This window comes from Dromiciops gliroides, chromosome 4, assembly GCF_019393635.1.
Source record: "Dromiciops gliroides isolate mDroGli1 chromosome 4, mDroGli1.pri, whole genome shotgun sequence".
In the NCBI taxonomy this organism is placed as follows: domain Eukaryota; kingdom Metazoa; phylum Chordata; class Mammalia; order Microbiotheria; family Microbiotheriidae; genus Dromiciops; species Dromiciops gliroides.
Window position 1 is genome coordinate 244,831,899 of NC_057864.1, and position 576,716 is coordinate 245,408,614.

Here is a 576,716-nt window from a genome sequence, read left to right on the forward strand (position 1 = left end):
ATCACTTGATCCCAATTGCCCCCCCAACCCCCCCCCACAAAAGTGGGGACTAGTTGAACAAATTGTGGTATATGAATATGATGGAATACTATTATGCTATAAGAAATGATGAGCAGGGGGCAGCTAGGTGGCGCAGAGCACCGGCCCTGCATTCAGGAGGACCTGAGTTCAAATCTAGCCTCAGACACTTAACACTTACTAGCTGTGTGACAGTGGGCAAGTCACTTAACCCCCACTGCCCCACAAAAAACAAAAAAGAAAAAACAAACAAAACAAAAAAAAAAGAAATGACGAGCAGGCAGATTGCAGAAAAACCTGGAAAGATTTACATGAACTTATGCTGAGTGAAGTGAATAGAACCAGAAGAACAGGGTACATAGTAACAGAAACATTGTGTGATGATCAACTGTGATCTTAGCTCTTAGCAATACAATGATCCAATGCAATTCCAAAAGACTTATGATGGAAAATGCTCTCCACATCCATAAAAAGAACTATGGAATCTGAATACAGATCAAAGGATACTATTTTCACTCTGTTGTTGTTATTTTTCCTTGTGTTTTTTCCCTTTTGTTCTGATTTTTCTTTTACAACATGACTAATATGGAAATATGTATAACATGATTATGTGTATACACACACATATAATAGTTGCTTGCCTTCTTGGGGAGAGGGGAGGAGGAAAGGAAGGAGGGAGAAAAATCTGGAACTCAAAATTTTACAAAAATGAACGTTGAAAACAATCTTTACATGTAACTGGAAAATAAAATACTAGCAAGGAAAAAAACATTTTAAAAGAGGGAAAGAGAAAGAAAAAAGGAAAAAAAAACCTACCATTAAGGTAAAGTTTACAGAAGATCTAGAAAAACCCGATGTAATTCTTAGCTCCTTCTGCCTCCTTTTCTGCCATGTCCTGTCCCCTTTGGAAGTAGAAAGGAGGCTGCTGAAAACTGAGAAATATTTAGCATTTTTCTTGGTTTCACAGGTTGCTCCAGCCGAAGGATAATTTATAAAATAATTTATAAATTTATAATTTAAAATAATTTAGAAACCAACCTATGCCTGGTGATGAGCCTCTCTGGAACAAGTTAGGCTGGTTTTCAGAAAACCATGTAGTCTGAACTATACTGGAAGTCTCTCCTCCACTCCCTTCCCTGCTCCCTGCTCCCTGCTCCCTGCTCCCTTCTCCTCCCCTCGTGTCCCCTGCCCTCACTGCTCCCTCTCCTCCTTTCTTTTTCCCTCTCCTCCTTGCTCCCTTCTCCCCTGCCCCTGTCCCCAGCCCTCCCCACTCCCCTCCTTATTCCCTTATCCCCTCCGCTCTTCCTTCCCCTCCCCTCTCCCGTCGCTTCAGGCGCGCGCCCTCTACCGCCCGCTGGGAAGCGCTTCTGGGCGCGAGCCGGGACGGCCGGACCGCGGGCGCGAGCGAGCTTGGGCCTCGCTCCCGTGCAAGTCGGCGCCGCGCGGGTGGGTGGGATCGTGGAGGAATCTCGGGTGCCGGAGAAGCGAGGGTGAGGCGGTCATGGCGGCGTCGGCGACGACCGTGACGGTGACGGCGGCGACAGCTGCTGTGGCGGCCGGTCTTCCCGGCAGCGGCGAGGCGCGGAGGCCGCCTTTCCCCCAGGACTGAGGTCGGGGCCATCCAGGCCCTTCCCTCCGGCCCGGCCCCGGCCCCGGCCCCAGGTCCGGCCCCGGCATGGCTGGGATCATCAAGAAGCAGATCCTGAAGCACCTGTCCCGGTGAGCTCCCCGGGCCCGGCCCGCCCCCTCCCCGTGCCCCTTAGCTTCGACTGGCTGCGGGCCCGACCCCTCGACGCCCCGAACCCCCGTGTCGGCGCCTGGTGCCCCCAGCCCGGCCAACCTCCCCCCAGGTCCCCTTCCTCCTGGGTGTGTGTCTCTGTGTGTGTGGTGTGTGTATATATGGCAGATTCTGCCACCTACGATCCAATCCCCGCATTTTACAGAGGAGGAAACTGAGGCCCAGAGAGGTGAAGCGACTTGCCCCAGAATCTCCGGTGGAAAACACCAGAGGCATGATTCGAACCCAGGTTCTTCTTCCGCTGTGCTTTTTAGAAAATCCCCCTGGGGAAACCCCTTTCCCGTGCTGCTGGAGCTCCCCACCCCATTACTTCCAGTCTCTTTGTGTTCCCACCCCAACCCTTCCCTTCCTCAGCACTCCCCTTCGGGGCTGGATGGGACCCTGGAAAAGTGGGGTAGATCTAGTGGCAGAGGGCCTGAATTCAAATGCTGCGTTCCTGCCACCCCCTTGATCTCCGGTTCTTTCTCTGTAACGTGAAGGTTTGAACAAGATGTCCTTTAAAGTCCCTTACAGCTCTAAACCAAGGTGCTGTGTGTGTGTGTGTGTGTGTGTGAGAGATTCTAGTATCCCTTGTCTCCGGGCTTTCCTCCCCAGCTCTTGCTTTCCTTCCAGTCAGCGCGTCGCCAGTCTGTTTCACCCCTACCCTTCCTGTAGCCCCAAACCTTCACGACCCATTATTTATTGTTCCCCCAGGCTTTCCTGCATCTGGTATTTATGCTGAGAGGCTGCCAATCTCTATTTCAACAACCCTGTTGCATCACCCTTGAAACAGAGGGTGTCACAAATGTCATAGTGCAGTTTTAAGCTTTAATAGTTCAATATGATACTGTCTACATGCTATTCTCCCCTACCCCTCCTTCCCCTTTTAGTCAGTTGTTAGATTAATTAGAGGTAGATCTTCTGAGGTGGGGGAGAAAGTTCAACAGCCTTCCCCTTGGAACTGGAACTCTTTCAAGATCCCGGTAAAAATAAAATCCGATACAGTTTTGTAGCCCTTTATTAAGCAGTGATTTGTTCCTCGGTAATCTTGTGTCTGAAGAGAGATGGCAAACACAACAGTATTTTGATAGGCAACTGTGGGTCTGTCCCAGCTGTTACATTTGAAGGGTGCCAGAACTTGTGGCAGAGAGACTTTAACTTTGGTTCTCTCATTCATATCAGATTTGATCTGACATTGATTTAATAATACCTTTAACTTTGGGTATCTGTTTATATATGGGATATGGGAAGACTTAGTGACTGCCTTAGTTTGGTCCCAGAATGGTGAATCTTATCCAGCCAGGAAAAGTTAAGTATTGTATACAATACCAAACACTCAGGCCTAGCACTAGGGCTAACCTTATTTTTCCACATTTAATATTATGGGTTGTGATAAATTGGTTTGATGAAAATGGAGTGAGATTCTATTATTGGCCTGGAGCATCCTCTTCCCTGGTTGACGTTGGTCTGCTTGCCGTTTTAGATTTGGATTAGTGGTGAAATCTGCTTCTAACTTGTGGTAATGGACCAAATAGGGAGATTTTAAAAAGCTTGAACTAGAACTGCAAAGACCTTTATTTAGATCACCATATTCGATTAATGGCATGTGTCTTGGGAGAGGCACGGTATTTCTGGATAGAGAGCAGGCCTCTCAGTTATAGGAAGACCTGGGTCTAGCACAAACTGGTTGTATGATTTGGGGGAGATCACTGAACTTCTCAGTGTTCTAAGCAACTCTCTAAGACTTTATATTGTAGAACAATTTCAGATATGCATTGGTGGTCTTAGTATATCAGTGATGTCACAGGTCTGGTTTTCCCTAACCCTTTCCTGTCCAAAAAACTGTTTTACCTAATGTTAATTCAGTTCAGTTTGCTTACATTCTGCAAACAGTTATTAAGTATCTGCTATGTAAGAGGACTGTTCTAGGCACTTTGGGAAGTACAAAGCTTATTTAATACACAGACCCCTGCTATCATGGATTATTTTATAATTTGAGAGGGGCAGATTGCCTTTGGAAAATTGTATCATTCTTTTAGTTCTCCTCAGATTTTCCTTGAGATAATGAAAAATGAGCTCCTTAATACTAGTAACCTTGCAGCGTTAAAAGACTGTGAGTCATGGAACATTATAGTTTATAAAGAACTGAAAATGAAACTCTCCCAAAGTACAATGGAGTGTATGAGCAGGCTAACAGATCACCAACAGGGAGTTATGAAGAAGTAAATTGAAGAATGTTTTCAGAGAAATGTATGAGCATAAAAGAAGATGGGCTAGTCACATGGGAGAGAGAGGGATAACAGGTGGACAGTTCATGGGCTCTTTGGTATGCTCCTGTTGTACGAAGAAATGAGGACAGACTCCAGTATGTTTAGTAGATCCCTTGAGGTAAAATTATATACAGCAATAGTGAGGTACCCATATGTCTCATGCTTATTATGGGAAGAGGGTAGTGGGGAAGTAGGAATAGAGAAGGGATGGATGTGAAGGACAATGAGGATAGAATAAATAGGATTTTTAGCTAATTGGATATGAGAAGTGTGAAGCATGGTGTTGAGGATACCAAACAATAATAGCAATAATAATAGCCAGCATTGATATAGCTCTTTAAGGTTTGCAAAGCATTCTATATATGTGATCTCTTTTAAGTCTCACAACAACCCTGTGAGGTAGATACTGTTATTATCCCCATTTTACATATGAGGATATATCCAATATCTAGTTAAAAATACCTCGGGTGAGGGGCAGCTAAGTGGCACAGTGGATAAAGCACTGGCCCTGGATTCAGGAGGACCTGAATTCAAATTCTGCCTCAGACATTTGACACTTACTAGTTGTGTGACCCTGGGCAAGTCACTTAACCCTCATTACCCCACAAAGAAAAGAAAGAAGAACAATATTGAGGAGACGGTGGAGAGGACCAAAAGAGTTACATATGTAAAATGCTTTACAAATCTTAAAATGCTGCATAAGTATTATTATCATTATTGTTATGGCATTTGAAGATGTGTGTCTGGAACTTAGAAGAGAGATCCAGGACTGAAGATAGAGATATGGGAGTCATCTTATGAATGTGATCATTGAACGGTGAATAAAATTGCCAGGGACAAGAATGTTGTGAGAGAAGAGCTTGAAAGCTATAATGGATAGAACTTTTTTAAGGAGTTGGTAAGAGGCAGAGGAGCCAGGCAAGGATACTGAACAGAAAATTTTAGAGAATAAGTTGCATGATGTTTTTTAAGTCATACAGGAAGAGTAGAGCATATTGCATAGGGAAGGGAGATTATCCAGTGGTCTGAAGTGGTTCATGTAATTAAATGCAGCTAATTTGTGTGTACTCTTGAGTATCAAGTTTCTGGTTGCCTTAAGTTTGAGGCTAAATGAAAGAGAATACTGGGGGGCAGCTAGATGGCGCAGTGGTAAAGCACCGGCCCTGGATTCAGGAGTACCTGAGTTCAAATTCGGCCTCATACACTTGACACTTTACTAGCTGTGTGACCCTGGGCAAGTCACTTAACCCTCATTGCCCTGCAAAAAACAAAAACAAACAAACAAAAAAAAAGAGAATACTGAAAGGTTCAGCATAGGCCAAATTACAGAATCACAGAATTTCATTTTATTTTTATTCTTTTTGTTTTTAAGTCACAATCATTTTCTGATATACTCTTCCTCCAACAATTTAAACTCTTTTCCCACGGAGAAAAACAGCTGAGCAAAAACAAGGGACACCGTCATCATCTCTGACAATATATGCAACATCCTGCCCTTATAATTCCTTACTATTAGGGGTGGTATGTTTCATTTTCTGTTCTCCAGGAGCATTTCCCCCCAGTTACACAGAGTTTGACTTCATTTTGGTGATGTTTTCATTTTTCATTGTTTTAGTCATTGAAATCAAAGAATTTTAGAATTTAGAGGCCACCAATCCAATCTCTACATTTTTCAGGTGAGGAACCTGAGGCCCATGGAAGTTAATTGACAAGTTTATAAGTTCATTAGTGGTTAGGACTAAAAGCCTTGACTCCACTACTGGTCATGTTCTCTTTTTATTACAATGGAAAGGAATTATTTTCCCTACTTTCAATGAAGAAATCATATTTTAGGACAAATAATTAGTAGTGTAAATTGAATTGAATTCTCAAGAAACAAGGTCCTTTGAACATAGTTGGCCTGGGTATGTTTGGGATTAGAAAGGGACTCTCATCTCTTCAGCACTCAGATGTAGTAGCTGAGGAGGCTTCTCTCTGGGAACCATTCCAGAAGTGGTACTGTTGCAAGTGTCTTGTAGGTAGGTCATGTTCCCGAGGATCATATAGTCCTGTTACCTTGGCCGTGGCAGAAGTATGAGGCACAAATTGTACAAGGATTCACTGATAGGTACTGCTGCCAAATATATAATCAGTGATGGAGAGATATAATAAAAACTGGTTTATTATGCTTAGAGCATAAACTACATACAAAAATCAGTGAACTCTAAGCAGCAGTTTTAGCAACCTTATTTAGATTTTTGGTTATGTAAGCAAGATGGGTACAGTGGAATTTCAGCTGGTAAATAAGGTTAGATGATGATTTAAAGATGAAAGAACATGGCAGAAGGGGAAGATTTCTATGGGGTAAAAAGGGCTACAAGCTGGTGCTGGATCTGGAGATGATCTCTCAAGCCATACATTTGCAAACTAACCAGTTAACCTTGGCTTTGATACCTCAGCTTGATTTTGTAGGCTCTATCTGGTTATGGTGGGACCTGCTCATCTTAAGTAAATAGCAGTTAGAAAATTAAACCAGAAAGTTTCTTATCACAGGTAGCATCCCTGAGAGAAATGATAGTCCCTTACACAAGGAAGACTGGTAAGGTAGAGAGGTATAATGGAAAGATAACAAGCCTTGGAGTCAGAAGATCTAAGTTTGAATCCTGAGTTTGTCACTTAACAAGCTAGATTTTGGGCAAGTCACTTAACCTTTGAGGACCCATATAGGTATCCTGTATTGAGGGGGTTAGATCAGGGCTTTTGCAGATTTAACAGTCTGTGATTTTTTTTTTTTTGGAGGGAGCACTGTAGCCCTTGTCTTTGTGGGAGATGTGGTGGCAGAATTCTTCCCCCCTCTATACTCACTGTCTTGGTGTCTTGGTTCTTTCCGAGTCAGTTATCATGTAAAGCTGTAAGGGGCTAAAATTCTAGCTAGTCTGTCTAGAATATCTAATGAGGGGTCGCCAATAAATGATAAGCTTTAGCCAGAGTTAGACTTTTAAGCATTTATTAAGGAGAATAAGAATTTGGTGAAGAGAGAGAACGGTAAAAACCTAACTATTTCTAAGAGACCTTGTCATCCAGCGCACCTTGGCGAGGTCAGGAACCAAAAGAGACAGCACCCCTTTACCCGCCTCCACTCCCTCCTTCGAGTCCTCCTCCCAGAAATGGGAGGCTCCTCAAGTTAGTGGCTGGTAGCCTTGATAGACAGTACCCACGAGCAAATGTCAGGAGCTAAGGACCTTGCCACATGGCTTGCCTTCAGACGCCTTCTCCTCATGCTGGAGCTTTGCTACAGTAAGTTTCCAGCAGGTGGTGTCATTCCAATCGTTGCAAAGCTATGTAAGTGGTTCCCAGATCTTTATATCTAGTTTTAGTCTCTTGAGCTTCAGTCCCACATTACTAAATGCATGTTATATATTTTCAACCAGCTGACCCATAGACATCTCAGAACTTAACTTGCCTTAGAACAAAATTCATTCTCTTCCTCTTCCCCTGCCCCCCCCCAAAGTGAGCCCTCTTCTGGTTCTTTCAAAAGTAACCTCAAAAGTGTCCTTGACTCCTTGCTTTCCCAGTTATTTGCAATCTAATTTACCATCACAACATCTTTTGGGTTTTTTATTTATTTTTATTTATTTTTTAGTGAGGCAAATGGGGTTAAGTGACTTGCCCAGGGTCATACAGCTAGTACATGTCAAGTGTCTGAGGCCGGATTTGAACTCAGGTACTCCTGACTCCAGGACCGGTGCTCTATCCACTGCACCACCTCGCTGCCCCATCACAACATCTTTTGAATCCTACTCTTCTTTCTATCCCCATGGCCATCTAATATTCTGGCAGTTTTTTTGTGTTGTTTTGTTTTTTTTGGTGACGCAATTGGGGTTAAGTGACTTGCCCAGGGTCACACAGCTAGTAATTGTTAAGTGTCTGAGGCTGGATTTGAACTCAGGTACTCCTGACTCCGGGCCAGTGCTCTATCCACTACACCACCCAGCTGCCCCACACATGGCCATCTAATATTACCCTAGTTCAGGTTCTCCTGGATTATTGCTTTAACATCCCAATTAGTTTTCTTTCCTCAAGCCTCTCTCCTGTCTAGTCCATCTTTCATACAACTGCCAAAATGTGATAGGTAGCTAGACTTGGAATCAGGAAGACCTGAATTTGAATCCTGCTTGAACACTTATTGGTTCTGTGATCCTAGACAAGTCATTTAACTTCTGAGTTTCTTCATCTCTAAAATGGAGATACTATCACCTGCTTTATATGGAATATTGTGGAGTAATTAGGAAATCTTAAAAGCTCTATATAAATGTTAGTTGTCATTATTGCTGCTGCTTCCACTACTTACTACTATTAAAATATATCCTTGTTAAGGCCTTCACCCTGATTAAAGAAGCAAACTCAGCAATTTAAAGGAATTTTTATTCAACACACCAAAGCTGAAAAACATTGGGTGGGTTGGCCCCAATTCAAGATTTGCCCTGTAAGGGCAAAGGTATTCTGACTGGATCACATAATCATGAGGAGATGAAATTAGTGCCACCTCAGCAATATTTGGATTGGTCCATGTTTCAAACGAAATGGAATTAGTTGGGGGCAGCTAGGTGGCGCAGTGGATAGAGCATCAGCCCTGGAGTCAGGAGGACCTGAGTTCAAATGTGACCTCAGACACTTGACACTTACCAGCTGTGTGACCCTGGGCAAGTCACTTAACCCCAATTGCCTCACATAAAAAAAATTTTAAAAAAGAAATGGAGTTAGTGAGCACTCACCGTGCCATCTTAGGCAGCTTGTTGTTGTTCAGTAGTGTCTGACTCTTCATGACTCCATTTGGGGTTTGGTTTTGTTTGGTTTTGTTTGGTTTTTCGGGGCAATGAGTGTTAAATGACTTGCCCAGGGTCACACAGCTAGTAAGTGTCAAGTGTCTGAGGTCAGATTTGAACTCAGGTCCTCCTGAATCCAGGGCTGGTGCTTTATCCACTGTGCCACCTAGCTGCCCCCCATTTGGGGTTTTCTTGGAAGAGATATTGGAGTGGTTTGCCATTTCCTTCTCCAGCTCATTTTACAAGTGTAGAAACTGAGTCACACAGGGTTAAGTGACTTTCCCAAGGTCACACAGCTAGTAAGTGTCTGAGGCCAGATTTGAACTCAGAAATATGAGTCTTCTTGACACCAGGCCTGACACTCCATCCACTGCTCTGTCTTAGGCAGCTACCTGCCACATATTCAGGGTTGAAACAAGGTTTTAAAAATGGAGCCCCTGCAACTAATTCAGTACAAATAGCTGACTTCCCTCAATTACCCCTTTTGTTGCTAACCATACGCACCACAATTGAATTTATATTACTCCACTTTCCTCAACTGCATCATCCTAAATCCCTGCTGGTTGTAATTTGGGAGTTGGTTTGAGGATCAGTTCTTTGAACTGAGGGAGGCATTGTAAACACAAGCAACACACAATCCCTCTGAGGACACACAAGAGAAAACCTACAGACAGATGCTTGAGCAATGAAAGGTTTGGGAACCACGAGGTTAGCCATTCCCATGAAGACCATACTTGTTTCAGCCATTCCAAACCATGTCTGTGTGATTATGCATGTCATTGAAGTTGTCAGGAACCTAGGCACAGCACTGCTGACATGAGGGCATACCTGCCTCCCCTCTCTGCCTGGAGGAAATCTAGAGCCAGTCTATTTTGCAAGGCCACAGCCTTAAGTGTGTGAGTCTCAGTATTAAGATCCTCTTCTCTGTCTATAGTTTTATTAACAAATACTTGCAAAAAAAAATGTTCATTTTATTTAGGAATGCTAGACTGCATCTGGGTATGTTCAGTCTCACTCACTAAAGAGGGAAGTATAGCAGAAACTTGGATGACTGCATGACTGCTTCGGAAGTGTGTGCTAGGAAGTAGGGTAGGGGTGGGCCAGACACCAAAGAGCACCCTCCCAACACACATCTGCCTGTCCAGTTTGAGAGGAGCTAGTAATACACATTTTTGCTACAAAGGAAATAAAACCTTGTGAGGCTATCCTAAAAAATTTGCTCTTGTGTGCATAGCAAGGCTGCTCCCTTCCTGATTAATACATTTTGTTTCAAGCATAGGGTATAATTAGATCGCATTTGCCATCCCATGCCTTGACCCTGCATCCTGTTTTGTTTATAGCATAGTAGTGATGGCCTACATGTCGAGTCAGACAGGACTGAACAACAACTAAAAAACTGAATTACAAATAAATTCGTAAGCCCCTAAACCTTAAGGTCTTGCTGCATTTCATTCAAGCTAGGAAGTTGTTTACTCGTTCGTTGGGTTATAATCATGGCTGCATAATTTTTGTTACCTGACAATTTAGAAAGAATTAGACTTTGTTTATATTGCCTATGATAAATCTGTGTTGTTTAGGACAGAACAGTCAAACACAGAAGCAATTTCAAATGTAATTGAGAAATATTTAACAAATAAGAATATAATAGAATATAGATAATGCTCAAATGCAGTTTTCTAACCAGGATTCCTATGTATGGTTTAGTGACACTCCACCCCCACCCCCATCCCCTTCTATGAGTTTGACACCACTGGTTTAAGCTACTTTGAATAATAAGCTACTTTACTCTGTAATTTTAACATCCCATTGGCAGTTCATCAATACTAAGGAAACAAAAGATTGAATAGTTATTTTAATACAATGCTTTGGAATCATCCTCTCTTGTGGTTTGTGTTGGAAGCAGTCCTTTGTGTACTTCAAAGAATTACCTTTAAAAATAGCACATAACAATTATGACAATGCTATTAAGGAAAGAAAGTTCAATAAATGGTAGTTTCATAAATATTTCAGTGGAGAGATGAAAAGAAATAGCTTTCAATTTCTTGGGAAGTTTCTCAGAGATTTTTATGATTAAGTTTGTCCAAAAATCCAAATTCCCATTGGAAAAAGGTAGATAGAGTTTAAAGTTAGACTTTCATCAGTGGCTGAGGGTTCAAGGTCCATTCTTTTATCATTTTCTTTCCATTAAGGCACATAATATGAAAGGAGAAAGTTTTGATCTTACAGCTTAAAAGGGCGGGGGTCAGTTTTACATATCTAGGCTGGGTGATATTTCCACAAAGCTTAAGGAATTTCTTGCTCCCTTCAGGCCACCTTCTAAATAAGATCTTTTTTGATCTTACCTTGTTAATGCTTTCTACCTCTACCCCATGATTAATTTTTTTATGCCTCGGAGTACATGATATTTTTCTTTGTTATCTTTTCCCTCAAATCTACCTTTTCTCAAACTTTCTTATCTCTGTCAAGGCACCATGGTCCTGTCCAGTGCCCTGGTTTGGAAACTTGATATCATCTTTGAACCTTCATTTTTACTCTATCCAATACATATCTAGTCAGTTACCAGATCTTCCTGATTCTACCTCTACAACATCTCTCATATAAAACCTCTTCCTGGGGGCGGCTAGGTGGCGCAGTGGATAAATCACCAGCCCTGGATTCAGGAGTTTCTGAGTTCAAATCCAGCCTCAGACACTTGACACTTACTGGCTGTGTGACCCTGGGCAAGTCACTTAACCCCCATTGCCCCGCAAAAAAAAAAAAAAAGGGAAAAAAAACCTCTTCCTTCTACCCACACAGCTCCAATGCTAGTTCAGGTTTAAAGCCTTTTCACTACACTATTGCATTACCTTACGAATTGATTTCTTTTCCCCATGCCAACCCATCCTACACCTGGCTATCAAAGTGATTTTCCTAAAGTTATGACCTAACCATGTAACCCACCTCCTCCTCAGTAAACTCTAGTGGTTTCTTGCTGCCTCTAGGATAAAATACAAACTCTTCATTTGGGCTTTTAAAGCTCTTCATATTGCCATATGAAAAAAATGCTCTAAATCACTATTGATTAGAGAGATGTAAATTAAAACAACTACCTATTGTAACGATTGGAATGACGCCACCTGCTGGAGACTTACTGTAGAAGAGTTCCACCCATGAAACGAAGGTCTTTGAGGGCAAGACCAGGAGTCTTTTCTTTGGCATCAGGAAGTGACGCGGACTAGTGGGAGGAGGAAGGAAGAGACTGGCGCTCACTCTGAGGCTCTGCCCTTTGGACTCTGGTGGAGAGCGGAGCTAGAAATGTGCTCTCCCTTTAATAGATAGGAATCTAGGCCTTTCTCTCTCTCTTTACCAAATTCTTGTTTTCCTTAATAAATGCTTAAAAGCCTAACTCTTGCTAAAGCTTATAATTTATTGGCGACCACTCATTAGATATTTTAGACAGACTAGCTAGAATTTTAACCCTTAACACTATCAGATTGCCTGATATGACAAAAAAGGAAAATAATAAATGTTGGAGAAGTTGTGGAAAAATTGAAACACTAATGCATTGTTGGTGGAGCTGTGAACTGATCCAACCATTCTGGAGAGCAATTTGGAATTACGCCCAAAGGGTTATAAAGCTGTGCATACCCTTTGACCCAGAAATACCACTCTTGGGTCTTTTTCTCAAAGAGATCATAGAAAAGGGGAAAGGACCCACATGTACAAAAATATTTATAGCTGCTCTTTTTGTGGTGGCAAGGAATTGGAAATTGAGGGGCTGCCCATCAATTGGGGAATGGCTGAACAAGTTGTGGTATATGAATGTAATGGAATTCTATTGTGCTGTAAGAAACAGTGAGCAAGAGAAGTTCAGAGAAACCTGGAAGGACTTGCATGAACTGATGATGAGTGAGATGAGCAGAACCAGAAGAACATTATACACAGTATCATCAACATTATGTGTTGATCAACTGTGATAGACTGGATTCTTCTCACCAATCCAACGGAACAAGAAAGTTCCAAAGGACTCATGATGGAAAAGGCTTTCCAAATCCAGAAAAAAAAAGGGAACTGTGGAATATGGATGCTGATCAGACCATACTATTTCTTTTGTTTTTGGTGCTGTTGGTTTTCTGATTTGAGGTTTTTCCTTTGTGCTCTGATCCTTCTTGTATAACATGACTAATGCAGAAACATGTTTGATGTTATTGTGTATATATAACCTATATGAGATTGCTTGCTGTCTGGGGGGCGGAGGGGAGGGAGGGAGAAAATTTTGAAATTGGAAATCTTATATAAACAAATGTTGAAAATTATTTCTACATGTAACTGGAAAATAATAAAAATAATTTTATTTTTTAAAAAAAGCTCTTCAGAATCTTGAAAACCAAGTAGATTTTATATATGTTGATGTACTGAGCAGTCTCTTCCAGTTGGGAAAGCCTGTTTAGGAAATTGATTTAAAGTTGAATAAGAACATTAAATCTTTCCTTAAACTGTCTCTGTATCTACCTAGAGATGAAAAACTAAAGCCTAGGTTTATCTTTCCTTGAGTCTTGCTGGTAGCATGGGGGATGGGAGAGGTGTGCTGAGTGAGCTCAGGTTCAACGAGCTTCAATTCCTAGTTTTTTTGATTGATTTTAAACCTTCATTTGGATTCTGGGTGTCCCAAATCATGGAAACAGCTTAAGTCGCTTTATTTTTGGCACAGAATAATTGTTTTGAAGAGGTTTGAGAGGTTATGGGGATTGGAAAAAATATCTAGTCTGCCATTTTGTTTTTCACATGATCTGGAAGTGAAAGTAATTTTTTTTTTAAGCATGAGGGCAGTCTAAACATGTTTATAGGAGGCAGGCAATAGATAAGAGACTTAAGATACTAGAAAGAGGGAATGATCAAGGGGCTTTAGTTTTTTTCCAGAAGAGTTGCTAGTTTTCAAAGAACCTGTCATTACATTCCTGAGTAGGTATTACCTGAGTGGCCTTGCTTAACCTTTAACTTCCTTCCTCTTCCTTTTGTCCTCATGACTCCCTGATACCTAAGAAAATAGAAGGTATTCATCATGGGCTCCCCTATTCTTCCCCAGACATTTCTTAAAACCCTTCCTTATGGACTTGCATGAACTGATGATGAGTGAGATGAGCAGAATCAGAAGAACATTATACACAGTATCATCAACATTATGTGTTGATCAACTGTGATAGATTAGATTCTTCTCACCAATACAACAGTACAAGAAAGTTCCAAAGGACTCATGATGGAAAAGGCTCTCCAAATCCAGGGGAAAAAAAAGAACTGTCAAATATGGATGCTGATTGAACCATACTATTTCTTTAGTTTTTGGTGCTGCTGTTCTTTTTGAGGTTTTTCCTTTTTTGCTCTGATTCTTCTATTATAACATGACTAATGCAGAAATATGTTTGTTATTTTATATATATCACCTATATCAGATTACCTGCTGTCTAGGGGAGGAAGGGAAGGGAGGGAGAAAAAATTGAAATTGGAAATCTTATATAAACAAATGTTGAAAACTATCTCTACCTGTAACTGGAAAATAATAAAATACTTTTATCAGGTGTGAAGGAAAAATCCATCCTCTTCTCAATAATTTTCAGGAACTCAGCAGGGAAGTGACAAAGGCTCTTTATTTTCTTCTCATGAGAAGGAGGCACCCTAGTGTGCAGCTAGTGGGTGCCCCGAAAGGGGGCTCCCAGGCCCTGTTTTATACCCTAGTCCCTAACTCGAATGGACCCTTCCCTTTTTCATCACTGGCCCAATTACTCAAGGGTTATAATCTACAGGCAAAAACTAGCTAATCAGAACGAAGTATTCCCACCCCTTTTCTTTATATGGGCATAACTCAGGAGTGGACCTTATATTTCCTTATATGGACACAACTCTGGAGCGGACCTTATTGAAACCAGGGCTCCTTGAACCATGTGACCTTGCTAACCTGAGGGGGAAGAGGGGATCTGGGACCTTTGTCCTACAAACAGGTTAGGAGAAGTATGACTGACTGTTATATCCACAATGAGAGGAGACAACTACCCATTTTCTCATCTCAGGGGAAAAAAAACCCCAACCCTCTTTCTAGTATCTTAAGTCTCTTATCTATTGCCTGTCTCCTATAAACATGTTTAGACTGCCCTCATGCTTAAAAAAAAAATTACTTTCACTTCCAGATCATGTGAAAAACAAAATGGCAGACTAGATATTTTTTCCAATCCCCATAACCTCTCAAACCTCTTCAAAACAATTATTCTGTGCCAAAAATAAAGCGACTTAAGCTGTTTCCATGATTTGGGACACCCAGAATCCAAATGAAGGTTTAAAATCAATCAAAAAAAACTAGGAATTGAAGCTCGTTGAACCTGAGCTCACTCAGCACACCTCTCCCATCCCCCATGCTACCAGCAAGACTCAAGGACACCCCATAGGCTTACATCAAAGCCCATCTCTCCACACTGGTCTCCCCCTCCTTCTAGTGCTATTTAGACCTGGCTCCATGCTATAAAAGTTTGCTTGCATCTCAACAGCCAGCTTGGTCCCACTCCTTCCTGGCCCCATTCCTTCCCAAAGAAAAGCTTGCCAGGGACCACAGCCTAAAAGCACCAGTGCTGCAAAGTGTTGAACTGCCAGTGTCAGGGACAATAGGCTCTGAACTCTCAGTGCACGGCTTAAGAATTGAGGAACAGGGGGCTAGGTGGCACAGTGGATAAAGCACTGGCCCTGGATTCAGGAGGACCTGAGTTCAAATCCAGCCTCAGATGCTTGACACACACTAGCTGTGTGACCCTGCACAAGTCACTTAACCCTCATTGCCCCACCAAAAAAAAAAAAAAAAAAGGACTGGTTTTAGGGGCAGCTAGGTGGCGCAGTGGATAGAGCACTAGCCCAGGATTCAGGAGGACCTGAGTTCAAATCTGACCTCAGACACTTAACACTAGCTGTGTAACCCTGGGCAAGTCACTTAACCCCAATTGCCTCACCCCCCCCCCAAAAAAAAAAAAAGAATTGAGGAACAACAGAAGTGGGACAGGTCACCAAGATAGAATACATGAATGGGGGGGGGAGGGGGCTGTGCAGCACTCCACAAAGCCTGAAGGAAAGAACACAGCACCCAGCTGGGGCCAGTTCTGACCACCCAGAAGTCAGTTGAGGCAAGAAGACCTAGTCTGGTGAACCATGATTTGCTCATTGTTGGAGGAGGCTGAGAGCCTTTGAGATCCAGCACTCAAGGAAACCACAATCGGGGAAGGCATGAGATGTGAGTGATAATGAAAATAAAGTAGGGAAAAAGACTGAAAGTACCAAATATTTCAGGAAGAATAAATCTCAGACCTTGAACATAAACATATAAAAAAACAGGAAAACCAGAAGGAAATATAGCCTTCAAATCTAGTAAATGAATTCAGGCATCTATGGATAAGTACTACAAAATAAAGGGAAATGATCCAATACTTGATGAGACAGAGGACCCTATGGAACCACAAATCACAACATGCTATTCCTGCGTAGTTTAAAAGAGAAATGAGAAAAAAAAAAGAGAAATGAGAATTATGAGAGCAGAGTTTATGTCTTGCATAGCAAAAATAATGAGCAGAATAGAAAAACTTGAATCTATGATTGCAAGCCTCACCAAAAAACCAAGAAAGAACAATAGAGAATGCCTAGAAGGAGAAAAGCAAAAAATAACAATATTAAAAGAAAATATGCTCACTATCAAAGTAAAACGTGCCACAAAGACAGAAAGCATGGAGACAACTTAAGGATCATAGATCTCTCAGAAGAAAATGACAGGACAAAAAAAACCCCATATCACTATAATGAAGGAAATAATAGAACTGTCCAAAACTTCTGAACATAGGAAATGAAATTCCAACTGAAAGAATTCACATATCACCTCCAGAAAAACAAAACAAAACACCCAAGTCTACAAACTACAAGACACATAGTGGTTAAACTTAATTCAATTCAGAAACCACAAGTTCTGCAAGTCATCTGGAGAAAGACCCTCCGATAATAAAGGAAAGGGCTTTTGCATAACATAATACTCTTCTTTACAGAGGGAGTACAATAATGTGTGGCAAAGAGCTATGGAGCTCAAGATGCTGCCCAGCATGACCTATCCTATGTTTAAGCTTATAGGACAAAAAGTGGGCATTCAACAATAAAGAAGAGTTTGAAAGATTTTTAGAAAGAAAACCCGAACTGAAGTGATTATTAGGCTTTTCAAACACCTCAAACAATTTAGAAAAAAAAAAAGGAGTGAATAAATGCAGCAAGCAAAGACAGCAACAGCAACAGAGTAACATCAGAAAGACTAGTAAGACTTCTTTCTAAATGTGCACAAGTAGACAAGGGTGAAGGCAGAAATCTGGTAGAGCTGACAGTGAAGAGGTGGACAGGTGGCATTATAGACAGAACTCAGCAATACCTTACCTACAGGTAAAGGCTTCTTTTGTGGGAATACATTACAATACGTGAAGGTACATGAAAGGGTTGGGGGAGGAGAGTAGGGAAATAGAGAGGAGTGTGTGATGTGGTAGGGTCAAATCAAGGGCTAGCAATGAGGTGAAGGTGGTCTCTGTGGTCTCAGAGAGGAGCCTCTGGGGGGTGGGTGAGGAGGAGGGAAAGATTGACAAAGGTTGGGTAAGAGGGAGGAAGGAAAGGTAGAAAGGAATTCCACACATGAATGCTATTAGGGTGAAGGGAGATGAGGACTTTACACTGGATGAGACCTAAGGGATTTGGTGCTTAAAAAGTCTACTTGTCATGAAGGGGGTGGAGGGTAGAGTTGAAACCCTTGGGGGTAATTAGCACCCAGAGGATTTGTTACAGCCTGAACATAGGGAGTTTTCCAAGTAAATGTAGAAAAAAGATGGAGTAAGCCCTGCAAAGCAGTGGTAGAAAGCACCTAGAGGGGAGATCCTAGAAAGGATTCCTTTGGAAGCTTTGATTGTATGAAGAATACAGAGAAAAGAAAGGGCACAGATTATTATAGGGGTCATGATTCAGAAAATGCAGATCTAGAGAAAACAGAAAGAAATGGATAATGATGAGAGGAAGAGAAATCCTTTTTGGAAAGGTGCACAAAAAAATGAAATAAAAAAACTAATGGGGGGCAGCTAGGTGGCACAGTGGATAAAGCACTGGCCCTGGATTCAGGAGGACCTGAGTTCAAATCCGGCCTCAGACACTTGGCACTTACTAGCTGTGTGACACTGGGCAAGTCACTTAACCCTCATTGCCCCACAAAGAACCAAAACCAAAACAAAACATTAAAAAAAAGCAAAACTAAACTAATGAACAGGACTTGCTGAAGGGGAGGAGAGGAGTGGGAATTCTACTTGACTAAGAGGAAGAAAGAGTGACAAGAAATATATAATCAGATAAAAGCAAAAAAGAGAGAAACAATAAACAAATCTCCAAAGGATAAGGGCTAACAGATGAGAAGAGGAGATCAAAGAGTAAGTTCAGATCAGAGGAAGAGAACCGGTATGAACAGGACAACCTTAAAAAAATAAAGTAACTGAAGGAATATAATATTCTATTTACAGCAGATGGAGGAGAATATAAACCTAAATAACTCATAAATTTAAATATGAATGGATTAAATATCCAGTAAAATGAAAAAGAGTGACAGATTGAATAAGAAAACAAAACCTTACAATCTGTTGCTTACAAGAAACATTTAAAATACAAAGACAAACAAAATAAAACTGAGGGGTTGGGAAAAAATTTACTATGCATCAAGTGAATCCAAAAAAAGCAGGGTCACCATCATGCTATCAGATAAAGCAAAAACAACCATTCAAAAAAATTAAAAGGGATAAAAAAGAAAACTTATGGTAAAAGGAACCATAGACAATAAACCAACATCAATAATAAATATATACACCTCAAATACCTTAACATCCAAATTCATAAAGGAAACATTAACAAGAAGACCTAGACAATAACACAATAATGACAGAAGACTTTAGTACCTCTTTGTAAGTTTTGGATAATCCCAACAGAAAGATAGATAAAAGGGAAAACACAGAATTGAACAAATTTCTGGAAAAACTATAGTTGAGTCTTTTAAGGTTTTTTAAGGCTTCTTAATGGGATAGCAAGTGAATGTACATATTTCTTTGTACAATACGGACCTTTTTTTTTTTTTAGGGCAATGAGGGTTAAGTGACTTGCCCAAGATCACACAGCTAGTAAGTGTCAAGTGTCTGAGGTCGGATTTGAACTCAGGTCCTCCTGAATCCAGGGCCTGTGCTTTATCCACTGTGCCACCTAGCTGCCCCAGGAATACATTTTAAACATGATTAATTTATGGATTTGTTTTGTTTGCCCAGCTTATTTGTTAAATGATTTTCTTTTCCTTGTTTTTCCATTGAGGGATGGGGGTTTGAGAGGGAGAGGGTCACTATCAATAGTGGTTGCTTTTTTTTTAAAGAGAAGGAAAAAAAAAAGTCATTGAAGCATTTGTTTAATGCACAAAAGAGAACAGAGGGAAAGCCAGAAGGAAATAAAGACAAGCAGGAAGGCTTTGAAAGTTGCACATTAAATTTATTGTATACTTTAAAAAGACAGGCTGTTTGGAATTTGTGGTTTTGTATGCAATCCTCTTTTTTTCTGTTCTACTTTTATATAAAAATGCTCGGGGGGGGGGGCGTGTTGATTTGTTTGTTTGTTATTTTGTTATTTGGTATTTGGTCCAGAATTTTTAAAAAGAAACAAACTCTAATAAAAGATGGAAACTAGTTTTGTCTTTTCCAGTTTATCAGTGGCCAGTCTCAAAGACTGTCTCACAAATACCTTTTTAAAACATCTGTAAATTTTAGCAAAATAGATAAGGTCTCTTAAAAATCTCAATAAAATATAATCTTTTAAAAGTTAAGCAAAACAGTAAAAAATTGTGATTGATTTTTACAAATATCTTTTGTAAAAAATAGATTTTTGTTTATATTTTTATGTAACCTAGGGCTCAAACCTAATTATTTGCTTAATATTCTCCTCTTTGATGGAAGGTGTTTACTCAGTGTTCTGTGCCTGAGGTATAAAATGGGTGAGATTATGAGAGAGGAGAACTTTTCTTCTTCTGGCTTCCAGATTCAAAAGAATGCATTCTTGATTCCAGGTTCTCTTCATAGAGTTGCCTGAAGGGAGAGAAAGACATTGGGAAGAAACTAACCTTTAGAGGAATTGTTGTCTCAATTACGTACCTTTATTCAGTTTGCTGCACTAGAAATGTTAGAAAACCTCCTTTTGGGTGAGTTAGATTGGGGCTTCTTAAACTTTTTCCACTCATGACCCTTTTTTGCTCAAGAAATTTTTATGCCTGTATATAGGCATACAAAATAGGTATACATAATCTTTTACTGTTGCCAAATTTTTTGTGACCCCCACATTCAGTTACGTTACCCCATGTGGAATTGTGACCCACAATTTAAGAAGCTAGGAGACAGATGACTCTTGGTTGAGTTGAGATATCTGACTTCCAGTGGGAGTGCAATTAACTCTGTATATTGCCTGGCATATTCTTACCTATACAACTCCTCCAATCTCCCTTTGTAGTTGGCTTGGATCAGTGGGTTTATTTGCTGTTCACTATTTGTGATAGCCTTTTGTTAGTTTCTTCCCAAAGTCTTTCTGTCTCCTGGGACCTTTCTCTGAAGAGTCCTGGAATCAAGAGTGTCCTCTTTTAAATCTGGAAGCCAGGGGGGGCAACTAGGTGGCGCAGTGGATAGAGCACCGGCCCTGGAGTCAGAAGTACCTGAGTTCAAATCCAGCCTCAGATACTTAACACTTACTAGCTGTGTGACCCTGGGCAAGTCACTTAACCCCAATTGCCTCACTTAAAATTAAAAAAAAAAAAATCTGGAAGCCAGAAGAAGAAAAGCTCTTCTCTCCTGAGCTCTCACCAGGTTCACCCCTCATTGCAGGCACAGGCTATCACAAATAACTAGCATTTGGCGGAAAGTGAGTCAGGCCTTCACACAAAAGTTCAGGCACCCTTTTCCCATTAAAGGATGGCAACCAGGGGCAGCTAGGTGGCGCAGTGGATAAAGCACCAGTCCTAGATTCAGGAAGACCTGAGTTCAAATTTAGCCTCAGATACTTACACTTACTAGCTGTGTGACCCTGGGCAAGTCACTTAACCTCCGTTACTCTACCCCCCCCCCCAAAAAAAGGATGGCAACCAAGAAAATCAGCTTGAACTTAAAAATTATTTCCTTTAGATGAACAATATTTAGAGAGACAGATAGACATCAGTCTGGTCCAGTTTCCCCTCTCTGAGGAGAACAGAGTGGGCTGGACTTATAGACCCTTCTCTAGCTTCCTTCCTGGCTGGAATCAAGGTCTTTCTTGGAAAGGGCCAGTCAAGACTCTAGACATAACTCTTTTTATCTTCTTGTGAGTCAGATTTAGAAAGACCCATGTGGATATACACAAAGCCTACATGGGTAACACATGTACCTTACATTTGTTTTTTAATTGCCTAGATTTCTACCTGTATCACTTCCCCTCTCTTCTCCTACAGAACCATTCCATCTAACAGATTTTTTAAAAAGAAAAATTAGCAAAACCAACAAATGTATTTTAAAAATCTGACATTAAATTTAATGTTCCATACCCCTTAACTTCCCCACTTCACCCTCCATCACTTCTGCAAAGGATGGCAGGAGAGTTGGGGCCAGGCTTCACAAGTATCTTCCAAATGGGTTTCATTAAAATATTCAGGTAACTTCACTTGTGGATTGCCAATTAATCTCTTGGATACATTGACCTATTGAATGGCTTGGAATGGCCTTGATATTTTTCTGAATTTAGGTCTGGGCTGACCTGATTGAGGGGCAACTAGGTGGTACAGTGGATAGAGCACTGGGCTTGGAATCAGGAAGAATCATCTTTGAGTTCAAATCTGGCCTCAGTTATTTACTAGCTGTGTGACCCTGAGCAAATAACTTAATAACCTTGTGTGTCTCAATTCTTTATCCGTACAATGAACTGAAGAAGTAAATGGCAAACCACAATTGGGGTTAAGTGACTTGCCCAGGGTCACACAGCTAGTAAGTGTTAAGTGTCTGAGGCCAGATTTGAACTAAGGTCTTCCTGAATCCAGGACCGGTACTCTATCCACTACACCACCTAGCTGCCCCGCAAACAAATTATTTTTTAATATTGGCCATCTATATAGGCCATTGTATTTTGGGTATTTTACTTAAAAGTACAAGGAACTTTTAAACTAGTTGAAGTGTTACTTTTTGTTATTAAATTATAGGAATAAACATGTTTATATGTGTGAAAGTTAAAGGAAGCTACCACTTTTTTGAGATTTGGGGTTTGGAAAATATATTTCATTATGTCAGGTCATACTAGACTAATCTTATTTTCTTTTTTTGACAGGATTACTAGGAGATGCAGGGAAAGCTACAGTTTGTCTAGATTTTAACAAAGTATTTGATAAAGTTTTGGGGAAAAGATGGAGAAATAGGGGCTAGACAGTAGTCCAGTTAGATGAGTTTGGAACTATGTGAATACTTGGACTTAAAGAATGGTTGATTATTTATGGGTCATGTCAAAATGGGAGAAAGTTGCCAGTGGAATGGCCTAGGAATAGATGTTTGACTTTATGTATGTTATCATTGTCATTAATATCTTTAATAAATATATAAATGGTCTTATCAAATTTTTAAGTGATGCACAGTTTGGAAACCTAGTTAGCATGCAGGATTAGAGTTAATATTTAAAAAGATCTTGACAAGACTAAAAAAATTGGGCTAAATCTAGGTTGAATATATATGTCTTGATCTTGTAAAAATAATTTTCTTGCTGTGTCTCTATACTTTTCATTCCTCTACTATTAATATTGTAATAACAATAATATTATTTACTTGCTGTGGCATGAATGGAACGTTAAGCTTAATTATCACCTCTTCACACTTAACTTGAACGAGATTCTTACTTTTCTTGTGTTGATGTCCTGTTTCTTCTTTCCTTATTCTCCACAGCTTATATTACTGGGTAGCTTTTTTTGCCCTCATCTTCTCTTAGTAACTGATGTACTCTGCTACTTTGCTGACTTTATCTGCTTATTTCTTTTTTATAATTTTTAGCAAAATATTTTAATTTTATTATGCTGTTTATGTAAATGTTTGACTTTATGATTAGTATGACTAGAAAATGAATAAAACTTGTGGAGGGAACAGTAATGAAAATTGCTCAAACTGACAGTTTTCCAAACATCTTTTATTTAGAGTTCTTAAGAACTAAACTTGTGAAGACCTCAGTTTTTCTGAATCATTGGAGGTTCCCTAGGCCTCGAGTGCAGGAAAGGGGTGATACATATAGGATAAAATATCTATAGGCTTATTGTTAAATGTCTTAATCAGGGGCGGCTAGGTGGCACAGTGGATAAAGCACCGGCCCTGGATTCAGGAGTACCTGAGTTCAAATCCGGCTTCAGACACTTGACGCTTACTAGGTGTATGACCCTGGACAAGTCACTTAACCCCCATTGCCCTGCAAAAAAAAAAAAAAAAAGTCTTAATCAGAGGCAGGATTTTGCCCCAAGCACTGAAATATTATGAGCTGGAGTCCATTTAGCTGATGCCCAGAGGAAGTAATTGATTCTCATTTTCAATTCCATCAGATTTACTAAGAATTTGTCACCTGACAAAATCAACCTGAGTACTCTAAAAGGGGAGGGCCAACTGACCAACCTGGAGCTGGATGAAGAGGTTCTGCAGAATGTACTAGAACTTCCCACATGGTTAGCTATCACTCGGGTCTTCTGCAACAAGGCCTCCATCAGGGTAAGCATGGGCTTTAGACAGCTGGCAACTTTATTGGCTAGGTAGTTCCACTTGGAAGGGAAACTTTATTAATTCCTTCCTCTTTCTTTCTATTCAGATCCAATGGACAAAGCTGAAGACACATCCAATCTGTCTGGTAATAACAATAATGGTTCATATAATAATAGCTGATGTAATGTTAAGATTTTTAAAGCATTTTTCCTCACAGTAACTGTGGTTAGAAACAATGTAGGTTTTATACCAGTTTTATAGATGAGGAAATAAGCTTGGATAGGTGAAACACCTTGCTAGTGGTCATTCACCTAGATTGCATCACATCTAGAATTTGAACTCTTGTCTTCCAACTCCAAATCCAGTGGTCTTTCCATTGCACCATGTTGTGAATCCACAGCCTTTCCTCTGGAAATGTAGTTCTTTTATTTTATCTAATCAAATAAGGCTTATCACCTAACTTCCTGAAAGAGCTGGTTAAAGGTGGACAAGCAAGGTACATTTGATTATTTCGTGCAGCCATAGTTCTTTTAACACTGACCAGCTAAATAGCTAGGATAGGCTAGAAGCTTAGAAGACCTTTCTGTGGATATAAAAATGATGGATAGAGAACACTGGGCTTGTTGTAATCAGGAAGACTTATCTTCATGAGTTCAAAAACCGTCTCAGACATTTAGTAGCTGTGAGACCCTGGGCAAGTCACTTAATCCCATTTGCCTCAGTTCCTCATCTGTAAAATGGTCTGGAGAAGAAAATGGCAAACCATGCTAGTATCTTTGCCAGGAAAACCCCAAAAGGAGTCACAAAAAGTTGGATACAACTGAAACAACACAATAACAACTTCTCAGGGCCTGAGGGATTTGGTTTGCCTTTTACTTTTTTTTTTTTTTAACCCTACTAGTGCTACCATTAGGTCTGATTTTTCATTTGGATGTCTTATCACTCAGGTCTCCTTGCAGATTGGGAAATAGATTCACATGACTTTCTTTTTTTGTGTGTGCAACACATGACAGTTGCTTTAGGTTTTTTTTCCCCCCTAGGTCTTTTGTTACCTGTTACTCCAGGGAAGCAAGCAATGGAAAATTATAATGAATCTTAAAAACCTACTAAAATTTAAAAGGAACTGACTAGATCAGTTGGCTATTTATTAGTCTGTTAGTTTTGAAGCCCCTTCTCAGAACTTTCTCAGGTATTATCTCTGGAATCAGTTCATTTCCTAAAGCATTTATTAAGTGCCTACTACTGCAAGGCACCATGAAAGTTGCTAGGGATATAGAGACAAAAGTGAAAAACAGTATGTTTCCTCAAGGCACTTATAGTTTCCTTGGAAGATTCACTGGTTAAACACATCTATAAAGACAATATAATCTGAGAAGAAAAAGAATACAAAGGGGGATCAGTAAATGCTCCCTATAAGAAGCGTTACTTTAGTTGATCCTTGAAGGGAACTTAGAGTTAAGAATAAGATATGAGGAGGGAGCACATTGCAGGCATTTTAAATAACTTACGCAAGCTCTTTTTGTGGTGACAAAGAATTGGAAATTTAGGGGATGCCTGACAGTTAGAGAATGACTGAGTTTCCCCTCAAAAACAACATTAACTCAAGCCTCTAAATGGATTCTGGAACTATAGAACCTACAAAAAGACAGAGACACAATCTTCCAACTTCAGATAATTTAGAAGACTTCAGGAAAGGTCTGTCTCACTTGGGCAAAAGGGGAGGGCAGTGCAACATAGCACAGCTCAGCATAGCACACTGTGGAGGAGGTCTGGGCAAGTCAGCAGGAGGCTTCTGGCCACAGCATAAATCAGTAGCTGAGACCTCTCGGTCCTGGCTCAGAAAGCTGGTGGCACAAGAGGCCATATGTGAGACCCGCCAGCCCTAGCTGAGAGGGCAAACTGCCAGCTAGAGAACCACCCACAGGACAGGTGCAACTTGGCCAAGCCATCCCAGCACAGGGAAAAAGCCCAGGGCAGTGAGGAATCTACAAGCCATAGAGGCCTCAGAGCAGAAAACCAGTGACCAGGCCCCTATCCCCCAGCACAAAAAGCTTGCAACAGTGGCCCCTGTGCTCCAGGAGCAGACCTCAGCTTTTTAAGTTTAAAAATAGGCTACAATATGAGTAAGAAACAGAAAAGGACCCTTACCATTGACAGCTTCTATGGTGACAGGGAAAACTAAAACACAAACTCAAATGAGGAGAATACTGTCAAAATGCCTACATGTGAAGCCTCAAGGGGGAAGATAAATTAGTCTCAAGACCAAAAAGCCTTCTTAGAAGAGCTCAAAAAGGCTTTTAAAAATGAAATGAGGGGGCAGCTAGATGGTACAGTAGAAAAAGCACCAGCCCTGGATTCAGGAGGACCTGAGTTCAAATCTGACCTCAGACACTTGACACTTACTAGCTGTGTGACCCTGGGCAAGTCATTTAACCCTCATTGCCCCATCCCCCCCCCAAAAAAATCAGATGAGAGAGGTAGAAGAAAAAATAGGAAAAGAAATGAAAGAAGTGAGAGTTACACAAGAAAATTATGAAAAAAAGAATCAACAGCTTGGAAAAGGAAGCACAACAATTGACTGAAGAAAACAATTCCTTAAAAAAAAAAAAACAATTGGCCAAATTGGGGTGGGGGGGAATTAGCCAAATGGAAAAGGAAGTACAAAAGCTTACTGAGGAAAATAATGCCTTAAAAATTAGAATTGGGCGGACAGAAGCTAATGACTCCATAAGACACCAAAAATCAGTCAAGCAGAACCAGAAGACTGAAAAAATAGAAGAAAATTTGAAATACCTCATTGAAAAGACAACTGACCTGGAAAATAGATCCAGGAGAGACAGTCTAAAAATTATTGGACTACCTGAAAGCCATGATCAAGAAAAGAGTCAATATCTTCCAGGAAATCACCAAGGAGAACTGCCCTGATATTGTAGAATCAGAGGATAAAATCATCATTGAAAGAATCCACTAATCACCTCCTGAAAGAGACCCCAAAAGGAAAACTCCAAGGAATATTGTAGTGAAATTCCAGAATTATCAGGTAAAGGAGAAAATACTACAAGCAGCCAGAAAGAAACAATTTAAATATCATGGAGCCACAGTCAGGATTACACAGGACCTGGCAGCTTCAACATTAAAGGATCAGAAGACTTAGAATATGATATTCTGAAAGGCAAAGGAGCTTGGATTACAACCAAGCATCAACTACCCAGCAAAATTGAGCATTATCTTTCAGGGGAAAAGGAGCATTCAATGAAATAAGGGACTTCCAAGGTTTCCTGAAGAAAAGATCAGAACTGGAGAGACAATTTGAACTTCAAATACAAGGCTCAAGAGAAGTATAAAAAGGTAAACGGGGGAAAAAAGGTTATTCAGTAAGGTTAAATTAATTACATCCCTATAAGGGAAGATAATACCTTTAACTCTTAAGATCTATATCTCTATTAGGGTATAGTTATTAAATTGACTTTGATGTGATGAAATAAAGAAACTGAAGGGGCAGAATAAAAGGAGAATAGGGGGAGGAGAAAGAAGGGAATGTGGAATGGGGTTAATTACATTATATGAAGAGGCACAAAAAAAAACTATTAAAATAGAGGGAAAGAAGGGGAGGGGTGAGCATTGTTTCAACCTGACTCTCATCAGATTTGGCTCAAAGAGGGAATAACATACCCATTTGGATAAAGAAACTTAGCTTACTCTTTAAGGAAGTAAAAGGGTAAGGGGAAAAGGGTGGTACTGATAGAAAAGAGGGCAGAAACAGGGATGGAAAGGGGAAAGAAAAGGGAGGGCAGATTGAGGAAAGCAATGGTCAAAAGCAAAACACTGGTGAGGAGGAATAGGGTGAAAGAAGAAAAAAAGTACAAACAAAGGGGAAAAGAGGATGGAGGGAAATACACAGTAATTATAACTGTGAATGTGAATGGGATGAACTCTCCCCTAAAACAGAAGCAAAAAGCAGAGTGGATTAAAAACCAGAATCCAGGGGGCAGCTAGGTGGTGCAGTGGATAAAGCACCGGCTCAAATACTGCCTCAGACACATGACACTTTACTAGCTGTGTGACTCTGGGCAAGTCACTTAACCCTTATTGCCCCACAAAAAAACAAAACCAAACAAACAAACAAAAAATAGAATCCTACAATATGTTGTTTACAAGAAACACATTTGAAACAGAAATATACACAAAGTAAAGGTAAAAGGTTGGAGCAGAATATATTACATTTCAGCTGAAGTTAAGGGAAAAAAAAAGCAGGGGTAACAATCCTTATCTCAGACAAAGCTAAAACAAAAATTGACCTAATTAAAAGAGATTAGGAAGGAAACTACATCTTGCTAAAAGATACCACAGACAATGAAGCAATATCAGTACTAAACATGTATGCACCAAGTGATACAGCATCCAGATTCTTAGACAAGAATTTAAATGAGTTACAGGAAGAAATAACAAAACTATATTAGTAAGGGATCTCAACCTCTTCCTTTCACAACTAGATAAATCTAACCACAAAATTAATAAGAAAGAAGTTAAGGAGGTGAATAGAATTTTAGAAAATTAAATATGACAGAACTCTGGAGAAAACTGAATAAGGATAGAAAAAAATAAATCTTTTTCTCAGTGGCCTGTGGCATATGGCATATACACAAAAACTGACCATGTATTAGGGCACAAAAACCTCACAGTCAAATGTAGAAAGGCAGAAATGGTGAATGCATCTTTCTCAGATCATGATGCAAAAAAAATTACATGTAATAAAGAGCCATGGAAAGATAGACTGAAAATTAATTGGAAAATAAATAATCTCTAAATCAGTTTGGTTTTTTTTTTAGTGAGGCAATTGGGGTTAAGTGACTTGCCCAGGGTCACACAGCTAGTAAGTGTTAAGTGTCTGAGGCCAGATTTGAACTCAGGTACTCCTGACTCCAGGGCCAGTGCTCTATCCACTGCGCCATCTAGCTGCCCCCGAAAATAAATAATCTCATCCTAAAGAATGAGTGGGTCAAACAACAAATCTTAGAAACAATCAATAACAAGAGAATGACAATAATGAGACAACATACCAAAACTTATGGGATGCAGCCAAAGCAGTTCTTAGGGAAAATTTTATCTCTCTAAATGCTTACATGAATAAAATAGAGAAAAATGAGATCAATGAATTAGGCATGCATCTAAAAAAGAACAAATTTTAAAATCCCCAATCAAATACTAAATTAGAAATCCTGAAAATCAAAGGAGATTAATAAAAGTAAAAGTAAGGAAACTACTGAATTATAGTTGAATATATTATATATATATATATATAGGTGCATTCACCACCAGTGAAGCGGAAATTAAAACAATAATTAGGAGCTATTTTACTCAACTGTATGCCAGTAAATTTGACAATCTAAATTAAATGGATGAATATGTACAAAAATATAAACTGCCCAGATTAACCGAAGAGGAAAGAAAATCCTTTAAAAAAGCCCATCTTAGAAAAAGAAATTGAACAAGCGATCAGTGAACTCCTAAGAAAAAATCTCCAGGGTCAGATGGATTTGCAAGTGAATTCTACCAAACATTTAAAGAACAATTAATTCTAATAATATACAAATTATTTGGAAAAATAAGTGAAGGAGTTCTACCAAATTCCTTTTATGACACAAATATGGTGTTGATACCTAAACCAGGGGAAGCTAAAACAGAGAAAAAAAATTATAGACCAATTTCCCTAGTGAATATCGATGCAAAAATCTTGACTAAAATATTAACAAGAAGATTATAGCAATTCATCACCAGGATAATACACTGTGACCAGGTGGGATTTATACCAGGAATGCAGGGCTGGTTCAATATTAGGAAAACTATAAAAATAATCAACCACATCAATAACAAAACTAACCAAAATCATATGATTATCTCTATAGATGCAGCGAAAGCTTTTGACAAAATATAGCATTCATTCCTATTAAAAACACTAAAAAGCATAGGAATAAGTGGAGCTTTCCTTAAAATAATAAGCTGTATCTACCTAAAACCATCAGCAAACATTATGTGTCATGGGGATAAATTGGAGGCATTCCCAGTAAGATCAGGGGTGAAACAGGGATGTCCATTATCACCTCTCTTATTTAATATTGTACTAGAAATGTTAGCTTTAGCAATAAGAGAAGAAAAAGAAATTAAAGGAATTAGAATAGGCAAGGAGGAAACAAAACTATCACTCTGCAGATGATATGATGGTGTACTTAGAGAATCAAGTAAAAAACTACTTGAAACAATTAACAACTTTAGCAAAGTGGCAGGATATAAAATAAATCCACATCAATCATCAGTATTTCTATACATGACCAACAAAGCTCAGCAGCAAGAGATAGAGAAACTTAATTTAAAGTAGCAGTAGACAATATAAAATACTTGGAAGTCTAAACCCAAGAACTCTATGAACATAGTTACAAAACACTTTTCACACAAATAAAATCAGATCTAAATAATTGGAAAAATATCAGTTGCTCATAGATAGGCTGAGCTAATATAATAAAAATGACAATTCTACCTAAATTAATTTACTTATTCAGTGCCATACTAATCAGACTACCTAAAAATTATTTTATGAAGCTAGAAAAAAAAATAATTCATCTGGAAGAACAAAAGGTCAAGAATATCAAGGGAAATATTTTTTTTGGGTTTTTTGGTAGGGAAATTTTTTTAAATGCACATGAAGATGGGCTAGTCATACCGAATCTGAAGCTATACTATAAAGTGGCAGTCATCAAAACTATTTGGTACTGGTTAAGTAATAGGGAGGTGGATCTATGGAATAGGATAGGCACACCAGACACAGTGGTAAGTGACTATAGTAATCTACTGTTTGATAAACCAAAAGACTCCAGTTTCCGCGATAGAAACTCAGGATTTGACAAAAACTGCTGGGAAAACGGGAAGATAGTATGGCAGAAACTAGGCATAGACCAACATCTTAGACTGTATACTAAAATAAGGTCAAAATGGGTACATGATTTAGACATAAAGTGTGATACCATAGGTAAATTAGGAGAGGAAGGAATAGTTTACCTCTCAGATCTATGGAGAGGAGAAGAATTTATGACCAAAAACAAGAGTTAGAGAATATTATGAAATGCAAAATGGATGATTCTGATTACATTAAATTGAAATGGTTTTATACAAACAGAAGCAATGCAGCCAAAATTAGAAGGATATGAACAGGCAATTTTCACATGAAGAAATCAAAGCTATCTATTGCCACATAAAAAAAATGCTCTATTGATTAGAGAAATGCAAATTAAAACAACTCTGAGGTCCAACCTCACACGTATCAGATTGGCTAATATCACAGAAAAGGAAAATAATAAATGTTGGAGAAGCTGTGGAAAATTTGGAACAGTAATGCATTGTTGGTGGAGTTGTGAACTGATCCAACCATTCTGGACAGCAATTTGGAACGATGCCCAAAGGGCTCTGGGACTGTGAATACCCTTTGACCCAGTAATACCACTACTAGATCTGTATCCCAAAGAGACCATAGAAAAGGGAAAAGGACCCACATGCACAAAAATATTTCTAGCTTCTCTTTTGTGGTGGCAAGGAATTGGAAATTGAGGGGTTGCCCATCAATTGGGGAATGGCTGAACAGGTTGTGGTATATGAATGTAATGGAATACTATTGTGCTATAAGAAATAATGAGCAAGCAGATTTCAGAAAAACCTGGAAAGGCTTACCTGAACCGATGCTGAGTGAAATGGGCAGAACCAAGAGAACATTGTACACAGTAATGGCAACATTGTGTGATGATCAACTGTTATATAATGATCCAGGACAATTCCAAAAGATTCATGACAGAAAATGTTCTCCATATCCAGAAAAAGAACTATGGAGTCTGAACACAGATTGAAGCACACTATTTTCACTTTTTTGTTGTGTGGTTTTTTTTCTTTCTTGTAGTTTTTCCCTTTTGTTCTGATTCTTCTTTCATATGATTGTACATATATAACCTATATCAGATTGCTTCCTGTCTTGGGGAGTGGGGAAGAAGAGAGAGAGGGAGAAAAAATTGGTATTCAAAATCTTATAAAAATGAATGTTGAAAACTATTTTTACATGTAATTGTGGGAGGGAGAAATGAAATACTATTAAGAAAAAAAGGGACAGGAGAAGGAAATTACCTATACAAAAGCTTAAAGGTGGAAGATGAAATGGTGACTTCAGAGAACAATAAATAGGTTGATTTCGCTGAAGCAGAGTATTTGAAAGGGAATAATATTGAATAATTCTGAAAATTAGGCTGGAGCCTTTTTTATTCTTAGGACTGAGCTTTTTTCTTCTTTTGACAAAGAAGCCAGTGAACTCCCATTCTTAGTTGCCCTAATTTTTTATTCTCTATAGGTCCCACGGTGAGACAATGAGTATTAAATGGTAGCACGTTGGCCCCACAAGTAAAGGCACAAGTAAAATTCATTTACACTTCTGAGGAGACTTCAGGCTCATAGCTTTGTTTCTTCCTTTCGGAACAGTAGGCTTCTGCTTATTGTCTTTTGGGTTTTTCTGAAGACATTTTGGCTGTTGCTTGATTAGCCCTAAAGGTCTTTGTGGTACAGTGGATATAGCTCAAGAAAGAAATCAAAACCTCTGAGTTCTCTAGTTTTGACTTTTTCCAAGAATCTCTCCAGCAGGGATCTGAGTTCATTATAAAATGGAAGAAGCGCTGGGTTTGGATTTAGGAGATCCTGTCTCATCCACTTGTTAGTGTATGACCTTGGGCAAGATATTGAACATCTTTCAGCTACAGTTTTCTTATATATAAAAATGAACCATCTGAGTGAGAGAAAAGAAGATAGAACTGGATAATGCTGGGAATAATTGAGAAAAGCAGTGTGATGTTATAAAAAGAACAGTGTATTTGGAGTCAAATCCCAGCTATGTTACTTACTACCTTGTGACCTTAGTCAAGTTGTTTACCCTTCTGGGTTTCTTGATCTGTAAGATGTGGTGGTTGTATTATATAATCTCTTAACGTTTCTTCTACCTCCAAGCCTCTTGATCCCAAGATCTTTTTATTCTAGTGTGTGCTTTGCTGAGCATTCACTTCTCATTGGCTTTCCTTGCAGTGTCTGGATAAAGTAGAAGTAGAGATGAGAACATGTGAAGAGCCTCGGCCCCCCAATGGACAGTCCCCCATTGCCCTGGCTTCAGGACAGAGGTCAGTTGCTCTGGACCCATTTATGTCTTTAAGATGCTCATTTCTGTAATTCGAAGTGGTATGATAGATAAGCCAGGAGTACCCAGTGTCACCTTTAATAAACATTTTATGTCTTTTATGTTCAGAGCATTAAGCCAGGCCCTACTGGGATAGGTGCAGAGATAAATAAGGTATGTTCCCTACCCTCATGCAGTTGACAAAATATTTTGATGATATGGCACATAAATAATTATAGTAGAAAATGTTACAAACCAATACTTGATAATAGTTGATAAATGAAATCCTTTGCAGACAAGGAGGGAGATGAGGATTTATTTATTTTTTTGGACTGGAGAAAAAGAAAAAGCTTCGTGGAAGAGATGGCATATGAGCTGAGCCTTAAAGGACACGCAAGTTTTAAATAGGTGAAGATGTCAGGGGAGAATATTCCTTGCATGAATAAAGTACATGGAAAGTACAGAATCAAAAGAGATTTGGTTAGAGCACAGTACACATGAAGACAAGAGTAGTATTAGATAATTCTGGAAAAGTGAGATTGTGGTGGAGAAATGGGAACTATGATGTTCCCATTCCTGACTATTATTTGCAAATACCATAAAATAAGGGAAAGAAATTAAAGGCAAAAACATTGGTTTCTCTCAGTAGTTGGCTTAACTATTTTTTGTGTTTGTTTTTATAAGGGAGAACTCTGTGTGTGTGTGTCTGTGTGGTTGAACACATGTACATGCATGTACACTTTGAAAAACAGGAATATGCAGAAATGATTGCTGTAAAAACAGAAGGCATCAATAGAATTTTAAAAAAAGAAAGAAAGAAAGGCAGGATTATGTCAGATTGAAGAACTTTGTTTTCCAGGCTTAAGGATTGTGAACTTTGATAAATGGTAGGAAAGCATTGAAGAGTTTTGAGTAAAGGAGTCATATTATCAGATTTTTGTGTAAAGGAGATTAATCTGGTGGAAAGACCTCTTAGTATTTACTGTAAAAGTCTACGAGGGGGGCAGCTAGGTGGCGCAGTGGATAACACACCGGCCCTGGATTCAGGAGTACCTGAGTTCAAATCCGTCCTCAGACACTTGACACTTACTAGCTGTGTGACCCTGGGCAAGTCACTTAACCCTCATTGCCCTGCCCCCCCCCCAAAAAAAAAGTCTAGGCGAGTGAGGGCCTAGGGCACAGTGATGGCAATGGAAATTTTTTTAAAAGGCTTATGTGTGAAAGTTTGCAAAGAAGATCAACAGGATTAAATGTGGAATGTGTGGTAGTGGAAAAAAAAAGTTTTAACGTTTGGGAGAGAATTGTGAAGGGTCATCCCCCACATTTCAAAGTATCAAGCCTCTCTGATGTCTTTTGTCCAAGCCCTTCTCCTTTCCACCTCCTAGTATGGGAGGCTGGGTGAAAAAATAGGGAGATCAGCAGGGAGTGGGGGAAGAAAAAGTTTTGGGGAAAGAGTTACTTGTTTTGAACAGAACAAACCAAATATATGTAAGACAGAGCTGCATACTCAGTAAAAGACCATTATAGCATTGTTCCTTCTATTTCCTTTTAGCTTTTAGCCTTTCACTATAGAAGTATAGAAATGTTGTTTGGAAAATTTCTTGCAAAATAAAATAGGGATGAGTATAGGACTTCAAGAGATGGGGCAACGCTATCCATAACTAGACTTCTTTCTGGTGTCCTTAAGCTTAAAAGAAAATGTATTGGGGCAGCTAGGTGGCGCAGTGGATAAAGCACCGACCCTGGAGTCAGTAGTGCCTGAGTTCAAATCCGGCCTCAGACACTTAACACTTACTAGCTGTGTGACCCTGGGCAAGTCACTTAACCCCAATTGCCTCACCAAAAAAACAAAAACAAAAAAAAAGAAAATGTATTGTTTTTTTTAATGTCCTTCAGAAACCTAATGCTTTCTTCTTTTTATTAGTTTCTCCCTCAGTCCTGTGATGTTCATTATCCAACTATACTTAGTTTATCATCAAAGGAACCATGCTTTAGAGACTGGAAATAGCCTCTTTTAATTCATTCATCTTTTGGGTTGGAGGAGAATGCCTTCAGGTTATCTTGATGTTTTGACTTACTCTGTTTGTTTACAGTGAGTATGGCTTTGCTGAGAAGGTGGTGGAGGGAATGTTCATTATCGTTAATTCTATCACCATCAAGATTCACTCCAAGGCCTTTCATGCCTCTTTCGAGTTGTGGCAGCTCCAGGGCTACAGTGTTAACCCCAATTGGCAGCAGAGTGACCTCCGCCTTACCCGCATCACTGACCCCCACCGAGGAGAGGTGACAGCCTTAAAAGGGAAGGGAGGGGTGAGGATTGAAAAAAGAATAATCCTTGTTTATTTTTAAGGACAATAACCCTTTCCATTTAAAAAATTCCCTTAAATGCTCTTAAAATTTATAAACCCCTGAAATTTTTTCTTTAAAAATTAAAAAGTGGGACAGCTAGATGGTGCAGTAGATAGAGCACCGGCCCTGGAGTCAGGAGTACCTGAGTTCAAATCCAGCCTCAGACACTTGACACTTACTAGCTGTGTGACCCTGGGCAAGTCACTTAACCCTCATTACCTCACCAAAAATAAATAAACAAATAAATAAATAAGTAAATGAAATTTTAAACATAGTGACTACCACCAAAACATTTTTTTCTTTCTTTCATAGGCTATAGTGGCCAAAGAATTCAACATTTTAGGGCATGCTTATTGGTGAAAGGCCCCTCCATACTTAGCTAGGCAAATGGGTCATGACTGTACTCAAAAGATCTTCTAGCAGGGTAACAGCCCCTACCATTTGGAGTAGTCCATTGGCATAGTCTTCCAGAACCCAAGGTTACTTCCACTTCATCATGAGGCACAAGAGTAAGACTTTTGTGAAGAAAATTTAAATATTAAAATAAAATCTAAAATGGTCTTACATAAAAGTATACATTCTAAATTATCTTAAAAAATTTTTTAGAATGTGAATATCAACCTCACTCAGCCTTTATGCATGTAAATGGTGCTGTACCCTATCCTGCAATTGTGGGTACGCCAATCAGTTGCCTTGTAGAGCTCTCCTCAGCTGAAGGTGGAGGGAGCCTTTAATCCTTGTATGCTTTATGCCTGTAGTCTTACTGCCCCCTTTTGGTCAGTCAGTTCATTCATCATCAGCATTTTGAGGAAATATTTTATCTCCTACCAGGTTCTTACATTTAAAGAGATAACATGGCAGACTCTTCGGATCGAGGCAGATGCCACTGACAATGGTGATCAGGACCCAGTCACTACTCCACTGAGGCTCATTACCAACCAGGGCAGGATCCAAATAGCCCTCAAGAGAAGAGTGAGTGTCCTTCTCCACTTAATAGTTTCCTTTTTCCATTTTCATGGACAGCCCTGAAAGTGGGTACTTTCTCATTATTGGTTGGGTTTGACACCTAGGATGACACAGGTAGAAGGAGGGCCTATTATGCAGTTCTATAGAGTTTAGCAGAGAGAAAATGGTATGGATTATGTTCTGGAAGTGCTATAGAGTAAGGCTTCTTGATCTGTATTCTGTGAACTTTTTAATACTTTAATAACTATTTCAATATAACTGGTTTCCTTTGTAATTTTATTTTCCTCTGTATTTTATTTTATGAATTTAAAAACATTATTCTGAGAAGGGATTCATAGGTTTCATGAGATTGTTAAAGAAGTCCATGACAAAAAAAAGTTGCAGAACCTCTGCTATATAGCTCAGTCACTGAGAAATTCAGCTTTATTGCTTCTTAGTAAGGACAGAAAATATTAGAGAATTACAGAATAACAGAATTTAAGAGTTAGAAGGGACCTCAGCAGCCATCTAGTCCCATAAACAAAAGCAGTTCCCATTACAATATACCTGACAACTATTCATCTAGCCTCAACTTAAATATCTCCAAGAAAAAAGAACCCTCCACCTTTCATGAAAGTTTATTCCACTTTTAGCTCTAATTGTTAAAGAATTTTTCCTTACATCAAGCCTAAATTGGCTTCTTTCCAATTTCCATACATTGCTCCTGCTTTAGCCCTTTAAGGCTAATCAGAACAAGTCTAATACTACCTCTTCCACATGACAGCCCTTTAAACATTTGAAGGCAGTTATTGTGGATCTCTGAGTCTTCTTTTCTCCAGACTAAATACCCATTTCCTTCAATTGATCCCCATAAAATATGGTCCCAAGGCCCTTCACTATCCTTTGGACAGTCCAGTTTATCAGTGTCTTTATTAAACTGTATGGTGTCCAGAACTGAACACAATAGACTGGGTGAGGTCTAACCAGGGCAAAATCCAATGGGACTATCTATTACCTCCCTATTCCTTAGATTTATACTTCTCTTAATGCAATTCAAGATCAGATTAGCTTTTTTGGCTGCTGCATCATACCCACTGACTCATATTGAATTTGAGTCTATAACCCCCTCCCCCTGATTGTTTTCCAAACAGCAGCTATCTATCTATGCTTCCCCAATTTTTTACTTATGAAGTTGATTTTTTTATACCCAAGTGCAAGATTTTATATTTGTTCCTACTGAATTTCATCTTCTAGTTTCAGCCCAATGCTCTAGCCTATCAAGATGCTTTTAGGTCCCAACTCTATCAATTGTTAGCTGTCCCTCCCAGCTTTGTGCCTTCAGAAAATTTGATGAGAATATATCATTTATGCTTTATCCAAGTCATTGATAAAAATGTTAAATAGCAAAGAGCCAGACACAGATTCCCTAGAGTATTTATTTCACTGGCCAGCTCCTGCCACGTTGAGATTAAACCATAAACTACTGCTCTGATTCTGGCCTTCCAGCCACTTCTGAATGCATCTGATTGTGTTATTGTCAACTCCATATCTATCCATTTTCTACCGAAAAATAGTTTGAAATACTTAATCAAAAGATTTGCTAAAAGCTATGTCTGCATCATTCCTTTCATCGACTGATTTAGTAATGCTGCCCAAAAAGACTTAATGAGGGGCAGCTAGGTGGCACAGTGGATAAAGCAATGACCCTGGATTCAGGAGGACCTGAGTTCAAATCCAACCTCAGGCAATTGACACTTACTAGCTGTGTGACCCTGAGCAAGTCACTTAACCCTCATTGCCCCCCCCCCCAAAAAAAAGAATTAAAAGGGAAAAAAAGACTTGATGTTACTCCAACAGAACCTGTTCTTCTTGATGCAACCAGGTTGGCTCTCTCTTATCACTGCTTCCCTTCCTAGCTGTTCACCAACCATTTCTTCAGTGATCCAGTTTTGCATTTTCCCAGGAATTGAAATACAGCTTACTGACCTATAGTTTATAGACTCTATTCTTTTTTTCTTTTTTGAAAATTGGATATAAATTTGCTCTTCTCCAGTCTTAAGGTACTATTCCCATTTTCCATGATCTTTCAAATATCACTTATAATAACCCAGCGATCACATCTGCCAATTTTTTCAGGACTTAGGAATGAGTTCATCAAGTTTACTATTGCTTTACTTATTTGGGCTATTAACTTCCTGTTTTTGTCCTGTTATTTCCAGTACAACAGTCATTCTCCTTAACAGAGAAAACAGAAGCTAAATGAAAGTTGCAGGGCTATGTCTTCTTTCTGTTGTCTTTTCTACTCTGAAGCAATGGGCCTAAACTTTGATCTCTTTTACTCTGAATATAGGTAGAAAAAAATCCAAACCTTTTTTCGTTGTCCTTAGCTTCTGTTGCCAACCCCATTCTGAGCTTTAACACTGCAGATACTATTTTGACAAGATCATTCACACTCTTATATTCATATCTTCTATTACCTAACCTGGCTTCTATTGTTCTGTACACTTATCTTTTATTTAAGTTGATTGGTAAGTTCCCTGTGCATCCATTTTATTCTTCTCAGACAAACCCATTTTCCTTCCTCCTTAAAAGTGTTTCTCTTTGCTCCTTCATAATTAAAGTGTTTTGGAGCAATTTTGTCCATGGGAATCTATTTTTCCTCTGAGCCCTTCATATTCTAGGGTAAAAAGAAGCCAGATTTCTCAAAACCGCCAACAAATGTTTCTCTGCCCTGCTTGTTCTCTTTATTTTCTCTAAGGGACTCAGTAGGTCAGGAAGAAAGAAACTCACTTCAAACAGTCCCTCTTTTACCCCATCACACACTGTCACCAAGATCCTGTCAACAGCAACTACCCCTCTAGCCAAATATATTCTTTATTAATGTTCAGAGAAACCTAATTTTACCTCAGGGGAGAGAACACAAAGTAATTTGTCTTGGGGCTTGCCTGAAGGAAAGTGGATATTGAGTTTCCCATCTTCAGAAATCTTCTGTATCATTTATAGGGATGACTCTGGTTATGATTTTAAATAAATTTTAACTATCTCCTTGATTTTATCCCCAGAGTTAAAGCCAACATAAAACTTCCCTGGGAAAGTTCTGAATGTGGTTACCAAATATCTGTAATCCTTGGATTTTTAGACAGTATTATCTAGATACTAATTTTTAGAACTAATTTTTAGACACTGTTGTCTACCTATTTTTTAGATACTATTGTCTGTGGTCAAACACATACTTTTTATACAAAGGCATATTCCCGCAGTGAAACTTGTGCTATGTAACTGTATATAACTTGAATAGGGCATCTTTTAAAAATCCTGAAGACTAGTCACTAAAACACTTGGGAAATATTTCTATGTATATTACAATAAACTTTTTTCAGTGGTTGGGGCAATGATAATAGTAGATGGCTCACTAAGATCAAGTTACCAAAAAAAATTGTTAACTAATTTGCATGTGTAAATGAAATCTTTGTAACTTTGATGGAGGCTCGCAGAGGGTGAGTGTTCAGCAAACCACTATACAGTTTTTTCCAAATACTAAGGACAAAACTAAGCTACTTAACAACAAAAACAAAATCCTGGGGATTGAGGAGCCATTTCTTAGGTTGTCCAGGTGAAGGTGATTTCAGGGAATTGAAATTATGCAAGATGATGAATTCCACACTGTCTCTTTCCCTTCAGACCAAAGACTGCAATGTGATAGCTTCCAAGTTGATGTTCCTGCTAGATGACCTGCTTTGGGTACTGACTGACTCACAGCTCAAGGCTATGATGAAGTATGCAGAGTCGTTGAGTGAGGCAGTGGAGAAGTCAGCTCTACAGAGAAAAAGTTTGGCACCTGAGCCCACACAAGTGAGTTGGTGCAATGGGTTTCCATGATGGGAGGCAGGAAAAGTACAGGGAGGAAGGAGAAGATTCTGTTGTTAGGATAACCACTTCTTCAGTGTGATTTATTAGTAGACCTTTTCTAATACTCAGGCATTTCTGGAATCTACCTAATAGTAACACTTATGATAATGGACAGGAGCTTGGAAAAATGGGTTAGTGATTCCTTTGTAGTTTAACTGACTAGTTCTATGCTTGTTGTGGAGTTTTTGTTGTAAAGAATAGAACCAGCCCAAAGTGAGCAACTAAGTACATAAGAGAAGGGGGATATCTTGCCCTGATATAGTGTAGTTCATGATGTATGTTGGCTTTCCCTACCATTATTATATGCTTTGTTTACTTTAAGAAAACCTTGGGGCAGATAGGTGGCACAGTGGATAAAGCACTGGCCCTGGATTCAGGAGAACCTGAGTTCAAATCCGGCCTCAGACACTTAACACTTACTAGCTGTGTGACCCTGGGCAAGTCACTTAACCCTTATTGTCCCACAAAAAAAAAAAAAAACAAGAACAAGAAGAAAACCTATAGGTAGAACATTGGTGTTTTACAAAATATTCTTTATGTTACAGAGTACTTCACCTGCTGCTCCCAGTGCCCATCATTCTTGGAGCCAAGCATTTGGTAGTGGTCAGAGCAATGTTAGCAACAGCCGGATCAGCCAGTACTTTGAGAAGTTTGATGTGAAGGAATCATCTTATCATCTGCTTATTTCACGCTTGGATCTACACATTTGTGATGACAGCCAGTCCCGGGAACCAGGTGGGATCTGGCATGAGGCATGAAACTCCAAATTACATAGATACCTTTAGTTCAGAGGAAATCATCAGACAGGGCCTAAAGATAAGTCCTCTGGGGCCACAGATGAAAGTTCTAATAAGACTTCTTGTGTTTAAGTTCTACCTCCGGTAAAATAGCAGTTTTCCTGGTTATGGAGCATGGTTCTAGCTTAGTTGACTTTATTTGTCTGCGGTATAAAATACTCCCATACACACTTTGGTTATTGAATTCTGTTAGCCCTGAGCTGTCCTTTGGAAGTATTTCTCATCTGGTCACCCAGCACTTTTCCTTTCCTCTTACTTCTAACCATGAGGTAGGGTTTGGGGAACAGGGTGGAACTAGAAGTTTAGGAGAGAAAGAAGAGGATCAGCTTCCACATTTCAAAATAGGAAATCTCTCTCATGATTTTTTTCTAAGCCCTGTTCCTCACCCCATCCCAACTTCTAAGCTAATTACCCCATGTTATTCTGGTCATCCAAAGGTTCCCACTTTAGCACCTTCCTTGTCTTTCTACAGTAGTTCATGCTTCAGAGTTCTCTTCGTCAAGGTAAAATAACATCAGAAGCAAACATTAAGTGCCTACCTACTGTGTACAGAACACTATCTTAGGTCCTGGTGGAGATTTCTTTTTTCTTTTTTTTCTTTTCTTTTTCTTTTTTTTGTCAAAACCTGACAAACTGACCCTCAGTCCACCTTTCCAGCCTTATTGTACTTTGTTCCCCTTCACATACTCTTTGGTCCAATTAAATTATTAATCTTACTGTTCTTTATACACTGCTCTCTCTTTGTAGTCTCTCTGCCTTTGCACTGGCTGTCCTTTGTGTTTGCAATGCCCTCTTTCCTCTCATTTTTGTTTTTGTATCCCCATGCCTAGAACAGTGCCCGACACAAAGTAGGTGCTTAACAAGATCTTAACAGTTGATTGATGTAGAACTAGAAGTGGAGGAAAGGAACATTTTTTTCCCACCTCCCCTTTCCCAGGGCCATTTTCTTTGTTTTTGTTTTTGTTTTTTGGTGAGGTAATTGAGGGTAAGTGACTTGCCCAGGGTCATACAGCTAGTATGTGTCAATTAACCCTCATTGCCCCACCTAAAACAAACAAACAAAAAACCCCAAATAAGCAGTCAAGCAAATGAATCCACACATTCCATCGTAGGTCCTCTGAAGACATGGTTGTCATTTCATTCATCAGAGTTCTTAAGCCTTTCAAAGGTTTGTTTCTTTACCTTTTTGCTGTTTGTTTTTTTTTATAAATTATTCAGCTTGGTCTGTTTACTCTGTATCAGTTCATATTACCCAGGGTTTTTTGAAATCACCTCTTCTTTTATCATTCTCATGATATAATGATATTCCTTTACATTCTTATACCACAATTTGTTTTACCATGCTGCAGTTTCTAGACATCCCTTTAAATTATAGTTATTTTCTTTTCTGTTCCTTCTCTCTACCCCCCTAGCCTCGATTCTTCTTTCAAAATCAGTAAGGGGTTTTTTTGCTTGTGGCATTGCTTCCATTTTACCTTCCTTCCTTCTGTCACCCCTTTATTATCCCTGCTTGTTTGTTTCCCTGTTGAGTTTGATATATTTCTATACCAAAACTATGTGTGTTCAACCATCCTTTGTCTGTTTCAGATAGGATTGAGATTCATCTTGTACCTGATCTTCTTACTCCTTACTCCATATTTTATATTCTTTGTGCAACCAAATTATTTCTCTCTCTCTCTTTTTTTGGCGGGGCAATGGGGGTTAAGTGACTTGCCCAGGGTCACACAGCTAGTGTCAAGTGTCTGAGGCTGAATTTGAACTCAGGTCCTCCTGAATCCAGGGCCAGTGCTTTATCCACTGCGCCACCTAGCTGCCCCCTAACCAAATTATTACAATAGTAAGTTCTATTCCTTTTCCTTTATACTCCAGTGTATTCCTTCTATCCTCTCTTCTCTTTCTCTGCTTAAAACTCTCAGAATAGTAATTCTAACCCCAGGTTTTGTATTTTTCTTATTTATTTCTGTGACCCTTTGATGTCATTCAGGTTCTGAAGGGATACTCTATCTCTTCTCCCCATATTAGAATGTTCACACTATATCAACATGCAGCTGCTTTTATTCACTCAAATAAATTAACATTTTAGATTTCTTTGGACCCTTACATTTGTATTTAAATTTTTCTACTCAATGCTGGACTTTTCATCAGAAATACTTGAAAGTCCCCTATTCCATTAAAGGTCCATCTCCCCTCTCTCCACCCCCTCCCCCCCCAGAATTATACTCAACTTTGCAAGATAAGTTATTCTTGGCTGTATGTATCTTTTGCTTTTTGCAATATTATATTCCAAGATTTCTTCTCATTTATCGTATGGGCTTCCAGGTCTAAAGTGAATCTGATTGCTTCTTTGGTACTTGAACTGTTTTTCTTTATTGATGCTTGCAGTATTTTTCCATTGATGCAGGAACTATGGATTTTGACTAAGATGTGCTTAGGGACTTTTCCTTTTGGTATTCCTTTCTGGAAGGGATTTGAAGATTCTTTACTTTGCTTTCTTGTTCTAATAGATCTGGACAATTTTCATTTATGATTTCTTGGAACATAATGTCCAGGCTTTTAGAAAAATAATCATGGTTTTTAGGGAATTTGCTGACTTTTTAATTATCTCTCCTTGATTTGCTTCCCAGGTCAACTGTTTCTGATATCATATGCCTCACAGTTTCCTCTATTTTTCTCATCTTTTGATTTTGTTGTAATATTTCTTGTTATCTTATGGATTTACCTCCTGGATCAAGTATATAAAGTCCTCTGTTTAGCTTTTAAGTCCTTCATCATCTGGCCCCCTACTACTTTTCTTGTCTTCTTACATTTTATTCTGTCCCTCCCACTCCCTGCTATACTACATGATCCAGTGACACTGGCCTCCTTGATGTTTTTTTTGTGCAAAACACTCAGTCTCCCAACTACATGCATTTTCACTAGCTGCTCACCATGCCTGGAATTCTTTCATTTCTATTTCTTGGTTTTCCTGAACTTCTTCATGCCCCTACTAGAATCTTACCTTGTGTAAAAAGCCTTTCCCTTTTTTTAGTCATCTATGTAGCACAGTAGATTGAATGCTAGGCCTAGAATAAAAAAAGATCTGAGTTCTAATCAGGCATCAGACACTTACTTGCTGTGTGACCTTGGCAAATCACTCAAACTCTGTTGTTTCGTCATCTACCTCCCAGGGTTGTTGTGAGGATCAAATGAGATAATATTTATAAAGCACTTAAGTAAAATATCTACCATGCCTTCGATTCTTTTCTTCCGCTTTTCTGTCTCCTTTCTTCCCTTGATTCCTTCAGGTTTCAACAAAAACCCCATCTTCTGCAAGAGGCCTTTTAATTTCTTTTCTCTAAGATTATCTCCAATTTCTTCTGTACATATCTCGTTCATACATAATTATTTAGGTCTCCCTCATTAGATTGTAAGCTCCTTAAGTGCAGATATTGTTTTTACCTGTTTTATCACCAGCACTTAGCATAGTACATGAGACATAGAAGATAATTAATAAATATTTGTTGATTTGGTTTTTCCTAAATATTTGGTTCTGGTGGGATATAGAATAGCAACAATGAAAAAGTGCAGAATTTGAAGATAAAGGACTTGGGCTCTAATATCAGTTTTTCCACTCACCTTGAATAAGTCAGTTTCTCAGGACTTCAGTTTCTTTATCTGTAAATGAAGGTTTTGGATTAGATAGCTTCTAAGGCCCTTTCCTCTAAATTTATGATTCTTATTTGTTTATAGAATTACTTATCATTGCAGAAGATCTGAGGCCCAAAGGTACAGGGAAAAAAATGAGAGTCAGCTCTAACTTTCTTGGACTTTGTGTTATGCCTATACTTCTCCTACCAGGGTATAATGACAAGGCAATGTGACTAGCAGTGTTGTCGTTGGGGGAAATGATTCAACAGCAACAGAAACCCAGAAATAAAACAATGATGAGCCAGAGTCATAGATTGTCAGTTGGAGAACCTGAGATTAGAATTATCCTTGAGTTAGCTATTTCTCTTGCCTTAGTGAATGTCTGGTATCCATTTGCAGAGGAAATTAGATTTAATAGAACTTTTTTATTCTTCAGCGATGTGCTTCAAAGGGCCAGTGTCAATTTTTGCAGCTCAACTTAAAATGTTTCCTTTAATCTGCCCTGGGCTTAGGATATTAGCAGGACATTGGATTTGTGCCTTGAATGAACTTTGAATCTCCTTCAAGTAGCATTTTGGGTTCTTTGTGCCATCTTCAGATAATGATCTATAATCTTCTCTTCCAGGGGACTCAGCAAACAGAGTGATGGGTGGTGCCATGCAACTTACCTTCCGGAAAATGGCCTTTGACTACTATCCTTTCCATTGGGCAGGTATGAACGTCTTGAACAGAGAAGGAATCACAGCATTGCTCTAGGGCCAGAGGATGGAGCCTCAGCTTCTAGGCTTCAGCCCTTACTGTTTGGGAGAGTCAGTTAGATTATACTTTTTATTGCTCACAGGGATGTTTTAGACTTCCTCCTCAAGGAAGCATTTTACCGTCCTTCTAAAGATTTTGGTGTGAATTGTACATTGGCAGGGAGCAGTGAAAAGTGGGAATGGTGAGAACTGTGCTATAATGCTTCAACCTAGTCTTCATGCCCATCAAGACAAGATCTTAGCAAGGGCCTGGGGATCAACATCTTGAATGCAGTGAGCCTTGAGCAGATTCATCAAGACTCAATTTAGCAAAATTTTGTTCATTATTATGACTTTGTAAAGGGAAGTGAAAAGGTTAGTTAAGACATAGTCCTTGATAGTCCTGACTTCGTGGATTTTGCGTAAGGGGAAATGACAAATGTACAGATAACTATAATACACAGTAATTCGTGATAAGTACATTAAAGAGGTATGAGAAAAGTACAATGTGAAATCTGAAGTTAAGGGAAGGACATTGTCTACTGAGTAGATCAGAAACGACTTCCTGGAGTAGGTAGCATTCCATTTAGGCTTCAGAGACTGTCTAGGGGAAAGTTTATCCTTACATAAAACAAAAACAACAAAAGCCCTCACTATCATCTTCCTGCTGGTTTCTGTTTCATTGGTCAGTCTTGCACCTTTGTCCCTGGCCTAGTACAGTAAGCTCCATATAGGGGCAGCTGCAAAAACAAAAGGAGACAGGCACTAACAGCAGGTAGACAATTGGTAAATGCAACAAAGGCTTTCATCAGTTACAATGATATTTATAATTTGTATAGGTTCCTTGTTTCAGTCTCTGCTTTGTACACCTTTTCCTTGATCTCATCTAGAGAAAGACAGATTACATACCAAGAATTTGAGTCAGCATGCCTCCTCACTATAGGTAACTAGGCAGAACAGTGGGTAGATAGAGCGCTGGGCCTAAGTCAGGAGGACCCAAGTTCAAATCCAGCTTCACACTAGTCTAGCTGTGTGACCCTAAGCAAATTACTTAACCTCTGTGCCTTAGTTTTCTCATCTGTAAAATGGGGATATTATTAATTAAAATGACAAAGAAAAAAGGCTGAAAGAGGCAAGTATAGTCAACAGCAAAAGGAAATAAATTATGCCCAAGCATAACTTATTTTGTGAAGTTGAGCATAGTGATTCAGGAGGAAATAGATTCAAGAAGTTTTAAGCATTCTTGCTAAGAAAACCAAATCCGGGCAGAATCTTCGAAAAACAAACACCTCAGACAAAAGGAATTTAAGAAAGAAATATAAATTTGAAAAACTTATAAGAGTGGTGATGAACTAGTGTGTGCATTTTGGAAGGGAGAGAAGAGAGCTTTGTAGTCCTACCCTTTGCAATGGTTAGGGAGTAGCTTTGTGCTACTACTTCTGTCTTACTATCAGATGTATATACTCCAAAGAGGTCAATGACAAAGAAAGGTTTCATATAGACCAAAATACTTATAGCTCCTATAAACTATGTAAACATCCTGAAATACTGGTACCTATCACTTTGCTCCTCAGAGGTGTACTAGAACATCACACTTGCTCAAATCTATGGAATAATTCCATTTCTCTAGTTTGATAATTTATGAAAAGACCTCTGAGTAGTCCTCAGCCTTGAGCTGAGTCATTCCCCTTTTTGCACTTAATCTAAAGCTTGATTGATTGAGCTGTGATCTCACCTAGCTAAAGTGAAATCAGACTAAAGTGGAGAGTGGGGTAGATTTGAAACTCCCCCCTTTACATTACACTTTTTTGGTACTAAAGAACTGGGAACCAAGAGCTTGCTCGTTGATTGGGGAATGACTAAACTTGTGGCATGTAATTATACTGGAATGTTATTGTAACAGATATGAGGAATTCATAGAAACCTGGGGAAATGTTTATAAACTGATACAGAATGAATAAACAGAACCAGAAGAACAGAATAGATAGGTAGGTAGGTAGGTAGGTAGGTAGATAGATAGATAGATAGATAGATAGATAGATAGATAGATAGATAGATAGATAGAAAGAAAGAAAGTCAACAATGGCAATTTGAAAAGTTGAATGAAATCATGTTGAAATTGGAGTAATTGAAAAATTAATAGTTTTGGAGAACAGTTAATTAAACATACCTTCCTTCTTTGGCAGAGAACTGAGGAACATGATAATAGAATAGAAGTTGTTGGGGGGCAGCTAGGTGGTGCAGTGAATAAAGTACCGGCCCTGGATTCAGGAAGACCTGAGTTCAAATGTGACCTCAGACACTTGACGATTACTAGCTGTGTGACCCTAGGCAAGTCACTTAACCCCAATTGCCTCACCAAAAAAAACCAAAACAAAAATAAAAGTCTTCATAAGAAATTCACAGAAGACAGGGCTGAACTGAATATGAAGGGATGATATCTGTAAAGCATTTATGTTTTGTTCTTTGTAGGGCAGACAGGGTTGGGTGTCTTATGTCTGGGGCTGGATTTGGGCTCAGAGCCTCCTGGGTCCAGGGCTGGTGCTTTGTCCACTTTGCCACCTAACTAATCCATGATGACATCCTTAAAATAGGGTTGAGGTGTAGGAGGAATACACTGGGGGAGGGAGGAGGGGAGAGATGGTCTGGGGAGAGGTAGTTCATATGAAGGAAACAAGAAGAAAGCTTATGGAGGAGAGTAGAAGAGGGGGAAGGAGTTGGGGAGTGAGTGAACCTTAATATCATCAGAATTGGCTCAAAGAAGGACTAACATACATACTCAAGTAGGTATAGTAATATATTTTTGCACGGGGGGGGAGGGAGAAAAGGGGTGGGAGAGAAGGGAAGAAGGAAAGGGCAGATTGGGGGAGAGAGCAGTAAAAAGCAAAACACTTTCAAGGAAGATGAAGATGTTCTGCATTACTCCACCAGTATGCCATATTGAAATGTGTTTATTCTTAACAACATTTTTGTAGCATAAGAAAACTAGGAAGCCTTAAATTGGAGAATAGTTTAATAAATTGCACTATATGAATGTAATGGAATATAGATGCCTCATAAGAAATGATGAATGTGGAAGATGGCGAAGGAAAGGCAGTGAGCTCTCGAACTCAGTACACAAAACAAAACATCCAAATAATGCCATAGGACAATTCCTAGAGCAGCAAAATCCACAGAAGAATGTGCTGAGATAACTTTCCAACCAAGGATGGCTTGGAAGGAGAGAGCTGCTGTGCTGAGACAGGAGTGGAGCCCAACCCCACAGTCATGCTGATACAGATCCAGTCCCAGGAAGGCCTAGCCAGAGAAAGAGACCCCCAAAGCCTCTGAATCAGCTGCAGTGCCAGTGTCATCTGGAACTAAGCTCACAGTCTGGTGAAAGGGCTGAGTCTTTGGCAGGGGGAAGATTACAGGGGTCTCTGCTGATGCTGAGGCAGAACTTGGGTTTTTCATCCCTGCTGGGAACCAGGAGGTAGGCTTGAGTAGCAATGGCCCAGGTAGGGATGGGGCACAGGCTTGTTGGACCTGACAACCACAGCACACAAAGCTGGTTGATTAGCAAATTGGTCTGGGGTCATCTGTGGACCAGGGGACAGGCCAGGCAAGTGAAGAACCTGCTCCTCCTTAAATCATACTACCTGGGACCTTCTAAAGCTTGGGATACTGCAGCCTGGAAACAGTGCCCCACTTTAAGAAGCTAAAAGTCAAGTAAAAGAAAGGCAAAATGAGCAAACAGAAAAAGGTGAGGACCATAGAAAGTTTCTTTAATGACAAGGAAGACCAAGGTGCACCCTCAGAGGAAGATGTCAACATCAGGACCCCTATATCTAAAGCTTCCAAGAAAAATATAAATTGGGGCAGCTAGGCAGCACAGTGGATAGAGCACTGGCCCTGGAGTCAGGAGTACCTGAGTTCAAATCCGGTGTGTGACCCTGGGCAAGTCACTTAACCCCAATTGCCTCACTAAAAAAAAAAAAAGAAAGAAAGAAAGAAAAAAAAAAGAAAAATATGAATTGGTCTCAGGCCGTAGAGGTGCTCAAAAAGGACTTTGATGATAAAGTGAGAGGGGTAAAGGAAAATATGGAAAGAGAAGTGAGGGTGATGCAGGAAAGACATGAGAAAAAAAGTCAACAGCTTGAAAAGCCAAATGGAAAAGCTCTCTGACAAAAACAACTGCCTAAGAACTAGGATTGAACAAATGGAAGCCAGTGACTTTATGAGAAACCAAGACACAATAAAGCAAATCCAAATGAATAAAAAAATAGAGGGCAATGTGAAATATCTTCTTAGAAAAACTGCTGACCTGGAAAATAGAGCCTGGAGAGATAATTTGAAAATTGTTGGTCTACCTGAAAACCATGATCAAGGAAAGAGACATCATCTTCCAAGAAATCATCAGGGGAAAATGCCCTGATATTCTAGAAGCAGAAGGTAAAATAGAAATTGAAAGAATCCACAGATCACCTCCTGAAAAAGATCCCAAAAGGAAAACTCCTAGGAATATTATAGCCAAACTCCAGAGTTCCCAGATCAAGGAGAAAATCTTGCAAGCTGCCAAGAAGAAAGAATTCAAGTAGTGTGGAGCCCCAGTCAGGATAGCATAAGATCTAGCAGCTTTTACATTAAGGGACAGGAGGGCATGGAATGTGATATTCTAGAGGGCAAAGGACTTTCAGGTATTCTTGATGAAAAGACCTGAACCGAATGGCAAATTAGACTTTCAAATACAAGACCCTAGAGAGCCATAAAAAGTTGGAGTTAGGTGACATACCTGGGCCATGCAGTGGGTGACTATCTTGTGTCTGAAGTCGGGTTTTGGCTGGGGTCCCCCCTGGGTCCGGGTGGATGCTTTGTCCATTGTGTCACCTAGTTGCCCCATGATGACATCTTTAGGGTAAAATTGAGGGGTGAGAAGAATGCACTGGGGGAGGGAGAAGGGCAGAGGTAGCATGGGGTGAAATCCCACATGAAAGAAACAGGAAAGGGCTTATGGATTGGGGGAAGAGATGGGGGAGGAGCAGGGCAGTAAATGAACTTTACACTCATCAGAATTGGCTCAAGGAGGGAATAACATACACACTCAATTGGGTGGAATAATCTATCTAACCCTGCAGGAAAATAGGAGGGGATGGGGATAAAGAGAGAAGGTCAAAAGAAGGGAGGGCAGATTGGGGGAGGGGACAGATAGAAGCAAATCCCTTTTGAAGAGGGATAGGGTAAAAGAAGATAGATAATAGAGTAAGTATCATGGGGAAGGGAATAGGATGGAAGGCAACAATTAACCATAGTAATCACGAAAAAGAGAAAAGGGGGAAAAATTGTACAAAAAATATTTATAGCAACTCTTTGTGGTGGCTAAGAATTGGGAATCAAGGGAATGTCCATCAATTGAGGAATGACTGAAGAAGCTGTGGTATATGATTGCAGTGGAATGGTATTGTGCTATAGGAAATGAAAAACAGGATGATCCCAGAAAAACCAGGAAAGACTCATATGAAGTGAAGTATAGTGAAGTGAGCAGAACTGGGAGGACATTGTGCATAGTGACAGAAGTATTGTTCCGTGAGCAATTGTGAATGACTTAACTTCTCTCAGCAATACAGTGATCCAAGACAATTGAAAGGGACTAATGATGAAGCATACTATCCACCCCCATAGAAAGAACTGATAAAAAGAGCAGTTGTGGACTGAACATATATAACCTATACCAGATTGGTTGCTGTCTTGTGGAGGGGGATGGAAAGGGAGGGAGGGAGGGAGAAAAGTTTGGAACTCTAAATCTTATGAAAATGAATGTTGAAAACTACCCTTACATGTAACTGGAAAAAAAATGTTTGTTGCAAAAAAAACCCCCAAAACCTTACATCTAAACATAAAGATAGTGAGGTTTAGGGCAAACAAAATGTGGTAGTATTAATGTTGAATAGAAATTATGAGAGGGAAAAAAAAAGAAATGATGAATGTGAAGAATTCAGAGCAACCAGGGGCGAACTGATACAGAGTGAAAAAAACCACCACAGAACCAATACAATATGCATAATGATTATAATAATGTAAATGAAAACAACACTAAAAGACATCAGAAATTATATTAAATACAATAACCAGTCTTGGTTTCAGAGGATTATATAAGATCATAGGTCTAGAGCTGAAAGGAACCTGAAAGGTGATGAAACACACTTCTTTACTTGGTACAGTAGAAAAAAAATGTTGATTTTTGGAGTCAGAGGACCTGTTTCAAAATTCTGTTTGAATGACTGAATAAATGAATGTGACAAAAATAACATGAAGCATTTACTGTATATCCAAGCACTGGACTAAATGCCGGAGATATAGGTTGAATAAAGAAAGTTCTGACTATGTTTCTCTAACAAATATCCTACATATTTTATTTTATGCATTTAAAAATTTCTTCTGAAGAGTTCATAAACTTTATTGAGGTTCATGACACAAAAAACATTTTTGAACCTGTGATAGAGAAGATCCCAAAACCCTTCAGAAAATCTGATTGCATTAGAAGAGATTCTATAGGAGGTGGAGGAAAGGCAGTGATCCACCTGAGCTTTCCCCAAAACCTCTCTAGATACATTTAAATAATTCCATAAGACAAATCCTATAGCAGCAGAACCCACAAAAGGACAGGGTGAAATAATTTTCTAATCAAAGACAACTTAGAAGATTGGTGGGAAAGGTCTATTGTACCCAGGTGAGGGTGGAGTGCAGTCCAGCATGGGTCATGCCAGCACAAACTGGGCCCCAACAAACCAGGAGCAGGCCTTGGGAGCCACTGAATCAGCAGCAGCAGCGACTGCTTCCAGAGTTCTGAGCCCACAGAAAGTAAGGGGGTTGAACAACTAGTCAGAAAGAGATTACAGGGGTCGCTTTGCTGGCACTGAGACAGGTTTCTATTTCTTTGTCCATACTAGGATCCAGGTTGCTGTCCTGGGGGAGAGTCCCAGGGTGAGAAGCACTAGAGCTTGCAGCTACAGTGAAGCAGGGTCCCTCCTCACAGTTCCAGGGCAGAAAAGAGTGTTTTTGGTCACTCACAGACCAGGGCACACCCCAGGGGAGCAGTAAACACACCTTTCCTTAGATCATACCTCCTTAGAAGAACTGAAAACTTACAGGTCCCAGGAAGTAAGGCCTTATTTCTCAAACATGGAGAAGTAAGTCAAATTTATAAAAATAAGAGCCATTTCCCAATTGATAAATAATCTAAAGATATGAGCAGTGGGGCAGCTAGCTGGCACAGTGTATAAAGCACTGGCCCTGGATTCAGGAGTACCTGAGTTCAAATCTGGCCTCAGACACTTGACACATACTAGCTGTGTGACCCTGGGCAAGTCATTTAACCCCCATTGCACTGCCCAAGGGAAAAAAAAAAAAAAGATGAGCAGTTTTCAAATGAAGTAATCAAAGCTATCCATAGCCATATTAAAAAAATGCTCTAATTCTTCATTAATTGGAGAGATGCAAATCAAAACAATTCTGGGGTACTATCTCATACCTGTTAGATTGGCTAATGTGCCAGAAGAGGAAAATAACAAATATTGTAGGGGATGTGAGAAAAATGAGACATTAATGCACTTTTGGTGGAGTTGCAAACTGATTGAACCATTATGTAGAGCAATCTGGAATTATGGCCAAAGGGCTATAAAACCATACCATATTGGGGGCAGCGAGGTGGCACAGTGGATAAAGCACTGCCCCTGGATTCAGGAGGACCTGAGTTCAAATCCAGCCTCAGACACTTGACACTTAACTGGCTGTGTGACCCTGGACAAGTCACTTAACCTCCACTGCCCCACCAAATGAACAAATAAACAACAACAAAACAACATACTATTACTAGTTCTGCATCCAAAAAGAGATAAAAACAGAAAGGGAAAAGACTTATAGGTACAAAAATATTTATAGCAGCTCTTTTCTGGTGGCAAAGAATTGGAAATTGAAGGGATGCCCATCAATTGGGGAATAGTTGAAGAAATTGTGGTGTATGATTATGATGAAATACTATTGTGCTATATAAGAATGATGAGCAAGATGGTTTCAGAAAAACCTGGAAAGACTTATGTGAGCTGATGCAAAGTGAAATGTACAAAGTAATAGCAATATTGTAAGGTAATCAGCTGTGAATGACTTAGCTATTCTCAGCAATACAGTGATCCAAGATAACTGAAGGACTTATGATGAAAAGTGCTATCCATCCCAAGAGAAAGAACTGATGGTATCTGAATGCAGTTTGAAACATTTATTTTTTACTTTCTTTATTTTTCTTGAGGTTTTTAAGTCTGTTTTCTTTCACAACATGACTAATATGGGGGAAAAAAGATTTTACAGAGATTGTCCTGTTCTTAGTTCACATTCTAAAAGAGGACCACAGTATGTATAGGAGGGTTGAACTGCAAGGCAGATGAAAAGATCCAGAGCTCCTCAGAGTATAGCAGAAAAGCAGTTGATAATGCATCTTTTTTAGTATCATTCCCACTGATAAAATCATATCCATTGCTGGAACTGATTTGGCAGAGAAGCAGGAACTATGAGAGCAAAATTTTATGTATGTTGTCAGATGCAAGGACATACTGGACAATTTTACAGTGCCAAGGATGTGGTAGCAAGAATTTTCTTTTCTGGACAGTAGCTATGGCTATTGTGATTTACCAGTATGACTTCAGACAAATCACTTAATCTTCTAAGACTTCAGTTGCCTTATCTGTAAATGGGGGTGGTTGGACTAAAAGACACTCTAAAGTTCCTTCTACCTCTTAAGAAATGATCCTGTTGGGGCGGCTAGGTGGCGCAGTGGATAAAGCACCAGCCCTGGATTCAGGAGTTCCTGAGTTCAAATCCGGCCTCAGACACTTGACACTTACTGGCTGTGTGACCCTGGGCAAGTCACTTAACCCCATTGCCCCATTAAAAAAAAAAAAAAAAGAAATGATCCTGTGATCTTAGAAAAGGGGTAAACCACTGGTATGAAGTGTTCCGCGATTTGTTGTCAGATATAGTTGCTTTCTTGGTTGTGTTATTTTAACTGGTTTTCTTTTTTATAAGAAAGGATTCTGTTGTGGGGGGGGGGGGGTTATCTAGACATGACTGTGATGTTAAAAAAGAAAAAGAGGGGCAGCTAGGTGGCGCAGTGGATGGAGCACTGGCCCTGGAGTCAGGAGTACCTGAGTTCAAAGCCAGCCTCAGACACTTAACACTTACTAGCTGTGCAACCCTGGGCAAGTCACTTAACCCCAATTGCCTCACTAAAAAAAAAAAAAGAAAAGAAAAGAAAAAGTATCATCGTTACAATCTTCTTTAAATGAGTAGGAATTCAGTTGATATGGGGGAGAGAGAACATAATAGGTGTAGCAAGTAGCACAAGCTGAGTTGTAGGAGCAAGAAAACCATTTTGGCCTGAGTTTGGAGGTAAGTAGTATTGAGAAAATGATGGAAAGGTATTTTGCTGCCTGATTGTGGAGGGTCTTAAATGCCAGACACAGGAATTTATTTTATTTAGGAAGCAATAGTAAATCACTAAAAGGTTCTATGTGACAGTGAAATGACCAGATCTTATATGACTGACTTTACATTACTTTACCTAACTGACAATGGTAGGAAACATAGATTAGATGGGGAGAGAGAGGAGATAGGAAGAAATGTAAAGGAGTGTTTTGGTGGGGGAAGCAGTCTTGGGGGAGAGAAGACGGATTCAAGAGATAATCAAAAATTGAACCAACAGGACTTGTAAACTGATAGGGTGTGAGAGGTGGAGAAGAGAGTCCAAGAGAACTTAAAGGTTTTGTGCAAGAAAATTGTTGGATGCTGCTGACTGAAAAAGGGAAGTTGGTTGTGGGAGGTGGAAGGGGAGTGACAGGCTTTTCCCTTGGTCTGAGAGTGGGGTAGCAGGAAAGAACCACAAATGACACACATAAGGCAACTTGAGCATTTATTGGCTAGTAATTGACTGCTCCAAGGAGTGGGACTGTCTGGGGATGTTGGAGAATACATTTTGAACTAGGTCTAGTACAAAGCAGTAGCTTGGGAATAAAAGGAAATAAAGGGGGCAGCTAGGTGGCTCAGTGGATAAAGCACCGGCCCTGGATTCAGGAGTACCTGAGTTCAAATCCGGCCTCGGACACTTGATACTTACTAGCTGTGTGACCCTGGGCAAGTCACTTAACCCCCACTGCCCTGAAAAAAACAAAAACAAAAACAACAAAAAAATAAAAGGAAATAAAGATTCCTTGACCTCGAAGTTTTGCTGAAAGCTTCTTGTCTGTTTTATAGGAGAGAATTGTAAGCACTGGGTAAGGCACTGTGAGGCCATGGAGACCAGAGACCAGTGGGCTCAGAAGCTGGTGACTGAGTTTCAAAGCAAGATAGAAAAATGGAATGAAGAAGCAGATCTGAAATCTTCCTTGCATCTGGGGACAGACTTACCTTTCCACAAGAAATCAGGTGGGTTGGGAGGGTAATTGCCTAAGCCTTCACCTCTACATAGCTAGTGGAGATGGAAAAAATAAGTTGCCTGATCCAGCCTAGTACTCCTAGAAAGTTGCCTCCAACGTAATGCTCATAAAGGGATCACTAAAGCTTCATTCCTCTTCAAAGAGAGCTGTAATAGCAAAAAGCAGATTACCGTCACTTTCCATCAGGTTGATTGCCTTGGTCTTCAGTGGAATGAGTTCTTGAACCCTTTGGTGGAGGTTTTCTCTTCCATGCACAGCATGAAAGTCTTTGGGATTTTAATTTCTTGGTGGCCTTTATCTTTTTGGCTAAACTTATATGCCTCTCCCCTCTCCTCCCATCTGTCCCTAAACTTCTTGTTGCTATTTTTAGAATCTTTCTCCAGTCCCCAGAAGAGCCACCTCGAGAAGAGTTCATTACGCAGCAGCCAGGCTGTCCCCACTCCACTTTGGCCCCCTGCCTGGAACCGATTGCGCTCTAGTTGTTTGGTGGTCCGTGTGGATGACCTGGATGTCTACCAGGTAAGGACTGAGAGACGGTCTGTGGCATTTCAGATGGTCACAGGGGAAGTCCCTAGGAAAGGATAACGTGAAGAAGCCTGCGAGTTTGTTTTGCCTGTACTTCGGGAAGTTGATTATACTTTCTGAATCCTATTGTGAAAGGTTGTCTAGTTTTAGGAATGTGTTCAGGGAATTTGCTGATGGATGTCCCTATATACCTTGCTGCTACGCATTTACTGAGACAAAGAACTGACTGATTAGACTATTATTAGTAAACACTCAACACTTGTATTGGATTTGATTGAATTGTAATAGAAATGAAATAGTGAAAACTGATTTACATATCATTCCTATGAGAGTATATCTAAAATGTTGCTCTCTGTGATAGACTCTTGTCTTTCACAGGCAAGGGTGGCAGAGATATTTACTTTGTTTCCCAAACCCAAGCTTAGTTTTCTTTTGAATTTTGCTATCAATATTAATATTAGCTCCTGATGGCTTAGGTTTCTACAGCTGGTCAGCCAAGGAAGAAGCCATCCACACTCCTTTCATGCACCCGAAAACTCTGCAATCTTCCCACTCAGGTCTCTGCCATTCATATTGAATTTACAGAGTATTACTTCCCCGATAATCAGGAACTCCCAGGTAAGCAGTTCAGCCTGAAGATGAGGGGTCATCTTCTAAGAGTAGACTTGGTTCTTGTCTCCTTATATTTCTTTGTGTTGTGCCCCAACCCTGTCAGTGTCTTATATTGTCTCTTTCCATCTGTTAAAGACATGGCAGTTGTACACATTATCTTGTTTTCTGGCTGCAAATAGTTGCATGAGTTAAAATTGTTTCCTGTATCTTGGGCTACAAATCTTATAATCTTGACCTGGGTAGCCTCTCTTCTCCCAATTCCCAATTGGATGTTGTCTTTAATGAATCAGATCTGGCCACATCTCTGTGTTTGAAAGTTATATCTTTTCTGTTTTTCAGTTCCCTGTCCCAATCTCTATGTGCAGCTGAATGGCCTAACCTTCACCCTAGATCCCATCAGTTTGCTCTGGGGGAACCTCTTCTTGCTGGATTTATATCGCAGCCTGGAACAGTTCAAGGCCATCTACAAACTTGAGGATAAAAGCCAGAAGGATGAACATGTGGATGTCCTGATGGACACCTTCCAGTTGAAGGTAGAAAGAAAAGTAAAATTTCAGTCCCTTATTGTCAGCTACTGCTCCCCATCGACTATATAGATCCTTGGTTCATTCTGGCCTGCTCACCTAGTGAAAGAGGCAGTATGGAATACTAGAGAAGAGCACTAGATTTGGAATCACAGGACCTGAATTCAAATCTAGGTTTTACTATTGAATTCTTGGATGATCTTGGGCAAAATAGACCCTTCTGGGCCCAAGTTTCTTCAGTTGTCAAGTCAGGGGGGGGTGTACTAGATGAACTTTAAGGTCTCTTTTAATTCTAGTAGTCTGTTGTCTATTTATGATCCTGGGAAACGTGCAAATAAGCAGAGCCTCCTGACAGCATGAATGACCTCTTTATATTTTAGTCTTGCTGGGGGCTAAGGTGCCTGGATGACCGTTGTGAAATATATCTCACTCTCTTCCTGCAGTTGAGCCTCCCTCTGGAGAAAAAAGACTTGGCTTCCTTGCATCGTCCTCAGGCCCTGGTTATCTCCACTTCTGCCATGACTGCCACTAATACACGGCACGCTCTGCACTGTAGTTGTGTGGACCTCCAGAACATCTTTCGTAGCTTTGCTGCTACTGAGTTCTTTCATTCCAACTACTCTCATTTTCCCAAAGCCCCAGGTGGATTCAGCCTCCTCCACATGCTTTTCCTACATCATGCCTTCCAAATGGACTCCCGTGCCCCTCAGTTCAGCACTCTCCTTCCTCAGAGGGATCTAGCCTCCCAAGACCTCTGGTCAATCTACTTTACCCAAATATCCCTGGACTTTGAAGGGACAGAGAACTTCAAAGGACATACGTTGAACTTTGTGTCTCCTTTCCCCTTATCCATGTGGATTTGTCTGCCTATCTGCTGGCAGCAAGCACAGGCACGGAAACTGCTTTTGGTAAGGGAGGGAAAGATGAAACCATCTGCCAGTTTTGGCAGTCCTGTCCAGCCCATGTTTCTTGCCCCAGAGTCTGGGTCTCATCAGAGGTCAAAGACAGAGTGTGATCTGAAGAGTCTTTCTGGACTTCCCGAGGTCATTAATGCTCTGAGAGAAGGGAATCGAGGTGTGGACAGTAAAGGGCCCACAACAGAAATGGAGGCCACAGCAGATATCCATGTGTTAATACACTCTTCTTCCCATGTTCGAGTGCGGCTGAACCACTACCAATACTTGGCTCTGCTCCGACTGCAGGAGGTACTTCAGAGTCTTCAGGAGCAATTGGCTCAGGATACCCAAGCTATGACTGGGTCTCCCTTGCCAAGCCAGACAGTTTGCATAGGGATCCTGTTCCCTAGCACTGAGATAGCCTTACTCATGCACTCGGCCACTCCTACGGGAGAGGCTGGCTCTGCAGGCTCAGAGACCACTAGCATCATCGATTCAGAGCTCTCTCCTTCAGAGGACAGGGAACTGAAGTCTGATGCTTCCTCAGACAGGGGTCCATTAAGTCCAGCAAAGGCCCTGGAAGACAACAGCATTGAAAATCTGGGCACTTTCCGGGACGGAACAGATCTCTCACATAGTAATGGAATACTGCAGGACCAGGACCCCTTTTCACAGCTGGGAGACAAAGCCCACGAAGAGGAGATCCATAAATCCAGGGAATCCTCACAGACTAAAAAACTGAGCAAAACCCAAGTATCTATCCCACCCAGCCCCCTGCAAGAGGTGGTGAGTAGGGACACAGTTCTGAGTGATCAGGGTGGGATGAACCCTGTGAAGAACATTGAGGAAGAGTTGGCCAGTGCTATACATTTGACCAAGGATGCAACCAAGGAGGCCCTTCATGCCACCATGGACCTCACCAAGGAAGCCATGTCATTGACCAAAGATGCCTTTAGCCTGGGCAGGGATCGGATGACCTCTACAATGCACAAAATGTTATTCCTTCCTCCAGCCAAGTGAGTATCTTTGTCTGCTTCCTGTATGAGCTCACATTACCTCCTTCCTTTCCTCTAAATCTTAGGCTCCAGAACTGCCCTTATGTGCACCTTTCAAATGTGAAACAACAGATATATCATGCGGAAGATTGCATGGCAGTACAGGATAAGAAGTTACTTTTAGGCTACTCATGTTGTTAACCAGTAGTTAATCAGTGGTAGACTGTAAAACAGAAATGCCAATTGGAGAGTTTATCATTAGGGCCACATTCAGTTCTGTGAAACAGGTGCAGCATGAGTATTTTCTGCATACAAAGGAGCACAAAGGTTGCCTGTGCTTTACATCATTTCATAGATTACAGTTTTTTTAAATAATTTTTTTTGTTATTCTGAACTGGACAAACACCAATAATATAAGCTATTTTGTATACAAAGAAGAATAGAAAAGGATTGTACATGGAACCACAAACCTCCATCGTGTGCATCTGTTCTGTACAGATTTTTTAAAGTCTATACTAATTCAGCAGCTTATTTACAAAGCTGTGCTGGTTGTCTGTGCTTCCTTCTGAACCTTCCTTCCCAGCCCTTGGTGTGCAGCATTCTAATATCTTATGTATTTAGCATTTTACAGCTTTCAGAGTAAGTGCTTTCATGTACATTATCTTGTACCAGATCTTTTCTGGGCTTCCCTGACCAAGGTGCCACATTGAGTGACAAGAGCCCTGGGCTCTTGACTCAGCTGTGCCACCAACTGTCCAGGCAAACTTGGATGAATCACTTACCATCTCTGGGACAGATTCTTCATTGATCAAATAAGGGAGTTAGCTTAGTCATGCACAGTTACCCTTCAAATAATATTGCTGAGGGGCAGCTAGGTGGTACAGTAGATAGAGCACCAGCCCTGGATTCAGGAGGACCTGAGCTCAAATCCGACCTCAGACACTTGACACTTCCTAGCTATGTGACCCTGGGAAAATCACTTAACCCTCATTGCCCCACAAAAAAAAACAAAAACAAATAATATTGCTATTACTGTGTACAACATTCTCTTGGTTCTGCTCATTTCGTTCTGCATTATTTCATGCAAATATTTCCAGGTTTTCCTTTTCCTTTTTTTTTTTTTTTGGTGAGGCAGTCGGGGTTAAGTGACTTGCCCAGGGTTACACAGCTAGGAAGTGTCAAGTGTCTGAGGTCAGATTTGAACTCAGGTCCTCCTGACTCCAGGGCCGGTGCTCTATCTACTGCCCCACCTAGCTGGCCCTCCATGTTTTTGTAAAACCAATCTGCTTGTCATTTCTTACAGTACAGTAATATTTTATCACAATCATTTACCACAATTTATTCAGCCATTCCCCAATTGATGGGCATCCCCTCACTTTGCAGTTCTTTGCCATCACAAAGAGAGCTGCTTTGAACATTGTAGAACATATAAATTATTTTCTTTTTTCCCTAATCTCCTGGGAAAATAGACCCAATAGTAGTATTGCTCAGTCAAAGGACAAACACAGTTTTTTAACTCTTTGGGCATAATTCCAAATTGCTCTCCAAAATAGTTGGATCGATTCACAATTTCACCAAGAGGGTGTTATTGATTTATTCTTAAAATATCACAGTCATTTTTGGATATCTTTTCTCCCTCACCCCTCCCCTCAACTCCCTTGTCTCCCCATCCCATGAGTCTCTTTATAACAAAGAAAAAAGAGTTAAATAAAACCAACACAGCACAGCTGACAACTTATGCCCACATTTTATACCCACAGTGCTTCATTACCCCCTCTAATTAAAGGAGAGAGATATATGATCTCATTTCTTCTAAGGGGCTGAAACTAGCTAAAGGTGTGAGAAGTGATAGAGAAGGTAGGAGGAGAAAAATACATAGGTTCTGGATTAGACTCAGTGAATTCAAGTTGCCAGCTATTGAAGAAAGTCTTGATCCTTATCAGGTGTTACATGAAGTCCAGTTCACATCAATTTAGATGACTTTGGGAGGAATAAATGTATTGTCTAGCCATATACATATTATTTTTGAAAGCAGGGAGCCCCTGGCCAAGGTGGAGGAAGGAGGAACCTCAGCAAGTGGAGGAGCTGCTAGGCTTCGTCATTTCTCAATAAAGAGGACAGTGTCCCAGCAGTCACTTGATGGTGTCTCACAGGATGGTGGTGGTCCTGAAGATCGACTTTCAGTGGACAGTGACGGAAGTGATAGCTTTGTAATGCTTTTGGAATCTGGTAAGTAAAAACCAAGTTTAGGGGAACCTTCAGGAATCTATGTCCTCATTAGTGCCTATATTCATCTCTGGCAAATCATCCGACGTGAATTCAAGATGGCAAGATTCCAGGGTTAAAACTTCAGAGAACATATAAATTTTCTTAACTTAAAACAATGGCAGATTTTTAACTTAGAATAAGACTGAAATCATACCTCAGATTTTATCTTTACACCATTATAAGTGTGTTGATAGTATTTTGCTCTTGTTACTAAGGGAAAATCTTAGACTTAGGGAGAGAGGGCACTAGCCATTCAGTTATTTAGCAACCCAAGTAGCTTTTGGATTGTGTCATTTTGACTTCTGGGCCCCAGGCCACTTCTCAAATACTTAACGCTTTCTTACAGAGTCTGGATTGGAATTAATACCCCCAGAACAACTCCCACCAGCATTGGATGATAGTGGTAATCAAGAGAACCCCAGAGTAAATGAGGATGACCTAATATCTCCAGAGGTGAATAGCTCAGTGTCACCTAGCAAGAGAGACCCTATTCTTCAGCCGGTTAGTTGTCCTTCATTTCTTCTTCAGGGGTAGGGAATAGGCTGTTAGCATTGGTTGCTGTAAGTCTTGGGCTTGATGATCTTCTCTTTACAGGTGTCAGTTCTGGTTCTAAAGGTAAGCCAGGTGGCTCTTGGTATTGAAGCAAAAGATCAGGACCTCACTGTGGCCCTGCAGTCAGAGGAGCTAACCCTCCAGCAGCCGGGCATTGTGAGGCTTTGGCAGTTCCTGCATGAGCAGTGCCCAGGTAAGGATGACTCCTGCTCTTAAGAGGCTTAGTAGAATTTGTCTAGGGGGTCATTAGCCCAGTTTTCCTCTGAGATGGGTTAGTACAAAGGGTATTTGAATAGGTTCTAGATCTGGGGTCAGTTCAATTATTTGAAATTCATGTTTCTTGTCTGCAAAATTGGAATAATAGAACCTACTCTGGCTACCTTTTGGCGTGATTATATCAAATGAGCTAATGAATATGAAAGCCAAATTACTCTATCATTGTATGTATACAGTGATGTATTGTTATCTCTCCTTATGGGAAGTGTGTTCCCATGGCATCATACTTTGTGCTGAGCCTTCTCATTCTCTGTGGGAGCCCCCGGGGCAGGAAGAATCTCATGGAAACATCTTTGTAACTGGAAAATGATGGCATCTTTCTGTGACAGAAGTAGATCTGAATTTTTAATGTGCTTCCCACTTCATTCCTTACCCATGTTTTTCTTTCACCTTGAAGATTAGAATACACATCAGGTATAGACTTGTCTTAGTCTGCATTTCTGTTGACATCTGCATCTGCACTCTCAACTTTGTCAGCAGCAGCTAGGATCTATCCCTAAATATTCATTGTTCTTAAAAAGGAGGGGGGGGACTTACACATGCAGGATAAATAAGGATATGTTGGTTTTTCTCTGGGGTATGTTTATACTGATAAGGGAACCAAAGTCCTGAGAAAGGAAGAGATCTCATTGAGCAGAAGGTCCTGTGTCTTAAACATCGCTCCCAAATTACTAGTTCTTGTTCTGAGGAGATGTCTTAAGAAGGTCATCAGAATGATTTGCTTCTGTGTTCCCTGCCAGAGTACCCAGCTCTGAAGACTATCCACACCAAGCCAGCTGTGGGCCTTCGATTCGAGGTGGGACCCTGTGCTGCTGTTCATTCTCCCCTGGCTTCAAAAAATGGTTTCCTTCACCTCTTGCTCCATGGTGGCAGTCTGGAATTGTTGACTTCAGTGCTCACTGGTCTGGGGCCCTTCTTGGAGGATGAGGAGGTTCCTGTGGTTATTCCTATGCAAATTGAACTGTTGAACATGAGCATCACCTTGAAGGTGAGGAAAAACTTTTCAGTTTCCTTGGTTCTGGGGCTTTTGTTGATAGTGTACCTGGATGATTCAAGCTAGAGATCCTTAGCCAGGCATTTCCACAACCTTCCTCAGGTGCCACATGGTATTGTATTATCTATTAAGTATACTTGTCATGTAATATTATATATTATAACTATCCCTATTGGTGCCTTATATCCCTACAAGAATATAAGCTTCTCGAGGGTAAGAACCATGACTTAAACTTTTTGTTTTCCTTAGTGATCCTGTGACTTGCACAGAGTAAATGCTTAATATATGTTTGTTGAATGAGTGAGAGTGGGTTGTGTGAGAAATTTGTCTGGCAGTGGAAGTTAAGGCTCATTCACCAAATCTCCTTTTTCTTGGCAAAACGCCCTGGCCCTCAGAATCACAACACTTTGTTTCTCATTCTTGCTGTCACTAATTTATTATGTGACCTTAATTCCTTTTGTAAAATAAGGGAGAATCATTCCTTCCCCTTATACATGATGAGAATGTTGTGAGAAGTTAATAAATGTGAAAGCTCAAGCTTCAGGGTAAGAAGATGTTCCAGAGAGTCAAGACAGTATTATCTAGGGGCAGCTAGGTGGCGCAGTGGATAGAGCACCGGCCCTGGATTCAGAAGGACCTGAGTTCAAATCTTGCCTCAGACACTTGACACTTACTAGCTGTGTGACCCTGGGCAAGTCACTTAACCCTCATTGCCCCACAAAAAAAACCCAACAACAACAACAGAAACCCCCCCAAAAAACAATATTATCTAGCCTTCCAGGGCTTGGCTGGGGACATCAGGAGGTTGTTTTTCCTCTTCTGTAGGATGATAGCCCTCCAGTTTACCCCACATCCCCAGGACCTGTCCCAGTCATTCTGGCCTTGGAGCATATTGTGGTGAAGCGCGATGATGATGGTGTCTTCCACATAGTAGGTCAGTGGATCCTGCTTCCTTCCTGAGCATGCCCTCCTCTCTTCCCTTTTTTTTTTTCCTTTTAAGAACTCTGGAACTCACTTACTCAGAGGCCACAGTTGGACACTGTTCCATTGTTTTTTATTCAGCTGCTGCCCAGGACGAGCCATCATCAGAAGGCCCTCAGCATGAGAAAAAGCAACACTCAGAGGAACAGGTGGTTGGCTTACCTACAGGAATTCTCCTTGGACAGCAGGTAAAGGCCTGGTTGAGCAGGATGTGTCCCCCACAAACTCACAGGTGTCCGCAGTCTTTGTTGCAGCTTGGTAGTTTGAGCTCCTCTCATTTAGTAGCATCAGCTCCCAATAGAGCTGAGTATCACACAGTCACATTCATTCAAATGAGTGACTGCTGATCACACACTCCACTTGTTCTCCTGATGTGCTGATATATAGTCTTTGGAGGGTTCAGGTCTTGGTGTATAAATCCTAATCAAACAGTCCTGGTTTTTCTTATTTCCCTGGAATTTGGTCTGGTAATGTTGAAGAGAATCAGGACAGTGGTACAGTATCCATGGGATCATAGATTTAAAGTTGAAACAGACCTTAGGTGATCATCTAGTCCATATCCTTTACCGATGAGGAAACGGAAACCCAAAGAAGTTAAATGACATACCCACTGTCAGTAAGTGGAAGAGCCCAGATTTGAATCCAGGGACAGTGACTACAAATCAAATCTTCTTTCTGTTATACCATAACTTTTGATTTCTTGTTACTCAGGTGAAAGAGCTGTCCACCCTACAGAAGGAACTTTTAGCCATGAAGCAAGCATTAGCCTGTGCCAACAAAGACAAAGAGAAGCTTCTACAAGAAATCAGGAAGTACAATCCTCTCTTCCAGCTTTGACAGCAGCAACACCCACAGGAAAGAACACCAGCAGCAGCACCACAAGGGAAGAAAGCTCCATCTGATGTTGAACATGTCTATTTGATTACACTGGAAGGAGAGTAGGAATTCCTGAATCTGCCCCTTTGGAGCAGATTTCATTCCTGCCAGCTGTTCTAGCCAAAGACAGGGTAGCTACATCAGAACCCAGGGTATGGCAAGTTTTGTGTGTGTTTTTCACTGTTCCAGTGCCATTCACAGCTTGTCTAAAGCTCCACTTGCTCAGTGGGCTGGAGTCTTTCGGTGGGTAGGACCATTCCACCTTCTGGTGTCTTTGCAAAAATACTTGCTTCCTCTTTAACATGAGTACTTGTATAAGGGAGAAAACTTGCCCCTTCCAGTGTCCTCAGAAAGAACCACCAAAGATCACACGTCCCAGAGCTTCCTGTAGCAAAACTGAACCAACCTGGCCAAGAGCCCCAACTGAGAAGGTTGTAGCATCACAGAGAGTAGGACAGCACAGTGATGAGGGCAAAGGGATGAATGGATGGATGGAGCCCAAGAGGATCCAGATGTAGCACCTTAGGCATGGTGAGAGAAAGGGACAGCACCCTACCATTCTTGGAAAAGTTGCTGGGCATATTTCATCTTTGCATATACTGCCATCAGGTTTTCAGGAAGGTTTGTTACATATAAGAAGGAACCAAACTCATCGTGGTGATATAATAGTAGTAAACAAGGGTGCAGTGCCAACATTGTCTTTTCCTTCTATTACCGTTTATTTGAAACTCAAAACAACAAAAACGGTAAGCCCAGAGCTGTTAAAGGTCTGATCTGGTAGAAGTGGGATCCAGATGAGTAGTATCCTTGGTTTTGAGCCCTGGTACTCTTGGCCTTCTAAGGATCTTATATCTTCTTTACAATTCCAGCCCCAGCCCTCATCAGTTCTTCCCTTCTCACACCCTTATTATCTACTCCACCTCTAAAGGAGAGTGACCTAGCAACCGTTCTTTTAGTATTTACCAGGGTAGAAGCAAGTAGTATTTTTTAACCTTTATTATAAATATCCAGTATGGCCAAGCCTTGCTTCCTTTGTAATTGTGGCTTTTTTCAGGGGAAATTAACCCTTTTGACTATGTATTGCCTCCTCTCCCATAGAAGAATTTGCCTTTCCTCTTCTAAGCAGGCAGCCTCCATGATGTGCAGACAGACCTAGTGAACTGTATCAGTTGGTTAACTATAATCAGGCGAGCTGGTAAAATTGATACCAGATAGAACAATTTAAGTTTTATATCCATAACTCACTCTGGGAAAGGTTAACAGTCGTTTCTTTAAACAGGAAACAGCTTGACTTATTCTTTGAGTAGCTAAATTGCACTTTTAAAAAATTTGGCAAGGTTCCACACCAAATTTTTCTAAAGTTACTATAGATTGGGGTAATATATCCTGCCTGGTATGGGCAGAGAGTATAAGTAGATTGCTTATGAGAAGTCTTAAGATAAATTCATATATGAGAGCCTCCTAATCATCTATATTGGGAAGTTAGAGCTTTGGGGGTACACATCACAGTGGGCAACCATGTTCTACAAACCATCCGTTGTAGGAATTTTGAAACAGACCAAGTGAGCAGTTCTGATGTTTTTAAGGAGATTGAAAAAGGACCAGAAATTTGAAAATGAGGTTGTTAAACTTCATGCTCACTTAAATTGAGTAAAGATCTCATAACTAATTGGTTTTTTTCTTCCCCTACAAAGAAAATGGGGGAAAGTTTATAATAGATATCATCTGGTATACAGTGGGCCACAGCTGGAAATAAAAGTGCCAAATTATGAATAAGGTTATCACCTTAATAACTGTCCTGCCAACTCTTAGGCTTTGTGGAAGTTTTTTGAACAACTGTAAAAAGCAGGACAGAGTGGCATTCAAAGACCTTGAGCTTTTTGGCTTCCTTCTTTCTACCAGGCAGTTTCTGCCATTGTGTCTTGAACCTTTCCCTTGGAAAGGTAGTATGGCTCATCTCCCCTAGCTTTACTAGGATGACACCATCTAATCACTGTCTCCATGGCTTCTCCACTGCCCTGCATTAAGGGAGAAAAGAAGACTTTTTCTTATAAAGAAAATGTGAAAAAATGGTAGTCCCCTGCTGCTGAAAGTGTTGGGGGGAGAGTTGCAATGTCTCTGCCCACTTCTCCGGTTCCTTGGTCTTGGAGGGTCTCTGCCTTTGAGCAGCTTGACCTCCTGCACATGAAATGGTGAAGAAGCTGTGAACAAGAGAAATGCAGACAATCCTCAGCAGCTCTGTCTTTGTCCACACTCCAGCTCTGCTGTCCTTCAACATGTCTTGACATTCTACTCTCATGACCAGTATGAATATGAAGTACTTAAAATTGTGTTATCTGAATTTGTCATGCAGGATTCTTGTTTACTGCACATAGCGACTAAAACTTGGGACCTTCTCCAGAGCCAGTGAGAAAACTGTTAAATGTTGTAGTTGCTGCTGCTTTCATGTTCTGAGAGGTTGAATTTGTCACCAGAATGCTTGGCCTTTGCTAGGGTTCAGTTATTCTGACCTATGGCAAATGGAGGAGTGTATTCTTTGCATGATATGACTAACTTTTCCTGACTCACACTTTGACCCTGGAATTGTCATGGATTTCACTGTATGCCTTGCTTTTTTTCATAGTTTTGTAAAGAGTGGTCCTTATGTATGGAATTTGAATGCAGGTGCTAGACATTCTTGTAGGTGCTTACAGGTAACCTATTTAAACTGGATAAAACTAGGACTGAGTATGTTGTGAACTGGAAAGAAGGCAACTTGAAATGTTAAGTGATACAGGGATTCATTGCATTTATAAAGAAATGTAAAAGCTGTGCCACGTTACCCAGTTGTCACAGCCCCAGAGACAAAGGCTTTGGTTACTTTTCAATTAATATATTGTCACTGTTTGCTGAGAGACCTGCCTGCTATTGGTACCATCCTTTCAGGAAACTTAAAAATGGCATCTAGTTACCTCTTCTGCTCTCCAATTAGTCATCAAGGATTGATCCCATTAATCAGTTTTGGATAGCATGTGAATAGTAGGAAGCAACTAACATGCCAGCATCAGCTAAAGCTCTGTAAGACCTTTAGATTTTGAAAAGGGACATAGAATAAGTCCTTTGATTTTGGAAGCTCAGGAGCCAAACTCTTCCATAAGTCTCTTCACTGTGACACTGTTTGCTAAGTGGCAGATATATAAATGTGTTCTTTCCAAATTACTTAGAAATTATTGCAGCCCTAACCATGAGCCTTACTGGGCACCATTGACCGTGGTGGTCATTGTTCCCATCAGCTCTATGAAATGCTCAAAAGTATAGCTGAAACAGAGGTTCCTGCTTATACATTCACAGTAAAAATTGATTTGGTTTAATTTATTGAATTTTGATCAAGACTTAAATGGAGTCTTGGAAATGGAAACCACTAAAGCATCTTATGTGTAGGCTGAAGGAACCTGGTTTGGAAAACCCTTTGTTTTAGTGGTAGATATTCAAAATCAGGCTAGCAGATAGATTTCTTCTAATAATTCCTTTTCTTCATATTTGCTAGGTAGAGCTTCTGCCTTAGTAAGAAAAATTAAGAACCATTCTGCTTGAATTGTAATATAAACAATGCCTTCCCTTTTCCCTAGTGATATACAACAGAAAGGAAACACCTTATGGGAATTCCCAAAGTTTTGAATTGGCCTTATTACTGCTGATCACTGTCCATAAAAAGTCGCTCCACTCTCCTCTATCTGAGGAAACAGTGTGGATGTATCTGCTGAACCAGATTCCTAGTCAGTATTAGGAATTTTAATGTTGCAATATCTAATATTTCCATGCGTGTACTGGTTCTGTGAACCACCTGGAAAAATGGTAAATTAAACTTACTGAACAGCATTGGCTACAGTTCTGTCTGTCTGTCTGTCTGAGAGGAAGTGAAAGCAGCCTTTTAATTCTGTTTCAAATCCATTTATGAACCCTTTCTATGTGAGATGAATCAGATTTATAGTAATGTCAGATAAAGTAGTTTAAAATGTTTACATTGAGAAGACTAAAGGAAAAAACTATCTACATCCTGGACAGAAAGCTATGGAAGGTGAGAACAGGAACCATTTTCCCACACCCCGCTACTGATAACTTAGAGTTTTGAATACACAAATCAAAGTACATATGTCCCAAGTTAGAAAATAGTTTAATGACGATACACCAAAAACCACATGATAATGTTTAATTTGTACAGGGGAATAAAACGATTCTGTAATTCCACATTAGCTAACATTGTAAACTGAACGGTCACATTTTACACATTAGAAATTTCTGGCCTGTTACCATCTTCGAACCAGACAAGAAACCCAGGCGGTAGCAATTTAGGATTCCAGTGAGAAACTTGCAAAATAAGGTATTCTTGAGATTAATCAAGGTGATTGATCCTTAGAAGAGTTTTACCCATTTGAAAGTAGCACTCTTGCTTTGTACAGGGGGTCTATATATAAGGACACTTCCCCTTTTCAGTTAGCCAAGTAAGAGTTATCACCAGTCACAACCTGAACTAGAAGGTCCCACATGGATAGGAAACAGCAGAAAGTGGCTGCACTACTCTACCAGGTAACTCTGAGTTTGAAGATTTGGGGGCAGATGTTGAGTCATGGTTTCCCTAAAGAACCGGGACATCTGAGCAACAGTACACAGTGCCTCAGTCGGAGGATTTGTGGAAGTCGGTCCTTCCATTTTCAGTAGTACAGCTTAGGAAACGCCTAGACCTAGTGAAAGATGATCTTTTTGTGCTTGGAATTAGGAATCTGCCCCCTTGATTTTAGCCTTCGAATAGCTTCCCGCATGTGTTTAGGCTGTAGTGGTGGCAGCTCTCCCCATTTCTCACACACATCCAAAGCTAGAAAAAAATCCAAGAGAAAAGCACTTCATTACTACAGTGATTTCTTTTGAGGCCTCTAACTTTTCCCTCACCTCTTGAGCTCCCTATGGAAACAGGTAAGAGATGCTTCTTATTTCCATACCAGAATGCTGCTTCTTACCCAGTAGCAGATTTAACCCTAAGTGACTATTTAAAGCATACCTCTATTTAAAAGGGGCTCAAATTATAAGACTAACTTCACTTGCTAGAGGAACTTTATTTAGACTAAAGATAGCTGATGAAGATTCACCACTGTCAAGGGTCGTGTGTGTGTCTGTGTGTCTTCCACTTCTCTGGGGTGCTTCACTATGGCAGCAGTAACAAGTGTGGCCCCTTGTGGAAGAATCAGAGCATCAGCTTCACTTCTCTGGGCTAAGGAGCCAACACTTTCCTACATAACTTTAGCCACTCAAGATAGGGGTCTGAAGAGAATAAGAAGGCATAGAGGCCATGCTTACATGAATATACAGTGCTCCCCATTTGCCCTAACACAGTGCAAAGAGGGGAGCCTACACTGCTCAAGGAGCTCACTAATATTTAAAGTCCAAGTAAAAAACATGAACGCATATGGCCCCTTAATACTTTTCTTGAAAATAAAAGCATTAAGGATTCAGCCCAGTGTTTAAAATGACACCTAGTCATTACTCACCTTCTTCTACCACTTCCCCGACGAATACCTTAGAAATGCCTGACATAGCAATGACGACATTCTGAGATACCGAGGTGCCAGTAATAGACTGGATCAGCTTGAAAGATAAAGCATTTTTAAGATTAAGATGATGTACAATCAATGGGTCTTTGGAACTTAATATACTTAAATTCAGTATGTTTGGTGATTAGAATACCTCAGGTAGCTCTGAAGTTTACAAAGCACTTTCAATGATGCCATTAAACCAGGGACTCAAACCAATTAATGACTCTTTTAATCATTTGAAATATAATCACCAGAAACAAAACTGCTATTACCCAGATAAATTGAGGGAAAATGATTTTTTTCCACCTGCATTATCTAGGTTTTCATCTCTGCTTCTCAGTGCTAACCTCTAAATCCGACTTTATCCTAATGGGTAATGGCAGTGAAGCCCAGAAGTCCATCCTTACCCGTTTAATAGCAGCTTTAGGGAATGCGGATCGACGGTACATTTCGTAACGGTTTAGCTGTTCTTCTGAAAAGGAAGAAACCAGGATTCTGAGGAAAAGAATAAGGGAAATATTTCAGTTCCCTTGATGTACATGGAAATATACTATGAGATGGGTGATTCAGAATATAGTTCTTTGTCTCAGTGAGTCTGCAACAAATCAGAGTGAATCATACTTCTCACTTCAAGAGGAGCAGTGAAATAGCAAAGTGGATTTTAGCCTGGCCACACAAATGTGTCCCAGACTTACAGTGTGTACTCTATATGTCTTCCAAAATGACTGTTCTTTCTAGAAGCAGACTTTGTTTCTCTGGTATTTTGATCTAAAGTTAAAATTGCACCTAAACTGGTACAGAAGTTATCAGGATTAAACTTTTTTGTGGCCAAATCTGAGTTTTCAGGGAAAATGAGATGGGAAGGTAACTCACTGCATCTTCTGAATTTCATCTTCAGCTACTTTTTGCTTTTTCTCTTTCCTCTCTTTAATTTCTATCTTCATCTTCTTGGCTGCAGGAAGAAGTAATGATGGGTCCTCCCTTCCAGTTCCTGTTAAATCTGATGCTTCCTTGAGCTGATAGGACAAATGAAAGAAACCAGCTTATTCAATCGGCTGGCTTTCCAGGCTGATGATTTGATGGCATTAAACAATACCATTTATTGAGTACCTATTGGGTTTGGTAGGTAGCTTCCCTCAAGGAGCTAGTGGTTTCTTAGAGGAAATGTCTAACATGAAAAAATTATATTATATCTTAACTATTATGGTTATTTTAATTATCTGTGGGAATAATGGAATAACATAATTAAAATCCACACAGCAAACAAATTTCAGCCTTCATTCCAACCTACCCCTCAGCAAACTAATATTTCTTAGCAGCAAATAATTTTACCTTCATACAGGGACTTAAAGGAAGAGTCGGGCTTGTTTTAAAACTACCTACTGTGGTGTTTAGAGATACCAATTTGTTAGATAAAGGTGAATCTATGTACTTTTTTGGTCCCTATGTCTCAGATGTCTAATTCTGGTCCTAGGAAACAAGAGTGGAATATCATGGTTCCAGGATTAATCCTGCCCAAAATTTGTAGATATTCCAGGACCAATCTGAGGCAGAGAAAGTCCCGTCACTCTCGGCACATATACCAATTACATGGATTGGTATATTAACCGTGGCACCTCAGTATGAATTCACCCAGGAAGACTGGGCTGTGACTATTGAGCTTGTCCAACCCACATCATCCTTTCATTCCCTGAAAAAGTATAGTTGTGATCCAGGCAATGAGGAGGAATGGCTTTGGAGTCCAAAAGACCTGGGTTTAAGTCTTGCCTCTGACAAATAGATGTGTGACATCATTTAACCTCTCAGTGCAGCTCTATGTTTGAAAGGTCTTAAACAGATGACCCTTTTATGTTCCTTTAAGCTTTAAATCTGATTTCAGAAGTAGGTGATGGAAATAAATAAGTGGGCAACCAACCCTGAATGAGCTATAGTTTCTGCTTGATTCAGATGTGATTGTTTTAGGAAATCTTTAATTTCTAATAATACATTCCCAATTGCCTACTTAGCACCTCCACCAGATGTTACTCAAAATCCAATTTATGATTTCCTCTTCCTCAACTTGCCAGCTCCCTTGTTAAAGTTTTAGAGACATAGTGTCTCAAAAAGTGGCTCTAGATGAATACTACAGGGGTAAGCTTGTTCCATAGGTATAATTATCAGTGGAGAATGAGATTGGATGAGGGTTTTGTATTAAATGTTTAATAAACTATAATGTATTAATAGAATGTTGGTTGGGGTACTATGTGGAGTAAGCCTGTACCTCCTAGTCACCCAGGCTTAAAACCTTGGAATGGGGCTCACTTAACCAGTAGATGTGAGGAAGCTGTTATCTAGATTTCAGCAAAGCATCTGAAAAAGTATCACATTGACATAGATAGGGAGAGATGTGGACTGGACCACAGGTTAAACTTTTTTCCACTTGCGATTCTTTTCCTCTTGAGAAATTTTTACATAATCCTGGGTATAAAGGTATATAAATAGGTATGCAAATCAAACATTTACTTTCAACTTTTTGAGACCCCCCACATTATTATTCCACCCTATATGGGGTTAAGACCCACAATTTAAGAAGCTTTGGACTAGATGATAACCATGAGATAGATCTGGCACTGGTTGAATAGTTAGACTCAGAGTAGTTCTTAATGATTCAATGTCAACTTGACAGGAGGTCTCCAGTAGAATGCCCCAGAGACGCGTGCTTGATTCTGTGCTGTTTATATAAGTTCTTGATAAAGATGTTAAAGGGACAAATAGCAAGATCATCAAATTTGCGTATGCCCCCAAAAGTGGGTGCTGGTGGGGAATAACATACCAAATGGCAGAATCAGCATTCAAAAACATCTCGACAGGCTAGGGCAATGGGCCAGACTAAATAAGGACATGTCAGGTCTTACATTTAGGTTAAGAAAATCAGCTTCTCAAGTACAGGCTGGGAAAGGATTATTTAGAGAGTGGTTTGGAGCGGGGAGAGCTTGGGGGTTTAGTGAACTGGAAGCTCAATGGGTCCTATTTTGGCCAACTCTTTAGCCTGCCTCTTAAGCCCTTCTTGCTCTGGCTTCTTACCCACCTTTATGGACTTAGTGCCTATGTATAATCTATGTTTCTACCAATTTGGACTATTCTCATCACCCTTAGCATTCCTACAATCTCATCTCAACTTTCCTCTCCCTTTTCTGAAATGCTTATACCCTGCATCTTCCTTTCAAAATTTTAACTATTTCTCTAGGTCCACCTGAAATGCCATTTCCTTCATTAAGCCTTTGATGAGATCACCAAATAGATGTAATCACACCCTCTTCTGAAGCCTGTAACATCTATACCTTTCTATTTGTATTATTTCTGTCTCTTCTGCTTATCCCCTCCTCCTAAGTAGGCTAATAGCATCTAAGCTGCTTGAGTGCAGTGACTTGTACTTATCTTTGTATACAATGTAGTGCCTGTCTCTCAAGGTCCTCGGTATATGGTAGATACTCAGAAGTGCCTCAGCATGGTATAGAAGTGACCTTGGGAGTTCTTAAAGGCTATGTGCCAGTGGAATTCAAACTCTGAAAGGCATTGAAAAGCCTTTAAGTATGTACAGTAATAACAGAGAAGTTCATTAACATTGTAGGCTGGCTGCTAGTGTCGTTTTTTTTTTTTCATATGCACCTATAAAAACACAAAAAAAACTAAAATGATCTTTAGTCTTGACCAGCCCCCTTCTTCAAGGTTAGTGTCAATGACAGAAAAGGGCACAACAAATGTTAAGAATCACAGTTTTTCGGCTGTTTATAACTTTAGTTTAGTTGATGATATTCTAAATATGAGCTCCTTGTCTAATGACCAACAAGCAGACATACAAATAGAGGAGCTGAACCCTACGAACTTGATATTCTCATAAATGGTGCCAGAGGGGGCAGCTAGGTGGCACAGGACCTGAGTTCAAACCCTACCTCAGACACTTGACACTTATTAACTGTGTGACCTTGGGCAAATCACTTAATTCTCATTGCCCCACCCCTGCAAAAAAATAAAATTAAATTAAAATAAATAAATAAATGGTGCCAGAAAACAGAAGTAAGTGGCAGCCAAATGGAAGGATGGTTCAACAGTTTTCCTTGAAGCAAAAACTACCATGCAAACAACTGCAGCTTATGCACCAATGTGTACTGTAGAGGATAAGGAGATAGAGAAAGTCTTATCAAGTTCTTCATATCAGACTTCCACGTAAATCAGCATATACTTTGCTGCTTGATGTTGGCCAAAACACAAAGGTGAGAATAGATGAGGATGGCAACACATGTATATGTATGGAAATGTAAAAAACCTATCAAATTCAATAATATGTAATTATGATGACCAAGCTTGGTCCCAGTACAAGAGATAAGAAAATGTACCTTTCACCCTTCTTTGCAGAGATGGTGACTATGGTATGAAATGTCAGACTTTAGACTGTAAAACTGATTGTTGGCTAGTTTTGCAGAAATGCTTTTTTCTTTTTTACCTTTTTTTAATATACAAGGGATAGTTCTCAGGAGAAGGGAAAGAGTAAGGATATATCTGGAATGAAAATTATATAAAATTGGGGCAGCTAGGTGGCGCAGTGGATAGAGCACTATCCTGGAGTCAGGAGTACCTGAGTTCAAATCCGGCCTCAGACACTTAACACTTACTGGCTGTGTGACCCTGGGCAAGTCACTTAACCCCAATTGCCTCACTAAAAAAAAAAAAAGCAAGAAAATGATATAAAATTAAAGGACATCAATGCAAATTTAACAATGAAAATATGTTGGAAATAAGAAATGAGTGACCAAAGATTTAGACAACACAAACCTCACACCTATCTATAGCATGAATACTTCAAGAAAAGATCTGGAAGATTCTGGGCATAGTAGCTACCATCTAAGATTTTTTTTAATGAAATAACCTATTTTAAAAGATGGTGACCAACTTATTAGTGATGGAATCATAACTATTGTCAGAAGGATAAAAATTGGTACAAAGCTGGAAGAATAAAGAGGAAAAGATATGACTTGTCATTAAAACAACCCCACTCTGACCTAAACAATTACTAATACCAAAAATGGAATATAGAGGAAATAGATACCAATTACGATTATTTGATTCAAAAGTTTAACATATAAATCATAAGTGCTGTAGTACGGAATTTATACACTCACTTGGAAGTATCCTCCACCTCTGTGGCCTCTCCCTCCTTTTAAGGAGGGAGCCTAGACCAGCTATGTCTCATTCCTCTAGATTGCCCTCTGAAACTTTACCATGCCCCTCCTCCACTCCTGTCACTGTCCTTTTATGTGTTGCCTTCCCTGATAGAATGTAAGCTTCTAGAGGGCAGGGGACTATACTAATTTTTATTCCCCAAATTAGCACAGTGCCTGTCAAGTAGTAAGTGCTTTTAAAATTTTAAAATAGGGGCAACTAGGTGGCAGTGGATTAAGCACTAGCCCTTGATTCAGGAGGACCTGAGTTTAAATCCGGCCTCAGACACTTGACATTTATTAGCTGTGTGACCTCGGGCAAGTCACTTAACCCTCATTGTCCCACAAAAAAAAAAAAAATTTAAATAACTTGTTAACCAACTAGCCAACCAGCACTTTATGTGGCAGCTAATGGCAACAACAGTTTAGATTATAAATTCATTTGTAAAATCTTAGGGTGAAGGGTGATGGAAGATTATGAGCAGTGTCACCACATAAAACAGGAAAGCAGGAGAGGGTAAATCCTGTTTTTAAAAAGCCTGGGAAAACAAACAAACAAAAAAACCTGGGAGATCAAATTACAAGCCAAGTTATTCCAAGGGCATTTGAGCATGAAACAGAACAAGAAGAAGGGAAAAGACTTGGAAAGATTTACATAATGAACTCTTCACCATCAAGGAAATTGGAGCCACTACATTTAGATTCTTAATATCACAGTCCTGGATATGCTTTATAGAAGTCGTCACTAAACAGAACAAAAGGGGAAATGTAGCTGTATTGGTCCAACTGTACACAGAAGGGATCCATGAAGAAGACTACATTGTAAAGGCACCTGGCTTTTTAAACCCTTTGAAATCTGGCTCCAGCCTAGCTTTCCAAACTGACTTCACTTTTACTCCCCATTCCTGTATTCTATACATCAAATTAACCTATATGCTTTTCTCTGTACACATTTTATGTCTCCTTTCCTTTGCATTTAGGCTGCTTCATATATCTGAAATGCTCTTTCTCCTCACCTCTGCCTCCTGGAACTCCAAGCTTCTTTCAAGGATCAGCTCAAGTGCCATCAGATTTCATCCCACCTACCCTGAAAATCACTTTGTATTTATTTTGTATATATCCTTTATATTTTTCCATGAACATGTATTTTTCCTCCCTCCCAACAGAATGTACTTTTTGGGGAGGGAAGGCGGGGCAATGAGGGTTAAGTGACTTGCCCAGGGTCACACAGCTAGTGTCAAGTGTCTGAGACTGAATTTGAATTCAGGTCCTCCTGAATCCAGGCCCTGTGCTTTATCCACTCCACCTCCTAGCTGCCCCCAGAATGTAAATTCTTTGAGGGCAGGAACTGTTTTGCTTTTGTCTTCCTATCCCCAGTGTTTCCGAACCTAGTCTTGGCAAATTGCAGGTGAGTAATAAGTGCTTAATGAATGAACGAAATCAGATCTATTTGAATTTTTTATACAGGAAAATGCCTTAACATGTACAAAGTGTGTGGGTGGGTGGGTATATAAATGTTGAATGAATGAAATCACAAATCCATTTGAGCTTTTTATACACAAGTTTTAAGATTTACAAAGTGTATATAGATACATAAAGCACACGTATACATAATATAGGCATTTGTTTTTAACATTACAACGTAGTTTCTTCATTAAGAAATGGTGCGTAGGTAGTGAAAGTATTCTAACAAATGAAGTAACTAAGGCTGAAAGAGGTGAAGTGACTTGTGCATAGATTACAGAGATAAAGAGTTATGACTCTCAGGGGAGGGGGGAAAGGGGAGTAATGTGTGAAAATAAAAGTAACATAAAAACAAATAATATCAATACAAATTTTTTTAAATTATTTTAATATTTTTATTATAACGTGTGTGTCTATGTACAAGGATTTGAACCCAAGTCAAATCAAGTCTAGGGCTCTTTCAGTGAATGAGAAACTGAGAGGTGTTTTAGATGAAAGAGGGCAAGTGTAGATATGTCGGAGAGCAAAAACCTAGAGTATGTCCTTGGTCAGGAATAAAACCAAAGAAGAAAATGTTAATTCTTATACGAGGCCATTATATCCAATTCCCCGTTTAACACCCACCCCACTATTCCAGATTTTCCCCCACCACCCCACCCCACCCCCGGGGTCCAAGGAGAGCGCCACATCGAATCTCTCCTACAATCACTGGGTCCAAGTGTAAGAAGGGGAAGAGTAGCTTACAACAATAAGAGGCTCTCCTCACCACGTCCCGAGGAACCCCGGTGTTCAATCACGGGTCTGGGGAGCGGGTCGTGGACGCCAGGTCTCCTGGCTCCAAACCGGGACCCTTTCCATCCAATGCTCTCAGGTCTGCAGCCCTCGATCCATCGACGAGAAGGGGGCGTGGTGGGGGAGCTCCACTGGGTACCTCCGGCCCCGCGCAGACCCCGAGGAGGGGTCAGGGCGGGGTCCGAGGTCCGAGCCCACCTAACCTCTAACCAGGCGCGCCGGGAGGCTCACCTCAGCGTCTTCGGCCGTAGCCTCCGTGAAGTCCCCGTCCGTCTCCTCCGGGGTCGCGTCGTGGGGCTGGGCAGCTCCCGAGACAGGCTCAGGGGTGGCTGCAGCGGCAACCACAAGCACCTGGTCTGACGCAGAGCCCTCTCCGGCCTTTTCCGGGGACGATTCTTCATCGGACTCGTCCATCGTGGCCCCGCGGAGACGGAGGAAAGCGTGGAGCCCTTCCACCTGTCCAGGAGAAAGCCGCCGGACCCGAGCCGGCGCAAAAGAAGACTTCTTGCAGTCGCGCAGCGATGACGACACCCTACGGCGCGTCGAATGAGCCAATCCGCCCTATGGACCCGGGGGGCGGGAGGCGCGCTGCGGCTAGGCTGGGAGAGAAAGAGAGAAGGAAGGGAAGTAGGTTGGCTCTGTCACATTTCTCCTGCAGGTGCAGCTAGGTGGCGCAATGGATAAGGCACTGGCCTTGGATTCAAGAGGACTTGAGTTCAAACCCAGCCTCAGACACTTACTAGCTGTGTCACTTAAGTCACTTAAACCCCATTGCCCAGCAAAAACAAAACAAAAACATCTCTCCTGTAGGCCGATTCCTCCCCAAACGCACCTACCCTGATGTTATTTTTCCTGGGTCGCCTACATGGAAGGTTGGACGTCCCCACCCCGAGGCATCTCTCTGACCCCGCGAGTTAAAGCCGGAATTAATCGCTTTCCCAGCAATAAGCATTTATCTAGCGCTTTCCCGGTGCTTACCGCCCCGGCCGGGGGGAGCAAATGAAAGCTAAAAGAAAGGCAGTCTACCGACTCCCTGTCTTAAATTCTAATTTCTCCGCAAACCCACCCTAACTTGCCTGTATCAGTCTGGGACGCCCCCATCCTTTCAATCATGCAGGTTGACAGCTTTCATTGTCTTCTACTCCGTTTCTCTCCCTGCATCTAAACAATCGATTGCCAAGTCTTGATTCAATCAAATCAATAAACTTTTATCAAGCGCCTGCTAGGTGTCAGACATTGTGCTAAACCCAGGGAATTCAAACGCGGGCAAAGAACAGTCTCTGTCCCCAAGGAGTTTACTTACAATCCAATGGGGAAGACAACGTGCAAATAAATATTTACAAAGGAAGTTATATACAGGACAAAAGGGAAATAATAGAGTAAAATAAAACGAGGTTGAGAAAGGTTTCCAGTCAAAGGTGGGATTTTAGTTGGGACATAAAGGAAACCGGGGAAGTCAGTAGTCGGAGTGGAGAAGGAAGAACATTCCAGCTCTGGGGGCTGGGGGGAGAAGGGGAGGGCAACTGTCAGAGGGAATGCCTAGAGTGGAGGGATGGAGTGTCTTGTTCCAGCTACAGTCAGGACAGTGTCACTGGATTGAAAAATAAGTGCCAGGGAATGAAGAGGAAGACTAGAAAAGTAAGAGGGTGGGGGCAGCTAGGTGGTGCAGTGGATAAAGCACTGACCCTAGATTCAGGAGGACCTGAGTTCAAATTCGGACTCAGACATTTGACACTTAACTAGCTGTGTGACCTTGGGCAAGTCACTTAACCCCCATTGCCCCTGCAAAAAAAAAAAAAAAGAAAGAAAGAAAAGGAAAGGAAAGTAAGAGGGGGCTAAGTTATGAAGGATTTTGAATGCCAAACACAGTATTTTATATTTGATCCTGGAGGCAATAGGGAGCCATTGAAATTTATGGAGTAGGGGAGAGGCATGGTCAGATCTGAGCTTTAGGAAGATCATTTTGGTGACTGGAGGATGTATAGGAGTGGGGTGAGACTTGAGGCAGACTATTACAATAGTCCAGGAAATGAAGTGATGAGGGCCTACATCAGTGTGGTGGCAATAGTGTCAGAAGAAAGAAGGGGGTGTATTTAAGAGAGATGTTGCAGAAGTGAAATTAATAACTCCTAGGTTGCAAGCTTGAGGGACTGGGAGGATGGTGTTGGCCTCTTACAGTAAAAGGGAAGCCCATAAAGGGAATAGTTTGGGGAAAAGATAATTAATTCTGTTTAGGACACATTTAGTTTAAGATATCTGCTGGACATTCAGTTTAAGATGTCTAATAGGCAGTTTAGGAAATAATAGGAGATCCAAGATTGGAGGTCAATAGAGATACTGGGGTAGGAAAGGTAGATTTGAAAATCATTAGCATAGACATGGTAAATAAATCCATGGATGCTGATGAGATCACCAAGTAAAGTAGTGTAGAGGGAGAAGAGAAGAGAACCCTGAGGGATACCTACAGTTAAAAGGCATGATCTGGAGGAGGATCCAGCAAGGAAGACTGAGAAGGAGTAATGAGATAGGTAGGAGAAGAACCAGGAGAGGGTGGGGTCCTGAAAACCTAGAGAGAAGGTGAAGGAGGAGAGAGTGATCAGTAGTGTCAAAGGGTGGAGGGGTCAGGGAGAACAAGGATCGAGAAAAGGCCACCAGATCTGGCAACTAAGAGATCATTTGTAACTCTGGAGAGAACGGGTTTCAGTGGAATGATAAAGTCAGAAGCTAGATAGTAAAGGGTTAAGGAGAGAGTAAGAAGAGAGAAAGTGGAGGCACCTTTGTAGATGGCATTTTTGAGCAGATTAGACAAAGGGCAAAAGGGATACAGGATGATAGGGATGGAAGGATCAAATGAGGGTTTGTTTTTTCAGTATGGTGAAGACATAGCCATGTTTGTAGGCTATAGGGATCAGAATTAGTCAATAGACGGGGAGACATTGAAAATAAGTGATAGAATGGAATAATAAAGGAGGCAACCTGTTGGAGGAGACAGGATGGAATAGGATCACTTCAACAGTAGAGGAGTTAGTCTTGGGAAGTTGTAAGGCCACTTCATCATGTGAGACAGGGGCAAAGGAGGAAATAGTGTGGCAGAAGGCATATGAGTGAGATGAGATAAGGAAGAGGGAGAAGAGAGCTAAGTACAAATGGCTGCAACTTCTTCCTGCAAAATATGAGGCAAGTTTCTCAGCTGAGATCATAGGGGATGGGGAAGTCTTGGGAGGTTTGAGGAGGAGTGAAAAAGGTTTAGAAGAGCCACTGTGGAGAATGGATAGCAATAAGGGAGATAGAATGATTGCCCAGCAGGACTGAGGACCCAGTTGACATTGCATAACATAAATCATAGTGGATCCAGTTAGAATGATTGTGATCTTTTCATCTTCATTCAGCAGCATGTGTGTAGGAATGAAACCGGCAAATAGTGGGAGCGATTCGAGTCCAAGGCTGAGCATAATTGGTGGTATGATAAGGGGGCTAGGGATTCAAGAGAGGAGAAAAGTGTGAAGTTGAATTGGTTCACCAAGGGATCAAGATAGGGAGAAGAAGAGAGAGTGGCTAGTGCAGGGAAAATGATTTGGCAGTGAATTAAGGAATCAAGGGATTGAAGGTCACAGTGTGCACAAATAGCAGAGTTTTGTAAGGGAAGGCAGAGAGAGAGGTAAAAAGCCAATAGATTGTGGTCTGCTAAATAGATTTTGGAATTCTTGAACATGGAGGTGGTATATTTGTGGGTGATGGGAAGATCAAGGTATGACTGTGTGTGGCTGATGTGGAGTAGATGAGTAACTCATGGGAAGTGAGTGGGTTGAGGAACTGAGTGGTTAGGGAGTTTGAGGAAGAGTCAATATGTGTGTTGAAGTGTCCTAGTTTGAGAGCAGGAGATGAGGAAGAGAAAAAAATTGTGAACCAGGTTTGGAACTTATTGAGGATAGAAGGGGAGTGACCTGGGGGGCCTGTTGATAACAACCACCAGGATTTTGATTGGCTGGTAGATATGAATAACATGGACTTCAAAGAAAGAGAGGCAGTGGTAGGGGGAGAACCTGGAAATGGAAAAGAGTATTCCAAATCCACCACTTTGAACAGTGAGCCAATGAGTATAGGTGCAGCCAGGCCTGGAAAGGATGGCCAGATAGGCTGTGGCTGTGCCATCCATTTCTACATCTCTGGTATCCATCCCTTTCTTTGTAGTGATACTACCACGAACCTAGTTCAAGCTTTCATCACCTCTCACCTGGACAATTGTAACTGTCCTCCCTGCCACAAGTCTCCCCCCAATCTGACCCATCTCTCTATCAACCAGTTAGTCAATAAATATTTATTAAGTACCTCTTATGTGCCAAGGACTGTGCTAAGTGCTGGAGCTACAAAGAAAAACAAAAGACATTTCCTGCTTTTAAGGAGCTCACAGTTTAATAGGGGAGACAACATACAAACAACTATTTACAAACAAGATACAGATATAGATAGACACACCCCCATAGTGATGCTAAAATAATCTTTCTAAGATCATCTGACATGTCCTTTGTCTGCTGAAAAATCTTCCATGGCTCCCTATTGCCTCTAGGATAAAACACATACTTCTCAGTCATCATAACATTCCAGGTCCTTCACAATCTGTCTCTCATCAACCTTTATAGCCTCATTTCACTTTCAATCCTCATCCAGCTAAACAGGACTGCTAAGTAGCTGCTTTCAGAACTCAACATGCCACAGCTTGCTTCCTTGCATTTGCCAGACTATCTCCCTTTCCTGGAATGTCTGTTCTCCCTCTTTATCTTCACTCCTCACAATTCACAACTTCCTTCAAAGTCCAGTTCAGTTGTTACCTCCTCAGGCAGTAGTTTCAAAACTTATGAGGTAACTCCAATTTAAAAAACAACAATAAAGTTGTGTTTTCCTCCCAGTGCTTTTTCTATTTTTTTTTCTTTTTCTTTTTTTGGTGAGGCAATTGGGGTTAAGTGACTTGCCCAGGGTCACGCAGCTAGTAAGTATTAAGTGTCTGAGGCCGGATTTGAACTCAGGTACTCCTGAATCCAGGGCCAGTGCTTTATCCACTGCGCCATCTAGCTGCCCCCCCAGTGCTTTTTCTAAATCAAAGTTTCTTAGCTACACTTTATTGAAATAAATTTAATCATTACCATGATTTTTATAACAACACGCAAACCTCAAACTTACAATAAAGCAATACAACATTCAGATATTTGTTGACAATTTCCTTTGCATATTTTTATATCTACATCTTTAAAAAATAACTCTTGTGGATTCTGAACTTTCTTTTTGCTGGAAAAAAGTGAATTATATATTCAGAAATTATATTAGAAAATACCTCACAAGTTTAGTGATAGCTTTGCCTACCCTCTGAAGAGCAAGAGCCTTTCTTTCTAGAACCTCCAGAATTTGGAAAACTGTCCCTTGGTAAAAATTTCAGTGTCCACTCGGTTGTCAAAGCCTCCTTTCCCTCTCCATATTCCTAATTTGCTTATGTATATACAGGTAGCATTCAGTCACCCCAGCTGCAAAGTAAACTCCTTGAGGTCAAGAACTGTGTTTTTGTTGTTGTTGTTGGTGGTGGTGGTGGTGGTGGTGGTGGTGGTTTTTGTAACCCCATAGTCCAGTATAGTGTCTTAAATGTAGTAGGTATCTGATAAAAGTTGTTGGGTTGGATTAAGGGAGGAGAGAGAATAGAATAGAAAAGAAGAGATTAGAAAGGGTGAGAGGAAAGGAGGAAGAAAGAAGAAAGAAAGAGAAGGGGAAGAGAGTATGAGGAAGGGATGGAGAGAGAAGGAGGATGGATAGAGGGTGGGAAGGGAGGGAAGACAGTGACAGAAAGGAGGAGGGGAGCTCAGTCTGAGCAAGCACCAGACAAGAGTGATTGTGGAGGGGCAATGTTCTGGTTTCAGGAAAAGAATCATCTCCATACCCTCTATTCTAAACCTTCAGTTTCTTTTTTTTTTAATTATGAAAGTATTTTATTATTTTCCAGTTACATGTAGAGATAGTTTTCAATATTTGTTTTTATAAGATTTCTAGTTTCAAATTTTCCCTCCCTCCTCCCCAAAACAGCAAGTAATCTGATATATTTCTGCATTAGTCATGTTATAAGAGAAGAATCAGAGCAAAAAGGAAAAAATCTCAAAAAAGAAAAACAACAGCACCAAAACCAAAAGAAATAGTATGGTTCAGTCTGCATCCATATTCCACAGTTCTTTTTTTTCCCTGGATTTGGAGAGTCTTTTCCATCATGGAACTTTCTTGTACTGTTGTATTGCTGAGAAGAATCAAGTCTATCACAGTGGATCAACACATAATATTGATGATACTATGTACAATGCTCTCCTGGTTCTGTTCACCTCACTCATCATCAGTTCAGGCATGTCCTTCCAGGTTTCTCTGAACTCCTCCTGCTCATCTTTTCTTATAGCACAATAGAATTCCATTACATTCATATATCACAACTTGTTCAGCCATTCCCCAATTGATGGGCAGCCCCTCAATTTCCAATTCCTTGCCACCACAAAAAGAGCAGCTATAAATATTTTTGTACATGTGGGTCCTTTTCCCTTTTTTATGATCTCTTTGGGAAAAAGACCCAATAGTGGTATTGCTAGGTCAAAGGGTATGCACAGCTTTATAGCCCTTTGGGCATAATTCCAAATTGCTCTCCAGAATGGTTGGATCAGTTCACAGCTCCACCAACAATGCATTAGTGTTCCAATTTTTCCACAGCTTCTTCAACATTTATTATTTTCCTTTTTTGTCATATTAGCCAATCTAATAGGTGTCAGGTGGTACCTCAGAGTTGTTTTAATTTGCATTTCTCTAATCAATAGTGATTTAGAGCATTTTTCATATGGCAATAAATAGCTTTGATTTCTTCATCAGAAAACTGCCTGTTCATATCCTTTGACCATTTCTCAATTGGGGAATACTTGGATTCTTATAAATTTGATTTAGTTCCAAATGTATTTTAGAAATTAGGCCTTTATCAGAAGTATTGGCTATAAAAATTGTTTCCCAGCTTTCTGCCTCCCTTCTAATTTTGGATGCATTGCTTCTGTTTGTACAAAAACTTTTTAAATTTAATGTAATAAAAATCACTCATTTTGCATTTCATAATATTCTCTATCTCTTGTTTGGTCATAAACTGTTCTCCTTTCCAAAGATATGAAAGGTAGACTATTCCTTCCTTTCCTAATTTACCTATGGTTTCACCTCTTATGTCTAAATCATGTACCCATTTTGACTTTATTTTAGTATAAGGGGTAAGATGTTGGTCTATGTCTAATTTCTGCCATACCATCTTCCATTTTCCCCAGCAGTTTTTGTCAAATACTGAGTTCTTATCCCAGAAGCTGGAGTCTTTGGGTTTATTAAACAGTGCATTACTAAAGTAATTTACTACTGTGTCTCCTGTGCCTAGCCTATTCCATTGATCTTCCACTCTATTTCTTTTTTTGTTTTTGTTTTTTGTTTTTGCAGGGCAATGGGGGTTAAGTGACTTGCCCAGGTTCACACAACTAGTAAATGTCAAGTGTCTGAGGCAGGATTTGAACTCGGGTACTCCTGAATCCAAGGTTGGTGCTTTATCCACTGTGCAACCTAGCTGCCCCCTCCACTCTATTTCTTAGCCAGTACCAAATAGTTTTGACTGCCACTTTATAGTAAAGCTTCAGATTTGGTACAGCTAGCCCACCTTCCTGTGCATTTTTTTCATTATTTCCCTTGATATTCTTGACCTTTTGTTTTTCCAGATGAATTTTGTTATTATTTTTTCTAGCTCTATAAAATAATTTTTAGGTAGTCTGATTGGTATGGCACTGAATAAGTAAATTAATTTTGATAGAACTGTCATTTTTATTATATTAGCTCAGCCTATCCATGAGCAGTTGATATTTTTCCAATTATTTAGATCTGATTTGATTTGTGTGAAAAGTGTTTTGTAATTATGCTCATAGAGCTCCTGGGATTGTCTTGTAGACTCCCAAGTATTTTATATTGTCTACTGTTGCTTTAAATGGAATTTCTCTTTCTATCTCTTGCTGCTGGACTTTGTTGGTCATGTATAGAAATGCTGATGATTTATGTGGATTTATTTTATATCCTTCTACTTTGTTAAAGTTGCTAATTGTGTCAAGTAATTTTTGAGTTGATTCTCTAGGATTCTCTAAGTATACCATCATATCATCTGCAAAGAGTGATCGTTTTGTTTCCTCCTTGCCTATTCTAATTCCTTTAATTCCTTTTTCTTCTCTGATTGCTAAAGCTAACATTTCTAGTACAATATTAAATAATAAAGGTGATAATGGACATCCCCGTTTCACCCCTGATCTTATTAGGAAGGCCTCTAACTTATCTCCATTATATATAATGCTTGCTGATCTAAACCTTCAGTTTCAACCAATTCTCCATGATAAATACACTAGCTTCTTGCTGGCACATTATATAAGCTACTGGTATTAAGGTATCCTGGTTTTTTGTTCAATATTTGAATGGAAATATTGGATTGAACAGTTTTCCTTGTAAAGAGGACAACAGAAAATGAAAACTCTGTTCAGTTATCTGAATTATAGTATCTAAAGTATCTTGAGTTCTTTAAGACCATAAACTTAGGGACTATATGTTTGATTACAGGTATATCTAAAAAATGCAGTCAATTAAGACTTATTTAATATTTGTATTAAACTGTATTATGTTTAGCTTATGAAAGGTATACACACATATGTATGTATACTTAAATATACATATATATGACAAAAACAAGTATTTTGTTAACATGGTGTGCTTAATGAAGCATCGTGCTACCAGGAATACAAAGGCAAAAAACAAAATAAAACAAAACAAATAGTAGTCCCTGTCTTCAAAAACCATATATTCTACTAGGGGATACAATGTTTATACTCATAGTATTTTCTTTGGGCTACTCTCTAACTCCCACTGAATGTTTGGGTCACCAGAAGGCAGCTACTACTTCAGTGTTCAAAGAATATACCCACTCCTGAAACTAGACAGCTTATAAGCCCTCACTAGTGTACTTCCAAATAATATTTATCCAGAAGACAGGGGCAGGAAGGTGGTGCAGTGGATAGAGCACCAGCCCTGGATTCAGGAGTACCTGAGTTCAAATCTGGCCTCAGACACTTAACACTAGCTGTGTGACCCTGGGCAAGTCACTTAACCCCAACTGCCCTGCAAAAAAACAAACAAACAAAAAACGCAGAAGACACAATTTGTTCTTAGCAAAGGTGTTTACTAAAATGGCAAAGAAAAGAGAAACTACAAAACATTCTTCCCATAAAGCTGGTGTGATACAATCCATATCTACCAGTATTTCCCCCTAAGATGGGTTAGGCCTAGCTCTCTTTTTTTTTTCATCCTGGGATGTGGATTAGTTCATTATTATTATTACTTTGTGGGGCAATGAGAGTTAAGTGACTTGCCCAGGGTCACACAGCCAGTAAGTGTCAAGTGTCTGAGGCCAGACCTGAACTCAGGTACTCCTGAATCCAGGGCCAGTACTCCATCCACTGCACCACCTAGCTGCCCCCTATTATTATTATTTTAAACAAGAAGTTTATTTAAACAACAAGATGTTTGACTTGAAGGGAAAACTATCTAGGATCAATTTCTTTATAGTAATTTATCCCTACTGAGAGACAGAGATTACTCTACATGTAACAGCTAAGTACAAAAAAGTTCTTTTATAGAGTTCTAATGAAATTCCCTTCAGCTGTATTGTGTCTAGTAGATGGGCTGTTCAACTGGGGTGCCAGGGTCTGGTCTTCTCCAATGCTTGCTCTCTGCTATGCTACTAGATGTCCCATTCTCAAAGCTGCTTCCTCCTCTCTAGTGACTGTCTCTCAGTATCCATTTCTATGTGACTCTGTTCTCTCGATTGTGCTACAAACTCTCAAGAATCACCAATCTTTTGAAATGCTGTATGGAAAGATGGGGAAGAAGAAGAGAAAAATTCTGCCCCCCTTCATACTTTCCTCCCCCAACCATTTCTACTCCTTGTCCCTCTCTCTCTCTTCAGGGATCTCTTCCACAAAGCTGCTCCTGAATCTACCTGGAACTCTCCAGGCCCTGGTAATTTAAAGCCTCAGGGGTATGTGGCTAATTTGTTAGTTCACCCAGTTGAGTTATTCCTTTCTGATTCACTCATTAAGACTTCTCATCTCATAAAATTGGGGTGGAAATTTTACAGTTAGTTTAATTCCATGTTACTACTTGAAAAGCCTTACCATCGGTGACTAAATCCTGTGACTATATCAGCTGAGTTACACAAATATTAGGACAATATTTTTTGTTTGTTTGTTTTGCGGGGCAATGAGGGTCAAGTGACTTGCCCAGGGTCACACAGGTAGCAAGTGTCAAATGTCTGAGGCCAAATTTGAACTCAGGTCCTCCTGAATCCAGGGCCAGTGCTTTATCCACTGTGCCACCTAGCTACCCCCTAGGACAATAAATAATAAGTACAAGATAATTTGAGGAAGAAGGAAGCACTGACAACTAGGGAGATCAATAACAGTTTCTCAACCTGAGTTGAGCCTTGAAGAGCCTATGAATTCTTTTTTTTTTTTTTTTAGTGAGGCAATTGGGGTTAAGTGACTTGCCCAGTGTCACACAGCTAGTAAGTGTTAAGTGTCTGAGGCCAGATTTGAACTCGGGTACTCCTGACTCCAGGGCCAGTGCTCTATCCACTGCGCCACCTAGCTGCCCCAGAACCTATGAATTCTAAGAGGCAGAAGTGAAGAAAGCTCAATGGATGGAGATGGAGACAGTGTACAAAGGAGTGGGAGAGGATGGAATACAAAGTTTGCAGAACAGGCCTGTGAATAGGCTCTTTTGGGGGGATTGTGAAATTAGAGAAGAGAACTAGTATGAATAAGTCTGAACTTATATAAATAATGTGGACTAGAGCCAGACTATAAAGTGTCTTTAATGCCAAGCTGAGGAGCTTGTATTTTGTCCTAGGGATAAGGATAATAAGGGACATGTTGGGGGTGTTTAGGGAGGCTGCTTTTCCATCTTTGTCACCCAACTCTCATCTGTAGCTCCAAGAAGCTGTGGCATTCCCAGAGTCTACACCCTAATAAACCCCCATGGTTAAACCAGGTGGAAGGTAACCAACAGACCTGAGACCCATAGGTGAGATGGGGGAGGGGTGTCTACCCCAAGCATGTGAAGACTTCCCCCCAATGGAATGGGAAGATGAGAACAATTTGTTCCAATGGTTATGAAAGAGGCTGAAGCAGGTGCTGTGGAGGCTTCGAGCTTGATCAGACATCAAAGACACCAAGGTCCTCTGCATCTCCTGTCATCACCAATCATCCTGACTTTTGTTCTGACACTAGACTTCAGTGACTCTGGAAGAGATAGTGAGGTTACTGACTGTGCAATTCTACCTCTCTTAAATACAATTCATTCATGTACAAGTCAAGACAACACCTGTGATATCACTGGTCCTCTGAAAACAAAAGATGAACAGCAACAACAAGGAATTGGTGAAGGTATTCAAAGAAGGGACTGACAATCAGACCTGGGCTGAGAGTCAGCTAGGTAGGCAGTGCCTAGAGCACTGGACCTTAAGTTAGGAAGACCTGAGTTCAAATCTAACCGTGTACACTTACTAGGTATGTGACCTTGGTAAGTCACTTAAACTGTCTGCCTCAGTTTCCTCATGTGTAAAATGAGGATAATAATAACACCTTCCTCAAAGGGTTGTGGTGAGGATAAAGTGAGATAGTATTTTTAAAGCTTAGCATAGTGTCTGCTACACAGTAGGCACTTAAATGCTGATTCTCCAACAAAAGTATTGCCGTCTGGAAAGTTGTACTCTTTATTCTGCAAAATGATTATCACATATACTGGACAAAGCAGTCTATAGTCACAGAACTTCAGTCAGAAGGAACGTGCCAAAAAATTAAGTTTTAGAGAGAAATCTGCCAGAAGCAATTAAAAAAATTAATTTAACATTACTCTAAGTTTAAGCATTCCTAGTTTAGGGGGCAGCTAGATGGCGAAGTGGTTAAAGTACCGACCCTGGATTCAGGAGTACCTAAGTTCAAATCCGGCCTCAGACATTTGACACTTACTAGCTGTGTGACACTGGGGAAGTCACTTAACCCCCATTGCCTGCCCCCCCCAAAAAAAAAGCATTCCTAGTTTAAATAGAGAAATGTCCAGACTGGCATAGAGTCTTCCTCTTACCCCATTCCCTCTACCATGTCCCTCTAATCCAAGACAATTTGAGGCAATATATAGAATTCTTTTTTTCCCCAACCCAGCTGCATTTTATTTTTAAAAAATGCCCTCACCTGGGTCCTCAAATTCCAGCTGAGCAGCCTTGACCACCAGTTATTTGTGCCTCCTGTCCTGATGCTTGAGAGGACCAGAGTAGATTGATGCTGACTCACTACTGAAGGTCGGAGAGAAAAGTTGAGTCCACCCAGCAGGTTTGGCTTTCCTTGTCCTTCTCCTTACCGAAATCCCTCAAGTGTCAGATGGGAGACCAAGAAGAGACACAGAGAATAGCACTCAGGTCATTTCCCAACATTGGTTGTTGTTGAAAGAACTACACTAGAGAAGGTACCCTGTCTTCCACACTCACACTCACACACACCCTGTTCCCATCAGAGAGAATACCAGGGCAGGCATAGAAAGCACAGGGATTTACAAAAGTAAACACCCCTCCCCTACACACACCAGTCTATCAGTGCATTATAAGCTGGGTTTCTGGGGACAAGAACCACTGCTCAGACACTGAAGTTAAACCTTTGGCAAAAAGGAAAAAAATAAACTCCATTTCCTCCCACCTTCCTCCCTCACTCCTTTCAGGGAGACTTCTTGCAGGAGGGCTATCCAAGGAAAGGCCCATCCCTAGTCTGCCTTGATTCTTGGGGAAGGGGGTGGAAGGGGCTTTTCAGAGGTTTGGAGCATCTGTACATTCAGAGGAGATGGCAAGGGCTCTGGCTCATCTCCCCTAAGTGATGAACAAGAGAGCAGCCCGTTTACCTCTTAGGCCCCAGTGTCTACTACTCCCATCATTCATCCCACTATGGGTGAGGATGAGCAGGTGGCTCAGAGCAGGAAAGCCAGGAAACTCAACCCCAAAGGAAGGGAGCTAGACAGGATTCCTGAGCCCCAGAGGCTCTATCTAATAAACCTCAAGCTTGTTGCAGCAAGGCCCAACCTATATAAATAGGCTAAAAACCAAATTAAAAATCATCTTGGGGGGCCAGGTGGAAACTTCCCTGCAGTAGTACCCAATGGAAGTGGACCAAGTCAGCATGTGGAGTGTCGATAGACAGACTTCAGTCACACCCAGGCCAGGAAGCTCCTTGTCCTGTAGCACAGCCAGTCTTTGCAGTCAACTGTGGAGAGTGTTGGTAGGCAGATCCTGGCCAGAGTATGGGAACAAGGATGTACACACATAAGCCAGACAGCCCCTTCCTTCTTGTGGTATCCAGAATATACCCACGATGTATAAATCAAAATAGACTGTTGGTGTACAGGCAGAGTGTTGAGCCAGAATGGGGACAAGAAAGGCTGGAAAACTCAAGAGTTCCAGGAGCCTGGGAGACTAGTCATCAGGTCAACAGACTCCCTTCAAAGATGCCAACACGATCCAGGTAGACTTGGCTCCTCCCCTTACCCAGACAATGGCAGTGAGGCTGTAGGACATCATGCTAAGTGACAAGAACACCATCACAGCCTCAGGGGCCTGGGAGGAAGGACACAAAGACAGACAGACAGACAAACACAGACACACGAAAAACTCCACACTGAATGCAGGACTTGGGGGCAGAGAGAGAAGGTGAGTAGGAACAGAAGCGGAGTAGGAAGAAATCACTCAAGATGGGAGCAGAGAAGGGTGGTTGTTTAATTACCAGACCTGACCTCACACTCCTGCCCTGGGAGGCTGGGGCAGGAACCCAGTCTGTTAAGTGCTGCGTGCAATTACTATCACTCTGGATCTTCCAGTCCTCATCAACAAAGCATCGTGGACTAGACAAGATGGGATGGGATGGGAGGGTTGGCAGTCACCCAGAAGGAGGCCTCAGCCTCCAGGCAGGCTAGTTGTATCGACCTTTGATCAACATGTTCAACAAGGGGCCCACCTCTTGTGGGTTCCCTAGGACTTCTCCCAGCATCTTCTCAATGTTTCTCATTATGGCCACTTTTTGATGAGCCTTGAGAGGATATTCGATCCTCTTAGGGGTGGGTACCCCCTTGTACCAGAAATTCACAGTGATGGTGGTTCCCCCATTCAGTAATGATTCTATGTGATGCCACCAGTACATAGGGATATAAAGAACATCACCAGGGCCAACCACAGTCTCATAGCCAACCACATTCTAGAAGTTGGGGAATCTCTCATAGTCAGGGTTGTCCAAATCCACCTGACTCTGCCTATCACAGGGATGGTGCACAGGGTATGGATAGAGGCACTCAAACTGATCTGGAGGAAACAGGATGCATTGCTTATAGCCCTTGATCTGAGCAAAGATGTTTTGTGTTCATCATAGTGAGCAGGTGTTAACTTTTCCTTCCATGCCAATGAGCAGCAGGTTGGAGATCAGCTGCCCCCAGCCAAGCTTTCCCTGCTGTTTATTAATCCGGTTCGAGTTAAAACCCAAGAAGTCCATGACAATCTTCCTGCCTACTGTGTCATTGAGAGTCTGCTACAAATACAACCTCTCTTCACTGCCCTGCTGCCCTATGTCCTGTAGCTTCTCTACAAACTCACGGAACTTCATCTCTTCCCTGTTGGACTTTGGTTTAAAAGTTTGGAAGTTAGCTATCTTATTCTCATCATAGTACAGGAATTTATGGGTACTGGCACTATACACTGAGAAGTCACCATTGCTAATATTCTCTTGTAGATAATCGAGGTCCCATTTCAGGGCAGGATACACTAAGTTTGTGTCAGTCAACACCACTGGCTCCTCACTCTCGATGAGCTCCTCTGTCGGAGGATCGCTCTGGCTCAAGCGCGGGATGGGCTGGGTGCGGAAGCTATAGTTGCGGATCTGGGACTCGTCCCAAGCCAGGCTCAGGGCCTCGGCCTCCTTTCGAGCGCCCCCGGAACCCGAGGCCGAGGAGGCCGCCGCTGCCACCGCCGGCACCGCCATCTCCGCCGCCAAGTCCGGCTCCACCCTAGAATTCTTGAATAAGGAAAGTCACTGTATGTCACAAAACTACAATTTTGGGTTAATATTTGAGAACAATAGTCACTCAACCTTCAGCTAGAACCTGTCAACTCTTTCCTTGACCACTCCCATCCCGAATTCAGAGAATCTCCTCTCTGTGATCAATATCATAATCCTTAATGAATAAGAAGAGGACATTTTCTCAATAGAAAAAAGTGTTTCTTTTGAGTGCATCACAGGCCAATGACTGTGGGTAATGGGGAAGGCTAGGATCTTAACAAGAGGTAGTAAACAGGTAACATAAGGCACCGTTGGTGGAACTGTGAAGTTGGTCTAGCAATTCTGGAAAGTAATGTGGAATTATCCTTAACTAGCTACTGAAGGATACTGACCCAGTAATACTAGGGTCTATAGCTTAGAGATCAAATAAAGAGGAAAAGGACATCTATAGAAAAATATTTATAGCAACTCTTTTAGTGATGGCAAATGAGGGGGTGCCTAATCGTTGGAGAATAACTGAACAGGTTATGGTATTAAATGTGATATAAGAAACATATTATTGTCTTGTAAGAAATGATGGTGACAGTATAATAAGAGAAATGTGGGAAGACATAAATTGATCCAGAGTGAAGTAAACAGAATCAGGAGAACAATTTATACAATAATACCCATTTCTTTTTCTTTTTTTTTTCTCAGGGCAATGAGGGTTAAGTGACTTGCCCAGGGTCACACAGCTAGTGTCAAGTATCTGAGGCTGAATTTGAACTCAGGTCCTCCTGAATCCCGGGCCAACGATTTATCCATTGCGACACCTAGATGCCCCTATACAATAATATCAATGCTAGGAATGGCTGAACAAGTTGTGGTATATGAATGTAATGAAATACTATTGTGCTGTGAGAAATAATGAGCAGGCAGATTTCAGAAAAATCTGGAAAGACTTAAGTGGACTGATGCTCAGTGAAGTGAGCAGAACCAGAAGAACATTGTACAGAGTAACTGCAACATTCTGTGATGATCAGCTGTGATAGACTTAGCTCTTCTCAGCAATACCATGTTTCAAGACAATTCCAAAGGACTCATGATGGAAAATGATCTCCACATCCAGAAAAAAGAACTGTGGAATCTGAATGCAGATTGAACCATACTGTTTCTACTTTTTTGTTGTTTTTTTTCTTTTTTGAGGTTTTTCCCTTTTGTTCTGATTCTTCTTTCACAACATGACAAACGCAGAAAGATGTTTAGTGTGATTGTACCCATATAACCTATATCAGATTGCTTGCTGTCTTGGGGAGGGAGGAGGGAAGGGAAAGAGGGAGGGAGAAAAATTTGGAACTCAAAATCTTATAAAAACAAATGTTGAAAACTATCTTTACATGTAACTGGAAAATAATAAAATATTTTTATGACTTAAAACAAATACCAATGCCAGAAAGACAAACAACTTTGAAAGACTTATTAATGCTGATCATCATAATGACCAACCATAATCCCAGAGGACTCATGATGAAATGTGCTGTCCCACTCCTGATAAAAAGATGATGAACTCAGAGTACAGATTAAGACATTTTTATGGAGATGGTCAATTCAGGAATTTGTTTTGCTCAACTGTGCATGTTTATAACAGGGGGAGGGGAAAAAGAGGGGGAAGGAATAGAAAGTGGATCTTTTGAAAATAAAGTAACATTTAAGTAAAAAAAAACCAGGAGGCACCTTGGTCTCAACTTTTATTAGTAACCTTAATCTACTTTCTTTTAAATAGGCCATTTGTTCTTGACTTAACCTACCTATCAAAGAGGAGTACTCTAGAAAGATTTTAAAGCTCAAAATATTTATCTAAAAAATATCTTTAGAAAAATTAAAAAAAAAAAGTAAAAAGGGGCAGCTAGGTGGCGAAATGGATAGAGAGCACCAGCCCTGGAGGCAGGAGGACCTGAGTTCAAATCCAGCCTCAGACACTTAACACTTACTAGCTGTGTGACCTCAGGCAAGTCACTTAACCCCAATTGCCTCACTAAAAAAAAAAAAAGAAAGAAAAGAAAAAAGAAAAGTTAAAAAAATGTTTTTAATATTCTTCCACAGATATCAATGAACATGCAGTCCAACTTATATCTGAATTAGGAATTTCTTCTACAGCACTGCTTTTTAGTTATCTCCCATATGCTTCCTGATTCTGGTTTTGGTTTTCTTTCTTTTTTCTAGTTCCCAAAGAAAATGGTCAGAGAATAAGTACTAGATAATGGTACTCTGTAAGGTCAAATCAAAGGAATTGGGAAGTGAAAGTTAAATTTATTTCTATTGTTCATCTATTTGAGAATTCACCAAACCAGAGCCTAATCAAGAGCTCTAGCTAATTGTTTTCTCAGGTCCTTTTCTACTCAAAAATCACAGGACAAACCAGATCAGTCATGAGACCTACCTGGTTCAGAGTCCTGAATCTACCAGTAGTGTGATTCTGGACAGTTTACTTAATCTGAGCCTGAACCTCAATTATACAATGGGAGTAATAAAACTTGTTACTACTTACCTCATAGGGTTATTGTAAGAAAATCTTAAAGTGCCATACAAGTGTGAGTCATTATTATTAACACTGCCAGAGGTGAGATTCAGTCGGTGGCAGAAAACTCCAACTCGCATCTGAATCTTTCTAGGCTATTTAATTTTCTCGTGAACGCCCTTTCCGCTTCATAGCCTCTAGGGAAGGAACACACTGGGTCATTTTACAAGCTGTCCTTGATTTCCTGGGCCAGTGAAACTCAGTTCAGCACAACAAGAGAAAGAAAGTGCACCCGACCCCTACAGTTCTTTCTTAAAGTAGCTACCATTTAAAAAGGTCTTGAAAGTTTGCAAAGTGTTTTACAAATATGATGTTTATTCTTACAGCATCCCTGGGAGGTGGGTGCTATTATTATCCCCGTTTCTGAAAGAGACCGAAGGTAAGTGAAGAATCACACAACTAGTAAGTATCTGAAGTAAAATTTAATCTCAGTTTTGTCTCCAGATCTAGCATTCTTTTCACCTAGCTTCCAGATAGCTTTCATGAGCTGTCAGGTGTTTCACACAGAATGAAAAGAAAATACTCAGTTGGATTGGAATTCTAGCTCTACCACCCACTAACTTCTTCTGTGGTCAAATTATTTCCCTTTTAGGAGCCTCAATTTCCTCATCTGTAAAATTAGTTCAGACCAGATGATTCCTTCCATCTCGAAACACTAGGACCTAATTTTGTTAGGCTCTTGATGGTCCAATCCGGTCCAATTCCACTTCAATTCAGGGGACATTTATTGCAAAATGTATTCTAAAAGCATTTATTATAAAATAAACATTAAGCGCCTACTATGTGCCAGGCGCTGTACTTTAAAGAAGGAAACTGAGGACCGTAGAAGTTAAGTGACCTGCGCAGGGTCCCTGCAGGTAATAAGTACCAGGGCTGGGATTTGAGCCCCTTGTGCCCCGACTCTATTCCTCGTCTGTGGGTTAGGTTTTTTTTTTTTTTAGTAAGGCAATGGGGGTTAAGTGACTTGCCCAGGGTCACACAGCTAGTAAATGTTAAGTGTCTGCGGCCGAATTTGAACTCAGGTCCTCCTGACTCCAGGGCTGGTGCTCTATCCACTACGCCACCTAGCTGCCCCCTCGTCTGTGGGTTTTTAAGGTTTAAGGCAGGGGGAGGTAAAGAAGCATTCCCCAAAGTGCCTCCCAGGTGTGTCCCGAAGTAGCGGGGCGAGAAAACACTCCAACTGCTTCCCCAGCATGTGGCAGTGATTGCTAGCGCTGGGGCCGGGAACTATTTCCCGAGGTTCCTACTACAAAGCCACGCCCCCCGCTCCGGACCCAGCCACACACCTCCCGCCGGTATTGTACTTTCCCGCTTAGGTAGGAAGAGGGGCGGGACGTCCATGCGGTCCGGGATTGGGGAAGAGGGAGGGGCGCGGTGACGCAAGACGCCGGATGCCGGAAGTGACGCGCCCTCGGGAGGCGGGGTGGGGGAAGGGGAGGGAACGGCGCAGGGGCGGGGGGCGGGGAGGTGGCGTCCCCGGCCGGTTGGGGGGGGGGTGCGTTGCCCGGAGACAGAAAGTTTGGGATCCAGAACGGGCGCAGTGGCCCCGGGGCGGGGTCCGGGGGGTCCGGGGAGGAGGAAGGCGGACCCAGTAGGATGGGGAAGGAGCAGGAGTTGCTGGAGGCGGCCCGCACCGGGCACCTCCCGGCGGTGGAGAAGCTGCTGTCCGGGAAGCGGCTCTCTTCGGGCTTCGGCGGTGGCGGCGGCGGCTCTGGCGGCGGCTCCGGGGGCGGCTCCGGAGGCGGCGGCGGCGGTGGCGGCCTGGGCTCCTCCAGTCACCCCCTCTCCAGTCTCCTCAGGTGGGTGTGAGCCTCACCAGGGGGTGGGGGTGGAGAGGTGGCGCGCGGCGGGCCTCCCCTTCCCTCTCCCCCCGCCCCCCACGCCAGAGGGAGGGGGAACCCCTGGGAGGCCCGAGCACCTGGGGCCTGGGGGGGGAGGAAGACGGAGGTTCCCCCCAACCCCAAACACACACACCTTCCAGGGAGGCGAGGCGCCCGCGCCCAGCGGGACAGGGCTCATTGCAGCGGGCTCGGTCCGGCCCTGGAAGCTTGCGTGGTCCAGTGCATGCCCACTGGAGGGGCAACCCCGATCCTCCCGGGTGTGTGCCTGGGGAGGGGATGCACTTAATTCCTGTGTGACCTTGGGCAAGTTTCTCAATCTTTGGGCAGGCAACTCATTTTCCTCAACTGTCATATAACAGAGTTGGATCAAACGGTCTGAGGTTGCTTTCTCTCTGCTTTAAATCTTCTGACGGCTGATTTGGGTCAAGTCTCCGAGCCTCACTTTTCCCATTTGGGGAAACCGGTGATGAAAATTGCATTACCTTTGCCTCTGTGGGTCGTTGTGAGGAAAGGGCTTTGGAAACCTTGAAATACTACAGCAATGTGAGCGCTTACTGTATAGCATGTGCTTAACTGCTAGGTGTATCCGTCTGTCGGCACTGGTGGGGTTGCTCAGGTGGCACCTTCTACCTCGTGGCACGGCTTCCGCTATGTCTGTTATGGGTCACCAGCTGTCACATTTATCAAGCTATTTCCTTTGCTACCCAGACGCAGAATCTACTCTTTCCTCCCAGTGGGAATTTTGTTGATTCTGTTCTCTTAGGAGAACCTTGCCGCCTGCCTCCTCATTTGGCTCAGTATGATCTGGTTTATGTTGCTTGCTTATGTGTGCACATTGTTGTCTCTGAATCCATCAACTTTAGTATGATTTTCTTTTAACTCACTTTAAACATAAAATATTTTGAATTCCTCATATTGAACCACGTTTTGTACCTTTAAGGATTGATCACTGAGCTAATTTATCAAGGAAAGAAATTGAAAAAGGTTTAGAAAAACAGAGAAGTTTTTAACTTTCGCTGAGACTTTGTAAATGTAAATAGATGATAGCTGGAACGATTTTTTAAAAAGCACTTTTTGTGACTAGAAGACAATTTGGGGTGCTTTGTCATTGTGTGTAGAATTTGATAGTGATTCAGCAGCTTTCTTTTATAGCCTGGGTTCTTTTCCTTCCTCGTTTTTTTTTGTTGTTGAGGTTTTAAGAAGTGGAAGTTCATTTAGAAATGGCTTTGTTAGCTTTTGTTTCCCCATTAGCCCTTTTGTTTTGGTTGTTTTAGTTTGTTTCATATGTCTAATTTAATTTAATTTACAAATATTTATTGAGTACCATCTGTGCCTAGCATCATGTTAGGTACTTTGGGGATTTAACAGTAAAATTGCCCTGCCTTATAGTCTCCTTTTGAAGACAAGATTAAAATGGAACAAGTGGAGTGCAAAAGAGGACTTAATAAGAATTCTGTGACTCCCAGTTGCCTTTAGTATGTAATAAACTCTTCTGGTATTTAAGGCTCTCTACAATTTGGCTTCGATCTACCTTTCCAAACTTACTACACATTACTCTTTTGCACATTTATTTTCCAGTCAAACTGACTGTTCTCACAGATGGCGTTCCATTTCCTGCCTCTATCCTTTACCTGTGCATGTAATTCTTTTCTACCTTCCTCATCCTTGCCTCTTTGAATTTCATCTTCTTGTTGTTTGGCCTTTCAATCCCCAATGATCCCCAGTGTCTGGAACATAGTACACTGTGCTTAAGTACTAAAGGACTTCAAAAGAGAAAAAGTTGTACTGGACTGAGATGGTTAGGGATATCTTCTTAGGACATGGGGACTTGGGTTGAACTTTAATGGATAGGGAGGATTTGGATAGATGATGGGGGAGAGATTGTGACATTCCAAATGATGTTGGGGAAATAGTAGTAAAGTTAGGGAAGTCCTAGTTGGTGATAGTAGGACAGCTAGGTGGTACAGTGGATTGAGTGCCAGGCCTGCAGTTTCCTGATTTAAAATCTGGCTTCTGACAACTTTAACTAGCTGTGGGACCCTGGCAAGTCATTTAACCATTTGCCTCAGTTTCCTCATCTGAAAAACGAGCTGGAGAAGGAAATGGCAAACCACTCCAGTATCTTTGCCAAGAAAACCCCCAATAGGGTCGTGAAGAGTCAAGACAGAATACCAACAACAGTTGGTGATAGTATGAGGGAAGGGGCAGTAAAGAGGCTAGGGTCTAGGGGCAGGTAGGTGGCACAGTAGATAAAGCACCGGCCCTGGATTCAGGAGGACCTGAGTTCAAACCCTACCTCAGACACTTGACACTTATTAGCTGTGTGACCCTGGGCAAATCACTTAATCCTCCTTGCCCTGCGCCCCCCTCCCCAACCCTACTCCGCCCCAAAAAAAAGAGACAGGTCTAATTGCATTGGAAGGTATGATTTGTGTTGTGGAAAACAAGGCTAGATAGGTAGGTATCTAAGGTAGGTGAACCTTTACACTAGCTGAATCGTGAAGTATTGAAATGTTTGGTAATGACACCATAATAACCTAGAATTATTAATATGAGTTGTTAATTAATGACTTGTAGCAGAGCCCCATAAGTTTCTCAGCTTCAAGTACTGGTACAATCACATGCCAGTCACAGATACCACCTGGTTGGTGGTATTTTATGAGAATTCATCTTCCAAATGATACTACAAGACTATGAAATTACAGTTGAGCTCATTTTGTGCTATTGTGGTTGGCATTTTGTCTTGTTAAAGGGTGGGTGTTGTCTTCATTCCTCTAGTGTAAGATAGGGCTTACTTGCTCCTTCCTCTGTTGATATAATAGAGATGCTTGAATGTTGCTCCAGACTCTTGTTCCCATGGCTCCTGGGGGCAGGGAGGATGACACTTTAGTTACTAGTTAGGCCAGGTGTGTCATTAATTATGACCTTCTTAGAGATGTCTCTGATTAAAAGTATTGAAAGATTTCTTAGCAAATGAGAACATAAATATTACTTAGGTCAGTGATTCTCCCTTTTTTTGTAGAAATATTAGAGGGTGTTCTTTTTCAAAACCCTTGAATGTACCCTACCACATAATCAAAGAACTGTGAAGTCTCATTTTGCTTTTGCTTGTTTTTTTCATAACTCCTTTCTTCTCCATCCTCTTTTATCCTTTCTCTACTCCCACATTCCACTGACACCTTATATCACCCCTCCCCCAATTTCTAAATGCAACTTTGTTCTTTTTCTTTTGGACCTGTAATTTCATCTGTTCATCTGCGTCTAATCTTTCTATTTGTCTGTCTACACATATACATATATAGAGAGAGAGAAAGAGAGAGATAGATAGATAAAATCCTGGTGAGGAAACTCCCTTTTCTTAGGCAAATTGGAACCTACTCTGCCATTTTATAGTCTTTGGCAGTTGCTTGAGGGCATTGAGAAGTTAAATGACTTTCCCAGTCACTGAGCTAGTATGTGGTAGAAGTCATACTTGAACCCAGGTCTTCTTAACTTTGAATCTGGCTTTCTAAAACAAACAAACAAAAAATCTGGTTTTTTGTTCGCTCTGCCATGCTGCCTCATACATAAATAACACTGTTGTTTATTTGTCTGAAATAAGACTTTGTAGATCTGGCCGAAATCTGTGACTACACATATGTGAATTTGACATAGCTAAGGATTAGGACACATTTGGTTTATTAGTCTCTAACCCCTTATCTATATAAGGTCAATGCTTCAAGACCCTATCCAAGTTTCATCTAATCCTAGAAGATTCTAGGGTACTTGATACTGTCTTTAACTGATTTTGGACATCTTGGCTACTGTACCCCAACTGCAAATTTTTTATCCTCTTATGTTGTAATTGTGCTACAATTTAGCACTTTATTACTTTAGTATGTAATTTTGATATACAGTAACACCTCATCCTAGATGTAGCTAAGAATTAGGAAGAAAAGCAACTAAAAATAAACGTGAAATTAATTCATTGAAGTGCAATTCCTTTGCTTGTAGGGGAGCTCCTCAGGATCTTGCTAGAAGCCTCTTTACTCACATTTTACACTCAGCTCTGACAAGCTCATTTTTGTGGTTTCCAAGCAGATTGTTTTTATTTTTTAATTATTATTATTATTTTTTTTAGTGAGGCAATTGGGGGTTAAGTGACTTGCCCAGGGTCACACAGCTAGTAAGTGTCAAGTGTCTGAGGTCATATTTGAACTCAGGTCCTCTTGAATCCAGGGCCGGTGCTCTATCCACTGTGCCACCTAGCTGCCCCCCAAGCAGATTAAATTAACAAATTAGAAACTGGAAAGGGGCAGCCATACAAGCAACAGCAAGAAATAACTGTTCAAAGTTTAACAGAAAAAATATTTTAAAAGTAGTTGCAGAAATTCAAGAAATATAACATTTTAGGGGCATTTAGTGTTGGGGAAATATTCTTTATATAATAATGTTCATAAAAATCTTGATTCTTTAAGAAAAGTTTAAACTCAAGTCACTATATTCTGCTTAAAATATTTATATTCAAATTGATTACATTTTTTATCAAGTCTTCTTTAAAGGGATAAACCCTCTGCTATCTAAAAAAGTTTTGTTTTGTTTTGTTTTTTTCTCAAGGAGGGTCTTATTCCCTTTGGATTTGGCATAGTTGAGATTTTACTACATATAAAATATTAATTGTTTTAGAAAATCACCATTTACTCTTCAGTTATATTGGACAGTTTTGGTGGGTAAAGGGTGTGGATTGTAATAATTTTTATTTCACAGCATCTGACTGAGTACTTAGTACATAGAAGGCACATATTTGATCCTCACTTGGAGAGTTTTATTGTCTAGTCAGACTACTGGATTTATAGAAAAATGGGATGCAGATTTGGGTTTAATTGGAAAGTGGCTAGAAAAAGAAAAAAGTCTGGCTATGAAGAAAACTAAAATCATAAATCAAGACATTGATGTGAGTAAAGGAATGAAAAATAAAATAAAATAAACTTTAAGATTCCAGAAGTAGAGAGCAGCTAAATTAAACAGAAGAGTTCAGGAAGACAGAAAGGAAAAATGTATGATAGCTTATGAAAGGATTGGATTTGAAACATTCAACCAAACATTTTTAAAGACCTTCTATGTTTAGAATAAAATACGAGGGAAGTATAAAGCAAAAATATCATAGTTCTTGGTTCTAATGGACCTCACAGACTGATAATGCAAGGGGAATATGACACAAATAATTAAAAACTTCTGCTTGCAGTAGATGTTTTGGGTTTGGGGTGAGGTTGGTCAAAGTGAGGGTGGGTGGGCAGTTAGATGGCTCAGTGGATAAAAGTACCAGCCCTGGATTCAGGAGTACCTGAGTTCAAATCTGGCCTCAGACACTTAACACTTACTAGCTGTGTAACCCTGGGCAAGTTACTTAACCCCAATTGCCTCACCAAAAACAAACAAACAAACAAAAAAACAAAGTGAGAGTGGGAAGATCTTTTAGGGGGGGTGTTGAATTACGTTTTGTGAGTGGTAATGAGAACCTACACTAAAGTAGGAAGAAGACAGAGGGAAAGACATGAGGGGGATATTGTACAGATAAATCTATAGAATATGGTAACCATGACATGTGAGAGGTGAGAGAGAAATGAGAGTTAAGGCAACGAGAGTTAGAAGGGTAGGGCAGTTCCTAGAAAAAGAACTCAAGTTACAGATTGTAGAGGTAAATGTGACTTAGGACAATTTATTTTTTACTTTAATATTGACAGAAGAGAATACTAACCAGAAACACACAAATATCCTAGAAGTGCAAATTTTTGTGGAAGGAATCTGCATCATGGTACTGGATGCACTTTCTTTTTTTTCCTTTCCTCACTGGTTATGGGAGGGGAATTTGCCAATTCCAGATTCTCTTTTTACCATTATTCAGTAATATTTCCTTTGAGATTTATGTAATCCATATTTATCACTCAGTCCAGATTCTGGTACCAGTCCTTCAGGATGTTCTCCCTCCTTTCTCAATGAATTTAGTGTCAACATCATAATCTTCCCAGTTCCCCTTTCTTCTAACCCATTTCCTGCCCTCCTATGAAGGGATTTCAACAGACAGGCTGATGTTTCCTTGTATATCCTAACTTCCCAGTTCCTAAATTTACTCAGTTCCCATAACCTCCTCTACCCCTCCCTCTAACTCTGCTACAGACTCCATCTATTTTCATGTTTAAGAACTCTGAATGTCCTTTATCTGTTTATAGTCTTTTTGAATCTTTCCATTTCTCCTTAGGCCTTAAACCTACTCATTGTTCTCATCCTGACTGCCAGTCCCTCTATCCCTAAGGACTATTTTAGTCTCTTTACCCTTCTTCTGGCTACATTCTCCTCCCTTCTGCATTTCAGTTTCTTGGTGAACAAGTTCCACTCTGGAACTCTTGGAATCTTCTGTTCCTTCTCTGTCTCCTCTCTTCTTTAGATCATGTCATCTACCCATAGGTATTGCTCACAGTTCTATCCCGGGTCCCTCTATACTACTTCACTGGGTGATGTCAATGGCTCCCATGGATGATTAAGTTGCCATCTTGATGCCAATGCTTCTTTAATCTATCTTGCCGCAAACTCTCTGCTGACCTCCAATCTTGAATCTCCAGCTACCTTTCAGACATTTCAAAATGGATACCCAGTGGATATCTTAAACTTAGTATGTCCAAAATAGAACTCATTATCTTTCCCCCTAAGCTCCACCCCTTCCTCTCCCATCCTCCTTCCTTATGACTGTGGAGGGCAACACCATCCTCCCAGTCCCTCAGGCTCACAATCTATGATATATCCTGGACACCTTATTCTCTTACCCCCTATATCCAATTTGTTGCCAAGGCTTGTCGATTTCACCTTTCTAACATTTATCCTATCCCATCTCTCCTCTGACACTGCCACTATAGCATAGGCCCTTATCACCTCAAGTCTGGACTATTGCAATAGCTTGTTGGTAGATCCCCTGCTGCAAGTCTCTTTTCATGCCATTTCATCTCCATTTGGCCACCAAACTGATATTCCTTAAGGGCAGGTCTGACCATGTTAGCTCCCCCACCCCAAATTCCCATATTTCTCTTTTGTCTCCAGGATCAAACACAGAATGCTCTGTTTGGTATTCAAAGCTCTTCATAACCTAGCTCCCTCCTATTTTTCCAGTTTTCTTACACCTTATTCCCTTACACTTATTCTTTGATCCAGTAACACTGGACTCATGGCTGTTCCACAAGCAAAATACTTCATCTGTTGGCTCCTGGCATTTTTTCTACCTGTTCCCCATGCTTGGAAGGGTCACCATCCTCCACTCCAGCTACTAACCTCCCTAGATTCCTTTAAGTGCCAATTAGAATCCCATCTTTTACTGGAAGCCTTTCTCAGCCCCTCTTAATTCTAGTGCCTTCACTCATTAATAATTTCTTATTTATTCTGTATATAGCTTCCTTTGTCTATATTTGTCTGCATTGTATTATAAGCTGCTTGAGGGCAGGGACTGTCTCTCACCTCCATTTTTTTAAAGTAATAAACATTTTTATTTATAGTTTCAGGTTCCAGATGTTCCCAAATGTTCCTTCTTCCCTCCCTGAGGTAGCAAGCAGTCAGATAAAGGTTATACATGTATGATTATGTAAAACATTGCCATATTAGTATTATTGTATATGAAAACTTGAATAAAAGAAAAAATGAAAGAAGGTGAAAAATAGCATGTTTCAGTCTGTTCCATCAATATCAATTTTTTCTTTGGAGGTGGATAGTATGCCTTATCAGTAGTCCTTTGGGATTGTCTTGGATCATTGTATTTTTGAAATAGTTGTCTTTCACAGTTCTTCATCAAACAGTATTGCTGTCTCTGTGAACTTGGTTCTCTTGGTTCTTCTCTTTTCACTCTACATCAGTTCATACAAGTCTTTCCAGGCCTTTCTGAATTCATCCTGCTTGTCATTTTCGGGGGGAGGAAGGGGGTCAGGGCAGTGAGGATTAAGTGACTTGCCCAGGGTCACACAGCTAGTAAGTGTCAAGTGTCTGAGGTCAAATTTGAACTCAGGTCTTCTTGACTCCAGGGCCGGTGCACTATCCACTGCGCCACCTAGCTGCCCCTTTCAGTAACCTTTTATATTTGGACTGTTCCATTAACTTTCTAGTTGTTCTTCTAGACCCACATCTCTCCCCACTCCAATTCATCCTCCAATCAGCTGCAGTCAATTAACACACTCTTTTCATTTAACATAGTCTTTTCACACACTCTATGGTTCAGCCATAATGTTCTTCCTATAGGACACTCCATCTCCTATTTCCCGATGTCTTGAGTATCTGTACTTATTCCTGGAATGCTGTCTCTCTGTACTTTTTGCCTCATGTTTTTTCTGACTTCTTTTAAAGACAACTCAAGTTCGATCCCTTCCAACAGGCCTTTTCTACTTCCTCCAGCAGCAGTGCTCATGACTCTCCTAAGGCTACCTTACATCTACTACCTTTTTTTTTTTTTAAACCTCATAGGTTCCTATTTATATATATATATAACTTCTCTATTAGAATGTAAGTACCTTGAGGTCAGGGACTGTTTTTACTTTTTCTTTAAATCCCTAGTACTTTGCACCATGCTGGACATACAGTACTTGATACATGTACATATGTGTACATGAAATAAGGTTGGAAGAATTAACAATTTGGAAAAATGGGCTCATTTTGGGGAGAGTATTAAGTTCTTTTAGTTGTCAGAAGATTTGACAATAGACTAACCTAAAATTCTGTTTGGGAAATTTAGAACTAATTTATGAACAAAAAAGTCTTGATTTTTGTCTCACTTAAAGCTCAGAATGGACACAAGCACAATATGCTGGAATGCCAATTTTTAAAAATCCACTGCCTTTGAATTCAACAAGCACTAATTAAGTTACCAGGTACCTATTACTGGGGATACAGAGACAAAAATGAAAAAACACTCCTTTCCCAAGTTGAGCTTTTATTCTAGAGGACTGAGGTGGTAGTGGGTCAGACCTACAACATATAAACAGAATAGTAATAAAAGGGTAGACTGAGGAAAAATTGTTGTGCTAGGTTGTTTTGGAGAGGTGTATTTTGGTGCAAATTATTTAATATCCTGAATAAGAATAGAACATTTAAATATTGATGGGGTGGAATATCCTGGAAACAATGGTAGGAATAACATTCTTGAGTTTTTTGGGTTTAACATTTCCTGCCTCCCAAGACTTCAAAGGCAGTCATGCATACTATACCTACAGTCTTTTGGATATTCCAGTTAACTTAACCTTGCCAAAAACTGTTTTGAAGAACTTACTAAAATATTTTTGGTATAATTTTGCTGAATTGACAGTTATTTTCCTTCACTTTGCAGTTGCTGTAGATTTTTGCTGTCTTAAAAATAGGCTTCATTTCCTCTCTTTTTTTAAAGTAGTGGTAATGGAAATGGCTATTGTGTGGTTACTTTATATTTAAAAATATAAATGTCTAATAATAAATAGAATAGATATTTTACTTTTCATAAAAAGAAACCCAAGCAGTGTGTTTATTATGGTTTTCTTTTTTCTAAATATTCTAAGGGAAATTTAGAACTTTTTAACCTTATAAATTCATAAGTAGACAACATTGAAACAATATTGTATTCTAAAGAATTTTATTTGTATCCAGTTAGCTTCAGCATATTCACTTGTTTAGGGTAAATTTTGATTATAGTCCTAATGAAAGTTGCATCCTTGACCAAAAAACAAAGACAAAAAACCAAAAAACCCCACAAAAAACCAAACCCAAACCAACATTCCTTCCCCTAAAATTATCTTCCTTCAAGCTCATTCTTGGTATATTCGCACCAAATATCTGTTAAGATTACTTTGCAAAAAAGAAAGCTAAAGCTATTTCTATTTGGAGTTTAGAAAACAAATTAATAGGTTTCATATCCCCCCAAAACTTAGAAAACCCTGGATATAGACAGAACTTTCTTGGACACAGTGGATCTTATTGTGGTTATTTCCTTGCCAAAGGTACAACAGCAAGTGTTTTCCACTATAATTTCCAAAAGATTAGTAAGACTTTTTGTTGGTATAGGAATTATTGCATAGTGAACAGCTCACAATACTTAGGAGTCAGGAAGATGGATTCAAATCCTACCTCTAACACTGAATAACTGTGCCCCAGGCAGGTCACTCATTCTCTCTAAACCTGTTTTCACCTCTGTTAAATGACAGTTCAAATGGATGACCACTAAGGTCCCTTCCAGTTCTAAAGCTATGATTCTATTATTCTGTGATAGTTTACTAGATGTACAGCAGTACCACAATGAACCTTAGTGTGATTAGCAGCATTTCTGAAAATTACATGATATGGCCCTATATTCTTTTACTTTTTTTCCCCCTTTTTTTGGTGAGGCAATTAGCGTTAAGTGACTTACCCAGGGTCACACAGCTAGTAAGTGTCAGGGGTCTGAGACCGGATTTGAACTCAGGTCTTCCTGAATCCAGGACTGGTGCTTTATCCACTACGCCACTTAGCTGCCCCTTATGGTCCCATATTCTTTGTATTCTTTTTTTTTTTTTTTTTTGGCAGGGCAATGGGGGTTAAGTGACTTGCCCAGGGTCACACAGCTAGGAAGTGTCACGTGTCTGAGGCCGGATTTGAACTCAGGTACTCCTGAATCCAGGGCTGGTGCTTTATCCACTGCACCACCTAGCCGCCCCCATGGTCCCATATTCTTTTTTTTTTTTTTTTGAAAGATGATTTTATTAAGTCATTGCACATGGTCATTTTATTGCTACAGCAAAACAAGGCCATTTTATTATAACACCTTTCATTTCTGAATGTAACTGTCTTAATCTTCTCATCCATTTTAAGTTTATATGTGGACAAAATGTTTAAAAATAATTTGGAGCACATTTCTTTGTGCTACGATCACAGTGAGAAATATAGAAAATAATTTTCTGACACCAGGCTTACTTTTTTCCATCATCAGAGAAATCTTGATACTTCTAAAGAAAAAAAATTACAGACACAACAAATATTTTCAAAATTGGGAGTGTTCATTTTTGATGCCTAAGTGAATACTGAATCAATGCATTTACATGTCAAAAACTGTGGCATACCTGTATATGCAGTACATTCTCATATAATTCAGCATTTTAATAATGGCCACTACAGATACCACATAGTTGACTCAAAGCTTTGTGCTTATGTGCACATTTTAAAAAAATTTAATCAATGCAAGAAAATTGCACCCCTCTCAGAATGTAAATTCCACATTCTTACATAAAGTATTTCTACATACAATAATATGATGATATAGCTCTCATGAATAGGAATTTCTAGTGGAACTGTTACATACCAAAACTCTGTACTGGTAAATTACCATACTGAAGGAACATTTTTCTTCTTTAAATGGAGACACATAAGTTGAGACCATTTAATGCAATTTCTTTTTGTTTCCTTATCTACTGAAGAATGAAGTTAAGGGTAGGGCAACTAATGGATACCAAGGATTTTCCTATATATTTTTTAAAAATCTAATATTTTTTAAAAAAATGTTTTTGTCCTGTTACAATCAACATAATAATGATCTAAAAACTACTAGCAAACCAAGGAAAGAATATTTAATTTCTCAACTTCTTCCCAAGAAGGAAAAGGAAAAAACTTCCTTAAATATCCTTTCTAATGAAGATGATTCCTAGAACATAAAGAGCTTAATATTTTTCTCATAACACTGTCATTAAAACAAAGGGGGGGAAATGGGTTGTGTTTGGGGAAAATTTTGGGGTGCAAAAACAAATTTTTTTTTGTCCCATATTCTTAATGACATGAACATCAAATTTGCTTAGTTTAGAAAACAGAACTGATTTTGGGGGGGTGGGCAGTGAGGGTTAAGTGACTTTCCTAGGGTCACACAGCTGGTAAGTGTCAAGTGTTTGATGTGGATTTGAACTCTCAGGTACTCCTGAATCCAGGTCCTGTGCTTTATCCACTGTGCCACCTAGCCGCCTGCCCCGCCTTTTTTTAATGAGGGGACTGGATCCAATGACCTCTAAGGTATTTGATAACTTAATTTTATTGGGTTTTTGTTTTGTTTTGTGGGGCAATTAGGGTTAAGTGATTTGCCCAGGGTCACATAGCTATTGTAATAGTATATTGTAATTGTCAAGTGTCTGAGATTGGATTTGAACTCAGGTCCTCCTGAATCCAGGGCTGGTGCTTTATCAAAACACTGCGCCACCTACCTGCCCAGAGTTGATTTTTTTAAAAAATCACTTTTTGGTCTTGTGACATTGCCATTAATAAAGGGTACAGAGATGATGTTGCAGGAAGAATGACCATTTACATTGGTGATGTAATCTCATGAGGGCTACATGTTTACAGAAGTTACTTGGAAACATTTGTGCATTGAGCTAAGTGAAGAGCTCAGAACTAAAATGTTGTGCACAATAATAGCAGTGTTGTAACTATTATTAACCACAAAAGACTTAGTTATTCTGATTTGTTACAATGATACACAGCAATTCCGAAGTACTCATGGTGAAAAAATGCCAACTACCTTCAGAGAGAGAACTGATAGACTCTGAATAGATTGAAGCATATGTTTTTCCTTTATTTTTCTTGCTACTCTCACCCAACAGGGCAGCTATAATGTGGAAATATTTTTCATCACTTAAAATGTATAATGGGTATCATATTTCTTGCCTTCTCAGTGGATGGAGGGAGGGAATTGTAAATGAAAATTACAAAAAAATTTGTGCATATAGGCAGCTTTTATTTATACTTTATTTTGATTTAATTCATAATGTCCAATGATTTTGTTCTGTCATTGTTATTGGAAAGGGTGTGGCATTTGCTTGTAGTTCAGCTGTATAATTTTCCAAACTAAAATCACTTCTTGGCTATCATTCTCCTATATATATTGTCACCTCCTATTAGAATGCAAACTCCTTGAGGGTAAGGTCTATCTTTACTTTTATTTTTGTGCCCTGGTATTAACACAGTGCTTGGCACACTGTAAGTGTTCGATATTCATTCACCTATACAAAAATATGCTAGTCTCATAGGTGGAAAATTGGACAGGATGCTGGTCTTGGAATCAGGAGGACCTGAGTTCAAATCCAACCTCAAAAACTTAGTTAACTGGGGCAGCTAGGTGGTACAGTGGATAAAGCACTGGCCCTGGATTCAGGAGGACCCGAGTTCAAATCTGGCCTCAGACCCTTGACATTTACTAGCTATGTGACCCTGGGTAAGTCACTTAACCCTCATTGCTCTGCAAAAAAACAAAAACAAAACAAAACAAAAGGCTTAGCTATGTGACCCATGGCAAGTCATTTAATACTCTTTCCCTCAGTTTGCTCATCTATAAAATGAGCTGGTGAAGGAAATGGCAAACCACTCCAGTATCTTTAACAAGAAAACCCCAAATAGGGTCACAGAGAGTTGGACATGACTGATGGATAAAAGGCAAACAAAAAGCCCCACCTGAATATCCAAATTCAGAAAACCATTTAGGTCTATTTGACAATTGGAGATGCAAAGCCCCATTAATAATACAAATGTGACATTTGACTTGGTCAGAAGCAAAATGAACAGTGCATTAGAAAATACTAATCCCCTCCTTCTCCCTATAAGTTTAAAGATTTTATTAAAAGGACTTTTGGCTTCAGGAGATTTGATGATTGTGCAATCAACATATTTTTAAAAGTATATCCTCCTAGAAAAATCTCATAATCTAAAGGGAGAAAATAGGGCTAGCTGTAGATTTATGAAATAGAGGCTTATACTGCAGCATTGTTCCTCCCCATGGAGCTAACCTTTATTATATATTTAAGGAACTTGGTGTGTGTACAAATAATTAAGCAGACTAATAAAGAGATAAGTGAAAGCTGGAAAAAAAAAGAAAATGCTTGTGAAGCATTCATTGGATATTGCCAACATCATGAAAGGATGACTTATTCCAAAAGTGCTGTAAGGGAATCTTAGGATCCACTGTTACCATCTAGGATGTATATGATCTGAAAAGAAAGTGGATGTGTCATAGAGCTGGAAGAAGAACAGATGGACAGCCCAAGTCTATAAGGCTGCCCAGGAAATATGAACCCTAAAGGAAGGCCTTCTTCATGTTGGGTAGATCCTCTGTGGGAGGATGTGAACAATAATTGCATGGAATGAGAAGGGGTGGCTGGGATTGGAGGGAGCACCTCATAGCCAAGATCAATGAAGACCTTAAGAACTTTGCTTTCACTAGAGTAAGAACTTGAATCTTTGGGTAAGAATTTTGTATCCTTCATATATCAAACCAGTATTAGTGTTGCTTTTAAAAGGTCTTTCCTGACTAATTAACCAGACAGCAAAACTTTGTGTGCTGTGGTTGTTAGCTCCTATAAGCCTGTGCCCCTCCCCCACCTGGGCCACTGCCACTTAAGCCTACTTCCTGGTTCTTAGCAGGGGTGAAACACCCAAGTTCTGCCTCAGTGCCAGCAGAGACCCCTGTAATCTTCCCCCCCTCCCCCCACTAACCGCTCAGCCCTCTCACCAGACTGTGAGCTTAGTTCCAGAGGACACTGGTACTGCAGCTGATTCAGAGACTCCAGGGGTCTCTTTCTCTGGCTTGGACCTTCCTGGGACTGAATCTGTGTTGGCATGACTGTGGAGTTGGACCCCTCTTCTGCCCCTGCACAGCAGTCCCCTCCTGCAGACCTTCTAAGCTGTCTTTGGCTGGAAAATGGTCTCAGCCTGTTCTTTTTTTGTGTGTGTGTGAGGCAGTTGGGGTTAAGTGACTTGCCCAGGGTCACACAGCTAGTAAGTGTTAGACCAGTCTGAGGCCGGATTTGAACTCAGGTCCTCCTGACTCCAGGGTTCTATCCACTGTGCCACCTAGCTGCCCCTCAGCCCGTTCTTTTGGGGGTTCTGCTGCTCCAGGAATTGTCCTATGGCATTATTTGGAGTTTTTTTGGAGTGATCCTGTCATGAGTTCTGAGAGCCTTTCCTCTACCATCTTAGGTCTTTCCTGACTGATATTTAATTTGGGCTGAGTCTATCTGACTTTTGATGGGTATGCATATATGGCAAATGGCCATGGACTAATAACTCAAAAGTCCTTAAATGTGATTCTAGAGTGATTCTAGACTTCCCCTGTCACTGTAGAGGGCAGCACCATTCTTCCGGTTCCTCAGACTCACAACCTAGAACTCATTCTGCACTCTTTGCTATCTCTTACTCTTCCACACCCAGTCTGTTGCCAACTTGTTGGTTTCACCTTTGCAACATCTCTGCTATATGCCCCTTCTCTCCTCTTACACCATCACCACACTGGTATGAAGACCCTCATCACCTCATTCCTCTACTATTGAAACAGTCTGCTGGTGGGTCTATCAGTCTTAAGTTTTTCTCCATTCCAAATCTATCCTTTATTCAGACACTGAAGTTATTTTCCTAAAGTACAGGTCCTGTCATGTCACTTTCCTTCTGCTCAATAAACTAATGTCTTCAGGATCAAATACAAAATGCTCTTTTTGGCATTGTTTGTAACTTTACCATCTCCTGCCTTTCTAGTTTTCTTACTTCTTTCTTACTTCCCTGACAGACACATACTTTTGTCCAGTGACACTGGCTTCCTGGTTGTGCTATGAAGAAGGTACTTCCTCTCTTGGCTTCTGTCATTTACTCTAGCTGTCACCCATGCCTAGAATGCTCATTCTCTTCCACTTGTGGGGACCAATTTTTAATTGGGGAGTGTTAGCTAAGCGGCTCGCCACAATATTGGGGCAAGGAAGGAGACCGGCAGCCTCCCTCAAAACAGAACAGGATTTATTTTAACAAGAACAAACTTAAAAAAAAAACCCACAAACAGGATCAGTAGAATCAAGGGAAAGGAAATTAAATGGGGAAAGGGAAATTATACAACCTGAAAAATACCACCGCCCAGGAATCAGCTGAGAATACACAGCAGAGCTCCTGTCGCCTTCCAGTTTCCAGCTAGAATGGCGACTTCTCCCTGTTCCCAGAAACCCCACACAGCCCCCAACCAATTGTCTGGCCACTCTGACAGTCACATGACTGCCCTCACGAGGGTTCCAATCATTATAATTTTGCCAGGCCCATGTAAGCTTTGGCGAGTGGTGATGACATGAGGTGCTAGTGCCATGGCAATGGCTACAACCAGTGGGTGGAGTACCATGCGGTTTGTGGAGCCCCAGGCCAGTTCACTCCAAGGCATAAAAACCTCAAATAACAATTCTTTACACACTCTAATTCTTAACCTCCCTGGCATCCTTTAAGTCACTTCTAAAATCCTCCTTCCTACAGGAAGCCTTCCCTAATGCTAGCTCTTTTTTTTTTTTTTTGTGGGGCAATGGGGGTTAAGTGACTTGCCCAGGGTCACATAGCTAGTGTCAAGTGTCTGAGGCCAGATTTGAACTCAGGTACTCCTGAATCCAGGGCTGGTGCTTTATCCACTGCGCCACCTAGCTGCCCCTAATGCTAGCTCTTTGTAAAAAATTTTATTTTATTTTTGATAATAGACATTTTTATTTAAAGTTTTGAGTTCCAAATTCTATCCCTCCTCAACGCAGTAAGCTGATATAGGTTATACATGGGCAGTTATGTAAAACATTACCATATTAGTCATTTTGTACAAGAAAATTAAAATAAAAGAAATGAAAGAAAGTGAAAAATAGCATGCTTCAGTCTGTCTTCAATCAATCAGTTCTTTCTTTGGAGGTGAATAGTATACTTCATCATTAGTCCTTTGGGATTGTCTTGGATCATTGCATTGCTGAAAGTAGTTGTCATTCACAGTTCTTCATTGAACAATAAAAATTACTGTCACTGTGCACAACATTTTCCTGGTTCTGCTCACTTCACCATATATCAGTTCATATGAGTCTTTCCAGGCCTTTCTGAAATCATTCTGCTTGTCATTTCTTAAAGCACAATAATATTCCATCACCACCATGTACCACAGCTTATTTAGCTGTTTTCCAATTGATGGGCATTCCTTTGTTTTCCATTTTTTAGCCACTACAAAAAGAGTTGCTAAAATATTTTTGTACAAATATATCTTTCCCTTTTTTGGGATGTCTTTAACCCCTCTTAATTCCAGTGCCTTTCCTCTGCTGAATTTTTTCCTATTTATCCTGCATATAGCTTTCTTTGTTGGCATTTGTTTGCATGTTCTCTCCCCCATTAAATTGTAAGCTCCTTGACAGCAGGGATTGTCTTTTGCCTCTTTTTGTACTCAGTGCTTAGCACAATGCCTGGCACAATGCCTGGCACATAGTGGTGATGATCATAACAATGGTGGTGTGGGTGGCTAACATTTATGTAACTTTATGTGCCAGGCACTTTGTACTTTAAAGTACTTTAGAATTATCATCTCAATTGATCCTCATAAAACAACCCTGGCTATTATTATCCTTGTTTTACAGATGAGGAGACTGAGGCAAATGAGTTAAGTGATTTGCCCAAAATCACATACATAGCTAGTGTCTGAGACTAGATTTGAATTGAGATTGCCTGACTCCAGGCCCAGTGCTCTATCCACTGTTCTACCTATGTACACTTAATAAGTGTTTATTGACTAATTGATTGATATAATTAATACATCAAATAAAAAATAGTAATACTGTATTCAGTGTTTTAAGCACATCTGCCAGAAACAATTTTATTTAACACTATTTTAATCTATGCATTCCTAATTTAAAGGAAAAATGTCCAAACTAGCATAGTTCCCCCATCAACTTAGGCATGTTGCTCTATGCCATGATGATTTGATTCCTACATTTGTAGGAATCTTAAACAATGAAAAAGTCACAATGTGTAAATTTATAGTTTGGGATTAATAATCCAGAACCATAGTCACTAGCAATTATAACTTAATCTCTGTCAATAAGATTATTCCATTATTTCCTTGACCACTTTGAAAAGAGTCGCCTTTCTGAAAAATAGAGGAAGCACTTTTTTTTTTTGGACTGGGCAATAAGGGTTAAGTGACTTGTCCAGGATCACACAGGAAAACACTTCTTTTGTTGGAAGCCCAAGAGTCTGGACACTGATTTTTTAAGAAGGTTTGGTTTCTACCTTTAATACCCTTCTTTTGTCCTCAAGGAAGGCCTTTTGTTGAAATAGGGAATAGTCTGGATAGGGTTTTAAGGCTAGAGAAAGGTATATTTCTTTCTAGGGAAACAGAAAAAAAGACTTTAAATATGCTTCTGTGTATTTATAGAACATTATTTTATTGGTAAGAATTTTAATTTTTCTTATACTTCATTCAGCTTCTTGTGGCATTTCACTAGGTCCTAGATATAACTCAAGGGTGGTACACTGGAAGATTTAAATCTCCATTGATTGTTTTTCTTTTTTCTTTCTTTCTACCTTTTTATTTTTGTGGGGCAATAGGGGCTAAGTGACTTGCCCAGGGTCACACAGCTAGTAAGTGTCAAGTGTCTGAGGCTGGATTTGAACTCAGGTACTCCTGAATCCAGGGCCGGTGCTTTATCCACTGCACCACCTAGCTGCCCCCTGCCCCGACTCCCATTGATTGTTTTTCAAGTGAAATATTTTATTCTAGTGGGGGAAATAGCACCACCAAGACACTTTAATTGCCAAGTGCTGAAAAAGTAGAGAAATAGAGTTGTTACCCCAGCTACCATCTAAATAAAGGCTGCATTTTCCCAATGTTTTTATTTTATAATTTGGTCTTAGAGTGGCTTAATAGAAAAATCTTCTATTCATTCATTAAACAAGCATTTAAGTACTTACTGGTATGTGTAAAGTGTGTGTGTGCTAGACACTTGGAATACAAAAACAAAACAGCCACTCCTATAAGGAAGCATCTGATATATGCCAAGAGAATCTGTGTGACAAATGTGAATGGTAAGAAAAATATAAAGCAAAAAAGAAAAATATTCTGGAACCACTACTTTTTTTGTATGTAGATTGGATTTCATTTCATTTTTGTCTGACTTTTTAAAACATCTGCTTTAGAGGAGAAACAAATGTGCACAGATGTCAATGCAAAACATGTAAATATGAAGTAATTTGGGGAAGGACCGAATACTAACAACTAAGGAAAATTCTTGTTTAAGAAGTTGATCCTTTAGTTGATCCTTAAGGAATTTAGGGAACCTTTATTGGAAGTGAGGAAGGAACACATTCCAAACATGGGAGAGGGGTGGTCTATTCAAGGTGGGGGATGGAATGTTCTATATGAGGAAAAGCAAGTAGTCCAGTTTAGTTGGAACATAGAGTTCATGACAAATGCGAAAGTCTAGCAAATTAAGCGGGAGTCAAATCGTGAAGATGTCCAAATGCTAAACAGTTTTTATTTTATTCTAGAGGCAGTAGGGAACATCTGAAGTTTCTAGAGCAGGGACATGATCACATGTATCCTTTAAGAAGATCAATATGTGTAGGATAGATTGGAGAGATGAGAGATTGGAAGCAGGGCATTTAGTTAGGAGACTGTTGCAGAAGTCTAGGTGAGATATAAGGGAGGGGGCAGCTAGATGGTGCAGTGGATAAAGTACCAGACCTGGATTCAGGAAGACCTGAGTTCAAATCCGGCCTCAGACACTTGCACTTACTAGCTGTGTGACCCTGGGCAAGTCACTTAAACCTCATTGCCCCGCAAAAAAGAAAAGAAAAGAAATATAATGAAGGTCTGAACTGTGGGAGTTAGGGAGAAGGAATAATTGAGGATGATTTGAGGTTATAATTCTGGGTGACTAAAAGGATAGTGGTGCCATTAACAGAAATAGGGAAATTAAAGAGGGAAGGATTAGAGTGTGGTGGGGGAAAGAGAATGGTCTTTTGGACCTGTTGCATTTGAGTGCCGCTAGGACATCTAGATGGAAATGTCTAATAGGAAATGGTCATGTGAAATCAGAGTGAAGGGAAGAAAGTAGGGATAGATATATTAGATGACCCAAATAATCTTAGTGCAGGATTAAGTTTGCTTAAGTGAACCATCAACTTTTTCTTCTCTGTCACAGGGGAAATTGGTGGTGGTGGTCTTTAGGTAATCCTCTTTTTTTTTTTTTAAAGTGAGGCAGTTGGGGTTAAGTGACTTGCCCAGGGTCACACAGCTAGTGTTAAGTGTCTGAGGCTGGATTTGAACTCAGGTACTCCTGACTCCAGAGCCGATGCTCTATCCACTGCGCCACCTAGCGGCCCCAGGTATTCCTCTTTAAAGAATTATACCCTCTCAAACACAAATCTAATTAGAATAAAATAATCTTTTATTTAGGCACTAGAGAAAGGAGACCAAGAGAGAAGTCAAGGACTTCTCTCAAGGGGAGATAGTTCAGAGAGACATGATTCTCTGAGATACCTATTGCCTTGAACAGGAGAAAGGCAAAAGCTTTTATAGATGGTAGATGGGTTGACCCGATGGGGTAACCATCAGACAATGGAAAGTTCCCTTTGGGGGTGGGGAAAGCTTGAGTGAGAGGTGGTGGTCCAGACTTGTGGAGTTATCTCTGTCCCCTGGCCTGACCAGGCAGCAGCCATGCCTAATGGGCTTATCTCCCTTACTTCTCAAGGTGTGTTCCACCTTCAGTTTAGCTGGCCAGTTTAAACTTTAATAGTCCCAAATTCCTTGATATGTCTCAACCCCATAACATTCTTTCTCACTCCCACAGTTTAGGCCTTCATATCTATCCCTTGTTTCTAGTGTTCCTGTACTAAAAAACTTTTGGCACACCCTGTATACACAATGATAATTAATTATATCTATATAGCACTTTAAAATTTGCAAAGCATTTTACCTTTTACATTATTTAAGCCACACAATAACTCTGTGAAGTACTGTTGACATTGTTATCCTTACTGTTTAGGTAAGGAAATAAATAACTTGACCATAGTAACATAACTAGTAAGTGTTAAGGATAGGATTTGAAACTTAGGTTGTCTTGATTCCAAGGCCTGCCTTCTAGCCACTGTATTATACTTCTCTGGAGATGATGAACATTGAAAGAGGGTATAAAAAGAAAAAAGAAGGTTAGAGGTTAATTGGACAGGCACCTAGACTCAGGGACTGGGACATGTATGATCATTCATTAAAGGAGACAAAAGGAATCTCCACACATGTAGGTGGACAGCAGTATCATGAAAACTCAAGGAGGAAAGAGTATTTAGGAGTTAGGAGGATGATTGGCAGTGCTAAATACTGCAAAGAGATGTAGAATGATGTTACGGGAAAAAATATTTCCCACTAAATTCATGTGATTGGTAATTGCTGTCAAATCTATCACAAGGCAAAAATTCCAGAGGTTAAAACCTAGGTTTTATTACATTTAAGCACAGGTTCAGAAATCAGAAAAATTATCCTGAAGCAAGATTGGAATTTGGAGAAAAAAGACAAATAATTTTTTTAAACATATAGCAATATTTATGGTCTCTTAGGCCATAAAGGTCACATAGGCCTTTGAAAGACAGAATTATGATTCCATTCTTCCTCTGGTTTTTGTAAGGTTAAACAAAATAAGTTAGACCAATCTAACTAAATTACAGTTTACAGTTTGCAAAAATCTACATTATAATACTATAAGACTACATTTTAAAAAAATTCACTATAGGCCAATTGAGAGGAGGAGAGTTACATATTATAAAGATAACCAAGGAGTAGGGCCCAGGGGTATTTTTCCACAAATAAAACAAGTTAAAATTATTTTTAGTAAAGTCAGACTTCCTTTTGGCTCCTTATCTCAGAACTATCAAAAATCTTCCCTTTGTGGTGAATAAAATTATATGTGGTCACCCTATTACTGTCCCAAGTTTAGGGAAAATTAGCTAGGGTTTATTATATATTTTTTACTTAGAAATTAGAGGCTATTGTACCAGTTTGGGGGCATTAAGCATTTCTTAAAGCATATTAAGTATTAGTACATGGCCCTGAAAGTTAGGAAAGCCTAGCTAGGATCTAGGGGAGAGAATCATCTGCATCCTGCCTCCTTGAGCATTCCAAGCCAGGAGCTTGAGTCACTGTGTAAGCTTCTTGGGGTCAGGAGGAGAGCCCACCCTTATACATTGCTAAAAGCTAATTGGCTAGCATCATTCAAATCTATTGGTTTGCTGGATTTGAGGGTGGCCTGGCTGATGTCAGAGTATGGAGCCCTTTGAGGGGAAAAAGCTTTCAGGTAGGTGTGGTTAAATGCCTATTTCTCACACCTTAATCCTATCATATCAATACAAGAATCAGGTTTTAGTCAGGTAAGGTTAATATTAGCAGAAGACAGGCTTCAGTTAGCTAAATATCCAGGAGAAATGGCTCTGAGTCATTTATTAAACAGTCCTCCCATTTAAATAAAAAAAATAGAACCCACATTAAATAAAATAAATAAAATTTATTAGGTAAAATTTAATAAAAAGAAATACAAAATTCTAATAACAAAGATGATGGTTTGAGAAAGACTGTCAGAAATAGCAATTAAGAAATCAGTGGAAATTTTGGAGGGAACAGTTTCAGTTAAGTGGTCATAAGCCAGTTTAAAATATTTAGAAATGACATGATTTAGACATAAGAGGTGATACCATAGGTAAATTAGGAGAGAAAGGAATAGTGTAACTATCAGATCTTTGGAAAGGAAAACAGTTTTTGACCAAACAAGAGATAGAGTATATTATAAAATGCAAAATGGATGATTTTGATTATATTAAATTAAAAAATTTTTGTACAAACAGAAGCAATGCATCCAAAATTGGAAGGGAGGCAGAAAGCTGGGAAACAATTTTTGAGGCCAGTGCTTCTGATAAAGGCCTCATCTCTAAAATATATAGGGAATTAAATCAAATTTATAAGAATCCAAGTCATTCCCCAATTGAGAAATGGTCAAAGGATATGAACAGGCAGTTTTCTGATGAAGAAACCAAAGCTATCTATTCCCATATGAAAAAATGCTCTAAATCTCTAATGATTAGAGAGATGCAAATTAAAACAACTCTGAGGTACCACCTGACACCTATCAGATTGGCTAAAATGACAAAAAAGGAAGATAATAAATGTTGGAGAGGCTGTGGGAAAATTGGAACACTAATGCATTGTTGGTGGAGCTGTGAGCTGATCCAACCATTCTGGAGAGCAATTTGGAATTATGCCCAAAGGGCGATAAAGCTGTGCATACCCTTTGAACCCAGCAATCCCACTTTTAGGTCTTTTGCCCAAAGAAATCATGGAAGGGGGAAAGGGACCCACATGTACAAAAATATTTATAGCTGCTCTTTACGTGGTAGCAAGGAATTGGAAGTTGAGGGGGGTGCCCATCAATTGGGGAATGGCTGGACAAGTTGTGGTATATGAATACAATGGAATACTATTGTGCTGTAAGAAATGATGAGCAGGAAGAGTTCAGAGAAACCTGGAGGGTCTTACGTGAGCTGATGATGAGTGAGATGAGCAGAACCAGAAGAACATTGTACACAGTATCATCAACATTGAGTGTTGACCTACTGTGATGGACTATATTCTTCTCACCAATGCAATGGTACAGAAGAGTTCCAGGGAACTCATGATAGAAGAGGATCTCCAAATCCAAGAAAAAAAAAGAAAGAAAGAACTGTGGAGTATAGATGCTGATTGAACCATATTATTTCTTTTGTTTTGGGTGCTGTTGGTTTTTTTTTCTTTCTATTTTGAGGTTTTGCATCACTGCTCTGATTCTTTCTCTTGTAACAGGATTAATGCAGAAATAGGATTAATGTTATTATGTGTATATATATGTGTGTGTGTCTATATATCTATATATCTATATGTATATGTATAGAGATATATAGATATAACCTATATCAGATTACCTGCTGTCTAGGGGAGGGGGGAGGGAGGGGTGGGAGGGAGAAAAATCTGAAATTGTAAAGCATGTATAAACAAAAGTAAAATATTTAGAAATGAGTGCATGAAAGGAGAGGAAGCTAGAAAGGTGTCTGAGGCTAGATTTGAACTTGGGTTTTCCTGACTCTTGATCTAACACTCTATCTACTGTAGTACCTACTTGCTTAAATAGGGTCTAGTGATGAGGTTTTTTTTATTTGTCTTTTTTTTTGTTTGTTTTATATTTGGTGGGGGCAGTGAGGGTTAAATGACTTGCCTAGGGTCACACAGCTAATGTGTCAAGTGTCTGAGGCTGGATTTGAACTCAGGTCCTCCTGAATCCAAGACCAGTGCTCTATCTACTGCACCACCTAGCTGCCCATGTTTGTCTTTTTTTAAAGAGTATGAGAGACCAAAATAGTTGTAGGTAGCCAGGAAGGAAAGGAGCCAATACATTATAAATTAATTGAAAAAAATAAATTAAGAGATTAAAAAATTAGAGAGGGTATGATTATGAGGTGAGGATCTTAAAAAAAAAAAGATGAAAGGGGGGAGGACAAGAATATCAGTGGAGGGATTGGCCTTGGTAATAACCAACTTTTTGTCAGATTGGAACAAAGGAAAAGAGAATGGAGGATGATGCCAGGTTTTTATATTTCTTTCAACAATGTAATCCATTAGTATATTTAAAATATTCCTTGGCACTTGACACAACATAAAGCCATATGATTCATTTTAGTATTGACTTGAAATTACTGAAACTTCTCAGGAAGTATTACCTACTGTGTAAAATGAAGTTCATTGGTATTTGAAGGTACTACAATTTCCTTGAAATATTGGAGAGCAAATGAAGAGTGTTTCTTCAGCTTAAAAAAAAAAGTTTGTCAGGTCAAGAACTTTAGACAGAGAGCTAGGTCCAAAGAAAAATTTAAAAATTTCCATGCTGTTTTTGGGAAACTTTTCTCTAAGAAATTATCTTCATGACAAGCAGTTAATGAGTTCATAAATTGCAACTAACAGAAAGTACATGTTTCGCAGTACAAAAAGACAAAATGCTTTTTGCATTCCTAACCACCAAACACTTCTTACATTTTGGCTCTTGGTAACATTTATGTGCAAATGAAATGTCTCTATATCCTAGCAAGAAACCCCACAAATGATTTCAAACTATTATTATTAAAATTTTTGTACAGTTTACCTTGTGTAATTGGTTTATAACAACATTCTGTGCCATTTAGTCAGCAATCCCATAATTTATTGTCCAATGATAAACTGTTAGTGACTTTACAATGTAAAGATTCAAAGCAAACAATTAAAAAGTGCAACATTCTCCCATGCTTATTGTTGGAATAACATTAAAATAGTACACTACTTGAATCATTTATCTCGCTGTTTTTAACATTTGTGAACTCTGAAAGCTTTATTGTATTTTACTTTACTGGTAACTAGCATTTTGTTAGGTGTCAGCCATTACCTTTTTTTTTTTCTTTTTGGTGAGTCAATTGGGGTTAAGTGACTTGCCCAGGGTCACACAGCTAGTGAGTGTGTAAAGTGTCTGAGACTGGATTTGAACTCAGGTCCTCCTGAATCCAGGGCCGGTGCTCTATCCACTGCACCACCTAGCTTCCCCCAGCCATTACTTTTTGATTGGATGTTTTTTGTTTTTGATGTTTGGACTTCTAGAATTAGTTATGAAACATTGGCAATTTAATGTAGTATAAAAAATATGTTACTTGTGTGGGGGGGTGATTTTGGTTAATTTGATGGCATATTTTCAGAAATTAAAATCTTGATTCAGTATAAATAAAATTTAAAAAAATATTCTCACTGTTCCAAAATAATGCATAATTAATTTGAGGCTAGAATGTTTCAGAGAACCTGTATTTCCTTGACTAGTTCATATGGATTAGTTTAAAGCCTTGTGTTTTGTTAGGGAAATCTTAGTTTTGTTTGCAGTTGTTCTGTAATATATGTGTTAAGATTCTTTAATTAGCATACTTTTGGGACTTATATTGTGTGAATTGCTGAAGATGCCAAAAAGAAATGATTTTTTTTAGCTGGTAAATATCAAGACCCTGGATTGTGGAAATGGTTGAAAAATACAGGAATCAAGTTCACCTGACCCTTCTTTCCAACTGATAACAGCCATGGCCTTGTATATGTAGTAGCAGTGCTGTTTCTAAACCTACAAATGAAAATGCCTCAAATGTTTATATTGGCAGAGATTCCAGATTTGTGACTTTAATGAGCTACTACTTCCATTATTATTTGGTAAGAACTAGTTGGAGAAGATCTTTCTTGCTGTTCACTCCTTAACAGTCCTTTGTTATCTTTGATGGGCCCAGAAAAGCCTCCAAAAAGGTTTTTAAGTAAATATTTTAGGACTGAATGTTTCACCATGGGCTGTGAAAATTGAAGTATAGGAAAACAATCTACCCAAACCAAAAAGCCTTAGTAAGAAGGGAATTTTGCTATGATAGCTCTCCTCTGTTTCTCATTAGACCATCTTTATCTTTATGGCAGCTTTCATGCTTTTAAATTGAATTTCCATTTGCACATATATTTTAATCTTTGAATACTTGTTCTTCATGAACCTCTAGATACTTTTGAAGAACACTAACAAGAAGGATCTTAATGATTGGTTTCTTACTTCATCATTTACCTTTGCCATTAAGTGAATTCTCATCTTTGTAATTGTTACTTTTAAATAGGTTTTGTGTAATTCATAGTTTTGTGTGGAAGAACATTGTCCATGCTTATGAAATAGTATTGACGAAGCAATGCTCAAGCATCATTTTCTTGGACTCAAAGTCTGAGTGTTGCCAGGGCCAAAATATTAATTCCATTGGTTCTATGAAAAAGTATTGGATGTCCCACTTTAATATCTACTATTCCATATCATGTACACAATCTTTTTTTTTTTTTTTTTTAGTGAGGCAGTTGGGGTTAAGTGACTTGCCCAGGGTCACACAGCTAGTAAGTGTTAAGTATCTGAGGCCGGATTTGAACTCAGGTACTCCTGACTCCAGGGCTGGTGCTCTATCCACTGCGCCACCTACCCGCCCCTACATAATTTTATCAGTCATCAAATGTTTTCTTTCTTTTTTTAAGTTTTTAGTTTAGTTTTAGGCAATCAGGGTTAAATGACTTGCTCAGGGTCACACATCTAGTTAAGTGTCTGAGGCTGGATTTGAATTCAGATCCTCTTGACTCAAGGGCTCATGATCTATGCACTGAGGCACCTACCTGCCCCCATCAAAGATTTTTCTGTTTTAATTCTGAAATTTTAATTTTGAAAACCAATTCTTTACTACTATTGTGTAGATTTTGGGATGTTGGTCCTAATAACAGGTTTATGTTCAATATTTTGTGTTGATTTTTTTTTTGTATAAATGAACTAACTTGGCTACTTTCTATACTTTTCCAAGATAATAATTTTTAATTTTTTCTCCATATAAATATTTTATTATTTTCCAGTTACATTTAGAGATAGTTTTCAACATTTGTTTTTTATAAGGTTTCTAGTTTCAAATTTTTCTCCCTCCTTCTCCCTTCCCCAAGACAGCAAGTAATCTGATATAGGTTATGTATGTATAATCACATTAAACATATTTCTGCATTAGTCATGTTATGAGAGAAGGATCAGAACAAAAAGGAAAAACCTCAAAGAAGAAAAACAACAACAAAAAAAACCCGTAGAAATAGTATGGTTTGATCTGCATCTAGATTCCACAGTTCTTTGTTTTTCTGGATTTGGAGAACATTTTCCATCATGAGTCCTTTGGAACTTTCTTGTACTGTCGTATTGGTGAGAAGAATCAAGTTTATCATAGTTGATCAACACATAATGTTGTTAATACTGTGTAGAATGTTCTCCTGGTTCTGCTCATCTCACTCATAATCAGTTCATGCAAGTCCTTCAAGGTTTCTTTGAAATCTGCCTGCTCATCATTTCTTACAGCACAATAGAATTCCATTACATTCTGTAGGGGCCAAATTTAATATGGGAAGAGTTAATTGGGTGGCTCACTGTAATATTGGGGTTCAGAAAATAATGAGGGACCTCTAGGTCCAAAGTTTCCTCCCTTCTAAACTGCCTTTTTTAGTTATTTCTCCCAGGCCAATGAGAAAGGAGATTAACAGCCTCTTTTCCCACAAACGAATCCGGTTTTATTAATGGAAATAAAATACACAGCAAAGGTGAAATTAATTAAGCCAATGACAAGGGAATAGGGAGAGAGGAAAATGGATAAGCTCCCTGGCTCTAGCAAAGGCTAACACAATCCCCAAACTTGCTTCCAGCTCGGCTAATTCAAAGAGCTGGATTCGTTTTTATTAACTCACCACTTGGGGGGGGGAGGGGCGGCGCGCTAGAAGAGAATCCATAGTTTCAATAGGAAACAGCTGTGCAGCCTCTCAGCAGTCTGCTCCTGGAAGCTCACCAACAGGAAAAGATGAGCTCCCCTCAGTGAGCGTTCCTTTTTCTACTTTTTACTTTCCCTCCCCCAAAAGAAGGTCCTTCAAGCTGGATGTGGAGAGTGGCTCCCCTGCTGACATCAGCAGTATACGTCACTAAGGGCAGGCCAGGTGTGGCCCATATCCAATCATCCCTAGCCAGTTTCCCAAACAGTGAGATCATTCAGGTGGGACCCCTGGACGTCTGCCAAATTCCATTATTTTATCACAATTCATATACCACAACTTGTTCAGCCATTCCCCAATTGATGGGCAACCCCTCAATTTCCAATTCCTTGCCACCACAAAAAGAGCAGCTATAAATATTTTTGTACATGTGGGTCCTTTTTCTTTTTTTATGATCTCTTTGGGGAAAAGACCCAATAGTGGTATTGCTGGGTCAAAGGGTATGCACAGCTTTATAGCCCTTTGGGTATAGTTCCAAATTGCTCTCCAGAATGGTTGGATCAATTCACAGCTCCACCAACGGTGCATTCATTAGTGTTCCAATTTTTCCACAGTTTCTTCAGCATTTATAATTTTCCTTTTTTTGTCATATTAGCCAATCTGATAGGTGTCAGGTGGTACCTCAGAGTTGTTTTAATTTGCATTTCTCTAATCAGTTGTGATTGAGAGAATTTTTTCATATGGCATTATTTAACTTTGATGTCTTCATTAGAATACTTCCTGTTCATATCCTTTGACCATTTCTCAATTGGAGAATGACTTGGATTCTTAGAAATTTGATTTAGTTCCCGATAAATTTTAGAAATGAGACTTTTATCAGAAGTACTGGCTGGGGCAGCTAGGTGGCGCAGTGGATAAAGCACCGGCCCTGGAGTCAGGAGTACCTGAGTTCAAATCCGGCCTCAGACACTTAACACTTACTAGCTGTGTGGCCCTCGGCAAGTCACTTAACCCCAATTGACTCACTAAAAAAAAAGAGAGAGAGAGAGAGAGAGAGAGAGAAAAGAAAATATTATGACTCCAGACTCAGAGACAATATGAGTAATGTATCTTTTATATAAGTATTTTCAGGCCTAAACTATAATTTATCTGTGACCTTGTAATCTAGGACAAATCATAGTTTCATTGTCACATCAAAGAGGTATAGAAAAGATGGAAGGGACCCTATAAGTCAATTTGTTCAACTCTTCCTCCCCATACCATTTCTTTTTTTAACTTCTTGAGTAATTGTTTTCCCATTTTAATTTTGCATTTAACAAATATTAACTAAATTGATGACTTCCATATACACAACAGCACAGAAAACTAAGAATGTCCATTATGTACAGCTTGCTTTTCTTTTTAAGGACATATTACTTTCAAAGCTATCCTGCTTTTCTGTGATTCCTTTCTTCTGTTCTCTTTGAATTTCAAAAAATGAACTTCAGTGACTTTTTTCTTTTTCTTTCTTTTTAGGGGGGGTAATTCTAACCCCATCTTCTTTCCTGTTTCTTGCCCCCCCAATTGAGAAAAAAAGAAAAGCAATAGTTGTAGCATATATGCAAGATTACCCCCACATTGGCTGTGTCTGAAAATGTCTCATTCTGCAACTTGAGTCATTCATTTCTCAGTTAAGTTCAACCCTGTTCTTTTATATATGAGGAAACTGAGGCATAAAGTGGTTAAATGACTTGTTCAAGAGTTATCCAGGTAGTAAAAGGTAGAGTTGAGATTTGAGCCCAAGTCCTTGGAATCCATTTAAATGCTATCCTGTATCACTTTACTTCATCCTTGGAACTTTGTTCTTTAGAAAATTGGCCTTTCAGACCCGCTTCTATTCTTGGATCCTGAGTCAGTTATAGTGTAGAAATTGGAATATATGAAAAGCTGCATTGTAGGGAAATATTTCCTTGTTCCAGCACTGCCATTAGTACCAGTTTTGGAATCTTGAGTATGTCACTTTATCTCTATGGATCCAAGTGTGTCCTTGTGTGTAAAATCGTGAAGGGAGTGGATGGGAGGAGGAGGGAGAAGGTTTGGATTAGTGGAGTAGTGGCTCCTGGTAGATGAGTTACTGAGCATTGCAGACTTATTCCAAAAAGTCTTTGACTTTATCTGCACTCCGAGGATTGTCAGTTTGTTATTATGAATTTTCTTAATGGATAATGATAATAAAACTACTATTATATAAAAAGAAGTACTTATACCTAAAAAGTTGGGAACTACTGGACTAAATGATCCCTAAGATCTCTTTCCACTTTAAATCACATAACTGCCAACTACTTTTAGGTGGGAAGGGAAGAAGAAAAGGTAATAGCAATGGTTCAGGGGCAAATCATTTTACCCCTCCATGCCTCAGTTTACTCAACATTGACAGTGATGATTGTCAGTCAAGATTGATAATGAGAAAGCTGCTCTTTATTCTGTTGAAGCAGGTTATTGGTGGAAAAGGATAAAAGGAACACCTAGAAGTCCTGGGAGGATTTCTCATTGTATCCCATTGTCATTTTCCCCTCATCTAAATTCCTGCTTATTGTTCATACTTGTTGTTGTTGTTGTTGAGTAGTCTCTGACTCTTTTGTTTTTGTTTTTGTTTTGTTTTTTGTGAGGCAATTGGGATTAAGTGACTTGCCCAGGGTCACACAGTAAGTGTTAAGTGTCTGAGGCCAGATTTGAACTCAGGTCCTTCTGAATCCAGGGCTGGTGCTCTATCCACTGTACCACCTAGCTGCCCCATCTCTGACTCTTTATGACCCCACGGACCATAGTATGCCAAGCCCTTCTATTCTCCACTCTCTCTCAAAGTCTTAAGTTCATGTTCATTGTTTCCATGACACTATCTATCCACCTCAATCCTCTGCCATATCCTTTTCCTTTTGCCTTCGGTTTTTATCAACATCAACGTCTTTTCCAGTGAGTCTCATTTTCTCATTATGTGGCCAAATTATTTAAACTTCAGCTTTAGCATTTGACCTTCCAGCGAATAGTCTGAGTTAATTTAAGTATTGACTGATTTGATCTCTTTGCTGTCTCAAAAATCTTCTCCAGCACCATAATTCGAAAGGATCTTCTGCAAAACTTAGCTTTCCTTATAGTCCACCTCACAGCCATACATTGTTACTGGAAAAACCATAACTTTGAGTATACTTTGTTGCCAAGGCGATGTCTTTGCTTTTTGTATGCTGTCCAGATTTGCCTTAGCTTTCCTTCCAAGGAGCAAGCATCGTTTAATTTCATGGCAGTAGTCACTGTCTGCAGTGATCTTTAAGCCCAAGAATGCTAAATTTCAAGCTAGCTTTTTACACTCTCCTTTTTCACCTTAATTTTGGCTTTTGACTCATCCAGCCTGGCATTTTACATGATGTATTCTACATATAAGTTAAATAAAGTGACAATATACAGCCTTGTCCTTTCTGAGTCTTAAGCCAATCAATCAGTTGTTTCATGTTTGGTTCTTGTTGCTTCGTGGCCCCTGCATACAGGTTCCTCAGAAGACAAGTAAGACGATCTGCTACTCCCATCTCTTTGAGGACTTGCCATATTTTGTTGTGATCTACATAGTCAAAGTACTTCTTTAGGTGCCTACAAAAGAAGACCAAATATCTCTAACTTGTACATAATCTATTTTAAGATTCTGTTAACAGGAGTTAATTTTGGAGAGACAAAATTAAGTGGACTTTACAGATTAAGGTTTTAAATTGCAATTTGATGTATATAAAATGTTCTAAATAAGGTGTTTTAATCTTCTTTGGGTTTGTGTACTAACACTGGCACTGAACTACCACAAGATTTCACAGCGAAATGCCCAAAGTTCACGTTTTTCCTGAAGGCTTGATTTTACTGCCTAGATTAAAAAGAAAAAAAGTTATAAGTGCTTGTTAGAGGACTTTCTGATTTCTGCTTTCAGAGCTGTTTTGATGTTGAGTTCCATATAAGAATTCTAACATAGAACCTACAATTATATATAAGTAAGGACACATGCTGATGCTTTAGTGCTGCTTTGGATTCTTTGCTCCTTTTTTGATTGAAGTGATCTTTAAAAAAAAATAATAAACATTTTTATTTATAGTTTTGGGTTCCATCCTTCCCCTCCCCCCTCCCTGAGGCAGCAAACACTCATATATGGGTTATACATGTATGATTATGTAAAACATTTCCGTATTTGTCATTTTGTATAAGAAAATTTGATTAAAAGAAAAAATGAAAGAAAGTGAAAAATAGCATGCTTCATTCACTCTGTTCAGTATCAGTTTCGATATCAATATCAGTTCATTCTTTGGAGGTGGATAGTATGTTTCATCAACAGTACTTTGGGATTGTCTTGGATCATTGTATTGTTGTGAATAGTCAAGTCATTCACAGTTCTTCATCAAACAGTATTGCTGTCTCTGTGTACAATGTTCTCTTGGTTCTGCTCACTTCACAAAATATCATTTCATACATATCTTTCCAGGACTTTCTGAAGTCATCCTGCTCGTCGTTTCTTATAGCACAATAATATTCCATCACCATCATATACCACAGTTTGTTTAGCCATTCCTCAATTGACGGACATTCCTTTGATTTCCAATTCTTAGCCACCACAAAAAGAGCTGCTATGAATATTTTTGTACAAATAGGTCTTTTTCTCTTTTGGGGGATATCTTTGGGATATAAACCTGGCAGTGGTATTGCTGGGTCACAGTTCTATAGCCCTTTGGGCATAGTTCCAAATTGCTCTCCAGAATGGTTGGATCTTTTCACAACTCCACCAACAGTGGATTAGCATCCCAGCTTTCCCGCATCTCCTCAGACATCCAATATTTTCCGTTTTTGTTATATTTGCCACTCTGATAGGTGTGAGGTGATACCTCAGAGTTGTTTTAATTTGCATTTCTCTGATCAATAATGATCCGGAGCATTTTTTCATATGATTATAGATAGCTTTGATTTCTTTGTCTGAAAACTGCCTGTTCATATCCTTTGACCATTTATCAATTGGGTAATGACTTAAATTTTTATAAATTTGATGCAGTTCTCTATATGCTTGAGAGATGAAGCCTTTATCAGAGATATGTTTGAAAAATTCTTTCCTAGTTTTCTACTTCCCGTGTAATCTTGGTTACATTAGTTTTGTTTTTGCAAAAGCCTTTTAATTTCATATAATTAAAATGATCTATTTTACATTTGATTTTATTCTCTATATCTTTTTTGGTCCTAAATTCTTCCCCAGCCCATAAATCTGCCAGATAAATGACTTCATGCTCCCTTTATTTGCTTATGGTATCATCCTTTGTATGTAAAATTGAAGTGATCTTAACACCACCTATAGGGTTGGTTGAGGGATTTGGGGGGGGGGGAGTGGATTTGTAATTTCCCAGTACAATTTTTTATGATACTTTGGTGGCAGCCTCACTTAGGGTATAGAGTTTAGGGCTTGGAGCCAGGAAGAACTAGGTTCGGATCCAGTTCCCCTAACACTTACCTAGATGTATGATCTGGACAAATCATTTGACCTCTTTGGCTTTAGGCGATTCCCCAGGACAGATTTATTTAGTTGATATAATCTGTATTGGTGGAGGAAGTTTCCACACTTGGATTTACCAGTGGGGCCCTGTTTGGTATTCTTTTCATTTTTGGTGGTATTTATTAGGAAGTAATTTTATTGTTCAGTTTGAACACCTTTCACATAGAAAACCTAAAGCCTACATAAAATCATAGGATTTAGGGTTGGAAAAGGAGTTTAGAGGTTATGTAGTCCAACTCCATCTAAGATTTTTTTTCCTTGTTTTTTTTCAAAATGTATGTTTTTATCGATCTTTTGTTTTATACATCACCTACATTTCCCAGTATATTTCCCTTCTGGAGAAGCATCCATTCAAATAAAGAATAAACAAGAGGAAGGGGAAAAAAAGTTCTGCAAAACTGACCCAATATTTTGAAGAAGTCTTCCATTATATCCAGTGTTTGACACTCATTGTCTCCCACTTGGTCATTATGGTTTCATGTATAATTTAGAATTGTTATTTTTTTCACCTACATTGCTATAAATATTGTGTATTGAGTATATTGTTTTTCTTTTGCTAACTTCACTTTGTGTTAATTTCTTCCCATGCTTCTCTCTTTTTAAAAAATCATACTCATTGTTTCTTATAGCATAGCAACATTCTAGTCAAATTGATCTTCCTATAGCACAAGCCTGACATCTTTCTCCAAACCCTACAATTCAGAAAACTCCAGTGACTCCCTATTGCCTTTAGGATCAAATATAAAATACTTTGTTTGACTTTTAAAGGCCTTCAGAGCCTTCCTAGTCTCAGCCTCCTAGCTTCCCTGGCTTCCTTCAAAATTCCACCTTCCACAAGAAGCCTTTCCCTATCTTCCTTAATGCTAATGCCTTCCCTCTCTATGATTATTTGTAATTTATCCTGTATATAGCTTGTTTTTAAGTAGTTGCTTGTTGTCTTACATATTAGACTATAAGCTCTTTGACGAAAGGGCTGTTTTTGCCTTTCTTTGTACTAGTGCTTAGTACAGTCCCTGGCGTGTGTGTGTGTGTGTGTGTGTGTGTGTGTGTGTGTGTGTAGTAAGCATTTAATAAATAATTGTTAACTTGACTTTGTGAATGGATGCCTCGGATCCTTAATCATTCATGGATATTAAGAAATAGAGCCCTTTTTGCTGAGTATTATTATTATTATTATTATTATTATTAATTTTGTGGGGCAATGAGGATTAAGTGACTTGCCCAGGGTCATACAGCTAGTAAGTGTCAATTGCCTGAGGCTGAATTTGAACTCAGGTCCTCCTGAATCCAGGGCCAGTGCTTTATCCACTGTGCCACCTAGCTGCCCCCCTGAGTATTATATTTGAACCAAAACCCCATTATATTTTGTTTTACCTCTGTTTCCTGTTACTCTACTAATTTGGCATAAAGAAGAGATGGGAAGTTTTTTGTCCAAAGGCCAAAATATAGAAAAATGCAGGATTAAAAAAACATTTTTGATTGACATATTGTTTTTATATCATCTACATTTCCAAGTATATCTTTTTTCTCTCATCCTTTCTTAGAATGATCCATTATGACAAAGAATAAAAAAGGGGGGAGACACACCTAAGTTCAGCAAAAGTAACATTGAAAAAGTCTGATATCCTTTGATTTTTGGTCACCTTAAATTCTGAAAATACTTCTTTCTATGCACCTTTTCACCAATCTAACAAAGAAAAAAAAACCCAGCAAAAAAAAAAATAGTTCAGAAACACCAATCAACTCATCATCTATGTCTGACAGCATATTCAGTATTACACGACCCTTGTCTCCCTTCTACAAAGAAGTGGGGTGATATTTTCTCTCATCTTGTTTTTGGCACCAAGTTTGGTTATTATAATTAAATTATGGTTATTTTCATTTGTTTTTGTTCTGCTTCTCTGTGTCTCCTGAGCTCACTTCTGGGTTTATTTTGCTAATTCATTGACTCATGTTTTTCCTCTTCATTATCACTACTCTGTATTCCCCCCACCCCCCACCCCAAGCTCTTCCTTGAAATAAATCGAGTCAGAGAAACAAATCTGTGTCATATTAGGCTTGCCTAAAAACATGTCACATTCTGTACCTATAGTAGTCCATCATTTCTCCACTAAGATAGCAGGCATACTTAATCTTTTGGATTCATCTTTGGTCAATGTATTGGTCATAATTCTTAAGGTTTTTTGAAACTGTTTTATTTTACAATATTTTGGTAATTGTATATATAAATAATTCTGTTTCTGTTCACATCAGGCTACTTCAGTTCCTACAAATCTTTGAATCTGACCCATTTATCACTTTTTAAAGTGCACACAATATAGCACTGCATTTATGTGTAATAATTAGTCTAGCGATTTCTCACTTGCTGTCTTTCATCTCTTTGGGGTATATGCCTGTTAGTTGTTTTTGATGGGATAGGAGGATATGCACCTTTAGTGAGTTTTGAGATATAATTCCAGATTGCTTTCCAGATAATTGGACTAATTCATAGTTCCTCTAGAATTGTATTAGTATGTCTGTTGTCTTGTAGCTCTTCTAACAATTGTCATTTTCCTTCACTGAAGCCAGTCTGATTGGTGTGAGACGGAAATTGAACATTTATTTTAATTTGCATTTGCCTTATTGGTGATTTGGGGCATTTCTCCCCTTATTTATTTAGCACTCACTGTGTACCAGCTGCACTGTTAAGTACTTTACAAATATTACCTCATTTGATCTTCACAACAACCCTAGGTGGTTAAATACTAATATGATCCTTTTTGTATATGGTTGAATCTGAGCAAGGTCACACAGCAAGTATCTTGAGTGGGGAATAGAACTCAGGTCTTTCTGACTTTAGGCCCAGCTGTCTATCTCCTGTGCCACCTAGCATCTCTAAAAGGTATTTTGTCAAGAGGTTTTTCCCCCTGCATATATTGATATGAGCATGTCCTTTTTGTTATTTTTGTTACTAAATGAGATAAATTATGTTGATAGTTTTCCTACTGAGCCAGCCCTGAATTCCCAATATAAATCCAACCATATCTTAGCAAATATTTTAAATAAGTTGCTTAATCAAACTCTTTCCTAATATTTTATTCTTTTTTATTATTTATTTATTTATTTATTTTACTTTCAACGAACATTTATTTTATTTTCCATTTACATGTAAGGGTAGTTTTCAACATTCATTTTCATAAAATTTAGAGTTCTAAATTTTTTTCCCTCCCTCCCTTTCCTCCCCACTCCACAAGATCACAATCAGATTATATATGTACAATCCACAAGTGTTCTTTTTATCAGTTCTTTCTATGGGGGTGCATAGTAAGCTTCCTCATTAGTTCCTTGGGATTGTCTTGGATCATTGCACTGCTGAGAGTTAGTTAAGTCATTCACAATTACTCATTGAACAATACTGCTGTCACTACATACAATGTCCTCTCAGCTCTGCTCACTTCACTATACATCAATGTTCATTAGTCTTTCAAGGTTTTTCAGGGATCATCCTGTTTGTCATTTCCTGTAGCACAAGTCCATTCCACTACAATCATATAACACAGCTTTTTCCATCATTCCTCAATTGATGGACATTCCCTTGATTCTCAATTCTTGGCCTCCACCAAGAGTTGCTATAAATATTTTTTGTACAATTTTTCCCCCTTTTCTCTTTTTCATGATTACTATTGTTAACTGTTTCCCTTCCATCCTGTTCCCTTCCCCATGATATTTATTCTATTATCCATCTTCTTTTATCCTATCACTCTTCAAAAGGGATTTGCTTCTGTCTGTCCCCTCCCCCACTCTGCCCTTCCTTCTTTTGCTCCTCTCTCTTTATCCCTTTCCCCTCCTATTTTCCTGCAGGGTTATAGAGATTACTCCATCCAATTGAGTGTGTACATTATTCCCTCCTTGAGCCAATTCTAATGAGATTGAGGTCTTTGAGCCAATTTTGATGAGTGTTAGGCTCATTTACTACCCAGATTAAATAGTTTACTCCACCCAGTTAGGTGTGGCTATTAGTCCCTCCTTGAGGCAGCTCTGATGAGTTTAAGATCTTTGAGCCTTTTCTGATGAGTGTAAAATTCATTTACTGCCCTGTTCCTCTCCCATCTCTTCCCCCACTCCATAAGCCTTTTCCTGTTACTTTCATGTAGGATTTCGCTTCTGTCCTTCCCTTTCTCCCAATGAATTCCCTTCACCCCTCAATTTAACCCTAAAGATGTTATCATCTAGCTAAGTGACACAGTGGACAAATCATCACCCCTGGACCCAGGGGGATCCCAGCCAAAACCTGGCCTCAGACACAAGACAGTCACCCCCTGTACAACCCCAGGTATGTCCCCCTGCTCCATTTTTTTTTAATGGTTCTCTAGGGTCTTGTATTTGAAAGTCAAATTTGCCATTCAGTTCAGGTCTTTTCATCACAAATATCTGAAAGTCTTCTTTTTCGTTAAAGTCCCATTTTTTCCACTGAAAGATTATGCTGAGTTTTGCTGGGTAGGTGATTCTTGGTTGTAATCCCATTTCCTTTGCCCTTTGGAATATCATATTCCATGCCGTCCGGTCCTTTAATGGAGAAGCTTCTAGATCTTGTGCTATCTTGACTGGGGCTCCACAGTACTTGAATTCTTTCTTTTTGGCAGCTTGCAATATTTTCTTCTTGACCTGAGAGCTCTGGAGTTTGGTTATGATATTCCTAGGAGTTTTCCTTTTGGGATCTCTTTCTGGAGGTGATCGGTGGCTTCTTTCAATTTCTATTTTAGCTTCTTCTAAAATTTCAGGGCAATTTTCCCTGAGAATATCTTGGAAGATGGTGTCTAAGCTCTTTCCTTGATCATGGTTTTCAGGTAGACCAATAATTTTCAAATGATCTCTCCTGGACCTATTTTCCAGGTCAGCAGTTTTTCCCAGAAGATATTTCACATTGCCCTCTTTTTTCATTCATTTGGATTTACTTTATTGTATCTTGGTTTCTCATAAAGTCGCTGGCTTCCATTTGTTCAATCCTCATTCTTAGGCAATTATTTTCATCAGAGAGCTTTTGTACCTCCTTTTCCATTTGACTTTTCAAGCTGTTGACTTTTTTCTCATGTCTTTCCTGCATCACCCTCATTTCTCTTTCCATTTTTCCCTCTACCTCTCTAATTTTATCTTCAAAGTCCTTTTTGAGCACCTCTATGGCCTGAGACCAATTCATATTTTTCTTGGAAGCTTTAGATATAAGGGCCCTGATGTTGACATCTTCCTCTGAGTGTGCCCCTTGGTCTTCTTTGTTACTGAAGCAACTTTCTATGGTCCTCACCTTTCTCTGTCAGCTCATCTTGCCTTTCTTTTACTACTAGACTTTTAGCTCCTTAAAGTGGGGCACTGTTTCCAGGCTGCAGTATCCCAAGCTTAAGAAGTCCCAGGTAGTATGATTTAAGGAGAATCAGGTTCTTCCCTCGCCTGGCCTGTTTCCTGGTCCTAGATGACCCCAGACCAACTTGCCGATCAACCAGCTTTGTGTGTTGTAGTTGTTAGCTCTGACGAGCTTGTGCCCCTCCCCCACCTGGGCCACTTCTACTCGAGCCTACCACCTGGTTCTCAATAGGGGTATAAAATCCAAGTTCTGCCTCAGCACCAGCATAGACCCTCTGTAGCCTCTCCCCTGCCCAGGGCTCAGCCCACTCACAAGACTGTGAGCTTAGTTCCAGCCGACACTGGTGCTTCAGCTGATTCAGAGGCTTACCTTCTCTGGTAAGCACTTCCTGAGACTGGATCTGTGTCAGGGTGACTGTGGGGTTGGGCCCAACTCCTGTATCAGCACAGCAGCTCCCTCCTTCTGACCTTCCAAGCTGTTCTTGGTTAGAAGATGATTTCAGCACATTCTTCTCTGAGTTTTTTCCTAATATTTTATTCATTAATTGTATATTGACTTTCATTAACAACAAAAAGCCTATAGTTTTCTTTCATGCAATTTTTTTTGGTGGGGCAATGAGGGTTACGTGACTCCCTGTCCTCTTTAGCTATCTAGACCTGCTTGTTTTACTGTTGAATTTAATGTTGTATTTTTGCACCAAACGATATTAGGTCTTTTATCTGGTTCAAATAAGAGTGTTTGCTTTTTCTACCCTTTTGTTTATATAATCTTTTCTTGAGTACCAGGTTTAGGTGAAAGAGTAGTTTTCATCCCCATCTTCCTTATTTTTCCATACTGTATTTCTCCCCCCGCCCCCTTTTCTTTCTTAAAACTAATAAGAGAACAACTATACACTCAGGCCTGTGTTTGTTTTATTTAATTCTGTCTGTGACCCTTGAAGACTTTAGGATTCTGATGGGACATTTGAGACCTTGCCCCCAAGGTTCCATCTCATTTGATATGAGTAGAGTACTGGAGAGCCAGCTGGAAAAGCATTTGATTTTTTTAGGTCCTGGTGAACATTAAAGATGCTGTTCTCTTTTTATAACTGAAACATGTAGATGACAGTTTTCTAGTTAGAGATTTGATCTGCATTTATGTTGTGAACAGGACTAGTTTTTGGTGGTTAGAATGTGGAACTTTTCATTGTGTTCCTGTTGGTGAGTTTTATATTTATTTTTATTGTACTTAGCCTGACCTTTCATTTTATTCCATACAAATTAAGTTTTCCTCATCTTTCTTGAGTTATCAAGCTTGGATTTAAATAGAACTTTTAAAGGTATGTATGCTGATAAAGTTTTATTTGGCTTTAGAGTGGGAGAGACAGCTGAACTACAGTTTAAATGAACCGTCCATGGTTGTCCAGTGTATATAGAACAGACCTGAAGCCTTCTTTGCTGTACTGTTTTTTATCCACCTGGGATTTTGAATCTTCTTTGTGGAAAGAACTTCCCATGGCCTTTATGTTCCTTTAGGCAAGATTTATAGCTAACCATTCAAATAAGTGTATATAAAGATTTTCCATTTAGACAAATGATTTGCAAACTGGGTCCATTTTGAGTTTTAAGAGAACCCAAAATCACAGTTTAAAACCCAATATATTTGGGGGTGATTTCACACCATAAAAAGATTTACTTTATCATGGGAGTCAACACTAGATTATTTTCTGCTGAAACTTGCTTTAGTACATTTAAAATAAAGTTTTATTATCAAGATTTCAGAAATACAGTTTTACTGCTGTGCAAATCAAGGTGTGGCAGTTTTCCTTCTAATTATTAACCTATGGTTATTGAGATTTTGTGTTAGATTTATTTTCTTAATGTAGCCAGAACCCCTCCATTAGCCATGTTAGGATTGTGTTCTCTAGAGACCCTTTAGCATGTTTGTTTAGTGGTAGGCTGTTCTTTCTGAGGGCTTTACTTATATGGGGAAGTTTTTCTCTTACAAGGGGAAACCCAAATTAATATTCATTAGCTATGATCACCCAAAATACCAGATGTTTAGAAATGGGATGAAATATGTGATGGAATACATAGTCTGTATTAAGGATATTCCTTGGGTAGGCTGAGAACCAGGAATGTAGTGGTCAGGTATCAAAAGGTTAGGGAATAGGATTGTAGAGCTATTTATTTATCCTTGCTCTTCTTCCCTGGGGAGTTCTTGGGGCTAGGTTTTGAAATTTTCCTTTTCTGAAAAAGATTGAAGGGAGTGGTCAAAGGATAGTATTTAGCAATTAGCATTAGTAGTTACAACAATTTGCTTATCTTTTGCTCATCCTTAATTGCTCTTAATAAATGCAGTGCCTTTTGTACATTAAGATGATGCAGATGACCTATCAGAAAGAAAGTGTATATTACTTTCCAGTAGTAGTTAGTTGTACTGATCCCTTCTCTGAATCCCATTTTGGTCAAAGTCAGTCAATATTTGGCTATGGTCTAGCACAAGGTCTAAGACTATAGAATTATTATTATTTTTTTTAAAGTAAGGCAATTGAGGTTAAGTGACTTGCCCAGGGTCACACAGCTAGTAAGTGTTAAGTGTCTGAGGCCGGATTTGAACTCCGGTACTCCTGATTCCAGGGCCAGTGCTCTATCCACTGCACCACCTAGCTGCCCCTGGAACTCTTTTTATGTTTTGTTTTGTTTTTTAGTGAGGCATTTGGGGTAAGTGACTTGCCCAGGGTCACACAGCTAGTGTTAAGTGTCTGAGGCCGGATTTGAACTCAGGTACTCCTGACTCCAGGGCCGGTGCTCTATCTACTGTGCCATCTAGCTGCCCCTCTTTTTTTTTTTTATGCAAAACCATTGGAACACTTTAATATGTCTTAACACCATTCTTTAATCAACTGTACTAAGTGTCACAGAATCTACAGGATGAAAACAAGCCAAGGACAATGGCCAACAGAAGACAACCCTTCCATCTCCCTCCCTCCCCCTACCTTAGTTCTTAACCCCTTAGTTAATATTCTGAGGTCACCACCCAAGGGAATGCAGTGAATGGATAGGGAATTCTCATCCAAAGACCCCTCCCCAGACAGCAGTCCTTTTCTACATTATGCTTTTAGATACAGCAGAGTCTGACATTTAAAGTACAAGAGCTATGTTACTGTACTATGAGTTAATTCTCAGTTACTAGCTATAAAGAACTCTGCCTCCTTTTGATTTTTGTTTGTTTGGTTTTTGGTTTTTGTGTTTTTTTGGTGAGGCAGTTGGGGTTAAGTGACTTGCCCAGGGCCACACAGCTAGTAAGTGTCAGGTGTCTGAGGTCGGATTTGAACTCAGGTCCTCCTGACTTCAGGGCCGGTGCTCTATGCACTGCACCACGTAGCTCCCCAGCACCACCTAGCTGCCCCATCGTTTTGTTTTTTGAATAATTAGTATTAGCAATCTACAGTTAGTACTAGAGGAAGTTAAAAAAAAAAAAGTACTACAGAAATACTGCCTGTGGACACATTTAATTTGCTACTTTGTATCTCTTGGATGGGTTACCCCTTTTAGAAGGGTAAGGAATGACCTTGACCTAAGTCCCTTCCTCTTAGGAGTCTGTGGTTCTATGTACTTGTATATTAATTTCTTTCAGTTATGTCTTGCTCTTTGTGACCCCATTTGCGGTTTTCTTGGTAAAGTGATTTCCCTTTTTCCTTCTCCAGCTCGTTTTACAAATGAAGAAACTGAGGCAAAAGGGACTAAGTGACTTGTCCAGGGTCACACAGACAACTAATTGTCTGAGGCTAGATTTTAACTTAGTTCTTTCAGACCCCAGACCAAGGACTTTATCCACTTGGCCACCTAGCTGCCCTCTATACCCATACAGTAGGCTCTAATCTCTCATGTTTCTTTACCTATCAAACAGTGTAACGATTGGAATGATGCCACCTGCTGGAAACTTACTGTAGAAAAGCTCCGCCATGAGGAGAAGGTCTCTGAGGGCAAGACTATGCATCTTTTCTTTGGCACCAGGAAGTGACGTTTGCTTGTGGGAGGAAGAATGGGGAGGCTGGTGCTCTGGCTCACTGGCTTTCCGAGGACTCCGGTGGAGAAGGGAGCTAGAAATGCGCTCTCCCTTTAATAGATAGATGAATCTAGGCCTTTCTCTTTCTCTTCACCAAATTCTTATTCTCCTTAATAAATGCTTAAAAGTCTAACCCTTGCTAAAGCTTATAATTTATTGGTGACCACTCATTAGATATTTTAGACAGACTAGCTAGAATTTTAGCCCCTTACAACAGGTATAGTATATTCTTGTTGTTGTTTTTTGTTTTGTTTTGTTTTGTTTTCTTAGTGAGGCAATTGGGGTTAAGTGACTTGTCCAGGGTCACACAGCTAGTAAGTGTTAAGTGTCTGAGGCCGGATTTGAACTCAGGTCCTCCTGACTCCAGGGCCGGTGCTCTATCCACTGCGCCACCTAGCTGCCCCCTATAGTATATTCTTACATTTAAAAAAAATGATTTTTTAGTTTGCTTGTACAGAGGGACAAGTATGGTAGTGTTTTACATGATCATACATGTAGACCTATATCAGATTGTTTGCCACCTCAGGCAGGGGGCAGGGGAGGGATTAATCTCTAATTCTACTGTATCATGGAAGTGTTTGTTTCATTGAAGTTCAGAATAAAATAAATACTTAAAAAAGCATTCTTGGATTTCAATATTCTGTATTCTGTTTCCTCTGTGAATAAGGAAATCATCTTTACTGATTACTCATTTTAACGTGAGGGAAGTTTACACAGTAATCAGGCTACAGAAATAGACCATTACTCTGTCATTTCTAGGTAGCCAAGCATACTCTTAAGGCTCTAATTTTGGGCTACTCTGTTCTTGTGCTCTTACTAGTCTACTTTCTACCCTTAGCCAGAAATCTTGATTTCTTTAGTCCCTTAAGAAAAGCACTTTATATTTGGGCTCCAGGTAAATTCTTTATTTCTAACATAAAAGCTTATGTCTTTGGAAACAGTGAAACCCCTGACTTAATAACTTCCCTGGATTCTACCAGGTGCTATTTTGTCAAGTTTTGCTTTTCTGGGCCCTTCTCATCAATCATTCAATAAACATTTACTAAGTGTCTACTATGTGCCAGGTTCTATGATACTGGACTGATTCTGTTAACAGAAGACTCTGTCCCCCACTCCAATCCCTCCCCCATTTTCCAAGCTTGTTATAAGTAACTTGCTTCTCTCTCTCTTTTTTTTGTAGGCAGTGGGGGTTAAGTGACTTGCCCTGGGTCACACAGCTAGTAAGTGTCAAGTGTCTGAGGCCGGATTTGAACTCAGGTTCTCCTGAATCCAGGGCCGGTGCTTTAACCACTGTGCCATCTAGCTGCCCCGCTTCTTCTCTTTTTGATAATAAACATATTTTGGGGCAGCTAGATGGCACAGTGGTTAAAGCATTGGCCCTGGATTCAGGAGAACCTGAGTTCAAATCCGGCCTCAGACACTTGACACTTACTAGCTGTGTGACCCAGGGCAAGTCACTTAACCCTCATTGTCCTGCAGGCCCTCCCCCCCGCCAAGAAAAAACTCTTTAAAAAAGAAAAAAGATGATAAACATTTTTATTTAAAGTTTTGAGTTCCAAATTCTATCCCTTCCCTTCTTTCCCTCCCCTCTCTCTAAGGTAGTAAACAATCAGATATAGGTTATACCTGTGAAGTTATGTAAAACATTACTATATTAGTCATTTTGTACAAGAAAACTTGAGTAAAAGGAAAAAATGAAAGAAACAAAGTGAAAAATACCATGCTTCAGTCTGTGTTCAATCAATATCAGTTCTTTCTGTGGAGGTGGATATTATACTTCATCATTAGTCCTTTGGGGTTGTCTTGGATCATTGTATTGCTAAGAATGGTCAAGACATTCACACTTCTTCATCAAACAATATTGCTGTCTCTATGCACAGAGTGCTCTTGGTTCTGCTTACTTCCCAATACATCCATACATGTCTTTCCAAGCCTTTCTAAAGTCATCCTACTTATCATTTCTTATTACAGAATAATATCCCATCACCGCCATATACTACAGCCTGCTTAGCCATTCTCCAATTAATGGGTGTTCCTTTGGTTTCCAATTCTTAGCCACCACAAAAAGAGCTGCTATAAATATTTTTGTACAAATAGGTCCTTTTCTCTTGTAGGGGATGTCTTTGGGATATAAATCTAGCAGTAATATTCCTGGATCAAAGGGTATGCACAGTTTTATAGCCTTTTGGGCATCGTTCCATATTGCTCTCCAGAATGGTTGGATCATTGTACAACTCTACCAACAATGGATTAGCATCTCAGTTTTCCCACATCCCTTCTAACATCCAACGTTTTCATTTTTGTTATAATTGCCACTCTGACAGGTATGAGGTGAAGTAACTTGCTTCTGTTCAATCAATATACTTCTGATGGCTACTTCTACATAGCACTATGACCCTTGTAAGTCACATGGTTATTTCCTCTGTGGTTATTTCTATGCACCTGATTTTTCTTAAAAAGCTAGCAGACAGGTGGCAGCTAGGTGGCACAGTGGATAAAGCACTGGCCCTGGATTCAGGAGGACCCGAGTTCAAATGTGGCCTTAGACACTTAACACTTACTAGCTGTGTGATGTAAGGTTGGTTTCTGTAATGTGGCTAAAATTCTAGTTATACTGTCTAAAATTCTAATGAGTGGTCACCAATAAATTAGAAGTTTTAGCAAGAGTTTAGACTTTTAAGCATTTTTTAAGGAGTATAAGAATTTGGTGACGAGAGAGAAAGAGGCCTACATGCCTATATCTATCTATCTCAGGGAGCCAGCATTTTTTGCTCCACTCCTCACGAGGTCCTGGTGAAAGAGAGAGAGAGAGAGAGAGAGAGAGAGAGAGAGAGAGCCTTGCCCCTTCTTCATCCCACAAGCCTCCTGTCTAAACCAGAAACATCAAACGTCACTTCCTGATGCCAAGGAACTGACCTTCCAAGCCACATGGTTTGCCCTCAGATGCCTTCTCCTCATGGCAGAACTTTCCTACAGTATCTCTCCAGCAGGGATATCACTCCAATTGTCACAGTCCCCCCCTGTGCTTCAAGTGAAGAAACAGGATTTCCTCACATGAAACAGTAACATTACAGATGCTTATGACTAACTAAGTAAAGAGAATGAAAAGAGAGAAAAAGAAATTGAATGACACATTGACAAAGGCTAAAGGGGGCACTCCCCTATTAGTGGGTGGACATCACAAACAGAAAAAAACCTAAAGGGGGCACTCCCCTTTAGTAAGTGGACATTATAAACAGTGTATACAATGTGGAAAAGGAAAACAGGGAAATGTCCATTTAAGTCTTTGGAAGTCTTTTCTCGGATGTTTCTTGGGATGTCCTCTGGGTGAAGTCATGGAATGGAAGTCTTTTCAGGGGTTGATGTGTGGATGCTGGTAATCAGCCAGGAAAATTTCCTATAAAATTGAGCTTAACAGAACTTTAAAATAGCTTTCTCAATAATTAAATCAAACAATGACACTTCTCAAAAACATGTCTAAGGGAATTCAGAATCTTAGTTGTTACACATGAAACATATAATATAAACAAAAAAATAGAAACATTCTCTAAAACATAATATTATTATACTCCTTTAAAACTTAATAATACTACAGTCCCTAAAAACTTAATATTAGTACAGTCCTCCTTGTGGAGGGTAAATTGAGAAGACAATTGTGATATTAATTAAAATTTTTTTTATCTTTGTTTCATCACTTTTTGCACTATCTGCCTAATTATCCTCATGCCATTATGAGATTTTTTTTTTTTTTTTTTGGTGAGGCATTTTGGATTAAATGACTTGCTCAGGGTCACACAGCTAGTAAGTGTTAAGTGTCTGAGGCTGGATTTGAAGTCAGGTCCTCCTGACTCCAAGGCCAGTGCTCTATCCACTGTGCCACCTAGCTGCCCCACCATTTTGAGAAATTAAAGAATCTAATATAATTGGTAACAGATGTCAAGGCCAAATTCAACACTGTATTTATCATGACACCTGAGATAATTATGGGGGTTACCATAAAACAACAGAGAAATGATGGGATATGAGCATTCCCACAGTGACCTTGGGCAAGTCACTTAACCCTCACTGCCTCTCAAAAACAAAAAAAGCTAGCAGATCATTAAATCTTTTAAAAATCCCAACAACTTTGTATTTTTGGTTTTGTTTCCTTTCTAGCCCTAGCATACAGGACTCCATTTAGCTTCTGGTTTAAGTACATCATGAATTGCATCTGCCAGGTATAGATCTTTATTCAGTATATTAATTAGCATGTTGAAAAACCTCCATTTCCAGTTTGTAATTTTTCCAGTAATAGCTGTAAAAATGGAATCAGGTATATTTTGACATGGTGGAGTTTCAGTTATTCTGAAGTCAAGTAAACAAGCACTTATTAGATAGCTCACAAGAGCCTCTATGGTGTGTGCTTTTGATTGTTTCCTTCCTTCCTTCCTTGCTTCCTTCCTTCCAAACCAAAAGAGGGTCCGTTGATGTGGTCTCTTAGAAATAGATAGATTTTAACCTTTCTCTCTGATTCTAATGCTCTTTAATAAATACTTTAATAAATACTCTTGCTACAGCTTATAATTTATTGGCAACCACTCATTAGATTTTAGATAGTATAGCTAGAATTTTAGCCCCTTACAGATGGTGACCACCTTCAGGCCCAGTCAACCAATCAGCTTGAAGAACCTCCCATTTCTGGGAGGAGAACAGGAAGGAGGAAGCGGACGCTGTGCAGAGAGCTCACTTTTTTTGGCTGTGAGACAACACCGTGGTGGAGACAAGACTTCAGAAGGAGGAGCAGCTAGATGGCACAGTGGATAAAGCACTGGTTCTGGATTCAGGAGTACCTGAGTTCAAATCCAGTCTCAGACACTTAACATTTACTAGCTGTGTGACCCTGGGCAAGTCACTTAACCCCCATTGCCCTACCAAAAAAAAAAAAAAACAACTTCAGAAGGAGGAGATTAGGAAAGCTATGATTGCCAGGTTATAGGAATTCTGTTCTCAATCTTTCTCTTTCTTTTACTATCTTTCAATAAACTCTTAAAAACCTAAACTCATTTATCAGTGATTTTAGTCAATTTTCCCCCAAAACTGGGGGGACAGATTAGAACCTACGTTTAGAGATTTAAATTACACATTATCAAGGTTAACCCTATCTGACAAAACTAAGTATAATCCTGTGTGTGTGTGTGGGGGGGTATCTTTTTAATGGAATAGAGGATTTTCAGGAATTTCTGACAAAAAGGCTAAAATGGATATTTGGAGATGGAAATCTAGGTGTCAAGAGAAACAAACAAAAATACACGTTTGTTCAATTGAAAGAGTATATGTGGAAATGAATTAGTATTAAATGTTAATAGGGGAACAAGAAACAAATGCCTTCTGAGAATCCAAATACCTTTTTTTCATTTTAAAATAAGTTTTTATTGATGTATTTTTTTTTATATCATCCTAGTTTCCTTCAGTTTCCCCCCACTCCCCAGAGAATCATCCCACATGTGTGTGTGTGTAGACCTCCATCAGTCGAGGACGACCTTGGATCAGCGCCTTGAAGAGCCACAGGCCACAGTGTGGCTGTGAAGTCTGATACAGGAGCCGCAGCTCCCGAGGGACTTATAACCAGTAACTGCCACATCCCGTGTTGTATCTACCCCATGATGTGTAGCTGGAGTGTCCTCTCCAGGGTCCTGGCCTGGGTAGATCAATATGAAGAACAAGATGTTGCCCATGCAGCAGACTTTTCCTTGGGGTTGACTCCCAAAGCCTTTCCCATATATGGGTATAGCTGCAAGGCAGTGGAGGTTTAAAGTCAGGGCTTCTTCAGGCGGCTTGCCTGTCAAGGATAATGAGCTCCACCTGCCTGAAGCTACTGGTCTTAAGGCGCCAGTGACTCGCCTTTACCCCCTCTCTTGTTAGTGGAAACAGTTCTGCCAGGAGAAGGCCAGGAGTTGGGCTTCGGTTGTCAGAGGCTATTTGAGATGCACGCTATCGGAGCATTTTATAGAGAGTGGGAGCTTATCCCCACTCCCATCCTGGCATGACAAACTTTTGGAACCTCATCCCGCATAACAAATAGTATTTTTAAAGACAAAAAAGAAGAGGGGGAAAACCCAGCATTATTGATCAATATATTGGAAAAAGCGTGAAGATATATGCAATGTGCAACACGTGAACTTTTTACCTCTGCAAAGAGATGGGGTGGGAGGTCTTGTATCTCTTCTTTTTTTTTTTGCAGGGCAATTGTGGTTAAGTGACTTGCCCAGGGTCACACAGCCAGTAAGTGTCAAGTGTCTGAGGCCGGACTTGAACTCAGGTCCTCCTGAATCCAGGGCTGGTATTCTATCCACTGCACCACCTAGCTGCCCCGTATCTCTTCTTTTAAGCTCCTTGTAGAGAAAGAGTAAGCTGACTAAGGATTTGTAGGTGGTTTTGTTATGTTTCTGTGGTCTTAGAAGACAAAAATGTTATGGATAGGAGAGGACTGTGGAATAAGGGAGGAAGAAGGGGAAGGGAATCACTATTGAATAATAGAAACATAAGATGAAGACTATACAGTCATAGAATAATGTGTGGGGAATAGTATTCCACAAACAAAAATAAAGAGAAACAGATAATTGGGAAATATCTTCCTAAGAAGTTTCTCTGATAAAGGAATCATATGCAAGATGTGAAGAACCAATTCAAATTTAAAAGATTATAAGCCATTCCCCAAAAGGTATAAAATAGGCAGTCTTCAAAGGAAAAAAAATCCAGGCTATCAACAATCCTATGGAAAAAATGCTCCAAATCATTAGCAATTAGAGAAATACAAATTAAAGCAACTTCAAGCTTCTATCTCACCTGCCAGATTGGCCAAGATGAAAATAACTATTGGAGAGGCTAGGGGAGAGCAGGTATATTAGTATATTATTGGTGGAACTGGGAATTGGTAGAGACATTTCTGGAAAGCAGTTTGGAATTGTGCACAAAAATTGTTGAACTGTATATACACTCTGATACAGCTATACTACTACTTAGCAAAGAAATTAAAGAGAAAAAGGAGCTATATGTACAAAATTATAGCAAGTCTTTTTGTAGTAGCTCTAAATTGGAAAGTAACGGGATATTTTGTACTATAAGATATGATAAAATGGGCAATTTTAGGGGAAACTGAGATGACCTCTGTGATCTGATGGAAAATGAAATGAGCAGAATTAGGGGAACAATTCATAACAATGATAACATTGTAAAGAAACACAGTTTTCGCTGACTTTAGACAATTGATCAATACAATGGTAAACCATGAGTCCAAAAGGATGAAAACGAAATATACCACTCACTTCATGCCAGTGGGATGATGAGTTTAATATGTAAGAAGAGGCAAATATTTTTGGACATGGCTAATGTGGAGTTTTATTCTGCTGGACTATGCAGTTATACATTCACAGCTTTATTTTTTATTAATTTCCTCAATGAGACCATAGAAAAGGGAAAAGGACCCACATGTACAAAAATATTTATAGCAGCTCTGTGGTAGCAAAGAATTGGAAATCGAGGGAATGCCCATCAATAGGGGAATGGCTAAACAAGTTGTGGTATATGAATGTAATGGAATACTATTGTGCTGTAAGAAATGATTAGCAGGAGGAGTTAAGAGAAACCTGGAAGGACTTAGATGAACTGATGCTGACTGAGAGGAACAGAACCAGGAGAACATTGTACACAGTAACAGCAACATTGTGTGGTGAACAATGGGGATAGACTTGTGGCTCTTCTCAGCAGTGCAATGATCCAAAACAGTTTCAAAGAATTCATTATAGAAAATGTTTTTAACATCCAGAAAAAAGAAATATGAATTATGAATGCATTTTGAATCATACTGTTTCTACTTTTGGACTGGTTTTTTCCCTTCTTTTTTGAGGTTTTTCTCTTGTACTCTGATTCTTCTTTCACAAGATGACTAATATAGAAAAATATGTTTAATGTGATTGTACATATACAACCTATATCAGCCTGCTTTCTGTCTTGGGGAGGAGGGAGGGAAGGGAGGGTGGGAGAAAAAAGTTTGGAACTAAAAATCCTGTGAAAACAAATGTTGAAAACTATAACTAGAAAATAATAAAATACTTTAAAAAATATTTGCTCAGTGGGAGGTGGGGTAGTGTGAGGGACAGGTTAATTTTAAAAATGTTTATTGAAAAATGTAAAAGTAACAAATTGTTTCACATATAAGGAAATTAAAAAAAAAACTTTTAAAGAGCCTGGTATGCAAGACATTGTCAGAGATAGGAATGAATAGGTTCTAGATCTGCATTTTTATTGGTATAGGGAGCTTTTGGTGAAAAACATCTACTAATGTAGGTTAGCATCTCTCTTAGGGAATTGCTTAGAACTATGTTTTTAAAATTTTTTGTGGCTACTGTATTGTATTTATCAATGACTATTGCACCTATTTTGGCAGTAAGCATTTATTATTAATATCATATATACCAGTGTTAAGGGCTAAAATTCTAGCTAAACTGTCTAAAATATCTAGTGAGTGGTCGCCAATAAATTATAAGCTTTAGCAAGAGTTAAACTTTTAAGCATTTATTAAGGAGAATAAGAATTTGATAAAGAGAGAAGAAAGGCCTAGATTCCTATCTATTAAAGGGAGAGCACATTTCTAGCTGCCTTCTCCACCAGCATCCCCAGGAAAGAGAGCGAGACTGAGCGCCAGTCTCTTCCTTCCTCCTCCCACTAGCCCGCGTCACTTCCTGACGCCAAAGAAAAGACTCCTGGTCTTGCCCTCAAAGACCTTCGCTTCATGGGCGGAACTCTTCTATAGTAAGTCTCCAGCAGGTGGCGTCATTCCAATCCTTACACCAGTAAGGAATTGACCATGTGGTAGTTAGCACAAACATGAGAAAAGTCCCAGAAGACCCATGCTATCTCTCAGAGCAGCAGCATGAGGTCCCAGGGAGAGTTCAGAAGACCTACAAAACCTATATTGTCCTAAGAGGAAGGGAGAACCCAGCGAGGGTGCTCTCCACCCCCCCACCCTCCCCCAATTCTCTTTTGATAGAGGTGAGTCATTCTACATCGAACAAAGCTAATTGGTTAGCATCATTCAGTTCCACTGGTTGATATGACTTGAGGGTGGTCCAAATTAAAATGAACTCTTCTGATGACCCAAGGGAAGAGACCCTCCCAGAAGGGCAAAAGCAAAGTCCAGTATCTTGGTGTGGTTTAATCCCATCAATTTACTGAGCTAGACAAAAGAATCAGTTCCATTTCCTTTTCTCCCTTGGGCTTGTCCTGGACAAGATTTGCTGAAGTTCCTGGACTTTGGCTGGGGGGGGGGGTGTTCTGATCTCTGGGCCCCCGCAAGAAATTAATTATTAAAAATTATTTTCTCACAGAGCAGTGACAAGTTATATACATATAAGAGTTGGGGCTTACACTCAAGACCTTTTGGCTTTGAGGCTGGCTTTCTATCTAGTTATGCTATGCCACCTCTGCAATAGGGATACAATTACAAAAACAGTTCCTGCCAAACAAGGAAGATACATTGTTGTAGGAATATGTGTATGAGATATGTATACAGACGGAAAGTGATAGAGAAGAGAACAGCTAACTGGGTGGGGTGGGGGAGTGAGATGAGGAACTTTTAGAGGAGAAAGATGTTCTTGTAATGACTAGGTTAAATTGTAGATTATATTTGTCCTTGCTTTCCATTCCCTGCCCCCACTTTCCCTTCCATTGTTAAAATCTTGGTGTTTTCATCTCTTCAACCTCAACCCACCCCGATCTTTTTCACTTGGCTTCTTAGTGCCCTCATTATATCCCGGGCCATTCATTTGCATCCCACCAAGCCAGGTCCTACCCCAAAGTTTTTGAAAATAGTGGCAGTGCAGGAAGGAGAGGATATTAGAGAGGAGGGGATGTGGTTAGGGCATAGATAACTTGTTAGATAGGGCAGCCAGGTGGCACACAGAGCACTGAGCCTGGAGTCAGGAAGACTCATCTTCCTGAGTTCAAATCCAGACTGAGACACTTCCTAACTGTGTAACACTGGGCAAGTCACTTTACCCTATTTACCACATTTTCCTCATCTGTAAAATGAGCTGCAGAAAGAAACGGCAACATTCCAGTATCATTGCCAGGAAAATGTCAAAAGGGGTCACAAAGAGTTAAACATGACTGACTAACGACTGAACAGCAACCCTTCTATATAAACCCTCAAATCAGAAGTGTGTTTTGGACTATAAGACCCTCCAACTAAATTACAAATTCATTGTAATCTCAAAATCTCATGACTTTTTATGATACTTTATGGCATCTAGCACAATGATGAAACAATAGTAACTATATTTAGCTAGGTGATTAATTGACCATTAACTACAAAACCTTCATTTTAAACTTAACAGTATATTATGTTGGCCTTTTGGACAACAGCATTAAATTAAAAACAAATCTTACAGGTCAGCTAGGTGGTGCAGTGGATTGAGCACCGGCTCAGGAGTACCTGAGTTCATATCCGGCCTCAGACACAACACTTACTAGCTGCGTGACCCTGGGCAAGTCACTTAACCCCAATTGCCTCACCAAAAACCAGCCAAACAAACAAAAAAACCCAACAAATCTTAGGACCTGGGCTTCTAAAGTCATCAGTGTCATCTTTTCCTTAGCCTTAGGACTGCTGCTTAATCAAGCTTGACTCTTTACTCTTGGACTCTGGCACCACTCTCCTTTATTTCCACACTGAATCAGATTATAGGATCATAGATTTGCAGCTAAAAGGGACTTTAGATGTAATCCTAAAGCACTAATACTTTTTTTAAAAGCTTGATAAAACAGTGTTAAACACTGACTGAGCTGTCCAGATAGACAAGGATTAAAGAGTGCTTGCCTTGCACATAGTTACCTCACACATAATAAATGTTTGTTGAACTGCAAGAACTGGAAGAAAGGAATGGAACCAAATCTGTTGTTCTGAGGCTGTGGCAAAGTGCAAACCAACCCTAGCAAGTGGTTTTCTGTTTGAGGCAAAGCTAATGTGGATCAAGGTTTTTGTTTTAGCTGAAAGTTAAGAGCATTACTAATCATGCCTCATCTTTTGCTGCTTTCCTTTCCACCACCACCTTATAATAATAATAATAATAAATACTAGACTTGTACTTCGTTGGAAAGATTGCTGGATTGGGAGTATATGAACTAGGAGTATGAGTATTTGTTTGACTCCTAGTCCTCCAATTTGCTACTTGATTTGGCAAGTAATTTCTCCTATGTGAGCCTCAATTTTCCTCATATGTAAAATAAAGGGTTTGGAGAGATGACCTCTACATTTTTTTTCCAGCTCTAATTCTATGGCATTAACTTATTTTTATAGTACTTTAAGATTTGAAAATCTTGCTTTAAGTTCTCAAGTGAATTTTCTGAGTTTCTTGTATTTGTGAGTTCCCTCAAATTATGTGACTGAAAACTCATCTATGCATACTCATCAAGGGTCACTTGGTGACTCTTGTTCATGTTCTCCACAGAGGGCCCACCTAATGTGTTGAATGCCTCCGTTACTTTCTCCCGACTTTGAAAGGTACCTGTAGAACTCTTTGGTAATCCTTACTCTTGCCCATCTTCTCTTTCGGTTTTCAAATTCCTTGATAGTATTCTTTCTTCTTGTTCTTGTTCTTGTTCTTCTTTGGAGTTCCTCAATTATGTGTTGCAACCTGTTCACACCAACCATGAGCCTTTCTATTGTCCTCTGTGACAAAACTGAAGTGCTGAGAACTCTAGTGACTTGCTAATAAAAGCTAATAAGAGTCTTAAGGCAATATTTGATGCAGGTCTCCTGATGGCAAAACCATCACTCTGTTCATTATACTATATTGTCTCACAAGCCACCTGAACCTGATTGGTTTAAAAAAGTTTTTTACAGTTTATGCAAAGAATTTTTTTCAGTTGTGTCTGATTCTCCATCACTCCTTTTTGAGGTTTTCTTGGCAGATACTGTTTTGCCATTTCCTTCTAATTTATTTTACAGATGATGAAACTGAGTCAAAGAGGATTTGCCTAGGATCACACAACTAGTAAGTGTCTCAGACTGGATTTGAACTCAGGAAGGAGAACCTTCTCAATTAGAAGCCTGGCACTCTATGCACTGTATCATCTAGCTGCCCTATCCAAAGAATAACCCTAGTTGTATTAATGAAACTGAATGATTGGGCAAAGAGCCTTTTGAGTTTTCTCTACAGTATCATTTGTCACTTGCTGATTTCTTAAATTAATAACTGAATTTAATTGAGTTTCATGCTTTTAAATGGTTAATGGACACACTCAATTGTTACAGCAGTAATCATGGCTGATCTGTATAGAATGAAAGGAATTCACTTTTTAATGTCATGGTAGAAATTGGAATATATGACTTGGTATATCTTTAGAGACACAAGGAACAGAGCTACTTCCAAATATAGTTGTTATTGAAAGTCCTAGCTGGCAGATTTTGACCAGGTGATTTCTAAGTATCTGTCTAACTCTAAAATTCTGTGAATTCATGAAAGCCTATGTGATGATGATAGGTTTAATGACAGAATACACATTTTTCTGTTAATAAGGATCTTGTAGTTAAGAAATTGAATGCTGAAAGGAATGATCAGTCAATAAGGATTTATGACAGAAATGTTTCCATGTTTCAGGCACTGTACTAGGTCTTGCCTCAAGGCTCATTACCTTTGAAGACATTATTTAGATTAGGGGACATTTGTTTCTTTTCCCCTTCCCCAATGTTACCACTACATTGGCATGTCGCTCCTTCCAGCTGCTCAAATAAATTTACTTTTCTAGGTCCTTCTTGACTTTTGTGTTGGTATTTCAAAGTTCTTACCCCTATCTTTTTTTTTTTTTAGTGAGTCAATTGGGGTTAAGTGACTTGCCAAGGGTCACACAGCTAGTAAGTGTTAAGTGTCTGAGACTGGATTTGAACTCAGGTACTCCTGACTCCAGGGCCAGTGCTCTATCCACTGTGCCACCTAGCTGCCCCCTGTCTTCCTTTTTTATTCAAATTGGGCTTCTGAAAGACTTTTTGTGCATCTCTTGGATAAAAGAAGTCATGTACTGTATAGCTTCTTATTAAATTTCTTGACCATTATTTTTTTCTGGTGAGAATTTTAGTTTTTTTTTTTCTGAATTAGGTTTGGGAGCTGTTCAGTCAGCCATCTCAGCCAAAAATTTTCCCATAACATTTTTTTTCTTTTTGCAGGGCAATGGGGGTTAAGTGACTTGCCTAGGGTCACACAGCTAGTAAGTGTTGTGTCTGAGGCTGGATTTGAATTCAGATCCTCCTGAATCCAGGGCCAGTGTTTTATCCACTGTGCCACCTAGCTGCCCACCCCCCCCATAACTTTTTAAATTAAATTTTAAAGTGTTCTCACTAATAATATTTTACATGTATAAATTATTTTCCTTTTATGACAATTGTGGTTCGGTAATAGTCCAGCTGAAACACACACACACACACACACACACACACACACACACACACACCCCTATTGCTATAAGGCAAAACCACACTAGGAAAACTGTCCATAAAGTGAAAATCTTCATTCTCAGGGAAGAATGTTGACCAGCTTGATATAGCCCATCCAACAGTGGGCACAGTCCTACTGAGAGAAGGGTTGACCCCTTTCCCAAGGAGTCTGGCCACTGCTTACCATGGAAGTTGGTAGGAAGGTTGGGGAGCTAGCTATAGGACAGAATGGTTAAAGGACTGGACTGGTGGCTGGGTTTGAGCAGGGCAAGGGAAAGAATTCTTCCTGCCCCTCTCAAACTGTACAAAGAAATTGTACATTTAATAGTGAAAAGTAGTGTAAATGCTGATAAAAATGAATTTCCTATTACATGCAACATTAACCCTTTTTACATAGAGTATTTTTTTTAGTCTTTAATTTAGGTCAGTTAGAGTAAAGACCCTTGTTGCTCACAAAGTAATAGAAACGGGGGCAGCTAGGTGGCGCAGTGGATAGAGCACCAGCCCTGGAGTCAGAAGGACCTGAGTTCAAATGTGGCCTCAGATACTTGACACTTACTAGCTGTGTGACCCTGGGCAAGTCACTTAACCCCAATTGCCTCACTAAAAAAACCCAAAAAAAACCCCCCAAAAAACCCAAAGTAATAGAAACAGTCCTTGAACCTTCTGTGCACCAAGTATAGTTTTGATCTTTACATTCTGTAGACTGAACAGATAGTGCGTTGGGCATATATGAATTACTAGTTTTCCGATTAATGTAGATGCTGTTGTGATTAATAAAGTCCAAATTATTTTATAAACATATTTCATTATTCTGAATTTAACAAATCCCAATAAACATGAACATTTTCATATGCGAGGAACAGGAACAGAAACTGAGAATTTGTTATGTATGCTTTGAATTTTTAAAGTACCATATATAATAAATCTAATAGATTGGTTTCAAAGCCGCTCTGCTTTCAAGCATGTTCTTGTTTGACTGTAACTCCCTCTAAACTTTCTGGTTTTTCTGTGTATTTTCTTTAAGGATTTAATAATATTTAATTTTTTTCTTTTCCTTGTTTGGTATCAATATCACTAGCTCCTTCTGCCAGTTTTCTCCTTAACAAAACAAAACTAATCCTTGTGACACATGAGTATAGAATACAGTTCATTTAAAAGTATTACTCAGTATCTATCTCATCACCGTATTACTTAATCACATCATCATCACCTCATTCTGTGGCTGCTAATATTTGCTACTATTGTGGAATTATGTGTGAAAAATTTTACATTAAAAAGGAATCCTTTTACTCAAGGTATATATCCCTAGTTTAGGTAGTGTGGTTTGATAGCCCATAGGCATGGGGATGTTTAGCATATGGTTTTAGATTTTAAAACATGAGCTGTTTGAATAGTTTTTACCAAGTATTAAAATGATTTTAACAGCTTGCTTAAAATGATAGAAGGAAGGGAAGAGATAAATGTTTAGTCATTCAGTCAACAAACATTTATTAAGGCAAAGCGCTGGCACTGAAGTCATGAGTACCTGAGTTCAAATTTCACCTCAGACACTAGCTTTGTGATCCTGGAAAAGTCACTTAACCCCAATTGCTTTAAACATAAGGGGCCATTTTCAGTTATCCTGATATATATATATGTATACACACACACACACACATTTTCTATATATATATGTGTGTGTGTATGTATATGTATATGTATATATGTATATAATCTTGCCACTGGACCCAGATGGCTCTGGAGAAGAGATGAGATTGGTGATTACACAGCCCTCTCCCATTTAAATCCAATTCAGTACTAGTCATGACATCACCTCGATGTCATGGTCCTCTTTAAAATGAAGGATAAACAACAATTTATTAAGACACCACGGTTGCAGAGACAAAGAAATCTTTGCTGTCAAGGAGCTTGCATTCTCTCTGGTGAGAAAAAATTTACACACACACACACACACACACACACCAAACACATATATAAAGGCTTCATGTAGAATGTGGTTATTGAGCTGATTTTTTAAGTAAGTGAGGGATCTTATGAAATGGAAGTGAGAATACTTTCTAGGCCTTGGAAATGACCAGTAGTAAGGGACTGAGATGAAGTAGCATGTATAAGAAACAAAGAGAATTGTCAGTCAATAGTTTGCAGGAAATGGAGGGGGTAGTGTTTTATGAAATTGGTAAGACAGATTGGGGCCAATTTGTGAAGGGCTTTAAAAATTGAACAGTTAATTTATCCTAGAAGCAATGGGGTACCATAGAGTTTATTGAAAGAAGGGATGGCATCATATCATAGTTGAGTGTTGTTGTTGTTTTTAAAGTGTAATTTCTTTTTCTTTTCTTTTTTTTTTGGGGGGGGTGAGGCATTTGGGGTTCAGTGACTTGCCCAGGGTCACACAGCTTGTAAGTGTTAAGTGTCTGAGGTCGGACTTGAATTCAGGTCCTCCTGAATCCAGGGCGGGTGCTCTATCTACTGCGCCACCTAGCTGCCCTTAAAGTGTAATTTCAAATTGCTTTCCAGAATGGCTGTACTAATTTAAAGTTATACCAGCAGTCCCCATCCTCCATAGTCCCTGCAACTTTCATCTTTTTCTTTTTTGTTATCTTTCTTAATTTAATCAACATGAGGTTGTTTGAATTTGCATTTCATTATTAGTGATGGTGAACTATTTTTTATGTGGTTATGATAGCTTGCTTTTCTTTGAAAATTACCTCTTCACATTTCTTTTGACCATTTATCTACATCAGAATAGTTCTTTTTCTTATATATTTTAATTACTGTCCTATATATCTTACATATCAGACTTTTTTCATCTTAACAGTATTTTTCCCCATTATATGTAAATAAGTTTTCAACATTCGTTTCTGTAAGATTTTGATTTCCAGATTTTTCCCCCTCCCTTCCTTTTCCCCTCCCTAAGACAGCAAGCAATCTGATATGGGTTATACAATACAATTATGTTAAACATATTTTCAGATTAGTCATGTTGTGAAAGAAGAATCAGAACAAAAGGGAAAAACTATGAGAAAGAAAAAACAAAAAACACAAAAGTGAAAATAGTATGCTTTGATCTACGTTCAGATTCCACAGTTCTTTTCCTGAATGTGGATAGCATTTTCCATCATGAGTCTTTTGGAATTGTCTTGGATCATTGTATTGCAGAGAACAGCTAAGTCCATCATAGTTGATCATTGCATAGTGTTGCTGTTACTATGTACATTGTTCTCTTGGTTCTGCTCATTTCAGTCAGGATCAGTTCATGTAAGTCTTTCCAGGTTTTTCTGAAATCTGCCTGCTCATCATTTCCTACAGCACAATAATATTTCATTACATTCATATACCACAACTTGTTCAACCATTTTCCAATTGATGGGCATCCCTTTAATTCTTTGCCACCTCAAAAAGAGCTGCTATAAATATTTTTGTAGATGTGGGTTGTTATCCTTTTTTTATGATCTCTTTGGGATACAGACCTAGTAGTGAGTGGTATTATTGGGCAAAAGGATATGCACAGTCCTATAGTCCTTTGGGCACAGTTCCAACTTGCTCTGCAGAATGGTTGGATCTGTTCACAACTCCACTGACAATGCATTAGTGTTCCAGTTTTCTCACACCTTCTCCAACATTTATCCTTTTCCTTTTCTGTAATATTAGCCAATCTGATAGGTGTGAGGTGGTACCTCAGACTTGTTTTAATGTGCATTTCTCTAATCAGTAGTGATTTAGAGCACTTCTCATGTGATTATGGATAACTTTAATTTCTTCATCTAAAAACTGCCTGTTCATATCCTTTGACCCTTTTTCAATTGGGGAATGACTTGTAGTCTTATAAACTTGACTCAGTTCTCTATGTAGTTGAGAAATGAGGCCTTTATCAGAAACACTGGCTGTAAAAATTGTTTCCCAGATTTCTGCTTTCTTTCTAGTCTTGGTTGCATTGGTTTTGTTTGTGTAAAAACTTCTTAATTTAATGTAATCAGAAGTATCCATTTTGCATTTCATAATGGTTTTTATCTCTACTGTGTTTATTTTTTAGTGGATATTAACTGTCACATTTTGTTATAGTGGTTATAATTGTAGTTTCTAATAATAGTCCTTCCCCTACTTTCTTCTCCTAAATATTTATTGGGGCCAATAATGAGTGAAGTGTAGTATTCAATACTGAATTTTGCATGAATTTTTTTGTGGATTTATAATTTAAGTATTTTAGAATACATGGGTAAGGACAGAAATTGACAGAGTTCGCTGATAGTTGGGAGAAATTAACATTTCTTTTCTTTTTTTTTTTTTTTTTTGCGTGGCATTTGGGGTTAAGTGACTTGCCCAGGGTCACACAGCTAGTAAGTGTCAAGTTTCTGAGTCTGGATTTGAACTCAGATCCTCCTGAATCCAGGGCTGGTGCTTTATCCACTGCACCACTGAGCTGCCCCCGCGTTTATTTTATTTTAATGCTAGTGGAATGTAAGCTTCTTGAGGGTAGGAACTGTTTTGTTTTTGTTTCATCTTCTGGCCTACCATAGTACTTTTCATATGAGTTAATGAACAAGTCGTTTTTCAAAAGTATTTTTTCAGACAAAAATCTGCCTTCTGTCTTCCCCATCTTTCCTGTCTCCATCGTTGAGAAAGAAAGAAAAATAAAATCCCCTCTTTTTTTTTTTTTCCGGTAAGGCAATTGGGGTCAAGTGACTTGCCCAGGGTCACACAGCTAGTAAGTGTCAAGGGTCTGAAGCCGCATTTGAACTCAGGACCTCCTGACTCCAGGGCCGGTGCTCTATCCACTGAGCTACCTAGCTGCCCCTAAAATCCCCTCTTACAAATACAAATAGTCAAGCAAAACAAATTCCTATATTTGCCATATATTAAAAAAACCAAAAAACAAAAGAAAACAGAAAGTTCTCAATCTTCCCTCTAAGACCTCTATTTTATCAAAGCCCTCTATTCTGTTAAAGGATAGCCTTTGATCATGAGTCATCTGGAATTGTGGTTGGTCATTGTGTTAATCAGAGATGAATAAAGATAATCTAAGGCTTACTTTGTTCCAGGCACTGTGATATGTGTCTAGGAATATAGTGAAAACATGGAAATAGTCTCTGACCTCAAGGAACTTAGCATCATCTCTCAAATAAGCCTCTTTTCTCCTCTGACACTGACACCAACCTGGACCAAACCCATATCACTTTGTACTTGGATTAGTGCAATAGCCTGCTAGTTTGTCTCCCTTGTCACAAGTCTCTTCCCTCTCCAGTCCAACCTCCATTCAGCTATCAAAGCAATTGTCCTAAAGCATAGGGCTGAATCATGTCAACTTCCTACTTATTAAACTATGGTGGCTCCCTATCATTTTTAGGGAAATATGAAATTCTTCACTTGAAAGACTAAGCAATTCATACCTGGATCCCCCACCCACACCATTCCAGTCTTACCTAAGCACACTGCCCTCATATACTCTATGATCCTGTGACACTGACCTTCTTGTTTTTCCTCTTACCACAAGACATTTCATCTCTGTGTTTTCACCCATTGTCACCTGTGCCTGGACTGGCCTTCCTTTCATGTCTCTACCTTCTGACTTCTCTGGCTTCCTTCAAATTCTATCCTGACATTTAGTACATTGTGGGTGAATTTAGTTTTCTGTTCGCAGAAACATTTAGAGTTGAATTTGAGCTGCCCATTTTCTAATTCATGCCTCATGCTACACATCTGGCTGGCTCATTAGTTTCCATTTTCATCTTTGCAGCAGAGTTGAGCTTTCTGGCTGCCTCCTTCCCCAAAACTTCTTTCAAAAAAAAAAAATCCTTGGGACTTTGACTCTTAGTGTTGGAAACTTGGCTTCGTGACAAGTTGACTTTGAAATAAACTTCACTTGCTCTCTTGTGAAACCTGTTTCTCTTGGCTTGTGCATTTAAAGAGGAAAAAAGAAATTGATGGTGTTTATATCTAAGTTGAAAATTTTCATCTTTTACTTCCTGCTCTTTCCCACCCCTATTTGCCCTTTTCTTAATTTTCTCTTCACCTTCATCTTTCCTGGGCCCCTTTCAATCCATTTACAAACCTGCTATGGATGACTTCTTCTGGTTTTTATAAATATTGGGCTGGCTACTCAGATTTCCTCTTTCATTTGATTTCCCTTCTCAGAGATATAGACTGTGTGAAGCAATTTACTTTAATGTGAGAAGGCATATTATTCTATCCATTTGACATACTTTGAAAATTTGACTCCACATTTATTATTTTCTGAAAAGGAGTGCATTTTGTTTCTCTTCTTGTCTGATTTTCATAACCAGAAGTAGTAGTACTACTCTGGTGATGGTTCATATTAAAAAATTGTTTATGTGACATTAAGACCTGTTAATGCTTTCAGACTTTCTGTATGGTTTTTTCCCCCTTATACTTAATAAAGGAAAATAGTTTAAAATTTTGAGGAAATTGCATTCCCATAGTTTAACTTGTGTTCTCTTTAGGTAAAGTTTGAAGTCATCTGCAATTCCATCCAATTAATTATGCTAAAAGGTTTAGTGAAGAAAAAGCCATATAAGAAATGACCTGATGGTGGCATAAAACTATTCATAGCAACTGTGAAACAACCTTAAAAGAAGATGTAAGTGGCAAATTAACAACCACTTCAGCTTGAACATTTACAATGTGTAGATCACTATGTTAGATGTTATGAAGAAAGCAGATATGGTCATTTCCCTTAAAGAAAATAAAATCTGGTAGTGTGAAGAAATCTAGTACATAAGCAAATGTACTATAAACTAGAATATAAGTACTCTTAGAAAGCAACCAATAATATTAGGGGAATTCAGATCACTCACAGCAGGTTAGTATGATGAAAATTTGGGCATTTGGGTTGAACGTTAATGAATAGAATTTTGATTGATTTTTGATTAAATCATTACACTTGGTTGATTGAGTACTCTTTTTTGGGACCATAAGTCATTTACTTCTTCTTCTTCTTTTTTTTGGTGAGGCAATTGGGGTTAAGTGACTTGCCCAGGGTCACAAGTGTCTGAGGCTGGATTTGAACTCAGGTCCTCCTGAATCCAGGGCTGGTGCTCTATCCACTATGCCATCTAGCTGCCCCACCCATAAGTTATTTACTCCAGTCATTCAGTAAGCATTCATTAAGTGTCTCCTATCTGCCAGGCACTGTGCTAAGTGCTGGGGTTACAAAGAAAGATAAAAGATAGTCCCTGCTTTTGAGGTGCTCATCTATGTATAAACAAGTTATATGCAGGATGATTAGGAAATAACAGAGGGAGGGCACTAGAATTAAAGGGTATCAGGAAAGGCATCCTGTAGAGGGTGGGATTTTAGCTGGGACTTGAAGGAAGCCAGGAAGCAGAGACAAGGAAGGAGAACATTCTAGACATGAAGGATAACCAGTGAAAATGCCCAGAGTAGAGAGAGTATTTTGTTTAAGGAACAGCAAGAAGGCCAGAGATTGAAGGACATCAGATTTTAATTTTTTAATTTTTAATTTTTTTGGTGAGGCAGTTGGGGTCAAGTGACTTGCCCAGGGTCACACAGCTAGTAAGTGTTAAGTGTCTGAGGCAGGATTTGAACTCAGGTACTCCTGACTCCAGGGCTGGTGCTCTATCCACTGTGCCACCTAGCTTCCCCAGGACATCAAATTTTTAACAGTTGTTTGCTTCCTTTCCAGATTGTCTTTTTCTTCTGCCCATTCACTTATTCTCTTTTTTCCCCCGCTTTGGTGAGATTTGCCGCCATGAATTAAAGTTTTTCTGCTTTCAATATTCTTATTTCTCTTCTAAACCTTTCTTCAAGAACATTCCTCTTTCATCTATTTTGATTTCTGTCATTGTTCTTATGAAATCACCTGAAGTTCAAATCTGACTTCATACACTTACTAGGTCCTTGACTTTGGTCAAGTAACTTCTATTTGCCTCAGTTTCCTCAACCATAAAATGGGGATGATAAAACCACCTATCTCCCAGCATTGTTGAGGATTAAATGAGATAATATTCATAAAGTACTTAGCACAGTTCTTGGCCTATAGTGAGCACTATATAAATGCCTATTCCTTTTCCCCTACCTCTCAGGGTTTTTGTGAGGATTAAATGAGGTTATATTTGTAAAGTGCTTAATCATGACACTTACATAAATCCTAGCTTTTAGTATGCTCTCTTGGAATCTACAGGGCCCTCTGCTGCATTGTGTACTGATTTCTTTTGTCTTGTAATATTTATTCAAATGTGCCTGTACTTTTAAAGTTGATTTGGAGGCTATATTCCCTACTGTTATCTTCCATGTTGATTTATCTGCTTATGCCCAAGTTCATTAAGTTTTCTTCCTCTTAAAATCTTTGGTAATTTTGGTTTTTTCCTCCTTTTTTTCCCCCCTGTTACTCACTTTCTGACTCCTTCCACTTGCTATTGGTTTCCCTAGGGGCTGAACCTCAGAACTGTAAGAGCCTGCTACCATACTAATCAATTCATATTTCACTGGCTTTTGTCTCTGCTATAAGTAATTCTGAAAACCAGCTGGATATGAGTGACCTTTTGGCCTAGTGAAATGCTATACATGCCAGCTAGCATTCTGCCCCAGTACCCTCTGATCCTCAGTTCTCTGGCAGAGTACTGTTGTAACAGAGCGCTGATATTTTGCAGTCCCAGATAGAGCAAGACCGTCCTTTTTAGTTTTAGGCATGGGGAGAGGCTACAGAGCAAGTATAAGCTTATGCAACCCTACATGATGAGTACATGAAGAGTTGCTGCTGAATGATGGAATTTGAGGTTAGGAATTAGCTTTCTTTGCTGTTCATTCATAGAGTTGTTAATCATACAATTATCTGGACTATTTGTGCATTACTTGTGGTTGTCTTTCAAGCTCGTAGTGCTCTGATCAGCCACAGTTGGACTCACTGTGCCTTCATCCAACAAAGAGGGACAACAACCAACCAACCCATTAGGATTCTTATTATCTTAAAGAGTATGGGAGGGGCAGCTAGGTGGCGCAGTGGATAAAGCACCGGCCCTGGAGTCAGGAGTACCTGAGTTCAAATCCGGCCTCGGACACTTAACACTTACTAGCTGTGTGACCCTGGGCAAGTCACTTAACCCCAATTGCCTCACACACACACAAAAAAAAAAGAGTATGGGAACAGCTGAAATTATTTCATCTCTTTGTTTCAATTCCTGTTTTGAAGAAGCTTGAGAGGTCATGAGAATTGGACAAAATATCTAGTCCAGAGGTGTCAAATGTATGGCCTAAAACACTCCTGAGTGTGCTGGAACCAGAATCCCCATTTTATAGTTGAGCAGTGGTAGGATACAAAGATTAAAATTATTCTTTGTATATTTTTGAATTCAAAATAAGTGGATCAAAATTAAAGGAATATTGTTTACTCTCAAGATGTCACAATACTGTATGATAGATTGTAAAATCTACTGATACAGGGTGTTGTAGAAAAGATGGTGCAGCTTTGTGACTTGGGGAAACTCAATTAAACTTTTAACATCAGTTTTCTCACTTGTAAAACTGCTGTAATTCTTGTACTACATACTTGTTAGAGTTGAAGAAAACACTTTCCAAACATCAGTATTGTATTTAAATATTAGTTCCTTTTTATTACTAGATTGCAAACTTCAAAAAAGGAGAGCTCTTTTTCTGCAATACAGTGATCCAAAATAATTGCAAAGAACTCATTATGGAAAATGCTATCCACATCCGTAAGTGATGGAGTCTGAATGCAGATTGAAGTGTACTAGTTTAACTTTATTTTTTCATGTTTTTTTTTTTCTTTTTGGTCTCTTCTTTCACAGCATGACTACTATGGAAATGTTTTACATGATTGCACATATAAAACCTTTATTAAATTGCTTACTGTCTTAAGGGGGAGGAGGGAAATGTAGAACTCAAAAGTTTTTTTTTTCCTTGAATATTTATTTCACCCAGCCACTGTCCCTACTCTCACTGCTATACTTTTTTTAAATCATAAAAGTATTTTATTATTTTCCAGTTATATATAAAGATAGTTTTCTGCATTTGTTTTCATAAGATTTTTAGTTGCAAATTTTTCTTCCTCTTTTCCCTCCCCCCTCCCCAAGACAGAAAGCAGTCTGATATAGGTTATACATGTACAATCACATTAAACATATTTCTACATTAGTCATATTGTGAACGAACAATTGAAACACAAGGGGGAAACCTCAGAAAAGAAAAAACAACAACCAAAAAGTAGAAACAGTGTGGTTCAATCTGCATTCAGAATCCACAGTTCTTTTTTCTGGATATGGAGAACATTTTCCATCATGAGTTCAAAAGTTTTTTTGCTTTTTTTGTTTTTTGTTTTTTTTTTTTTAGTGAGGCAATTGGGGTTAAGTGACTTGCCCAGGGTCACAGAGCCAGTAAGTGTGTGTTAAGTGTCTGAGGCCGGATTTGAACTCAGGTCCTCCTGACTCCAGGGCCGGTGCTCTATTCACTGCACCACCTAGCTGCCCCTCAAAAGTTTTTTTTTAAATAAATGTTAAGAATTGTCTTTACATGTAATTGGAAAAAAATACTACTTAAAAAAAGAGAGGGGCAGCTAGGTGGCACAGTGGATAAAGCACCGGCCCTGGAGTCTGGAGGACCTGAGTTCAAATGTGGCCTCAGACACTTAACACTTACTAGCTGTGTGACCTTAGGCATGTCACTTAACCCCAATTGCCTCACCAAAAAGAAAAAAGAGAGAGAGCTCATGTTTTAGCTAAACTTTATTTCTCCCCTGGTACATAGCACACACCGTGTTCTGTACACAGTAAGCACCTAATAAATGATGGTGGTTGTTTAACAAATAGTATAACATATTCTCCTAGGAATAGTACTATCTACCTCTAGGATTTAAAGAACTTATGCTGGTGAGTCAGAGAAGTTGGATTTAAACTCACATTCTGCTACTTACTGTGTGAGGCAAGCCATGTCTCCATACTGAACTTGTTCATTCACTGGTAAAATGAGGCCTTTGGGCTTAGGTCAATTCCAGCTAAATCTTATTTGAATCTAAATCAAGACTGATGTAGTGATCTCTGAAATATGTTTGTAGTGTTTTTTTAGGGTTTTTTTTTTTAAAGAAATAATCCTGTTTGTCAGCTTGTATGTATAGTTCAGGATTCTGATTTCAGTTCATCAGGTTTTTTGGTGTCCTTAAGAAACTTGAGGCACATGAACTAATTTTCTTTTTCTTTCTTTTTTTAAAAATCAAAACTAATTTTTTTTTTTAGTGAGGCAATTGGGGTTAAGTGACTTGCCCAGGGTCACACAGCTAGTAAGTGTTAAGTGTCTGAGGCTGGATTTGAACTCAGGTCCTCCTGACTCCAGGGCCGGTGCTCTATCCACTGCGCCACCTAGCTGCCCCAAAACTAATTTTCTTATTAGTCATTTTTAATTTTTAGTGCACACACACACACACACACACACACACACACACACACACGCGCGCGCGCACAAATACTCTTAGAGAATGGATGTCAGATGGTAGTTGTCTTACCAGGCCTTCTTCACCTTCTCCCTTTCCCTAAAAGGGAAATATATTTACAGTGGAAATTTTTTATACTAGATTTATCCACAGCAGCTTTTAAGTTTGACAAAGATTGAATTACTAAAGTTTCTCTCCGAATATTTATCTCCACCATGAATTACAGAATGTTCCAAAGGCTTAGTGCAATTTTAAGCTTCTATAGCTAAGATTTTTGGGACACCTGTATTTGAGGACCTACTTTCCCATGGGCTTTAGTACTAAATGCTTTGAGTTTGCTATATGAAAGAAATATTTTCTGGCTGTAACAAGCTTCCAGCTTAAAGGACATAAAGAATTAATATAAAGTGAGAGTGAAGAATCAGATACAACTAACGGATCCTTTTTGTGGAAACATTTCTCTTTCTTAGAGATTGATTATTTTACTTTGTAGCTGAGGCATCCAATAGGCAATTGATAGCACCAAAAAAATTGCAATCTTGACTAAATCTTAACTATTTTTAACCATGTTGAGTTGCTTCTTTGTTCACTGAATTCTTTGCTGCTATTTTTGAGTCAAGGCTTCTTGCTATATAAAGGAGCTTAATTATTCTTCTCGTGTATTAGGTTATGTTATTATTATTAGGTTATAGAATTCTTTCATGGCACACTTTAGATTTCTAATGAGGGAATGCTAGCTTTGGGTTAATCTTTGGATTTTGCTCATTAATGATCTTACATATTTGTAGAGCACCTACCTCTAGATCACAAAATAATCAATAAGGTAGAAAATTTTGTTTAGAGACGTGTATGTAAGTTTTTTAGAATTCTCATTCAAAATACCCATAAAATGCGTAAAATATTTTATCTACCACAGCATGGTCAGTACATGTACAGATTTAATTATGAAATACTCCTTAAAGAAATAAAAGACAATTTAAATAATTGGTGCTCTTGGCTAGGACATGCCAATATAATAAACATCATAATAAGATCACAGAGTTTTAATGTTATACCAATCAAACTACCTGAGGGATACTTTATAGAACTTGATAAAATAAGAACAAAATTCTTTTGGAGGAATAGAAGATCTGGAACATTAAGGGAAATAATGAAAAAAGTAAGAATGAAGGGGGAATAGCACTTTCATACTTCAAACTGTATTAGAAAGCAGCAGTCAGCAAAACAACAAAAATATATTAGTCCAAAAACCATTGCCCAGTAAAGAGTAGCCAAAGAATATAAACAGTTTATTTTTAAAATTGTTAAATAGAATATTTAAAAATTACTAACAACCATGTGAAAGAATGCTCCTGATCATTAATAATAAGAGGAATGAAAATCAAAACAACCCTGAGGTTTCACATAACTTTCAGCAAATGGGCAAAGATAACAAAGATGAAAGTGATCAGTGTTGTAGGGGTTGTGGAAAGACAGGCACACTTACTCATTGTTTGTGAAGCTGTCAATTATTGTAGTCATTCTGGTAAGCAATTTGGAATTACATATATCATGTGGCTAAAATGATTATGTTCTTTGACCGAGAGATTCCTTTGGTAGGCATATATCCCAAGGAGATCACTGATAAAAGTAAAGGCTCCATACATTCCAAAATATTTAAAGCAGCAGTGTGTGTGTGTCCGTGTGAGAAGCGAGGAACTGGAAACCAAGTAGATGTCCATTGATTAGAGAGTGGCTAAATAAGTTTTTCATTAATATAATGAGATATTTTATGCTGTAAGAAATCAAGACTTTGGTGACTATGTACTGAGAAAAAGTGAAGTAAATAGAACCAAAAAAGGATATACACAGTGACAATGGAAATGGAAAGAAAAATAAGTGTAAAACAACCAAAAATGAAAGTTTCAAAATTACAAAGAATAATCTTGGTCACAGAGGAAAGATAGGAAAAGATACTTCCTCCTATTCCTTTGTACATGTAATGTGGAGGGAGGGAGGGAGGTCAGTGGATTTGGAACATTGCATTTATTGTCAGATTTACTGATATATTTTCTTTTTCTTTTGAAAAAAATTCTTTGTCATAAATGATACTTTTGGGAGGGGCAGCAGGAAAGAAATGGAGAGGTTAGTGATATAAAAGAAAATATTTCATTAAGTTTATTTAAAAAATGTATAGGATTCATTAAAGTCTGCATTCATAATCAACAAAATCCCTGAATTAGGGCTGAGAAATTCTTGTAGTTAATGGAAACCACAAGGTTGTGTAGATGGTAGTGAGCTTATCAAATATTTGATTATGGCAGACTTCCTAGTTTTTGCTTTTGGTCCTTGTTTTAATAATTTAAACTTAATATTTATTGAAGAACCTGAAATTCTCACTAGATTATGATAAAGAGGTCCAATGACAGTAAGTCACTTCTCCCCTAGACCTTCACAAAAGTCAGCTGGAATCCCACAGGCAACCACTAATACAGCCAAACAAGTGAATAAAACATTATAGCAGCCTCTAAGCTTCATCATAGATGGGCCAGAGATGTTTTGGCCTTCCGGCTTCTGGGTCTGGAGGCAGAACCTTTCTAAGAGAGCCCCAGTGTGGTCAGAAGTCTGTGGAATGATTCAAAACTCAGAGTTAGGAACTTCTAAGAAACAGAGACCAGTGCATCATGGCATTGCTCAGACTAGGAGAGTCCATAAATACTAGAGCTCTGAAGTGCCTATCAATCTCTCCTGAGATGCCATAGAGGGCCCTGAAGATTGAGATCATTGATGATCAACTGTGAGAAACTTGGCTCTTCTCAGCAATGCAATGATCTAAGACATTTCCAAAAAACTCAAGATGGGAAATTCTCTTCACATTAAAAAAAAAAAAGAACTGTGGAATCTGAATGCAGATTGAACCATACTGTTTCTACTTTTTTGTTTTTGTTTTCTGAGGTTTTTCCCTTTTGTTCTGATTCTTTCACAACATGACTAATGCAGAAATATGTTTGATGTGGTTGTACATATATAACCCATGTCAGATTGTTTTCTGTCTTGGGGAGGGGGGAGGGAATTGAAGGAAGGAGAAAAATTTGGAACTAAAAATCTTATAAAAACAAATGTTGAAACCTATCTTTACATGTAACTAGAAAATAATAAAATACTTTTATGATTTTTTTTTTTAAAGAAGATTGAGGGGGCAGCTAGGTGGCGCAGTGGATAGAGCACCGGCCCTGGAGTCAGGAGTACCTGAGTTCAAATCCAGCCTCAGACACTTAACACTTACTAGCTGTGTGACCCTGGGCAAGTCACTTGATTGAGATCACTCAGAGATCTAAGAGGGCCTAACTCTGGAAGGTGAGAACTCAGGTAACCCTAGGGTAAGACCAAGCGGACCTGAAACCCCTAAAATAAGCCTAATCAAAAGATGAAAAAAGGAGTCTTTCCCAGTTAGAACTGTTCTGTCAAAAGCTGCCACTGAAGGTCATATCATAGGTGATTTAAAAAAATTTGTTCCTCTTGTCCGTCCTTATACAAAAATCTATCCTCCTTTCATTGTTTTTACCTGATAAACTTACACAGTAAGTACCAGGAAGCCTTCTGATGTTTATGATTAAAAGTCCATTTACCAGTGGCAGAATATATACCTTTCTAGGCATTTTGTATTTTCTGCATGTTTCTGGGTGCCTCTTATCAGGGCTCTCACAAAATGATGTGATGCAATTGAGTCTACAGGGAGTGCTGTTTCCTGCTTATTAGTAAGTAGTGAAGGCTTTAGGAAACAGTTCAGTGTCCTGGGTTTCTTTTATATCTCATGCTTCTTCTATGGCCCCAAACACCTGATCTCTCAAGGTCTCTGAATGGTCTGGTGATGTGTCCCACTGACCAGGCAGTGTCTATTCACACTGTGATTTCCCTTAAGCCTGGCATGCCAGATGGAGCTTAGTGGCCTCTGCTACCCCATGCCCGGTCTCTGCTACCTCAGCTGATGGTCAGAGCCAAGCCCATGAGTATTGAGGAGAAAGGCAGAGGTTCTAGAACATGCTCGCCCAGCTGAAAAATGTATGTTTTTTACTTGATGAATTCATGTTAGAGGTCAGAGCCAAGGTGATGGAGGTCATCCATTAAGAACATTTTCCCTGACATTGATATTTGGGTGATTCTTGTGTTATTAAGCAACATTAAAATTAAATGATTTGAAAGGACTGTGAAAAAAGTTGTGAGGTGTTCATTTAGATGTCATAATTGTGTCAATTAAAAAAACCACAGTCATTGTTGGGGTCTTTTAGGCTATCATGCTGAAGGAAAAAGATGAATACATGCAAATAGTTTGATGAACTCCAAAGCAATGACACCTCAAAGTGCTGAATTATAAGGAATCCAGTATCTCAGCTTTTGCCAGTTTGAGCAGGAAATACTCAAAGTTTTGGGAACAGAAGAAGATATCAACATTATCAGAAAATAAAGAAAATTGTTTTGTTTTCTGGACTTAGTGTTCTTTTTCATATCAAATAGATAGAGAAAGAATTCATTTTCAAAAAACTGAGGAAAAAGAGGAGGCAAAGAACTCCAACAATTCCTAAATACAACTTCTGCTACATAGAGTGTTGTCTCATTTGGCTATTTCATTTGATTTTATTTGTAAATCCTGTTTTTTCTTCAAAATAAATTGCAACGTGGAAATGCTTTTGTGAACGTTTTGCTGAAGGGGAAAAAACAAATTTAGTTTAGTGATGTGAGCTTGAAATGCACATTTTTTGTGAGGCCCTCAGAGGTAACTATAATTATACTCCACTGCCAAAATTGTTATAGATATTTTTAAAATCAAAAGAAGGGGTTACCAGAAATTCAGTTATGTTTTATATATTATGAAAATAAGTGACTAGGGCTAAATATAGCTTAATCTTTTAAATTAATTTAATTTGGTTTTTCCCCAAAATAGAAAATAGTGTGTGTATATGTTTTAAATTTTAATAGTATTTTATTTTTTTCCAATTACATGTAAAGACCATTTTTATCACTGAAAATTTTTTTGTACTTCCAAATTGTTTCCCTCCCTCTCTTTTCCCCCCACCCTAAGACAGTAAGCAGTTTGATATATAGGCTTTATATGTGCCATCTTGTAAAACATTTCTATGTTAGTGAAAAATTTTTATGATGTGACAAAAGAAACAGACCAAAAAAAAACCTACAGAAAAATAATGTCTATATTTTAACCTTTAACTTGTAACACTTCTTTTTTTCCTAAGTTCTATCTCAAACTTTTATTTATGAAGACTGTTGAGTTTATAGGGATCCTGTCAGAGAAGAAGTCAACAAAGTGTATTGTGTATGTCTGCATATACTTGATGTAGCTCTCTCAGTCATAACTATAATTCTTAGGATGTAGTACAGGAAACAAGTTAAGTTGCATTTCTGTACAACTGAACAGGGTAATTATTGCTTAGAATTCAATCTTGGTTTTCTCTAGGGCCCCTTTTGCACATTTTCTGGGCACATTGGGTTTTGTTTTGTTTGAGCTTTGTGATTTTAGAAAAGCTTAAGGAAACTGTTGATTGAAGGAAGTACAGTTTTAAAGACGTTTTAGAATGCTAAGCCAGGAAGAAACCTGTGAAGAAGTAGGGAATGTTAACAACCATCCTGTCTTAAATTAAAAGCTTGCTTCAGAGAAGACTGCAGAGAGCCAAAGAAGACTCCATTTAGCTATGCTGCTGCTAAGCCTCTTCCCAAAGAAGATCAAAGAAATATGAAAAAATCCTATATATTTGAAAATATTTATAGTAGGTTTTTTTTTGTTGTGGTAAAAAAAAATGGAAAAAAATTAAAGGGATGTCCATTAATTAAGGAGTGGCTGAATAAATAAGGTTTATGAATGTGATAGAATATTATTGTGCTATAAGAAATGAGGAAAGAAACATGAAAAGACATGTATGAAGTGATTCAGAATGAAGTCAACAGAACGAGAAGAACAACTTATATTCTAACATCATCAATATTATAAAAATGAACCATTTTGAAGACTTTTTGTAGACTAGCAAAGGATGAAATGAGCAGAACTGGAAGAACAATTTATACATCAGCATTGTAAAGATATGCAATATAATGAGCATCCATAATACCAAGAGGACTGATGATGGAATATGCTGACTGTGGCATAAGGGTGATAGATTTAGGGTACTGAATGAAACATGTTTTTGTGTTTTGCTTGACTATGCATATTTGTTACAAGGAATTTATTTTTCTTTCCTTTTTTAAAAAAGTGGAGTGGGGGCTAGGAGGGAAAGAAAATAGCCTTTTGTTTATTTAAAAATACTTAAAAAAATAAAATGTTGCATACAGTTTCAGATGTGGTCATTCTGTTGTCAATTTTGTTTAATTGTTTTACTTTGTTACCAGAGGGGTAATCTGCAAATGTTTGTAATCTGAAAACAAAACATACTGAAATAATTTGAGTCTGATATATTTTCTAGCCCACATATGCCCAAATGGCCTTTTGGAGGAGACCTGATAGTTGAGGCATGCCCTGGGGGCAGAAAGCCCTGTTTCTCATTCTTCTGTTCTAGAATCTTCTATTTCAGTTATTTGTCCTCTCCTCCTTGATTACAGTCTATTTCATGCCTTCTCATCCTTTGCTTCTTGCCCTTGTTTTCCATTGTGTTATGGTATTAGAACTGGAAGGGGTTTTGCAGGGGATCTAGTCCAACTCCCCCCCTTTTTTTTTTACATATAAGGTATTTTATTTTTTCCGTTACATGTAAAGATAGTTCTCAACTTTTGTTTATACAAGCTTTACAATTTCAGATTTTTCTCCCTCCCTCCCCTCCCTCCCCCCTCCCCTAGACAGCAGGTAATCTGATATAGGTTATATCTATATATTTATATATCATACCCATATACATATAGATAGATATATATACACACACACACATATATATATATATATACACATAATAACATTAATCCTATTTCTGCATTAATCCTGTTACAAGAGAAAAAAATCAGAGCAATGATGCAAAACCTCAAAATAGAAAAAAGAAAACAACAGCACCCAAAACAAAAGAAATAGTATGGTTCAATCAGCATCTATACTCCACAGTTCTTTTTTTTTTTTCTTGGATTTGGAGATCCTCTTCTATCTTGAGTTCCCTGGAATTCTTCTGTACCATTGCATTGGTGAGAAGAATATAGTCCATCACAGTAGGTCAACACTCAATGTTGATGATACTGTGTACAATGTTCTTCTGGTTCTACTCATCTCACTCATCATCAGCTCACGTAAGACCCTCCAGGTTTCTCTGAACTCTTCCTGCTCATCATTTCTTACAGCACAATAGTATTCCATTGTATTCATATACCACAACTTGTCCAGCCATTCCCCAATTGATGGGTACCCCCTCAACTTCCAATTCCTTGCTACCACGTAAAGAGCAGCTATAAATATTTTTGTACATGTGGGCCCCCCTTTTTTAATAAATGAAGAAATTGAGGCCCAGGGAGACCAAGTAACTTTTTCAAGTTCACATCAGAGGCAAAATTTGAACCCAGATTTTCTGACTAAGCTTACTGTTTGTTTGTTTGTTTGTTTTTAGTGAGGCAGTTGGGGTTAAGTGACTTGCCCAGGGTCACACAGCTAGTAAGTGTTAAGTGTCTGAGGCCGGATTTGGACTCAGGTACTCCTGACTCCAGGGCTGGTGCTCTATCCACTGCGCCCCCTAGCTGGCCCTGTTTTTTCTTTTGAACCAAATCCTTCTAGTTCTCTTGAGATTGAGACCTTCTCATTCATTTGATTTTTGGTACATGCCTCTAAAACCCTGCTACCAGAAGGCAGAAGCTATGTGAATTGCTTGAGCTTGAGAGTTCTGAGCAGCAGGTTGCAAAGCTGATCAGGTTTCTGCAAAAATGTAGCACCAAAGTGGAGAAGAGAGTCCCTCAGTTGGGGGCTGCCAGGCTGCTGCCTCTTGGACTTCATGATCTTCCAACACTCATCCTGCAAGATGAAATCAGTTCTGAAACTCTCACCTTCTCAACTCTCCCTGCATCCCCCAAACACCACACCCTTGGAGAGAGTGGACAGTGGGCATTAGAGAGAGGGAAAGAGCTCCTCCCAGATTCTCCATCATTTAAGGGGGCAACTAGGATGAAATCACCTCTCTAATTCATACATTCTCTGATTTCTCTCCCTGGCTGCAGGATTTAAACATGGACAAGGCATAGTCTTCCTTGTCCTTGTTTTGTAGCTTCTTTTTATGCTTTGTCTTTCCCCATTAGTTTGTGAGTTCCTTGATGGCTGGGGCCATCTGATATCTTTATTTCTTATCCCCAGCATTTAGCACTGTGCTTGGCACCTAGTGGGTGCTTAATAAATCTTTTTTTTTTGGGTGGGGCAATGAGGGTTAAGTGACTTGCTCAGGGTCACACAGCTAGTGTCAAGTGTCTGAGGCTGGATTGGAACTCAGGTCTTCCTGAATCCAAGGCCAGTGCTTTATCCACTGCTCCACCTAGCTGCCCCTGCTTAATAAATCTTTATTGACTCTGACTTTACATAAGGAGGGGTGAACTATCCCAGGCAGGGAAAAAAACAGAGCAGGTTAAAGCTCCTGCACTGATTTATAGTAGTCAGTGGCTTCTAATTTCTAGCCTGGGCAAGATAGAGAGACCTTAATTTTATAATTTGTATATATGTCAAATACTGGCACAGTGCTATGGCTTTCCTTGTTATCTTTCACTTTTGCTTTATGACTCTCTGTTTTAGGAGTTGAAATAAATACTTAAGTACAAGAGCTATTCTCTTTTTCTCCTGTCCTTTGTAATTCTTTTGAAGAAGTTTTAATGTTTTTTTGAGGACACCGAGTTATTGACCTGGAAAATTGAAGCCTGCTGTTTCTCTAGAACAGCACTTCTCTAAGTGAGATCTGTGGATCCCCTATGGGTGTCTGGGACTCTTTTGGGGGTCTGTGAAGTTAAAATTATTTTCATAATAATATTAAGATAGTGTGTACCTTTCGCCCATATTCCTTTCTTTTCTCTTCCTTCCTTTTTTTTTTCCTTCCTTCCTTCCTTCCTGGCCGGGCAATGAGGGTTAAGTGACTTGCCCAGGGTCACACAGCTAGTGTCAAGTGTCTAAGGACGGATATGAATCCAGGGCTGGTGTTTTATCCACACCCATATTCTTTTATTTATTTTTATTTATTTATCTATCTATCTATCTATCTATCTATCTATCTATCTATCTATTTATTTATTGCAGGGCAGTGGGGGTTAAGTGACTTGCCCAGGGTCACACAGCTAGTAAGTGTCAAGTATCTGAGGCCGGATTTGAACTCAGGTCCTCCTGAATCCAGGGCCAGTGCTTTATCCACTGTGCCACCTAGCTGCCCCGTCTTTTATGAGTGTATAGTGAAGAATTCAGAGATTCAATGACCTGTGAATTAAAGATTTATCTGTAAAAATGAGGACTGAGTTAATATTTCATCTGAAGAATCATATTTTTGCCTCACAAATGGATGTTTGCATATTTGATTAGACTTGCTGTAGTTGAATCCGCCATCCCAGTTATCCAGGACTTTGTATCTCTTGCCTTGTTTTGAGAACTTGGTGGTGCCAAAGAGGAGACAGCATATGGGAAAATGCACCCATGTACTTGTCCTTGTGCCTGGTGGTAGATATCTTTTGGGAATGTGTGCTGGTTTAATTTGGTTGTATTCTTGGTAATATCACTGGATTATTTTTATCTTATTGGTAGAACTCAATCACAGGAATCCCAGACCAAGAGAATAATGAAGTTAGTTTTAGGGAAGGTGGCAGCTAAACAATTCCATTATGTTTTGGCTTTTGTCTCCTTGTTCCATGAACTATTTGCAACCTTAGTACCATAAATTATTATAGCTAATTGCGTCTGTCTTTTAGCACTTAAAAAAGGAGAACAGATTTGACTAAAGACTGTTCATTAATCTTTTTTTTCCCTTGCTATCTGCCTTTAAATTTGTTCCATGACTTCATATTTTGATTTTTGTCTTTACTGCAGCATCTGGAGAGGACCCAACGTGAATTGTGTTGATAGCACTGGCTATACCCCTCTGCATCATGCAGCTCTGAATGGACACAAGTAAGTATTAATCATATGTAACATTGCTGTATCACTCTCCAGAGTCCTAATCCTTTCAGTTCCTCTCACTCTTGCCTGTATTTCTAAATAGAGAATAGTGGCTAAGGGGAAGAATAAGGAAGGGAGGATTAATTAAATCCATCTAAAATCCCCAAACCTCATTTTAGTCAGACTCTAAATTTCTTCTTTCAAGAAGGCCAGTAGCCCTAACAGATGGAGATGTTTAATTACATATATTAGAAAGCATGGTGGCACCAGAGTCAGAAACCCTGGATTCAAATCTTAGCTCTGAAGCTTACTACCTCCAAGCCCTAAGGCAGGTCCCCTAGCCTCCTTGGGCCTTAGCTGCCTAGTCTGTAGAAGAGTGAGGACCTCTGAAGTCTCTTCCAACTGTACATCTATCTCCTCATATCTCTTAAGAGAACAGAAAATTCTTCATATTTATTTTTACTTGGTTTCTTTGTCCCCTGTCTCTTTCCCCTTTATTCTGCATTAAGTATAGTATTAGGTTTCCTATAACATTCCTTCCACACAGAGATGATTCTGAACCGTTCACTCTCACTCTCCCTCAACATTCGCTTCTAATCCTTTGCCACATCCTAGTGATTCTTCTACAACATCTCTTATATCTTCCCCCTCTTCTCTATTCATACCACAGTCACCTTCGTTCAGATCTTCTTCCTTTCTTGCCTGGGTTATTACAACAGCTTCCCAATTGATCTCCCTTTTTCCAGCCCCCCTCTAGCATCTATACCTATGTAGGAGACAAAATAAAATTCCTGAAACACAAGTTTAACTGTAACTTCTATGCAAAAAAATTCCAGTGGCTCCCTGTTGCTTCTGGTATCAAATACAGATTCTTCTGTTTGCCTTTTTAAGCCTTCTGCAGTCTGGCTCCAGCCTACCTTTCCAGGCTGTTTATACATTATTCCCCTTCATGTATTTTTTTAGTTCAGCCAGATTGCTGTCCCTCATTTGCAACTGTCCCTCATCCCTGGAATATACTTATTCCTCATGTCTGCCTCTTAGAATCCCTGACCTCTTTTGAAACTCACTTTAAGCACCACTTTCTAATCCACCAAGTTACTAGTTCCCTCCCCCTCCTCCTATTTAAATTATTTGCTTTTCATATAATTTGTATCTAACTGTAGGGACACATTTCCTCCAATAGAATGTAATTATAAGCAGGTACTTTTTCCTTTTTGTCTTTGTATACTTAGCACCTAATACAGTGCTTGGCAAATAGGCACTTAATAAATATTTGTTAATTGATTAATACTCTTTTTTCAAACTCCCAGCCTTTCTGTACACACTCTGGTTCAGCAGTCAATCAGTTTCCAAGAACTTATTTAGTGTTCACTATGCTAGGCATTGGATACGTGAACTTCTCAACTATCAGTCCCAACTCAAAATTTTTCAGTATGTTTTCCATTTTCTTTCTTCTCTCCTGGCTTATAAGAAAAGTTTGCCCTGTTCCTTGTTAAGAAATCCTACCAACCCCAAGGGAAAGGAGCAGTAGAAAGTAGAGCAGCGAGTTCCTTTCTGCAAAACTCCAAATAGATCTAGAAAAGGTACCAGATCGGATCCTGATGGGGGAAATCCAAGAAAAAGTCACATGGAGTTATTTTTCCAGCCCAACATGGCTTAGGGAGACTGAGAGGTTGGTAGATGCTAGGGACAAAGTTTACCCAGGAGCTCTTCAATGCCAGGAGGGGCTGTGTATCAAGGCATAAGTAAGTCCCAGACCCATCTTGGGGCACCTTGATGGGGATAGGTGCCAGTTGACAGCTTTGTTGCCCACTGTTCAGATAGTGGTCACAGATCCAGGGTGGACTGAGGAGGAGACCTGCCCTGTCCTCCTACAATGCAGCTTCTGGACTGTATATCAAGAAGAGAGCAGGTTCTGAAGCAATCAGTAGGCAGTGTGGCTCAGATCCTGGAAGCAGAGCAGTTCCAGCCCAGTCTGAAGCCAGCAGAGAAAATAACTAGCCAGGAATTCCAGACTAGAGAGGAGACTCCTGCTGTGTCACTCTGAACCAACTTAGCTTCCTAAGCTATCTGATAGCAACTGTGTCCAACAGCAGCCTTCTGCTTGCTGCTCAGATCCAAACCCAGGTTAGGAACTTTCAGAGTTTGGACAGGAGGACAGCAGTCAGATTTTGCTCTGGATCAGACTGCTTTGGGAAGTGAAAGCTTGCAGGTCTACAGCCTGAACTGTTCCTGAGATGCTGAAACAATATAATACTCAGTAACCCAAAGAAAGCAGCAATAGTAACATCCTAGACCTTCCCTCTAGAAATGGGCAGACCTTGACCCTAACATCAAGTCCAATGTCAGGAAATAGACTGGAATAATGATTTAAAAAAAAAAAAGAATTCCACCATAAGAAGCTATTATGGAGACAGATACTCAAGATAAAACTGAAAAGAAGAGAATGACTCCAAAACATCTACAAGAAAAGGCTCAAAGAAAAATGCTCCTTGGTCATAAATTCAAATAGAATTCCAGGCTGAGATGAACAAAAGACTTTGAATTTAAAAACATTTTTGTTGAAATGAGAGCACTAAGGGGGAAAAAGGGAAAAGAAATGAGAAATAAGGAACAAAGAATTAGAAAGGAAATTATCAGCTTTGCACAAAAGGTACAAATCCTTGCCCAAGCCACAAACTCCCTGAAAATTAGAATGGACCAAATAGAGGAGTCGCTTCATGAGACAACAAGAAGTATTAAAGTCAACAAATGTAAGGTATCTCATTGAAAAAACAACTGGCCTGGAAAACAAAGCAAGGAGAGATAATTTAATAATAATAATATGGGGAGATGATACATGTTCCCACGACACCTTATCAGGCCTCATAGAAGTAGTCTAATTAAACAGAAGTCCTTGGAATGGTTCTGTTAATGATCTTGAGAGAAGAATGAAAAAAAGGAGAGAGGACTACAGTGAAGGGGCAAGGAAGAAAGTGATCTCATCTCAGTGTGCAGAAATAGATATCCATACAAATGAGGAGGGAGTGGGGGGAGCAGCTGGATTCACTCATCTGAACTGGTCAAAGGAAGGAAAAATACATATACACAGAGTTGGGTACATAAATACAAGATGGAAATGGGAGAAATGGGAAAGAAGAAATTATTGGGACAGAACATTAAAGAAGGGATTAGTCCTAAGCAAAATGGACTCTTAAGGATGTACAAAAATAAAACTTTTTGATGAGATTATTAGGGGGTGCCCATTAATTGCTGAATGGTTGAACAAGTTTTGTTTTATGAATGTGATGTAATAATGTTGTGTAAGGGCCAAATTTAGTATGGGGAGAGTTAATTGGGCAGCTTGCCATAATATTGGAGTAAGAAAGGAGATTAACAGTCTCTTTTCAATAAACAAAACGGTTTATTAATGGGAACAAATTTAAAACACAAGTGAGGTTAATAAAGCTAGGGACAATGAAAAGGGGAATAGGGGAAGGAAAAAATACAACCCACAAACTCACCACCACCTGGAATCAGCAGTTCCAAAGAGAACAAACTGCTCAGCGTTCCCTGGTCTGGACCAAAGGTCCGCCACACCAGCCTCTCACTCCCTCTCTCCCACTCGCCAAAGTGAGTGTCTCCTCCCTGGCTTCCTCCTGAAAACCTCCCCACAACTGGAAAACAGGGCTGACCACACACACACAGCCCCAAGCTAATTGGCTGGCAACTTTGATTGACAAAACTAACAGGCCGGCTCTACAGCTTCAAGTTGGCCAGCTTCCAGAGGCTAAAGTCACCTGACTTGCCCTCACCAGGCTTCTTGTCATGGCGGAGCTTCACTACAGTATCTCTCCAGCAGGGGTGGTATTCCAATTCTCACAGTTGTACAGTAAGAAATTATGGAAAAGACAGTTTTGGAAAGACTTTAGAAGACATATGAACTGATACAAAGTGAAGTAAACAAAACCAGGAGAACATTTACACGATCAAAAAAATATTGTAAAGACAAACAACTTGGAAAGAATTAGGAATTTTGATCATTGTTAATCACCAATCATGATTACAGAGGACCAATGATGAAACATGATACCCGCCTCCTGATGGAGAAGTGAAGGACTTAGCATACAGAATGAGACTTTTTTTTTGGACGTGACCATTGTGGAAATTTATTTTTGCTTAATTTTTGTACATGTTTGTAATCGGGGTTTTGTGTTTCTCTCATTCTCACTTGGGAAAGGTTTGGAATGGGGAGAGGGAAAGGTAGATTTTTGCAGATTGAAAGTGTGTGTGTGACTTTCAGTCAGCAAATATTGTTCAGATAGATTTTTTTTTTGTGGGGCAGTGAGGGTTAAGTGACTTGCCCAGGGTCACACACCTAGTAAGGTCAAGTGTCTGAGGCCGGATTTGAACTCAGGTGCTCCTGAATCCAGGGCCAGGGCTTTATCCACTATACCATCTAGTTGCTTCAAGATTTCTACTTGTTGATCCAGATTATACAAGAAAATTTTCCCTAACCTTTCTTCCTTCTCCCCTAGTGTATACTTCTTCTCTCTTTCCTTTTTTTTTTTTTTTTTAAAGATCAAGATATAATAGAACCACTCCTGGCCTTCTGTCTAATTAGATTCTATGATTCCTAATGGGATGAGAGGGGGCACAAGTGGGATGAGAGGAGGAGACACATGTATCATCTCTATAAATTGTTTATCCTTGTTTAGTCCCTTAGGATTGTTCATTTATGTCATGCTTAATGTTAATGTAGGTGGTTTTTATTTACAGTGGAGATTTTGTCTGATTTAATGTGTATGGTGGATAATTCTGCATTTGTATTTACTTAATTAATAGTGTCACTGTCACCAATAATAAAACTAACTTCCCTTTTCCAAAGTACTCAAATTATACCATATGTGTTTGGTTTATATTTGTATTAACTTCTACTCCCATCTATCCTTCTGCATTCAACACAAAAGGATAATTGCCTTGAATAATGTATTAAATCATACCAAGTGTTTTTGCATTACTTTGTTTATATGAATTCTATTCCAAAATGCTATTAAGGCATCACAGGCAAGGAGCAATTTCAAGGTACAGACAAAGAAGCTGGACGTTTTCATATGGGTATAAATGAGATGGTGTCAAAGAGGCCAAGATAAATGGGAGGAGTGATTCAGACAAAGTTAGACTCTCCTATCAACATTTGTGTGAGTAGTTTGCTTGAGAGAAAGAGGGCTGAAGGACTAAATATTGGGAACCCAAGAAAGAGAGTTTTGAGTTATGCAAGCTTATCAGATGTTGTCTTCCAGGGACGTGGTGGAAGTTCTTCTGAGGAATGATGCATTGACCAATGTGGCTGACTGTAAAGGCTGTTACCCTCTTCACCTGGCTGCCTGGAAGGGGGATGCTCAGATAGTTCGATTACTCATCCACCAAGGACCCTCCCATACCAAAGTCAATGAACAGGTCGGAAGAAGACTTTTCATGTAATCTGACTGTAGGATAATGTGGTGGGAGGGAGCATTTTATTTCTGTAGTCCCAGTCTTCGTTTATTCTTCTCCTTCTCTCAGTGCTACCTCTTGTTGGTATATCTCCTTGTCCTTGCACATTTTAGTTATACAGGCACATATGTAGATTGTGAGGACGGAGTATGCTTCAGGTCTAAGGATTGAAAGGCTTTATCTTATTGACAGCTCCTCTTTCCTTGCCTACTTTTCTTGCCAGAGCTGAAGCAGATCCTTTTCTCTGTTTCATAATACTATTTGAAAGAGGGAATTATTGCTCTTGGTTGTTAAGAATGTAAATAAAACTGCATCCAATTACTGTGATACATTCAGCCCCATTTTCTTTAGTCCCTCAGCTGACTAAGTAACTGTTAGTCTATAGTATTTATGTTGATATGGTTCTCTGTAAATAAGCCATCCAAACTGACAGAGGTCTCATCCAGTGGAGGAACAAATATACAAGGTATTGTTTTCCAACAAAATGCTGAGCTATTATAAGAAGGAATCTTAGCCCATAGGTATCAGAAAATTAAGATAGAAGAGCTTTCAGTTTTCCTTATATTGAGATACTAATGACTAACATTTTTATAGCACTTTAAGTTTTGCAAAGCACTTAACATGTTATCTTGATCCTCACAACAACCCTGTAGGTACTGTTATAATCTCCATTTTACAGATGAGGAAACTGAGACTGAAAGAGGTTATGTGACTTGTTCAGGATCACATAGCTAGTAAGTGCCCGAGGCCAGATTTGAACTTGGATTTTCTTGACTCCAAGTCCAGCACTATCTTCTGGAGCATCTAGCTGCTTCCTTGATGCCTATATATGGTGACTAGTGAATTTCCCATTCCCTTTGAGATTGCAGCGTCTATGTGGGCCATCAATATTTGACTAATTCTTTTTTTTTTCTTTTTTAACGTGTAAGGAATGACTACTGTTAACTAAATATGACTTTTATTGTGTTGCTTTAGCTCCAGTGGCTGATTGTTAATTCTCTTTTGCCAAACGGCACTGAGAAGGAAATTTGCTTTTAATTGTTCCTTAATTTTTAAATTCCCCCCCCCCCAATAATAATGCTTATTTAAGAAATGTTCATAACTTTTCAGTTCTTTCTGTTCTGATTTTTACCTTGGAGCTCGGATAATGGTAAAGCTAACTAATTGAGTTTGTAACCCTGGTCTATGTCACAGCCTCATCCTACTTTGATGATCCACAGTAGGGGGGGGGGGGAACAGGAGAGAGATAGCTTGGGGGCATGGGACTCCAGTCCAATGTTATGAAAATCTGTCAGGCAGGTCAACACTAGAGTAGGGCTGGTATCTAAGAGAAATGTCCACCATCCCTTGGGGAATGTGATGGATTTTGATAGTCTTTACAAATGGAGAAAGTAAATTAACTGGTCATTACATTGATTTGTTTAGAAACTCTGAATGTAATGGTTCCAATTGACTGTCTAGACAAATGGGGTGATTTGTGGTGAGGCGAGGTACCATGGAGGTTGGGTTGCTGTGCCACAAATGATTTCTTTCCAAGGTACCCTGGTGAATCTGATTTCCCCTTTGGGGCTACACATTACTTTATTGCTGTATTTCATCCATTTTATCATCACATTTTCTTTTCCTCTCCTTTTTGTAGAATGCTCTTGAGATCAAAGAACTCAAAAAGTACGGCCCCTTTGACCCTTATATCAATGCAAAGGTGTGTACTTAGCTGACAGGATTTCTCTGCATCATTGCTCCAAGCTGCACCCAGTCTTGGGCTCCCTGTTGCTCCCACTTTCCTTCTCAGGCAGTTTTCATCATCCTGGCTCATGACTGCTCCAGTCTTGTCTGCTTCTACTCTGTTTCTGGGGATGATAAAATGATTTAGAAAATCCAAACCATCCACAGTAAAGTTGTCTACTTTTAAAGAAAAATCTTAAAAGTTCGAAATCAGTAAAGCTGGGGGAGAGTCAGGGCACAGGCTCTTTAATTTGATGCTAGGTTTTAAAAATTGTTATTGGAAAAAAACCATGTGCTTCAAGGATAACTAGGTAAATTAATATTCTTAATAAGTACAAATAATACTAGGATTTTACCTGCTGAAACATGAATGTATTTTCTTTGTGTCTTTTTGGGATCTAATTTCCATATTTCTTTCCAAAGTAAGGGATGCTCTGTCTGTGGCTCATGGTGTGGGTAGGAGAACAAGGCCATGAGTAGCTTCTTTTGGGACTCTTGCCTGCTTGCTACCTCATTCTTGTTTTGTTAAGTCTGTACATTTGTGTCTGGCTTTTAAGCCTCAATTTTCTGTCTCTAGTCTTTGTTTGCTTTTCTTTCTGCTTAGTCATTCTTGACCCACAAACAAAAGCACGAAAATAGATTACAAATCACCATTAAAGCTGAACAGTTGATGAAGTGGATCCAAAAAAATTTCTTAAATTACTTGATCAGGCTATCAGCAGAAAAAAAATGGAGAGTAGCTTTTTCTCAGACACTCACTGTATTTAATTGAGTTTTATTTATTGTCAGGCTGGAAGCAAGTAATGAGTCTTCTGATTTATGATGGGATGTGGTTTTAAGTGTGCCATACTCAGCTGACTTTCCCTTTACCATTTGGAACCTCTCTTACTAGCACTATTTTTCCCTTTGAGCCCTGGCTTCCTCAGTCATAGCAACTCTGCTTTATCGGAGATTTTATTTCACATGAGATCTATTGTGTAGAAGAAATAAACTAAATTCTGGTTGAATCATAGTTGCCCATATTAGCTACTTTCTATTTCTTCTCAGTGAATTTTCTGAAGGGAAAGTAAGCATAAAATAATTTTTACATTTCAAAGTTCCTGAGAGTAAATTTCATGTTTTCATTTTGTTAAGAAACAATTCAACACTGATGCCCTCTCTCTCCCCTTTCCTTTTTGATAGGCATTAAGGAAGCCTGAGATTTTCCCAATTGATAGCAATATAATCTAGAGAGACTGTGTTACAAGAATTATTGGGATACATAGGTTTTCCTTATAGTGACACACCAGGTATAGCTTTGGGAAGACACTTTTGTCCTTGTATCCGTTTCCATTTTCCAAATGGAAAGGATCTTTTGTTTTAAATATTTTTGAGAGCTGGTCTTACAATGTGCACATGAAGTATCATTTCTCAAAAGAATCTAGGAATCTAGTAATTTCCATGGCAGAAGTTTTAAAAAATTATAAACTTTAAGTGAGAACCACATTCTGAGGGTACAGGTAGGGGTTTAGGAGTATTTCCTTTTTGTGGCTAGTTTAGTTACTAAAGCATATGATTGAAGGGAAGTTTTAAAGAGACACTGTGGTTTTTGAAAATACTTTCTCCTGTCATTTTGATTTGGCCTGCACAAATAAAGAAGGCCCTACTTAATGAAAAACAAAGAATGAGACCATGTCCTTGAGCAACAACTTGTTACCACACTTAAAAAGCAATATACTTATTAAAAGTTGCACTTTGAAAGATGGAATAATACATATTGGTTTTAGGGTGACAAATACAAATAGATTCTGATAGCTACACCATACTGAGCTGGCTCATAAAACCTTCTTGCATTATGCCCAAGTTTGTTTTTTGTGACCCATTTGGCCTGTCTGGGAGTCATTTTGCTAAAATGCATTTCACTATTATATCTGGTCTATCCTAAGGACCAGAGGTGTCAGACATGCAGTCCACGTGACTGAGACCCAAACCTGATTAAAATGTAATTGGGACATAGTTAACAAAATGAATAAAAATGCAGTAAAGCTTAGATGACATTACATTTAAAAACAAAGTTAATATGTGGTCCACAGGGATCCTTATGTACAATTTAGTGGCCTCTGTTTCTATTTGAGTTTGACACTGCTACTCTTGACAGTTGCCTGTAGAGATGAAGGGTCTAATATTTTCTTGATACAAATGGAATTTTTATTAACATTAATGTTGTGCTCAGAGCCTTGCCTATTTGCAAATATCCAGAAGAAACCTTTCAACAGTCGTAATATTTATGTGAAGGTAAAATTGTTTTTTAAGCATTTCTATCATAGTTAAAATATCTTAAAATTGTCAGAGGAACTGTGTTAAGGCAGGGTTTCTTAAACTTTTTCCCTCGCGACCCTTTTTTGCCCAAGAAATTTTTATGTGACCCTGGGTATATAGGCATATAAAATAGACATACATAATCTTTTACTGTTGCCAAATTTTTCACAACCCCCACTTGCAGTTATGTGACCTCATGTGGTATCATGACCCACAGTTTGAGAAGCTAGGTTTTAAAGTAACGTTATTAGGGATTGGAAAGTTTTTTTTTAATTATTTCATCATTCTCCCACCTGGTTCAAGAATCCTGCTCCATTGACTTGCTTTTGAATACTTTTGTTGATGGGGAATTTACCACTTCAAGACACAACCTTTTCGATTTTTGTGCAGTTTTAATTGTTTGAAAGTGCTTCATTATGTTGAACTGAAATCTGCTTTCTAGTAATCTATCAGTCCTAATTGTGTTCCTTAGAGCAGCGGGTAAAAAAAAAATCATCTTCTTTCTCTACGTGATAGCCCACCAGACATTTGAGAACAGTTATTATAATACCCTTCTTCTTTTCCATGGTAAACTTTTCTTCATGATAAACATCCCTAGTTATTTCCACTACTCCTTCAGTGACAAATTGTCCCATAATATCCTGATTGCAGAAAGCTTTGGCTAAGTATGACACAATGACACTGGTTTATAATCTGAGTCATTCTTCAGGTGCTTGGGAGAGAGGAAAACCTGTTATGTATATTCTTCTATGGATGGTTACTATGATAATGTCCCTACATCGTTTTTAGCTGCTAGTAATATGAATTTGTATGTTATATTTCCTCTCTTGACCAGTGACCACAGATAAGTAATTTTGACCTTTATCTGCAGGTTTTTGTTTTAAATTTGGGGATGTCATGGATAGAATTTATACTTTATGGGGAGGGGGGTGTCATCAGATGCTAAGATGCATGGTTTTATATATTATGTTTATGTACAGTTTATATCCTCTCTAATTCTTCCAAATACTAATTTAGGCAAATAGAAAGGGGGTCTTTCAGATGGCAGATGGGTAGGAATGGAAAATTTGTGAAGGAAAATTTAGAAATTATGGAGCTTTACTGTCTTCCTGTTCCCATGATTTCACTTCCATTCCCACCTTTGGATTCATTAATTCTTGGAATGCCCTAGGATTTGAAGTTAGTACTTAGGATGTGGACTTCTGAGGTGTCAGAGCATGCTTAGTTTTAGGAATGGTCAGACCATTCATATCTCCACATTTTTTAAAAATGCTTCTCATTGGGTTCTTGATACTTGACTGACTTACTGGTTTGCTGAATCTTTTACTCCAAAGGAGAAATTGTGTTAATAATAAGGACATTCAGACTCAGAGACAGAGAAAGATAGATTGCTTGATCACAGGCATCAAGCATCTCCTTGTTGCTGGAGGATGAAAATATTACTTTACATCTTACAAGACAAGCTGCTGGTGCTTGTCCCAATGACCAGTGTTAAGAGAGAGAATGCAACTTGCCTTCTCCTTATGGTAAATAAGACCTGGTTTTAGTGTGACAGCCTTGAGATGAGTTGGATGAGTGCTGAGGATTATAAAACAGGTAGCATCAATTCATCTGCAAAAGAAATGGCACAGGAGATATTTTGATTTTCTTTGCTGTATGTTTTTATATTCTACTTGCCTTGAATTGATTGGCAACTGACTTGTGCTTAACCAAAGAAAAATTAATCCAGTAAGTAAAAGAACCCTAAGTATTTCCTCTAGAGTATACGGACTATTCTTGATGAAAGTTTGCCTACCCAAAACAAACTATGTAGGGTTTGTCTTTATTTTATTTTAATGAGAGAGGAGTCATATGACACAAGTTACATGTAGGCTGTGCTTTCTCATAAAAAGGGGCTTTCTATTTGCCAATTTGGAGAAGGCTGAACCAGGAGATAAACCTCATTACAAAGTCATGAAGCCAAGATTGCTATCTATGACTCAAGACACAAGCTGCCAGGCACAGTAGTGGCAGGGTCAGGTGGTGAATAGAATGAAGCAGTAAAGGAGCTTGGGCAGGCTTTAAAAAGACCAGGTCCCTCCATCAGGCTGATTGTGCATGGTACAGGATGGCTGAGCAGAAAGAAGCCAGGTGGGCCCAAAGATGCTCTCCCTGAAGGCAAGTGTGCTGCCATTAGCAGGCTCACATACGCTCTGGATGTGCTGCTTTGGGGCACATAGGTCATTGGCAGAGGCTGGTGATGATGATTGAAATACTTCACTGGAGCCTTGCTTAAGCTTCATGTTGTGCTTTCTCTGCACCCTGTATTTATCTGTGTGCCTTTACTTCTGCTTTCGGCTGCTTTTACTGTTTCTTCTGTTCTGATTTTCCTGATTGTAGTTTATGAGTGAATTCTAGTCTTAGGGGCTCTGTTCCTAGCACCTCCAGATTTTTCTGGGGGACAGGACAGCTGGAAAAAATGATGCAGTCAAATGCCAGATCAAAAGCAGATGGAGTTGCATGCATGGTTTTGGGTAACCCCCTAGGATATAATTTAACATTATTAATAGAATTAAATCAATTGTAGAAGGCTTTATTTTTACAGTTTGAAAGGTGCAAAATATTGATTTTTTTTTAGCCATGCCCCTTTTTCTATAGTACTGCCTGTCTCACAAAGTTGCAAAGCCAGTAGAAGAATTTTTAAAATTCTTTCTAAATCACCACAATAATTAATTTGCTAAATATTCCTAAGAAGTCACATGGAAAGTTCTTTTCTCCATGTCTTATAGTATGCAGTGTGTATATATTTTTAATTGGAAGAAAAGAAAATGTTGCAATATAGTTGGAACAACTTTTTACGTGGGTTTTTTTTTTTTGATGTATTGGCCTAATAAATGCTTCTGAAACCTCTTCCTTTTTCCTTCTTTGATTTTGCTCTTTAGTTAAAACAAAAGTCAAATTGGTGTTGAGGGGCAGGTCTGAATTTGAATTGATGGAAATGTTATATTTGTATATTTTGCACCTTGCAAACAGCTTTGGAGAGTCTGATTGTATCTTCTATGTAAACTTATATCTTAGACTGCTATTTTAATGATATTGCATGTATTAATTGGTTCAGACATTTCTAGTAGAAGCAGTGCAGCCAGTCAGGGGGTCTCTGAGTTCCTTTTGCATCTAGTATAATTTCTTGTCATCATTCCCCATTCCTGGGTGCTTTTCCCCCTTCTCCCCAAGCTGTTGGCTGATATGTAGAATGATTGGCACTGTTCTCCTGGGTGGTTTCACATCCTTGGTATTCATGATTGGTTTGCATGCTGGAAGCCATATGAAAATGCACAGCCTTTCTATAAAAGCTAGAGATTAAGAATGGGATGGCTGACAAATTGAGAATCAAAATAATGTAGCTAGATAAGTGCTATGTTGTAAAGCTCATTGAAGTTTAAATTAAACTGATGGCTGTGATGTTGTTTTACTTGATCTGTACCAGACTTCAGGAGAATCCCTTTTATACTGTATGCTGTCTTCTTGATTCTGCACAAAATGTGGAAGAGACATGGTCAGTCACACCCATTAATTTGAAAATAGTAGGTGACGGTTCTTCTTCTGCAGTAATGTATTTGTAATTTAGGTAAGAGTGTCAATGATTAGAGTGGTCAGTGTGGCTTGAGGAGTTCGTCAGGAACTGATACCTGCTGGTCATTAGGAACTGGTCCATGCCCCAAGCCACACTGATCACTCTAATCATTGACACTCTTACCTAAATTACAAATTCATTACTGCAGAAGAAGAGCAGTCACGTACTAAGTACTTTCAAGTTCATGTGTGTTACAGAAATATTTCTGCCATTTTCTTCATTTAAACTTCAATAGTTTTACTAGTGCTATTTCCATCTGATGCCATTTTGTCCGTGTTATTAAGCCTACCTGATTGTGCTCGTGTTCTGTTTTTTTTAACCTTTTAGAACAATGACAATGAGACAGCCCTCCACTGTGCAGCTCAATATGGCCACACAGAGGTGGTGAAGGTTCTCTTGGAGGAATTAACTGATCCTACCATGCGCAATAACAAGTTTGAGACACCGCTGGACCTGGCTGCACTCTATGGGAGGCTGGAGGTGGTGAAGATGCTGCTTAATGCTCATCCCAATCTCTTAAGCTGCAATACTAAGAAACACACTCCTCTGCACTTGGCTGCACGAAATGGCCACAAAGCTGTGGTCCGTGTCCTTCTGGATGCTGGGATGGATAGCAACTACCAGGTAGCCATGATAATGGACTTTCAAGTTGTAAGGCTCTTGGCTTCTGCAGAAAAGGCTCAGGAACTATGCTGATGGGCTGTTATCATTTGGCACATTTTGAAAAATGGCTTTCACTCATTTTTAAATTAAAATGTGAAACTATTTGCTAAGAAGAAAAGTATCCGTCCTTTGAACCTATTTTGTCAGTTTCTTTTCAGTGGACAACCCCTCAGGAACTATGCTGATGGGCTGTTATCATTTGGCACATTTTGAAAAATGGCTTTCACTCATTTTTAAATTAAAATGTGAAACTATTTGCTAAGAAGAAAAGTATCCCTCCTTTGAACCTATTTTGTCAGTTTCTTTTCAGTGGACAACCCCTGAAAACTTGTCTGTAGATTTGAACATAATTTGCTCTTCCATTTGAACGAATTCCTTTTTTTAGCTTTCTGAACATTGGGATCCCTCTTTTTACTACTTCAGAGCCCTCACTTCTTGTTACTATGTCACATAGTAAAGTATCCTCAGAGCTTGCCTACATGATGGTGTGGAATAAAACTCCAAATTTGTTTATATGTACCCTTTTTTCAGACTAATTCCCAGTGCCATAGGCTTTACATGGATCAAGTTACAGTTGAACAGGAGGTGACTTTAGTCCCCTACACCCAGTCTTCCTCCACCACTTTTCTCCCTCATGATCCTTGTTCTGGGGGCTTTAGGGATATGTATGGGTAGACAGTGAATAGAGCTAGTGAGTCACGTGTGGCCCTCTGCTGCATTGTCTCACAGGCCAAAGATATGAGCCATACCTAAATATCGTAAAAGAGACAGAAAACTACAAGAGAAGGTTATGAAGAGGGTGTGTGTATGTATATGTCTGTGTGTGTGTGTGTGTGTGTGTGTGTGTGTGTTTGTGGGGGGGGGTTGGTTGGTTGTGAAAATTTTCCTTTGTGTCCCCTCTGTTGGCTTTAATCATTTGGAATTTCTGTTTGTTATGTAAATCCATGCTAATCTCTGGGATCACAATTTCTGACTAGGTCCTGCACTGAGTTCTTGTTTGCTTTACAGACGGAGAAGGGCAGTGCTTTGCATGAGGCTGCTTTGTTTGGCAAGACAGATGTGGTTCAAATCCTGCTGGCTGCAGGTGAGAGGTCGGCAGTGCTCTTGTATACGGCATGTCAGGGTCGGGACTGAACAGCGTCTCAGGAGGGGGTTGATTTCCACTGGCTGCAGTTGAACCCAGTTCATGTGTGTCTGCATTTGTTTGACTGTGTAAGTGTAAGACCTGTTTTTGGATAGCTGGGTTAAATGGCTTTAGAAGATAACCATTATTTCTGCTGGAAGGTTGATGTAAGTGACCTCGAGTCTGGCTGTGTATGAAGTTGTCTTGAAAATTCTCATTCTACTGCTTACTCCTGTGTACATCTCTAGGAATTGATGTGAACATAAAAGATAATCGGGGGCTAACTGCACTAGACACTGTGCGAGAGCTTCCTTCCCAGAAGAGTCAGCAGATAGCAGCATTTATTGAAGGTCAGTTCATGGGAGGGAAGAGAAGGAAGTCCTCCCAGTGAGAGTACTGGGGATAGGACTGAGTGGTAACCAGGGAAGCCTATTTGCTCCAGCTGTTTTCTCTACCTTTATAGAACACATGACTGGGAAAGGAAGTACAAAAGGAGGAGACAAACCTATCAGAGCCCAGCCACCATTCATCCCTAATGTGGACTCAGCATCTCTGAAGTCTCAAGGTGAGCATGTCTCTGGCCTCCGGTTAGGGCCTCGGGTGGACCAAATGTAAAATTTCCTCTCTCTGCTTTGGAGTTCCCAGGTTTGTACAGTAAGTATAGCTTTTTGGTGTTGTGCCACAAGACCAATATTCATTCTATTAGCTGACTATTAAATATGTTTATGTGTAGTTAAAACATAACATATCTGAACTTAAACTGAGCAGTGTTTATTTCTAATATTTATAATACTGAGCAGGTTTCATGCCTATGTGAGGTGGGAACTGTGCTCCAGGCTCTTGCTCTCTCTCTTTTACCTACTTTGTTTCCCAAAATTAATATATGACTTACCTACTCCCATATACTGTAGGATGGGAGTATGTATTCTGTCAAGTGTGGGGTGTGGAAATAGGGAAATTGCGGGGGAAGAGGTAGAAATAAGATGAAATCCAGGTGGTTATGGTTGGATTGTATTTGATGAAAATTACTTTTGAAAAGTTACCTAATACTTCTTGCTGTCATCATTGCCACTAACTAGAAGGTAACATTATAGGATATTTAGGCCGTTTCCCTGTCAACCAATATTCAGATAGATAGATTTTCAGAAAAGGATACTACATATCCTCTATTACTAGGACATTCTATCAACTATTAATTGTTAATTGGTTTGGAATTGCAAGCTTGTAATTGGATTTGCTTAGGATATTCTGAGCTACTATGCTAAAAGAGATTATGAGTCCCTGCTTAAGTTCAAATTGAACAACCTAGTGTCTGTGGCAATTATAAATCTATGAAGATAGGGGTCAGCTAGGTGGCGCAGTGGATAAAGCCACTGGCCTTGGGTTCAGGAGTACCTGAGTTCAAATCCAGCTTCAGATACTTGACACTTACTAGCTGTGTGACCCTGGGCAAGTCACTTTACCCTCATTCCCCTCCCCCCCCCCCTGCCAAAAAAAAAAATCTATGAAGATAGCTGAATAATTACCAAGCCACTTGACATAGGTATTTGTAGAACAAACTATTGCAGCATCTCTTGAGCAAGGAGTAAAAGCCTTGTATTCTAATAAAGAAAGTTTCTCCTATCCACTATAATCAGGATAATGATTTTTGCAGACACATTGAAATGTCACCTGATATAAAGACAGAGCTCTGGAAAAATGAAAAGACAAACATTTAACTCAAACATTGGAAAGAGTGGTAGATTTGGAATCAGGGGAGCTGGGTTCAAATCCTGTTTCTGCCACTTATGTGTTATCATGATGGACAAGTCATATAACCTTCCTGAGTCTTGATGTCCTGATCTATAAAATAAAGATTGGTTTTTTTTAAAAGGTAGTTGGCCTTTAATGTCCCTTCCAGCTTTAAATTTGTGATCCTATGTTGAACAGAAAACCAAAGACAAAGGATACTTCACTAGTGACACCCTTCCAGGTTAGCAAGAGTACATTCATCTATTATGTGATTCGGTCATTCAATCAGTCTCAGATCTGCCCAAACTCTATTATTGTCTAGTCCACACATCTCAGTCTTGCCTAAAAGGATATAAAAAACTTTGTTAGATGCCTTGTTGGACTCAAGGTGTATTAAGTAGTATTCAGAATTCTGAGGAAAAAAACAAACAAAAAAAGAATTCTGCTGATCTAGCAGTCTAGTAAAGTAGTTCAAAAACGGAAAGGGAGTAGTTTAGGTTTCCATGGCTTGTTCTCAATGACTTTACCACTTTCCTTTGTTAAGTTATCCCTTTAATAAAGCATTCTAGAATTTTTCTAGGAATTGAATTCAGGTTCAGTATTCCGTAGTTTGAAGTATCCATCTTATTTCCCTTTTTGAAAACTGGAATTTTTATCCTTCTATACTCCTCTGATACCTTTTGAATTCTCTATTATATTTCTAAGGGCACAGGCAGTGTGATTTGGTAATCAAATCCACAAATTATTTTGGTAAACTGCTATTTAATTTCTCCAGGAATCTAATATTAGAACTAATTTATGCTAGCTAGGTGCTTTCTTACCATTTCACTTATTGGAGATTTCAGTTCCTTGTTAACCTTTTTTGTTCTATAATTCCTAGTCTAATGATGATTTGCCATGGCAGAGAAAAGAGTTCAATTCCATTAAGATTTATTAAATGCATAATATATACAAAGCATTGGAGATACAAGATCAAAATTGTCTCTGACCTCAGGGAGCTTACATCCTGTCATAAAGCAAAGTAACAGATGTGTAGTTCTATCTTCTCTCCCTTATTTGTTATGATTCATTCACCACAAGTAGTGATGACTGTGGGTGTGGGTGTGGGTGTGGGTGTAAGAGAGAGGGGGGAGGTAGGGGCAGCTAGATGGCGCAGTGGATAAAGCACCAGCCCTGGATTCAGTAGTACCTGAGTTCAAATCTGACCTCAGACACTTGACACTTACTAGCTGTGTGACCCTGGGCAAGTCACTTAACCTTCATTGCCCGCCCCCCCCCCCCCCAAATAATAAATAAAGCAAAAAAGACCTGCCTAGCCTGCTGGTCATCAAAAAGATCAATTTCTGAGCATGAGCTAGAGTCATGATACTGCTTGACCATATCTTTGGGGCAGCTAGGTGGCACAGTGGATAAAGCACTGGCCCTGGAGTCAGGAGGACCTGAGTTCAAATCCGACCTCAGACACTTGACACTAGCTGTGTGACCCTGGGCAAGTCACTTAACCCTCACTGCCCCACGCACATGAGAGAGAGAGAGAGAGGAAGTGTTCAATACTTCAAGCATCTATGATAATATCTGACTCATCAGCAAAGAGTGCTGGATTTAGAGTCTAGATTCAGTTTCCTATTCCATTTCTGTCACTCTCTGTGTGACTTTGGGTAAGTCACATAACTTATCTGTGAAATGAAGGGGTCAATGTATGTTTCCACAGTTCTTTTTATCAGTGATCTCTCTGCTAATGCAAATTGTATCCCCTCCATTCCCTATTAGGTGGTCTTTTAATTTTCATTTCAGTGTCCAAAACTATTTATCATCTGGTCAATTAATAGTCAATAAACATTTATTAAATGCCTATTATGTGATTGCCACTGAGTTAAATGTTGGAGATACAAATAAAAGGAAAGATGGTGCCTGCCCTCAAAGAGCTTATGATCTAAGGGAAGTAGCCTGGGAAAAGCCTGGGAAGGTGGTGCTGGAGGGTAGGGTTGGGTAGGGGGTGGGGTGAGCTAATGTGACCCACATTCAGGCGATGAATATCTCTCAAGTTAGCTAGGCCAGTTTTGGGGTCTATAATTAAGGCCTTTCTAGGTTGGTGTAAGACCTGTCAGAACTTATATTCCACTAATAGACATGAAGAACCCATGACTCCCTTAATGCCACAATTAAAGGTCAATAAAGGATTTGGATATACCTAAGTGTCTGTGCTCACATATATACATATACATATATATATACACATAAAAGATCCTTAAGGACACATATTTATCCTCCCCAAAGAAAAACACAAGGAATATTAACTGTTTACTCTAAATTTTCTTTTTTTTAAAATAAACTATGTATTTTTGCACAATTATACCCAATATTTACTTTGTTTTTTTCTTAATGTTTATATTTTTCCATTTATTGATGTGATCCACACTTATTTTTCATATTATGCAGTATTCTTTTATATTCATATACTGTTTCCCTTAGCTGATTCTCCTATTCTGAGGTATTTGTATTGTTTCTAATATTTTTCACCAATAAGAATAACACTGCTTTAAATTTCTTTGTACAAACTACTTTTTTCCTTTTCTGTTTTTTCTCTGTTTGAATTTGATTGTGCGAAAGAATTTGAACAAATTTTTAAAAATTTTGCTCTAGGGGCAGCTAGGTGGCACAGTGGATAGAGCTCCAGCCCTGGATTCAGGAGGACCTGATTTCAAATTCGGTCTCAGACACTTAACACTTACTAGCTGTGTGACCCTGGGCAAGTCACTTAACCCCAACTGCCTCACCAAAAAAAAAAAAATTCTATATATCAACATATTGCTCTCCAAAAAGAGTAAGGCAATTAATAGTGCCACCAGAGTTGTATGAATATACATGTTACCTCATATCCCTGCTGAGATATCATTTTTAATGAATTACTATTTTAATAGGTGTTAAGGGCTAAAATTCTAGCTAAACTGTCTAAAATATCTAATGAGTGGTCGCCAATAAATTATAAGCTTTAGCAAGAGTTAGACTTTTAAGCATTTATTAAGGAGAATAAGAATTTGGTAAAGAGAGAGAAAAAGGCCTAGATTCCTATCTATTAAAGGGAGAGCACATTTCTAGCTCCGCTCTCCACCAGAGTCCAAAGGAAAGAGCGCGAGACTGAGCGCCAGTCTCTTCCTTCCTCCTCCCACTAGTCCGCGTCACTTCCTGACTCCTGAAGAAAAGACTCCTGGTCTTGCCCTCAAAGACCTTCCCTTCATGGGCAGAACTCTTCTACAGTAAGTATCCAGCAGGTGGCGTTATTCCAATCGTTACATAGGTATATGATGTCATAAAGTATTTTAGTTTGAATTTCTTTATTATGTGATATAATTATATAGGGTTATAACATTTCAGAGTAGAAAAGGTCTTACAATTTCTAGTCTATTCAATCCCCTGATGATTTTACAGGTGAGAAAGCTGAAAGAAGACTAAAAAAAAGTAAATAACTTGCTTATGTTCACATAGTTGAGTGGATGCAAGATTCACACTTAGGTCTTCTGACACCAAATCCAGTTTTCTCTTTAGCACTAAGAGTTATCTAGATATAGGAACACACAGTGAGAAAAGTGGAGAAGTTAAAAGACAAAAGTAAACATATCTTTTCCATGAATTTCCATTCAGAAACTTAGTATATTGTCTGGGTCAGAGTCCTTTCAGTTCTTTTAAGTCCTTATGGCAAACATGATAATTGTCTTCAGGTATTTTTTTTTTGGTTTTTTTGTGGGGCAATGGGGGTTAAGTGACTTGCCCAGGGTCACACAGCTAGTGTCAAGTGTCCGAGGCCAGATTTGAACTCAGGTACTCCTGAATCCAGGGCTGGTGCTTTATCCACTGTGCTATCTAGCCGCCCCTGTCTTCAGGTATTTTAAGGACCATTTTGTGGAAGAGGGATTTGGTTTATTTTTCTCAGGCTCAGAAAGCAGAACAAGGAATAGTGAATTGAAGTTGCATGTAAGGAAGAACTTCTGAATAACTAGACCTTCCCAAAAAAGGGAATGGGTTACCTGGGAAAAGTCTCGAGTTTGCCGTCACTGTACAACTTCAAGTAGAAGCAGAATGACCATTTGTCAGAAGTCTCATAGAGGTGGTTTCTGGTCGTGCATGATTTGTAGTAAGTTGCATTTCTGACATCCCACCTCTGAGTTTTGTGCCTTCTGACTTAAAAGTAAACACTGTTTATTTTTAGGTCTAAGGACCAGACTGGTCACTGGTCTGAAAATCGTGTAGCTTCATCAAGATCAGAATTCTGCATTTAGAGGCATTGAAGCTCTTAATTTTGTGTTCTCTTCCTCCCCTTTTCTGTTCTCTTTGTCCTTATCAGGTGATGTGGAGAAAGCAGTAAATGAGCTGATCATTGATTTTGACATGAACTCACAGGAGGAAGGTCCCTACGAAGCTCTGTATAATGCCATTTCCTGCCACTCATTAGATAGCATGACCAGTGGAAAGTCTTCTGACAGAGAATCTGTGACCAAGGAGGCAGAAGCAACCATTGTGAAAGCATCTTCAGTGAGGCCGGTGTGTACCTGTTTTGTTTTTAAACCCAAAGAAGGTGGGAGGAGGGTAGGGAAAGCAGAGCAATGTGCCAGGTGTCTACTCGGTTATTCTTTTTAGAAAACCAGGCTTGGCATTCATCTGGGTTACTCTTAGGGGTACAAAAGAGTAATATGGGAGGAGGCTTCTCTCAAAACCCATCATGTTTGTATTACACTGCACACAGTAAATGTTTTGTAGTATTAAAATAAATTAAATTTGAAGTGACATTTTTCCCCTATATAATTTGTCTCCATTTCACTCTAAGAACTTCTGGGCCATTGCCTTGCCATTTGCCCTAGAACTGTTCCCTTCTATATGTGTTGTCTCCCCTAATTAGAATATGTGAAAGTTCTTATAAATCTTTGTTGCAGTGACCATTCCTGTTTTGATAAGAACTTTCTTGGCCTTATAAGGAAATTGTGATTGTATTAAGAAATCGAATGTTTCCTGATTTCAGCTCAGTGAGATGATGTCCCAACATTTTGCCATTTCTCCCCTAAAAAAGAAAAGGAGCAAAATGAAAATTATTTGTTTTTGTTCCAACAAGTATTTGAGATTTTTGCTAATGTAGTTTACTTTTTTGTCCAAAGGGCTCCCGGAGTTATTTCTTTATCAAGAAATAACAAAAAGTTGAGAGGGAAGGAGGGAGTAAAGGAAGGAAGGAACTTTTAGACAAATTTGAAGGGGACACAGAATAAAAGCTTTTAAAAGAAATAACAAAAAGTCCACTAGAATTAATCCCAGTCTATATGGAATATTCTTTCTCAGACTCCACCTGTTCTCAGGGATTACTCATGTGGTCAGGATTTGTATTAAGCTGAACTATCTTGAGGTTTCATTGATACTGTTAGGGTGCTTACATGTATGCTTACATTTGCTTTTATCCAGCCTTGTTCCTCACATTCTAGATAAAAACATTTTGCTATCTCTAGTTTTATCTTGGAACATGGGAATAAAGAACATCGAGAATCAGCTTATTTTCTACCTTGTTTTCCCTGCCCATCATTGCCTTCATTCTTGGGGGGGGGGGAGGGCAGGGCAATGAGGGTTAAATGACTTGCCCAAGGTCACACAGCTAGTAAGTGTCAAGTGTCTGAATCCAGGGCCAGTGCTTTATCCACTGCACCACCTAACTACCCCCCATTGCCTTCATTCTTACCACTGCTCCTGCCCTTTTCACTGAACCCTGTTGCTAATCTTAGAATGTCTTTCCATATTATTTTCCCCAGGGTGATTTGCCATTTAGGGGGCTTTTTCCTACACTATTACCCCAACTTGGTCATATACTGTGGTTTTGGATTTTGAGCATTGTATTCCAGACATACTAGCCATTGTTCTTCAAGATCACATAGCTTGAGTCAAGTACATTTTGGTTTAATGCTTATTTTTTTCTTGTTATTGAAGCTGACTTGAACAAGATCAAAGAATCTGTTGCAACCCCTGGGATATCTGGGATATTGGCCCTAGAAACCCTACTTCTTTGAGTATGTTCCAGGGTAGCAGGTCTTCTTTGGTTCTGTGGAAGAAAGAAGTTTGCCATGATGAAATGGACTCCCCCTTCTTTGCCCTCCTGTTACAAGCCCAAATCTGAAGTTTGATTCTAGAATGACTCTGGCTTCATGGTGGCCCCTAAGCCTGGAGTTGACCACCTCAGAACTTCTGATTCTGCCTGTCCAGACTTCCCTCTGGAACTGACTGGTATCTGAGGAGGTTGAGATTAGGGATGAGATATTGGTCAACAGAGCACCTGTACAATTTCTATATACATACAGTACTAGTGTTTTACCCTCTTCTGACTGTCCAGCTTAAATGATTAGCCATATTAAACTATTAATTTTTTTAATTAAAAAATTTTTTTAATTTTTTGATATTTGCACACAGAGCCAGTAGAGGGAGCTGGAACCATTGACAGAGATGGTAATGAAAATGGGTCAGTGAAAAACCAAGAGATTTTTAGATTACTTGTTAAGAAACAAGTAATTTAGTATCAGTTTAAGGACTTTTGGTTGTTTGGTAGTTAGTGTTGCACTTTAGATGTTTTTTTCCCCCCTCTCACATCATTATTTATATATACTTTGTTCTTTGTGATTGTGTTGCCAGGCACAGTATTCAAGCCACATTTATTTTTCTAATGATTTTTAACTTGTGATGTATGTTAGAAAAGAGTGATTTCCTTAGTGATTTGGGTCTCAATTCACAATGTCATTGTAGCTATTTCTTGTGTTACAGAGTTCTCGGATCTTTTAACTCTTAGATTTCTTTTCTTTTTTTTTTTAATTAAATTTTTTTTTCTGCCCCCAATTTTCTTCCTTTCTCTACCCTTCCCCAACTCATTGAGAAGGCAAGAAACAGATAGGTTTCTAATAGGCTCTGGGTTTTTTTTCTTCCATGAACATATGGTCTCCAAGGAGGTTTATTGGAGGAAAGTGACTACAGAACTGTTTTTATACTCTCCAAATCTTAATCAACACACAATGATTAAATGCCTTAATTGGCACTATTCTAGGTGATTGTGATACGTAGCCAGAAATCAAATAAATTTTATTTAATTAATTAATTTTTTTTAAATTTATTTTTTTTACGGGGCAATGGGGTTAAGTGACTTGCCCAGGGTCACACAGCTACTAAGTGTTAAGTGTCTGAGACCAGATTTGAACTCAGGAACTCCTGAATCCAGGGCCGGTGCTTTATCCACTGCGCCACCTAGCCACCCTTCAAATAAATTTTAAAGAGTTTATATTCCCATCACCGGCCTAGTACAGGGGAATGAGTGCTGATTCTGATGTCGTAGGACCTGGATTCAAATTCAGCATCTGATGTTCACCTCTTTATGACCTTGGAAAATCACCTGATCTTGTTGGGCCTCAGTTTCCTCATCCGTAAGATCCTTTCCAGCTTTAGGTCTATGAGTCCTCTGTTCCTCTGTGATACATCAGTATATACAAAATAAATAAATACAGGATACATATACATTTACCCAATACATACATGCATGCACACATACATACATGCATACCTACATACAGGTTTTTTTTTTCCTCCTGGAAGTCATTAGAAGTAGGGGAAGATTAAGAAAGCCCTCATGTAGAAACAGCCAAATGACTGATTTCTATGGAGGGCTCTTATAACTCAATGTTCTTCTCTTCGCTTTCTTCCTGAAGTATTTACTCCTCTTCTTGAAATACAGTGAATTAACCTATAGACATAGCCATGAATAGAGCACATATGGTTGTGACAGCACAAATTGGGGGAAACATTTCCATTAGCCTTTTTCCTGTAAGTCTATTCCTGTAGACCAGAGTGTGAGGATGTATTCAAATATCCCTACTTTAATTAATCTTCCTACAAAAATCTGCTTTCTAATGGAATTTTCCAATTAGAACAATAGCTGATCAAACATGAATAATTCCTTGGAATGTAAAAGGTACTGAAGTAGCTTCTGCTCTAGTTGCAAATCTGTTTTTCAGATTTTTTAGCATGCAGGGTTCTTTACCAAGGACAATACCATGTATCTCCAGAATTGCACAGATTCAGGAGCTTCACATATTAATGCCCGTGGCTCCATTGTGTTACTTGTAAAGCATTTCTTCTTTTAGTCTCTTGCTTTCCTCAAGCAGAAAAACAATGTGGCATATTCCTTTTTAAAAAATAGGCTTAAATGAAATAAGATTTTAATGTGCTAATGAATAAGAAATGTTATCTACATGAGAGATTGAGGGTGAGAGACTAATTTTTAGCTTTTGCTAATTTTTTTATGGGGAGTTTGAGTAAAAACTAATGTTTTGATCATTTTGTTCTTTCTTAAGGGTCAGTTCATGAACATTGATTTCTTTGATTCTATTAAAATAGATAGGGGCAGCTAGGTGGCACAGTGGATAAAGCGCCAGCCCTGGATTCAGGAGTACCTGAGTTTAAATCCAGCCTCAGACACTTGACACTTACTAGCCGTGTGACCCTGGGCAAGTCACTTAACCCCAATTGCCTCACCAAAAAAAAAATAAAATAGAGTTTTCATGGTTTCCAAAAATCCAGACTTAACCTAACAGCCAAAGTGGACAACAGTGTTTTAGATTTTTAAATTTTGTATTCTGCAATTTCTGTCATAATTATTCACTCTGTACTATTATAGCAGTAGGAGAGCCCAGTAGGAGCAGGCTTAGCAGGAAGTTTTTCTTTTCAACCTTCCTGACAATGTTTTCTTACCTTTTTCTTCCTCCCTACTCCAACAGGAGGGAACCCAGAGCTTCTAGTCCTCCCCGGCCCTTGGGCCCACTCCCCCACTTCCCCTTTCTCAAGAATAGTGAGCCAGACCCCTTGAACCCCTTTGCTCACACAGTTGGAAGGAAGAGGGAGATACCAACCGCAGTCCTTCTGGTAATATGGAGTGCCACGCAAACCGTCACATCTCCCTTGTGCTAGACACTGTGGCACACTGGGATTGGCCAGTTAACTGGCTAATTCACCTAAAGAACCCACAGGCCTTGCCATCTGTCTCTTTTATATGTCTATTTGTCTTGTCTTTCCTAGTTAGGATGAGAGCTCCTTGCAATGAGGGATTATCTCACTTTTCTCATTGTATCTCTAGCACTTGCCACAGTGATTGGTGTGTAGTAAACACCTACTAAATGCTTTCTCATTTATTTTTCACTCAGTAGTAGGAAAATATTCTAATCCCAGCTTTCCTATTACCATGGAGCACATCACCATCTTCCTAAGCTCACAACCTTATTGTCCACAACTCCTTTTTCTCACTCACCCCATGTATGTCATCTTTTGACAAATCTTGGTCATTTTCACCTTCCTAGCATCTCATGATATCCTCTCCATAGTATAAGCCTTCATCACTTCCCAACTAGGCATTTCCTGTGCCTTCTAATTGGTCTGCTGGTCTCATATCTTCCCATTTTATAATCCACTCAGCTGCTAAAATTATCTTCCCAAAGTTAAAGCCAGCTCTGACCATATCAACCCTCTATTTAATAAACTATTACCTTTCAGGGAATAGGTAAAAACCCTGTTGCCTTTGGATGGGATACAAAATCCTCTGTTTAGCATTTAAAGCCCTTTAGAACCTGGTTCTTTCCTACTTTTCCTTTTCCTATATCTGTCCACACACTCTACAATCTAGTTATGCGGCCAGACTTACTGTTTCTCATATAGTCTTGACTTTGTGCATTTGCACTTGCTGTCCCCCATGCCTGGAATGATCTCCCTCCTCACTTCTGACTTTTAGTTTCCTGGCTTCCTTTAGGACTCAGATAAATCCCACCTTCTACAGGAAGTCTTTCCAGTTCTCTCTCTCTCTCTCTCTCTCTCTCTCTCTCTCTCTCTCTCTCTCTCTCTCTCTCTCTCTCTCTCTCTCTCTCTCTCTCACACACACACACACACACACACACACACACACACACACACACACACACACACACGCGCTCGAACTGTACTTCTTTCCTGGCCCCCACTCCCCAGACTACTAGTGCCTTCTCTCAGACATTGCAGCTCTTCCATTTACACAGCATATGTCTTCTATGTCCATAATTATTTGTTGTCTCCTTCATAGGATTTGAGCTCTGTGAGGTCAGGAGACTGTTTAGCCTTTCTTTTTATCTTCGTCACTTAGCACAGTGACTGGTTATTTAGCAAATCATTTATCTTCACAGCTGCTCAGTATATGATAGAATTTCTCATCCCTTTTTCTTAAGAAATGAAGGGGAGGGGCAGCTAGATGGCGCAGTGGATAGAGCACCGGCCCGGGAGTCAGGAGTACCTGAGTTCAAATCCGGCCTCAGACACTTAACAGCTGTGTGACCCTGGGCAAGTCACTTAACCCCAATTGCCTCACTAAAAAAAAAAAAAGAAGAAATGAAGGGGAGAGTTGCATGGCACTGAAGGGAAAAATCTCTGTTAGGGGAATACTTTTGACTCCTTATTTGGCCTCTTTAAGGCATGTTTTAATTACCAATGGCTAAACTAAGGGTAGACTAAAAATGCCAGATGTTCAAGGAGAGACATGTGAAAACACTTAGCCTTTTTTAAAAATTTAAATCATTTAGAGAGAACGTCCACCCCCTCCAGCAAAACCACCACCAGAGGAAGAGGAAGAGGAAGACACTGAAATGGAACTTTGTCCCCATATATCCTCTGAGGTATGTGTGTGTGTGTGTGTGTGTGTGTGTGTGTGTGTGTGTGTAAGTGGTGGGGGGGATCTTAAAAACTAGATTAAATAATTACTTTGGGGTGATTGACTCCTTTTATTTCTGACTCATGTTATCCTGGTACCTTTGGGGGGGGGGTGCTGTGTTCTCTTTGGAGCAGTGAAGCTGGATTCTATGGGTCAGGGACTTCAGTTTAGAAAAGATCCTTTCAAACTCATTTTTTCTTAATAGCCAGAGAGATTGCTTCATTCTAGATCTTTAACTCTGCATCTTTCTCACCGCAGGGTAACAAGGCATGCAATTAGCTGATCCTACTTTTGCTAGAAGCTGAGTCTTTAACTCTTACCTTTTGACTACAACTTATAAAGGGGAGTTTCTCCCATAATCCTTGTGGCCGCTACTATGACAAAGTAGCAACAACTGGCACTGATAGCCTAGATCTCTGACTTTTGGTTTTTCATGTTTCCTTATTCCTTTCATATACGAGATTAAAAACTGAACAGAAAGAACTCACTTTTAATGAATGTCCAAATTAGGAAAGAAATAGAAGTTTTAGATTGGTTTTTTGGGAAAAAAAACAAACCCACAAAAGCTTATGGGAAAAGGGCAGCCAACCATTGTTTTAAAAAAATTATCATTTGCTATAGATGTTAATCTTACTACACAGGTGTGTGAAGAAAGGTAACATTTGCTCTGGTCTTTCATCTCCAGAATACTACTTTATTATCAATGACAATTATTGTATAGACAACCGACTTCAAATCCAGAAGATTTAACTGGTTCAAGTACTGCCTTTGATATATTCTGGCTTTGTGACCTCAGGCAAACTCTTTGTAACCTCTCAGTTCCCAAGCCAACTGTATAAGACTGAAATTATAGTGAAGGTGTTGCTGGGGCATTGGTAGATGAAATTTCTCACTGGAGCTGCCTATATTGATGAAATCACAGGTCTGATAAAACAGAACAAAACAAAATTTCAAACCTTCTTAATCTAATAACTACCTATTCAAAATATTACATCATTAAAATTTTTTTCCAGGTGATTCCATTCCTTTAAAAAATTTTTTTTGTATTCATATCACCTTGTTTTTTTTTTTTAATATCCTTCCTTTATTTCCCCTTCCCCTCCCTGTCGTCTCTCCCCATTCCTCCTCTCCCCCTCCCCACCACCCCATCATCTTTTTTTTTTTTTTGAGGCAATCAGGGTTAAGTGACTTGCCTAGGGTCACACAGCTAGTAAGTGTAAAGTGTCTGAGGTCGGATTTGAACTCAGGTCCTCCTGACCCCAGGGCTGGTGCTCTATCCACTGTGCCACCTAGCTACCCCCGCATCATCCTTTATAGCAGAGGTATCAAACACATGACTGGTGAGCCTTACAAATTGAGTCCCATAACACTCCTGAGTACTGCCCAAAGTAGATTAAAATGTAATTTGGAAATATTTAACAAGATAAGTAAACATATAATAAAACATAGGTAATACTGTATTTTAAAACCAAGTTAAATATGCAGCCTGCAGAGATTTTTTTAGTGGCCTCCATTTTGATTTAAGTTTGACAATACTGTTTTATGACAGTGAATAAGAAAGAGGAAAAAAGTGGTTAAGCAAAATTAGTCAACCTATGAATCAAATCTTACCTTGTCATTTAATAAAAATAACAGGCCATTGGGACATGTTAATTTTGTCACTTTTCTTATTGTTGAGTTTTTTATAAAGCTTTTACTATGCCAGAGCCTAGCATGAGATATTTATGTATCTGAAGGAAGTTATGAAAATTAAATTATTCCCCACCACATTGGAAAATTGCTCTTCTTTTCTATTGGAGACTTTGAATCTTCCCTGTAAAATGTCCCCCAGCATAATAAAAATAGAGCAGTTCTCGCAAAGAGGTTATGACTAAACTTAGGTCCACTATACTACCTCAAAACAATAATAAATGTGCCAAATAAAAGAATTATGAAAAAGAGGAGAATCAAAGAAACATTTCTGGAAAATTATAGGATACTAGAAGTCAGTAAACAAGGAAGGAAGGAAGGAAGGAAGGAAAGAAAGAAAGAAAGAAAGAAAGAAAGAAAGAAAGAAAGAAAGAAAGAAAGAAAGAAAGAAAGAAAGAAAGAAAGAAAGAAGGAAGGAAGCAAGCTTTACCTCCAGAAGAAAAACTGGGTCTCCAACCTTACTACCCAATAGAAACTGCTCTATTCAGTTACTAAATTGCCAAAAATGGTGGGTGGCCTGTTGTCAGTTTTCGTCCTTCATGACTTCTTTGCAGCATTTGATACTGACTTCCATCTCCTCTGTGTGCCAGGCATTGTGCTATGTGCCAGAGAAATACATTCAAAGAATGAAATAATCCTTAATTTCAAGGCTCTTCTAATATCAGGATCATGCCCCATGATCCTTCTTTCCATAATTCCCAGAGATTTGATTTGCATCTCTTGTGTAGATCTCCCAGATCTACATATTCAGCCCTAGTCTCTCTCCTTAGCTCCAGTTCTGCACCACCAGCTGCTTATTGAACATTTTTTAAAAAGAAAATTTTAGTTATCTTTTGTTTTTACATCACTTTCATTTCACAATGTATTCATGTCCATTTGACCACACCCATAGGCTCCTCTTCCCCACCTCTGTAAAGAAGCAGGGTGAGTGTCTGTTTTCAGGGTTCCACATCTGGTACAGTGGATCACTCAGAGCCTAGGGTTTAAGTAAAGAAGTCCTTTAATAAAAACATCTTTATCCCTTTCCTCCAAACACCGCCCCACAACAACAACAACTACCACAACTACCACCAAGGGTCAAAGCAATCCTCAAGGTGGTAAAAATCTATGTAGGAAGGTAAAAGCCTCCTACAAGGAGATTAAAGCAGTCATCATTCCCTAGCATCTCAGGAGTTCTACTAATGTCCAAAACCTTTTTATATCCTCTTTGCTCAATGTCATCAGTTAAATATTTATTTAAGCACCGACTATGTGCCAGGCACTAGGTGACACAAAAAAATCTGGGTGACATACAAAAACAGGCAAAAGACAATCCCTGTCCAAAGGGGCCCACAGGTGGGTCTCATATCCATTTACTTTGGGTAAAGTTAACTTGAAATGCCCTTACACTGATCCACAGTTTTCTGCCTTGGTTCACAGCAGCCCCCATTGGTACTGTGGAAGCATAGAGTATACTGGCAAACAGTTGCATTTTCATATCTCTTCTTTAGGGCCAAGCTTATTATAATTTGTTGTATTCATTTTCAATCATTTTGTTGTTACTGTTCCTTCTATTTATATTATTGTAGTGAGTATGTATATGGTTTTTCAGTTTCTGCTTATTTTACTTTGGGTCCACTCATTTAAATATTCCTATTCTATGTATTCATCATATTTATTGGGTTTTTTAATAGCAGAGTAATATCCATTATATTCATATACCAAATTTATTTAGCCATTTCCCATTTGATAGGCATTTCCTTTGTTTCCAGCTCTTTGCTACTAAAAAAAAAAGTACTGCTATAAATAATATGGTACTTATACAAAATGACTAATATTGCACATGTATAACACATATCTGATTGCTTACTGCCTCAGCGAGGCAGGAGGGGAGGAAGAGAAGGAGGCAGAGAATTTGGAAATCTGCTTATTATCATAAATAAATAAATGTGTGTGTCTATATATACACACATACATATATGGTATCTGTGGGGCCTTTTAAAAAATCATTTATGGGGGCAGCTAGGTGGCACAGTGGATAAAGCATTGGCCTTGGATCCAGGAGGACCTGAGTTCAAATCCAGCCTCAGACACTTGACACTTACTTGCTGTGTGACCCTGGGCAAGTCACTTAACCCTCATTACCCTGCCCCCCCCCCAATCCTGTACTTACTTGGACCAAGTATATGCTTAATAGTAGATTCTCTGAGTGAGAGTGTATGACTATTTGAGCTAATTTATTTGCATAATTCTAAATTGCTTTCCAGAATTTTTGGACCAATTCACAGCTCTACCAACAATGCATTAGTATATTTGTCTCTTCACAACCTTTCCAGTATTAACTATTCTTATCTTTTGTCATCTTTGCAAATTTCCTTTTTCACATGACACCTCAGAGTTGTTTTCCAATCCAGTAACCATTTATTAAGTGCCTACTATGTGCCAGACACTGTGCTAAGCTCTGGGGAGACAGTAAAAATAAAAGCAACCTCTGCTTTCATGGAGCTCACGATCTAATGGAGGGAGACAATATACAAAAGAAGGTAGAAAAATGAGGAAGGTGGAACAACTCAGGACACTATGGGGTTCCTGGCATGGGGGCATCTTGTTCTGTGGATTTGAAACCCTTAAGAGCAGCAGATGAAGAGTGGAGTGAGCTGAAAGTCCAGTTTCTTCCCTCTCTAAAGGAAAGCATTGGGAGAATTTTGTTACTACCCTGTCCAACTCTTCAGTCAGAGGGGAGAGTTGGCTGAGAGTGGTGATGTCAGTCAAGGCTTAGTTAGCAGCATGGTGATGAGATTTGAAGTGATGGACTTATCCTGGGAGGGGGCATCTATTTCTGGACCAGGCCGAGCAGAGAGGTTTGATTTGCATTTTTGTTATTAGTGATTTGGAACATTCTTTCATATGCCTTTTGATAGTTTGCCAGTTTTTTTTTAATTGTTCATATCCTTTAACCATTTAAATATTGAGGAATGAGTTTTGGTCATAGGTTTCCCAAGTGAAAGACCTATGGGTGGAAAGAAATTCCACCCCAAACCTATGCAACCCCACAGTTCATAAAAGTCTTCCAGTAATGTGCTGTTAGAGCAAGACCCCAGGGTCTGGAAAAGCATACCAGGAGGGTGGATAGGCTGAACCACAAGGGAACACACAGCTATTGTTTGCCCACAGTTGCTCTTTGTTTAGCACTGTGGGGCTACATAGTTAGCATGCCATCATGGCATAAAAGATGGTGCCATGGATGAGAATCTCATATGTCCAGATTGTTTCCACCCTGTTGCTGATTCCTTCCCATCTTTTCTGTTCCCATTTTGGTTACTTGGCTGAGGACTTTAGACTTCCTACCACAACTTCTTAGTCCCTAGTTGGGTCATGTAGGTACATCCACAATGCTTTCTTCTTCCTCTAACTCATCTCTCAGTTTAGGTCCCTCTTCTTGATGTTTGTCATTTATAAGCTGACCTATTCTTGGCTATGGAGTTGAAATAACACTTTTGTTACAGGAGAGTTTATCAGATTAATAACCAGATCATAATGTAGGCATACATTTTTAAAGAGATAAATCTTTTTATTTTTGGCAGGCCAAATAGACCGCTAGTTTCTTTGGGGCCAGTGGGGGTCCACATGGCATTTAAGTGCTAGAAGTAGGCCAATTAGCTCTAGAGCAAGTTAATGGTTTTCTTCAGTGAAACTTGCTTCCCTTTCCTTTCCCTGTCCCCCTCCCCCTTTTGCCATTGGTCCCAATTATGTTTTTAGATTTTTATAGCAAAAACATTGCTTTCTAATCAGCAGAGAATAAGTTTCTTTCAGCTTTGATTTATTGCCAACTATAGAAGAAAAGCAAAGGGGTAAGAAAGAATTCATAAAGGTTAGGATGTGCTCAGTTGAGTTTTTCCCATGTTTATCCCAATAGCATGCACATATCCTGAGTGAAAGTGAGAGTGAGGCAGAAGAGTGGCTCTCTAGATTATTGTGTGTTGTATGTGTAGAATATTTAATCCTATAGCCCATAGAAACCACAGAGCTGTATAATGTCAGTGACAGAAATGACCACTGAGTTTAGTATCTAGTCTAGTCCCCTCATTTTACAGATGAAGTGGTTAATGCCTGAATAGGAAAAGGGATAGAGAGGAAAGGCATGTGTCTTTTTTTGTCTTAGGAAAGAAAGAGCTTTTTATTATTTGCTTTGAACAAACTAATTTCAAGTACAAATGAGGCGTTGGGATATAATTCAGAATAAGTGAAAAAAACAAAACAGAATCTCTTTTTTGATCTACAATAACTAGACATAAGACCTTGAACAAGTCTTTGGTTTTTCTTACCTATCAAATGAAGATGGTGTGCTAAAATCAAAGTGTCTGAAGATTCTGTTTTTCAAAGCATTCTATATGAATGCCAGGCATGTAGTAAAAAGAAGCCTCATTGCTCTGACTGTCCAGATGAAAGTTAGGAACTCTGTCTTGTGGTTTTAAAAGAAAATACAATACAGGGTGGTCAGTCTAGGCTGGCATAGCAGGACGGATGGCAGGAGGCCCTGGCTGTCTTTGTCCTAAACAGGTGACCAGATGGCCTAATCATCTCAATATTCAACAAAATAGGCATCGGAGACACCTTGAAGAAAAACTCCTATAAATGTTCCACCTACCAGCCAAGCATCTGAAACACTCTTTGTATCACCCTACCTCTTCTTCTAGGTTCTCAGAATAGTTTTTGTTCTAAACTTTCTTTGCTTTGTTTATCTTGCCGTTTTTTATTTAACTTTTAACTCTCCACTGGGGGACCCTGCTTCTAGGCTACACTACTGTCTTAAGCTTCAGAGGGTCCCAGGTGTTTTGGTTTGAGGGAGGGTAGGTTTTTCTCTCACCTGGCCTGTTCTCTGGTCCGAAGATAACCTCAAGCCAACTTGCTAGTTAACCAGCTAGCAAAGTGCTGTGGTGGTTCTTAGCTTCGACAAGCCTACATGCCTCCCACCCTCAGGATTTCTTCCTGGTTCCCCAATGGGGTGGGACAGCCGAATTCCTCCCTAGGTCCCGCTGACACCCCTGTATTTTCCGCCCTGGCCAGCCATTTAGCCCTCTTACTTGACTGCAAACTCAGTTTAAGAAGACGCTGGTGCTGCAGCTGATTCGGAGGCTGAGGGTTAAGTTCCTCTGGTGCAGGGTGCCTGGGGTCTCTTTTGGGGTGATCGTGGGGTTGGACTTTACTTGCAGCTCAGCACAGCCCCCTTTAATCTGTCTATGGCTGGAAAATAATCTCAGCCCTTATTTTTGTGAGTTTTTCTGCTCCAGGGGTTTTTTTTATTGCTGTTTTTGGGGTAATTGTATCAGGAGCTCTGTACGTTTAATGGCTTTCCTCTGACATCTTGGCTTTACCCCTTCCTCAGAATGATTTTTGTATTCAGGTGGTGAGGAAGTAATTTCAGCATTCTGAACCATTAGTCCTCTGAGCTAACCAAGTCTTGAGGAATGTCTCAATCCCTTTAAGGAGAAACTAGCTTAACCTCTATTGATACTGAAATTTCTCCTAGCATATCAATATTAATAATATATATGCTATTTCTACTGCTGTCTCTATCTCTCTCTCTACTTTTGGACCTTCTCTATCTTTTATCTCTGTCATGTGTGTGTCTGTGTGTCTCTGTCTTTCTCTCTTTCTCTGTTGTATTCCAGACTTGTTTTAGACTGAAGCTATGGTACAAAGACTAGCTATAGTGGTTAGGTCTACAGGTGGCAAAAACATTTCAGATTGATGTTCTAGAAGCTGGCTTTTGCTCTTTAAATTAATCAGAAGCATTTTTCTAACTTTATCAGTTCTAACTTCTGTTTAATTTACTCTCTCTCTCTTTTTTTTGGTGAGGCAGTTGGGGTTAAGTTAAGTGACTTGCCTAGGGTCACACAGCTAGTAAGTGTCTGAGGCTGGATTTGAACTCAGGTCCTTCTGAACCCAGGGCCTGTGCTTTATCCACTGCGCCACCTAGCTTCCCCTTAATTTATTCTCTAACGAAGCTTACATTAGGTAGTAGCAGCTAAAGTTGTCCAAAATAGATAAATAACAACTGACATTTACATGGCATCTTACAGGCCACAAAGCACTTTACATACGTAATCTTATTTGATCCTCACAACAACTCACAGAGGTAGCTGAAACAAGTATTATTTCTGTTTTCCATGTGAGGAAATTATGCCTTAGGTTAAGTGACTTCTCCAGGTCATACAAGCCTTTTATGAGTCTTCTCTCTTCCAGTTATCTCCCTTCATGAATCCACTTAAATTATGTTACTTAAATGATGTTTAAAAAATGCTAAGTGGAAGAACTGAGACTTAGATCTATACTTTTATGGAAGAGAGGAAATTGGCTCTTGGAAAGTTTCTTCTCTTGTTCAGTGGAGCTCCCTAGGATATGTGGAGAAAGTTTTCATAATTTCCATAAGTGTTTGGAGAAGAAGGGCTACAGAACAAACTACCCTGTTTTCAATAAATGCCAAGATTCAATGCAAAGGTCAGTTTTGTTCCAAACTGGGAAGATTTCCATCCATTGAGTAGCATACTAGGTTCTGAACCTGGAGGAAAACGACCTGTATAATGCATTATGGCCAAACATCTCTCCTAATTTTTAGACACACACACAGGGAAAAACTTCTATACTATTCTTGATGTGGGGAACAGTGAAGGAACTTTTATATTCTCCATCCTTTACATTGGTAAATGATGCAAAGTCAAAATAGGATTCATGAAAGGCCACAGAGAGATTTGATGAATTCAGATAAGTTGGCTAGTAGTGGGTCCTAGTTACATGCTCTTATCATCTCTCTCAGTATCTCCATCTTCCTCTTTTCCCTTGCATGAAAAAGGAGGACAGTTAGCTAGAATTTTTCATTTTTGCTTTAGATGACTTTTTAAGAAGTATGGTACATTATGGTGTTGTTCTTCATTAGGTTCAAGTCATGAGAAGTAGGAGCCAGGGCAGCGCACCCAAGGAGGATGATGAGCATCCTTATGAGCTGTTGCTAACAGCAGAAACTAAGAAGCTAGTGCCATTGGAGGGAAAAGCAAAAGGTAAGAGGGTTTAATTTTTTAAAAAAATTTTCACGAAAGGAGTGTCATAAATGGATTTTGTAAGTATATGACAAGAGCAAAAGAGAAGCGTGAAGGCTATGATATTTTGGAGGACAGAGTACCTGGATTATACAGGGTTTCCCCTATGGTATGGTGTGACGGCAGAGTCTGCTGCTATTCCTTGCCATGACTTTTATTTTCAAAACCTGTGTCATATACCCCTGAGAACTGGCTTCCTGACTTTTCAAAAGTGAAATAAGTAAAAGTTAGCAGAGCCCTCTACAGAATGGAGGTCAGTATGAAAGGAGAGACCTTGTCAAGTGATAAAACAGAGCAAGTACTGATTTGAGACATCTCAACTTAATAAGCTCTAAATTAACCCTATAAGAAAAACAACAACAACAACATCCCAGCCTTTTTGCTCTTTTGGATCCACACTGACCACATAGCCTTTGATTCTGATTCTTGACCTCCTCAGCCAAGTTGGCATATGCCTCAGGAGGAAACTTTCCTTTGGCTGTCTCTTAGTAACTAAAGTGCTCTGCAGCCCAGTCCTACTTTGGATGCTTCTCCTGTATTCAGTTTCTTTGGCAAGTGAACACTGTAGAACTGATATATAGCTAATTGATACAAATGCAATCACAGGAGACGCAATACTGCTTGATAATTTCAGCCTCTTTATAAATAAAGCAATCAGTCCTTTCTAGGGGAAAATAAGTAATGGGTATGTGTTTCTTTCCTGTAATCCAGAAGGAACCTGGCTCCTCTTTTCCCTTCCCTCTGCCTAACCCCCAGCCATTGACAGCCTATGGGTACATGACAGGGCCCATCATGGAGTATTGAAGATCACTTTCTGTTCTATCATTCTTCCAAGTTTAAGTGGGGAGAGTAGAAGAGATATTTTTCTAGCTGCTATTTGTCATGGAAGTATTAAAGGTTATATTAAGAATGCTCACACATGAAAGATTATATGTCTTCTTTCTCACAGAAACTTGTAAATTTTGGAGCTTAGTCCAAATATTTGTAGTGTTGGTATTTGCTCTGGAGCCATTTCCTGTCGCTCGATAAGTTATTGTGGGCTTTCCCCCTGAGGAGCAACTCCATGAATCTAGTCGTGTTTTCTTACTCAAATTTAGCAATGTGTTCTGTACCCACATCATACATATTATATATTGTGCAGGAATAGAAACCCTGTTACTCACATATGGGAAAAACTAGATGTGGGTCACGCTTAAGCTTTATTCAAGAGATTTCCTGAGATTTTCAAGTGTGGGGACAAGAGGTAGAGAGAGAAACTTATCCTTTGGGTTCAGCCCCCAGGATGGGACTTGATTCATGTGATCTCCCATAGTGTTTGGGAGCTCCTTGTCTTACAGCTGACATGTATAAAATAAGGGGAGTTGGATCAAATAATCAATAAGGTAATATAGCTAATCCTACAATATTTCTGTGGTACAAAGGAATGGCATAATTTAAAGCTCTTAACAATCTGCCTTCTGCTTATCTTTCCAGAGTTGTGTATTTTTTGTTTTTTGTTTTTTTGTTTTTTGTTGTGAGGCAGTTGGGGTTAAGTGACTTGCCCGGGGCTGCACAGCTAGTAAGTGTTAAGTGTCTGATGTTGGATTTGAACTCAGGTCCTCCTGAATCCAGGGCCTGTGTTCTATCCATTGTGCCACCTAGCTGCCCCCAGAGTTTTAAAAATAAATTTATTACTTGCTTTAGCACAGGGCTTCTTAAACTTTTTCCACTTGTGACACCTTTTTGTCTGAGAAATTTTTATGTGACCCCAGGTATATAGGTATATAAAATAGGTATATATAACCTTTTACTGCTACCAAATTTTTCATGATACCCACATTCAGTTACTCGACCTCATGTGGGATCACAACCCATAGTTTAAGAAGCTAGGCTTTAGCAAACTAAGATTCCAACCAAACCAGCTTTGTGTCTATTCCTTAAATACATTTTATCCTTTATACTGACTGTCCCCAATCTTTGAAATGTACACCCTCCTATCTTTCATCTCTTAGAATTCCTAACTTCCCTCAATGCTTGGTTCAGGTGCTACCTCCTTCCTCCTTCCGCCTTTCCTGATTTCCTCCCAATGAGTAATATTTTCCAAAATTACTTTATAATTGCCTGTATGTATTCTTTACTTACATATGTATTTGTTTTTCCCTAAAGCATTTAAGTTCATTGAAGGCCTTGAATGTTTTAGTTTGCCTATTTTCCAAGTGCTTAGTGCAGGACTTCAATCAATCAATATTTATTAAGGGCCTACTCTGTGCCAGGCACGGTGCTAAGTGCAATGGATACAAAAAGAGGCAAAAGACAGGCCTTCCCCCTAAGGAACTTACAGTCTAATGAGAGAGACAACATGCAAACAAATATATAGAAAGTAAGCTATGGGGGCAGCTAGGTGGTGCAGTGGATAGAGCACTGACCCTGGAGTCAGGAGGACCTGAGTTCAAATCCGGCCTCAGACACCTAACACTTACTAGCTGTGTGACCCCGAGCAAGTCACTTAACCCCAATTGCCTCGCCAAAAAAAAAGAAAGAAAGAAAGAAAGCTATGTACAAGATAAATAGGAGATAGTTAATAGAGGGAAGACATTGCAATTAAGAAAAGTCAAGGAGGACTTCCTGTAGAAGCTAGGATTTGAGTTGGGAATTAAAGGAAGCTAGAGAGGTCAGTGGTCACACTGGAAGAGGGAGAACATTCCAGACATGGGGACAGCCAGAGAATGCTGGAGCCAAGAGATGGAGTGTCTTGTTTGTAGAATAGCTGGGAGTCTCGTGTCACTGGATTGAAGAGTACATCTTAGTGCGTAAGGCATAAGGAGACTGGAAAGGTAGGATGGGGCTAGGTTATGAAGAGCTTTAAATAGCAAACAGAACATTTTATATTTGATGCTGGAGGTGATAGGAAGCCACTGGGGGTTATTGAGTTTGGAGGTAGGTAGGGTTGATATGATGGGACTTGCATTTTAAGGAAAATCATTTTAGTAGCTAAATGGAGGATAGATTGGAGTGAGGAGAGACTTGAGATAGACAGACCCACCAGCAGGCTATTGCAATAATCAGGGTGTGAAGTGATGAGGACCTACACCAGAGTGGTGGCTGTGTCAGAGGAGAGAAAGGGATGTATTCAGGAGATGCTGTAAAGGTGAAATTGACAGACCTTGGCAACAGATTGGACATATGGGTGGGGTAAGAGGTAGTGAGGCATCCAGGATGACTCCTGTGTTGTGAGTCTGAGAGACTTGCAGGAGGGTATTACCCTCTACAGTAACAGGGAAGGTAGGAGAGGGGGATGGTTTAGGGGAAAGATAAAGTTCCATTTTGAAAATATGGAATTCAGGATATTTACTGGATATCCAGTTGGAAATGTCTGAAAGGCTCTTGGAGATGCAAGATCAGAGGTCAGCAGAAAGTTTAGGGCAAGATAGGTAGATCTGAGAATCACCAGCATAGAATTGGTAATTAAATCTGTGGAAGCTGATGAGGTCACAAAGCGAAGTAGTATAGAAGGAGAAAAGAAGAGGGCTGAGACAGGACCATTAGGGATACTTATTCCTAGATAGCGTGATCTGGAAAAGGATCCAGCACAGGAGACAGGGAAAGTGGTCAGATAGGTGGGAGGAAAACCAGGAGAGAATCCTATGCAGAAAAACTAGAATTTAAAAAAAAAATTTTTTTTTGGTGAGGCAATTGGGATTAATGACTTTCCCAGGGTCACACAGCTAGTGAGTGTCACGTGTCTGAGGCTGGATTTGAACTCAGGTCCTCCTAACTCCCAAGGCTGGTGCTCTATCCACTGCGCCACCCAGCTGCCCTGCTGAAAAACTAGAGAGAGGAGAATGTCAAGCAGGAGTGATCGATCAGTAGTATCAAAGACTGCTGAGAGGTCTAAGAGAATGAAGATAGAGAAAAGGCTGCTGGAATTGACAATTAAAAGGTAATTAGTAACTTTGGAGATAGCAGTTTCAGTGGAATGATAAAGTGCCAGATTGTAATTAAAAAGAGAGTGGGAGAAGAGAAAGCTGAGGCACCTATTATAGATGACATTTTCGAGGAATTTAGCTACAAAGGGCAGAAGAGATATAGGACAATAGTAAGCAGGGATGGAAGGATCAAGTGAGTGGGTTTTTTTCAGGGTGGGAGATACATGGGGATATTTGTTGGCAATTGAAAATGAGTGAGTAGAGAGAAAAAGTGAAAATAAGTGAAAGAGTGAGGATGACAGAGGGGCAATCTGTTGGAAGATATGGGAGGAGCCTGAGTGATAGAAGATGAAGAAGAGGGGAAAAAGGAAGTTCTTGGCAAATGGTCTTATTTTTTTTTTCCTGTAGAATATGAGGGGGTACAGCTAGAATATGAGGCAAGATCCTTAGCTGAGAGGATGGGAGGGAAAAAGGAGCCGCCATACAAGGTTTGAGGAAGGATGAAAATGTTTGAAAGAGTTGCTGTGGAGAATGGGATAGTGAATTGACATGGGAGGTATTGAAGGATTGCCTGATAGCTGAGGGTCCAGTTGAGCTTATGTAACATATATTCCCCACCTCCAGAAGTGAGCAGAGGAGATTGAATGTAGGTTCAGGTAGTAATGGAGAGTGTGGCCAGGGAGGCTAAGTCAGCAGTGAGGAGCTGAGTTTTAGTAAGTGTTAGTAGATGGGAGGAGTGGCAGAAGAAAAGATTTCAGATGAAGGAAACACGTTGCCTATGGAACAGGCATTGCAGAGGGCACAGTGGAAGGGCTGGGTGGAATTAGGCTGAAACTTTGAGGGGGATGCAAATGAGGAATCACATGGTGGGAGGTAGGGAATGGGGTTTGGATGAACAGGAATTCAGAGTCACTGTGATGTGAAGGGTATGACCGGGTGTGATAATGTAAGTAAGTGAATAATATGGATGTTTAATAAATGCTTGCATCTCCATTGTTATGTGACCCTAGTTGATTAAGAGGTGCTTAGTCATTTAGAGTAGACTTGGTCTTATTTCGCTTTGGTTTCTCCAGTACCCAAGCTGAGATCCCTACAGAAGTTGTAGTTTTAACCCCTAAAAGGAGTCAACTTAAATGAAGTCATTTTGTTCAGTCATGTCCAACTCTTCATGACCCCATTGGGGTTTCCTTGGCAAAGATATCAGAGTGGTTTACCATTTCCTTCTCATTTTACAGACGAGACCCTGAGGCAAAGAGGGTTAAGGGGCTTGTCCAAGTTCACACAGCTATTAAGTATCTGAGGCCAGATTTGAACTCAAGAAGATCAGTCTTCCTGACTTCAGGCCTGGCACTCTATGCACTGTGCCACCTTGCTGTTCCAGTGGCTGTGGAGCCTATGCACAATCCCTTAGTGGTCAAAGGAAAACCCCATTTCTGGGTCCCTTTTCTTTTAAGTCTTTATATTTTTACATAGAAGCTCTGTTCAGTTCTTTACAGTCATACTTTTTGTTGGGCTGCTAGTGCCAGTTGCATCTTGAAGGTGAAGTGATGAGAGATGTCAGTCTGAGAAGGAAATTTATAAATTAGTTTTCACTTCTACTCTTATTTGTGCCTCCTTCTTTTATTAGCTACATAGATTAAGAAGAGGAGTTTCAGAATAAAATGCTTGAAGTGGTAATGAAGCTTAAGGGAAAATATAAAAGTTATCCTTTTCGTTAATCTTTAGTTTGTTCCTTTCTGCTGGTTCCTTCTGTCCCAACTATAAACATATTTAGGTTTACCCATCCTTAAAAACAAACAAACAAAAAATAAAACAAAATCACAAAACACCTTCTTTTGATCCTCTTAATTTCTTGAACTACTGCCCCCCCAAACATCTATGTAACACTTCATGGTTAATGGCTTTCAAAATGTTTTGGTTTTTTAAAAATGTCATATTATTTAATCCTCACAATGGTTTTATGTGGTTGACAGGGCAGGTATTGTCTATTTTACAGGTGAAGAAATTGAGGCTTTGTGTTAAATATTTTGTCCTTGGTCATATAGTACGTGGTTTGGCAGGGAAGTAAATTTAAGAGTTGGACTGCCTAACTATTCTCTGACTAACACACTCCTCAATCCCTTGCAATGGAATTGTTCTTTCAAAGATCACAAGTGATTTTCTAATTATCAAATCTAGTGGTCTTTTCTCTTCCAAGCCATTGTTCTTATTGACATTTCTGCTGCATTTTCTCACTGTTGACTACCCCTCTCTTTATCATACTCTTTCTTTCCTTTGTTTATTTCTGTGCTGCATCTTTTTCCTGGTTCTCTTCTTACTTTTCTGATCATTCCTTCTGCCTCTTCTTCTCTTTTTTTTTTTTCCTGCAAGAGGCAGGGCAGCATAGCAGATAGTGTGCCAAACTTGGAATTGGGAAGATCTGGATTCAGATTGTGTATCTATTTAGTAGCTGTGTGACCAGACCATTTGTTTAACCTTTTTGACCCTTAGATTTCTCATTTTTTTAATGGGGATGATAATAATTGAAGTACTTGCTTTATAGACTTGTGATAGTCAAAGGAGATCATTTTGCAAACTATGAAATGCTACATAAATAAGAGCTGTTGTCATCATCATCATCATCATCTTCTTCTTCTTCTTCTTCCTCCTCCTCATTGTAAGCTTTATCCCAACCACACTAACTTCCTTCCTTCCTTCTTCCTTCCTCCTTCCCTCCCCCCATACATTCATCTTCTTTCATAGTTCCAGTTATCACCTCTGTACAGATGAACCCCAAAACCCTACCCTGAGCTTCACCTCTCTCCAGAGCTCCTATTTCCAATTGTTTACTAGATAAATCCATCTGAATCTCCTGTCATCACCTCAAATCCAGCATGTCCCAAACAGAATTCATATTATTTCCTCCCAAACCAACTTTTCCTCTTGACTTACCTATTTTGTTAATGATGTCAACTGTTCTCCCAGAGACCAAAGTACAAAACCTCCAAATGATGTTTATTTGTCCTTTACATTCAACTTTCTCTCTCTGTCATGTGTCCTTACCATTTCTCTGCTTCTAATTAGTTGCTGAGTTCTATGAATTATACCTCCAAATTATTTCTTTTCTCTCACTACACACTCTAGGCACCTAGAGGGCAGGGGCTCGGTTATTTATTTTTGTTTTCTCCCGGCACCCTGAATTTCTCTTGGATTGCACAAAATTTACAATCATAAAAAAATACTTTTTTATAAAATAACAGTCTGTCATGACAGGGTCTTTTGAGTTGCATGTTCATTATTCTAAGCTGTCCAGAATGTGCACCTAAGCACCAGACACTTTAGGAACACAGGTGGTCCAAACCCTGATTACAGCAAGAGCTGGAACCAGCACTTAAGTGCCTACTGAGTACCAGACATTGTGTTAAGTACTTTTCAAATATTATCTCTTTTGATCCTCACAGCATCCCTGGGAAGCAAGTGCTTTTGTAACTCCATTTTACAGATGTAGTTGTGTACCCAGGATCACACTGCTAGAGTGTTACTGTCATGAATGATGATAACTCATATTTATTTAACAATTTAACATTTACAAAGTGCTTTTCTCATAACAGAGGGGAGATTTGATATCAGTAGGCAGACTGTAAGGAAAGTGTGATGACTTTCTAAAAGACAGTGCCTAGAAACTATATTCCCTTTGTTATTTCTGGTACATCCTTAACTGGTGAATTTGAAGCCTCTAATTGATTAGAGGAAGTGAGGAAATCTACCAGGAAATTGAGTCCCTCTTCTTTCTCCTGAGTCTGGGGGTTGTTTTCTTTATATGAGCTGCATTTTCTAGTCTCAAGTGAAGCTAGCTGAAATGACTGAAAATGTGTAAATGTTGGATGTTGTTACTTTAAAGTCCTTTAGACTCCAGTGAAATGCTGTAGTGATTCAAATGCAGGTAAGACTGGCTCCTTGGCTCAGTAGCTCAGAGACCAAAAGAAAACTGAGCAAATGGAACAAAGTAAGACATCAGGCAATAGGAATCATCAATAAGTTGAAATTTTCCTTTCACCAGAGTAGCCAAATATTCAGAAAGAGCATAGTCTATTTGCCATTTTATGAGAGGGGAATAAGGAAAACTCAGTTGTCAACAATTTGCCCCTTTCCTAAAGCATCTTTGTGTACAGTAAGTAATCTTCCTTGGGTAGATAACAGTTATGATTCTGGTAGATCTAAGGTTGCTGTTGAATTGTTTTCAGTTGTGTCCAACCCATTTGGGTTCTTGGCAAAGATACTGGAGTGGTTTGCCATTTCCTTCTCCAGGTCATTTTACAGATAAGTGTCATGGGAGGATTATGGGCCCCGGTCACCCCAACAATTCTCTGGGGGGTTTAAGGAACCTTTTCCTTGAAACCTCAGGGGTTTTCCCTTGAAATCAAGTAGGCCTCTCCTTGAACACAATCAAGGACACACACACCCACCTAACGGAGATAAGCGGCACAGATTGAACTGAGCATGCTCCAGGACCATCACCCCACATTCCAGTCCTCCTAAGCATTTGGATGAGGTAATCCAGGAGAAGACCACCTGGAACCGCCCATCAGCAGACTGCTTAGACCCATCAGGACAAAGTTGACACCCACCACCAGATCTCTCACGAGGGATTCTTCCTACCACAGCGCAACGCGGGAAGACCACCAGCCCCTCACCCAATAAGAGACTCTTACCCACCCCCCATCTAAACCCTATAAAATGGCACCCCACAAGTCAGTTGGGGGGGAAAGCGTTTTGTTCTGGCAAAACCTTCCTCCCGGCCGGTTTCTCTTGTACCCCAATAAACCTGTTCTCTTATTCCTGATTAGGTCTTGTGCGAGAGTGTAATTCTTTACAGAGGAATCCTAAGGACCCACGTGCTTTCTCCTATCGGTTTCCCCATATCATAAGGAAACTGAAGCAAACAGGGTTAAGTGACTTGCTCGGGGTCACACAGCTAGTAAGTGTCTAAGGACAGATTTGAACTCAGGAAAATCAGTTTTCCTGAATCCAGGCTCAGTACTCTCCTGTGCCATCTACCTGCCCCAGATCTGAGGCAGAAGTTCATGGAGCCCTAAGAGTTATAAGATAATTTTTAAGGAGAAGATCTGTGAACTTGAATGGGAGAAAAAATTACATCTCTAGTTTCATTGACTTTTTTTTTTTTTTTTGGTTTGAGGCAATTGGGGTTAAGTGACTTGCCCAGGGTCACACAGGTAGTGTTAAGTGTCTGAGGCTGGACTTGAACTCGGGTCCTCCTGACTTCAGAGTCAGTGCTCTATCTACTGAGCCACCTAGCTGCCCCGTTTCATTGACTTCTAATTGAAATTTAATATTTAATTTAATATTTCCTTCTATTATGAATTTAAGCAACAAACTACTGTCATATTAAGCTTCATCAGACAGCCAAATCAGTCTGTGACATATAAAGGATTAAGAACTCTCAGTCTAAGCTAAGAGATCTGCCTGAGATGTAATATACTGAGACTCTGCATGCTCCTGCAGAGTGAAAACAAGGGGTAGTTGTGGAGATTGATGTTTATGTCATACACAACTTTTCGTTATGACCGCTCTCAAAATCTGTTCTGTTGGGGGCAGCTAGATGGCGCAGTGGTTAAAGCGCTGGCCCTGGATTCAGGAGTACCGGAGTTCAAATCCAGCCTCAGACACTTGACACTTACTAGCTGTGTGACTCTGGGCAAGTCACTTAACCCCCATTGCCCCGCAAAAAAAAAAAAACCAAACCAAAAAAAAAAAAAATCTGTTCTGTGCCAATGCTTCACCCAACTAGCTCTTCCTGCCCCCCTTTCTTCTTATCACCTGTTGTTCTCTTTCTTACCAGTTACTTAGGTGCTAGGTAGACATCGTAAGCCCTTCATGTTCCTCTAAGCCTGTTTTATCCCTGTTGGGATAAAGGCAGAAGGCAGAGTGATCGAGTACTAGGGAAACAATACTTTTCATGCCTTACAGGCCGATTCATTTTACAGAATGTTGGAGCTAAAAGAGACATTTGATAACTGACTTCAATAACTTCTTTTATGAGGAAGAAACTAAAGTCCAGGAAGACAAAGTCACTTTTCCAGAAGACCTGGTACTTGAACCTGGTCATTCTCTCTGTACCCCTCCTCCGCTTTTAAAAATGGAAAATGGGAACGTCACATTCTTTTTTATTTGTTTAATGTTTTGTTGATAGCATTTTTAAAAACTCAGTGTCACTTTTTATTACCACTGCCCTTCATATTTTATTGCCACTTGCCCACCAGGCATCCTGGTACAAACATAGGAAAGATTGCTGACAATTAGATAAAAGGGTTTAGATTCAAATTCTGCTTCTTGTGGTTATTACCTGGGTGATTTTGTACAAATTATTTAACTTTGCTGGACTTCAGTTTCTTCATCTGTACAATTAGGATTAGAAAGGAAATAAACTATATTTAGATAAAGATGTCATTTTTTTCCCATCCAAGATTTTGGACCCGCTGATGTGTATCTTTGGACCCCTTGGAGTCCATGGAAGCCAGATTAAGAACCTCTGCCCCAGGAGCTATGAGCTGCCTAGAAAGTATTGGCCTGGTTGATAGAATTCTTCTCAGCAAGGAGCTCCCTATGTCAGTGAAATCTTAGGGCGGGTCCCTTTCCCTATGCTAAATTCATATGCTACAAGTTGTTGAATTATTCCTCATTTGATGCATACCCACTTTGTTTCCATTTTGCTATTACAAAAATTGCTACTATAAATATTACATATGTATGCGTGTGTGTGGGGGGGGGTAGCTTTCCTTTCTGTCACCAACTTCCTTTTGGTTATACCTAGTACTGGTTTCACTGATAACAGCTGTGTTTTGGTGGGGTATAATAACAAACTGTTTTCTGTTATGGATGGATCATTTTACTACTCCATCCAACAATACATTAATGTGCCTGTCTTCCCTTAACTGTGCCAGCATTCACCATTTTCATATTTTTAATCTGATGACAGTGAGGTAAAGCCAAAGTTATTGAAATTTGCCTTTTTTCTTATTAGTGATTTGGAGTATTTTTTGTTGCATTATTGGTTGTTGACGGTTTTCATTTCTTTTGAAAACTGACTGTTTAATACTTTGGTAGCTTTTCAAGTGAGACCACTGCCCTTGGTTTTATGTATTTCTATAATTTCTCTGTATATCTTGGATATCACACCTTTATCAGATGTATTTGTGGCACAGGTTTCCCCAGTTAACTGTTTTTCTTCTAATTCTAGTTGCATTGATTTTGTTCATGTAAAAGCTTTTATACTTTATGTAGTTGAAATTGTCCATCTTATCTTCTATGCTTACCTCTGTCCCTTATTTAATAAAGAATTCTTCCTCTATTTCTGCATTTGCAAGGTACCGCCTTACATTCTCTTTCCAGTTATTTTTTTAAATGATGTTGTCTTTTATATTTAGTTCATATATGTAATTGGAGCTTATTCAGTCACTTCTGCTATAGCACAGCCTATGCTTTCCTAAAAATCACCATGCTATGCAAAATTGCCTAATAAAAAACACAGTACTTATGGGATAAATGAGAATAGGGGCAGAAAGAACACTTCTGGCCATCACGTTTATTTTCTTTTCTTTTTTAGTGAGGCAATTGGGGTTAAGTGACTTGCCCAGGGTCACACAGCTAGTAAGTGTTAAGTGTCTGAGGCCAGATTTGAACTCAGGTACTCTTGACTCCAGGGCCAGTGCTCTATCCACTGCACCACCTAGCTGCCCCTATCATGTTTATTTTCAGCATTGTCTCTGATGGTCTGCTGTTTGAATCTTTTTATGCCTGTTGATCTGGAAATTGTCACATGTTCTCTTGTTTCTTCCAAAATGCTCAAATATTTCAAGCTTCTCCTCAATATACGACTTTGTGTTTTTAGACTAGAATGCTCAGACATATTTGGGATGTTAAAAAATGTGAAAGAAACCAAAACTCACAGCATGCTGTAGGACAACACACAGTGACTGAGGTAGCTACCAGGTGTTTGAGGCATGTGCATGTGTGTACTTGGCATATTCCCATGCAGCTCAGTTCAGCTGGGTACAGTTTTCTGCATTCACCTAGTATTTTTCATGTTCCAAATCACATATAAGCAAATGCAAAATTCATGTTATGCTCAAATTTTTCCCTAACTTTTCAATCACAGTGGAACAAATTCATGTTTTCAAAACAAGCATTATAGCTGAATTGATTGTATATGCTGTTTCAAACATAATTTTAGTTTTCTTAACAGTTTTTGTTTAATAAGAATCCCTTACCTCAGATTCATTGAACGTCAGGCTATTACTATAGTTGATTACCTCTATCTGATCAATTTTTCTGGTTTTTTTTTTCAGCCAGTACCAAATAGTTTTGATGATTACTGCTTTATAGTAAGACTATGTCAAATCTTCTTGAGAACTTTTAAAGATTTATTTGGATCTTTTTTAAAGGGAGCATCTTCTTCAATTTTATATTTATAAAGGCATAAAGCAAGAGTCCTTTCCTTCTCCTATACATACATTCCTATACTCCATAAAAAGTATCTGTGGATTATGACTTTTAGAACAGTCTTATGACCCACAGAAATTCTTCCTCTCATCACAATTCCTATCTTCCATACAAATTGTCTATTTTCCCACCCTGCCCACTTCCTTCTTTGCATCTATGTAGTTTTGAGATCTTGGCATCTGTTTCTCTTTCTTCATTTATGAGAAGGCATGAATGGGTGGCTGTGGGACAGAGCCATCCTTGTTAGTGAATATAGTAAGCATCCAAACTAGCCCTGTGGCAGAATTCTGTGTCCACCTAGAGGGCATGATTCTTGCCAGCTGCTTTGCTGCACACCACCTGAAAGGCTAATGAGCTTCTTCAGTTGTAGAAACACGGAAGAGGAAGTTAAGAACTAGAAGGTGATAAAGAGAAAAGAGAGCCTGTTCTCCTGTCACCAGAAGGCTTTTTACTGCTGACTAGCATTGAATTGATAGTGCAATAATAACTATAAGCTGGCATTTTGATAAAACTTTAAGGCTTGCAAGGCACTTTACAAATATTATCCTCACAATAATCCTGGGTGGTAGTTGCTATTATTCTCATTTCATAGGTAAAAACACTGAGCCAGATATAGGTTAAGTGACTTGTCCAGGGTCAGAGAGATAATTAGAATCTGAGGCTAGATTTGAATTCAGGTCTTCCTAGCCTCAAGTCTATAATTCTATCCACTATGCCACCCAGCTGCAGTGACATATAACTTCCGCTTCTCTGTAAGGGATAGGAAGCTCCTATGAAATATGGAAACACAGGTAGTTTTCAGCATTTAACTCTTTTGACCAACCTTAAGTTACTTAGGCCTGCCTATTTCCTGACTTTTTTTTTGGGGGGGGGCAATGAGGATTAAGTGATTTGCCTAGGGCCACACAGCTAGTAAGTGTCAAGTAACTGAGGCCAAATTTGAACTCAGGTCCTCCTGAATCTAGGGCCAGTGTTTTATCCACAGCACCACCTAGCTGCCCCCTTTCATGACTTTCATGAGCCCATGCATCATTCTGCAAATTAACTTGAAAGTCTGACCTGGTTTTATTCAGGGCTTTGTGGAACCCTATAAATTGTTAGAGATATGGCAGTTCTTTATTGTGAACTAACAGCTTTTAGGGGTTGACATTTTATAGCGTAGCAAATTTTTCTTTTTAATCTCCAGAGATATATTATCCAGATTTATGTAGAGGTCTTCTTATAATTCCATGATTTTTCTTGCTTAATACTTGGTATCTGACTTTTTGTGCATAGTCTGTGAGATGGTACTGTAGACAGTCTGGAAAGGTACAAGTATTTAATGAAGAGAAAGCCAGAATACATGCTTCTGGGTCCCTTTGAATGAGTAGAACATAAGTGGAGCTAAATGACCTACCCTCTTTGCTGGCTGTGTAGCAGCAAAGTTTAGTGATCCACAGAATACAGAATTACTTTTCTTGGGAGTGTGAGCATTAACTGGACTGTTTCCTTGTTCAGATTTCAAGGATACTAGTTCAAGTTTTCCATTACTCTTCATTAATTTCTATTCAAAGTAGTCTCTGCCATTTTAAAAAAATTTTTTTTAATAAAGGTTCACCTAGGAAAACTGCAGCTTGTAGGTGGTCTAACATCAGGTGTCAGCCCTTGTTCCTATGCATTGGGATTCTGTTTTTATAAGAGATGCTACTTATTTTGTAATCTTTCTCATCAGTTCCTCATTTGTGGGACTAAAGAGGTAAAGTGGAAAGTTGAGGTTGGGTTCTTTGGGTGGCATAGTGATGATGAGAGTTGGAATTAAAGAAATGATAACCATAGAGCCAATTTGCATTGTGGGTATGATATTATGGCGTGGTGGAAACCGAGTAACTCCAAATTCAACTTGGACACTTAGGTGACCAACTCCAGTTGCCTTCAGTTCCCCAGGAAGTATTCGGTTTCAAGGGCCCTGAATTCTAATTACTATGATATAGTGATAAGATTTTAGAGCTGAAGAGGACCAGCTTTCTTATTTTACAGATAAGACATCCGAGGCCCAGAGAAGTTAAATTACTTGTCTGTGGTCACACAGTTGGAAGTATCAGAGCTGGCATTATAATTTAGGCCTACTAAGTCCATGGTACAGTGTTCTATCTATTCTCTGTTCTAAGTCAAATTACACATTCTGGGCCTTAATTTCCTTTTCTCTGAAATGAAGACGTTTGATTAGATTGTCACTAAAGTCCTTTCCAATAATTCACACACACAGGGCAATGAGGGTTAAGTGGCTTGCCTAAGGTCACACAGCTAGTAAGTATCAAGTGTCTGAGTGTTGTGAAAATTTCTAAGTCTGAGGAAGGAAAAGAAACAGCAAAGTCTCCAAGCCGTAGAAAATAGGTTTATTGAGAGAGGGCCTATCTCACAATAAAGCCAGTCAGGGGTAGGACCTGAAAGACCTTGAGTAGTGTCACTCGGCTGCTCTTATACCCTGACAGGGCTGTAAAGTATTTATACAATACTAATTTTAGACACACAACAATAGGCTTAAGGGTATCACAATGTGGAATCTTAGTCAGACAAACATACTCAAACTCAAAGTAATGCATATTAGTACATATTTAAAGAAATAAAGCCACTGAACATAAGCAAAGTGGGGGCTTCCACAATTGAAGTAGGTGGATCATAGTGGATGATCAGTCTTGATTGGTCTATCTAGCTCAGGAGTTACTATTCTTTTTTTTTTCTTTTTCTTTTTGTTTTTTTTTTTTAGTGAGGCAATTGGGGTTAAGTGACTTGCCCAGGGTCACACAGCTAGTAAGCGTTAAGTGTCTGAGGCCAGATTTGAACTCAGGTCCTCCTGACTCCAGGGCCGGTGCTCTATCCACTGCACCACCTAGCTGCCCCTTGGAGTTACTATTCTTGATAGTTGACCCTTTAAGTTGTGGATTTGACTCCTAGCTAAGCTGACAGCTTGTATTTGAAGAACAACTTCAATATACTATGTGGATAGCCTTACTAATATTTATTTTACCTAATCTATATTACTGACTTAAGCTACTAATAAAGTAAAATATCCAAAAATATTAAATCACAATTTTAATTAATATACTGATTATTGCAATTATTAAATCACTTATAACTAAGGGGTGGGGAAAATCTCACTCACATGAGGCTGGGTTTGAACTCAGGTCCTCTTGAATCCAGGGTGGGTGATTTATCCACTGCGCCACATAACTGGCCCCCCCACCCCACCCCAATAACTCTCTTTGTCCCCTCCTAGATCACTGCCTTGGGTGGGCTTGTGTAGCTTAGTGAATTTATGAGCTGTGTTGTTCAGGATTTCCCAAGACGATCTGGTCACAGTGGAGAGTTCTAACAAAAGGTGATCCATTGGAGAAAGAAATGACAAACCGCTATAGTATGTTTGCCAAGAAAACTCCCTGGATGGCATTAAAATGATTTTTGTTTGTTTGTTTTGGGTTTTTTTGCTGGGCAATGGGGGTTAAGTGACTTGCCCAGGGTCACACAGCTAGTAAGTCAAGTGTCTGAGGCTGGATTTGAACTCAGGTACTCCTGAATCCAAGGCCGGTGCTTTATCCACTGCACCACCTAGCCACCCCCTAAAATGATTTAAAAAAAAAATATATGGTGTGACCCTGGGCAAGTCACTTAACCCTCATTGCCCCGCAAAATAAAATTAAATTAAAATTAAAAAAAAAAAAGACACTGGAAGATGAGTGCCCCCCCCAAGGTGTCCAACATGTTACTGGGGAAGAGCAGGGGATAATTACCAGTAGCTCCAGCACTAATGGGGCTAAAGCTGAAAGCAATCTCAGATGAGGGTGTGTCTGGTGACAGGAGGAAAGTTGAATGCTATAAAGATCAATATTGCATAGGAACCTGGAATGTAAGATCTGTGAAACAAAGTAAGCTGGATGTGGTCAAATATGAGATGGAAAATTTAAACATCAACATCTTGGGTGTCAGTGACCTTAAGTGGATGGGAATGAGTGAATTTAATTCAGGTGATTATTATACACACCACTGTGGGCAAGAATCCCTTAGAAGAAATGGAGTATCCTTCATAGTCAGTAAAAGGATGAGAAAAGCAGTATTGGGGTATAATCTCAAAAATGATTGAATGATATCTGTTTGAGTCCAAGACAGACCATTCAACAATACAGTAATAACAAGCTTACAGTCTAACCACTAATGCTTAAGAGGCCCAAATGGATCAGTTTTATGAAAATCTGCAACATCTTCTAGAAATAACACTTAAAAAAAAAAGATGTCACATTCATCATGGGGGATTGGAATGCTAAAGTAGGGAATCAAAAGATTGTAATAAAAGGCAATTTTGATCTTTGAGTACAAAATGCAGCAGGGCAGAGACTAATAGAGTTTTGCCAAAAGAACTTACTGGTCATAACAAACACTCATTTTCTTTTCTTTTCTTTTTTTTTTTTTTGTGAGGCAATTGGGGTTAAGTGACTTGCCCAGGGTCACACAGCTAGTAAATGTTAAGTGTCTGAGGCCAGATTTGAATTCAGGTACTCCTGACTCCAGGGCCAGTGCTCTATCCACTGCACCACCTAGCTGCCCCACAAACACTCATTTTCAACAGCCCAAAAGGTGACTCTACACATAGATATTACCAGTTGGTCAACATCAACATCAGATTGATTATATATTTCACAGTCGAAGATAGAGAAGCTGTATACAGTCAGTTAAAACAAGGCATGCAACTGACTGTGGCTCAGGTTATTTTGCAAAATACAGACTTAAATTGAAGAAATAAACTATTGTATAGGTATGACCTAAAATTGTATAGGTATGACTTAAATAACATTCCTTTTGAATAAAAAGTAGAAGTGATAAATAGGTTTAAGGGATTGGGTCTGGTAGATAAAATGCCTAAAGAACTATGGACAGAGATTTGAAACATTGTGCAGGTGACAGCAACAAAAAATATTCCAAGGTAAAAGAAGAGCAAGAAAGCAAAATGGCTGTCTAATGAGGCTTTACAAATAGCTGAGGAAAGAAGGAAAGGGAAAGGGATAGGGAAAGAGATGCCCAACTGAATGTATAATTCCAGAGAATAGCTAGGAGAGAGAGATGGTTTTCTTAATTGACCAATGCAAAGAAATAGAAGAAAACAACTGAATGGGAAACACAAAAGATCTCTTTAAGAAAATTAGAGCTATCAAGGGAACATTTCATGCAAAAATGGGTATGATTAAATACAAAAATAGTAAGGATTTAACAGAAGAAGGAGAGATTAAGAAGAGGTGGCAGAAATACACAAGAACTATGCAAGAAGGATCACCAATAATCATGTTGGTGTGGTTGCTGATCTAGACCCAGACATCCTAGAGAATGAAGCATTGTTAAACAAAGGTTAGTGGAGGTGATGGAATTCTAGTTGAGCTATTTAAAACCCTTAAAGGTGATGTTGTTAAAGTGCTGCATTCAATATGCCAGCAAATTTGGAAAACACAACAGTGGCCACTGGACTGAAAAAGGTCAGTTTATATTCCTATCTTAAAAAGAGGCAATACCAAGGAATGTTCAAATTACCAAACAGTTGCACTCACTTCACATGCTAGCAAAGTTATGCTTAAGAATTTGCAAGCTAAAGGGGGTGGTTAGGTGGTGCAGTGGATAAAGCACCGGCCCTGGATTCAGGAGTTCCTAAGTTCAAATCCGGCCTCAGACACTTGACACTTACTAGCTGTGTGACCTTGGGCAAGTCACTTAACCCCCATTACCCTGAAAAAAAAAAAAAAGAATCTGCAAGCTAAACTTCTGCAGTATGAGAATGAAGAATTACCAGAAGAGCAGCATGATTTTTGAAGAGGCAAAACTTGAGGCCAAATTGCCAATATTTGTTGGACTATGGAGAAAGCAACTGAGTCCCAGAACACCATCTATTTCTGTGACATTGACTACACTAAAGCCTTTCACCAAATGGATCACAATAAAATGTGGCAAGTCCTCAAAGAGATGGGAGTACCAGATCAACTTACTTGTCTCCTGAGGAATTTGTGTGCAGGGCAAGAAGCAACACTTGGAACCAAGCATGGTACAACTGATTGGTTAAAGATTGGAAAAGGAGTATGACAAGGCTACATATTATCACCTTATTTGTTTAACTTATGTACAGATTACATCATGTGAAGTGCCAGGCTGAATGAATCAATGGCTGGAATTAAGGTGACTAGGAGAAATATCAATAATCTATGATAGGTAGATGATAGCACTCTAATGGCAGAAAGTGAAGATTAATTCAGAAGCTTCTTGATGAGGGTGAAAGAGGAACATATAAAAACTGGCTTGAAGTTTAACACCAAAAAAAAAGAAAAGAAAAGAAAAGAAAAAAGAAAAGAAAAGAAAAAGAAGATCTTGGCAACTAGTCCTATCACTTCCTGGCAAATAGAGAAGAAATGGAAGCAGTGTTAAATTTTTATATTCTTGGTCTCAAAGATCACAGCAATTATATAGCCATGAAATTAAAAGATGCTTGCTCCTTGGAAGAAAAGTTATGGCAAATCTGGACAATATTCTAAAAAAATCTGAAACACCACCTTGCTGACAAGGTACCTATAGTCAAAGCTATGGTGTTTCCAGTAGCAATGTATGGCTGTGAGAGTTGGACTATAAGGAATAAACTACAGAATTGACACATTTGAAGTGTGGGGCTGGAGAAGACTTTTGAGAATCCCTTGGACAGCAAGGAGATCAAATGAGTCAGTGCTTAAAGAAATTCATTCAGGCTGTTCACTGGAAGGTCAAATGCTGAAGCTGAAGCTTAAATACTTTGTCTATATAATGAGAAAACAGGACTCATTGGAAAAGACCCTGATGCTGGGAAAGATTAAAGGCAGAAGGAAAAGAAAATGGCAGAGGGTAAATTGGATAGATAGTGTCATGGAAATAATGAACATGAACTTGGGCGGACTTTGAGAGATCATGGAGGATAGGAAGGTCCATGGGGTCACTAAGAATCAGACATGATAACAACAACAACAAAGTCTTTTCCAGCTCTAAAATAATTTAATTTTATATATAAGTTCTCCAGACTAGTTGATGTTTACCCTATAGACTCACTTTTTTTTTTGGCAGGGCAATGAGGGTTAAGTGACTTTCCCAGGGTCACACTAGTAAGTGTCAAGTGTCTAGGGCCAGATTTGAACTCAGGTCCTCCTGAATCCAGGGCTGGTGCTTTATCCACTGTGCCACCTAGCTGCCCCACACTTTTTATTTCTAAGAAATTAAAGACTTAGGTAAATTTAAAAAATTATGAGCATTAAAGAACTACTTTCAAATGTAGCTCAGTTATGTTACTGATAGCCATTTTAGGAACTGCCTTCTTGCCCGATATACTTTGTTCTTAATGAGTTAAAATCTTTGATACAACTTAAGCTCATGCTAAGGTGAGGCGGTCCTTGGGTGACCAAGGTAAATGTGGTGGTTGTATTGCCAATGGGTGCCAGTTGTCAGTCGGAGTCAATTATTCATGTTACTCTAAGACAGTGGTATTTGATATCCTGGATGTGTATACAGTAGTAGCTGGTTTCATGAACTAATAGTGTCCTGTTTCTGGGCATGCAGGAGGTCTTCAGAGGATGGCAAATGTGTCCTGGCATTGACAGATTAGATCATTTTGTTTTCAGTGGTATCAGCTAAGGTTAAACCTAAACAAATAGGAGCAACTGGAAGGATTTGAAGGGAGTGAAATGTTCACATTCTTACGTCTGTGCTTGCTGAGGAAGGATGAGGCGTGGAGTTCACAGTCCCCTGGGGAAGGAAACAGTTATTTCTCTGCTGTTTTGTTTTGCACATTTAGGTTGAAGCATTCCAGAAGTTGCAGGTTGTGTATCATGGCCTCCAAGTTTTCCCTGTCTTTCCTTGCCAAAGGAAGGGAGGGTGACTCTAAATAACACTTTGGCGTTATGGAAATGTATCAGATGTTCCAGGAGTCAGTCTTGCTAGTCAGTCCTAGCAAGAACTCCTGCACTGTCTTGTGTTTGTGTTCGTTTTCTCTCTCTCTCTCTCTCTCTCCCCTCTCTCTCTTCCCTCTCTCTCTTCCCTCTCTCTCCCCTCTCTCCCTCCCTCCTCCACTCCTCTTCCCCTTTCCTTACCCTTCTCCCTCTTTCTCCCCCTTTCCCTCTCTTTTTTCTTTCCCCTCTTCCTTTCTCTTTCCCCCTTTCCCTCCCCTGCTTCCACACTCCGGTAGCACTCTCTCACTTTCACTCTCCCTCTCCCATGTTCAAATACTTTCACTTGTGTTTTCTCTGTTGGATATTGTTAACACCTCTTCGGACCTTATATAGCAAGGTCTGATTGTTAATGTTCACAGAAATAAAACAACAAGGAAAGCTGCCAGACTGCATAAATCAGGCCAGTGTTTGGAATTTCATAAATGCAGTGACTTTGGGTACAAATTGAGCATTGAGAACAATACAGAACTGTTCTTCTCTCTCTGGTTCTCCCTTTTCCTTGCTCTTTCTGCTTTTAATCCTCCATCCTGTTTCCCTGCCCCCCTCTTACTTGGAAACTTGTGACTTTGTTGTCTCTTGCTGAATTTAATTTTTTATTTCTCTTTCTCCATCTACTCTAGACCAGGGGAGGAGCAGCAGCAGCCGGAGCCAGGACTCTGCAGAGGGACTAGACGGGCAGGTCCCAGAGCAGTTTTCAGGTCTTCTACACGGCTCTTCTCCAGTGTGTGAAATCAGTGAGGACCCTTTCCAGCTTCTTTCCACTGTGAGCCAGGGTGCTTCCGAAGGGTCGTCCAGGCAGGGCACAAGTCACGAAGCTGCTATGCAGCTGGAGGATGCTGCTTTGCACACTCCTGGATCTACCCGGCCCAGCCTTCCTGACCAAAATAAGAAACTGGGTTATTCAGCTGGCCTGCCTACCAACCCCAGCCAATCGGACCCTGAAACTTTGATGCATGAGATATCTCAGCACCCTGGTGGTGCCGAAGAAGCAGGAGACTGGAGTGGGACCAGGAGCTGGGCCCCTCCCACTAGCAGACCAAAAGCCGAACTTAAACTCAGCCGCAGTTTGTCCAAGTCAGACTCTGATCTCCTGACCTGCTCACCAACAGAAGATACCACAATGGGGAGTAGGAGCGAGTCCTTGTCCAACTGTAGCATTGGGAAGAAGCGGCTGGAAAAGTCTCCTTCCTTTGCCTCAGAGTGGGATGAGGTAAGGCTGACCTTAAATCAGAATGTGTTTGGCTCTAGCACAGTTGGGTTTTGTACTAGGTTAGCTGAAGTCTGTGAGGTGTCTCAGCGTACTGACTTCTGGAGCAGGCAGGGAGTGGTTCTGCTAAAAGATTGTACCCCCTTCCTTCTCTGAGTGTTTCCCTCATTCCCTATTCTCCCCTCCCCTTCTCTTCACACACCCCACCCCACCCCCTTCGTTTTGGAGTTTCGTTACATAGTGGTGCAGGTCTAATCCATTAACAGTTAACTGTTAGGACTCCAGGCTCCATCGGCACGAGGCTGAAGGAGGCACACACAACTCATAGAAATGACATGCTATTTCAAAATCTTTGGATCCCTTCATCTCTGTTGCAGTAATGACTGTCTCACTCCCTGGGAATTTGAGAAGCATTAGTATATGTTCTCTGAGTCCTGGGGAGAGAGAGAGGAAAGACCTAGAATCTTGGAGCAGCTGTGTCCTATTGCTGGACCATATGTCAGATTGGGGGGTGGGGGTGGGGGGAGTTTGTGGGAAGCATACTTAGAAAGGGGATGTACAAGAAGGCTGTTTCATCCCCCACCTGCCACATGAATGTATTTACCCTATTCTAATGAAAGAATAAACCCTTCCCCTAAGACATGAGTTCTGCCCATCCCACATTCTCAGGGTTTGTGAGGCAAGGACTGTGTGGTTGAGAGGAGATAGGAGTGTTAAAGGAGGAGAAAGAATTTAGAGATTGTGACATAGGATATTAGGATCTAATGACTTTCTAACAGAAATGTTGCAAAATTGTTGACAACTTGTACATGAATATTTTCTAGTGGCCCGGGACAGGTCTCATGAAGAGGGGGTAAAAGTGTATTTACTAAAGGCTGTTAAACACTCAGGGAATGTTAAGGAGCTGCTTCTTATGGTGAGGAAACTGCCTTTGAAACGCCTCCTGGGCCTGCCTCCCAGTAGCATTTCTAAGAGATGAATTTAGCTCTCTGAGAGAAGAGGAACTGCACAGCTGACATGACCAGTTAAAGAGGCTAAATGTATGATCCAACCAAGTTAGAGAAGGTGGCAGTTATGGTCTCCAAACCAAAATCACTTCCTTTCTAGGTATGGGGAAAAGGATATGTTTAAACTTGGGGGCTTAAAAACATAAATTTAGAGCTGGAAGGGACCTTGAATGTCATTCAGTCTAAATTCCTCTCTTTTTGTTTAAAAAATTATATTTGTCTTTGTTTTTATATCATGTACATTTCCCCATTTTTCCTCCCACTTCCAGAGTGCCATCCTTTTAAACAAAAACTAGGAACAAAGAAAAAAACAAGAGGAAAAAACAGTTCAACAAAACTTACCAAGATATCAGACAAATTGTTCCACAATTCTTAGTCCTCACCTCTGGTCAGACATTTTGAAAAGGGAGATAGATGTTCATGTCTTTTTGTGGGGCCCAATGTTGGTCATTATAACCTTGCCCAGTCGTCGTGTATATTGTTTTCCTGGTTCAGATTATTTTGCTTTGTCTCCATTGGCACAAATCTTCCCACTCTTCTTTGTGTTTATCACTTCTTACTGCACAGCAGTATTCCATTACATACATTCAATACAACTTGTTTTAGCTGTTCCCCAATTGGTGAGCATCTACTTTGTTTCCAGTTCTTTGCTGCTACAAAAAAGTACTGCTATAAATTGTACTCTATGAGACCTTTCTTTTTATCATTTACCTTCTTGGGGTATAAACCTAGTAGTGAAAGTAATTGCTGGGTCAAAGGGCATAGACAAAGTTATTTATTTGCATAATTCTGAATTATTTTCCAGAACGATTGGACCAATTCACAGCTCCACAAGTGGAGCATTATTATGTCTTATCTTTCCACGAATACTTTCCACACTGTTTCCATCCTGGGTCATTTTTACTGGTTTGCTGAGTGTGAAGTGAAAACACAGAATTGTTTAGATTGCATTTCTTTTATTACTGATTTGGAGCAATCTTTCATGTAGTATTTAGTAGTTTTCAGGTCTTGTTTTGGAAACTGTATGTGCATCACCTATGGCCAGTTTTATATAATCACCGACACTCTCATTTTAAGGAGGAGGAAACAAGCTCAGAAGAATTCAGTGATTTGACCAAGATCACGCAAGTGATAAGTGGATGCATACTCGGGTCTTTCAGGTCACATTCACTGCTTTTTTCAGTTCCCTGTACTACCACTCACACTTTTCACCCTACCTTTCCAATTTTATTATACATTACTCTCCTTCCATAGTTTCCAGCCCAACCAAACTAGCTTTTCTGAGCTGTTCTTGACTCATGGCACACTTCCATCTCCATGCTTTTACACTGACTGTTCACATGCTTGAAGTGCGCTTCCTCCTTCTCTCTTAAAATCCCTAGTTTCCTTCAACACTCAGCTCAATCACCGCCCTCTATATGAAGTCTTTCCTGAGCAAGGGCCTTCCCTTCCTTACTAAAATTAATTAATTACCTTGCATTTATTTTCTAATATACTTGAATACATGTTGTCTCCCTGGATAAACTACTTTCTTTCAGAGTTGAGACATTTGTTTTTTGGTTTTGTCTTTGTACAAAAAATACAGTGCCTACCTATATAGTATAGGCATACCTTGTTTTATTGCACTTCGCTTTATTGCACTTCAGATACTGTGTTTTTTACAAATTGAAGGTTTGTGGCAAGTCAAGCCAGTCTACCAGCACCATTTTTTCCAACAACATTACTCACATCATGATGTCACATTTTAGTCATTCTTGAGATATTTTAAACCTTTTCATTATTATTTTATTATTATTATTATATCTGTTATGGAGATCTGTGGTCAGTGATCTTTGATGTTACTATCATAATTGCTTGGGGGCACCACAAACCACATCCATATGAAATGATGAACTTCATTGATAAATTATGTGTGTTCTGACTTTTCCATGGACTGGCTCTTCCCCTGTCTCTCCCTCTCCTCAGACCTCCCTATTCCCTTAGACACAAAAATTGAAATTAGGCCAGTTAATAACTACACACTGGCCTCAAAGTGTTCAAGTGAAAGGAAGAATCAATCAATACAGCAAACTTCATGGTTGTTTTATTTTAAGAAATTGCTACAGCCACCCCAACATTGAGCAACCACCACCCTGATTAGTCAGCAGCCATGAACATCAAGGCAAGACCATCCACCTGCAAAAAGATTACATCTTGTTGAAGCCTTAAATGATGGTTGGCATGTTTTAGCGATAAATTATTTTAAAATTAAGGTATGTACATTTTTAAAGACATAATACTGTTGCACATTTAATAGACTATAGTATAATTTAAACATAACGTTTATATGTACTGGGAAACCAAAACATTTATGCGAATTGCTTTTTTGCGCTATTCACTTTATTGTTTTGGTCTGGGACCAAACCTGCAATATCTCTAAGGTATGCCTGTAAATACTTAATGAGTGCTTATTAAATGATTCCTCCTTTCTAAGAGATAATTAGCCTGGGACAAAGCAGTCTCATGCAAGAGAAATTTTCATCCCTGCATTGAGTCCTGCAGTTATGGTTTGAAGAAAATTTTCTTCAAGAATTGGGAATCTTTAGAATAATTTAGAAGTCTTTTAAAGTCTGTGCTGGTACTCTCTAGAAAAACACTCTCCTAACTTCCCTTCCTTGTTGCCCCCTCTATCCCATTCTTTTGTTTTTTGTTTTTTGCAGGGCAATGAGGGTTGAGTGACTTGCCCAGGGTCACACAGCTAGTAAGTGTCAAGTGTCTGAGGCCGGATTTGGACTCAGGTACTCCTGAATCCAGGGCCGGTGCTTTACCACTGTGCTATCTAGCTGCTCCTATCCCTTTCTTTTAAGTCATTATCCAGTGTTTCTCTCCCAGGCAGCTTCCTAAGCCAGTCTGATAAATTACTACAGCTTTATAGTTACGTTTTTCTAAATGTTTTTTAACTTATTAATAGGTGGGATAAACATTGCTGGGAATAGGAATTACGTCCTTGAGGAAGAGTCTAGTTAGTTAATATCCAGTGGATGTTCCCTGTAAGGTTGACTTCACTATTCCAGTTGGTCTGTGTGGCTCACTATTACTCTGAACAATAGTACCAGGTCCCAAAGCAAAAGCCCGAATTTTTGAAGTGAATTTTAGCCACCAGATTAGAAGCAATACTTTTTTGCTTTGTAATGGCTTTGCCAGGATAGATTCTCATGCTTATTTCTTCTCTGCAATTAGATGCTGGTGATAGTTCAGGGTTGGTTGGACATTGTTTGATTTCCATTTTATTTCAGCAGACATATAAAACAACTTCTGTGTGAAGAATACTAGGCTAGGCTTTGGGGAATATATAAAGTCTAGATAAAACATGGTTCCTGCCATTATTAAGCTTACAGTTTACAGTGGCAATTTAATTGTGTTTGAGATCCAGTTTCATATCTGACAGATCTGCAGCACGGCTGATCTTGAAGTTTTATTCAAGATTTTCCATTGTTTTCAAACAAGTTATATTATAGCGATGTACACACACAAAAATATATACAGATAATGTGAGTCTCTTGGTTAGGGATTTTATATATGCTCCCCCTGCCCCCTCCACATATTTATTTATTTATTTATTCATTCATTCATTTATGGCGTTCATTTAAAGATTTTTTTAAATTTCCAAATTCTCTTCCTCCTTTTTGCCTCTCTCCCACCCAATGAGAAGGCAAGCAGTATATCACTTATAAAAAAAAAAAGAAGAAAAAACAAGCACAATAAAGTAAAAAAAAATATGCTTCAATTTGCACTCAGAATACATCAGTCCTCTCTCTGGAGGTGAATAACATTTTTCATCATGGGTCTTTTGAAATTGTCTTAGATCATAATATTGATCAGAATAAGTCTTTAATAGTTGATTTTCATTATACTATTTCTATGTATAGTGTTTTCCTGGTTCTACTCACTTCTCCCTGTTTTTTCTGAAACATCCCCATCATCATTTCTTACAGCACAATAATATTCTATTACATTCATATGCTATAATTTGTTCAACCATTCCTTAATTAATGGGCATCCCCTCTGTTTCCAATTAAGAATGGCTATAGGGGGCAGCTAGGTGGCGCAATGGATAGAGCACTGGCCCTGGGTTCAGGAGGACCTGAGTTCAAATGTGGCCTCAGTCACTTGACACATTACTAGCTGTGTGACCTTGAGCAAGTCACTTAACCCTCATTGCCTTGCCAAAAAAAAAAAAAAAGAATGGCTATAAATATTTTTGTACATATGATTCTTTTATCTTTGGCCCCTTTGAGGTATAGACTCAAAGGGTATGCACAGTTTTAGAAGTTGATGAAGGGGGCAGCTAGATGGTGCAGTGGTAAAGCACCAGCCCTGGATTCAGGAGTACCTGAGTTCAAATCCGGCCTCAGACACTTGACACTTACTAGCTGTGTGACCCTGGGCAAGTCACTTAACCCTCATTGCCCTACAAAAAACAAACAAACAAACAAGAACTTGATGAGAATAGTTCCAAATTCTTTTCCAGAATGATTGGACTACTCCACTACTAGTGTATTATTCTATTCATTTTCCCACATTACCTTCAGCACTTATCATTTTCCTTTTCTTTCATCTTAGCCAATATGATAGGTGGGAGATAGTATTTGGAGTACCTTCCAATTCTGTCATTCATTGCTTCTATGATAAACAAGTAGTGCCACCAGCCTACCCTAAAGAGGTAGGGCAAAAATATACTGGTTTTTCTTTGTAAAAATTAATGGTGTTTTCAGCCCTATTTTGTGATTTATGGAAATTAGAGGTAATGGGAGACGAGCTTTCCAGTGTGGGTTATTTTTCTTATATCTAAATAATGAGCCAAGTTCAAATATCCTGAGCCAAGTGGTGTGCCTGGTTGCTTTGTGTCGATCTTGTACTATGCATTTTACATAGTCACAGTCAATATCTTTTTTAATTCCTCTGCTTTTCTTTCTTTCTTTTTTTTGGTGAGGCAGTTGGGGTTAAGTGACTTGCCCAGGGTCACACAGCTAGTAAGTGTTAAGTGTCTGAGGCCGGATTTGAACTCAGGTCCTCCTGAATCCAGGACCAGTGCTCTATCCACTGTGCCACGTAGCTGTCCCAATCAATATCTTTTTGTTTGATTATCTCACAGGTTCTCTTTGGTCTAAGACTATGTTTTGTTGGTATATTTGTGTGTCACTTCTTCCCCAAAACATATTCAGTTCTCCAGGTGGATATTGTAGTTCTCACTGAATTAAGCTTGTCCAGGCAACTTCTGACAGCAGGTCTGGTTAATGTAAACCCCTCTGAGATAAAATCTATTAATAAATGCAGAATCCTATTTGCTTTCTGTTATTTTTATGGTGAAAGAGAACAGTTACTCCTTAAACAGGCATAAGCCTAAGGTGGGACCTACGGCTTTGAGTTTAACTTAGAATCCTAGTTGCTTTGCTGGACAGACTAAAATACCCTTGATGATATATACACCCTTCACAGGGAAAAACAAACATTAGAAACACAGCAAAATTCAAACTGGTAGAAATGTCAGAATGGAAATGAGAATAACTCACATTTCTATAACACTTGAAGGTTTATGAAAGGTTTTCTTCACAGCAACTATGTCATGAAAATATTATTTTCCCATTTTACAAATGAAGAAATTGAAGCCTAAGAAGGGTAGAATGATTTACTGTTGGTCAATTGACTGGTAGAATTGAGACTTAGACCTGAGTCTTCTGTCTCTGAGTTTGGGGTTCTTCCAATTGTACCACATTACTTCTCTCAGTATTTGCCTTATCCCTAAGTAGGTGTTCAGGACCAAGCAGGATTGGTTAAATGAGGTGGAAGGACCTGGATCAAAAACCAGACACCTACCTCCAATATGGCAGCCTCTTACCTAAAATTATGGGGTCACTTTCAGATATTTACAGCTCCCTTGGTATTATCTGAAAAGTTAATGGATATGGGTTAAGAATGTCAATTACATCACCTACACTTTATTTACATACTTGAACCGGAAGGCTTGATTTCTCAAAATTCTTTTAAAATGGAGCCATTTTTCAACCTCCATCTTTTGAAGAGAAAAATCTCATTTTTCAGACTGATGATCAATGATAGAATATCAGCAATGTCCTAAATTCTGTAAAAACAACCTCCCTCCTGGATTCAGGAGGACCTGAGTTCAAATCCAGGCTCAGACACTTGACACTTACTAAATGTGTTACCCTGGGCAAGTCACTTAACGCCTACTGCCTCACCACCACCACCACCACCAACAACAACAAGAACAACACAACAACACAACAACAACACAACAACAAAAACCCCAACCTCTCTAAATTTGTATTTTATCTTCTGGTTCCCAGACTACTTTTTTTTTTTTGCAGGGCAATGGGGGTTAAGTGACTTGCCCAGGGTCACACAGCTAGTAAGTGTCAAGTGTCTGAGACTGGATTTGAACTCAGGTCCTCCTGAATTCAGGGCCAGTGCTTCATCCACTGCACCCCCCCCCCCCACTACTCTTTATATACATTCCAACACATTATAGCCATTGTGTTGAGAGTAAACATAATATAAAAAATAAAACCTGAAATCTGTTCAATGCAATTACCAACGTTGTTACCAGGTGAGGAATAATTCTACTCACCTCCTGATAGGTGTTGGATTAAATATGTAGATTGAGATATACATTTTTGGACATCACCATTTTGGAAATTTGTTTATATTTGTCCCAAGGGCTTTGTTTTTATTTTTTTTCCGAAGGGAGTAGAGAAAATAAGTGCTTATTTATTCTAAAATGTTAATTAAAGAAAAGAAAATAAACTTTTTGATGAGCAAGAAAAATATTTTCTAGTCAAAATTTACTGAAACAAGTCTATGGGGGAGAGACATTTTTGTCACATTTTTCTATACAGTTGAAGTTTAAAATCACATAGAATCAGCTTTCTAGTTAGCATAAATATTTGTCATTTAAAATGTAGCTATAAGGGGGCAGCTAGGTGGTGCAGTGGATAGAGCACCGGCCCTGGAGTCAGGAGTACCTGAGTTCAAATCTGGCCTCAGACACTTAACACTTACTAGCTGTGTGACCCTGGGCAAGTCACTTAACCCCAATTGTCTCACTAAAAAAAAATAAAAATTTAAAATGTAGCTATAGGTTAAAGTGATGTGTTTTATAATATCCTCTAATAAATACTGAATAATTGGAAACTGTGCATGAAACTGGGACATTCTATGCATGTTGCATAGGCTAAGAATAATTTCTGGTCAAAGGGATTTGGGGACCTTATTGGTTACATTTAGAATGGCAGGGGAATTGGATCACTTCCCAAGAGGATTTAATAGCTTTTTACACTTTATGAGTGGGTATCCACTGAGAAGAAGTTACATGGGTATATATCTAGAAGGCCTGAAAGTGAGTTTGAACAGATTCTACAATTATCAGCCATGTGTGGGGTATTCTTTAATCAGAACAGTCTGTCAATGTTGAAACTTATCTTTCCCATCTATAACTCACTTCCCATCCCATCCCCATATATTCTTCAATTTCAGTTTAGTTTTGTTGTTCCCAAGCCAGGGATGTGTGTTCAGACTGCTTCCCAGTCTAAATGTGAATAACACCTTTGGTGGAGAGTGAAATGCCTAAGAAATTGCCATTTGAAGTATTCTGAGAGTAATCACAGTGTTTTTTTCACACTTGTTAATAAGCTTACTCTGATTTTTATAGACTATGTTGAATAAATTACTTAATTCCATGTCCCATTCATTCCCAAATATTTTTAGTACCAAAATTTTAAAATATAAGGAAAAAAACACCCCATTAAAATTACAGATGAGGGGCAGCTTGGTGGCGCAGTGGATAAAGCACCACCCCTAAATTCAGGAGTACCTGAGTTCAAATCCAGCCTCAGACACTTGACACTTAGGGCAAGTCACTTAACCCCCATTGCCCCACCAAAAAAAAAAATTACAGATGAGGCATTGGTGCCATAGTGGAAATTGATTGATTGAGAACCAGGAAATCTGAGAATTAAACTGTATCTTTGCTATTCTTAACTAAATTATAAAACCCTGAATAAATCACTTCACTGTTTTGGGAACTCAATAATTTCACCTATATAATAAATGGGTTGGATTAGAGGTACTAAAGTACTTTCTGTGATCCTATGGAACTAAACCTTGAAGATACTGCATTCTTTTCACAGTAAGACAAATCAAAGTTGTGATAATTGTGAAAGGGTACCTTCTGTTCCCTTCCACTTTTTAAAAATAATATTATCTTTTATATATAGATATCATGTCCATTTAGAGTTTCTGTCACATTGCTTTCCAGTTTTCCCAGCAGTTCTTGTTGAAAAAAGAAATAATCCTTGCCCCCATTTTTCTTTTGGGGTTCACTTAACACTGAACTGCTGTATTTAATTACTTCTGTGTCTTCAGTTCAGTTAGAAATTGATTCAACAATCATTTATTGAGTATCTTCAATCTATTAAGGACTGTTGTAGGTACTAAGGATTCAGTGACAAGAAGAAAACAGTGTCCTTATCCTGAAAGACCTTATGCTTACTTGGGGAAAATGTGCCTTTCCTTAAGTATATATAAAATATATACAGAGTCAATAAAAAAAGTAATAATTTTGGCAGTGGTGCTACCACCTGTGAGGATAAAGAAAGGCTGCTTGTTAGCAGTATTAACAGAGATCTGCTGTGAGGGAAACTAGAGATTCCATTAAGTGGAGGTAACGGAGAGCATTCTAGGCCTGGGAAGCAGCTTGTGTAAAGTAACAGAGGCAGAAGATGGAATATCATATAGAAAGAATATATTAAGTATGCCATTTTGATTGGAATGTATAGTTAATGAATATCCCACCCCCCTTTTTTTTTTTGGTGAGGCAATTGGGGTTAAGTGACTTGCCCAGGGTCACACAGCTAGTAAATGTTAAGTGTCTGAGGCCAGATTTGAACTCAGGTACTCCTGAATCCAGGGCCGATGCTCTATCCACTGCGCCACCTAGCTGCCCCTTCCCCCTTTTTTAAAAAACCAGTACAAAATAATTTTGGTGATTACTGTTTTATGATACATTCAGAGAGCTGCTAATGATGCTTCATTCCAACTTTTTTTCAGTATTTCCCTTGAGATTCTAGGCCTTGTTTCCATAGATGAATTCTATTATTTTCTCTAATTTTATAAGCAAAACTTTGGCATTGAATCTGTAAATTAGTTTAAATAACAGTCATTTTTATCATATTAATGTGGCATAATTATGGACAATTAATTTCTCTTTAATCATGTCGATATTTATTTTTGTAAGTAGTTTGTTAATTGTATGTCTTAAATGTGTCTTCTTAGGTTCTAATATTTTCTGTATTTTGCAAGTTACTTTATCTAGTGTATCTATAATTTCCTTCTGTTTTTTGTTAATATTGTATAGAAATGCTGATAATTTTGTGGGTTTATTTTGTATCTGGATACTTTGAGTAATTAATCACCTAGATACAGTCTTTACTGATTCTCTGAATTTCTAAGTTGTAATTTTTGTTGTCTGCCAGTGGGGATAATTTTATCTCTTTTTTGTTAATGTTTATACATTGAGTTTCACTCTATCTTACTGCTCTAGATTGTGTTTTTAGAACTTTTAGTAGGTTGGCAATGGAGAATCCTTGTTTTCCCCTGTATTTTGAAGGAAGCTCCCATTGCTTTAGATTTGCACATAATACTAGCACTTTGTATTAGATCAGGAGTTCTTAACCTTTTTTTTTTTTTTTTGGTCAGAGATTCCTTTGGAAGTCTGGTGAAGCCTAGGGACTTCTCAAAAAAATTTTAAATGCATAAAATAAGATACATAGGATGACAAGGGAAACAATTCTTTCTTCTTTTTTTAATTAAAAATTTTTTTTTCCATAAAAGTATTTTATTATTTTCCAGTTACATGTAGAGATAGTTTGCAACATTTATTGGGGAAAAAATTCTTGAAATATGATTTCAATATTTGTAAAACTTATAACATTTTAAAAACTCATAGATCCCCATGGACCTGCTTTGAGTTCCATAGATCGCAGGGTAAGAACCCCTGTTTTAGATACATGCTTTATATTTGATTAAAGACAGGCCTTTCCAGTCCTAACCTTTTTAGTTTTTTTATTTGTTGTTTGTTTCATTGTTGTTGTTTATTTTTTTAATATAAATGAATGCTGTGTCTGCCAAAGGCACTTTCTGTTTCTCTTGATATAATCATATAGTTTGAGTTACCATTATTTTTGTAATTTTTATTTTCAATTTTTTCTAATACTTTTCAAAATATATTCTTTTGTCAAGTTTTAGTTTTGTTAATTTGTTGATTTTTAAAAATTTGAATACTCATATCACTAATCTTAATTTTTTTAGAGCTTTCTTTTTTTCTGGGTAATTTAATCATTTTATTAATAGGCTATATTAATAAAATGAGATCTATGGTCCTTTCAGGTTGGATCTCTTTTCATATACCTTTCTCCCATAGGAGGGTTCATGCAGGCCAGATCTCATCAGTAAAGTCCTTCAGCTTATCTAGACAAAAAAGTCTGTCTCCACCCAAGGCTCCTTTGTTATCAGGTTTGGGTTGGGTTTGACCAGGATGAGATTTGATGAAATCTCTCTAGGAGACCTTGCCTTTGAGTGAAGGGAAGAGAGGACTAAGAAAAGAGAGATCTCTGGGCCTTCCAAGATATTGATTATTTTTTGGTGTTGGTTTTGTTGTTTGTTTGTTCGTTTTGAGGCAATTGGGGTTAAGTGACTTGCCCAGGGTCACACAGGTAGTACTTGTTAAGTGTCTGAGGTTGAATTTGAACTCGGGTCCTCCTGACTCCAGGGCCAGTGCTCTATCCACTGCGCCACCTAGCTGCCCCCCAGTATATTTATTATTAATAATTAATTTTCACAATTCTCAATTTGATTCTAATTGAGAAATGACGTTTTTCTAACTGATATTACAAATACTTTACCTAGGTTATATCTTTCTTGCTCTGTATTTTCATAGGTATAATTTTTCCTCTTAAGGATTGCTTTAGCTGTCTCTGATGGATTTTAATTTTTCTTGTTACTATTTTCATCACCTTCGTTATTGTTTGTTATTATTATTTGTTTCTGTGACGTTCTTTAACCCATTCATTTTTCAGTTCCCTATTATTTAGTCTCTAGTTAAGTATGTATATTTTGCTTATGTCTCTTGTACATAGAACCAAAACTAGGGTGAGACAAGCAGGGTTTTTCCCTAGGTTCCTAAATTCAGATAAGTAGGAGTCTCCAAATCAGAAAATTTACCTACAGGCTTCAGATGTAAAAATAGCCATATTACCAAAGGAATCAACCTTCTGTTTAATGTGAATGGGGTTTTGTTCTACTTGGCCGTAGGCATGTTGTTGTATTGTTGTTGTTTGTCCTTCATTCTCCAAGAGGACCATGATATCAGGGTGATGTCATGACTTGCAGTAAATTGGATTTAAGTGAGGCAGGGCTGTGTAAAGTCACCAGCCTCACACTCTCCTCCAGAGCCATCTGGGTCCAGTGGCAACATATATATTAGGATGACTGGAGATAGCCCTGGATGTTTTAAGGCAATTGGGGTTAAGTGACTTGCCCAGGGTCAGCCAGTAAGTGTATGAGGTGAGATTAGAATTCTGGTCCTCCTGACTTCAGGGCCAGCCCTCTATTCACTGTGCTACCTAGTCCAGATAGAAGAATAGAAGTTGTGATGCCTAGAAGTCTGTAGGAAACAAAACTAAGTTCTGGGGATGAACAAAACCACGCAACTATGTACAGACAAAATCTATACCAGGTGATTGGAAATAATCAACAGAAAGTTCAGAGGAAGGATAGATAGGGTCACATGGCCTCCAGATGCTGTATTTCCAGCAGTCTCTGTGGTTTCTTTTTTAAATTTGGTTTGGGAGACTGCTATGGAAGCAAAATAGATAAAGCCCTGGGCTTGGAATCAGGAAGACTCATCTTCATGATTCAAATCTGTTCTCAGACACTAGCAGTGTGACTCGGAGCAAGTCACTTAACCCTGTTTGTCTCAGTTTCCTCATCTATAAAATGAGCTGGAGTAGAAAATGACAAAGCACTCCATTATCTCTGCCAAGAAACCCCAAAGAGTCTGAAATGACTGAACAAGTTTGGCTTTACATTAGATTTATCTGTCTCTGATTGAGGAATATTAGTTTATTGTGTTGTCTTTGTTTTTTTGCGTTTTTTTTTTAAGTGAGGCAATTGGGGTTGAGTGACTTGCCCAGGGTCACACAGCTAGTAAGTGTTAAGTGTCTGAGGTTGCATTTGAACTCAGGTACTCCTGACTCCAGGGCTGGTGCTCTATCCACTGCGCCACCTAGCTGCCCTTTTTGCATTTTTTCTATTTTTTGTTTATGAATTTAGATGTTTAATGCATATACTTAATGATATTTTTTCATTGCCTATACTTCTCAGTATAATGTAGTTTCCCTGTTTTGTCTCTTTTGATGTGAATTTTTATTGTTCATTCATCTGAAATCATGCTTGAACTTCCTGGTTTGGTTTTTTTTTTTAATTATTTAATACACATTACATTTTGTTTGTGCCCTTCATTTTCATTCTAAATGAATTTTAGTTGGTTTTTTTTTAATTTAAGTAAGCAGCAAATTCTTGTATTTTTATCCATTCTGCCATTTTTGTGTTTTATTATAGTTTAGTGGATTTGAAATTAACGTTATAATTGTTAGCTTTGTTTTCCTCTATTATTTAATCCTTTCCTGTTGATGCTCTTTTAAGTCAGTACTTGATCTCTGTGATTAGCTATACTTAGACTAATCTGCTCAGTCTTTTCCTTTCATTTCCCTCCCCCATCCCATTTCTGTTTATTGCTACTGTACTATTATTTCTGGGCATCTCATAGAGTTTGTGGTCTTCCTTTCATTTTCATAGGGGGTTTTAAGTTAAATTCTATTGCAGTGTAATTTTTTCCCATTTCTTTTTCTACTTTCTGTATTCATTATTCCATCTTTCCTAATGAGTCTCCCTGCAAGTTTTGCTGTTTGGATACTGGGCTTTATCTCCATCCTTTTCCTGTAGGCTTTCTTGTTGCCCATTCCATCCTTTCTGATAGGCCACATTGTATCAGGCCTAGGCACTATTTGGTTCCTTCCCCAGACATGAACACAGCATTTTATTTTTCATGTTTTATTGGTACTCTTCTTTTAAATTTCATTGCTATCTCTCACTGAACTCTCCCTTTCCCTTAGAACCCTCCTTCATAAACAAGTATAGTTAAGCAAAAACAATTCAGACATTAGCTATGTCTGGAAAATGTACACTTCATTCCACACCTGTAGTCTATCATTTTCTTGTTTAGAGACAGGAGGCAAGTTTCACTGTCAATGTTGAGAAGTTATAATTGGTCACTGCAATGGTCAGAGTTCTGAATACTTTCAAATGTTATTTTCTGTTACACTTTTGTAATCATCATGTAAACTATTCCTTTGGTTCTATGTGTTTCCATCTGCATTCTATATCTGCAATTTTATAAGCATTATTCAAGAGCAGCATTTCTTTCTTTCTTTTTGGTGAGGCAGTTGGGGTTAAGTGACTTGCCCTGGGTCACATAGCTAGTAAGTGTCAAGGGTCTGAGGCAGGATTTGAACTCAGGCCCTCTTGAATCCAGGGCCAGTGCTCTATCCACTGCGCCACCTAGCTGCCCCTAAGAGCAGCATTTCTTAACCTTTTTTCCTGTATCATCTTATACAAATCTTCTGAATCCTTAATTTGTCGTTTATGACAATAATTTTTAAAAAATAGAGCAAAATTGTTGAAACATTTGTTTTTCTTCTTGATGAAAAGATACTGGAGTTCAGATCTTATATGCTACATATGCTGTAAGACTTTGTTGATGTATTGTTTTAGTTTATTCTAATGTTTCTTTGTTACAAGGGAGAGTTGTATTGAGAAGTAACAATGAATGAATGAAAAGAAAAGCATTTCTTAAATGATTACAATATGTAAAACACTGTCCTAAATACTGAGGATACGAATAGAAAAGCTGTGTTTTCCCTGACCTCAAGGATCTTACATTGCAACAGGGGGACACATTTAGGAGGGTTTTTTTAGATGCACATCAGATGGAAAGGTTGGATGTAGTGGCAAAGCAGATGGTAATACATCTTTCTTTGTTAATTAATACATTAACAATTAATATTGTTTATTGATAAAACCTAATTTGTTTCTGATATTGAACTATTTGACAAGGTTGAAGCAAAGTACCACCAAAGGGTTATTCTCAACAATGTTAGTAAGGACTAAGCTGGTAAATGTGGAGGACAATGCTATTCCTGGATTCTTTGGTTTAGGGTCCTGGCCTGTCTCTGCTAGGGTCTGAGGAGAGGTGATGATTTAACCTTCCCAGTATACATAGACTCATCTAGCTCCCTTGGATGCCTTTGTGCTTCAGCTAAGCTGCTTTGCCTGCCTCATGGATGGCAGTTGATTAGCTCTTGGTGGGAATTAGAATGGTGAGCCCACTTAGTTTTGACAGCTCAGACTGGGCTGGGGGGTGGGGGGGGGCAGTCGGTGGGCAAATGTTATTGAGCTCTTGGGACATAAAAGCACTCACAAAACATTTGTAATGTTCAAAGAAGAAGATGAGGTGGTATTGACTGGCATAGTCATTGTTCTTAAGTCTGTAAGGATTAACTAAAAGATTTATTGGGGATGTCTTTGGGATATAGACCTAGCAGTGGTATTGCTGGATCAAAGGGTATACACAGTTCTGTAACCCTTTGGGCATAGTTCCACATTGCTCTCCAGAATGGTTGGATCTTTTCACAACTCCACCAACAGTGGATTACTATCCCAGTTTTCTCACATCCCCTCCAATATCCAGTAATTTCTGTTTTTGTTATATTTGTCACTTTGATAGAATCTGAGCTAAAAGATTTGATGTTCTTATCATAACAAATAAATCCTAGGAAATTGGAATATTCCAAGCTGGAAATATCCTTAGAGAAACTCTTTTAACCCTCTCATTTTATAGAAGGAAAAACTGTGGTTTAGAGGTGTGAAGTGACTTGGCCAAGGTCACATAGCTAGTTGGTGTCAGAGTTAGAACTAGAACCCTGGTATTCTGAAACCTCCTCCTCTAGTGTTCCCCCCTACTATGTAATGTTTCTTGCATTCCTTCCCCTAATGGTCCTAGCCTACTCCCCTATTTGTTCCAAGTTTACCACTAAGCACCTGAGGATGAAGCCAACCAGATTGATGATGAACTTCTTTCCCCAGTGGACTTGAGCCCAGGCTCCTTTAGGCTCCTGACTGTTCAAGGTGGAGGGGAGATCCAAATGAGAGAGTCAAATGGGAAGGTAATAACATTCATCTGGATTTTATCATTTCCAGTCAGGCAGCTCCATGGTGTCTTGGATATACCACTGGACCTAAAATCAGGAATACCTGAGTTCAAATCTGGCCATAGATACTTGGTAGCTGTGTGACCCCGAGCAAGTCACTTAATCTCTGTCTGCCTCGGTTTCCTGAACTACAAATTAGGGATAGTAATAGCATAGACCTAACAGGTTTCTACTTAATAAATGTTTGCTTCCCTCCCCCCATTCCCCCTTTCATTCTTTTGGTAATGACACTCCTCCAATCTGCAACACCCTTATTCTCCTTCTGCACATCCCCAGTCTTCCTCAGTTGAGTAGATATTTAGTTTTTTTTAAGGTAATAAGTTAGGAAAAAATGCTCTAAATCAAAGTTGATTGGAGAAATGCAAATCAAAACAACTCTGAGATGCCACCTCATACCCATCAGATTGGCTAACAGAACAACAAATGAAAATGATAAATGTTGGAAGGGATGCGGGAAAACTGGGGCATTAATGGTAGATTTGTGAACTAGTCTAGCCATTTTAGAGAGTAATTTGGAACTTTGCTATAAAACAGTACATACCCTTTGATCGAGCAGTACTACTACTAGGTCTTTATCCCAGAGAGATTTAAAAAAAAAAAAGGAAAATGACCTATATATACAAAAAATACTTACAGTAACTTTTTTTTTTTTGTGGTGGTGGCAAAGAATTGGAAATCAAGGGGATGTCCGTCGATTAGGGAATGGCTTAACAAGTTGTGCTATGTGAGTGTGATGGAATACTATTGTTCTATAAGAAATGATGAGCAGGATGATTCAGAAAAACCTGAGGAGACTTATATGAACTGATGCAAAGTGAGGTGAGCAGAACCAGAAAACAATTGTACACAATAAAAGCAATATGGCAAGGATCAACTGTGACGATCACTTAGCCACTCAGTTATCCAAGACAGTTCCAAAGGACCTATGATGAAAGATGTTGTCCACCTCCAAAGAGAGAGAGAGTTGATGAACTCTGAATGCAAAGTGAAGCATACCATTTCCTTCCTTCCTTCCTTCCTATCTCAGGGAGGGTGGAGGAAAAAGAGGGAGGGATAGAATTTGGAACTTAAAAAGTAACAATCCATGTTAAAATTTGTTTTTACCCGTATTTGGTGGAAAATATAAGTATATGTATGTGTATAGGTAGATAGATGTAGGTAGTACATGGTATGATGTCTGTCCTTTTAAGACAGGGCATCTTCTCTACTCAGACTCTGGGTATTCTTTTTTTTTTTTAAATAAAAATATTTTATTATTTTCCAGTTACATGTAGAGATAGCTCCCAGCACCTGCTTACATAAGATTTCCAACTCCAAACCCCTCTCCCTCCCTCCCCTCCATCCCCCCTCCGCCAGACAGCAGGCAATCTAATATAGGTTATTTATACACACACACACACACACACACACACACACACACAACAACATTGAACATATTTCTGCATCAGTCATGCTATAAGAGAAGAATCAGAGCAATAAGGAAAAACCTCAAAATAGAAAAACAGCACCACCAAAAACAAAATAAATAGTATGGTTCAATCAGCATCCATATTTCATAGTTCTTTTTTTTTCTTCTGGATTTGGAGAGCCTTTTCCATCATGAGTCCCCTGGAACTCTCTTGTACCATTGTATTGGTGAGAAGAATACACTCCATCACAGTTGATCAACACACAATGTTGATGATACTGTGTATAATATTCTTCTGGTTCTGCTCATCTCACTCATCATCAGTTCATGCAAGTCCTTCCAGGTTTCTCTGAACTTCTCCTGCTCATCATTTCTCGCAGCACAATAGAATTCCATTACATTCATATACCACAACTTGTACAGCCATTCCCCAACTGATGGGCAACCCCTCAATTTCCAATTCCTTGCCACCACAAAAAGAGCAGCTATAAATATTTTTGAACATGTGGGTCCTTTTTCCTTTTCTATGATCTCCTTGGGAAAAAGATTTCTGGGTATTCTTTTTTTTTTTGGTGAGGCAATTGGGGTTAAGTGACTTGCCGAGGGTCACACAGCTAGTAAGTGTCAAGTGTCTGAGGCTGGATTTGAACTCAGGTCCACCTGACTCCAAAGCCGGTGTTCTATCCACTATGCCACCCAGCTGCTCCTCTGTGTATTCTTTATACAATTTCCTCCTACTTCTCTCCTGAAGATGTTCTCCTATGCCTGAAGTGTCTCCCTCCTTTCTCTGTACTCATTTCTACCTGTTGAAATCCTTCCCATCTTTAAAGACACAATCTAAATGCCATCACCTCCATGAAGCTTGGCATTCCTGTAGTCAGAAGTAATGTTTTCTTGTTCACATGTCTTCCATTACTTTCTTTACACCTCTCTTATCGTCTTATTTACTGCTTTATAGTATGGTTATTTGTTTGTGCCTAACAGGAATATATGTTTGTTTCTTCCCAATACTTTGTACCCAGTAGGTACCACTGGGCTTAAAAGTGTTCAATTTGTTAAATTCCTAGGAAAAGCAAATGTTAATGGGACTGAGATTTGATATTAACATACCTCCCGAGGTGGCCTGCTTTTTCTAGCATAAATGTTGAATCAAGCTTTAATGACCTAGTCTCTGAGCCTGAGTACCCACCTGCCCATAACTCAAGGCAGCCTGTTTATTAGCCTAGACAGGTGGAAAACTGCCTTAACTCACTAGGGTTCTGCAGATGACAATTTGTAAGGCATTCTGTTCGGCACTTGGCTGTCCTGATTTAAATAGCCCAGAGGGCATTATCAATTCAGTGGGAATCTTGGGGTCCAAGCAAATGTTCAGGTTCCTCTTTACTTTTGGAATCAGTCCTGTTTTCAGCAGAGCCTCTCTAAAGAGGCTTTTCAGTCATTTGGAATGACTCATGTCCGTTAGTGGCATGTTGGTATGCTCTGCAGTTGCAGGCTTTATTTATTAGGGAGGCCATCTGGGACCAAATGACTTTTCTCTAAAGATGTTGTGTGTGGATCATAGATTGAGTTGGGGTGGACCTTAGAGGCCATCAGTTCTAGTTCTCTCATTTTACACACGAGGAAGCTAAACTGCAAAGAGATTAAATGATTTGCTTTTGTAAGGCCAGCCCTGACTCAGGACAGTCAAGTGATTCAGATTTGGGTTCAGAACTAAATAAGACACTTGTTATCATCTAACAGTTAATAAAAGAAAATTTACTTACCCATAGCAAAGAAGGTAGATTTTGCAAATATACATTGGTTCAGTTGGACATGGCTTCCCCACCTCTGCATTTGCCACAGCAGTCTACTGGAGTTAAGGGGAGTGCTCCTAATTCCTTGTGCACTGGCTTTTGTACTTAGAGCACCAGGAAACTACATAAGTGGTTCAAGCCCTAGTGCCCACCCAATTAAGTTTTGAAGCTGATCTTATTAGTTTTTCTTTTTTTTTCTTTTCTTTTTTATTAGTTTTTCAAGAAAAGCCAACCTGCTCAGGGCGGGGCCTTACCTAATGTACAAGAGTGCTAGTCGTTCATTTTTGGTGGGAGCAGCAAGTAGCAGTGGCAGAGCTTGTCAGTAAAGGTATTCAGGAGCCAAAGGGAGAAATAGACAACCAAGTAAGGACATTGTTTTCCTGTCAGATGGTGGCTCCATGTTGACCTTAGGTCTAGTTAAATAGGACTAGGGAGCAGCCTAGCACTGGATTTGGAATCAGAAGACCTGGGTTCGAATCCTGGTTTTTTTACTAACCATATAACCTCAAGTAAATTGTTTGCCCTCTGAAGGTCTGTTTTCTTCTCTATATTGAGGTTACTGGATAATTGCTTGTACTTGCTACCTCTACTTTCTTTTCTTTCATTCCCTTCTAGATTAACAGCATCTGGCTTCTGACCTCATGATCTTTTTTTTTGAGGCAATTGGGGTTAAGTGACTTGCCCAGGATCACACAGTTAGTATTAAGTGTCTGTGACCAGATTTGAACTCAAGCCCTCCTGACTCCAGGGCCAGTGCTCTATCCACTGCGCCACCTAGCTGCCCACCTCACGATCTTTTGATTGCCACAACTAGTGGCATTTTCTCTGAGTCCTCATTCTCCCTTAATCTCTGCAGTGTTAGACACAATTGACCTCCTTCTCCTGAATAGTCTCTCCTCACTGTATTTCTCTGACACTGGTCTCTCTAGTTTTCCTCTTTCCTGTCTGATTTACATGCATTTTTTTGGTTCTTCATTCATGTTACTCCTACTAATTGTGAGTATTCTCTGGGCTTGCTTCTCTTTTTGCCCATGATTTCTCACTTGGTAAGAACTCATCAGCTCCCATAATTTTAGCTATAATCCCTTAAAAGATGACTATGAGACCTGTGTGCCTTTGTATGAGCTGTCCCCCATCCTTGGACTGCTTTCTGATATCACCTCTTCCTCCTAGAGTCCCTGGCTTCTTTTAAAACTCAGTTCAAATATCATTGTGTAGGACACTTTTATGTTCAGTTCCATCCCCATCCTCCCATCCCCCACCCCACCCCACATCTGTTCATACCAACCCTTTAACTCTATCTTCCATTTACTCTGTATTGTATATACCTATCTATATACATGTTGTTTCCCCCATTAGAATGTAAGTCCCCCCCCCCCAAAAAAAATGTAAGTTCCTTGAGGGTAGGGTCTTTTTTTATATTTCCAATACTTACACAGGGGCTGAGAATAAATGTTTAATTAATTAATGTTTATTGATTGATTGATTTACAATATTTCTGAGTTCCTTTCCAGCTCTAAATCCTGTGATCCTAGTACAGGAAGTTTTGTGCTAGGCTATAAGGTTGTGTGGACAGCTAGGTAGTGTAGTCAATAAAGTGCCAGGCCTAGAGTCAAGAAGACTATCTTTTTGAGTTCAAATACGGCCTCAGACACTTATTAGCTATGTGACCCTGGGCAAGTCACTTAACAGTTTGCCTCCATTTCCTCATCTGTAAAAAATAACCTAGAGAAGGAAATGACAAACCTGTCTAGTATCTTTGCTAGGAAACCCCAAACGGGTCACGATGAGTCAGACACAACTGAAATAACTGAACAACAATAAGGTTATGCTAAGGAGACAGGAGAATTTTGGTGCATTCCTTTTCTTTCCTATAAAATAGCACTTATTTTCTCTTAACAACTTCTTTCCCAGTGCTGATGGGGATTTTAGTGTTCTGTGCTCACATCTATATAGTAATTCTAATTTATGTATGTGTGTATATACGTATACATATATACACAGGTATACAGGTATACACATATACACACACATGTCCAGTGGCTGTTTCAGTCAATCAGCAAACATTCATTAAACATTGACTATGTGCCTGGTATTGTACTAAGTACTAGGGAAACAAAGTTTGAAAACAGTCACTGCTCTTGAGTAGCTCAGATTCTAATAAGTGAGACAAACATGAAAATAACTAGATACAGAGAAGGAAGGCGTTAGCAGCCAGGGGATCATAAAAGTCCTGCAGAAGGTGGCCTTTGAGATGGATCATAAGGGAAGTCAGGGAAACTAAGATGTAAGGTGGGCAGAGTATTCCTGGAATTGGGGACAGCCAGTGCAAAAGGATAGAGACAGGAGGAGATGGAGTGTCATGTGAGGAACAGTGAGTAGGGCCCTATAGCTAGGTCATAGGAGGTGAGGTTATGAAGACTTTAAAACCCTAAAACAGGACCCCTAGAGGTCATTGAGAGACCCTGAAGTTTAGTGAGTAGGTGGGTGATATGGGCAGAGCTAGATCTTAGAAAAACCACTTTGGCAGCTGGATAGGGTTTGGCAGTTGGATTGGTGAGGAGAGAGTCTTGAGGCAGGAAGACCAATTAGTGAGGAGAGAGTCTTGAGGCAGGAAGACCAAGAAGTGATGAGAACCTGAGCTAAGGTGGGGGGCAAAGCACTTTACAACATCGTTTAAATAGAGCACTTTAATATTTTCAGTATACTTTCCTCATAATAGGTAGTACAAGCAGGGGCAGCCAGGTGCTGCAGTGGATAAAGCACCAGACCTGGATTCAGGAGGACCTGAGTTCAAATGCGGCCTCAGACACTTGACACTTACTAGCTGTGTGACCTTGAGCAAGTTACTTAACCCTCATTATCCTGCTCCCCCCCCCCCCAAAAAAATAGGTAGTATAAGCGTAATTAGCCCTACTTCATAGATGAGCAGACCAAGATTGAGTTTCTAATGTGTCTGAAGTCACACAAGAAGTGTCCCTATCAGAATTTGAACACAACTCCTTACTTCAAATCCAGCATTCTTTGTAGATGGTGGTACAGTGTGAAAGGATTTTGTTTTCTAGGGCTCAGTACTCTAGATCTTCATTGGTGCTGGGTCACTTGTTGAGAGAAGCAATTTATCACAATATTTTGGCTTCCACTCCACTCCTATCCATGGTCACCCCATAACATGCAAAATATGATTGTAAATTCAGAGGGACAGCTCAGGGCCTGGATGAGTCTGCCTGGTGGCTTTGTGTTTGTAAGTAGAATGTTTTTAATCAACTTTGTCCTCTATCCACATACAATCTACTGTGAGTAGATTGAGTGATGTTAGTAGATGTGAGTCTGACAAAGTCAGCCCAAGAAACCGTTTTCAAAAGTTTTTAATCTGCAGAAATTCCATTCACCTAGATGGATCATGTGAGATACTATTTGTAAAGCCCTTAAAAGTGTCTGGTACATAGTAAGTGCTATATAAATGCTTATTACCTTCCTTTTCCCTGGACACAGACTGACCGTTCCCATTTCACCTATTCTACCACCTTCCTCCTGCTCTTTAGAGAGCCACACATCTACCTATGGGAGAAAAGAGGGAGTGGATGAATATCTAGGACTTTGTTAATCTGGAAAGATCATAGCTTAAAGAAAACCAGAAGAGAAGTAGATGATGTATCTTTTATACCGCTAGGGAAGGAGAAATAGTGTTAACCAAACAAGTAATAGGGGCAATTACAAAAGATGGATAATTTTTATTATGTGAAATTGAAAACTTTCTGCACAATTAAATTAATGTTTCCAGAAGGCAGAGTCAAATATAGTGGAGAGGTAAGAAACAGTGTGGTGAGTTCCCTGCAAAAAAACTAAACATATCTAGAAAATGTGCTAGACCGAATCCCAGTGGGAAATCCAGAAAAAGTCACAGCCCAACTCAGCATAGAGAGACAGACAGACAGGTGCACAGATGGGAGCACATTAACCTGGGAGCTAGCCATACGGAAGCATTCCCCCACACAGTGCACCAATGTAAGAAGAGATAACCAAAGGCACTGAAACTGTGCACAGTTGGCACGGAGATAAATGCCAACAGGCAGCTTTGTCACCTACTACCCAATTCTAGGTCACCAATTCAAAGCAGACCATGAAGGGAACTTATGCACAGAGGTGGTGTTCCTATGTGAGAAGGGCCCTGGGCAAAGTACCAAGAGAGAAGGAAGTTCAAAAATCACCAATATCAGCTGCAGTTTGGCACAGACCTTAGGGACAGAACAGGGTCTCATTTCTAACATTTAGCTCAACCTGCAGTGGAATAACTAGGTCAAGAATTGATGTGCAAAGGGATCCTACAGGTTTTTTTAGGTTGTTGTTTGTTTTTTTTGGTTTTCGTTGTTAGTTTTGTTGGTGGTGGTGGTTTTGTTTTTCGGGGCAGTGAGGGTTAAGCAACTTGCCCAGGATCACACACCTAGTAAGTGTCAAGTGTCTGAGGCTGGATTGGTGCTTTATTCATTGCACCACCTAGCTGCCCCCAGGATCCTACAGGTTTGCCACTCTGAACCAACAGAGGTTTCCAAATAAATGACTGATGGGGGATGATTACTATTATAATATGTATTACATGTTATATACTATTGTGTAATATGACACTATATTATGTATAATATACATTATAATATAATATTATAAGCAATCGACTCTTACACAGACCCAAACCCAGATCAGGAACTTACAGAGCTCAAATCAGGGGTTGTGGGGGTGAGGGTGGCATCAGGTGGTAAACAATCAGACTTGGACCTGGATCAGGCTACTTTGAGAACACTGAAAACTTGCAGATCCCCAACCTGTCTCAGTAATCCTGGAATACATAACACACAATACCTCCAGAAAGCAACAGGACAAGGACAGACCTTCCTTCCAGAAGTTCTTCAGGGTCTTGCCTTAACCTCAAGTCCTTCATTAAGAAATAGGCTAGGAAAAAAAAAAGAAAGAAATAGGCTAGAAAAATCCTGGGGGAAGAATACCACTGTAAAGAACTATTATGGGAGCAAGGAAGCTCAATACACAAACCTAAAAGAGGATAACTCCAAAACATCTATAGAGCGGGCCAAAAGTCACAATGTTTTAATAATTTTTTGAAAATTATTTGTCTTTATTTTGTGCTGTTTATGAGATTTGATTTTTCACATGTAATGTAAATTCATTTCCTATATATACTGTAAGTGATGCTATGGTATTATAAATTAAAAACAAAAAATAAAGGAGTTATTAAATATGAAACCCCTTTATGACTTTTGGCCCATGCTGTATAAGTAGAGCCTCAGAGAAAAACAGCTTGGGCACAAATTCAACAAGAATTCCTGAAAGAGATGAAGCGAGAATTAAAAAAAAATTTTTTTTAATGTTTTTATAAATAAAATGAGAACACTTGAAAAAAATTGGGAAAATAAATATGAGGTGTGGAAGAAAGAATTGGAAAGTAGAAAGTGTTACAAAACTTTGCCCCAAAAACAAGTTCCCTGAAAATTTACATGGACCAGATAGAAAGCAATGCCTCCATGAGGCAACAAGAAATATTCAAATAAAAGCAGAAGACTGGAAAAAAAGAAGAAAATCTAACATATCTGAAAGGAAAAACAATTGACCTCAGAAACAGATCAAAGAGAAAATTTTTAAGACTCATTGGACAAGCTGAACCCTACAACTCCCCCCCACCCCCCGCCAAAAAAAAGTGCCTATGTATCCTATTTCAAAAAACTGCTCAGAGCTCTTAAAACCAGAGGGCAAAATGAAATAGAATGAATTCACTGCTCACCTCTTGAAAGAGTCCCAAATGAAAACTTCTAGGAACATTGTAGCCAAAACTCCCAGATCTAACTGGAATGTCCTTACCACTACCACCACACCCTTCCTTGCCCAAATATTACAAACATTAAGAAAGAAATAATTCAAGTACCAAAGAGCCACAGTCAGGATCACATGTGATTTATCAGCCACCACTATAAAGGAGCAGAGAACTTAGAATGCAGTATTCTAGAAAGCAAAGGAAAAGGGCTTACAGGCAAGAATAACTTACCCAGCAAAAATGAGAAATAATGCTACAAGTGGAAAAATGAATAGAAAGGGGCAGCTAGGTGGTACAGTGGATAGAGTGCTGAGCCTGGAATCAGGAAGACTCATCTTCCTGAGTTCAAATCTGGCCTGACTTACTTACTGTGTAATCCTGGGCAAGTCACTTCACCCTTTTTGCCTCAGTTTCCTCATCTGTCAGATGAGCTAGAGAAGGAAATGGCCAAGAAAACCCCAAATGGAGTCACAAAGAGTTCAATAGGACTGAAACAACCGAACAACAATGAAATAGAAAACTTTGAAGCAAAGAAGTGCATAGAAACTTTGAGATTCAAGCCCAGGAGTAAAAAGAAACATAAAAAGGTAAACACACATGAACAATAATAAAGGACTAAACAAAAATAAACTGCTTACATTCCAATATGAGAAGATGATACAATTGATATTACATGCTACAGGTGAAGGACTCAGAATACAGAATGAGGCAAATATTCTTAGGACATGGTCAGTGTGGAAAGAGGTTTTGATCAACTGTACGTATTCATAGTTTTTCTTGTGTTTTCATTTGGGGTGAAGGGTGGGAGGATGAAGAGGCAGATTTGGGCTGATTAAAGCAAATAATATTTTTGAAAAAACTGATGCATTCACGTTAAGGAAAGTGGTTGAATGGGAAAATAATCTGAATTCTTTACATTCATCATTATTTGTAGCACAATCATTCCATTACATTTATATGCCACAGTTTGTTTAGACATTCCTCAATTGTTGTGCACAATCATTGCTGCTATGAATATTTTCATAGATGTGTAATCTTTTTGTTATTGAACTGTTGGTGGTATAAAGCCAGTAGTGGGACCACTAAATCAATGGATATGAATATTTTAGTCACTTTTCTTACAAAATTTCAAATTGGTTTCCATAGTGTTTGGACCAAATTAGAACTCCACTAGCAACAAATTCTTAAGGGCTACACATTGTTAAAAATGAGAACTAGGAAGATGTCTCTCTCTCTTTTTTAGAAGGGTCAAGTGTCTGAGGCCGGATTTGAACTTGGGTCCTGAATCCAGGGCTGGTGCTTTATCCACTGAGCCACCTAGTGTAGGCTCCCCCACCCCCCAATGTCTCTGAACCAGACCCCAGGCCTTGGATACAGGCCCTATAAAGTTATGGTTCATTAATTACCCTATAGTTAGTTAACTTTTTCTTCTTGCTTGGGTCACACTCAGTGTCCTGTTGATAAAGTCTCTCACATTTATCTCTTTCTATTCCAGTCATCACTGTTCTAGTTTGCGTTTGGGTCCTCATGAACTCTCACTTTAATTTTTGTAGTAGGCCCCTAATTGATCCCTCTGTCTTTTGTCATGGGAATCCATCCTACCTTTCGATGCCAGCCTCTTTTCTAAAAAGCTATTTTGAATTTTTTTTGCAAATATCAGTTATTAAATATTTTTCTTTCTCTTTCTAATAAATACTAATCCCTTCATTACAAAACTATGATTATAGGAGACACAAAATAACATTCTTTTCCCAAATGATTGTGGTATAGGTAGTTAGTTTTTTCAGAAGATTCTTACTGTTAATGTAGATATGGCTCTTTCACCAAGTTTTAAAAAATATCATCCTTTTTTTTTTTTTAAAGTTTCAATTACTTACAAAACCAAAGCATTTTGGTTCTGTACGCAACCAGAGAAAGAAGTTCAGATTTGACCTTTAACTACCAAATTATATTGTAAATTAGCTCTATTTACCATAAACTCTTCCTGCCCCCAAAGACATTCAACATTTTTATATTTGTCCAGAATGTTATCAGTGGAGAAAAAAAAGGCTGTGTAGTCTAAAGAGCATTGAACTTGGAAGATCCCATTATCAGTGTGAACCCAACAAATTAATTTCCCTTCTCTGAGCCTGTTTGCTCATCTATATAATATGCATATAAATGCTGTACAAAAAAATAAAACACTATAGAAATGTGTGATGTCATGAAAGTCATTTGCAATATGTCTTAATGTTTGTTGATTTCATCTTGATTTCAATTATGTATTTGGATCAGGAGCATTTGTGGAAACTGTAGCAGATTTCCTCAGCCTTTTGCCCCTAATCTTATTTAAAAACTTGGATTGAAAAAGAAGAGAGAGACAAATAAAATTAAATATTGCTGTTTCAATATCAGGTACTCTCCAAGTACAGTCAGTGCATCTCAACAGATCTTTTAAATGGATTATTGCTGGGATTCAGATATTGAACGAAACAATTTCTCTGGATCCATGTGTTTAAAACTGTCTTCTTAACACACTTATTTGAGAGGGCAGATAAATTAGGGCTTATAACATATACGGTGTTACTAGAATTTACTCAAAGGATGAAAAATTCAAGGAGTTTTATTTTAAGTGTTAGTCATCTTCCTGTTGATTCCCTGTGAGTTTCCTCGTTTAGTATATTAACCTGGAATTCTCACCAATTTGGTTAATTCTGTTCCTTTGTGCTAAATTCCCCCTGAGGGTTCAATTGGATTTAGACCTTTTTCTAGCTTCTCTTTCTGGGCAGCTGCTAAATTGCTAACAGTTGACTGGAGAACAGCGCTGAATATATTTAGTTCAGTGCTGGTAAAAATCATAATATAAAATTTCCACATCTTTAGGATCAAAATTCTGAGTGATTATAAGGAGGAATAAGTAAATTGCTCTTTATTCAGAGTTGTATTCAGAGATGATTCTCTCAGGTTACTAGGGCATTGTATCTACTATGAAACATGATTGTTTTACACAGTGCAGCTTAAATTGTCAGAATAATCAGCAATATAAGTCCCATTCTTTATAAGTTTCATACTATGATACTTAAATTGTTTTTTTTACATCACCAGCATTCCTCCCACTATCTGTTCCCTTCCCAGAGAGCCATCTCATATAAGAAATAATATTTTTATTTATTTAGTTAGTTGTTTGGGCGGAGCAATGAGGGTTAAGTGACTTGCCCAGGGTCACACAGCTAGTAAGTGTCAAGTGTCTGAGGTTGGATTTGAACTCAGGTCCTCCTGAATCTAGGGCCAGTGCCCTATCCACTGTGCCACCTAGCTGCCCCAAGAAATAATTTAAAAAATATATTTATTAAACACCTCAATGTCCTGGGCATTCTGAGAAGTGCTTTGGGTTTTTTTGTTTGTTGGTTGGTTTTGGTTTTGGGGGAGGCAGGGCAATGAGGGTTAAGTGACTTGCCCAGGGTCATACAGCTAGTAAGTGTCAAGGGTGTGAAGTAGGATTTGAACTCAGGTCCTCCTGAATCTAGGACCAGTGCCCTATCCACTGTGCCACCTAGCTGCCCCCCTGCTTGTCATTTCTTATAGCACAGTAATATTCCATTACAATCATATACCACAGCTTGTTCAGTCATCCCCCAATTGATGGACATTCCTTCGATTTCCAATTCTTAGCCACCACAAAGAGTTGCTATAAATGTTTTTGTACAATTTTTTTTCTGTTCTCTTTTTCACAGTTACTATTGTTAACTTTTTCCCTCCATCCTATTCCCTTCCCCATGATATTTACTCGGGGCAGCTAGGTGGCACAGTGGATAGAGCACCGGCCCTGGAGTCAGGAGTACCTGAGTTCAAATCCGGCCTCAGACACTTAACACTTACTAGCTGAGTGACCCTGGGCAAGTCACTTATCCCCAATTGCCTCACTAAAAAAACAACAACAACAAAAACTCCATGATATTTACTCTATTTTCTATCTTTTTTTCACCCTATCCCTCCTCAAAAGGAATTTGCTTTTGACTGCCCCCTCCCCCAATCTTCCCTCCCTTCTTTTACCCCTCCTTCCTTATCCCCTTCCCCTCCTACTTTCCTGCAGGATTAGATAGAACCATGGAGTCTTTGTAAAAAATGACCATAGTGGACAGCTAGATGGCGCAGTGGATAGAGCACCGGCCCTGGAGTTAGGAGGACCTGAGTTCAAATCCAGCTTCGGACACTTAACACTTACTAGCTGTGTGACCCTGGGCAAGTCACTTAACCCCAGTTGCCTCACTAAAAAAAAAAAAGGAAAAAAAAATGACCATATATTAGGACACAAATATTTCAAACTAACATGAAAAAGACAAAAATAGTAAATATGCTTTATAAGCCACACAGTAAAAATGGTCTAGGCACCACAAACAAAATTCATGGAACCAAATAAAGACAACAATGAAATCCTAAATAATTAGTGATCAGAGAACTAATCATAGAAATGATAATTATGTGAAAGAAAATGATAACGATGAAACAACATACCACAATTTCTACAGAACAACAAAAGTAGTCCTCAGGATGGAAATTATATCTCACTAAACTCCAGTGGCCTCCTGTTGCCTTCAAAGTCAAATATAAAATTCTCTCTTTGGTGTTCAAAGACTTTCATCAGTTTTACTCCCCACCACACATTTGCAAACCCAGTGACAATGGCCTCTTTGCTGTTCCAGAGCATTTTCCCTGGTGGTCCTTGATACCTCTCATCTCTGCCTACTGGCTTCCTTGGTTTCCTTCAAGTTCTAGTCAAAATTCTACCTTCAAGCAGAAGCCTTTCCCAACCCCTTTTAATTCTAATGACTTCCCTTTGTTAATTATTTCCTATTTATCTTGTATATGACTTGTTGATGTATATTTGCTTGTTGTCTTCTCCATTAGATTGTAAGCTTCTTGAGGAGATACCTTTTTTTTTGAGGCAATACTCTTATGCTTCTTTTTGTATCCCTAGTACTTAGCACAGTGCCTACCACATAGTAGGTGTTTAATAAATGACTGACTGAGGCCTCTTGGAAGAAGTCCCTTACAATGGCAACTTTGAAAACTCTAATGGCTTTTACTGCTTTGATATGTCTGACGTATATTTCATTTACTTTCCCTCTGAATGTTTGTTCCTCTGTAGTCAAACCCCAAAACAAATTTGGAAAGTAAATAGAATGGGAGCCAGCTGGCATTCAGTTTCCTGACGCAAGATCCATCTGAGTTTCTCAGGAGTTATGTTTCATAGAGGCAGAGAAAGTAAGCATGCCAGCATATTGCTAATGAACAGCCAGATAATGATCTGAAATTAGTAACTGACACATTTCCTGGGTCCAGCATGCTGGATCATATTACCTACTCAATGAGAAGATAATGTACCAACTATTGTTTGCTCTTGTTATACTTAGTGTGTTTTAGACAATGATTCCAACTTGTATTAATTAGAAATGACATTAGACTTCCATCAACATTGAATTTCTGAGATGTGGTCATAACATTGCTAAATCTGTCAACATTGCATCAAATGTAATTTTTTTTTTTGCATTAATAAGAAGACAACTCTGAATTGGTACTATATTTTCTGTATTTAATTTTGGGCGGGTAAATTTTTTTTTACATTTTGTTTTTTACTAACAAAACCTCTACAAAGTGCATTCCTTAAAATTAAACAAAACTGCCTAATAGAGTGACTGTGACTGATTACGCATGTCACTTTCCATGTCTGTAGTTTACCAGTTGTTAATAGAATAAAAGGATGTATGCTTTAGCTAAAATCATTAGCCTAGCTTTTTATTAACTCTAAAATATTATTCTTATACACAAACACTCTTTATTTAATAGATTGTAATTTAATTAGTTAAAGTAGCTTCCATTTATATAACTCTGGGATATTGTTTCTTCATCTGTAAAAAGGTGCTGATAATATTCACAGTATCTACTTTATAGGGCTGTTGTAAGGAAAATGAGTCTTTGTGTGACCCTAATATCACATTGACCTCTGTTTTTTTATTAACTGCTTCTTATAACTTTTTTTTGAGTTGTTTTCACTGGTGGGGAACTTTTTTTGGCGGGGTGGAGCAGTAAGGGGTCAAGGGTCACACAGGGGTCCTCCTGAATCCAGGGCTGGTGCTTTATCCACTGCGCCACCTAGCTGCCCCCAGGTGGGGAACTTTTGAGTCCCAACCTGTACCCCACCCAAGCCAGAAATTACTGACTTGGTTCAGGAATTAGAAATCATTATCCTTTCCTTTCCTTTACGGTTCACTTCCCCTTCACTTGCCATGTGATGTTAAACAAATCATGGGCATCCCTGGGTTTCACTTTCTCTATATATGTATACCTGAATCATTCTTCTCCCTTCTAACCTTCCATGAATGTCTAGAAGGTCAATTATCTGACTGTGAAATGCCAAGAGATCCATTCAGAAACAAGGCCTTTCAGAAATACAAAGTATTGTCATTAGTAATGCCCTTCACAGGTGGCTGGCCCCCTGCTATCTTCACTTGCATCCTACTTTACATTCAGAGCAGAAAAGCAGTTGGTACAAGGTTCATTTAAACCTCAGTTGAGGTTATCACAGCATCCTTAATTCTAGGGAGCTTCTGTAGTCTTCCCTTCAGCATTTTGTAGTGACTAAAAGTCATAGTCAGGGCATGCTGATTTTGAGAGCTTTTCATGCTCTGTTCTTTTGCAGTAGTAGTTCATTAGGAATAATAATAACCTGGGAGGTCACTCATGTGACCTTTGTAAATCCCCTCCTGTTCTGAGGGTTCTGAAAATCCACCCTGAAGATTCAATAGCAGGGCTGCTGCCTGTGTTTTGTCTTGCTTCTTTCAGTCAAGAATCTCACCTGCAATTCTCAATTTGCTTTGCAGTGTTGAAGGTAGAAGGTTGTGCCCTGAATTGTGACTCTTTTCTGACTTAATAGGGATGGAAGGGACTTCAGAGACCATGTATCCAACCCCCTTGTTATACAGAGGAGGAAATTATGGCTCACAGGAGGTCACAGAGCTATTGATTTTAACAGACCTGAGATTTGGGCCCAGGTCTCCTGAGTTTTATTTGAGATACATTCTTAACTATGCTAATTTTCTAGCAGCTGCTAAAATGTTCAAGTCTAGTTTTAGCCCAGTTTATTGATTCTAGACATCCAGTGACTTCAGCCTGTTTGCTTAACAGACTGTAAGGCCTTCCGCTTTTTATATCCAAATGTACAATCTGTTATTTACTATATGAACCGTCTAACCTATCCTTTATGCTTTATGAGCAGCCAACTTTAAAGACTGTGCGTATTTAGACATAGTGTAGTAATATTTAATGCTAATAACCAGATAAAAATTGTGGCCTTCCTATTCTTCACATGCAACATTCTCTCCATGCCTTTGTTTGTTTGTTTGTTTGTTTTTTTGTGAGGCAATTGGGGTTAAGTGACTTGCCCAGGGTCACACAGCTAGTAAGTGTTAAGTGTCTGAGGCCGGATTTGAACTCAGGTCCTCCTGACTCCAGGGCCGGTGCTCTATCCACTGCGCCACCTAGCTGCCCCTCTCCATGCCTTTGTACAAATTGGCCCTCGTGCTTGGAATGTACTCCTTCCTCATATTCAGCTTTTGGAATCCGAGCTTCTTTCTTTCTTTCTTTCTTTCTTTTTTTTTTTTTTTTTTTTTTTTTTGCGGGGCAATGGGGGTTAAGTGACTTGCCCAGGGTCACACAGCTAGTAAGTGTTAAGTGTCTGAGGCTGGATTTGAACTCAGGTATTCCTGAATCCAGGGCCAGCGCTTTAACCACTTCGCCATCTAGCTGCCCCCCTATCCGAGCTTCTTTCAAAGTTCAGTTCAAAGCCCCCATTTAATTTGTGATACTTATGCTTCCCCTTAGAGAATGTAAACTCTTTGAGGGCTAGGACACTTTTTACTTGTCTTTATATTTCTAGTGCCCTGAAACAGGGCTTCTTAAACTTTTTCCACCTGTGACTCCTTTTCACCTGAGAAATTTTTACATAGCCCCAAATATAGAGGTATATAAAATAGGCATACATAACCTTTTACTGTTGACAAATTTTTCACAACCCACATTCAGGTACCCACAGTTTAAGAAGCTAGACTCTAGAACACTACCTAGAACATAGACCCCTTACTAAATAATTGATTGAACCAAGTTAACCTCTGTGATATTTGATAGCATGCAAGCCAGTTACTTTGCTATATGATAACTAGTCAGAAATGAGTGAGTGAGTGAATGAATGAAAGAATGAAAAAGCATATATTAAGGGCTTATGTTGTACTAGGCACTGGGACGATATAGAAAGAAAAAATACAGTCCCTGCTCTCAAGGAATTCCCAGTGTAATTGGGGGAGATAACTCATACAAAAAACAGCAGCTGGAAAAGCCCAGAAGTTATGAGGGTACCAGAGGGAAAGTTGGAAGTAGTTAAATACAAGGTGGTTTGGACTAACTGCCTCATTTTGCAGATGAGGAAACTGATACCAAGCTAGTATGTGAAAGAGCCAAGATTTGAATACAGGGCTTTTGAGTTCAGAAAATTCGACGATTTTCCCACTATGCTGTGTGTTGCTCCTGAACCTTGCTTTTTCTTTTTTTATTAGGAAATTAATAGTCATCAACAAATGTGAATTTTTCAAAAATCTTTCTTTCCCATGATAAAAACTAGACATGAACTGACTCCCTGAAGTCCTGCCCTGTTCCCTGATAGCTTCAAGGAGATCTGACAGTACCTGGCCCCTGGTAAGAATCCTTACCACCTTCTGGGTCCCATAAAGGCATTCCTCCTAATAAAACAGACTTGAGAACAAAAAAGGGCACACATTATTATTGATAATAATAAAACTAGCTTATATTTGTTGTAGTGTTTTACCCCATTCCATCACAGTGCTCACATATAGACACACACCCCACCCCACCCTTTTTTTTCTACCTTCTGAACTACTACTGTTTTGAGGCTCCACATTTTTACATTTTCCAACTTTATCACCTCTGTCTAAGGTTCTTGTCCTCCATACTATGCTACTCAGAACTCCTGGTGAAATACTTTTGCCACTTTCTTACTAGCTTGCTGTACATGTTTCTTGGGATGGGGCATGTCTGAATGTGTGCAGAAAGAGTAGCCTTTTCTGTTTTGTCTACAGCGTTGTTTGTTTTCAACTATATGGGCAAAGAACCTGTACCCAGAAGTCACATGGTGGAATAGGAGTGGGGTTGTCAGTCACTGCTTTTCCAATGAGGCTTCACAGGAATAGGTTGTAAACCACAGATCCTGCACTTCCAGGGTTTTAATGGAGTTGAGAATAAACAGATACACATTAAACCACAGGTGAATCATTCAAGGTAACATGTAAGCACAGCAAGTAATGCCAGGCAGTGGGAAGAGCATTAGCCTGGGAATTTGGAAACCAAAGCCTTAAGTCCCAGTTTTGTCCCTAACTTCTCCCATGGGCTTGATTTAGTCATTTTACCTTAGTTTTATACAAAACGAGGGGGTTTGGGGCTCAATGATCTTTAAAGTCTTTTTAGTTCTGACAGTCTCCAATTCTCTGATTCCCATGAAAACCTACTGTGCAGTAGAATTGGTCTGGTGAGACTTGGAATAGGGTGGAGCTCAGTACTAATCCTCGAGGGAAACACCAGTCCCCTCCAAACTAGAAGTCGGTTATCCAAGGTTTTGGTTTTTGTTTTCCTTGTCCTCCCCCTCCCCCCTATGCTGCTCTTCTTGCTCTTTTCACAGAGATCTATACTCTGTAATCGGAATTTGCAAGCAGTTCCCTATGCAGACACACAGGGGCTTAATCTAGTCCTGGCAATATGGCCTCAGGCTGCATTTCTTCCTCAGAACTTGGGTTGGGAACTTTTAAAATCTTTTTTCCCCAATATGGCTTGTGCCTGTTTAACATTAATTTTAGCCTGTGCCTTTTGCATTTTGTTGCCTATGTAGGGAGTGGGTTTCATTCAGCAGTCCCAGGAGATTGTAGCTGGACTTGCCCTGCCAGCTGGAGGAGTAGTATAGTGTTGATCTCAAATTACAAATGCTGTTTCTTCATTGCTAACACACACTGTTTCCTCGGTTACTGTTTCCTCCCCTGGGTTCTTTACCAGCCTCCTTGGCATAGTGTCTGAAAAATGCCTGAGTCTGTCCATGGCCCTCTCCTGAGGATCTGGGTCTTAACAGCCATTTGGGCCACATCCAGATACATCAAGTTCTTCTGCTTTACTTGGTAGAAAATAACTTGCAGAGAAAAAGAGGTGGGAACCACAGTTTCTGCGTGGAAGGCTATAATAAAATGGGGGGAAACTAAGTGAATCTCAGAAACTATAGGAAGATCCCTTTGTTTTTGGTTTTTGTTTTTTATGTTTGTTTGGGGGTTTTTTTGTGTTTTTTTGCGGGGCAATGGGGGTTAAGTGACTTGCCCAGGGTCACACAGCTGGTAAGTGTCAAGTGTCTGAGGCCGGATTTGAACTCAGGTACTCCTGAATCCAGGGCCGGTGCTTTATCCACTGCGCCACCTAGCCGCCCCCTGTTTTTTGTTTTTTAAAGCGAGAGAATAAGAAAGGCCCCCTTCTTAACCCTTCTTGAGCATGTGTTTTTTGTCATTATCCTTTTTACCCCATGACAACACTGTGAAGAAAACACTTCATGTATTAATCTTTTTTTTTTGGTAAAGCAAAGAAACGTAGAAACTTAGTAGTGGGAGAGAAAATGGAAAAGATTTGCAAATAGTGACATGGGACTTAGGATAAATCAGAAGAAGTTTCTCCTGTGTGAAGCAAAACCGAAGATGACTAGATAACAGGACTGACATTGAGGAATCACGGCCTATAAAGTTTAGATTGACCAACTAGATATCAGGACAGACACACCTAAGAAGTAAGAGGAGATAAAATTCTATAGCAGGAAAGTCATTTAGGTGTGGCTAGTACCTGACCAGAGCTAGGAGACTGAGATAACCCCAGAGGTCAGGACCATCATTCCAAAAAAATTCACCCTCTACTCTCAGGAATACAACAAGCATCCAGGCTTTCTCTTCCCCACTCCAAAAGGGAACTTTCTAGTTTTCAAGTGGATACTCCATTTATTCTCTATAAAAGTGCAGTCACTTTTCCTAATGCCAAATAAAAGACCACTTTAATCTGATCAGACTGTGTATGAGAATGCAATTCTTTATTGAGGAATACCTAAGAATCACCATCTCTCCCCTGTGACAGTAGGAAGATGGGCTATAGAAATAGATATAGTGATTCTGTTCAGTGCTTCCTTCCTTCCTTCCTTCCTTCCTTCCTTCCTTCCTTCCTTCCTTCCTTCCTTCCTTCCTTCCTTCCTTCCTTCCTTCCTTCCTTCCTTCCTTCCTTCCTTCCTTCCTTCCCTCCCTCCCTCCCTCCCTTCCTCCTTCCCTCTTTCTCTCCCTCCTTTCCTCTCTTTTGGGAAAAATTTCAGAGCCAAGAAAGAACATATGTAGAACAAATCCTTTTTTAATTCAGTTAGTATAGGACCTCTTTAATAATTATTTCTATTCAACAATTTGTGCATTATAATGCTTACATTTATATAGTATTTTAGTTTCAAAGTGCTTTCTCCCTCATTAACAAGCATTTACTTATTACCCGATTGTATTCTAGAAGTACTTTGAGGGACACTGTAGAAATAAAATATACATTATTCCCTCAAGGGGGACCTACATTGAAACTGTGGAGACAGGAGATAACACATAGGAAACAATCAGGCAGTCCTCGAGCAGTCTACAAACAAATTTGTTATTTACCAGACTGTATGCCAAAACTGTAGCCCTTGAACAGAGTGTGAGTGAAGGACTTGGTCTGGTGAAAAGTGCTATAGCTACACTGAGAATGTGTGCGGCTATTTGGGGAGTAGAGATAAGGGTATCTGATGGGGCCTGAAGTTCTGTACCATTGATACCTCCTAATTTAAAAGTGTCAGAACCAGATTATAGAAAATTCACTTCAGCTACTTGAATACCCTTCCTGGGTTCTGCCTCCAGACCCACATACTCAAAGGATCATAGCTTGTCATTTGTGAAGCAGTTTTGAACCTTCTTATTTCATCTTGCTATGATTTCCTTTTCTGGGATTTCTGAGGGTAGTATAAAGGAAAACAAAAGAAGGAACTCTTGAAGTTTTTATCTTTTCTAATCTGTGATACCTACAACCAGCTCACCAATAACGTTTTAAATCCAATCTAATAGTAATTTATCAATGACATACTATGTGCAAGGCAATATGGAAGATACTGAGAACAGAAACCAAACCAAACCAAACTTTGGCCTTAAGGAGCTTATGTTCAACTAGAGGCATGCAAAATATTAACATAGAAGTGTATATACATAAAATTTGATGAAAAAGAGGAATCAAGAAAGAAGTGCCATTAAAGGGTAGTTAGTACATGAGCTGGGTCTTTAAGAAAACCAGGAATTCTAAAATATGTAGGTATGTATTTTATCACTGAGGCAGTGGGAGTTGTTGAAGGTTCTTGAACAGAGAAATGACATGGCCAGATTGTGCTTTAGGAATATTATTTTACCATATGTATGGAGGAGGATAAAGTGGAGAGGGGTAGGATTGAAAGTAGGGAGTATAGTTAGGAAACTGTTCCTATAATCCTGGTAAAAGGTAATGATGGCCTTAAGAGAAAGGATGGGATACCTGACATATGGGAAGAAAATTGACAGGACTTGACCACTGATTGAATATTGTGGGTAAGTGTTACAGGGGAAGTTGGTTGTGGGGAGTCCTTAGGTATTCCTTCTTTTTGGGGGGGGCAATGGGGGTTAAGTGACTTGCCCAGGGTCACACAGCTAGTAGGTGTCAAGTGTCCGAGGCTGGATTTGAACTCAGGTCCTCCTGAATCCAGGGCCAGTGCTTTATCCACTGCGCCACTTAGCTGCCTCCTTAGGTATTCCTTCTTAAAGAATTACACCCTGTCACATGTAAATCCAATTAGAATAAAATAACCTTTTATTTAGGTGCTAGAGAAAGGAGATCAAGAGAGAAGTCAAGGACTTCTCTCAAAGGGAGATAGGTATCTCAGAGTTATTACCTATCTCCTGAACAGGAGAAAGGTAAAAGCTTTTATAGATGGTAGATGAGATGACCAGATGGGGTGACCACCTGACAATTTTCATTTTAGTTCCCTATGGGGGTGGGGAAAGCTTGAGTCCAGACTTCTGGAGTTATCTCTGTGGCTTATCTCCCTTACTTCTCAAGGTGTGTTCATCCTTTAGTTTAGCTGACCACTTTAAACTTTAATAGTCCCAAATTCCTTGATATATCCCAACCCCATAACAATAAGGAAGAATGAAGAGTCAAGAATGACTGTGAGGCTGTGAAAGATAGTGATGTCCTCTACTGAAACAGGGAAACTTGGAAGAGGAATTAGTTTAAGAGGAAAATGAGTTCCTCTGATTAAGATGACATCAGGGTAGCCTTGATCACCCAGAAGAACTTCTAGAAATCCTGTTTCATGGATCATTTTGGACAAAAAATTTTATTATTTGGTTGGCCAATCTTCTGGTGAGGAGCTCCTTGACCTTAGCAGAGTTAGTTGATCCTTGGTTTATCACTAGGTCAAAAGAATTCTAAATTCTTTTCATCTCCGATTTCATTGACATCCAGGGCCACTATGATAAGGCAATGGATCATTTGGTAGAGATATTTGTGACAATAGGACAGGGCCCTAGTTGCTTCTGACCTCCTTGCCCTGGCTATCTGCCAGACATTGGGTTTCACTGTCAAGTCACTGACCCCCCAGTCATCTCTGAGCACCTAGGAAAAGAGTAGGGTTTCTTGAAGGAAGTTCTTGGTTCACTCTGCCTAGCCTGCAAATGAATGGAGACTGAACAGGAGACTTTTGAAAAGATTTGGCCCAAGTCTGTGAATTGAAAATGTACTTGATCTATAACCAGGGAATCTTCTATACTCCTTCTAGGAGGTCTCATGCTATATGGGGGACCAAAGGAAACTTTAGCTGTTGTTAAAATGAGACCATATTAAAGCAGAAAGAAGTGAGGAAAGGGCTGAGAATTAAATTACCTGGGCCTTAGCCTGAGCCATGTTTTGGAGGTCACAGCCAAATGGCCTTTTTGTAAACAGCAGCTGGTAGGAAGCAAAATTGGTTCAGATTCAGGAGTTGGGGGGAGGGGCGTAATTTATTGTACATGGAAAATTTAGCTATTGGTCCCTGTGAGGCCCAACTATCCTCATTTCTTAAGCATGCTGGCTTGTAAGACCTAGGCTTCTATCTTATATCCATGCACTCCAAACCAAAACTGGAAAGAAGCCAGGATAAGAATTTGGACTCTCATCCCTTTTGTGTTAACTTGAATCATTGTTCCTGCCCAGAAGCTGCTCTCCAGGGCAAGAGTCTCTTTGTGGAAACTTCCAACCTCTGATAACTCCAAGGCACCCTTCTTGAAGAATATTCAGGAAGTTGGCCATTGTTCACTCTTCAGCTCCTAACATTTCCTACCCTGCCCTCACCCCAAACATAATTTTTTTTTCCCTTTTAAATAAAGGGGATTCTGAGTTTTGATTTACCTGATTTGGTTTTGTTTTAAGATGGAATCCTGTTTGTTTGGGAACTCTTTGGAATAGTAGTGTTTGTTTTTAAGCTTTTGCAAACTGAAAGGAGCCAGTAAAAATAAGTGATGGTAGTGGCCAGTGATAGGCCAGTCACTGCTATTTAAGAGCTTGAACATGATATCTGAGAGTGTGGAACCTTGTTATTCTACTTTTCAACTTCATTTTTTTTTTTTAAGTGAGGCAGTTGGGGTTAAGTGACTTGCCCAGGGTCACACAGCTAGTAAGTGTCAAGTGTCTGAGGTCGGATTTGAACTCAGGTCCTCCTGACTCCAGGGCTGGTGCTCTATCCACTGTGCCACCTAGCTGCCCCCTCAACTTCATTTTAAAATTGGACCTCCAACACCTAATGCTTCCGCATCCAGAAAGTCTTGATTCAGCCTCTGTGGATGACATCAATAGCTTGTGCTTCAAGGGACCAGTTTCTTCTTATTATGTCAGCAAAGAAGCCTACCTTTCCTGCAGAATTGAAAAATCAGAGAATGAGTTTGTTGCGTACAGATTTCCATAAATTAACATATTTTGGCTATGTAAAATGCAATATTATGCTAATCCATCAATCCCAACTATTTGGAATTTTTCTACATGAGGTTTCATCAAGCAGGATTTAAGAATTGGATGGTGGCTTCTAAAGACGGTGGATACCAGGAACTTGGTAAATTGTGAATCAGAAAGAACTTTGAAATTAGTCTAAATCCACAGACCAACTTTGAAATTAAAAATGGTTCTAGAAATGAATGTTTTAAGAAAAACTCTTTCTTCCTCCTTATTGAGGGGATGATGATGGTGGTGGTGGATTTATCTAGAGAGTTGTACTGGACTGAACTACTAGAGCTTTCAGATTTGCAGAATGTTTCACTACATTACCTTTCAAAACTCATGGCAGCCCTTGGGCATAGCAGGACTACAGGTTTTCCCATTTTAAAGATGAAGGCTCTGAGTCAGAGTTAGGTTAAGGAACTTGCGCAGGGTCATACTGCGAATAAATGTTACAATATCACTCTGAGAATTAGAGCACTACCAACCTGTTGAGAAAGATACTGCTGGGAAGCTCTGCCATGAAAAGAATGCATGTGACTTAGCATTTGGAAGTGACCTTTCTGGGGTTTCAAAGGTCAGATAAGCTTCAGGAAGTCCTGTCTGCTTTGTTAGTCGTGTCAATCAGTGCTACCAACCAATTAGCTTGGAGCTGTGTGTGAGGATGGCCCTGTTTCCTGTTTCACAGGAGACTTTTGGGAGAAGCCGCAGAGGAGCAAGGTCTTTTTGGTTCCGGACTTGGGCTTGGTGGGAGGTCAGAGGTTGGCTCTTAGAGATAGATAGATGAAGGCTGTTTTCTCTCAATCTCTCTCTCTCTCTCTCTCTCTCTCTCTCTCTCTCTCTCTCTCTCTTTCTCTCTCTCTCTCCACTAACCCCTAATATACTTTAATAAATACTTAATGCCCAAAGATGATTGGTGCTATATGTTTTCTAATTTAAGGCAACCCCTCATTAGATTTTAGACATCACAGCTAGAATTTTAGACCTTACAACTCTAAACCAGATTTTATCCTGGAAGGAATTTAAACAGTGGTTTTATTTAATGTTTTTATAAGCAATAGCATTTATTCATTTATTTCTTTTAGTTTTCAGCATCCATTTCTGTAAGATTTTGAGTTCCAAACTTTTCTCTTTCCCTCCCCCCTCCCCAAGATAGCAAGCAATCTGGTATAGTTTATATATGTACAACTGCGTTAAACATATTTCTTCATTAGACATGTTGTGAAAGAAGAATCAGAACAAAAGGGAAAACCCAGAAAACAGAAAAAAAAACAAAAAAAAATAATATGAAAATAGTATGGTTCGGTCTGCATTCAGACTCTATAGTTCTTTCTCAGGATATGGATAGCATTTTCCATCATGAGTCTTTTGAAATTGTCTTGGATCATTGTATTGCTGAAAAGACCTAAGTCTATCTTAGTTGATCATCATTGAACAATGTTGCTGTTACTGTGTGTAATGTTCTCCTGGATCTGCTCACTTCACTCAGCATAAGTTCATGTAAATCTTTCCAGGTGTTTCTGAAATCTTCCTGCTCATCATTTCTTATAGCACACTAGTATTCCATTATATTCACATACCACAATTTGTTCAGCCATTTCCCATTCGATGGACATCCCCTCAATTTCCAATTCTTTGCTGCCACAAAAAAGCTGCTATAAATATTTTTGTAAATGTGGGTCCTTTTCACTTTTTATGATCTCTTTGGATTACAGACATAGTAGTGGTATTGCTGGGTCAAAGGGTATGTACAGTTTTATAGCCCTTTGGGCATAGTTCCAAATTGATCTCCAGAAAGGTTGGAGCCAGTTCACTAAATAGTGGTTTTAAAATAAGATTTTGGAATGCTCTGCTGATTTAATTTACCACTGTTCCTTCTATTTTCTAAGACTAGAGATAATTGGGAGGAAAAGCTAAATTCATAGCATAATTCATAGCTGCTTTAGTGTATATATATATCTGTTGTATATTAAGGGGTTTTTTTTTTTGTTGTTGTTGTTGTGTTTTTTTTTTTTGCAGGGCAATGGGGGTTAAGTGACTTGCCCAGGGTCACACAGCTAGTAAATGTCAAGTGTCTGAGGCTGGATTTGAACTCAGGTACTCCTGAATCCAGGGCCGGTGCTTAATCCACTGCGCCACCTAGCCGCCCCCGTATATTAAGTTTTAAATGTTCATTGCATATATTTATTTAGATGCTACATTTAAAACTTTCACCATAATTACTTGACACTGAGAAAAGAACACCAGCCTAGAAACCTTTTCTCCTCTGATACTGCCACCACATGGGTAAAGGCCGTTATCACCTCATACCTGGCCTATTGTGGTGGCCTGCTCAAGTGTCTCCTCCAATCTGTCCTACCCTCAACTATCAAAGTGAGAGCAGGTTTGACCATGTCATCCCCCTTGTCAATAAATGCAGTTGGCTCCCTATTACCTTCAGGATCAAATGTCAGTTTTTTTTTCCTTTGGCTTTTAAAATACTTTACCTGGGGGCAGCTAGGTGGTGCAGTGGATAGAGCACCGGCCTTGGATTCAGGAGGACCTGAGTTCAAATCCAGCCTCAGACACTTAACACTTACTATCTGTGTGACCCTGGGCAAGTCACTTAACCCCAATTGCCTCACCCCCCCCCCAAATACTATACCTGGCCCCCTTTTACATTTCCAGAATGCACTCATATGCACCTTTTAGAATCCTGTAAGGCTCAGATCAAGTGCCATCTCTTACTGAACCCTTTTCCTAATCCCTTCAGCTGCTTGGCACAGCTCCCCAGATTACTTTGTATTTACTTTGATATGTTTGTGTTGTTCTCATCGATAGAAATTCCTGGAGAGCAGGGGCTGTTTTTTGTCTCTGGGTCCATAGTACCTAGCAGTTTCTGACATGTAGTAAGTGTTTAATAAATGCTTGCTGATTGCTTGATTTTATGCTCATGGAGGTCTTCATCCAAAAATGGAAATGTCATAGCCAGGATTCATGATGTGGGTAGGTGTTAGACTATACTATCTTTCAGTACATATGATATGATGGGAAGATCACTGCATTTGGAATTAAGGATTCTTCTGACTGTGAAGGTCTACAATTCTAAGGTCAAGTTCACAGTATGATGTGAGAATAGCCAAGAAATAGGTTGCCAATTCTGTTTACATAATTCCTATCTTTGGGGGGGGGGGCAATGAGGGTTAAGTGACTTGCCCAGGGTCACACAGCTAGTAAGTGTCAAGTGTCTGAGGCTGGATTTGAACTCAGGTCCTCCTGAATCCAGGGCCAGTGCTCTATCCACTGTGCCACCTAGCTGCCCCCATTCCTATCTTTTAAAAATCCTACTCTTTAGCCTCAATATTTAAAAAAAGAAGAAAATAAAAGAGTGAATGGGGGAGGGGAAGGTAGAATTTATCTGACTGAGTCCTAGACTACTAGACTGCTTGATACTGTCTTATTTATCTTGGAGATTCTTATCCCACTTAACAAAGAGCAGTAATTCATCCTGACTTAGGTTATAATTAGAATCTAGGCCCCATAATATTTATTTTTTCATTTCCATGAAGCTCAAAGATGCTGCTTTAAAAGATACTCTTCTTTATGAGGAAGAAAAATGCTTCTACAGATTATTATATTTACACCTGCCTTTTATTTAGACCTGAGTTTTCTTACCAGTTCTGTCATTAGTTCTTTGTAACCTTGGAGAGTGTTTGTTGTGAAGTGGGAAAACCACTGGGTTCAAAAGTCCTGGGGTTGAATTCCAGCTGTGCTGCTAATTATCATTATGATTTTGGGCAAGCAATTTAATCACTCAGGGCCTCAGTTTCCTCCTCTCTAAAATAAAAGGATTGCCCTGGATGAACTCTAGGGTCTTTACCAACTCTAGTAAAATCACTCTTTTGGATGTTAGCTTCCAGAGTAATAAAGTAAAAAGTTCTCCAGGCTCCTTCCAGCTCTAATCTACCATAATTCTGATATTCACTAGTGAGCCCTGAATACCTCTTGGGGTAGAGGAACAAGGATTAGAAAACTATTGCAGGTGCTGAGTCTCCTGAATTAGTTGGGGGTGATTCAGGGAATCACAACATCTTTGGAGCCCCAAGCTAGGGCCCAAGGTAAGGAACAAAGTATGGGAGAGCTAGCCAGGCAGGACTAAAGAAAGACCAGCTTTCTTCCCTTTGATTCAATTTAACAATGTATTAAATATCTACTTTGTACAGGGTTCTTATGTTATAACTGTCCTGTGTATTAGAGAGTTCCCTAACTAGCAGCAAATATCCAACTCCTCCTTTAACTTAACTCTTTATTTGCCCAACTAAGTCCAAAGCAATTTCCTAGAAAAGAAGAAAAGCATATGCTTTTTGCTTTGTTTTTTCTTTTTCAAAGTTGAGAAGAGACTAGAGAAAGCTTTTTTCTTGATTTTTCTTTCTCAGGAAGAGATTATAAAGACTATGAGGGTGGGGCAGGGTGTATCAAATATAAGTAACTATCTGAAAAAGAGCCTATTCCTTGCTATGATTAAAAATAAGCAGAAATTGAAAAGGCACCCTGGAAAAAGAGAGAGAGAGAGAGAGGGGCAGCTAGGTAGCGCAGTGGATAGAGCACTGGCCCTGGAGTCAGGAGTACCTGAGTTCAAATCCGGCCTCAGACACTTAACACTTACTAGCTGTGTGACCCTGGACAAGTCACTTAACCCCAGTTGCCTCACTTTAAAAAAAATGCTGAGAGAGAGATTGAGATTGAGATTGTTTCCTCCTGGTGTAGCTGCCATTCCTGTATTGGTGATGAACTTCCCACAGGAGGCTGTTTTTCCTCAGTCAAGTTATGGATTTAACACCCCCTATGCAAGGATTGTAAGGTAGACACACCTTTCCTCCCTCTACCCAAACTGTTCTTGTTCTTCAACAGGTGATCTTCATGCTAGGAATGTGAAAAGGTGAATTTCCCCTACATTTCTGGACAGCATGGGGGGGGAGGGGTGCGAGGAGGGGAGACAGCTGAAAGTTTGGAATCAAAATACTCTATAAACTGAGAACCTTTCTATTGCCAACACTTAAGACTTAAGGAAGGCAGAAGGTGGAGACAGTGATGAATTCATGAAAGGTATCTGGGACAGGGAGTGCATCTGTAAGCAGGCATCTTCCAGGGGTCAGTGCACAGCCTGAAAATTGTACTTAAATTCACCAGTTATATGTTGGATTCAGGGCCAGGCTAGCTTCTGGATATGAGAGGAAAATTGGGGTTATTGACCCACTATACTCTTTAGGGCTAGGAATACTGCTCAAGGAGAGGCCATTTGGCCTGAGGGATAGTTCTGTACTAGGATAAATGTACAAAAGCATTTCCTTTTCTTATTATCAATCACCAAAGGTTGTATTTATCTGTTTAATGAAGTGGAATTAGCAATAATTATAACAGTTTCCATTTGTAAAACATTTTAAGGTTCAATAATAGTAATAGAAAGCACTTATATAGTATTTTAAGATTTGCAAAACACTTTACAATTAAGATTACAAAACACTTCTTATACCAACTTTGTAGCACATTCTACACCCCCATCACCCCCCCCCATACACACACACTTTTTTTTTGCATATGAGGAAAGTGAAGCTCTGAGAGGTTTCATGACTTGCTCACAGTCAACCAGCTAGCAAGTATCAGATCTTCAGTTTTGAATTCCTTTCTTCCAAGTTCAATGTTCTTTCTACAATACCATGGTGTCTCACTCAGGGAAACAGACTCCACCAATTTCAACTTGCTGCTAGCATGAGTCCGGATATAGGAGAGCAGTCAACAAAGCAGTCTCAGAAAGGTGGAAGGAGTATAGTTCCTTAGACACCTACTATGTGCTGGCACAGTTTAAGACAATGGCTAAGCCAAAAAAAGAGAAGCATAAGGCAGTGCCCCTTTTTCTTTGGAGGTACACATGTGATACACTTCACCAATTAAATAACAATACAGGACAACATGTACCAAGGGCCAAAATGAGTAATTAAAGCTGTAATGCCTAGACGAACATAAGGAGAGATGAGGGTACATCACTGAGCTCTGAGATACTAGACTAAGGGGAGAGAAACAGAGACAGACACAGAGAGAGTTGGTTTAGAAAAACAAAGATGAATATTAAAGCACTTTCTTAAAATGAACAAAGGAAAAGAAAAGATATGCCTAAGGAAACATTGACAAGCAGGACAGCTTCAAATTGAATTTATTATATATTTAAGGGGAAAAAAAGTGGTTTATAACACATTTCATGTACAATCTTTTTTTCTGTTCTCCTTTATATAAAGAAATGCTCATTTTACTTGGTGTTTGGCAAAGAATAAGACCTCAGAAGCACAGAAGGGAAGAAGGAAATAATCCATTTTCTTTTATGTTTGAATACCACTTCAAACCCCACCCTTCAAGGAAACTGATAGCACTGATTCTGTCTTTCCTAAAATTCTGTGAAGCTTCTGAGCTCTTACTCTTGCTTAATCAGGAGCTATGCCTTGGAAGAACCTTCTCCTGTAACTTCCAAGCCTGTACTGTGAACACATTCTGGCTCATGTCCTCACAGCAACTCCCATAGGATCCAGTGCCTTAGATTGAATCTCCATGTTGTCTGTGGTAATAATCTAGTGGACTGTGGCATTTCTGTATCGAGCACTTGTCTTTTTCCATTCTTTTCTCTGCAAGTGTTTGAAATGTTTATATGCTTTGTCAGAACCTCCCTGGCTGTGGGTGGGAATGGTAAGGTTGGAGAATGGAATTCCTTACTTGGAAAGCTGCCCTCCATATGCAGTGAAAAATCTTCCCACAGCACTGGAGCCTGTCCAGGACTGCACACTCCTCAGAAGTACAAAGAACCAAACAACAGATTTTAGGGTAGTAATAAGAATCCATTAAATATCTCCAGCAGTTTCCCTTCTACTTTTTTCCATTCACATTGAAGGTGAAATTTATTACCTATACCAATATTAAAAGTTCACTAAATTGGGCAGCTAGATGGCGCAGTGGATAGAGCACCGGCCCTGGAGTTAGGAGTACCTGAGTTCAAATCCGGCCTCAGACACTTAACACTTACTAGCTGTGTGACCCTGGGCAAGTCACTTAACCCCAATTGCCTCACTAAAAAAAAAAAAAGTTCGCCAAATTTAGCAAGTTTTATTTTGTTGTTTTTTTAAGCATCTCATATGCTAAGTGCTAGAGAAAAACAGTCTTTTCTTTCAAGGACCTTATGATCAATCTATAAACACCTGTTAATTACCTACTATGTACTAGGCACTGTGCTAAGGGGTTCAATATAAAAGCAAAAGCCAATAGTCCCTGCCTTCAAGGAGCTTAACATCTTGGGGGGGGGACATATAGATATTTACGAAATATGCCTAAAAGATTATTTTATGTAGAACTCACATGAGGCAAGGGCTTGCACAGAAGTCAGAAGAAGTGATATGAGAACACTCTCAAGATCTCTCTGAAGCATTGGAATTGATCGAGACACATGGGAGACACTGGTAGAGGATCACCCAGCATGATGTGCCCACATCAGAGAAGGTGCTGTGTGATCTATGAGCAAAGCAGAATTGCAGTAGCTCAAAAGAAATGTGAGATATATAGATTTAGAGACATCTTCACTCCAAATGTTCGTATGGACTATTAATGCCCAATCTGTGATAAAGCCTTCCAAGCTGGTATTGATCTGATCAGCCATAGTAGGAGAGGCTGTACCTGGACCCCGACACAGTGAGGTCATTTTTTTGTTTTGTTTTGTTTTTGCACGGGGCAATGGGGGTTAAGTGACTTGCCCAGGGTTACACAACTAGTAAGTGTCAAGTGTCTGAGGCTGGATTTGAACTCAGGTTCTCCTGAATCCAGGGTCTGTGCATTATCCACTGCGCCACCTAGCTGCCCCCTACAGTGAGGTCATTTTGTTCCTCATCAAGTACAAAGGACAACAGCCAACTCAATGAAAACCATAGTTTACATTTGATTGTGAAGGTAATACAGAGCCACTAGAGTTTATTGAGTATTGAAGTTTCATGATCACTATGTGAAGGCTAGATTAGAAATGGGAGAGGCTTGAGTCAAGGAAACCAGCTACAATGCTGATACAGTAATCTAAACAAGAGGTGATGGAGGACTGAACTAGAGCAGTGGTTGTGTGAATGGGGAGAGGGGGACAAAAACGAGACATGTTTTGGAGGAAGAAACCACAAAATTTGGCAACTGATTGGATACTCATTGGGTGAGAGTGAAGAGTCAAGAAGAATGAGAGTCAAGGTTACAAAGTTGGGTAACTCGTATGGTAGTGGTGCCCACTACAGAAATAGGACAGGATCATAGATTTAGAGTTGAGAGGGACCTGGAAGGACCCTCATTTTATAGATGAGGAAATTGAGGCCCAAAGAGACTGCAACTTGCCTCCGTTCACACAAGTAATAAGTGGCAGAGCTGGAATTTGAAACCAGGTCCTCTGGCTCCAAATTCAGTGTCCCTTCTAATGTGCTACACAAATAAATGATATAAAGTAGAATGTGATCAAACCCTAGGTGTGCCCTAGAGAAAGTGCTTTAAGAAATCTTTTTTGTTGTTTTTGGTTTTGTTTTTTAATCTGCGAAGGGTTACAAAGGAGAGGGAATCAGTGACATCTTTATGAAAGAGGGCTATCTAATGTGGACCTCCAAGGAAGAGAAGGATTTCAGCAGTCAGAGTTGACGAGGAGAAAATGTCTCCAAGGAGAGGGTAGAAAATGATACGAGGACCCCCAATAGCCAACCTTGGTTAGAATGTAGTATATATGAAGGGACATAATAGGAAATAAAGCTGAAAAGCTCAATTGGAACCAGATTGTGGAGGAATTTAAATGCTGGGCATTTGCCCTGGAGCAATAGGTAAACATTGGAGGCTTTCCAGTAAGGGAAGGAACTTGGTCAGACCTGCCCCTTAGGAATAATAATAATCATAGCTAATAACTAACACTTTTATAGTGCTTACTATGTGTCAGGTACTATGCTAAGTGCTTTATAATTATTATCTCATCTGATCCTCAAAACAATCCTGGGAAGAAGTTGCTGTTATCCCCATTTTACAGATGAGGAAACTGAAGCAAATGGAGGTTAAGTGACTTGACCAGGATCACACAATAAGTGTTTGAGGCAGGATTTGAACTCAAAAAATTCTTCTGACTCTATGCCTGGTACTCTATCCACTGTGCTACCTAGGTATTTCAGGAAGGAAGATTATTTTAGCAACTATGTGGAGGATGAATTGGGAAGTCAGTCCATTGATAAGCATCTATGAAACTCTTAATGTGCTCCAGGCACTCTGCAACACACAGGGGACACAAAGAAAGATAAAAACATGGTCTCTTGCTCTCAAGGAGAATCCAGGATTTTCAGGGGAGATGGCATACAAATAACTGTACCTTGATATTCTAGTAGATGGAAGTTAATCTCAGAGAGAAAGCACTAGCAATTTGGGAGAGGTGGAGTGGGTAATGGACCACCAGCAAAGGCCTCTGGCAGAAGGTGTGACTCAAGCTGAATTTCGAAGGAAGCCATGGAAGGCAGTAGACAGAGATGAAGAGGGGACTACTCTTGGCATGGGGGATAGCCACTGAAAAGATGTAGAGAGAAGTTGGAGCATCCCTTGTGAGGAGCAGCAAGTAGGTCACTGTGCCTGGATCATAAAGTACATGGAGGGAAATAAAAGGAAGGTGCAAGATTGTGAAAGGCTCTAAGTATAAAACAGAGTATTTTATATTTTATCCTGGAGGTAATAGGGGAAGTTACTGGAGTTTATTGAGTAAAAGAATGATATGGTCAGACCCATGCTTTAGTAGGACCATTTTGGTAACTGAGTGGAGAATGGATCAAAGTGGGGATTGGAGAGAGGAGAAGCCCGAGGCTATGAGAGGTTGTGACTTGCCCATGCAACCAAGCTGCCAGACTGAAACCCAGGTTTCAAAGAAGATTCCAAATCTGGGGCTTTTTCTACTACACCACACTGACTTTCAACAATAATGTTGGTGATTATTGTATCAGGCAAAAGAACACTGTACTGGATCTTTCATTCAGCCTTTCTTTTCCCTCCTGATCCCCCTGTGACAGTTAAAATAATTACTATAGAGACACGTTTTGGGTAACCTTATTATCAATATATCAATTCCTGCCAGTAAGGGGTTGACCAAGCATCTCCTTAGCTTCTCATGATACCAAGAGGTACATGGCTACCTACCCAGGTTTTTTATCCCTTTTTTGATAAGAGGTGGGTCATTATACATCAATCAAATCTAATTGGTTAGCATTATTTGGAGGTGGGTTATATTAAAATGAACTCCAAGGATGACATCAGAGAAAGGAATGCAAGACCCCTAATCAAGCTGGTCAGGGCAAAATCCTTTCATTTAGGTGTGGTTTAATCTCATCAGTAACATCCTTGGGCTATCTAGACAAAAGGCTCAGTCTCTACCCAAGACTGTTTTGTGAGCTTGAGTCTGGTTTGGCCCAAATGAATCTTACTTTCTGGGAGAACTCAGACCTTGAGTGGGGGAGGGACAAAGGACTAAGAAAGAAGGAAAGATCTCTGGGTCCCCAAAGGTATTGATTATTAATAATTATTTCTCACCCCTGAACTGTAGTTGTCTAATTATATTTATTTTTAGCTTCAGCAGAAATGGTTAAATTATATGAGGTTCAGATCGAACTGTGCCTATCCTCCCTGAACACATATCTGTCCAGACTAAAATTACCATCACATTAAGGGATCAGGCCAAAAATTTGGGGAGGAAGTTAAGAAGAAACGGGTCCTATGTTCTTTTTTGTTTGTTTTTTGCAGGGCAGTGAGGGTTAAGTGACTTGCCCAGGGTCACAAAGCTAGTGTCAAGTGTCTGAGGCTGGATTTGAACTCAGGTCCTCCTGAATCCAGGACTGGTGCTTTATCCACTGTGCCACCTAGCTGCCCCTCTATGTTTTCTTTATGACCCTTAGAGTAAACAAAGCCAAAGGTAGTGGTGGGGGAAAATACTGCAGAAGCCAGAGTGATAGCTATAATGCTGACTACCTCCCAACTTGGGTCTCTCTGATATGATGATGGAGAAGGGTTCCAAGGGTCTAACTTTAATTTCTGAGGACAGGGGTTCCACACAGTGCTCTAAACAGACTGACATACTCTTTAAATAATTTCATTTAAAAAATTACAGTTCCACAAGCATAACTTGGATGTAGCAATTCACAGAATAATTAATCAAACTTCACAGGTTAGCAATAGTATTTCCAAGTGTCAAGAATCAACTGTTCCCTAGGTTCTGGTCGTCAAAAATTAAGATTGACGTTTGATGTTGATGATGGTAATCACCTTAGTCTAGGCTAGTATTCCTGGGACAATCTAGAGAGAGCAGACCAGGGATGTTGGGCTCCAATAATTCAGACTCAGAAGACCCTCTCACAGAAATTCATGACTTGGATTTGTTGACCTAGTTTAAGCAGCTGAACCTCTATTGCAAGTGTTGATTTGAAGGAATAAGTAATTTTTTTTTAATTTATAAGGAAAACTGAGAACCTACAAATTTGGAGGGAGACAGTTTTGAGAAATATTTCTACGTCCAGTTAGTACAAATGATGAATCCCCTACAGTCATTGCACTTATCTGAATTCACATTGTTCAAAATTATACTTATGTAAAATATGATCATTGGTTCCAACACTGAAAGTTTAAATAAAGGGACTCCTTCAGAGGTTTCATTATTCACACTAATCAGGGCTTCACTGGTACATGGAAAAGATTTTATCAGGTCCCCAACTAGATGGCCCTTAGCTTCCCAATTTGTCTTCCAAGTCATCCCAGTTCTACCTTCACCAGACATAGCAACCAGCAACATAGTCACTTAACTAACGGAATGCTTTTACCACCTCCCCCACCAAGATGGGGAGACAACTTCATCTGGTGGAAAGACTGCTGTCATTAGGAGTCTGAATGCTTGAGTTCAAGTCTGAGCTCAATCACATTTTAGCATAATGACCTTAAGCAAAAAAATCTACTTCTTCTTCCTCTCTGTACTTTAGCTTTCTCCTCTAGAAAATGAGGGGCTTAGACTAGATAATTTCTAAAGTTCTTTCCATCTTTTCCATTGGTATTTTCCACTACTTCAGAAAAAGAGTTTGCCATTTTAGTGCTCTCAAATATTCTTCCATTCTCCTCTACTTCTACTCACCTTTGCCAAGCTAAGCCAAGGCATTTGTGTGTCTGAGGCAAGATTTTTAAGTAACTCTGCCTATGTGTTACAGTTCACCTGAAGTTTTTGAGTCTATACTATTTTCCACTTTACTATAAAAATAAATACCTATAGGCCATAAAAGAATGGCTGGCATTAATCATATGAAAGTTAAAAAATATTCTGTTCCTCCTTGTTCAGTTTAATATATACTGCTTTACAGAGACTGTCCCAAACTTTTTTTTTGGTAAGGCAATTGGGATTAAGTGACTTGCCTGGGATCACACATCTAGTAAGTTGTCAAGTGTCTGAGGCCGGATTTGAACTCAGGTCCTCTTGACTCCAGGGCCAATGCTCTATCCACTGTGCCACCTAGCTGCCCCTATCCCAAACATTTTTGTCTCTTCTTAAGCCTCCCACAGAAAACTCTCTCTTTTTCCCTCATCATCTCATATAATTGAGACATCTTCCCCCACTATCTTCTTCTTCATTCTGTTCTCAAATGAAAAAGTGGCCCTTCTTCCTGCCAAGGGCAATCCCTCTACATGCACCCTTGATGCCATCCCTTTCTCTCTACTCCCAGAGCCACCATCCTAGTTCAGGCCCTCCTCATCTCTTGCTGGAATTATTATAATCATCTTCTACTTGGTCTCCCTGCCTCATCTCTCCTTTCTGCATTCCACCCTCTCTTCAGCTGCCAAGATGATTTTTCTAAAGCATAGGTTTCACCATGCCATTCTCATGAACCCACAAGCAAGTCTTCCAGCCCACTCTCCATTGTCATCATCCTTGGAAGCATCCCTTGTGTGTAGATGCCACCAGGCAACTTCTCCTGCAGGTGCCTCAGCCACAGTAGTACTTGTTAATCCATTGGTTTAATATTTGCTTTTTGACTGATTGAAAAAAGGAGAAACATTCATTGAATCCTTTGCAACTACCTTCTTTACCTGCCCCTAGTTCAGAGGTTCTTAGCCTGGGGTTCATGGACCCCCAAGCCCATGAATAGGTTTGGGGAGGGGTCTGTGAACTTGGATGTGAAATCAAATCAGTAAATAAATATTTTTTTTGAGTGGGTCAATAAGGGTTAAGTGACTTGCCCAGGGTCACACAGGTAGTTAAGTGTCAAGTGTCTGAGGCCGGATTTGAACTCAGGATCTCCTGAATCCAGGGCCGGTGCTTTATCCACTGCTCCATCTAGCTGCCCCCAATAAATATTTATTAAGTATCAACTATGAGAGGGGAAATTACATCTTTATTTTCACTAACTTCTAACTGAAATTAAGCATTTCCTTCAGTTATGAATTTTCAAAACCAAAATATTATTATGAGAAGGGGGCCTAGGCTTCACCTGACTGCTAAATGGATCCAAGACCTACTCCTTATATCCCCAATACCAATCATATGCACACTTTTTGCTCCCCTGCAAAAACAAACAAAGCCAAATTTGTATAATTAATAAAAATAAGCTTCAGTCATTCCTTATTGACCATATTCTACTTATGTAGTACTATGCTGGACATTTGAGGGCCAGGGGACAGCAAGAAAGCATGAGCATTATATAGGGGAAAGAGAAATGTGTAGTAGTAGAATTACACAGATAGAGGTTATTCTGGTTTCTTACTACCTGTTTTTTCAAATAATCCAGCATTATGATGCTAGACTTAGAGTGAGGGTGCTGCAGGTGAAATCCTAGCTCTGATACTGTCTTTATGACTTTGAGCAAATAACTTAACCTCCCTTGACTTCAGTTTACTAATTTATAAAATGATAAAGGTGGGCCAGATGGTTTCCAAGGTATCTTCCAGTTCCATGAGTCTATTACTGACACCCCTCCCTTCCTCAGAGTAATTTTGAGGAAAGTTCTTCATAAACTTAAAGGGATATATACATGTGAGTTATTACTATATTATTATAGTCTCTAGCCTCAAGGAGTTTTCAGTCCAACCTAACACATCCAAAACAAAAAGAGCAATCTATATCCAGTCCTTGATAAGGGAACAAATTGTATGGGACAGATTGTAAGTGTTCAGAAATGTAAAGCAAGCTTTGAACTAGAGTTCTCAGAGAAAGCTTCCCGAACGGGAAGTGAGAATTAAGCTGGATCTTAAATGCTGGCTAGATGTGGTAAAGTGGCATAATAAAATAGTATTCTTTATAGGAAAAAAAGAGTCCATTTGAGTTAACAGCCTCTTTCAGTGCTGCCCATCCTATACAGGTCTATTACCTGCTTCAAGGTTCAAAACTCCCAAAAGGAAATTTTGTTTCCCTCAGAGATGAGATTTGCAGTGTCTCTTTGCACTTTTGGGGTTTGGGATTGAGCTATAATACCAGAGTCTTAACAGGAGATTAGGTGACACATTGAGCTGAAAATTTTGTCCCTGTGGTTCTTGCAGAAATATTTTCCAGATTTGGCTGCAAGGAGGAACTGGGCATATACTTTTCTTCTTGGGTGTTGAGTGTGTGCCTTTGTCTGCTAGCCAAGATAGGTGAAACCATTTCCCCCCTTCTTCATGCTATTAGATACAATCACTTTACTAAGGTCTTTTTACTTATACTTAGGGGGAGAAAATATCTAAGGCTCTGTACAAAGTGTTCTCCTTTCATTTCTTTTGAAAAGCACTGTGAATGAGTTCTTTTTCTTCTCATTTCTAAGCACCAGATCGGATGTCCTTTTGGAAGGAAGAGAGGAATTTGCATTGGCTTGTTCCTGCTACTCTTCAGGCTTCTAGGAGATATTTGACCTGGTCATGTGGTCAGTTTGACCTCATCAGGGGGAATCCTGAAGAGAGTTTGTGGGTTTGGCTCACCCCAAAAGGTCTGTTACCATGGGCTCCTTCCTCTATTGTCATTGCCTAGTGAGGGCTCAAGGGGCAAGAGCACCAAGTGAACCTTCTCCCTAACTTGCTGTTGCTCCCTAGAGTAAAGTCTCTAGGTCTGAGAGTGTGTATACCCAGAAGATCTTCCTTGAGGTGGCAATATTAACATAGCTCATTATGGTTGCTAAACTCTTTGATGGGCAATGCAAAGAGGAGCAGGCTTCAGATTCTAGTCCTGTAACCGGAGTCGCCAACCCTTCCTTCTCTCCCCAGGCCCATGTGCAGTCAGTCACCAAGTCCTGACGCTTCTTTCCTCCACAACATTTCTTGAATCCAGATCTTTCAGAATTTCATAATTCAGGTCCTCATCACCTCCCACCTGGAATGTTATAACACTTTCCTAATTGGTCTCCCCGCTTATGACTCCAACCTGCCTTTATATCTCAACTAGCTGTTCTCTGAACACTCCATCATCTCCCACCTCCATGTATTTTTAGAAGCAGTTCTCCATGACTGAAATGCATTGCTTCTTCAGCTCTGCCTCTCAGATATCACCTCTTCCATGAAGCCTTCTTTGATTTTCTCAGTTGTTAATGCTCTCTCCCTCAAATTATTTTAGGATTATGCATCCATCCATATACATGTATTTCCTTAGTAGAAGCTAAACCTCTTGAAAGCAAAGACTATTGTTGTTATTTCTACCCTTGGTTGTTAGCACAACACCTTGGACTTATAGATGCTTAATAAATGTTTGTTGAAATTGAAACTGACTGTGAACAAATCATAGCCTTTTTAAGAGCCTCAGTTTCATTTGTACAATTAAGGGGATTGGACTAAATCATCGCCCTGGTCCGTTAGAGCCCATAGCTTTTGTGATTCACTTGATCTTTACAATCCTGAGAGCTTAATGACATAAGTAGTATAGCTCCTTATTAATGATATAGGAACTGAGGTTTAAGGAGGCAGAATGCTGAAGTCACATAGCTAATAAACAGCACAGCCAGGACTGGTACCTGGGTATTCTCAATCCCAGTCCAATGCTTTTTTGACTAAACTAATCTGCCCTTGATAATATAGGTGCACTATCCTGGCCTGCAGGGTTCTCCCTTGATAGGATGAGGGCTTACTTGTGAGATGAAGCCCCACATCCATGATTTCTACCTTCTCGAGCCCTTGAAATCTTGAGCTCTCGTATCTCCCACCAGCAGCAAAAGCCTCTTACCCATCCTAACAAACTGCAATATGACTGGTTACATATGTTTTTGCATCTTTATCCTCACTTGTGATTCCTCTTGTTCCTTAACTCTGTTGTGGCCAGAAGACTAGCTTTTCAGTTGTGGGTCTGACAAACCTATATTGTTTCCTCATCAGAGCAGTGTCTTGGAATAAGACCCCTGCTCAGCCAGAAGCAATCCTAATTTCTCTATATTCCAACCAAACTAGATTGCTTGGTGTGCCCTCTTCTGCCTATGCACTGCATCTGTGCAGTCTCTCTCTCATTTCTGATTCATACTCCCTTCCCCATTTCCCTTTGCCATCTCCTTCAAGAACTATTTCAGGTGCTGCCTCTACTATCAATCTTTCCCTTGTCTCCCAGCAGTTGAATTACAGTCTTCATCCTCAGATTTTCCTAAAGTACTTGGCAGTTCTTTTGTCCCTTTCACATTCTACTTTTGTTATTTTTATTTTTGTACATGATTTCTCTGCCCTATGAGTTTGAAAGAACTTCCATTTACCATCATAGTATCTTTAGTACTCTGAAGCTGAATTGAAGCCACACCCCTTGCCAGCCACCATTTCTGGGCAGGCTTCTTTGAGATTTCTGCCAGAAGTGTGGCTTCTGGCACCGAATTATTTAAGTTATTTATAACTTTAAATGTTATTTCTAAGTCACTATGTGGATTGTCTTTATCGGGATTGATTCTGACCTTAGGGATATCCAGGTTGTACCTGGGCCAAAATGTGAAGTCAGCTCTCTCCTGCCACTGCAAATGTTGTTCTCTGAAGTGTCATTCAAATCTAATGATCTTTTTTCCCTTTTGTTTTTCTCTTTTTACATTTCAGATTGAAAAGATCATGAGTTCAATCGGGGAAGGCATAGACTTTTCTCAGGAACAGCAGAAGATCTCAGGTACCAGTTTCAATGTGGTCAGTTGGCTTAATTGGATAGACTGTTAGGCCAGCAGGACCAGGGACCGAGGTTGCCCCTTTGGAAAGGCTTGCTACGTTTATGAGGCAGCATATCGTAGGAGAGCACTGGGTCGGGGTTCGAATCCGTGTTCTGCTGCTGTGAGAACTTTTACACTTAACCTTCCCAGACCTCAGGTTCTTCCTCTTTCTTCCCTACAAGATGTATAGCTAAATTTATTATAAAATAAATAACTGCCTTGACATGGGAAGCTGAACAGCCCTTCCCTCTAGGCAGTATTAACCTTTCCCAGTAATAAATGACTTTCTTGTCCAAGTTTATCATTTTAATACAAAAGATATTTGTGAATGAGGGAGCAGCACAACTGATTCTTTTACCCTAGTACAATCACTACCATCAGCTTTGGAAATTTAGAGTCTAGTGTTATTGATATTCCCCAAATACCCATTACATGAGGAATTGTAGAAGAACTGTATACTTTACACAATAGATGGGTTCCTAAAAATATGTGTATATATTTAATTTTGGTCAGTCACATCCTTTTCAAGTGTACTATAATAAATGAGCTGGCTATTCGTCATCTCATTCATAAATTTGGATTTTGATATAAATTTGCTAAAAGTTGGCATGTAGCAATGAAATAACCACAAAAACACTTTTACCTGCATGAATCTGGTATGATTATTAGCTCACTATAAGAGTAAGGACTTTGTTTGGCAAATGTAAACCTTCTATTATGGTTAAATATTGAATGAAATGAAAGGCTATGTAGTGTACAGTAAAAGGTACAGTGAACTCAGCCAGGAGACCAGTGGATGTCGACTTTGACCCTTAACCTGTTGGACATTTTGTTTTGTCACTTAATCTCTCCGAGCCTCAATTTTCTTATCTATAAAATTGGAATCATAGATATAAGCACTACCTTACCTACCCCACAGGGTCATTGTGAGACAGGTGCTTGGCCAGCCTCCTGAGTCCTAGAGAAGTGAGTTTTTGACAGCACCAACTTTTGGGGCCACAGAAATGTGATAGAACCTCCTTCCTTAAGCTGTCCCAAAAAGAAGCAATGTCTCTAGCATGATGACTAGCATAAAGGGGTGGGAGTGTATTGCTTCCAGCTCTTTGGGGGGAAAGAAGCCTAGTTAATCAACAAAATGCTAAATCAAGCCCTAATTTGCCAGTTTGGGAGGTGTAAATTCTCATACTGAAAATCTAACATTTGACTCTTGTAAGCTGATCTGAGCTGGCTCTGGCACACCCCATTATATTTAGATTTAAAGCTGACCTTAGACACCTATTGGATATCTGATCCTGAGCAAATTACTTAACCTCTTCAGCCTCAGTTTCTTTTTTTTTTTTTTAAGTGAGGCAATTGGGGTTAAGTGACTTGCCCAGGGTCACACAGCTAGTAAGTGTTAAGTGTCTGAGGCCAGATTTGAACCCAGGTACTCCTGACTCCAGGGCCGGTGCTCTATCCACTGCGCCACCTAGCTGCCCCAGCCTCAGTTTCTTTATCTGTTAAGCGGGGCTGATATTACCTTTTAGTATTTACTTCATAGGCTTATTATGAGGATTAAATGTGATAATGACTATAAAGCACTTTGCAGATCTCCAGGTGCTATATAAATGTCAGCTACTTTTGCATATTTCAGTTTAAAAATTGACTTTAAGTCCTTTATCCAATTGATGATGATACTTGAGTATGTGGAATGCCATTCATGTGTATCTGGACTGTGATTTTATTGGTGTAGGAAATACTAGAGGAAAAACTCTCTATTAGTGCAGAGCAGCAACTCTTGTACAACTTAAAAGTCCTGGGGCTCCCAAGAGGTTCAGTGACTTGCTCAAGATGACAAAGTACATGTCAGAGGTAGAACCTGAACCAAGATCTTCCTAGCTCTGAAGCTGGTTTGATCTGCTATGCCACACTATACCAGACTAATATTGAACTTCCATGGCTATCAGTCAGTCAAGCAGTAAACATTTCATCACCTTTGTTATTCTTTTTACCTGGACATGTGATTTCTTCAGTATAGGGAGCTCCTGGTAGGGGCTCTTTCTGCCGGTAGAGATCAGTTCCTGCTCTGCAACTTGTAGGGTCAGAGAGTTGCTTTTGGCACTGAGAGACCAAGGCTAGTGTGTTAAGAGGTATGTGCTCATACCCAAATTATCCTGACCCCAAGGCCAACTCTCTCTACACTACACCACACCACCTTTCTGTTATTGTTATTATTTCTAAACATTAGAAGCAAAGTCTTCTTTCTTGGGAGTCTTTTTTATTTTCGTTAAATAAAAGACTGTTACTCCTTGAATTGTTTTCCTGGTCTGGTAGAGTTATGTTTATATTTATTTAATAACCAAATTGAGAGTTGTTAAAGGTATTTGGAAAATACATCAGTAACTCTAACTGTGTAGGGAATATGTGCTCACAAATTGTCCATCTAGAAGCTGTTTGGACACTAGGGAAGACTGCACTAAGAGGAAATAGGTAGCAGCCTTGCTTATAGCAGGGATAGTGTCTCTGGTAGTTAATGTGAATTCCTGACTCCATTAAAAGGTATGGAAATCCCTCTTATTGAAAATGGTGAATTGGATGGGGGTGAGTCAAGGTGTTGACCACTGAGTACCATGTATACTAATGCCAAATTCTCCATATGCTGTTATGGGGCCTTGGCAGAGAGTTTGATTGATGGCATAATTAATATGGTATCATAACACCATAGGGAAGAGAGAAGAATTGTGCTTTACTCCAATAAAAGCAAAAATTCCTCTATAAACGAAGGGCTCACTAAAATGGGATAAGTCTCTCAGAGGAGAAAGACTGCTGCTCTATGGGGTTTATTCACATCTAAGAAGTCTACAGTGTCAACTTCCATCTTTGTGGCTTTATTTCTCTATTTGCTTCCTTCACGCTATCATCTTTCAGATTTAGATTCTGGAGTTGTGGTATTGACCTCTCCCTATGGGGCCGCAATGCCTTCTGGTTGTCTTGCAGGGAGATTAGGACTACTGTCACAGAATTTTGGATTTAGAAGCCCAGCTCATACAGGAATCCCTTCTATTGTCTACCTAACAAGTAGCCATCCAGCTTCCACTTGAAGATGTGTTGTGTTTGAAACCCATCACCCCACAGGCCAGGAGTTTCTTCTTATATTAGTCTGAAATCTACCTCTTTAGCTATTTCTATTCCTCCTACCTTTGCTCTCTGGGTCCAAGGAAAAGAAGTCTAATTCCTTTTCCCCCCTTCATGTACCTGGAGATAACTTTGATGTCCCATATGCTAACCCCAAACCTCACCTTTGATGGGCTAAACATTCCCCATTTCCTTCACCCAGTTCATAAATGGCACAGTCCTTTGGTCCTTTCCCTGTTCTAGCATCTATGTTCCAGTTTATTTTTTTTCTAAAATGTGAACTGAGGGGCAGCTAGGTGGCACAGTGGATAAAGCCCTAGCCCTGGATTCAGGAGGACCTGAGTTCAAATCTGGACTCAGACACTTGACACTTACAAGCTGTGTGACCTTGGGCAAGTCACTTAACCTCCATCCACCACCTGGCCCCCCCACCCCCCCGGCCATGTGAACTGAATCTCATCTTTGGTTCATTATTCTTGTTATTTTGAGACAATGAAAGCCTCATACCATTCTTTTTTTTTTTTCCTTTCTTGTGGGGCAATTAGGGTTAAGTGACTTGCCCAGGGTTACACAGCTAATAAGTGTCAAATGTCCAAGGCTGGATTTGAACTCAGGTCCTCCTGAATCCAGGTCTGATGTTTTATCCACTGCACCACCTAGATGCCCCCTAGCCTCATACAATTCTGAATCTAACATGCTATTTTTCTGAAAGATCATTCCTTCTTGTTTGACTGAGCCCTAACCATTAGCAGGTGATATTTCCTCAATCAGATTGCTCCTTTCCTGGGCTAAAATTAAAGCAGTTCCCGTGTGTGTGTGTGTGTGTGTGTGTGTGTGTGTGTGTGTGTGTGTGTGTGTGTGTGTGTGTGTGCACACACAAGTTCACATGCACACTTACATTCACACCACCTTGTTTTGTAATCTCTTCCAGATGCAAAAGCATTTGTTTGTCCTAAGAATAGAAGAGTGTGTTGTGAGGGCAGCTAGGTGGCGCAGTGGATAAAGCACTGGCCCTGGATTCAGGAGGACTTGAGTTCAAATGTGATCTCAGACATTTGACACTATCTGTGTGACCCTGGGCAAGTCACTTAACCCTCATTGCCCCGCAAAAAACCCAAACAAACAAAGAAGAGTGTATTGTGACAGAATGAGCCCTGGATTAGCAGTCAGAGCCCTAGGATCTAATCCTAGATCTGACATTTAGTAGTTGGGATTCATGGACAAGTCACTCTCTCTGGGCTTTAGTTTCCTCATCTGGAAAACAAGTAATTATCCCTTCCCTGTTTATCTCAAAAGCCTTTTTTGAAGATCACATGATTTATGTATGTGTATGCATATGTGTGTGTGTGTGTGTGTGTGTGTGTGTGTGTGTGTATCCTTTACAACTTCAAGCACTGTTTTTTTTGAAGTTGCTGTTTTGTTTTGTTTTTGTTTTTTGTTTTTAGTGAGGCAATTGGGGTTAAGTGACTTGCCCAGGGTCACACAGCTAATAAGTGTTAAGTGTCTGAGGCCGGATTTGAACTCAGGTACTCCTGACTCCAGGGCCAGTGCTCTGTCCACTGTGCCACCTAGCTGCCCTGAAGTTGCTGTTTTTTAATTTTTGAAGCTTTAGCCACAGTTTAGTCAGAGCTATGTTCTACTCTTATCCCCATCCTTTTTTCAGAAGAGGTAACCATGCATGTCCCTGGTCTGTAGTTTGAGGATATCTCAAAGCAAAATTTTACTTCTCAGAGTACTTTTTCATGTACTTTATTAACCAGGAAGTTAGGCAGTACCTCCTGAACCCTTTTTCCAGAGAGATCATGGCTAGAGAATGATTCTCTGATGATATTGCCATCTTTATTGCTCTAACACTTCCTATCCTCAGTTTACAGGACTCTGCACTGAGAATTGACTACTTCATGGATAAGTCTAAGGGAAACAGAGTCTCATTTGAGTACATTTTGGTTGATTTATCCCCTATTTTTTTCTGTACTTACTCTTAACCTTTGCAGATTGGAAAAGTGGTGTTGAGGAAAATGGCTGCTGTAGCATACATAGAGACTCTAGTGTTCTGCATTTAGGTCTCCCAGGCCCCTGTTGTCCTGCTGCTGTTAGAGTGTGGTGGATGTGAGAGTTCAGTGCTTGTTGGCTGTAACTGATATACCAGGAGTCAGCTCTCTTCAGGGCCAGGGAAACAAAGACCCTCACCTCAGGCAGAAGCAGAGGCTTTTTTGATGGGATGAGTGGTGGCAGGGATCCAGCTCAACACTAGCTTTTTGAAGAGTTGAAAGAGAAAGATCTGAGACCTTCATGTTGTCCGACAAAGGAGAGGAGGGTTCATTGGCAGGCTGCCTTTAGCTAATCAATTTGAATCTTGATGTTACATCATGACTATTGCCTGCATCTGATATGCTGAAGGCTAAGCCCTTCCCTTTTGTCTGAGGCAACAGCATTTGCTTTATCACATTTCTTTGGGCTATAGGGTACTCAGGTTGCCAGGATGGAGAAGTCATTATTAGTAGAATCTCTCTCATATTCATTTCCTCACTTTTTTATGTGTTACACCCTCCATCCGTATAAGGAATTCTGCCCCGGCCCCCAGATCCCCAGAAAGCAGTGAATTTAATTTGTCTCACTGGTATAGCTGTAGGCCAGTTGTTTTTAAACCAAATATCCATGCCATTCAAGGAGAGAGAAAATTATTCGTTCAAGCATTTGCTAGACTTGACCTCTTCTCTGAGAGCTGTTTTCTGGCATTTTCTTTTTATTTCTAGATCTGGGTCTTTCTTTTTATTTCTATATTTTCTTCCTCTACTTGAAATCCTGTCTTTAGCAGTTAGTTCACTATCTACGGTTTTCTCTCCTACGGATTACCTCTAAAGTATTCAAGAGTTTGTAATGGTGCAATGCTATGAAGTTGATTTATAAAAAATATGTAATATAGCTCATCTCACCTCAGGTGTATATAGCATTTATTCCCAGCTCCCTTTTGGCTTTTTCTTGGTCCATCTGTTCCCAATTTTGAGTAGCTCCATAACCTCTCTCACATTGTTTTCTGAATTTGATATTTCCATAGGGATAACACTCATTGTGATTTCCTGGTTTTATTGTCTTTTTGTCATTCCCTGTGGCCTGTGGTTCTAAGCAACAAAAGGTACATACATTCCCTAATTTGAGGGAATATTTATCTATATGGTAATTTACTCAGATGAAATGGTACAGCTTTTTTTTTTAACCTTTGCCCAATGCTTACCCCTTCTCTTGTTTCATAAGGCTGTTCTCCCGCTTGTCCCAGGAAACTACTGGCAGGAGCTGCAGGCATCTTCCTTATTCCTCCTAACAGTTCATTTTGGAGTAATCACCGTCTTTTAGCTTTTCATCCTTCAAAGGCAGCAAACTTGCAACCTCTTAGTTTTCACCTTCCTTTGTTGTCTATCACAGAGCAGATAACAGAAATCTGTCATTGCAATTTGATGACTATGATATCTTTCTCCTCTCCTTTCTTGGCAGTTGCAGCTTTTGCTCTGAAGCTGATCCCTGCTGTATTTTACTGGGCTAGGAAGGGGAGGAGGAAAGGGAGGAGGAAGGGGAGGGACAAGCTGCTCCAGAGTGAGAAAGGACCAGGGAGCCAGCAGCAGGCAGCGTGGAGCCCACAGCTCTTAAACAAAGCATTCTACTGCGGCTCTCAACAAGGACACCCATTCTGCTTGATAAAGGACCACAGCTGTGCAGCTGTGTAATTACAAAGCAGAAATGAATCAGCAGAAGGGAAGGCAGATTCCGGGAGCATCCAGGGTTCTGCTGCTTAGCTTCCTGGATCTCAGCTTTCCCCAGTGAGGGACTAGGCACACCCCCAGGCTCCGCATCTTCCATCACTGCTGTGTGCATCAGAGAGATCACCTAGATCACAAGAGCTCTGGCTACCGTCTGTTCAGCAGGAGACAAATGAAGAGAGGGCAGAAGGTTGTTGTGAAGGTTTTTGTCTCCAGGCTTCCTTGGCTCATCAAGCAAGTTGGCAGTGTCCTGACTCTGGGAGGTAGAAAGTGCCCTGAAGTGGCAGGAATGGCTCTTGGCATCCTGAGAGTTCATCGGAGGTGATGATGGTTTTGTAGTTAGCTCATTTTTCCTCTTCGATTTCTTCTTTTCCATTTCTATTGACACCTGCCTTTGGAAGCCAGATGCATTAAACAGGCTAAGAAGCAGGTGGATGCCTGTACATTTGTCACCACAGATCCTTCAAGGACTACCAGGAAAGTGTGAACTTTTTTTCTTCCTTGTTCTATTTACTTCTCCTGTTGTAGAAGAAGAGAGTAGCCCGTGACTGTCTTCTCTTGTCAGTTCATTTCCATAGGAGAAAGGACAAGATCTGGGAACTCTGTGTAGACACCCTGAGGAGAGAGTTGTTTTCTTTTATCTCTAAGCCAAAAAGATCCGCTGCCGGCCATCAATAGACTTGAGCTACCACCTACCAGCAGACAACCATTCTCCCTTCTTTTCCCTTTCTTTCTCTTCCCTTAATCTGATTGTTTTTAGGAAAGAACCAAATCTACCTCTTCTCTTGAGCTCCTTTTCTGTCTGCTTGGGGTCAATCATAGCATCAGCTGTACTTAGAGAAAGAAAATGAAGCTGGGGAAAGTCCATGCCCTAGAGAGTACCCCGGCAATGTAGATAGGGAGATAGCATGGACAGTGCTCTGTTGCTCTCTCCAGTTCTTGTGAGATGTTCCATTTGCCAGTAACCAAAATCTAGGTGTTGAATCGGGTTCTCACCCCAGTTAGCTGAGCAACCGGTTGGGATGCTGTGCTGCGGGCACAGTGGTTCCACACCTGAACCAGGATCTATGAGCCCCAGCCTTTTGCTGTGCTATACTAAATAACAGGAAGAGGTGGTAGCCATGGTTTGCTTATTTCGGGACTGCTGGGGGAAAAAAAGTAAAATTTTTGTTGCTCCCACTGCCCTTTTCTGTGTGCTGCTTGACTTGCATGTGCTGGGCTTCCTACAAATAGCTGATCACTAGCCCAGGAGTGGCTGTGGCTGCTGCTGCTTCCTCTCTGAGCCCTGGCTATGTATCTGTGTCCCTCCGCTGCATGAAGATGTCTTTTCTTTCATGACTGATTTGTGCTGCAAGGTTACAGGACTTGTCCCTGGCCCACAGGACAGGGTGGTGCTTCAGAAGTGGTGTGAATAAGGGGACTTGGCTTATGGGCTAGTAGCAGCTTCTCTCTCTCACCTTGAGCTCCTGCAGGGACTGACTGTCCGGAATGCCTCGGGGCGAATGCCGGCCCCTCCCTGATGAGACAAAGAGTTGACTGACTTGAGCCACCACTCGGGGGTTGGATTTCCCCCCTGATGTGTTTACAGGAAAGCCCAGAAATCTGTGCATGTGTCACTGCAGTCCCAGCCACAGTTCTGGCCTTTGGGGGTTGGCTGTAACACCCCTTTTAGAGGGATAGTGTGTATAAAGCCACAGAAGCTCTGCCCCCATGGTCCAGAAGAGGAGTTTTGGGTTTGATGCTCTGTTGCACCCTTGTCCATAGTTTGGCTGCTTGATAGTAATGACTATGATGTGGCAATGCCATCTGTCTTCCTCTGAGTGCCGCTGCTACCGCCTTAATGGTTTTTCCCTTTTCAAGCGTCTGCCGATTCCTCTCTCGTCAGGTTCACGGATGTTGGAGCAGAGTGTTGGGGAGTGGCTGGAGTCAGTTGGTTTGCAGCAGTACGAAAGCAAGTTGCTTCTGAATGGCTTTGATGATGTTCGCTTCTTGGTGAGTCCTCTCCTTTGCAGGAGTTCTTTAAGGATGAGAATTCTACTTGAATGAAACATCCCTCCCTATCCCCCAATTCCTCCCTCCATTCCTTCTATCTAATGTCTGTTTGCCTTTTGGCAAAAGAAATAGGCACAAAGCAGGTGCTTAATAAATATTTATTGACTGACTTTTTAAAAAATAGTAAATAGAATCATATTCCAGGCAAAGCAAACTGATATTTTAGACATTTGGGTGTCATTTCTCCATGCTCTCTGTTCCCTTCCCCTTATTCCAAAAGCATTGGACTCTGTGTCATTGGACTGTCTGCCAGTGTCTTCTCAAGAGGACATTTCCTAACCATTATTTTGGTCCTGGCTTCCCATGTTGAGCCTCAAGTTCTTAAGGTGGACTCCAGCTGTTTGCAGTTAGCTTGCCCCAAGTCAGTATCAGAAGTTCTGCTGCTACTTGGAAGGGGTGGAAGGAGTGAGCACTCCATCTGCAAAAACTCCAAACTCTGCCTTGTCTAAGTTGGATGTGTCATTCTCCCTGAAATAGGGCAGGACTTTTTAGCTCTTTATTTTACCAGGGACATTCAAACATCTGCTAAATACCAGGTCTAATTTGCCAGCCCTTGTAAAGTCACATATTGGAAGAGGTAGTTGTTCTAATACTTACTAATAATGCACTACTCCCTTTCATTTCTGTACCCTTCTCTTACCAAAAGACTTGGATAATGTTCCAAATTGCAGAAGGTGCCAAAAGTTTTGTCATCCACTTTTGAGACCGGGAAACTGAGACCCAAGATGAGAAAGTGATTTGCCTATGGCCACATAGTACATTTTTAAAAATTATTATTATTATTATTATTATAGTACCTACTTGTGCACATACTCGCTTAAAGCATGTTGCGTCAGTGTACCATTAAAGTGTATGGAAGTGTGGTGTGGATCTACTTCCAGACATAGGTGATGGAGTGGCCCTTTACCCCACCCCCAATTCAGAACAGGTTGTTGTTGTTCAGTCATTTTGGTTGTGTCTGACTCTCCATAACCCCATTTGGGGTTTTCTTGGCAAAGAGACTGGAGTAGTTTGCCATTTCCTTCTCCAGTGAATTAAAGCAATCAGAGGTTAAGTAACTTGCCCAGAGTCACACAGCTAGTAAGTATCTGAGGCCACATTTGAACCCAGGTCTTCCTGACTCCAGGCCCACTGCTCTATTTACTAAGCCATCTAGCTGCTTCCTAGACAAACAGATTGTGACTTGCCCAAGGTCACACAGCTAGTAAGTGTTTGCGGCCAGATTTGAACTCGAGTCTTCCCAACCCCAGTGAAAGTTGAGTGTCAGAATGGAGAGAGCATCGAGCTTCAGGTCAGAAAGACTTGAGTTCATTTACAGCCTCAGACACTTCCCTGGGCAAGTTACTTAACCCCTGTATTCGTTTTCTCCACTGTATAATGGGGATAATAATAGCACCTACTTCCCGAGTTATTGTAAGAATCAGATGAGATAATATTCTTAAAGCACTCAACACAGGGCTTGGTGGACAGGAGATACCATACAGATGTTTCGTCTCTTATTGTTCCTTCCTTAGTCTAGAATCTAAGTCTCCCAGTTTTCTTTCAACTAGATCTCAGTAGAAGCAACAAGCTTCAGTCTTAGTCCCTTTAACCATTTGTGCTAATTAAGAGGTAAAAAGCAGTTCTTCACTTTTAACCACTGGGAGTAAAATCCTGGCATTCATTAGAGCATGGGGTACTCATGCCCTGTTCTTCTACTCTAGAGGAACCCCAAGAAGATTCCTGAGATGGTATCCTTACTGTTACCACAACCAAATTGCTAGGGCTCTCAGAGTAATGTGGCACATTTTCTTCTTCCTTGGGTGCCCAAAGTCTATATCACCAATAGTACCAACCTCGTGTTAATAATGCCTCCTTGTTGTTTACATATTGCTTTATAATTTTTCAAAGTTCTTATGCATTATTATTAGCTAAGGGTATGAGGTGAGCCCCCCAAAGCCTTTTGGAATCTTTCCCACTTCCTGTTTTGCTGATCACCACACTTCCAGAAATCTTTGAGAATATAATCATATACATAGTCATATGTCATTGCCCAAAGCTACCCAGCTTCTATTTATGAGGTACCTGGGAACAATGCTCAGAATTGGGCTTTACCATTGTGTTTTTGTAAATTTCAATCCGGAAACCAGATTAAAATGACTAGAAATGAGTGCATCTGCCATCGTTCCTGTCCCCCTGGGCAGCTTGACCCAGTGAGCTGACATGATGCTTCCTAGAGGATCCCATAAGACCTACTTAGTTTAAATGATCTAACCCAAGATTTTGCTTTTAGGGCAAGCTGGGGAATATGAGATCAAACTTTTGTTTTCAGGGTCAGCTCTGGATAGAGTTGGAAGCTAAGTATGCAGGACTTTATTTTAAACTTTTTTTAAAAAATGTTTTAAATTTATTTTTTAACATTTTAAAATTTTTGAATTCCGAATTCATTCCCCCACTTATTGAGAAGGTAAGCTATATGATATCCATTATACATGTGAAGTCATGTAAAACATATTTCAATATTAGTCATGTTTCTCCCCCACCCTACCCCCCCCAAAAAAAAAAAAAAAGAAAGTGAAAAACTATGCTTCAATCTGCACTCAGAGTTCATCAGTTCTCTTGGGAGGTAGTTAACATTTTCATCATGAGTTCTTTGGAATTGTCATGATCAGAGTAGCTAAGCCTTTCAAGGTTGATTTTTTTTTTTTCCATAACAATCACGTAGCACAACTTTTTCAGCCATTCTCCAGTTAAGGGGTATCCCCTCAATTTCCAGTTCTTTGCCATCACAAAAAGAACTGCTATAAATATTTTTGTACATAGAGGGTCCTTTCCCCTTTTCTTTGATCTCTTTGGAGTACAAAACTAGTCATAATATTGCTGGGTCACAGGGATGCTCAATTTTATAGCCCTTTGGGCATGGTTCCAATTGCTCCTGGGAATGGTTGGACCAATTCACAACTTCACCAATGGTGCATTGGCCTACTTGTTTTTCCACTATTATCCCCTCCAATATTTGTCATTTTCCTTTTCTGTTGGCCAATCTGATAGGTGTCTGGTGGTACCTCAAAATTGTTGTAATTTACATTTCTGTAATTATTAGTGATTTAGAGCATTTTTTTCATATGATTGTTAATAGCTTTTATTTCTTCTTCTGAAAACTGCCTGTTTATGTTCCTTGACCATCTATTAATTGAGGAATAGTTCTTATTTTTATAAAATTGGCTCAGTGCCCTATATATTTGAGAAATGAGACCTTTCAGAGAAACCTGAAGAAAAAAAATTTTTAAATAAATGACTCAAGATGGCCAGCCATTACTTCTGTGGCCTCTGTTTGAAACTATGACAAAGGACCTGCCACCGTCTATAGATAGATCATAGAAGGTGGAGAAGGGAGGAATGAGAGAAAGGCAAGGGGAAGGAAGGAGGGAGGGAGGAAACAAAGTACAAAGGGGTGCTGGAAAACAGTGCAGAACAGGAAGAGTTGGCATGGAGACTTGGACCCCAAAGAAGATAAGGCTCTCTTATTAGAGCTGGGAACTCAAGAATAAATTCAAATTTCTAGTCAACTGGAGATAATAAGTGCTTAGAAATGTCCCATACTTTTCCACACAAGTGGACGAGGAAGGTCAGCATACAACTCAACTGTGTAGAGCTCCACCTTGCTGAGGAATCAGTGAGCTCTCTTTCTTTGACTGCTCTTTAGATATAACCAGACCTTCTGCCTCTCTGGGCCTTGGATTAACTTATTTATTTATTTGAAAAACATTAATTATCTAGTATATGCAGAAAACTGAGCTAGATACTCAGTAAGATACAAGTTTAGATAAGACATAGTACCTATCTTATTTATTGTCTTATAGCCATTGAAGTTAGGTTGTGACTTATAGCCCCAGTCACTGTGCATCTCTTTATCAGAGGCTAAGAATTTAGGAAACCTAAACTGACTTGTCTTCCCTTTCTTACTCATTCCAAAATGGTTGCCATTCCTAAATCACAAATAAATCATATTCCCTAACATCATTCCACATATTCCTAAGGCAGGGAAGGTGAATCAAAGTTCACAGTTAGCTTGCTTTTCCTTAATGGTCTGGACTGATGCTATTTTTTTAATTACTTTTTTAAAGAGTCAGCTAACTTCCAACTTTTCTCCTCACTTTTCTCTGACAATGGGACCTTCAACTGGATTATTCGGTTGTGTTTGTTAAGGCAGACACATTACATGTGTTTGTTTTCTAATTCTGAATGAGCAGTAAACTTTAATATTGCTGGTAGATGTATGAGTATGTTTTTAGTGTTACGCCTACTTCTCCAACAGCTTAGAGTTATAGGAGTCATTGTTACTAACTTGATCTTGATAGACTAGTTCAACAGAGTGCTTCCTTAGGGGGCTACCTTTGTAAGTAGAATAGATGCAAGAATTAATTCTGATTATGGCCTTGTTGAATGTTGCTCCAAGTATCTTAGTAGCCTTGCAAAGTACTGTGGATAATTGCATGTAAATTGCCCAATGGGCTATAAGGCTAATTAAATTTTAGTAACTAGAAAAGAAAGAGAAAAATCAAGAAAGAAGTGTTTTGACTATTGAGACATTCCCTTATTACCTATACTACAATTTGCATATGATTATCCATGGCCCATTCCTGTGTAGTTCAGTTTTCATTATGCTAAAAATGTTTCCCTCTATATTGAAATTATCGGATTCTCATTTGTAAAATGCATACATAGTGTATCCCAGGAAGATGTACTAGATATTCCAGATGTACTACAATCTGTCTAATATCTAGAGATGGATAAGGCGTTCCATCATCTTGATTCAGATGTAACATTTCCCTATTAAAGCATCCAGCTAGTTTACATTATATGGGGTTCATCAGCAGGCAAGCATACCTTATAATGGTTGCTTTATTTTGGCTTGGAAAATCCTATGTAGTTTTTCTGATATAGGAAGTTTGAGGTGATGTTCCACAATAAAGCTTCTTTGAAGAGGTTCCACTGTGGTTCCCAAGGACACTTAATGGTCACTTCTTTTCTACTTTAGTTGCTTGGACTTGTGACCCTGAGGTGCTCTATCAGCACAAATTCAGGTGCTGAGGATACTGGCTGTGTTCACACTTGACATATTGACATCCTGAAAACCCCAGGGCTAAACAGATGTAAATAAGCACAGATTAAATGCTTAATGGATATTTGTTAAATTGAACACAAAATACTCCTGATGCCCATGAAGCAACTCTAATAACAATAGTTCAAGTTTATATCAATATTTATGTTTTAACAAAGTAGGTTTTTTACAACATTATGAGGTAGGGAGTGCAAATGTTACTGTTTCGCATTTTACAGGTGAGGAAACTGAAGCCCAGATAGGTCAAATGACATGTCTGTTAGTAGTTACACGGCTCTCAGAGAGAACTCAAGCCCTGGCCTTCTGATTCCAAGATCAGCATTCTCTCTATGGGCAAAATTTGTTGGAGTTTAGAATCTGGATTTTCGTGTCAACTCCTTGGTGTTTCCCGGGTCATGCCTATATTTGCTTTTTGTTCCCAAATGAGTTAAGGATCGCCCTACATTCCCTAGGTTTTAAATAAGTGCTGACCCTCTGAAGCTGCAAGGGAGACCTGGCTACTCTTAAATTCTCTGATGTTATGTGAGGCAGCTGACAGATTTTGCTATCACTTCCTCCCACCCAGGAGTAACTTACATATTCCAGTCATAGGATCATAAATATAAAGCTGGAAAAGAACATTTTTTCAGATAAGAAAACTGAGGCCCAGAAAAGTCCAGAGCCCACATAGGAAAGTAAATTGCTTAGGTAGAATTTGAACCCGGGTCCTCTGATTCTATTTCCAGCATTTTTTTTTCCCACTGGACTATGATGCATTTCTGGACAGGAAAGCACTTAAACACACACCATTTGCTAATGGTGCCATTAATAACTGACTGACATTTGCGGTTATGTCAGTGAAGCATTTGGGAACCTCCCAGATCAATACTCTCCTCCTCTTTATAGCAAAAGCTTTCCTTCCTCCTTGTGTTGTAGCCAGTAAACTTCCTTAGCCCACATATGGCAGTCTTATCTTTGTGTCCTCAATTGGTACTGGCTAAACCTGTCATGGATAAATGAAAAGCATTTATTTAGGGCTTACTCTGTGTCAAGCACTGTGCTAGATGATGGGGATACAAATAGAAAATATAAAACAATTCTTCCTCTCAAAGGAGTTCGCTCTCTAATTGGGGAAGGAAATACATGTAGGAGGAAAGCTCAGCTACAGGGTAGGTAGCAAGGACCAGGAACTCCTTGGTTACATTGGGGTGTCTGCCCCACAGGAGTAACCAATCACACTATCAGAAGAGGGAGTGAACCTGCTGGTCAGCATGGACAGATTCTGGTTTTCTCTAGCAAGGGTGGCGATGGCGGAGAGGACAGGAGCATTGGCAGGAAGATTACAGATGATCTCTGGGGCAAGAGGAGGGGGAAATGGGATCCCACTAGGCACCACTTCTGACTGAGGTACTCTGTGCTCCCTGGGATGGGATCTGGATGTCACATCAGTGGAGATAGGGGGAAGTAGAATCCTGAAAATAATCCCCCAAACAACTGTTGTCATAGTGGCACAGGGGAGCATCACTAGACATTTATGGAAAATGTCCCAGTGTTGGCTAGGAAGTCAGTCCCTACATACATAATTTAATTAGTTGCCTTGAACATGGAAAGAGATTTGCTAAAAGTCAATTTCTCAGTCATCAAGGAGCAGTAAAGGAAGCTTCATAATGGAGTCACGATATGACCTCGGATCTTTTCCACTTTCTAGTGTGATTTTGGTCAGTCAGCCTCTTATGGGCCTCAGTTTCCTCATATGTAAAATGGTAAAGTGAGATTAAATGATTTCTAAGACCCTATGAGGCAATAAAGTTTGACTGACAGGTTAGCTTGGGAACCTACAACCTTCTGGCTTTTCTTGAAGGTGTTTTTCTGTATTAAGGGAGGTGTTTGCTGACTGAGAAGAAAGCTAAATCATAGGGAAGAGGGGCTTTTTTTCTGGATGTCTTTTAGGACTTGTGGATGAATTCGGCCTGCCTGAGCTCTTATCACCAACAAATTGGCAGAATGAAGGATCTGACAGGAAGTGATTTGGCCTCTAGAGCTTCACAAAAACCTCTCCAGCAGCCTCCTTTGGATGAAACAATACCTTGAAGATGACAGTATCTTTATGAACAGATTTAGCCAATTTCATATTTTGCCACAGACCTAGCCCACATAGGAACATTCCTGGGAAGAAAAAGGGAGAACTCATTTTAATCTGTGTGGAAGGTAGTAACCATGAGGCTTTGTAGCCCAAAAGACTCTCCCCAAGAATATTAGTGCTTATCAGAGTATATATGAACACTCACTCTGCCAGGCATTCAGAGAAATGGTGACTGAGAATCTGTGTTCTCTTCAAGGAGCTTACCCTGTAGTTAAAGAGGAAAGGCAAAAAAGGTATGGCAAATAATGTGTAAAATGCTGTGTCAGTAATTACACTAGGAGTTTAGAAAAGGGGAGATGAGTGAATGCTGGGAATGGCTATGGATGACTTCATGGGCCTAACCAGTAAGGAAAATTTGAGCTGGATCTTAGTAGATGGTTAAGGATGGATAGGGAGGGGGGAAGGGCATCCCTCTAGCTTCCAGCTCTGCACTGTAACAAGAAGAGCAAAACAACAAGACGTTGTTTTGTACACATGGGTCTTTTCCCTCTTTCTTTGATCTCTTTGGGTTATGGGCCTACTACTGCTATTGCTGACAGTGATTGGGGCAGGGGTGAAGATAATTCCAAATTGCTTTCCAGAATGACTGGGCCACTTCATACCTTAACCAGCAATGCATTTTAGTTTGCATTTTTCATGTGATTGGCAATTTGGGGCATTTTTTTCATATGGTTGTCGGTTGCTTGGATTTCTTGGTTTGAGATTCATGTCCTTTGACCATTTATTTATTGGGGAATGGCTATCATTCTTATGTATTTGAATCAGTTCCCTATGTACCTGTATATGAGATCTTTATCAGAGTAATTTGTTGAAAAGATTTTTCCCCCAGCTAACTAGTTCCTTTCTGATTTTAACTGCACTGATTTTATGCAAAATCTTTTACATTTTATGTAATCAAAATCGATACCCAGTACTTTCCAAACAGTTGGTTCCCCCATCACATGCTGTAAGTGAAGTGATTTTCTGAAATCTGCTAAGGGTTGTTCTAAAAATTCTTGGTGTTACCTCTTCCATAGGAGTGGATGTTCCTAGAGGCATTGAAGCTTCCATATACTAGCTAGAATCATGGACAATGAGATCTCCAGAAGCCTTACCATATGATTCTCAATGGGTGCTGCTATGCCCCCTAATATTACTAGATTGAGATAGCTTTAGAAGTTTATATACCAACACAACTGCTAGGGACAGAGAAATGGAAAAGTGGAGATGAAGGAGAGTATTAGCTCTATAATAGTCTTTCTCAGAAATAACAGAACCACCATCTTCATCTGCCCTCTCCAAGGAAACATGACAGTCTCTTGGGGTTCTTGTTTGTTTGATAAACCAACTTTCTAATTTTTTCATTAAGGTAAGAAAAGTGACTAAATTATCTATACCCTTTGACTCAGCTATCCCAATACTAGGCATATATTGCCAAGGAGGTCATAGGGAGGGGAAGGTCTCATAAGGTGCTCATAAGAGCACTTTTGTGGTAGCAAAAAACTGGAAGATACCTAGATATCAGTCACTTTGGGGAATGGTTGATCAAGTTGTGGTATATTGATACAATGGAATTTATTGCATCATAACAAAGAATATGAGGAAAATCTTAGAAACAAAGCTTCTGAGAATGTGGTATTTCTAATGGTACAATAATTCATGTGAATTTATGAAGAGTGACAGAGGTAGCACCAAGAAAATATATACAAGAAAAAAAAGGAAAGAAAACATACACAAGGACTGCTGTAGTGTAAACAAAAATGCCACAAGACAACTGAATTCTGATGAATTGCCATGACTATTTATGTCCTAAAGAACAAATTATAAAAGAGATTTCCTTCATCTCTGTAGAAAAGTAGGCAACTACAGGTGCAGGATGTTGCCTGAATTCTGAGACACAGTTGCTTTGTCAGTCTGTTTTCTTTTGTTACATGGGAGGATTATTGGGCAGGGGGAGAAGGAGGTAGACAGAGGAGCAGGAAGAGAATAATCAGTGTATCAGGAAATAACTAATGGTGTTTTAAAAAGGAAGCATCAATGAACATCGACGTATAGTGAAGTGAGCAGAGCTGGGAGGACATTGTGCATAGTGACAGCAGTATTGTTCAGTGAGCAATTGTGAATGACTTAACTACTCTCAGCAGTGCAATGATCCAAGATAATCCCAAGGAACTAATGAGGAAGCTTACTGTGCACCCCTATAGAAAGAACTGATAAAAAAGAATACTTGTGGATTGTACATATATAACCTGGTTGCAATCTTGTGGAGGGGGAAGGAAAGGGAGGGAGGGAGAAAAATTTGGAACTCTAAATCTTATGAAAATCAATGTTGAAAAGTACCCTTACATGTAACTGGAAAATAAAATAAATGCTTGTTGCTGGGGGGGGGGGGGAAAGGAAGCATTGGGCAGCTAGGTGGCACAATGGATAGAGCACTGACCCTGGATTCAGGAGGACCTGAGTTCTAATCTGGCCTCAGACACTTGACACTTAACTAGCTGTGTGACCTTGGGCAAGCCAACCCCAATTGCCTCACCCAAAAACAAACAAACAAAACAAAACAAAACAAAAAGCAAGCATCCCTAAAACTTTAAAAAATGAATTCTATTTAAAAATTTCACAGGACTCTGCTGTTTAGTCCATACAAACTAAGTTGACTCAGATGTTCTTTCTATCCAAGGCTACCAGTAGCTTAACTACATAGAATTACAGGATGTCAGGTTTTAGAGCTTACCTAGCCCAGACCCCTTACTCAGCAGGTGAGAAAACTGAGGCTATGAAAGGGGAATTGACTTTCAAGTCACATAGCAAAGCTGGGACTGAAACCAGGGACTTGTGACAACGTACAATTCTTTTCCCTTTATAGCTTTACTTCTTTTGCCTTTCCCACTGTCCATGGGCAACATTTAAGGCAGGGAAATAGAGGAATCTCTTTACTCTCTATGGAGGCAAGTCATCATTTCAACAGTGGTATCATATGGGTCAAAAGGAAAAGGTCTGGCCTAAGACATATTAGCACTAAAATACAATAATTCCATGTTCCCCAAACTGTTGACTGTTATCTGTTAGAAAGGCTAATTGAGTTCAATTCAGCTAACATATATTAAACCTTCCCTGTGCATAAGATAGTGTTGGTCTGAGAATGTCATCTGACTGGGTCATTCTTCAGTATTCCTCCACTGACCTGGAATCTGGCTTCTTTTCTCAGTCCTGGAGAAAAGTTTTCCCTCAAATGAAAAAGGATTTTCCTGTGAACCAAATCTTTCAAAGAGCTCAGACTACTTTAGCAGCTCCTACTGCTAGGGACCTTGTACTGGAATACCAACAACAACAATGATGATGCTATAGATTATTATATATTATATATAATGTTGTTATTGAATAACAAGAACTAGCATTTATATAGCACTTTAAAGTACACAGAACTTTACATATATTATCTCATTTGATCCACACAACGACCTTAGAAAGTAGATGTTGTTATTATCCCTTTTATAGATGAGGAAATGGAGGTCGAATGAGATTAAGCTAGTAAATGTCCGAGTCAGGATTCAAACTCAAGTCATCCTAGCTCCAAATTGCTTTGGAATGGACTGCACTGGGTTAAACCATGGGAGGAAATCTAGAGATGACCTCCAGTATTCCCTTCAGTAAGGGAAGAGATTTAGAGCAGTCTCTTCCTTGTCTTTAACAGTCAGGGAAGCCACCATTTCTTTTAAAACTCTCTTATTCTCTGCCTTCAGGGCAGTAACGTGATGGAAGACCAGGATCTCCGGGACATTGGGATCAGCGAACCCCAGCACCGGCGGAAGCTTCTCCAGGCTGCAAGGTCTTTGCCTAAGGTAAAAACCCTTCAAAGTCCTTCCTACTTCAATTTGAGCCAAAACCAAGAGAAAAGGATGGTCACAAAGAGTTACCGAATCAGAGTTAGAAGGGATCTCAAAGGCCATCTACTCCAGCTCTTACTCAAATAGGAATACTTCCTATAATAACCCTGATAAGTAGTTATCCAAGCAGTGCTTGAACACCTCCATTGAGGTAGGAACTCATTGCCTCCCACAACAGCCCATCAAACTAGGAAATTTTTTCTTACATGGGAGCCACAATCATCTTCTCCCTTCCCTCCCCCCACCCCCCACCCCTTCACTTCTGCACCCTGACTGACTCTGATTATCCTCCAAGGGTCTGTCCTTGGCCCTCTTCTCCCTTTATACTATCTTAGTTCATAATTTCATCAGCTTCCATGGATTCAATTATTATGTCTATTCAGATGATTATCACATCTATTTATATAGCCTTAACCTCTCTCCTGACCTCCAGACTCGCATCACCATCTGCCTACTGGATATCTCCATCGATATCCAGTCCCAAACCCAACAGGTCCAAAGGAAAATTATCTACTCCCCCCAAACCTTCCCCACTTCCCTCTGTTGTCAAGGGCACCACCATCCTTCCAGTGATCCAAGCTTACGACGTTGGAGTCATCCATAATTCCTCATTTGTACTCACTCCACATTTCCAATCTGTTGCCACGTCTTGTTATTTGTACTTTTTCAGCGTCTCTTGTATATGCCCTCTTTTCTTCCTTCACACAACTGCCACCCTGCTACAGGCCCTCATCACTTCATGCATGAACTAATATGGTTGCCTTCTGATTGATCTCCTTGTCTCAAATCTATCCCTACTCCAGTATATCCTCCACTCCACTGCCAAAGGGATCTTCCGGAAGCATGGATCTTGTAAAGTTCCCCTACTCAGTACATCCCATTGGCTCCCTGTTACTTCCAGGATCGAATTTTAAATCTTCAGTTGGGCTTTTAAAGCTCTTCACACCTTACAATATTCGATGATGATGATGACAGTGATCATTTGTATGGCACCGACTACGTGCCAGGCTCTGTGCTAAGTGCTGTACAAATATTATCTCATTTAATCCTCACAATAACCCTGGGAAATAGGGGCTATTTATTGCCCAGGTTTGAACTTGGGTGTTCCTGACTCGAGGCCCTGTGCTTGATATCCACTGTGCCACCTGCTGCCTCTACCACACTCTGTAATCCAGTAGTACTGGCCTCCTTGCTGTTCCTCACACATCACACTCCATTCCCTATCTTTGTTCCCTTTTACCACCTGTCCCCCATGCCTGAAATCCCTCTTCATTTCCACATCTTAGCTTCCTTCAAGAGTCAGCTTAAATCCCACCTTCTGCAAAAAGCCTTCATCATCCCTTCCCAACCCCTGCCTCCAACAGATGCCTTTTCTCCATTAGGAAATGTGTTCGTGCTGAAGCCTACTTCTCAGGTTAGGCTCCTGTGGAAGCCCACCAGGGATTGATCATTTAGCCTGTAGAAAGTCATGATTTTGTTTTTAATCATACAAGTTTATTAACAACAGCCTTAAGCTTGCCCTTTTTTGTGCTGGAAGTTCTTTATAGAGAAGATGCGGATAATAGTTGCACCTTTTAATGTTAATTAAAATGAAATTGAATTAAAATTAAATAAATAAAATTATTATAGGTTATAAAATTAAATAAATTAAAATTAGATTGCCCTTTTAATGTAAATCTTCTCTTTATCCCCATTTCCTACTCACAGATGTATCTAGGACCATGCCCTGGACCTTTTCCTTTAGGGCACAGTCCTAGACATATATTGTCCTTTTTGATGCAGCAAAGCCTTTGCATCTGGACAGAGGAGTAGCATGAGGTCCTTTTGAGTCCCTGGCTATGCCTTAATGGTTCATTAGGGGTGACAAAGGCTCTCCAGGCAATCTTAAGATTCAGGGAAATTATCTGGGCCCAGGAGACCCCCCAGCAGAGAAGAGCTACCAGTGTGGAAAGAGGTCTGCTCTTCTCAGAAGTCTGTGATGCTGCTCAGAATTGACCTTCACCTCATAGGGCCCACTCTCTGGGGCTCTTCTGATTTAAGAGCACAAGTGGTTGTTTATGTTTGACCCTTGGAGAGGAGCCCCCAGCCTCCAACCACCTAAAAGGAAATATAGATCATAGACTTAGAGCTGGAAGCAACCTTAGAGGATAGCAAGGTCAGCCTCTCATGTTAAGGTAGTTGCCAGGGTCACACAGCAAGTATCTAAGGCAGGATTTGAACCCAAGTCTTCTTAGCTCTCAATCCAGTTTCTGTCCACTATACCATAGGGCAGGTAGCTCTGAGATTGCCAGACCATGCATTCCTATTCTTCTGGCAAATCCACTTTGACAACATGGACCCCAGGACAGGTTGTACTGGGAGATCCAGGCATGGGAAAAGCCAGCACAGCTGCTCCCTTAAGTGAGGGGGCTGTGAGTCCAATTCAGACATTAACAAAAGCCCTTCTACCCCAACCAAGATGGGTCCAAGGACCAACCAGCATCCACCTTTACCTCTTTCGACTATAACCTAAATGGAAACATTTGTTTAAATTTTTTAAAAATATATTTTATTTTGGGGGCAGCTAGGTGGCACAGTGAGTGGATAAAGCACCAGCCCTGGATTCAGGAGGACCCGAGTTCAAAGCTGGCCTCAGACACTTGAGACTTACTAGCTGTGTGACCCTGGGCAAGTCACTTAACCCCTAATTGCCTCTCAAAAAAAAATTATATATATATATATATAATTTTAAGGTCCACATTCTCTCCTTTCCTCTGACACCCCTCTTCAATGAGAAAGTGAGAAAAACAAAGCATGTTACAAACATGTATAGTCAAGCAAAATAAATTCCCACATTGACAATGTTTAAAAAATCTATCACCTCTCTATCTGGAGGTGGGTGATATGTTTCATCATGAGGATTACTATATTTGAAAAGACCTTTGGTAGGTAGAAAGCATACTGTTCCTACTTATACTATCCTTCTCATATACCCAAAGAACCTGCATACAGCTAGAGCAAGGATTCTTTTTTTTTTATGTATGAGGTATTTTATTTTTTCCATTACATGTAAAGATAGTTCTCAACTTTTGTTTATACATGCTTTACGATTTCAGATTTTTCTCCCTCCCCCCCTCCCTCCCCCCTCCCCTAGACAGCAGGTAATCTGATATAGGTTATATCTATATATCTCTATACATATACATATAGATATATATAGATATATATATACACACACACACATATATATACACATAATAACATTAATCCTATTTCTGCATTAATCCTGTTACAAGAGAAAGAATCAGAGCAGTGATGCAAAACCTCAAAATAGAAAGAAAAAAAAACCAACAGCACCCAAAACAAAAGAAATAATATGGTTCAATCAGCATCTATACTCCACAGTTCTTTCTTTCTTTTTTTTTCCTTGGATTTGGAGATCCTCTTCTATCATGAGTTCCCTGGAACTCTTCTGTACCATTGCATTGGTGAGAAGAATATAGTCCATCACAGTAGGTCAACACTCAATGTTGATGATACTGTGTACAATGTTCTTCTGGTTCTGCTCATCTCACTCATCATCAGCTCACGTAAGACCCTCCAGGTTTCTCTGAACTCTTCCTGCTCATCATTTCTTACAGCACAATAGTATTCCATTGTATTCATATACCACAACTTGTCCAGCCATTCCCCAATTGATGGGCACCCCCTCAACTTCCAATTCCTTGCTACCACGTAAAGAGCAGCTATAAATATTTTTGTACATGTGGGTCCCTTTCCCCCTTCCATGATTTCTTTGGGCAAAAGACCTAAAAGTGGGATTGCTGGGTCAAAGGGTATGCACAGCTTTATTGCCCTTTGGGCATAATTCCAAATTGTAGAGCAAGGCTTCTTAACTTGGGGTCTGTGGACCCTCAAGAGGTTTTGTGGATAGATTTCAGGAGGTCTGTGAACTTGTATGGGGGGAAAATGGCATCTTTATTTCAAACTAATTGATTTAATTTATAATTCTACTTTATGCATTTGAGAACATTTTGGAAAAGAATCCATAGATCCAGACTGCCCAGTGGGTCCATGACACACATAAAAAATGGTTAAGAAACCCCCAGGCTAGAGGGATTTGAAAGTCTGGAAATGTTAGCTGGAAGTATTGAGCTGAATGTCCCCTTTCTCCTCCCCCCACTCCATCTTCCCATGTTGGTACGGCTGCAAGCAGAATTATTTTCAGTATCACAGGAAGGATTATATTTTCTATCAGATCCCTGCCCATGGTGAGAACAACTGGGGTTGGTTCTCAGTGTTCTAGAATCACCTCTAAATTACTCTGCCTTCTGAAAGAGCTTCTCTTCCCCCAGCTCCAGGTGACTCTAGAGGAACGTATATTTGACCTGAGATGCTTGTCTAGCTTGCTGGAGTGAGTCATCACTGTATCGGCTGCCTACATTTTGATGCAGTCAGTGTAAGCTAGTCATAGATGTACCACCACAGAGAAAAATTTATCTTGTGCTATCTTCCGTCCTTTACTTCCCCTTCCCTTTTACAGGTAAAACCTCTGGGCTGTGATGGAAATCCCCAGCCATCTGTCCCGTCCTGGCTTGACTCTCTGGGACTGCAGGACTATATCCAGTCTTTCCTGTCGAGTGGCTACAGTTCTATCGACACTGTGAAAAACCTCTGGGAGCTGGAGCTAGTTAATGTGAGTATAACAGACTGACTAAGCACCCCTCTCATTGGGCCAGTCCACATACTTGGACCTCCTCAGGGAAAAAGGGGTTACTATTGGTAGGAGGAAGATGGAAAATGAACCTCCTCTGGTACCTTTCAGGTCAAACTAAGGCTTCCAGAGCTTTCAATAATTTGCCTTTCATTACCTGAGCTGAACCATTGCTATTACTTTGTTTTGGGGCAGCTTCTGCTAAACTTCTTTGGAAGGACAGCCTAAAGTGAAATGACCAAACTCTAACCTCAAAGACCAGAAATGGTGGGAGAGTGTGGCCAGGCAACTGCTAAGAGCCCCACAAAAGGTTAAATGTCATGATCTGCAGCCTCAGGACTCCTGGGATTTTAGCTGCTATCAGAATGATTAGGCCAGGGCCTATGAGATTGGAAGGCCAGATCTGAGAAGGCATTGGATTCAATGAAGGACACATTCCTGCAGGAGGAGGCTCAGGATCTTCAGAAACAGTGTCCTCTCCTTTGAGCTGAGGGAGCCAGACTCAAGGAACTTGGCCTGGGACCCAGAGCAGGCTATTGTAGAAGTGGGGCCCCTGTCCTGGAGCTCCTAGAAGGCTGGTAAGGTAGGAGGAGGGGTCTCTGCTCTCCACAAGGTACATTCTCAGCATTATGCAATTTAGAGCTGGAAGGGACCTTAGAAACGCCCTCATTTTACCAATAAGGAAACAGGCCCCAGATGATGAAGTAAACACCAGGCTAGGATTTAAACTCAAGCCCTCTGACTCCAAGCCAAGTGTTCTCTGCACTGATGCATGATCCAGGGCTGCTGCTAAAGTATGACTGGTTGTGAAAGAACAAGTGGTGTGAGGAGCTCAGTTATGTCAAGCAAACCCACTTCTTGGTCCCAAACTATTTCCTTTCCCACCGCTCAGGTGCTAAAGGTTCACCTGCTTGGCCACCGGAAGCGGATCATCGCCTCTCTTGCAGATCGGCCCTATGAGGAGCCTCCCCAGAAGCCCCCTCGCTTCTCCCAGCTTCGAGTGAGTTGAACTGATATGTCTGTCAGTGTTGGTGGTTGGGAGCTCTAAGGAAGGGTGTGGGACAGAAGGGAAGAGGCATGTGTTTGCCCTTTCACTTTTAGGCAATAAGGAGATAGTCCTCAAAGAGATTCTGGGCTCTTTTACAAAGAAGACTCCTGTCTTTGTCACTTTCCCCTACTGAGGAAGGGGAAGAGTCGAGCCTGCCACTAGGGCATGAGGAGCAGGGCTTGCTCAATTGTTCCTTCTATCCACTGTCTTAGACTTTGTGTCTTCCAAGTCCTAAGCCAAAGCCTGACTCAGGAAAGTAGATAGACCACGATGTAAGCTCTTTCCTCAAAGGGGCTGCTTGGGTTATTTATTGCAGGGCACAAAATTCCAGTCTGCAACAAAAAGCAACTGAGGCAAAACTCCAAGCACATACCAATTTATTAGGGAGACCAGTGTCCCTAATTAGTTGGTCCAAGACTTTCCTCTGTAGTCAAGGCCCCCTCTGCTTGTATTCTTGAGTTTTTATACTAAAAATAGAATGAGGTGGTACAATTCATGATCGGTCAGTTCCAGTGGTGGGGGGAGGGGGGGAGAAGTAGGGAGAATGGACTACACAGTTGGCCAAGGAACATGTCCATCAGTCACCAGTGCCTGGTCAGTGTTTAGTTACCAGAGATCTGAACTTTAGGCACGAAAGAACAGAGAAAATAGGGAAACTGGGTTTTTTGGAACACAGCTCTCATAGTACATTTATAGGAGTGGAGGAATGGGGTTGGACAAGATCAATACACAAGTTAATATGAATCTTATAATAGTATAATACAGTATAACTCAATTAAAAGCAATATAATCATCAATACAGAGAAGGCTAGTTAATCCTAACTTACACAACTCCTAACTGTAACTAAATCGAATTTTTATTCTGTCTTTATTAGTTTACTAAAACAATCACTGACACCCATTACATCACAGTGAACTGAGTAAATACTGATTAAGTTGAGTAGGGGTATTGAAATTATTCTCCTAGTTATGGAAAAGAGAGAGGACAGAAAAGCACTGCCAAGGCGGCCCCTGGTAGAGGCATCTTTGCCATTGGCTCCCAGCTTAACTTTCACATCTCAGCAGGGTGGAGGGATGTCTGCTTACACAAGCTGCCAGCCCATCCTTCTTTTCTCCCTGTCCCTCTTGTAGTTTTCCTATTGACATCAAGCTTTCTACCTAATCCCATGGATCAGGAACCTTTCTCTGTTAAGTGTTTATTTCCTCTACACCTGAGGCACACAAGCACACACATATGTGGAGGCCCAGGGACGATGGAGAAGATGAGTGTGGCTGGGTGTGCCATCTACAGTGGGATTAGGTAGAATGCTTGATGTTGATAGGAAGCTGGAAGAGGGAGAGGCAGAAAAGAAGGCTGGCTCTAAGAGGCTTGAGCGGAACCATGAGTGAGCAGACATCCCTGTGCCGCCTCTTCTCGACCACACCTGTCCAGGACCTAGAGAGTGAACTACAAACAGATGCTGGGTTTGCAAGGCTAGAGATTCCCTAGATCCGCATGCCCGGGGTTGGCCTCAGTGAGAGGAGGCCAGTAGAGAAGCCACAGAGGCTCTCAGTTTGGACTTCAGAGTGACTGAGGCAGCTACTCCTGTGCTGTTCATGCTCTTTGTAAGCCTTGGATGCTGGCTGTCTAAAGCGCATGGACTTGGGTAAATCTTTGCAGCCTGGAAGGACCTTAAGCCACTCAGTGGAGGCCCTCTTCTGTGTCCTTGAGGTTATTCTGTGAAGATGGTAAAACTTGCTCAGCCCTGCTCCTCCTGTGCTACACAGTCTGCCGAGCCAGACGCTAGCCTTCTCGCAGCCCCCTGGTTGAGACCTCACTCTCATTGTACTGCCCAGTGCTCTGTGTCCACGTGTCTGACTGAGAAAGAAGGCCAGAAATCTTGTCTTCCTTTCCCCTTCCAGTGCCAAGATCTGCTTTCCCAAACATCCTCTCCCCTGAGCCAGAATGAGTCTTGCACCGGGAGGTCAGCAGACCTACTACTGCCCTCAGGGGATACCGGCAAGAGGCGACAGGACAGCTGCCGTGACCCAGCTGCCCATGGCCGAGCTGAGCGTTTTCAGACACAGGTCAGGGACTAGGGTCTCCGTGAACATCTTTCCCTTCCTCTCCCCAACTCAGCTCCTGTTTTTTTCCTGGACAAAATGTAGCAGGAAGAGCGTGTGGGGGATTCTCAGAGTGGGACAGTGACTTCTCTGTGTCACTCTCTCTCACCTCTCAACCTATTCGAACCTCCTTAGAAAACAGTTGCTTTAGTGGAAGAGGTCCCTATGGTACTGTTGTGATGGGAATTGTGGACTGTGGTCTCTTTCTCAAAAAATCCTCCTCATTATAATCATTTCCTCTGAGACTGAAGATGCATTCAGTGTTGGGTGGAGGGGAGGACCGGACCTTGGGAAGGGCTCACAGTAAGCAGGTTTGATGGGTATTCCTGGACCTTGGGCAGGGGCAGGGAGAAGCCTCCCTCCAACTGAGTAATTGTCTTGGCAGGAAGATCCCCGGGAGGCCAAACTGACCCTGCGCCCTCCCAGCCTGGCTGCTCCTTATGCCCCTGTGCAGAGCTGGCAGCACCAGCCCGAGAAGCTCATCTTCGAATCTTGTGGTTATGAAGCCAATGTGAGTCATGTTCCCTGCCTTCCTTCAGACACATCCCTGGGGGTAACTACAGAGTCCCTGCTTTGGAGAAGTGGCGGGATATGGATCTGGCCCCTTCTCTTATATGGTCTCTATCCCAAGCAGACCAGGGACTGCTGCCCTCCATGGCTCCCTTTGCAGAGGGTAGAATAGGTAGGATGAGAGGTAAGAGCTTCCTGTGGAAGGTCAAAGAGAGAGTATGATCAGAGTTAAACTGTGGGCGAGCAGAAAAGAATGTGGTAGGAGTGCCTACCTATACAGAGAGCAAGGAAAACAGAGGCAGGATCACCTCTGGGTCTTGTGAAAGCCGTGACTCACCTGGTCTGTGACCAGGTTGTTGACCCCTGTCAGTCTCAAGCAGGCTTGATGAATTGCCTGAAAGGTCAGAGATCCCTATGGCAGGATCAATAGGAGGCCTAAGCGAAGGAGTTTTTCACTGAGAAGAAATAGGATGGGAAGGGTAAAGAGTTGGAGAGAAAGCCACAGTAAATAAGGCTAAATACCCCCAGATAATGACCTCAGAAGTTCAAGTCTAGCCTGTTTTTTTGTGAGGTAGCCCTAGGTTGGGCGAGTGATATATGGAAAATGAAGGCATGGAGCTCTGGACCCTGCAGAAGAATCTTCAGCTTGGGAAAGGTGGGTCTGACTTTGCCCCCACCCTCTAGATTCCAGACTAATTTCTGTCCCTATAATCATCACCTTCGCAGTACTTGGGCTCTATGCTGATTAAAGATCTTCGTGGGACAGAGTCCACACAAGATGCCTGTGCCAAGATGCGGGTAAGTTGGTAGTTATTTCAAAAAGGAGTAGGACGACCATATATGGTACAGGGCTGGTTGAAAGGACAGGCTTGGCCTAGCCAGAGACAATTGGCCACAGGGACAAATAGCCTGCACCACTGCCCCAGCTGCCCTCAGCAGAAACATTAAAGACAGCCCTGAGGGAGCCTTTGCCTGCTCCAGGTCCCTGCCAGCATTGAGCTCCACCTTCCTTTTGGGTAGAGGACAGTGAGGAAAAGTCAGAAACCTGCGGCACCTTGGGCATGGCCCTGAGAAGGGGAGTTCACAGAGATTTATTCACCTCTTTTCTTACAGAAATCAACGGAGCAGATGAAGAAGATTCCAACCATAATTCTTTCCATCACCTACAAAGGAGTTAAATTCATTGATGCCTCTAATAAGGTGAGTTTCGAATGAGAGCTTCCGGGAGGTGTTGATCACTACTAGGATGGGAAATCTAAATCCTACTGGACAATCTCCCAAACAAAACTGCTCATCCATCCAAGGAAGTTTAATGCTTGAGAAATGGCCAAAGGGGAAAAGAGGGTACTCTCCCTCAGGGGTTCTCTTCTTTCTTTCTTTCTTTCTTTCTTCCTTCCTTCGTGGGGCAATGAGGGTTAAGTGACTTCCCCAGGGTTACACAGCTAGTAAGTGTCAAGTGTCTGAGGTTGGATTTGAACTCAGGTCCTCCTGAATCCAAGGCCAATGCTTTATCCACTGCACCACCTAGCTGCCCCCTCTTCTTTTCTTTTTTTTTTCCTTTGTTTTAAAAAAACATTTATTTTATTTTCCATTTACATGTAAGGGTAGTTTTCAACATTCATTTTCATAAGATTTAGAGTTCTAAATTTTTCTCCCTCCTTCCCTTTCCTTCCCCCTCCACAAGATCGCAATCAGGTTATATATGTACAATCCACAAGTGTTCTTTTTATCAATTCTTTCTATAGGGGTGCATAGTAAGCTTCCTCATTAGTTCCTTGGGATTGTCTTGGATCATTGCACTGCTGAGAGTAGTTAAGTCATTCACAATTGCTCATTGAACAATACTGCTGTCACTACATACAATGTCCTCTCAGCTCTGCTCACTTTAATAGCTCCCCATCGTCTACAGGATAAAATCCAACTTGTCAACTTGTGTGAAGTCCCTTCCACATCTTGGCATCAGTCTACCCTCCATCCCTCTTACCCATCTCTACCTCAGTCTCCTTCCTGTCTTTAGAATACACAGTGAAGGGGGGGGGGGGAAGAGAGGAGAGGAGAAGGAAGAAGAGAAGAATAGAGGGGAAGAGGAGAGATTATAGGAGATAACTGGTCTTGGAGTCAGGAAGCACAAGCTAACACCCTGCTCTGCAACTTGATAGCTCTGTGACCCAAAGCAAGTCATCAAACCTCTGTAAATTGTTGTCTCATCTGTAAAAAGGGGATGATGATACTTGCACTGCTTCCCATGGCCGCTGTGAGGGAAGTAGGTCCTCAGTAATTCTTAGAACCTTGGATAAATAAGAATGATTTCCCTTACTTAGACTGTTAAAAATGACACACCTAGCACTTTAATGTCTGCAGAAGACTTTCTGTCATCTCACTGGAGCATCAGCCCAACCCTTTGAGGTAGGTCCCATAGCATCATTCCTCATTTTATAGAAAAGGAAACTGAGGCTCAGGAAATCACAGCTTATCAAGCATCAGAGTTGCCATTTGAAAAAAAAGATTTCCTGACTCCAGGTCCAGCATCATACCCACCATGTCGTGCTGCCTCTTAACCCCTGCTTGAAATGTTGTTTCCTTTTTACTCTGCCTACTTAGTTAAATCTTACCTTCAAGGCTTCTCCATGATTCTTGTAGCTCACAGGGGTCTCCTCTTCTGAATTCTGTTATCACTTACTGCCCTGTCCTGCCTTTTATTGCATCTCAACTGCTGTATTGTGTGTGCTTTTTTTTATAAATGTTTTATTGGTGCTTCTCTTTTACTTTACTGTCATTTTCCAGTAACCTGTACACAACAGAATTTCTTGTTTTACTGATCTGTGTCAAAACAAATATAGTCACTTCACATTGCATTTGAGGGGACCAAATCTAGAGGAAACATTCATTTAGTAAGTCATTACCTGGAGGATTATTGACTGGTACGGTTTATTACCCCATACCAGCCAAATATCCTAATTCACAAGGAAGTCTGAGATTTACAATGCTATCTAAAGGGCTTCTAGAGAAAATCAAAGTAGTTATCTGTAACTGCACAGCTTTCATTTAAGGACATCAAGTTAGATTATATACCTACTAGGAAAAGAAAACAAGTCAAAGATCTGTTTGTAGGGGCAAATCTTGGCAATTCAGAGACTCCTGGATAAAACGAAGGTGCTACAATTTATAGAGAATCGAACAGCTGCAAAATTATTAGATTAACTTTGTTTCTGTAATGTTCCTAGACCAGTCTCGCCATTTGGAACATAGACGGTTAATCTTGATTCTACAAGTGGTGGCTTGTTAGCGACATAGTTATTTGAGCTGAAGTACTAAGGCCTTTTATATTCCATTTTGCCTCTTAAGTTTGAGACTTCCATCTTTCCTTCCCAGCCCCACCTAGGGTAACTAATATAATGTGAGGCATCTAGCAGATTTTCAGTGAATCCTTTTAGAATGAATAAGTGGCCTTGGTGAGGTGATAGCAATGACATCACTTCTACAGTAAACCCAGAAATAAATAAACATAGTAACTAAAGCCTGCCAAAGGGTTAGGGGACAGCATATGGCTAGGAATGTGGAAGAACATTCTATTGCCTGAGGTTCCTGGATTTCCTTTTGGATTCCCCTCTTTTCCCTGTGGCTCTTCAGTAGGCCGAGAGACCGAGAACTTCTGTGAAAGTGATATCCGGGGGGGGGGGGGGGGGGGCAGTTGTTATTAGAGTGAGATCTCCAAGGCAAAAGCGAAAAGATGTATCCCTAGTGGCATGGGTTCCTCTAAATCAGGAAGAGGCTGGAACTTCATGTTTAATTCATAGTCAGATGTTATATGTGACCAGCCCAGAAAGGCTAGAGCCTGTTAGACCTTCTCCAAATAAATGATCTCCTTGAGTCCTTGGTAGGCTTTGTGGGGAGCCCCTAGAGAAAAAGCTCTGGGTTTTCCAAACATTTCTCTCATCCGGACACTGTTGCCAGGCCCCAATCTGCTGAGAAAACACAATTCTTTTTTTTCTTTCAAAAAAACACAGTTCTAAGCCATCAGTTTACCTTCTCTTTCCAGACAAGTAGTAAAGTGGAAAGAATGTTAGATTTGAAGTCCTGGCTTTCTCAGGGCCCATCTGGCTCTGAATCTCTAATGCTATCCAATCACTACTTGTCACTGAAGAGTAAACTGATGAGTGTCAAACTAGGAGGGGCCCAGAATTCATCCAGTCCATCTCCTTATTGTATAAAGGAAACTGAAGTCCAAACAGGAGAAGTAACTTGTCTCATATCAGTCAACAGTTAAGTGATGGGAGTTGGGACTAAGGTTTAGATCTCCTGCCTGACTCCCAGTACTTCATTATTTCTACTTTTCCATTGCTGGAGGAGAGACCTCGTTCTTTGTGTTGAGACAGATGTGCATGTAGGCACACGCTCCTTGCCCCTTGCTGCCTTGTGACAATATATCTTGTTCCTTTATTCTTGATCTACTCCTTTGTGTCCTATCTTGGAGCTAGGAAGACTGAGCTGAAGATAGTTGTGAAGCTGATTGCAGCAAGGAGGGAAGAGATGAGACAGCCTCCCAGGCCAGTCCACTCAGGCTTCTGGGGCCCATGGCATCTGGGAGACCCAATAGGCCCAAACAGGATCAGCCTCACATAGCCTTTGGTGCTTCCCTGCCCCAGCCAAGAGTGACAAGAGTCAAAGACTCCCATCAAAGATAGTGCCATCTCCCTATGTGGGATCTTTGTTTAAAGGCACAGGACCTCTTCTGCAGCTTTCTTGATTCATCACGACTCAGCCTAACCTTTCCCTTCCTAAAGGTGTGTGTCAGTGTGAGTGAATTAAGAACTCATCTCCTCAGGACCCATGACTGAGACTGAGATGCCCTTTTAAACTTTAGTACCCATTCCACCCTTGAACAGGGTGCCATTAAGACTAGGGAAGAGGGCAGGTGTGGTCCAAAAGGAGAGTTATTGATGAGGGCTAGACAAAGAAGAGAGGCGGTGACAAGAGAAACAAGTTCCTCTGGGCCCCAGTGAGAATTGAATGCTCCCAAGGGAAGGCAGCAGGCAGCTCAGCCAGGCTTATCACTTTCTTCTTGACAGAACATCATTGCAGAGCATGAGATTCGGAACATCTCCTGCGCTGCCCAGGACCCCGAGGACCTCTGCACCTTCGCCTACATCACCAAGGACCTGCAGACGAGCCACCACTATTGCCATGTGTTCAGCACTGTGGATGTGGTGAGTGGGAGGTTCTGAGCAGACAGGCCTGGACAGCCTGTGGGGAGCGGGAGCGCCTTGGCTGGAGATCCTCGGAGAGTCTTAAAACTTTAGAGCTCAGGGAGAACTTGGAGCTCAACTCTAAGGCCCCTTTGTTTCAGGCACAGAGAAAGTGCCCCCATTTGTCTAGTCAGAGATAGCCAGAGAAGAACCAAATCCCCAGCTCTCTTTCCTTTACATCAGGATGCTTTTGAGGTACCACATCTAGTTTGATGTGCCCAAAGTTCGAGCCAGCCCTTTGTCCCCAACAAGACACTGCAAATTTCCTTGATGTCTACCAAGAGCCCTAATTCTCTGCTCCAGAACACAGAACACTATACTGACTTTTGGTGCTTTCCTTGGCTGCAGTGACATTTAGGAATGAAATGTAATGCCCTGTAAAACTGGCTATGCCCAGAGAAAGGAGAATGGGGAGTATGTGTTAAACCAGGGAGAACTGAACCACATGGCCCCTCCCAAGGTCCTGGGGCCTGCTCATGCCAGGAACTCAGAAGAGTTGCCTCTGCCCTGAATCCTGGGCCCTTTATTCTGTCTGTGCTGAGAGATTGTGGCTATTCCACTTCCTCAAAAGCCTTGTGACTCCTGGGAGACCCAAAGATTTCTGGAATAAGCCAATAAGGACATCCGGGTTCCCCAAAACCTCTGCCCTGTTCCTCAGCATCTGTCCTAGATGCTCCCTACTTGGAAAACTTTTCCATTCCAAAGTGTTCATGTGTTTGTTATGTTTGATTCCCTCCCAGAATCTGACCTATGAGATCATCCTGACGCTGGGACAGGCATTTGAGGTGGCCTATCAGCTGGCCCTGCAGGCCCAGAAAGCCAAGCCAGGTGGGGCCTCAGCAGCTGAGATGATAGAAACAAAAGCTTCCAAACCGGTGCCTAAGCCTCGAGTTGGCATGAGGAAATCTGCAGTATGTATGGCCTGGTTTCCGGGTTCTCCAGCCCTTGTCTGACCCTGGGAGGGGGGGTTCCTTTCCATGCATTAGCCCATTGGAGAAAGACGGTGTCCCCTTATCAAGCAGTGGCTCAGGCAGTCTGTCTTCCCTTTGTTCACTTCCTTTTGCTCTTAACAGCAGTCCGGGACAAGAGCAGCAGAGGAATCTCTCCCCACTCCCCCCATCATTAATGTTGCCTCCTGTCTGTGTCTGCTTTGCCTCCACTTCCCCAGGGGCCGCTGCCACCTGATAACCGCTGTTGTTACTGTCACAGCTGCACTACCCACCGTCCTCCTTACCTACCGCTGCCGGCTGTTAGTCCCGGAGTCAAGGTCTTTGCATTTCTTGCCATCCTGTGTCTCTTTCCTCCTCCTCCTGGAGGCTGTCATCACCTGTCTGTGCTACAGCCCTTGTCTTTTGCTCTGCTAAGTGTCCACTTGGTGTCAGTGGAGGTGCCTGCTCCTTCCTTGCCACTGTTCTCAGGGTACATGCCCTGGCCTTGGCCAGAGCTTCCAGATAGGGTAGCTCAAGTCTAGATGAGCAGGTGTTAGAAGCTATGAGTGTGCTTTTTTTTTTTTGGTGAGGCAATTGGGGTTAAGTGACTTGCCTAGGGTCACACAGCTAGTACATGTCAAGTGTCTGAGGCCGGATTTGAACTCAGGTCCTCCTGACTCCAGGGCTGGTGCTCTATCCACTGCGCCACCTAGCTTCCCCTATGAATGCGCTTTTGCCTGAGCGACTCCAAGTCCCCAGGCAGCCATGAGCTGCTCAAGCAGGGCTTTATGCACTGCCTTCCCAACAAGCCCCGCAAAGTCGGGAGCTTTTCCCTCTTGGACCTCCCTTCTGACTCTCAGGACTCACCTGGAGAGAAGGATCCTGATTCAGGTGATGAGGTTACCGGCATGGCCTAGGGGAGGTGATCTGAGGCTTATCCTGGACTCACTTCAGCCGTGGCCCTGGCATGCAATTGTTCTGATACTTTGCCTTTCCCTCTCATGTTCTCCAGTTGGAACCATCTGACATGGACCAAGATACCCAGTCTCATGCCAGTGTCTCCTGGGTAGTGGACCCAAAACCGGATTCCAAAAGGAGCCTCAGCACTAAGTATGAGACCACTATCTTCTAAAACCAACCCAGCCCCTGTCTCCACTAGTCTCACTGTGCCTTTACCATCTGATCTGTCTGCTGTTTTCAGCTCTCTCCTTCCAGCTGCTGATGGTGAGCCCCCTACCCTCCCAGGGGCCTGCTCTCCTCCCTGGCAGCAGTACTAAGACACTGTACGCTAACAACTTTTGTACCTTATACCACCAAACACTGTGAATTCTCCTCCCTTTGTCTGGGGACAGTGCAGTGGATGGGGGGGGGGGGGCGGTGCCTTCAAGTTGGGCACCAAGAGGGCTGAGGGGCCTTTGAATGGATGGGCACTACAAATCCCTGGGGCATTGACCTTAAAGCCAACTCAAACAGTGATGGTAATGCCACCCTGGGCCTCAAGCTCAGGACGCATGATCTGCTCTGGCCCATATTTCCATCTGAGCCATGGCTGGGGACTATTGCCAAGAACTAACTAACTCACCTTTCTCGACACTAACCACTGTGACCACCCGGTATTCCAGGAAACCTCCCCATTCTAAACCCAAATCCTGCCTGCCCAATCTACCCCATCATCACTCTGATGTACGCACGGTGCTGGACTCTGTCAGCTGACAGCCGATCCAAGGCTTCTATGGCTTGGTAGGGGGGAGACTGAGCTATGGCTGATGACCAGAGGCAGGAGATGGAAAGGCATTGATACTGTTTGGTGGTTTGGATGGGCAGAATTGCATTCTCTCTGTGCCCCAGGCTGCATGCCAGTTCTTCACATCTGTAGCTAACTATCTAAAGGAGCTTTTAAGGGTTGGCCTCAAGGGCCAATTGGAGAGTTGATCGTATCATCTAGAAGGTTCCTTGCCTCTTATAATCTATGACACATAGAATGGAGGCCTATATAGAGTGTGGTCCCCTCGTCTTTGTCCCTCCCATATTATTAGAGTCCCAGAAGGTTGGGCAGCAGCAGCCTCTGGTTCCCAGGTCCAGGTCATCAAATGAAAAGGCTCTCTCCTTGGATGAGTGAGGAGGGAGGTCTGTACTCTTCCCATATGGTGCACAGTTGTGCTGCCTCAGAATGGGGCTGCCATAAGCTAGGGGCTGGTACCCCAAGCTTTCTACATTAACTGCCATCCTTTCTCTAGTCTTTTTTAAGTCGGCTTCCATCTCCATAATAGGAGAATTCAAAGATTAACCAGTGGCCTGTGCCCCTTCCCAGGCCTCTGGTGTGGTGGGTGGTAGAAGGATAGATACTGTCATTTCCTATGAATTCAAGAACCTCCAAAACCATTAAGAACTGAGATGAGAAAGGAGATGGGACTTTAGATAAGCAGAATCAACTGTGGGGGGTGGGGTGGGGTGGGGTTCGCTTACTTTGCAGGCTATGAGGAGGCAATTTCATTAGGAAATGGTTCAAACATATGGTCCAGTAGGAAGCTAAACAGATGCAGAAAGTTGGGGCAGTTTCACCCTAAGTGAATATACCTAGGGTGGGCCTCCCTGCTGCCTGGTCCTTGTGCCTTTTAAGGGCAGATTCCCTATACCCGAGCTGCTGGGCTTTCCGTGTCTCAAGGAGCCCTGGGGATTCTGTGAGGCACCTTCCCCTTCAACTTCAGTCCTCCTCTCTGTGCAGTTTGCCTGTGGTTAACCCTTTCCCCTCCCCATTCTGTTTGCTTCTGCCAAGCTGAGCCACTGGGAAACCAAACTGCTGCGGAAAAATAGTCCTGGGGGGCAACAGACTGCTGCCGCCACTGCCTCACCCGCCATCATGAAGATCCAGGCTCAGCCTCTGCTTTGGGGATCGCCTTCCTGCTGCTCAGCAAGGCTTTCCACAGCCAAGCCTCGAAAATAGCTCCCCTATCCCCATCCCTCTCTGCCCCTGCCTGGAGAGCAGCACCTCAGGGTCTCTCTGTAGCAGATGAGATTGGGATTCCAGGGGCCAAGAAATGACGCTGGGTTTTTTAGCTTGTCCAGAAAAAAACTTTTTTTTAATAGAAAAAATGACTACCCGTGGCCTGGGCCCATAGGAAGACTGCCAATCTTCAGCCAGAAAATCATGGGGATGAAGATCTTTGGGAAACTAGAACTGGCACAAAACAATACAAAAAGAACAATCCTTCTAGGCCTCCTTTCCTCAGAATGAGACCTTGGAATAGCATAGCAGGTTTGAAAGGAAAGCAGTTGCTTATGGGAGATGGGTGAGTATAAGAGAGCGAAACCAACAGTAAGGCTAATATTAAGATAGCTTGTTGGATTCAGATGTTCAGAGCCAGCTCAGCTCCTGTGTTCTGTCAAAGTGCACAACTCCCCTTAGAACAGGACCAAGAACCTCGCTGATATAAAGTAATAACAACAGCACCACAACCCTGGAGACCCCTGAAAAGCAGCAGCTCTTAAGCCTTTGCTAGGATTTGAGATGTGAAGAGATGATGGTCGTTTCCATACGCTACTGTCCATAGTGAATTCCTAGAGCTTTGTTCCACTCTGTGCTCCCACCACCTTGTGGTGACTAAGGGTTTGGGTTGTTTTTTTGTCCACCAGCTCTCCAGTAGCTCGATATTTTCTAAGTTCCAAAGGAAAAGAGAAAAAGAACCTTAGTAACAGACCAGCTGAGGCTGAGACCCAGTGACTTGAGATTGGTCTGAGCAGATCTTTGCAGTTAGGTGTCACTGTTAACTCTCCCACTGCTTGAATCCCTTTGTTCATCCCTGGCTCCAAATATATAGGAAAGGGCTTCAAAGCTGGTAGCTGACTTGCTTTTTAACCAGGCAGACAGTGCCTATTATCTGTACCAGGTTGACTCACCAGAGCACTGCTATATCTCACAACTCCCTAATTTACTTCTCCTTTCACCTCAGTTTTGTTTCTGGATTTAAAACAGGGGCTTCTTCCATTCCAGAGAGAAGGGTCAAGCCCTCATGGCCTATACCTATATACCTATAGGGAGCAAAAAGGACTAGGCCTTCCCGTGTGTGCTTTAGCAGACCTAGTATTCTCATGGTGCAGTTTATTCCTGTCCAAGTGCAAATATTCCAGGCCTTGGCAACACTGCTCTTTCCCAATGAAAGGTGTCGATTGGAATTATATGTTTATGTGTATGCAGGGAGGGTCCTTTTGGAAACGCACAAATTATGGATGGCCAGATGTTGCAGGTGGTGGATTTGTATCTTTAGCTGATTTGGAGCTTGGCCTTGTGGACTTCCTCTCTGTTTATTCATCATAGACTACCGCAATTCTTTATCCAACCCTGAGAGCAGTTAATCCTGGTCATTTTAGCCCCAGCAGAGGGACTGAGCTCAGTGCTCCTCTTGAAAAATGGGGTTAGCCTCAGCTTCTTTGAGCTAGAGAAGGACCATGGTTCTTCTGGGCCTGATAAGGATTCCTAGCAACTTGCCTTTGTGCAGTATTCAGCCTCTATTTTCCCAGAAAATTTCCAAGCAAAATTAAGATTTCTTCAATAACATTGTGCTGTTCCTGCCATGGTGCTGGATCCTTATGTCCTAGGCTCAGTAGCAGCATTTCTCCATCTTCCAGAGCTTCACTTTCTTCCTTCTTTCAAGGAAGGTTGTTTCCTTTCCAAGTAGGTATCTGTGAGTAGATGGTAGGTCCAAAAAGAAAATTCTGTGTAGACACTAAGATGAATTTCTCAAGTTTTTTTTAAAAAATCACATTTAGGTGTTTTTATTTTTCTTAAAGCTGCTATGTCCTCTTTATTTATTCAGGGTGTTTTCAGATTGGGAAATTGGCTGGTCAGCTCTGATTCTGAGTTATGTTTTTAGATTGGTATATTTTTGGACATTGGAGAAAGGAAAGTGACTGAATTTTTTTTTATTAATGGGGGTCAGGTACTCTCCCTTCCCTAGAAAGGGATATTGCAACTTTAAGAACAGGCTTTGAGTGGGAAAGCCACTGCTATCATACTGTTCTCAGTGCAGGCCGTGTAGCATGGTTGAACACGTCCACTGTGTTTCTGAACTGTGAAGGAGCCCATTTAGGTGTGAAACTGCAGCTTTCTTGGAATGGGTTCAGTTACATTAAGCTGTCTTCAGTTCCCAGCTCTCTGCTTGAATTTCCCCATGTGCTTGCTAACTGTTCTTAGGCAATAGGATTCTTCTTCCTAACAAGGCTCTACATTTGCAACTCTCCAGGTCTCTGGTGGGCCCTCTAGTACTAAAGATCAGGGGTAGTTTCTCAGAGACAGGCTGGAACAGCAAAGCAAGCACATTTATGGTTTGTGAAACTTAATCCGAGTTTAGTCTGGCTTGAAGGCTCATCTGATATTGCCCAGACTTGCAGAATGACTGTCAAATTCAGTTTGCAAAAGGGTGATTTTGCTAATTGTGGTGTGTGGCAATGGGACTGATTTGTAATAAAAATGTTATTTAATCTTTGTCTCTGTATTTTGATACTTGAATGATTTCCCTTTTTATTTTCCTGTATATATAATTGTTAATCTGTCCAATTTTGTCAGAATTATAAACACCTTGTGGTACCAAACATAACCAAGCTGTGCAACAAAATAGACTGACCTCACTACACAGAGAGATTGTAAATATTTCTGGGCTTCCAGCGTTGGTTTTGTTATTTTCATAACTGTACAACTTAGAACAGACTGAATAAATGAGAAGTGACTTAGAACCCCGACTCCAGCTTAATTTCTACATTGGTAAACTCTTTGAAGTCTGTATTAGAATTGGAATTGGAATAACCTCGGTTGGACCTCGAAAGGGGCCTTCTCATTTTTAAGAAGTGTGCTGTGTCTTGTTCAAACCAATGGCAATGTTTGGAAATTGTCTAACACACTTAAAAGCCAAGGTGCTATCTGGGTCCTTGTGAATAGATACTCCTTATAATACAGAAAATACCTCGTATATAGATGTTTCCACACTGTTCCTTTAGAATTTCCTATATCCAACACCTGTTTTGAATCGTCAGCTCGGGTGATCTCACTTTTTCCTTCTACTTCTATTGCTTTGCCTAGGTGTGTAGTTCAACAGATGTATGCCTGAATGCCTGCTCCAGACAAGGCGCTGTGCTAGGCATTATAGGATATCAGATGGAGCAGAAGACAGTCCCCGTGTGAGGACTTTATAGCTGGAGTACATGCATACATGAAAAATGAACCATACAAGGCATGTATGGTAAGCAGCAAAAGAAAGACTGGAGTGAATGCTTAGTATTATTGGTATTAAAAAGAGAGAGGTTCCGAGGCAGCTAGGTGGCGCCGTGGATAGAGCACCGGCCTTGGAGTCAGGAGTACCTGAGTTCAAATCCGGCCTCAGACACTTAACACTTACTAGCTGTGTGACCCTGGGCAAGTCACTTAACCCCAATTGCCTCACTAAAAAAAAAAAGAGAGAGAGAGAGAGAGGGGTTCTCTGGGCTCTTTGCCATCTTTGGTGGCTAACAAAGAAAAGGTAGGACTTGAGGTGGGCAATGAAGACTGGGGGATAAGGGCATGGGGGTGCGGGCAGTGATTGTACTTGGAAGTATATCCCAGTTGCTCCAGTCAAATGGCTGCTAGTGCTCAGTGAGAACCTGATTGCTGCCTTCAAATATCTGAAGGAAGGCCTGTCATCTGGAAAAGGAATTCAATTTATTCTGGGTTTGCACCAGAGGGCAAAACAGGTATCGTTTATATGGAGGCAGGATTCAGCTCAGTATAATGATTAGGGCTGTCCAGTGGTGGGTTATGCTATTGTTTGAAATAGCTGCCTGCCCTGTCACTGGAAGTGTTTAAGCAATGGGGTGATGTGAGGACAGTTCCACCATGGGATAGATGATTAGGCTAGCCAGCCTCTGAGGCCCCTTCCAAAGTTCAGCCCTATAAGTCTAGAATCTTACATTTGGAAAGGACTTCAGCAATCATGGGATCATAGATTTAGAGCTGAAAAAGGATCTTAGAAACCTTAGATCACTGCCTTCATTTTACAGATGAAGAAACTGAGGTGTCCAATGTGGTTAAATGATTCACCTAGGAACAAACACAATAATCAGTAGTGGTACTAGGATTCACCTAGTACAACCTCCTCCCCTGGAAAAGAGAGAGAAATAGGATGACTAAGAAGTGGAGAAAAAAGTTTTTAGGGGTAGGGGAAGTTGAGACAGGGGGATAGCTCCTAATTTTCCTCATTCCAGTCTGTGACCTAGAACAGTAACCACACTCATCTTAATTCTGATTATTCTACTATGGTCTAGGCCTCTGCTTTTCCCTCTTTCCAATTCAACATGGCTAAGAAGGCCACTTAGCTTGGTGGGGCAGATAGAGCACTGGGCCTGGAATCAGGAAGACATCTTCCTGAGTTCAAATGTAACCTCAGACACTTCCTAGCTGTCACTTTACCCTGTTTCCTTCAATTTCCTCATCTGTCAAATTAGCTGGAGAAGGAAAATGGCAAACTACTCCAGTATCTTTGCCAAGAAAACCGTAAATGGGATTCACAAAGAGTCAGACAGGACTGAAAAATAACGAAACAATAGCTAAGAGAGTAAAGAGGTAAAACCTCTTGTACCAGCTCCTTTCTTTTTGCCATTCTTCTGAATTGTGCTACCTGGACTCTGGAAGAACATATGCTTGGGGTTTGTTGGAAAAGGGTCTAAATGATCCCCTCTCTGCATTCTTATCCTAATATATAGTACCTTCCTCTCCAGTCTCCTCTCTCTTCTACTCATTTCGGTCTTCTCCAAGCTACTTCTCACCACCCCACCCCCAAATAATTTTCCATTCATTAGTTTTGTACAACAATTTAAAACAAACTTCTTGTATTCATCTATCATTTATGGGGAAAGCTTAAGGACAAGTACTGCCTTAGAACTCCAGTGTAATTCAGCAGATTGCCCCCTACTGATGACAATAGAGGATAAAAAACAGTCTGGAATGATACTTGTCAGGGGTAAATGAGGATGAGTCTCTGAGGAGGTCTAGAAATTTTAGACGCAAAGACAAACAGACAACTAACACATTAGCTTCTACCGATACACTTCCCTTGAGGGACAGACTGAAGGAGCCTCAAAAGAGTGAGCAGGCTCTTAATTCAACAAGAGAGATTCATAAAGTTAGAAACCTCTAAGGCTCCATAAAATGCTGTGGCTCCCATCTGCATGAAACCAAATCTTAAAAGGCAGTGGAGAACAAGCCTTTTCTTCCCATTAACTTAATAAATGTGAATTCAGTAATCCCTGAAGTTGTAGGAGTTGGCTATGTTTATTTTGTGATTAACAAGGAGAGGCTTTCCTAAAATGTCTGAGGTTCAAGTGCACTGAAGTTGTATAGCGTGGTGTGTTAAAGCAGAGGTGTCAAAGTTAGATTAAAATATCACCAGGAAATGTTTTAACTAAATCAATAAACATACAATTCAACAGATAATATTAATTTGTGGTTTTCTAAATCAATGCCCTGAAGGGATCCATTTCTATTTAAGTGTGAAGAGCACTGGATTAGGAGTCAAACCACCCCCCACCCATGGTACCAATCCAGGATTTGCCATAATTATATGATCTCAATTCTTCCTCTGTGAAACTAAGAGGAGTTGGACTAAATAATCGACAAGTCCCTTACTTCTCTAACAGTCTGATCTTTTTTCTTCTCATAACAAGAAATCCAAAGTACAAATTCTCTGTTCCCAGTTAGTTCAAGACATACCATTCTGGGGGGCAGCTAGATGGCGCAGTGGTAAAGCACCGGCCCTGGATTCAGGAGGACCTGAGTTCAAATGCGGCCTCAGACACTTGACACTTACTAGCTGTGTGACCCTGGGCAAGTCACTTAGCCCTCATTGCCCTGCAAAAAAACCCAAAACAAACAAAAAAAGACATACCATTCTGAAGAAATAGCTTTGCTCAATATTATTATTAATAATAATAATAGCAACTACCATTTATATGGCACCTCCTTTGTGCAGGGTACTGTGCTAAGTACTTTGCAATTATCTCATTTGATCCTCACAACCCTGGGGGTAGGTGCCATTTGTTATCCCTGTTTTACAGATGAGGAAACTGAGGCAAACAGATTAAGTGACTTTCCCAGGGTCACACTCCTTGGCTGAGGCTGGATTCCATCTCTCAATGGTCCAGCTTACCCATATTTGCAAATTAGCTTCAGTCATCATCTGACTAGCCTAAAACCTCTGAAATGTCAGTTTTCTCTGAATTCAGGAATAGGCACTATTTAGTATAAGTCAATCTGTAGTTTGCACAGATCCCAATGAAGAAACCATTCTCCTTTAGAGAAGCCTTCATCAATATGGTGCAGCGGAAAGTTCGGTGCTGGATTTGAAGTCACAGAGCCCTGGGTTCATATCCAGGCTCTGCAAGTTACTACCTATGTGACCTTTCTCCACACCTCATTGTCTTCATTTATAAAGCAAAGGGGGTTCCACTAGATGAGGGCCCCCTCTGGCTCTAACTCTGTCCATCATCTCCTTAGCAATGCACTTTAAATAGTACACCCTTCCAAGTGTTTGTTAGTACTTAGCCATCACATGCCATAATAAATTAGCACTAATTAGGAATTAGTGAACCTGCAATTTAACTGGTATAGAAAAGTCCCATTTGAGGAAACTTTCTACCCATTTAAGTCTATCCTCATCGTCTTAGAGTTTTCTAGAGCACTAAGAGATTTAAAGACTTTCCATATGGGTAAAGGGCAGGATTTGAACTCAGGTCCTCCTGGCTCCATAGCCAGCTTTCTATGCACCATGTCATGCTGCCTCTCACAAACACTAATCATTATGGTTTCTAAGAGCCAGTGGACAAGACTATCTCCTCCCTCTTTATTTTTGGTGGTGAGTTAGGGAGATTCTGATCCATCTCCTCCATGGACACACACGAGGACCAACTCAAAAACTCAAGAAATTATTCATTCCAGGTTTTAATCATAAATGGCAGAATTTTCATTTCAGTTCACTCCTTCCCTCTCCGCCCCCCATATCAACTGCACTCCTCACCCCACAAGAATCCTTCCCCCTACTCCTCTCCCCCATCCCCTAAGAGACCAAAGACTCTTTTGGAACTGCCTATTTCAAAAAGATGCCCCAATATGAGCTCCTTAATGATGCTACCTAATTGTGGGCATGATTAGAAGTGGGTTCGTCATCAGGTGGCACCACGATGCTACACACTCGGGTAGCTAGCCTGAGGGCCCCTCAGCACCAGTTTTATCCTCAGTTGTGTCCTAGGACATTTACCAGTGATGGCCTCAGATGCCAGAGATTTGATTCTAAACTAAAGATAAGAAAGGAATAGGAACTGTCCCATTGCTGATTCCTTTCACTTGAGAAGGAAAAAATCCCTCACAGTTTGAGCCCATTTTCTTAGCTAACAAACAGCCTTATAAATACCCCTTTTGCCCCTCCCTTCTGTCCTGTTTTTCCAGACCACCCAATAGAACAGGAAGATGGAAAACCCTTGCTATCCCTCCAACTGTGCAGCATCTACCTAAGGCACTACTGGGTGCTTAGCTTTGGGGAAAAGATTACCTCAATTTTTCAAAAAAGTATTCTGAGGCAACTGTGGGTTTCTGACTTCCAGAGGCCTTTTCTACCCAGAACTCAAAGCACTTCACAGTCCTCATGGACAGACTCCAGTGAAATGCTTTTTTCCCTTGGGATAGACCAGGGTGACAGCCAGGAACTTCAGAACCTAGGTGTCCTGGCTACCCAGTCCTCCTTGTGGGTTATATACAAGGGTAGGTTAGCAAAGCAACAATACCTGTCAATTTCCCAAATGCTACAGAAAGTTGTCCAAACCCTTTAGCTTCTCAACTAACCAATAGGTGGGATGGAGCCCAGCAGCCAAGCCTTTAAAGCTCCAGCACAGGAGCAAATGATTCTTGCAGCTCAGAAATTTATTGGTAAAAGGGCTCAGGCAGCTTGGTGTTCACATGCAGCCTTGGTGTCCTGGCTGCAGGGGGGTGGGGGGAAGAGGAGGTGTGGCTGTCATGCCAACCACAGGCAATGGACAAGAGCTCTCTTCTCTTCCATGCCCCACACCAGGGCATTCCACTCGAGCTGTCAGGTAGAATCCACGCTTGCTTCCGACTCTTGTGGAGAGAAGAGCACTTTTTTTAAGATGCCAGCATAGTAGGGCCCAAACACTTGCTGATTGTGATGGATCAGGCATGAAAACCTTTGGCCCATTTCTGCCAGCTCCTCTTCTATAGGCGTGATGCCCCCAGGGAGGTCCCTCAGAGAAGGCTGCACTCCCCGGATCAGGCAGCATTTGAGAAACAGACGGATCCGCTGATCTGCGAATATTGACAGACAGTGGGAGAGTTCAAGGAGGGAAATCATGTGTGACCTTTACCCTCCTATTCACAGAAGGATTTAGGAGCATAAGCATACATGTTAACTGCTTAGGCAGTTGAGACATGCAATTTGATTAGGGTGTTTTGGTTTTAACATGTAGATTCCCCCAAATAGAGCGATTTTCCATTTCTTTGCAAGATTGCTATAGGTTGAATACCAGTTTAACACTGGTGTGATGGCAAGAGCTCTGCTGCTAGTGAGTCCATTAACAAACATTAAGCACTTGTTATTTGTTATTTAGCACTGTGCTAAAGCACTGGAGAGACAAAAGACAAAAGCAAAACCTCATTCCCTGCCCTCAAGGAGCATACGTTCCAATGGGGGAGATAACATACAAATAACTGGGCATATATAGAAGATATATATATACAAGAATAGGAAGTATGTTTATGTGTGCATGAATATAATCTGAAAGGGAAGGTATTAGCATCTGAGGCATGGGGACAGAAAGATAGGACAGATGTAGAAAGTTTAAGCAGAGCCACGTAGGAAGTCAGCAGATGGTCAGGATGGATTGTCCTGTTCAAGGTACTACAAATGGGCTAGTGCTGCTGGTCTGCAGAATGAGTAGAAGGAAGTAAAGTCAAGAGACTGGAAACAAGAATGGGTCAGGTTATAAAGAGTTTTAAATCCTAAACAGGAGTTTCTGTTGGTTTCCGGAAGTAACAGGGAATCACTGGAGCTTGCCGAGCAGGCATGTGAAAGGTCAGATCTATACTTGGAAGGCTATTGCAGTAATCCAGGAAAGAGGTAATGAGAGTCTGAACTAGGTATACTGCTGTAGGAGTGGAGAGAATAAGATGTATAGAAGAGGTGAAAAGGTCAAAACAACACAATTTAGCAACAGATCAGGTATGTGGGGTGAGAAGGAAAACCTAAGGATCATGTCAAGGTTGTGAACCAGGTTGGTGGTACCCTCAACAGTAACAGGAAGTTGGGAAGAGGGAAGGGTTTGGGAAAAATGAAAATGAGTTCAGATTTGGCCCTGTAGAGCTGGAGAGTCCTGGATATCTAATTCAAAATATCCCAGAGGCACTTGGAGATGCAGAACTGCTAACTCAAGAAAGAAATTAGGGCTGGGAATCATCTCCCTAGAGAGAGCTGATGAGAGTAACAGTGGACAGCAGAAAGACAGAGGCTCAGGTCAGAGCCTTGGAGGTCGGCCACAGCTAGTGGGAAAGACACTGATCAAGAGCCAACAAAGGAGCCTTTGAAGGAGTCAGGAGGACAACCAGGAGAAAGAAGCAGCATGAAAACATGGAGCAGAGAGACCATCCGGGAGAAGAGGGTGATTGGCAGCATCAGCCACTGTGCAGATCCGAGAAGAGCAGGACTGAGAAAGAGTCCTGAAGATTGGGCAATTAGGAGATGACTTTGGAGAGAGCTGCTTCGACTGAAAGATGAGGTTAGAAAGTAAAATGCAACATTTAGAAAAGAGTGAGAGGGGGCAGCTAGGTGGCGCAGTGGATAGAGCACCGGCCCTGGAGTCAGGAGTACCCGAGTTCAAATCCGGCCTCAGACACTTAACACTTACTAGCTGTGTGACTCTGGGCAAGTCACTTAACCCCAATTGCCTCACTAAAAAAAAAAAAAAAGAGTGAGAGGAGAGGAAGTGAGGCCCCTGGCCACAGATGGTCATCAGGTGATCACTGGAAGAGAAAATGGGATCAAGTGGGGGCAGCAGGGAAGGATCCAGTAGACAGGGAAAGAATCAAGACGAGAGAATGGAGATGACAGGACAATTTACTGGCAATATTGAGAGGCAGTGTGATGGAGGGTGCAGGCAAAGGGGTTGTCTGAGTATGGAGAAGGGTTACTTCTTCATGAAGGACTGTCGTGAGGCCTCTGAGTGGCCTCATATCTGGTACTCTTTCTACTATGTCATATTATAATTATACCCACGCCTAAGACTAGAGCACATAAGGTTGGTTGTTGCAATTCAGGTTAGATAAAATCTGAAGGAATCCACTGCTTCCATTCTAGGAGGTGTCTACTCAGAGAACAAATCCTTCAGTGAAGTAGCACTAGATTTCTACCAGAGAAACAGTGGAAGATGAGTTGGCAGGGAGAATGGACACGTCAAATGGAAACGAATGTTCTGAGCCAAATCACTTCAATAGTCAGTTTCCCTAAAGTACAGTAATGTTTCTGAGAAACCTGAAAGGACTTGCATGAACTGATGATGAGTGAGATGAGCAGAACCAGGAGAACATTGTACACAGTATCATCAACATTATGTGTTGATCAACTGTGATAGACTTGATTCTTGGCTCACCAATCCAATGGTACAAGAAAGTTCCAAAGGACTCATGAAGGAAAAGGCTCTCCAAATTCAGAAAAATAAAAGAACTATGGAATATGGATGTGGATTGAACCATACTATTTCTTTTGTTTTTTGGTGCTTTTGCTCTGATTCTTCTCTTATAACATGACTAATGCAGAAATATGTTTAATGTTATTGTACATATATAACCTAGATCAGATTACCTGCTATCTTGGGGAGGGGGTGGAGGGAGAAAAATTCAAAATTAGAAATCTTATAAAAACAAATGTTGAAAACTATCTCTATATATAACTAGAAAATAATAAAATACTTTTATGATTAAAAAATGTTTCTGAGAGATTACAACAATCAGACTCATACCTTTCATAAAGGACAGCAACATGGTGACTAGAGTCAATAAACAAATAATTTCCAATCATGGCTAGCAGTCTAAAGTCTCTTGGTGCTGAATCTGGAGAAGGGCTGGGAAGACCAAAGGCAATCCAATGGATGGGACACCTGAAGAGAGCACCATGCTAATTTGAAGCCCTGGTATCCACAAAGCAGAACTATTATCTCTGGGCAGCCTCAGCTTCAAGTCTAATGACCAAAGGGGCAAAGCAATACTTCCAAGAATACCAAGTCTTACACATTTTAAAGGGTTCTGCATCTATCTGCTAGAGATAGGAGATGTGCCTTTCCCCACAGGTGTCTCTCACCAATGATGCTGCGGACGCAGTTGTCCTCCTTGGCCACGCTATGGATCTGGCCTGACAGGGAAGCCATGTTGTCTTTGCTTAGGGCAGGAAGGTTCAGGTCCACAAGGCCCTGCTGTATTTCCTGAAGCACTTGGTCACTTATACTCAGCAAAGCCTCATTGAGCCTGAATCCCAGGAAACAGAAAGCCAACAATTTCTGAGTCTGTGCCCTATGTAAGGTGTCTTATGTAAAAGGAGAACCCTAATGGGAGCAAAATCCCAATTCCTCCCATCCAAAGGACAGCAGGTCATAACTGACATTATATGCAATGGTTTCCAGGTCACGGTCAAGATAACTGCCTCATAGATGCAGGCAATTTTAGAAGAGTTGGCTAATGCCCTCCCTTTACAAAAGAGGAAGCTGGGGTACAGAGAGGTTAAGTGATGCATCTAAGGTGATGCAGCTTGTCAGTGATGGATCCAGGAAGAGAACCCAGCTCTTTGGACACCCAGGAAAATCGCTGCACATGATACTTTGTTCCATTTCTCCTAAAACAAGAATAACTGACAAATTTACTTCTAACAATGTCAGTATCTGCTCTGGGAATGCTCATCAACTCTTATGACTAGTTCCACAAATCTTGTTTATAGATTTCCTTTTCAGAGTGTTCTTGGGTGTTCTCATCCAGACTGTGCTCTGCATAGAGGGGAACACTGGCAGTACTGTTATCTGACTGACCACCCAACCCCAGAGAAACCCAGCTCTACCAAGACTGTCCCAACATTATCCTCTGAACAGAAGATGAATCCTTTATTCCTTGATGCCCACTTTGAATGAAAATAATACTGTTCTCTCCTGCCCCAAAGATGTAAAAAAAAAAAAAAGCACCAACGATTGTTTTGAATGGACCCTAAGAACATTTATGTGATGAAAAGTAAACAACCATTTGCTATCTTTCTGCTTTCCAAATACAACCTGTCTCTGGAAAAGATCGAGATTTCTATTACTCACCTTGACTGGTTTCCCTCTAAGAGGACTTTGATGATTTGTTTGAGTCTGTCTACAAACTGAGGTGAACTCAATAACTTAGGGCCACAGTAACTGTTGGCTACTAGCAGGACAGAGGCCAAAATGGTCAGCTGATTTAACTGGCACTGAATCTCCTGCAGCCTGGTCCTGTCCATCATCACAGTCTAAGGAGATAAAGAACAGTAGGGAGTCAGCATGGAAAGGATGCCATTTGAAGCCCCTGACACCAAAGAGCAATTCCCAGCAGCAGCCATACCTCGGGAAACTCCTCATTGTCAGGGTCCCAGTGAAGAAGATTCATGTAACCCTGGTTTAGCACCATTGAGGGGCTTATGATAGTGTTGTCTTTCATTGTCTCATCTGCAGGTGAAGAAGTGATTTGGTCTGGAGTGTCAAAGGATGGTGGAGGGGGTGTCATGACTTCACCAGCTGCTTGGCTTAGCCACTTTGTGGTATGATCAAGGAAGTCTACAAGGAAACAAGATTTGTAGGACCCTCGTGTTATGCACACTCTAGGCACATCATCAATACAGAACTGATTTGTCAAACTTTTTACTTTAAGTGCTAGAGTAATTTATCACAATCTACCCTGCTGCCCAGCAGGTGAGCTAAAAGCTTTGTTCCTAGTGTTTATAAGATGGTAGCTCTGGTCCCCGTCTAAGCATAAAACACACCAGCAGTCATTCACTATTGCCCCTTCCTGCCTTCCATTTCTGTACATACTGGGCATCCTCTGGAGAAGTTCCTGGAACTTGGCCCGTTCATACTGGATTGAGTGCTCCTGCAGATGTGGTCGTATACTCTGGATGGTGAAGTTAACCATGTCCATTTTCATCAGACCTAGAACATGGAATATCTCCCTGCCAGAAGAGGAAATGCAAAGTTAAATACTGTGAGAGGAAGTGTAGAAGACTCCAAAGGAGCCCTAGGCTTGGTGTCATGGAATTTTAGAACTAAAAGCAATCTTAGAGCTCATCCAGTCCTAATTCTTCTAAGGCCCAAAGAGGTGAGGTTCTTCCAGGGTCACACAGCTAGTAAATAGCAGAACTAGCATTAGAATCTATATTTGTTAAAATGTATTATAAACTCAATCACTACAAAAACAATAAATCTATTCCACACTCTTAACCTGTAACAAAGTAGAACCAAATGAATTAAGCCAAGAAAATATAGATGGGAAGAAGAGCACTTTCCAATACACCACAATACTTCTCAAAAAGTCATGTTTCTAATTAGATTCTTTGCTATTGTTCAGTTGTTTTTTAGTTGTGTCTGACTCTTCATGGCCCTATTAGGGTTTTCTTGGCAAAGACACTGGAGTGGTTTGCCATTTCCTTCTCCTGTTCATCTTACAGATGAGGAAACTAAGGCCAAAAAGGTTAATGACTTACCCAGGGTCACATAGCTAGTAAGTGTCTGAGGCCAGATTTGAACTCAAGAAGATGGGTCTTCCTGACTCTAGGTCCAACGCTAACTATTGCACCACCCAACTGCCCATAATTAGATTCTCTTCTAGGCCAATTGGAAATATAAACTTGAAATATGTCACTTGTGGGGGCTTTGGTTTTTCCATACACAAAATAGGGATAATTGCTATTCCTACCTATTCATAGTACTTGTGTTTGCATAAAGGAGAAGGTTATGAATGAAAAATGTCTCTAGTTCTCTGGAAGAAAGACATTAATGGATTCCATTATGATCACAAGTTGCACGTATATAGGGAACTTAATTGACTATTTGAGGAATCAATGTTCTTATCCATATAGGTACTCTATCAACATAGATCACAGACCCTTGCTGTCTTAATAGATGGTCTATGAGAGTTGCTGTGGCTGAAATGTTAATCCCTCTGGCCAATCTGCAGAGAAGTCTCTCTCAATGTAGTTGGGCTGGTCCTGAGGAGTCATAGTGACCTATGGGTCCATCAGTGTACCCATACCTGAAAACATTTCAGGAGCTGCCTGAGCTGCCATAGCCTTTAAGAACCAAGGGTCTCCTCTTCCACACCACCTGCACAGAGCAGAGGCTCCACCAACCCTACCACACTTTCCTTGGAAAATAAAAGCCAGCAGGCATTTAAAGGAACTTTAAACACACCGATCTTTTTTTTAATTGAATAGAATTTTATTTTCCAAAATATATGTAAAAACAAATTTTAACATCAATTTTTTAAAAATTTGTGTTCCAACTTCTCTTCCTCCTCCATTCCCACCCCCACCCACTAGAACTCAAGCATTTCAAAATAAGTTATACATGAGTAGTCATGGAAAATATTCCCACATTAGCTAGGTTGTGAGAGAAAACAGTCAAAAACCCCCCAAAACTTCAGACTGAGGAATTGTCAAAGAGGAAAAAAAAATTTTTTTAAATGTGTTTCCAGGGGCGGCACAGTGGACAGAGCACTGGCCCTGGAACCAGGAGCGCCTGAGTTCAAATCTGGCCCCAGACACCCAACACCCACCAGCTGTGCGACCCTGGGCAATTGCCTCACCAAAAAAAAAAAAAAAAGAAAAAAGAAAAGAAAAAGAAAAAAATGTGTTTCCATCTATTTTCAGATACTATCACTTCTTTCTCTGTAGATGGGTTGCCATTTTCATAAGTCCTTCAGGGTTATATTGGATCATTGCCTTGCTGAAAATAACCACATGCTTCCCAGCAGATCATCTTACACTATTGCTGTTATTTTGTATACAGTACATTTCACTCTGCTTCAGTTCATGTAGGTCTTTCCAGGTTTTTCTGATAGTATCCTGTTCATCATAACCTAAATAAAGTACCTTAAACTTGACAAAGAATTTTCTTCACATTAGCCCAGCAAAGTAGGTACCATATGTTTTGCCATTATATTCAATCATCATAACTATTTCCCTCCCTCCTATTCACACTGGTCTTTTAAATGAATTTTTTTGAGATCCACATGTTGGTGTGAACATTTCATTGCTATTTTGTGTTGGGGGCTTTGGTCGGGGTTCTTTCTACTCTGACAAAGAAAAAACCCATTTTAATCAGAGCTAAGAGAATATTATTAGTGTGACCTCAGAAAATTTTCCTGGCACAGGATTTCAGTCTGGTTTCTGAGGCCAGCGCCTCCAGTTTCCCACCTCAGTAGCTGCACAGGGTCTGATATGCTCTCAAGTTTCTGAACCTCTTCATCTCGAACTGGTGCACAAAGCATTGTCATCATGCTCAGGATGTAGGTGGAGAGATGAGAGACATCCAGTGCTCCATGGTCAGCTTCCTGCTTGAGGAGCTCCATGTCCATCACTTCTTCTATTTGGCATTTTAGACGGCTCTGGCGAGGCAGGAGCAGCGATAGCAAAATCTGCCCAGGAAAGAAAATCCAATTGCCTGCATTACTGCTTAGCAAAGCCAGACTTCTCCACAGAGCCATCAGGCTTTAAAACCAATCCTTCCTGTGTCTCGTGGATGGCCAGGAATCTTCTGGACTTCCTGGAGATTACTGCCCCCTCTCTGTAACAGATTCTATTTGGAGCATGAGGTCCTCACTTTTGTGTGTGCCATGAACCCCTTTTGATAGCCTGGTGAAAGCCCTTGAGGTCTTTTTGCATTTTTAAATGCATAAAACAAAACACAGGATTACAAAGAAAACCAATTACATTGAAATACAGTTATTTAAAAAAATTAAACAACTTCACATACTGCAGGTAAAGAACCTAATAGAGGTTCCTGTCAGTAGTCAGCAAGCATTTAGCAAACACCTGCTTTGTGCCAGGTGTTGGGCTAAGTCCAAGGATAGAAAGAAAGGTAAAAACAGTCCTTGGAACTCACTTCCTAGTGGAGGAGCTAATTATGTGTGTACAAGATACATACAGGATAGATGGAAGAATCTTTTCTAATAGAATCTCAGAGGGGAAGGCACTAGCAGCTGGACAGACCAGGAAAGACCTCTTGCTATAGGCAGGATCTGGGGTGTTGTGTATGTAGCCAGGCAAGCTAGGAAGTGCATCTTCATGGTAAGGGCATTGGTGCCATTTAGACGTGCTGTCTCCTACCCAGAGTACATTAGAGTAGTATGGCAAATTCAGAACAATACCCCCATCTTGATGATGTGGCATCCTTAAGAAAGGGGATTTTTTTGAGATGCTGACTGAGAGGAGTAAGGCTAGGACAGGTGAACGAGGATGCTAGTATTCATTCACTTGAAATATCCTATTGAATTGAAATGCTTTTTTTAATAAAATGTAAATAAATCATTATATAAATAAATAATGTGCATTGTTATAATATTTTTACCAGGAAATAGAAAAATTAAGAGAGCTTGCCCATAAACATCTGTTTCAGATGTGGACTAAAGAAAGTGAAAACCCTAGCCCCAATACTCCTCTTCTCAGAACTCATTGCTTAGAGAATCAAGTCCCAATTCCTCAGAATGGCTTTCAAGGCCTTCTACAATCTGGTCCCATCCAGACAATCCTTCTCCCTTAATCCAGACATATCCTATGCTTTCCCACCTCTGTGCTTTTGAAGATATTGTTCCCAACACCTACAATATACCCCTCTCAAATCTCTGCCTATTTTCATTCTAGGGACAGGTGAAGTCATTTGTCCAAGGCTACATAGCTAGCTAGCTACTTAGTGCCAGAAGCATGACTACAACCCCAGCTCCTGATTCTAGGCCAATGTTTTTTCAGTTACACCATTAGGTGATGTAACAAGTATCAAGTCTCCTATGACTAGATACGTCTTCTCCATCAGCAGAGTCTAAGGAAATAATTCTGTGAGTAATCAAATGCCAACTCCAATGCCACCTTTTTCTCAAAGTTTTTTTTCCTCATTCCCTTAACTGGCTGCTCTTTCTGCCATCTCTAGCATGTTTTCTGGTAGTCTCTTCTGGAATTTGTGGTTGCACTGTGGATAATGGCATACTTGTCTTAAACAGATTACTCAATTGTAAAGTTCAAGGTCTCATCCTGGGTGGAAGAACCTAGTATGATCCCTTGAACTTTATAGTCTTTCACTAAATATTTGTTTATTCTTGAATAGAAAACACCATGCTGCATGCTTATATATTAATTGAGATTCCATTGGACCAAGGACTCCATCCCCAAATACTTGAGCCATCCTTGGAGTGGCTCACCTCTTTGATTTCTTTCAGAAGCTGCAGAGCATACGTGTAGTCTGGTGGTGTGGCTGACAGCTGCTCTCGAAGATGGTCCCAGAAGGCATTGTGCATTGTCTCCTTAATCTTGCTTTCCAGACTAGAAGAGGATAAATGAATAATCCAGACTTCTTCATCAATCAATCAGCAAGAACTTATTAAGTACCAACTACATGCCATGCACATAGTTTGAGGCAGCTAGATGGCTCAGTGGATAGAGCACTGGACCTGGGTCAGGATGACCTAAGTTCAAAGCCAGCCTCAGACATTTGCTAGCTGTGTGACCCTGGATAAGTCACTTAGCCTCTGGTTGCCTAATTCACTGGAGAAGGAAATGGCAAACCACTTCAGTATCTTTTCCAAGAAAACTCCATGGGTATGGTCCACAGGGTCATGAAGATTCAAACATGACTGAACATTCAACAACAACAAAATGTGTTAGGCTCTATGCTAGGCACTGGAGATAAAAGTGAAAACTCAGTCTCTGCCCTCAAGGATCTTGCTTGCTGTCTTGACTTATGCAGTGGCTAAAGGGCTAGAATGTCCTGATCTTTGTTTAGGGGACTCAAACTAACAGGAAAAGGACATGGTCTGTATCTGGAGTTATTGCTATATCTGGGCATAGACATGGGCCCAATGTCTAAAAATTAGCTTTACCCTTAGCCACTCTAACATTGTCAAGCTGTGAAGGGAAAGTCCCTCAGATAGAAAGGGAACAGATATGATCCTTAGGAACATTATCCTCATGATCATTATCCTCAAAAGGACATCTGTGTTTCAAGTGAAGACAACTGAAAGGGTTCTCTTTTGATGGAAGGATTTAAATTTTGTTTGTTCTGTTTTTTAGAAACCTACAACTGTAATCAGAATCATCCTATCTTGAGGCTGCAATGAATTGTCCATTTTTAACTTTTTTCTCATTCAACCTTTACATTGGTTACACACTCTGGTTGAGGTGTTAACAAGACACAAACAAAAACCTGGTGTCACCATTTTGTTCTGACTTACCTCTCCCCAACCCTGCCCGCAATCATCAAACAGAGCTCTCCCTAGAATCTCAAGTCAGAGTCCCTCCCCGTTCCATTGGCTCTTTGCTGACAGTAAGCAGCAGCTGCCCAGTCCTAGGGTTGACTTAGAACTCCAGGGACAGTGAAGGCGGTAAGGGTACAAAGAGTGCTGCAGGTGCCAGACTGGAAATTTCAATAAAGTCTTACTTAGTGCTCCAGGGGAATCAGGTTTGGCACACTCCTCTCACACATGTCCAATGTGACCTACATTAACTCTAATCTGGACAGTTCAGTCATTCACTTTCTTGCAAAAGACCTAAAAAGGGCCAAAAGTCAGGCAAAATGAAGAGATCTACAAATTTGCTAATATTTTGATATCAAATGGGAAAAATGGAAAATACTTTAAAAAATCTAACAGTGGAATCAATACTCATTGACTCTTATTTGCATCGTAGAGTCCAAAGAAAGGGCCAAAATTAGAGTCTTCTGGGGCCTGGAGGGGTACAACCATTGTTCATTATCAAAGTTCTGATCTACAGAATCATTATTTAGGGTGATTTATACAACAAAGTGTTCCAGTGGAATCTCAGATCGTAAGCGGAGTTGGCAACACCACTGTTGGAAAAATAATCTTTTAATAGGTGCCTGTTTGATCTACAGTCAATTAAAAAACGTAAATGTGAAATTGCTAGGGGCTACTTCCTCAGGGTCTGTCTGAGAAGATCTGAAATCTACATGAACTATTAACTGGAATTCCAAAATGCAAACTCCCACAGTAATAACATTAGTTTGATCTTGGTTAATATTTCTTCAACACTTCAATACCAATAATTACACATAAGCACTAAGGATATCTTTTCCTGTTTGAATAAAATTTAAATTCATGTTATGAAATAAAGAAACTTTGAATTTGGTCAAAAGGAGCCTGTTCTATAGATGTAGCTGTGCCAGGGAAAGAGAAATGAATGAACTTTGAGAAGCATCTACCTATCTGGAGATAAGGCCATCTCTTCCATATGGAAATCCTGGTTCACCACAATTTCATGTGCAATGCTCATCTTGGAAACTCCATTAACTGTCTCCATCAGCTCTGTGACAGAAAGACCTTGTGGAGGGCTACCTGGAAAAAGGAGCAGTAGCAATCCACAGTGGATTTTACACAACATTAAAATATTATTCATAGAACCACTCAGTCCTTTAGGTCCCAAATTTAGATTGAGTAAAGGGATCTTCCACAGGCTAGCTGAATGAAAATGTCATATCAAAAATTCTGTAAAGATTGAGATCTTTCTCAACTCTAATGCTCTTTGTCAGTGTTGACAACTTTAGTGTGGGAATGTTATGTGGAGAATGATGCTAACTAATATTCAGCCTCTGAATACAGAATCATAGAATTGTAAGAGTTCAAAGGGGCCTCAGAGGTCATATAGTCCAACCCATACCTGAAAAGGAATTTCTACAATGTCATACCTGCTAAGCGGTCATCCAGATCTGACAACTTCTAAGAGAAAAGACCCACTACTTCCATAGCTCTAATTATTAAAAAGGTTTTCCTTTCACCAAGCCTCCATAACAAGTCTAATTCTTCCACAAGGACAAAACAGCCTTTCAAATCCTTGAAGAAAGCTAGTATGCTCCCCCCCCCCCCCAGAGCATTCTCTTCTCCAGGCTAAACATCCCTGATTCCTCCAACCAATTCTCAGAGAGCATGACTTTTCATATGATCCTCTAGAGCTCTCCAGCTTATCAATGTCCTTGCTAAAACATGGTGCCCAAATCTGATTACACTAGCCCAGATGTGTTCTGACCACATCTGGACTAGTTTTCTGCTTTCTGACATCCCAAATCACATAAGGATAAGGCACGACTTCATCAGAAGAATTTTAAAAGTATTTGGACATAAAATATCATCACTATTCACCGACTGGGGAGCTAGGTGTTATGATAGATTGACTGCTGAATTTGAAGTCAGGAAGACCTATCTGAGATAACACTCAACCTGTCTTAGCTTCAATTTCCTCATCTGTAAAATGAGTCTGATAATAGTACCTATCTCCCAGGATCAAACAAGGTAATATATGTAAAATGCTTTGCAAACCTTAAGGCTTTCTATAAATCTTAGCTAGTACTATTATTATCATTATCACCCACTCACCTATTCCTAAATCTAATGCTACACAGTGAAGATTAAAGTTTTTTGGTAGTAGGGACTATAGGCATTGGATATCATCAAAGCTTAACTTCATTATATTCATATGATGAGACCATGAAAAGTTGAGTGCAAAGCAAAAAAACCCGATATAATGAATGTTTTCTCACTCTCCTATTAAAATTTCAAAAATTTGCTGAAAAAGAATTCATCTCCAAGATGTATTTAATAAAAATTACATTTGAAAATCTCCATATTTACTCCAAGGAGTATTCCTCCTTTGTCATTCATCATTTATGTGTAATTAATTCTCTTATAAGCCTTAGCAATGAAAATTAATGCAATCACTCCACACGATCTTTCCATAGGCAGCTAAGCAGTGCACAGGATGGAGTGCTGGGCCTAGAATCAGGAAGACCTGAGTTTAAATCCAGCCTCCTGCACAAGTTACTTAACCTCTGTCAGTCTCAATTTCCTCCACCGCAAAATGATGATAATAATGGCACCAAGTCAAATAATATTCATGAAACACTTAGCACAGAATCTGACACGTAGCAGGTTCTGAATAAATTTTGTTTCTTTCCTTTCAATAGAATACCTAATATTTATATATCACTGAAAAAGCATGATATACATGATCTCATTTATCATAGAAATATACAATTTTAGAGCCTATAACCACCCTTAGAATTGTGCAGGATATTATTATCCCCATTTTATAAATAAGGAAACTGAGGTTGAGATAAAGTAATTCCTTTTTTTAGCTATAATATGGAAAAGAGGAAGTTCAAAGAAAGAAGAGGATGGAGAAATGATAACATGATAGTGCTACACAAAATTTATTTTGCTTCTATTTTCTCTGCAAAGAGAATGATGTTTAAATTGTAGACAACAAAAATAGCTAATAGGGAGTTGATCCCCAAGATAAATAGGAAGATGGTAATCAGTCACTCAAAGAGTATTACCACCTGCCAGAAGGTATGCTAGTCACTCAAAGATACAAAGCCAAAAGTAAGATAGTCCCTGCCCTCAAGAAGCATACGTTTTATTCAAAAGAGGAAGGAGTAAAACAACATGTGCACAAATAAGTAAAAATAGGATATATACAATAAACCCAAAGTTATTTTGGGGAAGGGGAATTGGAAAAGGCCTCAAAGGATGTTGCCCTCAAGCTGAGCCCAAGAGGGAGCCGGATGTTCCAAGATGCTGAGGTGAGAAAAGAGCATTCTAGGCATGAGGCAGAAGGGCAGATTTCAAAAAAGGGAGATGGAGTGATATATAGGAGGGATGGAAAGTAAACCAACTGGGCCAGAACATAGTGAAGAGAAGTAATGTGGAATCAACTTGGAAAGATGGGCTGAAGTGAGAGGGTGAAGGGTTTAAATGCCAGAAGACGTTCTATTATATTCTTGAGGATGTGGGGGCCATTAAAGCTTCTTGAGTTCAAGAGATGTGAGCTGGTCAGACCTGTGCTCTAGCAATGAGGAAAAAGAAATGAGGAAAACTCTCTAGGTTGTGCATCTAGGTGATGGAACAATGGTCATATCCTTGACAGAAACAGGGAAATCAGGAGAGGGGGTTTGGGGGGAAGATAAATTGCATTTTGAACATTATCCTGGAATCAGTTTCAGATTCCTAGGTGTGTGGTAAGCCGGGAGAAACAATGGGCTACAGATCAAGAGACTGGATTGGATACATAGATAGATGAGCCATCTTCATAGAGCTGATCATTAAATCCATAGGAACTGATAAAACTGATAAGGGAGCATGTGGATAGAAGACAAAAGTGCCCTGGACAGTCCTCAGGTGCATCTTACGCATGAGGAATAGGACATGGATGGTTATCTTGCAAAGGTAAGTGAGGAGGATTGATCAAACAGGAAGTCCCAAAAGAGAGTTGAGTCACAAAAACCCAGGGAAGAGAAAGGTGATCAGTGGTAGTAAATGGTAAAGAGAGATAAAAAAGAATTTGGGTAGAGAAAAAGCCATTGGATTTGGCAAAAGGAGATAGCTGATGACCATAAAGTCATTTCAGCAGGCAGTTTTCAGAAGAAGAAATCAGTTATCAACAGTCACATCAAAAAATGCTCTAAATCATTACCGATTAGAGAAATGCAAATTAAAATAACTGAGATACCACCTCACACCTATCAGATTGACTAATAGAACAGATAAGGGAAATGACAAATGCTAGAGGGGATATGGAAAAGTTGGGACACTAATGTACTATTGGTGGAGTTGTGAAGTGGTCCAAGCATTCTGGAGAACAATTTGGAACTATGTCCAAAGGGCTATAAAACTCTGCATTCCCAGGGGCAGCTAGGTGGTGCAGTGGATAAAGCACCGGCCCTGGATTCAGGAGTACCTGAGTTCAAATCTGGCCTCAGACACTTGACACTTACTAGCTGTGTGACCCTGGGCAAGTCACTTAACCCCCACTGCCTTGCAAAAAAAAAAATTTTAAAAACAAAAACAAAACTGCATTCCCTTTGACCCAGCAATATACCACTACTAGTTCTGTATCTCAAAGAGGTCAAAGAAAAGAGAAAAGGACCTATTTGTACAAAAATATTTATAACAGTTCTTTTTGTGGTGTCAAAGAACTGGAAATTGAGGGGACGCCCATCAATTTGGGGAATAGTTGAACAAACTGTGGTATTTTATTGTGATGGAATATAATTGTGCTATAAAAAAATAACAAGCAGGATGGTTTCAGAAAAACCTGGACTTATGTGAACTGATGGAAAGTGAAGTGAGGGGCGGCTAGGTGGCGCAGTGGATAAAGCACCGGCCCTGGATTCAGGAGTACCTGAGTTCAAATCCAGCCTCAGACACCACACTTACTAGCTGTGTGACCCTGGGCAAGTCACTTAACCCCCATTGCCCTGCAAAAAAAAAAAAAAAAGAAAGTGAAGTGAGCCGAACCAGAACACTGTACACAGTAGCCATGTAATAATGTAACACAGTAATCATGCAATAATGTAACCAACTCTGAATGTGAATTCACAACTGTGAATAAACTGTGAATTAGCTACTCTAATAGATGCAATGATGAAAAATGCCATCTACCTTCAGAGAAAGAACTGATGAACTCTTAAGATCGAATCATACTTTTTAAACTTTATTTTTCTTGGGAGTTTTTTATTTTGTTTTTTCTTTTGTAACATGGCTAATATGGAAATATGGTTTGTATGGCTTAATGTGTATAATCATTAGCAAATTGCTTGCCTTCTCAAGGAAGGGAACAGGAGGGAGAGAATTTGGGACTCAAAATTTTTAAAAATGGGGGCAACTAGGTGGCACAGTGGATAGAGCACCAGCCCTGGATTCAGGAGTACCTGAGTTCAAATCCAGCCTCAGACACTTAACTAGGTGTGTGACCCTCGGCAAGTCACTTAACCCTGATTGCCTCAAAAAAAAACCCCAACAAACCCGAATGTTTAAAATGTTTTACATTTAATTGGGAAATATGTTTAACAAATTAAATAAAAATATACTGGGGAAAAAGTTACCTGGAAAGACTTCCTTGAACCAGGAGAACATTATAGAACACAGTACACAGCAGTAACAGCAATAGTATATGATGAACAACTGTGACTGACTTAGCAATACAATGATCTGAGACAATCCCAAAGGATTCATGATGAAAAATGCTCTCTGCCTCCAAAGAAAGAACTGATGCCACCTGAATACAAACTGAAGCATACTGTTTTTCACCTTCTTTGCTTCTTTTTTTAAAATTTGAGTTTTCTTCCACAAAATGACTAATATGGAAATGTTTTATATGATTGCATATGTATAACCTATATCAGATTGCTTACCATCTCAGGGAGGAGGGAGGAAAGAGATAGAAGGGTAGACTTTGGAACTCAAAAAATTTTTTAAATGTTAAAAATTGTTCTTACCTGTAATTGGGGGAAAAAAAAGAAAAAAGAAGTTATTTCAGTTCAGTGGTGGGAATAGCAACCAGATGCAACAGGAGTATCAGGAGGAGTACCAGGAATTTGACAATGAAAATGAAGCAAGATATAGGATTGAGGATGTGCTAAGGTCAAGTGAAGGTTTTTCAAAGATGTGGGCAATCTGGAAATGTTTTTTATTTTTTAAATAATAAATATTTTTATTTATAGTTTTGAGTTCCAAATTTTATCTTCCTTTTCCTTCCCTCCCCCCTGCCCCCTCTGAGGCAGCAAGTAATCAGTTATGAGTTAAATATGAAAGAAAGTGAAAAATAGCATGCTTCAGTCTGTGTTCAATCAATATCAGTTCTTTCTTTGGAGGTGGATAGAATATTTCATCATTAGTTCTTTGGGATTGTCTTGGATTATTTTATTGTTGAGGATATTTAAGTCTTCATCAAACAATATTGCCGTGCACAATGTTCTCTTGGTTCTGCTCACTTCACTATACATCAGCTCATACAAGTTTTTCCAGGTCTTTCTGAAATCATCCTGCTTGTCATTTCTTATAGCACAATAATATTCCATCACCATCATATACCACAGCTTGGTTAGCCATTCCCCAGTAGATGGGCATTCCTTTGATTCCCAATTTCTTAGCCACCACAAAAAGAACTGCTATAAATAGTTTTTGTACAAATAGGTCTTTTTCTCTCTTTGGGGATGTCTCTGGGAAATAAACCTAGCAGTAGTATTGCTGGATCAAAGGGTATGCACAGTTCTATAGCCCTTTGGGCATAGTTCCAAATTGCTCTCCAGAATGGTTGGATCTTTTCACAACTCTACCAACAGTGGATTCGCAGCCCAGTTTTCTCACATCCCCTCCAACATCCAATATTTTCCTTTTTTGTTATATTTGCCATTCTGGTTATTTTTTGTTTGTTTGTTTGTTTGTTTGCAGGACAATGGGGGTTAAGTGACTTGCCCAGGGTCACACAGGTAAGTGTCAAGTGTCTGAGGCCGGATTTGAACTCAGGTCCTCCTGAATCCAAGGCTGGTGCTTTATCCACTGCGCCACCTAGCTGCCCCTATATTTGCCATTCTGAGAAGTGTGAGGTGATACCTCAGAGTTGTTTTAATTTGATCTCTGATCAAAGTGATCTAGAGCATTTTTTCATATGATTATAGATAGCTTTGATTTCATTGTCTGAAGACTGGTTGTTCATATCTTTGACCATTTAACTGGGAAATGACTTGCATTTTTATAAATTTGATTCCATTCTCTATATAATTGAGAAATGAGGGCCTTATCAGAGATATGTTTCAAAAATTCTTTCCTAGTTTTCTGCTTCCCTTGTAATCTTGGTTACATTAGTTTTGTTTGTGCAAAAACTTAAAAAATTTTATATAATCAAAATGATCTATTTTACATTTTCACTTTCTATATCTCCTTTAGTCCTAAATTCTTCCTCTGCCCATAAATCTGACAGATAAATTATTCCATGCTCTCTTAATTTCCTTATGGTATCATCCTTTATGTGTAAATCATTTACCCGTTTTGACCTTATTTTAGTATATGTTGTGAGTTGTTGGTCTATTCTTAGTTTCTGCCATACTGTTTTCCAGTTTTCCCAGTAGTTTTTGTCAAATAATGAGTTTTTGTGGAAATGTTTTTAAGCAGCAGAAGAGGAGCCAATACATAAGAGGAAGCTGCAAATCAGGGAGAAGAGAGGATAAGGGGGTATGTGATACAGGAAGGTTGTACCTAACTGCCCTAGGTGAGTTCAAGTCATCTGACCCAGATAAATTACATCCCAGGGCACCAAAACCACTACCAATGATGTCTGAAAGATCATGGAAAATGGGAGATGGCAGATTGCACAAGGGCAAATACCCTAATTTTCAAAAAAATGGAGAACAGAGTCTGCAAACCAAAGGGATCTTGACTTTTATTCCTGGGAAATTCTAAAATGATTAAAAAAGAAATCGTTGGGAAAACTTATGAGATTCATAACATGGTCAATGAACATTAGATATGGAGCTATTCAATTCAATATAGTCTGGTTCTGTCACTTACTAGTTGTGTGACCCTTGATAAGTGCTTTTTAAAATTCTACTTAATGTAAAAAAGGAAAAAATGCTTTTACATGTAATTGGAATAAAATATTAAAAATTAAAGTGATCTAGAGCATTTTTCATAAACTGATAGCTTTGATTTCCTATTCTGAAAACTGCCTGTTCATTTCCTTTGACTATTTATTAATTGTATATTATTTGTATAAATTTGTATACTATTTGTATACTATTTGTATAAATTTGTATACTATTTGTATAAATTTGACTCAGTTCTCTACTCAGTATATATTTGAGAAATGACGCCTTTATCAGAGAAACTTGCTATAAAATTTTTTTGATATTGTATTATCTATGGTACCTTTTAGCAAAATGTAGCTTCACAGGTTATCTCGTTTAATTAGGTCTATTTTTGCTTTGTCTGAGATCGTGATTGCTGTCTGCCTTTTTTACCTCAATTGGTGCATTTTAGATTCTGCTCTAGCCTTTTATTTTAAGTATGTCTTTCTGCTTCAAGTGTGTCTCTTATAAACAACATATTGTTAAATTCCAGTTTCTAATTCATTGTTATCTACCTCCTTTCTCTGGGTGAGCTCATCCCATTGATATTCACAGTTATGATTACTGTGTATTTCCCTCCATCCCATTTTCTTGTTTTTTTCTTCTCTTTTTATCCTGTTGCTTCTCAAAAGTGTATTCTGCTTCTAACCACTGACTCCTTTAATCCACCCTCCCTTTGATCATCCCTCCTCCCCACTCTTTCCCCTGCACCTTTCTCTTATCCCCTTCTCTTCTTCTTTCCATATTTGGTAAGTTACATTTCTATACACAACTGGGTGTGTATAAATATTCTTCCCTCTTTGAACCAATTCCAATGAAAGTGAAGTCCAAGCATTGACTGTCACCTCCCTGACCTCCACCATTTCCTCCTCCTTTGTAAAAGCTCTTCCTTACCCACCTCTTTTATGTGAGAAAATTTTCCCCATTCTATCTCTACCTTCCCCCCCCCAGTGTATCCATTTCTCGCCCCTTTATTGATATGGACTTTAGAAGATGGAAAGGAGTCCACACAATTTCAGAGTTGGAAGGGACTTTAATGGCTCTCTTGTTCAACCTACATCTAACCCCAAATCGCTTCTACCACATACCAGACCTATTCATCCAATCTGTCCACTGAGAAGTGATCCACAACTGTTTATTACCTTCTCCCTTCTGGATACTCTCTCTTCCCTGGGTTTTTCTTTCTTTCTTTCTTTCTTTCTTTTTTTTTTAGTGAGGCAATTGGGGTTAAGTGACTTGCCCAGGGTCACACAGCTAGTAAGTGTCAAGTGTCTGAGGCCAGACTTGAACTCAGGTACTCCTGACTCCAGGGCCGGTGCTCTATCCACTGCGCCATCCATCTGCCCCTTCTTCCCTGGGTTTTAATGGTGATGCTCTCTCTTGCTTCTCTTCCTACTTGGCTGACCACTCCCTTCCCAGTGTCCTTTGCTAGATCTTCCTATTTGTCATTGCTTCCTAACTTTGGGGCCCCAGGTCTCTCTGGAGAAGGAAATAGCAAACCATTCCAGTTATCTTTGCCAAGATTCCCCTAAATGGGGTCACAAAGAATCAGAAATGATCGAAATGGCTGAACAACAACAAAAGGCTCCGTCCTGACCCTCTTCTCTTCTGAACTTCAGTTCCATATCTCCAACTGCCTGTTGGACACGTCTCTTATCTTATTTCAAACTCAACATGTCCAAAACATTATCTTTCTTCTGAACTTTCCAAATAACACCGAGACTCTCTTCCCAGTCTTTCCTGGCTTTCCAACCTTGACTCCTCACTCTTACACCCTTTACATATCCAATTTACTGACAAATTATCTTTTTTACCTTCCTATCTCTCCTCTCCACTCACACAGCCAACCACCTAGGTTCAGGCCCTCATCACCTCACTCAGTGGCTCTGTTGCTACTTTCTAAAAGGAGGTTACCTGGTCCTCCCCAGCCTTTGTCACCTCCTTCTACTCCATTCATCTATTTTATGTACCTATTTATTCACACATCTTTCCTTTAGTAGGTAAGCTCATTAAGAGCAGGGTTTTGGGGGCAGCTAGGTGGCACAGTGGATAAAGCATCAGCCCTGGATTCAGGAGGACCTGAGTTCAAATCCGGCCTCAGACAGTTGACACTTACTAGGTGTGTGACCCTGGGCAAGTCACTTAGCTCTAATTGCCCTGGGGGAGGGGGGAAGAGCAGGGTTTTTGTGGTTTAGTGTACTCTATATGCCCAGAGTTTAGCACAGTTTTCAGCACATAGCAAACACTTAATAGGGGTATGTTGATTACCTAATTGCTGCCCATTCCTCTTTTGGATAGCTCTAATTGTTAGGAGGTTTTCCTTACATCGGACATAAATTTGTCTCTTTGCAACTTTCCCTAATTCTTAGTTCTGACCCCTGGGGCCAAGCACATCAAGTCTAATGCTTTTGCCAGATGACAGACCTTTAAACATGAGAAGATGGGAATACAGCTACCATGTACTCCCAACTCTTCTCTGAATTAAACCTTTGTAGTTCCCCCGGATGATTCTCATATGGCAAGAATTTGAGGTACTTCATCATCCTGACTGTGCATCTCTGAATCTTTTCCAGCAGTGTCCTTCCCAAAATGCAGTTCTAGACTTGAAGACAAAATTCCAGATGTGGTCTGAGAGTACAGTGGGACTAAGGCAGCTAGGTGGCACAATGGAGAGAGTACTAGGCCTGGAGTCAGGAAGATTCTTCCTGAATTCAAATGTGGCCTTAGATACTTCCTAGCTGTATGACCACGGGCAAGTCACTTAACCCTGCCTGCCTCAGTTTCCTTATCTGTAAAATAAGGTGGAGAAGGAAATAGAAAACCACTCTAGTACCTCTGTCAGGAAAACCCCAAATGGGGTCACAAAGAGTTGGACATGACTGAAAAATGACTAAACAGTGGGACTTTACTAGCTTTTTCCTTAATGCAACCAAAGATCACATTCATTTTTTGGCTGCCAAATGTCACTATTAACTCATATTGAATTTGTTGGTTACTAAAACCCCATTGGTTGCATCTTAAACTTATAAAAGTTTTTTTTAAAAACCCAAACATAAGACTTTCTATTTATCCCCATTAAATTTCATCTTATTAGATTTGGCGCACTGTTCTAACTTGTCAGGACCTTTCTGGATCCTGATCCCATCATTTACTGTGTCAGCTATCTCTCCCAGCTGTCTGTCATCAGAAAAGTAGGTTTAATACCAAGCCACTGATCAAAATGCCAAACAGCAGAGGGCCAAGGACAGATCCCTGAGGCTGTCCCTTGGAGATCACCTTTCATGATATCAGAGGGACTCTCTTCTGGTCTGGCCATTTAACCAGTTTTAAGCATATTTAAGTGTATCATTATATATGCTCATAGCACTCCATCTTTTCTACCTGATAATAAATTTTATGAAGGAGTGAATGAAAAGGCATTTACTATGTGCCAAGCACTGTGCTAAGTGCTAGGAATACCAAGAAAGAGAAGAACAAGAGTCCCTGTCTTCAAGGAGTTCATGTTCTGAAATAACACATAGGAGGCACCAGTGGCTAATCCAATGGAAAGGCCCAGGTAATCTTAGGTTATAACAGCAAAGCAAATGGTAATGCATCTTCTTTAAGGTCATTTCCATTGATAAAGCTATATATGTTCTGATGTTGAACTACCTGACAACACCAAGGACTTTGGTAGTGAGGTTATAGCTCTGAAGGAGGGGGCACAAGCTGCAGTACCTGCAGAGGCAGCTTCAGACCACACATCCACAAAGGTTGCTCCCTCCTCCAATAGCTAGGGGACCAAGCTATCAGTGGTGATTGCGGGCCAGGTTGGGCAGGGGAGAGCAGTGGGTACTGCTATTTCTGGAGCTCTTGAGCTCTGAGTCCTGGGCTGTCTGTACCACAATTCAAGAGGATGTGGTGATGGTGGCTTAACCCACTCGGCACAGGCTACTTCCCACAGGATGCCTTGCTGCTTTGGCCAAAGCTGGCTTGCCTGCTCAGTTAGTAGCAGCTGGCGATGGTGGGATAGAGATGGTGCACCCCTTGTTCCCTGGTATAGTGGCTGCAGGGGCTGAGGTGAAAGCAGGACTGGAAGCTTTGCTAAAATCTAAGTGTGTTATATCTACAGCATTCCCCCCACCAGCTTAGTAACTCTGTTAAAAGAGGAAATGAAGTTAGTCTATGATCTGTTCCAGATAACTTTATGCTAGCTCTGTGATCACTGCTTCCTCTTCTAAATATTTACTAAATATCCCTTTACTCATATATTTAAGACATTTAAGAATTTTGTCAAGAATTGAAGGGCAGGGGGCAGCTAGGTGGTGCAGTGGCTAAAGCACCGGCCCTGGATTCAGGAGGACCCGAGTTCAAATACGGCCTCAGACACTTGATACTTACTAGCTGCATGACCCTGGACAAGTCACTTAACCCTCATCGCCCCACCCAAAAAAACCAACCAAACAAAAAACTGAAGGGCAAACTCATTGCTCCATACTTCATAGACTCCATTATCTCACCTCAAGAATACTCTCTCTTCTCTAATCATGTAGCACACCTCTCCTGTTTTTTTTTTCATTCCTATATCACTGATAATGGCTTAAAACTGAAGTTTTTAAGTGGAGGAATAACATAACCATAGCTATTCCTAAGAAGTATCCTTGTCAGTGGCATGAATAATGAACTAGAGGGGAGAGAGGATGGAGGTGGGAAGACTCTATGAAAGTAATATTGATTATCTAAGTGGTATGAAGGAGAGCTTGAATTAAAGTGGTTGTGAGAATGGAATAGACACAGATAGGTGAGGTAGGGTAAAGTTTTAAAGAGAATTCTGAGGTTAAGGACATGGACACTGGGGAAATGGTGGGGCCACAGAAATAGTGAAATCAGGAGCAGGTTGAGGCTTAGGGAGGAAGGGCTTAAAAAAAAACTTCACAGGGGCAGCTAGGTGGCGTAGTGAATAAAGCACTGGCCCTTGATTCAGGAGGACCTGAGTTCAAATCTGACCTCAGACACTTGACACTTATTAGCTGTGTGACCCTGGGCAAGTCACTAAACCTCCACTGCCCCACAAAAAACCCCAAAAAACAAAAAACTTCACAAACAGAGGATGAGGGTGGTGTGCCCCAACCATATTTCTTGTGAAGATCTGGGCAGTAAATTTGTGCAACCAAAAGACCTTGTAATCCTGGGCTATGTTGAGAAGCATGCCTTTCTGAGTTCAAATCTGGCTTTCCACACTACCTGTGTGAGTGTGGGCAAGCCACTTAACCCCGTTTGCCTCAGTTCCCTCAACCATGGCTCAAAAAAGCCCTATATGTAGCATAAGCTGCAGGCCCCACACACTGGTAAACTGTCTTGGCAGTCAGGCTAAAAACCAGGTTGAGGGTAGCCAACAGACTTTTTAAACCCATTGGTGAGTTGGGGGATGCCTACCCTGAGCATATAAAGACTTCTCCCAGTAGAATGGGCAGATGAGAACAATTTGTTCCAACGGCCATGAAGGCAGCTAAAGCAGGCACTGTGGCGCACTTAGAACTTGGTAAGACATCGAAGACGCCAAGGTCATCCACTGCATCCTGGGCCGTCGCTGACTTTTGTTTTGCCACTGGACTTCGATGACTCTGGAAGAGAGAGTGAGGCTGACGATTTGTATAACTATGCCTTACTTAAACCAATTCACAGGCAAGTCAAGACATTACTCATTCATGATGTCATTGGTCTTCTTTGAAAATGAAGAATGAACAACAAAATGAGCTGGAAAAGGAAATGGCAAACTACTTCAGTATCTTTGCCAAGAAAACCCCAGATGGGATCACAAAGAGTCAGACAACTGAGCAACAAAGTTTGCTCTACTTTGCTTTGTTCAGGCTACATTTGAAGAATTCTGTTCCGTTCCAGATATGACATTTTAGGAAAGACATAAACTGGAAATGTCTACAAGGTCTTCTCTCTACCTCTTTGCTTGGTGGATTCCTACATATCCTTTAAAGACCAAATTAACTGTCACTTTATCTCTTAAGCCTTGCCTGATTCCCCCACTGGTACAATTTTTCTGTCTTAGGACCTCATCTAAAACTTTTTTTATCCTTTGTTAATATCACCATGTATGATTTTCCATTACAATTATCTCCGTGTATCATATGACCTCACTGGATTCACTGAGGGTAGGGATCATCCAACCTTCTTATCTCCAGTAGTGCTAAGTCCCATGGTCTGCATACAGTAAAGGTTTACTTAATTATATGAAATTATATAGGAGGGGAAACCATGTAGAAACACTTTTCACTCAGAACCAATAACAAACCATGACACAATTCTCAATTTGTCACTCAGATGCTGATGTGATTACTGAGCCAATGTGGTAAATATGAAAAAGTATGGGATCCAGAGGACCTGGGGTTGAATTCTTGGTGACATTGGATAAGTCAGAACTTCTCTGGGCCTTAGATTCTTCATCTGTAAAATAAGACTGTGCTAGCTTGACTTCTAAGGTCCCTTCTAGCTCTAAGTCTATGACCTGAATATGATCTTTGAAAGATCGAGATGTTTAAAGTGGCAGAGAACTAGAAGCAAAGTAGATGCCCATTATCTGGGAATGGCTAAAAATGGTGGTACATGAATGTAATGGAAAGAAATAATAAACATGAAAAAAAAAATTTTAAAGCATGAGAAATCTTATTTGAATCGATGCAAAGTGAGACAAGCAGCACCAGGAAAACTACACCTATAACTACAACAATGGTGTAAATAAAAAGGAATAGAGATATGGATAGGGTCTATACCTCTATCAATGCAGGTTGGCCCGTCCTCTGCAACTTAATAGTCTTAGAGAGTTATCTAGAGCAATGAGAAGTTAAGTGACCTGTCCAGAGTTACAAAGCCAGGATATGTCAGGGGTAGGAAGGACTTGGACTTTCTGGCTCCAAGGTCAGCTCTCTATCTGTCCACAGATAGCCATCTATCCATTGATAAAAACAAAAAAGTCTGACACTGTGTGTAATTGTAATATTTAAGCTTGGCCTTGATGAAGAAATGAGAAAAATGGACTTCTACCCCTTTGCAGAAAGGCACCCTGGATGTAGACCACTGTCTAAGTTGTCAGACTTGGTTGATTTGTTGAATCACTGGCTCAGATTTAGAGCTTCAAGAAACCTTGAGGTCTGTCTAATTCTGCCCGCCTCCCCCCCCCCCCCAACCCCGCCCCACTCTATAGGTGAGGAAATAGAGACCTAGAGAAGCTGAGTGCCTTGCCCAGGATTGCACAGGTATGCCTTTCCCCCATCAAGCCTCTCAAGTTTTGCTTAAATGACTTTTTCCTGTCTCCTAGATATTCTCTCCCTCTGGAGTCTGGAGCACTTCTTCATTGCCTTTGCCACTCATCTTATCCCTTTTACTCAGTTTCCTTTTCTAGATCATCACTCATGTCTTGTCCAATAAGTGTGAGTGTTCTTTGAGGCAATATCTTGGTCCTTTTCTCTCTACACATTCTCTCTCAGGGATATCATAAGCTCATAAATAAACAAATATGTAGACAACTCCAATATAAGTCCTATATATGTGTATTTAAATATGTATATACATATGTCATAGCTAGATTGGTATATGTTTGTGTATTTATTTATTTTTGTTTGTTTATTTGTATGGTCCTAATCTTTCCAATGAACTCAGTCCCATATCTGCCTGCTAGACATCTTGACCTGGATGTCCCAGTCCCATCAGCATCTCAATTCAAAGCATAGGATCACAGAATTTTAAAGCTCAGAAATGACGTTATAGACTATCTGGTCCAATCCCCTCATTTTATAGATGAGGAAACTGAGGGACAGGGAGGTTAAATGACTTGTCCCCAATCACACAGGTAGTGTCCTCTGATTCCAAATCCATTGTTCATTCATTCCTCTGCCATTTGAGAATTCAGATTTGTCCCCAAACCCATCCTTTCTCCAAACATTCTTCTTTTCTGCCTCTATAACCTCTCTGACATCTGTCTCCTTTTCTCCACACACATAGCCACAGCCTTGATGTAGGCCTGAGTCACTCCTATGATGGACTATTGCAATGCCCTTCTTTTTTTTGGTGGGGCAATGAGGGTTAAGTGACTTGCCCAGGGTCACACAGCTAGTAAGTGTTAAGTGTCTGAGGTCGGATTTGAATTCAGGTCCTCCTAAATCCAGGGCCGGTGCTTTATCCACTGAGCCACCTAGCTGCCCCTGCAATGCCCTTCTAAGTGATCCTCCTGGTCCCCGATCTATTTCTCTCTCCAATCCAATTTCACACAGTAGTCAAATTAATATTCCTAGAACACCACAAATGTAACTTATCTAAGTTCTTTTCGAAAGTCTTCAGTTCCCTCTCTAATTACCTTTAAAATACACACTCCCCATCATTGAAAGCCCTCTACAAGTCCCTGTGTATCTTTCCAGACTTATTTCCTATTACTTTGCCTTCATGCATTCTATGTTCCAAATTGCCTTATGCAGCTATTCTCCAACACTGACATCCCATTGCTTCTCTCTACGCCTTTGCACAGGCTCTCCCCTCATTCTTGGAAGTCCTCACCTTCCCCTTTGGATCCCTCGCTTCTTGCAAGGCTCAGTTCAAATAGCAATGCCTTACTTGAAAGTATTTCTTTATCACTCCTCCAGTTTTTAGGGCTCCCTTCCTCCTGAAATTACTTTGTATTTCCATATCTCTATATACATTGTGTCCTGTCCCCAGTCCCATTAGAATGTAAGTTTCTCAAGGCAGGCATTATTTCATATTTGTTTTGCATGTGGTAGGCACTAAATGTCTGGTGAATTGAATTTGAATTTAATAAGGATAAATATGGCATCCTACACTTGGATAAAAAAATAATTTCATCAGTGCAGGGTAAGGATGGACATTAGGGAATAGCAAATTTGAAAAAGACCAAAGGATTTTAGTGTCCTTCAAACTCAAAGTCAACAGTGTTATACGACATGTTATATGACAACCAAAAACCAGCTCCCATTGTAGGTTGCGTTGACTGAGAGGTGCAGTATCCAGAGGGAGGCCCCATTGTACTTGGCACTGACTCATGTCAGCAGGATTGTGTTCTTTTCTGGGTACCATACTTAGGAAGAGAATTTGACTCGGTTGGTAGAGGGACTGGAAGGATCAGCTGAAGTGACTAAGGAGGTTTAGCCTGGAGAAGACTTGGGGTGTACACAATAGTTATCTTCTCACATGTGTAAGGTTATCATCTAGAAACTCATTAGCCTTGTTCTGCTGAGCCCCAAAGAGAAGAACTAGGAATAATGGGCAGAAATTGCAGGGGTAGATTTAGGCACAAAGCAAATCTGATCCAACCCAACAAGAATTTTTGTAGCATCCACTAATGGTCAAGCACTTTATGTGCTAGGCACTTGGGATACAAAGACTAAACAGTCCCTGTCCTCAAGAAGCTTCCATTCTGATTAGATAAATAAACATTGTAATTTGAAGAGTAGGGAGAGAATCCTAACAACCATGAGGATCAGGGATAGTAATTTTGAAGGAATTTGGGATTCTAAGAGGCAGAGAGGGAAGTGCATGCCAAGCATGGGGGAAAGCCTGTTCCTAGAGGAAGGAAGATGAAAAGTAAAGTTCAGCGAACAGCAAGGGGGCCTGAAGGAGAATCATTTACAATAAGCCTGGAAAGGTAGGTTGGAGAAAAACTATGAAGGGCTTTAAATACCAACCGGAAGAATCTGTATTTTATCCTAGAGGTGACTGGGAATCATTAAAGATTCTTGAGACAGGGAGCAACAAAGTAAAATTCATGTTTTAAGAAGATGATTTTGGCAACTGTATGGATGAAAAAACAAATAGGGAGTCCAATTAGGAAGCTATTGCAATAGTCCAGGCAAGAGGAGATGAAGACCTGTGTGAGTGAAGAGAAGAGATGATTAAAAGGGATGATGTAGAAGAAGAATCAACAAGATTTGGTAAATGATTGAATACGGGGATGAGGGAGAATAATGAGTCAAGGATGTTTCTGAGACTGAAAACCTGCGCAATGAGGAAAGTGGTGCTCTTTAAATAGGGAAGTTAAAAAGGGGGTAGATTGGGGCAGCTGGATGGTGCAGTGGATAGAGCACTGGCCCTGGAGTCAGGAGTACCTGAGTTCAAATCCAGCCTCAGACACTTAACACTTACTAGCTGTGTGACCCTGGGCAAGTCACTTAACCCCAATTGCCTCACTTAAAAAAAAAAGGGGTAGATTTGGGGGGAAAGATGATTTCTATTTTTAATATGTTGAGTTTCAACACCTATAGGACTTCTGGTTGAAACTATCCAGGAGGCTGTTTTATTCATGATATAGGAAAGACCTGAAAAGTGGATTTATTTATTTATTTTTTTGCTGGGCAATGAGGGTTAAGTAACTTGCCCAGGGTCACACAGTTAGTGTCAAGTGTCTGAGGCCAGATTTGAACTCAGGTCCTCCTGAATCCAGGGCCAGTGCTTTATCTACTGTGCCACCTAGCTGCCTCAGAGTGGATATTTTGATCTGGAAATCATCTCCAAAAAGATGAAACTTAAACCCCCTGGAGCTGACAAAAAAAACCCCAATAATGCGGATGTATACAGAAAAATGGGCCCAGGACAGAGCCTTAGGTATTAGATAGTTAAGGGGGAGGACAAGGATGATGATCCAGCAAAGGATACTGAAAAAAAAAGCAATGAAACATGTAGGAGGAAAATCAAGAAAAATAAATGTCAGAAAAATTCAAGGAACCAGGGGTAGGGGTGGGACAGGAACCCTTCCTAACAATCAGAGCTATCCAAAAGTACAAACAGCTGCTCTGGGAAGTAATGGGTTCCCCTCCACAAGAGGTCTTCGGAAGGCTGAATACCTACCTGTTGCCAATAGTGTAGTTGATTTCTGTTCTAGAAGAGGTTGGGGGGAGGTAGAGCCAAGCTGGCAGAGTAAAAGGCAGGGACTCACCTGAGCTCTCTGAAATTCCCCTCCAAATAACTTTAAAGCAACAACTCAAACAGAACCACCAAAAGGATAGGGTTAAACAATCTTCAAGCCCAAAACAACTTAGGAGGTTGATAAGAAAGGTCTGTATCAGCAGGGGCATGATCAGACTTGGAGCCCAGCACAGATCATGCAGTTCAGGACATTGAGGCAGTTCAGAAACAGCTTTTGAAGCTGTCCACACATAGACAGTAAGGGGGTCAGACAACTGGTCAGAAGGAGATTACAGGGGGTCCTTTGCTGGTACTGGGTGCAGAATTCTATTGCATTACCAATATGCAGTTCCAGGTTACAGTCTGAGAGTAAGGAAAAGCACTTCCTCATTAGCTCTTGAAGCCCCAGGATTCAGGGGCCCTAGTAAGAGTTCCAAGGTAGAGAAGAATGCTTGTGGTCCCCACAGACCAGAGCACAGGTTAGAATAGCAATGATTATACCTCTCCTTAAATCATACCACTTTGGGAGAATTGAAAACCTAAAGACCTCCCGCCCCCCACCAAAATAGCTCTAATAACAGAATGAAAAACCTGAAGTTCAAGACAGAACCCCCTCCATCCTAGGAGCAGAGCAGAACCTCATCATAAAGTTAAAATAGTCAAGAAATAGGCTAAAAAATCAGGGGAAAAATAACCTGACCATAAAAAATTACTATGGTGATAGGAAAGATCAAAACACAAACTCAGAATAAACAACAAAGTTAAAACAGCTACAAGCAAAGCTTCAAAGAAAAATGTGAATTGGTCATAGGGTTCCCCTGACCCCCCCTCCAAAAAAAAAAAATAAATTTCTGGAAGAGCTCAAAAAGCATTTTAAAAATTAAATAGGGGGGCGGAGCCAAGATGGCGGAGGAGAGGCTGTGACTCCCACAAGCTCCAGATAAACCCGTCCATTCACGCCCAAATAATGCGGTAAAAATCAAAACCCAGAACAGCCTAATGCACATAAGAACAGAGTGAGACTGTTTCTCTGCAAAAGAGGGCAATTCTGATCACCTACTGATCAGGCTGAACAGCTCAGCGCGCGGTCCGGACCCAGCCAGGGACAGTGCCTCCAACATGTCAGAGTCTTCAGCACCAGCAGCTTCTGAGGCTCCGATCACGGACTGGTGAGGGGGTTCGGAGGTAGGCCGGGGTGAAGTGGAGGCAGTATCTGCTGGAGTTGGGGCAAAGCGCCCTGGGTCTGAACCAGTGGGCTGAATCGAGTGGTGGTGGCCCAGTGGGGGAGGGGTAAAAGCACGCCAAGCTTCCGACCATAGAGAATCAGAGTTCAATCAGACTTCTGTTTCCGGGTCAAAGAGAAAGCAGCTGTGATTACTCACAAGCCAGGCAGGCTGAGAAGAAGCCCAATCACCCCCTGGGCCACGCTGTAGCACGAACAGTGTGTCCGGGAAGCAGCGCTACACTTTAAGGAGTAAAAAGCCAAGAAACAGTAAGCCAGGATGAGTAGGCAGAGAAAGCAGAAGACCATCGAAAACTTCTTTGGGGGAAAGGTAGACCACAATACATCCTCAGAAGAAGAAGATAATAATAGGGTCAAAGCTCCAACATCCAAAGCTTCCAAGAAAAATATGAACTGGTCTCAGGCCATGGAAGCTCTCAAAAGGGACTTTGAAGAGAAAGTAGGAGAGATAGAACGAAGATGTAGAGAAAGAGAGGAAGGAATGGAAAGAGAAATGAGAGCAATGCAGGAGAGTCATGAGAAAAAAGTCAACAGTTTGAAAAGCCAAATGGAAAAGGAGATTAAAAAACTGTCTGCTGAAAATAATTGCCTAAGAATTAGGATTGAACAAATGGAAGCTAGTGAGCTTATGAGAAACCAAGACACAGTAAAGCAAATCCAATTGAATGAAAAAATAGAAGGCAATGTGAAATATCTCCTTGGAAAAACAGCTGACCTAGAAAATAAATCTAGGAGAGATAATTTGAAAATCATTGGACTACCTGAAAACCATGACCAAAACAAGAGTTTAGACACCATCCTCCAAGAGATTGTGAGGGAAAATTGCCCTGATATTCTAGAAGCAGAAGCTAAAATAGAAATTGAAAGAATCCACCGATCACCTCCTGAAAGAGATCCCAAAAGGAAAACCTCCAGGAATATTATAGCCAAATTCCAGAACTCCCAGGTCAAGGAGAAAATATTGCAAGCAGCTAGAAAAAAGGAATTTAAATACTGTGGAGCTCCAATAAGGATAAAGCAAGATCTAGCAGCTTCTACATTAAAGGACCGGAGGGCATGGAATATGATATTCCAGAGGGCAAAGGAACTGGGACTACAGCCAAAAATCACATACCCAGCAAAACTAAGCATCATCTTTCAGAGGCAACCATGGAACTTCAAGGAGAAAGAAGACTTTCAGGCATTTGTTATGAAAAGACCTGAACTGAATAGAAAATTTGACTTTCAAATACAACACCCCGGAGAAGCATAAAAAGATAAACAGAAAAAAGACTTCATGAGGGATATTAAAAGATCAAACTGTTAACATTCCTATATGGGAAGATAATACAGAGGACACAGGTCTGAACTGAATATGAAGGGAAGTTATGTTTTGTTCTGTGTGGGGTGTCTTATGTCTGTGGCCGGATTTGGGCTTGGGGCCTCCTGGGTCCAGGGCTGGTGCATTGTCCACTGTGCCACCTAACTAACCCATAATGACATCCTTAAAATAGGGTTGAGGTGTAGGAGAAATAGACTGGGGGAGGGGGAAGGGGAGCGATGGTCTGGGGAGAGGTTGTTCATATGAAGGAAACAAGAAAACAGCTTATGGAGGGGAGGGGAAGAGGGGGAAGGAATTGGGGAGTGTTTGAACCTTAATATCATCAGAATTGACTCAAAGAAGGACTAACATACATACTCAAGTGGGTATAGTAATATATTTTGCCCTGAGGGAGGGGAGGGAGATAAGGGGGTGGGGAGGGGAAGGAGGGAAGGGCAGATTCTGGGAGAGAGTAGTAAAAAGCAAAATACTTTCAAGGAAGGTGAAGATGTTCTGCATAACGGCACAAGTATGAAATATTGAATTGCTTGATTTCATAGGGAGGGTTGAGGAGAGAGGGAGGAAGAAAATTTGGAACATAGAATTAGCTCAAAGACCTTAAACTCATCAGAGTTGGCTCATGGAGGGAATAACATTCACACCCAGTTGGGAGGAGTAATCTATTTAACCTTACAGGAAAGTATGAGGGGAAGAGGATAAGGAAGGAAGGGTGAAAAAAAAGGGAGTGCAGAGTAGGGGAGGGGACAGTCAGAAGTAAAATACTTTTGAGGAGGAATAGTTTAAAAGAAGATGGAAAATAGAGTAAATATCATGGGAAGGGAATAGGATGGAGGGAAATAGTTATGATGACTTTGCTGGGCTAATACGAAGAAAATTCTTTGTCAAGTTTAAGGTACATTATTTAGGGTATGATGAACAGGATACTATTAGAAAAACCTGGAAAGACCTACATGAACTGAAGCAGAGTAAAATGCACTGTATACAAAATAACAGCAATAGTGTAAAATGATCTGCTGGGAAGCATGTGGTTATTTTCAGCAAGGCAATGGTCCAATATAACCCTGAAGGACTATGAAAATGGCAACCCATCTACAGAGAGAGAAGTGATAGTATCTGAAATAGATGGAAACACATTTTTTTTCTTTTCTTTTTTTTTTCATTTTTGGTGAGGCAATTGGGGGTGGGTGGCTTGCCCGGGATCATGTGGCTGGTGGGTGTTGGGGGTGTGGGGCCGGATTTGGGCTCGGGTGCTCCTGGTTCCAGAGCCGGTGCTCTGTCTGCTGCACCACCTAGCTGCCCCTGGAAACACATTTTTTAAAAAAATGTTTTTTCTCTTTGACAATTCCTTAGTCTGAAGTTTTGGGAGTTTTTTGACTGTTTTTTTCTCACAACCTAGCTAATGTGGGAATGTTTTCCATGACTACTCATGTATAATTTATTTTGAAATGCTTAAGTTCTAGTGGGTGGGGGTGGGAATAGAGGAGGAAGAGAAGTTGGAACAATTTTTTTTTAAATTGATGTTAAAATTTGTTTTTACATATATTTTGGAAAATAAAATTCTATTCTAAGAGTGAAAAAAAAAAGAAGATAAGGCATTTCAGGCAGACAACTCAATTTTTTTTTTCAAAATAGTGGTTTTCTTTTTATTAAAGATAGGATCCTTAAAGTAAAAAAAAAAAAAAAAAAAAATTAAATAAGAGAGGCAGAGGAAAAATTGAGAAAAGAAATGAGAGTGATGCAAGAAAATTTTGAAAAGAGAGTCAATACCTTGCTAAAGGAAGTACACGTGTGTACACACACACACACACACACACACACACACCTGAAGAAAATAACAGCTTAAAAAAAACAGAATTGTCCAAGTGTAAAAAAAAAAAAGGCACAAAAATCCATTGAAGAGAAGAACTCCTGAAAAACTAGAACTGGCCACATGGAAAAAGTGTTACAAAAGTTCATTGAAGAGGGGCAGCTAGATGGTGCAGTGGTTAAAGCACTGGCCCTGGATTCAGGAGTACCTGAGTTCAAATCCGGCCTCAGACATTTGACACTTACTAGCTGTGTGACCCTGGGCAAGTCACTTAACCCCCTATTGCCTGCAAAAAAAAAAAAAGAAGAAGAAGAAGAAAAGTTCATTGAAGAAAACGATTATTTAAAAATTAGAATTGGGAAAGTGGAAGCTAATGACTCCATGAGACATCAAGAAACAATAAAACAAAGTCAAAAGAATGAAAAAACAGAAGAAAATGTAAAATATCTCACTGGAAGAACAACTGACCTGGAAAATAGATCCAGGAATGATAATTTTTAAATTATTAAACTACCTGAAAACCATGATAAAGAAAAAAAGAGCCCTGACATCATCTTTTAAGAAATTATCAAGAAAATTGTTTAACCCAATCCTTTTGGCAGTTCTGCCACTACAGAATTCAGATTGAGTTGTTGTTTTAAAGTTATTTGGAGGGGAATTTCAGAGAGCTCAGGTGAGTCCCTGCCTTTACTCTGCCATCTTGGCTCTACCTCTCCCCAACCCCTTCTAGAACAGAAATCAGCTACACTATTGGCAACAGGTAGGTATTCAGCCTTCCTTGAAGACCTCTTGTGGAGGGGAACCCACTACTTCCAAGAGCAGCTGTTTGTACTTTTGGATAGCTCTGATTGTAAGGAAGAGATATTTCCTGATATCCTAGAACTAGAGAGTAAAACAGAAATTGAAAGAATCCCCTGATCACTTCCTTAAAGGGATCCCAAAGTGAAAATTCCCAGGAATATTATAAGGAAATTCCAGAGTTCCCAGGTCAAGGAGAAAATATTTCAAATAACCAAAAAGAAACAATTCAGGGGCAGTTAGGTAGCACAGTGGATAAACCACAGGCCCTGGATTCAGGAGGACCTGAGTTCAAATCTGACCTCGGACACTTGACAATTACTAGCTGTGTGACCCTGGACAAGTCATTTAACCCCCACTGCCCCTCCAAAAAAAAGAAAAAGAAACAATTCAAATATCATGGAGCCACAGTAAGGATAACACAAGATTTAGTTGCTTCTACTTTATAGGAGCAGAGGGCTTGGAATGTGATATTCCAGAGGTCAAAGGAGCTAGGATTACAACCAAAAATACTCAGCAAAACTGAGCATAATCCTTCAAGGGAAAAACAATGGATATTTGATGAAACAGAGGGTTTTCAAGAATTCCTGATGAAAAAAAAAACCAGAACTGAATAGAAAAGTTGACTTTCAAATACAAGACCGAAGAGAAGCATAAAAAGATAAACAGGAAAGAGAAATCATAAGGGATTCAATAAGATTAAACTGTTTACAATTCTACATGAGAAGATGCTACTTGAAACTCCTAAAAAATGTATCATTATTAGGGCAGTTAAGAGTGGTATAAATAGATGGAGGGCACAGGTGTGAGTTGACTATGATAGGATGATTAAAAAAAAAACTAAAGGGTGAGAAAGGGAGGTGAAGTGGGAGATGAGGCAAGGAAGAGAGAGAATGGGGGGGTTATCTCATGTAAAAGAGGTTTGAAAGGCAGAGCTTTTATAGTGAAGGGGAAGATGATAGGGCTTGGAGGGTGGCGGACAATGCTTGAACCTTACTCTCATTAAAATTGACTCAAAGAACTTTTATTAAAGAAAAAGTTAAATGAGTTTCAGGAGGAAATGGACAGTAAAACTATACTAGCATAGGACCTCAACTTTCTCCTATCAGAACTAGATAAATCTAACCAAAAAATAAACAAGAAAGTAATTAAAGAGATAAACAGAATTTTAGCAAAGTTAGATATGAAAGACCTCTTGAGAAAACTTAATGGGAATTGAAAGGAATATACTTTTTTCTCAATAGTACATGGCACCGGGGCAGCTAGGTGGCACAATGGATAGAGCACCGGCCCTGGCTTCAGGAGTACCTGAGTTCAAATCTGGCCTCGGACACTTAACACTTACTAGCTGTGTGACCCTGGGCAAGTCACTTAACCCCAATTGCCTCACTAAAAAAAAAAAATAGTACATGGCACCTATACATAGACACACAAAACCTCATAATCAAATGCACAAAAGCAGAAATATTCAATGCATCCTTTTCAGATCAGAATTCAATAAAATTATGTTAAATAAAAGGCCATGGAAACATAAGATTAAAAATTGTTGGAAATTAAATATAATCCTAAAGAATGAGTGGGTCGAAGAAGAAATCTTAGAAACAAATCAATTTCATTAAAGAGAACAACAGTGAGACAACATACCAAAATTTAGAGAATGAAGCCAAAATATTACTTGGGGGAAATTTTATGTCTTTAAATTCTTACATTAATAAAATAGAGAAAGAAAGAGCAGATCAATGAATTGGGGATGCAATTTTTAAAATTAGAAAAAGAACAAAGTAAAAATTCCCAATTAAACACCAAATTGGAAATTCTGAAAATCGAAAGGGAGATTAATAAAATTCAAAGTAAAAGAAAACAAACTAATTAAAAAAAAGAACTGTTTTTTTTCGGGGGGGGGAACAATAAAAAATGTAATTCATTGGTTAATTTGATTTTAAAAAAGAAAGAGGAAAACCAAATTACCAGTACTGAAAATGAAAAGGGTAAATTTACCACCAGTGAAGAGGAAATTAAAACAATTATAAAGGACCTACTTTGCCCAATTATATGCCAATAAATCTAACAATGTAAGTGAAACAGATGAATATTTATAAAAATATAAACTGCCCAGATTAACAGAAGAGGAAATAGAATACTTAAATAACCCTTTCTTAGAAAAAAGAAATTGAACCATAGAAACCGTAGAACCATAGAAAAGCCATAGATGAGCTCCCTAATAAAAAATCTCCATGACCAGATAGAATTCATTTGTGAATCTACCAAACATTTTAAGAACAATTAATTCCAATGCTACATAAAATATTTGGAAAAATAGGCAAAGGAAGAATCCTACCAAATTCCTTTTATAACAGAAATACGGTGTGGATACCCATACCAGGGAGAGCAAAAACAGAGAAAGAAAACTACAGACCAATTTTCCTAATGAATATTGGTACAAAAATTTTAAATAAAATACCAGCAAGGAGACCACAGCAATATATCATTGAGATCATTCACTATAACCAGACAGGATTTATAACAGGAATACAGGGATGGTTCAATATTAGAGAAACCACCAGCATAATTGACTATATCAATAACAAAAACAACAAAAATCATATCTCAATAGATTTTTAAAAAGCTTTTGATAAAATACAACACTATTTGAAACACTGGAAAGCAAAGGAATAAGTGGAGTTCTTCTTAAAATGCTACGTAGTATCTATCTAAAACCAAGAACAAGTGTTATCTGTAATGGGGATAAGCTAAGAGCCTTCCTGATAATATAAGGGGTGAAGCAAGTTCATTATCACCACCATTACTTAATATTGTTCTAGAAATGCTGGCTATAACAATAATACAAAAAAGATAATTAAAGAAATAAAAATAGGCAATGAAGAAACAAATCTATTACTCTTTGCAGATGATACGATAATATATTTAGAGAACCCTGGACAATCAACTAAAAACTAACTGAAACCATCAACTTCAGCATAGTTGCAGAATAGAAAGTAAATCCACATAATTCATCAACATTTCTATATATTACCAACAAAAGCCAGCAGCAATGACAGACAAAACCCCCCCAAATAATGACAGACAATATAAAATACTTGGGAGCCTACCTGACAAGACAAACTCAAAGATTATATGAACACAATTACAAAACACTTTTCACAGAAATAAAGATAGATCTAAACAATGGGAGAAATAGCAATTGCTCATTGGTAGGCCCAGCAAATACAATCAAAATTATACTTCTACTTAAGTTAATTTACTTATTCAGTGCCATACTAATCAATCTATGAAAGAATTATTTTATAGAGTTAAAAAAAATAACAAAATTCATCTGGAAGAACAAAAGGCCAAAAATATCAAGGGAATCAATGAAAAAATGTGAAGGAAGGTGGCCTAGCATTATCTCAAACTGTATTACAAAGTGGTAATTATCTTTTTTTTTTCTTGGTGAGACAATTGGGGTTAAGTGACTTGCCCAGGGTCACATAGCTAGTAAGTATTAAGTGTACGAGGCTGGATTTGAACTCAGGTCCTCCTGACTCCAGGGCTGGTGCTCTATCCACTGCGCCACCTAGCTGCCCCACAAAGTGGTGATTATTAAAAAAAAAAAATCTGCTACTGGCTAAGAAATAGAATGGTGGATTAATGGAATGGATTAGGTACACAGTACACAGTAGTAGATGACCATAGTAACCTAAAGTTTGATAAACCCCCAAATCCAAGCTTTGGGGACAAGAACTCAACGTTTGGCAGAAACTAGACATAGACCAACATCTCACGTTGTATACCAAGATAAGTTCAAAATAAGTACATAATTTAGATGTAGAGGGTACTATCATAATCAAATTAGGGGAGCATGGAATCTTTTATCCGTCAGATCTGCGGATAAGGGAAGAATTTTTGACCAAACAAGAGGTAAAGAGCTATTTCCAGTCATTTGAAAAACTGCTCTAAATCACTATTATTATTATTATTATTCGAGAATTGCAAATTAAAATAACTCTGAGGTACCACCTCACAACTATCAGATTAGATAAAGGAAAATGAAAAATGGGGGAGGGGGTGGAGGAAAAATTGAGACACTAATGTACTAGTGGTGGAATTTTGAACTGATCCAAGCATTCTGGAGAATAATTTGGAACTAAGCTGAAAGAACTATAAAATTGCATACTCTTTGACCCAGCAAACTCGTACTAGGTCTATATCCCAAAGAAATCAAAGGAAAAAGGAAAAGGACCTATATGTGCAAAAATATTTATAGCAGTTCCTTTTGTGGTAACAAAGAATAGGAAATTGAAGGGATGCCTATCAATTGGGGAATGGCTGAACAAGCTCTGATACATGTTTGTGATGGAATACTTTTGTCCTATAAGAAATGATGGACAGGATGCTTTAAAAAAAAACCTGGAAAGACTTATATGATCTCATGCAAAGTAGAGTAGAACCAGAACAGCGTACAACAGTAACAGTGATGTTGTATGATGATCAACTCTGGTTGATTTAGCTATTCTCAGCAATACAATGATCTAAAACAATTCTGAAGGACTTATGATGAAAATTACTATTCACCTTCTAAGAAAGAACTGATGGAATCTGAATGCAGATAGAAGCATACTTTTTAACTTTATTCTTCTTGGGGATTTTTTGGAGGGGTCTGTATTTTCCTGTATAACATGGCTAATACGGAAATATGTTTTACATGACTACACATGTATAATCTCTATTAAATTGCTTGTCTTCTCAAGGAGTGGGGAGGGGTGGGACAAAGGGAGAGGATTTGGAACTCAAAGTTTTAAAAACAAATGTTAAAAATTGTTTTTACATGTAATTGGGGGGAAAATATATTTTTAAAAGGGGGTTGGATGAGATAACTTCTATGGTCCTCCTTTCTAACTCAGAGTCTTGTAGTACATCAGAACTCAGTAACCCCAGAAAAGAACTCTCTAAATACAGGATAAAGTGATGCTTAAATGGAAATTAGTATCATAGTGTGACAAGATCAAATACATAGAATAATATAAATATTTTAACAAGTGAAATGATGCCTAGCATTTTGACAGGAACATAATAAAAAAAAAAACTACACAAATACCACATCAAGCTGGATAACAGCACTTCCTCATCATAGGAGTCATAACTTAGAGCAAGTCTTCATAGTGTCCCTAGTTTTCTTTCCAGGGATTTAACAGTGGTATTGTATATAAAGAAAGGCAGCATGGTGTAGTGAATGGAAGGCTGGTCTTAGGAAGACCTGTCTTTAACCATACACTATGACCATTGACAAATACATCACTTAAATTCTTGGAGCTCCAAGCAGTTAACTCCCTAAGACCATAAGTTAAAGATGAGTTGCCGGTCTGCATCAGTGAAGAAAATTTCTATAAGGATGTTCCCCACAGTGATGAAATCTAGGTTCAGACCAAAACAATTACAAGTTTCTATATGTACATTAAAGGATAAAGGAGATTTAGTGATAAACAGATCCTTATAAGCACATAAAAATTTTGCCTTTAATATTTTAGTGATGAGTGCACAGAATATTAATTTGGAAGTAGAAAAACCTATATAAAAATTTAGATTTTGACCTATACTTGCCATATGATAGGTCAATTTATGTCCCACAGCTGCTCTCAATTGTAGTTATACCTTAGCTGTAGGCTAGAAGAAGCTGGCAATGCCTGCTTAGTGGAATAGAATTAGCCACCACAGGACCTGGCATAAGGAATTAATTCCAACTTAAGGAAAGATATTTTTAATCTTAAAATGTTATCTATCATCTACTATGCTATATGACCAAAGTACAGTATTAGTATTATAATAATATTATGGTAGAATCATTGTAATAGAAATCATTTTAGGACCAAAGTATTCAAAGGGCTAGAAGAATTTGCGATATGAGAATTCACCATTGCATTCCATTAAATAGCAATATCACCTAGGGAGTCAATTTAGAAAGGCAATTTCTAGCTAACCTTTTGGAACACCACTCCTATAATAGGATATTCAAGAATGCTACAACCCAGTAAATGCTGCTTTGTTTTCTCTGATCTAGTAGTGACACCAAGTGGCCATGAAAGAAACAGATGTATAATTCAACTCATCTGGGGGACAAATAATACCTTTACAAGCTCATGGACTCAAGCTTGATTTTTTCAAGTCTTTCAATTTTTTAGCTTAGATTCAAATATTTGATACACTTGGCAAACCTAACAGGCAGACCATAGAATCATTGAATCTGAAAGTTGGAAGACACCATCTAGTAAACCATCACACAAAAGAAAAATGTTCTGTTTCATTTGGAGAGGAGAAGCCTGAGGTTTAACCTGTCAAAACCAAATACCAAATGTCCTTCATCTAAATGTGGAAAGGCATGGAATAATCCCCAAAACATTTACATAAAAATCGATGTATATTATATAGATAAACAATGTAGTGTAGAGTTGTCCTGAGAGTCAGCTAGACCTGCCACTGTTAGTTCTTGGGTCAACTAAACACTATTAGACATATCCCCAACTGGAGAATGTACAAGACATTTTTATCTTCATAAAATTAAGGCTTTTCCAAATCTACCACAATAATCAAAGCTGTAGCTATAGTTAGTTTTCGAGAGAAGGGAATGTTTTCTGAGCTCTGAATCAACTGTATTGGATTGTCTATCGATCTCAAATAATTACATGTTACCTTTTTCTCTAGATCAAAACTTTTTAGACCTGTACTACTTACTAATCAATAAGCATGGAAATACTCATGCTAGGACAAAATAAAAAGCAAAAAAAGGAAATGGGGATAAAATAAAGGGAAACCAGGGAAGAGGAAAGAAAAAAAAACTGAATATGGGTGAAAGTGGCAATTGGCACAGGTGCCCCAAAGGCACGCTTCCCTCATTATTTCATTAGTAGGAGCCATATGAAGCACTGAGTCAGTGCCTTGACCAAGAAACCTCTTGTGATGGACAGAAATCCTAGACATACAAGCAGGCTGATCTGGGCAGACGCTGCTGTTTTCCCGATTGGGGTCTGGTACTGCAGCGTTACAGGTCCCACTCTGGGCTTTTGTGGGGTCATCACTCTGCGCATCATTTTTCTGGACGTCTGGCATCCTAATCATGTTAATGATGTTATCTGGGGATGGAGAGAAGAGGGGAGGGAGGTTGCTTTCAGAGTCACAGAAGGGCTACTCTCTCCAAGTTCCAACCCAGACCATGTTATATCCCTTGGAATCCCCACCCCTAGCTCCCCCCAGAAGGGCGGGGCAAATCCATCATAGAGATCATCTAGTCCAACCCCTTACTTTAACTGGTGAGGAAACTGAGGCGCAGAGGTGTTAAGTAACTTGCCCGAGGTCACTTAAGTATTAAGTAGCAGAGATTCGAACTCGGGTTCACCCCAAACCAGGCCCTCTTTGCACTACAGAAGGACGATGAGTCGGTCTTCATAAGTCCTCAAAAGGATGAGTTTGGGATACAGGGCTGGGTTGTCTCATTGCTCTGGCCCTGCTTACAGAGGAGACTTGAGGACACCGTGGAGCTGCTGAAGAACTATGAGGACGCGCAGGTTGGGAGTTCCAGCTCCGCTTCCTCCTGCCTGGCCCACTGTGTGATTCTGGACAAATTGCTGGCCCTCGGGTTCCTCTCTAGGGGCATACTGTCCCTAAAGTCTCGTGACTACTGATTCCTCCCTCTCCCTCAATAGCCAGCCCTCACCTCCTCCCTACTTCGACCACCTGCCCTGCCGCTGAAGCTGCTACTGCTGCCCTGATCGCGCCAGTCGTCAGCCAGGAGATCGGACCGCACCATCGCGCCCCTGCCTTGCCGCCAAAGGGGGGAGCAGCGGTCGAAAAGCCGGCCCGGGGCGGCTGGGGAAAGTGGGTCGCCTGTCGCGCGCCCCCGCTTCCAGCCCGAACTCCAAATGGGAGAGTCCGGGGTCTGAAAACAAACCGCTGCCCGTTGCCCGGGGCAACGGGCTGACGATCACTTGGCCAAAAGGACTGGACCAGCTAGGCTCCGCTGGACTGTCCCATTTGGGCGGAAGAGGACGGGGGTGAGCTATGGGCGGTTCCAAAGGGCATCGAGTGGGGTAGGGACATTTGAATCCCGTGTCAGGAAGCAATTCGAGGCAAGCGGACACAGAGACACAGAAACTGGCAGACCTAGAGATAGATGCAGGGATAGACAGAAACATCTTAAACAACATGCTTATTGTCTTTCCCCCTAAATCCCCACTCCTACCTTTCCCTGTTATTGTAGAGGGCATCACCATCCTCCCAGTCCCTCAGGCTCACAACCCAGGAGTCATCCTGGATTCCTCACTATCTCTCCCTTCTCATATCCAAGCTGTTGCCAAAGTCTGTCGATTTCATCTAAGCAACATCTCTTGTATATACATACCCCTTTCTCTCCTGTGATACTGCCATAACTCTGGTGCAGGCAGGCCCTCATCACTTCACGCCTCAGTTATTGTAATAGCCTGCTGGTGGGTCTGCCTGCCTCAAGTCTCTCCCCACTTCAAACCATGCTTCATTCAGTCACGAAAGTGATTTTCCTAAAGCTCTGGTCTAATAGGTCACACACACCCTGCCCCGTTCCCTGACTCAATAAACTCCAGTGACTCCCTATCACCTCCAAGCTCAAATTGGAAATACTGCTTGGCATTCAAAGCCCTTCATAATCTAGTCTCCTCTTACCTTTCCAGTCTTCTTATACCTTACTCCCACACCTACTCTTTAATCCTGTGATACTGGCCTCCTAGCTATTCTACAAACAAGACACTCCATCTTACACAGGCATTCTGTCTGGCTGTCAGCTATGCCTGGAACACTCTACTTCCTCTGCTCTGTCTACTGACCTCTTTGCTTTCCTTTAAGCCCCAATTAAAACCCCACCTTCTACAGGTGGCCCTACCTGACCCCTCTAAATTGCTGTGCCTTCCTTCTGTTAATTATCTCCTATTTATCCTGTATATAATTTATTTTGTCTGTATTTGTTTGTGTGTTGTCTTTCCCATTAGACTGTAGAGATTCTTATTTTTAAAATTTAAAAATTAATTTCATGAAATATTCTCAATTACATGTAAAAAAATTTAACAATCATTTAAAAAAATTTTGAGTTTTGAATTCTCTCTCTCCTTTCCTCCCTGCCCCATTCCTGAAAAGGCAAACCTTATATCCATTATACATGTGAAGTCATGGAAAACATATTTCCTTATTAGCTATGTTGTGAACTAAAGCACAAACAAAATAAAACAATAAAAACAAAGAGTAAAAGAAAGTATGCTTCAATCTACATTCAGAGTTCATCAGTTCTCTCAAAGTTGATAGCATTTTTCTTCACGGGTCCTTTGGAATTATCTTGGGTTATTGTCTTGATCAGAATTGCAAAGTCTTTTACAGTTGATCATCTTTACAATATTGCTTTTATTGTGTACAAAATTTTCCTGGTTCTGCTCACTTCACTTTTTATCTGTTCATATAGTCTTCCCAGGTTTTCCTCATTTCTTATAGTTCAATAGTATTCCATCACAATCATATACCACAACTTGTTCAGGCATTCCCTCAATTTCCCATTTTTTGCCACCACAAAAAGAGCTACTGTAAATATTTTTGTACACATAGATCCTTTTCCTTTTTTTCTCTGATCTCTTTGGGATACAGATCTAGTAGTGGTATTGCTGAGTCAAAGGCTATGTACAGCTGTATAGCTCTTGGGGTTTAGTTCCAAACTATACTCCAGAGTGGTTGAATTAGTTTGCAGTTCCACCAACAGTACATTAGTGTCCCAATTTTTCCACATCCCCTCCAACATTTGTCATTTTCCTTTTCTGTCATATTAGCTAAACTCATAGTTGTGAAGTGGTACCTAACAGTTATTTTAATTTGAATTTCTCTAATCAATAGTGATTTAGAGAATTTTAAAAATATGACTAGGGATAGCTTTGATGTCTTCTTCTGAAAACTGCCTGTTCATATCCTTTGACCATTTTTTTTGAGGTTATCCATGACAGGCACAAAGTAGGTCTTTATTAATTGGAAAACCTATAAAAATAAAGTTATGAAATATGGCAAAGAACTTTATAGTAACATAGTAGGGGCACCTTAAGTTATTTTCCTGCTACAAGAGAATAATACTAAGAATTATTGTCATAGTTAATACTTACACAGCGCTTACTCCATGCCAGACACTGTGCTAAGTGCTTTAACATTATATCATTTCATCTTCAAAACAACGCTGGGAGATAGTTGCTAATATGATCCCCATCTTACACATGGGAAAATGAGGCAAACAGAAGCTAAGTGACTTACCCAGGGTCATACCACTAAAAAGTAATTGAGGCTGGATTTGAGCTCAGATCATCCTGTCTCCAGGCCTGACAATTTTCCTAACATAACACCTAACTCTTTGACCATTTATTAACTGTGGAATGGCTGTTATTTTTATAAATTCAGCTCAGTTCCCTATATATTTGCAAACTGAGACCTTTATCAGAGAAACCTGATGTAACCCCCGCCATTTTCTGTCTTCCTTCTATTTTTGCCTGCATTAGTTTTATCTGTGAAAAAGCTTTTTAATTTCATGTACTCAAAATTATCTATTTTATATTTTATAATGTTCTCTATCTCTTGTTTGGTCATAAACTCTTCCCTTATCGATAGATCTGACAGATAAAATATTCCATGCTCCCCTAATTTGCTTATGATATTACCCTCTACATCTAAATTATGTACTCATTTTGAACTTATCTTGGTATACAATGTGAGATGGTGGTCTATGTCTAGTTTCTGCCAAACTGCTTTTCTAGTTTTTCCAGCAGTTTTTGTCAAATGTTGAGTTCTTGTCCCCAAAGCTTGGATTTGGGGGTTTATCAAATTTTAGATTACTATGGTCATCTACTACTGTGTATTGTGTACCTAAACCATTCTATTAATCCACCACTCTATTTCTTAGCCAGTAGCAGATTGTTTTGATGATTACCACTTTGTAATACAGTTTGAGATCTGGTAATGCTAGGCCACCTTCCTTCACATTTTTTTTTCATTGATTCCCTTGATATTCTTGGCCTTTTGTTCTTCCAGATGAATTTCATTATGTTTTTTTAAATTCCACAAAATAATTCTTTCATAGTTTGATTAGTATGGCACTGGATAAGTAAATTAACTTAAGTAGAATTGTCATTTTGATTGTATTGGCTAGGCCTACCCATAGCAATTACTATTTCTTCCATTGTTTAGATCTACTTTCATTTCTGTGAAAAATGTTTTGTAATTGTGTTCATGCAATCTTTGAGTTTGTCTTGGCAGATAGGCTCCTGAGTATTTTATATTGTCTGTCATTATTTTAAATGGAATTTCTTTTTCTATCTCTTGCTGCTGGCTTTTGTTGGTAGTATGTAGAAATGCTGATGAATTATATGGGTTTATTTTATATTCTGCAACTTTGCTGGAGTTGTTTATGGTTTCAATTAGTTTTTAGTTGATTTGTCTAGGGTTCTCTAAGTATATCATCATATCATCTGCAAAGAGTAATAGTTTTGTTTCCTCATTACCTATTTTTATTCCTTTAATTTCCTTTTCTAGTCTTATTGTATAGGTCACATTTTGAGTACAATATTGAATAATAGTGGTGATAACAAACATTCTTGCTTCACTCTTGATTTTATTGGAAAGGCTTCATGTTTATCCTCATTACAAATAATGTTTGCTCTTGTTTATTTTTGTTTTTAGTAAGAAAAAAGTTTTCTTCCCACTTTATCATATTTTATTTTTTTCTAATTACAAATAAAGATAGTTTCTTATTTTTAATTTTTTTTTTTTTGGTGAGGCAGTTGGGGTTAAGTAACTTGCCCAAGGTCACACAGCTAGTAAGTGTCAAGTGTCTGAGTCTGGACTTGAACTCAGGTCCTCTTGACTCCAGGGCCAGTGCTCTATCCACTGTACCACCTAGCTGCCCCAAGTAAAGATAGTTTTTAACATTTTTTTTTGGGTGAGGCAATTGGGGTTAAGTGACTTGCCCAGGGTCACATAGCTAGTAAGTGTCTGAGGCCGGATTTGAACTCAGGTCCTCCTGACTACAGGGCTGGTGCTCTATCCACTGCACCACCTAGCTGCCCCAACATTGATTTTTATAAAATTTTGAGTTCCAAATTTTTCTTCCTCCTTCCATCCACTTCCCTTCCCTAAGACAGGAAGCAATATGATATAGGTTACACATGTACAATCATGTTCCACATCAGTTATCTTGTGTAATAAGAATCAGAACAAAAGGGAAAAACCACAAGAAAAAATTAAAACAAAAAAAATGAAAATATTATGCTTCAATTTGCATTCAGACTCTAGGTGTGGATAGCATTTTCGATCATGAGTCTTTTGGAATTTTCTTGGATCATTGTATTGCCGAAAAGAGATAAGTCTATCATAGTTAATCATTGCACAATGTTGCTGTTTTCTGTGTATGATGTTCTCCTGGTTCTGCTCACTTCACTCAGCATCAGTTCAGGTAAGTCTTTCCAGATGCTCTTTGTTTTAAATAGATACTACTTAGCATTTTACAAAAAGTTTCATTGATTGGTGAGTTAGGGGGATATCTACCCCCAAGAAAGTAAAGACCCCCCCCCCCAAATGGGGTGATAAGAACAATTCATTCCAATAGCTATGAAAGCAGCTGAAGCAGGTACTATGGAATGCTTAGAACTTCATCAGAGATCAAAGACACCAGAGTCATCCTCTGTATCCAGGGCCATCCCCAGTCATTTTAACTTTTGTCTTTTCCCCTGAACTTAGATAAATCTGAAAGAGAGAGTGAGGCTGATGACTTTGGGCAACTCTGCAGCACTTAAATTCAATTCACATGAAGTCAAGACATCATCTGTGATGTCATTGTTCCTCTTTGAAAACAAAGAACAAAACTACAATTTCTAGATAGCTATGTATTTTGTATGGGTGAGGACAGGGTTTATTTGGTTCTCTCCTCCAAAGTTCTCCATATAAAAGAGGTAGTAAGCTATAGGTAATATAGCACAGATATTACTTTGTATTATAGAAATGAGATGTAGATATATTACTAATGAAGTGCAAACATGTTGATCCTTTGTCATATCTTTAGGAAGTGGGACTTCTGGATTGAACCAGTAGGGGAACCTGGGATTGGCCATGTTACCTATGGTCCTTTTTTTTTTTAATTATAATAACATTTATTGTTAATAATACCAATAGTTAACATTGATATAGTTCCTACAGGGTGCCAGGAACTTTAAAACATTATCTGATTATAATAACTCTGTTAACTTTATTTTTTTTTATGAGATATTTTATTTTTTCCGTTACATGTAAAGATAGTTCTCAACTTTTGTTTATACATGCTTTACAATTTCAGATTTTTCTCCCTCCCTCCCCTCCCTCCCCCCTCCCCTAGACAGCAGGTAATCTGATATAGGTTATATCTATATATCTCTCTACATATACATATAGATATATATATATACACACACATATATATATACACATAATAACATTAATCCTATTTCTGCATTAATCCTGTTACAAGAGAAAGAATCAGAGCAGTGATGCAAAACCTCAAAATAGAAAAAAAAAACAACAGCACCCAAACAAAAGAAATAATATGGTTCAATCAGCATCTATACTCCACAGTTCTTTCTTTCTTTTTTTTTTCTTGGATTTGGAGATCCTCTTCTATCATGAGTTCCCTGGAACTCTTCTGTGCCATTGCATTGGTGAGAAGAATATAGTCCATCACAGTAGGTCAACACTCAATGTTGATGATACTGTGTACAATGTTCTTCTGGTTCTGCTCATCTCACTCATCATCAGCTCACGTAAGACCCTCCAGGTTTCTCTGAACTCTTCCTGCTCATCATTTCTTACAGCACAATAGTATTCCATTGTATTCATATACCACAACTTGTCCAGCCATTCCCCAATTGATGGGCACCCCCTCAACTTCCAATTCCTTGCTACCACGTAAAGAGCAGCTATAAACCTATGGTCCTTTTAAAAGCTGAAGTTACCAGCTATGAGAGAAAGTCCAGGGTGGAAGCAACTTCATGGAGAAGATCCCTGCTTGTACCTATACCAGAGCATGGGAGGAGAGATTTTTCTCTTTTACATTGGAGATGCAGTTTGAGAATTTATATTCAGTTCAACGACAGAGTTTGGGGACCCACCTGAGAGAGGAGAGACACACTCTAAGATGGGCAAAGACACAGAGAGGCAGCAAAAAGTAAGGCAATTGAAAGTTAAACTTTTGGAGTGAAATAGACCCTGGAATTCCAGTTGAAAAACCATGAAGCAGAGATGTTGCTCCCAGTGAGTAATAGCTGAAGGACTACATAAGGAGAAAAAGGCTTTACCATGGTGGAGGCATGAATTGCTTTAGACACATGTGTTCCCCATAAGAGCACTATCATTGTATTTTAAATTTGTTCCCATTCTTCTCACAGATGTTGGGTGTATTTGTAAGGAAGTGTGGGAAAAATGGGAGAAATGTTTTAGCTATTATTATTTATAGCTATCATTATTTTGCATTATCTATCATTTTATTTTATATTTATATATTATCTATACATATGTATGTATATGCATGCATAATATATAATATGATATTATGTAACCTTAGTAAATACCTTTGCTTCGAACTAATTATGTCTATTGTTTGACTATTAAAGGTAAACTCATCAGTTGTGGCTTTAGAGATATAATTTTAGGAGTGTAGACGCATAGAACCCTAGAACTTAAGATTGTCATCTTCCTATAGACTCAACCATTCCTCTCAGTTTCTTCTTAACTCCTAAAGTCTGGCTTCCAAACTCATCATCCAACCGAAACTGCTCTCTCCAAAGTTACTGAACATCTCTTAAATCTAAAGGCTTTTTTTTTTTTTTTTTGCGGAGCAATGAGGGTTAAGTGACTTGCCCAGGGTCACACAGCTAGTAAGTGTCAAGTGTCTGAAGCCGGATTTTGAACTCAGGTCCTCCTGAATCCAGGGCCAGTGCTTTATCCACTGCGCCACCTAACTGCCCCGCCTAAAGGCCTTTTCTAAATCTTCATCTGTCTTGACCTCTCTGTAGCCTTTTGTACAATGACCTCCTCCTTCATGATACTGCTCTATCTTGGTTCTCCTTCTACCTGGTGAACCACCCTTCCTTTGCTGGATCTTCATCCAGATCATAACCATTAACCATGGTTGTCCATCAAGGCTCTATCCTTGGCAGGTCTCTCCCTCTATCACCTGGTGATCTCACCAGTTCCTATTGATTCATTTATTATCTTTATGATTTTTATCATACTTATCTAGGCCTGAATGTTCTCCCACCCTCCAGACTCGCATCTCCAGCTGTTTTTTGGATATCTCAAACTGGATGTTCCATATTCAATGTATCCACAACCAAACTCATTATCTTTTCCCCAAACCCTATCATCTTCCTAACTTTCTTATTACTGTGGAGGGCGCCACCAACCTCCCAGTCATTTAGGCTCAAAATTTAGGTGTCATCCTCAACTCCTCATTCTTTCATCCCTTCATTTCTACTTTCTTTCTTTCTTTCTTTTTTTTTTTTTGGTGAGGCAATTGGGGTTAAGTGACTTTCCCAGGGTCACACAGCCAGTAAATGTCAAGTGTCTGAGGCTGGATTTGAACTCAGGTCCTCCCGAATCCAGGGCCGGTGCTCCATCCAATGTGCCACCTAGCTGCCCCTCATTTCTACTTTCATAGCACCTCTCATATAGGGCCTCTGTTGCAGGCCTTCATCACCTCAGTTACCCCTGGACTATCTCAATTATCTGTTGGCTGGTCTCTCTGCCTCAAGGCGCTCCCCACTCCAGGCTACACCCTACTCAGCTGTCAAATTGATCTTCCTAAAGCCCAAGTCTGGCTGTGGCAATTTCCCTCTCCCTCAATCAACTACAGTGGCTCCCTATTCATCTCCAGTATCAAATATAAATCTTCTGTTTGGCTTACATAAGATGTGTGTGTGTGTGTGTGTGTGTGTGTGTGTGTGTGTGTGTGTGTGTGTGTGAGTGAATGTGCTGTTTTATCTATGTAGGTTATGTGTATCCATTTGGTTCTGTCTAGATGAGGCTTGAAGGAAAGCAAGGATATCTCTAGAGTGTCCTCTACTCGCTCTTCTTCAAGGGACACTTGGATTCCTGCCAGGAGGAGAAGCAGGAGGTTGTACTTTATGGATAATCATCTCATTTGCTCCTCACAAGAGGACTTGTATACGGTGAGATGAGTACTACTGGTATTACCATCCTTATTAACAAATGAGGAAACTAAGACCCAAAGAACTCTTAGAGGGCAGGGACTATCTTCTGCCTCTGTTTGTATCCCCAGCCCCTAGCACAGTTCTTGGCACATAGGAGACACTTAATAAATGTTTATTGATTCATTCACTAAATTTGCCCATAAACACATAGCCAGTTATTGTCTGAGGCAGATTCGAACTAGGGACCATCCTGTCTCTGCATTCCACTATGCTACATTTCTTGACATAACATCTTTAAAAAGAACAAACAGGGGGCAGCTAGGTGGCACAATGGGTAAAGCACTGGCCTTGAATTCAGGAGGACCTGAGTTCAAATCCGGCCTCAGACACTTGAGACTTACTAGCTGTGTGACCCTGGGCAAGTCACTTAACCCTTATTGCCCTGCAAAAAAATAAATAAACAAGTTATATTACATTTTAATCTTTATATTACATTCATTTCTGAATGTACCCTAGCTCTCCAAATAAGCATTCCCTTGTAACAAAGGAAAAAGTTAAGCATAAATCATTCCATACCTGTGGTCCCTCATCTCTCTAGCCAAAGAAAGAAGGTGCTTCATCAAATCTCTTCTCCTGAACCAAGATGATTCATGATCTAATACTGTTTACTAAGCACCTCCCTATTATTTTATTTTTAACTTAATAGTATTTTATTTTTGTAAAGATATTATTTTAAGAAAAATAACACAGGGGCAGCTAGGTGGCACAGTGGACAGAGCACTGGCCCTGGAGTCAGGAGTACCTGAGTTCAAATCCGACCTCAGACACTTAACACTTACCAGCTGTGTGACCCTGGGCAAGTCGCTTAACCCCAATTGCCTCACTAAAAAAAAAAAAAAAAGAAGAAAAGAAAAAAAAGAAAAATAACACTATTAATAATAACGGTTCACTTTAGTGTTGTCATCCATTCATAGCATTTCTTAAGCATTTCCTTTGTATCAGACACTGTACTAGGTACTAAGGATACAAAAACAAAAAGGAAGACTATCATCTCCTCAAGAAACTTTAATTCTGTTGGGGGAGAGGTAACATTATATAGCTACATAGTATATGTGAAATAAATACAAAGTAATTTTTTGTGGGAGAAGGTAGCTGAGGTGATCAGGTAAAGCTTCATTTAGAAAGGAGTTCTTCAGCTGAGTCTATTTGGGCAGGGGCAGGGCAATGAGGGTTAAGCAACTTGCCTAGGGTCACACAGCTAGTAAGTGTCAAGTATCTGAGGTCAAATTTGAACTCAGATCCTCCTGACTTCTGAGCTCATGCTCTATCCACTGCACCACCTAGCTGCCCCCACCCTTTCTTTCTTTCTTTCTTTCTTTCTTTCTTTCTTTCTTTCTTTCTTTCTTTCTTTCTTTCTTTCTTTCTTTCTTTCTTTCTTTCTTTCTTTCTTTCTTTCTTTCTTTCTTTCTTTCTTTCTTCCTTCCTTCCTTCCTTCCTTCCTTCCTTCCTTCCTTTCTTTCTTTCTTTCTTTCTTTTTATAGTTTCTTTTTCTTGGGGCAGCTAGGTGGCGCAGTGGATAGAGCACCGGCCCTGGATTCAGGAGGCCCTGAGTTCAAATGCGACCTCAGATACTTGACACTTACTAGCTGAGTGGCCCTGGGCAAGTTACTTACCCTCATTGCCCCACCCCAAAAAAAGAAAAAGAAATTTTTTTTTTTTTTGGTGAGGCTCTTTCTTTATTTTTTTTAGCTGAGTCTCAAAGAAAATTAGAAATTGCAGGAGGCAGAGGTGAGAAGGGAATGCACTCCAGGCATGGGGTATACAACCAGTGCTAAGACAGGGAGATGGGAGATAAGAGTATTATGTGTATGGAATGGTTAAGAAGGTCTGTTTGGCTGGGTCATAGAGGGGAATCATGTATAATGAGGCTGGAATGGTAGGTTGGAGCCAGATTGTCAAGGGCTTTAAATGCCAAAGACAGACGTTTGTATTTGATTTTAGAGACAACAGACAGCCTCTTGAGCTACATGGTCAGACCTGTGCTTTAGGAAAATCACTTTGGCAAATGTTGTGAAGGAAAGATTAGAGAGGGGAGAGAAGCTAAATGGTTTTAGGAAATATTTTTCTGTTAATAAAGCTGATGTGTTTTGCCTGAGGGAGTGGCTGGAGAAGAGGAAGTTAGCTACTGCAGTACTTTGCATAAGAAGGGATGGGAGACTGAGCATATGTATGGAAAGGAGATGTCGGTAGAATTGACAAAACTTGAAAACTGATTGTATATGTGGGAGGAGGGGAAGGGGACAAACATTTATTATTAAGGGCCTACTATGTGCCAGGCACTTTAAAATGTTATTTCATTTGATCCTTACAACAACCATGGGAGGTAGGTGCTTTTATTATCCCTATTTTATATTTGAGGCAACTGAGGAAGACAAGTTAAATGACTTGTTCAGGGTCACACAGCTAGTAAGTGTCTGAGGCTGGATTCAAATTCAGATCTTCTTGACTGTAGATCCAGTGCTCTATCTATTACATTACTTGACTGCTTCACGTGGGTGAAGGAAAGTATGGTTCAATCTGCATTCATAATTCACAGTTCTTGGGGCAGCTAGGTGGCTCAGTGGATAAAGCACCAGCCCTGGGGCAGCTAGATGGTACAGTGTATAGAGCACTGGCCCTGGATTCAGGAGGACCTGAGTTCAAATCCTGCCTCAGACACTTGACACTTACTAGCTGTGTAACCCTGGGCAGGTCACTTGACCCTCATTGCCCTGCAAAAAAAAAAAAAAGAAAAGAAAAGAAAAAAAAAGAAAGTAGGAGTGAGAGAGAGGAGAATACCAGGTTCTTTGAGTTTGTCTTTGAGTCTTTTCAGTCTATTTGGGGGACTTTGGGCTTCCAACTTTGAGAGAAGATGGATGATGCCAACTCCACCTCAGGTTGCTTAAGGAAAAGATTCTGGGAAGAAACTGACATGACAGGAATTGGCAGACTCCCTTATGTCCCTATCCCCAGCTTTGCTATACTAGAGATCTTGGGGAATTTCTTCTTGGATGAGATCTTAGACGTTCTCTTGGTGGAACAGAGTAACCTCACTCCCAGTGGGAGAGCACCTTCACACTGGTCTATATTCTCCTATGTATACTTTCTATGATTTGTTTGCTATATGTGTTCACTGTGAGAATTGGTATTTGGTTGGAAGGGAAACAAGCCTTGAACATAAAACTTGAGATCCTCCCTTCCTCATGAAATAAACAGTGATTATAAATTTAACTTGAACCTAAAAACCACATTCCCTAGACTAATAATATTTCCAGGAGCAGTAGCCTGGTACCTTCTCTCTCTTAAGAGAGTAGATTGCAGGGGGCAGCTAGGTGGCACAGTAGATAGAACCTTGGGCCTGGATTCAGGAGGACCTGAGTTCAAATCTCACCTTAGACACTTGACATTTACTAGCTGTGTGACCCTGAGCAAGTCACTTAACCCTCATTGCCAGAGAGGAGAGAGAGAGAGAGAGAGAGAGAGAGAGAGAGAGAGAGAGAGAGAGAGAGAGAGAGAGAGGGGGAGAGAGAGGGAGGGAGGGAGGGAGGGAGAAGGAGAAGATTGGCCAAACTTTAGCCTAATGTCTTGTTTCCTTTACTGGCAGTATTTAAAGTCTCCCTTGGAGAAGAAAGAGGTGAAAAGAGCTACAGATATCTATCCTGCTTCTCTTTGAGCTATAAAATGACACACCAATACTACATGTGGGGGACAGCTCTCATTATAGACACATGGAATATGAGATGCCTGTGAACATCCTGTTGGAAATGCCTAAGAAACAGTAGAAGATGCAAAGCTGGACCTCTTGAGAGTGAAAACAGGGTTGGATATCCAGAGGAGCGTGCTGATCAGTTTTGAACAGTTATCTCTCTGCAAACTCACAATGCCCTCTCAAGTTTAATCTGCATTATTGATATTGGTTCCATCACTCCCTTAAGTCTACACTCAACAAGAGAATAAATCAGGTCCTGATTTGTGGACTTTGCTGATTTCTGAAGTGTAAATGCTCAGACTGAAAATTTAACAACTGGTGCCTGGGAGCCAGTACAAGTTGACATCCCTGGATATACATATCTGGGATAATTTTGCTCATGAGATCAAGTGAGGGAGTGTGGAGAGAGAAGAGAGCCCAGGGCAGAGCCTTGAGGGACACCTGATGATCCAGCAGAGGAAACTGGAAGGGAACTTGTCACTCTACTTCTCAGTCAGGTAGAGAGAGCAATGTCATGAAAATCCAGAGAGAGGAGGAGGCAAATGTGGTCAGCAGTGCTGGATGCTGCAGAGAAAGCTTTGTCCTTGCAATGTCCAGTGAAGTAGATGGCAAATACTATTATCTCCATTTTACAGGTGAGGAAAATGAGTTTCAAAGGGTGATATTTGTTGTTAGTGTTGAGTGGTTTTTCAGTCATGTCCGACCCTTTGTGACCCCGTTTGGGGTTTTCTTGGCAAAGATACTGGAGTGGTTTGCCTTTTCCTTCTCCAGTTCATTTTACAGGTGAAAAACTGAGGCAGAGTTAAGTGACTTGCCCAGGGTCACACATCTAGTTAGTGTCTGAGTTCAGATTTTAACTCAGGTCCTCCTGACCCCAGACCCAGCACTCTATCCACTGTATCTAAGTGCCCAAAGGGTGATATGTTCAAAGTCAAATGGCCATAAGACAATTTATTCAGAGATAGAAACAGAACTGCAAAACACCAGAGACGACAGGGAACTTGGAGATCATTTAATCCACAACCATCATTTTACAAAGCAGGAAACTGAGAGCCCCCAAATTTGAAATGACTTGTCCAAGATCACCTGGTTAATAAAAGGTACAGCTAGGCTTTATGAGTCTGGTATTGCCTCCGTGGGAACCACCCAAGGCAATGTTAAAAACTGAAAACATGGGAAGAACATAGAGTCTTGGTACTAGCTACTTCTCAGAGTGATTGTGAGGGCAATGCTTTGCAAACTGCCAACTGTTCTAAAAAGGTCACCATGAGACCCAGGACCATGGAAAGAATAAAAGTTAATACTATAAATAAATATTTACATTCTCTGGACAAGAAGAAAAAAAATACCCTGGAATGATAGAATTTGGAGTGGAAAAAGTAAGTGACTAAGTTAAACATTCTGGCGAGTTGCAGAAGACAAACAGCTAAGTAAACTGGTAGGAACTTGTAAATACAAGAACATTTAAGTGGAACCATCAGGAGTCATATAAACTGAGATTGACTTCATTAAAGTCTAGGACCAACTCCCTTAAAGCAAAGAGTCACACACATCAAAATAATTTTCCTTTGCCTTTTGACAAATTTGAGCTTGAGAGGCAGCGTGGGATAGTGAATAAATAGAGCTGCAACTGAAGTCGGGAAGATTTGGGTTCAAATCCTGCCCCAGGTTGTTGTTGTTCAGTTGTTTCCGACTCTCTATGACCCTATTTGGGGGTTTCCTTGACAAAGATACTGGAGTGGTTTGCCATTTCATTCTCCAGCTCATTTTACACATGAGGAAACTGAGGCAAATAAGGGCAATAACAGGAGATGGAATGGAAAGGAGAAATGTGACCCTAAAATGATCTCTAGACTCCCTTCCAGATCTAAAATTATATGCTTCCATTAAAATAACTATTCTTTTCATTTCCCTTAAAAATGTAAAACCAACATTTACCCAAAATTTCCATTCTTTTTTTCCCCTGTTGGTTAATGGTGATTTTTAATCCCTCTTAGTTTCCTTCTCTTTAGTGCTATTCTCCTATTACTTAGTGATTACTAAGTAATTATTAAGTATTACTAAGTAAGTATTATTTAGTAGCATTCTATTATTCCTAGAATATGCTTCTGGTTTTCAAAAACATAATTACGAATAACTAGTAAGCTTTATTAAGGAAAGCAGAAAAGAGAAATAGGGGAACTGATACAAATTAGTTTTCAACATTTGTTTTCATAGGATTTTTAGTTCCAAATTTTTCTTCACCCTCCCTTCCCTCCCTCCTCCCCAAGAGGGAAAGCAATCTGATATAGGTTATATATGTACAATCACATTAAACATATTTCTGTATTAGTTATATTGTGAAAGAAGAATCAGAACACAAGGGAAAAACTTCAAAAAAGAAAAAAAACAGCCAAAAAGTAGAGACAGTATGGTTCAATCTGCATTCAGAATCCACAGTTCTTTTATGGATGTGGAGAACATTTCCTATCATGAGTTCTTTGAAATTGTTTTGGATCATTGCACTACTGAGAAGAACCAAGTCTATCACAGTTGATCATCACACAATGTTGATGTTACTATGTACAATGTTCTCCTGGTTCTGCTCCTCTCACTCAATATCAAACTGATACAAATTAGAATAGAACAAAGAATAGACAAGAATAAAAGAGCTCTTTGGGAATGAGTTAAGATCCCAGTGAAGGAGAGAAAGAATGATTAATCATTTTTACCAGTCTTACAGGGAAATCTGCTTTTAGCAGTCTTCAGGGTTTTTATTGTTGTTGTTTGTCCTTCTTGAAGAGGACCATGACATCAGGAGGTGATGTGATAACTTGCACTGAATTGGATTTAAGTGAAGGAGGGCAGGGCAGCTAGGTGGAGCAATGGATAAAGCACCACCCCTGGATTCAGGAGGACCTGAGTTCAAATTCGGCCTTAGACATTTGACACTTACTAGCTGTGTGACCCTGGGTGAGTCGCTTAACCCCCATTGCCCCACCAAAAAACAAAACAAAACAAACAACAACAACAACAACAAAAAAACAATAAATGGTCCTAAAGTATCTAAGGACTGTTCTGTGGAGGTCCTAGAATATTAAGTGAAGGAGGGCTGTACAGGGTCACAAACCTCACTCTCTCTTCCAGAGCCAACTGGTTCCAAGACATACATCAGGATGACTGGAGATGGCCCCAGATGTTTAAGGTAACTGGGGTTAGGTGATTTGCCCAGGGTCACATAGCTAGTATCTGAGGTGAGATTTGAACTCAGGTCCTTCCAACTCCAGGGCCAATATCCTATCCACTGTTCCACCTAGCTGCCCCAGTCTTCAGGGTTACAGGTGCTAGAAATCAAGTGACATGTTTGGGAGTTTGCTTCCCCATACATATCAGATGTCCAGTCTTCCATTCAAAAGTTCCCACTCAATCTGTCTCTCTGGAATTCCTTCTCTGAAAAGTCCTGGTGAAAATTGAGTGAATACCTAGTGGGGCAATAGATAGAGTGCCAGATCTGTAGTCAGGAAGATTCATCTTCCTAATTCAAATCTGGACTCAGATCCTTGCTAGCTATATAACCCTGGGCAAGTCACTTTACCCTGATTGCTTAAAGAAAAAATAATAAATCTTGATGATATTTAGCTAGCTTAACTTTACACTGTTATTTACAAATCCCTTGTCCCCTTGTCTTATCATTCATCTCTTTCCAAATCCCAGCCCTGAATTGCCCCCACTATCTGCAATTTCTGCTCCTATTGGTTGGTTGTTGACCTTGGTTCTCAAAAAGGATCAAAATGACATCACTATGTTAGAGTCAAGTTACAGTGTGTCTGACTGTGGCTGATCAGACCAATATGAGCTCTACCACAGGTCAGGCACGAATGTTCCATATGAGCATTTAGGGTGGAGATGTCTCTAAATTTGTGCATCTCATATTTCTTTTGAGCTACTGCAATCCTGCTTTGCTCACAGAGCACAGCTATTTCTTTTTTTGCAGGGCAATGAGGGTTAAGTGACTTGCCCAAGGTCACACAGCTAGTAAGTGTCAAGTGTCTGAGGCCGGATTTGAACTCAGGTCCTCCTGAATCCAGGGCTGGTGCTTTATTCACTGTGCCACCTCGCTGCCCCCACAGCTCTTTCTTTGATACAGGCATGCCATGCTGGGCAGTCCTTTGCTAGCATGTCCATGTCATGCAATCAATTCCAAAGTTCTTCAGAGAGACAATTAGAATGCTGATAAATGCTGAGGAAGTCACAGTCATGCTTACTTGGTTCACTACAATTTTATAATGTCTAATCTCAACTTGGGGGGTATCTAGGCGGTGCAGCAGATAGAACACTAGGCTTGGAAGCAGGAACACTCATCTTCATAAGTTCAAATCTGGTCTCAGACACTTCTAACTGTGTGACCCTGGGCAAGTCACTTAACCCTGTTTGCTTCAGTTTCCTCATCTATAAAATGAGCTGGAGAAGGAAATAGTAAACCACTCAAGTATCTTTGGCAAGAAAACCCCAAGTTTTGAGGAATGAGAAGCTTTAGCTCCAACAAGCAAGAGACCCCAATTTTATCCAAGGGGAAATTCCCCCAAATCTCTAGGGAGGCAAACTGGAAAGCAGGAACATGCTGAGGAGGCAGTTTGTCCCTACACATCTACCTTCCAAAGTATTTTCTCTCCTTGGAGTCAGGACCAAAGAGAATCTGGAACTGCATATACCCTCTTTCAAAGGTGAAAGAAGAAAACACTCTCTCCTCTACAAAGCTCTCTCTGTGTGTGTGTATGTGTATGTGAGAAGATTCTGACCTATTAGAGGCACACATTAATATGTCAAGAAATTGTCAGGAGGATTATTAACCACCATGGATGGCCTATTCCAGCCATGAATCCAAACTAACAAAGTCTGGGTACTTGCATGCCCTGCCAAAAGGCATCGAGAGCATTCTAAACAATTATCTATGATTCCATGTATTACATTAAAGTTGCACATCAAGAACAGAGTATTTATTTAAGGGATAAGTAAAACGATTCCAAGACACATCTGTAATGTTAAACTTGAACAAATTAGTAACTTTGAGTGTTAAGGCACCTAGGATAAAAATTAAGGTTTTTCAACTCACAGAGATCCAAACAAATCTAAGTTACTAAAACAATGATTATCTCAATGTATACTAAAAATACTGTTGGCAATTAATCTCCTTTTGGTTTGTTGGGTTTTTTTTTTTGTTTGTTTTTGTTTTTTTTTTTTTTGGTGAGGCAATTGGGGTTAAGTGACTTGCCCAGGGTCACACAGCTAGTAATTGTTAAGTGTCTGAGGTCAGATTTGAACTCAGGTCCTCCTGAATCCAGGGCCAGTGCTCTATCCACTGCGCCACCTAGCTGCCCCAATTAATCTCCTTTTAAAATAATACTTTGTTTTTTTCCCAACTGCATGTAAAGACAATTTTTAACAGTCATTAAAAAAAATTGAGCTTCAATTTTTCTCCTTTCCTCCCTTCCCTCTCCCCTCCCTAAGATGGGAAGCAATTTTATATAGGTTATTATATACATGCAGTCATTCTACAAACCACTTATAGCCAACTCCACCCTGCATACAGGTACAAAGCAACTGAGTCATTCTCTCCACCAAATGAGGAGTTCAGTTCAGTCATTTTTGAGTCATGTCTGACTCTTCATTGACTCCATTTGGGGTTTCTTGGCAAAGATACTGGAGGGGTTTGCTATTTACTTCTCCATTTCATTTTTAAATAGAATTTTATTTTCCAAAATATATGCAAAAACAAAATTTTAACATACATTTTTTAAAAACTTTGTGTTCCAACTTCTCTTCCCCCCTCTATTCCCCGCCTCCACCCACAAGAACTCAAGCAATTCAAAATAAGCTATACATGAGTAGTCATGGAAAAATTCCCATATTAGCTAGTTGTGAGAGAAAACAGTCAAAGAAACCAAAACTTCAGATTAAGGAATTGTCAAAGAGGAAAGATCATCATTGTAAGCCAGAGTGCATTCACTGAGAATGAGCCACGGCAGACTAACCTAATTTCTTGTCTCTCCTAATAGAATGTGAGTTCTCTGAGGACAGGGACTGCTGCTTTTGTATCTGCTTAACAAGGTGCTTGGCAAATAGTAGATGCTCAATGAATGCTTTTTAATTCATCCATCCCTTTCTTCCAGACTTCCTAACAACATGCTTGTATCTCTTCCATCTTTAAGAAAACTTTATTTGACCCTGCCATGTCTTCAAACTACCATCTTGCCCTCGCTTTCATAGACAAACTCATATAAAAATTGTCTACATTAGTCTGCAACTAATTTTTCCACATTCATTTATTTTGTTTCTAATTTATGAAATAAAACAAGCATTTCCATAACATAGTATAACAAAAAAAGATAATTGCGCATGTAACAGCAAATCTACTAAGCACAACTTGCTATTCCTTTGTTTTTTAAAGATATCTTTTTTTCTTTTGCGGGGCAGTGAGAGTTAAGTGATTTACCCAGGGTCACACAGCTAGTGTCAACTGTCTGAGGCCAGATTTGAACTCAGGTCTTCCTGAATCCAAGGCTGGTGTTTTATCCACTGCACCACCTAGCTGCCCCCTTACTATTCCTTTTAAATAGAAAACAAAGTTATCATGTAAATTTCTTTTTTTTTCTTCCCTCCCCCCCCCCACTAATTTCTCAGCCTTTTGAAATCTTAATCTTCTGTACCCACCAACATCCTGAAGCTGATCTAAGGTTGTCAATGATCTAATTGCTAAATCCAATGGTCTTCTTTCAGGACTCATTCTTCCTGACATATTTGCAGTGTTAACAATCCCTTTTTCTTTCCCAGATTGTCTCTTCTCCCTGGGTTTTCATGACACTGCTCTTTCCTAATTCTCCCACTTGTCAGACCAATCTTTCTCAATCTCCTTCTGTGCTGCCTGTGTTCTCATTGTTCCCAATCCATTAAAAAAAACACCCTGACACTTAAATTAGTAGGATTCTACCATCCTGTTAATATCTCTCCTTATATCTCTGTTTCCCTTTTTGGCTAAGCACCTTCTTAACCCTCTGCTATCTAGTTTCTCACTTCATCATTCTACTGAAACCTCCCTCTCCAGAGTTACCAGTGACCTCTCAGATGCCAAGCCCCATGGCCCTTTATTGGTCCTCATCTTTCTTGATCTCTCTGCAGATTTTGACCATGCTGATCATGTTCTTCATCTGGATAATAATCTCTCTTTTTTAGCTTTTCATGAGTGCTTCTTGTGCTTCTCCTTATACCTGTCTGATTCCTCCTTCTCAGTTCCTTTTGCTGACCTTCATCCATGTGATCCCTATTAGTGATGTCTTCATAAGACTCTAAGGTGGGCCTTTATCTTTTTCCTCTCAATTTATCTCATTAGGTACCCATGGGTTCAATTATCATCTTTATTCAGATGATTCCCAATTCTATATCCAGGCTTCGTTTCTCTCTTGAGCTACAGTCCTCTCTATCTTTTGGACATCTTTTACTGGATATCATAAAGATAACTCAAATTCAACACATCAAAAGCAGAATTTGTTATCTTCTTCCCACTCCAAAGCTCTCTCCTTCCCAACTAATTTATCATCATCATCATTATTGTTATTATTATTTTGGTGAGGCAGTGGGGGTTAAGTGACTTGCCCAGGGTCACAGAGCTAGTAAGTATCAAGTGTCTCAGGCTGGATTTGAACTCAGGTTCTCCTGAATCCATGTTTTTTAAAAGAGGCTGTTAATCTCCTTTCTTACCCCAATATTATGGCAAGCTGCCCAATTAACTCTCTCCATACTAAATTTTGGCCCATACAGAAGGCAGGAACTGACAATTTTAGATGTGTCTAGTCCTAGGACCAGAGAAGGTCCTGGGGTGAAAACAGGCCAGGAGCTATGGATCTTGGACTGACACAAGACTCCTGAGGCAGTCTCAGAAGGCAGGTGGCCTGGTTCTGGAGCTGAAGCAGGGCTTGCTGGGTGCTAAGTACTGAGGATTCAAATACAAGCAAGCAAGATAACCCTTGCCTCTTACTTTTAATTTTAATAGGGGAAAAGAATTTTATGGGAAATCAGAGTGGGGGGGGGGACCAGTAGGGAATGAAGGTAGGCAGGTAGCCACATGTTTTGGAGCTGGCTAGGATGTCTTGGAGTCACTTGGCTCTCTGCAATCAGAACCCCTGGTCCAAGAGACAGTTCTGTGGGGAGGAAGGAAAGAGCCCCTATTAGGAATCTATCTTCTCATTTCTCACCTGGCTGCACTACTCTGCATCTTCCCTGATTTCTCCACCATCTATCATTTCCTAACAACCTGGTAAGGTACTTTCCTTTTCCCTATACAGTTTAGACTTCCTCCATTAGATTGTAAGTTTCTTGAGGACAGGGACTGCCTTTCTTTCTTTCTTTCCTTCTTTTTGTTTCTTCCTTCCCTCCCTCCCTCCCTACTTTCTTCTCTTTCTTTCTTCCTTTCTGTCATAATTTGGAGTTGGTCAGAAGGATTTACTTCTGAGGCCTCAACTCTGAGGTTCTATGATTCTAGCAATCTATTTTAACATCCTGTAATCTACAAACTTGAATATGACACATATAGCTTCACAGTAGGAATAAGGATATAACTGAAGGCAGACCTCTAGAGACCTTCCATCAGTATGGCATCTGTCCATTAATCCAGCCTGTTCTTAAAGTCCAACTTATATGCCACCTCCTCCATGAATCTTTCCCCAGAATTCCTAGTTATTAACAACTCCCCTCCCCCAGACTTTGCATAGCACATTCTTCCCTCTCAATCATGCACTCATGTATTATCTTGCATTGTGTTCATCAATGTCTATGTTCCTTTGCTAGGCCATAAACTCTAGTACAGACATGATATAGTTCCCTCAGGACCTAGGACAGTGCTTTGCTCACAGAAGGTACTTAAAGGATCATAGATTTAGAGTTAGAAGGGACGTTAGAGGCCATACTGTCCAACCCCTAAATTTTACAGATGAGAAAACTGAGTCACAGAGACATTAAGTGATTTGTATGAAGTCATACAGGCATTAAATGTCAGAGGAGGGAGTCAATCTCAGGACCTCTGACTTCAAATCCATTGTTACTAGGCTATCTTTGGCGTGGGGGTGGGGGTCAGAGAGGGTTCATTTGCTGAATGAACCATGATTTTTGGTCTGGTTGTTCAACCAGTTATTAATCCACTGTCAGCCAGTCTACATCTCTCTATCATATTCACTAGAACGCTGTAAGAGACCATCAAATGCTTTGATGAAATCTCATTATACACATCGATAGCATTCAAATGATCTAATAGTCCAAGCTATCAAAGGCTATCTAAGAAGGAAATTAGGTTAGTCTGCCGTGGCTCATTCTCAGTGAATGCACTCTGGCTTACAATGATGATCTTTCTCTTTCCAAGTGTTCACAAATCGTCTGATTAAAAATACATTCTAAAATTTTGCCATGGATGGACATCAAAATCATTGAGTTTAAATTTTCTGGAGATCACCAAAAGCAATTTAGTACACACATTGACAGTTTCTTCATGTAACCTGTTACTTAATTTGTTCTTGCCTGGAGACTTGTCTTCATTTAGAAAGGCTAGATATTTTCTTACCATCTTCTTACTTATCTTGGGTTTTCATTCTCTCTTAAACATCCTTTTTCAACCCTTTTCAGTCTAAAGATCATTCTCCTTGATAGAGAAGATAGAAAATAAAGGTTGCTTCTCTCTCTCTCTCTCTGTCTCTCTCTCTCTGTTTCTCTCCTTTGTCCCAATTGGCAATGTTATGCCTTCCCTGTTATTTTTATAAAAATAATATTTTTTTGTCATTCTTCTCAACCCTCAGATCACTGAAAGCTTTAGTTTCCCTACCACTAATGATCCTTATAAGATGTGACACTATTTATTATTCATCCTTCCTTACATGTCCCTAGTTTGTTTCTTTCCCCCCCAACATATTCTTTTAAAATAACATGTGCAAAAATTATATGGATACTGCATGATATAGTATAGGGGTGTCAAATGCAAAAGAAAACTGAGTCTCAGAGGACATTTAAGTGACTTGTCCAAGGTCATACAGCTAGCTAAGAGCAGAGCTGGAACTAGAATTTAGGTCTCCTGACTTCCTGTGTTTTCACTTTTCCATTATTTCACTCATGTGGTTATGTTGGAGAGGGGGCTGCTAGGTAGCTCAGTAGATAAAGCTCTGGGGCTGGAATCAAGAAGACTTGACAAATTTGTCCTCAGGCACTTGCTAGCTGTGTGACCTTGGGCAAGTCAGCCCTTATTTGCCTCCGTTCCTCATCTGTAAAACACACTAGAGAAGGACATGTCAAACCCTTCCAGTATCTTTGCCAACAAAACCGCATGGACAAAGTCCATGGGATCACATAGAGTCAGACACAACTGAATAAACAGACAACAACAACATAAAGTTGTATTGGTGACTGAAAATTTGATCCTTGGATTTGGGCCTAAGGATAGTAGGCATCATCAACAGTTTGTTTCTATTTGATTGAAGGAGAAACTGAGAGAAACCGAGGTATAGTGGACAGAGAACTGGCATTGGAGAATGCCAGGAAGACCTGGGTTCAAGTCTTGTCTTGGACATATACTAGCTGCTCCTGACCATAGGTGAGTTGTGGCAGTGCCCCAGGCAACTGCGTTGGTTGGTGGAATTTCTTAGTAACTTTTTGTTTTGTTTTGTTTTGTTTTGAGGGGCAATGAGGGTTAAATGACTTGCCATGGGTCACACAGCTAGTAAGTGTCAAGTGTCTGAGGCCGGATTTGAACTCAGGTCCTCCTGAATCCAGGGCCAGTGCTTTATCTACTGCACCACCTAGCTGCCCCCTGGTTGGTGGAGTTTCTTTACCAGGATTTCTCTGCACAGATGAAACTACAGGTGGCAGAGGCAAGGGAGAAGAATTTCATATGAGCTAGGCTCTCCCTGAGCAGAGGGGAGAAGCCAGGCAATTGGAATATGAGGAGATGAGAGGTGATGTAATCTGGAAGAACCTGAAAAAAGCCTGAAGAGGACTCTATGCATAAAATGCAGGCACTGTATTTGCTAGGAAGGGACTGAGGCTTTGCTCTATCTCTGTGACTTTGCTGAAGTCACCTCCCTTCGTGGGTATCAGTTTCCTCATCTGCCTGGTGATAATTGGGCTGAACTAGGTGATCTCAGGCCTCCTCACCTCTCGACTAGATTATTGCATCAGCTTCTTCATGACCCTCCCTGTCTTTCACCAGGCCAGTCCATCCTACTACACTGCAGCTAAAGTAATTTCCCTTAATCACAGATCTAACCATGTGACTTCAGGGGCTTTCTATGTTATCCTCTAAGAGAAAATATAAGTTTCAATGTATAGTTTTTAAATCCTTGAACAACCTGGTCTCAACCTAGCCCTAGCCTCATTAGACATTATTACCCTGCCCGAGTCTGCTAAACTGGCCTCTGTAACACACACACACACACACACACACATATGCACGCACACACATACACCCCCCTCCCCCATTTCTCATCTTAGTCTCTGTGTCTTCATACTGGCTATGCCTAGAATTCAGTGATTCCTTATTTCTGTCTCACAGAATCCTTATCTTCCTTTAAGACACACACATTTCAGGGAAGCTAGGTGCTGCAGTGGCTAGAGTACTGGACCTGGAGTCAGGAGGACCTGAGTTCAAATCTGACTTCAGATATTTATTAGCTGTGTGATCCTGGGCAATTTTGCCCCTATTGCTTACAAAAAAGATGCATATATTTGTAATAGCTAATGCTATATTTCTGTTGTATATATTTATATGCTTTCTCCAATTAGAAGGCAAGTTCCATGTGAATAGGAATTGTTTCTTTCTTTTTGCATCTTCTGTGCCTAGCACAGTGCACATAGCACACAGTACAGTTATCTTTTCCACATCACAATTTTCCCCATTGTGGTTTCAATATATCATGATTTGGCATAGAAATTAAATGGGATTTTTTTTTTTGCAATTTCCCAGATGGTGTAGACAACATGTAAAGGCCAGCAGAAGACACAGAGCCTATGACCAAATACTTAATCCAAGTTTTACAATAAGGTATTTTAAACACCTTATAAAAGAAAAAGAAACAAATTAAACTTCTTCTCAAAGGAAGGGCCAAAAAAATTTATTGGAATTTTCTGGATTACCAGGGTGCTGCACCCCTAACCCCCATGATGTGGAAGGGATAACTGTAGATATGCTCTGGGGTTTAGCCAGGCTCAAGCAAAATCAGACAATTTCCTATAGGCTGGGACCCAGAGCAGCCTGGAAGTTAAGGTAAAAGAAAGTTCCTTTTCCTCCATCTTTGTATGACTTTGACCAAAAATAGTGAATGTGTCACAGGATCTAGATATTCCCATCACAGGTCAATAATACTCATTGATAGATGGATTGATTGGAGGAGAGACAGAGAGACAGAAAGAGGAAAGAGAGGCAGAGACAGCGAAAGAGACAGAGAAAGAGAGAGAAGGAAAGGAGACAGAGACAAACAAAAACAGATGGAGAGACAGAGACAGAGACAGAGAGACAGAAAGAGAGAGAGACAGAGAGACAGAGAGAGTTTTCCAATTAATTGCATATGATTTTGATAATGCTAGTTCAGATTTCCACTATGGGTATCACGTGAGGTAATAGAAATTATAAAAATTAAAATATTTTCTATCTCCCCTCCCCAAATAAGAAAAAGCAGAGCAAACTATGCTTCATGCTGGTTCCTGGACACCCTGTTTCTTTCAAAAACTTCCCGTCTCTGCCTCTCTTTTTGCCTTTCCTTTACTTCAAATGTATAAAAACAAAACAAAACAAAATTTTAATAGATTAAATATGGCTGAGGACCTTAGCATGCTCAAATATAAAATGATGGGGTTGGATTTTGTGATGCTCAGCTGTGATGGACTTGGCTCTTCTCAGCAATGCAATGATCCAAGACAATGCCAAAAGACTCATGGGGGAAAATGCTCTCCACATCCAGAAAAAGAACTATGGAGTCTGAATGCAGACTGAAGCATATACAATTTTCACTTTTGTTGTTGCTTTTTGGTTATTTTTCTTGTTTGTTTGTTTTCTGTCTTTTTTCTCCTTTTGTTCTGATTAATGTAGAAATATTTTTAACATGATTGTGATGTATTACCTTTATCAAATTGCTTACTGGCTTCAGGAGGGGAGAGGGAAGGGAGGGTGGGAGAAAAATTTGGAACTCAAAAAATATCTTTACATGTAATTGAGAAAAATTTAAACAAATAATAAATTTTAAACAAAATGATGGGGTTGGACATGATGACCCCTGAGGTTCCATCCAGCTCTGGCTGTCACCATCCTATGATGCTCTGATCTGATCTGAGCCTTGAACGAACTCTTGGGGAAATGAATGCTGGCAGCAGCAGAGGGCAGCAGCTGCTCACGATCTCCTTGTACTGAAGCCTCCTGTGGAAGGAGGAATGGAGGGAAGGAAGGAAGGAAGGAAGGAGGGAGGGAGGGAGGCAGTGCTCCTCAGAGCAATATAGGGTCAAACGCAGCAGGAGCCCAAACCCACAGAAGCTGATTTTTAAAAGTCCTCCTAAGAGCTGCATCCTCCGTCACCAAAACAATCGTGCCTTGTGCCCAGGGACATAGAGCAAGCTACACACTTAAAACAGTTTCCACAAAACCACATCCAGTTGCTTTTCAGCTTTGGGGAAAGTTGGCAGGCCCACTGCGGATATATTTTAAAAACGGGTTAGAGGGACAATTAAACCTTTATGGATCCTAGAATATACCTACACAGACATAAATAAATGTCATCCTTCATCACAAAAGAATCCCCTTTCTGGTCAGCACTATTATTGTCCTTGCTCAGGAACAAGTTAAGCTCAATTTGAAAGGTCCTCAGGATGACAGCAGGTAATGGAAGGCTACGGTGGTGGTCTGGCAAAGACCCCTCATCTAAACGGGCAGGCAAAGCACAGTCTCTGGGGTTCAGCCAGGCTCAGGCAAAAATCAGACAATCTCCCATAGAATGGGCCCCAGAGCAGCCTGGAGGTTAAGGATGAAGAAGAAAGTTCCGCTTCCTCCCCCTTTGTATGACTTTGGCCCCAAAATGGTGAACTTGTCACAGTGCCTGAATATTCCCATCACGAGTCCTATAGAATTATAACAAATGAGGTTCCTCCTTTTGGGCGGTGGGTGTGTCCTCAAGAGGGTGGGTGTAAATAATTTTTAAACAAATTGAATTGAATTATTAAAGGTGGGATGAGGGGCAGCTAGGTGGCGCAGTGGATAGAGCACTGGCCCTGGAGTCAGGAGTACCTGAGTTCAAATCCAGCCTCAGACACTTAACACTTACTAGCTGTGTGACCTTGGGCAAGTCACTTAACCCCAATTGCCTCACTAAAAAAAAAAAAAAAAGGTGGGATGGGGTGAAGGGTAGTGTCGACTATTTAAAGCAACATGGTAGGCCTTTTGTTAAAGGAATAGCTTGCGAGGCGAATTATTTTGTAAGGCTAAGTGGGGACTTTTATTTTTTATTGAAAAAGCATTTATAAAATGTTATATGCCAAGCACTGGTGATGGGGTGATGATTTCTTGGGTATGCTGTAACAAGGATTCTTTTTCTGGTATGAGTTGGATTGAAAGGCCATTGAGGTCCTTTCAAACTTGATTCAGTGAAATAATTATTTTTTCTAAAATTTTATTTTTTTCCAATATAAAAAATTTCTCTTCTTCCCATCTTCCCCTCTGATTGAAAAAAAAAGGCAAAAGTAAAGCAAAGAACCCCAACCTTTTAACAAGTATATATGTATATGTGCATATATGTGTATGTATACACATATATATAAACACACACATATAATCAAGCATAACATTCCCTCATTGGCCGTGTCCAAAAATATATTTCATTCTTCATCTTGAGTCCATCATCTTTTGAAATAATCATTTTCCTAACTTATCTGTTTTGTACTTCCAGAGAGGGGTGCTGAAAACAACATTGGGTCTGAACTCAAGAGGTCTTGGATTCAAATCCCAACTCTTCCTACCTGTGTGGGCCCTTGGTCAAGTTACTTAATTCCAATCTTCCTCAGTTGTAAAACAAAAAAGATTGCCATAAAGTCTTTTTCAGTTCTAAATCTGAGATCCTGTGTAAATTCACATGCAGAGTTTCCTTGCAGCAGGATCGTCCTGCAGATGCCGTCCAAAAGATTTCTCCATCACTTCTGGAAGGACCAAAACTCTAATGGGATTTCCCCGTGCTGCCATGATTATGAGATAAAGCAGAAATAATGTTGAAGAAGACGTATTATCATCTGCTTTGCCTCTGTTCCCTAAGGACCATGGGACCATTTCATATCATTTACATTTGAAACCTCTTATTTATGTTGCCTTCCTTTCTGAGAAAGGGAATATATGGCTTTCTACTTGTAATCCCAGTGCTTAGTATATAGTCAGTACATAATATAATCCTCTTTCTTTCTTTTGTTCTCTCTCTCTCTCTCTCTCTCCCCCTTCCTTCTTCTTTCTTTCTTTCTTTCTGTCATGGGGGGAGAAGGTTCTTTGATGTGCCCCAGAGAACTTCTGGGGTGCTCTGGGCCCATAACATTTCTTTCTTTCTTTCTTTCTTTCATTCATTCATCCACATTCATTCATATGACCCAAACCTTTTTTCTTTTTTTTTCTTTCTTTTTTTTTTTTTGTGGGGCAATGGGGGTTAAGTGACTTGCCCAAGGTCACACAGCCAGTAAGTCACCTAGCTGCCCCCACGACCCAAACCTTTTAGAAATAAACTTCATCACCTTCTTACCCATCTACCTAGCTCTGGTTCATAGACTCCTGGAAAGGTCTTCAGAGGATATAACAGGTGGTCTTTTGACCCAAGCTATTATAACCCACTAATCCAAATGAGGCTCTAAATCTTTCTAATGATAGATTAGATTCTATATTTTACAATAGATTAGATTCTGGGGCAGCTAAGTGGCTCAGTGGTTAGAGCACAGGGCCTGGTGTCAAGAAGACCTGAGTTCAAATTTGACCTTAGATACACTTACTAGCTGTGTGATCCTGGCTAAGTCACTTAACTGTTTGCTTCAGTTTCCTCATTTGTCAAATGAGCTGGAGAAAGAAATAGCAAACCACTCCAGTATCTTTGCCAAGAAAACTGGAAACTGGGTCACAAAGAGTTGGCCAGGACTGAAACAACTCAACAACCACAAAGATTAGGATTCTTTATCTAACTAAGGATTAGATTTTTTATCTAGAGAGATATTATCAATTGTATATCTATTAGGTAACAGATTAGATTCTATATCTTTTTTGTTGTTTGTTTGTTTTGTTTTTGCTGGGCTATGGAGGGTCTATATCTATTTAACAAAAGATCTGGAGCCTGGAGGCTGAAATTGGGCCTTAAAGGCTGCCTAGCCCAACCCCCTACTCTTATAGGTGAAAAAAACTGAAGCCCGGAGGGGGTTGCATGATCTGCTTTAAGTCACAAAATTAGTAAATGGCAGAGTCTGAATCTGCACCCTTGTTCATTGATCAGTAGGAGAATTAACCTATTTGAAATGAATCACAAAAGAACACTTGAGAGATTTACCCCAGGGCTTCCGTCTTCCCATCATGAAGCAGTAGCTAGCCTTTTTTTTTTTTTTTTTTGGCCTCCAAGAGTCCATTTTCAGTGCCCCCTCCTGGCCCCACCCCCTTTCACCCCATTCCATTAACATGTCTCTGAGGTGAAGTTTCTGTGCTTCTGGAAGGTTTCGACTTGCAGAGGGGGCTGCAGTCCCCTCCCATCAAGAACAAAAGAAGGTCCCCGGGTCTGGGTCTCTGTTACAGGCTCAGGAATGGCAGGAATTTTCTGAGTTCTATAGTCAAGAGGAAGTAACCAAGCTATGGGCAGCATGATTGGTTTTGTGTCTAAAGGCCATGCGTGGCCCCAATTTAGTGCCTGTCAGCTCCAGCGGGGGCATTAACCTTAGATCTGTCAGGACTAATGGAGAACAATGATGCAAAAAGACACACGGAGTGTAAACTTGGGGACCTCCAAATTCTATGGTATGGGAGGTTCTCACATTCCACTCTATGCACCCTCAAAGAAAAGCAAGAAACAGGAGTGTCGGGCATATCGTTTACAGCCCGTACAGAACTGACATTTCTTTGACCAATTTGTGGCTGGGTCACATGGACTCAGAATTGCACATGACATCTAGTTTTGTTTTAACCTCAGTTACAGTGCTTGGAACCCGTGCATATACCCAGCCATCCTAGGAACCAAGGTTATGAGACATCTGATGGTGGTTTTAAGATTTAACTTGATAACACTCCACCATCAGGCCAGCTCAGCCTCAGGGCCACAGGCCTGCTTAGTCCCCTCAGCCAATGAAAATAATAATAATGATAGCTAGCGTTTAATTAGTGCTTTTAAGGTTTGCAAGGCGTTTTCTAAATATTATCTCATTTTATCCTCACTACGACCTTGTGAGGTAGGCATGATAATTTCACAGATGAGGAATCAGAGAAGCCAAGAGAAGTTCAGCAATAATGATAGCTAACATTTATATAAGCACTTATTATATGCCAGGCACTGTGCTAAGTGCTTATACAATTATTATTGCATTTGATCCTCACAACAACCCTGGGAGGGAGGACATGGAGGCAGAGAGAGGTTAAGTGATTTGCCCAGGATCCCACAGCTAGTAATAATAATTATAACTAACATTTATTAAGCACCTACTATGTGCTAGGAAGTGGACCAAGCACTTGTTCAATTATTATCTCCATCCTCACAACCACCCTGGAAAATAGGTGCTATTGTTGTCCTCACTTTACAGACGAGGAAACTAAGGAAAGCAGAGGTTAAGTGACTTGCCTACAGTCACTTAAACTCAGCTTCTCCTGACTTCACCAGTTACTCTGTCCACTGCACTCCCTAGCTATGTCATAAGAATTCATACCATCCTTCATACCATCTTTGGAAGGTCAGTGAGGTCAGCGTGAGAGCTGGACTTGGAGTTAGAAAGACTTGAGTTCAAATTCTGCCTCAGACACTTGTGACCCTAAAGAAGTCACTTCACCTCTCTCTCAGCCTCACTTTCCTTATTTTTTTATTTGTGTGTGTGTGTGTGAGGCAATTGGGGTTAAGTGACTTGCCCAGGGTCACACAGCTATTATTAAGTGTCTGAGGCCGGATTTGAACTCAGGTCCTCCTGACTCTAGGGCCAGTGCCACCTAGTTGCCCCACATTCCTTATTTAAATTTGGGGGGGGCGGGTCAATGAGAGTTAAGTGACTTGCCCAGGGTCACACAGCTAGTAAGTGTTACATGTCTGAGGCCAGATTTGAACTCAGGTCCTCCTGAATCCAGGGCCGGTGCTTTATCCACTGCGCCACTTAGCTGCCCTCAGCCTCGCTTTCCTTAACTGTAGAATGAGGATGCTAACGATAGCACCTTACCTCTCAGGGTTGTTGTGAGGATAAAATGAGATGATATTTGTAAAGAATTTGTAGACCTTAAAGTACCATATAAATGCTAGATATCATCATTATTTTTTTTTTTGAGGCAATTGGGGTTAAGTGACTTGCCTAGGGTCACACAGCTAGTAAGTGTCAAGTGTCTGAGGTCGAATTTGAACTCAGGTCCTCCTGAATCCAGGGCTGGTGCTCTATCCACTGCGCCACCTAGCTGCCCCTAGATATCATCATCATTAATATTCTTCATATTGCCTTACAGTGCAGGAACTTACTGGGGCACCAGCAAAAAACTTACCTGGAATTGAGCCCTTGCTGCAGATTTATTCAAGCGACTAATCCACACACAGATAACTGGAAATTTACTATATGAAACAAAAAATGTGTTAGAAAAACAGCTATAAATAGATATAATATGAGTACACTTTTAAAACCTATAAGGAATAGCTTTCCTTTTCAGTGGGGTAGCGGGGAGGGAGAGAGGGAGGAGAGAATTTGGAACTCACAGTTTTAAAAATGAATGTTAAAATTGTTTTTATATGTAATTGGGGGAAAATGGAATACTAAATACATTTTTTTTTAAAAGAAGAGAGATGCTAGAAAAGAGTAATGATAACAATAAATAAATTCTTCTGTCAAATCTGGATTTTCCTTACATCACTCATTCAACAAAGTTTCATTGAGTACCTTATACAAGTAAAGTGCTTGGAAGTAATGAGAGGAAGGTGTGGATAAAAAAAATTAATAATACCGGGATCTTTGTCCTTAAGGGGGAGATGAGAGGCACATAACCAATCAATCAATAAACATTTATTAAGCACCTACTATGTGGAAGGCACTGTGCTAAGTGCTGGGGATACAAAAAAGAGGCAAAAGACCATCCCTGCCTTCAAGGAATCTACAATCTAATAGATATATAGATATACATAATGACACATATTGTTGTTGAGTTGCTTCAGTACTACCCAACTCTTTGTGACCCCATTTGGGGTTTTCTTTGCAAAGATACTGAAGTAGTTTGCCATTTCCTTCTCCAGCTCATTTGATGGATAAGGAAACTGAGGCAAAGAGGGCCAAGTGACTTACCCAGGGTCACACAGGTAGGAATTGTTTGAGATCACATTGGAACTCAGGTTTCCCTGACTCTGGGCCTGTGCTCTGTCCACTGCACCACCTAGTGGTCCTAATGACAATATAATTCTAACATAAGAGTAACTATGGAGCCCTCTTTAATGGACTTCAAGGGTTGACTATTTTGTTCCATTGAATTATTTTTATTTCAAGGTAATGACAACTGCTCTTAAATGTTCTTATCACCTTGTTTGTACGAGGGAGGGTGGGAGGTAGGTGAAGTTAGATACCTAATTAGGTCATACTGTGAGTGGAACCCTACAAACTAGTCATTCCTTTGGGGACTGCTTGGGATTGGAAGAATAGAACAAAGCACTCTGTCCAGAAAGCCTGGACAGGAGAGTCCCGAATTTGACTTACCAATATTCTGAAAGGACCATATGAAGAGTAGTTGTGTGATTTACCAACCTAGAGGATCATAGGCCAGACAAAATCTGAGGAAATTTGGGTGTTGGATTTATTTGGGGGTGGGGATATGAGTGTGAGTGGGGAGGTAAGCTGCCACAGGGTGGGGGGCATTGGGTGTAACCTACAATTTTTTTGATGTAGGGAACTCTTAGTGAGAAAATTCCCTCTAACAGTGTGGACAAGTAACTTCTGCAATGGATAATCTCAGGGAGTTGATTGGAGGTACTGAGAAGTTAAGTGATGTGATTGCTGTCACACAGTCTGCTCATGTCAGAGGCAGGATTTGTTTTTGTTTTTGTTTTTGGTGAGGCAATTGGGGTTAAGTGACTTGCCCAGGGTCACACAGCTAGTAAGTGTTAAGTGTCTGAGGCTGGATTTGAACTCAGCTACTCCTGACTCCAGGGCCGGTGCTTTATTCACTGTGCCACCTAGCTGCCCCTAGAGGCAGGATTTGAACCCAAGTCTTCCTGACCCTAAGGCTGGCTTTCTAACTACAACACCACATTGCTGCCAGCAATATCACAATGATCCATGACAATTCCAAAGGATCCATGATGAAAAAAAGTGATCCACCTCCACAGAGAGAACTGATGAACTCTGGGTGCACATTGAAGCATTATTTTTTTCACTTTCTTTACTCTTCTTGCTCCCTACCACCACTACCACCACAACATGGCTTGTGGAAATATGTTTTGCATGACTCCACATGTATATTGGGTATCATATTTTTTCCCTTCTCAATGGATGGGGAAGGGGTAGAAGGAGGGAGAAAATTTTGAACTGAGAATAAACATTTTTTAAGATATATCTTTAGGGGGAAAAATGCTTTGGTGAGGAATATGGCCCTTTAATTAGACAAATTGTAACCAACTATAACCAAAGCCAATATCTGAAGCTAGAGTTAAGTGGGATCAGCTACCAAGAACTGATGCTCAACTGACAATATCATCATTTAGAGAATGCCAGAAGGTTTACAAAGTGCTTTCCATAAATGATCTCATTTAATGATCTCATCAACTCTCTGATGTTGATAATATAGGTATCAACCATTCTGGAAAGCAATTTGGAACTATGCTCAAAGAGCTATAGGACTCTTCATACCCTTTGACCCAGTGGTACCACTGCTAGGTCTATATCCCAAAGAGACCATAGAAAAGGGAAAAGGACCCATGTGTACAAAAATATTTATAGCAGATCTTACTATACTGGGAAAGGGCACCCAGAGATGGTGTCAGCATCAAAGCCAAGCAACCAGTCAAATACTTCCAGGGTGCTGGACAGCACCTTTTCAGGGGTGATTCCTTTCCTGCCCATTTTGCCCAATTGGCAGCAACAGCAACTTAGTGAATGTGAAGAGGAAGAATAGTGAGAGAAGCAGGGGTGTGCTGGAGGCAGCTCAAACCAGCTCTTGAGAGCTGATTGTTAAATTTTCAGTGAGCATCTACACCTCAAAAATTGTTGGTACACTTTTTTTCTGGAGTCACTTGTTTACTCACACACTACTGGAGGCAAGGATGGGAATATAGCTCAAGGGGGTCAAAGACTAAAATCAAGCTTCATCTTAAATGTCAATGGCACCCTCTACATTCATTATTCCTGTAATGAAAATCCTTTTATATCCCTATTCAGATACCATATCCAAATATTCGCCTTTATCTAAAATGCTCTGTTCAAGCAATATTGTAATGATAATCAGCTGTCAGGAACTTTAGCTACTCTGATCAACACAATGATCCATGACAATTCCAAAGGATCCATGATGAAAAAAAAGTGATCCACCTCCACAGAGAGAACTGATGAACTCTGGGTGCACATTGAAGCATTATTTTTTTCACTTTCTTTACTCTTCTTGCTCCCTACCACCACTACCACCACAACATGGCTTGTGGAAATATGTTTTGCATGACTCCACATGTATATTGGGTATCATATTTTTTCCCTTCTCAATGGATGGGGAAGGGGTAGAAGGAGGGAGAAAATTTTGAACTGAGAATAAACATTTTTTAAGATATATCTTTAGGGGGAAAAATGCTTTGGTGAGGAATATGGCCCTTTAATTAGACAAATTGTAACCAACTATAACCAAAGCCAATATCTGAAGCTAGAGTTAAGTGGGATCAGCTACCAAGAACTGATGCTCAACTGACAATTTTATGCATATTTAACCTACATCTAGAATAGATTAGGAATGTATCTACTGATTTTTGATGGGGGGAAGAACAGAAAAAGGAGGGTTTTGGGGTTTCTTGAATCACACCACTATATAGCTCTCTCCTTTTCTCTCTCTCCCCTCTTTCCTCTTTCTTCCCCTTCCCCTCTCTTTTCCTCCTCCCCTCTCTCTTCCTCCTCCCTCTCCCTTCTCCTCTTTCTACCACCCTCCCTCCCTCTCTCCCTCTTTTTTTTCTCTCTCTCCCTTCCTTCCCCCTTTCTCCAGACACTGAGAGATAAGCAGCCCAGAGATACTTTGAAGTCAAGCCAAGCTGAAGGTTGAAGATGAAAACCATTGACTGACTCCAAGCTAAGAATTCAAAGGAAGTTAACAAAGGAAGTTAAGGATTTAGTGACAAAGGTACCGATTGCTCTCCTGGCATTTGGTTCTTTAAAAGTTGTTCTAAAATATCATCTTTGAAGCTATTAGTTGATTCATGTTAAATCCAGCTGTTTTAATAAAGGGCAATATATTTTGATAAACCATAAGGGAATGCATGGTTCTAAGTCTGTAGGGGCTTGAGCAGAAAACCCCATCTGAAAAGCATGGCCAAGCCAAAGCATGTTTGGACCATGTGACTGAGACATCAAAGACCTCTTGGTATGTAGAGTACTTTGCAAACCCTAAAGCCCTACATAAAGTCAGCTCTTATAGCAAATGGTAAGTTTGACTTTTGAAAGGTCAACCAACCACTTTTAAAAGCTGAAATGGAAGGTTTGTTGTTTTTTAAAAATCTGATTGATAACTTTTTTATTTTCACATCACCAACATTTTCCCAATATTATCCCCTCCTTTCTCCCTCCCAGAGAAGTCCCTTAAAACAAAGAATTTTTTTTAAAAGAGGGAAAAAAAAACCCTCAGAAAAACTAGCCAACATATCAACAAAGTCCAACATTGCTCCACACCCATAATCCTCCACTACCCAATCCCAACCAGGAAGGAAGTCCATTCTCATATCTCTTCTTTCAGGCCAAACTTGATCACTATAATTTCACAGAAAATATAAGAATTAAAATCACAGTGTGACAATATATTGCAAAATTCCCTTCCTTTGTCTTCCCTTGGCTCTTGTGATATCAATTATACTATGTTATTTCATTTAGGTTTTTTTCAGCCATCTCTATTAATGAAGGGCACTGTAATACAGTGGAAAGTGCCTGGAACTTGGATTCAGTAGACTCAGGTCCTTGTCCCAAGTCCTTATTAGCAGTGTTATATAAGCAAGTCACTGAACCATTTGGAGCCTCAGTTTCCTCAGTTGTAAAATGAATGAAAATACTTGTTTAATCCCACAAGGTTATTGTGAGGACAAAATATGATAATGAGTGAAAACTCATCTATGACCCAACCAGAAAACTGTAAAGTATATTATACAATATGAAGGCTTCTATCTCTTATTTACCCTGTTGGATTATAAGCACCCAAAAAGCAGGAGAGGTTTCTACTTTCAAAAATCCTCCTTCAACTCTGTCCACACTGCTATAACAGTTGTTCAATAAATGCTTTATATTGGACCACAGGATCATAGAATTAGAGTGAGAAGGGAAGTTGGAGGTCAAATAGTCCAACTTCTTCATTTCACAGGTGACAAAACTGAGGGCAGCACAGGGGAAATGACTTACCCAAGTCACACAGGTAGAAAGGTACATCTGAGACTCAAACTGGGGTGACAAAACTGAGGACAGCACAGGGGAAGTGACTTGCCCAAGGTCACACAGGTAGAAAGGTACATCTGAGACTCAAACTCAGGTCTTCTGCCTCTCACTAGAAGGCTCTTTTTTTTGTGTGTGTTAAAGCTTTTAAAATTTATCCAGCAAAATTGCCATTTTAATCTACATTTGATGACTATTATAATTTAAAATTTTTATTTTCAGTTCCAAGTTTTCTGACTCCCTCCACTCTTTCCCCTACTCCTTGAGAAGTCAAGAAACACAGGCCCATGAAACATATTTCCTCATTAGCCACATTGCAAGAAAAATAAAGTGAAAAAAACATGGTTAGATCTGCACTCAGAGTTCATCAGTTCTCTTTTTGGAGGTGTATAACATTTTCATCGTGAGTCCTTTGGAATTTTCGTGGATTATTGTATTGATCAGAGTAGTGAAGTCTTTCACAGTTGATTTTCATTACAACATTGCTGTTGTGTACAATGTTCTCCTATCCTCTTTACCTCACTTTGCATCAGTTCATATGTCTTCCTAAGTTTTTCTAAAACCACCTCCCTTTCATTTCTTAAAGAACAATAGTACTCCATCACAATTATATACCACAACTTGTTCAGCCATTCCCCAACTGATGAACATCCCCTTGATTTCCAATTCTTTGCCACAAAAAAAGAGCTGCAGGGCAGCTAGGTGGCGCAGTGGATAGAGCACTGGCCCTGGAGTCAGGAGTACCTGAGTTCAAATCCAGCCTCAGACACTTAACACTTACTAGCTATGTGACCCTGGGCAAGTCATTTAACCCCAATTGCCTCGCTAAAAAACCAAACCAAACCAAACCAAAAAAGAGCTGCTTTAAATATTTTTGTACACATAAGTCCTTTTTTTAAAATCTCTTTGGGATACAGACCTAGTATTTGTATTACTGGGTCAAAGGGTATACATAGTTTTATAGCCTTTTGAGCAGAGTTCCAAATTGTTCTTTGGAATGGTTGGACCAGTTCACAACTCCACCAACTGTGTATTAGTGTTCCAATTTTTCCACATCCTCCATCACAGGGCTCTTTCCACTACTGCCTCTCTTGAATTAAATTACCATAACTAGTATCACTTTTAAGAAGCAATAATTCTGGGTTTCTGTCACGAAATCAGAAGTTTTTTGTTATTTCTTTTAGTCAAATGAATACAGCATTTATTAAGCACTTATTATGTGCAAAGCACTGTGCTAAGCACTGGGGATTCAAATAGACAAATAAGAGTCCCTTCTCTGAAGGAGTTCATATTCTAACGGGGAGACAACACATATGGAGGGTCTAGCTACAAGTCAGATGGAAAGGTCCCATGATCCTTAGGGTGCATTAGCAAAGCCAATGTTAACACACCATCTTTAATGTCATTTCCACTGACAAAATCAGATGTTTCCAGTGTTGAACCATTTGACAGTGCCAAGGTATCTAGTGGAAATAACTTTTTTCCTGGCTCTTCAGTAGCTATGAACCTGCAGGAGTGGTTGTCAGGCTGCATTTTCACAGAGAAACCTTCCCGGGATGATGCCTGAGGGTGCTGGGCTGGAAGCACTTCCCCTCAGTGATGTCTATGAGGGTTGGGCAGGAAAGAGGTCTGATGGTCTGAGGAGCACTGCCATTCCCAAAGCTCTTGGGCTCGGGATGCTAGGCTGTCTCCATCAAGGTTTTTAAAAAATTAATTAAATGACTGCAATGCAAGGGATACTTCAGGCATCCATGATTTTGTCTGTGTGGGTATTCTCGTCAACACTGCAAACTCTGTGAATTACAGCACTCCTTCTGGCTATAGGTTTAGCTCAGCTGCTTCTCAGGTAACAGATGAATTGTCCTTCCCCAGGACTGTTCTTGAAGTCCCTTCAGCTTGGTAGAGATTGTGTTCAGGGTCTCAGTTCCAACATAGTCTTTTAGAACCCAGGTCACCCCTGCCCCACAGCAGCAACAGTTACAAATAGGTAAAGACCAGATTTCATCTGAGAAATTGTGCGAACAGGCAACATGAAGGAGAGGGAAAAAAATCTGTGTTTGGGGCCAAAAAATATCATGGAACAATGTGTATGGCTTTAATCATGAATGCCTTTGTTAATTTTTAACAGCCACTTTCAGAACATTTCAAGTGTAAGATTGACATTTCTTCTCTTGGTGCTTATAGTTTGCTTTCTGATTTTTTAGGTATTCTTTTGAGCTGTGCAGGGTGTGTTTATGACTTTCTACAATTTTTTATCCTATGTTATTTTTCTTGATCCTTATGACCTTCCTACAGGGGAGGCAGCTGGGTGGTGGCAGTGCTGACCTGAAGTCAGGAAGACCTGAGTTCAAATCTGACCTCATACACTTATTAGCTGTGTTACCCTGGGCAAGTCATTTATCTTCTGCCTGCCTTAACTTCCCCATCTGTAAAATGGGGGTAATAATAGCATTTGCCTTCCAGGGTTGTTGCAAAGCTGAAATGAGATATTTGTAAAGGGTTCTGCAAACCTTAAAGAGCTCTATAAATGCTAGCTATTACTATTATCATCCCCGTCTTATAGATGAGCAAAAAAATGAGTCCATAGAATTTAAGTCAGTGGCAGGTCTAGAACTTCACAGAACCATAGATTTGGAGTTAGACCTTACAGGCCATTCAGTGCAACACTCTCATTTCACAGATAAAGAAAATCAGTCACAAGGAGGTTAATTAAAGTTTTCCCATGGTCACACAGCTATTAAATATCAGAGATAAGATTTGAATGCAGGTGTATCCTGACTCTACATTCAAGGCTCTACCTACTATGCCACCTAGGGGCCTTGGCAGTCAGATGCTCCAATCTTTAACCAAAAACAACTCCCTCGGGGCAGTTAGGTGGTGCAGTGGATAGAGCACCAGCCCTGGATTCAGGAGGACCTGAGTTCAAATCTGGCCTCAGACACTTGACCCTTACTAGGTGTGACCCTGGGCAAGTCACTTAACCATCATTGTCCTGCAAAAAACAAAACCAAAAACTCCCTCTTTTAGTATCACTCAGAAAACAAGAGGTCATCTAGCCTCTACTTAAAGACACTTCCTAGCTGTGTGACCCTGGGCAAGTCACTTAACCCTGCCTGCCTCAGTTTCCTGATCTGGAAAATGAGCTGAAGAAGGAAATGGCAAACCATTTTGCCAAGAAAATCCCAAATAGAACCACAAAGAGTCGGACATGATTGAAATGACTAAACAACAGCAAAATATGAAAGAAACCCACTCCCTCCAGAAGCAATCCAATCCATTTTGAATGGAATTGATTTGGGGTACCACTCATTTATTAAGAATGATAATAGCTGACACTTATATAGCCCTTTAACTTGTTCCTTAGAACAACTTATAAAATACTAGTACAAACATTTTATCTCCCTTTACAAATGAGGAAACAGACTTGGAGAAAGGGAATTGACTTGCTCAAGGTCATACAGGTAGTAAATGACAGGCCTGGATTTGATCTGACCTTGCCAGTTCTAATTATGAGAAAATTTTTTCCTAACATTCAGCCTGGATTCACCTTTTTACAAAGCCAGGACTATATTTAATCCAATTCAATTCGGGGCAGCTAGGTGGTACAGTGGATAGAGCACCGGCCCTGGAGTCAGGAGGACCTGAGTTCAAATACGGCCTAGACACTTAACACTTACTAGCTGTGTGACCCTGGGCAAGTCACTTAACCCCAATTGCCTCACTAAAAACCAAACAAACAAACAAAAAAACCCAAACAATTCAATTCAAAAGTATTTATTACAATGTGCCAAGCACTGGGGATTCAAAGACAAAAATTAAGAGCCCTTGCCCTCTGAGAGCTTGCATTCCACTATGGAGATAAAAGACAGTCACATATGTGGAGGTCAGTTTGTTGAGAACATAGCATAAGTGATGGAGAATAAGGTGATAGCATAGATAAAATAACATAGGTAAAGTACTAAGTTTTAGCTGTTATTATTATTATTATGCAAAGATATTGCCTCCTCCTCTTTCTAACTTTGCAAGATGAATGGCACATACGTGAGCACATGCAGCAATAGATCATTGGAAAGTGAAATCATTGCAAGTCTTGAGGAATCTTTATTTCAGGGGAAAAGTGGCCCTTTGAAGGACACATAGAATCTGGGTATTTGATTTATCCCATCCTCTCAGAACACCTCAACATCCTCAAAAGTCCTCCCTCCTTTCTCCTTATTTGAAACCTTAGAACATTGGATCAGCTACCACATCTTCCCTCAAGTCTTCACAACTCACTGAATCAAACAATTTAGCGCTAGAAGGGACCACTGCAGCCAGTGTTGATCTCACCTTCTGAACTCCCATAGCATTGATAATGGGATGGATTTATCAATAGCTGACACTTACATAATCCTTTAAGCCCTTTATAAATGTCATCTCATTTAATCCTTGGAACAATCTTATAAAATACTAGTGCAAACATTTGGATAAGAAAACTGAGACTTGGAGGAAAGGAAGTGACTTATCCAAGGTAATACAGGTAGTAAATGTCAGCACTGGACTTGATCTGGTTTTCTCCTATCTTGTCTTGTGTACTGTTATTTTGCTTTTGGGGGTACATGCTTGAGTTCAGCTAGGTCAGAAGCAGTTTAAAAGCAAGGATAGGATACTTCTTTGTGTGTGTGTGCTCGCGCGCGCACGCGTGTGTGTAGGCGTGTGTGTGTGTGTGTGTGTGTGTGTGTGTGTGTATCAAGGAACCTATTACAAATTTCTCAACATATAGTGGTAACTTATTTGTCAAATGAATCATGATATAGGTCATGTGGTCTAGTAGGCAGAATACAACATCTAGAGTCAGAGGAGATGAGTTTGACCTACTTGTGTGACCTTGGACAAGTTATTTAGCTTCTCTGGGCTCCATCTTTTTAAAGGGGTTGGGAGTTGGGCATAAATGATGTCCCTTCCTGCTCCCTCCAGTGGAGGCCTTGCCTTAAGCAAAGATGTTATCATGAGAGGCCCTGCTGTTTTCCACTGTGGCTACACCTCTGCCGTGTCCAGACCAGCAGAAAGATCACTGTGTGCCCCCACTGGGGTAGAACATGGGGTACTTGAGACTGCTTTCCTTCCAGCCTCCTCAGGAATGGAGCCTTCATAGCCAATGAGCTCTTGTTGTCAGTGCCTCGGTCCTAAAGACAGCTAGTGAGTTGCAAAGTAGTGAAGGCAAGAAAGGAAGCAGTTGGTTCTGAACCACTGGCCCCCAAGGCCCCTCTTCTCCAAAGGCACATTCAGCCCAACCGGATGTTCCTTTAGCTCGCTGGAATTTGGACTGATTTACAAAGATAAAATCAATCTGACCCCTAATTCCTAAAATGCAATTTATGGGCTTGCCTCTTATGTGCCACAACACGTCTGCTTATAGCAAATCTGGTAATTATTTATGTAAACACAGCACACTGCTCTGTGGGTTATAATTGGAGGCGCTTTGCTGGAACAGGAAACAGGAGTGGAGGACGAAAGCAGCTGCGACAGGAGCTGAAACCTCCCCTTTGAAAACTCTCACCTGTGTCTTTGAAATCTTCCCTGTGTCCTGTTTCCAGATTGTCAAACCAGAATGGGGTTATCCCCTTTCCTTATCCCCAGACATGTCTGGGCAAGTTGTTTCCCAAGCCCCCTTCCTCCCCGATTTCCTAGACAGTCCATTGATTTCTCCCCCCACCTCCACCCTACCCCCAAATCAAGGCACCATCTGGGCATACCCAAAAGGGGAGGATATGACCACTGGGGTGGTATACGAGGACTCTCAGTGCATTGTCTGTTGAAACATGAATTCCATAACCGCACTAAGAACCCCCAGGATTAGGAATTGAATGCTGCTTGGCAAAGGGCAGGAGATGACTCTTAGCTGTTTCTTCCTGCTGAGAGAGCCCCAGGAGCACAACTTGTCCATACTCTCACATAACAGTTATGAGGATTAGAGAAAAAAGAACATGGATGGATCGAGCCAGCTGCTGCCTTAAGTGCTCCCAGGAGGCAGCTGTAGGGGATGAATCGGAATCTTTAAATAACACTCATTTTTTAACTCTTTCAACTGTTATCTATTTTTATGGAGACCCTCCTGGTAGACAGGCTGAGCAGCCACATTAGAAGGGGCCAGATTTATAGCAATTTACGATCTACGTGGAAGAGACTAATGGTCAACAGTCAAGAAGAGATTATTAAGCACCTACTATGTTCCTGGTGCTGAAACTTAAATATTTTGTCCACATATTGAGGACACTGGAGTCATTGGAGAAGACCTTGATGTCGGGAAAGATTGAAGGCAAAAGAAAAAGGGGATGGGAGAGGATGAGATGGATAGTGTCATGGAAACAATGGATGTGAACTTGGACAGACTTTGAGAGAGAGTGGAGGACAGAAGGGGCTGGCCTGCCTACTATGGTCCATGGGGTCAGGAAGAATGGGACACAACTGAAAGACTCAACAACATCAATTGTTCCAGGCCCTATGCTAAGCACTGTGGGTACAAAGAAAGGTAAATTCATGGTCCCTGACCACAAGAAGTGTACAAGAGGCAAATAATCAGGCACATACAAGATATATTTGCAGTAAATGAAAAGTAATCTTAGAAAAGAAGGCACTAGGAGCTAGAGGGACCAGTAAAAGCCTTCTGCTGAAGGTGGACTTTGAGCTGTGTTTTGAAACTAGGGATACTAGGAAAGAGAGCATCCCATACCTACTGAGACAGACAATGCAAAGGCAAGGAAATAGGGGAGGACTTCATCCATTGTTCTCAAAGAGGACTAACGACATCACAAGGGTGACATCTTGACTTGGCTGTAAACTGGATTTAGGTGAGGCATAGCTGGGCAAAGATGTCAGCCTCACTTTCTCCTCCAAAGTCATCACAGTCCCACTGGACACAGGACACAAATCAAGACAACTGGCGATGGCCCAGGATGCAGACAGTGAACTTGAAGGAACAGCAAGTCGGTCAGTGTAACTGGATCATAAAGTGAATGGAGGGGAGTAAAGTGTAAGAAGAACAGAAAACAAGGAAGGGACCAGGTTATGAAGAAACTTAAATGCCAAACAGGAATTTCTCTGTGATTAGATTGTGAGCTCATTGAAGGCAGAAACTGGGTTTTTTTGTTTTGTTTTTGCTTTTCTTTGTATCTTCACTGCTTAGTAGTGCTTGACACTTAGTAAGTGCTTAATAAATGTTTGTTGTCTGACTGACTAGCGACTGACTGATCCTGAAGGTAACAGAGAGCCAGTATGGTCAGGATGGGCTATAGAAAAATCACTTTGGCAGATAAATACATCAGAGTGGGGTGTAGGAGAGATAAATTAGAAGGTTATTGAAATAGTCCAGGCCAGAAGTGAACTAGGTAAAGAATGGATTTCTTCTGGAAGGAAAAACTTCAAGAAGAGGGGCAGCTAGGTGGCGCAGTGGATAGAGCACCCGCCCTAGAGTCAGGAGGACCTGAGTTCAAATCTGACCTCAGACAACTTAACAATTACTAGCTGTGTGACCCTGGGCAAGTCACTTAACCCCAATTGCCTCACCAAAAAGAAAAAAAGGAAGAAAGAAAGAAAAACTTCAAGAAGGAAGGTGTTTTTAAAAGCTGGATTATAAATGAAAAAAACTGTCCCTGGAACCTGCCTGGCCTGTTGGTTCCAGATTAATACACCCTTCATTTGAATGCCAGCTGTGACACTCATTTCCTTAGTAGCCTAGGGCATGCCATTTAACCTCAGTTTCCCCATCTGTAAAATGGGGTTAATAATTCGTACCTGCTGCTGGAGCTTGGTGAGGTTTTAATTGGGTAATGGCTGTGTAGGGCTTTGATGTAGTCAGTTTTATTAACTTGCAAGGGATTCCCTGAGGCCAGAGAAAGCAGTTAAAACCCGGGAGAGAAGAAAGGCCTTAAAAACCGAAAAGCTCAGCTAAAGCATTTCACTTCCAGCTCTAATTTCAGAGGCATGTATTCTGTTCTCCTTCAGCGTGGGTGGAGGGGGGTGGGAAGAGAGTCAGAGAGAGAGAAGGGAGACAGAGACACAGAGAAAGAGAGAAGGATGAAGGGAGGGAGGCAGGAAGGGAGAGAGAGACAGAGAGACAGAGACGGACAGAGAGACAGAGACGGACAGAGAGACAGAGAGACAGAGAGAGTGAGCCAGAGAGAGAGATGCCAGAGCTGGAGAGTACATTAATGGCAGCTGGGCCAAGAGCTGGAAAGGGTACTAGAGGCTGATAGGTATCAGATTGTACAGGGCAAAGCGAAATTAGTCCTTAGCCTACAGAATAAGTATTATTCTTTGGCCCTACCAAAGTTCATTCCTGAGAGCTTGACTCTAGTCAGAGAATTATTCTGGTGTTAATACAAGTTCCTTGAAATAAAGTTTAAAAAAAAAAACCCAACAGCAACACATATACACAAAAACTCCAATGCAACCCCCAGCCCTCTCTTCCCCAACAAGGGAACATAAAGGAAAGCCCAGGTTCGGTCAATGGTCAGACACTGACCATTTTATCCATTCTACAAGTGTTTGTTTATCAAATGTCTGCTATATTCCAGGTAGAGGCAGCTAAGTGGTCCAGTGGGTAGTTGAAAAATATGGGACTATGCTCGCCCCTCCCCCCCCTTTTTCCTAAATTAAAACACACACATGCAATTATTTGGATAATTGCACAGCTGTGAGTATCTCAACTTAGTTGCTAGCATTTATGCAGAACTTTAGGGTATACAAAGCATCTTACATATATTATCTCATTTTACTCTCACAACAACCCTGGGAGGAAAGGTGCTATTATTATCTCCATTTTACAGATAAGGAAACTGAGGCAGACAAAAAAAAGTTAGTTCACTTACCTAGGGTTACATAGTTAGCAAATGTGTGAGGCCAGATTTGAACTCCAGGTCTAGTACATTGCTAGTGAATGATAATTAATGAATGATTCCCTTCAGATGTCAAATTCAATGTAAAGAATCTGATTCTTGGGGCAGCTAGATGGTGCAGTGGATAGAGCACCAGCCCTGGAGTCAGGAGTACATGAGTTTGAATCTGGCCTCAGACATTTAACACTTACTAGCTGTGTGACCCTGGGCAAGTCACTTAACCCCAATTGCCTCACACACACACAAAAAGCAACAAAAACAAAAAAAAAGAATCTGATTCTTGGGGAAGCTAGGTGGCACAATGGATAGAGCACCGGCCCTGGATTCAGGAGGACCTGAGTTCAAATCCAGTCTCAGACACTTACTAGCTGTGTGACCCTGGGCAAGTCACTTAACCCAATTGCCTCACCAAAAAAAAATAATAATAATCTGATTCTTTCTCTCTCCAAGCTGAGGAAGCAAACCTGCATTTGGGGATGGGAAGAAGATGTCTTAAGTGCAGTTTTTGGATCCTCTTGGCTCTACAGTAGTTACTTTTCTGGGAGGTGGTGGGATGGGGAGAAATTGGTACTTAGATGGTGATTGGGGAGATGAGGGTAGATTGCCTGGGGCTCTGCTGGTGGTCAAAGCCCATCAACCATTACCCTGATCATAAAACACCCAATGGATCAAGAAAGAAGCATTCCCAATTCTATCAGCATATACTTTTTGTGAGAGTTCTGGAAGAAAGAATTTTCAAGTGAGATTCTGTGGATATCTAATGTAGTAGCGACAACAGACCATTCATGAGCTGGAGAAAGAAGTGGCAAACCACTCCAGTATCTTTGCCAAGAAAACCCTAAATCAGGTCATGAAGAGCTAGACACAGCTGAACAGATAAGACATGAATTTTATCATGACTCCTATTTCCAGCTTACTACCATTTGAGGGGTTTTTTGGACCAGCAATTTCAGTGATGTAGGGAATTCCCAGGTGAGGAAGCTCTCTTCACCAATGCAATTTGGAAACTATTCTACAGCTAGATGGTGCATAGAACATTGTCAGGGCAGCTAGATGGGGCACCAGCCCTGGAGTCAGGGGTACCTGAGTTCAAATCCGGCCTCAGACACTTAACATTTACTAGCTGTGTGACCCTGGGCAAGTCACTTAACCCCAATTGCTTCACTAAAAAAAAAAAAAATAGAACATTGTCCCTGAAGTTGGGAGGACCTGAGTTCAAATTTCACCTCAGTCACTTACTGTGTGACCCTGGGCAAGTCACCTAACCCCAGTTGCCTTAAAAAAACATCCAGGGCCATGTCCAGTCACCCTGATATATATTTTGCCACTGGACCCAGATGGCTTTGGAGGAGAGAGTGAGGTTGGTGACCTTGCACAGTTCTCCGTCACTTAAATCCAATTCAGTTCAAGTCATGACATCATCCCAGTGTCATGGGCCTCTTAGAGAAAGGACAAAAAACAACAAACAAACAAACAAACCCCCCCCAAACTAATAGGCTTAGAGAATTGCTTGTGCACCAAGAAGTTGCAACTTGTCCAGGGTAGTGGGACTCTGGTTGCCCCTTACCTACTACTCATGGCTCCTGTATTTATTACTGCCATCAGCATCCATTTCAAACCAGACCTCTCTTGTCTTTTTTTCCATAAAAGTATTTTATTATTTTCCAGTTACATGTAGAGATAGTTTGCAACATTTGTTTTCATAAGATTTCTAGTTTCAATTTTTCTCCCTCCCTCCCCCCTCCCCAATACAGCTAGCAACAGACCTCTCTCCTTTTTAAACAAAATGTTAATTTTGTTCTCTTGTGTAATGGGAAGAACATTATATTTGATCTGAGTTATAGACCAAGCTCTAGTACTTACTACCTGTGTGATCTCAGAGAAGTCATTCTTTCTTGCTTTCCTTCCTTATGAAAGTGATTGGGGGCAGCTAGGTGGTGCAGTAGATAAAGCACCGGCCCTGGCCCTGAATTCAGGAGGACCTGAGTTCAAATCCAGCCTCAGACGCTTGACACTTACTAGCTGTATGACCCTGGGCAAGTCATTTAACCTTCATTGCCCCACAAAAAAATTAAATTAAAAAAAAATCTTTTATAGCTCTAGTTAGCCCCCACCCCATCCAGGTCTTTCTACCCAGCAGAGATGATAGCCTATTTTGTGTCCAGCCTTGTGCTGATACTGTGTGCAACACAGAGAGAAATGCAAGACACAGGTGTGCCCTTCAGGAGCTTACAGTCTATTTGAAGAAATTATTATATATTAGTTAGATTGTAAGCTCCTGGAGTTCATGGGCTGTATTTTGCCTCTTTTTCATCTGTAGCACTTGGGAGGGAATTAATAAATGGTTTTTGACCAACTGATTTATCTGTATATACACCTATGTATATAAAGATACACACAGACACAACATATTATATTATACATCTTATAAATATGCAATTATGTAAATAATGGCATATACCATATCATTTAATGCTTAGGTCATCTCTAATTTTTCTTGTATTTATATAAGAACAATGTATGTGTATATATACATATATGTGCAATATACATATATGTATACACAAATACATATATGGGTCATGCCAGTATTTATGGACAAGTATATGTATATGTGTATACATATACAACAGGTATATACATAATGTATTATATGCATATATATATGCACACATATTTACATGCATACATATCTCCCTAACTGGATTGTAGATACTAAAGGCAGGGACTCATGCTAAAAAAAATTGAGTATTAATACATGCACATACACATACATACTTATATACACACATATCCTATCTCCCAACCTGATTGTACATGGCAAGGATAGAGATGCAAGCTAAAAAATTTAAGTATTGATTATAGAAATAATTAAAGATGAATTAAAGGGGGCGGCTAGGTGGCGCAGTGGATAAAGCACCGGTCCTGGATTCAGGAGTACCTGAGTTCAAATCCGGCCTCAGACACTTACTAGCTATGTGACCCTGGGCAAGTCACTTAACCCCCATTGCCCTGCAAAAAAAAAAAAAAAAAAAAAAAAAGATGAATTAAAACATTAAACTATATGGTACAAAACACAATTACAATAGATATTCATATGAATGGCAAAAGTAAAGGAAAGCTTCATGGAAGAGGTAAATACGGGAAAGAACGCTTTCTAAATTCTGACATTCAGGTTCAGGGAACAAGAATAGATCACAGGAACTGAAAAGCCTTTGAACTAACAAAATCAATGCAACTAGGATAAGAAAGCAAGCTGTCAGGGAAAAAAAATCTCTGCATCAAATATTTCTGCTATCCAAGATATATAAGGAATTTATACAAACAAATTATAAGATGAAAAATCATTCCCCAATGGATGCGATTTTAGGAGATAGAGATGAATAGATAGATGATAGATAGATAGATAGAGCATTTAAGTACTTACAGTATCACCACTGCATTAAGTGGTGGAGATACAAGACAAAAACCAAGATAGTCCCTTTGCTCAAGGAGCTTATATCTTTAATTAATTAATTTATTTAGAATTTTTTCCAAGTTACATGTATAAAGAAATTTGTGTTCCAAATTCTCTTCCTCCCTCCCCATCCCCCTTAATAACTCAAGCAATTCAATATAAGCTATGCATGTGCAGTCATGCGAAACATTTCCACATTAGTCAGGTTGTGAAAGAAAACAGACAAAAATCTATAGAAAGAGGAATTAACAAAAAAAATTATTCTTCAATCTGTATTTAGCTACCATCAGTTCTTTCTTCATAGATGGATTGCATTTTTCATAAGTCCTTCTGATAGCATCCTGCTCATCATTTCTTACAGCACAATAGTGTTCCATCCTAATCTCATCCCATGATTTGTTCAGCCTTTCCCCAAGTGATGGGCATTACCCCAATTTTGAATTCAACTTTTTTTTTCATCTCTCTTAGGATACCAACTCAGTAGTGGTATTGCTAGGTTGAAGAGTATGCATGGCTTTATAGCCCCTTGGCCATAGTTCCGAATTGCTCTACAAAATGTTTGAATGAGTTTATAACTTTACCAAGAGTATATAAATGTTTCAATTTCCCTATATTCCCCATAACATTTGTCATTTTCCTCTGCTGTCCTATTATCCAATCCAATAGGTAGTACCCATAATTGTTTTGACTCAAATCTCTCCAATCAGTAGTGAGTTAGAGCATTTTTTTTTCATATGGCTATAGGTGGCTTTGATTATTTCATCTGAAGACGTCATGTCTTTTGATCATCTATCAATTGGAGAATGGCTCTCATTTTTTTAAACATAAAGATTTTATTTGGGGGCAGCAAGGGCATGGGGGAAGAGCAGAGGGTACCTTTTCCTTTACCTGTCACATCTACCCCCACCCTCCCCCAATACCCTCACTGTGGCAGGAAGAGCAGTTGAGCCAGCTAGTGAAGTCAGGAACCCCAGATGTCAATGAATAGAGCAGGGGGGGGTGGGTAGGGATAGAGTCCTCCACGGAGTCAACTTGGGCTACCAAGACCAGAACTATCGTCCAAGGAATGAATTCAGGATGGAAGCACTGTCCCCCAAATCTGGAGGCCTTGGGGTGCCTGAATCATCTCTAGAACTGCCATCTGCTTCTCGAAGGGTTACTGTGGTTTCTTTGTTGCCCTCACTCTCTATGACAGTGCGCCGCTCCTCCACCTTCCCATCTGGCCCAGTCATCTTTGTAACAGAGATGCTTCTGAAGTACGATTTAGGCTGGGGCTGTAGGACTTGACCCAGGCCCTCCTTTGAGACCTGGGAATCAAGATCCTTGTCCTCTCTGGTTCTAGCATCAGGGGTCACTGGCCATATGTCATCAAACCCATGCAAAGGCTTCTTGGAGTCCCAGTCTGGGACAGCTTTGGGAGATGAGTGCCCCAGATCACTGTCCCAACCCAGACTGAAAATCCTAGGCTGGTGACTATCTTGAACATCGAATCCCGGATGGTCTCCCCCTCCCTCTGCCTCTCATGTGGGGCCTTTGGCTCTGGGCCTGGGAGCTCAGGGGGGCGGGAGGTCAGGGTCCAGGCCCCCATATCTCCGAAAATACGGTTGAAATCCCGAATCAGTTCGTCAAAGCCAAAGTTATCGTGGAAATGCATTTCATCTCCAGGGCCAAAACTAAAGCCAAAAGTGAAGTCCTCAGGGGACCTGGCACCCCAGGGAGCCTTTCCTTCTTCTTCCTTCTCCTCATTTTCATCATCCTCTTCTCTAGTCATCCCTCCAAAGAAGGGATCCCTGGGTCTCTGAGGTCCCGGGAATCTGAAAACCCCCCGGAAAAGGTCGAACAGCCTCATACCCCGGGGGTACTCGAACCTTCCACCTTCCCTCAACCCACGGCCTGGGTGGGCACCAGACGGAAGGGCTGAGCCACACTGCCAGAAAATGATCTTAGGACTGGGGGGGGGGGTGATCCAGCCATACTGCCAGAAAGCGAGGAGGGTTGAATGGCTCTCATTTTAACAAATTTGACTCAGTTCTCTATGTGTTTGAGAACCGAGGCTTATCAGACAAACTTGCTTCAAGTTTTTTTTTTTCCACAGTTACTATTGCTAACTGTATTACCCTCCATCCTATTCCCTCCCTTTGATATTAATTCCATTTTCTATCTTCTTTCACCCTATCCCTCCTCAAAAATGTTTTGCTTCTAACTGCTCCTTCTCCCGTCAAGGAACTTATATCCTAACAGTATTTTGGAAGTGGTTAGAAAGTATGGTGAACAGACTACCAGAAAGAAGCATAGAGACCAGGACTAAATTGGATAAATTGAAAGCTCAGACTCACAAGACACAGGAGCAGAGTCCAAGTATCTGATGGGAGGGAGATGAGGATGATAACTGGAGAATAGATAGCATTCTGTGCAGAATAGCTCTCAAAAGAAGAAATGCAGGGGGCAGCTGGGTGGCACAGTAGATAAAGCACTGGCCCTGGATTCAGGAGGACCTGAGTTCAAATTCGGCCTCAGACCCTTGACACTTACTAGCTGTGTGACCCTGGGCAAGTCACTTAACCCCAATTGCCTCACAAACAAACAAACAAAACCCTCTACATTAAAGGTAGTTCCACATCACTAATAATAAGACAAATACGAATCAAAACAATTGGCAAAGATGACAAAAAATGGGAACAGTTAATGGTCAAGGGACTGTGGAAAGATAGGCACACTGTTGGTAGAGCTATATGTTGTTCTGACCATTTTGAAAAGAAATTTTGAATTATGTTTTTTAAAAAGTGACTAAAAAGCTCATACCCTTTGACCCAGAGATCTTAATTCTAGATATATTTCCCAAGTAGGACAAAGACAAAAAGGTTATCTACATATCTCTATATGTGTATATGTTTGCATATGTGTATATCATTGTATATACATGTATGTGTGTATGTGTACCAAATAGCTGCACTTCCTTGCAAAGTAGCAAAGAATTGGAAACAAAGTAGATGCCCATCAGTTGTGGAATGACACAACCAATTTTGAAACAAACATAATTGAATATTATTAAACCATAGGAAAATTAAATATGAAGAATTCAAGCATGGGAAGACGTGGATTGATTTGTAGTAAAGTGGACGACAGAATTGGGAAAACAACTTAATAACTACAATAATGTAGATGGAAAGGACAAAAAGATCCAATACCACCTAGCAGGTATATAGTGCTTTCAATTTTGTGTTTTCGCATTTATTTCTCACAACAGCACTGTGAGGTACATACTATTATTATTTCCATTTTACCAATGAGGGAACAGAGGCTGAGGGAGGTTAATACAATTAGAGTCACAGAACTAATAAGTGTCAAGTCTCATGAGTTCAAATCTAGCTCTCTCTGCATTGCACCACCTAGTTGTCTACTTGTTATAATTATAATGCATAATTATAATGACTAGGCTCAGTTGATTAATCAGTTGATTTTGTTGAACTGTTTTTTCCCCCTCTCTCTTTTGGATTCTTTGTTGCAAGGGATGGCTTGCTAGTTAGGGGAGGAAAAAGATGTGTTCAGAGATGAAAGTGATGTAAAACCAAAAGATATCTATTATTATTATTATTATTATTATTATTATTATTATTATTTGCAGGCAATGGGGGTTAAGTGACTTGCCCAGGGTCACACAGCTAGTAAGTGTCAAGTGTCTGAGGCCGGATTTGAACTCAGGTCCTCCTGAATCCAGGGCCGGTGCTTAACCACTGCACCATCTAGCTGCCCCTCAATTATTTTTTTTAAAAAAAGAGAATGAAGGGGACAGCTAGATGGCACAGTGGATAAAACACCAGCCCTGAATTCAGGAGGACCTGAGTTCAAATCCAGTCTCAGACACTTGACACGTACTAGTTGTGTGACCTTGGGCAAGTCACTTAACCCTCATTGCCCTGCAAAAAAGAGAGAGAGAGAATTAATCCTATCCACCTCCAAAGAAAGAACTGATATGAATACAGACTGAAGCATGCTATTTTCACTTTCATTCTTTTGAGTTTTCTTGTACAAAATGACTAATGTGTTAATGTTTTACATAATTGCACATCTATAACCTATATCTGAGTGTTTGCTGCCTCAGGGAGGAGGAGGGGAGGGAGGGAAGGAAGGATAGAATTTGGAACTCAAAACTTTAAATAAAAATGTTTATTATAAAAAAAAATGAATCACAGGCTCCAGAGCTGAAAGGGAACTTAGAGTTCATCTAATCCAAACCCCTAATTTGGGGAGTAGTGAAGTTGTGGACCACAGAGATCGTCCAGGGTCACACAAATAATTAAATAGCAAAGTGAACACTCAAATCCATTGACTCCCAGACAAGCACTCTTTTCCCTGTGCCCCATTCCCAAAGTAAGACACAGGATTCACACCCTGACACAATAACAGGCACTAGTGCAGTAACACTCATTAGGTCTTTGCCAATGGGTGGCTGATCTTTATTTAGGGAGCAAAGCCAAAGCAAAGGATGCTGGGGTTCTCAGAATCAGTGACCTGCATGAGGCTGGAGGCAGTTTAGTAGAAAAGATGTTGTAGCAGAAAAACCAGTGGCCTGAGAATCTAGAAACTTGGGTTCTCATTCTGGCTTTGCTTCAAACCATCCGTGTCACCATGAGCAAGTCACCTCCCGGGACCTCAGTTTCCTCATCTGTAACATGAAGACATTGGACTAACTGATCTCTCCCAGCTCTAGCAGTCATTCCATAAGGGAAGCCACTCTCATTCCCCCTCCCAGCCCACTCCCCTCTACACACACTAAAAGGAGAATGGCACAGACATTCCAGGAAAGCCAGGGTCGAGGCAGTGGAAATATTTCACTGCATTATTGTGATGAGGAAGGCTAGTAGCTAAGAACCCAAGTCTGACCTCTCCTCATTGAATTGGGATGTTTTGTTTCTTGAAGGCACTACTGACTTCCAGGTTCTAATTCAAAACATCATTTGCTTTAATCAGCCAGAATGTACAGAACACTCGTCTGTAAGCACCTGTGAACAAAGCTGATGTTTGTACTTGCCCTAAGCTTCCCTGACCATTCTACCTACTGTGGGGGGAAAATTAGACATCCCTCTACCCCACCCTGTTTAAAGTTTGACTTTTGTTAGACTGAGTCAACTCCAGATTTAACAAAATGGGGAGAAACCTTTTAAATTATCCAGATTGTCCACACTCAGATTCCCTAGGTGAACCATCAATCAGGCCTCACCTTTACTTTCCCTTATAGGTGGGAGATCAAAGCCATGAGTAGGGAATTTTTGCCCCTGGGGCATATCAATTGGAGGTGGGGAAAGAGGGGGTATCGCAGAGGACAGTGATGTAGGGGGATTTCGACTAGGAGAGGAAATGACCTGATCCAAATGGAGCATAGCCAGAGAAAGGAGTAACAAGTCAACAAGCTATGGAGAGGGAGAGTTTGAGAGGAGGAAGAAAAGGTAGGGCTCTAACATGGTGCTCTCACCACAGGCTGGAAGTGGCCCCCTAATGTTGGTGCCCTGGGCAAAGTCCCTGTTGCCCTGGGCTACTTACCCAGTGCTCTGCTAGAGATGTGTTTAATGGACCGGTTTGGGGTTGAGGGAGTGGGTGGGAAAGGGGGCCGAGGTTAGGGAGGGAGTCTTGTTTTTTTAAAGGTTTTGCTTTCCTTTGTGTGGATTTTTTCAAAATGCCCCCTGACAGCAGCCCACCTTAATGAATTCAGCCCCCATGCTACAAACCAGAGCCCTGCCTTAGGAACATTTCAGAAATTATTTACATTGAGAATAAATGGGAAACAATGATTGAATCGATGCGGATGACCTCCCCCCGCCCCAGCCTGAAACTAGCCCTGTTTCCATTTCAGCCCAGAGCTCAGCACGCCTAGTTCCAGACGTCCAGACCTCGCACTCTATAAATTCTCTCTGCCCTTGCCCCAGAGTTGCTGACTATATGTATTTTGGGCCCTGACTTTAATTCCCTCATCCTTGGCTGGTGACATTAAGATTTGTAACTGATAGAATGTGTTTTTAATGTATTTCCTGCAGGTTGCTTTTAAAGAAATCTAATTCTTCTGAACTTCCAAAAGGCCTTGCTTTCATAAAAGAGTTGAGAGGATAGGGTCATGTAATGGAAAGGGGTTAGGGGTTGGGGAGGGGGGTGTGGCTTTGGAATCTGAAGGAAGACCTAAGCCGGGGCTCTGCTCCTTGTTACCTAGGTGTGACCTTGGGCCAGGCCTGCCCGGGGAACCGTTCCTTGCCCTCCCCCAACAGCCCAGAGCATTCCCTCTTCTTCCAAATTTCTTAGAAAACTGTCCAATTCTCTGCTTTCCTTCCATCACTCCCCACCCCGTGTTCTATTTATCTGTTCACACTTTTCTAGCCCTCCTCTCTTTGTCATAGGATAATGAAAGCTTCTTGCAGTTAGGCACTATCTGATTTCTATCTTTGTATACCCAGTGACCCATGTGGTATCACAGGGGCATAGGTCTGGAGCTAGAAGGGACCTCAGAGGTCATCTAGACCAAAGCTTCTTAAACTGGGGGTCCTGACCCCATATGGGGTTAGATACTGAATGTGGGGGGTGCAAAAAATTGGCAGAAAATGTTTGATTTGTAAACCTACTGTATATACCTATATACCCGGAGTTGCATAAAATTTTTTCTGGTGAAAAAGTGTCATGAGTGGAAAAAGTTTAAGAAGCCCTAATCTAGACCACTTTACCAGGTCCAGTTTCTTGCCCATTTTGACTTGTCCGGAGTCACACAGGTAGGAAGTGTCAGAAGTGGGGATTTTCCTCCTGGGTTCCCTTCTGGCTTTATTAGAAGTAAGGATCTGGGTGAGGCTGCAGTGGTAGAGGAAGGAGGCTGGAGAAGGATTAAATGGGACCAACTCTAAGAGGGGCAGGGGGGTTCTAAAGTGGTGAGGCAGGGGAAGGGGGGGAATAGGGGAAAAGTGGGAGGAGGGTCAGGAAGGGGCCTGGACTCAAAAGGGAGGGATGTAAGGCAGAAAGCTAGAGGGAAAGGATTCAGAAAGGACCTTTCCGGGAAGAGCAAGGGGCCACCAGGGCCTATTTCAGTTGCCTGTAGATGACAGACATCACTAGATTCCAGGAGTCCAAGTGTAGGAAGAAAGGTATGAACCCTTTGTAGAAGGCTTGGGGTCCTTTCTTCCAAAGCACTGGCATACTGGTCCGAGGCAGAGTTCATGTATGTCATCTTGACCACATCCCTGGGGGAGGCAATGATGGTGGTGCAGAAGCCAGCCCCAAAGGCAGATGTGAAGTGGCATGGAAGGTCATGGGCATCTTTGATGAGGTCATAGGTCACCAGCTCAGCACAGTTGAGAGCACTGAAGGCAACATTGGGTGAAGTTCATTTCCATTTTCTCAAAATCCCTCCTCTTGGGCAATAGTTTTATCCACCATACCCAGGGATCTCTGGCTACCACCTGCATGAGCCTGGGCCTGGAAACGTTCCTTCACCACATCAGTGGGTTGGGCTATACCCAGTGCCAGTGCCCTCGTGGCATAGCCTGCCAAGGAGGCAGCTCCCAATGCCTCCATGATCAGATCCCTTGGTGTAGAACCACTTGACAGAGTCATAGAGGCCAAACTCATCTGGTGCTGCTCCCCAGCCACCAACCCACTGTCCAGGCTTCCTCAGTCTTCATGTGGTCAAAATGGTGCCCATGACACCCCAACTAGACGGTGGCATGTTTCCAACCTTCCTTTCTCCATCATAGGCTAATGGAAGGTCCTTGAAATTAGGAATGATCTGATTTCTATTTTTGTATTCCCAGTGATGTGTATGAGATCACAGAAACATGGCCGTAGAACTGGAAGTCAGACACAACCGAACATCAAAACCTCTGAATCCCCAGCCAACATACTCTTTCCACTGTATTGAACTGATTTCCTTTTCTTCACTGAACCATAGTTTATCCTCTATAAAAATGTCCTGGGGGAGAGGAAAGGGTGAGAATGAGTGATCCCTAAATTCCCTTTTAGCTCAGATTCCTGAAAGCCTACAGGAAGAATGCCCCTGCTCCCTGAAAACTTAGTTAGCTGATACTCCCAGGGGCATCTGGAGATCCAGATTTTTTTTTGGACACTCCATTTCCCTGACCCTGAGACATTCATTTCAGCCTCTGTGGGTCTTAGTTTGTCTGGGTATGAATGAAGATAAATATTTGCCTATGGAACCAGGAGGTGTTGTAAGGATTAATTTGGTTTGAGTTTAGGAAGGGCTTTGAAGATGAAAGGATGGGGCCAGCCTCTGAGTATACTTCTAACTTGTCTTATTTTAATGAGCTAGGTAAATCAGTGAGGAAATTATGTTAGCCCTGGTATGCCACTCAAGACCTTGCTCACTCATTACCCGAGCTCTCCTTCCTTCCTTACTTATAGAGGGAGAGCTCCCAGAGAGTAAGTTGATGGTTTTTGTTAGTTTTTTCGGGAGGAGGAGGGGGGCAGATGGATATCCTTTATAGAATCTCTACCACGGGGCCTTAGACATAAAAAGCACACTGCAAATGTTTGTTGAGTGAATAAATGAACTAATGGGTGTGATCTGATTCAGGAGGAGGGTTATTCTTTTGAGATGTTGACCTTTGGATACTCCTTATTTAGAGGGATATTTAAGGAAGGGAAGTCCTTAGAAGAAGCAAAAGAATAAAAGTAAGGAAGGGTAGTGAGAAAGAACACTTGACCTAGGAATGTGGTGAGTCCCAGTTCCTGCTGTGTTGTTGCTGTTTTGTTCTTGAAGAGGACCAATGATATTAGGAGTGATATCTTGATTTGCAAGTGAATTAGATTTTTAAAAAATATAAGGTCACATAGCTAGTAAGTGTCAAGTGTCTGAGGTTGGATTTGAACTCAGGTCCTCCTGAATCCAGGGCTGCTGTTTTATCCACTGTACCACCTAGCTGCCCCCTAAGTAAATTAGATTTAAGTGAGACAGGACTGTGCAAAGTCAGCCCCACTCTCTCCTCCAGAGTCACAGGAGTCCAGTGGCAAGATACAGGCCAAGAAGACTAGTGATGACCCTGGATGCAGTAGGAGACCTTGGCCTTTTTTTAATTACTTATTTATTTTAATATAATAAACATTTTTATTTATAGTTTGGGGTTCCAATTTTTATCCCTTCTTCCCTCCCTCTCTTCCCTGAGACAGCAAGCAATCAGATATGAGTTATAAACATACAATTATGTAAAACATTACCATATTTGTCATTTTGTACAATAAAACCTGATTAAAAGAACAAAAATGAAAATAGCATGTTTCAGTCTGTTCCATCAGTATCAGTTCTTTCTTTGGAGGTGGATAGTATGTTTCATCAATAGTCCTTTGGGATTGTCTTGGATCATAGTATTGTTGAGAATAGTCAAGTCATTCACAGTTCTTCACCCAACAATATTGCTGTCTCTGCACACAATATTCTCTTGGTTCTGCTCACTTCACTATATATCAGTTCATACAGGTCTTTCCAGACCTTGGCCTTTTTAAGCTAAGGTTTTTCCCAGGTCCCTGTCTGAAGCAACACCCGTTTACTTAAACTAAAGGCTAGGTAGGAATAGAGACAAAAAATGGCCTAGTTTGCCTACACAAAAGAATCAGTCTGGGAGGAGTGTTGTGAGGAAAGCACTTCGTAAACCTTAAAGTGCTTCAGAAATATGAATTATAATTATTTTTAATTAAATTTTTAAAAATGATCAAGAATTTCTTTTTTTTCTACCCCCCTACCTTTCTCTGACCCTATTGGAAAAGAAAGAAAAACAAGACCCTTGTAATAAATATGTATAGTCATTCAACAAACATTTATTAAGCATCTACTATATGTCATATATATACATATACATATATATATCTTCATGCTAAGGATACAAAAAAGGTAAAAGGCAGTCTCCTTCTCTAATGAGCTCACTCCAATTGGGAAGACAACATACAACCAATCATGTACAACCAAGATATATATAGGATAAACTGGAGATAAGCAAGAGAGGGAAAGCACTAAAATGGAGAAGAATCAGTTTAATAAAGCAAAAATAAATTCCCATACTGGTCGTGTCCAAAAATGTATGTCTTGTTCTTCACATTACTTCATCACCTCTCTGTCAGGAGATGGGCAGAATTCATCATCAGTCTTCTGGAATCATAGTTGGTCATTGTGTTGATCAAAATTCTCATGTCCAAATTGTTTATTTTTACAACATTATCAATGTATAATTTGTTCTTACTTCAGCGCTCACATCACTTTTCATCACTTTGTACAAATCTTCCCAGATTTCTCTGAAACCATCCCCTTCATCATTTTGTATAGCACAATAGTATTCCATACTATTCATTCACCATAACTTGTTCAACCAGTCACCAACTGATGGATGCACTCTTAGTTTCCAATTCTTTGCCACCACAAAAAGAGCAATATTTTTGTACATGTAAGACTTTTTCTTCATTGTTCGATCTCTTTGAGGTATAGTATAGTAGTGGTATGAGTGAGCCAAAGGGTAATGAGATGTTATTATTAAGAAGACCTTAGCCAGAAATATCAATTCACTTGATCATTATAGCATAATTCCAGGATCTTGAAGGGCTTTTCAGATTTCCACACATCTAACTATTAAAATTGTCTATTTGTTTAACTTATATGCAAGAGTACATCATGCAAAATGCCAGGCTGGATGATTCAAAGGCTAGAATTAAGGTTGCCAGAAGAAATATCAACAATCTCAGATATGCAGATGATACTGCCCTTATGACAGAAAGTAAGGAGGAATTCAGAAGTTTCTTGATGAAAGGGAAAGAAGAAAGTATAAAGCTGGCTTGAAGTTTAACATTAAAAAAAAACAAAGATCTTGGCAACTCGTCCCATCACTTCCTGGCAAACAGAGGGAGAAGAAATGGAAGAAGTGTCAGATTTTATATTCTTGGGATCAAAGATCACTGCAGATGGCAACTGTAGCCATGAAATTAAAAGAAGCTTGGTCCTTGGGAGGAAAGTGATGGCAAATCTGGGCAGCACAATAAAAAGCAGAGACTTCACCTTGTCGACAAAGGTTTGTAGGGTCAAAGCTATGGTTTTTCCGGTAGCGTTGTATGGCTGTGAGAGTTGGACTATAATGAAAGCTGAGCCCCACAGAATCGATGCTTTCAAATTGTGGGGCTGGAGCAGACTTTCGAGAGTCCCTTGGACAGCAAGGAGATCAAATCAGTGAAGACTTAGAGAAATGAATTCAGGCTATTCACTGAAAAGTGAAATACCAAAGCTGAAACTTAAATACCTTGACCACGTCATTAGAAGATGGGACTCAACACTTACTAGCTGTGTGACCCTGGGCAAGTCACTTAACCCCAATTGCTTCACTTAAAAAAAAAAAAAAGAAGATGGGACTCATTGGAAAAGAGCGTAAAGCTGGGAAAGATTGAAGGCAAAAGGAAAAGGGGATGGCAGAGGATGAGATGGATAGATAGAGTCATGGAAACAATGAACATGAACTTGGACAGACTTTGAGAGATAGTGGAGGACAGAAGATCCGGCATGGGGTCATGAAGAGTCAGACAGGACTGAACAACAGTAGTAGTGGTATAGGTGGGTCAAAAGGTAATGAAATATTATTATTAAGAAGATGTTGGACTCTGAGGTACCACCTGACACCTATCAGATTGGCTAAAATGACAAAAAAGGAAAATAATAAATGTTGGAGAAGCTATGGGAAAATTGGAACACTAATCCATTGTTGGTGGAGCTGTGAACTGATCCAACCATTCTGGAGAGCAATTTGGAATTATGCCCAAAGGGCGATAAAGCTGTGCATACCCTTTGACCCAGCAATACCACTTTTGGGTCTTTTTCCCAAAGAAATCATGGAAAGGGGAAAGGGACCCACATGTACAAAAATATTTGTAGCTGCTCTTTACATGGTGGCAAGGAATTGGAAGTTGAGGGGGTGCCCATCAATTGGGGAATGGCTGGACAAGTTGTGGTATATGAATACAATGGAATACTATTGTGCCGTAAGAAATAATGAGCAGGAGGAGTTCAGAGAAACCTGGAGGGTCTTGCGTGAGCTGATGAGTGAGATGAGCAGAACCAGAAGAACATTGTACACAGTATCATCAACATTGAGTGTTGATCTACTGTGACGGGCTATATTCTTCTCACCAATGCAATGGCACAGAAGAGTTCCAGGGATCTTGTGATGGAAGAGGATCTCCAAATCCAAGAAAAAAAAAAAGAACTGCGGAGTATAGATGCTGAATGAACCATACTATTTCTTTTGGTTTTGGTGCTGTTGTTTTTTTCTATTTTGAGATTTTTCATCATTGCTCTGATTTTTTCTCTTATAACATGACTAATGCAGAAATGTTTAATGTTATTATGTGTGTATGTGTATATATATATATATATATATATAACCTATATCAGATTACCTGCTGTCTAGGGGAGGGGGGAGGGAGGGGAGGGAGGGAGAAAAATCTGAAATTGGAAAGCTTGTATAAACAAAAGTTGAGAACTATCTTTACATGTAACAGAAAAAAAATACTTTATTAATTAAAAAAAAGAAATAAAAAAAAGAAGATGTTGGCCAGAAATATCAATTCATTCCATCATTCTAGCTTAATTTCAGGGTCTTGAAGGACTTTTCCGATTTCTACACATTTAACTACTAAAATGTAAATACCTCAAGAGGTATTAATTCTGAACTACATTGGGGGGGGCAGGGCAATGGGGGTTAAGTGACTTGCCCAGGGTCACACAGCTAGTAAGTGTCAAGTGTCTGAGGCTAAATTTGAACTCAGGTCCTCCTGAATCCAGGGCCAGTGCTTTATCCACTGCACCACCTAAATTCTGATCAGATATACTTCCATCTATGGAGTTGACAAATAGCTGAGAGCAAGACCTTAAGAGAATGGGACCCCACCCTCTGGGTGGTGGCCAGGGCTCAGGAGTCAGAAGAATAGTATAGCCACCTACTAGAAGCAGAGTTCTGATGCTATACTCTGCTGTTTATCTGTTGTTGTGTCATTTCAGTCATGTCTGACTCTTCATGACTCCCATTTGGGGTTCTCTTGGCAGAGATCCTAGAGTGGTTTGCCATTTCCTTCTCCAGCTCATTTGACATATGAGGAAACTGAGGTAAAGAGGGTTAAGTGACTTGCCCAGGGTCACACTGCTAGGAAGCATCTGAGGCCAGATTGGAACTCAGGAAGATGAGTCTTTCTGACTCCAGACCTAGCATTCTAACCCCTGTACCAACTAGCTGCCCACCAGGTATACTCTGCTGCATCATAATTCAGATCAATTCAATGAACATTGCTTACTGTGCAGCAGGCCTGGTGCTTGGAGATCCAAAACAATCTCCCTAAAAAAATAAATCCACCTTCAAAAGAGACAGCTCATGCCTTCAAAGAGCTCATGTGCTACTATAATTCTGCCTAGAGTTAGCCCTGGTAAACTTACTAAATTGTCATCAAATCATATAGAGAATCAGACCCCGTGTAGCATCTGAGTGGCATATGAGGCTTTTTATGAAGCCCAGACTTGAGAAATGGGATAGGTAGGTAAACTGAGGCACAGGGTAGGGGATGACATAATGCCCTCCACATTATGACCTCACTCACCCCAGCTGTGACCCAGGAGGAAGCCAGTTACAAGAATGAGAGGGGGAAGCCTTTGGTTGGAACAGGAACATCATCATTCCTGGCTGCTGCTCCTGGAAGGGGAAATAGATTTCTGTTTAAATATTTTGTTAGTTTGAAAGGTCTGACGCATGTGAAAGTCCCCATTTAAAAGCAGTTGACTTGACAGTGAAATTGGTCAGTGTTTACTCACCCACATGTTGACTCCAGCATTGAAAAACCAACTTCCTGGTATATCCTGATCCAAATCACTTGGGAGTAGACGCTTAAAGGGCACGATCCACCGGGCTATGCACAGCGGGGCCTGGCCAAGAAAAATCCCCAGTCTGTTTATGAAAAGGCAATCGGGTCCCAAAGGGAGATGGACGTCTGAGTCAGCATCAGGAGCAAGTCTTCCAGGCAAGAAGAGATGAAGGGATGGATTCAAAGGCAGCTCTAACCTAGGACCACTTCTCTGAACCCCTCCTAGCCAACCACATTTCAGAGCCTGTTTCCCTCCCTGTGACAGACATAAAGAGACATGGAGGAAAAAAAAACAACAGATGGGACAGAGACAAGAGACAGAGAGACAGGGAGAGAGACAAAGAGACAGAGACATAAAGAGATAGAAAAGACAGATAGGAAAAGAGAGAGAGAGAGAGAGAGAGAGAGCAGGCTCTTATTAATCAGTCGAAAAGACTAGAAGGTCCAGGGATTTGTAGAGTGCCAGGTCTGGAGTCAGGAAGACTCATCTTCCTGAGTTCAAATCTGGCCTCAGACACTTCCTAGCTGTGTGATCCTGGTCAAGTCATTTCACCCTTTTTGCCTCAGTTTCCTCATCTGTCAAATGAATTGGAGAAGGAAATGGCAAACCATACCACTACCTCTGCCAAGAAAACCCCAAATGGGGTCACTAAGAATTGGACTCAACTGAAACAATTGAATAACAAAGTGCTACATAAATGCTAGCAATTATTACCATCAGTCCTTTCCAAGGTGGCAATATTTGTCTCTTTAGAGGTATAGTCTATATGGATTTTATTTAGTTAGCTCAGCTCCTTCCCATTTTTGTATTGCATTTTAATGACCCCCAATCATGTGAGTATAGTGGAGTTATTCATATCACCTTGGTTTAACTGTACATATTCTTACTTGGCCCCAGAGAGGTCAAAGAAATAAAACCAATTACTAGCTGTGTGACCCTGGGCAAGTCACTTAACCCTCATTGCCCCACCAAAAAAAAAAAAAAAAGAAATAAAATCAAGCTCAGTTAAACAACTATAACATAGACTGCAAGGGCACAGCTCTTTCCAGACCTAGGTACCTCTTAACCAATCTATTTTGTTGTTGTTCAGGCGAGTCTGACTCTTCATGACCCCATCTGAGGTTTTCTTGGCAAAGATATCAGAGTTGTTTGGCCTTTTTTTTGTGTCCCCAGTTCTAAAGTGCACTGCCTAGAATATAGCACAGGCTTAATACAAGTTTATAGATGTATGGAAGGGGGCAGCTAGGTGGCACAGTGGATAAAGCACTGGCCCTGGATTCAGGAGAACCTGAGTTCAAATGTGGCCTCAGACACTTGACACTTACTAGCTGTGTGACCCTGGGCAAGTCACTTAACCCTCATTGCTCCACAAAACAAACAAAAAACCAAAATAGATGTATGGATCGATCGATTGATTCAGTCACACATCCAAGTCTTATCTTCCTGCCCTCGAGGAGTTTGTATTCTACTGGAGAGGTTGTGTTGAAATAAACATACATAAGTGTAATACAAGGTATGGAGTGATGGGGACAAAAGAGAGATCCACTCAATAATAATAATGCTGAACATTAGCACCATAACTGGTATTTCTCCTGCTCTATGACTAACATGTTTTTACTTTCTATTCCCCTAACACCTGTAATTCAGATTCCTCTCTTGCCCTTTTCCATTGAACTCTCTGAATTCTCATCTCCATCGGTCTTAGGTCTCCCCATTTCTGCTTCCTATTCTTTTCTTCCTTCCTCTCCTGTTATGCTCTCTGGAAACTTGAGGTTGACAAATTCTCCTTCATCCTAGAACTGTTCCCCCTTTACTCTTTCTGCTTTCAGAAACCTGGCTGTCACCTGATGTCATCTCATCCTTGTCACCCTATCCAGCAAAGGCCTGCTCTTTTCACCACCTTCTGGCCTGCCCACCACTACCATACATAGATCCTGAGTGTAAAGGGCTAAAATTCTAAAATTCTAGCTATACTGTCTAAAATATCCAATGAATGGTCGCCAATAAATTATAAGCTTTAGCAAGAGTTAGACTTTTAAGCATTTATTAAGGAGAATAAGAATTTGGTGAAGAGAAAGAGAAAGGCCTAGATTCCTATCTATTAAAGGGAGAGAGCATTCCTAGCTCTGCTCTCCACCAGAGTCCACAGAAAAGAGCCAGAGTCGGAGCGCCAGGCTCCCCCTTCTTCCTCCCACTAGCAAAAAGAAAAAGCCAAAGAAAAGATGCATGGTCTTGCCCTCAGAGACCTTCACCTCATGGCAGAGCTTTTCTACAGTAAGTCTCCAGCAGGTGGCATCATTCCAATAGTTACATGAGCTAGGAGGAAGAGTCAACACAACACTTACTCCTTAATACCACTTCTTGCACTTAGCATAATGCCTGGGACACAGTAGGTGCTTAATAAATGCTTATTGATTGGTTGACTAACTTTCAGAACCTCCCTCTGCCATCATCACTCATCCTCTCTTCCTTTGATGTTAATTCCATCTGTTGATTTCATCCCCTCCATGTCCTTGTTGCTATCATCTGTCAGTTCCTGCCCCTCCCCACCGCCACCGACAACTTTCCTTTCTCAATGAGTTATGGTCTTTATCTCCATCCCAACCCATGCATGACCTCATCCTTGGTGATTTAATGTTCATACTGATGACCCATAAACACCATAATCTCCCAGTTTTACCATTTCCTTACTTCTTATGACTTCCATCTCCACTCAATCTCATCTACCACAGAAGTGGTCATACCTTAGACCTCAGTATCACACAAAACTATAGCATCTCAATGTCCTTTAACTCTGGAATTTCCCTCTTTGATTATGATCTCTTGTCCTTTCACCTCTCTCCCTGCCTCACTCCTATTATTCAGGTGGGAAGGAATTCAAGGTATCTGGCCCATTGCCAGCACAAATCGAAGTATTCTCTCTCTTCTATTTTGTACCTCCCCCTGCCCCCTGACACTCATGTGGCTCAGTGTTCATCTCTCTTATAAACTGTCTAGTCCATCCTTGCTCACCAATATACCCTTTCTCAGTATGTGACTTATAAACAGCCTAAAATAGTAACCCTCTAAAATGGGTTTGTATTTTAATAGGGATCAAAACCTAAGCTGGAGAGATTCCAGTCCACTGTTAACAAGATGGGACATTGGAATGGGAAGTCACAAAGAAATTATCTTTCCTAGACAGTCTACTTTGCTTGGGTAGTCTTCCAAGCACCCCATCTCTATGACATAAAAACCATCCTATACAAATGGTGTCTCCTTGGTATCTTCTTGGAGGTGCCTACGCCTACAGGTTTCATAACCTAGCCTGCTACCTCCAGAAGTTCTTCCTTGGGTGATATTTAAGTATCTCTTGTTGCAAACTGAAGGTTGCTATCATGTGTCAGTCCTCCCCCTTCTTTTCTCAATGAGTTATGATCTTTCTCTCCATCCCAACCCATGCATGACCTCATCCTTGGTGATTTAATGTTCATATGAATGACCCATAAACACCTTGTGTTCTTTATTTGGTATAGATAGAACAGAGATGCTCAAAGAACAATTGGGAGAAATGGGCACAGACTGTGATTAAACTTGCAGAATGCTAGACACATATATAATAAAGTCATTTTCGCCCCAACATGAGACACTGGCTGAAGTAGAATCAAAATGTGGGTTTTGCTAGCTCTGCTCCCAGCTGCCCTTCATGCCAACCCCAACCTAGACTATCTGTCTCATTTCCTACCCTAAACCAATGCCAATCTGTCCTCTGGTTACATGCCACAATGGAAAGAACACTGAGTTAGGGGACCTTAGCTTTTGGATTCGGGCTCTGCTTTGCTGCTTTGAGGGACTTAAGGCTTATAGCCTCAGTTTTCTCATCTGTAAAGTGAGGGATTGTGAACAAGATGATCTCTAAGGACTCTTCTGGGTTCTGGGCCCTTTCTTGGTCATCCACTCCACTGTCTAGTAAGAGATCACTAATCTAGAATTGGAAGGGACCTCAGATACCATCTAGTCCAACTCCCTTAAAGAGGAGGAAACTGAGGCTCATAGAGGTTAGATGACTTACTCAAGGTCACACAGGTAATGAATTTTAGGGACAGAATTTGAACTCAGGTTGCCTGATCCCAAAGTCATTGAATGCTCTTTCCACTGTATCAAATTCATTGCCAAAATAAATGTTGAGAAGAACGGCATTATGGTCCTTTTTTTTCCAGCTGGGAAAACAGAGGCATGGAGAGGTCAAATAACTTGCCTAAGGCCACACAGTGAGCTAGGAACAAAACATTAAAATACTGACTTCTGCTCTAACCAATAAACACACTGGCTCCCATGATGACGTCCCAGCCACCCTATGGATTCTGCCAGGAAAGTTGAGCTGTCAGTTTGGGGGAGGAGGCCTAGGACTGAATAGACTCCAGATTTTTCATAGCTGTGGGGCTTGTAGGACTTGTGGGGCTGTGTAGGGGAAAACAGTGTTGGGGGGGGGGTTAGGAGGGGAGGTTGGAGTTTTTTTTTTCAGTGTGAAGGAAACAGTGATGACTCAAAGACACACACACACTCCAGATCTTCTGAGCAAAAAGGGTCCATTTTTAGCTAGGTGCTCTTTTGGACCATGACCACAACCCAATGCCACAAGCTGGCATTTGTCAACAGGAAACCCATCCCTGGTGATGGATCTCCTGGCCACTCACTGTCATCGTGGGGTCCAGAAAAGTGGTATTGGGTAAACCAGATTGAGATGTACTCAAGACCAAGTCAGTGACCTTCATACCTTCTAAGGAAGGTGGTTGTTTCCCAATGGTCAGATCCCAGACCTCGGAGCCGGGACCTCAGATTTTCCCCTGATGGGGTCCGCCACTGTATAGTCTAAAATAGCTCCAAGGTTCTCTGCTAGAGAGTGGTGGGGAGATGGGGCAGGGGGAGGGGAGGTGGAGGAACTGGGCAATGGGAAGCACACAGGGCGGCTTTGGCAGGGGGAGGAGGGCTTCACAGAGTGTTCAATTAAAGGAATTCCCACAACAACATACCCAACAAGCTGTCTACTAGCCTCATAGACTAATAGACCAGTAAAACTTTAAGGGATCGGGGGCAGCTAGATGGCACAGTGGTTAAAGCACCGGCCCTGGATTCAGGAGGACCTGAGTTCAAATCTGACCTCAGACATTTGACACTTACTAGCTGTGTGACTCTGGGCAAGTCACTTAACCCCCATTGCCTGCAAAAACAAACCAAAAAAAAACCCCCAAAAAACAAAAAAAAAACTTTAAGGGATCTTAGAGGAAAAGTCCAGTCCCCTCATATGCCAGTTGAGCAGGTAGGTGATATAACAGACAGAGCACTGGTCTGTCAGGAAGACCTGAGTTCAAATCTAGCCTTAGATACTTATTAGCTGGGTGACTGGGCAAGTCGCTTAATCTCTGCTTGCCTCAATTTTCTCATCAGGATTGCTGTTGGGATCATATGACATTATATTTATAAAGAGCATATTATAGTACCTGGCACAGTGTAAGTGCTACACAAATATTAGCTTCTCCCCTCCTCCTCCTCCTCCTCCTCTTCCTTCTTATTCTTATTCTTCTTATTTTTTTTTTTTAGTGAGGCTATTGGGGTTAAGTGACTTGCCCAGGGTCACACAGCTAGCAAGTGTTAAGTGTCTGAGGCTGGATTTGAACTCAGGTACTCCTGACTCCAGGGCCGGTGCTCTATCCACTGCGCCACCTAGCTGCCCCTCCTCCTTCTTATTATTAAAGAAATGAGAAATCATGTGAATTAGTCAGGGTCATAAAGCTAGTGGTAGACATGAGACTCTAATCCTGGTCTCCTGACCTCTAGCCTTGTCCAGTGTTCTCCACATCAATAAATCACTATCTCCATTTTATCCTGTAAGTAGCCTGTTTGTACAAGGTTGTCTGCATGTTGGCTCTCTCATTAGACTATAAGCTCCTTGAAGGCAGATACTGTGTTTTGCCTTTCTTTGTATTCCTGTTGCTTAGAACAGTGCCTGGCACACAGTATCAGATTAATAATTTACTTGATAACATTAGGTTAAGTTTCTTTTTTTTTTTTTTTGGTTTGGTTTGTTGTTGTTTTGACAGAGCAATGAAGGTTAAGTGACTTGCCCAGGGTCACACAGCTAGTAAGTGTCAAGTGTCCGAGGCTGGATTTGAACTCAGGTCCTCCTGAATCCAGGGCCAGTGCACTATCCACTGCACTACCTAGCTGCCCCCCCCCAGGTTAAGTTTTAACTACCAAAAGTACATTCAAGGAGAGATGTCTTGCAGATAGTGGAAAATGAAGGATAGAGAGATCTGAAAGGGAGAGAGATATACGTTAATGTGCATAGGTCTACAATTTAAGAGTTAGGAAGTAGAATCAGGGGAGTTGGATAAGGGGATTGGAACTGTGGCATGGGTGATTTCCACTTTCATTTACATCCCCACCACTTTAGGCTGGGGAAATTTGTGCAGAGGGAAAGTGGGTTGGAGTTTCTGTTTATGCAATGGGTCTCTACTCACTGTAAATTTCCATGTCACGTTGACTTTTACCCCACAATATACTATAAGCAGGAACCATCTAATACCAGGAGAGCAGCTTGAGATTTCAAAAGATGTAGTGGTAAAAAGAGAAGGAAGAATAAGAACTCTCATTTTTAATAAGGGCAGAGTTAACAAAAAGATGATAGTTAAATGGAAGAAAATAAGAGGATAACAACAATGAGCATTTAGTAAGTACCTACTCTGTGCCAAGCACTAGGGATACAAAGAAAGACAAAAGACAGTTCCTGCCCTCAAGGAGCTTATAGTCTAATGGGGGAAATTTATGCCCAAACAATCGATATAGAGGGTAAATGCTAGATAATCAACAGATGGAAGGGAAAGATGAATAAATGAAGAGGTAGAAAACAAGTAGAATGGGTGGGGATCTCAAAGTGCAAAATCAGAGAATGAAAGAGGGGTAGTTCTGGAAGAAGTAAGAAAAGTTAGGGGGATCTAAAGGAATGGGAACCAAGAGGAATCTATGAACATTTTTTGGGGGGGGGCAGTGTCTGCTTTCCTTGAGTCTTAATCCTTAGGTTAGGCTTCTAGCTTTCTCCAATACAGATAATGCTTGCCGATGGTTTTAGAAGGATACTGCTTGTTGTTGTTGTTTGTCCTTCATTCTCAAAGAGGACCATGACATCAGGGTGATGTCATGACTTGCACTGAATTGTATTTAAGTGAGAGAAGGCTGTGCGAGATTGTCAATCTCACTCTCTACTCCAGAGTCATTGAGTCCAGTGGTAAGATATACACATCAGGATGACTGGAGATGGTCCCGGATATGTAAGGCAATTGGAATTGAGTGACTTTCCCAGGGTCACACAACTAATAAGTGTCTAATGTGAGATTTGAACTCAGGTCCTCCCAACTTCAGGGCCAGTGCTCTATCCACTGCACCACCTAGCTTCCCCTAGATACTGCTTATCATTTTATCATTTTCAGAAATGCTCCCTTTATAGAATGTTAGCAGTGAAAAGACCTTAAAAGTAATTTAGTCCAACCATGTCAGTTTCTAGAGGAAGAAACTGTGGTCCAGAGAGTGAAAAAACCTTGCCAAAGGTCAAAGAGAGGCAGAGTGGGAGTGGAACCTGGATCTTCAGAGTTTTAGACTAGGGGTCTTTCCCTGCTTGAAATCTCTAAGGCTGTTTTTGTCTATTATATTAGTGGTAGAAGAACCTCTGTGCTTGTGACAAACATAAAAAAGGATATGGAAATACTGCTCCTATTGTCCATTATGGAAGGCATCCTCCTGACTCTTTCCCATAGCAGCATACCTTCAAACAATAGACTAATGATGGCTGATGGTCTTCAGACACATTTGATTTCTTCCAACACTGTGTATCACAACCCTATATGGGGTTGCAAAACTGAATGTGGAGCGCCATGAAAAATTTGACAACAGTAAAAGGTTATGTATACCTTTTTTATATACCTATACCCTGGGGTCACATAAAAATTCCTCAGGCAAAAAGGGGTCATGAGTGGAAAAAGTTTAAGAAGCCCTGTCTTATCCCATGGGACCTTGTGTCAAATGGCTTAATGTCCAAGGTCTCTCTCCAAAATCTCTCCCTTTCAATTTAATTTGACTTTTAAAAGTGAGGATACCTTTTGTGTTACTTGCCCCAGGTACCATATTTGCTAGTTATGGCTCTGTGTAGCTTCAGGGGATCGAATCAGCACCAAAATGATAAAAGGTCCAGAAACGCAAATTTCAGTTCCATCTAAGGAAAAACTTCCTAATACTTAGAGCAATCCCAAAGTGGAATGCATGGTCTTAGGAAGTAGTGAATTCTCCAGGACCACTAGAATTTTCAGGCAGAGGCTAGATAATCTTTTCTTGAGAATATTTTAGAGGGAATTCTGGCCCTCCTTACTTTCTAGCCCTGGGTTCCTCACCAACGTCCTGAAGAAACTTCTACCCCAGGGGCCTTCCTGTCCTTGTCTCTCCCACACTGCTATTTCAGGTAAGTCCCAAGGAGATTATCTCCTTGCTAATTACCTTGTTTCCTTGAATTATACTCTTTCTTTCCTCCCAACCTCCCAAATTCTGGAATGACGATCAAATCAACTCTTCCATTGTTCCTGGATGGGGTGTGCCAATCTACTCCCCTATGGTCCATTAACCATCCCTGTAATTTTTCTGTTGTTGTTGTTGTTTGTCCTTTGTTTTCAAAGAGGGCCTTTGATATGATGGGTGATGTCTTGACTTGCTGGTGAATTGGATTTAAGCAAGACAGAGTTGTGCAAAGTCATCATCAACCTCATTCTCCCAGTTCTGGACCAAAGCGTTCCTCCCAGGCCATGACTCCCTTTTCATGTATTGTCTCTCTCGCTGGAATGTAAACGCTTTTTAGGACAGAAGCTTTCTTTGCTTTTGCATTTTGAACCCTCGGTGTTTCACAGGGTGCTTGGCACTTAGTAAGTACTTAGAAGAATGTGCTGGACTGGATGACCTCTGCAGTGCCTTCCAATTCTGAGATTCTGGATATTTCTCAAGGATAGCTTTTTGCGGTAAATGTGGAAAGCAAAGAGCCTGGCAGAACCCCCATCCCAGGAACTTATAGCCCAGAAACCAGACAGGAGCATATAAACAGGATACCAACATGGGGAAAAAAGGGCAGAACACTCAGGGGAGTGGTCAAGAGCAACAGGGGGCTAACACCCAGGACGGATTCAGGACAGAACTGCAGGAGGTCAAAACAACTAGCTGGTTGATTAGGTCAGCCTAGTCAAACACACTGGTTAAGTCTATGGAAAAAAACAAAACAAAACAACAAATCATCCAGGTCTGTTATTTGGCAGCTTGGCACCAAGTAGAACCAAAGACAACCCTTAGAGTTCTACCCCTTTAGCCCCTCCCCATTAATGAATTGGTTGTTTTCCTTTTTCACTTTCAAATTATTGCATCAATATCATTTGGACACAACTTGAGTCAGCTCAGTTCAGTTCCCATTATTTGGTCTTGATTCTTCCCTTTGTAATTGGAAAGAACCCCAGCATTTGCTTTCCAAGGATGGTGGGGCAGGGGAGACTCCTCTTCCTCTTCTTCCTTCTTTTCCCTAGTATCAGTTCCACACTGCCTGGAAGAAGACCCTTCCTGGGAGAGAACAGTGGAGTCTTGCTGGTGGATCCGAGGGGCACAGTGATGTAACCTCCATCAATACATCCAGAAGAATATGTTCATTTATTGAGGGCCTGCTCTACACAAAAAGCCAATTCTCCACCTTCAAGGACCAAGTTGGAGAAGCCAGACCAATACGTATCATGGAAATTCTGAAAAATGTGGGTTGAAAAAGGCCTCATGGAAGAGACAGCTAGGATGGTGGGAAAGGTCACTAGGCTTGGTGTCAGGGGTCCAATTCTCAGTCTTGGCATTTAGCTATTGCATGACATTGAACAAATTACTTAACTCTAGAACAGGAAGGCCCCTTGGAGGGCATCCACTCTTAACCCTCCTCATTTAATGAACGAGCTACTTACTGAGCCTCCTGGTTGTACCATATGTATATAACAAGGACCTGTTTCACAGGGTCATTTAAGTTCTAAAAATCACTCCCCTTAAAAGTGACATGATTAACATCGAACTGGATCTTGGGAAAGATTTCCATATGGATGAGGTGAAGGCAATCCTTGTGGGGTTCAGAGATAAGAGCGTGACTTGTGTAGGGGGCAGTGAGGGAACCAGGCTGACTGAAGCAAAGGGGTTATTTCAGAGAGCTGTAGTAGGCAAATGGACTAAATTGATTAGCCAGTGCCCAGAGGGTGGACTTGGAACTTGATTCAATGGGCAGTGGGAATTTATGGGCAGTTTCAAAACAAATTCAGAGGACAGTCTACTCTCCACCCTCTTCCTAGGCCTGTGAGCTAGAAGACTTCAGAATGTGGACTGATCCTGAGGGAATGTGGTGTAGGAGCAGATAGAAATTCTCCCTTCCTTCCTCCTTCTACCCCAAGTGGAAAGAGCATTGGCTTCAGGATGAGAGGATCTGGGTTTGAAACCTGCCTTTGAAGCTTACTATCTTGGGCAAATCCCTTCCCCTTATTTTTTTTTTAATTAATAAAGTATTTTTTTTCCATTACATGTAAAGATAGTTCTCAACCTTTGTTTATATAAGCTTTACAATTTCAGATTTTTCTCCCTCCCTCCCCTCCCTCCCATCCCTTCCCCTTCTAAGGGCCTTTTGTTGTTTTTCAGTTGTTTCTGATTCTTTGTGACCTCAATTGGGGTTTTCTTGGTAGAGTGGTTTGTCATTTTATTCTCCAGCTCATTTGACAGATGAGAAAACTGAGGCAAAGAGGGTAAAGTGACTTACCCAGGGTCACAGAGCTAGGAAGTATCTGAGGCTGGATTTGAACTCGGGAAGATGAGTCTTCCTGACTCCAGTCCTGGCACTCTATCCCCTGCACCACCTAGCTACCCTCTCCAGGGCCTTAGTCTAGTCCTAACCCCCCTCACCCATTCACCAAATGTTTTAGGGCTCCGAGAGCCCTTCCTGTTCTAGAGCTAAGATCCTGTTTGTGCTAATGTGGTGTGGAAACTTTGTCCCCAAGCAGCCCCCAGAGAGAAGGTTCCACAGTTCCTCACTCTTCATTCTCCCACTGCTCTCTGGTAAATTTCTACCACCCTCTCCACCCCTGGGGAACAGGAGTTTCCTCTAACAAGACCGTGTCCTTGACTTGGCCCAGTCTTCAAGGCCTATGCTGTTGGCCTTGCCTCAACTGTCTCCTGCAGTAAGTAGCCCTCCCTCCTGCTTCCCCATTCCCACCCCTCTGTAGGAGAGCCCTTGAGCATTCTACTGTTTATAGAGAGCAGAAGTTATTTTACTACAGTGTGTGGAAGTTTGGGGGTACAAACTATATTCAGATGTGTAATTATAAGTCCAGGCTTATTACTCATTTTAGTTTGGCACAGGTTACCGTACACACCAGCGTTTTGTAACTATCTCTAGTTCCACTGTCAAGTTCATTCTTCCTAAATTTATCTTGTGATTCCCCTGTCCACTGAGGAAGTAAGGCCCTTTTTTGTCTGGGGCCCAATGTAACCTTTGGGTCCAGGTTAAAAAATACACTCTATGAGGATGCTTGAACTCTACTTCAGTGGTTTCTGTTCATTTGGTTCACAGAATTGCTTTCCTTGAAGCAGACTGTCCTTTTCCTATCACAGAACCCAGGAAAATGGTTGAGAGCTTCTTGTACACAGAGAAGCAGCTGCTACTCTTCTCAGGGCTCTAGGAATAAACCCATGGGTGGCTGGGTTTCTAGTACTGTCACTTCCAAGCCCCCACCAGCATTCTCCCTGTAAATATCAATTGGCTTTCAGAAAAGGGATTTACTGAACTGTTGTACAAAAATACATTTTCCAAAAACTGGGGGTGCATGATACCTTTGCACACACAAGGTCCCTGGAAAGAACAAGCTCAAACTCAATGCATAATGCTATTGAGGCAAGTGTGTAAAGAAGACACATTGCAAATCTGACCCTGAAAATCCATTTTTCCCTTTGTGGAGTCCTCACCCAGATCCCCATAGGTATATCCCTCAGCTGGAATCTGAGTGTCAGGGCCTTTATAGAATCCCTAGTTGGCATTTCTCTCTGCCATGAGGGGTCATGCTCTTGGAAGCCACTGCCTTCCTCAGGTGACTGTCTCTCCTCTTCTATGGTAGCTGCTTCCACTGTCATTGGCCACTACTTACTGCCAATGGGACCTCTGAGGGGACCTCTGGGTCTCTTGAAGTCACAGGATTACTGCCTGGACATGTCCATCTCAAAATACATGCTCATCCAAGATCAAGAAAGAACAAACACATAAGAAAAAAAAAAAGGCAGCCATATGCTCCTAGCGTATAGCCAGGCGGGAGGAAGGGGCGGCTGGGGGTGGGGGTGTCCTCCATCCTTATAGCTACAAAGGAAAGAGGCTGAGAGAAGAGCCAGTTGCCCCTTCTGTAGGCACACAGAGTCCTGACTTAAAAACTCCAGAGGCATCAGTTCTTCTGACTCCATAGCGAATTAGAAGACTTTTGTTCATCACACCCCTGGGTCATCTTGGCCAGAAACCGGCTCTCCACCACCACCACCAAATTTTCAGGCAGTTGCTTGAGCTGAAATCAAGTAGAGAAACATCTGTGCCTGCTTCAGGGACTGGTCCTCCATGTGCCAGTTCACCCTTTCCCCATAAAACATGGGAATAATAATAGCACCTTCCTCACATGATTGATGTGAGGATCAAATGAGATAATGCAAACCCTAAAGCACTGTATTCAATATGAGCTATCATCATCAATCATTGAAAAAATCTGAAATTCCCTGGATTTAGCTAATGTTTCAGCTAATGTCCTTTCCATATACTACGTAGTCATTTTGTGTCCTCTTGACCGGGGAGTGTACTGCCAGCCACTCCTCGTTGTTGAAAAGGGGGTGTAGGGGTACAGGTGGAAGTGTTCAGTGGGTCAGTCAACAACCCCAAAGCTGCATTCCCCCTTGCCCCCAAAGCAGCCCCAAGGCAGGCACCCTGAGCTTGGAATTTTGCCCATGTGACTCCTGTTCTTTCCTTTCCCTCCTGCTTCTTTCCTGGGGAACGGCCAGGACTCCAGAGCTTGACAATGTTCTCTTCAGGTGAAGGAGGGTAAATACAGAAGGGAAAGCAGCCAGCAGCCAGAGCCATGGATCCTCCCCAGGCTGCCTGCCGTCAGAGAGAGTCAGCCCTTCCCTCTTTGGAAAATCCCAGAGTGGTTTCCTTGGCACTGGGTGAACATTTGCTTTCCTAGAGGTTAAGGATTCCATTCTACACGATGGGGTCTCATTCCCTCAGGCGCTGAGACCAAACTGACCTGCCCTGGTGACTCACTGTGTGCTTCATGCTCAGGAAAGACCAGGGGCTGAGAGCCGGTGCCAGTCTAAGGAAAACTGGTCATCCCTAAGCTCCCTGACTTGGATGGAGAAGAGCCAGCCTCATACACAGGATGGCTGTTTTACTATGGGCCCTGCCTGGGCCTCACAGCCTCAAAAGGAGGCCTGGACATCCAGGGTGGAGCTGGCACTAAAGAGAAATGTGGAGACTTGATTGTATAATCCAGATAATCACTCAGTAAACATTTCTCAAATTCCTACTGTGTGCAAGAAAAACTCGGGCACTGTTGGAGGTACTGGAGAAATTATAAAAATATATAATACATAGTTCTGGTTCTGAAAGATCTTCTGGTTTAGAGGGAGTTATCTTTATATAATATTATTTATAATATAATATAATTTCTAAAACTCCTGCTTACCTAAAATAGGTAGGATTTTGGTTAAGTGAATATTCTACAGAAAGTTCCCATATATGCCATGCATATGTCACCTATTATTGAAGAAAATTGGTGTACAAAAGGAAGAGTGACTAATGGCTCTGAGTCTTAACAACTCTCTTCCCTCATAGAATAACAAATTAGACATTGATACTGTGTTTAGAGCAGTGGTGTCAAATAAAAATTGATCTCTCCAGGCTTCATATTAACTTAGAAAAACACAAATTAATATAATTTTGGTGATGGTGGTGGTGATAGTAGTCGTCGTCATAGTAGTAGTGGTATAGTAGCTATTAATATGAATTAGTAGTAGCTAATACTTACATAACACTTCCTAAAGCACTGTGCAAAGTGCTTTAAATTTATTTCTCACTTGATCTCACTTGATCCTCACAACAACCTTTCGAGGTAGGTGCTATTATTATCCCTACTTTGCAGATGAAGAATGAGGGATAGCTAGATAGTACACACACACACACACACACACACACACACACACACACACACACACACACGGCAACTAGGTGGTACAGTGGATAGAGGTCTGGCCCTAGAGTCAGGAGGCCCTGAGTTCAAATCTGGACTCAGACTAGCCATGAGTCCCTGGGCAAGTCACTTAACCCCATTTGCCTCAGTTTCTCATCTGTAAAATGAGCTGGAGAAGGAAATGGCAAACCACTCCCGTATCTCTGTCAAGAAAATACCAAAATGAATTCACAAAGAATTGGACATTACTGAAACATCTAAACAACAACAAAAAATTATATGCATTATAGCCTTCTAATAGAATGTAAGCTCTTTGAGGGCAAAGACTTTTGTCTTTGAATCTCCAGTACCCAGCATAGTGTCTGGCATGTTGTAAGTGTTTAATAAATATTGGTTGATTGAGTGATTAGAACTCACGTTCTCAATCTGGGATACACATATCCCCAGGGATCAGGAGGAGCTTTCACAGGGATATGGGAAATATTTCATAAAGAATTATAGTATTATCCTATTGTAATATTTCAAAAAAGTTAAGGTTAGTGAAAAAATATGGATTGCAGGAAAAAAAAAGTGAGAAGTCTGGGACAGGGTTAGAAAAGGAAATAACATTAGGATAGGTTCAGTGCATCTGAAAAAATTTGAAAGCGACAACTTAAGGAACAATTTCTAGTGACCAAAACCAGATGAATGAATTTGGATACGAAATCCTTTTCATATTGAGTGAGAAAAAACAGTCACAACCCAATGAAAGAGGAGTCAACTGATCTTTGCAATAACCAGAAACTTTGAATCAATGAGGTTACAAAATTTTTGATGTACCCTTGGAGAAAATTACCCTGTTATAATTAAATGTGTTTATGAGGCTTTAATTCCTTTTATTGCGACTTATCTTTATGCGTCAGGATTCTTAGTCCTGTTCTCAATCAAATTGAAAGCAAGAAACAAACTGGAGGCTCAACATGATATGTGAGCGATCTCTCTCAAAAACTCTATTGAGAATAAAACTGTTGGTTGACAAGAAACAGAATCGAGGGTCTCACTAATTCATTTGACTGTTTTGATAAATATTTATCAACTTTATGATACTAAAATGTTTTGTACTGAATAGAGTTATCTTTATGAAAAACTCATCTATTTTGTTTCTTATGTGCATACGCCTGGTAATCTCTAGAACTTATTTCCTTTCCAATTGAATAGAGGATACAGGGAAGTTTACTAAAAATCAGAAGGAAAGGTTGAGAAGCCCCAGAATAGTTCTAGAAAGAATCTTGGAGAAAAATCAGTCTAATCATGGTACCTGGCACATAGTAGGTGGTTAATAAGAGTTGATTGATGATTGGTTGATTGTTACAGAGGAGGAAACTGGCCTTTTAAAAATTTCTCTGAAATTCCTTTCTCAGATCATGACTTCCTCTCCTTCCATCTCTCTCTGTGCCCCATTCCTCCTAATCATATTCTTCATCCTCACCATGAGCTTCAGTGCCTCCATCCCTCAGTATTCCCCTAAGTCATCAGCTCTGTTTTCATTTCCCTTTCCTCGCTTCTCAGTGTCTACCTTATAATGAACTAGTTCAACACATCCCTTGTCCCTCTCCTCTTGATTCCCTTATTCTCTTATCCAATCAACACTCATACTTACCAAACCCTAGCCTCGGATTGGTTCTCACAATTTCACTAACCACCACTTTGCTCTCATCACACCCCTGCTTATAAGGCTTCCAACCATATTAAATCCAAACTTTTCTAGATGGTTTTCAAAACCTTCCACGATCTAACCCCACCAAATCCAGTACCACAATATCTACTACTAACAATTGTGTAGGGGGCAGTCATGTGGTACAGTGCCTGGAATCAGGAAGATTCATCTTCCTGTGTTCAAATCTGGCCTCAGACACTTACTAGCTCTGTGACCCCGAGGCAAATCACTTAGCTGCTGTTTGCCTTAGTTTCCTCATCTGTGAAATGGGCATAATAATAGCATCTACCTCCCAGGGTTGTTGTAAGGATCAAGTAAGATAAAAAATATATAAAGTGATTAGCACAGTGCCTGGCATATTAGAAAGCACTAAATAAATGTTAGCTATTATTATTACATTTAGGCATTAATACAGTATAGTTCACATAGAGAAACCCTGTGAAGAACAACAGAAAAAGAACTTTAGGTTGAAGTCCCTTAACCTCCCTGTGTTTGTTTTCTCATCTGTAAAATGTAGAAGGCATGTGCTAAAAACAAACCATTTATGCCCAAAGGATGTTAGTAGTATGCAGAAAGAAATTTGAGTTCCTTTCCTCCTCATGGGATTGGTCAGAAATGGGGCTGAGAGTGTGAGCACATGACAAGGGCTTCTAGGGGAGAACCAAGAGGAAGATGCAAAAGGTCATCAAGGTCTTAATGATCATCAGAAATACAGAGTCTAGTGGGCAAATGGTGGAGAAGCTCTGTGCTAAGCTAGGAGCTGCAGAAATGTGTTAGAAGATGGCGCTCCTCCTGCCTCATGATCTAGTGGCAGTGAACAGGTGACAACTGGTTGAGAACTGATGCTAAGTCAGTAGATGCTGGAGCAAAGAGAACTTAGATCTTAGCGAGATGAGGACAGCAGGGCAATCGACACTGCCTGAGATTCACAACATCAGTACACAAGGCAAGGTCTTTAACTAGTTTGTACTGTTCGCTTTTAGGGCAACTAGGAGGTGTGGTGGCATGGATAGAGTGCCTGGCCTGGAGTGAAGAAGACTCATCTTCCTGAGTTCAAATCTGGCCTTAGATACTTAGCTGTATGACCCTGGGCAAGTCATTTTACCTCTATTTGCCTTTGTTTCCTTATCTGTAAAATGGAGTCTTTGAATAAAAAAGAAAGAAAGAAAGAAAACCAAACAACAAATGGGGTCACAAAAATTTGGACACAACTGAAAACAACTGAACAACAGCCATGCATTTTTGGGGAGGGACTATATGATTTGAACTCTGGAGGGAGAAAAAATAGCACTTACTAGATGGGTTATAACTGTTTTCTTACTACCTGGACTAGAATAGCACTTTCTTTTCTTGTAATTACATACCTTTTAACAAAATCTGTTCTGTGCTCCAGGCCTTGTTAGCTTGATGTTTATATAGAAGAGAGATAGTGCTAGGGAAAATCTTTTATTGTTGTCACTGTTTAGTCATTTCAGTCATGTGTGACTCTTCATGACCCCACTTGGGGTTTTCGTGGTAGAGATCCTGGAGTGGCTTGTCATTTCCTCCTCCAACTCATTTTATAAATGAGGAAACTGAGGCAAACAGTGTTAGGTGACTTACCAGGGTCACCCAGCTAGTAATTGTCTGAGGCCAGATTGGAACTCAGGAAGATGAGTCTGGTGCTGTATTCACTGTGCCCCCACGTGAGGTCCTGAAAAATGTCAAATACAGATATTCCCAGAGAGATTTCTGAAGAGGCAAATGAATCAAAAAAAAGGAGGGGGGATGATTACTGAGAAGCCTGTGCAATCGAACCTGGCCAATCAGTAATTCAGTCAATGAGTACTTATTAAAGACCTACTATGTGCCAGGCACCTATGCTAGGTGCTAGGACACAAACAAAAACAAAACTGCTCCCTCCCTCACGGGGCTTAGATACTATTGAAGGAGACAACATATCCACAAATCAGTTTCTACAAAATAAATAAAATGTACACGGAAGAAGTGTGCATGCAGAATTCCAGCTTTGGAATGCTTGCCCTGGAGCAGAGTTGTCTAGCTGGGTGAGTGACTGCAGATTCACTTTCTCCACTCTATCTAGCCGTGCTTAGATCAGACAAACCATACTTACCATCCCACCTGGCCACCCACCAGGGGCAACTTAGCACCTGCCTCACTGCCACACACATACTCTCCCCCCATCTCCCATTCCTGCTTTCTGCGTTCTGCTCTGGGCGTAGTAATCAAATTAATACTACTACTATGTCTGGAAAGAGCATGTTAGTCAACTGACTCATGAATCAACTTACCCTCCTTGTGTCTCCCTACTCCAAAACTCCCTTCCCTGGTGGCCACTTCCTTAAATGTTTTGATTTCCCCATTAGAATGAAGACTCTTTGAGGGCAGGAATTCTCTCTTGCATTTATATTCCCAGCATTTAGAACAGCTCCAGGCACACAGTAAGTGCTTATTAAATGCATAATTCATTCATTTATTTATTCGTGTGAACCCAGAGCCTCCCATTCAAGATGGAAAACAAGAAGGAATTCTGTGAAACTATGATAGAACTCTCTGATAGAAAGATTACTAAAAGATTAGAACATAAGGCTGAATGAGGCCTGACTGTGAATTGAGAGGATCTACAGGTTTTTGTTTTGGTTTGTTTTGGTTTGGTTTTTTACGGGGCAATGAGGGTTAAGTGACTTTCCCAGGGTCACACAGCTAGTAAGTGTCAAGTGTCTGAGGCTGGATTTGAACTCAGGTCCTCCTGAATCCATAGCTGGTGCTTTAGCCACTGTGCCACCTAGTTGCCCTCTACAGTGAATTTGAAGTGCAGCAGAAGAAGAACTGGTGAAGGTGAACCAAGTCATAGGGGAGGGGAATGGGAAACCAGAGGAACAGAGGGTGACTGACACAGCCAAGTGTCTGAGATGATGGAATTGTAAATGGCCGCCAGCTTTGGCCAAGGAGCAGCCACGGTGAGAAGTCAAGCATTAAACCAGCAGGTCAGAATGTTGTAAAAAAAAGCATTTGGCCGGAAATCGACAGAACCAAATTCTAATTCTGCCTCAGCTGCCATTGACTGGCTATGTGATCCTGACCTCTTTAGGCCTCCTTTTGCTCATCAGATATTTAGATTAGAAAAGTCCTCTCTCAGTTCTAATAGCGATTCAGTAATTCTAAGAATATTACAATGCATCCAAGTAATTCAGCCAGGAAAGAGGAAACCCTCTTGCTGTTTGGAATTAAGAATATTAATAACACTTTTACAGTCCCTTATGGTTTACAGATCACTTTCCTCCTAACAACCCTGTGAAATAATGGGCCACTAAGTGGTGTAATGCATAGAAAGCTGGGCCCGAGTTCAAATCTGATCTCAGACATTTACTAGATGTGATACCCTGGGCAAGTCACTTAACCTTTGTCTACCTCAGTTTCTTTATCTGTAAAATAAGAATAGTAATAGCACCTACCTCCCAGGGTTGTTGTGAGGATCAAGTGAGATAATAATTGCAAAACATTTAGTACAGAGCCTGGCATATAGTATATGCTATATAAATGTTAGATAGTATTATTATTAGCTATTAGAACAGTGCCTGGCATATAGTAGGCACTATAATATGATATATAATATGTGTAAGTATGTATATATGATATATGTATGTATATGTGTGTGTGTGTGTGTGTGTGTGTGTGTACTCTTTCTCTTATTATTACTAGCCCAAATTTATAGGCAAGGATATTGTAACTTAGAGTGACCTGCCCAAGGTCACATAGCTAGTAAGTCTTAGAGTATCAGGTCCTCAATTCAAGTTCAGCATTCTTTTGCTGACACTACAGTACGCCTCAGGAAAGCTGGGCATGTTTGAAAATGGATCCGAGGTAAGAAGTATTTCCGAATTCATTTCCTATGTGTCTCATCCAGTGTTAGATGCTTTGACAGCCAGAAAAGGAAGTAGAAGACAGGCAGTACCTTTAAAGAGCTTCTAGTTTAGTTGAGGGCAGCTATTTGGCTTAGTGGAGTCAGGAAGATCTGAGTTCAGATCTGACCTCAGACACTTTACTAGCTGTGTGACCCTGGGGAAGTCACTTAACTCTATTTGCCTCAGTTTCCTCATGTGTCAAATGAGCTGGAGAAGTAAATGGCAAACCATTCCAGTATCTTTGCCTAGAAAACCCCAAATGGGGTCACAGAGAGTCAGATACAACTCAAAAGACTCAACAACAAAAATTTAGTTGAGGAGACATTCAGGGATATCTGTATGTGAGAATAAGAGAAAAGTGAGACAGAACAACCTTTCTAGAGTCAGAGGGACTGGGTACAGGGCCTACCCACTTAACTACCCGTGTGATTTTGGGCAAGTCCCTCAAACTCCTTGTGCCTCAGTTTCCCTATATGTAAAATTGAGTTGGAATTAGATGGTCTCTGAGTCTTCAGTGCCTGCTCTATCCTCATAATACAGTGAACACAGAGGCAGGGTATAATCAAGTGTTTTTCCCACTCCATTCCTAGCCAGCATCTGTCCCTATTAGAACTGGGGCTCTCTGCTTCTGAGTGAGCAGAATTGAAAGGCAGTTTCTTTGGGGTTTCCCCTCACCCTCATATATACATATATTTTAGAACAAGTTACACATCATTATGGAGACTGTTAGGTTAAAAAGAAAACACCTAAGGGACTTGCTATTGACTCTACTGGTGTCATCCATGAGAGGGACAAAATATTTATGCAGTTGGCTTTTGGGTCACAGCCCACTGCTAGAAATAAACTCATCCCTTGCTAAATGGTATAGCAAAACCAAAGCGAGGAGGGGGCAGGTGGGAAAATGCCTGAGATCTTATACAACCTGTGCAAATAGAATGACAGGGGTTTCTCCAGTGCTGGGGAATTAATAGCCCTCCTTACGCTCTGGGGCTGCAGAGTTGGGAGCTAATTAAAGCCCCAAATGCCACTTTTTCAGTGTGGATGCTGGACCATCAATGTGGGTAATGATGTATTTGGATACTTTTTACACCCAGCTTTCTGGCTACCATATGAGACCAACCTCCCGCCTGTGGCATCAGCAGTTGGGCTCAGGGAGTTACCTGACAACATTAACTCATAGGGAGGGGGAAAGAGAAGAAGGGAGGGAAAGGGAAGAAAAAGAAAGAGAGGCTGGCCTCAGTTTGTTGATCCTTTTGGCTTCCATTCCTATACCTGACTGGGGCTGAGGAAGAGAAATAAGCTCAAGACATCAGCCAGGTGATATATGGGGTCTCAGTTTACCACATTGCTTGCTCCCTGGACTAACAGAGGGAGTGTTCATTCTATGCCCAACTAAACACACCCCCTCCCTCCCATTATGTGAAATTTTAACATTTTCTCTCTCTCTCTCTCTCTCTCTCTCTCTCTCTCTCTCTCTCTCTCTCTCTCTCTCTTTGAGGCAGTTGGGGTTGTGACTTGCCCAGAGTCACACAGCTAGTAATGTCTGAGATCACATTTGAACTCAGGTCCTCCTGACTCCAGGGCCAGTGCTCTATCCACTGCATCACCTAGCTGTCCCTATGAACTTTTGATATGAGTAACTGAAGTATGCTAGTAAATGTGTAATAGCCGGCTTTTCTCTCCCTGCTCTTCCCCCCCCCCCAAAAACACCAAACTTGACACACTTTAAGGTTAATCTGCATTATTAACATTTTTCTTAAGTCTAGAAGTCAACAAAACAATAAATCAAGCTCTGATTTGTAGTAACTGCTGATTTCCAAAGCATAAATATACTGAAAATTGAATAATCAGAGCTGACAGAAGCTGGCTGTGGCACACCCCTGCTAATAAGTCACATTTCTTTAAGGGATACAAAGTACTGTCCTCACATTATTTATGAAACAGAGTATAAGTATTATTTATCATTCCTCCCATTTTATAGATGTAATGGGAGGAGATCAGGGGAAAACCCTGACCTATTTGATGAATTCCTCAGTCAAAATGATGAGAGTCCAGGATAATGTAGAAAGGGGGCACCTCCCATGGAGTTAGACATGTACCCTGGCTCATTCCTGAGAATTCCAAGAGAACTCTTCTGCTGGGGCCCCAATGCCTGGGGCATCCTCTTGGTGACCTTGGACTGAGGCTCATAAGGCAGGATTCTTGAGAGGGAGGAGTAGCCTTTTCTGAGGCTTATAAGCATAGGCCTTGAAGTATACCACCCCTTTTGTTCCCCTTCTTTGTCCCTTTCTTCCCCTATCCCCTACAGGTATAGTGACTTGCAAGGGGAGTCACAGGGTATATGGTCTATGTTTGTCCAGATGAGCCTGAGACTATAATTCCTAGATTTTCAAGACTAGACTAAATGTTTCCAGTGTTGGAAAATTACCTAGTGTGTAATCCTGAGTTCGTGGGCAGCTAGGTGGTGAGGTGGATAGAGTGTCAGGCCTGGGTCAGGAAGACCTAATTTTGAATCTGGCCTCAGACATTTCCTAGCTGTGTGACCCTGGGCAAATCACTTGACTCTGTTTACCTCAGTTTCCTCATCTATAAAATGAGCTGAAGAAGGACATGGCAAACCACTCCAGTATCTTTGCCAAGAAAACCCCAAATGGGGTCACAAAGAATCAGACATAACAGAACAACAACAAATCCTGAGTTCCAGAGTTACTGAGTTGAGAGCTAAGTACCTGCCTCCTGGAATGATACTTCTTTAACAGTATCAGAAGAGAAAGAGACCCCTAACAGGTGACTCCCATGGTATAAGAGAAGGAAAAAAGCCATGCCATCAGGGGCCAAGAGACCTGGACCTTGCCAGCCCCCCATGAGATGACTGAGTTGCCCAGATAGTGAAGGCCCAAGGTGGTGGGAAAATACTTGTTTAGCAGTGTCAAAATGGATTTTACTTGTCAGGGAGTCATGCCCCTGGGAAACCTTTGGGTTTTATTCTCTTTTTGTGGTGGGGGAAATAAAAAAAATCTGTCTATAAAAATATAAAAAATAAAATACCTGATACCCATGTCATATACTGAGAACCTTTAGTAGAAGAGATCCCGTTACCTGCATATATGGAGAAACCTCAGCTAAGAGCCAAACCTAGCTTTGTTTTAGAGATTTCTCTGGAAATGTCTCTGGATTTTATTCTGGGGTTAAGACAGAGCCAGAGAGGAAAGCTGATCATTTTGGGGTCAAGGCCTCCCAAATTGAACATAGTCTATCACTTTGGACTAGGCATCTAAGGACTCCCCTGAGTCTTTGGGGAAGGGGGATCTTGGTCCATTAATAACATAGCTAGGAAGACTGAGGCTTAGAGAAATGGAGCCTAGAGTGACATAAACTAGGATTAGGATTTGAACCCAGGTTTTTCCCATGATCTTTTCTCTACACTAGGCTACCTTTATCATCTTAGGCTACTCATTTACCTGTTAGGGCCTTGGTCTATTGGGGTGAAAAGGGAGAATAATACCTTATGCTATTCCCCCCTTTTTTCAGGTAAGTCAGTTTTAAGTCTATGAGGCTAAATGAAATCAGAAAAGAGCTTTGAGGGGGCAGCTAGGTGGCACAGTGGATAAAGCACTGACCCTGGAGTCAGGAGGACCTGAGTTCAAATCCAGCCTCACACACTTGACACTTACTAGCTGTGTGACCCTGGGCAAGTCACTTAACCCCACCAAAAAAAAAAGAGCTTTGAGCTCTCAGTAGTCAAACAGAGCTGTGAAATGTCATTGATTTGAATGTTTCTTCAAAATGCAGACCATCCATGCCTGCCTCTTCTGTGTGACACTTGTCCATTGTCCTCCCCAAAATTTACTACATATCAATCTAGAGGCCTTCCTCAATTTCTCCTAAAATTGTGAGTATACCAGTTGAGCACTGTCTGTTCATCTATACTCCTTCACCCTTGCCATTTAATCAGCTCATTTTCTCTTCCCAGCATACACTTCTCTGATGACATCTTTTATTCCTGTTCATTTATGGGTTATAAATTCCAGCCATCTCAAATCTATCACGAGCCTTTCCATTGCCTTCTGTGTGATACTTTTTTTTTATATTTTATTAATATTTTTTGCTTTTATACTTTTATATATGCTTTTCTTAATCTATCCCTCAGCCACTCCCATCCAGAGAGCCATCCTTTATAACAAAGGATAAAATGAAAAAGAAAAAAAAGGAACTCAATAAAACTAACCCACATATCAACTAAGTTTCTTAGTTACATGCAGTGTTCTATATTCAGAGTCGGCCCCCTCTGCAAGAAAGGAAGCCAATACATTCTCATATCTCTTCCTCAGGGCTGAATTTGGTCTTTATATTAACAATGTTTAGTTTCCACTTGTTGTCATTGTTCTTTCCGCTAACATTGTATATATTTTCTTCATTCTGCTTACTTCACTTTGCATCAAAATTCATATAAATCTTCGCATGAATCTCTTTATTCTTCATACTCATTATATTCTTACATTGTAACAATATTTCATTTTATTCAAGCTCCATGGTTTGTTTGGCCATTCACCAACTATGGGTATCTATTTTTTTCAGTTCTTTGCTACTACAAAAAGTGCTGCTTATAAGCATTTTGGTATAGTTGGGGCCTTTCCTTTGTCATTGATATCCTTGGAGTATATGATTGGCAGTAAAATCTCTGGGTCAAAGAGTATGGAAATTTTAGACACTTACATAGCATAATTTTAAATTGCTTTCCAGAATGGTTGGACCAATGCAGTTCCACCAACAGTGAATCAATGTGTCTGATTTTCTATAACCCTTCCAACATTGAATAGTCCAATCTTTTGATATCTTTGTCAATTTGTTGGGTATGAGGAAAATCTTCCCAGTGATTTTGATTTGTATTTCTCTTATTATTAGTGATTTGGAACAATCTTTCATATGATTGTTAGTATTTTATATTTGTCTTGAGAATTATTTGTTCTAATTCTTTTTTTTTTTTTTTAGTGAGGCAATTGGGGTTAAGTGACTTGCCCAGGGTCACACAGCTAGTAAGTGTTAAATGTCTGAGGCCAGATTTGAACTCAGGTTCTCCTGAATCCAGGGCCAGTGCTTTATCCACTAAGCCACCTAGTTGCTCCTGTTGTTTATTCTTTCTTGACTTTTTTCCCTTTTGTTCTGATTCTTCTCTTATAGCATGACTAATGTGGAAATATGTTTAACAAGATTGTAATATATAACCTATTATCAGATTGCTTGCTGGCTTCGGGAGTGGGGAGGGAAGGAAGAGAGGGAGAAAAATTTGGAACTCAAAAATATCTTTACATGTAATTGGAAAAATCAAAATAAACAAACAAATAAATAAGTAAATAAAATAAATGGAAAACAGAAGCATCTATGCACAGGACCTTGCTATTCACAGAGAATCCATCTTAATTTGGGACTTCTCACTGGATTTCTTCTATCACAGTGGCAAACACTTTTGGTACGTCTCCTTTTATGTCTTATATATTATCATAGCGTCACTGACTAGGGTCATCATTGCTGTTAAATCTTTCAAAGCATCTTGAATAATTTTGATGTATGGATGAGAGACACCTTGTTGGAAGAGAACCTATAAGATGTCTTTTGCTCTACTTTTTCATAATTAACAAATAAAGTTTTGGAGAAATCCTGGGTGTTACTCTGAGATGTCTGTGTCTCTTCCTCTCCTGTAATAATAAAGCAAGGGGGGGCAGCTAGGTGGCGCAGTGGATAAAGCACTAACCCTGGAGTCAGGAGGACCTGAGTTCTAATCCAGCCTCAGACACTTGACACTAGCTGTGTGACCCTGGACAAGTCACTTAATCCCCATTGCCTTTCAAAATAATAATAATAATAATAATAATAATAATAAAGCAAGGACTCACATGCTGTCTGTGCTGATCTTTCTTATCTGTGTTCCAGCAGCTTTGATGTTGCAGGTAGCCTTAAAGAGTCTGGGGGATAAATTAAGCTACATCTCTCCATATTCCTTTCTGGGGTATTCTCACAGTCTCCTTCCTATTGGAGTGGAGTGCAACAGACAAAAGTGCCACCTGCCTCTTCAAGGGTACAGCTAAGGGTGGAGCTGATACCTATTGCTGGTCTCCATTGCAGTGTGTGGTTGGGTTGGAAAGGAGAATTCATTCATGAAATATTTCATAAGCACCTACTGTGTAAGAGAACTGTGCTAGGTAGGCATTATTTTTACCTCAATGGGCCTCAGTCTAGTAGGGGGATAAATTGTTGTTGTTCTTCAATCGTTTTCAGTTGTTTCTGACTCTTCATGACCCCCTTTTGGGGGATTTTCTTGGCAAAGATACTGGAGTAGTTTGCCATTTCCTTCTCCAATTCATTTTCCAGATGAGGAAACTGAGGTAAATAGGGGCAAGTGGCTCGTCCAGGGTCACACAGCTAGTAAATGTCTGAGGCCAGATTTGAACTCGGGAAGATGAGTCTTCCTGATTCCAAGCTCAGTGCTCTATCCACTGTTCCACCTACTTGTTCCTAAGGGAATAAGATAAAAACACAGATAACGATAGTGAATAATATTACATGATAAGCACATTAGAGATGCTCAAAATACATTGAGCTCCAAGGATGAAAGTCTGGTGATAGAGGTCAGGGAAAGCTTTACAGAAGAGCTAACAGTTGAATTGGGCTTTAAACGATGGGGAGGAATGCAGGGTGAAGACAAAGAGAGTCTAGAATAGAAGAGGAATGTAAAAATATGAATAAGGTTTTATTAGGGTAACTTGGTGATTTTCAAATAAGATAATATTTGTAAAGCACTTTACAAATGTTAAAGCACTATATAAATGCTAGCTATTTTTTTTCTTCAGAAGTCAAATTTGGAAAATAGAGTAGGAGAGTGATAAACTCAAACAAAAGCCCACTTTCACCTAATCTGAAGCAAATTCTCATCAGCAGTGACTATCTTTAGTAATCTAACCAACTCAGGTCAGACCCCTAGTTCTTCCCCAATGCCCACAGGTAGATGTTGCTGTCCAGTCATTTCAGTCGTGTTTGACTCTTCATGTCCCCGTTTGGGGTTTTCTTGGCAAAGGTACTAAAGTGGTTTTCCATTTCTTTTACAGATGAGGAAACTGAGACAAACAGGGTGAAGTGACTTGTTCAGGGTCACAAAGCTAGAAAGTGTCTGAAGACAGATTTGAACTCACAAAGATGAGTCTTCCTGACTTCAGGCCCCAAACTCTATCTGCTTTGCCACCTAGCTGCCCCTTCATAGGCAGATAGATACAGACAAATAGGATCTCTGTCCAGGGACCCCTCTTCTTCAAAAAGTACATAAATAAGACACTACTCTCTGGGTCTAGACCTGAATGGATGGTTTCAAACCAGGAGTTCTTTACCTCTTCTGTGTTTTGGACAAACTCCAATTCTAACCCTACGACACCCTTCTAAGAAGAATGTTTTTTAAATGTGTAAAGGGGGTGTGGTGTATACTGCACAGTTTTATTTGTAATGAGTGGAGTAGTCACCTCCTCCCTCAGACTAGGATGCAGAAAACCCATCGGGTGCCAACTCAGGACTTTGAAGACACAGACAGTTCTGGCTGTGTAGCCAATGGAAAAAGCCTTCTAGCAAACATGCAGTATACTAATGTAGAACGTCCAAATGTGTTCAAGTCTTCCAGTCTCCCAGAAGCAGCTTCCTAGCTTCTCCATGTGGAAAGATGCCATTGTAGGTGAAGAAGGGAAGGAAATAAGCATTTATGTAGCACTAACTAAGTGCCAGGCACTGTGCTAAGTGCTTTTTACAATTATTTTCTCATTTGAGCCTCACCACAACCCTAGGATGTAGGTGCTATTATTATCTCCATTTCATAGTTGAGGAAACTGAGGCAAACAGAAGTTAAGTGACTTCCCCAGGGTTATAACTAGTAAGCATCTGAGGTCAGATTTGAACATGGGTCTTCCTGACTCCAGACCCAGTGTTCTATCCACTGCTCTAACAGCTGCCTCTACCAGGTGATTTGGACATAAACCCCCATTACAAATTCATAGTATGAGACTATAAAGGAAGTTAATTGCATGCATGAAATACAGTTATCAGAATATATTTTAAATGAATAAAAACAAGTTCATAGACCCCCAACTTAATAACCCCTGGTTAAGAGGAAGTCATACCAATTCATATCATCCATACAACAGGAACGAAGTTGGATTCACTATAGGCAAGGGATCCATGGGTCCACAGTTCTGCAAATGTCCCAGCTGGGAAACAAAGCCCAGAAGTGTTCACACAATAATAATCTATCTGCCTAGATTGAGACAAATGGCCAGCATGAGATTGCCAGTATGAGTCCGTCCATGCCCCTAATACTTAGGAGTGCAGTACATTCACTGATTTTAGGTGGGCATCAGATGATGCAAGTCCACTCCAGCTGTTTTTCTCCCTTTGGTCCAGGCTTCATGCTTTCTCTTGGCAGATTGACAGCCAGCTCTGGTGAGCCACCTCGAGTGAGGAGATTCCTGGTTGTCCACCATATATTGCTAGCAATAATCTACTTGGCAAATTACAAGAGCACAACTTAGATACAAAGTCTACTCCCATCCAAATAAAGAAATAAGTCTTATATCTCCTCTTAGCTCTATAACCAGGGCAGCAAAATCGTCATCTCCCATGTCTCTTGTCTTTGAGGAATCAAAAACCCACTCAACATCCCCTCCCCCATCTGGGGCTTGAAACAAAGCTCTTCTTTGAGAAGCTCTGAACTCTCTTCTCCCTGATGGAGCACCCAGAAATCTTGGTCATGAGCTCTTCAGCCAAGGTAACCACTTGGACAGAATAGGAAAGTTGAGGGGGAATTCTGGAAACAAGGAAAGCCTGTCAGACGGGAATGACATGGTAGTTGGGTGACTTCAGTTACCCGTTAGTGTGTTCTCTCTACCAAAAGCAATGACCAAGTGAATTTATTATCTAAATATCTGAAAGAAATAAGGATACTGATCACTTCAGAAACAAACAAAGCCAAGAACATTACCACCACCTCCAAAATGGGAGCAGAGAAAGCATCAGTAGCAACTAACCAATAGGCGTACTTTCCCATCTCTTCAAAATCTTTAAGAGAATCATTTTACACATGGATTGATGGGTGTGAGAAAGGAACAGATAATCCTCTGTAAATGATATTCTATTACAGCAGACCACATGTTTTAACATCACCCTACTGAGGGGCAGCTAGGTGACACAGTGGATAAAGCACCGGCCAGGAGGACCTGAGTTCAAATCTGGTCTTAGACACTTGACACTTACTAGTTGTGTGACCCTGGGCAAGTCACTTAACCCTCATTGACCCCCCCCCAAAAAAAGATCACACTACTGACTGGAAGGTGTCGAGAATATAAGATCCCACTATGATTATTATTTGTTGATATGAAAAAAAAATTCGTATTTGACTTAGTGGAGCAAATTGTCACTTTAAAGGCTTTCTTCCAACAAAATGTCTTTCATGCATACATTGAGATCATACAAGATTCCTTGAAAGGAATGACAACATTGAACTTTGTTCAATGACCCTCTGATTATTAATATCCAATGAGACACAGCACAGAGAGCTGTATTCTCGTCTAGAGTGTTTACAGCTAATATAGAAGACGTTCAGAAGAGGATACATATCAAAGAGAGACCACAGATGGTAAAGTTCTGCAGACATTCCTTTTTGAGGACATTGTCCTATTGCATCAAGCCTCAGAACACTTCAAAGCCTCTTAAATAAGACCCACAATCACTCAAAAGAATATGGCCTTACTATCCACCAAGGATAGTAAGCAAAGGAAAAGTGCCTACTGTTCAGACAGAATGCAGTTTGGCTGCATATCCTATAGAGCTGGCTCATTGAACACATGTCTTGGAGAGACTGCTGATGGACAATGCACTGGGCCCCAAATCTAATATGAAAAGTAGAGGAGGCTGGATGGATTGCCTTTGGGAAACCGTCTGGTGCTTTCAATGACCACAAGCTTCTTTTTGAAACAAAAGCCATCAATGTTCTTGCAATAATGTTGTATGACCACGTCTTTGAAGAATTAAAGTTTCAAGTCACTTAAAGGACAATAGAGAGACAATGGTGTACCTAGTGTGAATAGGCTGCGGCATATTACCAATTGAGAGATGTATGGCCGGAAAAGAAGTGGGTCAGACATATTGTGAGAGCAAAGGATAATTGATGGAAAGCGTGGTTCTGCATCAAATATCAAGAAAATTAGAGGAATGCCCCCTAACACTTTGGGTAGACTCCATGGACTATTTATGAGGGGGGAGCATGGGCAAGAGTCATACAAGATGAAGAAGCAGAGGTAAGTTTTCATTGGATGGAATTCCCATAGATCAATATCAATCCAATGGAGTGTGGGAGTCTAGTATCCTTCCATAACAACATCACTTCCACAATAGCCTGCTGAGGGGTCTGTGTGCCTTAAGTCTCTCCTCACTCCAATCTATCTTCCCATTCAGCCCCCAAAGTGATTTTCCTAAATTCCAGGTCTGACCACGTCACTCCTCTACTTAATAAACTCCAGTGATTCCCTAATGACTCTAGGATCAAATGCAAAATTCGCTTTTGGGCTTTTAAAACCCTTTATGACCTAACCCCCTCCTACCTTTCTAGTCTTCCTCTCTTCCGTGTACTCTGATCCAGTGAGACTGGACTCCTGGTCGCTCCAGGATTATGACAGTCCATCTCTCAGCTCTAGGCATTTTCTCTGACTATCCCCCATGTCTGGAATGTTCTCTCTCCTTTTCTCCACCTACTGGTTTTCCTGGCTTCCTTTAAATTATGACTAAAATCCCATCTTCAATAGGAAGCCTTCCCCAATCCCTCTAAATTAAGAGCCTTCCTTCTCTTATTTATTTTCTATTTATCCTGTATAGAGGTTGCTTGTACATATTTGTTTGTTGGTTGTCTTGGCCAGTGGGTTATGAACTCATTAAGGGCATGGTCTGTCTTTTGCTTCTTTTTTGTAGCTCTAGCTCTTAACCCAGTGCCTGGCACATATTAAATCTTTATTATTGACTGACTTTCTCTCTGAGGTGATCTTTACCCAAATGCTTTCCACCAAGATTCCCCTTTTGGTCCCTGGATTTCCACATATAAGTATGATTTCTTAATATAAAATACTACTCTGCTCTCTCCTACTCTGCTCTTCCTTTTAAATTAGGTACCACCTCTCTCTTTGCCAAAACAACAACAACAAAAAAAAAACCCCGAAATGGGGTCACAAAAAGTCAGGCACAACTGAAATGACTGAACAACACCAACCACCATCTATCAGGTCCATATTTGAGCTATGTGCCTCATCTCACCAAATCAACTATATTCAAACCTATGAGTTCACATTTCCCTCCTTGTCTTAGGATTTCTAGTTTACTGAGCTTGTTATTATACTTTGTACACTTGTATGTAAACTTATGCTAGCCTTGGTTACCCGGCTAAGAGGAGTATAGACATCCATAGGTTGTTGTCTCTCTTGTACTTGTTATAAACTTTTTTTTTTTTGGTGGGGCAACAGGGGTTAAGCGACTTGCCCAGGGTCACACAGCTAGTAAGTGTCAAGTGTCTGAGGCCAGATTTGAACTCAGGTCTTCCTGAATCCAGGGCTGGTGCTTTATGCACTGCGCTACCTAGCTGCCCCCCTCTCTTGTATTTGTAACTTACTAGCTATGTGACCCTGGGCAAGTCATTTAACCCCATTTGCCTCAGTTTCCTCATCTGTAAAATGAGCTGGAGAAGGAAAATGCAAACCATTCCAGTATCTTTGCCAAATGGGGTCATAAAGAGTTGGAGATGACTGAAACAACTCAAAAACAGCAACAACAACAAGTTTGTCATCTGTGTATTTATCTGGGTGTCTATTGCTATTCTTCCTGTGCAGTAGGCTCTTATCCCTACAATATCTAGTTTAACCTAATTAATCTCCTGGTTAAGACCACGTAGAAGAAAAATGTCTATTGTTCAGAAAGGATGTTGTTGCCTGGAAAGCCTATAGAGCTGGTCCATTGGTATATATGTCTTAGATAGATACTGAAAGTAGACAGTAAACTGGGCCCAAAATTGAAAAGGAAGAATTTAAAGTGCAAAGCTTTTCTGACCAGAATTTTTCCTAGAACACTTTGCCTTGATCTCTCTTTTACTCCCATCATACCCTACTTTATATATATACATATATATGTATATGTATATATATTCTTTTTATTTTTTTTTGCAAAGCAATCAAAGTTAAGTGACTTGCCCAAGGTCACACAGCTAGTAGGTATCTGAGTTCAGATTTTTAATCAAGTCCTCCTGACTCCAGGGCCAGTGCTCTATCCACTGCACCACCTAGCTTCCCTGTTCAAGGATAAGGATTGTGTCTTGTATTCACCTTTATATCCCCAGAATCTTTTTTTTTAATTTTTTTTTTAGTGAGGCAATTGGGGTTAAGTGACTTTCCCAGGGTCACACAGCCAGTAAGTGTTAAGTGTCTGAGGCCGGATTTGAACTCAGGTCCTCCTGACTCCAGGGTCGGTGCTCTATCCACTGTGCCATCTAGCTGCCCCTATCCCCAGCATCTTAACACACTGCCTTGCAAATATTAGCTATTTGATAAATATTTATTAACTGAATTACAAGGTTCCATATTCTTACTATCTTGGTTGTTCTCTTCTTGATATGCTCCAAGCACACTAATGCATTCTAAAATGTTCAAAGAAGCAGACCAAAGTTTACAGATAGGATTTGACCACAGTACGGTACATTAAGATGATCGCCTCTGACACCCTGGACACTAGACCCCTCTTAGGATAGACAAGTCTACTTTACCTTTTTTCTTGGCACACAGCTGGTTCATGTTGACCTTGAAGTCCCTGGGTCTTTTCTTTTCTTTCTTTCCTTTTTTTTTTTTTTTTTGGTGAGGCAATTAAGGTTAAGTGACTTACTTGCCCAGGGTCACACAGCTAGTAAGTGTTAAGTGTCTGAAGCCAGATTTGAACTCAGGTCCTCCTGAATCCAGGGCTGGTGCTCTTTCCACTGCACCACCTAGCTGCCCCTCCTGGGTCTTTTCCATAAGAACTGCTTTCTAACTGCATCCTATACTTATGGTGTTGGCTGGTTTGGTTTTCTTTCTTAACCTAAGCAGGAATTTACATGTATCCCTATTAAGTTTTACTTTGTTACCATGTTCTCTACCATTTTATCCTGGATCTCAGTTCTGTTCTCCAACATATTAGTTAACCTTTTCCAGTTTTGTGTCACCCACACATTCAATAAGCAGACCATTTTTGCCTTCATCCAAGTGATTAATACAAATGTAGGATAGAACAGGGATGAAGACCAAGCTCTGTGGTGTACCACTAAGGATCACCCTCTAAGTAATCCAGGTGATAGGCAACTTCAATCATCTGTATGTATGCTAGAACAATTCCAAAAGCAGATGATACATTAATCACTGGGTTTGTTAAATTAACTATTTCTATACCATACTGAGGACAATCCAGGCCATGTCTCTCCATTTTTTCTACAAAGATACTGTGAGAAACTTTATCAAGTAAAAATACATTGAAGACATGTTTTTGAAAACCTTGAATGTCAGGCCATGGAAGTTTGGACTTTTATTTAGTAGGCAACAAGCCACTGAGTGTATATATAGGATGACTAATCTGACAGCAATGTATGGGATGAAGGAGAGAGACTAGAGGCATATAAAAAGGTTAGACGCCTATTGTAATAATCCAAATAATGTATGTGTCAGATTGTTGTTTTAAAACGCAGATCTAGCCACATCACTAGCCACTTGAAAAATGTTCCGTGGTTCCCTATTATCTCTAGGATAGAAGACAACCCACCCAGGTGTGCATTCTCCCCTCCTCACCTTTTTCCAGTTTTAGTTGGCTCATATTTCTCCCTTTTCTTTAATCCCCTATCTAGTCAAACCAACCCACTGACTATTCCCTTCATATGATATGCTATTTCTTGCCTCTGCAAAGTGGGCCTCCATATCAGGCTTCTTCCAAAGGACAGCTCAGAAGCCACCACCCAAGGGCCTCTATCCCCTCCAGGGGTTAGTGTGTATATAGTAACTGGGCATGCTCTATGGGGTGAGGGAAGGGCCCCGGGTCATGGAAAGGGAATGGGGAGGACCTATAATCCTGACACAGTTCAGTATAGTCCTAAAGCTTAAAGACAGGAAAAGAGGAAGGCAGAGGTGCTAGTCATCCCTTTTGTGTATCCACTTAGTTCTGGTAAAACACTCAATTAGGAAATTCCATCATCTCCCACTGCCAGAGCTGGAGTCATCAGCTCTCCCACCCAGCTCAATGGTGAATTAGCAAACTCTTCTTCATTACACAGGGCAGGACCCTGCACCCACCAGGAAGTAGCCCCCCTTCCCTTACTTCCTAAAAAGTGGCTTGGGGGGGCGGCTCGGTGGCGCAGGGGATAAAGCACTGGTCCTGGATTCAGGAGTTCCTGAGTTCAAATCCGGCCTCAGACACTTGACACTTACTAGCTGTGTGACCCTGGGCAAGTCACTTAACCCCCATTGCCCCGCAAAAAACAAACAAACAAAAAAACCAAAACAAACAAAAAAAGTGGCTTGGAACCAAGAATGGCAACTGGGGGAGAGCAAAGGGAAAGGGCCGATGTCTCTCCTATAACCTAGGTTTGAATAAAGCTGGGATGTAAATAACAGTCATTATTTTCATCATAGGGAAGAATTTTACAATGCTTCAGGGTTTACATAGTGCTTTCCCCAGCAATGTTGTGAGAGAGATTACAAGTAGTATTATTTCCATTTTACAAATAAGGAAACTGAGGCTTAGGGAGGTTAGGTGAGCTGTCTATGGTCACACAGAAAAAAGAATGGAAGAGAGTGCTAAGGAAAATAACTGAAGTGGGAATTTGTCAATTCAATTAAACTCAACAAACATTTATTAGTGTTAGAGACAAGATTCAAACCCAGGTCTTTCCCAACTCCAAGTCCAATATACTTCACTGTATACTCTGGGATAAGGCAGGGGAGTCTTGCCCTTAAGGAAGTCACATTCTACAAATAATACTCATAAAAATATAAGTAATTAGGGGGGCAGCTAGGTGGCACACTGGATAAAGCACCGGCCCTGGATTCAGAGGACCTGAGTTCATATACAGCCTCAGACACTTGACACTTAGTAGCTGTGTGACCCTGGGTGAGTCATTTAACCCTCATTGCCCCACAAAAAAAAGATAACTAATAATATGTCAGTATATCATCACTGCCGTATAAGCGGCATTGTTGTTGATAGTTGTTTTCAGTCATGCTTGACTCTTTGTGACCCCTTTTGGGGGGGCGGGGGTTGTTGGCAAAGATCCTGAAGTGATTTGTCATTTTCTTCTCCAGCTCATTTTACAGATGAGGAAACTGGGGCAAATAGGGTGAAGTGACTTGCTCAGGGTCACACAGCTAGTAAGTATCTGAGGCCAGATTTGAACTAGGAAGATGAGTCTTCCTGACTCTAGACCTGGAACTCTATCCACTGTGTTACCAACTGGGATCATAGAAGTTAGAGCTGAAAGGGAATTTGGGAAATCATCTAGTCAAAGGATCATATCAGATCTTTTTTTTTTTTTTTTTGCAGGGCAATTGGGGTTAAGTGACTTGCCCAGGGTCACACAGCTAGTAAGTGTTAAGTGTCTGAGACTGGATTTGAACTCAGGTCCTCCTGACTCCAGGGCTGGTGCTCTATCCACTGCGCCACCTAGCTGCCCCCATATCAGATCTTGAAGGTGCTCGAGTCCATCCTGGACCATTTAGTGCAAATCCTCTCATTTTACAGAGGGGTAAACCGACACCTAGAGATGTAAAAGGACACAAGGAGATCCCACAAGTAGTAGGAAGAAGGGCAGAGATTAAAGCCAAGTTATCTGACTCCAAACCGAGTCCTCTTTCCACTGTAGCATGCTAACTGATCACAGATAATAAAAGCATTCAGAATTGATTGTTAGCTGGAGCAGTCAGAGGAGATTTCAGGATGGAGGTCAGATTTGCTCAAACTCTTGAAGGACAAGTAGGAGGGACCAAGGTAGAAAGAAGAGAGAGGATATCCCAGGGGAATGGAATGGCTTGTGTGAAGGTCCAGAAGAAGAAAAGGAAAGGATTGAAAGACCTGAAGAAAGGAACTGAAGGTGAGAACAGACCCAAAGGCAGAGAGCTCTCTTGTGGAGAAAAGGAGATTGGGGAACCAGAGCCAGGATCCAGGGTCTATCAAGAACCCAAAGACTGAGGGCCAGAAGAGGGTGTTCTCCAGGACCAGATTCCATCCCTGAAATCAGGAAATCACGCCATCCCCCCCCCCAGGCATCATGGCCAATAGTTACCACTCTCCCCTCCCCTAGCCCCCCACAATGGCTTCCCTACCTTCCCCTCCCCTAGGCCCCCACAATGGCTTCCCTACCTTCCCCTCCCCTTCCCCCATCTTTCCCTAGGGCAGTCAGTGCTCTGGAGAAAGACGGGAAACCCACAAAAATCCACCAAATAAGACAAATATGTGGTGCAGACAAAGGCCGAGCTGGGTGGGATGAGGTTTCGGCTGTTCCCCAATGGGGAGGACCCCGCCAAAGTAGCTTGTGGCCGCAGATAATGCGTCATCCCCAAGCTCATGGCAGGGCCTGGCTCCCCCACGTGGTGGGGCCCATTGTCTAGGCATTGTTACCCCCTCCCCCCAGTGCTCCCCTAAAGAATAAACAAGGCTGTGGTGATCCCAGCCATGATGGGATTAGGGGGTTAGTCATTGTGGGGTTAGTCACTGCCCTTGATGTCACCCGCAGAGTCCCTCAGTCCCCGGCTGCGTTGTACAATAGCTGCTGAGCTACTGCAAGGGGCAGCCTAACCACCAGCCACTAATCTTCTCTTATTTTTAAAACTTCTCTCCTTTTTGCAATCTGTGAAATCCCAGGCAGGGGTGGTGGGGGATACAGGCAAGAGAGTGTGTGCCCAAAGTGGGGATTGTCTGTGCGGGACCCCTGATGTGTGGAAGGGGAGGTCACCTTTTACTGAATGCATGCCCGCAGGAGGGTGCACAGAGTGGTTGCATGGGTATATCTGCAAGGGCTACAGCTTTCCTGAAGCATCCAAGGAGCTTCTGGGAAATCTGGAACCAGAGGCTTCAGAGACCAGGAGGGCCTGAAACGTGGTCAAACCAGGAAAAGGCACAGAGGAAAACATGGGCCTTGGGAGGTGGGGAGGGCGAGTCTGGAAGTTCCTGAGTGGTCAGAGGGAGAGCCCATCTCAGGCACCTTTGCACCTCCTTCTTCACCAGTTCAGCTCGTTAGTTCCTCAACTCTTTTGCTTCCAGTTTTCCACTAGCCTCCTTCATCCTGGACAAATGATCTCCCCATCTGAGCCCTAGAGTCCCACATCCCGTTTCTGCTCTGTTTCTGTGACAATCCTCTGACCATTGTTTGTTGGGATAAGACAAAGAGGCTTTCATTGTAAGATGTATTGTTTCCTGACTTTCCCTCTTTGGGCAGAGGCCATCTCTCTGACAGAACAGGACCCAGAGGGATCTGGGCCTGGCTCCACATTTGGAGATGCAGACGAGACAGGGACTTGTCCAGCCATGTACTGGATAGAAAGAGCCAGCCTGGCTGGTTAGAGCAGAGCCCGGCTATCTGTGTGAGGCTGGGGGTCGCAAAGTGGGGTCAGAGCTAATGGACAGTTTGGCTTGAGAAGGAAAGAGAGAGAATGGCTCTGGAGTATTCCACGATTCCATGGCAATGAGTATGGTGCCTCTTTCCTGCATTTCAGCTTATTCACTCCTCCTGGCTTCCCTCCAATCCCCAGTCAATAAGTCAAACCTTTCATCTCCACCACCCCCAACACATCTTTTCTCCACATATGTACAACTTTTCACTTGGACAAACCATTCCCCTCTCTGCCTCTCTGTGTCTCAGTTTACCTATCTGAAAGGGACTACACTAACTGAGCTCTGAGATTCCTCCCACTTCTGATATTTGATAGTTCTAAAAGTATGGTGCAAGGAAAAGAACCCTGTGTTTGAAGTCAAGAGACCTGGGCTCGATCATTTCAATCGTGTCTGACTCTCAGTGACCCCCATTTGATGTTTTCTTGGCAAAGATCCTGGCATGGTTTGCCATTTCTTTTTCCAGCTCATTTTATAGTTGAGGAAACTGAGTAAGTGTGACTTGCCCAGGGTCACCCAGCTAGTAAGATTCTGAGGCTGAATATGAACTCATAAAGATAAATCTTCCTGACTCCAGGCCTGATGCTCTATCCACTGTGCCACCTAGCTATCCTAGAGACCTGGGCTCAGTTCCTATCTCTTGTTTTATTTATGTATTTGTTTGTTTATTTTTCGAGGGGCAATGAGGGTTAAGTGATTTGCCTAAGGTCACACAGCTAGTAAGTGTCAAGTGTCTGAGACCAGATTTGAACTCAGGTCCTCCTGAATCCAGGGCCTGTGCTTTACCCACTATACCACCTAGCTGCCCCCTCAGTTCCTGTCTCTACTACTTACTACCTGTATCACTGTGAAGCAACCACTTAACCCCTCTGGGTTTCAGCTTACCTTTTTGTAGAATGAAAGGATGGGGCTGTGTAACCTTGGCAAAGTTACATAGCTTCTTAGGGTTTCACTTCCTCACCTGTAAAATGAAGGGATTGAACTAGATGAATCTAAGGTTCCTTCCAGCTCAAAAATGATCTGATAACTATCTCACCTTTTATTTATTTGTTTGTTTACTGATTAATTAATTAGTTTATTCATTTATTTATTTTGTGGGACAATGAGGGTTAAGTGACTTGCCCAGGGTCACACAGCTAGTAAGGTCAAGTGTCTGAGACCAGATTTGAACTCAGGTCCTCCTGAATCCAGGGCATGTGCTTTATTCATTGCACCACCTAGCTGCCCCATAACTAGCTTATCTTGACAATTCCTTCCAGGTTCAGTAGCTTATGATGAAGTCTATGAGCTCCATCACTCCTCAAAACCAGTCAGACCTGTCCATGTGCTTTCAGGGATACAGCTAGTCTTCTGTCCATTCCTCCCATAAAATCCCTATCAAATTGTATTCCACTAGCATCCGCCCTGCCATTCCATCCTGGATCCCAAGTCAGTCCACCAACATAGGAGTTACCTCTTTCAGCTTTAGGTCAGCAGGCCACCTATGCCTCCATTTGAGTCACTGAGAAATGCCTTGTATGAGTTAAAATCATAGGATTTAGGGTTGAGTGTTCTTGGAGTTCATCTAGTCCAACCCCATCCTTTTACAGAGGGGGAAAAAGCGTCTCTGAGAAGGGAAGTAAGTTGCAGTAGTGCCTAAAATTCCACATCTTCTTCCTGGTGATCTCATAGACATTTACATTAAAACCTTCCTCTGGAGGCAGCACCTTAAAGCAGAATTAAACTGTGGATCATGCTCTAAGGGTAGAAATGAAAAGAGTAAGACCCTGGGAGAAGGAGGCTCCACAAAACAATGGCCAAAACTGTTGGATATTTTGGAATATAGTTTCCAAGTAAATATGTAAATACTTTTTTTTGGCGGGGTAATAAGGGTTAAGTGACTTGCCCAAGGTCACACAGCTAGTAAGTGTCAAGTGTCTGAGGCTGAATTTGAACTCAGGTCCTCCCGAATCCAGGGCCAGTGCTTTATTCACTGCACCACCTAGCTGTCCCCTGTATACTTTTTTAAAATGATTTAAATCAAAGTTCAAATCAAAGTCAACAAAAATGAGATTAACAGTAAATCCACTCCAAATGAGCACAAATTAATTGCAGCACTGACAATATGGTACATGCAAAGGAGGTCAGATTTAAGTTGGCTCATGCCCCATCTCTGCTTGGGCGCAATCTACCAACCATCATTTGGCGTAGGCTCACAAAGACAAGTTGCTTTGTCCTGCTGTTGGACTGCATTTGAGCATGAAGTATGTACACTCAAAATTAAACTGTCTTTGTGTGCAGAGTTAAAAGCATCATCATATCTGTTGTATTTCTTAATGCCATTCATTTCGGTAAGTAACAAAAATAAGTTAAAATATGATTCTATTGTAATGGTCTAATAGAATAAGCTGCCTTTCCAAAAAACTTCAACTTGGAAAAAAACCTGTAAATGGAAATAACTTGAGAATAGTTATAGATCATTATTTGAAAATTTCAACTACTTTAATAATCTTAAATGCTTTATTGTCTCCACAATACAAATTATTCACGTGTGTATTGCTTTATGAAAAGCAGGAGGCACAAAACAATGTTTTTTTATTTTAAAATGGAGGGTCACTGCATAAAGTGTGGACACTACTGTACTAAGATAAGATCAGCTAGTACTGTTGTAGTGAGGGGGAAGAAGACTAGAGGTGGAGTCAGGAGATCTGGTTTCGAACCCCACCTTTGACAGTTACTTATCATGTAACCATGGGCAAATCACCTTTTTTAAGCCTCAGTTTCATTATCTGTAAAATGGGGAATAACAATATTTTATAGGTGGCAACAAAACAGCCCAGAAAGGATAGAGTGAACACCCTCTTCCTCTAAAGGTGCCTTTGATCTGGATGTATAATAAGGTAGGTCCAAGTTTAGATGTGGAAGAACCTGGTGCCAAAAAAAAGTTTCAGGTTTCTTTTTTCTTAAATTTTCTGGTCCTTTATGCACTTACCCTGTGGTCACTTAAAGCTTAGGTTTGGCTCATATCTAGGATCTTTCCAAAAAGAGGAGTAGAAAGATACTCAATGTACAATATAGGTGAGATATAGGACAGCTATTTCTTTTTTTTTTTTGTGAGGCAATTGGGGTTAAGTGACTTGCCCAGGGTCACACAGCTAGTAAGTGTGTAAAGTGTCTGAGGTCGGATTTGAACTCGGGTCCTCCTGAATCCAGGGCCGGTGCTCTATCCACTGAGCCACCTAGCTGCCCCGACAGCTATTTATTTCATCCACACCTAAAAATGCATAAAACACAAAAGACAAGAGCATTGGCAAAGACTTAAATATGAAGCAGGAAGTTATAACATACTATAATATGTAGTATTACATACTATTACTAATCTATTAGTTATATATACTAACATAATATATATATATATATATATATAACTAATCTATAAGGTTAATTAGAGACGTTAATACATGAAGCACTTAGTATGATTGTTTAAATAGGCATTTCACCTTCATCTTGGCTCTGGACTGTTCCAAAGCTCTCTCAAAGTCCATGTCATCTAGCAAGTCAGAGTAGGTGATCATCTTCTTGGGCAAGAAGCATTGTAGAAGGTGTAGGGCCCTCTTCCTGTGTGATGCAGCTGGCATCAGGTTGTCACCAAGGCTGGAAGTATCTCAGGATTGTTGTTTGGTCATCTATGTTCAGGCAAAGAAGCACAGAGCAGGGCAGCTAGGTGGTGCAGTGGATAAAGCACCAGCCCTGGATTCAGGAGGATCTGAGTTCAAATCCGGCCTCAGACACTTACTAGCTGTGTGACCCTGGACAAGTCACTTAACCCCAATTGGCTCACCAAAAAAAACCAAAAAACAAAAACCACAGAGCAGAAGGGCCAACCAGGGACTCGAGATCCCAACTCAGGCTCACCAAAATGAACACCTGCTCTTGAGATGCTCACAGTTTAATAGGTGTTACAAATATGCTATAGAGGGAGGATAAATTAGAGATAGGTCACAGAGGGAAGGCAGCAGAATGAAGAGGGATCAGGAAAGGCTTCTTGTAGAAGGTTGGGTTTTAGTTAGGACATGAAGGAAGCCAAGGAGTCCAGGATGGCAGAGATGAGGAAAACAGCCATTTCAGGTGTGGGGGAGAGTCAGCCAGTGAGCCAGGACCTCAGTCCAGGTCTTTTGACTCCTAGTTCAGTGCTCCTTCCACTGTACCATAGATTTAGAATCTGAAAGAATTTAAGAGTTCATCAAGCCCAACCCTCTCATTTTACAGATGAGTAAACTGAGGTCCAGAGAAGTTCAGTGATTTGCCCAGGGTCACACAGCTAGGAATTATTAGAGACAGGATTTGAATCTTGGACTTCCTGACTCCAGGTCTAATGTTCTATCTACTATGCCATACTGAATATTAACTATGGGGTAAGATACATGGCCAGACCTAAATAGACTTCCCATTGAATATGATGTTGTTCAGGTAATTCATTCTGATGATGCAAACAATTGTGGTCATTAAAATAAGAAAGATCATACTGTAATCATTATTGAATCTGTACCTGTACCTAGATACAAACAACTACAATTTTTTATGGTCCACTAACCTCCTTTTCCAGAGCCTTACTGTGCTGGGAAGTGATTGTGAGTTCTCAGAGTCTGTGCCAGCAGATCACAAGGTCCAGGAGGTCCTACCAAGATCAAAGGAACTTAAGGATGGATCATGTATCTGTCATCTAAGGACCATCATGATGATGTACAAGGAACTCCACCAGCAGAGAACTGACCAGCAGGTAAGGAATTGGGTTTTTTTGGTTTTGTTTTTGGTTTTTTTGTGAGGCAATTGGGGTTAAGTGACTTACCCAGGGTCACACAGCCAGTAAATGTTAAGTGTCTGAGGCCAGATTTGAACTCAGGTCCTGACTCCAGGGCCGGTGCTCTATCCACTGAGCCATGTAGCTGCCCCAGGAATTGGTTTTTTATCCCAGCAACTGAAGTGTGAAGGGATCATAAGCTATGTTGGTAGGGCAAGTACCCACTTCAGGGAAATCACAGATCAGTGGAGCATTCACATGCTACATGACTTTGCTGTGTTGAAACCGCTCCACCTTTAAACTGAAATAAACTATTCTTTTGAGAGGTAAAAGCATGTTCGTGTCTTCAGATGGTCAGAGAGTGAAGACACAATTTTCAAGCCTTGCTCAGAGAACACCAATGTTATCCAAGTTCTGCTTCTGGACTCTTGTTGGCACAGGCATAGGTCCCTGTCATTGGACAGGAAGCACATTCTCCAGTGTCCTTAATCCCCCTTAATTCCATACTCACACAGGTTTCTTCTCTGGCCAGCCTGACCTGGCCAGCCCATCTTAGTGAAGATTCAACAATCTAATTCTGAAAAGTTGATTGATCCTGCCTGAGATGTCCCTAGGTTCTCCCACCTGTACCTCAGGAGATAAAAAAGAAAAGAAATGATGGAGAAGGGTAGCCCTTCCACAATTCATTCTGTCCCACTTCTACCCTCCAGAGAAGTACAGGCAGTTCTCATGGGTCAATGACTGAAATCAGTACAAGACCTAAGGACCATTGTGTCCAGTGAAGTGCTGGAACCAGCTCTAACTTCTTGATGAGGACCCATTGTTGAATATTGAATATCAGTGTTTACCCCTCAGAAATATTAAATAACTACAAATCAGTGCTTGATTTATTGTTCTGTTGATTGTCTAGAGGATGAAAGTATTAACAATGCAGATTAGATTTAAAAACATATGTGCAAAAATAAAAACAAAAACAAAAAAGAAAAAAGCATATGTGCATTTTCCCCCAGAGAGACCTGGTTGTTAAATAATTACCAGCACACACCTGACTGCAGCTGACCATGGTTTAGCCTTTCATCAGACTCTCAGCCAGCCTCAAAGCAAAGAGGCATAGGAGAAGGGGCAAGGCCAACACTTCATTCTTGTCCCCCTCCAACTGACTGCTCAGCTGGATAAACATTTTTTTTTTTACTTTTCTTCCTTTGTTTCCCCAGATTCTCCATTCAACAAGTAATTACTGAGCACCTAAAATGTAATCAGCTAGGGTTCTGGAGGGGACCTTCCATTTTGTGTTTGTAGAGCTGTTCACAGTTTTCACATCTGATTCACAGATTCTATCTGGCTGCAACCTTTTTAACAATCCTTTGACATAAGCAGTACCATTATTTGTACCCCTATATTTTGTTGTTGTTCAGTTGATTTCAATCATGTCGGATTCTGTGACCCCATCTTGGCAAAGATACTGGAGTAGTTTGCCATTTCCTTCTCCAGTTCATTTTGTATATGAGGAAACTGAGGCAAACAGGGTTAAGTGACTTGCCCAGAGTCACACAGCTGGGAAGTATCTGAGTCCAGATTTGAACTCTGGAATATGAGTCTTCCTGACTCCAGGCCCAGCACTCTATCCACTTTACTATCTGGCTGCCCATATTACAAATGAAGAAATTGGATCTTAAAAAGATGAAGAGATTTATTCAAGATCATGCAACTAGTAAGTGCTGAAGTCAGGACCATAACTAGGTCTTCTGGCTCATAATTTAGCATTCTTTCCACTCTACCACTCTATAGTCCCTGCCCTCAAAGATTTTATAGTTTAGTTGTAAAGATACGCCACACACACACACACACACACACACACACACACACACGAGCTAGTTCAATGACAATGCAAGGCAGTAGTATATAAGATGTACAACCAAGGACTCTTCATGGGAGCTCTGATCAGAGTAGGACTTGAGTAGGCAGGGATACATAAGAAAATTAGTAAAGGCACCCAACCAAATATGAGAATCGGGTATTTGGAGGATAAGAAAGAATTGTTCTGGGACAGCTAGGTGGTGCAGTGGATAGAGCACTGGCCCTGGAGTCAGGAGGACCTGAGTTCAAATCTGACCTCAGACACTTAACACTTACTAGCTGTGTGACCCTGGGCACTTAATCCCAATTGCCTCACTGCCCCCACCCCCAAAGAGTTGTTCTTGTTTGTCCTTCATTCTTGAAGAAGACCATGACATCGGGGTGATGTCATGATTTGCAACTGGGTTTAAGTGAGGGAGGGCTGTGCAAAGTCACCGCCTCACTCTCTTCTCCAGAGCCATCTAGGTCCAGTGGCAAGATATATATCAGGATGACTGGAGATGGTCCCAGATGTCTAAGGTAATTGGGGTTAAATGCCTAGGATCACACAGCTAATAAGTGTCTGAGGTCAAATTTGAACTCAGGTCCTCCCAACTTCAGGGTCAGCACTTTATCTACTGTACTACCTAGCTGCCCTTGGAAGAAAGAGTAATGAATGAGTAGTGAGAAGGATGGAAGATGGAAGAAATGTTACTAAGGTAGAAATGACAAGATTTGGCAACTGATTGAATATATGGGGTAGGGAAGAGTGACTTAAATGGAGATGCTTGTTAGAGAGTAGCCATTGAAAGTTTGGAGGGAGGAGGAAGTGATGACATGGATAGGAACAGGGTTAAAGGAAGACTGATATGAAAATAATGTAACAGGATTAATTGTGCAACCTGAAGGGGAAAAAAGCAAAAAACTAGAAATGAAGTGGGAATAACTTAGATTGCCTCTTACACCGATGGAATGACTGAACAAATTATGGTGTATGAATATAATGGAACGTTATTGTGTTATAAGAAAAAACAAAAGAAAATATTGCAAGGAATCTTGGGTGGTGTGAACTGATGCAGAGTAGTGTGAACAGAACCCACAGAATGGTTGGTACAAGGACAACATTGTAAAGACAAACAGCTTCGAAAGATTGAAGAACTTTGATCAATGCAATGACCAACCATTTCTCCAGAGGAACCCATCTCTTGACAGAGACAATAGACACAAAGAACAGAAAAAGACGTAAATTTTTGAACGTGGCCACAGTGTGGATTTGTGTTGCTTGACTATGTTTATTTCTTACAAGCTGTTCTTTTTTTTTTAATTTCAGTTTTTCATTTGGAAGGCAGTGGAGAGTTGAGACTTGACGATATTAATGCTGAAAGGGTGAGAGGTGGACATAGAAATATTTTTAATGTCATGGAAAAGAAGGAAAGGCATTTCAGAAGGAAGCACAGCCTAGCAGAATAGTTTTCAAACTAACATGTAGAATTTATTATGTATTTTTTTAAAAGCAAGTAGTCTGAGATGGAAATTCACATAATTTATATAGAATCCTATTTTTATGCTCTGCTATGTATATTAAACTTCTCTTTTTTGGTATTAATAATAAAAAATTTTAATTTAAAAAACATTTAAAGTCCAATACATATTCCATCTCAGTCATGAGCTTCCTTTAATTCTCCTGTTAATGACAACCTTCCTCCCAGGATCTCAAATAGCTCTCACAAATGGAATATTTTATGTTATAGTTATCTATGTTGGTGTGTTATCCCACTACTAGATTATAAACCCCATGAAGGCAAGGAATTATGCCTTATCTATATGTTATTATTTCATACAGTATTCTAAGCACACAAGGTATTTGGTGTTTGTTGTTTGCTTTTATCATCCCCCAAAAGCCAGACCTCTGTATACAGTAAGCAGCTTCTGAGTCCCTCCCCTCAAATGTATCTTCCCAGGGCAGCTAGATGGTACAGTGGATAGAGCACTGACCCTGGATTCAGGAGTACCTGAGTTCAAATCCGGCTTCAGACACTTAACACTTACTAGCTGTGTGACCCTGGGCAAGTCACTTAACCCCAATTGCCTCACCAAAAAAAAAAAAGAGAGAGAGTCTAAATGTATCTTCCCCCTTTGCTTTGCTATAGTGCTTAAAATTCCACCATCAGGATCACTTGGGTTAATGCATTCTCTTCCAAAGGTCCCTGAATATATGTACATATGTTACTAAGGGAAGAGTAACACATTATTCCATTATTATAGTTTCATTTATCAGTTCCCTAAAAGGGGATTGGACTCTGAGGGAGTGAAGCTCAGTACACACAAGTTCTAATGAGTAGAGGGACTAAGGAGGTATCCATTTAGCCCATCTATTGATCCACAATGTGGACCAGTCCCCTCGGTGACTGAGTGACTGAGGGAGCAGTCTTCAGCAGCCAGGAGTTAGCAGCAAGGACATCCATTGTTTGGGAGGTGAGGGGGGAGATCTGAGAGGAGAGGAAGGTACCCAAGATGGACTCCTGCATCCCTTTTTAACTGAAGCCAGCCCCTGGACCCCAGTGTATTCTAATAGGCAGATCACTATTTCAGGCCACACTGGGCTATTGGACCGGTGCCCACCAGCGTTGGGTCCTATAGACTCTTTCCCCTTTCAAGCCTAGGAGGGATGTTGTTAACTCCATTCCAGAGACTCAAAGGGAAGAATGAGCCCATTAATCCAAATGAATTGAATTGATGGCTGCTTTAGGCATCTCTCCCTTATGCAGAAATATCAACCCTGAATACTTCTATAACTCAAAGGGGTACAGAAACATTCCCCCCATGAAGAGGTTTTTCTACTTCAATCACAAATCCACCATGGGGCTAACTCCAGCTTGGAAGGGATTTATTTTCTGGTTAGATCTTCAGTAATGATTATTATTGTTACTGTTAAGAAGAATACATTCATTGTTTTCTCAGAGTTCCCCATGCTCCAAAGAATGACCTCATTTCTCCTCTTAGAGGAGCAGGTATTGTTATCCCTGTTTTCCAAAAGGAGGAATCAGAGGTCCAGAGGTAGCTAATCCCATGTGTGAGGCCACACAGCAAGTGAGAACAGGAGGCACAACTCCAATTCAGATCTCTTATCCCTATTCTGGGGTTCTATTACCCAGTGGTCAAGTTATCCCCCTGCAAATCTGGCTCCTACCACAGAAGTGTTTAGGGCACATTTTTGTCTCTCCATCAATGCCACTAGGATGAAGAGGTACGGGAGGGGTTCAGTTTGGCCAGGGCCACCAGTAATTCTCCCTCTCTCCAGACACATGAGTCATAAAATCATAGATCATTTGGAAAGAATTGTATTGAGTAATCAAAAACCTTCAATGGCTCCCAACCCCTCCAGAATAAAGCCCAAATTCTTTGGCCTAATAGTCAAGACCCTCCAACCTTATCCTCATTTTCCCCATGGAAACCCTCCAATCTGGCTGCACTGGCCTCTTTTCTTGTCCCCTAAACTTATTTTGCACCTTGCCACCTCTGTTCCTAGTCCAAGAGATGACATTTCAAAATTCCCTGAACCTCATTTCCTCCTTCCTTTTCCTGCCCCATAAAATCTTACCCAAATCACATTTCTTCAGTTCCCTGATCTTTGATAGGGGACCACTAGCTAATCTGAGGAATTAGTCTGAGCTGATATATTAATGAGGTCCCCTTCTCAATCCTAGGCAGTCAGTAAATATTTATTAAAAGCACATAGGTGAGGGGCAGCTAGGTGGCGCAGTGGATAGAGCACCGGCCCTAGATTCAGGAGGACCTGAGTTCAAATCCAGCCTCAGACATTTGACACTTACTAGCTGTGTGACCCTGGGAAAGTCACTTAACCCTCATTGCCCTGCCCTCTCCCCAAAAAAGCACATAGGTGCTAGGAACTGTTTTAAGTGCTTGGGATATAAAGAAAGGTCAAAACAGCAGCCATTTTAAAGGGGACAATGTGTAAATGTGAATGTTAAGTGACAGTATCTTACTTCAGTAGAATGACTCTGATTTTAAAAACTTTGGGCACAGCAGCAGGCCACTGGGGGAAACTATTCTGAGATAGTGAGACCCTCTCAATTCATACCACATAGAAATCACCTACTGCTCTGCCAATAGGGTCCACTCTGGCAGAGGCCCCCCAAAAAGTGGGGTAAGCGATCAAAATCAAATAGGCAATAATAGAACATCTTCTCTAACACACACACCTAAGACAGACAGCTATGTGACCCTGGGGAAGTCACTTAACCCCATCAGGGTCATTTCCAGTCAGAGAAAGAAAGAGAGAGAATATAAATATCTATATTGCCACTGGGCCCAGATGGCTCTAGAGGAGAGAATAAGGTTGGTGACTTTGCACAGCCCTCCCTCACTTAAATCCAATTCAGAAAAAAATAAAAATAAAAAAGGGGCAGCTAAGTGGCGCAGTGGATAGAGCACCGGCCCTGGAGTCAGGAGGACCTGAGTTCAAATCCGGCCTCAGACACTTAACACTTACTAGCTGTGTGACCCTGGGCAAGTCACTTAACCCCAATTGCCTCACTAAAAAAAAAAAATAAATAAAAATAAATCCAATTTAGAGCAAATCATGACATCACCCTGATGTCATGGTCTTCTTTGAAAAAATGAAGGACAGGGGCAGCTGGGTGGTGCAGTGGATACACACACCCTGGAGTCAGGAGGACCTGAGTTCGAAAAAGGCCTCAAACACTTGACACTTACTAGCTGTGTGACCTTGGGCAAGTCACTTAACCCTCAATTGCCTCACCAAAAAAAAAAGAAAAAAGAAGGACAAACAACACATACAAAGAATGCTAGAGCTAAGAGGGACTTAAGAGACCATCTATTCCCCCCCTCCCCTCCATTTACAAATGAACAGAACTGAAGCCCACCAAAGGAAAGTGCATTGCTTGATATGATACTGCTCTCCTGCTAGTTGGTGACAGCACATGGACTACAATCCAGGCCTGGTGATTCTCAAGTCTAGGGTCCTTCCCTCCATATTCAACTATGCTGAGTTCTGCCCACTCCCCTATTCAAACCTGTTCCTCCTTTCTCTGGTGATAGCCAAGTAGCATGCATTCAGTATTCTCACCCCTGCTTCCCTTCCCTGGCCCCTTCCCAGACTGATTTTCTATGCGACTACAGACGATCTTGGCCTTTTTGAAGACATGTGATGTTGTGTGCTTACAATCAGGTTTATGAGTATTTACATAAGTACCTAAACCTATCATTTATAACCTCAGGGTGCAAATCAACATATGGTTAAAGGGATCTCCTCCTATCTCCCCCCTTCCCCCATATATACATATACTTTTCCATTCTGAATTTGGTCTCATGGAAATGTAAGGAAGATAAGTTGAGCCTTCAACACTGGGAGGTCTAGAAAAAAAGCTGAGTGGTTGAGGCAAGTGTGTTTCCCAGGAGAAGGAACTGGCCTGGACAAAATGCTGGAGCCAATAGACCTTTTTTTTTTTCTCTGTATCAGCCTCCTAGTTACATTCCCCCTCCATCATCCAGTAACCCCTATCATAATGTTACTTCTTCTCCTCCTTCTCAGGTACCTGAAGGTGAATGGAATCTCAGAGGGGGAAGGGACCTTAGAGGTAATCTGGAACAATACCTTCCTTTTTTTTTGTCTTTTGGTGAGGCAATTGGGGTTAAGTGACTTGCCCAGGGTCACACAGCTAGTACGCGTCAGGGGTCTGAGGCCAGATTTGAACTCAGGTCCTCCTGAATCCAGGGATGGTACTCCATCCAGTGCACCACCTAGCTGCCCCCGATGATACCTTCCTAAACAGGAATCCCTTTTACAATCTTGCTGAGAAGGATCATTCAGACTCTGTTGGAAAACCTCCAGGCAATAGAGACTGACTACCTCCCAAAGCAACACATTCCCCCATCTTGATAACCCTAATTGTCTAAAACTGCTCCCTTTAACAACAAGTGAAAATCAGTCTCTCTACAACTTTTACCTACTTCCCATAGTGTTTTTTTTTTCCTCACTTTATTCTCTGGAAAAGTCCTGATAAGTCCACTATAAATGATTGGTGAGGCTTAACCCTTGGAGGGAAGTGGGTGTTTTAACTGGAGTCAGTGCCTCAAACTAGAGAGAAATCTAATAGTTAGGGTTTGGGGCTCCACCAGCCAGTGAGTTGGAGAGGTATGGGAAGCAAGGATCTAATGTGGAAATGTTTAAGAAGCATTCAATTTGGGGGCAACTAGGTGGCACAGCGGATAAAGCACCAGCCCTGGAGTCAGGAGGACCTGAGTTCAAATGTGACCTCAGACCCCTGACACTTACTAGCTGTGTGACCCTGGGCAAGTCACTTAACCCCAATTGCCTCACCAAAAAACAAAAGCAAAAAACCAAAAAAGAAACAGCATTCAATTTGGAATCAGAAGACCTGGACCAAAGCTATCTCCAGTATTTACTAGCTGTGTGATGACAGGCAGGTTGCCTCTCTTGCCTGACCTCACACCAAGATAGATGAGTTCCTTATTTACCAAATGAGGGGGATTCTTAGCGACATGATCTACTTCATAGGACTGTTAAAAGGAAAATGCTTTGTAAACCATAATTCACTATAGAAATGTAAGTTATTATTATACCTGGAATCATATCCTTTGTGTAAGCTAGAAATGAGTATGTGGGTCTCTTCTGTTCTATATTCTATGGTTTTCCTTGAGGGATTGGGGAAAGGAAGGTGCTAACCTTGAGTCAGGAGGTTATGTGGGAATTGGCCCCCTGATGCTTAGTGGAAACCGGGTACCAGATATTGGGCCAGGTTAGGGGAAAGCATCTGATCTCATTAATGGGCCAATAAAAATTAGGGGAACAAAAGCCAAGCCCTGAAGTCTGAGAAGGGAGCAAACTCGTAAAGACTTGTAACTGAGCAAACTGAGGAATATTGGATTTCATTAACTTTAATAGTGCTTGTTATGTAGGCTTCCAAGGGCTGTGGGACATGAGAGAGAAAGCCATAATAATCATTAGGAGCTGGGGGAGTGGGTGGGGTGAGGTGCAGCCTCAGCTGACTCCCACCCTCCCCAGCCTAGGAGCTCCATTTCTCCTCCTCCCCCAGCCGAAGCCTGCAGGGCTTCCCATCTGTTCTAATCTGGTTTACTGCAAGGCATCTTAGGCCTCGAATGACACGGGCACCAAGCCGACTTCACGCAGGCAGACTCAGTCTTCCTTCATGGGCTGTGGAAAGGCAGGGGACAAAGGACTCGGGGCAAATCGGCTCTATGCTTAGACAAGTCCCTACCGGGTTTGGGAACCAACGTCTAAGGTTTTAGGGCCCTGAATATCCCAGGGTCTGAAGCTGGGGATCCACAACATCCCCGGCCCCACTCCACCACCACCGCGATGCCCAAAGTAGTAGCTCACACACTCTAAGACCCCAGGCCCAGGGCTTGCCAGGTCTTCTAACCCAACCCCCAAGCCAGACATGCCCAATGCCAGGAAAACAGAATACAAACAAAGTGAACCGAAAACACATAACTAAACAAACCCGCCTCACATTGTCCTCCGCAGGCTGCCAGGGCCAGAAGCCAGAGGCTGCTGCTGCCACAGTGGGCCAAGGTCTTCCATGAAGAAACTAGACCAGCAGCGCCCTGAGCTCAGGCCCCACAAACAGGGCCTCTCTCCAGCTGGGAGCTTCTCCTTCCCTTTCTCCTTCTCATAGACCTTCTTCTGCTCTTCTTTTTCCTTCTCCTCCTCTTCCTCCTCCTCCTCCTTCTTCTTCTCCTCCTCCTCTATCTCCTCCTCCTCCTCCTCCCCTTTCTCTTCCTCTTCCTCCTCCTCCTCCTCTTCCTCTTCTTCCTTCTCAGAGAAAACAGGTATGAATGGAAAGAGGACTGGACTTTGAGTATGGGGACCCAGGTTTGAGAACTAGCCTTACTTACCATTTGGTAGCTATCAGATCACTCACAGGCCATTCCCTCTCAGTAGGCCTCAAGTTTTCTTCTCATTTACAAAATGAGGAAGGTAGGCTAGGTGATCTCTAAGGTCCTTTTTCCAGCAAAAAAAAAAAATTCCACTTTCTGAAAGAAGCTTTTCCCAGGGCCCCCTTGATGCTAGTGCCTTCCTTCTGAGATTACTTCCAAATTATCCTGTATGTATCTTGTTTGTAGATGATTGATTGCATTCCCTGTTAGCCTGTAAGCTCCTTTAAGATTAGGGACTGTTTTTGCCTTCCATTATATCTGCTGCACTTAGCAGAGTGCCCAGCATGTAATAGGTGTTAATAAAGCCACAAGCATTGACTTGACCCTCCCTCACAAGGTTTTCAAGAGGAAAACCACTGTCATCGTGCAGCACTATATACTGTGCTGATCTGAATGCAGGCTGCAAGTTTCCTTCTAAATCTGGTTTGTATAAAACCTAAACGTGACCATGCCAGATGTTTTTCAGTGGATACCTATGTGTTGCTCTCCTTTCAAAGAAATCTCATTTTAGGGGTGTGGCCTATAGACAAATTCTAATGACAAATGTAAATCATTCTTCCTTCCTCTATCCCATCGCATTTCCTTTTTCTTCCTTTTCTTTCCTCTATGCCTCTTTTTCCTGCTTCCCTCTTGCCCCTGAAAGCTATAGAATCCCAGAGTTGAAGAGATTTTGATGAGGACTTCCATTTACCTCTTCTCCCAACTAACTCAGGGCCAACTTGGTATATCTGGACCAGAACTGACAGTATAGAAACTACTGTAATCAGGCCAAGATGCAGATAAGAGATGGTGAGCAATGTTGCACAGGACTAGGTCCAAGTTTTTCATAAAGTCTTATAAATTAATAGGATTTTAAGCAGTAAGGAACTTTAGAGATTACCCAATTCGATCTCCTCATTTTATTGATAAGAAAACTGAAGTCTGAGGGAATCAAGTGACTTTCCAAGATAACACAACTAATATGCAGCAGAACAGAGTTCAAACCTGCTGTTCTTTCCCCTCTACCATATTTGTTGAGTGAATGAATTGATGAAGAGTCATTTATGGTAGGATAATTAGGACAAGCTTCATCAAAACTCACATCTTTACTCTTCATGGATTGGGGTAAAGGATGAATGGAAGGAGAACTGAATTCTATTTTTAAAAATGAAAATATGCCAAGAATCCTGTGACATATACTTACTACATTTAGAAAATAAATTCTTGAATACTCAAACTGATAGGGCACTGGAATGTCTCTCATTTTAAAATACGTGAATCTTACAGAATTTCTAAGGTACTAAATTAATCAAATGAGGTACAAATTCTTTTTTGCCAAGCCAAGAATCTCCAACTAAAGGAATTTTCCTAATAGACTAGATCATGTGTTAGATGGTGGCACCTACTGGTGAAGGGAAATAATACAGTTTGGTTCTATTATACTAAAGTGACTTATTTCTGACTAATGAGTCCCAGAAGAAGGACAGGGCCAGGGGGCAGATGGGAGGGGGATGGCAGGAGGCAACCAGGAGACAATTGGTCTTGGGCTTCTAGGGCCTCAGGCGGAGCCCAGGGAAGGGCTCTGTGGCCAGAGATTTGTGCTACTCTGAATAATTGGCTCCTACCTCCTAACTACTCAAATGCCTGAGTTTCATGATTGGAGTGACCAGGGAGAAGGACCAGAGAATCTCAGTCCAAAGGATCCCCTTGGCCCCACAAAGCCTGTCTGGGAGATTTTCCAGGGTACCTCTCCACCCCCTACATGACAGCAGAAGAGTGGGGGTGGGGTACTCGGAAAGAAGGTCCTACAAGGAAGCTTTTACAAGTCCCCTAGTACCCAGTGAGAATCAGGGAATGTCCAATATCTTAATTCCTTTCTTTCCTTGCCTACAGTTCTTGACTCATTATTTTGGAAGGAGTCTCACCAGGAGAGTCCTCATGTTCCCCTTCTTTCCCACAGTACCACTGGAGCAAATTTCTGCTTCTGTCATGAGAATAAAGAGGCAGCATGACAGAGTTGATAGATAGTTGGCCTCCAAGTCAGAAAAGACCTGGGTTCAAAAACTGCCTCTAATACAGATTGTTAGGGTGATTCTTGGCAAGTCACTTAACCTCTCAGAGCCCTGGGAACTCTCAAAAATTATAAATTGTAGAGCAGACACAGATCTGCCCTAGTAGAGGGAGTGTTCACTCTAGCAGCTGCCTATGCCAACAAAATCATAGCTCCATCCCTCCTCTCCCTCCTCCCAAGTGGAAATCCCTGAAGAAATGGACTTCAATTTTTCAGAAATCCACTTTACTGGCTGGATTCTGTCTAAAGCATTCTATAAAGTTAAGAATATCTGTCCCTGGGCAAGTCGCTTAACCCCCATTGCCCCGAAAAAAAAAAAAAAGAATACCTGTCCCAGGACAGTTAGGTGGTACAGTGCATAAAGCATTGGCCCTGGATTCAGGAGGACCTGAGTCCAGACACTTGAAACTTACTAGCTGTGTGACCCTGGGCAAGTCACTTATTGCCCTGCAAAAAAAAAAAAAAAGGAAAAAACAAAAGAATACCTGTCCCTTTAGTGTCTTCTACCCAATCTATAATGGCAATTACACACTAGGAGTGAAGCAGATTAGATTTAAATTCCTAGGGAGAAGGACCAGAGAATCTCAGTCCAAAGGATCCCCTTGGCCCCACAAAGCCTGTCTGGGAGATTTTCCAGGGTACCTCTCCACCCCCTACATGACAGCAGAAGAGTGGGGGTGTTAGGAACCCTGAGTATGAGATAAAGCTAGCATGGTAGATTGGCGCAGGATTATGGAGGCTTTGAATGCCAAGTCAAGGTTTGATGATTATGATGACAGTGATGACAGAAATTATGATGGTGATAGCTAATATTTATTGAGAATTTACTATGTGTCAGGCACTGTGCTAGGCACTTTGCAATTATTATCTCACTTGATCCCCCAAAGAACCCTGGAAGGTAGATGCTATTATCATCCATATTTAAAAATGAAACAGAAGAGAAGTAACTTGCCCAGAGTCACATCGCTAGTAAGGGTTGAGTATGGATTTGAACTCGGGTCTTATACCCCTACATCTTTTCCATGCTACTTTGGCATAGTCACAACTATCCTCATCTATCTTCACTGATTCATTCATTCATTCATTCAATATACATTTCTGGGTGTTGGTATTATGTGAGTATAGTAGTACAAGGATAGACCCTACTTCTTAGGAGCTTACATTCTAATAAGAAATTAAATGTGTACAAATATAATGTAATATGATGCAAAAGAGAGTGAGATAAGGGTATGAGGCAGGTTCAGGTTCGGTCATGTCCAACTCTTTATGACCCCATTTGGGGTTTTCTTGGCAAAGATACTAGAGTGGTTTGCCATTTCCTTCTCCAGCCAGTTTTGCAGATGAGGAAACTGAAGCAAACAGGGTTAAGTGACTTGCCCACAGTCACACAGCTAGTAAGTGTCTCAGGCTGAATCTGAACTCAGGAAGGTGAGATTTCCTGACTCTAAGCCTGGTACTCTATCCACTGTGTCACCTATAAAATCTAGGAAAGAGAAAGTTTTCAAGAGCAAAATAGGAAAGAGTATCACCCACATTGGGCCTGGGAAGAGGAGTGATATTCTTTTTTTTTTTTTTAAAGTGAGGCAATTGGGGTTAAGTGACTTGTCCAGGGTCACACAGCTAGTAAGTGTTGAGGAGTGATATTCTAAAAGCTAGTGGTAGTGAAGTAAAAGGGGTATCTACCCCAGTTTTGGGGGCAAACACACAGAATCAAGAGAGGGCAGAATGAGAATGAGGAACAGAGAATTTGTTAGGAACCCTGAGTATGAGATAAAGCTAGCATGGTAGATTGGCCCAGGATTATGGAGGCTTTGAATGCCAAGTCAAGGTTTACATTTTATTTGGGTAGGCAAGGTAGAGCCTGCCCTGTACCTTTACCTCACTCTCTTTTGCATCATGTTTTATTATTTTGCACACATTTTATTCTCTTCTTTTATTATTTATTACATATGATTTTATATTTATTATATATCATATATTTATTCTATCATTTTATTATCTCTTTATTTAATTTTTGTTACATATCATTTATTTATTCTTTTATTAAGGAGTTTATTCTCCTTACAGGTGTTTTTTTTTTAGAGGACCAACATGATCACAGTGGTTTTAGGGGGAAATTACTTGACCAGCAGGGTGAAGAATGAATTAGAGGAGGGAGACATTGGAAGCAGAGAGATTAGCTAGGAGGTCGCCACAACAATCTAGGACTGGTAAGAAGGACGGCCTGAAAAAATGGTTGTGATAAGATTTGACAGGAAAGGAAAGATGAGAGAAAATACTTTAGGCAGAATCAGCAGGTCTTAGCATCTAATTGGAAATATAGGACAAGGGAGAGAGAAGAGTTAACGTCAATTCAAAGTATTGAGCCTGGGGGACTGAGAAGATGGTGGTGCCATGGATGGAAACAGAGAAGTTGGAGGAAGGGTGCACATGTTCAATTTGAGACAGTTTATGGGGGCAGCTAGGTGGCACAGTAGATAAAACAGTGGCCCTGCATTCAGGAGGACCTGAGTTCAAATCTGACCTCAGACACTTGACACCTACTAGCTGTGTGACCCTGGGCAAGTCACTTAACCCTCATTGCCCCACAAAAAAAAAAAAGAAAAAAGGAAGAGGAGACAGTTCATGTTTGAGGTTAGTAGGACATTCAGATGGAGATATCTAGCAGGCATTTGGAAATATGGGACTGGAGTTATGGGGAGGGTTTAAGAGTTAAGCTATGGATTTAGTATTGAAGATATAGATGCCCTATAGTCATCTACACAGAGAAAGGAGTCACACCAGCCCTTCCTGTTCTTCAGAAGTGCCTCCCTCCAAACTCTGACTGCCTTTTGTGACCTACTCCAATTACTTAGTCTCTGCTTGGTTAACTGATGACCGTTAGCTGAAAGTAGGTAATGTGTGACTCCTCCCAAGAGTATGTGAATTTTAAGACCTGGAAAGCATGGTGGCTAAGCTAGATAGGTCATTCTGTCTGATGGCAGAATTCCAGACTGTTGGACCTTCCCCCATATCCCTCAGATCCTGCCACAGAGATAATTGCCCCATTCTGCTTGCACATCTCAATAATAGCTGAGATTAATTTAGCTCTTAAAAGTTTGTAAAACCCTTTATACACACTATTTCATTTGAACCTCATAAAAGGTACCAAGGATATTGTTATGCCGATTTTATGGATGAGAAAACTGAGGCTTAGAACAGTTAAGAGACTTGCACAGAGTCACATAGCTAAGAAGATCTGAGATGAGATTCAAAGCCAGGGCTTCCCGACTCCAGAATCTATTGCTCTTTCTAACTAACCATGGTTGGAGTGAAGGCTATCTCTGGACTTACTCACATCTGCTGATGCCTGTGGGCAGCTGGGCTTTTCTAACTCTCCTGCACCTGGAGTAGATTTGGTGAGAACCAATCCAGGGAAAGTTCACTTGCCAGTCAGGGAGAGGATTTTGGTGGGGAAAAGGAGCTGGGCTGCTTCAGCTTAGCTATGACCATTGCTTTCTGGGATAGCTTGAACTGACCTCCCCTGCCCTGTTTCTTGGGATTTTAGGTTTGTAGTACTGGTTTGCCTCCTTGTGCTAAAGGGGTACAAGAAGCTTCATTGTCCCTGCCTGCAAGTGTCCCTTTTATTCATTGTCTCTTATCTGCCTTGATATTCTCCCCTCCACTTATATGTCCCCACTTCTGTAGTCTCCCCTAGACTGAAGATCCTCTGCCCTATATTCACCCCCCTATTAAATGACGGTCCCTGTTGTCATATTGTCCTCTTTATTGGTACTGAAGAAAACGGTAGAATGGTACTGTGAATACTGGGGCAGCTCTCACGTTGTCCAGCTATGAGATAGAGAACAAAGGAAAAGGCAAAATTCTACCCTCTCTTGGGATTCTCACACGGTGACTAGGAGTAAAAAATGAGAACAAGTACCTCCTGTTTGTTTGGCATTAGCTGCAGGGTCCAATGGGCACACAGTGGAAGCATTCGTATGCTCAGATTCAAAGGATGAAATACTTTGTAGTATAGGTGAATGAGAACATGCAAGTTCTTTTTGCACTGCTCCCTGCCTGGAGAAGAATCTAGCCCCACAGAAAATCAGAGCTAGAAGGAACCTGGAGAGGTCATCTCATTCATTATATTTTTTAAAAAATAAGTATTTATTGTTGTCTTCTGTTTTTTTGTGATTTGGGGGGGGCAGGGCAATGAGGGTTAAGTGACTTGTCCAGGGTCACACACCTAGTAAGTGTCAAGTGTTTGAGGCCAGATTTGAACTCAGGTCCTCCTGAATCCAGAACCAGTGCTTTATCCACTGCACCACCTAGCTCTCCCTATCTTCTGTCTTTTTGTTGCTGTTGTTTAGTCATTTTTCAGTCACATCCAACTCTTTGTGACCCCATTTGGGGTTTTCTTGGCAAGGATGCTGGAGTAGTTTGCCATTTTCTTCTCCAGCTCATTTTACATATGAGGAAACTGAGGCAAACAGGGTTAAGTTTAACTTGTCGGGGTCACACAGCTAATAAGTGTCTGAGGCTGGATTTGGACTCACAAAGAGGAGTCTTCTTCACTCCACACCTTGCAACATGAATGATCCCAAGCAGGGGAAAAACAAGGACAAGGATCTTCCTTTGATATTCTACTTTGAAATTTTTGTTCTCCTATGATATTCTTTTCAATTTTATTCATTTGCTTCTCCCTTTTATCTCACTTTCATTTCCTCCTCAATCTTTTCACCTCACTCTTCTATTCATCTCTCTTTCTTTGCCTTTCTGTCACACTCTGTCATAATCAATTGAAAATATGGATGGTAAAGCAAAGTTCTACATAAACATGGACATGGCAAAACAGCATGATGCTCAGAACAAGCACAGGGTCAGGAGTCCTGAGCTGAAATCCCAACTCTGCCACTAACCAGCAGTGTAACCTTGGGCTAGTTATTGAAACACTCCAAACATCAGTTTTCTCTCACAAATTTTTTAAACTTCATTTAATTTATTTTTTGTTACATTTTAAGTTTCAAACTGTCTCCCTTCCTCCCTTCCTACCCCACACTAGAGAAGGTCACAGATTTATAAATTATGTAAAACCATACTGTGCATACTTTTATTTATCAGTTTATCTGAGGAACTTTCTATAAAATTTCCCTCCAACTTTCTGCTTTCTTTCTAATCTTGGTTACATTGCTTTTATTTGTATAAAACTTTTAAAATTTAATCTAATAAAAAGAATTTATTCAACAAAGATTTGCTGAATTAAAAAAAAACAAAGGAAAATAAATCAAAAGTTCTATTCAAAATAACAAAAAAAATGCATAAATTCTCTGGCTGTTAACCTGTGTAGCTATACAGAGTACTTATAAATACAAATACACGCATATATTAAATACACACATATATATGTATATATATATATATATACATACACACACAAATAAAAAACTCTTTACAGATTTAAATCTTTCTGTTAGAAAGACAAACAATTGAAGAGATTCATTTGGGCTGTATTAACATAATAAAAATGATATAACCTAAATTAATTTGTAAAATAATTATAAAATTGTAAATTAATTTGTAAAATAAATTTAATTTGTAAATGCCAATTGTAAGGGAAATTGATCAGGGGAAGCCCCTAATCAAGTTAGGCAATTTTCCTAAACAACCTAAACAATATAATGTTGTTTTGTTGTTTTTGGTCCCATATTAATCTTCATGACCCCATTTGGAGTTTTCTTAGCAAAGATACTGGAGTGGTTTGTCATTTCTTTCTCCAGCTTATTTTACAGATGAGAAAACGGAGGTAAACAGGGTTGAGTGACTTGCCCAGCGACACACAGCTAGTAAATGTCTGAGGCTAGAGTTGAACTCAGCTCTTCCTGACTCCAGACCCAGCATTCTATCCACTGTATAACTTAGCTGCCCTAATAATATAATAGAACACAAATTATTATTAGTCACTGATAAAATTTGAAATTCCTTAATCAACCTGACGGAATTATCATGTGTTAGCCATTGGCTAAAGACAGATAAGGGAACACAGGAAACTTCTGATGATAGACTGAGAGGATCAACCATACATCCCTTATAGCCTTGGATAAAACCAAAACTACTCCTATTCTGAAGTATTTGAGTTGAGACAGCTCTTCTAGCAGAGTGCAACAAGGGAGGGGATTTCTGACAATAGTATCTTTCATCAGAAGCACGTGGTCAGGGGAGGTATATTCTTGCCTGAGAGGGGAATTAAAGGACATTTCTTCCTGAACTCTAACCTCCTGTATAAAAGGGTTTGAGGTTAGAGAACTTGCTACCTGGGGTTAGATCCCAAACTATATTAAAAAGCAACAAAACGATTCAGTATTGAATAAAAACAGAAAAGTACAACAGTGGGACAGTCTAGATAAACAACACCCAGAAGCAATCAAATACAGTGGCTTAGTGTTTGATAAACTCAAAAGAACAAACACTAGAGGAAAAAAAAAACTTCCTATTCAATAAGAGCTGCTGGGAAAACTAGAAAGCAATCTGACCAAAAAAGGGGGGGGGCATATTTTACACTATATACCACAATAAGATAAAAAGCTCTAATCGAGGCAGCTGGGTGGCTCAGTGGATAGAGTGCTCAGCCTGCAATCAGGAAGACCTGAGTTCAAATCCAGCCTCAGATACTTACTAGCTGTGTGACCCAGGGCAAGTCACTTCACCCTGTTAGCTTCAGTTTCCTCATATATAAGATGAGCTGGAGAGGGAAATGGCAAACCATTCTAGTATCCTTGCCATGAAAGCCCCATGGATAGTATTGACATACTATGGTCTACAGGGTCATGAAGAGTCAGACACAACTGAACAACAAAGACAAAAGCTCCAAATGGACATTTTACTCAAATGTGAAGGTCAAATCATAACACAATTAGAGAATCATAGAGGAAAGTGCCTTTCATATTTTGGCTGAAGGAGAACTCTTAGCTGAACAATAAATACACATGCTTATAAAGGATAAAAGTCAATTTTGATTACATAATATTTTTTAAAAACCTTTTTATATGAATTAAAATAAATGCAGCTAGGATAAGAAGGAAAAATACTCTGATAAAAGTCTACTATCCAAGAGATGTAGAAAATGGATACAAACATATCAGACCAATAGTTATTTCTCAATGGATGTATGTTTTTTAGAAGATTATGAATGGTTTTTAGAAGAACATAAATAAAGACTATATATTTTTAAACACTCCAGATCACTAATAACAAAAGAAATGCAAATTAAAATAACACTGAGATTTTATGTCTCACCCATAAAATTGACAAAGATGATAAAAAGCAGAAATAGTTAATGTTGGAGGAATCGTGGGAAGACCAGTTCAATAATATACTGTGGAAGGAGTCATCAAGTAGTCCCACAATTCTGGAAAACAATTTGTAACCATGTGGGAAAAATCACTAAAATATTCATACTCTTTACCTCATCTGCTACTTGTCATGTGCCTTAAAGGAGTCAGTGATGGAAAGTTCCTATTGAAAACAAAATATTCATGGCATTAGTCTTTATGTTAGCAGAAAAACATGGAAACAAAGCAGGTATCAGTAGAGTGGTTAAACAAATGGTGACGTATGGAGGTAATGGAATATTACTGAGAAAATGATAAAAGTGAAAAAGAAAGAATGAATATTTTAAAATAGGGAAACTAGGGAAGGTTTGTATGCACTTACATAGAAAGAAGTAAATAAAACATAGAGAGCAATGATTACGATGATTTAAATGGGGAAAACCTCACTAAAATGCATCAGAGCTCAGAACAATGCAATGACCAAGTTTGATTCCAAAGGACTGATGATGAAACAGATCCATCTTCTGTCTTCTCTCAGTCAAGAAGTGACAGATTACAAGGGTGAAATCAGACATTGTCGATGAGCTCATTTGTTTTGAATAATTCTACCTCTTTGTTACAAAGGATGGTTTTATTGGGGGATATTGGGAAATAATGATTTTTAATAAGCATGAATGAAATCTTTTTAAAACCTCCCCAAAATGTGTTAAGTATCTGTATGCAGAGCATTGTGATGGAAATAAGAAGAGATACAAAGGCTAGATGGGTCCTTCATTCATGGAGCTTACAGTCTAATTAGGATTGTTGCCATTGAGCCATTTCAATCATGTCCAACTTTTTGTGACCTCCATTTGGGGCATTCTGGCAAAGATATTGGAGTGGTTTGCCATTTCCTTCTCCAGCTCATTGGAAAGATGAGGAAACTGAAGCAAACATGGTTAAGGGACTTGCCCAGGGTCACACAGCTAGTAAGTATCTGAGGCTGGATTTGAACTCATGATCTTCCTGACTCCAGGCCCAGGGATCTATTCACTGCACTGCCTCTTTACTCGAGGAGGAGGACTATGAAAAGCTAACAAGAATACCAAAACTGGGCAATGCCACTATCCCTCTCCCCAACCCCATCTTTCCTCTTCTCCTCTAGGGAAAGAGCCTATTTTGGACTTGGCACTCCAGCAGAGGAGATAGGAGTTAAGTGACTTCAGATCCTGATTAGGATGCTGTCTGTAAACCTCAGATCTAAATCCAGGATAGAGATTAGGGTGAGAATGGGAGTAGATAACTTGCTTAGACTGATGGAGTCTTAGAGACTTTCTGTTCTCTCTTAGGCAGATCCTTTTTCAGCAAAAGAATTTTCTTATACCTTGGATACACATTGAAATCTTTACTCTTAAGTTGGCAGGAAAGTTCTCAAAGAAAATAGGAAAGTGGTTTTATAAAAAAACAACAACAGAATCTCAGAGTTGGAATATACTTGATAGGTGATCTTATCCATTTTGTGGATTTTGCACATCCTGAAGTCAGACTTTCTTATACAGTATTTCCTACAAGTGACTGTAAAATTTCTGATTAAAGACCTCCAGTGAGAGAGGAACCACAAACTTCCACGGCAGCCCACTGCTCTCACTGCTAAAAAGAAAAAAAAAATCCTTACATAATAGGGACATGTCTGAGGGGAAGGGCTACATTTCTCATGATGTACTGGGTCTCAAATGACAGACGTGATCAAGTTTCCCAGGGCTTCAATTCGTACGAGACTGTGTGCCTGCAACACAGGGTTGTCATGTCAGGAAGACAACAGAGATTCCTTAGAAAAGGAAAAAGAGGGAGCCTCATGAAGAGACTGCAATGTCAATAGCTAAAACCTGAACAAGGAAAGATAGCTGTTGAGAGCAGAGAGAAAAGGGATAAGCAGTCTGATATTAGACAGCCTTCAGGCAAGGATGTCTTCACTGGAGACATCTTAACTTTTCCTCTATCAGATCCATGTGTGTTCATGAAGTGGAAAGACAGACAGAGACAGAGTGAGGGAAGGGAAGAGAGAGAAGAGAAAGGGGAGAGAGACAGAAAAACATACAGAAACAGAAGATAGCTCTTCCTTTCCTTTTTTCAGAAGCAAAAGTCTTAGATTATTTCTCCTATTCCTTTGCTAATTGTTTTAGTCCTGATTCAATGTTTCAATTTTAAATTCATGTTCCTTGTCATTTGCTAGTCTTGTACAAAACAGTTTAAATCATTTTAAAGTTTCCTAATTGCTGGCGAATGGATGTTCTAGCTAAACGGGGCATGCTTGTCATCCAATAAACTCCACAGTGGGCCTTCCTAGTAATTCATTTGAATTCCAAGTTGACTAGAACCAAGCCATGCTTACATTGAATCTACATCTGCCCTTCTGCAGATGCTACTAGTTCTGCCCTCTGGGGCTAAATCAAACAAGTCTAATTCCTCTTTTCACATGACAGGGTTTCAACTACTTGGAGACAGCTTATCATATTCCCACTAAGTCTTCTCTTATCAAGGTTAAACATGCCTGGATTCTTCAACTGTTCCTCAAGTGGCATGATTTCAACTCCCCTCACTAGCCAGGCTGAGCATCAGAATGGCATTTTTAACATGGGAATGCTCAAACCATTTGGCCTGTGAATCAGAAGAGTGGTATCCCATAGGATTGTGGAGTATCCTAGGCCCCAGGCAATCACAAGAAAATGGGAATTTGGTCAGAATTGGACATGGAAAAAAGTGAGTCCAAGTCTGGAAACCTATCTATCTCCCCCTTCTCCCCCCACCTGCTTATGGGCTCAATAAATGCTTGCAGATGGATGACCCTACTTACCTCTACCTCTTCTACAACCGGGGGATGGAGGAAGAATTTGCTAGATCCAATGACTTTTTCTCAGTCCTCATCCTTCTTGACCTCTCTGCAGCATCTGACACTTCCTTCTGGATAATCTCTCCTCTCTGGGTTTTCATGACATGGCTGTGCTGTGGATCTCTCTTAGTCTCCTTTGAAGGATAATCATAGATGTCCTGATCTCTATTTGTGGGTGTGTATATCAGGGACCCATCCTGACCTCTCTGCCTCTCTCTCCATTCTTTCCCTTGGTGAGCTCATTGGCTTCTGTGGGTTCAATTATCATCTCTACAACATCTCTAGATAGATCCCAAATCCATATATCCCACCCTCATTTTTCTCCTGAGCTCCAGCCTTGCTGCATATCCCACAGGCATTTTAAACTCAATATATCCTTTTAAAAGAGTGATTTCTGATTTTTGTTGTTCAATTGTGTCTCACTCTTCATGACCCCATCTGGAGTTTTCATGGCAAAAATATTGGAGTGGTTTCCCATTTCCTTTTCCACTCATTTTACAGATGAGGAAACTGAGGTAAATAGGATAAAGTGGTCACATAGTTACAAAGTGCCTGAGACTGAATTTGAATTTAGGAAGATGAGTCTATCTACCATGACAAATCTTAGCAATTCCATCTCCTGAAGTGTTTCTACATCCATTTCCTTCAATCTACTCTATTTCAGCAATGAATGGGTCCTCATCCCTTTTTGCCTGAGCTTTTGCAATAGGCTCCTAATTGAAAACTCTGAATAAATGAAAAGGCATTTATTGAGTGTTTACTGCATACAAAGTATTGTAAAAGTGCTAGAGGTACAAAAAGAGAAGACTCTTCTCTCAAGGAGCTCACTTTCTAATAGAGGAGGGTAACATATATAGGAGATTTCTGCTGAAAATCAATTGAAAAGAAAAAAGAAAGAAAGAAAATCAATTGGAAAGGCCCAGAGGGTGATCCTTAGGGTACAGCAACAAGGCACATGATAATTCACCTTCTTTAGCATCATCCCACACTGTACATTTGACAATGCCAAAGACTTGGGGGATGAAATAAGAACTTTATTTTTCGGGGCAGCTAGGTGTCACAGTGGATAAGGCACTTGCCCTGGATTCAGGAGGACCTGAGTTCAAGCCCGGCCTCAGACACTTGACAACTACTAGCTGTGTGATCCTGGGCAAGTCACTTAACCCCAATTGCCTCACAAACAAACAAAAAAAAACCACGCAACTTTATTTTTCTGGTCTTCACTACTGGTGGAGGCTACAAAAGCAACAGATGATGCCAGGTCTCATCTCTTCAACTCAATTCTCTCTTCCCTCTAATCTATCCTCCTCCCCACAGCTGCCAACTTGATATTCCTAAAGCACAGCTATGACCATGTCACTCCCTGACTCAAAAAGCTCTAGTGGCTCCCTATTGTCCCCAGGACATGGTATTCTAACCTGGGGTCTACAAGAACTTTCAAGAGATCCATGAATTTAGATGGGAAAAAATGATATCTCTATTTTCACTAACTTCTAAGTGAAATTTAAGCATCTACTTCAATAATTATATTTAATTCTAAGAAGGGGTGGCATACACAAATTGTTAAGAACTCTTGCTCTACACTTTTTTTTTGGTGAGGCAATTGGGGTTAAGTGACTTGCCCAGGGTCACACAACTAGTAAGTGTCAAGTGTCCAAGGCTGGATTTGAACTCAAGTCCTCCTGAATCCAAGGCCAGTGCTCTATCCACTGCACCACCTAGCTGCCCCTATGCTTTTTAAACTTTATTTTTCTTGTTCTTTTTTTTGGGGGGGGTCTGTTTTCTTTTGCAACATGGCTAATATGGAAATACATTTACATGACTTCACATGTATAATCAATATAAAATTGTTTGCCTTCTCAAGGTGGGGGAGTAGTGGAGAGGAGGGAGATTTTTTTTAATGAATGTTAATTTTTTTTACATGTTATTGGGAGATATTTAATGAAATAAATACAAATATTTTTTTTTCTGTTATTGATTTATTTAGAATTTTCCCCAAGTTACATGTATAAAGAAATTTTCACATCAATTTTTGTGTGTGAGGCAATTGGTGTTAAGTGACTGGCCTAGGGTCACACAGCTAGTAAGTGTTAAGTGTCTGAGGTCACATTTGAACTCAAGTCCTCCTGACTCCAGGGCCGGTGCTCTACCCATTTTGCCACCTAGCTGCCCCTCACATCAATTTTTAAAACTTTGTTTTCCAAATTCTCTTCCTCCCTCCCTCCCCACCCCTTTAAGAACTCAAGCAATTCAATATAACATACATTGGGAGCTAGCCTTCAGAAAGAAGTGGGTTCAAGTCCTGCTTCTGACTGCTTTCTTGTGAGGGCAGCTGCCTGGCTGACTCAGTAGATAGAGTGTTGGAACAAAGTCAGAAAGACCCACGTTTAAATCTGGCCTCAGACACTCACTGGCTGTGTGACCCTGGACAAGTCACTTAACACTGCCTCAGTTTCCTCATCTGTAAAATGAGCTGGAGAAGGAAATGGCAAACCACTCTAGCATCTTTGCCAAGAAAAACCCCAAATACAGTTACAAAGAAATTGTACACAACAACAACCTGCCTCTGACACAATGACTTTGGAAGTGCCCCAGCAACTCTTTAAGACTATAGATTGAGGGAGAAGGAAGCAAGCATTTATTAAGAGCCTATAGTACGCTTTATTACAAATGTCTCATTTGAGCCTCACAATAACCTTTGGTAGTAAATGCTATTATTATTCTCATTTTGTAGTTGAGAAAACTAAGGTTAAATCACTTACCCAGGATCACATAGCTAGTAAGTGTCTAAGGTTAAATTTGAACTCAGGTCTTCCTATGAGCTCAGTGCTCTATGCACTGTGCTACCTAGGAGACTGATCCGTGTTGGTAGAGAGTGTTTCCTCATTGAAAGAAAGACTTCCCTGTATCAATGAAATCATGGGTCTAATCCTATAATAAAAATTAATGTATTTGTCTATGAAACTGTTGTATCCAAATTGTATTCAAGTTCCTTAGAGGCAAGGACTGTCCTAGCACCTAGGACAGTGACTGGCACATAGTATGCACTTAATAAGTGTTTGGTAATTGGTCAAATCTGTATGTGTATGTGTGCTTACATGTGTATGTATATATGTGTTTGCATATATGAACTGAAGGAGGGGGGAATATGTTGCCTGAGAATTTGTCGGTGTGTCTGCACAGTAAGGTGCAAGGGAGGATGTTTAATCACTGGGGAAGAGGAAAATCCTCATCAAGCAGCAGGAACAGTGATGGCCTTTGGAGTGAAAAGTTCTGGGTTCAAACCCTGGCTCTGCAATTTACTAGCCTGCTGGGGATAAATCACTCCATCTCTCTGTGCCTCTGTTTCCCCTGCAACACAGAGATCCTTTGTTTGCATTATCTGCCTCATGGGCTTTAGAGAGGAAGGCACTTCATAAGCCTTAGAGACTGACAGAAAAAGTGAACCACAGAAAAAGTAAGAGATCCAGGAACTCTACTACCTGCCAGGCTGCTTGGCCTCCCGGGTCTCTTCCTCAGCCTCCACCTCTGCCTACATCGTGCACACACACACACACACACACACACACACAGTAGACAGGAACAGTGTGCTGGAATGTGTGGAATCTGGGGAACATACTCAGTTGGAATGTGTGACAGACATAACCTGTTGGGGGTGGGAGGAGCCAATCTCTACCATACTCAAGCCCAGAAGCATCTATGTTCAGTCCCTATCAAGGTAGCACCTCCCAAAGAGCTCATGATACATTTGCCATTAAAAAATAATAATTAATAGTAGTAGTAGTAATGGTAATAACAACAACAACTAGCATTTATATAGTTCTTTAATGTTTGAAAAACACTTCTCTATATATTAACTCATTTGATCCTCACAACTCTAAGAAGTAGGTGCTATTATAACTCCCATTTTAGCAACAAAGAGATTGAGGTTTAGAGAGGTTAAGTGATGATTTTCAAAACATAAAATAAAATTAAGGATTGAGAAAAAAAGGATGATTTTGAGAAGGGGGAAGGGAGGAGAATGGGGTAAATTACCTCATAAAAAAGGTGTGAAAAAAAGGAGCTCTTACAATGGATGGGGAATATAGGGAGGGGGTGGTAGACAATGCTTTGATAAAATCCTCCAAGGAATTGGCTGAAAGTGGGCATAACATTGAGAAGTTAAGTGATTTGCCCTTGGTCACATAGTTAGAAAATGTCTGAGGCAGGATTCAAACTCAGGTCTTCCTGACTCCAAATTCAGTGCTCTGCCCAATTTTCCACCTAGTTGCTTTTATTATTACTATATTATTTTTATGAAATTATCCGTTACTCTTATTACAGTTGGGAATCATTATTACAGAGGGACAAAAGATCATTGATTCATAGGATTTAGGCCTGAAAGGGACCTTAGAGCCCACCAAGTCCAGCATCCTCATTTTTTTTTTAAATTTTAGTGAGGCAATTGGGGTTAAGTGACTTGCCCAGGGTCACACAGCTAGTAAGTGTTAAGTGTCTGAGGCCGGATTTGAACTCAGGTACTCCTGACTCCAGGGCCAGTGCTCTATCTACTGCACCATCTAGCTGCCCCAGCATCCTCATTTTAAAACTAGGTAATCTGAACCCCCTAAAAGAGAAGCGACTTGTTCTAAGTAGCAGAATCTTAAGTGGTTCAAACTATATCTTAATAGGAATCTATTCTGTAAGACAAGGTCAGGAAAAGATATTTGACCAAGGCTAAAGGTGACAAAGGAGGGTCCCTAATTGTGGGTAGAGCCCTGGAAGGCCTATAAATCTGTGACCAGCTAACTGAGTCCTTCCTAGTTATCGCTAGTGAGGTATAAGGCCTGGGCCAGATCGTACTTGGCAACCACACATTTTTATCTAGTTAAGCTAGGTTAAATAAAATACATAATTAGGACAGCCTTAAAATGAAAAGGGGGGGCAGCTAGATGGCACAGTGGATAGAGCACCGGCCCTGGAGTCAGGAGTACCTGAGTTCAAATCCGGCCTCAGACACTTAACACTTACTAGCTGTGTGACCCTTGGCAAGTCACTTAACCCCAATTGCCTCACTTTAAAAAAAAGAAAGAAAGAAAAGGGGGGGGGGGGAACTAGGTGGTCTTGGATTCAGGAGGACCTGAGATCAAATCTGGCCTCAGACACTTGATACTTACCAGCTGTGTTACCCTGGGTAAGTCACTTAACCCTCATTGCCCTGCCAAAAAAGAAAGAAAGAAAAAGAAGCTATTTTTTTAAAAAAAGGCAAAATGCAACCTGAAAAAAAAAATGCAACCTGAGAAATGAGTTAAGGAATAGGGCAGCTCCATTTGGTTTTGCCTTGTTGACTGTGAATAAATTTGGATTCACACCAGTGGAAATGTACATTTGATTTGCATTCATAGGAACTGGGTTCAAATCTACCTTAGGTAAATTGCTTCCATTTTCTGAGTTTTATTTTTCTCTACAAAACAAAGAGGTTGAATTAGATGCTCCCTAAGGTCCCTTCCAACTCTGCAACCTGTAATTTCATAATCCTATGTCTGCATATGAGGCTTAGATGGTTTTTAACACAGAATAATGGAGCTGCCTCCTCCCCAGCTGGTAGACTCTGGAAATCCATTGCTGAACTCTGGCCAACAGCCTGCCACTGAAATAGTTGGGGGTGGGGGAGAAGGAGAGAGATAAAAGAGTAGACCCCCAGGCCCCATGCCTCCCCATGGTATGCGAGGACCTCCTCCGTTAATGCCCCCCCCATGGATACAGCGGTCCCCTCGACCTCCACCCTATGGCTACCAAAGAGGACCCCTTCCCCCACCTTGGCCCTCCCCCTGCCCCCCAGTACTTCCTCAAGGTCCACTTCGGGGTCCTCTTCCTCAGTAGAGCCAAATTTCTCTACTTCCTACTGCACTCCTCTGAGACTCTCTCTGTCTGGACCAATCAGAGGAACTGTTGCCTCTTGGGCCTGAAGCACCCCTTTCTTCCTTGCATTTGTCCCTTTTTCCAGTGTGATTTTTCCCCCCACTGGACTTTCTTCTATGTTGGGCTCCACTTCTCCAAATAGTGACAGTGAATAAAGCTGAATCCCTTGTTTAAAAAAAAAAAGAGGGGGCAGCTGGGTGGCGCAGTAGATAAAGCACCGGCCCTGGATTCAGGAGTACCTGAGTTCAAATCCGGCCTTGGACACTTGACACTTACTAGCTGTGTGACCCTGGGCAAGTCACTTAATCCCCATTGCCCCGCAAAAAAAAAAAAAAGAGTAGACCCTGGGACAATCACCCCCCTTCAAATACCGGAGGGTGCCAGCTAGGACAAATCTGGCATTTACTCCCCACAGATCTAAGCCCATCTTTCAGACGTGCCACATCCTCATCACATTCCCAAATAGAGGTATAGCACAGTGATCCAGAGATAACAAGAGAAGCAAGATGAGGGGAAAAGGCAAGATGAGAAAGGGCAGAGCATAACAATCCTGTAGAAATCAATGAGAAATAGCTACCCCAAATTTTTCATAGCTGCACTAATATAATAACGGAAAACTAAACCAGTAATGTGCCTAAGAATTGGGACCGACTAAATAAATTGTGGTAAATGAGTATAATGAGACATGACCGTATTATAGGGAATTATTACTATTAAGACTACAAAGAAATATGGGGAAGTTTATGTGAAATGATGCAGAAAAAAGCAGACCCAAAAGACATGTTCATGGTTACTCACTACCGTAAAGGAAGAGAACATCCAATAGGAACAACAAAGCTCACGATAAATATAATGGCCAACCATTGTTGCTACCTTGTAAAAGTTCATTCGGGTTGAATTATTTGTTTCTTTGATCAATCCCTTGTAAATAACAGTAACAGAAAGGTACTGTTGCATGTACGACCACTTTTACACATTGTTTTGCTTAATTGCTTTCAGGGTTTGGGGTTTGTTTAGTTTTCTTTTATTTTCTCTGGCTGTTTTTATTAAAATTCAATTACATAAAAATCGCCACCACTATTTCCAAACCCCCAGCAGCTGGAGAGAAAAGAGAAGATTTGGAAGGGAGACGAAATTCCTTCTCTTTAGAATGAGACAGTGAGGACAGATTTAGAGAGGCGTCTCTCTCTGCATGTGGCCGTGTGCACATGGTTACACAGCATGGCTGCACTGTGCTATTTTATGTTCTGTGATCATAGAAACCCTATGCACATTAATTAAGCACCTACTGTGTGCAAGGCACTAGTGACCTAAAGAGAAAAACAAAACAATCCTTTCCTTACTTTGGGAACACACACACACACACACACACACACACACACACACACTGAAGAGCACAGTCCAGGAACTCTTCCTAGGCCTTCCTCTTGCCAACCTAGGGCAAAATTTTAAAGTAGGTAAATCTTACTACCTTCCTTCACCACCCCTTCCCTACATGTCCCAATATCCAGTGCTCTGATATTCTCCACTACCAATGAAGAAGGTGATATGATACCCCCAGCAGATCACATCTAGAGGATTGGGCTCAGTTCTGGGTACCACATTTTGGGGAGGACATTGAAAAGCATCCAGAGAAAATAAGTAGATAGAGGGTCTTGAATTCATATCATATGAGGGTCTCTTGAAGGATCTTGGGATTTAGTAAATGAAAGTTGTCATTTTTCAGTTGTGTATGAATCTTTTCATCCCCATTTGGAGTTTTCTTGGCAAAGATGCTGGAGTGGTTTGCTATTTCCTTCTCCAGCTCATGTGACAGATGAGCAAACTGAGGCAAACAGGGTTAAGTAACTTGCCCAGGGTCCCATGGCTAGTAAATGTCAGAGGCCAGATTTGAACTTATGAAGATGAGTCTTCCTGACTCCAGGCCCTGGGCACTCTACCTCTTTTATAGATCTGGAACAGGTATTAAGCATTGGAAAGGTTATAATCTTTGAGGACTAGATTTGTTGTTTGTCCCCAGAGGGTAGCAGAACCAGGAGTAGTGAGTAGAAGTTGTAAAAAGGCAAATTTAGACTTTGATGTCAAGAAAAAACTTCCTAAAAAGGAGAGTTATTGAGAAGTGGAAAGGTCACCTTATGGGGCAGTAGGTTTCTGCTCATTGGAGGGATTCAGATAAAGACTGTATGATGGGGGCAGGTAGGTGATGCAGTGGATAAAGCACCGGCCCTGGATTCAGGAGGACCTGAGTTTAAATGTGACCTCAGACACTTCGCAAGTACTAGCTGTGTGACCCTTTGCAAGTCACTTAACCCTCATTGCCCTGCAAAAAAAAAAAAAAAGACTGTATGGTCACTCATCAAATATATTGTAGAGTGAATTCTTTTCAGGTATAGGTTGGACTAGATTAGGGTGCCTTCCAACTCTGAAATCCTGTGATCCTGTGGTTCTGCTCTGAGGGATCAAAAAACCCCAGACTGGAATTCCAGCTCCACTGTTTATTAGCTGAGTTACCATGGGCAAGTCCTTTCACCAAATCTAAGCCTGTTTTCTCATCTGTGAAATGGGGATCACAACACATACATTCCCAACTGCATGAGATTGTTGGGAAGAAAGTGCCTCTTTGTAAACTGCAAAGTGCCATAGATTCATGAGCTAGTGAATTATATGTGAGCTATTGGAAACCTGGCCATGCCCTATCCCTGCCTAAAAGGGCAAAGCCAACTCCCCCTTTTCCATCTCACTTCCAGCAACCAGCACTGCAGAATGTCTGCTTCAGAAATACCCCAGAGTGCCGGGCAGCTAGATGGTCCAGTCAGGAGTATCTGAGTTCAAATCCGGCCTCAGACACTTAACATTTACTAGCTGTGTGACCCTGGGCAAGTCACTTAACCCCAATTGCCTCACTAAAAAAAAAAAAAAAAAAAAAAAGAAATGCCCCCAGAGTCCCCAGCATCTTTCCTATCAGAGCATCACCTGACCCAACTCCAAATCTGCAAAGAGGAAGGTCATCCCTCAGTCCCACCTACCCCCTTCCTTTAAATCTAGAGGCCCAGGCCAGGTCTGTGTCTGGCTTTCTGTGCCCCCCGCATGGATAGCGTGCAGTTTGGCAACCTTTACGTTTTGTTTTTTGTTTTTTCTTTTTACAACTCTCCCTCATTTGGGGCAGAAAGGGATGGCAAGTTTGCTCATGTCCCACAACCCTACAAACATAATTGGTGGCGGCAGGCAAAGCTGTAGAGGGGGGAGGGGTTTGTGGCTGGAATGGAAGAGGGAGGGAATTATAGAATCTTGAAGCTAGAGGGGACTTTGGAGATCATAAGTGCAACCTCCTCATTTTACAAAGGAGGAAACTGAGGCTCACACTTTGCCCAAGGCCACATAGTTTGGTTCTAGTCCAAGCTCTTCCATTAAGTCTTCTAATGGTCCGGTATTCTTTCCACTCTATCACAGCTGTCTCTCAAGCCCTAAAATCAGGGCAAGCTTCTCTCTCCTCCCTACCCTTGGCTGGATGAAAGGAAGCAGGCTGACTAGGAAAACCCACCCATCACATTCAGTTCTTAGCTCATGTCAAAGGTCCAGACCTACTGATATAGTTAAGCAGGGTTAGGAAGGTAAGGGGCCTAGACATTGCCAGGAAGAAACAGTCACTTTCTCCCCTCCTTGGACACTGGGGATTGGGTACCCTAGGGACTGTTTTAAATTACCACATACAAAGAGTCTCTATCTAAATCAGTCTCTTTTCTGCCTAGAACTGGCCACAGAGGAAGACTGGCTCCTCAGCCCCTGGGTTGGGAGGTCATTTTTTTTTTCAAACCTTTCTCCCCATGCTTTTTTTTTTTAAAAAGTATTTTCCTCCTCCCTGCTCTTGAAGTTAGAGGGAGAGAAGGCAGAAGAGATGGATTGGGTCAGAGGGATGGATCAAAGAGGCAGTTGTTTATTACAAACTTTGTCTCCTTTTTAAAAATCCACCACCACCACTCCTAAACCCCCAACAACTCATGGAAGAGAAGGTGAAGAGAACATGAGGTTCTTTCTGTCTAGAAGTGGGCATTGAAGTCAATTGCTGGAAGAAGTGTGCAGGAGGTCATGTGTAAATGGTTGTGTGCACTCTGGTAATACATTTGCATGAGTGTGAGTTCATGGGTCTGTGCATAATAATAATAATAATAATAATAACAACAACAAAACATTTATATAGCTATTTGCAGTGTTTATATATTAGTCTGTGTTGAGTTTGGAAAGTGTGGCCATGGTCATGGGCTTTAAAAACATTTAGGGAGGGCTGGTGACTTAAAAGTGTGGAAGGTTTTCTTCTATCCTGCATCAATGACTCAGTTTATAAGTGGACCCAGCCCTAGGAGTGAAAACTGGATACTGGAAATGATGGAACCAAGCCCTGGGAGTCACAGGGGGCATTGTTTGAGAACAAAGTTTCAGGCATTCAGGAATACCTAGGCACTGCCTTGGTATGTTTGTAAACCTTAATGCACTGTATGAATGTGAGTTATTCTTGTTACTGCTGTTGCTATTCTTCAGGTATGCGTGTATACATGAATATATGTGCATGTGCACACATGTGCACCTTTTGTGCATCTGCATGTGTACCTGGACCCGCAAACACAAGCGCCTGTCTTTTTGTGTCTTTGTGTACGCATGGGTAAAGCAACCTGTACATGTGGGTGCAGATGTCTCTCCCTGCAAACATCTCTAAGTACATAAGCCTCTGGTTTGGTTTCATGAACTGCGATCCCCCTCTTCGGAGGGCCAGGAGAGGAGGAGAGCAAGAACCCAGCACTGTTTGGTCTGGAGCTGAGCGGAGTTTGCATTGATCCATTGATTGTACATGGTCTCTTGCCTGACCTCCCTGCTCCCGGGGAAGCCGTCTCCATGGAGACTGGGCCCGCTCCCCCAGCGGTGGATTGTAAATTCCTGCAGGCAGCAGCAGAGCAGACTGGGGAGGGGGCCGAGGGAGCCCAGGCAGGGGAACAACTACCGAGCCAAGGCCCCATTTGAAAGAAAAAGAAGAAAAAGGAGGGGGAGGAGGAGGAGGAAGAAGAAGAGAAGGGGGGGAGAGGAGACCGAGAGAGAAGAAAGGAGGAAGAGGAGGAGAAGAGGAAAGAGTGGGAGCAGAGAGGGAAGCAGGGGACGAGGGAGAAGTAGACGAAGCAAAGAAAGGCAGAGGCAAAGCCACACAGAGAGGTTCCCAGAAACGCAGAGAAGGAGCGAGCAAGGAAGAAAGAGAGGCAGAAGGGCGTGTTTCTTGTCTTCGCCTTTCCCCTCCCCTTTCTCAGGTCCCTCGCTCAGGCTCTGCACTCGGGGCTGCTGCTCTCTGGGCGAAACTGGGAATTGGGTGGGATTATAAAAAGGAGCCGCCGCCGCCGCCGCGGCGAGCCCCAGCCCCAGCCACAGCTCCGGCCCCAGCGAGGGCGGGCTACAGTTCCCCTTTCCGTCAGCAGCTCCGGGTGCCCCTTCGCCTTCTCTCTGCCTCCTTCTCCAGCCTCCTTCCCGGGGATCCCAGCAGCATCAGGAGCGTCCAGCGGAGCAGCCACTGCTGCCCGCATCCTCGCGAGCCCATACCCACAGACAGCCAGACACCCAACACACACTCGGACACATTCACACACACACACACACACACACACACACACGCACGCTCGCGCACACACAAACGCACACACTCGCGCCCCTGCTCCGGGCCGGAGCTTCGCCCCCCGCCCTCCCCTCCCCTCCCCCTCGCCCTCGCCCTCCCCTGCCGGCCCCTAGCAGTGTGTGAGGGAGCCAGGCTGGTTTCCGTCCTCCCAGAGGTCTCGGAGACCCTGCCTGCTCTCCCCTTCCCTCCCCTCCGACAGGCTCGGGCCATGGGGTTGGGGAGCGTCTCTGGACTCTGCCTACTCTTCGTCCTTGTCCACGCCCGCGCCTCTCTGCAAAGTAAAGCCAGCCAAGGTAAGAGGACGCTCTGTCTGGCCCCACTTCCCCCATCCTCCGGGCCAAGGCGCCCAGAACCTGGGCCAGGGTGGCGGGGCCGGCTGCCCTTCCCTTGGTCTCTGAGAGTCGCTGCTCCGGAGACGGGAACTTTCCCGGGGGCTGGAAGATGGGGTTTGTGGGGAGGAGCGAGAAGCTAGTGAAGAGCACAGTCGGATGTGCTGGGCAGGTGTGTTGTGTATGTGCTGCTGCTGTCAGACTAGAGCCCTCAGTTTACTCTAATAGCTAGTCTGGGTGGGGGTGCCTACACGTGCACTAATGTGGTTCTATCCCCAAAGGGTGAAAACTTAAGTAGGAAATAGGCATTGTAGAGTTTGTAATAAGGGAGAGGGGGCAACATTGAATCTTAGATTTTAGGAAGTGGAAGAGGACCTTCGAGGGGTTTCACGAGGTCCATTCTCCTGCTTTATGGACTGGAGTGGCCTCCAAGAATTTGAGAGAGGGAGAAGTAGAAAAGAAGGAGGGAGGGAGGGAGGGGGAGAGAGAGAGAGAGAGAGAGAGAGAGAGAGAGAGAGAGAGAGAGAGAGAGAGAGAGAGAGTTAGAGTTGTTGCTTGTTTTCCTAAACATCCTCAAAAACTTAAACTGTGGTCTGAACCGTCTAAGAGAAATCAAACTTTTCAGCCATACCATATTTTCCCCATGCATGGGCAGTTAGCATTTCAAGGCTGCTGTCTTATCAGCTGAAAAGTGTTTTAATGAACAATAGGAGACTTTATGGGAAAATCAGCCAGTCCCTCAACCCCGGACAGGGGGCTGAAAGAGAGAAGAAAAATCTTTGTGATGCCGGCTCCAAGAAGAATGTTGAGTTTCTGTCTCTTTTGAGGGGAAATCTCTTTCGTCCTGTATGGCTTTCATTTCTTATCATAATATTTATTTATTAAGGCCTCGGGTTTCCAATTCCATTTAAATCCAGGTCAGAATTTCATTAAAATAACAAAGTAAAATTCCAGTCTTGGGAGCTCTGACAGATCCCTCTAGGAATTAGAGACAGAGGGGCAAGAAGGGCCTCCAAGCCCCCAAACCTGGAGCCCCCTAGCTTATCCTTTCTCAGCTCTCTAGGCTGAGCAGCTCCATCAGTGAAGCAGCCACTCTGGCCTGAGGACAGTTCTTCCCAAGACATCCTTCCCCTCCCCCATCTCCGTGCCCTCCTGGGTGTGAGGGGGGTGGGGTAGGGGGTGGAAGTTGGAGAAAAAGAAAACACCTTCAGGCAAGGGTTTGAACTGGAGTGGTAACTCTACCTTGCAACTCTGGGGCCTGGCTGGAGCAGCCCAGGGAAGGTGAAAGGGGAAAGTTGAACTTGAAAGTTAGGGAAGCCTGTGTGTCTGGAAGTGTCTCCTGTGTGTCTCCGAGCCCTGAGTAACTTCAATCTTAACCTGAATCTGATGTGTGTTATGGATATGAATGGGGGAGGGGAGGGAAATTAAGGTGAAGGGAGAGTCTGAGGTAGAGTACACTTATTGCAAAGGATAAACTCCCCCCCCAAAAAAACTGAACAGAAAAGGTTGGAACATTTAGCTCAACTCTTCCCCCCTCCCCCCAACTAGCTTCACAAAATACTGCCCATTCATGAAAGAGCAACCCCCTCCCTGAAGATCTGCAGCTGTCAAATGACCAGTGCTCCCCTCCCACCAGCAGCACTCACACCCCCTCCTAACTCCCAACCACCTTTTCTTGAATCCTTGCTCCCCAATTCTTGCTCCTTGGCAGCCACCACCATGGCCGTCTCCCAGCTTGGGAGCAACCCCTCTCCCCACTATGGATTTGCTTGCGTTTTCATAAACAAAGCTGGCTTTTGTAGTGCGTGCTGACTTACTCATAACATGGAATTAGCCGGGGAGTTTAGTCTGAAGGAAGGAACAGATTTCATGCAATAATCTAGAGACAAGATAAGGGCCTCTTTCAAGTTGGAGCCAGTGTCTGATGTGGACCAATGCCTGGGGGGTCGAAGGTGGGGGGGGAGAATGAGTGGGGTGCTGTATATCCTCGGGGTTTACATTGACAGATGGTCCAGATGGAAACCACTGGATGGGGCAGGTGTCACCAAGGGCCCTGGGAGTTTCCCCAGATCTCCAGGGTTGGAAGGATTCAATCCCTCACCCCACCCCACCCCCATGCCACTTAAAAGATTTCATTCATTCATTCAGCAAATCTTAACTGAACACCAATGATATACCGGGTAGTTACTCTGCTAGGTGCTTTGGAGGATCCAAAATGTATAAAATATCGATTTGTCCTTGGAGAGATACAGTTTCAAAGGTAGTTTCCATCTCCAGAACTGTGAGTGATTTCTCTCTCACGTTGCTTAGGAGCTGACACTTAATACTGAGGTAGTTTGGGATTCCTGTAGCTTCTACTTTGTCTCTGATCTTTGAGTCTAGGACCCAGGAGCTAGGAGTTCTTGTGAAGTGGGAGTGGAAATGGGGTTGGCATTGGTGAGTAGCCCCTCGGCTGCCTTTGACAGCCCCTCAATTTCAACTCCCTTGGACAGGAAGCTCTTAGAACTGGGCTCAACTTGCACAGATATGTTTAGTAGCAAGTTTTCTGAGCTTGGGGGTGCAGGTGGGGAGGTGACCCTCTGGACTATATCTCTGCAGGGCAAATGCTTGCAGAACAGAGCTGATAAAACCAACAGGCTGGGGCAATGTAAGCAAAACCAATCTGTGTAGTATGATTTGGGGGACCACTGAGAAGATCCCTTTGCTCAAAAATATCTCCCCCACTGAGGTGCCACACCAGTGCCTGAAATTCTATTATTAGTGGTTTATCCCTTTGGGTTAAGCATTGTCCCATTCTTCATCCTCTTTTAGGATGCAAATGCCCCCTGGGAGGAGTAGCATATTAAGTCACTAACACTTTAGTCTAAATTAGTTTGTCATTCCCTTTCCTCCTTTCAACTCGGCTGCAGAGAACGCTGGGAAGCCTGAGGCTGAAAGGGGGGGAGAAGGGGCTGAGAACGTTGGTAGACTGAAAGGGGAGGTTGGTAGAGCTCAAGACAATTGTGGGCCTGCTTCACAATTTTGCCAAGGCTGGTCTTCCTTCCCAGCTCAGTATAAATTTGCATGAATGTGTTTATGAGTATTTAGATGCATAAAGTTGTTTATTATTATTTTTTATGGAAGAGCATCAGACTAGGAGTCAAAAGACTTGAGTTCTAGTTCTGACTGTGATATTATTTAGAGTCACTCCCATTCTTTGGACCTTAGTTTTCCCATCTCCAAAATGGGGACATGTGGAGGGGGTGGTAAGGGGGGGGGGGACAAGATAGACTAAAAGATCTGTAAGGTCCCTTCCAGCCCTAACATTCTGGGATTGCTAGTCCTTGTCACTATGTATGTTTTGGTGTATTCAAGTGATATGGGTATTTGTGGTGTGAGTGCCAATATATGCAAGGCGTGTGAATGTATGTGAACAAGTGAATGTACCCACATAGTGGATGCATATGAGTAAGTACAAATGTGAGTGCATGTTGAGTGTGTGGTTTTGAGTGTTTTCAAGTGTATGTGTATGTATTTTAAGTAGGCTGACTGGATAACTGAGATAATTGTTAACTTAAAAGCATTAATTTGCTTGGGGAGGGGGGGGGGCAGTTAAAACGACATAATCCTTCTGTAGGGCTCAGGTTACAGCTGAATGAAAAGGTCTCCTGGCCTCCTGAGATAGCTCCTCCCCTGACTCGGCCGGCTCTGGTTGCACAGGATTAGAGTTTACCTTGTTGTTTTTTCTCCTCATTATCGATAGGCTTTTGATAAGGTATTTAATACTTTAAAGAGAGAGGTCTTGGGGACCCCCGAAAGAGGCCACTTTTCGAAGGAAGCATCCAGACAGTGTCTCTCTGTCTCTGTGTGTCTCCATGTGTGTCTCTCTGGTCTCTGTCTGGGTGTATGTTGTGTGTGTCTCTTTCTCTCCCCCACCCCTCTCTCTCCCTCTTTAATGTGGCTCCTTCCTCTCCTCCCTGCTTCCCTCAGCTCCTGTGGCTGGGCCTTACAGTGAGGGGACTGTTCCTCCCGCCCCTCCCTCTGAAATATGAAATGAGAACCATAACTATGTCAGCAAGGAAGGGTGGCCCCATGGACAGCTGGTTTCTAAGTGTTTATGCCCCAGTGGGGCCAGGATGGCAGGGGGGAAGCACCTATTATGAAATATTCCTGGAGCCCAGGCTATGGGCATGAAGGCTGCTGGGGTCTCCAGCCCTAGACTCTGAACTTACCCAAATCTCATTTTTGCGCTGAGTGCTATCTGCAGGTCAATCCGCTAAGTGGAAGGTTAGGCCTCCAAGATCCACATCCAGTTCCATTTCAGTTCACCCAGCATTAAGCACCTCAGCCTAAGACCCTCCATTAGGCCCTCCTCACACTGTTCTCCAAATGACCCCTCTTCCCCACCTCGGCTTGTGGCTTGGTCCATTTTTCTCCTCCCCTCCCCCCAGGCCCCATCCAGTTGGACCAGGGGGGCCATTTCCTTTTCTGCCTCCAGACCCTATGAGTTCTCGATCCTCTCAGAAGCAGCTCCCAAGTCTGGGCCTCCCAGGGCCATTGCCAGCCTTATGGCTGCTCAGGAGCTCTCAACACGGGTCAGGGATGCTTTCTTGTCAATTCTCATGTGTTTAAGGGATGGGAGGGAATTTGAGGCAGGAAGAGGGTATTTTCTTTTAAAGATACCTCTCCACTCAAAAACTGGGTTGGAAGGAGAGAGCTTCTTGGAGCTTCTTGAGCATTCCCTTTGAGTCTCTGCTCTCCCTGTGATAAACCCTGGGGAGTGCGGTGTGTGAGGTACATCTTGGATGGTCTGGGAAGTGTGAGATTTAAAATTGGATATTAGATCATAAATCTCCCCTACTTAACCTTTCCCTTAATTTATCTCCCAGACTAGTAAATGGAAGAAACTTTCATATTTTTTACCACAGAAGGTTCTCTCCGTTTCATCCTGGCCCCCTCCCCACCTGCACAGTTGAGTAAAAGAAGAGAGAAGCTGGAGGCCTCAGCAGAGGCCCCTAAGTCAGATTACTCTAAACCTAGAGAAGCAAAATTATCAGCAAGCTCCAAACAAGGACTGTTTTCGAAGCATTTAGGGATGAGAACCGGTTTTGGTTGTGAGCGCAGCTGGGACCTGTTGTAAAAAGAGAGAGCCATGTTTGTGAGCTTGGGAATGTGAGGGGTGTGTGTGTGTGTGTGTGTGTGTGTGTGTGTGTGTGTGTGTGTGTGTGTGAACGTGCGTGTGCATGTGTGTTCAAAGTGGTAGGGGGTAAGAAGAAAAAGGAAGTGCAGCTGCATGTGTTTTGTTTCATCTGGAGAAGCAGGGAAGTAGAATGGTTAGCTTCGTTGCCATGGGCTGAAAACTAACAGGGAAGTGGGGGGGGGTGGCATGGTTTGAAGCCCCGTTGAGAATGGTGTTGGACAACCTCCTGCCTGAGCCTCACCCCCAGGTATGGGGGGTTGGGGTGTGTTTCTCTTTTTATCTGTCCCGCTTTCTTCCCCTCAGTACCTCAGTTACAGAACTTCTTTTCTTTTCTTTTTTTTTGGCAGGCAATGGGGGTTAAATGACTTGCCCAGGGTCACACAGCTAGTAAGTGTCAAGTGTCTAAGGCCCGATTTGAACTCAGGTACTCCTGAATCCAGGGCCAGTGCTTTAACCACTGCGCCATCTAGCTGCCCCGTACTGAACTTCTAAGAAAGATCTCCAGCTCTTGAGCTGCCCTGCTTTTGTAATAGTAATGACAATGACAGCGATAATGATTCCACTTTTCCCACAACCCTAGAGGTGAGGAACACACACAGGTATCACTGTGTCCATTTTACAGATATAGAATCTGAGGCCTAGAGAGGCTGCCTGAGGTCACACAGCCAGTAAGTGTTGGAGCCAAAGTCCCTTAGCCCAGTTCTCTTGATCTGTCATTCTTCCTACTCCACCACAATTCCTCTCAAGAATTCTCTCATCAAATATTCAGAGGCTTTGGAATCAGAATGAAGAGGGAGGGGGGAAACCCCTAATAACCTCCTAGAACTGGAGAAGAAATAGAGCATCAGAAACCTCAGGCCAACACTGTAGGAATGTGGGGAGGAAGGAGAAGGGGATGGTTGGACAGCACGAATAGACGACAAGACATTTCTTACATGTTTTCCGACGTTCCAAACACTGTGCTAAGCCCTGAGGAGACAGTTCCTACTCTCAGGGAGCTCATATTCTAGTGGGGGGAGACAAGCCATAGAGAGGAATTCACCTGGGAAACAGTGGGTGCAAGGCCAGGAGGAGCCTTTAAGGTCAAACGGTCCCTCCATCCTTTTGACCCTTTCTCTCACCAGATTAACCCTTTTCCCAGGTCACTCCCTCCCTCCCCTTCATCCTAGCTATCCAGATGGCATTCTGGACTGCTGTGAAAATAAGTTTGGTTTGGGGAAATCCAGAGGATGGGGAATGAAGCCTTCTATGAGAAACTGGAAGTTCTTTTCATAGCTAGTCTAAATCTTTCTTGCTGCTGTGTGAGAGGACAGTAGAAATATTTAGTTGAGATTGGCTTTGTTGTCAAGGCTCTCTGAGTTTCTTTCTCCTAAACTAATGCAAAACATGCACGTGTGCTTACATACACACACACACACACACATATATACACACACAAACACAAAAACCTACATGTAATCTCTCTGTCTCCTCCCTTTCTCTCTGTCTTCTTTCCTCCCTCTGTCTCCTTCCTTCCCTCCAAGTCTCCCTCCCTCTCTCTCTGTTTCCTTCCCTCCCTCTTTCTCTCTGTCTCTCCTTCCCTTCCTTTCTGTCTCTTCTCTCTCTGTCTCTCCCTCCCCTCCCTGTCTTTCTCCCTTCCCCCCTCCCTTTCTCTTTCTTCTTTCCTCCATTCCTCTCTCCCTCTCTCCTTCCCTCCCTCCCTCTGTCTCTTCAAGAATCAGGAATCCTACTTGCCTCTTCTTTGGATTTGATTGCATGTGTTACTTAAATCTGATGCTCTTGGTTATGCCCCCTCCTCCTTCTGGGTCCTTCCCCTTCCCAACTACCTAATAACACTCATTATTTCCTAATACACGTGGTTTCCTATTGAAAACAGCCTCTTTAAAACTTTTTTCTTCTCTCTTCTTTTCCTTCCTTTCTTTTTCTTTCTTTCTTCCTTTCTTTCTTGTGGGGTTAGAAAGTAGAAGTGAAATATTCGAGTCCTGGAAGTTGAATAGGATTCAGCACTGGGCTCCTCAGCATGGATGATTAAAGGATAGGTTCTGGCTCTGACTCTTGGGTCCCTGAGCCCAATGCCCATACCGAGTCCTAGGCCAAACCTTTAAGTATTATGTCAGTATTAGCTCTCCATTCTCCTCTCTCCCTGCTGTTTTCCTTTTTGTGTGGCTGCTGACTTTTTTGCCTGGCATTCAATGCCCTCTACCCCCTGGTGCTATTCTGCCTTTCCAATGGTATTCCAGATTACTCTAGCTAAACTGAATCACTTTTTGTCCCCCTAGATGTTTCTGCCTTTGTGCCTTCCTTCATGTAGTTCCCTTGGCCTAAAATGTTTTCTTTCCCCCCTTTCTCCTGCTGAGTTTCTACAACTCAAATGTCACCTCCTTCAGGAAGTTTTCCTTGATCCTTCCCGCCCTACCCCCCATCCCTATACACTCTCCAGTACCTCATGGAGCACTTTGGTCTGCAGGGTTTTAATGTACTTGTCATGTAACACTGTGTATCATAGTTAGCACCATAGGCCCATTGTCTCCTACTAGACTATAAGCTTCATGAGAGAAGGACCTCCCTACCCCAACCTCTAACATATTGTTCTGAACTCAGTATACACCAAACATCTGTAATGAATTGAACTGACCCACTCCACAAACTGGCATAGGCTTAGGGATCTCAGAACAGCCCTTGGAGCTTTCAACTTTCAACCCGGAGACTTCTCTGTGGCCAGGGCCATAGACACATGAGTCTGGGGACTTCCACCAGAAGGGTTGGCCTTCAGGATACCCAAGCCTGAGAACCCTTTGGTCTCTAGTGATCTATGGAGCCAAGTTGAGTAAAGAACTAGAGAGAAGGGAGCTGAATTAGTGGGCAAGTCATGAGAAAAAAGAGCCTGACTGGGGAAACTGGACAGCAAGATCCTGGGCTGGGGGTGGACTGGCAGTTTATGTGTATTGGGGTTTGGGAGAGGGGGAGTCCAAGGGTCCCTGGAGAACAGGTTTACAAAGAGGACGTTTTTACAAGTTTCTAATTATATTTATTTGGAGTTTTCCTCCAGTGGTTTGAAGCTGTTAACAGCAGGAACCTGCATCTCGGGTGTTTGTTTTTGTTTCTAACCAGCTGCCTGGCCCCAGCAGAGGGAAGCCAAGGGAAGAAGGCACCTGCCCATAGCCACAATACCCGGCTTTCTATTAACCCCAGTCCACCCCCATTGCCAACTCCCTGTTCCCATTTTATTCCAACCCACCCCTCTGTGCCATCTATCTCTCTTGCTCCCTGCTGCATATGTATGTGTGTATGTATGTGTGTATATGTTTGTGTGTGTGTGGGTACACATACACACACACACAAAGTGAATATCCTACTATTCACTTTTTTTTTTTTGCAGGGCAATGGGGGGTTAAGTGACTTGCCCAGGGTCACACAGCTAGTAAGTGTCAAGTGTCTGAGGTCGGATTTGAACTCAGGTACTCCTGAATCCAGGGCCGGTGCTCTATCCACTGAGCCACCTAGCTGCCCCCCCTGCTATTCACTTTTGATGCCTGCTACTCAGTTTCCACTGAGTATTATACTTGCAGCACATTGTAATTCAGTTCATTTCAATTCAGTGCAACGCAAATCAATTCCTAGGATAATGTGAACCTCTACAGATAAGGACTATAATCATTGATAAAAATAGTTAATAATGCTTCTCCTGCCTACTACTGCCTACAGACTTGTAGTAATAATAACTTATTTCTATAGAGTTTTAAGGTTTACAAAGTAATTTCTTCCTAACACTATTGAGGTAAGTGGTATAGCAACTCTTATCACCATTTTTTCTGATGAAGAAAAGTGAGGCCCAGGGCAGGGAGAGTGACTTCCCTAAGGTCAGACAACCAAGAAGAAGCAGAGTCTCTGTTTTCCTTTTCATCCAGTGTTTTTCCCACTACACTGTGCTTGAAACCTATAAGGTTCTCTCTCTTTCTCTCTCTTTCTGTATACACACACTCATATACATATACATACACAATTATTACATAATGCTAAGTAGTTTTATTAATACATCAAATATTAATAGCCTTTTGTTTTCTTGGAAGGGAAACTATCTCCTCTATGTGAAGGGAAAGGAGGCCTAGTGAAGGAGGTAAAGATGTCGCCATCTCTGAAGTCCTCCTTTCCTTCTACCCTAGCCTTTCCCCATTAGCCACCCCTGCTCCTGCCCCATACCTGGGACAGTGTCTCAAGCAGTAGTCTAACACTTCTTGGAGCTAGCTCAGAGATATTCTGGGAATATGGTCTAAGGATAAGGGTTTGGGATCAATTCCTTTCACCCATGTCCCATTTTCCTGGTAAGGAGTTTGCATATAGAGTTGGAATTGATCTATGTGAATACAAGAGGATCTGCATATCCAAGGACTTTTGATATCCTGAAAAGGGCTTGGGTTGATAGGTCTCAGCTTATACTGAGTTTGAATGAATTACAGAATCACAGAATCTTGGATTCAGAAGGGAATTCAATAGCCATCTAGTTGGATGCCCTCTGCAAAATACCCAGCAAGTATTCTAGCCTTTGCCTTAAGACCTCCAGTGAGGGGAAACCCATCATCCTCCAAGGTAGCCTGTTTCACTCTGGGGTTTCTCCAATTGTCAGGAAGACTCTTCCTTACACCAAAGCTCACTTGGCCTCTTGACAACTCACCCATTGCTTCTAATTCTGCTTGTCTAAGTAGAACAAATCCAGTACCTCTTTCATATCATAATCCTTCAGGTACTTACTTATCATATGGTCATAGAGATAGAGCTAGAAAGGACCTCAGAGGCCATCCAGTCCAACCCCTTTGTTTTACAGATAGGGAAACTGAGGCACAGGAAGGTTCAGTGACTTGCCCAAGGTCATACAAGTAGTTAGCATCAGGGGTGGGATTTGAATCCCCATTTTCTTACTCCAGAGTCTATGTTCTTTTTTCTTTCTTTCTTTCTTTCTTTTTTTTTTTTTGGTGGGGCAATGAAGGTTAAGTGACTTGCCCAGGGTCACCAACTAGTAAGTATCAAGTATCTGAGGTTGGATTTGAATTCAGGTTTTCCTGAATCCAGGGCTGGTGCTTTATCCACTGCACCACCTAGCTGTCCCCCAGAGTCTGTATTCTTACTCCAAAGACAACTCCTCCTTACTTATTTAAGCTAAACATTTCTAGTTCTTTCAACCGTTCCTCATTCAGCAAGAACTCAAGAGCCTCCACAATCCTGTTTGCCCTCCTTTGGAAACAACTCAGTTTACGAATGTCCTCCCTAAAATATTACACCCAGAACTGAACACAATAGTCTACATGTGGTCGGAGCAGGCTTTTGGTTTTCTACTTTGATGCTGTTTTCTTGTGAGGAATCAGCATGGGGAGCCGGCATAATTCTGGCTGAGAAAAAGGGAAGTGGCTCCTTTGTGAGGTCCCAAGCTCACTAGAGGGGCTCAGGTAGGAGCTGGCTACTCACCTGTCATGGATACTGTGAAGGGAGTGCTTGCATTGGGTGCAAGGTTAGACCAGATGACCTCTAAGGTCTATGATAACTCTGAGCCCAGGGTTCTCTTTCAGTGCTTCCTCTCATACACAAGGTGACTTTACCACTTCTGGGCCTCAGGTTTCAGTAGCCCTTAGATGGGATTCATTTTCCTAGCTCTTCCCTTCCCTTAAAGGTACAAAGACGTGTAAAGACACAAATATGAATGAACGAATCAATGAATTAAAAAAATATATATCAAGCACTTACTGTGCAGATATAGATACAAACCAGACAATCCCTAACCCCAAGGAGTTTGCCTTTTAGGGGAAGATCACACATGTAGGGGAGCAGTGGTCAGAGAAGAAAGTTTGAAAGAGGGACATCAGAAAGAATAGTGATTGGAGTCATAGGGCAATTGACTGGCATGGCCTTCGAGGGAATGGTGGTATTGATTGGATTACTGTTTTCAGGAATGAGACAAGTATAGAGAAGAGCTAACTTTTGAGCAGTTGAGTGCCACAGACATCTCATCCCCTTTCATGCAGCAGTATTTATTGAGCACTTTCTAGTTAACTCAATAAACATTTATTAAGTGCTTAGTGTGTGCAAAGCACTGTGAAAAGGCATACAGAGAGAGAGAGAGAAGTATATTCTATTTCAGGAGAATGTGACATGTACATAAATAAGCAATACATAATACAAGTTAGGGTGTTAAGGGGGCAACAGAGAAAGGATCAGTTAAAGTGCTTTAAGAATGTTTGAGGAGACCTGAGTTCAAATCCGGCCTCAGACACTTTACTAGCTGTGTGACCCTGGGCAAGTCACTTAACCCCAACTGCCTCAAAAAAAAATGTTTGAGGAGAGAGAGGGTACTAGCAGCCTGCTGCCTTGGGCCAGCTGTCTGAAGCATTACAAAGAAGTATAAAAATCTGTCTACCCATGAGGGGCTGGTCGGGGAGACAAGACAAACACACATAAGTTCACAATTTAAGACAACAAAATGAGAAATGACACATGGCATTCAGTAATTAAATGGAAGCCAAGTAAGCCATATGGGAGTTTTGAGAAGGGGGAAGCCAGTGATAGCCAGAATGTTTTGGGAAGGCTTTATGGATGGGAGAGGACCTGAGCCAAGTCTGGAAAGATAGCATGGTATATCTGAGAGTTAAAAGACCTGAGTTTGAAGGGTGTGAATCCTGGCTGTGATATTTAGGTGACCCTGAGGAGGTCTTTAAGCCTCAGTTTACAAATAAAGGTAACATTATATTTTCTGGTGTTCAGTCATTTCAGTCATATCCGACTCTTCCTAACCCCATTTGGACTTTTCTTGGCAAAGATACTGGCGTGGTTTGCCATTTCCTTTTCCAGCTCATTTGACAGATAAGGAAACTGAGGCAAACAGGGTTAAATGACTTGCCCAGGGTCACACAGCCAGTGTCTGAGGCCGGATTTGAACTCAGGTTCTCCCTGACTCCAGGGCTAGCATTCTATCCACTGGACCACCTGGCTCACCAACATTGCATTTTCTACTTCACAGAATTGTTATGAAGAAAGTGCTTTGTAAACCTTACCTTGCCAATGTAAATATTAATTGTTATTGAAGGATGAGGAGGCTGTAGAATGGTGGAAGGGGAGGGGGAAGGAATTGCCAATGGAAGAGAGTAGAATGTGCAAGACATGACTGGCGTATAGACAGACGGGCACTTAATAACCAATTGCTGACCCACTGAGGTGCATAGGCTGGCAAAGGTAGGCTACTGCTCTGACCTACTCACTCATTACCTCAAGAACATCCAAGTCCCCTAACTTTCCAACTCCTGGATAGCCCAGCTTAGGAAGATGCAGGGCTGGGCTCCACCTAGGGGTGTCTGCCTTACCTGCAACCTATATTCCTTCCTTCAGCCATGGACTCAGATGAATCCTCTAATATGCAACACACATTTGTTAAGCCGGCAAAAGTGTGAGATGGGTGAAGGTTTGGGGGGCTCTCCCACCTCTCCTTTTTGCAATCCACTCCCCTCTTGTATTACCCACCCCATGCTAGCTCCGGGCATTCAGTGCCCTCGTGCTGCCCTGGATAACCCACTGTAGGGTTTCACTTGGGTCAGTCTTCCCCGGGTAGCACCTTATGCCTGAGTGTCCACAAAACTTACTTGCCCTGTGCCTCACTACTTCCTTAAACAGCTCTTTAATTAAAGAACTCATCAAAATATCACTTCTTTCAAGAGCCCTTTCCTGATTCCCCAAGTTATTACCTTCTGTCCCCCTATTACTTTATATTTATTTTGGGTAGATCCTATATTTACATATCTGTGAATAGGTTCTATCCCCCCACTAGGGGGGGGAATAGAGGTCAAGAATTTTCCCTCTTTTGAATTTTTACCCATAGTTCCTAGAACAGTGCCGATAGCACATTTGTTGTTGTTGTTGAGTTATTTCAGTCATGTGAGACTCTTCATGACCAAATTTGGGGTTTTCTTGGCAAACATACTGGAGTGGTTTGCCATTTCCTTCTCCATTTAATAGATGAGTAACTGAGGCAAACAGTGTTAAGTGACTTGCCTAGGGTCACACCGCTAGTAAGAGTCAGAGGCCAGATTTGAACTCCTGACTCCAGGCTCAGTGCTTTATCTACTGCACCACCTCACACCTAAAGCATAGTAGGTTCTTAGCAAAAGATTATTTATTGATAAACTGCTTCAGACTACAGTAATAGTGAATGAGAAAAACTTTAAAATGTGCTAATACTTTCAGAGGCACCTGCTCTTGAACTTATTCCTGTTGACAACAATGCCTTAACTCAAATGGCTGGTCCCAGGATGTGAGTTCAGGCACGTGACCTCCTGGGGATAGAGATCTTTCTTGGCAGAGGATCCTTCATTGTCCCCAAATTCTTATCATGAAGGTGGACTCTACTAGGTTGGACAGTAAAGAATGCAAAAGGAAAGTTCTCACAAGAACCAGCTGGTGCACTAGCTACCCTCTGTTCTATCAACTGGAGCCAGATCCAGGAATGTGCTTTGGGCATCATTAGAATTCCCCAAATCATAACTGGAAAAAATTAAGTAAACAAGTAAATCCAGGAATTATACAACATCAGTAAGAAGGCACCAGCACCTCAGATAAAATGGAAGCTCAGTCAGCAAAAATAAGCATGTGAATGCTATATAGCATCCATCCTCCTTGGGCTCCCCCTCACTTAACCCCTTTTCTTCATTTAACAAGTCCTGGTGATTGGTGACTCAACTGCTACTTGAGCACTAGCCCTATTGGGTACAAAGGAGAATCAAAGAGAAATCTAAGATGCTGCATCTACCCTCCAGACTCCTGGAATGTGGGTGGGGATAGAAGAATGGAGGCAACATCTTGTAGTGAGTGGAAGAGCACTGGATCTGAGGTCAGGAGACCTGGGTTCTGGTGTTAGGTTTGCTACTCATTGACCTTGGTATCCTTGGCCAAGTCCTTTCTGAGCCTCGTTTTCACATCTGCAGAGAGAAGTGTTGGACTAAAGATGATCAACAATGAAGGTTCTTTTTAGCTCAAAAATACTGTGGAGTTATGATTGGGTTTTTTTGGTTTTGGTTTTGGTTTTGGTTTTGGCGGGGCAATGAGGGTTAAGTGACTTGCCCAGAGTCACACAGCTAGTACGTGTCAAGTGTTTGAGGCTGGATTTGAACTCAGGTCCTCCTGAATCCAGGGCTGGTGCTTTATCCACTTCACCACCTAGCTGCCCCCATGAAATTATGATTATTTTAAACAAACAATGAGAACCAAGCCAGTCAAGTTCAGTTGTTGTTCAGTCATGTACAACTCTTTGTAGCCCTATTTGGGGTTTTCTTCGCAAAAATACTAGAGTGGTTTGCCATTTCCTTCTCCAACTCATTTGACAGATGAGGAAACTGAGGCAAAGAGGGTTAAGTGACTGGCCCAGGGTCACACAGCTGGAAGTGTCTGAGGCCACATTTGAACTCAGGAAGATCAGTTTTCCTGACTCCCAGCCTGGCACTATGCACTACGCCACCCAGAGGACAATGAGAACAAAACAGTGATGTAACAGTGCATGCTAGCATATAATGGCATAGTGAACACTGCAAAGAAAGCTATATAGGAGGTCAGAGAGAGAGAGAGCTCAGCTGAGGTAAATGTGTACAACAGTTTGACCTGAATTAGAAATGCTTTCTCTGGGGCAGCTAGGTGGCGCAGTGGATAGAGCACCAGCCCTGGATTCAGGAGGACCTGAGTTCAAATCCAGCCTCAGACACTTGACACTTACTAGCTGTGTGACCCTGGGCAAGTCACTTAACCCCAAATGCCTCACTAAAATAAATAAATAAATAAATAAATGCTTTCTCCACACTTTCTGAAGCTTAGACAATCAATAAAATGATAAATCAAGTCCTAACTTCTGAGGTGTAAATGTTCATGCTGAAATTTTAACAATGGGCTCTCTCCAGCCAGTACCAGCTGGCTGCATGCTGGGGCAGTCCAGTAAGTCTTCCTAAAGCACAGGTCAGTCCCCTGCTCAATAAGCTCCAGGGTCTCCTAATTGCCCCAAGAATCAAATACACATTCTTCTGTTTGCCATTTAAAGTCCTTCACCATCTTACCTTTCTAGACTTATTACACATCACTCCTTTTCATACTCCCTAAGTTCCAGTCTGCTAGGTGGTGCAGTGGATAGAGTGAGTGCTGGGCCTCAAGTCAGGAATTTACTAGCTGTGTGACCTTGGGCAAGTCATTTAACACAGTTTGCCTCAGTTTTCTCATCTGTAAAAGGAGCTGGAGAAGGAAATGGCAAAACACTTTAGTATCTTTGCCAAGAAAACCCCAAATGAGGTTATAAAGAGCCAGACATGATTGAAATGACTAAACAACAACAGATTTCAGACAAGATGGAAGATGAAAGCACTGCCACATTAGATGTTTTGGGCAGTTTGGTGTTTTGTGACATCCTTTGAATCACACTGAATAGGCAGTTGTCTATTCCACTTATGCCCAGGAAAAGCCCTGGGAAGGGATATAGCCAACGTCATTTGTCTTCTCATAGTGCAAGGGTGCTATGTTGAATTGGAAGGGAGACCGCTTCACTCTGGTCATAGTTACTAAGCAGAAGCAAAAGCTATGTTGATTGTGGCAGTAGCAAGGAAACAAAAATGCAGGATTCCAAATGTCTCCAGGCAGCTAGGCAGCAATAGATAGCATGTCAGGCCTGAAGTAAAAAAGACCTGAGTTCAAATCTGATCTCAGACACTTACTAGTTGTGTGATCCTGGACAAATCATTTTGCCCTGTTTGCCTCAGTCTTCTCATCTGGAAAATGAGCTGGAGAAGGAAATGTGAAACTATTTACAATCTTTGCCAAGAAAACTCCAAATGGGGTTATGAAGAGATAGACATGATTGAAATGACTAAACAACAAAATCCAAATGTCCAGTCCAGCCTGGCACTGAGATTACAGTAATTTGGCCACCTTGCCCCTGTGGTATAGTTGCCAACTTGTACTGCCCAGTTAGGCCAAATGAGAAGTAAATGGCTTCAAGTGTACCAAGAGAAATTTGTTGGACATTCAGAAGAATTCCTGGTGGCATAATTGTGGTGCTGGAGAAGACTTTTGAGAGTCCGATGGACAACAAGGAGATCAAATCAGTCGATACTTAAAGAAATTAATTCTGATTTTTCATTAGAAGGTCAATACTGAAGCTGAAACTTAAATACTTTGGCCACATAGTAAGAAGATGAAACTCGTTGGGAAAGACCCTGATATTGGGAAAGATTGAAGGCCAAAGGAAAAGGTTGAGATGGAGACAGTGTCATGGAAACAATGAACAGACTGGATAGACTTTGAGAAATAGTAGAGAATAGAAGAGCCTGATGTGTGATGGTCCATGAGGTCACAAAAAGTTGGACTTGACTAAATAACTGAACAACAACGAGAGACATGATATATTAGAACAGATTACCAAGTATCTGAAGACTTTGAAAGAGAAAGGCAGCGACCTGACTGGGCTAGCCTAGGGGTCATCTTGTTTGGAGGTAGGAGAATAGCTAAGATGACCTCTTGAGGTTCCTGTGAGCCTGAGGCCTTACAGAGTGCTAAGGACTCAGAAAAGCCACATGCTCCATGATTTCTTTGTAGATGGAGAGACCTACTACTAGAACAGAAGCCCATTGAATAGAGCAATTTCTTCTCTACTCACACTAGGGCTTCCCTTGAATGGCTTTACCATTTCTAATTGTCAAGTTTTGGGTCCCAGGGAAGAACTGAAACCTTGCTGGACATGAATCACAGGACCCAAGCAGAGCTAGGTCAGAGTGGTAAGGAGATAGACTAAGAGGCCCTGGCCACAGAGCTAAGGAATATCCTATGGGTACAGGTAATTTCTCAGCTATTCCCTCCATTAGGGAGCAAGGGACCTTTTTTTTTTTTAAAGTGAGGCAATTGGGGTTAAGTGACTTGCCCAGGGTCACACAGCTAGTAAGTGTTAAGTGTCTGAGGCCGGATTTGAACTCAGGTACTCCTGAATCCAGGGCTGGTGCTCTATACACTGTGCCACCTAGCTGCCCCGGCAAGGGACTTTTTAAACTTTGCAGTTAGCATTCCCTCCAAGCAAAGGGACTTTTCTTGACATGAACTTAACTTTTTTATTTCCTGGAATGTCTTGCCACCTTCTCTCAGCCTTTCCAAATATGATCCATCTTTCCTAGGCTCCACTTAAATCCAACTACCACTGTTAATCAGTCAGTCACCGATAGGTACCTACTATGTGCCAGGGGCTTGGGATCCAAAGACAAAAAACGAAACAATCTTTGATGTTGAGGAATTTCTAATCTATCGGGAAGACAACATGCATACATACATGTATACACAAATATATACAAATTATATTCAAATAGGTATACACAGTAGATATGAAAATATATACAGTGTATATACAAATTCTTGCAAGTATATATATATATATATACATACACACACACACATACATACACATTTTTGCGGGGGGGGGGGGGAGGGGGAAAGGAAGCCCTACTAGCTGAGAGGAATCAGGAAAGGCCTCATGTAGGAGGTGGTAGTTAAACTTGAGATTTGAAGGAATAGTGTTTCTAAGAAGTGAAGGTGAGGAGGGAGCATTTCAGTCACAGAGGATGATGTCATGTATGAAGAACTACAAGAAGGTCAGTTGGACTGGAATGCTGTTGTCAAGTCCTGTCCAACTCTTCCTGACCCCATTTGGGGTTTTCTTGGAAGAGATCCTGGAAGGGTTTGCCATTTCTTTCTCCTGCTCCTTTTACAGATGAGGAAACTGAGGCAAACAGGATGAAGTGAATTCCCCAGGGTCACACTGCTAGTAAGTTCCTGAAGCCAGATTTGAACTCAGGAAGATGAATCTTCCTGACTCCAAGCCTGGTACTCTATCCACTGTGTCACCTAGCTGCCCTATCTGAAATCTAAGGGGGCATTATTTCTAAAAGATCTCTGAAAATTCATATGTGTTAAGGATGGGGTGGATAGTTAGCCAATCAGATTAGTTTAAGAGGCTTCCCCAATGGTTATGTTAGGAAGTAGGGAGTAGGACTCTGAAGGGTTGGGGCATGGGATGACTTAGTTTTGATTGAGGGAAGGGAAACATCCAGACCAAGGGCTATTCCTCAAGAAGAGACCTGGAGGGGCCAGCTAGGTGGCACAGTGGATAGAGCACTGGCCCTGGATTCAGGAGGACCTGAGTTCAAATCCGGCCTCAGACACTTGACACTTACTAGCTGTGTGACCATGGGCAAGTCAACCCCAATTGCCTTGAACATCCGGGGCCATTTCCAGTCGTCCTGATGTATATCAATCGTGCCACTGGCCCTAGATGGCTCTGGAGGAGAGAGTGAGGCTGGTGACTTTGCACAGCCTTCCTTCACTTAAATCCAGTTCACTGCAAGTCATGACATCACCTCGATGGTCCTCTTCCAGGACAAAGAACAAACAACAACAAAGGGGCTGCCTTTAAAGGGGAGACAGTGAATCAGAAGTAGGGGGATGATTGGAAAAGACATCAGGTGTAGAATAAGACTGCTGAGAAGGGCTGGGAAGTTTACATATGTTTTCTCCTGGGGTCAGTAGTAAAAGCCCCAAACTCATGGATACTCAAAGTGATAAAGCTGGGACTGAGGTAAAGGAGGTAGACTTCCTGAAGTCCTTCCTCCTGGACTCCTCAGTACCTTAGAATGAATGGCTGGGATAAAAGACCTCCTGGAGGGGAGAGCAGGACATTCTATTGCCTCTAGAAGGGGGAGGGGTGGGGTTTAACCTCTTGTTTCACAGACCCTGTTGGATATATGGTGAAGCTTATGGAGCCTTCCTCAGAATGTTTTTAAATGCATAAAATCAAATAGAAAGGAGTACAAAAGAAATTAATTATACTAAAATACAGTCCAAAAGGAAGGAAGGAAGAAAAGGAAGGAAAAAGAAGGAAGGAGGGAAGGAAAAAGAAGGAAGGAAGGATGAAAAAAGGAAGGAAGAAAAAGGAAGGAAGGGAGAGAAAGAAAGATCATAGGTTAAGAATTCCTTCTCTTAGGGGCAGCTAGGTGGCGCAGTGGATAGAGCACCGGCCCTGGAGTCAGGAGTACCTGAGTTCAAATCCGGCCTCAGACACTTAACACTTACTAGCTGTGTGACCCTGGGAAAGTCACTTAACCCCAATTGCCTCACTAAAAAAAAATAATTCCTTCTCTTAGAATCAAATACAAATCTTCTGTTTAGCATGTAAAACCTTCACAACCTGCATCCAACCTACTTTTTCAAACTTATCATACACTACTGCCTTTCACACACACTAAGTTCCAGCCAGCCTGGGCTTCTTGCTTTTCCTAAACACATGCTATCCTATCCCTATGCCTGTACACAGGCTGCCTGTCCCCCATGCCTGGAATACATGGCCTCCTCATTCTCACTTTTCAGAAATTCTAACTTCCCTCAAAGCTCAGTTCAAGCACCAGCTCCTATATACGACCTTTCTTGATCTTCCCAGCTACAAGTGCCTCTCCATTCCCCACCCTACCCTCTACTAAGAAAAAAAATTACCTTGTGTTTATTTCATGCATAGTGTGTGTGTGTGTGTGTGTGTGTGTGTGTGTGTATTGATTTCCCCTGAGAGAATATAAACTCTTGAAGGCAGGGATTGTTTTATTTTTGTCTTTGGAGCTTGGACACCTAGCCCAGTGTTTGGCACAGAATAGATTTTTAAGAAATGTTTGCTGATTGATTGATGGGAGGATAGGGACCCCGACTTGATTGAGTGTTTAGGAGATACCTGGGCCTTGATGACTTTCAGTTTCAATTAAAATACAAGGCAGGGTTTCTTCCTGGAGAGACTGGCTGACGGAATGTCAAGTATATTTTCAAGAAGGAACACACAAAATGCCACCCCTAGGAGTTCTTTCCCTTAACTTAGGCAAATGCTTTATTTACATTATGGAGCCTAAACTGAGGGATGGAAATCAGATTGGAAAAGACACAGAAACTCTGAAGTTGTCGCTTCCAGTTTGCTTGGTGGCTCCTGGAGCCCTTTGGAGGCACGTCAGGGTGCCTTCCCTTCCCACTATCCCCCATGACCCTCTTCCCCCCTCCCAAAGTCAATGAGCTTGACTGGATCTTCCCTCCCTCTCCCCTTGATTACTCTTTCTGGCCCAACTACAGCTTGGGAATTATCCAGGATGCTTTAGAACTCAGGGTGGGGAGGATGGTTACTGAAGAGGGGGGATAGAGAGGGGATTCTCAGAGAGGGAAATTTGGTCCTGACCACCCAAACGAAGAGAGTCTGGACAAGAGGGCAGGAATTTTTGCCTGTAAGATCTGAGATCAGTGGTCCCACAACCAAAAGTGGAGTGCTCTGCAGCAAGGGGGTGCAGGAGTTGTACAATTTCATTTCAAGAGATACTGACTGAGTGCCTATTACCAGTGGCAAACTCTGGTGATGGGAAGAGATAGGGATACAAAGATTAATCCCATGAAAAAGACACAATCCTTACATTCAAGAAGTTCATGGTTTGGGGCGGATGGGGTGGGGGTAAGGGGTAGATACATAAAGTAATGTATGCGAATAAATATAATACAGAGTATGAAATTGCTTGAGACGCACAAAGTATACCTTATCCCCTCTGGTTGAGGGGATAAGGGACAATTCCATGGAGGAAAAATATTTTGGCTGTGTCTTGAAAGGTGGGTAGGTAAGGAAAGCACTGAATATGAAGCCTGAAGGCCTGGGTTTGAATCCTGGCTCTTTCTCTTGCTGCCTTTTGTGACCCCTGAGCAAGTCACTCCAACTCTTAAGCCTCAGTTGCTTCATCTGTAAAATGAGGATATTTGATCTCTAAGATCCCTTTCTAGCTCTAATGTTCTGTGAACATATGACCCTATGATTTCAACAGGGAGGGATAGAGGAAGGGGCTATGAGGGCATTCCAGGCACAGGGAAGATTGTGAATAAAAGCAGGAAAAACGGAAAGTACCGAATGCGTTCAGAGACTGTTAAGTGGTCTGGTTTGGTTGGGACATGGGGCACAAAGGGAGACTGAACCCAGATCATGAAGGGATTTATATCTGAGGCAAAAAGAGTCTAGAGTTTATTCAGTAGTCACTAGGGAGCTCCTGAAAGGTTTTGAATGATGAGTACATTGAACATGCTCGGTATCATGAAGGGCAAGCTAGGGAAAAGCAAGGTGACAAGTAGGTGTAGAAGAGAACAAGAGGATGGTTGACCTGGGATGCTAACTGTGATCTTGGACAAGCATTTCATCTCTGAACCTGTTTATCTATTTGCAAAGTAAGGAGGCTAGATGAGCTAATCTCTTAAGTTTTCTTTGAGAATTTTTTGGAAGAAGAACATGCTGCTGTCTTGTTGTTCCTCTTTTCCCAGACTTGGATAGAAATGAGATCTGCAGGGTTATAGCTGAGGCTGCCACTCTATTAGTCAGTGTGTGTTTAGCACCCATGTGTGCAGAGCCCCATGGCAGGAAGAGTGGCGTCAGCAGTTGACCCGTGAACAAACTCAAAAGGCAGTTGCTTGTATAGTGTGATCTGAAGGACACTAAAAAGCTCAAAACAATCTCCCCAGTGGTGCCAGAGTGCTGCTGAACCCTCCTCTTCCCTCACTTGGAATGCCCAGTGTGGGGTTAAACAAGAGCAGAGGTACTAAACTTCCTAGTGGGACGTAGCTCTCTCAAAGGTGGTGCTAGGACAAAGCATCTTGGAATTCTAAGGAGTGAAATTGCCACAACCCACCCACCATATGTCAAATGCAAGTCAATAAATATTTGAGGGCTTACTGGGTTTAAAGAGCAGTGCTTGTTGCTGGGAGAGATATAGAGTTTAGATGAGATATGACCTCTAGCCCCATGGAACTCTGTCTGGTAAGGAAATAAAACACAAGGACTTTAACTATGATGCCCAATATTACATGATAAATGCAGTTGTTGTTTGTTGTCGTTGAGTTCCTCTCTAACTCTCAGTAACCCCAGGGGCAGCAAGGTGGCCCAATGGATAGGGCACCGGCCCTGGATTCAGGAGGACCTGAGTTCAGATCCAGCCTCAGACACTTACTAGCTGTGTGACCCTGGGCAAGTCACTTAACCCTCATTGCCCCACCAAAAAAAAAAAAAAAAAGAACTAACTCTCAGTAACCCCATCTGGAGTTTTCTTAGCAAAGATACTAAAGTGGTTTTCCATTTCCTTCTCCAGCTCCTTTTACAGATGAGGAACTGAGGTAAACAGGGTAAAGTGACTTGTCTAGGGCCACACAGTTAGTAAGTGAATGAAGATCATTCTTCCTGACTCCAGTTCTAACACTCTATCCATTGTGCCATTTAGCTGCCCGATAAATGCATTAGAAGGTGGAAAAACAAAGTATATATCCCAGGTGGAAGTTTATTAGAGGTGGGGATGAGAAAGATATTAAGGAGGACACATAAGGACTTGGAATAGGCAAGGTGGGGCCTGGAGTTTTGGAATACAGGGAGAAGTTTCTTCAAGAGCCAAAGATTAACTTTGCCCTGTTTTCTAGTTTTTCTTAGGACTAGTGAAAGATGTTATGGGAGCAACCAATATGGTGAGTTTGGAAAAACCAAGACACCCTGAGATGACTTAATATTTACAAAGCAAAATTTCAATAAGTACAAATGAGAATGCTGTCAACTGAATCCACAAATACTGACATAACACAGAGAAAAGGAAAAATAATCCCAGTGTAGGGGGCATTAATCTGGGAAGCCTTCTTAAAAGAAATTAGTTTTGGAAGCATCTGCCATATGGTGGATACTGTGCCAAGTGCTTTTTTTACAAATATCATCTCATTTGATCCTTACAATAACCACACAAGGTAAATGCTATTATTATCCCCATTTTACAGTTGAGGAAACTGAGGCAGACAGGGTTAAGTGATTTGCCCAGGGTCACACAGCTAGTAAATGTCTGAGGCCAGATTCAAACTCTGGAAGATGGGCCTTCCTGACTCCATGCCCAGCATTCTATCTATTGTACCCCCAGCTTCTCTATCCCCAACTTACACATGAGGAAACTAGGGCTCAAAAAAAGTAAAGCAATTTGCCCAAAGTCACAAAGCTAGCAAAAGGCAGAACCAGGATTAAAGCCTAGGTCTTCTGATTTCAAACCTAGTCCTTTTCTCTGTGCCATCCCCTGTGATACAGTCCTGACCGCTAGTAGAACATGAACTCATCCTAAAGACAAAAGAATGTGTAAGAGTTTTTCACTCTCTCTGCTTCTGCTTTAGGAGTAATTGATTCAATTTAACATACATCTATTAAATGTCTACTGTATTTACAAAGCACTATGCCAGTCCCTCTTGGTCTTCTTTCCCATTCCCAACCGTTTTTCTCCCATCCTGAGGTGTAGTAGGGGCTCCCTGGCTTGAATCAGCAAGCTAAATAAATGTTCATTGAAACTGAAGACTGACTACTACAACTGGGCTGCTGAGATAGGAGTGGGGGAAAGGATAGATAGGTAGATAGATGGATGGATGGATAGATAGATAGATAGATAGATAGATAGATAGATAGATAGATAGATAGATAGATAGATAGATAGATAGATAGATAGATAGATAGATAGATAGATGGATGGATAGATGGATGGATGGATAGATGGATAGATAGATGGATGGATGGATGGATGGATGGATGGATGGATGGATAGATAGATAGATAGATAGATAGATAGATAGATAGATAGATAGATAGATAGATAGATAGATAGATAGATAGATGGATGGATGGATGGATGGATGGATAGATAGATAGATAGATAGATAGATAGATAGATAGATAGATAGATAGATAGATAGATAGATAGATAGAGGCAGCTAGGTGGCACAGTGGATAGAACACCGGCCCTGGATTCAGGAGGACCTGAGTTCAAATCCGGCCTCAGATCCTTAACACTTACTAGCTGTGTGACCCTGGGCAAGTCACTTGGCCCCAATTGCCTCACCAAAAAAAAAAAATAGATAGATAGGCAGATTTCAGCTCCTGGAGTTATTCATTGGGCCAGGTAAGTAGCTAAAGAGAGTTGGGATGAGAGAAATAGGAAAAGAAGAAGCAAAGGAAGAGGTGGTTTGGAGCAGGGTGTTTGACAGCCCTTCCCCACACCATCTTCATTTCCTTTTCCTGCCCTGACTCCCACTTAGTGCTCACAAGTTTCTCCCCTCTCCTAAGTGGACTCTTGCAGTAATGAAGAACAGAGTGGTTGTGCTATTTCAGACATAGCTTCACAGGTGCTGTTCCTTTAGGGGATTACCATAGCCTGGTCTCTTAACTGAGAGCTTTATAGACCTCTGAAGAGATTAGAATATCCCCTCCATTATAGCATTGTTCCTCTCTAGACTGTGCTAGGAAGCTACAAACCAATTCTTACTGTAAAGATGTAAAGTATAGGAAGGAAGAAATAAGCATTTATTAAGCACCTACTACATACTAGCCACTGTACAAAGTGCTTTACAAATATCTCATTTTATTTAAAGTAAAATCAAAGTAAATATTAAAAATTATTAAGTAAATGGGGCAGCTAGGTGTCGCAGTGGATAAAGTACTGGCCCTGGATTCAGGAGGACCTGAGTTCAAATCTGGCCTCAGACGCTTGACACTTAGTAGCTGTGTGATCCTGGGCAAGTCACTTAACCCTCACTGCCCCACCCAAAAAAAAGTTCCATTGGCATTAAAAGTATTAAGTAAAAATAGCACCTTTTCCTGGACACTATGATGGACACACCCTTCTCTTTATACTTATGATAGTATCCTCTTCCTTCAATAAAATTTCCTAGTAAATTATAATCTCCTGGGGCAGCTAGATGGCGCAGTGGTTAAAGCACCGACCCTGGATTCAGGAGTACCTGAGTTCAAATCCGGCCTCAGACACTTGACACTTACTAGCTGTGTGACCCTGGGCAAGTCACTTAACCCTCATTGCCTTAAAAAAAAATTATAATCTCCTAGTTTCTATTTTATTCAAGAAGGTAATGTGCTATAGGCAATAGACTGTAGGAACTAAGATCATGAAGACAGGCTGAAATCCTGCCTCTATTGCTTGATTGGTTGATTGATCCTTACTGGCAATGTTAAGTCTCGTATTCTCTCAGAACCTTATATACTTCCTAAGATGAAAAGTTGTAGATGAAAAGATATAGCTATAGCTATCTCTAGATGCAGATCTGCTTTTGCCTTTGGAGATCCCAAATGTATGAAATCTCAGATCACTGACACAGATAACATATTTTACATTGATTCCCTTTGAGGTTCATTACACCTGGTGACATCTGAGAAAACCATTTAATCCAGTCCTTAAATTATTTTGCAGGTTGGGTTCTTTCTTTGCCAGTGGTACAGGCCTCAGTTCCAGGGGGAACCCTTTGCCTCATCCACCTCTGGTTCTAGATCTTTGGGTCTCTTCCTCCAGGGCTTTATGTCCCTGCAACAATTTTAGTATTAAGAGAAAGATGTTGGGGCAGTTAGGTGGCACAGTGGATAGAGCACCGGCCCTGGATTGAGGAGGACCTGAGTTCAGATCTGGCCTCAGACACTTAACAATTACTAGCTGTGTGACCCTGGGCAAGTCACTTAACCCCAATTGCCTCACCAAAAAAAAAGAGAAAGATGTGCTGGTCTGGGGCTGAGGATTTTGGAAGAACTCTTGACCTAAGAAGACCATCAGCTGCCTGAAGCATGACGTGTGGGCCAATGGTGGAGAACAGGAATTAGGAAGGATTTTCACAGTTTTCAAGTTCCTGGTACCAGCTTCTATTGACCTGAGAGTGTTCCTTTACCCAATTAATGACACTCATTTCATTCTCTAACTTCTTGCTTTCTCTTTTATTCTTCCTTCCCTCAGGAAAGGATATGGTAAATTCATTCATATTGAGATGTCGATAGCTCAATCTGGGAGTAGGTGAAAAAGACACTTTTGGGTAGGGTGAACTTCCTGGGCCCCTGAAATCACTCTGTTCTCTGGATTTGTACCAAGTCTGGCCTTACGAGGAATATAAGGTTATGACCTTATATATGTGAGTGCATGCATGGCCTCTGAAGTATCCATTGCCTGTTTTCTGAAGATGAGAGGAACCTACCCCAGAGAAGTCTGCACTGAGGAAACTACTTTGGGGGGATGGTGGCAGAGATCCCACTTGACCTTCATCTGCTCTCCCCTACCAGATGTAGATGAGTGTGTGGAAGGCACCGACAACTGTCACATCGATGCCATTTGCCAGAATACCCCCCGTTCCTACAAGTGCATCTGCAAGTCTGGCTACAGTGGAGATGGCAAACACTGCAAAGGTGAGGCTGGGGAGAGGAGGCACCTGGAGAAGGCGAGGAGAGAGGTGGCCAGTAGGACGATGGGAAATCATGCAAAGCCCTCAATGTGGAGGGGGAAAAGAAGGAGGAGACCAAGCCCCACCATCCTCTCGTCTGAAAACTTGTATCCTCAGGCTCCAGAGCTTGTGAAAGGAGAGAAGATTTGGGTGGTTGATGGTGGAACAGGTGGGATGGGTGCAGCCTAATCCTTATCTTAGTCTTTCTTCTCCCTCAGATGTGGATGAGTGTGAGCGGGACGACAATGCTGGCTGTGTACATGAATGTGTTAACATCCCTGGTAACTACCGATGCACCTGCTATGATGGCTTCCACCTGGCACACGATGGGCATAACTGTCTGGGTGAGCAGGGGGACTGGAAGGGAGGAAGTAACACTTAAGGGTTGGAAAGGGGAGGGAGGGAGGGAAATCACAAGTATTTTTCAGCCAGGGAAGTGGGTCAGTAAAAACTCTCCTCTCTGCCGTGACTAATATCTATACTTAAGAGTCTGAAGTGCCTAACTTCTGAGGCAAGTGAGAAGGGCTGTCCTTTAGCGTGGGATAGCCCCTAAGGATGAATTAATTGATCCTGCATATGGATAGAAAAAAGTTCGAGGGGCACTGGTGGAAAATACCCTCAATTTAGGCACCTTGAGGTAGATCTAGGAGTGGGGAACCACATGCCACTTTCACTCAATCTGTGCCAAAGAACACAGGGGGAGACCCACCTCCAAGGAAGTCCACACAAAATCTCTCTCTCTCTCTCCCTCTCTCTCTCTCTCTCTCTCTCTCTCTCTCACACACACACACACACACACACACACACACTCTTCCCTCTCTTCAATTCTGTTCTGCTTGCCTCTAGATGAGGTGAAGAGGGGGCAGCTAGGTGGCGCAGTGGATAGAGCACTGGCCCTGGAGTCAGGAGTACCTGAGTTCAGGTCTGGCCTCAGACACTTAACACTTATTAGCTGTGTGACCCTGGGCAAGTCACTTAACCCCAATTGCCTCACTAAAAACAAAAAAACAAAAATAGATGAGGTGAAGAGGTCTGATGGAGAAGAAAGTAAGAGGAATGGACAGCCCTCAGCCATGGGCTGTTCCTGGAACCCCAGGGCTTGGAGTTCAACAATGAAGAAGCCCCTGAGGGCTCTGAACTTCAGGTCTTGGTCTATGTAGAGCTAGGATATTTTATAGGGAAATTACCAAGGGATTGGCAAGGCAGAACAAGGAAGTGATCTGTCCAAAATCTCCTCAGGTATAAAAACCAAGGAATGGGGGCAGCTAGGTGGCACAGTAGATAAAGCACTGGCCCTGGATTCAGGAGGACCTGAGTTAAAATCCGGCCTCAGACACTTGACACTTACTGGCTGTGTGACCCTGGGCAAGTCACTTAACTCTCATTGCCCCACCAAAAAAAAAAAAAACCAAACAAGCAAACAAACAAAAAGGAATAGAGGAGGAAAGCATTTGCGATGTAACCTTGGAGTCCTTCCCAATAATAACTAGCATTTATTTATATGGGGCTTTAAGGTTTACATAGCAATTTATATATGTCATCTCAGTTGATCCCCACAACAACCATTGGAGGTAAATGCTATTATTATCCCCATTTTACAGATAAAATTATCAAGGCTAAGTGATTTGCCCAGAGTCACACAGCTAGTAAGTGTCTGAGGCAGGATGTGAATTCAAGTCTTCCCAAACTTCATGTCTAACACTCTACCCAATGCACCATCTCGCTGTTCCAAACTTATCGCTAGTCCCAGGGCCAAGGAGAAAGGGGAAATTAGGAGCAACAGGACCATGAAGGGAGGGATAAAAGAGAGGATCTGAATTCATAATAACATAATGAACCAAGATCTACCTCACTCAACCTTCCCTAATTAACTATTTCCTTGAGATCATTAGGTAAGGAAAGCCTTCTCACTCTGGTACTAGGAAGGTACAAGCCAAGACTCTTGGGCCTTAGTTCCACGCCATGCCCCATATTTCTTCTGCCTTCATGCCCTCACTTTCATGACTTCATGCTTTTACCTGTTACCTAACCCTAAACCCCAGTCTGCCCAAGGCTCGTACCCTGGTCTATTCTTTCTTGACTAAGATGCCTCCTGCCCTTATGTTCCAGAGCTCCTGGTGTTCGGATTTGGGCAATGATGGGTGGGAAACTCTAAAAGCAACACAAGTCAGACAGGAAAGCTGCTTGAAGAGCTGGCCGTCTGGGGCTCTGGAGTTCTTCTGATACCTCTCACCTCCCTGGGGGCCTAGTTGTTCTATTGAGAAATAAAGCAGAGCCCTGAACAATAGGAGCTAATGAAGGTAGGGTCAGAGCTGAAACTGGAGCAGTCAAAGAGAAAAAAGGAAAGGAAAAGGAAAAAGGGCTGGGAAAGCGCTGAATATGAAAACCTGAAAAGGGACAGAGGTGTAGAGAGAGATGAGGACAGGAATAGAGGAAAAGGAGGAGGAGGGCTTCTGAATTTCCTCTGTAAGTGAATCTCGAGACCAAGAACTAATGGGATCTAGGTCAGGCTCCTCTACCAGGGATGTTCTAGGCTGCTAGGAGACAGCAGAGGGGAAGGGGAGGCATTGGGGCCCTCAGAGGAACTGCCCTATCCCTTCGGGTTGACCTGAACAAAGAGGGACCCAGGGTGCTGTTTGGAACTGCGTTGGTGAGCAGGGTTTGGGAGATGCACTGTATGGGCTGAGCAAATTTGAAAGAGCCTGGGAGCTGGAGCGTAGGCCATCAAGGAAGCTTGACTCAGAGGTGTGAAGGGTATAAGCTTGGGGTGAGAACCTCTCTGCCCTCTCTCAGTCCCTCAGAGCCCAGGGTGTGGTCTGGCTGGTCCACTATCTTCCTCCATCCCTCTCTGCCAGACTACTCAACTTTGTTTTGTTAAACCAAAATAGGAGAGGCTGGGGAGCGTGGCAGTAAGCCCAGGCTAGGGGCGGGGGGGGGGGGGGGGGGGGAATGGTGGGAAGGGGAAGAGAGGAGAGAGGATCAGGGCCTCTGGCCTATCCAGAGAAATGGTCACTGGCCCACATAGAGCCTAGGACTTGGTTAGCCTTTTTCCTCCCTCTGCTTAGATTTCACAGCCTTATGGCTGTGACCCTCACTAAATTAATTTCCTTTTTTTTTTTCTTTTTGGTCTTTTTTTGCTTTTCCTTACCAGCTTTATAATCCATTCTCCAACTCCTGACAGTCCCCATTTCACTAACTCCTTTTCCGGCTGATTCCCCCACGTTTGGGCAGAAGGGTATCCCAAACCACCTATGTGGGAGCCATGACAAGACTCCCTCTCCTCACTTCCCTGACCCTGAGCTTTGCCGTTCTGGTTTATATTTCCATGCTAAACAGAGCAGGCAATGGTGTGTGCTGAATTGGGGTTGGGGGAGGGGGAGGAGACTTGCTCCAGTTACTAAGGACAACACATCATGGTGTAATGGGAAAGGTGCTAGATTTAGAGGCAAAAGAACTGGATTTGATCATGGCTCTGCTGCTTGCCCTCTTGTCTGGCACCTGGGACACTGAACTCCTCTGGGTCTCATTTTCCTCCCCTATAAAATTGGCGGGGGGTTGCGGGGGGATGCAGGGGGCTGGACTAAGTGATCACTATAGCCCCTTCCACTCTTTTCTCCTGTGAGTCTTCCCAGGGTCCCCGTCTCAAGGTTGGGGTGGGGGAATGGAGAGGAGGTAGGAAAGGATTGTCAAGCTGTTACATCCTTCCACCCTCAGGGACTACTTACTACCTCACTTCCCTAGGTAGTAGCTGGTTAGAAAGCTTCCTTACCCTTCTTTTTTCTTTTTTTTTTCTTTTTCTTTTTTTTCAGGGCAATGAGGGGTAAGTGACTTGCCCAGGGTCACACAGCTAGTAAGTGTCAAGTGTCTGAGGCCGGATTTGAACTCAGGTCCTCCTGAATCCAGGGCTGGTGCTTTATCCACTGCACCACCTAGCTGCCCCCCTTACCCTTCTTTTTGATCCGCAGATCTGGATGAGTGTGCTGAGGGCAATGGGGGCTGTCAGCAGAGCTGTGTCAATATGATGGGCAGTTATGAGTGCCTCTGTCGAGATGGCTTCTTCCTCAGTGACAACCAGCATACCTGCATCCAGCGGCCAGAAGGTCAGTGCCTGGATTCAGAGAATAATCATTTCCTTTCCCCATCCTCCCCAAGCCCTTATTTCTGTCACCTGCAGACCCTTCTCATTCTCCACTATGTCAGCCATATGACTCTGCTCCCCCATACTCCCTTCATTATGCCCAAGGGTTCCTTGAAGGCTTAGTTCCATGGGGTCACTGTAGGTTACAAGAGAAGATAGTCCCCCTGTGAGCTTAGGAATTCGTGTGGAATTGATGTTGGGGAAGGGTTAGGAAGAGTGTATGTTCAATGTGATCTCACACTGGTAGTATAGGACTAGAGATTGGTATGAAGCAGGGGTTCATATAGGGCTGGTATAATAATAATAACTAACAATTATGTAGTATATACTATATGCCAACATTTCAAATTATTTTATCTGATCTTCAAAACAATCCAGGGATGTAGGTGCTATTATCCCCATTTTATAGATCTGAAAACTGAAATAAACATAGGTAAAATGACTTGCCCAGGGTCACACAGCTAGTAAGTGTCTGAGGCTACATTTGTTTTTGTTTTTGCGGGGCAATGAGGGTTGCCCAGGGTCACACAGCTAGTAAGTGTCAAGTGTCTGAGTCCAGATTTGAACTCAGGTCCTCCTGAATCCAGGGCCGCTGCTTTATCCACTGCACCACCTAGCTGCCCTGAGGCTGAATTTGAACTCAGGTCTTCCTGACTCCAGACCCAGAGCTCTATCCACTGGGGCACCTGGCTGCTTAGCTGTGTAGACTTAGGGTGGGTATAAACTCAGTGTGGTTATAGGACTAAAGTGAATGTTGGGGTAGAATGAGTATGAGATGGTAGCCAGCAGAGGTTGGGGTAGATATGGGATAAGTGGGATTGTGGGTATTATAGAATTGGGGAGTCAATGGGGGTTCCCTATGCATCCTGGTAGGGTAAAACTCCAGACATTTGGTCTTGCCCTGGCTGCTGCCTAACCAAGAGGGTTCAACATGCAGTCCCTCATGCCTTGTGCTCAGCCCAGCATCTGGACACCTTCTATGCTGTTGGGTTAGGATAGAGGCTGTGGCGTCAGATGCAAAGCAGAGAAGTTGGAATGCTTTGGCCTAGGGACCTGACCACAGATTCCTTAACTACCAACACTCTGAACAGTGGCTACCTCCCATGTAAGTAACAAAGGACTAGAGAAGGGGTTGTATATTATAGCTCATAGTGACTTCATACCTTTTGAACATTTACTATCTGTCCCATTCATTTGGCACATCAGACACTTGACCTTATGGCATTAGCTGACTTTTCATATGTATGTCTTATCTCCCCAACTAGACTATTCCTTGTAGGTAGGGACAAAGTCCTATAATTCTCTGCATCCTACTGTGCGTGAATCAGTAGGGAGGTACTTACTAAGCATTTCCTGGCTGACTGAACAGAAGATCTGAGCAGACCAGGCTATTCTGGGAAGAGGCACAAATAGGCAGCACTACATGATTTGAATGAATGGATGCTTAATCCAGGTTTATTGTACCAATCGGTGCCCATCGTACAATAGCACTTTGGTGCCCATGGGAGTGTGCTAGGAAGAAGGAAAGGCATCTTAGATCATGGTCAGCTACCTCTCTCTAAGATAAAGTTGGAGGAGGGCTTATGCCCTTACTTTGGGTCTTTCTGATCACCATGTCCTGTTCTCCAAGCACTTTCCTGACTCCCTTTGCCCAGAGGCTGCACGGCTGGTATATTCTTCTTCCCCTTTAGAAGGAATGAACTGCATGAACAAGAACCACGGCTGTGCCCATATATGCCGTGAAACACCCAAGGGGGGTATTGCTTGTGAATGCCGTCCAGGTTTTGAGCTTACCAAGAACCAGCGAGACTGCAAATGTAAGTTGGGGTGCTAGAGAAAGGAAGAGCAAACCACAAGGGATGGAGAGAGGGGCTCTGAGGGGAGAGGCAGGGGAGAGAGTATTAGGGTAAAGAAATATGGGAAAGGGAAGGGCCACTAACCAAGCTGGGCCAGTGTTCTTAATTTAGGGCAGTACCTATGGAGAACATAACCACTCATTGTTCCCTTCTCCCCTCACTCACAGTGACATGTAACTATGGCAATGGTGGCTGCCAGCATACATGTGATGACACGGAGCAAGGACCCAAGTGTGGCTGCCATGTCAAGTTTGTGCTACACACTGATGGAAAGACATGCATTGGTGGGTAAAGTTCTCGGAGAAAGAAGCATGGGAACAGAGTGACAAATGTGCACTGGGCAATGGGGTAGAGGTAGGGAGGTCAAATAATTACATTCTCACCAAATAGGCAACCCTGGGAATAGATGCAGTTTGAGGTGTGGGGTGGCAGGGGGGATGTCCTAGTTCTGGATGTGGCCCTGGATCCAGTCCACTGCTAGCCCTGGCATAGTGGACATCAAAAACCTCAATTTCTCTGATATGAAAAGGGAGAGGGAAGGGCACAGCTCCCCATTTTGGCTGGAAGGGGGTAAAGATGGCGGGAGAGAACTGGAGAAATGGAACTGCTTGATCCTGACTGAGGGGATCAAACCAGAGAAGACTCTTGGGTTTAGCCAATCCCTGACAGTGACTGACGGAGTTGAGTAAGACCTGGCACAATCCTCTTTTGCATACCTAGGTGGTTGGAGAAGGGGGTGAAGCAGTCAGACCCCTTTCTCAGCTATAGTAAGCAGGGCCTGGAATAGGTGGGCAAATAGTTGAGATTCTCTTGGCTCTAGGGACCTTTCCCCTCTCCTCCATGCCACTTCCTTCTCTCCTTTTGCTCACTTTTTTTCTGGCACCACCCCATTGCAATCACTCTCTCTTTCCTCTTTTCCTTCATGACTTTCCCTCCCTCATCAGCTCCAGGCCCTCACCCCCTCAAGTCCCCGACCTCTGTTCCCTTAGTCTTTGCTTATCTATATCTTGACCCCATTTCCGTAGTTCCTGGGCCCTGTATACTGTCTCTCAAATCACAGGGTCAAGTTAATTCAATCCCATACAATTCAGTTCACTAAGCATTTAATGGATCTGATTTAATGGATAAGCATTTCATTTAATCCATTCTGTGCCTCTATTAGAGTCAGGAAGAAAAACCAATTTCTCAGGGAGGTGAGGGAGGAGGTGGGAAAGGCATGAGGTGAGGGACCAAAAAAGGACTTTGACCTAGAGATCCCTTTGGTTCAATTTGACCGGGCTCTGCTGGGCTGAGTCTGGGCTGGGTCTGAATCCTGGGATACCTAAAAGCTGTTATTATGCACGGCCAAGAGAAACACAAGAGAATGTGGTTGTTCCCCCACTTTTTTTGTTTTACTTCCCCCCATCTCCCACAGAGCATGTATCCATTGATGGGTATTTCAGAACAGCCACCATGGGTAATAAAATGGCAGGAATCTTAATAACAGCTCCCATTTCTATGGTGCTTCCAAGTTTACAAAATACTTTCCCCACAACCATATATTACTCTTATAAGGAAACTAAAACTTCAGGGACTTGAGTGTTTTTGCCCCAGATCACACAGCTAGAAAGGGGAAGGTAGAATGTCTTAGATTGGTCCCCATACATCCTACTGATGTGTGCCTCATGTAACATTCAATATCAACAATCTTTTCACCCCAGAGATCCAGCCTTTATACCCTAGGCAGGGCTGCCCCTTCTCCAGACCCCAAGAACAGACGATTCTTTTGGACTCAGAGATCTCTAACGTTTTGTTTTGTACAACTTCCCTTAGTCACCTGTTCAAGGGACTAACATCCCTTATGGTTCCTCCTTATTTTAACTTTAAATCCCTCCCTCTACATTTTCTTTCTCTATATATATTCATTTTCATTAATTAAAATGTTTTTTGGTATTCATAAAGTCCTCACTTTTTCAGGCTGGGTGATTCCATCTTCTTTAATTTCCCCTTCTCCCACCTTCTGATACTCTCTGGGGCTCTCCACCCTGTCCCACATGCCCCGCTAGCCCTCCTAAATCATGAAGCTCAGAACAGATTCCTTTTTTTTTTTATTTTGGCAAGTCAGTGAGGCTTAAGTGACTTGCCCAGGGCCACACAGCTAGTAAGTGTCAAGTGTCTGAGGCCGGATTTGAAGTCAGAACAGATTCTCGATCATAGTCTGGGGCAGCCTTAAGACTGGTAAAGAAGAAATTGCCTGGTTTCTTTTTATTCAGATATCCAAGAGTCATGCTTGCTGTTTTTTTTAAACAAGGATGCCTTTTTAGCTTGGGTTCCATTCCAGTTCCCATATCATTTTCCTCTATCCTATCTCATGACCAAAAGAGAATGCGGTTGTTCCCTGAACTGCAGTCGGTCCCTTTTCCAACATCTCCCCCCTTCCCCTAGAGAGTTAATTTTCTGTCTTTCTCCTGCTCTCCACATTCTCCCCATTCCAAGTTTATTAGTGGATGGAGCCTTCTGAAGAATGTTTGGGGATGATAGGGCTCTTAGTCTATTTGGGAAGACTGAGACAATTAGTCTCAAAGACAAGTAAAGTGCATTCATTTAGGATTTGGAAAATTGAAGTCTAGTTCATATCTTTACCATCAACGTGCTCTGTGACCTTAGGTAAATGGCTTAATTCCCTAGCCCCTGAGTTTCCCAGCTATAACATGGGAAGAGTGAACCTAGCCCCTGTGTGGTGTAGTTAGGAAAATAAGATGCCAGAAAGGAAGGGGGCTCTGGAAATTAAGTGGCTATAAGAATCCCAGGGTTCATTATTTGGGGCTCTGCTGGCTCCAGTCCACAGGGCAGGAGCTAGGGCCCAGTGGGCCAGGTGTCTCCTGCCCATGATCTAAACAGCTTTTTTACAATGTCAAACAGGGGAAAGGCGGCTAGAGCAGCACACCCCCCCTCAGGCCGTTTCTAATGGTAAATATATCTGCTCTCTCCACGCTCCCATGCTCACTCGCTCACTCGCTCGCTTGCTCAGGGAGGGGCTAACCCGCTGGGGGCTCCCACTAACTGCATGCCCCACCAGGCCTGCCCCCACTTAGGCTTGGCTGGGCCCCAGCCTACCAACCAGGCTCACTCTGGCAACCTGGGCATCAGCCCTACCGAAGGGACAGGAGGGAACCTGGGTGGCAGGAATCCTGGGTCCCTAAGAGCTGGCCCAAGAATCTTTGTCGGTCTTGCTTGTCTTTATTTTCTATTTCCTCTGCTCTCCTTTCCTCCATCTCTGTTCCTTCTTCCTCCTCCCACCCCCAGTGTCTTTCTCACCTACTTTTTCTTTGAGTTCCTGACTATCTCTCAAACATAGCTATCATTTCTTATCCTTTCCTACACTCTTCTGTACAGCTAAAGGTTCAGTCAGCTTCACCCTACACACCTCTTTATGTAGCCAGAGAGGGGTATGCTGATAGTCAGAGGCCATCCTCCCCCAAAGGTGCTTGCTACTTAGGTCCCTGATCCCCCTAGTTCTACCCCCCCTAACCCTGCCCCCAGCCCTCTAGAACCCCCTCCCCAGTGCTTTTTCAAGAAGCCTCAGGTTGGTGAACTGGAAAGCCCAAGGACCAGAGCCTTAAATTCTCCCATCTGCCCCCTTTGCTGTTCTACTCTCTTGGAAATAGCTGCCCTGCTATAATTGTAGTAGTCGGTGCTTGGCCTTCTGGGACCATCCTAGGGAGAGGCATTTTTTTTTTCTCAGCAGTGTTTTCTACTTTCTGCCCCTAGTGTATCCCTTCATCCTGAAGACCCTAAGAAGGTGGTTGAGATAATGTTCCTATTACCCTCACTCAAGGCTCTTAGCCTTGGCCCCACTTTCAGAACATTAGCTCCTATATCGAAGTTGGGGTTTGGGGGAGGCTTCAGGGTTCCACCCCAAAATTCACAGAATCTCCACATTGGTTTGGAGAAACCTGGGAGAGTGGGAATGAGACAAAGAATACCCCAAAGCAGTCCTGCATCCATTAAGATCCTATTTCTCCTTTTTGGAAAAACAAGGAGAAACAAAACAAAATTCTAGAATCTTGGAGGGAGGATGAGGGAAGAGGTGAGTTGGATAAAGAACTCATTTGAATAAAACACCATCCTCTGTCAAGGTCCAGGCTGCATGTGCAAGGAGGGGATGGGACATGTCAGGGAGGTCTGAGTGGGGAGGCAGAAGTGAGGGATTCCCAGGACATTCTGAATCTTGGTTCTGCGGGCTTGAACTCTCAGGTCCAAGATTATCCAAGCTGGCTGCAGCTTCTAAAGTTCATCTCATCATCACTGTTCTGGCTTCCATGCGTCTGTTACTACTGCAGGGATCCCAGGGTTCTTTATTAGCGGCTCTCCTGAAGGATTTCTCATTTTAAAGGAGATTCCCAGGTTTATCCTGAGAAAAGGCCACAACCTCACTTGGCCACCTTGTGCCTCGCATCTACATCTAATCTGAATCTCTTCTGTTGCCATTTAAGTCTATTTCCTCATACTCAGGCCTCAGGAAAGAAGGGGGACAGCCTCAACACTCCCCCTTTCCCCAAATACTGATTCCTTCCAAGACTGGAAGATCTATAGAGTCAGGGCAGAGGTAACTGAAGGAATATAGCTTGAACATAATGGTTTTTATTAGGTCTCAAACGATCTCTTTGCTCTGTGATTCTCCATCTCTTTCGTCCCATATTCCCAAGATGTTCCCTACCCTCTGCACCATTTCTCTCCCAAATCCATCCTCCCCCCAAACCCTACAGATGTCCTTGTTGATGAAATGAGGAGAGAAAATGCCTTTATCAGCTCAAGAGCAACTGACTTGGTTCCATCCAGGACAACACAGAAGGAGATAGGCCTAAACCAGGAGGGCTTTAAGTTAGAGGAGATACATTTTCAGTTGTCCCGGGGTAGAAAGCACTGGAACCACAGGTGTGGTGGTGTCTCCTCTAAAGATGAATGGGCAGTTTTCAGCCTAGGATAATTCAAGAGGAGAGGAATGGGCCTGGTGACCTCTGGCAATTCCTTGCCAGGTTAAGGACTTGAGGATATTGGGCCCTGTCCTTCAAGAGTCGGTGCCTAGACCTGCCCCTCCCCCACAGCCTCACTAAACTCTCTCCCCCCACCCCACCCCCACCAGTCTTAAAAAAAGGGGATGGAGGATGGGAAGAAAGGGGAACCCTATCTACTCATCTTTGTTGCTGAGAGACAGACCCACTCTAGCTCCCTCCACCCCTACTTGACTTTTTCCCCCTTTACACTCCTCCCACTCCCCCACCCCCCTTCAGCACATTCCTGCTTGACAGCTCTGGCTTCTACCTGCCTCACTGCTGTCCACCTTGTTTCAATCAAGTTGGGGGCAGGGAAGCTGACTGCTTGGCTGCACTTGCAGGGGGGAAGGAGGGGGGATGGGAGCCTGGACTCCAAGATTCCTCCTAAGACTGAGTGAGGGCACTGAGCGACTGGCTGAGGCCTTCCATTCTGGACCTTGCTTGCCTCCATTGACTTTGAGTTTGGGGGCCCCTCCTGGTCAATAACATTCTTCTCCCTCCTCCCCTACTGCCCTCCCCCCAAAAAAACAGAGACATGCGCTGTCAACAATGGTGGATGTGACAGCAAGTGCCATGATGCAGCTACCGGTGTCCACTGCAGCTGCCCTGTGGGCTTCATGTTACAGCCGGACAGAAAGACATGCAAAGGTAAGGAAGCTTCCAGTGAGGACACAGGCCAGAGATGGAAGGGGAGCGGGAGTGGGAGAGACCATGAGCCAGGGGGTGCGGGGTGGGAGAGACCATGAGCTAGGGGTCAATTCCTCCCAGTTATGGTGCCCAAGGCCCATAGCAGCTGCGACTGAGTCTCCCTAGTCTATGCCCATGGAAGACCCTCTAACTTTGGAGAATAGAAACTGTCTCTATCCTACAGCTGGTGACCAACAGGTCCAGGCTCTACTCACTCCCATTTTGGGGTGGGGAGAATAGAAGAGAGGGTGGGTTCTTTTAACATACCTGTCAGAAGTGTTTCTTAGCAGATACTCTTGCTCACTCCACCCCCAACTCTATTTCACACCATCATGGAATTATGGTATTTAGGAACTAGAAGAGAACTTGAGATCATCTTCTCAAAACCTTTCATTTTTCAAACTAAGAAACCAAGTCTTGGTTCTCAGTGGAGGTGGGGAGGTTGGGGTGGGGGGCAGAGATTGAAGGCAGATTTTTGCTGATTGAAAAAATGGTATACATGTATGTGTATGTGTATATACATTTAAATTAATTTAAATTAAATTTAGTTTCTTTCAATTATATATTTCTTTCAATTAAATTTAGTTTATTTCTCTATATACCAAAACACACACATATACATAATTACACAATTTAACAACAACAACTAAGTCCTAGAGAGTTGAAGTGACTTGCAAAGATCACACAGCTTGGAGTAGCTAGGTGGTGCAGTGGATAAAGCACTGGCCTTGGATTCAGGAGGACCTGAGTTCAAATCCAGCCTCGGACACTTGACTCTTAACTAGCTGTGTGACCTTGGGCAAGTCACTTAACCCTTATTGCCCTGCAAAAAAAAATAAAAGAGATCACACAGCTCATTAACGGCAGAGCAAGGACTAGAACCCAGGTCTCCCAACTTCCAGGCCAGTCTTTTTTTCTTTTAACTATGCCATGCTGCCTCTCCATTTTTTTTATAGCTCCAGTTCTTCTATCCACATTTCTCAGCTCAGTCCAAGAGTATAGTAATACATTTCTACTTCTCTCCTCTCTTCCATTCTACCCACTTCCTAGTCCTGTCCCTTCTTTTCTCTCTCCTCTGTGCTTTACATCCTTCACCGTGTGCTCATCCCCTCCCAATCTTTCCCTTCCCCACCCCCAACCTTGTTAAGGAATTATACCAATAATAATCGATCTACTCCTGCTCTGGAAAATAAGGACAATGTGGAAAGGGGAGACAAGAAAATAGTGGTTTATGCCCTGGTGCCTAATGTCATAGGCTGTTCTCTGCCTGTGTTAGTAGTTACCTCTACAGCCTGTCTCCCCTTAAAAATCTGGGAAGGTATCTCCCAAATTTTCTATTCCATTCCCCTTCCCCTCCACCCCTCAAATACCCAGTTCCATGGGGGAGAAAGAGTCATCTTGAAAGCACTAACCCATCAGCATTTATCCCATCCCTCCTCCCCTTCATCCCCACCTTTTCCCAGGAGAGAAGGATGGGGGGACTGAAGTAAGCTTTTTAGCCTTGTTCATTTTGTCTCTGTGGAACAGCTGCCACAGGAGAAGGGGGAGGGGTGGGGCACACAGGTCACACTGCCAGAGGTAGGGGGCTTCCGGCTTAGGAGGACTTTTGACAGGTATGTTAAAAGCAGAGTAGAAGTCTGCCCTCTATGCTCCCTCCTACCCTCCCAACCTAGAGGTGAGTGGCCTGGGTCCTGTCTGTCACCAACTCAAGGAACTTGACCTCGGGAAGGAAGCAACCCCTGCTCCCCCTCTCCAAGCTAGTGCTGAAAGTTGCCTCAGGCCTGATTCTCTCCAGAACCCTCCCAGGCTAGTTCCCCTGCCTGGCCTCCTATCACCCCCTCACTCACCTATCACTGGCTTCCCTCTATCTCTCCCTCCCAACCTGGCCTCTTTCCCAGTTCCCCTTCCCTCTGAGCTTTTCCTATGCCACCCACCTCTCAACTCCCACCTTAGTGCCCCTTAGCCAGGCCCCCTCCTCATCTGCCTGAGGGTTCCTGACCCTGACCCATCCAAGGGGTAAAGGAAGACACTCACTCCCTCTCTTACCTCTCATCTACCTCTGTGGGTAGGGAGGAGAATGAAAGAAGAGGCTAAACTAAATGATCCCCTGTTCCCTCCTCCAGCCAGGCTTCTGCCCCTGTCCTTGTTTTTTCTTGGGGTCCTCATCCACTCCCTGAGAGCTCAGTGGGCATCTTGTCTTCCCCTACCCCAACTCCTTATCTGGGAACTCAGCCCCAGGAAGGAGGAGGAGGAGGGGGAGGCTTTCAAGCACAGATTCCCTTAGAATAAAAGTGAGAAGGGAAGGGAGAAGAATGAGAAGGGCAGGCATGGAGCCTTAAGGAACCCAAAGTTTGTCCCGGGTCCTCTGGCTTACTATGACCCTCCCTTGTTTCAGTGTGGGGTTTTTTTTCCTGTCCCTTGATCTTCTGAGTTTTCCCTTATTCATCTCTTTGCTTTTCCCTGGTTTTGTCCTTAAAATCCCTCTAACTCAGACATAGATGAGTGCCGCCTGAACAATGGGGGCTGTGACCACATATGTAGGAACACAGTTGGCAGCTTTGAATGCAGCTGCAAGAAAGGCTACAAGCTGCTCATCAACGAGAGGAGCTGCCAGGGTGAGTATGAGCTTGGGCACCGTGGTCAAGGGAGCAGGGTTTGGAGAAGAACCACTGGGGGGTGAAGGGCAGAGAGATGGGGCAAAGAGGCAGGGCATTCTCATTTATGTCGGGGCGGGGGCAAGAAGGGAGAAGGGAGGCATCCAGGACCAAGTAGATACGCCATCCCTTTACCTTCTTCCCTAGTCCCTTATCAGCTGAACCTCCTGAATTCCTCAGGCTTCACCTTTGGGTGCTGCTCTCTGAAATATAGTCAGGGATCATGGACTCCCTCTCAGGGTTGGGGCTGGGTTATATCATTCTACAACTTCCTGATCCTGCCCTGGCAGGTGGTGGAGGTAGGCATGGGGTCTAGACACCACATCACAGATGGATCCCTGGGGAACTTTCTTCTATTCTTCCCAATCTTGCCTCTAGATATCGATGAGTGCTCCTTTGATCGAACCTGTGACCACATCTGCGTCAACACCCCAGGAAGCTTCCAATGTTTCTGTCACCGAGGCTACCTGCTCTATGGGCTCACCCACTGCGGGGGTGAGCCAGAGACCTTTCATTATTAACTCAGCCTGATCTTTCTCTCCAGGCTCTTTGTGCTTTCCTCAGCCCTCCCAGGGCCCTGACCCTACACCAACCCAGTGTGAACCCTTTACCTCACCAATTGAACTAATCCTGGTCTCTACTTCTACTGAGGAAAGTAACTATGTGTACATGTGTGTTGGTGCCCGAATGAATTATGATGAAAAAGAAAAGACTAAGACAGGTTTGGAGAGGTAGGACTCTTGGGTCCCCAATACTTTTACAAGCATTTCAGTGTGACAACTCACCATCATAACATGTCTGCCCTTGAGGTCTTCACTTCCTCTGGACAGCATGGATGGGGAGACTGCTAGGGGCTCAGAGGGAGAAGCTGGTGCATCCTTCAGACATCTAAGTTAGATGGCATAGAGTGCTTCAAGTACAGACAGAAAGAACTAAGTCATCATTCCCAGGCCCTGTGGCCACTATCCTGTAAATGTCTACTATGATGCCAATACTTGGAAACACATGGACCTAGATCATTGAACCCAAACAACAAGGCCCTAGCCATTCACACTGACATCACTATCCATAATTAATGTGCAGTATCCTTCCAAATAACCTTAGATCACAAAATACATTGCCCTCCTTCCAAGCATATTCAGGGACAGCCAAGGGCTCAGGCTACTTCAACAGCTCAAGCATCTATGATATGGGTGCTCCCTCTACTGGTGCAGGCTGAAATCCCTTCACGTCTTAGTAAATAGTCTTCCAGAAATGCTGGTGTCCAACTCTCTGATGATGATGAGCCTCTCTGAACTTAGCTAGGCTGGACCTCAGAGGACAGTAATAAAAATCTGTTGTCTGGACCACATTTGACATACCTAAACATGCCAGTCCTTCCATGGGGGAAAGACTAGCAAGGTGGATTTACATGCCAAGGGAAAAGGTCTCCCAGTAATAATAAGGTCAAAGCCATGTGTTCAAGGTTCCTGTTTACATTATAAGCATCTGGGAGTCTGATCACAGCATCCTGCCTAGAAGGCTCCCAGAGAGTCAGCAGCCATCAAGATGAAGGCAAGACCTGCCACCAGCAAAAAGATTATGACTCAGAGCTCTAGAAGTCTCCCAGAGCTTCCTCCCAAGGAGGGGGAGGAAGAGGGCTTGACTCTAAAGTCCTACAGTTCTATCTATGCATAGGGAGTCAGAAGAGAGGCGATGGTTTGGACGAGAACAGGACAAGTCAATCCATTTCATAGCGTGGGCATGTGGGGAGTAGATAGAGCTGTGAAGGAACTCTGATGGCAGCATTAGGGTAGGTCTAGACAGTGGCTATAAACAAAAATGACCCTAGGCAGGAGATGGGCCAAGACTCATCACAGTCCAACCTAACCTCAAATAGTCTTCATTCACTTTTTTTTTTTGGCCGGGCAGTGGGGCAGTGACTTGCCCAGGGTCACACAGCTAGTGTCAAGTGTCTGAGGCCTGATTTGAACTCAGGTCTTCCTGAATCCAGAGCCAATGCTTTATCCACTAAGCCACCTAGCTGCCCCCTCCATTCACTTTTTAATGAGTCTGTGCTTGTTGGAACTCTTCCTCGGCAGCTCATCTCTGTTCCTGACTTCAGAACAGCTCTCAGGTTAGAACGTGTGAGAAAGCAAATAAAGAAAACTTCAGGTGTGACTCGGTCAGGGTTTGGCTAAGAGCCCCTTTTGGCCAAGATCTGCTTCTTTATGGGCTTTCTTTGGGGCTAGGAGTCAGTTTGGCACCCACCAGAGCTCCTTCATGTGTCAGCACCGCCTCCCTCCTGCCAGCCTGCTGATATCCTCCTTCTATCTCCAGATGTGGACGAGTGCAGCATTAACCGCGGGGGCTGCCGTTTTGGCTGCATCAACACCCCTGGGAGCTATCAGTGCACCTGCCCTTCGGGCCAGGGACGCCTGCACTGGAATGGCAAGGACTGCACAGGTGTGTGATGCCCTCTGCTGGCCATGGTGGGCACTGCGCCTTCCGTGAGTTTCAGAGCTAGGGACCAGGATGGGGAAGAGTAATGGGGTGGCAGATGGAGCACTCCCTACCTGAGCCAGTGACTGTGAAGGGTAAGGCTACCATTCTAATCAGATGAGGGTGGGAAAGAAGGTTCTAGCAAAGAGCCCCTAAGATAATATAAAGAGTGCACTAAATTATAGTTGACTGTTAACTTCTAATGACTTCAGTAATAAGACCTAGAGTGGGAAAGGAAATATCTGTTCTGCCTCACCACTCCTCCTTCCACCCTGGCAAATGCATACATTAGTGCCCTGTCTCTCCTTCCAGAGCTGATGAAGTGCCAGGGCAGCCTTGGTGCCCCTCGAGCCATGCTCAGCTGTAGCAGGTCAGGCAAGAAGGACACTTGTGCTCTCACCTGCCCCTCCCGGGCTCGATTTTTGCCAGGTAAGTGAGCGGGTGACGAGAGGACTGTGGATGGTAGGGAGAGAGATCTGGAAAGATCCCGAGGAGGTACAGACAACAGCTCTGTCCTCTCTGGGGTTCTTCCAGCACCATGAGCGTTGGGGGTGGGAAGCAGGTCAGATCTGTAACATGTTCCTCCCCCCAGAATCAGAGAACGGTTTCATGGTGAGCTGTGGCACTCCCAGTCCCCGCTCCTCCCAATCCAGGAGTAGTAACACCACCAGTACCCACCACTGCCTTGGTGAGCCCCTCTCCCAATTTGCCAAACTACCAGCCCACTTTGGAAAACCTCACTTCCTCTCTACCTGCTCTCAAGTTCCCTAACCCTAATTTCCCTTGATGCTTTTAATACTGCACACTAATCAGTATTCTGTCTTTTTTAATCTAGCCTAAAATATTCCTCCTCAGACCTTACACATTCTCTTCCTGCTCCTCAGCCCTTTAGTTCCCTTATCTTGCCACATCCTCCGAATCCCTAGTTTATTCCCTTCCCTCATCACCCCCATCAGCTACTCATTTCCCTCCTCCCCAAGCCTGGAGCCAGCACTCAGATTCACCCGAACCCTTGCTATTCTATTTAGAAACAGCTGCGCTATCTGTCAAACAACGGGCTTCCTTCAAGATTAAAGATGCCAAGTGTCGCCTGCACCTTCGCAACAAGGGCAAGCTGGAGGAGGCAGGCAGAGTCCCAACATCAGGTCAGAATTTTGGTTGCACACCTTCCTGGAACAAGAGGCAATAGACATAATGAAAAGGGCACTAAACTTGGAGTCAGGAAATCCGAGTCCTGGTCCTTTGCCACTGGCTATACTATGACCTTGGGCAATTCACTTCCCCTCTGGGTCTGTTTTTTCATCTCTGAAATGAGGAAGGTGGACTAGACCAAGGGGTTCTCAACCTTTTTGTATCATAGACCCTGCTAGCATTCTGTTTATTTATTTGGGGGGAGGGGCAATGAGGGTTAAATGACTTGCCCAGGGTCACACAGCTAGTAAGTGTTAAGTGTCTGAGGCTGGATTTGAACTCAGGTCCTCCTGAATCCAGGGCCGGTGTTTTATCTACTGTGCCACCTAGCTGCCCCCATTTAGCCTTCCCTGTTTAGCATTCTGGTAAAGAATAGCTACTGCTAAAAATGCTTTTAAATGCATAAAATTTTTTAAAAAATTTTTAATGGAAATGCATAAAATAAAATCTGTAGGATTACAAAGGCAACCAATTACACTGAAACATGGCTATCAAACTATTTTTAAAACCAAGTTCCCAGAATCCAAGTTAAGAAGCTCTGAACTAGATGTTCTGTCCCTTCCAGCTACAGTGTTCTTTTATTTAGTGACCACTGAACTTCCATGCGCTACCCCCCACCTTAGTCCTTGTACTTTTCTGGCTTCTCTTCCTGGTTCCAGATAACTTGATGCCCCATAAATTCTCCAACCTGTGGGTCCTTCATACTCCAGAGTCTGGCTCAGATCAGATAAAAATAAGAGTCACTAGCAGAGATCCCTATACACTGAGAGGGTGAGGGACAGCAGAGGGATTCATTTTTTCAAGCGATCATATGATTTAGAATTGGAAGGGACCCTTCCAACCCTTCCAAGACTTCCAGTCTTGTGTCTGAGAAATAAAGATTTGGAGGTACAGGCAATTATCCATCAGGTAAAGCTAGGTGTCAGAGATTGAGAAATAGTACCTGGGGCAGTTAGGCAGCACAGTGGATAGAGCACCGACCTTGGATTCAGGAGTACCTGAGTTCAAAGCCAGCCTCAGACACTTAACACTTACTAGCTGTGTGACCCTGGGCAAGTCACTTAACCCCAATTGCCTCACCAAAAAAAAAAGGGCGGGGCGGGGAGAAATAGTACCTAAGCATCTGAGCTGGCTTCTTTTCCTTAGCTGAGGTGGATTTTAGGATTAGGGATCTGGGGTGGGACTGAATTGTTCTCTTCTCCAGGTGGGACTCCCTGCTCCGACTGCCATGTCACCTTTATCCACCTCAAGTGCGATTCATCCCGTAAGGGGAAAGGACGCCGTGCCCGCACCCCTCCTGGGAAGGAAGTCACCCGACTCACTCTGGAACTGGAGGCTGAAGTCAAAGCTGAAGAAGCCACAGGTAGAACTGAGGAGGCTCAGGAGGAAGGGTTAGAGATGGAGGCGGGGGATGGGAAGGCCAAATGAGAAGAGCTGGGAGTGAGGAATAGGGGATGGGAGGAGAAGCCACTCCCATCCCTATCCTCTGTGTACTTGCTGTTGCCACCCCTGCACTTGTGCTATCCTGGCTGCTGGCTATCCTTGTCAGCTCCTTCTGCACGTGGCCATCCTTGTTGATCCCCCTTCCCATTCATACCTTTTCCCCCAATAGACACATGCACCCTCCTGCTCACAGCTGCTTCCTTCCACAGCAAGCTGTGGGCTGCCTTGCCTGCGACAGAGAATGGAACGGCGGTTGAAGGGGTCGCTGAAGATGCTAAGGAAATCCATCAATCAGGATCGCTTCCTCCTGCGCCTTGCCGGCCTGGACTATGAGCTGGCACACAAGCCTAGCCCAGCTGGGGAGCGGGTGGAGCAGGCAGAGACCTGTGTGCCTGGGCAGCATCGTACTGGGGTCAAGTGTGGTAAGAGAGTGTAATGGGGATACAGAACTGGGAGGAGGGGGTACAAAGCGGGGGCTGGTTTGAGATAGTAAACAGGCATGGATTCTTAAGGCTACCCCCTCGTTATTCTAACCATTTGAATTGCTCTAATTTGTGGCTTTCCAAATTTCCAAGCCATAACCATTCCACATCCTTCTGTCCCACTCATGTCCCTTAGATCTCAAAGTTCTAAGATTATATATACCAGGCTGGGTTCATATTCTCTTACCTCTCCATCCCTCCTATACATGGCTTCAACCCATATCACACGCCTTCCAAATGGGTTTTACTTTTCTTCCATGGGGAAAGGGTCCCAATTCTGGGGGAGTGGGAGGGCAGTGCTAGGGCTGGGGGGGGGGTGGCTAGCACGGCCGACTCTCCCTCAGTCAGCTGCCCGCAGGGAACGTATTACCACGGCCAGACGGAGCAGTGTGTGCCATGCCCACCAGGCACCTTCCAGGAGAGGGAAGGGCAGCTCTCCTGCGACCTGTGCCCTGGGAGTGATGCCCATGGGCCCCTCGGAGCCACCAACATCACCACATGTGCAGGTGCCAGGGGAACAAGTAATCCAGCCTGGGGAGGGATGGGATAAGGGAAGCCCATGGGCATGAAGTTCCCTAGGGGACAGGACAAAGCCATAGGCTGCTACCCTAGTTGGTGACCCATGCACCCCTGCTCCATGGGACTGGGTGACCCTATGGGCAGGGCCTCAGGACCACCCCATCAGAGTCTGGCCCTTGGCTTATTGCAGGTCAGTGCCCACCAGGTCAATACTCAGTAGATGGGTTCAAACCATGCCAGCAATGCCCACGTGGCACCTACCAGCCTGAGTCAGGAAGGACTCTGTGCTTCCCATGTGGTGGGGGCCTCACCACCAAGCATGAAGGGGCTGTCTCCTTCCAAGACTGCGACACCAAAGGTATGTGAAATAGAAACTTTGTATGATCATAGATTTAGAAATCAGACCAACTCCCTCATTTTACAAAATGGGAAACTAAGGCCCAAAGAGATTAAATGATTTACCAAAGGTCATATGGATAATATCTAGCAAAACCAGGATCTGAATCAAAGTCCTCTGACTCTCCTCCTTCAGTCAGACTGCCTCTCAGCTTCACAAAGCATATGTACTCCTGCCCCCAAACCAGTTGAAATGCCAAATTTCATCCTAATTTCAAAGCATAACCCTTAACTTCCCTACATCCTTGGGAGGGAAGTGGGGCAGTAACCTAGTGTACATAGTCTCAATGTTTGATAGCAGGTAGGCCAGTAAATACTGCCCCGGTGTTCTGTTCCCATCACCAATTTGATTAGGACCACATTGGCCCATCACCTCCCACCCACCCACTTCAAAGATCATCGGCTACACCCATGTTCATCAGAATCATCACCATTCAGATCCACCTATTGCCTTCACCTCTATGGACTATCTGCAATAATTACCAAAACACCACCACACCTGGTGGCAGTAGTGAAAAATCAGCATATTTTCAGTCTTCAAAAGAAAGAAATAGGCCACCACCTTGGTGGTACGTAGCCTGTCCAAAGCTGTAGTTGTTGTTCAGTCACTACCAGTTGTGTCTGACTCTTCATGACCCTATTTGGGGTTTTCTTGGCAAAGATATGAAGAGTGGTTTACCATTTTCTCCAACTCATTTTACAGATGAGGAAATTGAGGTAAACAGGGTTAAATGACTTGCCCAGAGTCACACATCTAGTACATGTCTAAGGCCAGATTTGAACTCAGGAAGATGAGTCTTCCTAACTGCAGGCCTGGCACTCTATCCACTGTGCCACCTCACTGCCTTCTACCAAAGCTTTTTAATCCTAAAAGGAGAAATTTAAGTACAAGCAGGAATAGCTGAGGCCCTTCAGCAGGGCTAGAGCCCAAAAGGAAATTCTGGTCTCCCACGTTCCAATTCATTTCCGCTCAAGGCAACACATCTTTATTGTTGAAGAGGGGTGGGATGTAGGAAACCTATTAGCATAAGGTTATTGGGAGGCAGAATAAGACTCTAGTCACTGCCCAAGTTGGTGTCCTGTGCACCCCAACCCCATGAGACTGAATGATACTATGGTCCCATGCCTTGAGACAGCTCCATGAAGGGCTAAATCTCAACTTATTACATACTTGACTACTGAGATGCTCCTTCCCCAGTCCTACTTGAACCTCTCTGCTTCCTTTTTCTCCCTCAGTCCAGTGTTCCCCTGGCCACTACTATAACACCAGCATCCATCGTTGTATCCGCTGTGCCCTGGGTTCCTACCAACCTGAATTTCGCCAGAACTTCTGTACCCGATGCCCAGGAAACACCAGCACTGACTTTGATGGTTCTACCAGTGTGACACAGTGTAAAAGTATGTGTCAGGATCGAGTGATAGCGAAGAGGATAATGGATGATGGTAGAGGGAAGCAGAAGTGGTGGGGAGCAGTGGTTTAGCAGGGATGGCAAAGATGGGTAGGGCTAAGGATGAGACACACAAGGAAAAATTGGAGAAGACTGGAGACTGGAACAAGAAGGGACAGGGCTAGAGGGAGAATGGGCAGGAAAACCTCTCTTTCTACGTCCTTAATACTCTCATATACACTGTCACAGCAAAATCTCCTCCTTGGAGAGCAAGTGCTGGGGAGGGGGAGGCAGGGAGGTTGGGGGAAAGAAAGGTAGGAAGAAAACTAGATAAAGAACTTAGAGTGATCCTGAAGTTATCCTGTGACCATCCAAGTCACCCTAAAGAGCTAATTACACTGGTACCATGCTAATCCACAAGTTATATGCCTGACCATAGCTTCTGCCCCCCCCCAGGAGGTCCTTTTTAGATTCTCCCATAAAACCTTTTTAGATCCTTGCATTCTCTCCCCATCTCAACACCCCTAATACTTCTCTTCTCATTCTTGCCTTATCCACTTGGGCTTGGCTACAGATCGTCAGTGTGGTGGCGAAATAGGTGAGTTCACTGGATATATCGAATCCCCCAACTACCCTGGCAACTACCCAGCAGGAGTAGAGTGTACCTGGAACATCAACCCACCACCTAAGCGAAAGATCCTCATCGTAGTGCCGGAGATTTTCCTGCCGTCTGAGGATGAGTGCGGGGATGTCCTTGTCATGCGCAAGAACTGTGGGTAGTAGCAGAGTCATGCTGGGGTGAGGGAGCTGGGGAGGACTAAAAAGGATGGGAGAAGGGAGCAAGTACTGAGGCAAACAGAGGGAAGAGATGGGGGACTAAGAAAAGAAAAGAGGGAACCTGGGGGGCAGGGAGAAGAGACTGAGGGAAGCAAGTGCTAAGAGAAGCAGGGGCTGCTTCCCTACTTCTTCATCCTAGAAATTTTGCCTTTTGATAATTTCAAATGCCAGCATCTTACTATTCTCTGGGTACCAGTGCGCCATAGAGACACTGCACCAGCACAGTGTAGGAACAGATTTGTGCATGTAGTGGGGCTTAGGGAAGAGAGGGTGATGACAACTCCAATCTCTCAAGGTCCAATTCTCATCTCTGAACTCTCCTCCTAAAGCAGATTCTGCTTACATCCTCTCAACTCATTACCTCCCTACTCTTTATGTCCTCAGCCTCTCCATCCTCAATCACCACCTATGAGACATGCCAGACCTATGAACGGCCCATTGCCTTCACCGCTCGCTCCCGAAAGCTCTGGATCAACTTCAAAACAAGTGAAGCCAACAGTGCCAGGGGTTTCCAGATACCCTATGTCACCTATGATGGTTAGGAGGTCAGGGGTATGGGGGGTTTATATTGTCTTGAGTTCAGTGAGAGTCAAGAAGGGGGGCAGCTAGGTGGCGCAGTGGATAAAGCACCAGCCCTAGATTCAGGAGGACCTGAGTTCAAATCTGGCCTCAGACACTTGACACGTACTAGCTGTGTGACCCTGGGCAAGTCACTTAACCCTCATTGCCCTGCCAAAAAAAAAAAAAAGAAAGAAAGAAAGAGAGAGAATCAAGAAGAAGGCCCAGGGAATGAGCTAGGAAGTGGGCAAGTTGCCTGTCCCTGAGCCTTACCACCATATCTGTTGACTTTGCAGAGGATTATGAACAATTAGTAGAGGACATTGTGCGAGATGGTCGGCTCTACGCCTCTGAAAACCACCAAGAGATTCTGAAGGTGAGGAAAAGAAGGGGAAGTGTATTGGGGAAAAGCTAAGGGAAAGGAAGGTCATGAGGAGGCATTGGAAGGATTATAGGGATCATAAGAGCAGGAGTCATGAAAAAAGAAGTCTTAGTCTCAACTCTGCCACTTTCTAGCCCTGAAGCTTTAGGTGAGTCATTTCCTATCTGAGCCTCAGTTTCCTCTCCACATAAGGAAGCTACTAGCCTGGATTTCAAAGACCCTCTAAGCTATAACATTCTATGATTCTTTGGTTTCCTATGAGGATGAAGAAGCAGCTAGTGGATAGAGCACTGGGCTTGGAATAAGACTCATCTTCCTGAGTTCAAATCCAGTCTCAGACATTTACTAGCTATGAGACCCAGGGCAAATAATTACCTGTCTGCCTCAACTCCTCATCTGTCAAATGAGCTGGAGAAGGAAATGGCAGACCACTCTAGTATTTGCCAAGAAAACCCAGATGGGGTCACAAAGAGCCAAACATGACTGAAAGAACTGAACAACAGCAAGGATGAAGAAAATGGATACTCTAATTCAGAAGATGGCTCACAGTAGCTGGCTTAGAAATAGGCTTCCCAGGGCTACAAAGGAAGTCAGGAGTCAATAAACATTTACTAAATTCCCTAAGGACTGGGGATACAAAGAAAGGTATAAGATAGTCCCTGTACTGGAGCAGCATGCAAAGCATGTAGGGATATGGTAGTCATGTAGCCAGGGTTGGAAATAATCTGAGGAGTTGATTTCATCTTTCAAAATGATGAGTTTCTAGAGATGATGAAATTCAGGAAAGTAGGAGGGTGGGAAATGAGGAGGATTCCCTGGGTGCCATCTTTAAATAGTGGAGGATCTGGGAAGAGCTCTCCAATGTCCAAAGGACTAAGTAAGGGGCTTAGAATGACTTTTTTTTAAAAAGGAGAAGGAGACCTGGGGAGGAGGAGGCAAGCCATTACTTAACTAACTCAACAAATATTTGTTGAGCACCTTCTATGTGTTCAGTATTGTAGAAGTCCCAGTCTTGGTTTTCATTTGCCTGTCATCTTCATCTTGTCCACTCTGGTGTTCCCCTTTCCCTCTCCTAGCTCTAAGGCTAATACAGTTAGTGCTCCTTCTTGTCCTCTACAGGATAAGAAGCTCATCAAGGCCTTCTTTGAAGTGCTAGCCCATCCACAGAACTACTTCAAGTACACAGAGAAGCACAAAGAGATGTTACCCCGATCCTTCATCAAGCTGCTCCGCTCCAAAGTCTCCAGCTTCCTTCGACCTTACAAATAGCCCTCCCCAGGCCCACAGACCCCAGCTTCAAAGCTCCCTGGTTGCCTAACCCTCATAGCCCAATAGCCCCCATCTACTGCCAAGGAACTCTCTCTCTTTTTGAGGAAAACAAATATTCACTATGCAGACTACTTACTCTCCCATTCTGTCCTTCCATCTCCCTGCCTTTCTCTCTCTAATTTACCCACTTTTCCATTTCCTACATGCTCCCTGAGTGTTGAAAAAGCCATTCAGTGCTAGCTCTGTTCCCCCTAAGGGATGGAATAGCAGCCCCACAAACTGACCTCTACCCTAGCCCATGCTCTATGGTCAGGATCGGTTTGAAAGGGGTGAGGGGGTCCATGAAGGCAATTGGTCTTAGGGCAGTCATGTCCTAGAGGCAAGGCAGGGAAGGTGTATCTGCCATTCTCAGGGCTGTGCCCTGACTGTCTAGAGCCAGAATCCTCCCTTCCTCTGATACATATCTCTCAACCCATGGCAACTCAGGCAGCCCAGGGTCTTACCAAAGAAGTCTTTGGCCTGCAGGCATTTCCCTAGCACTGATCCTCTGTGGGGCATAGTTGGGGCACTACCCTCAACCTCACCCTCCACCACCACCACTGAGACCTGGGTGGATCGACCATCTTGTCTAGATTGCCCGAGTCTTCCTCCTCCTTTCCCCACATGCTCTGCCTGAGCTTTACCATCCTAAGGCTCACAATGATGCTCACCACTGAGCTGGTGATCTCTGAACGAAATGATGAGGAGCAGAGAGGAATGGGTGATGGCCATGCAGACCACATTGCCGTGGCTTCTAGGAGAAAACAGAAAGCTCCACAGAAGAGAAACCGGGTTTTTAAGCATCGCCAAAAAAGAAAAAAAAATATCTAAAGGACTACACTACAGAATGACTGAATACTAACCGCAGACACTAACCCTTTGCCCCGACCTGTAGCCCCTGGCTCAGCCATCCTCCCCTACCCCCATTCCAGTGCTCCCTGGGGGAGTCCTGCACCACTTCCTAAGTCACATCCTTAAAGAACTATGGCTGCCAATGGGAAACCACCCTGGGCCGCACCTGGCAGCCCCAGGTGTCTCAATGGGATCCACCAAAGGGGGCTCAGCCCTGTGGACTGGAGCTGCCTGCCCCTGGCCCCAGGCCCTGGGCAATGAGAGGAATGTGTGTGCACTTGGAGAGCCTTTTGCCCACCTTGTCCACATCTAATAAGTGCAATCATTTTGAGTCTTCTTTATGTTATTTAGAGGGAGTTTTTTTTTTGTCATTGTTGTTTTTGTTTTCTATTAGAAACATCCCTATTTATAGCTGCCCAAGAAAGAAGAGTGTCTGTTTGGAATGGAAGAAGAGGAGGCTTTGATTCATATGAATCATGTGTACTGAAGTTTTCAGACCTGGAATATCTTTTAGTGCCCAGCAGCCATTTATAGGACATCCAAGGGGCATGGGCCAGGCTGGACCAGGGCTATAGCTCAGAGACAGGGTAGAAACTCTGGAGACCTGATAGAACAGAAAGCAGAGTGGCCTAGCAATCACTCAGTCCATGCTGCAACATTTTCCTTCTGCTTCCCCTGGGAGCAGAGGTTGGGATCTTGTGATTTCAAAGACCTGATGGGAGTGGTCATTGGCTCTCCACTGCAAGTAGGAGTGGCTTCCATTTCTCCGATGGGCTTTGGGAATGACCCCCTTGCTGTTCTGCTGTCCCTTTTTTTACATTACATCTCTGGGTTTCCATGAAAGAGGACCTGGAGGTATGATTCAGAAAGGGGTGGTTAGGACTCTTTGACCAGAAGGAGGCCTATAGGCACCATGAAAGGGATTCCTTCTGAGGTATAAGGTTATGGAAGTCACCACATATGTGTCAGACCTCAGCCAGTCTGCCTAACCCTATGCCTACCCCTGAATCTTCCTCTAAACCCTTTTCAAGGACTTTATCCTCAAGTGCTGCTTTTCAAAGGAAAAAGGGGAGACGGAACCGAAATCTGCATCCCATATCCTATATACACAATGTTCCCTAAACCCAGCTGTCATTATTAGATGCTGTTTATATTCACCTCTTTTCTCCTTCAAGCCCCCAAAAGTAGTCACAGTGGATCCCCAAGATAACATCCAGCCTTTATGGGTCACTTCTAGAGAATAAGAAGGCAGAATATTGGAGAAAGTGTTGTTTGCCTATTTCCTTCCCTCCTTCCCCACCAAGGGCTCAGTAGTAAGGGACTGGACCCCTTTAGATGGGTCCTGTGGCCAGTATCCATTTTCTCTCACACATTAGCCATCATTATGTGGCTTTTAAGAATTAGGGGGCTGACTGCTTCCTGGCTTAGGTGAGCCACTCTGAAGCTGCAAGATAAAAGGAGGCAGCCACTTAAAAGCAGAGGAAAAAATAACTGGCCAAGATGTTAACACTTCCCAGGAAGTGCTTTGCAGACTTTTTCATCTAACTGACCATCCTAACTAGCTGTCCAACAGGAGGTTGGAAAACTTTCCTGATTCTCTTCCCCCTGCTACTTCCCATCTTAGAAAACAATTTACGGGGCAGCTGGGTGGCACAGTGGATAAAACACCGGCCCTGGATTCAGGAGAACCTGAGTTCAAATCCAGCCTCAGACACTTGACACTTACTAGCTGTGTGACCCTGGGCAAGTCACTTAACCCTCATTGCCCTGCCAAAAAAGAAAACAATTTACAAGGCATTCATTCCTCAGGTTTTAGCTAGCTTTCTTTAAAATGTATATGGATTTGGATTCTCCCTGCCCTCCCCCAAATCTTTGTAGTTTTATGGTTCCTGGGACCTGAAAGTGATTTCCACAGATTGCTAAGACCCTCTGATATTAAAAACAAAGAAAGCATGTTGAACACTAAAATGTAGACTTGTTCGCCCAGCTCAGCTCAATAAGGACCATTAAAAACCCACTTTGGGGTAGCAACTCCCTAAATACCTGGCTAGATGGCTAAGAACCCAACAGTATGTCCTGTTTCTCATGTCTGCATGCAGAGGGGTAACCACCTCTGGGGGTGGAACAGGATAATAGTCTTAACAAACATTTAGAGAGTTGTTAAGGGAATAAAGGACCAATAATCCAGGGAGTGTTGATTGGCCTTCCCTAGTGACACAGAAGATTAGGTGTTTTTCCTGGTGTGGGTGCTAAGAAAACAAAATGGGGACTCTTCACATGGGATCCAAGGGGCTTCTCAACAGGAGGATGCTCTCCCATGACCAGAAGACTATGAGGGCTTTAGTCACTTTAGTTCACCTCAGCATCATTCTGAGAATGAGAAATCACTGCTCTTTTCCAAAGGCTGTTGATGGGCATATCGGGCCAGAAAGGCAAAAGAGTAATTAAACCATCTCTCTCTCCCTCTCCCTCTCTCTCTCCCTCCCTCCCCCTCGCCAATTCAGGCTTAAGTCTTGGATTGGACAAGATTTCCAAAGTTAGGTGAAACTCCAATTGATACCTTGATGATGGGATTTAGTCTAAACTCTTGGGCAGCTTGCAATGAGCCTCACTAGGCAGGCCTCCATTTCACCTCATTCTGATACAGAAAGGCTGGAAACCTCTAAGGGCATAAATATTGAGCTGTTACTGACCTGGGCGGTGGTGCTTCCCTCCCTAGTCTCTTCCCCAGGATTTGGTCAGAGTCAGTCAGACAGTTTGGGGCAGGTGTGGTGTATAGTCCGGGGGCTTTGATTTCTCAAGAAGGTGCTTTCCATAATCACACTTTAGGCAAATCTGGGCTATGGTAGGATGTTGTTTCCTCAAATGTCCCAGAGAAGTTTTCAGGCATTTAAGATTCTTTTGTCTGCCGTTTGAGCCCCAAAATACCATCCTCAACTAAGGAAGGAGGATACAAAAATTTAATTGACTTCAGAAAGTGAAACCAAACCAGTCTACCTGGTTTCTTCCAAATAGAAATGGATGGAAGAAGTTGCTGGAATTTGACCTAATGCAAAAATAACACATCTAATCTTAGGACTTTATTAAGACCAGGAGTCACTTAAGAAAAGGTCTAATTGAAAGTAAGGAAACCCCTAATTCTGCTATCAAGTGGAATCTTAAGCCTACTTAAAGCCCAGCCAAATGGCACAGTTGGAATGAGGTTTAAACAAACTAAAAACTTCATCCTTTTGTGAGGGTTGGTTTGAATGTCCCCACAGAAATATGGCCACAGGGGACATTAGGGGTTTTTGTTTTTGTTTCTAAATGCAAAAGAAATCATGCAATGTTGTTAATCTGCCTTCCACCACTGCCACTAGAAGCATCTCCTACACAATCAACATTAAACAACCAATGCGGTTCATAAAGTATTTTGCACTTGGGGAAAAAAAATTGTATCTGAACTTGTAAAAAGAAACATTTGGATTTTGTATTGTCTTTTTTAATTATTATTATTATTGTTATTATTAAATTACTAAATGAAACTTCTCCTGGTCTAGCTAGTATCCTCTCTTGAATTTGTCTACGTAGTCGATCCTATAGCTAGAAAGCATTCTTCCTGTATCCAGGCAGGCACACAACAAATTGTATAGAAAGCTGTCTGAAAGAGTGCAAGGAATGGAGTTGTTTTTCCTTTTATCTGACTTTTGGTGCAGAAGCAGCAGCAAAGAATGCCCCACTAGAAGAGACTTAGGGAATAAGGAAGTTTAATGGCCTACACTGTGATGTCCTGAAACTTTGGGCAAAGTCTGCCCTTTCCATAGTCCTGTCTTTAGGGCTTGCCCTGGGAAGGTCAAGGATATCCTGAGCCCTTCCCCTGGAGACCCCACCCCCCATAATCTATGGTTTACAAGATTAAGGCCTATAATATCAACCACTATAGATCCTATATCAATCAGCCCCAATAGACACGAGAAACACACTACCACACCTTCAGATGATTTGAATCACTCCTGTTTCTAGGCCCTAAGGAGCCTCAAACCTTAAGAGAATCAGAAGAAATGGAGTCCTAGGTCCCAGGGGAAAGGGAAGGGAAAGCCTCTGCTTAGAAAAGGGTAGTCTGGGGGGCAGCTAGGTGGCACAGTGGAGAAAGCACTGGCCCTGGATTCAGGAGGACCTGAGTTCAAATCCGGCTTTGGACACTTGACATTTACTAGCTGTGTGACCCTGGGCAAGTCACTTAGCCTCCATTGAATTTTAGACCTGAAAGGGGTCTTGGAGGATATCCTCTCATTTCCTGATGAGGAAACTAAAGCCCAGAGTTAGTCAATTACAATTTTGGCCTAAGGTCATATAACTGATTTAATGGAAGAACCTGGGACAAGAACTCATCAGAATTTGGGAATCCCTAGGCCAGATACCCCAACTTCATTCAGTCTTGCAAACCATGGTTGGCCAATGACTGAACATTTCATCTTGCAATAAAGAACAAAGTGGAACATACTTTGGAGAAGCAGTGTGATTCAGTGCAAGGAATGGTGGAAATGGAGACAGAGGACCTCTATTCAAACCCTGTTACTATTTGATCCTGAGCACATCCCAATTTCTAGGAGTGCCAGTTTCCTCAGCTATAAAATGGTGGGGGTGGGTATTAATTATAACTTTTTTTTCTCTCACATTCTATGGTCCTGCTTTCATTCTGAGGTGTGTCATAAAGAAAGCCTCCCTCCACTGTTCCCCACCCCCAACCCCCAGCAAGCTACCCTCACCTTTCACATAAAGGAAAAAACCTTTCAGATTTAACTGCATATATTTCTGGATGGTTTTGCCAACCCTGAAGGCAAAACAGTATCAACATAGCTTATGGAAAAATAGCAGAAACCACCTGAAATAAGTTCCAGTGTTCAGAATAGAACAGTAATCTCATTTTTTAAAATGTCAGGGCTCCTAATTTGTACTGTGTTTGGCAAAAGCAAGAGCTTCTAACTTTCAAGTATACAAAGCAAAAGGAATAAATTTCTGTAACTGCCTGCAATTAATAATCATTCAATCATGAAATATTTCAATTAACTCAATCTGAAAGACAATTTTAAAAAACACTGATTAAGCACCTATTTATTATTGCAAGGCACTGCGGTAGGAACTGGGGATATAAAAATGAAAAAGATTGCCTTCAACAAGGTTACAATCTAATGTGGATGGAAGAATGAAATAAGAATGTGCATAAATCACTATAACATATAATCAACATTTCAGAACCAAAGCTACAGATTTCTGCAAATCTATTTTTCACATAACCAGTCTTTGGTTCACATTAATATACAGGTTTTACCTAAGGCCTTAAGATTTATAGCATGCTCTGAGTTGAGTTCACCCTACAGAGAAAAGAACTTGGGATTGCTAATAGGATAGGACCAACATCTACTAAGGTATACACACTGTAGCCTAGGATAAATACACAGAGAGAAAAAAAAGCAATTCAGGAAAATTAACCAACACATCAAATGGACATATTTGTCACCCATAGTCTCCACCTCCACAGAGAGGGGAGCAGGATATATTTTTCCCCCTTCATTTGAGCCAAGCATCATGATGATGATACTGTTTTTAGTTTCATTTGGGGGGAAGGTTCCTTTTATTTACATTTTTGTAGTCACTATGTATACTGTTGCATCAGTTCATATAAGTCTTCCCATGCTTCTTTGTATCTTCATATTCATTATTTTGTGGCAGAGTAATATTCCATTATATTCATGTAGCACAATTTATTTAGCCATTCCCCAACAGGGTTCTGTTTTATTTCTAGTTCTTTGCTACTAAAACTGCTGCTGTAAATATTTGGGTATACATTTCTTTATGTCTTTGATCTCCTTGGATTATGTTATACACTTGAATTTTTGGATTAAAGAATATAGAAAGGGGGCAGCTAGGTGGTACAGTGTAGTACATAAATGTAAGAAATATTATGATATAATAAGAAATTACTGCAGTCCTACCTCATTCATGCCACCCAAAACCCTAATTTTTCCTTCAAAACTCATTATGAAGTCTTTGCTGATTTTCTCAGTGGCTAGTGCTCATGCCCCCAAAATTTACACTAGGAAACCATTGCTGTGACCAGTCTCTGGATTCTGGAGGACCTGAGTTCAAATTCGGCCTCAGACTCTTGACACTTACTAGCTGTGTGACCCTGGGCAAGTCACTTAACCCTCATTGCCCCACCAAGAAAAAAAAAGGAAGAAAGAAAGAAATGAAAAGAAAAGAGAAAAAGAATATAGAAAGAACATCCAG

The 576,716-nt window shown here is 41.1% G+C and overlaps 6 protein-coding genes and 1 pseudogene across 13 annotated transcripts; 3 read left to right on the plus strand and 4 right to left on the minus strand.

Moving 5' to 3' along the window:
• The first annotated feature begins 1,493 nt into the window (after positions 1 to 1,493).
• Positions 1,494 to 69,312, plus strand: UHRF1BP1 (UHRF1 binding protein 1). Of its 2 annotated transcripts, none has more exons than XM_044000261.1 (21): positions 1,494 to 1,737; positions 23,500 to 23,662; positions 23,760 to 23,798; positions 32,759 to 32,850; positions 34,940 to 35,129; positions 36,027 to 36,167; positions 39,822 to 39,992; positions 40,595 to 40,784; positions 45,099 to 45,185; positions 55,489 to 55,659; positions 56,041 to 56,189; positions 56,672 to 56,813; positions 57,147 to 57,340; positions 57,775 to 59,243; positions 61,255 to 61,451; positions 61,837 to 61,991; positions 62,085 to 62,235; positions 63,059 to 63,306; positions 64,138 to 64,246; positions 64,375 to 64,481; positions 65,005 to 69,312. In XM_044000261.1, the coding sequence occupies exons 1-21, from the start codon at positions 1,694 to 1,696 to the stop codon at positions 65,128 to 65,130; spliced, it is 4,335 nt and encodes a 1,444-aa protein (XP_043856196.1). In that variant the 5' UTR covers positions 1,494 to 1,693; the 3' UTR covers positions 65,131 to 69,312. The 2 variants fall into 2 exon arrangements, with proteins under 2 accessions (XP_043856196.1, XP_043856197.1); XM_044000262.1 differs by having other exon boundaries at positions 61,258 to 61,451.
• A 28-nt stretch (positions 69,313 to 69,340) lies between these two features.
• Positions 69,341 to 78,710, minus strand: TAF11 (TATA-box binding protein associated factor 11). The gene is made up of 5 exons (XM_044000263.1): positions 78,422 to 78,710; positions 71,610 to 71,752; positions 71,144 to 71,231; positions 70,692 to 70,788; positions 69,341 to 70,021 (listed from the first exon to the last, which is right to left on the minus strand). The coding sequence occupies exons 1-5, from the start codon at positions 78,602 to 78,604 to the stop codon at positions 69,891 to 69,893; spliced, it is 642 nt and encodes a 213-aa protein (XP_043856198.1). The 5' UTR covers positions 78,605 to 78,710; the 3' UTR covers positions 69,341 to 69,890.
• A 13,558-nt stretch (positions 78,711 to 92,268) lies between these two features.
• LOC122754967 lies at positions 92,269 to 93,327 on the minus strand (annotated as a pseudogene).
• A 4,128-nt stretch (positions 93,328 to 97,455) lies between these two features.
• On the plus strand, positions 97,456 to 331,436 carry ANKS1A (ankyrin repeat and sterile alpha motif domain containing 1A). 7 transcript variants are annotated; one of them, XR_006356327.1, is made up of 25 exons: positions 97,456 to 97,701; positions 175,693 to 175,773; positions 181,044 to 181,200; positions 182,876 to 182,938; positions 189,200 to 189,496; positions 190,544 to 190,619; positions 190,907 to 191,008; positions 191,122 to 191,223; positions 196,732 to 196,928; positions 202,997 to 203,089; positions 211,730 to 211,850; positions 232,890 to 233,479; positions 291,064 to 291,130; positions 299,922 to 300,028; positions 311,037 to 311,135; positions 315,703 to 315,855; positions 316,766 to 316,873; positions 318,824 to 318,988; positions 319,410 to 319,535; positions 320,261 to 320,332; positions 320,648 to 320,734; positions 324,604 to 324,741; positions 325,521 to 325,691; positions 326,722 to 326,933; positions 328,486 to 331,436. XR_006356327.1 is itself a non-coding variant. In XM_044002069.1 (25 exons), the coding sequence occupies exons 1-25, from the start codon at positions 97,499 to 97,501 to the stop codon at positions 328,487 to 328,489; spliced, it is 3,477 nt and encodes a 1,158-aa protein (XP_043858004.1). In that variant the 5' UTR covers positions 97,456 to 97,498; the 3' UTR covers positions 328,490 to 331,436. The 7 variants fall into 7 exon arrangements, 6 of the variants coding, with proteins under 6 accessions (XP_043858004.1, XP_043858003.1, XP_043858005.1 ...); XM_044002069.1 differs by having other exon boundaries at positions 326,722 to 326,819; XM_044002068.1 differs by lacking the exon at positions 328,486 to 331,436 and having other exon boundaries at positions 326,722 to 328,142.
• A 5,375-nt stretch (positions 331,437 to 336,811) lies between these two features.
• Positions 336,812 to 348,342, minus strand: TCP11 (t-complex 11). Its single transcript, XM_044005446.1, has 8 exons — positions 348,210 to 348,342; positions 346,195 to 346,315; positions 344,198 to 344,418; positions 341,820 to 341,956; positions 341,353 to 341,564; positions 341,079 to 341,260; positions 340,088 to 340,251; positions 336,812 to 337,044 (listed from the first exon to the last, which is right to left on the minus strand). Exons 1-8 carry the CDS (start codon positions 348,305 to 348,307, stop codon positions 336,812 to 336,814), a joined length of 1,368 nt encoding a protein of 455 aa, XP_043861381.1. The 5' UTR covers positions 348,308 to 348,342.
• An 80,305-nt stretch (positions 348,343 to 428,647) lies between these two features.
• LOC122726329 (HCLS1-associated protein X-1-like) lies at positions 428,648 to 429,444 on the minus strand. The gene is given in 2 exon segments (XM_043963988.1): positions 428,648 to 429,075; positions 429,078 to 429,444. Coding segments are annotated over 2 exon segments (795 nt in total).
• An 88,147-nt stretch (positions 429,445 to 517,591) lies between these two features.
• Positions 517,592 to 570,103, plus strand: SCUBE3 (signal peptide, CUB domain and EGF like domain containing 3). The gene is made up of 22 exons (XM_044004964.1): positions 517,592 to 517,696; positions 544,081 to 544,203; positions 544,457 to 544,582; positions 548,204 to 548,338; positions 550,068 to 550,193; positions 550,400 to 550,516; positions 553,134 to 553,181; positions 555,800 to 555,916; positions 558,448 to 558,570; positions 558,988 to 559,104; positions 560,929 to 561,054; positions 561,403 to 561,519; positions 561,683 to 561,778; positions 562,119 to 562,235; positions 563,486 to 563,644; positions 563,934 to 564,146; positions 564,916 to 565,083; positions 566,358 to 566,519; positions 567,084 to 567,281; positions 567,731 to 567,883; positions 568,201 to 568,280; positions 569,406 to 570,103. The coding sequence occupies exons 1-22, from the start codon at positions 517,612 to 517,614 to the stop codon at positions 569,553 to 569,555; spliced, it is 2,856 nt and encodes a 951-aa protein (XP_043860899.1). The 5' UTR covers positions 517,592 to 517,611; the 3' UTR covers positions 569,556 to 570,103.
• The last annotated feature ends 6,613 nt before the right edge of the window (positions 570,104 to 576,716 follow it).

Coding starts and splice junctions, on each gene's coding strand:
- ANKS1A (XM_044002068.1), top strand. CDS start 97,499: ATGGGGAAGGAGCAGGAGTTGCTGGAGGCGGCCCGCACCGGGCACCTC. Junction 190,620..190,906: donor TCAAATCCTGCTGGCTGCAG/GTGAGAGGTCGG, acceptor GTACATCTCTAG/GAATTGATGTGAACATAAAA. Junction 203,090..211,729: donor GTCCCCATATATCCTCTGAG/GTATGTGTGTGT, acceptor GTTCTTCATTAG/GTTCAAGTCATGAGAAGTAG.
- UHRF1BP1 (XM_044000261.1), top strand. CDS start 1,694: ATGGCTGGGATCATCAAGAAGCAGATCCTGAAGCACCTGTCCCG. Junction 32,851..34,939: donor GCCCTGGCTTCAGGACAGAG/GTCAGTTGCTCT, acceptor GTTTGTTTACAG/TGAGTATGGCTTTGCTGAGA. Junction 62,236..63,058: donor CCTGCATGAGCAGTGCCCAG/GTAAGGATGACT, acceptor GTTCCCTGCCAG/AGTACCCAGCTCTGAAGACT.
- SCUBE3 (XM_044004964.1), top strand. CDS start 517,612: ATGGGGTTGGGGAGCGTCTCTGGACTCTGCCTACTCTTCGTCCTTGTC. Junction 561,779..562,118: donor CAGTACCCACCACTGCCTTG/GTGAGCCCCTCT, acceptor TATTCTATTTAG/AAACAGCTGCGCTATCTGTC. Junction 566,520..567,083: donor CAGTGTGACACAGTGTAAAA/GTATGTGTCAGG, acceptor GCTTGGCTACAG/ATCGTCAGTGTGGTGGCGAA.
- TCP11 (XM_044005446.1), bottom strand. CDS start 348,307: ATGGAGACAGTTAATGGAGTTTCCAAGATGAGCATTGCACATGAAATT. Junction 340,252..341,078: donor TTAGAGGGAAACCAGTCAAG/GTGAGTAATAGA, acceptor CCTGGGATTCAG/GCTCAATGAGGCTTTGCTGA. Junction 337,045..340,087: donor CTGCGTCCGCAGCATCATTG/GTGAGAGACACC, acceptor CAATATTCGCAG/ATCAGCGGATCCGTCTGTTT.
- TAF11 (XM_044000263.1), bottom strand. CDS start 78,604: ATGGACGAGTCCGATGAAGAATCGTCCCCGGAAAAGGCCGGAGAGGGC. Junction 71,232..71,609: donor GATGAAATTCAGAAGATGCA/GTGAGTTACCTT, acceptor TCTTTTCCTCAG/AATCCTGGTTTCTTCCTTTT. Junction 70,022..70,691: donor CGGGGAAGTGGTAGAAGAAG/GTGAGTAATGAC, acceptor ATTTTTTTCTAG/CTTTGGATGTGTGTGAGAAA.